At 42.1% G+C, this 481138-nt stretch overlaps 1 protein-coding gene and 1 pseudogene across 9 annotated transcripts; both read left to right on the plus strand.

The window, feature by feature from the left end:
- Nucleotides 1-18887: 18887 nt before the first annotated feature.
- CELF2 (CUGBP Elav-like family member 2) lies at nucleotides 18888-410024 on the plus strand. Of its 9 annotated transcripts, none has more exons than XM_045857938.1 (13): nucleotides 18888-18905; nucleotides 252895-253091; nucleotides 300572-300654; nucleotides 331604-331652; nucleotides 340041-340175; nucleotides 348399-348478; nucleotides 352578-352736; nucleotides 356319-356382; nucleotides 363900-364034; nucleotides 389416-389535; nucleotides 396452-396649; nucleotides 401217-401360; nucleotides 404511-410024. In XM_045857938.1, exons 2-13 carry the CDS (start codon nucleotides 252914-252916, stop codon nucleotides 404636-404638), a joined length of 1473 nt encoding a protein of 490 aa, XP_045713894.1. In that variant the 5' UTR covers nucleotides 18888-18905; nucleotides 252895-252913; the 3' UTR covers nucleotides 404639-410024. The 9 variants fall into 9 exon arrangements, with proteins under 9 accessions (XP_045713894.1, XP_045713893.1, XP_045713890.1 ...); XM_045857937.1 differs by lacking the exon at nucleotides 18888-18905 and adding an exon at nucleotides 101469-101585; XM_045857934.1 differs by lacking the exon at nucleotides 18888-18905 and adding an exon at nucleotides 113637-113814.
- Nucleotides 410025-452728: 42704 nt separating this feature from the next.
- On the plus strand, nucleotides 452729-454153 carry LOC123831129 (annotated as a pseudogene).
- Nucleotides 454154-481138: the final 26985 nt, after the last annotated feature.

Consider the following 481138-nt stretch of genomic DNA (forward strand, 5'->3'; position numbering starts at 1 on the left):
CTCCTAAACTGTTATGCATCTAATAGAGATTCAAAGTGCATGAAGTAAAAACTGATAGGGAAAATAGATCCACACAATTCAGAAATTTCAACAGTCCTCTCTCAAAATTGGTAGAACAAATGAACAGGAAATCAGTGAGAAGAGATGTGAACAACACTTGAACCAACTTGACCTAATTGACATTTATAGAACATTGCACCAAACAATAGAATTTATATTCCTTTCGAGTGCATTTGGAACATTTAACAAAACAGACCATTCTCTGGGCCATAAAAGAACTTTAATTGATTTTAAAAGTATTCAAGTGATACAAAGTACACAATTTAACAAAACAGAATTGAATTAGAAATAATAACAGAAAATCTCCAAATATTTGAAACTAAAATATACTTCTAAATAATCCATGTGTCAAATAAATCAAATGGAAAATTAGAAAGTATTTTAAACTTAATAAAAATAGAAACACAGCATATCAAAATTTGTGGGATGCCACTAAAACAGTATCATGGGGGGCTTTTAAGCACCAAACCCCGATATTAGAAACAAAGAAGAGTCTTCAATCAATGGCTACAATTTTCACATTTAGAAACTACAAAAAGAAGAGCTAATGAGCCACAAAATAAAGAAAAGAAAGGAAACAATAAAGATGAGAGTGGACTAGAGAACAGAAAGATAACAGAGAAAATCACTGAGACCAAATACTGCTTTGCTGAGATCAATAAAATTGCTAAACCTCTAGCTAGACCAATTCAGGGGGAAAATTTAATAATAATAAATGTGAAATATGTTACATCATTAGAGTTTCTACAGATATATAAAGGGATGTGAGGAGATACCATTAACAACTTTAGGCCAATATATTTGACTACGTAGATTGGGGGTAACCAATGTTTACTGTAAAAGAACAATAGTCAAAATTTTAGTCTTTGAGGGCCGCATACAATATATGTCAGACTATTTTTCAATCTTTAAAAATGTAAAAAATACCACATTTTAGCTTTAAGGCTGTAGGTGAACTGCTGACTTAGATGAAATAGACAAATTTCTTGAAGGAAATTACTCAAGCTCAGTCAAGTAGAAATAAATAACCCGAATAGCCTTGTATCTAATAAAAATTGAATTTGTAGTTAAAAACTCTTACAAAGAAAACTCCAGACCCAAAAGTCTTTACAGGTAAATTCTACCAGATATTTAAGGAAAAAGTAATACAATTGTGAACAAATCCTTCCAGAAAACTGAAAAGGAGGGAATACTTTCCAATTTATTCTATGAGACCAGCATCACCATAGTACCAAAACCAGACAAAGACATTATAAGAAAATTATAGATCACTATCCATGTGAACATAGATGCAAAACTTCTAAACAAAATTTAGCATATTAAATCCAATGATATAATATGCAATACAATATAATATAATATAAAGAGGAAACTTCTTATAAAGATACAATATAAAGAGCAAACTTCTTATATTGATCCAACATTATATACAAGGGAAAACTCATGATGACCGTGTGGATTTTATGCCAGGCTTGCAAACTTGAAAATCATTTAATGTAATTCACCATATTAACAAACTAGAAGAGAAAACTTATGTGATCATATGATAGGCACAGAAAAGGATTTGCCAAAATTCAACATTCATTCCTGAAAGAAAGAACGAACAAAAGAACAAAAGAAAGAAAACCTCTCAGCAAACTAAAAATGAGAAGGAATTTCCTCAATCTCATATGAAAAATTCACCACTATTATCATACTTAATAGTGAAAGACTGAATGATTTTCATCTAAGATCAGGATCAAGACAATGATGCCTACCCCTCCACTTCATTTTCACATTGTACTGGAGACTGTAGCCAGGGCAATCAGGAAGACTGTGCTGTGAAAAGGCAGTATAAAGGACATCTGCATGGAAAAGAAGTGGAACTGTCTTTTCAAAAGCAACTTATTGTCTAGTATAGAAAATTCTATGGAATCTACAAAGAAGCTACTAAAACTAATAAAAAGTTAGCAGTTTGGTAAGATGTAGGATCTACATGTGAAACTAAATCGTATGTCTATGAACTACACCATTTATGATACCACCAAAAAATGTATATGCTTAGGAATAAATAACGAGACGTGAAAATTTACACACTGAAAACCACAAATATTGTGGAGAGAAATTAGAGAGGGCCTAAGTAAATGGAGAGAACATCAATTCATGGGTCAGAAGACTCAATATTGTTCTGGTGCCAATTTTCCCTGAATGGATCTATAGAGTTAATGCAAAATCAATCAAAATCCCAGAAGCCCTTGTTGGAAGAAATTGGCTGAAATTCATGTGGAATTGCAAAGGACCTAAAATAAAATAACTTTGAAAAAGAAGAACAAACTTAAAAAGCTAACATTACATGATTTCAGGGCTTACTATGAAGCTACAGTAATCAAAACAGTATGATAATGACACAAAGATTGACAAACATATAAGGGAAACAGGAAAGAGCGCCCAGAAAGAGACCTATATAGAGATACTGACAGCTGACTTTCAACAAAGGTACGAAGGCACCTCGGTGGAAAAATGATAGGGTTTTCAACACATGGTGCTGGACCAATTAGACATCCATATGCAAAAAGGAATTAAACTTGATCCTTATACCACGTAAAATAATTAATGTAAAATTATCACAAGACTAAATATAAAACTTAAAACCATAGTACTTTTAAAAGAAAATATTGGAGAAAATCTTTGTGACTTGGGGTAGGAGAAGATTTCTTAGATACAATCCCAAAAAGAATGACCCAAAAGCTGGTAAATTGGACTTCATAAAAAAAAAATCTTCTCTTTGAGAGAAATCATTAAGAAAATGAAAAGACAAGTCACAGACTAGGAGAAAACCTTTGAGATTATAATTTGAGAAAGAACCCTTAAAACTCAACAGTAAGAAAACTCAAAATTTTTAAAGTGGGGCAAAAGATTTGAGCAAGTAACTTTTCCAAAGAATTTATACAGGTGCCAAATAGGCACATAAGATTTTCAACATTATTAGTTAATTAGGGACATCCAGATTAATCTAAAATGAGCTACCACTATAACCTGTTAGAATGGCTAACATTTAAAGGACTGATTATACCAAATTATGGTGAGAGGGGAAGCCCCAGAACTGTTAGTAATACATTCTCACATACTGAGGGCAGAATGCAAAATGTTACGGTCACTGAAAAACAGTTTGGCAGTTTCTTAACAAGTTAAATATACACCTACCACATGATGCATCCATTCAACTCCTAGATATTTACCCAAGAGAAAGAAAATCATATAATATCCATATACAGATGTGTACATGAATGTTCATAGCAGCTCTATTTAAAATAGTTAAAAGATGGAAACACCCCAGATGTCCATCAAGAAGAGAATGGCTAAACAGTGGCATATTCATACAGCAAAATGCTACCCAGCAGTGAAACAAAATTCACTATTATTGATATAGGCTACAACATGTGTGAATCTTAAAATGATTATGCCAAGTAAAAGAAGCCAGACCAAGAAAATTAATAATGCATGATTCTATTTATATCAAATTCTAGGAAATGCAAACTAGTGCAGAGTGACAGGAAGCAGGCCAGTGGTTACTTGGGGAGGAGGTAGGCTAATGGGAGAGATCACCGCTGGGCAGAAAGGAACTTTGGGGGTTGATGGGTACACTCATTTCCTTGACTGTGGCAATAGTTTCACAGGTGTATATATATATGTTGAATCTAACCAAATTCTACACTTTAAGTATATGCAGCTTATTGTATATATCAATTGTATCTTTAAAAGGCAGAGAGGAGCTCTTCCTGAAGGAAGAAAAAGGGAAGGGGCAGGGTGAGAAGGAGAGAAAAAAGGAGGGATACAAGTTTCAGATATCACAGAAGCAGTCTGGGAGATTAGATTAGTAAAAGGAAAGTGAGAATTTCCTTGAAGCTCCCCACTATCTTTTCCTAATCGGAGTGAGACTGGTCCTGACTGTATATAAGCCAAGTGACATGTTCCACTGGAATGTCTGCTCAGATGGTTCCATTTGCCTTTACTTTTTACAACTTTTCTGAGATATGTGTGGATCATCAAGGTTCTACCAGTGAATGACTACATCTGGAACCCAGGCGACAGTTGTAACCCAGGATTTATTATTTTATTAGTAGAAATATGGCCTTGCTTTCTACATAACCCTTACTGCAGATAATTTCCAATAAGTAAAACTGATTTATGAACATACAGACTTATAAACAAGTGAGACATCGATAACATTCCTTACCAAAACAGTGTCCAAAGGGCCCCTTTAAATAAGAAAGCTTCTTCGGGGCACCTAAAATTGATTCAATGCATTAAAAAACTGGCTTTACACACATTTTAGGAAACTATCTGCATCTTTTATGGGGGGGTGTAGGGGTGTTCTTTTTATTACCAAGTGATGTCCACACAGTTGTAGGGAGTTAAAATAAAAATCTGAAAGTGCACTTTATAAAACAAAAGATCATATCACAAGCAGAAATGATATACCACAGATGAGAATAATGCTGGCTGTATCTTCAAATTTATAGATTATAAACACTATCTGCATACTGTTAAACCAGCCTTATCAGGTGAAATGAATTTTTGAATAAGCTGTATTTTCTTTGAATGAGCCTTTCTATTCGCTCTCCACCCTATATTCCCCAAACTTCCCCTGGCAGTCCCTGGGCTAGGTAGACTTGGAAATAGAGCTGTACCCGGCGTGCTGCTGAGTAGCCTGCAGAGGGGCTTTCGGGAGTGTCCATAGCGCCCCAAGCGGACAGGAGGCCTGCTCCACTGTGTAGCTGTTAGGAGACGACTGGAGCTCACTGTGGCCTTGCCAGGGGTGTCGATTCCTAGGCCTCTGCACGCCCCGAAACAATGAGTGACCCGCTTGATTTGTGGCTGGACCTGGCCCGGCTGCGGGTGCGGTAAGTGCTCCTTCGGCAGCCCCACAGGCGAGGGTCGCAAGGGGGAGTTAGGGTGCACGTAGAGCGCTGTGCTGCCCCCTGTGCCATCTTGGATCGGAGCCTGCAGACCTCCCCACCCCCTAAGCTCTCAGGGAACCATACAGAGAGGGTCGGTCCTACTGCCCTTCAGGACATGCCGCAATCAGCTGGCACTTCTGTCCCTGGAGAGCTGGACACTCTGCTGCTGCCCTGGAAGTGACACCCCGCCCTCTGGGCCCTCAGGTTGGCTGGGTGGCCCTTTAAAAACAATTTTTACATGTAAGACTGAAATTTTTCTATACCCACCACCCGCCTTTCCCGGGAGGCACCACTTACCCATCTGCTGAGTTTCCTTCCAAGCCTGTTTCTATACATTTACCCAGATGTACCCATGGTACACTTTGTTCTATGTTTGTTTTAAACATCACCTGTGTAAAACCTAAGGTGCTATTCTGAAACTTACTCTTTTTATAATTCAACATGCCTTGGAATTTTGTCCATTTTAGAACATAGACGACCACCTCATTCTTCCTAACCAACCACCCCCCCACCCCACCCCCACCCCTACCCCCACCCCCACCCCCACCCCCGCATACATATTCCACCATGGATACAGCCGTTTATTTAGCCATTAACTTATTTGGGGGCATTTAGATTTTTCGGTTATACACAGTGCTGTGATGAATGGCCGCGTCATTACTTCTTGTGCATTTGGGCGAGGGTAGATACCAGAAGTAGTTTAAAATAACACTTAACCCTAAACCTGAGTCTGAAAACTACCATCTGACCCCTGTATCTGCTCTCAATATCTCCAGTACCTACAGACCTTTTCCATAGAAAGCATCTATGTCTGAGAACCAGTAAGAGAATAGCTTACATATCTACAGGTAAAGTTGGGTAGTGAACTTTCTTTTCTTCTATCCTTGTTTCTCTCATTTTGGCTATTAAATTGCTATGGAGGTCCAGGCAGATTATCATCCTGTTTCTGGTTTCTCTTGACCATGATTTAGCCACATGTTGTTTTGTTTTCTTGGTTTAGAGTTTTAAACTGCTTGTCTTATAAGGACAATTTTAGAGTTGGACAAGCCTGGGTTCAAATTCATGTGACGTCTCTAAGCCTTAATTTCCTTATCTTAAAAATGGGCATTACAATAACTACCTAACAATTGCAGAAAATAAAAGAAAAATTATGTAGAGTGTTAAACAAAGCAATTAATAGATAGAAAGTAGATAGTGATTGATGGGTGTTATGGGATAAATGATAAAGTTTTACAATATAAATCACATCCAAGCCAATTTCAGTACTCTGAATACTGAGAGGCTTTTTTAACAAAGCAACTTTTTCGTGTCTTAGCATCTGTGATACTAATGAGTGGGACTGCTTTTATCTACACCCCTACACACTCACACAACCATACGTGTCTTTTTAGGCTTATGCTTATTTCCTTTAAGATTTGGTCTAGGTTTTTTAAGCTATTGGATAATCTCAAGGTTATAAAAGGCCTTAAAAGACGATCTGTTCCAACCCCTGACCCCATTCCCAGGTATACACAGCCTTTGTCTGATGGTTTATTTCCCCGGACAGCTAATTCAACCAGATAAGTGGGGAAAATATCCTTCATTTCCAGAGTTGTATTACCTAATTTTCTTCTATCTTCAAAGTCATCCAGGTGATTAATTTTCAATTATGCCCAACATAAATGGGAAAGACCTGGGAAAAAAACCCTCTTCCTTGATTCAACATATTCAATTTACTGAGAACTTTACGGCAGCCACTCCCAGTTCTGGGTGCTAGTGATAGAGGGGGATGAGAGACCACCCCTGCCTGCATGGACTTTACAGTCTAGCTGGAGAGACAGTGATAAAGTGGCATTGAGTTAGTGTCTAGATTTATGAGGTAGTAGCATTTTGCTGATCCTAATTAGACACCGACCCCATAAAGCTGATATTGACTGTGTACTCTACTAAATGAGAGGCAGATTTGTAACAATGCAGGGACTTCTTTGTTTTGGTACTACATAGTTTGGGCCCTGCATAAATATGCAGTAAGTAAACAAAGAGATAGTGTTCTATAATATAGAACTAGAGAACGTACCCTTATAAAACAAGCAGTTTTTTCCCCAAAAAATCTTGAACAAGAAAACATACCCTATAAATATAGCATTTCTGTTTTTAAAATTATTATTAATCCTCCCCTGAGGACATTTTTTCACTGCTTTTTAGAAAGAGAGGAAAGGAGGAGAGAGAGAGAGAGACATCAATATGAGAGAGGAACATTGATTGGTTGCCTTCTTGTATGCACCCTGGCTGGGAATCAAACCCTCACACTTTCGGTCTACAAAACAATGCTCCAACCAACTGAGACACACCAGCTGTGGCTAGCATTTCTTTTTTATTAAAAGACACTACACACACATACATACACGTATACATGTACACATACACCTACACAACTAAAAGGAGAAATTTTTTTATAGCTTGCAGCAGGCCTAGAGATTTAAATACTGAAACCTTCAATTTGTACCGATAATTCATATACAGCAATATGGGGTGAAAAAGGTTAATGATGGAATTTTTTTAAGTATGTTCCATTGACTATAAATGGCAGATCTGACAGTTAAAATGAAAATTGTTCCTGAAGAAACTTTAGTCAAACTAATTATTGGAGACGTTATAAGGATATATAATTATATTCTTCACCTTTAAAAAAAGTTTTATTACAAATGTGCTTTTAAAGAACAAGTAGAGAAATAAAAGCTGTAATTGTTCTTAATTATAGCTAACTATAATTGCAGTGAATTGCAATATGCTGAATATCACCAATGGCTAAAGAAACCCTGGCATATAGACAGTGCACCCACTTTCGTGAGATGAGGTATAGTTTTATGGATATTCTGTTATCTATAATTTAGCTCTTTTACTGTTGATTCTATTTCTGTTGGTTTTATTTGATTTTTTTAAAGTTATTATAGATACATAATTGTCATCTGTGAATGTGCAGCAGGTTGGAGATTTCATCTGGGGTTAGTTCAGAATTCCCATTGATACAAAAATGACATATTGACGATTGTTAAATGAGCAGAGTGGACGTGACCCACCATGGCTGAACACACAGGTTTGAGTTACCGGAGGTAGTGATAAAGACCACATTTAATTTACTCAGCAGGGTCCAAGAAGTGACCTGGAAAATACCAAGGATCTACCGTAGCACTAACGACTCCTCCACAGATACCACCCAGAGTCACGTTATTTCAAATGGGTAAATTTAAGTAGGGCGATCAGGTCCTGTGAGTGGGAGTTTTCATCTGGCTCCTTCTTTGTGCTCTGAACTGAAATTGAGTTGTGTCTCTGCCCAGGTGTCTGGCGTTCCTGCCTGCCTTTATGGTGAGAAAGGCTGAGCCTGAGTCCTGAGCCGATGTTTTAGCAAAAACTCTTGAACCTCATGGCACCCCACTTTACTCTTCTGTGAAATGAGGTGATAGCACCATCCTGCTCTTCACTGAAGACTGTATAAGGCTAGATTTTTAAATGAATATACTATTGGAGACAAGAAGTAGTTTCTTCAACTTCAGGAGAAAGGAGCATTTTGCTACGTTTTTATAGCTACTGTTCTGAAAAGTAAAAATTAATAAACAAAGCCAAGATTCCCCCAAATCACATCAGAACAAACCTTATAACTTTTCAATTTCCATGAATGGCTGCTATGAGCTTTCAACCCCATAAGCAGTCAGCCTTGACATAATTTCTGGTGCATTTTTTAATTTGAAAAAGATGGGGGGCGGCTCTCAGTGCCTTGGCTAACCCCCATTCCTGACTGCAGGTGAGAGGTTGGGACCAGGTAGACTGAAGCCCTCTGAGGGGATGTGCTTTGGGCAGAGGTCACAGCTACACCACTCCCCAAATAGATGCATGTGTGTCCCTTACTTTGGGGATCAGATGGAAACAAACAAGAGCTGGAAGTTCCAGTTTGTGTTCCTCAAAGCCCTACAGCACCCAGTGCCTGCAGGACCTGCAGGTCGATTCTATGAAGGGGCAGGGGAGGAAGTAACGGACCCGTGGCCACTCTCAAACAGACCAGTAGTCCAGGAGCTGGTGTAACCCGTCTTCCATTTTTTTCATTCACGCTTCATCCCACCTGGAGTTTGACTGTGGCTGTCCGAAGCCACCTTCTTCTCAGTCTTCCACGTGTCCCAGGGCCCACTGCTGCCCTCCCCCAGGCCACACCCTGACCTGGAAAAGTGCATAAAGCCCTGGGAGTTCTCACATCTACTTCCGAATGGACCACAGTTTTTGTATTTTACATTCTTAAGGACAGATCTATAAGGAAAAATATGCTTTCTCTTGCTAAAATCTGCTTTCTCAGTCACGACTTTGGCATTATTGTATGAATGAACTCTCTGGATTTGTTTTACCAAAAACCTCTCCAACAGGGAATCAACCCTGGTGTAGGACTGATACAGTCTCGTCCTACACAACTGGACATCCGCTTGGGCGGGCCTTTGTTCTGATGGCTTCCCCACTAGATGGCTGACCTCCTGAGGGAGGGGTCCCTGTTTCTTCACTCCCTGCTCAATCCCAACATGTGGAAACTGGCACATAGTAGGAGCTATAGAAATATTCGTTTTGCAAGTTAAAAAATAAATGCTAATAAATATGCTAATGGATTCAATAACCAATACTTTCAGCTGATGGATTAGGCTATTAGTCAAACATAACATTACAGGCTGGTATTTGCAAATCCCTCTTTGATCCAGAAATTCTCAGGAATGGGGATGATTTTCTCTCATTAAAAGAATTTATGGGTAATCCTATGTCTCTGGGAGCTAATAGAGAAAAATTGGTCTTTATAGTAAAATGGACCTCTTTTCAAACTGATGTATCCAAGAAAAAAAATTATTTGGATTAATAATTTTTTGTTATATTTTTACTTATAAAGCCCATTTATGAACTGCAGGGCAGCTGTGAGCACCATCATGAAGCCATATTAAATGCAGAGTCATTCAGGGACCTGGTTACCCCCTTCCCCTTGCAGAAACATAGTATTTGAAAAAAAAAACCTGTTTTTATTTTTTGGAGAGGTATTAACAAAGCTTTGAACAATCACACACACACACACACACTGCCTGTAGTATACATTGTCTGTGTTTTGGTTGTTTTTGCCTTTGCTTTTCTGTCTCTGAGAGCACAAGTTGTTAAATAAAATGAAATGTGCCACTTCTAGGGTGTGTGACTGTCCCTCAGGTCTGGGTACATTTACCATTGCTAATGTCTAAATAAGGGAGGTCTAATGAGCAGGAATTGCTCCTACTGGCTGAACTCAGGTCCTTCCTCGATCATATCCTTTAACCGTGGTAGGTTCACAACATTTAACCCTGGGAAACTCCAGTGTGCACGGAGGCCCACTCTTCTCTTCCTAACGCCACCAGCAGTGTCTCTACTTCAGGTGCATTTCTACGCTAAGTGCCAAAAAGACATTTTTGAAAGAAAACAAAAGCCCTTACCACCACCTGGAAATGATGGGACAGCAGTGCTATTTAAACTGTGCCTCCTGCCCCCCCACCCCCCAAATGACAGTCAGCCAGATGGGATGGTTTGAAGAGCTGGTTAACAGAAACCTTGAGCAATTTTATTGTCAAGGCAGTTGAGCACAGAAACACAAAGGCACACAATAGTGGCTGTTTTTACAGGGAACACTAAAATACTCTAAAGGCTGGATATGTCAGTTTTCTGGTTAAATTAATTTTAGTGCTGCAAGTTTCTGACACCCCAGATCACAGGCAGGCCTGCGGCCTCATGTAGGTCACTAGTTCTAAACCAGGGGTCCCCAACCTCAGGACTGCAGACCAGTACCAGTCAGGGCCTGTCAGGAACTGGGCCGCCCAGCAGGAGCAAGCTCGAATGCAATGCACTTGAATCATCCTGAAACCAGCCCCCCACCTCCCACCCCCGCTCCGGGGTCTGTGGAAAAATTGTCTTCCACAAAACCGCTCCCCAGTGCCAAAATGGTTGGGGGACTGCTTTTCGGAACAACCGCCCCTCCACCCCCAGTACACCCCAGTTTCCTGAGGGACTTGGTGGATAAGAAGTCCCATCTCTTCCCAAGTGGCAACTCTCAGCCTGAGCTAAATACCAAAAGTGCTTTAAAGAGAAACTCCACCTTGTAGACAGTTTTTGAATGGAGTGGTGTGGAAAGGTTAATCCCTGTGAGTGTAGGCTGTTCAAAAGGAACCTGAAGGCATTTCTCTTGCAAGGCTGGTCTGCAGGCAAGACCATGTCTGTGAATGTCAGCTGGCTGGTAGGTAGTTCATTCACTTCCACACAGGAGTGGATTTGAGAGGCTGGCCAGCCTCTGCAGTGTTATGAAGTATCTCTTGTCAGAACCTACAGTTTTCTAAGAGACTGGGTGAGTTTATCTGAGAGTCTTGTTTCCCCTTTTAGTTTGTCAGCATTTTGAATGTACAGATTCAGACCTATTATTTTTTTTTTTAAAGCACAGAAACACCTAGTACTGTCCGCTTCATGCAGTAGGTACCTGAGGAATACTCACTGAGGAGAAGGGTGGAATACAGTTGTGCAAAGGAAAGAACCAGGCATGAGGAATTCAGGTGGGGAGAAGTGGCTGTGTTTCATGCAGTCCCATATTCACTCAGTCTCCTGATCAGAGAGCTCTTTCTGGACACGCTATAGAAAATACCCCCATACAACCCTCACTGTTCCATTCTAGCCCCTGCCTTGCCTATTCTTCTACCTAATGCACACTATGGCAAGTAGTGATAAACATCTATTTGCTTGTATGTTTGTGTCTATCTCCCCCTTCTAGATTGTAAAGTTCCTATTAGCAGGACCATGGTTTTTTTGTTGTGGTGGTCACTGCTCTAGCACAGAACCTAGACAAATGAATGAATATGCAACACATTAATTATATCTGTAGCTTCTATATCCTCAGTAGCTGTGTAGAATAGTGATCAAAAGCAAGGCTCTGGGCCCTGGCTGTCATAGCTCAGTGGATTGAGCTCGGGCTGTGAACCAAAGCATCGCAGGTTCGATTCCCAGTCAGGGCACCTGACTTTGCAGGTCACGGCCCTCAGCAACTACACATTGATATTTCTCTCTCTCTCTTTCTCCCTCCCTTCCCCCTCTAAAAATAAATAAATAAAATATTAAAAAAAATTTTTAAAAAGCAAGGCTCTGGGACCTAAATGCTTGGGTTCAAACCCTGGCTATATCTGTCACTAGCTATATGACCTTGGGAAGCAATTCAACGTTTTTGTGTCTTGTTTTCCTCATCTCCATTGGGTTTTAATCATAGTGATGACTCCATGAGGCTTTTGTAAGAATTAAGTGACTAAACCTATGTAAATGCCCAGAATAGTAGCTGCTATTAAATAAGCACCCAGTAAGGGTGTATGCGTGTAAGTGTAGATTTCACCGTGTGGGAGTGACTGCTTGTGTCTATGCACAGACATATGCACACACATACACATGCACACACACTAATGTTTTAATCGTGTGAGTGAAAACTGAGGAGGGATGAAAGTGGGAGAGAAGAAATAGAGAACAGCCCAAACAAAGAGAGCATGAGGACAGACAGATGAATGGTCGGAGAGGAAGTGGGAGCAAGAGGAGGGTGCAGGGTCCCGGGAATTTCTTTGTCAGAGAAGAAACCTCCATCTCTGAGGTGTCATGGTTCACCATATGAGAAGAAGTTAATTGTCTTAAATTAATATATGGATTTGTAATGATGCCTTTAAGCCGATCTTCTTGTCTATGTATCATTTGGAAATAGATCCAATTTCTCTTTAAGATTTTATTTATTAAGAGAGAGGGGAGGGAGGGAGAAAGAGAGAGAGAAACATCTACCTCTCACACGCCCCCAACCAGGGGCCTGGCCCGCAGTCCAGGCACGTGCTCTCACCTGGAATTGAACCAGCGACCTTGTGACCTTTTGGTTCGCAGCAGGTGTGCAGTCCACTGAGCCGCACCAGCCAGGGCTAGATCCAACTTTAAAGACCCACAATTTGCCCCAAGTGTGGTGATTGAAAGAAAAAGAAAAAGAGGAAAGAAAACATGTGCTTGATTGTAATATTTTTACCCTTAATTAAGATAAAGAAAATCTCAGTCCTTCTGCAACCAGAACGTTAAATCATTTGCAGGAGAGGCAATTTAAAAAAGGTATCTTAACATATCTGAAAAGTCTTTGTACTTTTGGAAGACTCAAAGGTACCATTGGAGAGAAACATTCCAGGTCTTAAAAATATTTATCAGGCTGACATGCAATTAGCATGGGGGCTGATGTCCTCTGCTTTCCTGTTGTCAGCTAATTTTGGAAGCTGGCATGCTGCACAGGAATAGACGGCGTGCCCTTGCCTCAATGCGTCCTGAAGAAGAACTGTGTGACTAGTGCAGGGGTGGGAGGCAGAGGAGCAGCGCAGGAGGAAGACCTGTATTTCAGATGGCTGAGCAAAACTGGCATCACTCTGCACCAGCGAGTGGTCCACACATTTAAAATTAAAGTCAGAAGCTCACACCCTCCATCATTCTGGTCTGCCTCTTACCCCTGGGACAACTCTGTTTCTCAGAGCAAATAATTTTGCTTTGTCATTTTTTCATCATTGTTTTCATTCAATTTTTAGCATTCTGCTCTCCTCTTGAAGGCAGATTATCTTGGCAGTGATAACTAAGAAAAGGAAATTAGTACAATTAAACTCTGAATATGGCTCTAACTCTGGCAGGCATTTTTTTAAGTGAATTTAAGAGATTGGAATTACCTTCAGGTAGAAAATGTTTCATAGTCTCATCGCACTCATATTTATTGAGAGCCTGGTTTGTGCCACACACTGAGTATTTAAACATTTGAATAAGACATGGTCTTTGGCTTAGGGGAGCTTTCAGCTGTGGGAAAATAAAAGGTGTTCGCTCCTTCATACCTTATGTAACATCCTTTACTGGAATGTAAACACTTGGAAAGAAGGGTCAGGAACTGATTCATCCTGGTGCATTTTGAAGCACCAAGCGTGGTTTGTGCTGAACATATTCTGAAGGCTCAGTGAATATGTTGAATGAGTAAGTATTAGTGCTAAAGACCACTTATACTTAGAAAGCAATATTAATAATGGACATTTTGACCTATAAAAATTCATTGAAAAAAGCATGGTCTTTATGGTACTTTCATTTTTATAGACTTTAATTTTTAGAGCAGTTTTGGCTTCACAGCAAAATTGCAGGGAAGGTAGAGACATTTCCTACATACCCCTCATCCTCACACATGCACAGCCCCCCTTCCCCTCTGTCGACATCCTCCCTCAGAGTTGAACCTTCATTAGAATTGATGAACCTCCACAGACACAACATTTTCACCCAAGGTCCATGGTTGACATTCGGGCTCACTCTTAGTGTTGTGCGGCCTGTGTGTTGGGCAAATATATAATGTCGTGTGTCCCCCATTACATCATCCTACAGACCAGCCTCACCGCCCTCAACAGTTTCCATATGGCACCTTCTGTAAGCTCTCTCAGTTGGGTTGTAAAGGAGTGTTGTCTCTGTGAACCATAGCATATTCTGCTAAATTTATTTTCCTCGAGGGTTTTTTATAAAAGGTATAAATTTATGAAAAGATGAATAATTCAGATTATTTGTCAACAATAGTAAACAGGTAAAAATGAATAATTTATCATTTTAAAAGCTCTAATGTTTTGTTGATCTGAAAAGTACCTGTTGGTTGGTGAGTCCTGGCTGCACTGGAGCAGTCAGATATAGTTGTGCTTTCTTTGTACTTTTTAAAAAATCATGGGGCTACACACTCCAGTGGAATCATCAGGTTTTTAGGTGGCATCACTTAACCTGTGTTCACCCATTCATTTATGTTTACCAATACTTACTTTTCCTATGAAGTAATGTCTACAACTTTAATGTTACTTTTTGAGTACATGGTTGTATAAAACATAATTTCCTCCTGCTAGTACTCACTGTGTGAAGAACATAACTTTTCCCCCAATATTTTTGCCTTTTGCTGTAAAGGTCAGGCCAGCATCTTTCTGTTGCACATGTGGATCTACTGAGTGGGCTTAGGCATTGTCTTTCGTGCAAAATCATGCCCATATGTCACTATTTTGGAATTTCTGGCTTATTTGTTAAGAGGAGTAAAAAACAAAAAAACACACCATGTAAACCTTGTCTTTCGCCCCCCAGTATTTATAACTGTCTCGCCTCCAGGTCTAATTCAACATGTTTTCTTAAATGGCTTGTTATTTTTAATCTTCCCTAGGAATCTGACTTTGTTTTCAAAGAAACAAAAAGTTTTTCATACTCATAGTTCAATGATTTTGTATCATGTTTAATCAGATTTAAAAATTAAAATAAGTACCACTGTGGGGGGGGCTTCACCCATAGCCCCCCCTACCCTGCCCTCCCCCCAGCTGCCATGGATGAGAATAAGTCTACCAAGACTTGATCTGCTTGGGGAGGAAAGGTGGCTAATCTCTCAAAGGAGAAGGGCCAAGAGCCTTTTCCTCAATGGCCTTTTATTGGGTTCATTTACACAGGAATTCAGGTAAAGCTCATTAATCATTAACAGGAAGTAAGGATCAAACAATAGATAACAAAGAACTCTGAGGGCCTATTTTGAGTCAGGGTCAGATAGCTAGAGAGCTATAAAACTTTGAGGAACAAACTTACATCTTGTTTGGACCCTTATCATTTAATTGAGAGCATTCTAAACAAAGCAGGTTTCACAGGATTTTACATATTCTTTCTTAGGCCTGATCACTGGGGGAACCTGCCCTTTCCAGCACAGGGCTGCACCACCCTCTGTCATTGTTTCAGGCTTAGGTGGAGCAAGGGAAGTAAGGCAACCAAGAGATTAGGAGATTTCTCGCAGGCAATGAGGACTCAGGTTTTGTCAAAGCTGAGAGGCAAGGGTCCATCATTTTCTTTTGCTGTAGCCCCCAAAGTCTTTCCTTGGGGGCCTCCCACATGATTGTGCCTATCTTAGGTCATTCCCCCCTTGGGGAATCTTACCCATCATTGGCTAATCGACCAAGCATTGGGGGCCAGCTATGGATGAAGTAAAAGGAACAGAAGTGATGCTCCTTCCAGGGAGATAAGCTTTTGTCTCCTTGGTGGCTGACGGTCCAAGGTCACTCCCTCAGCCTTAGCTTTGGCAGGGTTACAACTTCTGAAACCAAGCAGGGCGGTTCCCAACATACCACTAACCTTCTAAGTGGATCAGGGGAGAAATACAACATACTCTTTCCTGGTAAGCACGCAGACTGAGGGATCAGGAGCCAAAGTGAGACAGGCATCCATGAGAGGGCTGTCGTCACTATATTTTTTTCCATGGGGATGGAGAACATTGGTTAATCCAGTAAGGCTTTGAAACAGAAGTCAGTTATCGACCCTAAGTTTTATTGCTGTATTACCGTGGTTCTCCAGCGAGGGCAGTTTTGCCCCTTGGGGATATTTGGGAATGTGGAGAGACATTTTGATTGTGAGAACTGGGCATTGTGGGGAGTGGATACCTTTAGCATCTAGTGGGTAGAGCCCAAGAATGCTGCTAAACACCCTACAATGCACAGAATAGCTCCTCAGGACAAAGGAAGATGTCAGTGTAATGTGAGGTTGAGAAATGATTAAGTGGACTTATTATAACATATGCCCTAAGTAGTTTAAAAAGATATTAGGGGGGCTCATACTATTAAAATATGAATAATAATCTGGAAAGCAAAAATAGTTAAAAGATTAGAAAGGAGGACAGGTAATTGTACCTCAACCCTAGGTTGCTGCTGTTACTATGATCAAGTTCTAAACTCACAGGCAGCAGAAGTTCAGAAAAGTTCATTAATTCATTTCTTACAAATTGAACAAAGATTTATTGAGTATTCACATATGTTGGTGACAAAATGAAAAGTAATAAAATTTAAAAGATATTTCTGTTGTGATAAATGTCATAAGGGGAAATGAAAGGGATGGGTACTTCTCAGCTGGGGTGTCCACAATTCCAGGTTCCGTTTGGAAAGAGAAATTTCTTATGCAGGAGCTGAATTCTTAGAAGAGATGAATAGATGTGAAGCATTCGTCTGTGTAGTGGGCAAAGCTTTCAACTGTGGTTTTTGCTGAAGGAATGAAAACTTCCTCTCAAAAGCCAGTTTCTCTACCATTGAAAGCTGAAGGTTTAATATTGTATGGTTGTTTAGGAAAGAACATCTCTATAGTAGATGAATTTAGAATCACTCATTTATTTAAGGCAGGACAGCTCTAAGGGAACCAGCACATTCCTATTACAGACAATAGGTAGGAGAAAGTTCTCGAGGCCAGGAGGGCCCCAGGCACTTCATGGAGGAGGAAGTCCTTTATTTGAATTGACAAGATGAGTAAAGACAGTGTGAGTTTAAAGCCGAGGTTTCTAAATCAGGGCTGACATACTTGCTTTAGGAGGTCCACAGACCATCTACATTTGCACATCACATTTTGTATGTATATGTATGGGTTTATCGTTATATTTTTGTAGGTAAGGTGTTTATATTTTTAAAGTGATGAGATGACCCAAAGAAGTGGCTGCACTAGTGTTCCTAAGAATTACACTGTTTTTTTTTTTAATATAGCTATCAAATAGTTTTTTACAATATTCTACTTACTATAAGTAGAATCATACTTATTGTAAAATAAGTTTGATTCTACTTATGACTAGAGGCCTCTTGGTGAAGGGCATGCCTTAATCATACTCACACATGCCCCCAAAAGCAGTAATTCACTGTCTTTCACTGTGTCACCGTGACTCACACCGGATCACTAGTTTATTAGGAAGGATAGAACTCAGGAATAGCCAATCAGAAGGAATGCCGAGAGGCATGGTGTATGAGGCTCCCTGCTCTCTTCAGGCATGCCAACCTCCCATTTCAACCAGGAAGCCCACCTCCACTTTTAAATTATCTCAACATCAATCTTCATTCTCCTCCTCCTCACTTCTCATTATTTTCAAGAGCCCATCTCTGGTGGAAGGACAAGATACTGCAATTAGGAAAAATTTAGTTTTTAAATTTGTGTCTGGTCACTCAACTAGTGACCTGTCTTTTGTGCCATTTGACTTAAATCATAGCATCTCCTTCAATAATGGCAGCTGGTAGGACATTGTAACAAAGAAGTGAAACACAGTAATTTGCTACTAAAAGAATTAGATTTTGTGCTATACGTATTCTTTCATAAACCTCAGGTGACAGAGCGCATCAACATGAAGACACATTCTCAACAGAATTTATTCCTAAATGATTCTTGGGAAGAGAAGACAGATGTTTTATTTAAGTGGAAAATATCTAAAATATTTTAGATATTTTGATATTTTAGATATTTTGGTGGTTTAAGATTTTTTTCTTCCTATTTCCTTCTGTATGTTGTACATTTTTAAATTTTAATGTTTTAAACTTAGTTAAATCTTACCACCAGGAAGCAAAGGCGGGTATTTCACATGTGTAGAAAGTTTCCTTTGAAAATAGCCATTGAGCCCTGGCTGGCATAGCTCAGTGGATTGAGCGTGGGCTGGGAACCAAAGTGTCCCAGGTTCCATTCCCAGCCAGGAATCATGCCTGGGTTGCAGGCCATAACCCCCAGCAACCACACATCGATGTTTCTCTCTCTCTCTCTTTCTCTATCTCTCTATCTCTATCTCCCTCCCTTCCCTCTCTAAAAATAAATAAATAAAATCTTAAAAAAAAAAAGAAAATAGCCATTGAAATGTTTATGGGAATTAATCAAAAATGTTATTAGACAATGTTAAATCAACAGCTGCATACACAGTATCTTTTGCAAATATATGATACCATTATTCCTTGGTGTATTATATTATGGTTTTATTAAACACATTTTTAGAACTTAACAAAATAAGCTTATCATACTTATCTTCTTTTTCCCCTCCAGAGAGACAACCACAGAGTTAGCGGGAAGTCTACCAAGGTGAGCAGACAAGCTTTGCTTATTCTGTGCATGATTTCTGATGTACCCAGAAAAAAGTGCTGTAAGCTTTCAGAAAGGACTTCATTTTCTCTTTTTCACATCAGATTTTAAGATCCCATATTTCACTATGTAAAAGGCAAAAACTGTGTAGAAGTCACATAGAAGTGATCTAAACAAGAAGTGATGAGGATGATGCCCACGTGTGGCTTAGAGAAATTCTTATTCATTTTTGAAGTTCTGTCCTTTATCTTGGGATGTATGGATGAGCTATATTCTTCACAGACATCATCAACATGCTGTTTCTTTTATTATATTCATGGGATTGGCAATCTAAAGATGCATGGAATTGATTTTCTTTTTCTTCAGTATATCTGTTATTGTCACTGTGTTCAAAGATTTATAGATTTATGAAGGAATCCTGACATTCCCCTAAAGAACTTACAGTTTTGATGGTGACATATATATTGTACTTGTTATCATCATGGAAATAAATAATTAGTAATATTATCTTATCAGCAAAAATAAATCAATATATAAATTAATATATTTTATATATTTTTGATATTTAGTGACTTTACGAAGTAAGATATGATTAAGAGAATGCAAATTATAGAGAACTAGCCATCAAAAATGATTACCACCATTTATTAGAAGAAAAAAAGAAAGGGAGTGGCAATTCTTTGCTGGGCATCACGTACAGCACCTAGCATTGTGCCTTAGTCTTTGAAAGTGCCCAATAACCATTTGTGAATGAAGGAATAGGGTATAGAGTATTGGGAAATGGAAATCAAGGGAACCTTAATAACAAGAAAAAGAAGTGCAAACAGACTATGATAATGAACAGCACTAGGGAATAAGAACAGTACATATCGTCACCATCTGTTATAGGAGATAAGCACATTTGGTTGCTTTTTTATGTAAAGAAAATCTTTGCTTATAGGATCATGATTAATATTGCCAAAAAACTGTTTACTGTGATCCAAATATTTAAATTGCTCCGTGTCTTAATTCTTTGGATAATATCCCAAAGAAACATTTCAGCTGTGTGCCGGTTTGCAGGGTTAAAGCAGATGAGAGTTCTGGTGTATGTATCCCCTCTACTTGTTCGTGCTTGTGCCTTCACTCTGGACAGGGTCCACCCTGAAGGCTTAGGCATCCCATCATTTTCAGGGAGAAAGAGAGTTGTGTATCTGCCCATGATTGTGGTGAAGAAGTTAATCCCCAGATAGTGAAATCAAGAATGACTTTCAGACGTTTCTAAAATGGCTAAGGAGTGGACCACCCTCAGATGAGGCCCACAGGGAGCTGTATCATGCAGATAAAAATTACTCAGCTATCTGAAAAATCTGGTGTGCACCCTGAATTCCGTTAAGCAGCAGTGTTTATTATAGTGAATACCAAGTGGCATTTCCTGTATTCACTGCAAGTGGTCCTCTGTTGTAGCTGGTTTATTACTCAGGGAGGGTTCTCTCTCTTCTTGAGTTTGGTGGGAGATATTTTAGTAATGAGCCTACTTATTTTTTTTTCATGAGTTTTTGTTACTCCAATGTGGTATCATGTAACAAATAAACATGACAGTAATCTCATTCAAACTGCGATTCTCAGTCGTCCTAAAGGCATGGCAACCAGGGTGTGAGAAATGGCAGTTACTTCTCAATTAGCCTCGAATGGAGCCTCAGGTATTCTTCCTGACTTTCTGCACAGTCAGTGTAGGGCATGTCCACAGACCATTGTAACCTTCCCTCCCATTAACATGAAATCATATAGTATGTTGCTGACAACTACTTCTCTTGGCATTCAGAATTCAGAATATTTCTTTTGCTAGCATTTGTTTGCTTGTACACTCTTGTAGAATTCAGTTTTTCAGCTTTCAGCCTTTTTTTCCCCCAAATTTCTTCAGTCTGTCACTGGGAAAGTGCAAGTGAGCCCTGGAAAACCTTGGTGCCACTCAACACAAGGCACTTGGTGTTCTGTTTGTTTGTCGCCTAATGGTTAGTGGAATGTGACTTAAGGGTTTTTATACTTTTAGCCATAACAGCATGCTTCTGATGTGACATCCAGGAAAAACGAAAAATTGTGATTCAGGCAACTGCTAAGTAGTGGGTGATACAAGTGGCTGGATATAAGACAGTGGCGTCTTATAGCGGTTTGGTTTTCATTGGCTTTGCCTGTCTTGAAATTTTTGTGAAAAGCCATTTACAAATGTTGCACAGGGGTGGAGTTATTTCAACTTTAATTGCCTTACGTGGCATTAATTTAAAGTAGCTGGCCACTGGTTGATAATAGTCTGTGAAACTGTCTAAATCATGGAGCAATGGATGGTGTCCCGCTAGTTAAACATGCTTTGAAGCTGAAATGAGCTATGTGCACAAGGTGCTTGAACAGGCATCAGATTTGTTCTTCATTACTAATGATAACCTGAAGTGTTTCTGAGTTATTGCTATTGCTGAAATTAAAGCCTAGTAATAATGTGTCACCAGGAAAAATTAGATTATATGAGCAACATGCACTAAGTATTGTAATTATATTATAAATATTCAAATCGATGATCTTGTTGGGATTAAAACATATTTAAACTGGCTTCAGGTACTACTCATGCTATCCTCTTTATCTGGAAGCTCTGTGGAAATGGGATGGATGGCTCCATTTCTTGAAATGGGAAAGTGTTCATTTTTAATTTTACATGTAACTCCTTACTTCTGTTTTGCTGTAGCAAAGAACCCTTTAGCAATCTGAACAATTTGGGTTTTTTCCCCCATTACAAGCATGTCTTTCAAGAAGTTCTTTAATGGTGAGGAGTGTTTAGTTTATATAGGTATGTTTTAATTAAATAATGGTAAAATCCCAATTGTTCTAATGGGATACAGGCACTAAATTAGTTATTATAAGCTGGGTTTTTAATGCAAATGATGCCTATACAAAGACACATCTTTATTTTGGATAGCAGAGTAAAGGTATAAACAAGGTTAACAGAGATTTTAATGTAATCATGCAATATTAGTGGCTGTTTTTAAAAAAGAGAGAACATTTTAATCCGTGTTAATGTAGTCTGCTGTTTCTCAATGTAAACTGAACAGTATGGAAAATAAAGTGGCTTAATACACTTTACTGGAAGTAGCTTAAGTGTTACAACAGAGATTCACAGTCTGGTTCTTAATGCACAACACCGAGAAGTCAGGATAATCTTTGAGGAACATGAAGTATTGGTAAATGAAGCTTAAAATAATTAGGTATATAAATTAGATGTCATCTTTTACTATATTTTAGCATAAAACAGAGGAGGCAGGAGACAAAGATTAAAGTAAAGTTATGAAGGAAAAACTTAGACATTTTTTCTTGTATTTTAATCTAGTCACTTGATCTCTTTTCTATGCCTTTTTTGAGGGGGTTAAGGAACATAAGTACTCAGTATAAGAAATGAAACCCCCCAATTCCTAGCATATCACTACTCACCATAGGATAACTGTTTCAGACCCTCTACCAAAAATATAGGAACTGCTTGCTTTGTGTGACTATCAGAACTGAAAGCCATTAATTAAATTGCAACTTAACATATGCAATTTTTGTCTTAAACTGTTGAACTTTGTTCTCCAAAATTTGATCTGAACAGATTCTATGTAGCAGAAGGGCAAGAGTATACTTCCTGATTGACCATATTTCTCAGTCATGGGTGTGACTGGTCAGGTAGCAGCAAAAGGAAAAGGTGGAAGCAAAGAGAATCAAAATAAGCTCTGCCAGCTCAACTCACCCCATGTGGCTCTAGAGGGGTTTAAGTCAGATGTTCAGTCTCCTGTGGTGGGCTTTAGTAGCTAACATAATCTCATATTTCTCATTGTCTCCAATATGAAATTCTGACCTCTGAAAGACCTTTGAGAAATTAAAAGATAAAAGTATTGGTAACCAAAGGCAACAAAAGCAAAAGTGGACAAGTGGGACTACATCAAGCTAAAAAGCTTTTACACAGAAAAAAAAAATCAACAAAATTAAAAGGGAACCTAATGGATGAGAAAGATATTTGCAAATCATATATCTCATAAAGGATTAATATCCAAAATATACAGAGAATTCACACAACTTGATAGCAAAACAAAGCAAACCATCTGATTAAAAAGTGGACAGAAAACCTGAAGAGGTATTTTTCTAAAGAAGACATGCAGATGGCCAACGGGTACATGAAAAGGTACTCAGCATCACAAATCATCAGGGAAATGCAAGTCAAAATCACAATGAGATACGACCTCACACCTGTTAAAGTGGCTATCATCAAAAAGACAAGAGATAACAAATGTTGGCAAGGATGTGGAAAAAATGGAACCCTTGTGCTCTGTTGGCAGAATGTGAATTGGTGCAGCCACTGTGGAAAACAGTATGGAGGTTCCTCAAAAAATTAAAAATAGAACTACTATAGGATTTAGCATTACCACTTCTTGGTATTCACCCAAAGAAAATGAAAACAGGACATGGAAGAGATACCTGTACTCCCATGATAATGGCAGCGTTATTCACAAATGCTATGGAGATATGGAAACAGCCTGCCTGTCAGCAGACGACTGCATAAAGAAGATGTGGCATATGTGTATGATGGAGGAGTATTCAGCCATGAGAAAGAAGGAATTCTGCCATTGTGATAGCATGGATGGACCTTGAGGACATCATGCTAAGTGAAATAAGTCAGACAGAGAAAGACAAATACTGTGTGGCTGCATGGTATCACTTATATTTAGAATCTAAAAAATAAGTCAAACTCATAGAAACAGAGAGTAGGAAAGTGGTTGCCAAGACCTTGAGGTGGAGGAAATAAGGAAAAAAACAAAAACAGACAAACAAATAAAAATAATGTTGGTAGTTCCAGGCCAACCTCTTGCTAAGTAATCTAGAATTTATGAACATTTCCTCTCTTTTTTATAATCCCAAGAAAGAACAATTCCCTTAACTTTCATGGGACCCAAGTCTGGTTCAATATTTACAAAATTTATCATTTATTTATTAATTCAACTAAGGTGCATTGAGCACCAGCTATATGCCAAGGGCCCTGTGTTTGCAGGCTCTGTGATAGAAAACAAACAGAACATCATCTGTTCCCCTAAGTAGTTTGGTCTAGTGTGGCAGATACAGACAATCATAGTGCTGGGTGGAAAGTGCTTAATGCCATTAGAAAGGTAGAAAGACATGTAATCAAACTAAAGGCACCAAGGAATTTCAGCAACTAGATGGGCCACTTCTGTTTGGAGGAAGCAAGGACAGCGTCGTGAATCAACTTTCAGAGCAGATGGATCAGGTTTAAGCCTGTGGCAGTGGAGGGGGCTGTGCACTCCCCACAGAGGGAATGTCATCATTGATGCCTAGGGGAGATGTGCAACAAATATGTGTAAAAAACAAAAAAATGGTACCATCTTGTTGGTTAGAGTGCAGGGGCAGGAAGAGGAGCTTGGGGGATGATTGGTTGATGTGAAGGGAATGCTCCAAGCTATCCCTTAAGAAGGATAATCTGGAAAAATCAATAGAATGGATTTGGGGAAAGCAAAAAAGACTTGAACTTCTTTGTATAGAACCTCATGGTACCCCCAGACTTCACAATCCTCAGAGCCCCTCTCTTGTATATTTACTACTTAGTTAACACACAAAAATAAACCCTCTGGCCTAAGAGATTGGTTTCCAAACCTTACACTACCCAATTTTCTGCTTCCAGCACCCAAACATCATATTGCATACTGACTGTGAGGTCACAGTCACAGTTAGTATTCTCTCTTCCACCCTGCCTAAACCCCCACATCCTAAACTTATACAATGCATCTTCCACTCCTGGGCAGTGACTAAATTCTCTTTTGCATGAACCTTGCTCTAAATATATTTTTTAAATTATTTTTCTTAGGTTGACTCCATCTAAAAGGTACTGTAGCTATGTCAGGCCAGAAAAATGTAAATTGAGTTTGTAGCTATAGTTCAAAAGGTTGGAGAAGACCTAGCGTTGACCCAGTACCTGGTACATTCCTTTTTCTCCCCTGCCATTCTTGGCATGTTGGGTATGGTGTGCATCCTGTTCACAATCTGGTTGCAGCAGCTCCAGCCATCACATGGAGACCTGACCACATTTAGAGAAGAGCATTTCTTCTTATCTATCTTTATTTTAGGAAGAATTTGTTGCCCATGTCTAAGCTCTTAGAGAGGAAACTGGGCTTCTGGTGTGTTTCTAGACTTTATAATGAGAGAGATATTCTGCCATCAAGGAGGAAGGTATGCGTCAGGGTAGGGGGAAAATGGCTTGTACATACTTGAGGAATGATATCTGCCACAGGACTCTTCTGCTTCTTCTTTTTTTTTTTTCCTCCTCAACCTATACCAGCCAGGCTTTTGACCCTTTGGTTCTACTATACAGGGCTGGTCAAGGTCAACAGCAGCCTCCATCTAGCTAAAATCAGAGGCCATTTATCTGTTTTCTTATTTGGCTTCCACTCAAGATAAGGACTTCTTCCTTCTCCATGAAATGCCTCCTTAGGGTCTGAGACACCAAACTCTCCCCATTCTCCTCCTCTCTCACTGGCCATCCTTTCTCAACCTTTGTGACTATTCTTCCTCTTTTATTTGACTCTACATGCTGAGATGCCAAGGTTCCTCTTGCTCATTTCTCTCTTCACTTGTAGAGAGGATGTGGAGAGAGATTTCATCTAGTTCGATGGTTTTAAATATCATCTTCATATGGTTCATTCCTATTTTTATATCTCCAGCCCCAACTTCTTTGAGCTTCAAATCTGAATACCCAGGTGTCAATTTAACATCAATACTTAGATATAAAATCAAACACTTGATGTGACCAAAAAGAACTTCTGAACCCTACCCATACCCACTTTACCACCATGCACTCAATTGCTGAAACAAGAAACCTAGAGTTATTTATATTGCCTTTTCCTCACACTTAGCAGACTATACATCAGCAAAGCCTACAAAATTTATTTCTAATTTGTTTTCCCCATCTCTCTCTAAGCCATCGTAAAGTCCCACCTGCACTATTAAAATGGCCTGCCAACTAGTTTCTCATTTCCTCTGTTGCAATGCAATTTCCACATAGCAGCCCAAGTGATCTTTGAAAAGTTATCAAACTCTCTCTTCCTTCTTTCAACAGCTCTAATCTTATCATGAGAACCCCCCAACCCCCACATGACCTCATCTAAACCTGATCATCTCAAAGGCTCCATCTCCAGTTTCTATTACATTAGGGGTTAGGGCTTTAGCATATGCATTTAGGGGGATGCACACAAACATTCAATGATAACAGGAAAGGAGGGAGAGACCTTTAAAGAAACCTTGTCCCAAAGAACCAGTGGTCGATGAGATATAGTATCTGTGCCCTCTGTCACCCTTCTCCCTCTGCTCACTGCTTTATATTCTTGGCACCCAGAAAAAAAATCATCTTACTGGCTGAAATGTATTAACCTGAATTTGTTAACAGGCTGTTTGGAGCCGTTGTTGTTGAGTGCATATTAGCATAGAGGTTAAGACATTGGACTTTTGGTTCAGACACTTGAATCTTGTATTGGCCATTTCTTAGTCGTGTGACCTTGAGCCATTTAGTTAATATCTCAGTTTCCATGTTTCATTTGTAAATTTGGAAAAATTGTGATATCCATCTTATAGTGTCACAATGAGAAGATAATCCTTGTAAAATATTTAGCTCAGAGCCTGGCAAACAATAAGCAAACTAATACATGGTAGCTATTATAGTGATTCATTCAAAGACAGCTTCATGCTAATTATTTTTTATCAACACTTGGATAGTGTCCATATCCAAGACAAGGCGCCTTATTGCATTAGAAGAAACAGGCTAGTGAAGTGGTTTAGCACATGTGCCCTGGACCTGAATCCGGTGTGTGTTCATATCCCAGTTTGGTCACTTACTTGTTCTGTGACCTTAGTAAGTTTCTTAGTTACTCTGTGTCCCGTTTGCTTCATCTGTGAGATGGGGGGTGAGACAGGACCAATAATTCTGAGAATGAAATGAAGTGATACATGAAAGTGCTCAAAACAGTGCTTACTTTGTTGTTGTTTTTTTTTTTTTATTATGGGAAATTCAGGTTGTATACCGGTTGAAATTTGAGGTGGGGGATGAAAGGGTGTCAAACTATAGGCTATATAACCCTCTAATTCAGATATTAATTATTCAGTGGCCAGATTTTTGCTTTGCTATGAATGATTATTGATTAAAAACAAAATACCCAAGCAATGAATATAAACTTCCCTTGACCCTGCTATAGTACAAGAAAATAACAATTACCCGAAGAAAGTATGTATGCAAATACTCCCCATCTATCATAGCCAGCTATATCAGGAACACGGTTTTTATTAACTCTCCAAATTATCTAAATCAAAACATTTAATTCTTTATAGATGCATTTAAGAGCCCATAGTGGCTGAATTAAATTACACTTGTTTTGTAATATAGTGTCCTGATGTGTAACAGACTATCAAAGGAACCATCTTTACAAGGAAAACTTTAGAATATTGCTAACTTACTCACTGCATGACCTATTTAAACTGCTCAGATTCTTCTTGTTGTAGGCTACATAATTAGATTTTAAATGGAACATGATAAAGAAATTATACTGGTGCTCTCCAGAGATTTTGATACCCTGTTTGGCCCTTTGTAAGAATATAGCAAAGGCATACTTTAAAATTTAATAAAGGCCTGGCCTAATTTTTTTCTTTTTAGATTTTCCTTTATCTGCTCAGTAATCCAGAGCTATGCTATATTATCCACAAGTGTTACCTGAAATAAATGATCAAAATAAAGATTCCTAAAAGCACATTTATCCTAATTTGAGAATTTTATTATTTGCACTTGAAAGCTTTTGTGTAGCAGTTGAACTCCTTTAAGATAAAATGTGCCATTTCCTGAATACGTCACTGTAGAGAACTGGAGCTTGATTCACTCTGCTTGTGGGAGCATTCATAGCTTCAGAGCTTCTGGAGCAAGGGGGTTGGAGACGGTTTCAGCGGAAGATGAACTTTTACAAGTAGAATTCCTTATTTGCTGTGTAAAAGTCGCACCTCTCGAGAGGAATAAAGGGAACGCATGTGCGTGCACACACACGTGTGCACACACGAGTGCGCGCACACACCCAGCCTGCAGAAAGCAGAGCCAATGGCAGAAGGAAGGAGAGTTCCTGGCTTGAGTGTCCTAAGAGCCATCACATCCTCTTGGGTAAATGATTTTGTGTCATAACTTCCAGTCATTCATCTTTTGTATTTAAAGGAACACTGCCAAGATAAAATGGTATGTTGCATACAGCTATTTTTTATTTACGTAATACCACTTTGCTGAATAAAAGCTTCTCTGGCCCCTCTGAAGGGTTTCCAATTTTGTTGTCCACTGAGCTTTGACAGAACACCAGGTGGGAGAGTTCTGCTGTTCAGGGTGGTTTGGTTGTCTTCAACATTTGCCTCCATTGATGTTTGCAATTATCAAGCTGCCGAGAGTGTATAAATTAATAAAATTCATTCTCATTTATACATACTTAATTTTAAACCTTGTAAACTTTTCTTTTCAAATTAGGTTTTGTAAATGTTTCTATTATGCATTTCCCTTTTCCCTCTTTCTGGCAAATATATAGTTTTCCTTTTGGGCTCAAACCACTCAAGCATCCTGTGTTGTTTTCATTTTTCAAATAAGCAACATTAAACTCACATAGCAGTGGATAAAACCAAACATGAGGCCATGACACAAGCCAACAGAGAAAATAAATTCACCATTTAGCTTGACTATTCATCCTTAACCCTCTGCTTGTATAGGTTCATCCTTATTCATTCCTAACCTACCACTGGGTGTAACTTGAAGGAATAAAGCTGAGTTACATATAGGATTATAAAGAGAAATCCAGATTGGGAGTATGGTTATCCAGTGAATAAGTGGAAATTCTGTTTACCACCACAGGGCAGCACGGCAGCCCCTCCCTCAGCAGATTCAGATCTGTGGATCTCAGGCTGGTATCTATAAGCGTGTCATCTGGTGTCCCACAACTCATTACAGAGCGTGTTGTTCTTCTTCCAAAGTAAAGGAAATCATTCCCAAATTATATTTTACTGAAATAGGCTTATGTGACTAGCTCACAACTTATGTAAATATTTAATGAATAATGAAGAGGCTTATGGACATAATAGATGATGAAACTTTAAAATGAATCTGTGGATATTAAGAACATCCTTATTACTAGTTGCATCTTTGAGAACCTGGAAGATAAAAGATACAGCGATCCCTGTGTTTAAGAACCAAAAAATTCTAAAAGTGGAACTCTGATTTATAGTTAGAAAAACTATGTTCTTCCTTGGATCCCAGTGCAAGCACAGGGTCTGTCACATGACACGGTGAAAACATTTTTATTGAGTACATTAAGTACCATATAAATTGACTAAATATTTGAGTTCACAGGAGAGAGAACATTTTTTGTATGGCAATTAGAAAAATATCACAATGGACGATATAGATCTTCTGGGAAAGGAAAGAGCAGTAACAAAGCAAAGAGCAAGGAATGTGGAGTGCCCTGAAATGGAAATTCAGCCAGCTGGTTTCAACCAGATGGTTTGTTAAGAGGATAATGAAATATGGGATTAGAGAAGTTGGTAGAAGCCAGCGTGCAGCTTTAATGATATACTAGTTTTGCTTTTGGTTTGCTTTGTTTTCTTTCCAGGAGGCCATTGGAGGCATTGGAGCAGGATGCATGTATGATTCAAAGAGTGTGTTGGCAAGGTTAATCAGATGGTGTCCTGCAGAATGTATTTCAATGGGAAGAGAAGAGCTCACCAGCCCAGAAACTTCCTGAGGACTAGGGCCAAGTCCATTTTGCTCACTTTTTTATCCTCAACACCTAGCACAGTGCCTGCAGCATAGAATAGGTGCTCAAATATATGACAAATCAATGAATAACTGAGGGATAAGGATTTTTCTAAATAGTGTAAATGAGGAAAATGAATACTTGAAGTAGCCTGGTCATTGTAGGAGGAAAAAGGCACTGGCTGATTAGAGAAAGTAGTGGGAAAAACAAATCAATAAAACTTAGGTAATGAAGGAAAAAGCAGTCCAAATGATCATCAAGTTTCCAGTTTGGGAATGTTGCAATAACACCACCACCAATCAGGGCAGTCTGGAGGAAGAGCTTGCTGGGAAATGTGGCTAGAAAAATGGTTGTTTCATATTGAGTTGGAGATAAAGGCCAGCTATTAAAATGAATGTTTCTGGTGGGAGTGAGGGACGCTTGTGGACATGGAACCGAAGGTTTGACTGTCTGGGAATAAAGTGTTTGGGAAGTCTGCATGGAGGTTTTGTTGAAGACCTTTTGTCCACACAAACAGGTCTTGCAGTTGTGTTTCATGGTAGCATCCTTTGCCAAATTAGTCTGGATGCAAATTTGGAAGGGAGTCCTTGAGGACAAATAATGTTGAAGCAGAAATAAATGCAATAGACCAATGGCTTCTAGTTCATTCTGGCAATCTCTCAGGAGAATAATGAAGGAGTTCTCTGGGGTGACTTACATCCCTTTTAAACGCCCACTTCAATTGCCATCTTGTTCCTGACTTTCACTATGAAAATTTGGTGCACGACACCATTAGCAGAGTTCCGCTGGCAGCAGAATTGTGTTTGCTGCCTGCTCTCATTTGGCCTTTCTCATCTTGGCCTAGTGCTTCTTGGCTAATTCCATCATGTCAGAAGTTTCGTGTCTTTTGGGTTCTTGCCTGAAGCTCTGGCAGCTGACAGTGTTCAGTTGAGAAAGACCTATCCAAGTTCAACTTCCATGATGCAAGAGTCTCTCTTTAATACTGGGGTAAATTGAAACCCAAGTTGAATGCAGTATTGTAGCTCTTCATTTTGTAAGCTAGTTCCTGTATTGCTTGAATACTATACATTAAAATTTTCTATAAAAGAGCACAGATTATTTTGGGGATGCTTTGAAACAACTTTACATGTAATAGTTAAGGGAAAATAGATCATAAAACAGCACCTGGTAGCTTATATAATATATTAGCATAGGGGTTGTTGGGCCACGTAGATTTTAAATTTTGTTAATGTGCAGGGACACTCAGACAACCATACAGAGATGCTTGTGAGGGTGAAAATGTTATAGTCCTATTTCTAGCCAGAGTAAAGGACAGTAGTACTTAGCAGTTGGAAAGTGAGAGCCTGTGAAAGCAACTCAGGACCAAAGGACAAGGTAAAGTCAGAGTAGTTGTCTTGACTTCTCACAATCAGCGTCTCTGCAAAGATTTTCCAGATGCTTCACTTGTCTCTTCCCCTTCCACTCTCTCTGGAGTCTCTCCCTCCTCTGAAAAGTATGTGCCTTGTGGCTGATGTTGGTAAAGTAGAAAGAAGCAAAAAGACCTTTAGAAGGAACAAAGGTAAAGAAATGGTTACACTCACTCAATACAAAATAAATTAATATAATATTTAAATAAATACATGCTTTTCATAAAAAAATAAATGGGTGCTGTCAGTGGAGTAATAATTACATTTAACATTAAAGTTGTCAAAGAACACAATGTAATCTGCATGAGAATTGTACAACTATTCTTATGTGAGTATTCTCCTGCCAAACCAGCCCCTGGATTGTTTTTTTGTTTGTTTGTTTTATGTCGATTCTTAGTACTTTAGAGCTAGATGGAATTTATTTTGTATCATCTTGTTTTATATATAAACAGGCTGTGCATTAGAGAGTCAAAAGCAAGTCCTCATAACCCCACGATCTTCTTTTGCTGGACAAGCTGATATTCACGTGGTGTCAGTGGAGTTCAGTCATTATTTCAGGGCCTGTTTTGGAGCCATAGAACCAGAATCCCCTTGAACTCCTTTTGGCATCTGAACTTTCCCCCCTTCTTTGGTAACCTCTGTATTTCCACCATAGCCTTATTCTGCTAAATGAAAGCAAAGTGCTGAAACTAGTGTTGGTTGTTACTTATATCCTGGTGTACAATAGTGCTCCTCAAATCTTAATGTGCATGTAAGTTGCCAGGGGATTTTATTGAAATGCAAGTTCTGATTCAATTGGTCTGGGATGCAACCCAAAATTCTCTCTTTTTTTTTCTTTTTATTGAATTTGTTGAAGTGACACTGGTTAACAAAATTATGCAGGTCTCAGGTACACAATTCCACAGCATATCATCTGTACACTGTATACAGTGTGTTCACCACCCCAGGTCAAGTCTCTGTCCATTACCATTTATCCCACCTACACCCTCCTTCATCTCCCCCAACCCCTCTCCCCCAACAATCACCACACTGTTGTCTGTGTCCATGAGTCCTTTCTCTTTATTCTCTTTTTTGCTCAATCTATCCACCCCCTAACCCCCAATCCTCCCCTACTCTGACAGCTGCCGGCCTGCTCTCTATCTGTGAGTCTGTGTCTGTTTTGCTTGCTAGTTCCATTTGTTCATTAAATTCCATATATGAGTGAAATCACATGGTACTCGCCTTTCTCTGACTGGCTTATTTTACTTAGCATAATGCTCTCCAGGTCCATCCATGCTTTCACAAAGGGTAATATTTCCTTCTTTTATACAGCTGAGTAGTATTCCGTTGTGTAAATGTACCACAGCTTTTTTATCCACTCATGTACTAATGGACAGACTGCTTCTAAATCTTGCCTATTGTAAGTAACACTACAGTGAACACAGTGGTACACATATTCTTTGGAATCAGTGTTTTGGGGTTTTTGGATAAATTCCCAGAACTGGAATTGTTGGATCATAAGGTAGTTCCATTTTAATTTTTTGAGCTATCGCCATACTGCTTTCCACAGTGGCTGCACCAGTCTGCATTCCCATCAGCAGTGCGCAAAGGTTCCCTTTTGTTCACATCCTCACCAGCTCTTCTTATTTGTTGATTTATTGATGATGCCATTCAGACAGGTATGAAGTGATATTTTATTGTGGTTTTAATTTGCATTTCTCTGGTGATTAGTGACTTTGAGCATCTTTTCATGTTTATTGGCCATCTGTCTGTCCTCTTTGGAGAAGTGTCTATTCAGGTCCTTTGCCCATTTTTAATTGGATTGTTTGGGATTTTTTTGTGTGTTTTCTTTTATATATTATATGTAAAATTTGGATATTAACCCCTCATCAAATGTATCATTGGTGAATATGTTTTCCTATTTAGTGGGTTGTTTTTTCATTTTGTTGATGATTTCCTTTGCTATGCAAAACTTTTTAGTTTGATGTAGTCCCATGTGGTCATTTTTTCTTTTGCTTCCCCTGTCCAAGGAGTTAGGTCAGAAAAGATATTGCTGTAAGAAATGTCTGTGATTTTACTGCCTCTGTTTTATTAAAGGATTTTCATGGTTTTTAGTCTCATTTAAGTCTTTAATCCATTTTGAGTTTATTCTTGTGTATGGTATAAGAAGGTGATCTGGTTTCATTTTTTTGTATGTAGCTCTTGAATTTACCCAACATCATTTATTGAATGGACTGCCTTTACCCCATTATATATATGGTTTTGCCTCCTTTGTCAAATATTCATTGACTATAAAGGTGTGGGTTTATTTCTGGGCTCTTTATTCTGTTCCATTGATCTATATATCTGTTTTTATGCCAGTGTCATGATGTTTTGATTACTGTGGCTTGTAGTATAGTTTGATATCATGTAGTGTGATTCCTCCAACTTTATTATTCTTTTGCAAGATTGCTACAGCTATTCAGGGTCTTTTGTGGTGACATATAAATTTTTTGAAATATTTGTTCTATTAAATACGCCATTGGTATCTTGAATCTATAGATTGCTTAGGGTAGTATGGACATTTTAATGATGTTAATTCTTCCTATCCATGAACACGGTATGTAATTTCAGTTATTTATATCTTCTTCAATTTCTTTCTTCAGGGCTGAAAGTCTCCATTTCTAACAGCTCCCCTAGGAGTTCTGAGAATTCTGGTCTTTGGGCCACCCTGTGCACAAGAAAGGAAGTGTGGAACCACCAGTCACATTTCATTTGAGAGACATGACAGTTGCTTTCCACATTCTACATCCATATCTTTAGAAATATGATGCTTTTATTTATATTATTTTACCTTACATCTCTGGTTGGCTTGATACTATTTACTTTTTGAGAAGATGCTACAAAGCATTTTGGATACTGCTGCTGCAGGAGTAATTTCTTTTCAAACTCTGAGTTATTATAAATCTGTTCAAGAAGTCCATGGATTTAGAAGATTTAGAAGAATTGTATAAAGGCAATATTATGTTTTTGAGTTCATATGAGTTTAGAATACAATATCAATCAAGATTTGACTTTCAATTCTGAGTTTATAGTGAGTAGTTATCATTAAAGCAGAGTTTGGCTATTAGAAAGTTTTATTTTACATCTATGAAGTCTTGTTGATGTCAAGTAATTGAGCTCCCAGGTGTTCTCATTCTGTACCTGTGACTGTAGACAGGCAGTATATGTCTAGGTGGTCTGACCATGTGAATATATGTGTATATTCATATTCAGGAATCAGCTTCAGAACTGTAGTCAATTCACAGGCTATAAGCTGATTCATGGAAACTGACATTTATGGACTGCATGGATGTTAAAATTATCTTTTCTTCATTCTGTATGAAGCTGAAAAGTGTTTTTGAAGCAAAAATACTTCTCTCCTTTCACCTCTATTCCCATTTATCTCCTCCTCTCCCCTCTACTAAAGTAAACTGGGGTGTCTTGGATATCGCAATCTAATTTGGAATGATTCAAGAGAAATGGAGAGACAGGTAACATTGAATATGCAGAATTCAGTAATGAAAAATAGTCACTTCAGTGAAAAGCCAGCTGTTCTTTGTTTTCTAATAGGCTTGTGGTGTTGATGAAAAATAGCATTCAAGTAAACTTTACCAAGTAAAATTCGTGTGATTTAGGGTATTATATTGTTTTGCAGAATAGGAAATGTTATTTAGATTGTAAAAAAAAAAAAAAAAAAGCTGAACAGTACAGTCAGTTCAAAGACCCAAATACCAAAGCATTATCTTTAAATTTAGAGAATGAAAAATGCTAGTGCATCATATTTAAGGCATGGTGTGATAATTCTTTCAGAGAAAATTCCTGTGTTTTCTGCATTTTTCAAATTTCATTTGAATGAATGCTTTATGGATTTTTATGACTCTTAGGAATGTGTTAAAATGCCACTGCACACATGCCAGGCAACTTAGATTTAAGGATTCTCGACTTGAATTATCACATTCTGCTATTTTCTTACTTGGAAAAAAATAAGAGTTTTGTCATAATTCTGAGTTACTTTTCTGTATCTCCCCAGTGAGTTTGTAAGTCCGGTGAGTTTCCCCCAGAGCAGACCCTGAGACAAGGATCAGAGTGCAAGGATGTGAGGGAAGTGAGGCAGGGAGGAGGGACAGCCAGGAAACACATGTTCCTGAGTAGGCTACTGCCTGGGCAGCAGGGACTGAAGCTCCCTGGGACCCTGTTCCACTGAGGGGTAAGCAAGCTGGAATAACTGTGATAATGTCTTACCCTTCAGTGGTTGACATTGCTCCAGGCCCCTTTTGTTCTGAAGCTCTCAGTGTTCCCTGTGTTCAGGCCAGTCACTCTAAGGACTAGAGGAAGCCCTCTCTGAAAGGCTGAAAAAGGCAGGAATCCATAGACATCTAGGGAAGGAGCTGCAGGTGACCTTCAGGACAAACTCAGGGCATAAAAGCAAGGCATTGACAGTACCTATCTCATCAGTGTGATCACACTGCATTCCCAGTGCCTGTTGTAGTCCTGGTACCTAGCAGATGCTTAGTAAGTATTTATTCAGTGTATGAAGGAAAGAAGGGAAGGAGAGAAAAGGGGTGGGCGGGGAATGCATGATTCAAATAGAATTGGGAAAGCCAGCATTGGTGTCTGGTCAGCCAACAATGGTGTTAACTTCGTAACCACCATCAGGTTGGTCTTGTATCCCCTTTTCTGGGGCCTGAGTGACGTTCTGGAGAAATCACACAAGAGGAGCGCCTGAGAAGACAGCTTCAAGCTTGCAAAGTTTGACAGTATCAGCAAAGGGTTAATAAGTTAGAAATAGGTATTCCTTGCCAGAAACATGAGCAGAAAGTGTTTGGCAATGGTTACTTTCTTTTTTCCTGGAGGAGTGAAGACATGTGCTGCAGGGCCAGCATGGAGCCGGGAGCCCAATGCTGTTTCTCTCCTGGGCCTGCCATGGCTCTGGCACTTGCTGCGCGGCAGGCCAGTCACAGAGTGACGTGAGGATGTATCCATAAACACGTGCTTTCTTTAGCAGGACTTGTAGCTCCTCCTGACAATTTCCTCATACTGATTTATTGATTTAATTTTTCGTTGGCCATAGTGGTAGTTATAAAGTAAATTTACCCCAGGAAAAAAAATATATTTGGGGAATTCATTAAGGCCAGCATTGCACTTGGATGCTGGACTCCCTTTCTGTCTGCCCAGAACAGCTGCATAAAAGAAGCAAGTGACACCACGCAAGCGACAACTGACTGTCTTTTCCATTTATCCTGTTGGGATGGTGGGAATTGAAGAATATGAGTGTTGTTTTTCTCGTAATAGTTAATCTTGGAAATCAAAAGTCAAATGACCCTCACAAACACCGCATTTGTCCTCCTGTTTGAATTTCAGCTGTGTATTTCTCTTTTTCCATTTTGATTTAAGGCTCAGAAATAAAAATTGTCTTGAATATGTTTTTTCCTACTTTTGACCCTGTTTTTGTGTGACAGTACCCCAAAATTTAGCAGCTTAAAGCAACAAACCTATATTATCTCAATATCTCTGGTTCAGGAATCTGGGTATGGCTTTGCTGAAGCCTAGTTCTCCCAGGCTTCTCACAAAGCTGCAATCAAGCTTTAGGCTGCAGTCTCATATGAAATCTCAACTGAGGAAGGATCTGCTCTCAGGTGCCTAAACATGGGTTTTGGAAGGATTCCATTCCCACAGACTGCTGGACCGAGCGCTTCGGTTCCTGGTTTTCTGTGGGCTGGGGCCTCCCCTGCTTCCTTGCTATGTGGGCCTCTCCACAGGGAAATTGGCATCCATTGTAGCAATCAAGAGTAAGAATAAGACAGGGCCAGCAAGATGGCAGTCACAGTCTCTTTTTAATCTAATGCCATAGTGACATCCTGTCACTATTACTGTGTTCTCTTTGTCATAAATGAGTCATGAGGTTGAGCCCATACTCAGAGGAAGGATAATACAAGCACATGAGTAGGAGATATATGAGGACCATTGGGGGCCATAGTAGAGGCTGCTTATATAGATACGATTCCAAATTACAATCTGATGGAAAGTTATTTTTGCTGCAACTAAATGCTGTATTCTAAGACAAACTCTCAGTTATTTGTTATGATGTGGATTAATACCTTGAGGGTGAAGAAGAAAGAAATCATAGGGCCAAGTAATTGAAACTTTTCCTACCATGGCTAAGAAGGAACCAGAGTTCAAGCCCAGGGAAGGCTCAGGGAAGGCCCTGTGTGTCTGCTTTTGTGGGTGAAGAAACAGGTACTACTATCCGATGAGTACCTATGAGGGCTGAACTTCTACCTGGGGCTGAAGGAAGAGTTGGTTAAGTTTTGAAAGGAGAATGACGTGTGGTCTGGGACCTAGATAAGATGGTAGAGCAGACACTGAAGTGTGCACTTCTTAGCCTTGGGTAAACTGAGAGCCATGTGGGCTGGACACAGCCGGGCTCGCTAGAACAGTTTCAACAGTGGTGGCATCTGTGCCTAGCAGACGCAAGGGTATCGGTATGCCTGGGAATGTCTCTCAGGCTAACTGGAGGTGGTGAGATCTCTGGGAACCTCTGTGTATATCTGAGTGGCCAGTGGTGGTTATGGCAGTCACTGGCATTAAACCGCATGGAGCTGTGGATGCTTCATACCTAATGTCCAGGAGTTGGTGACAGCAAGGGACTGTCAGCAGCATCAGCAGCTATTCCAGGATAGAAGCCCAGGAAAGTGGTAGTTAACTATGTTGACAAATTTCTGATGGGGCTATTACAGTATGTCAATGTGCACTCTCAAACAATATGTTTCCATCTTCCCACCTTTCCCCTGCTGGTTTGATTGAGAAAACCATAGCGACCGAAAGTGCAAGATTTATACAGACAGCATAGCAGGGGATTGGGTTGTGAGCAGGGGGCCCCTTTGGGAGGAATTTACCTTTTAAAACGAGAGGGGGAACAGGTGCTCTGGAAATGGCTTGTAGCTGCACAAGGGTGGGGGTGGCATTCCTGGAGGGAAAGGTTACTTAGATTAACAACACTCTGCTGAAAATGATGCCATCCTGGCTCTGTCATTAAAACAGGTGGCTGTCATTATGGCCGCTCGCTCATAATGGGAAGATAATACAGGCAGAGAGAGATTTATATAGGCCCCAGAAAGATGAAATTGCACATGAAGGGGGAAACAAGGCATAAAGAGGGCCAACTGGGGGGTTCTCTCCCCACAGGACTGCACGTGATGCCCATTAATGGCGTAGCATTTGTGTGTCTCTATCCGGAGGCTTCTTTTCCTACAGAGCTTTCATTTATTCAGGCTTATTCAAGTATCATTCAGGAAAGATTCTTTTTTCCCCTCTTTGGATGTTTTTCTTCCATTTAAGAGAGTAGTAAGTATAAAAGTATACTGTGTGCAACAAAAGTCACCCCTCTTCTTTTCTGGCAGTTCATCTTGGCTGCTTAGGAGATGGTTGGGAATTTGGAGTTGGCTCCTGATAAAGAGGTCATAAAGGTTCCCATACTGGGTGAGGTTGGTGACGGGCCTATATGCCCTGTTTTTCTTTTCTTAAAAAGATGAAGTCTAAAAAATTATTTTTTTATTTTAATACACACTTATATGGTGCTAATTATTGCCAGGAACTGTTCTAACCGTTTTGTAAGTGGTAACTCAGTTAACACTCACAATAACACTTTTGAAATAAATGCTGTCATGATCTCCATTTACAGTGACTTGTCCAAGTTCACACAGCCAGCAAGTTGTGGAGTTGGGTCCCAGCCCAGGCAGACTTGCTTCCGAGGCCACGCTCCTGACCACTGCAACACATTGGCTACACAACACACATTTCATTCATTTTCAGTTTTAGGGGTCATTTAAACTATTCATCTGTCCTCTCTTTGAGTCTCTCTTCTGGCAAGAACCCATTTTAAAATGGTAGCTTGTTGGACGTGGTTGCATTAAAGGTCGGTAAGCTATCAGAATTGCACTTAAGCCTGAGCAGACTGCGGTGTTTTCCATTTCACTGGGTGTCTTTAAAATGTGCAGCACGTGTCACAGTCAGACCTTCCGAGCCCTGCTCTGCCTGCTGTGTGTACACTTAGCGGAGGTGCAGTAACCTTTTAAATCCATTAGAAGTGCGCACACACTCTCTCAAACATAAAAGATCAACCCAAAGTTTCAGATATGCTTACACACTTACTGCAGCCACTCCTTCCCTGCCTTTACATGTACAGTTGGGAGGATTTCTCTTTGGCCATCCTGAGTACATTTTTTCCTGGAGATTTAGAGCTGAGTGGGCACAGATGGAGGCAGGGTAATTTACCCTTTTCCTCCCCCTCCCTGTTCACCATTTGACAGAAGACATGAACAGCTCTTTCGCCTTACAGGGCCTAGCCAGACTGCCAAGTAATTACCTTGATTTATGAGGGCGGGAGTAGAAGGCAGCGCAAAACATAATTGTTAACTGAGATGGTTGGATTATCGCTCCTGTAATTTGTACATCATTTCATGTTGTGTTGGATACCTAACAAGCATATTGCATGGGTAACGGTATCTTATTACCTTTGTGGCCTCAGTGCCTAGGACAATGTCTGACTTTCAGTATTTGTGGAATAAAGAAATGAATGAATAAATGAGTACCCAGCCTCTAGTGTCCAGCACCTGGAATATTCCCTTGTAGAAGAGATTTAAGGATGCCTTCAACTTCCTGCCTTCAGGGTTACAGCAGTGTAAGAGGACAACACTGTATCACAACTGTATAACAGAAATGTAGCATTTTAGAAGAGAGAGGAAATGCTTTCAGTTTGGAGGACTAAGAAAGCTTTCTTAAAAAGGGTATTGGAGAGAGCTGGGAGAGGACAGGGGGACTCCAAGAGCATGAGATAGGAATGGACAGGACGTGGTAGGAAGTTTGCTAGTCATCTGTTGGAGGTTAGCTATGTGCAGGTTTTACAAGGGAGTAATGAAGCTGGGGCTAGGTTTTGACACATTGTAGGACATGGTGACTACCAAACAGAGGCACTTGTGTCTGGTACACCAGGCAACAAGGAACAATTGAAGATTTCAAAGCCAAGGTCACAGCTTGCTTTGGCAAGGCAGAGCTCACAGGAATCTGAAGTGGGAGGCAAATCTGGAAGCAGAGTGACCATTTAAATGCTGTTGGAGTCGTCTTGAGGAAGAGAAACTGGAAAAAAGGTGGCAGCTGTGAGAATGGGGGAAAAAAGATATCTCAAAGGCATAATTTATAGGAATTAAAATTATTGGGTAGGAAGCAAAAAACAAAGAAGGATTGAGTTGTACCTAAAAGTCTGAACCAGGGAAACCAGTGGTTAAGAAATAGGGTGGCCAAGAAAGGAAGAGAAACTGTGGAGCTGAGTTTGGTGGATGGGAAATAGGAAATCGTAAATTGCACTCTTGCAAGTTGGAGGGGTACGGGTCTGAGTTATGGAGCTCAAAGTCATCTTCGTGGATGTAACAGTTGAAGAGAGAATGAGTCACAACCCTAGGGGAAAATAGGTGAGATGAGGTATGTGAGAATGGCTTGTACAAGTAAACAGGAATAGCAGTCATTAATATTTCATGAGCACAGGGCAGCCAAGAACAGAAACTCATATTCCTCAATGGTGACCAGAATCTACCACCATCCTCCACAGACGATGTGTGCATAGAGAAGGCCACTGGACCTGCTCAGCCTAGGAAACACATTCACACTGACTCAGAATGACTGTTGGTGGGAGGTCAGGCCTGCCGATCCCCACTACCTAGTAACCAAAGTGGCAGTTATTGGGTTGTTGGTTGCTGGAATTTGACAATCCTCCAACTGGTTTCCCTGCTTTTCCCTTCAACTCCTTGGTCTCATCCCAACACAGAAACAAGAATATGAATATAAAATTCAGACCAAGGCGCTCCTCCCCGTTAGTCTGTTAATTCAGACTAACAGCCACAGAACTTCTAAGCATTTCGGAGCCCTCTGCAGTCTGTCCAGGAAGCTTTGCCTCATCACCTGCTGGTCTCCCCTTGGCCACCCTGCTTCAGCTTGACCAGGCCCCCTGTTCTCCTTTCTTCTACCTCCTGCCTTGGGACTATTACAGTTGAATAATCTTTGCTCAGATAGACTCCTGTGTCCCACCCTCACCTCTTTCCAGGGTTTTTCTTAGGTGCCTTCTTAGGGAGGCTTTCCATGAGGTCCCTTTTCAAAAATCACTCTTCCACCCTGACATGACTGAGCAAATATTTTCCCCCTCATCTCCACCCTTCCTCTTGCAATACAGTGATGGTTGAGAGCATGGACTCTGGCCGTACAGCCAAGGAGGGGATCTTGGCTCTTCTGTTTCCCAGACTCATGACCTTAGGTTGGAGACATCAACCTCCTATGAAACCTCAGTATTCTCATCTATAAAATGGAGTATAATAATAATAAAGTTGTAGTGAGAACAGAATAGGTTCACATGTATAAAGTGCTGAGAATACCACCTGATGTGCAGAAGTTTTCTACAAGAGGTAGCAATTATTATTCCATAGCATTTACCACCATTGAGCACACTAAATATTTACTAGTTGATTTTTGTTCATTGGTCTGTCTCTTTCCACTAGAATGTTAGCTCCACTAAGGAGGAAATTTTTTTTCTCTTTTTCACTACCATGTGCTCAAGGCCTAGAATGGGGCCTGGCATATAGGAATTGCTCAATACATATTTATCTAAATAATGATAAACATCATTATTATTTTCTTGTTTTTGTGTCTGGCTTGCTTGACCTTGGTATTAGGAAGCATAGAATTCATACATTGACAAAATCAGTTGGTTCTGTGTCAGGATTTTGGTATTAGATTCTAACTAGCCTTTGTAATGCAGTGCCTTTTCTGAGGGTCCTTCGGAACACTGAACTGCCTCCCACTTCTCAAAACCTGTGTCTATGTGTAATACAAAAGACCCTTGGTTTAAGTCCATCTGGTACTTTAATTACTGGATCCACTAACTTCCCAAATGCCATGTCTCAGTTCTCAGTGCTCCCCAGTGGTTCTGGGAAGCAGTGAACCTTCTCATTCATGTGACCTTTTGTAGGCCTGCCTCAGGCCGTAGGTGCAGTCACTGCGCTGGGTAGCCATCATCCCTGACAATACCCTCTGAAGCCCTCAGACAGCCAATAGTTTCCCATGGTTGGTGGGATGGGCCTGAGTACAGGGCAGAGGTGGATCTGGATCTGTGATTGCCTTTGTTAGTATGTACTGTGTCCTCCATCATTCACTGAAGTGCCACAAAATCAACACATATCTGAAGGTAGTTTTAAACATCCCCTGTGGGACAGTCCAGTACCTGATTAAGGCACTGTTACTCATGTTCCCTGAAAGCCCTTCTAAATGTAATATTTTGTCAGAGAACATAGGCACCTCCCCATAGTTCGTTTTCCCAACTACCTTCTCCGTGAGAGGCTGAAAGGTGGCATGGGCCATGGGATCCATCAAGGCATCCAATCAAACTGTAAAAATGTCATGTGCAGAGAGGGGGTCTCTTCTCCTTATTCCTCTCTGCCCACCCCTCAAAAGATCCCGGACTAAGGGGTCTAAACCTATAACGTAGTCTGACTGCCACTGCTCTAGGCCTCACCAGCAGGAGCAAGCTAGAGGAAAATTCTCTTTGGCCTCAGCCTCCATCTGGCTATAGGTGAAGGCACACGGGATATGCAGGGGAAATTGGCCAGATGACTTAATGGTGCTCATGCTAGGATAACAGCGGGACTGGACTTAGTATGGATCCAACATCCTGGTCCACTACCATTATGGTGCCCAGTCCTCTCAGTTCCAACTGGGGGTGAGCCTGTGCATGTTACCAGAAACACAAGAAAGTGGGCAAGTTAACACATATGGGAGGACTTATTAGAACCACTTGCAGAACACAGTCTGGCTGTACCTTCTTTGCCTGTGGTCCTACCACTCTGTTCTTGGACAGGCATGTCCCTTGCTCCCCAGCAGAGCTCACCTGCTGTCAGTTTCTCTACTTCCAGGAAATGACTGAGTTTATATCTTGCCATGAAATGTCTTTCTTTTCTGAAGTAGAAGCAGGAAACGGAATAGCTTCAGAAGGATGCTCTGTATTTTAGGTCTAGAGCTCTGTGGCCTTGAAGGAAACATTTGGGCAGCCCCTAAACTTTGGGGCTACTTCCAGAACTTCACAGTAGTTTCTGATGTCACCTTCTGTCTTGGCCATAAAACTTGATATACTGCTGGGTTTTGGGGGGTTTTTTTTCATACTTTTTATATCTTCATGGGCTTCAGCCTTTTCTCCCTTTGACTCAATTAGCTGTTTTTAGAACATTTCAGAGAGTCCTAAGGATGTTCAGAGGCCAAGGCTAAGTCTGATCATCATCCTTCAGTTGGGGATGAGGGGCTCATTCTCTGCAGCAGGCTCCATAACATACTTTGTGCCCAAGGGTCTGAACCTCTGAGCATTTCCCCTTCACTCTCTACTCACCCGTGTCCTTCTCTAAGACAAGCAAACTACCTTTCACAAGGATGGCACATTTTACCTTCTACATTGTGGGTCCTTTGCAAACTCTCCATTGTCCTTCCTCATGTGATCAAACCTCTATTGGAACTTTTTCTGTCCCAAGCATTGCAGGCTCTGGCTTCCTGAAAGTGTCTTCAGTTGCTTCTATACTTATCTAAAAGAGGAGGTACCCAAAGAGGGAACGACTCTTTTATGTATTCTAAATACTGCTTTGACCTCAGTTCCCCCCAAATGAACATGTATACAGTAGGGAAAACAAGTATTTATTCCAAGAGAATCAGAGGAGGAGGGACAATCTTCAAAGGGAGGAAAAGTTTGGGGTGAAAAATATTTGGCATGTGCTATGGCCTGAATTTTTGGTTACCTCCCAAAATTTGTATGTTGTAATCCTAACCCCCAAAGATGATGGTACTAGTGGCTGGGGCCTTTGGAAGGTAATTAAGTCATGAGGGTGGAGCCCTCATGAATGGGATTAGTGCCCTTATTCAAGAGGCTCCAGAGAGACCCCTCACCTCTTTCATAATGTGGGGACACAGTGCAAAGGTGCCACCTATGAATCATGAAGAGGGACTTTAAGAGAACCATGACCATGCTGGCACCTCGAACTTGGACTTCCCAGCCTCCAGAACTGTGAGGAATAAATTCCTGTTGTTTATAAACCACCCAACAAATACCTGTAGTATTTTGTTACAACAGCCCAAACAGACTAAGACAGCATGGTAAGGCTTTCCTCCCAGAACTTGAGGGTGCCCATATAGATGTTCCCTCCTTCTCTAAACCTGTCTTCTCCAGCCTTCTTCAAATTCATCTCCTTCCCACATTCTTTCTCTCTTTAATCTCTGTCCCACTCCCAAAGCCCCTGCATTTTCTGGAACCACCTATCAGTTCTGAATGGGCTGTGACTCTAAGAGGTCTCTCCCAAACCTTGCTTCATCACTGTGGACAAGAGAGAGAGGATGCTGAATGTAAAGTGGAGGACAGGATGGCAGGACAGGGGATGGCAAGAGGAATCTCACTCAGGAGTACAGCCCATTGTTGTTGTTGTGTGTTTGTTTTTTTTTTTAAATCCCACCTATAAATTCACTGTGCTCACAGCACAAGGACCAGCTTCTGGCCAAAAATACTTACCTTTCCTACATAAGAGACTCACAATCTTCAGGTTGACAAAACTTTGACTTTTTTATGCTAAAAGAGCATTTCTCCTTTTTCTGACCCTGGGTTGCTTGAGGGGCCTTTTTGATGACCTTGACAATGCAGGTAGCCTGCCTCATCATTCCTGAGTTTATCCCCATCTACAGGATGGGGCTGGGGGAGGGTTGGGGGTGGGCTGGCAGACATACTTGACCATCCTTATTGTTTCTAGGCTCCATAGGAAACATTTTGTGTTCTTGAACCCAGTGGGAGCTTGAGCCGGGGAAGAACCAAGTGTGTTCTATATCTTTGAATTGATAGAGCCCCAAAGAACATGACTGAGGGAACACAAAGGGAAGATATTGCAGGTGACAACATGGTGACTTGCAGCTCTTTAGGATCATCTGTTTCTGTCCACAGTATCAGCAAACATTGGATCAGAGTTGCTGGGGCAAGGCACTGTTGAGATTTTAGATGGGAGCCTGGACAAAGAGCAGAGGAACTGTGATATTCTGGTAAATGGTAGCAACCTCAGGGGGAGATGCATGTGGTTTGTAACAGTTTGTTCTGTTTGTTTGCGGGTAGGGAGCATGTTTGATTTCTTTAATACTAACAGGCTACCAGGGACTACCCTTTTTAGGGAAGTATGGAAGAATCATAGCATCTCGTAAGGGAGATATAAAGAGTGACTGATGCCACCTATTTTGGAAATAGGATGCCAATTGCTTATTTATCATTTTTGCATATAAAATTGCAACTCATGTAATTAAATTGCCTCAGGGCAGAAGTACAAAACATGAAAGTTTAGTTCAAGTATATAAGACAGAACAGCAGGAGCTATCAGCTCATATTAAAATACCTACTGTAAAAAATGCCTGTAATGAAGGTAGCTCACCCATGGCATCCTACCTTCTAGTCTTGTGCCAAACAAAAGTAGAATTTCTGTGAACAACTCCTTGTAAGTCAAGTTTGAGAACAGTCAGATTTTAGCTTTGTGTTACAGTATATAGCAGCAGTTATTCTCTCACAGTGGTATTATGGTAACTCATGAAAATAGCTCATGTCCTTTCTGTATTTAATGATATGCTATTTAGCTAGACCCTTGGTGCCTCCAAAAGCCAGTTACCAAAACTGTCAGAAGAAATTCTTCAAGCCTACTGGGAGCTCACCTTCAGTGCCATCATCCTTTTTTATAGTTCCAAATATTTAAGCCCTAATTTTAATGAGGTTCCGTTTAGTGAACAACCACCAGCTAAGGAGGAGGGTGACCAGGTGGGTGAGCACAGCTTCATGCTGTTGTGCTCCTCCCAGGACATGAGTTGCAAAGGCTGAAAACTGTAACCCCCCACCACCACCCCGCCTGATTCCATGCCTCCTGTTCAGTCTTTCCAGCTGAGTGGGTATCTGCCCATTAAAGCCCACCCTCTTCCCATGGGGCAAACGGGAAGAAAGGAGGCTTGTGCTTTTCCACTAAAATCACACTCTAGGGGCCTAGAGAGAGAAGAGAAAAAATAAAGAGATTATCTTCTGTTCTATCCCTCCCAACCAGGCATCTGCCCCCTGTGGCCCGGCAGCCCAGCTGTACGAAAGCCATGGCTAAGCATACGGACTAGCACTGGAGAGGAAAAGCAACTCTGCGTGAAGAAATGTCTAGAGCCAGTCTCCAAAATGCCAGATTCCTCCTTTGTCCTCTGCACTTTGAGTTTTGGGGGTCGTCCCCCCATCCAGGGCTCCTCCTGCATGGAGAGGAAGGAGAGTGAATGGCAAATAAAGTCAGAACCAAGCCAGAGCAGTTTTCTGGGTCATGTTGGCTGTGTAGCTGCCCTTGGGCATGGGAGTGAAGGCCCCAGAGCTGTTCTGCAGGTGTCCAAGGAGAATATCTGTGGACATTTTCACACATCAGGAAATAACAGGAAATTACTGTGCCCAAATTACTGTTTGGTTGTGCGTTCTCGGGAAAGAGCCATGTCATAACAAACTCTTAATTCTTACCCATCAGTTTTGCACCTGTTATACACTTTTCTCATCACAGCTGTACAATCTAGACCAACTTGGAAAAGAGCCAAACTCTCATGCGTTTGAAAAATGGGGTATCGGTCCATCCCCCAAAGAAAAGACCTACAGTTGTATGTAGCTTTGAATTTGGAGCCTCTTGAAGTGAGAAGGCAAATGTTAGAGAAGGAAGACAGAAGGAAGAAGAAAGACAGGAACTGGAGAGGTGGCAGAGTATAACCCCCTGGGAAGTGACCTTTACTGGGAAGTCCCAGAGTCTATGTTTATTGTCTCTATCTCTACATAAATATTTTAACATTTATCTCTGTCTAGCTACCTCTACTTATGAATAAAAAATTACTGAATATGAGATGGTCCAGAAAAAAAGGATTATAGTTATTTAAGTGGCTACTTTAAAGTTATTTTTAATCAGACATTTGTTAAATGTAATTATGGCTTCATGGGAGAAAAGCATGATTCTAAAAATTAAGCACAGATAGAATGGAGAAGTGATGCCCCAACTGTGTTCACCATTCACTCCATGTGTAATTAACTTTCCTCATTCTTCTGATAGCCAGGCATCCAGAGTAATCTCTGCATTTTGCAAGAGCCCAGGTTTGATGGTAGTAAAAGATGTTGCAAGAGAAAAACAGATTGGTGAGTTGTTTCAGATGTCTACATAATAGAAAAACAGTAATAAAAATGCCATCATCTACATATTGTAGGAAGATAGAATGCACTGCTCATCATGGATGAATGGTTAGTCTCATTTTGTCCTCGAGCCATAATCAATTGTACATCATTAACAAGACAGAAAATCTTTACTAATTAGCTTTTATGATTATATTGTTATTGCATGGAGGCATTTAAAGCATTGAAGATAAAGGAGATAAGATGCCCACAAAAAAAGGAATTCTTTGAAAAAGGGGGAAATAATGCCCCACCCCCATATCATCTTCAGAAATGTTCACTATTACCATATGTAATTTTTAATTCAATTCACAGTGAAAATTAATATTTTTAGTAAATGAGTGACAACTGTTGAAAAGAGGGAGAAGGATATTGAGTGTGCTTTCATACCAGGAAAATGGAAAGAAATTCAGCTGCTGAAGTTATCTAAGAAGAATAATTATTCATTTTCTCTTTGCTAGAAATCTTCAAGGCTATCTTTTTCCTATTCTACATATAACTTCTTATAAATTGTTCTTCTCTGAATATATGAAATAAAATTTAGCCAATTGAAAGAGTTACATCCATACCTTCTACCAGATTCCATTTCCAATGGCTCAAAGATTTAAATGCAAAATGTAAAACAAACTTATCAGAAGAAGACAGGGAAGAATTCTGGGGGTAACATCAGAGTGAGAAAGTCTTTTTAAAACCATGATACAGAACCCAGAGCCATAAAGGAAATATGAGAAATATTCAACTCCAAAAAGGAAGTTCTGCATGGCAAACTAACAAATTCTACACAAAACAGCAATAAGCAAAGTCAAAAATAAATGACAAGCTAGAAAAAAAATTTGCAGTTTATATTTCAGACTAAGGCCTGCTATCTCAAATATATAAAGAGCTACTATAAATCAAAATGACAAAGACCCCAAAACCAATAGAGAAATAGGAAGCAAAGGATATGAATAATCATTTCCCAGGAAAGGATAGTCAGATTGTTCCAAAACATGAGAATACGCACAATTGTTTGCATAATAAGATGAATACAAATTAAACTACATGGAGATACCACTTTTGATTGTCAGTTTGGCAAAGATCAGAAAGTTTGACAAGATCATGTTAATGGGGGCATGAGAAACTGGCTCTCTTCATTGCTGATCAGAATATAAATTGGTACAAAATCTGTGGAGAGAGATTTGGCAATTTCTGACAAAATAACAAATGTGTAAACCCTCTGATCCAGCAACTTCACTTCGAGGAATTTATCCCACAGATACAGTTGCGTGAAAAGATTTATTTAAAAGTTATCAATTTCTGCATTGTCTGTAACAGAAAATGCTAGGGAACAACCTAATGCCCCTCAATGGAGGACTAGTTAAATCATAAGCCATCAATCAGTGCAAGGGTATGTTTCTGTAGAATAAAAATGAGGATGTTTTTTATGTATGGATTTGTAAAAAAAATCCCCAAGATGTATTGTTAAGAAAAAAAAGCAACATGTAGCAAAGAGTACATAAATTAAACATGTTTTCAAAAGCAGAAAAATACAATACAGATGTATTTGTTGTTTAAAAAGATAAATACTAATTCATAGTTCTTAAAAGATGAACTCCCTGCCCTAAAGGCTCCAAATAGCCGGCACTTCTCTCATGTCTATTATCTTTCCTCCTGGTGTGAGCAGTCTATATAAGGATAGGCGTAGATTTTTTAAAATTAATTAATTAATTTACTTATTTAGAAATTAAAACATGGACTTTATTTGAGCATATGGAAAAAAGAAAAGAAGCAAAAGAGAAAAGATTAAATCTAATATGATGTAGATTATTTTCATATCGATAAGACATTCATTGGATAGAAAGAAAATTTTCTGCACTTATTCTTCTTTAATTCCTAAAGGTAAAACTAGATCAAAGAAAAATTCTTATCACTAATAAGCTGATGGCCAAACATGCTACTTCTACTTATTAAGTAGTAAATGTCCTAAAGGCATGGATATTTTATTTATTTATTTATTTATTTATTTGCACTTTTTAAAAAGATTTTATTTATTTATTTTTAGAGAGGGAAGGGAGGAGAAAGAGAGAGAGAGAGAGAGAGAAACATCAATGTGCAGTTGCTGGTGCCTGTGGCCTGCAACCCAGGCATGTGCCCTGACTGGGAATTGAACCTGCGACACTTTGGTTTGCAGCCCACGCTCAATCCACTGAGTTACGCCAGCCAGGGTATTTTTTTTCACTCTTTAAAAATTTTTTCCCGTTACCATTTATCATTTATCACCCTTGTACCCCTTTCCCCTGCAATCACCACACTGTCGTCCATGTTCACGAGTCCTTTCTCCTTTTTGATTGATCCATCCATCCCCTAATCCCCCTCCCCCACCCAAGAGCTGTCAACCTGCTCTCCATCTGAGTCTGTCTCTGCTTTGCTTGTTAGTTCAGTTTGTTCATTAGATTCCATATATAAGTGAAATCATATGGTATTTGTCTTTCTCTGACTGGCTTAATTCACTTATCATTGTTGATGGCCTTTTAGAGCTTTCATAGGTCTGTCTTTACAGACAAGAAAACTGAGACTCAGAGAAGGTAAGTAACTTGCTCAAGGCCATGTGGCTAAGAAATTGCAAAGATGGTGTCTGAACCCAAGTCTGTCTGGGTCTAAAACGTGTGTGCCTCTCACTCAACCATACTGACCGGGTTACACTTTGCCTGCCTCTAGGGACCCATGGGAACTGAGGAAATGGAGTTTTTACCTCTGGCTGGTGGACTTTGCAGCTTCCTAGGCCCTGCCCCAAATGTATTGATCCGACCCTTCAGAATAGATAGAGTCTTTATGTGCGGGCTTTCAAAGTTCCTTGGATGAGACTGAGACAGGGAGGTTCAGAACTACTGTCACTCAGGAATAGTAATAAAAGCACATTCTCACATTCAGTCATGTAATCAACAGACAACCATGTGAAGTAGCTACTGTCTCAGAGGCGGTACCTCACCCTTAGAGACTCGGAGAGAATAATTAGCCCAGGTCACAGAGCTAATAATGGAGTGGGGGCTGAGATGTAAGGCCCAGTAATCTGGCTCCCAGGCTGTTACCCATTATGCTGTATTCTTGGCCACATACTGTGCTCCTGTACAGTAATTCCATAAGCCAAGACTTTGGGATATTGCTGTAGGGACATGCTGGTGTTCACATAAACTGAGGTAAAAGGGACCACAGGGGTTTCTTCCTATTCCTCATAAGGAAACCAGGTTCAAAGAGGCAAAGAGTGACAGTAGTTTAAACGTTTAACACAACTCCCTGCTTCCTTCCAGGTCCATCACTGCAAATCAAGTCATCACCTGGAATTGTTCAGGCCTAAGTTAGGAAAGATTACGCTTGTTAGAAAAAAATGGGAAAGAAAGGGCAACTGAGAATCTATTTGCCCTGGCGTTTAAAGTTGTCTTCTGTGGATGGATCAGTTTACAGACATTTTTATAGCAACATCCTTCTTCCTTTTTCTCCCCCCTGTATTTGATGGGGAGCTTACCGAACGTTGATACTGAGTTATTTTACTTTATGGCTGCCACAAAACGGCTCTTAATAAGAAGTGAAAAAAGACGAGTGAAAGCTTATGGCCTCTTCACTCTATTTCTTCAAAGGAGGACTGTACTCAGAGTTTTCAGGTTTTAAGATTCTTCTTAGAGAAAATGCTTTGCTGTCACAAGCAAACAATGTTCCAGGTGCCATATTTACTTACATATTTCTCTTTGTAGCTGTAATTTCCCCCTGGGTGGTGGCTGTTAAATGAGCTAATCTTGGGAATAGCCCACACTTGGATCAAATCCTATTTTTCCTCTAATAAGCAGTGTAACCTGAAGCATGTGTCTTAACTTCTCCGAACCCTGGTTGTTAAACTTATCTGCCATGGTGTTAAATAGTATCTACTGGGCAGGATTGTGAGGCAGGCAGTTCAATGAACTGCCATTTGTCAAGCATCCACCACAGTGGTTTGTGCGTGGTAGATCCTCCTTAAATCTTAGATGTTCTTCTTATGAGACACACTCAGTGACTGGGCCCAGCTCTATTCTCTGAGCACCCAGGACCAAATCTAGAATCTTCTGCAGGGCAGCTTCCCAAGTATTTAAAAGTAGCCATCTTCTCCTTCAAATGCCCTCTTTGCTCAGCACTCTGGAGTTCTGGACTTTTCCACATATGGTAATTCTTGGTCTCTTTATTATTTAACCAGTTTTCCCACTAATTCACACAAACTGGTTTATGTATTTAGCTACAACCTAAGGTACTGGTTAATTTATTGAAAGAAGTATATTACTAGTAATGGTACATTAGAACTGTGATAGAATTAGGGTTCTCCTTGTGTGCATGTGTCCTTGGGGAGCTATTCACTCTCTGAAAGGATGATCCCAGAATGCCTTTTGTTTGAATGTTAAAGGATGAATTGATTCACCTGTAAAGCAATTGTAGGCTAAGGCAGTAAGAAACCCATTGGGATTAAACAGGTTGTGCTTTAAGCAACCAATAAGTTTGAGTGAATTATTGAACAGTGCCTTTCCTATCTCTCTCTCTCTCTCCCCCACCTTCTTTCTTCCTTCCCCTCCACCTTCTCCTCCCTTCCCCGTCTCTCTCTTCCTCTCTCCCTAGAAAGGAACAAGTCATGCATAGGTCAAGATCAGTGAGTGAGCTCTGTGAGGGAGGAAAACTAATTTTCCTTCTGCCCTTCTGAGTTCTTCTGGCTAGTCTAATAGTCAAGTTGACATGAGACATACTAACAGAAGAAAATAACCAAATTTATTGCATGTGTAATTATACATGCACATAAATTGGTCAGTCGAAGCTTAGGTGCCATCTTGAGCTAAAAAGAAAGAGGGATGGTGGTTAGGACTTCAAAGAGACAGTAGGCACTTCACAGGCAAATAAGAAGGAGCAAACATTTGGTAAACAAATTTTTTTTTACCTGGTCCTCAGAGGGAACTCTAATAAACAGATTTTGCTAGGTTCTTCTTATCCGCCACACTTAGTTTATCTTATGCTAAGGTGATAGCTCCCCTCCTTTAAGCAGGCTTTCCTATCTAAATTTCTTTAGACAAATAAGGGGGAGGGTCTTTTTGAGTCTTGTTTTTTAAACAACAACAACAGCAACTTAAAATCATCAAAAAGACATACCATATTCCAAAAAGACATACAAACTCTATTCCCCCTTACCTCTTACCTGCAGAATACTTTAAATGACAACTTGTACTATCCCCTCTCATAGTAAAATGATTCATAATTGACCAAGTTGTCCAGCTTGTATCTGCACTCAATTCAACTCTTCAAGAACTTGTAGCTGGAGGACAGAAACTGGTTAGGAGGTCAGAACAGACATAAACCTTTTCCTTACAAAGTTTTCCTCAACTTCCTCATCAGAAGATCATACTGGGATCACATTCTCTACTGAATTAACTTTGCACATGCTGTAGTGATACCATGAGATTAAACACTACAATCACTTCAGATGGTTCAAAAGAAAGCCATTTTCTGAAGTACGAGTAGTGTTAGTTTCTGTTCTCATTATCTCTTTTAGAGGAGTGTTGGGACATCAGAAATGTTTATGAAATATTCAGTAGGCTGGGATTAAGTGGACAGATTAAATGTGAATGATTCCTTAGAAGTAAGTCGTTGAGGGCAGTTGAAAGCTGTACTTCATCAAGGAAATGTTTAGACCAAAATAAGCATGTGTCTGTCTCTTTGTCCATCTGTCTAGAGAGTAGGGTGAATGTGGGGAATTGAACAACTTTCAACAAGAAAGAGAAACTTGTTCAAGCATGAGGAAGGCATTTCACTGAAATCTGTGCTTGGCTTCTTCCCGGTTAGTGCTTCTCCCGAGCTTTGCAGCTGAATTCTCAGGGATCTCTCCTCAGAAGTACTGTGTGTACCAATTCATAGAATGAACAGTGGAGCCAGGGAGATGGAAGTGAGAAACCCAGCCATCTGCCCAAGATATTTTGCTCCCTAGCCTGAGGTTCTCCAGAGCAAGCATGTGGACCATGAGGAGCTCTAGCAAAATTGTGACACAGGGCCTCTGATGACAAACTGCCCTGCTCTCCACTTTGAAATGTCACCTCATTGCTCTGCCTTCCACATATGTTAGAAAACAAAAGAAGAATAGGGCTACAATATCACTACAATGTATGAATGTGCTATGTTGCTTGGCATGTCAAAAACTGAGCCAGTACATCTTTCTAGTCCCAAGAAGTCCCAGATCCAGGTTAATATGCTATGGACTAAATGTTTGCATCTGCACAAAATTTGTGAGTTGAAACCCCGATCCCCAGTGTGGTGGTATTTGGGAGTGAGGTCTTTGGGGAGGTGATTAGGTCATGAGGGTAGAGCCTTCCTGAGTAGGATTAGTGTCTGTGAAGGGACAAGAGAAGATGATCTCTCCCAGCCATGTGAGGACACAGTTCAAAGACAGCCATCTACAAACCAGGGAGAAGGCCCTCACTAAGAGCCCGGCCCTGCTGGCAGCCTGATCTCAGACTTCCAGCCTCCAGAACTTCCAGCCTCCAGACTTCCAGCTTCCAGCCTCCAGAACTCCAAAAAGGTGCTGTTTAAAGTACCTTATCTGTGCCCTCCAGCTGCTGTGGCTCAGTTGGTTGTGTGTTGTTTCACAAAAGGTCACCCATTCAATCCTCGGTCAGTGCACGTGCCTGGGTTGGAGGTTCAGTCCCAGGCTAGGGTGTGTACGGAAGGCAGCCAATCGATGTTTCTGTCACATCAATGTTTCTCTCACTCTCTTTCTCTCTCCCTTCCCCTTTCTCTAAAATCAAAAATGAAAAATGAAAAAAACTTAAGTACCCTATATGTGGTATTTTTGTTTTAGAAGTCCAAAGGGGGCAAGACAAATACCTTTTGTAGCACTTCACAACTACTGCCTTCTGTGTATGAGTGAACAAGGTCATCCATTTTATTATGGCCCACTAGTTTCTATATGGCATTTTCCTTTCAACAGGAGACTGCGATCATCTTTCATAAATATTTACTGAACATTTAAAATTCTTTGAGTTCTGCTCAGAAGAAAACAATTAAAAAAAAGTTACATGCATTTCACAAGGCAGACTGATTAGACTCCAACTGGGTGATTTGTCCAACATGGAGAAGCAAGCTGGGATTCCAGGAATGTTCTTAAATTTCCAGCCAGTGCTATTCAGTGCAGTTCTACTGTCTTCCTAAAATTACATTACATCTTTCCTCCTTGGATATTTCTGGTCCATCTGCAGAAGGTACTGTCATCACATAGTTATTGTCTGGCCTTTGCAGAGAGAATGACCCCATACCCCAGAGGGAGTTACCTTGGATTATTTTCCTTTGTAGAAAAAAAAAATGGTTTTCAGTCTCCTGGATGAAAAAAGCATGAGGTAGGTGCAAATTGTTACAGCATTGAATTATCATTTTCCTCTTCAATTAGCACCAGTAGCTGTCACCTTGTGTGACCCAAACTGAAAAAGGATTATCATCAACATGCTTTTATTCCGACACAGTGGTTACCTACATACACATGAAGCTGTCAGGATTCCTGCTACCAGCTTCAAAGCTCTTTAACCACTTGAGATGGGCTTAAATTGCATTTTGGATTTTGTAGCCAGATAGTAAACTTCTTAGCCAGCCTTTCAGCCCATGGCATATTCCTTCTGGAGCATACTGGGGCTCTAGAAGCAGAAGGTGTTTACAACTGCAAAGCGTTCTGTTAACTGTGTTGCAGGAACAGTGGTGGAAGAATTCAAAGCAACTCTATTTCTCTCTGCATTCCTACCCATCTTTAGAGTCTTTTCTCCCTAAGCCTTTACATCACTCAAACCACATGAAGCTGGTACTATTTGAGGCACTGAACCAATGTGCTGCAAAAAAAAAAAAAAAAAAAAGCAAAGTAAAAAATATGCAAAACAGAAAACCCAACTAATTGGTTTTCCTGTTTCGTCAAGTATCCACACAGTAGAAACAATGTACTGTTAAAGTGAGTTGTTCGAACATTCTGTTAACTAGAAACCTCTATTAATTAATATAACCATAACTCACTGGACATAGTGAAAACTGAAGATCATAATGGTGACCTAGAGGCAAGGAAATATTCAAAAATGTCTTGATTCATCAAGGAATGATTAAAATATGTTTAGCATTGTCTCAGTCTTGAGTGTTTTATTGTATTCCATGTCTTGCAAATTGGAAACACATACCTGGTATTTTTGATAATACCCTATTAAACAGATATTTGATTTGATACAACATCCCATTTAACAGAGCAGGGTAGCAGAGGCCTTTTGTTATATCCAGCTGGTTGTACTGCTTAAGGCAAAGTTTGGTCATTCTTATTTTTTATAGGGAACGTAATAGGTAGGAGTTAGAATCTGACTTTTTTTCTTTTAAATTGTGGATTAGCTTTATAGATTTAAATAGACCAGGCTTATTTTAGAGGGAGGTATTATAACTAGTTGTGCCCTCAGCCAGAGGACTCCCTGCTCCTAAATTTCTCAAAGGACAGCATTCTCTTTGGCTAATGGGATTAAAGAGAATGTAGCAAGGATGGGAATCTCTTTCACTGCTCTATCTCTGCCCATTTCTTTATCACAGCCCCCAGCTGCTCAATGGACTTTGAATTCCAATATGATCCTCTTACAAGTACTTTTTTTAGGCCTGAGGAAGGCCAAAGAGTTAATTTGGAATTGAGAGGCTTCTGTTCTCTTCCCTAAAAAAGAGAAGTTCATTAAGTAGGTGAGGGGATTTGAAGTAGGGAGATAATGATCTCAAGTTTTAAGGGAGACACAAAGGAAAGCTGACCTCATTTTATTGACAGAAGATTACACTGTGTATTTATAGTTTGTGGTATTGACTTCTTGAAGAGAAAAAACAAAAAATACCTTGTGAAATGATACTGTATTAAAGAAGGAGTCGCTGACATTCCCATCCAGGTAATTTTTTTCATTTGACTAATTAAATAGGGGTTCCTGTATCACTGAAGATTTAGTTTCGTTTTCTTTTTTATAGATATTTGAAAATTTTTCTACATTATTTAATTTGGGCTTTTTAAGTTCATCTGTCATTGTCTTCCTGGACACACTTTTCGTACTTTTTCCTCACTTTTCTCTCTCAGATCTTTTTTCCAATTCAAGTATGAATAAAACACAAAATCTAATAAAAAAAATAGATAAGGCTCTTTCTTCTCTCCCATTTTTAACCCGTAAGCCTTATGGTACTACGTGTTGGAGATTTCAGAAGAAACAAAATGGGGTGTTGGGTACCAGGCCCATTGCCCTGCTCTGCAGATCCCATGGGCCCTGCTGGTTATGGGGTAGCACCATCATTCTGCCATAAGAGGCTTTTTGCTCAAAGTAACAGAGACAATATATTATACTGTGATAAGGAATTTCTTTGTCAACAACTAGGGTGAGACAATAGAGGGAAGAGGGGAAATGACAGGGAAAAAGTGAGAGACAAAATTTGATATTTCTTCCGAATTCTTCAGAAGTCAACCAAACCATTGGCTGATGCTGGAGTAAGGTTGGCTCTGTTCCCTGGTTGTCTGACCCTGTGATTTCCTGTGGCATGTCTTCATCAGATGGGAAATGCCCTCTTGGTAAATCAAATGGATTAACCTTTTCTATAAGCGAATTCTGTTTTCTTGTTAGTCCACACTTAAGGTTGTCATCCTTAACCTTTTTTGCTTAATGGTGTCTTTAATACTTCTCACCATTGAGGGTTAGAACTTTTCTTTGAAATTTGTCAGAAGTATACATACAATCAATCCTCGAGCCCGAAAGAAACTTACGTGAAGAATTAGAGGGGAGTGCACACTGGCTAGCTTTTGCCTGGCAGTGTGAAATCTTTACATAGTGTGGGTCTGTGTAGGTCCTTGTATCAAATAGATAAATGATAGATAGATAGGTAGATAGATATATAGATAGATAGGTAGATAGATCATTACTCTTGGGAAAGCTTTTAATCACTGGTTTATTGGAAAAGTGTAAGGTAGCTTGTGAACTTGGATTTAATGTATGAATTTTGGGTAAGAGTGCCAAATTGAAGTCATAGTAAATGTCACATTAATAGGTAAAGGTGCCCGTTGAAGGGGAAGAAAGGGATTTCGCCTCCTGAAGCTGTCACCCTGATGCTGTTGATCCCAGTTTAAAGCAGCAATGACTTTTGAATTTTTCCTATTCTAGTATACTCACCTACCCCCTAGAGACCCCTCATGAGCAGGTTATTGAGTTCTCACCATATTCACAGTTGTCTATAAAAACTCAGAAAGATTCTCTCCTACACTGAAATCTAAATTCTAATACAAACCAAAATCTAAAGTCTAATACCATATGCCCCCACTCAGTCTGAAAGCATAAGTTAGAATCAAGGAGATATTGGACTAGATGTCTTCATTAGCATCATAAAGCATGGCTAATAGAGAAGAAATAGCTGTCTTTGGATAATATTATTTGCTATTATTGGACAAATTTATAATTAAAATCTCCTTTGGAAGCCATGGTATATCTTCAGCTTACTAGGGAAATTCTAAAATCTCTTCAGGTACCTATCCTAAATACAGTGTTAAGAGTGAATTTGATAATGTCTATAAAAGTGCTTTATGTTTATCAGAATCTAGTGCTAAAGAAATTGAATCTATTTGGATTGATATTATCAGTGATTAGGGGGTAAAATGACCACTTTTTAAAAATGATTTAACACTTTCAAAGCTTTGAGATGCCATTGAGTGCCTTGGAAAAGGTAAGTAACTTAAAAGAATTGATGACCACCAAAAGTGAGCAAGTTATTCTGTTTTTTCTTTTAGGATAAAGCCTATAGAATTATATGTGAAGTCATCACTTTCAAAAGGGTTTGATTTTATGTCATTTCAGCAACTTAAAAAAGTATCTTGAGAGCAAAAGAAAGCCTGGGGTTTTTTATTTGTTTGTTGTACATTTTCAGACACATCTATAGAAGGAATAAGAAAATAGATTTTTAAAATTTTAACCTGAATGTGAACCCTCCTTTCTTCTATTGTCTTTTTAGAATCAACAAAATCATTAAGCCTCTCATGCAGAAAAAATGCAACTTTTAGACCAAACAATAATAATAACAATAATAGCAGATATCTAATTTTGTTTCATATAGTGTTTTAAACCTTACAAAATGCTTTCATATTCCACTACCTCACAGTGTCACTTATAAATTAGCTATGAAGAACTTTTTTTTTCTTTCTGGTCAATAGGAACAAATTTCAGCTAGGCATGAAAAAAACTCTTAGCTCACAATAGTTTAATACTGGCTTGGTTTCCTGAGAAAGGCTGTAGAACTGTTTTTCTTTGATGATAAAAACAAACCACATTTAGAAACACGATTAAATTTACCCCAGCCCAATTCTTGGAGCCTGGGAAAAATGGCTTTAGCCTCTTGTTTATCATTTACTCAAAGAACATCTTACCTTCCCATCAACATTAAGTATATATTTGTAAGGCAAACATTGAATCATACCTAAAGAGATATAATCCAATGAGTATGGTCCTCTCTCTTGAATGTCCTATAGTACTGTTTGATTTGCATAAATTTAACTATTTATTATCTATCAGGGTTTTTGTTAATTTCATGTGTGAGTTTTCCCAACTTGATGGAAAACTGTTAAAAGACAAGACTCATTCTTGGAACTATTTTTGTCCTCTCCACAGGGCTTTTGACAAATAGGACAGCTTTCATTGACCCGTGGTTGGTACAACTTCCGGCCTAAAGATAATAGACACATGAGATCAGTTGTTCTCAAACGGGAGCACGGATCAGAGAGAGGGCTTGTTAAAACACAATTCAGGGCCCCACCCTTAAAGATTCTGATTTAGGAAGTATGGAGTGGGGCTGGTGTTTTGCATTTTGAATGGTTCCCAGGTGAGGCTGATGCTGCTGGTCCTGAGACCACAATTTGAGGATCATTGCATTAGATTCATGTTAAATTCTCCTTCCAATTTTATTTGGTGATACTTAAGATCTGTACTAGTTTTTAATTGGGATCCAAGAGCACACAGCAACATTATTCATAGAGACAAATGCAGTTAAACCCACAAGTTAAAATTTAGGAACTTATTGCTAAATCCATGAGTTAAAAGACCTAAAAGGAATTAAGCTGAGCTTCATATATATCAGGCTATGAATGAACAACTCTAACTGATTAATGATAATTCTCTAAATGAGGATGTATCCCACATCATTAGCACAGCTATTACCCAACTTATGAATGGATCAGACTCCGCAGTTTATTTGGGGTCTGGTGTTTGGAACTCAAAATGTGTTTTACCATAGAAGAATTTTGATAAACAATTGTAGCAAATGTCTATCTGGCTCATAATTTACCCAAAGATAATAGTACCATGGGTCCTGATCCTGGATTTCTAAGGAGAAAGCTTTAGGATTTACAGGTTTGTATTACCACCAACTAAATAGGGTACCTGGATAGAAGGCCAGGGAGGAAGGAGATGGGAGTTTCATTTTGGACATACTAAGTCTGAGTTTTCTTTGGCACATGCAGGTGATGTCCAATATGCAGTATTATGGAGATATCCCCACCTCACTGCAGCAGACTCACAGTATCCATTTGTCCTACTCTTTTTGTCGCCCAGGCAGTGATGGGGAGACTGATTGTGCTTTCTTTCATGGCTGGATCAGTGAGCGCAGCCCAGAGGGGCTGAAGAGTTCAGGGGGAGCTGTGCATCATATGGCAGGTGTAAAACACTGCAGATACTTCCGGTCTTCTTTTTCATAATACCTGTCTAAAGGTCCAGTAATGGACAGGCCTACTTAGATATTTCAACACCAACAACTGTAGTTTTGCTTACTCTCTTCCCTTCTCTCATGGGCTTTCTACAAGACCCTCAATACTTCCCTTTTCTTTTTCTTATTCAGATTTACAAAGGACTTAGAGCAAATAAAGGTGTTTTGGGGATAACCATTCACCTGCATTACAGAGGAAAAACCCAGATCTCCTGGACCTGAGCAGGTGTTCTACATTGAGAAGAAGCAGAATGTCTGGGATTAGGGAATTGAGGAAATGTGACAAGACCAGGCAGCCAGAGAGGGCCTAGGAGAGCTGAGGTGCGAGGTCCTACAGCCCCATTTCACTGCATGAGCCGCCTCAGAACTCAAACTGGATCACAGGTATCAGCCTGTTCTCTATCATTTTAGGGTAAGAGAAAGGAGTGGAAGAAAGGAATCACTGTTGTCAAATCATAAAGAAAAAGTAATTCCTCTAGCCACCTTGTATTATTTAGGGTGAATCTAAATCGCTATTCCAATAGCATTGTGAACCAGGAAATTCCTGAGTAATCTCTCTCTCACCCTCTCCATAAAATGCCCAAATCAGTTTCATAGTTACTGATTCATACTTTCCTACACATTATTTCACATGGAATTATAGACTGTATGAATCTGGGTGCTTTTGGAAGTAGGCACCAAGAGAGAAATAAACATGCAAGGATTTTATTAGGGGAAATACCAGTGAGAGGAGAGGGGGGAGAAGCCCGAAAATACTGAGAAAATGGCCAGACTGCAGTGACAGACCCTGCGGGAAGGGAAGGTTGGATGGAAGCATCCCAAACTGAAGTGCTATCTCAGGAAGATTCCTCAAGTCCTTGAGCAAACAGGACCACCAGAGCCACCGTGTATCCCCCAGGGATGGGGCTGCCTTCCTATCCCTCCTGTGCTCATTTATGGCTGGACAGCTAGTGGGACACGTGACTGGGAGCAAAAGTGCTGATGGATTTCAGAGCACAGCAGCCAGGCACCTTGATATTTCGCCTCCTCCAGTTGGAGTTCTGTGATGTGTGTGTCCTCACCTCACCTCACCTCACCTCATCTCACCTCACCTCATCTCACCTCACCTCACCTCACCTCACCAACAGGCCAATAGCCAAAGTGCCTTGGGTAAATGTAAAAGTTGTGCTTTGCATTGTGAATGGCATGATATCAGTTATGAAAGAAAAACAAAGAAAAGAAGCAGTGCTTCATTATCTTTAGTACTTAGAAAGTAGAGAGGGTAGATCATTAAAATCTGCCATGATCTGAAAATTTTACTTCCAGCCTGCAGCTTTTGGCCTGTCTGTCCTCCAGACTGGTATTAAGAGCTGGTGAGAAGAGCAAGATGAACTGCCTTGGCATCGCTTCTCTCTCAGTGCTTAATGAAAGGGCAACAAAATGCTATAGAGTTGGAAGCAAGAGGGAGGAGTTCAGCATGGGGGGCATGGGTTGGGAGGGCTGCAGAAAGCACCAACTTAATAACTGCTGCTTGATGATTAAGAATTGGCAGTAGATCCTTTTTTTTTTTTTGGATTGCTAAAATTTTCACTCTTTTGACCCAGAAAAAAATCTTGGCCTTTAAATGCGGAACACCTAATTTTTTATTTTATAAATAATCTGTGTACCATTCCACTGTGTGGAATGCATAATGATGTTTAGAATACCAGCTGTCACCTAGAGATGTTCCCAAAGTGAAATATACATATTTCCTGCTGGATTTTAAATTATGTAAATAATTTGCTTTCTGTCTCTTCTGATGTTGAAATGGAGAAATGAGGAGTTATGATTTCCAAAACCCAACGGATATTGTATATTTTATGCTGTTCGTAAGAGGTGGGGATGCCTGGGGAGTAGAATTTCTTTGAGATAATTTTTGAAAAGCTTAACTAGTAAGACAGTTCCCGTGATGGTGCATGTGCATTGTATTCTAATTGTATCACACACACTTCACTCTGTGTTCTTTTAGGCTTAAAATAATGTGGAACACAAATGACAACATATCAATGAATTTTGCTGAAAAAGGGATAGAAGACATTCAGCCATCAGAGTGGGACAGTTGCCTAATGTTTAGTATTACTTTTTTTGGTAAAGAATACATACACTTTGAAGGACTGGAGTTAAAATTAATAAGATAATGACTCTAAGAAAAAGACCTTTTTTTTCTTGTTCAGAATGAAAATACATTAGCCAGCTCTACTAATGCACAAATGAGATTAACAAAGGCCTTGGTTTTTCTGAGATGGAGAACAGCTAAGATGATGATGATGATGATGGTGATGATGAAAGTATCAGGCAACAGTTTCAAAATGTGGGACTCAGGCAAACTCCAGAAGGCCTGGACTGAGTTCCAGGTTAACCTGAGGTCTCAGGTTACAGGTGTGCAGAAGCAGTGAGGTGTCTCTAAGAACCGTGAGTAGGAGGGGCTTCCAGTATTTCAAGAGGTTTATTTTCTTAATGAAATGAAGATTTAGCCATTAAGTAGAGCATTTAGTTGACTGTGGATCAACCAGGCCGTCCACTTAGTTTACATAACAGTGAACAAACTACTTGTTGCACACACAACATTGCATGTTTTCTATGTCTCTGTCCCTTTCTCACATGCGTGTGCACACACTCTCCCTCGTAGACACACTCACTCATTCAAACACCCACTCTATAAAAAGGGAGGAATGGTCTCTATACCTTTTTGCCTCAGCATGCATGTGAAATACAGTTAGACCTCTGAAATAATGTGTAATTACTTGACATCTGTAAGTTTCTATAAACTTATATAGGCTTTAGCACATAAAAGATGCTTATCCTTAGATAAGCTGAATTGTCTTTGGCAATTAAATAAATGTGCATTTAACGCTCTTGTTTTCAGTAGGATGCTGGCTGATGCTGGGTATAGGTTACAAATTTGCCACCTAACAATTGTGGTTTAAATACTTGTTTGGGATGGAGACCAACTTTCCTCAGCTGCTAATCTGGCTAACGAGGTGTCATCAAGCTGCTGAGTGGGTTAGCTTTCCGATTAAACCTAATTAAAACTATATCTTTAGAATGGAATAATTTCCATTTCTGTTAACATTTTTAATATGACTTTAGCAAAAGAATTGAATGTAACATTATAGAGGAAAACATCTGAGAAGCTTCTGTTTGTGCAGTTCACTTAGAACAAAATGTTTTGCAGAAATGTCTTTTAAATATGTCCAAACCCCAGAATTCACATTTTCCCCAAAAACAGGAGGTAGCTTGTGGATTCTTGCTTTGAATTGCACAGACAAGAAAGCCTCTTGAAATAATTGTTTTTAAAATGATTACCAAAAATACTGATCATTTTATACCTGTAAGTGGTACACAGTGATAACCAAGAACAACTCCCATTTTCTTGTGTAGAAAAAGGTGTGATTCCAACAATGTGGAAAATACCATCTTGTTCACATCTATTCCACACTTCTCATTCAAAATTCTGGTCTTGTGTAAGTTGCTTGACTCAACTCTTAGTTCAAGATTAGCAAAATGAACAACATGTAATTTCTTTACTCATAAGATTTTGGTTTATTTTGGCTTGAACTTCAACTCACCAAAATTTGGGGGTTGTGTAACTTTAGATATTGGGAATTAAATAATAAGACAGAGCCCCAAATTATAAATGAACTGATAGATGAGGCGTGTCAATGTTGAGGATCCTGTAGTCAAGACACCCTGTTCCGTGGACCCAATGATGTGTAATGACAAGAGAACTGGCTAGAACTGAAAAGTGCTCAGACCCCAATTCCACGTTCTTCCTTGGACACTCTCTGTCCTTGAGTGTCTCCATACCTTTCCTTCTGGCTCCTGTCCCTTTTCAGTGGCTTTTATTTCCTGCTTGCCTTTCTTCTGTTTCCTATTCCTTGCTCCTTCCAGGCCCAAGTCAAAGGCTACCTCTCATAAGGAGCCTTACCTAGTCCCCCCAACCAGTACTGAGTTCCTCCTCCTCTGGATTCTCATAGATGGGTACTTTATTTTTATATGAGCACTCCTCACATTCCATCTTGTGTCTGGTTCCTTTCCGTGTCTTCAGTACCTTGCTCCAGCATTTATCTCTTCTACCCTCCTCTCTTACTCCACATGTTTTTGGCTTTTCTCTCTCTCTCTCTCTGTTTTTTTGTCCTTTCAGCCTATAAATTTGCATAAAGCCCTTTCATCCTGAAATGTCCTACTATTGCTACATCCTCTCTAGTTCAAATCCTGTATGTCAGTTGTCCTCAACCTTTTTAGAACAAGGGACTGGTTTCATGGAAAGACAATTTTTCCATGGATGGACAGTAGGGTTGGTTTCAGACGGATGGGGAGGGATGGTTTCAGGATAGTTCAAGTGCATTGCATTCAAGCGTTAACCTCCTGTTGTGAGGCCCAGTTCCTAATAGGCACAGGCTGGTACCAGTCCATAGGTCCGTGGCCCCTGGGTGGGGGACCCCTGCAGTACGTGTCTTTCCAACCTGTCTTTTGAAAGAGTAATCAGCATCCTCACTTCTTATTATTAGTCAGTCCTTTGCCACTTTGCTTCCACCCTTATTGCTCCACTAAAACTGCTCTGATAGAGGTAATCAGACCTTTGACTTGCTAGTTGTCAAAATGCAGCCCTTAATGTGTCCTCATACATAGGATCTCTCTCTGAAACCAATATTGCAGACAATTTCTTGTTTAGGGACACTCATACTAGGTTTTCCCAAAGTGTGCTACAATGAACATCAGTTTTGAGGGATAGGAATAGGTTTTATGTAAAATGAAGAGTTTGGTAGTCAAATAATTTTAGGAAGCTCTACACGCTATAATCCCCTTTAAAGATTTGCAATACAAATTAGCAAGACAGTTTCACTTTAATCTGTAACACTCATTATAAACTAAGAATATTCTTTTGGGAAGTGCTACTCTTCAAACTTGATACCTTCATTTCTGTTCTCTCTGGGTTTTCTAGTTTCTCTGCCTATCCTCTTAATTCTTCCCTTTTTATTGTTACTTCCTAGCTCCCTACTTTGACCTACTACTCTTCCTTCTACATAGTTTCTAATGGGTGAGCTCACTCATTCTCTCTGTGGTTTTAATTATCTCCTAAATATTGATGATTCCCAAACTAGGTCTTTGGTTTCTGAATCTCCCATGTACTTCAGACCCAAATATCTAATTTTCTAACCATATATCTCCCCTTGGATGCTCTGAGATGCTTTCTTTTACCTGGATGCTCCTCGGAAAATTGAAACTCAACATGTCCCAGATTGATATGATTATTTTCATTCCCACCCCTCATTTTTGTACCTGTTGCTGTTCCTGATATATGGTATCAGTTACAGGCACCCACAGAGTCACCCTCATCGGAAAACGAAGGGGAACAGTTAATTTCGGCTGTGGCTTCATTCCCAATTCAGTCAGTGCTGCAAGACTGTCACTAAAGGATGATGATGTGATCAGTGGAAAGCTGGGAACAGGGAATCGGGAGTTTCTTTAATGGCAAAGGATACCGAAACCTAGGGAGATAATTAGACAATGCAGAAGACAACAGAACACACTCCCCAATGGGATGACTTCAGGGGCCCCGGTTCACCATGACACGCCATCTCGGCACAGTGCACATTCCACTGAGTGTAAGAATTTTGCCTGTGACATTTTTAAAGGGTATTATAGCCTGACACCCACCCACTCCTGGCTTTTCTGGACACCATGCCTGTAAGCCTGCCCACTCACCATGTGGATGAAGCACAGTGGGAGTGGGATGATCAGCCACCAGCTCTTTCAAGACAGGCTTGGTATACAGTTTTGACAGTTTGACCCAAGCCTTCTCCTTCAGTCCCTGCATCCCACTGCCTTCCTGATTTGGGCTTTCATTTTACAACTCCATTTCTGGTGCCTTCCCCACACTTCATTTTTATTTTCTCATTAGGCACACAGTGATTGTAGGGCTTTGTAGGCAAATGGAACCTCAAAGACTTGAATTCAGACACACTGGTGTTTAAATCCCCACCCTCCCACTTCAGCTCATGGGACCTTGGACAGGACATTTAGAGTTCTCTGTAAACTGGGGAGCTATGAGGATCGAATGAGATAACCCACATTAAGTGCCCAGCACTTTGTGGTCATTCAGCACTCGGTGGCTACTATCACTTATTATGTCAGACTTGCTTCCTGGTCTGGGTCTCTTCAATACCTCTCCTTCATCGTTGCTGGCAAATCACACATATAAGTAATACAGCTCGTGATTCCACCAAAATATTCTCACATTGTTTAAGAATTTTCACAAAATTTCCTCTCTAAGTGCTGGGAAGGTGTTAGAGGTATTAAGCCTGAAATTCAATACTTACATAAAGAAAACGAACAAGGTATTTAGAGTCTCCATAAGGAAAACTGGATTTGGGTTATAAAGCCTTATTTGAGTCTCACACAAAATAAAAATCTATGAAATGTAATTGATCAAACTCAAGGAAGTGAAGAGTCATACACAATCTGAAGGGATTTGAACTTGAGGTTTTAAACAGCCCAGGGATAGCAAACCTGAAGCTTAGTGCACAAAGCCTTGCCCTCTGGCTATGTGATTATATACAGCATTTACTGTCCAGGAAAGAAGAAGGCTTGCATAGTACTGGTTTCCCCTAATCCCACCTCTCCACTATGGTAGCTATGGAAAATACCACCTTAAAGACACATTGAATCCTGCCTAGTCAAATTCTCATGAACCAAGACTGAAGTTTATTTCCAGTTTACAATGTAGAGTCAAATGTCTATTTTTACCATAAAGGCAAGACATATAGTGATTTTAAAGTGTTCTGACTCAAAAATTTATCTGCCTCTATTAATAGAACACTAGATATTTATTTAAAAGTATATAAGAATTACTTGTTGTAATTAAAAATAGATTGAGGGTGAAGAAGAAAGTCAGCAACTTTTAGTTTTCACTGAGGGTAAAATGTGTAGACAGTGCTGTCTCTCACCTCCTTTCTAGCTGTGTGACTTTGGAGACATTGTGTAAATGATTTATTTTCCCCAATCAAAAGATTCAGGGATCAGAAGTTCAAAGACCTAATTTCTAATGTCAAGTCTGTAAACTGATCACTCAGTTTTAGTTTGCCTCCCTTGTAGAATTGGAACATCTAACTTCATGGAGATCTTAGATTTGAAAAATATGTATAGATGATTGATTAAGAGGAATCTGATTATCATTTTAAGTTAATATTTGTCCATGCCTCCTAAGTGCCAAATAGTACCATATACATTGGCAAATACAGAAGAAAGCAGATCTCATTACTTCTGTTTTGCAGATAAAGACACATGGACTTGAGTATGGCAAGTGATTTGGCCAAGTTACACAGTTGGTCACTTCCTGAGGCATGTCTACAATGTGGGTCTTCTGACTGCAATCTAATGCTTCTTCCAAGCATTACAAGACTATGCTGCAGAGAGAGTTTGTCTGCATTTATCTCCATGAAATGAATATGTTTTATCTCATGTCAGGCATGGTGTTTCTTTTTATGTTAAGCTATATTGCCCTTCCCCTTTTCCATGCTTTTAGTTTCAGGGAGGGGAACTTGAAATCACCTTTAATTTTGTTCCCCTTTTCTTCTGTTCCCTTTGCTGGGTTTAATTGCTGGTTCCACTTTCCAGTCTGATGTTCTTAATTAGTCCAGTGACACAGTGCAGCTAATGAGGCTCTGGACATTGCAGAGTGTTTGTAGGCATAAGGTATTGATCATCAGCATCATGGCTAACACCATAATTATCGAATGTTATTTTCTTTCACCTTTAACAATCTGGCTTCTAGAGATTTCCTTCTCTTCCCTTAAGGGAACTCAAAATGTTGCTCATTTGTAACCCTGGTTCTCTCTCTGGGGCCCCGTGGTGTATGTGTCAGTTCTCATCATTTACTGTGCATTTTCCGGGTAACTGTTCTTCCTGCACTGCTCAACCATAATCTTTTCTACTGTCCCCATCACTGAGTTATTTTTGAGTGCAGATTCCACCTACAGATCTGTGTCCTGGAAAGACACGAACAAGTTCCTGCCGATTAACTTCCTTCTGTCAAGAGCATTGCCCTGATTTGGACCAACTCTTGACAGCTTCCTGTGGGCAAACATCCGCAGAAGCCTGCCGGTAGCCACGAGTGGATTCAGGATCTGCACAAGGTCTAGTGCTCCTTTTGGAAGTTTAAGTGACAGAGAAAACTCATCCCTTCTTCTGCAACTGTTGTGGAAAAGTGAGGGGAACTTCAGCTCTCCACAGGTCATTTTGTTATTTGAAGGGAACAGCAACAAGAGCCCAGAACATCTGTTGTTTGAGACACATTTACGCAGACACTTAGTGATGCAGCAGACCCAATGGTGTTTGCATGGTATTTCCAAAGACTGTATCAGGAAGGAGTATTTTTAGTCTTTGGTGAATATTGTACATCATAGACTCATCGTTGACATCTGCCTGGTTCAGAAGCAACCACAGAGATCTTTCAAAACAAAACTGTTGCAAAGGATATTTAAACCCGTAATGTCACTTGGGAATAAAATGTTCCCTTCTCTGACTGTCTTTCCTGGTGTGAAATGTACAAATTTTAAAGATTAGGAGTGAGTCAATTTAGATATTCTGAAGCACAGAAATGGAAAGGAAGCATTTTTTTCTGAATGTTATCCCTTCTGAAAGTATAGGGGAAAACTTTGTAATTTTCTTGAAGGAAAAGGGAAGGATTTTATACATTGTCTTCCCTGGATTCATGCAGGTACATCGTTGTGTACTTGGCAGTTCCATGTCATATGCCCTGGCATTGGATTAGACTCATATTCTGCCTCCATTGCTTCATAGGTGTATGGCCTTGGACCAACATCTAAATCCTCAGGGCTCAGGTTCTTCCTCTGTAAAATGGGGATGTCAACAGACCCCACCCCCTAGGATTGCTGTGAGGAATAAATGTCTCACCTACAAGCAGTGAAAATCAGCGCCTGGTGCAAAAAAAAAAAAATGCTCAATAAATGTTAGCCGATCTTTTGCTCTTACATGGAAGTGAATATGCTAAAGAAGATAGAAGTGGTGTGTTTTGTTTTTCTATTTCAGAGAAAGGTGCTTAACTTTAGATGATTTTTTTGAAGCTCATAATAGATTCATATAAATGTTTCTATGAAAACACCATATACTTGACTCTTGAAATTAGGATTCAAAAATCAAAACAGAACACTCACTGCTCTCAAAATATTTACAGACTTCTCAAGACATCAGTTTTACACCATCGTTCAGTTATTCAGAAAACAAATGTCCAGTTTTAGCCTAATGCTTAGCAAAATCCATGTCAGAGTTTCACCATTTACCTACTTGTAGCTTGATAATATAAGTCTTGGGGGAAAGCTATCAAATGTTAATGAGGCATGATTTCCTTCCTTTTAAAAGCCTGTGTTAAAAAGCAGCCTGGCTCAAGATTTTTTTTGTTTGTATTTATGTTTTTTATTGATGACATCGATTGGTGGCCAATTAAGGAAGCAAGAACTGAAACATTCTCTATAGCCCTTAGGTCTCTGAGGTACTTTGTGTATTTTCAAGACACAAAGGTAATAGGAGATTGGCAACCACAAGTGAATCAGTGTTCAGAATAATTGACTGAGTTAGAACTCAGAAGTTGTACCACACATGCCAACAATGCAATAAAAACAATTTCAGTATTGTAGTAGCTTGTGAATGGAATACTAGAGCCATTTCTAGCAGTTGCCTAGGAAGAGTGGGACAGGAAAAACTGGCAAGACTCAATAGCTCTCAATTATGTTGGAGGCTATTACCCTATGCCTGGAAACTGAATATGAAGAGAGGAGGAAAAAAGCTATAAAAATTGAAAAAGACAAAAGCTGCCATCCAGTAATATCAGTATTACTGATGCATAAGAGGAAAATTAACAAAAATATTCATGAGCAAGGAGAGCCTTATGACAGTTTGACTTGTTGGCTGGCCTCAGTTCATGATTTCCTTGTGGCCCATTTCCAGGATTCCAGCCTTCTTATTTCCAAATACCTTTAAACTATACTCCAGCTTTCAAGTTGCACCACTTTTCTGCCCTTGAAGTTCTTCTGTTTTCTCTCTGGCCCCAGGTTTGGTCACCATTTTCCAGGAGAAAGTGACAGCAGCTGAGAGGAAGGAGAGCGAGAGATGAAGTGTATTTGAGGTCCCTCCTGCACACCCACATTTCTGTTCTCTTGGCTCCAGGCATGTGCCTTCCAACCATCCAGATGAGATCAGGCCCAGAGGGTCACCGATCAGCACACTTCAGCTCTCAGGTCCAGGAAGCTATGATAGAAAAGAGCCATGGGAATTACTTAAATAATCATTAATGATAATAATAATTATAATAAAAATCACATTGGATTATAACTTTACAATTTGCAAAGTACTTCAACAAATAAGCAAACCAAACTTTAGGATGCCTGTAAGAGCAGAACATCAGAACATCTTCACTGAAACTTCTGAAATGGGGGAAAATGGAATATTGGTAAGGAACCAAAACAGGAAAACTCTGTAAATTGCAAAGATGTTAGTAACTATGTCTCTGGTTTCTTTTTGATAAAAAGAAATTATTTTTTGTTAGCATGGTTGTTTTAAGAAAATCAAAGGGCTTTGTTTTCAGACAGAACTTTCACAGCATTTGCAGAGGCAAAGCAGAGGCGACAAACGAGTCAGTGTTAAGTAAGCACTCAGCAAACTGGGATGTTAGGCCCCATATATCAACTAAAAGACATCTGACTGTTTTCCTAATATGTTGCTAAAACCAGAGGGAAGAGAGAAGAATACAAGGAAAGAGAAAGAAAAATTGCAATAGCTTTCAAAGTCAAAGAGCAGTAACAGCAGAGGAGAAATTGTTAACTTAACAGATTCTGAAGTGTAAATAGAGTACTGTTAACTGTTAAGTGTAGATACAATGTTGTATAGCAGATCTCTAGAACAGATTCATCTTGCCTGACTGAAACTTTACACACATGGATTAGCAATTCACCGTTTCCTCCTCCCCCCAGTCCCTGGCAACCACATATCACTCTCTCCTACGATTTGGTTATTTTAGATACTTTACATAAGTAGAATCATGCAGGATTTGTCTTTCTGTGACTGGCTTTTTTCACTTAACACAATGTCCTCAAAGTTGATTCATGTCACTTATTGCAGGATTCTTTTATAAGGCTGAATAATATTCCATTGTGTGTGTGTACATGCACATTTTTTTATCCATTCATCTAGCAATGGACATTTAAGTTGTTTTCATATCTTGGCTATTGTGAATAATGCTGCAGTGAACATGGGAATGCTAATATCTCTTTGATATCCTGATTTCAATTTCTTTGGATATACACCCAGAAGTGGGATTGCTGGATCATATGATAATACTATTAATATTTTTAGGATCCTCCATACTGTTTTGCATAGCAGCTGTACTTTTGGCATTCCCACCAATAGTGAACAAGAATTATAGTTCCTCCACATTCTTCCTATTGCTTGTAGTTTCTCTCTCTCTCTCTATACACACACACACACACACATATATGATATATACGATACACACACACACACCATCCTAAAAAGGAGTATAGTGATATCTCATTGTGGTTTTGATTTGCATTTCCCTGGTGATTAGTGATGCCGACCATCTTTTCATGAACCTGTTAGCCATCAGGATGTCTTCTTTGAAGAAATGACTATACAAGTCTTTAGGCCATTTTTTAACCCAGCCATTGTTTGTCTGTTTTTGCTCTTGAGCTATAGAAATTCTTTCTATGTTTTGGAAATTAACTCCTTACCAGGTACACGGTTTGAAAATATTTTTTCCCATTCCATAGGTTGCTTTTTAACTCTGTTGGTTGTTTCCTTTGCTGTTCAGAAGTTTTTGTGTTTATCTTACAGCACACACAAAAGCCAAGTCAAATGGATTAAAGAGTTAGACATAGGACCTGAAGTGGTAAAAGTCCTGGAAGAAAGTACAAGGGAAAAGCTTCATGACATTGGTCTTGGCACTGAATTCATGGGATGGCACCAGAAGCACAGGCAGCAAAAGCAAAACCAGGCATGGGGGACTATACCAAGGCTTCATTGAACTTCATCTTCTACCTTTTCCAGTGTCTTCACTGATGCTCTATTTCATTGCACGTTAGTTTCTCTTCGCAAATTATACAGTTTCATCTTTACAGATGTCATTGTTTATTTAAAAGAAGCTGTTTTTTTTCTTTTCCCTCCCAAGGTGAGATATATCTTTTTCACAAAGAATATTATCTTTAAAGGCCTCCTTGGATCTTAGACTCTGGTATATCCCTATTTAAGTCGTGTCCTACAAAGTCTACACTCTCTGTGGCCTAGTTCTCTTAGTTCCCACACTCTACCTGCCTGCCTCGGCTCCCCTGTGCTGGCCATCTTGCTGGTTCTCAAAGACCACCAACTTCATCCTGCCTCAGGAGTCTGCACTTGCTCTTCCCAACCGGAATGCTTTTTCCATGTCTCCTGTGTTCTTCCTTACTCCTCCTCACCCCACACCTCTTAGTCAAGTATCTACTGTAATGTCACTCCTTCAGAAAGGCCTTCCATTATTAGCATATATAAAATGTCCCTTAATCTACGCCCACTTCCACTCATCATTCGTTCTCCTTTTCTCTCTCTATTTTAATTCCACTACTCATTTACTACCTGTCGTGAGATCACATATTAATTTGTGTGTGTTTACACATAGGTTTTTACAACAAATTTTGTCACAGAATCCTTATCTACTAGCTCCTGGGGGCTCTGGGTTAGTGGTACATCAGGGCCTTCATGACCTTGTGACATACCAGCTGAAGTCCCACGGTTGGTATACATTAGACATCCAATAAATATTGTTTAATGAATGTTTCCCACTTCATTCTCTTCTTTCACTTGATTATATGGACTTCTATAAAATACTGTAATCAAAGGTCTTTTTTCTTCAGGCAGTATGGATGTTAGAACAGTATGACTTGAGCAGCTGAGTGGAGAATGAGCTCACTAGACTGTACCAACCTGTCAAAACATTCATTGGATTTTACCACATGCTTAGCAACACCCTACTGAAATTGCATTTTGAGAACACTAAAGAGTAATAACTGGAAGAAGTAGGATGCATTTAGTCTAATACATTCAAGGTTGGAGAACCTGCATCTACAGTTATTTAATGCACATGTTAATAAGTACTTCACAGGTTGGCATCTATATTTTTAAAATACTAAGCTTCTAATAAATAATAATACATACATAGTGGTCTATTGTTCATGCATGCATTATTTTCACTGAGATGCTTACAAAAGTAGGTATTCTGAATAGTATGGCCATAGCTACTCCCCTTTCTAGGATTTTGCTCATTTTATTACATTTTACACTAACCCTTTCCCACTGATATGTTATAAAAATAATAAGGATAGTTAACATTTTGTGTGCCAGGCATTGTCCAAGTTCTTTTTATGCCTTTCCTCATTTAATCCTCTCTACTCTGTTAGGCAGGTAAAAATAACACTATTCTCATCTTAGAAATGAGAAAATTAAGACTTAGAGAGGCCCCACAGTTACTCAGGATTTAAACCTTGGTCTGTCACATTTCTAAGCCTCTGTTCCCAACTGCTTTGCAGACCACCTCCTCTACTTTCTGGCACCCTGGCGATCAAAATTCTTTGGCATGTGGACTCACACAGAAGTCACGGATAGAGATGTAGAAGGTCTTATAATGACCCAGAAACCCTCAGATGCATGCCCCTCATGTTGTCTTTCTAAACTGACAAAAGAAAGGCAGCTTCAACCTAACATGGGAAATGAATCATTAAATGCTACAGAAATTTCTGAACCTGGCTATCTTGGGGGCTCGGCTGAGGTTAATCAAGCAACTCTTGGTCCCTTGGAGAAGAGAGGGAAGAACGGAACCCAACCCTGCCAGGCTAGAGGCCCAAAAGGAAAGAGGTGTGGCCAGAGCAAGTGGGAATGAGGTCCAGGAAGGAGCTCTTCATCAGATCAGAGGAGGATTAGAAAGAATATATAGCACCTTATTATTTTGTACTTTCACTTTGATCTGAGGGAAGAAGTTGGTTCTGTCTCCAGAACTAGATTCATTTTTTGACCTGAAGCATATTCATGCAGGCAACTTGAGTGTTCATTTTCCCACAGCAATTTTAAAGCTAATTAATTTATCAAGTACTTGCCAGTTGTTCCATTCTAGCTCATAACTACCTCAAGTCTTCAATTTCTAAAATGATTTTGGTTTTGAAGTTACTTTTATTTCTTATGGTCTGGTAGAGCTTTCCTTATTTTTTTTTTCCCATGTCTGAAATTTTATGGGAATACTGCACTTCTAAATGTATTCATTTAAGTTTTTAAAAAGTATGTTGTCAAGATTACATGCTGAAGAAGTCCTTTGCCCCAGCAGCTGGCTGTATTAATAGGGTTGTTAAACCGTCACTGGCTTTAAGGCCTCCTCTTAATTCAGCAGGTTAGCTGATGAACTAATTTTGTAAGTGATTTAAACCCTTTTGAAGATTATTTTTCCAAGTTTCTTGGAAGGTACATTCAGACACATGGGCTTGTACAAGATGAAACTGTTAAGTAAAATTAGTGATGCATTTAAAAAATGTATCATAAACACTTTTACTTAAACACCATGCGTAAACACCATGTGTTCCCACGTGCAGCATATACACACATCATAGTTCAATAAATTAAGGGTTTTTGGGGGATGCTATTGAGTAAGTGATCTGTGCCTAAGTTGATACATCCTCCTTAACTTAATGTTTACTTGGTTGACTTGAGTGAGGACTCTTAAAAAATGAAATTAGCCATAAGAACCAAAGGGTAAATGCATACATAGTATGGCTCTTGTACTGGACCCAGCAATTCAATCTGCAATTTTTAATGAGTGTCTATAAAGGCCTTGTGTTGTGGTAGGGACTATGTAGATGCATATTTTTTAATGTAGATTTTTATTCTTGCCCTCAAAGATTAAGACCAGCATTTCAATTTGCATGTATCTCTGATTTCAATGACTGAACTATTAAGTTAAGAATGGAAAACTTATCTATATAAGTTTTTCTAAGGCCTCAGGGCTGGAGAGATCATGAAAAGGAGCAATATCACTTACGAAATATCTACTATGTGACAGATCCTTGACATGTCTTCCATTATTTTATCTTTGCAATGTTTATATAAAGAATGCATTATCCACACCTTACAGATAAAGAGATAGGTACAGACAAGAAACTTTCTCAAGGAAATTCAGAGGGTCATTGTGTCAGAATTTGACTTCAAGCTCAAACTTATTCTAAAACCCTCTTCTTTCCAGTACATTTCACATTCGATCATAAAATATAAAATTAAATAAAGTTTTGATAGCTGTTTAAAAAATCAGTGCAGGTGGCCGAATAGAATAATTAAGAATTTAAAATAGCGATTTTGCTTTGACTACTTGGCTTATTTAACTGTCTACAGCTACAAGTTAAACAGATAATTGTAAAGTGTCTAAATTGCTTTAGGTTCTGTGGATATGAGCCTGATGTGGTTTCACTCTGACTCTAATTACATTTAATTTCAGATTTATAATAGCTCCTTGTCTAGTTGGTGTCCTAGAGAGGATGCTTTCAGTTGTGTGCGTTCAGTGGTCCTCGGAGCCGGACAGCTGTGCTCCCCTTTAAAGGAGCTCCATTCAGGAAAGTCAGGCTCGCAGACACACATGAGGAAATGATGATTTGCTGACAGAACCACTCTTCTTTCTTGAAGGTATTTACTATAAATTTCATTTAATTAGTAAGACCCTCTAGCATATTTAAAATACTACTTTAATATATGAATGTGAATTATACTTCTTTTTGAAAATTTATCTGTTACTTCAAATCTTTCAAAACTTTGGGAGGAAATGTAATAACACATTGCGCATACTTCTTTTCCAACTTCTGAAAAAGCATTTTGACTGGTAATTAGATAACATTTATTTTATATATATTGTACATGAAGAAGTTTAAACTGTGATTGTGTGCAATTTGGAGGGAATGTTCCTAAAGATTGACCTACTCAGGAACACTAAAATGTACAAGGGTTCACACTCTTATAATTTATCATTTTGAAAACTTATTCTTAATAGACCCCTGCATTACTTTTCAATAGAGTGGTTTCATTTTCTTTAACACCCATTAATAGCTATTAGTGGTAAAAAAAAATACGGCTTTATATAGATCATTAAAGTACATTTAAGTAATTTAAAATTGACAATTAAATCAGCATGGCAACGCATTATCATAAGTTTGATAGGTCTGCCTTTTTAAAAAGTACTGAGAAGAAAGGACCCCTTTGTAAGGCACTCCACTACAGACTAGTCGTGCATTTTAATTGATCACAAAGAGCACATTGTCTCCATATATGTGCTTGGTAATCATCTTGTACAAGTTTCCTTTTGTCAGGGTTTTGAAGCTGTGTGTGGGAGTTGGGTTCATGCTAGAAAGACTGTCCTTGGTGAGAATTGGAATGACCAGCGGCTGCCTTTAAACTTTTCTCTTTGCCAGTGTCATAATATATATAAAATATTAATCATCAAAGTGGCCCACTTCAAAAGCCTAGATTCCTCATTTTCGCTTTCCTTCATCTCTCTAAAGATGGATGAATGTGGACTAAGAAGGCCACATCTCAATGTTACCATGACGATGGCCAAACTGATAGGGGGATGGTCTATTCCTGTCAAATGGTATTGCCCTTATCTGCTCAGACCACAAAGGAAGTGTGTAGATTGTGTTTGTCAAATTGGGACTCTTTTTCTCTGTCCTAGGAAATTTGTGGGCTTAGCATGTAGAAATTATTGTTGAGATCAAAATACAGAAACATAATGCCATTTGATAGGGAATTCTAATCATTCATAAACTTTTCTTCCTCAGGTGATATTTCAAAAACTTTATAGATAATTGATTAACTCCCATTTCCCTGTATTTTCTCATGCCAGACAATAACAATGTAACTATCCACTTAGCATAAACCTTAAAAAAACAGTATATTCTCTGCATATTTCAAAATATAAAATAAAAAAAAGAATAATTTCCATGTAATTTGCTATACTCTAAGATAGGTCAAAGTAACAATAGACCTTTTCCCATCTAATATCTAAAAAAGATATTTTATAATATGGACATAGGCAAGTTTTATGCGAGATTGATTACTTTTATACAGATTTATCTGCTATAAAGATCTTCTTGCTATTGTTTAATTTATAGATTTTATGGGTTTTCATGTGAGATAAATGCCTTACATAAAGGTGGAAGGGATGATGGGTGATTTTTAAGTACCAGAGGTTTTAAAATATTGAAATCAGTTAGATACTGATACCCAATTAGTAGAAATTAAAATTTTGATTTAGCTACGAAGGGGAAAGGAGTCTCAAACTGAGTATTTTATATTGTAGAATATTTCCATACATACAATAGCTACTCAGTGATTTCTTAAAAATTAAATTGAATTAATTAATTCAAGAGGTTCAAACCACACTTAAAGTGTAATGGGTAATTCAACAGACCTCCCCATGTCTACCTGACTGCCCTGAGGCCAGACTCACTGGCAGGAATGTGTGAAATACATGTAGTAGTCAGGACCACATGTCATGTATTCCCACTGCCATATATAATGGGTAATATGAATATATAAAAGGGTGGGACTCAGAGGAGGCCCTGAGGACTTCCAGCTGTAGTAGGAAGGCACAGATCCAAGGGGTAACTGATGAAAACATTAAGAGAATGCTGTAGAAGTATATAAATTGTTTATTTTATGGAAAGAAGCCAAAGTCAGAGATTTTCTGAAGGTTGGCCATGGACAAATTTCTTGGCACAGGTGATCTTTAATTTTCAAATCCCACCATCTCAATTTGATTCTATTTGAAACATGATTGAAGGTATTAATGAAAGAAATCAAGATCAGCAATGCTGTAGAGACTCTGGAGTGCAAAAATCAGGCAGCAAAATGGCTAATAACTTTAAAGTATCTGGTAAGTCAATAGAGAAAACATAAGTGATGTTCAAAGATTCCCACCCACCCACCTCCACCAATCTCTGGTAGAGCACTAAAGCCTCTCTAATTCAAAGTAGTCTTTCCTAAAATTGGAGAATTTTCCAAATGTAAACTAATTGTTATAAATATTATAATGAACTAAGACAAATATGTACTACTTAGTTGAATGAAGTGTGTTAAGTGAAAACATGTCAGAACAAGGCTATGTTAACTGTGCTTCCTAAACTTTAAAATATCAAGTTACATCATTTACTTTTAACATTTTACTCAAAGATAATACAAGTTCTCTGGGATTTCTAGTTAATATGGTGTTTTAACTGTGGCCCTTGACATCATTCAAAGATAGAGTACATGAAAAGAATCATTCTCTACAACCACTTACAACTTATATCAAGAATAAAAAGATACTTTTGTTTTGGAAAACATGTTCATATAATGCCCCACCTCAGGAGGTCAATAAGAAAAAAATGATCTCAAAAGATACTCAATAAAATTCAAGCCTAATTCCTATCGTGGGGGCGGGGAACTCTTTAAAAACCAGGAATACAAAGGAACTTTCAACACATGATAAAAGATAGCTATCTTAAACCAACTGTTGGCTGAGTGATGAGCAAGGGTACAAATATTCATTAAATTATGCCTGGAAGCTCTGATTGTAACAATAAGATACAGAACTGAAATAACAAATATATTCATCAGAAACAAAGATAAAAAAATTGATCATTGCACATGATATGATATAAACCATGAAAAAACATAATCAACTAAAAACCTCTATTTAAGGAGTGTGTAATAAAAATATTTTAGATCAATAACTTTCCTTCAAATCAGTAGTAACAGAAGTGGTAACTATTTGAAGAAAGCGTTAAGTCCTTCAATAGAGAGAAAGAAATTAAGATTTTAGTGAATTTAAGCCATGTTGCCAAGTAGAAAAAGCAACTACTAGAAATATTACATTTTCCCAGATAAACCCAAGGGTTGAATTCAAGAACCAGGTACAATCTTAGTAGAATTTTTTTTGAATGCACAAGGTTATTCTAAACTTCAACTTGCATTTTCTTTTGCAAGGAGAGAGTAATACTTAGGGTAACTTGCTGTTCTGGATGTTATAAAATGCAGCCACCAAGTTTTCCTACTTAAAACAATGAGGTACCAACATAACAAGTGACAGAGAGATTCAGCAGCACTAAGTTTACTACATGAACATGCACATCATACTCCCCAAACCACAGGAAAAGAGTAGATCACATAATAAATGGTATTGCCTATTTGTGAAAGAGGGAAATTGCAGGCTGGAGCTTCCTCTCCAAAATAATCCTAGATGAATCAAATATGAAAGTAAAAACCAACAAAATATAAAGGAAAACATTAATCTAGTTTCAGGATGAGCAAGACCTACTTTCATGTAAAAAATAAAATTATAAGAGAAATTATTAAACTATTTATATAAAAATTTTGAAACAGTACTAATTTTTTTAATGAAAAGTAAATGATCTAGAAAAAATGTATAAATTTATAAATCCTTTTTTAAGAATTAAAATAAGAAATATATAGAATGACAACTTCTGGCAAGGATGGACATGTAGATAGATACACTTTGCCTCTTCACACAACCAAAAGAGAAACAACAAATTTAAAAACAAAAAATAACCAGAATTCCCAGAAGGTTGAACTGTATGGAAGTCTGACAACCAAGGAGTTAGAGAAGAAACATTCATTCAAACTTGTAGGAGAGGCAGAGTTGGGCAGCTGAGGTGGAGAGAATGTGTGGTAAGGTGGCGGCTGGAGAACCGAGCAGACCAGGTAGTGGCTCTTAGATCGGGTGGTCCCACATTTCTGTGTGGGTAAACCAGCAGGAACAACTAGGGACTGAGAGAAATCAGACAGCCCAGGATTTCAGTGTGGGAAAAGAAAGTCTCAAACATTTGGCTATAAAAATCTGTGGGGATTGCAGTGGTGGGAGAAACTCCTAGCCTCACAGGATAGTTTGCTGTAGAGACCCACAGGGCCCTAGAATGTACACAAACCGACCCAGAAATTAGCATCAGAAGGGCCCAGTTTGCTTGTGGGTAGTGGGGGAAGTGACTGAAAGCTGGTTGAGAGCTGAGCAAGTGGCATTGTTCCTTCTCAGACCCCTTCCCCACATACAGTACCACATTACAGCAACATGGGTTGCCCTGCCCTGGCAAATATCAAAGCCTCCAACCCTTACAATGTTATAGGAGCATGAAGACAAAGAAATATGGCCCAAATGAAAGAACAGATCAAAACCCCAAAAACAGAACTAAGCAATGAAGAGGTAGCCAACCTATTGGATGCAGAGTTCAAAACACTGATAATTAGGAGGCTCACAGAAATGATTGAGTATGGTCACAAAATAGAGGAAAAAGTGAAGGCTATGCATAGTGAAATAAGGAAAAATGTGCAAGGTATCAACAGTGAAGGGAGGGAAACTGGGACTCATCAACAATTTGGAGCAGAAGGAAGAAAGAAATGTTCAACCAGAACAGAATGAAGAAACAAGAACTCAAAAAAATGAGAGGCTTAGGAACCTCCACGACAACTTTAAACATTCCAACATCCGAATCATAGGGGTGCTGGAAGAAGAAGAGGAAGAGCAAGACATTGAAAACTTATTTGAAAAAATAATGAAGGAGAACTTCCTCAATCTGGCAAAGGAAATAGACTTTCAGGAAGTCCAGGAAGCTCAGAGAGTCCCAAAGAAGTTGAACCCAAGGAAGCATACACCAGGATACATCATAATTACATTACCTAAGATTAAAGATAAGGAGAGAATCTTAAAAGCAGGAAGAGAAAAGGAGACAGTTACCTACAAAGGAGTTCCCCTCAGACTGTCAGCTATTTTCTCAAAAGAAACCTTGCAGGGAAGAAGGGGCTGGAAAGAAGTATTCGAAGTCATGAAAGATAAGGACCTACATGCAAGATTACTCTGTCCAACAAAGCCATCATTTAGAATGGAAGGGCAGATAAAGTGCTTCCCAGATAAGGTCAAGTTAAAGGAGTTCATCATCACCAAACCCTTATTATATGAAATGTTAAAAGGGCATATCTAAGAAAAAAGAAGATAAAAAAATATACACAGTAAAATGACAACAAACTCACAGTTATTAACAATCAAACCTGAAAAAACAAATACTAAGGAAACAACTAGAACAGTGATAGAATCACAGAAATGGAAGTCACATGGAGAGTTAGTGGCGTGGTAAGGGGAGGACAGGGAGAGAAGGGGAAAAGTTACAGAGAATAAGTAGCATAAATGGTAGGTAGAAAATAGACAGGAGGAAGTTAAGAATAGTATGGGAAATGTAGAAGCCAAAGAACTTATATGTATAACCCATGGACTTGAACTAAAGGGAAGGAATGTGGGGGTGGGGGCAGTATGCAGGGTGGAGGGAAATAAAGTGAGGAAAATGGGACAATTGTAATAGCATAACCAATAAAATACATTAAAAAAAGACAAATGACAGTAAATATTGGGGAAAATATTTATCTTTGTTAGAAAGAGATGGAAATAAAACAGTGAGGTAACAGGTTTCATTCTTTACATTTGCAAATTTAAAATTAAGTAAATGTCAGTGTGTTTGAGAGCATAGCAAGTCACACATTCTTGTCACGTGGAGGGGTGTCAATCAATGGCTGCAGGTCTTCCCCACAGCAGGTTAGTCACATATGCTAAGACTTACTATTGTTCTCTTCTCTCAGAAGAAAATGTAAGAAATGAAACTTGTTACCTCACTATTTTATTTGCCTTTCTTCCTAAAGAAGGTAAATATTTTCCCTAATGTTTATGTCACTTGTCTTCTTTTTTTGAATGGTCAGCTTATGTACACTATGCTGTACACCTGAAACTAAACAAAGTAACATTGAATGTAAACTATGATTGAAAAAAATTAAAAAATAAAAATAAATAAAGAATTTTCATCTCAATGTTACATATAAAAGTAAAAATTTAGAAGCACTGCTAATATCTAATGTTAGGGAAGTAGTTAAACAAATGATGGAACATCAGTAAAATGAAATAACATATAATCCTTGGAAAACGTTTTTTAAATAATTATTTGTGGGATAAAATAGCTCCTATTGTTTTAAAAAAGGCACTAAAAACTATATGATTAATACAACCTAATTTTATAGTAAAAAGATGGATGCATTGAAAATGACCAAAAGGAAATATACTAATTAAACAATTATTTTTCTAGTCAGAAATAGGTGATGATAATTTTTCTTCATACTTATCTATATTTCCCAACAAAATTGTGAATATGAATTGCTTTATAATTATTAAAAAATACATGTCATTTTTAAAGGATTACAATAATTGTGTAATCCTTTAAATTATTATGTCCAAATTACAATAATTATGTAACCCTTTAAATTATTATGTCCAAATAATCACTAAATCTGATATACGGCATCCAAATTAGGACCATTTTAACAGTAAAGTTTTAGTAATACAATATCATATTCAGTGGGAATTCAGTATAGTATTATATTGATAAGTTTTGTTGTAGTAAGATGTTTAATATAGGCTAAAAACAAAGGAATTATTTCCCAAAATTATTTAGAAAAACAACTTATAAAACAAGTTTTGTTTCAGTCTGAAACAGCCCAGAAGTGGATTTAGTAAATTGCTCGCAAACACCCCAAATGGCACACTTTTCTACATATGTCAACATGGTTTGGTATCTTTTGGGGTGTTTTATGTTCCCATCTGGGCTCCCAGAAGGTCTAGGTGTTTGGCCATCGAGCCATCACATAGATTCCTAGGAAATGCTTCTCTCTCTCTCTCCTTTCATATTTATTTATTTATTTATTTATTTATTTATATTGGTTTTTTTCCATTACCATTTAACCCCCCATTTTTATTTAATCTTATTGTATTTTTTTCCAGTACCATTTAGTTCTCTTATACTTCCCTCTCCCCAGCAATCACGACACTGTTGTCCATGTCCATCAGTCCTTTCTCCTTTTTGCTCAATCCCTCCACCCTCTAATCTCCACCCCCACAGCTATCATCCTGCTCTCCATTTATGAGTTTTCCTTATTAGTTCAGTTTGTTCATTGGATTCCACATATGAGTGAAATCATAGAGTATTTGTCTTTCTCTGACTGGCTTATTTCACTTATCATAATGTCTTCTAGGTCCATCCATACTTTCCCAAAGGGCAAGATTTCCTCCTTTTTTATGGCCAACTAGTATTCTGTTGTAAATGTTCCATAGTTGTTTTATCTGCTCATCTACTGGTGGATACTTGGGCTACTTCCATATTTTGATGATTGTAAATAATGCTGCAATGAACATAGGGGTGCTTATGTTCTTTCAAATTAGTGTTTTGGGTTCCTAAGGATATATTCCCATAAATGGGATTGCTGGGTCAAAAGGCAGATCCATTTCTAATTTTTTTGAGGTATATCCATACTGCTTTCCACAGCAGCTACACCAGTCTGCATTCCCAACAACAGTGCAGAAGTGTTCCCCTTTCTCCATATCCTGGCCAGCACTTGTTATTTGTTGATTTATTGATGATAGCCACTCTGACAGGTGTGAGTTGGTATCTCATGTGGTTTTAATTTGCATTTTTCTGATAATTAAGTGATGTTGAGCATTTTTCATATGTCTATTGGCCATTTGTATGTCCTCTTTAGAGAAGTGTCTATTCAGGTCATTTGCCCAATTTTTAATTACGTTGTTTACTTTTTTGGTGTTGAGTTTTGTATGTTCTTTATAAATTTTGGATATTAACCCCTTATCAGATGTATCAATGAGTATGTTCTCCCATTCTGTAGATTGTCTTTTTATTTTGTTGATGATTTTCTTTGTTGGGCAAAAAACGTTTTAGTTTGATGTATTCTCATTTATTTATTTTTTCTTTTGTTTCCCTTGCTTGGGGATTTATATCCAATAAAATATTGCTACAAGCAGTGTCTGATGTTTTGCTGCCTATATTTTCTTCTATGAATTTTTCGTGTTTTGGATCTAACATTAAAGTCATTGATCTATTTTAAATTTGTTCTTGTATGTGGTATAAAAAGGTGGTCTAGTTTCATTTTTCTGCACATCTTCCCAACACCATTTATTGAATAAACTATCTGTAGCCCATTGTATGTGCTTGCTTCCTCTGTTGAATATTAATTGACTGTAAAAGTATGGATTCTTTTCTGGGCTCTCTATTCTGTTCCATTGATCTATGTGTCTGTTTTTATGTCAGTACCATGCTGTTTTGATTACTATGGTCATATAGCATAGTTTAATATTAGGTAGCATGATTCCTCCAACTTCGTTCTTTCTCAGGATCACTGTTGCTATGTGGGGCTTTTGTGGTTCCATATAAATTTTAAATATATTTGTTGTAGAAATATATCATTAGAATCTTGGTAGAAATTGCATTGAATCTATAGATTGCTTAGGGTAGTATGGACATTTTCATGATATTAAATGTCCATACTATTCCATGCTATGTCCATACAGAGATCCCTCTATCTCTACATTGCTGAGAGTTTTTATCATAAGTGGGTGCTGCATCTATTGATATGATCATGTGGTTTTTAACCTTCATTTTGTTTATGTGGTGATTATTTATTGATTTGCAAATGTACCAACTTTGCATTCCTAAAATGAATCCTACTTGATTATGGTGTATGATCTTTTTGATGCATTGCTATATTCAGTTTGCTAATATTTTGTTGAGGCTTTTAGCCTCTATGTTCATTGGAGACATTGGCCTATAATTTTCTCTTTTTGTAGTGTCTTTATCTGGTTTTGGAATTTGGATAATGCTGGCCTCATAAAGTGAATTTAGGAGCCTTCCCTCATCTTGAATTTTATGAAATAGTTTGAGAATGACAGTTGTTAGTTCTTCTTGAAATGTTTGGTAAAATTCATGTATTTCATGTATGAAGCCATTCTATCCAGGGGTTTTGCTTTTTGGGGAGTTTTTTGATCACCGCTTCAATTCCACTAGGTACAATCTGTCTTTCATTTTCTGATTCTTCCTGATTTAGTTTTGAAAATTGTATGTTTCTAGGAATTTATCAATTTCGTCCAGTTTGTCCAGTTTGTTGGCATGTTGTTTTTCATAATATTTTCTTACAGTCTGTATTTCTTTGGTGTCAGTTTTATTTCTCCTCTTTTATCTCTGATTTTATTTATTTTGGGGTCCTTTCTCTTTTTTTCTTGATGAGTCTGGTTAAGGGTTTATCAATCTTGTTTATCCTTTCAAAGAACCAGCTTTTGGATTCCTTGATCTTTTGCATCATTTTTTAAGACTCTATTTCATTTATTTCTGTTCTAATCTTTATTATTTTCCTTCTGCTCACTTTGTGCTTTGTTTTTTTCTTTTTCAAGTTCCTTTGAGTGTAAAGTTAGATTGTTTATTTGAGCTTTTTCTTGTTCTTTGACATAGGCCTGTAGTGCTATGAATTTCCCTCCCAGGATTGCTTTTCCAGTGTTCCACAGATTTTGGATTGTTGTGTTCCCATTCTCATTTGTTTCAAAGTGTCTTTAGATTTGTTCCTTAATCTCATTGTTGGCCCATTCATTGTTTAATAACATGCTATTTAGCTTCCATATCTTTGTGTGTTTTTCAGTGTTCTTGTGATTGATTTCTAGTTTCATAGCATTGTGGTGAGAGAAGATGCTTGATATGATTTCAGTCTTCCTAATTTTAGTGAGACTTATTTTGTGGTCTATCCTAGAAAACATTCCATGTGCACTTGAAAAGTATGTATATTCTGCTGCTTTGGGGTGAAATGCTCTAAAGATATCAGTGACATCCATTTGATGTAGTGTGTTGTTTAGAGCCACTGTCTCCTTGTTGATTTTCTGTCTGGAAGATCTATCCACTAAAGTCAGTGGTGTGTTAAAATCTCCTACTATAAGTGTATTTCCATCAATCTCTCCCTTTATGTCCTTTAAGATTTGCTTTACATATTTAGGTGTTCCTCTGTTTGGTGCATAAATATTTACTAGGGTTATGTCCTCTTGCTGGATTGTTCTCTTTATCATTATGCAGTTGCCTACTTTTTGTCTCTTACTATAGCCTTGGTTTTAAAGTCTATTTTGTCAGATGTAAGTACGGCTACCCCAGCTTTTTTTCCTTTCCATTTGCGTGAAATACCTTTTTCCAGCATTTCTTTTAGTCTGTGTGTATCTTTCTATCAGAGGTGGGTTTCTTGGAGACAGCATATGTATGCGTCTTGTTTTCTTATCTATTCAGCCACCCTATGTCTTTTGGTTGGATCATTTAAGCCATTTACATTTAAGTGATTATTGACAGATACATATGTATTGCTATTTTTAAACATTCTCCTTGTTTTTTCCCTTTTTCTTCTTCTTAAAGCAAGCCCTCTATTATTTGTTGTACTAGTTTGGAATGAACAAATCCCTTAGCTGTTTCTTGTCTGGGAAACTCTTTATTTCTTTCCATTTTAAATGATAGCCTTGCTGTGTAAAATAAGATTGTAGGTCCTTGCCGTTCATCACCTTAAATATTTCATGCCACTCCCTTCTGGCTTGAAATATTTCTGTTGAGAAATCAGGTAGCAAACTAATTGGAGCTCCTTTGTAGTTAATTACTTGCTTTTCTCTTGTGAATTTTGGGATTCTATCCTTGTCTTTAAGCTTTGCCATTTTAATTATGATATGTCTTGGTGTAGGCCTCTTTGGGTTTATATTTCTTTGGGACTCTCTGAACTTTTTCGATTTTTGTGTCTTTTTCTTTCACCAGACTAGAGAAGTTTTCAGTCATTATCACTTCAAATAGGCTCTCAATTCCCTGCTCACTCTCTTCGCCTTCTGGTATTCCCATGATGCAGATGTGGTTACGCTTCATGTTGTCCTGAAGTTTCTTACGCTCTCCTCATTCCTTTTCATTCTTTTTTCTTTTTGCTGCTCTGCTTGGGTTTCTTTTTCCTACCTTGGCTTCCAAATTGCTGGTTCAGTTCTCTGCTTCCTCTAACATACTGTTTATTCCTTCCAGTGTATTATTTACTTCAGATATTGCATTCTTTATTTCTGACTGGTCCCTTTTTATTATTTCTGTGTTCTTTTTCATGCTTTTAAGTATCCTTATAATCATTACTCTAAACTCTATATCTGATAAATTGCTTGCCTCCCTCTCATGTAGTTCTTCGTCTGGAGGATTCTCTTGTCCTTTCATTTGGGGTCTGTTTCCTTGTCTTTCTACTTTTGCTGCCTCTTTGTGTTTGCCCCTATGTATTATGTAGACCTGCAAAGACTCCAGTGCAGACCTATGTCAGATACTGCCTGTGACTGGCCCTGAGCAACCTGTTTGGAACTATCAAAAATCCACAGCGTTTGGCTCCCTCTGCTTGGCCTGGGTTTGTGCTTGGTACACACAGGGTGTGTACCAAGGTCAGCTTTTACCGGGACTGGGCCCAGGAGAGGGTCAGCTAAAGTCTCAGAACTCCCAGAGATCTGCCTTAGTTGTTAAACTCAATCACTGAGAAAACCTCCAGCTGTGTTCCTCAGCAACCAGCTTAAGCTCCACAGGATAGGGCAGAGTAATTCCTGTGAGCGAGGCTATTGCTTCTTCTCGGGCCACAGCCAGTTGGTGGGGAGTGCTCTGCCTGAGAAAGCTGGCTCCTGCCGTGTAGGGGATGACTTGGTACATGGATTGTGGCAGCTGTTCCTTCAGTTTTCTCCCCAAAACCACCAGCCCCAGAGTCTCTTTATGTGTCTCTAATGCACTCTGCCCCACTTCTGGTAAACCCCAAGGTAAGTGGCTGCAATTGGAATTTTGTGTTTTGTCCTTTTACGAGGCTCTCTCCATCTCCAGCCTTTGCTCCCTGGTGGACAGGCTTTTCACAGATGGATGTTGTCTGGTTTTCTTTGTATCTGGGCATCTCTGGTGCTATAGGCTGAGGAGCCCATCTTTGTTTTAGAGCCCACACTACTCAGAGGGATCCCTGGCCACTGAAATATCCCTTCTCCAGGACTTCAGCTGCCACCCATGGGAGCCCAGCTAGCCCTCTCACACCTCTTCCACACTCCCTATCAGTCTCATTGTGGTGAACTGGTTTCTTCTGTCTGTCCTGGGTTATAGAGCCTCTCTCCAGCTAGTGTTTAGTTGGATATTCAGAATAATGTCTATACAATTTAGCTGTAATTCCAGTTTGGTCCAGAGAGGAGGTTTGAGCAGCTTCCACTTACTCCTCTACAATCTCAGATCCCCCGGAAATGTTTTTCTCATTTATAGAAATGGAAATGAACACATGATTATGGCAGGTTTTTGAGGTGTGGTGTGTGTTGAGGGGGGTTGTTCTTATGAAATATTCCTTTTGAAATTCAGAGCTTAGAGAAAGCATGACTTTGGTGAGTATAACTTTCAAATGCATAAAACAGCAGCTTTAATCTCATTTTATGATTGGCACCAAGCAATAAGCAAACTATCTTTTTATTCTTCAAAACACAATATAGGCCTGGCTGGTATGGATTGAGTACCGGCCTGAGAACCAAAAAGTCACCAGTTTGATTCCCCATCAAGGCACATGCCTGGGTTGTAGGCCAGGTCCCCGGGTGGGGGTGTGTGAGAGGCAACCGACAGATGTATCTCTCACACATTAATGTTCCTCTCTCTCTCTCTTTTTTCCCTCCCTTCCCCTCTTCTCTAAAAAGTAATAAATAAGATATTTAAAATAAGAGCACAGTAGAATGTGTGTGCATATCTGTGGTGTTGGACATTCATGTGTACATGTGTATGTGTGTGTTGTTCAATGTAAGGCAAAGGTTTGAAAAGTTCAACTGCAAACACTAATGAATTTGGCATCCTTCAAGCTCTGTCTCGTAAGGAGCAATTCTAATGACAGGACCGTGACACATGCTCTAAGGGAATGTGGCAACGGTCTCAGCTGGGAGGACTTCTTCTGTGGAGACCTGCTTTCATCTCCCATGTGTTTGCCCAGGCTACATAGACCTTTGGTGACCAGGCTGGGAGCTTTGGATACACCCCAGCCTTTCAACAACAACCAAAGAGATCAGTGGGTCAAGAGGGCCATAAACTCACCACAACAGATTAGATGGTTACAGAGACAAGGTCACCTGAAGGGACAATAGGAAAGTTTTACTTCCTGATAATTTTATTTTCTTCATTTTTTTTTCTGAAGGAGGTTCAGGAGGTTCAGGCTTTTCAACTTTTGTTAATTTTTCTAACATTATAGTGACTCTAGACAGGCACTGCTGCTTTTCATGCCAGCTGCCCCCCAAAAGACTCATGCAAGTTCACAGTAGGAAAAAAAATGCTCTTCAAAGATTACTGGAGTCATATGGAACATCTGTGGCCTTTTGAACATTTGATCATCAGAAAATAAAGGGCAGGTAACATTCTCTTGCATGACTTTGCACAGACCACATTCTACTAATGCTTGCTCCTAGACTCACTTTCCTCATTTCCATCCTATGTGCCTCTGTTAATTTATTTTTTCTAACACCCCCTTCATGTCTTCCTCCATGTGGTTCTTTGATCATCTGGTCATTTGTTGATTTATTCTAGTATGTAACAAACATTTATTGAACATCTACTATGTATCAGTCATTTTAGTAGGCATTGGAGAAATAGAAATTGTCACTGTGGTCTCTGGTCTCAAGGAGCCAACAATCAAATTGGGGTACAGAAAAGAAAAGTAATTTACTAGACAGTTGCTGCAATGAGGCTGTACAATAATGATTCCACAATACGGCTTGCAACATTATACACTTACTCTTACACTGTGAGTCTGCGGGTAAATTGTGGTTTGGCAGATTGGGTTAGGCAGCTCTCTTTCAGGCTGTAAGTCTGCTGTGCTTGGCTCCAGTCTGTGAGTTGGGCTGAGATCTTTTCTATGTGTGTTTGTTCTGAGGCCCTGGTGGAAGGGGCATGCTTTTCTCATGGCAGGTCACAGAACGTAAAAACCCAAACTAAACCACACAAGCACATTTAATATAATGCCTGCTGACTTTTTAACAGCTGAAACAAGTCACATTGTCAAGCCCAATGCCACTGGAGTAGGGAAATATATTCCACCTACTCCCAGTACACTATAGGTTAGATGATAGAGACAGGGCATGAAGAATTGGCAAGATAATCTAATCCACCACACAAATAATGACAGTAAAGTATGACAAATGGTACTAGTGAAGTATATTTAAGGGTTGGATAAAGTACGGAGACTTATCTCAGAGGAGGGGTGTGGCAGTCAGGGTCAACCAGAGAAGCAGGGGCAGTAGGATAGATAGATGGATGATAGATAGATGGATAGACAGTTAGTACAGGGATTTGACTTCACACAGTTCTGGCAGTAGGTTAGGAAGTCTCTGTAAAGGTTTTTCCTCCGCATCTGATGCTAAAGTTGATGTCCACAGGCCAAACAGTCAAGAAAAGAAGGCGGTGGTAAAGTGGGGGTGGGAGAGGTCAAGGGCAGGCTAGAACCCAGAAACCCGAGCTGGAAGCGCTCAAGGATGGACTGAAACACATGTCAGTTCTTGTTGCCTCTGCCTTGGTGACCTTGAAGGTAGAGGTAAACACGTAGCCCTGGGCCAGAAGTGACAGACACTCAGGGAGGATTGTGGGAGGGTAGAGCAGTTACAGGCCCAGCCCACCAGCGACAGTGGCAGTTGCTTTCCCTCAGTTCTTCACCTCTCCTGAGAATCTTCCTGTGGCGTACCCTCCCCAGACACATTAAAAATAATTATAAAGTCAAGTCTGGGAAATGTAGTTCAGCCAAGGCTGGTTGACAAATTACAGAGCCATGACAAGGGAAATGTAATTCCAGTAGGAGAAAGAGTAGATCAGGAAGTGCTTGAAGGGAAGGTGATATTTGAACTGAGTCTCGAAGGATGAGCAGCACGTAACCAGGAAGGAGGAATGGCAGTTCAGGCAGGCACAAGGCATGGGAAAGGTAAGGTTCAGGAATGTGGAAGATCCTTGTGTGGAAGCCCAAAAGCCAAAGTCCCCAGGATCACACTCCGAGTCAAAGTCAGGTATAACTTGCTGTAGCAAAGGAGCATGCTCACCAATGTATGATGGGGCACCTGAGAAAAAGGAGTTAGGAAGGGACTTAGTACGGACATAGGGCTTGTGCACGTACTAGAAAGTTTTAAGGAAGCAGACAGTTCTTGATTGGGTGTTTTTAGGAAGTATTGGGTATTGTTATTGACTGAATTGTGTCTCTACCCTGCCACAAATTCATGTAATGAAATCCTAACCCCTAGTATCTCACAATGTGTCTGTATTTGAAGCTAGGGCCTTTAAGGAGGTAACTAAGGTTAATGAGGTCATAAGGGTAATAGAACTGGGTCCTTATAAGAAGAGGAAGACACAACAGGGATGTATGTGTGCAGAGGAAAACCTGTGTGGAGACACAGAGAGAGGGTGGCTGTATGCAAGTCGAGGAGAGAGCCCTCAGGAGAAACCAGCTCTTCTGATATCTTGATCTTGGACTTCCAGCCTCCAGAATTGTGAGAAATAGATTTCTGTTGATTAAGCCACCCAGTTCACAGTAATTTTTTATAGCAGCCCCAGCTGACTAATCCAGGGATCTTGGTAGTTTTATCTAAAGATTAGGAAGATTAAAGCAGAGCCAGACATCACTGGGAAATAAGCAGTTGGAAGAAGGGGATATTTCATTATTGTAGCTGCAATGTCTTTGTCTTTCTCTTCTTCTACAAGAGTCTCAAAGTCTGATTATTTCTGTGTTCTGTAAGAGTTGTTTATAAGTTGGAAACATCATGGCCTACCAGCTGCCAGAGCTGTTTCTAACTTTCTCATTGGCATATTTGGAGAGGATTCTCATTTACTGATCCAGAAATTACACTGAATCCCCATTGCTTATTATGTTGAATCCAGATTCCTTTGCTCAGTTAATAAGATTCACAGTCTGGCCTCACTCTTCCTAGTTTCTTTAATTTCCCTACATTTGTCAATACTTGTGGTATTTTATTCGGAATTTCTTTTCACTGTCTCCCACATAAACTGTCTTCAGTCTGGTCTCCACTTTGTGGCCTCCCCATGTGTAATCATACTTTTTAAGATTGCCTCAAATCTTATTCCTCCATGAAAGACTCTCAGATTACTCCAGCCAACTCCCACCTTTCCTTCCTTGGAGCTCTCATGGCTCATAAACTACTACAGCAATAGACAATCAATTATCCTTGTTTTGTATGGGTAAGTTCTGTCTTTCTAACATGATCATATATTCTGTGATGCCCTCTGAGGGCAGAGGCCATGACTAGTAGCTCCTTTGAATTCAACTTTAGAAAACTAACATTGTAGTCCCGCAAAAAGAAAAAAGTGTGGTTGATTGGTTTCATCATATTTTTTTTTAACTGGGACTATATTCTGACATCTTTGTATTTCCTTTGCTACTGAGGCAATATCCTCTACTTATTTATGTATTCAGCCAGCCAGCAAGTATTTTTGAGCACATATTTTTGTGCTCAGCACTTGACATTTAAGCTCAATAAATAAAGCAGAAATAAATCTGGTGGGAGTTGGAGATCACCAGGAGAGTTTTGCATGAGTAGGAAACAGCATGAACAACAGCACAGAGGCAACAATAATCAGGTATTTGAGGACTCAAAAGAAGTCGGTGGAGAAAGAGCACAGTGTGCTAGGTGAGAAAACACATGAGATAGGGTTGGCGATGTGGGTAGGCCTCATGACCCAGTTATGCAGCTTGGACTTCATCTTTAGGGCAGGGGGAAAGTTCTAATGGGTTCCAAGCATGAAGCACATATGTCCATAATTTGATATTAGAGACATAGCCGTGTGGAATAGGTAGAATGGATCAGCACTGGTGAGACTGGCAAGAGAGGGTCTCCTTGGAAACCCTGAGAGCCTGAATCAGGGTCATGTAGGTGGTGAAAAGTCAGTGGGTTCCAGAAAAGGTATGGTTCTGCTGACTCTCACTGCCTCACAGGCAATTTTTACTCACAAGCATTCTAGTTCCTATATATTTATAGTCATCAAGTCATGCTTTGGTTATGGGATTGAAAACAGACCCAAGGTTTTGTTCATTTGGGTGAGGTTCCCTCTGTAATATACTCATGGGTGCTTTTCTCTAAGTATATGTCACTTCACTAAAAAGTTTAAAATAGTTGACCCAGGAAATGTTCTCCAAGTCTATAGTTTATAGTTCCTGATAACTTTCAGAATCCTTATCTGGCAACATTCACAGACACCTTCAAAAACGACTTTTGCTGTTGCTTTTCTGTTCTGTAAACTGGGTTCGGAGATGCAGATGTGAAAGTAGCTCGATTCCCTTTCAAACTAGGCTGTCTTCTATAGTTACCGCCCCAGTTCCCAACGGATTCCTGAAACTTTCAGAACCTTCTTGCCTCCTATTTGTACTACCCTGCTTTTTCATTTAGCATCCAAACAAATAATTCATTGGGATCAGATACAGCAAAGTAGCTCAACGCTTGACGTGCGTATGTTTTCTCTCCCCAGCTAAGTTTAAAACTCTTCAGTAATATGTTCAAACCTCCCTTTCACTGAAGCATCCTTCTTTGCCTCCTCCTCAATTTTTGATTTGCCCTGGGGTTCTGGTCTTGGTTTATTTTGTTGCCCTCGCTACTCCTCCTGGCTGCTCTCATCACACATGCAGGAGGTCTATGCGTCCTCTACTCGGAAGGCCTGCCTGCAGGCATCGCAAGCTCAGTTTATCCACAGTGGAATCATTTATCTTTCCCATCTACTCTCTTTTACCTTTTTCTGTTGTTTTTTCCACCATAGCAGTGTCATCATTTGCCAAATTGTCCATGTTAGAAGCATCAGGATTATCTTCCACTCTTCTGTATTCATCCCACCTCTTCGGTTGTCCATATAACGATCCTGCCACTAAAAGATCTTTTACCACCTTATCTCTGAGGCACAGCTGAATACAGCTAAGCCTGACTACCATCTCCAGCACTTACTGCCAATCAACTTGGGCCTTTCTTCAACTCCCAGGCCCCCAATGTCCTTACTTGTGTAATGTGGACAGTAATACTGATTTACTGGATTGCTCTGATAATGGAGTCACTCCGTCTTACATGGAGCATCTCAGATGATGGCAGTGAGTGGTCCACGAGTAGGAGAACCAGCCTCACAGTCCACGTTACCTCTTCCTTGTTTGCTGGCTTACCCACTGCCTCCATGACTCCGGGCCTCTCTCTGTTCTCAGTTCATGCTTAATGCTGAAACCAGAGTTAACTTTCTAGAGCTGCTCGAAAACCTTTCATGGCTTCTGTCGCCAGTGCTTGGTGTGGATTGCTGTGTCCTTTCCGCCTAATCTCCATCACCCCTTTGGCCTCAAGCACCTTTCCTTTGAAGATTGTGACTTAGTCATATACTTAAAACATTATATATATATATATAAACACACACACACACACACAAATTATATATGACAGGAATAGAGAAGTCACAGTAATGTTTAATATCTAGCCCTGTAGGGTGAAACAAAATAAAATTAATACACTTTTAAAAGTGAGGATCCATCTCATTAGGAACTGACTTAAAGAAATGAATGTGGCATTTAATAGTGTTTACTGTCTTGTTTTGTTTTGAATGGCAGGCAGAAGATGGACCTAATAAGAAGATAACTTGCTGCAGGTCCCTGGGGACCCAGTGAGATAAGAGGGGAGTAAGCAGACCTTCCTTGGGAGAAGGAGATCAACTCACTAACTTTTCAAATTATGGCACAGTTAGCTAAAGAGTTAAACACACGGAGTAGATCTACTCCTGCAAATGAATGAAGCAAAAATTAGACTGACTTCTGATTCTTGTTCCTGGCCTATAAGGACACTGGCTTTTTCCAAGACATCATAAAACATATCCTCCAACTTCACTCCCATTGCCCTTAATTCTGAAAGTTTATCTACTCATCTCCTCGTCAGTGCCCTGTCCTACCTGCCTGTAGTTCATCAGTTCCCAAATGTCAGCATTATGGCAAGTAATAAGGGAAATATATTCATTGATTACTTCATTCTCTGTGTACCCATACAAATGGTGAGTTAAAGTTCCAAAAAAAAGTGAAGCAACGAGCTTTATCATTGCATGTCAATGAGTGTATCAAGTCCTTAAAGTCAGGAATAGGACCTCCTGATCTTTCTGTCCCTCGGAACTTCTAGCCTACTGACTGTTCATAGTTGAGCATGGTGAGTTTTTCACCAATTGTGTTATATAGCTGTAAGCCACTGAGATTAGGTCACTTAACAAAAAGAATGCTTCACAGAGAAATCCAGCCATTGAACAAATGTTTATTAAGTGTCTACCATATGCCACATATTATTCTAAAGTGGTGATAAAACGAAGTTCCTGTTTTTATGCAACTTAGGTGCAGGTGAGGGAAGAGATAATAAACAAGTATATAAGTAGATAATATAATTTCAGAGAGCAACACATTCAGAAATATAACATTTAAAGCACCTGCACATTCTGTAAGAGCTGTATTATGGTTGTTTGGAAAGCATCTTTCCCAGGCCATCTGTGCTTCTCTTTCATTTCTATCATAAAACCACATGAATTCCCATCTTGGTCTCACCTTCTTGCATGGCAGACTTGTCTACTCCAATGATGGCCTTCATTACACTTGTGCTTTTAACTTCTTTGGATTCCCTAAGATCAAAACCACTAAGAAAGAGGGATCCTCAAGTGCACCAAACTCTCCATGTCCATTACAGAAATCTCTCTGACATGGCAGTTTGAGCAGGCAGAATGGTGGCTGTGTGTGCATGTGTCTGCCTTAAAAATAGCAGTAATAAGCTTGGCCCATCTCCTGTGCAAATGTTAATGCCTAACTTATGTATAGTCACCTCTGGCTTTCTTAAGATTTCCCATCTGCCCAAGGGCAGCCGTTGGCAAAATATTAGGCCAAAAATAATCACTCAATTGTGAACATGTTATTTGCTAAGTTATAAGGGTTCACAGACCAAAATTAGTTATTTTATCAATGAGGCTATTTATGATGTTCTTTTTGTGGGAAATCCTTTACTTTCTTCTTTCTGTCTTCAATGAACCTTTCCCTATCTGCACAGAAAGAGTTCTGTAAATCTGCTTCATGGTGTCTGTTTTTAGAACTCTTTTCCTTCATGGCAAGCAGTCATGACTATTACTATTACTCTTTATAATAATAGCTCTTAAATTGATCTAGTGTCTATTTTCAAGTAGCTTCTTGGAGCTCTGAGTACTTTATGGCTTATTATTTATACCTACTTATTGATAAAGATGATACTTTCTAATTTTAAGGGGCTTTACAATTATTCTTGCTAATTACTCACCTCCATAGCCCTCTCATCCTAGAAAACATTTTGAAGGTGACTAAGTAGTCCCTTGGCTTAGGAAGGAAAGTCAGTTTGGCACTCAGGGCCCATGGATTTGTTACTGAGATAGTGGCCCCCTGCTTCTGAAATGTGACTTGGAGGTAGTTTTTGGAGTGCTCAAGTGCAAGGAACTCACGGTACATGGATCCTCAGATTGCCATCAAACCCTTTCTTTAAGGTTTTACTTCAGGCCAACTGTCAGTTTTACGTTTCAGGTTGTGACTTGTGATACCTGTGTCCCTTTGGCTTTGGAGGGTTTTCCCCTCAAGGCAAAGGGGTCACTGGCATCTGGAAGAACAGGACTGTTCCATATTCCATTCATTCCAGCTCCCGCTGAGTGCTGCTCTGGGCTGGTCCCTGTGCAGACTCTACTGCCTTGCCCCTCTTTGCCCTTGGAGACCCTTCCTCTGAGGTTCACAAAGACAATCAGAGGAACTTTGTGTCTTCTGCTCCATACCATGTCTAGGTGGAAACACATCCACTAACACACAGATTTAACAACTTTACTCAGCACCTACTGTGTGTCTGTCATGCACCGAGTATGTTGGAAATCTATTTCTTGTAGACCTTGGTCACTGCTCAGTATTTACAAATTCTCTGTTGTTGTTTCATCTTTTATAACAATATGGTATGTTTCTTAATTAAACCTGGCAATTTGTGGTATCTGCTATGTCCCCCCGCAAATTCATACGTTGACATCCTAATGCCTTATGCAATGGTATTAGGAGGTGGGACCTTTGGCAGGTGATCATGAGGCAGAGCTCTTGTGTTTGGGATCACTGCTGTTAATAAAAGAGACCCCACAGGGTTCCCTAGCCCCGTCTGTCACAGGAAGACATAGCAAGAAGGAGCCAGCTGGCACCTTGATCTTGGACTTCTCACCTTCAGAACTGTTGTGGTTGTTTACAAGCCAGCTAGTCTGTGGTATTTCCTTATAGCAGCCTGAATAAACTAACTCTCTGAAACTAGCAACTAAATAGATTTTATGTCCTCCATACCTCTGCATTCCAAGAGTGTTCTTTTAGGACAGGAACCTGAGAAACATGCTAGATTTCTGTCCCACCCTTCATCAGAGGACTGATCTGTGTTCCCTGACCCTATGTCTCCAGCACACCTCATGTCATACACTCCCATCGAAATGGTACTTCCCATTACCCTGGCAACGCAAACACTCAAATGCAAAGACAAGACAGGCATACAAGGCAGAAAAAAGTTGGTGTCGTTAATGTTGCATTTAGAAAGTTAGCTTTTTATTGTAGAAATTACCTATAATTTATGACTGCACATATAATAAACCTTTAAAGGGCTGATTCTCAGCTCACCCCTGGAGTCCCACATTGCAGTGCTTTTCCAGTTTTTTCCTCACCAAGTTCGCATTACTAGCTAAACATTTCATTTATAAAGTTAAAAACATCTTTTGGGATATAGAGAACTTTGCAATAAGCTAAGTTTTTGTTTTGCTAATTATCTCTGTTAGTCCTTTTGAAAAAATTTCCCTACAAAGTTAATAATCAGGATTGTTAAATTAACTGCCATTGCAGATAACCCCCCAAATAATAATTTGTCCCCTAAAGTGCTTAGTCTGCCTAGTTTTAATTCAACCTTCAGTTGAAATAACTCTTTGAAAGGAATTGATAAATACTAGTAGTCAAAAATATAACCTTTTAATCAATTTTGCATTAATCTACTACCTAACCTCTAAGGTTATCACACTGGAACAGGGTGCAGTTTGTTACACTGAACACTTATAAGCCCTGCCTTGCTGGGTGTGTGCCTGAGCCGGTTGCTCGCAGGTGGCCGCACTGTGGCGCTATGGCAGGAGCGCAGGCCCGGGAGGCTGTGGGCTGAGTCCTCATGCTCCGTCATTACTGCACCTTCTGTGGGCAAGTCGTTCCATCTTCTTCCACTTGAACTTACTTTCTCAGCTGAGATGTAAGAGTATCAGCCCTGCCTGCCTACAGTGTTGTTATGGGGACTAAATTAGCTAATAAATGTGAAAGGGGTGTGAAATTTAAAACATAATCACATGTAAGGAATTCTCAGTGTTGTCTGCTGTGCCAACTAAATGACTGAATTAAAATAAAAAGTGTGGTTTTTTTCCCTGCATATTTGTTGAGGAAACTACATAAAAAGAATTTTGAAAATAAAATACAGTTGACTTTTGAACAATGTGGTGGTTAGGGACACAGTTAAAAATCCATGTATAACTTTTGACTCCCCCAAAACTTAATTAGTAATAGCTTACTGTTGACCAGAACCCTTACCAACAACATAAACAGTCAATTGACATATATTTTGTATGTTATATGTATTATGTACTGTATTCTTACAATAAAGTAAGCTAGAGAAAAGAAACTGTCATTAAGAAAATCATAAAGAAGAGAAATGCATTTACATTACTGTATTTATTGGGAAAAGTCTACATATAAATGGACCTATGGAGTTCAAACCTTGAATATGCACAGGCCAATTGTAGTCTTCTCTCCAAAGTTCCAAGAGTTAAGAATAAATTCATCTCTTTATTTAGCTAATATTTATTAAGTACCAGCTAAGGGAAAGTTATTTGATTTAGTGGATTAAGAAGTACAAAGATTAATCAAGTGTGGATTCGGAATCAAAGATGTACAATACAATATGCAAATGTAAAGATAGCATACCTTTTTTTCTATTCATTCAGCTTTACAACTACAATTTCAGCACATACAACTGGTGGATATAAGACTTTCAATCTGTCAGTAATGGAGTTTGGACAAGTCCAACACTCTTACCTCTGTAGTTGTCTCATTATTTAGGTACCTAGACTGAAAAGAAAGTGGAGAGAAAATTAAATGTTTAATGGTTTGATTCAATCCCAGTCCTTATTATTATGGGCCCATAATTCATTTCATTATAGGAATAGCAGCATGTACCAAAGCACTGGCTTCTGATGCTAAGGATCTATTTGTGGATAAGCAAAAGCATTATCATTATATGTTAGGACTTGCTTCATCGTTCAGGCCACACTAGAAATTGGATGAAAGTGTTAAAAAAAGGGATTTCTGTCTGAGCAGCATATTCTTACCTGTCTCTAACAGACAAAACTGTGGTCTATGGCAGTTCACTCATTCTCCTTTTTATTAATATTGGCAGTGGCAGAACACACCCAGTTTCATTACTGCCTGGCTCTTCAGGTGCTTTCAAACACATTCACTTTAGTCACCCCCACTTAGCTGCTGGGGCAAAGAGAGCTGCAGAGAGGTGAAGCGATTGTTGCCTCAGCACCCACCAGTGGTTCCCCAAGGCACGGCTCAGACCCTTTATCTCCAAGGCCTCTGGGTCTAAGCTCATTTACATGATGTTTATCTGGCTCCCAAAGAACATCTTAGATTTTTTATACTGTCTTTCCCTGGCAAGGTCATTCACTTTCATATATTCACACTATAACTTTCATAGGCTACAACGAAGGATGGAAATGTAAACATATGGTGGTTCTAGGGCCAAGGCTCTCATTTCATTATTTGACCTTTGTCAGGTTATTTATCCTGTTAGCTGACTGCCTTCCAGAAATAGCGATGGTGACTGCTGTCACCTTGGCTTATTGTCTTCAGGCCAGTTGACACTCTAAGCGAGATTACTGTGCAGTGGAGAGTAAAGAACCTTCATCACCCTCCAGAAGGTCTCCATTTCCCTAGCTATGGGTCAAGGCTAAGTTCAGAGGTCAGAAATCTATGAAGATATTGAGGTGTATTTCAGGTCTTCAAATAGGAAGGAAACTGGAGCTCATTGTTCTTTTCTCCACCCCTCGTTTATTTCCATAAAAGCTTGAACTCCAGGCTGTTACTGAGGAGCATGGTTGTGTTGACAGGAGACAGGTGAGGAGGTACTTGGAGCCTGGAAGTGAGAAAACTAGCATCCAGTGATCCAGATCTGTTTCGGGCTGTGTTCTGTGTTGTTCCATCCAGGATGAGAGCATTTTTGGTTTCCCATCAGCACACACCTTCCGGAGCGGTGCCTTCATTTGTACTTTTGGACAACTGCCTATTCTGTCTGTAGCATCTCGTCTTTTCTGTGTGTGTTTAACTTGCTGTTTTCCTTGGCTAATCTGCACAGGATTCTTTTAATTCCAATAGACACAAGTGCAATGTGTATTTTCCCTGGCTAACTGTATGCTAAGCTCAGTGAGTATAATAAAGTAGGGAAGCAGGTTTTTCTTATTTTGGAAAAGAGCACCCAATTGGCCTTTCGAGGAAGATGCTCCAGTGTCAGTTAGGACTTCAGTGTGACAATCTTTGCATTGCCTGCCTCCCTTAGATGCCCCACTTCAGGTTGATTATGGCTCTGATCTGCAGGAACTCTGTTAAGTATATCCAAGTTCCCTAATTTCTGTCCTCCACATCCTTGACCCAGGGTGGGACTAAGGGTCTTGACCTTGTCACTGTTCCTGAGGACAAGACTAGAGGAATTGATGAATTCAACTGTGAATTGAGTGTCCCAGAAAAGAGAAGCAAAAATCCTTTCCAGCACACCAATCTATCCAAATCTTCTCTTGTTGTCTGTGATGCCTGCTGATAGTTGATAACAAAAAGAAAACGTGAAATTGGCTCTGCTATTAAATGTATAAGAGAAAGGTAAACGAGTCCCTTATTTTTCTTTCCAATTTTTTAAGACGGTAATTAGGAGAACCAACACCAGCCAGGCTTGAGTGAATGCACACAAGACCCCTATAGGCAGCACAGTGTACTAATGTGAAAATATGCCTAGACAACATAACTTGTCAGAGAGGATTATTTCTATTTAGTGAGTCTGCAGGAGCCCCTTTGCTCCACCATTCAGAATTTGACTAGACAAGAGAGTGGGGCAAGAGAGAGAGAGGGAGAGACAGAGAGAGAGAGAGAGAGAGAGAGAGAGAGAGAGAGAGAGAGAGAGAGAGAAAGGGAGGGAGAGAGGGAGAGAGGGAGAGAGGGAGAGGGAGAGCGCGCGCATTAGTGAACAGCTACTGTGGCATTGATGTTTGAGCGCACTTCTGAACTGGCTTTGTTGAGACTATCAGTGTCTCAGTGCAGAAAGCATGCGCTGTCCCAAATCCGCTGTTACTATGAGAAATGAGGAGCTGCTTTTAAGGTATGTTGTGGTGGCCTTTGTTTTAATGTATGTTTTTCTTGTTTCCAGAACTGGCTGAAACAATAATCATGCTCTGAAGCAAGTAGCTTCCTTATCTTAGAAGAGAAAAAAATGATCTGGAGAGGAAGAGAGAAAGAGGGAAACAAAATCGAGACCAAGAGATTGGGAGAAAGAGAGCAAGCGAGAGAAAGGAAAGGGACTGCTGTGTGCGAGTTCTATTTGCACGAGTTGCCTTTTGAAAGCTTAGCATGTTTTTGCTCGCTGCGATTTGTGAGTGGCCAGTGGCTCATTTTAAAGGCTCTGAATCTAGCTCTTGGTTTGTCTTTTCCTTTGCAATGTCTAAGCCTCTTTCATTATTATGCACTCTGCATGGAATAATCACTGAAAAAGGAGCTAAGGAGACCCCATATTAGACTTGCGTTCCAAATACTGTTCTAATCTGGACTTAGCCTACCTAGATAGCCCTTCTGTGTTACCAGGTTTGGGTCACTTTATCCTGTTTGCCAAAATGTGTACCTGTTTAAATACCTCTGTTCATGCACGGCATTCTGGGTCCCATGTATTGAAAACAAATATTTGTTTCCTCCATCTATGTCAGGGTTCTTTCGCATACTGAGAACGAGCCACCACTGACCTTTTGGAAGCAGAGAAAGAATTATGAGAGAATTGGCATCCTGCTTTGAAAAATGTAGTCTTTTGTTTATTTGCTAGCAGACATTGTAGCACTGAATACATCTTTGGGTCTGACAATGGGACCGGTTGAACAATGGAGCTGTCAAACTAGCTTAATGCATGTCTGGGCCTTTTTTTTTTTCTTTCTAAACACCCTTTTTATCTGCTATAATCTTGTTTGTATAGACTATACAGAATGAAAGCTTTTAGCACTACTTGTTTGTGGGTTTTGTGCTTTTAAAAAATTTAATATCTGCCGTTCATAGAGCTTTTTGCATTTTGCAGCTATGTCGGTTGGATTAAGTTAGAGATTTATTGCTTACCTCTCTGTTAACTACAGAAAGAAATGTATTGATTGAGACTGCTTGTAATACCATTATCATTCCGGCAAATACCTTCTTATCAGACATACCCCTACAGTATATATACTTGGGGATTTAAAATTTGCCAATTTGGTGAACTTATGGAAGGTAGCAAGAGAGAGAGAAGTTAAGAGGGATATTTCTATGTTTAAGTAAATTATAATCTTTAGCCTGTGTCTTCTCTCTTGACATCCAGATAGACAAACAGTTTAGAAATTCAGGGGCAAGTGAGAACTTTTGCCCTTATAATTTTGGTCACAAACCATTATTATAAAACCTTTTAAGTTGGTAAGTTACAGGTCTCTATGGAACATACTGATTTCTGAAATACGGTTATGTGCTCATAAGACGCATTTCCATGCAGGGCAAACATTTCTCACGGCTTCAAAAATCTTTCTTTTATAACATAAGCACTGGTTTCTAAGGTGAATACAGCGAGACTTCAAAAAGAGAAAATGGAAAAATCTGGTTTGAATTTCTCATAATATTGAAATGATTTTTCTTCTCATACTAGATATAAAAGAACAGACCCTATAATATTAAATGGTAATTGATTTCCATGAAAATCATCTCACTGCAATTGGTTTTCATAAAGAATAATTTTTACCTAACATTTTAGTGTTTTGCTTTAATTAGCTGCTTGTGCCAGAGCAATATTTTGAAAAATATTAGTAAATTTATGGAGAGAGATTAAGAACCTAATTTTTAAAAACAGAAGGGGAATCATTTGAAGGGGCAAAACTTTTAAATATTTAGTGATAAATATTTCCTCTTTGATTAATTGTGGTTTAAATTAGTGATATTACTGGTAAATAAGGAACAAGATGCATTTCTTATGAAAACACAATTATGAAATATTAACTGTTTTTTAGAGTTTGGACATATATTTCAATTTTTTTAACTTCAGTTGAAATGTTATGAAATACTTAATTCAGAATCATTCAAATTAATGTTACAGGCTAAGTAAATTGCCTTCTCAAATATAGATTTTTTTTTATGAACAATATATTTGGAGCCTGGGTGGACCCAAAAGGTATCTGCAGCATAATGATATTTTAAAAGTTACCCATTGTGAATAGAGTGGATTTTGAATGCGTGCTTATTATGTTCTCCTACTTCCAATGGGACCTGAACTGCTCACTCCATCGGGTATGCCAATAATTGCTTTTAGGATGAGCTCATAAAAGATAATTGGTGAAGCTTTATAACTGAAGCTAGCCCACAGTTGCCAGCACACCTAGATTCTGCTTTCCTGAGAAGTTTTTATTCCAAAACAAAGGTTGCAAAGCAATTTTTTGTGGTTTGGAAGGAAAGTAGTCTCTTGTGCTTCCTAGCTCACTGTCAGTAGGATACTGAAAAAAAAAAAAAAAAGATATAACTTCAGAACCTCCATTTTGAATTTTTGACTAAATTATAATTACTTACCTGAGATCTATTCACTTGGACTTCTTTCTGCTCTCAGGTCCAAAAAGGAGGGAAACCCCTTCTCATGGTTTGATCCATTACAAGCCAGAATTCAGAGACCCCATTTCCAGCATTCCACATACATACTATCTTTTCCTTTAGCCTGATGGGAAGGCGTGAGATTGTCTGAAGTTGGCAAACTTGTCTACACCTATTTTCACAACAGTATCAAGATATGTAATCTGTATTCTGCCATCAGCCTCTATGTGTGATGATCCCCCTCGATAGTGACCTAAACAAACACCAAAGTAAATTTTAATTCAAAGCCCAGACTTGCAGAAAAGGAACAGCAAAAGATTCAAACTGGGACAATGGCTTCTTTCAATAGAGTAACGATTGTATCCTGAGCCCGGTCACACACAAGCCTCGGAAATACCCATTAGATGTGTTCTGTCTGAGATCTGTACCCTCAATGTATTAATTAGTATTCCTTTATTTGTTAAAATAAAACCTCACCATTTTTCTTTTTCTTTTCTTTTCTTTTTTTTTTTTTAATATGAGTATATACAATTGCAAAATATCCTTCTGGGGCTGAAAAACAAAGAAGAGTATTTGATTAATATTCATATCTGGAACTTTACAGCAAGTACAGATTGTGCTTGAATACATAGGAAGTCATTCCAAGAGTGAATCAATACTAATTATTGTAATCAGGGGGGTTAATTAGGTGAAAATGTGGCTGATGGAAAGTTCATTGCTCATGACCCTGGAACACCAAGGATGATGAAAAGAAAGGTAAAATGCAGAAGGAAGAGTGCAGTGTGGGAATGATTGCTCCCATTCAAGGGGTCAGGCTTTGTAGATGAGAAACACACCTTGATTTGGTGTAATCGCAGTAGTGAGGAAATTAGAAACCTCCGAGTGAGGTTCCTGGATAGAGATTTCTGTAAAAGTCACTAAGACTGCAGTTTCTTTAGTGGTGTCTCATTCAGCTCCAGAGCATCTTTCTGTACCTCTTCAAGCAGTAACAAGTAGTCTGTTCAGTTGCAATAACACTTTCAATTGTCCTTATTAGCCTTTTCTACATTTTGCTAATTCCTGGGGGATTTCCCCTTTCATAAAACTATTGATTGCTTCTCTAATGTTTATTGGCTTTGGGAGTTTTTCTAAACTCACAGTGACTTTTATTCTGCAGGAAAAACAAGGCAGCAGTGGTTTAGAGAGGATTAAAATCCATGGCATTTTCCTGAACTGACATTGGGAAGAGGGTGTCAGAGGAAGGAAAGCATATGTGAGGTTTTAAGGTTGTAGCCCATTAAGACTCCAAATGAAGTGTCCTAGAGCTATAGCATCTTTCCGATCACGTGGCACCAATCTACAAAGATCAGACTGAGGTGGAAGCCAGGCGTACATGCAAGAGAGAGAGAGAGAGAGAGAGAGAGAGAGAGAGAGAGAGAGAGAGAGAGAGAGAGAGAGAGAGAGTTTGAACCTCCGCTCAATTCAGAATTGTGCTAGTTAACCCTAATTTGGGATGAGGTACAGTTTGTTCCCAAATGTGATCTTCTGCTTTACTTGATTTTAAGAATTATCATGCACAGGTATGCTTCTCTTCTCCATAGCGTTCTTCTCACTGTGACTGATCCCAAGCACATTCTTTTGTATGTCAGGACTATCAGAGTTAACAGGAAATAATAGCATCTGTGGGGAGAGGACGACACTGGCCCAGAATGCCATGTATTACCAGGACAGCTCCGGCTGCCGCCTCCGCCCATTCCAAGTTGACCCGCCCATGGTTGGCTGTTTAGGATTGTGATGAATCACTAGAGTTTATGAAGCAGGACTTGCCAGCATGCCCTCAGAGAAAAAGAAACACTAGAATTTCCCTATAAAATCATTCAGTTCAACCAGTTTTGTTGTCTTGGTCAAGCAGAGCTTGAGGTTTGAAGTTTTAAGGCTGATAGAGCTACAGTAACTGGGGCTGTTTAAATGCCTGTCTTGAGAAAGGCAGCAGCTGCAGTCAGTAAAACCTCCACTGAAACCCATGGATGGCACTGCTGGTTCTAGATGGCGTGTGAACCAACTAGAATGGACACAGTCGTGCCTGATGCAGACGTGCTTCAGATGCTTCTCACCCCTCCCATGATGCTGTCCACCTCAGGCCCACTGTGGGCCCTGCAATGCAGTAGTCTTTGTCACATTTTGCTTTTTTAATATCTTGGTCTGAGACCCTAGCTCCCTTGTGAGTTCTGTGAGGTGGCTGACTGGTCATTCAGAGGGGATTTAAGGAGCACCTCTGTAGGTGAAAGTGTACTGAGTTGGAGGTGGGTGGCATGAGTTCCTGGTGGCAGCAGTTAGGATTGATTTTGACCTTCTCTCTGGAACCTGAGTTGATAAAAAGGGATGAGATCTCATTCCAAGCCCCTGGATGTACAGCGCCTGCTCTCCACAAACCACAGCCTTCCTCTTCTCTCTGGCTTTGGCTGCTGGCCTTACATGTGGAAGTGTCAGTGGAAACTAATACAATAGAATAAGATTAAGACTGGATTTTTTTCCCTTCCCACCAGCCAGTTCTAGGTTTAAACAAAGATTTGTGGGCGGGGGGGAGTGTTATGATTGAGGTAAGGAATAACATCAAAATTTATTAATAATCAACTCTATGCCTGGCACTACACTAGATGGTTCTTTTATCTAATTTAATTCTCACAGATATCCAAGAGTTAGTGATAGTGCTGTTATTCACATTTTACAGATTAAAAAACTGAGAGAGGTAAAGCAACAGGCCTAGAAGACACCCAGCTCATGGAGGAAGGGATTGTAACTCAGAAGTCAACAAAGTCCTTCCCTGGCCCACAACTTGAAAGTATAACAATTGGATATTTGATACTTTCAAGTCAGATCTTCCTCTGCGGCTGTATTTCCATCTTGGATTTGATTTGTACACATCTCCTAATGTTGCCACTGTCTAAGCTATGCAATAAGAAAGGGAAAAGAAAGCAAAAAAAAAAAAATCAGCAGTTTTTTTGCTTCTGAGTTCTAGTCCCAACTCCTTTCTTTGTCACTACATGTTCATGAGGTCTTTGAATTAAAGTATCCCAAACCTCACTTTTCTCAGGCTTTAGTCTATATAAATGGGAACAGATGTTAAAAGGAATAATGGAGTATTTTAAAGCTTAATAAATTGAAATGTGATTTTTTATCTGTATAAGGGGCCAAAACAAGTCATACTGTAATCATAACCAATCTAGCAACAAAGATATATCGCCCTCGATACAGGACGGAGTCTGAGCCGTCCAGAAGCTCACAACGGCCAGGAACCAGGAAGAACAGTGGGTAAGAAGGTACTGAGTGCTGTAGCGCAGAGGAGGGGGTGCTGAACTGGGCCCTGAAGGATGGATGAGTGAGGAGGAGAGGGGAGTTCTTAGGAAAAAACCCTGGCCTTGTCCTTTTTTTTTTTTAAACAAAACAAATCCTGAGCCTCATCACCTTTCTTTTTCAGATCCTCAAGGTCATTCCTATCTCTCTTTTCTAACCTTGCCATATTCCTGTGAAATAGGGCAAATGTAGCTATTAGCCTCCAAAGAGCATGGGGAGATGAAGCAATTGGGTCACGGAAAGGTTTACATCCAACGGTAGATAGAGATAAGACAAGAAAGAACACATTCCACTTAACTCAGGTAGATAGTTACATTAATTTGCCATGAAGATTTTGGGTAGCTTTCTTAAGAAAAAGGGAAAATAAGCCTTTTTTCCTCCCTTAATGGACTTCGTGTGAATTAGCATCAAAAGCAAATTTAAATAAAAAGTCATTTGGGATTTTTAAAAAACTCTATCATGAGTTAAAAATGGCTAGAGAGTTGAACCATATTACAGGGAAAAAATAAATTTCCTGTGCTCAAAACCTTAATGTATTTCAATCTCCACGTCACTTTAATAACTTGGTTACATAATTGCTGTAGGGAAAATTAGGCTAACACATTGTCATCTGAGGAGCGTGGTAGGTTTTGATTTTTCAGCCATTCATCCCCACAAGGAAATGATGGCCAGCTATATGACAAAAGTCTAGTGACAAATTGGAAAATTAAATGACATGTTCCCAGTGTCCATCAACTCTGTGGCAGAATCAAAAGCAGAGTCCAACAGGTGTGGTTCTTAAATCTTATAATCTTTTTCACCGAGTTTGAAAATAGCATTTGCCTTAAAGAGTCTGGTCTGCACACACTGTATCAGATGACTTCTAATCCTTGTAACCAAAAGCTCTCTGATGGGCCTCTGTCATCATTGTGGGTAAAGTAGATTCCTGTATTTTGTTTTACAGAACCCCAGGTTTTTGCTCTCTTAATCCCTACTTTAATTCATTTGTTCAGGGAAAGGAGTGATATTCCAGCAAATGGGGCTGTCAAACCTGCAGAAATTTCCTCTCAAGTTGAGATTTTGATTCTTGCCAAGGTCTGTCTCTGGCAACCTCACCCTCGGGCTAAAACTTCCATGTCTTTTGCTTTTACCCCCACCTGTTGCTGCTTTCTCTCTGGACCCAGGGTTAGCCCTGCTACTGTATCCACCCAGCTGTTGCCACTCAGCTGTCGTCAGTCCTCAAGCAGTCAACACGTGACAGTAAGATGAGCACCTTGGGCCAATTGGGAGAAAGATTTTGTGGGGGTGGGAGTGTTGAAGGGTAGATTGCCAAGAACTAAAAACCTCATTCTGATAAGTATAAATTTTGTTCCTGCCGGCAGGCTGGCACCAGATAAGGGTACCTGGTATACTCTGACAAATCTCGGCATCTTCAAGAGGCCACTGAAACATTCCTTCAGAGGCTATTTTCTTGAGTGCCTTTGTGTACAAATCACCATGCTGGACAGACAGGCCTTTTTCATCTCCCCATCTTTTCTCCATTCTTCTCCTTCCCAATTTTTTCACATCCAATTCACTCACTTCATGGGACACACACAGTCTTACATCCTCCCCCTGCTCCCCCTGGTAATAGCTGGAAGGCAGCCCGACTCCAGAGACAGCTGCTCCTAGGTCAGAAAGCAGCCTTGGTCAAAGCAAAGGCAAACTTTATTTCTCTGACAGATAAGCAACCAACAAGTCACTTCACTTTTGTAGTCACCTGCCTCTTCAGACAAGCAGCTGTAGAGGGAAGCTTCTGGCATTTTCTGGCTTTTCTTTGAGAGAGAGAAAAGAGGGAAGAGGAGAAAGAAAGAGAAAGCTGAGGGTGGGGGAAACAAAGAAGTCAGCAGCAGTGTAATGGAGAAAGAAGGAAAAAGGAAAGGCAAATTGGAAGGGGAAGTGATGAGCTGGTTGGGCTCTGGCTCTGACAGACCCATAACGTTAACCTTTCATCCCCTTGGAATGGAAGCTTCTGGAAACTCTAGAGGGGCACTTCATTTCCAAGCTCGAAGGTATGTACGCAGAGAACAATCTTCAGTTTGAGGGCCTCTTCAGAAGGGAGATAAATTCACCATTATGTATTTTTGCTCTATTAAAAACAGATTCAGAAAAATACAAGATTGCAAAAAGCCAGTAGCAGCTGTTCTCAAGGGAAAGTGACTACTTAAAATTCCCATAAAGTGTAAAATATGAGTTTAATAATGATTTCATCTTTATTGGCATTTAATTTCACTTAAGTCGTTTTAAGACTGTGATAAAAATCTCCATTCCAGAAGCTTTCAAAGTGGGTGGGGGAATAATAAGGTGATCATTTTAAACTTATGATTGGTGATTTAAGCACTTATATTTTTTAGGCGATATTTTATGGAGCTAAGAAGATATATATTTGCAATGTATCACTTAAAGGTCTGGCTTTTTGCTGTTGTTGTTTTGTTTTTTTGCAAGTTGCTAATGAAACTGGGTAAGCCAAGAACAAACACATGGCCACAAAGTCAGATACTCTCTTAGGTACTTAAAATTCATGTGGATTTCAAATTTATTGGCTGGAAATGATGGGAAATCCCCTTATAGGGCCTGCAGTTCTTGCTGCAAATGGCACTGAGCACAGTGGGCTTGAAAACAAAAAACAAACATCTATGTTAATAAAATTTGATGTGAAAATGTGATAGGGGAAAGATGTTTTGGATTCTACTTTGTAAAGATGTGCCAGAAGTGAGGGGGGAAACCCCTTTGTGAAGGTGGCTTTTTGACTTGACAGAGCAGTGCTACTTCATGTATAGTTGCATAGCGGATGGTCTGCTTTTAAAGAGATTGTGATACATAAGGTTATGTGAGGGAACACTTTTTTAAAAATGGAGATTTGTCATAAAATATACAAGGCTGCCTGGAGGAGAAGAAAAGCGTTTGGTTACAAACATCAATTGTTATCTACCAGGCACCAGTCTCTAAGTTATAGAAGACACTGTGCAAAGGTGCAGGTAGGGCCGTGGTTGAGGGACTGCGTTCCGGTTCATGGATTGAGCAGGGTGACAGAAATAGGATTGTTTGATTTCAAGCAGTGTGTACTCTATGTACAAATGCATTTATTAGCACTCTGTTTCCACTGAGGTTTTTTTCTTTTTCTTTTTTTAAATGCCAGTGATAATTCAGAGCTCAAACAATCACCATTGGTCAAAACTCCATTAGAGATGAGGAATGAGAGGAAAAGGGGTTTGCTGAAACAGCACAATGCACCCGATTGCCTTGGAAGGCCTTGTATAAAAATGAGGTCATTCAGAAACTTTCCCTTGAAGTGCTTCCAATTCTTGAATTGCCTTTTGTTTGGGAAATGAATAGCAAGTTGATTAAAAAAAAAAGGAGACAATTAGTGAAGGTAGGGGGATGGGTTGAGGGATGAGCTTGAGGTTTTTCTACAGTGAAGCTAAAACTATGAGGAAGCCTGGTCCTACATGGTGTCATCAACCAGGTTGTGTCCGCAAGAGGAGCCTGCTGATGGCCCCATCCTCTTTCACTGCTGGTGATAAGATCCTTGGCTATAAAATAGCTTCATTGAACCCAAGTGCTCAACAGTGGCCCAGTGGAGCTGTCTGCCAAATAACTCAAACTGCCAAAACATGATACCTGATGGTTCATTACTACATGAACATTTTAAAAAGGGATCCCACTGAGTTGCTTTCAGATTTTTACTTATTTATTTTTTTTTGCATTCTGTCAAAGCAGTTAAATGGGAAATTTAAGCTTTTCATCAGGTGTTTTTGGTTGGGTGTTTTTGTTTTCATTTTTAGCTCAAGAGCTTTTGAAATTTGTATTTTTGAAAATGGCTAATGTACATGTGCTTACATCATGGAAACAAAACCCTTGGGGGTGTGTATTTGTTTCTCTCTGGTACCTACATCAAGTGCTTATGCGGCTACTACATAGTTTGGCTGCCAAACTATTTAAACTCAACCATACCTCATAAGCTTTCCTTGGTGCATGTCGTCACTGTATCCCACTTAAGAGTGATCTTTTATATTTGACACTAGTCTTGCTTCTAACTTTAAATGGTGAAGCAAATGTGCTTTGAAAACTCTGGTACACTCTAGTTGTTAAATAAGGCAATAACCTATGCACTTGTAATTCTTTCTCTATGACCTACTTACACACTACTTCACCCTCCTTATAGTATGATTAAAAGCTGCTTTGAATCCACGATGGCCTCCAGGGATTGGTGGCGAGAATTTAACAAACTGCTGAGAAGGCTTAAGTCAGTAAGAGGGCTTCCCTACAGCTTCGCCTAACTAATTCACATGCAATTAAAGGGAGAATAAAAATTTCAGAAGTGTACATGTTAATGAAGCCTTTTCTATCTCATAGAATGTTGATATAGATGGCGCTTTATTCCATAGCTGATTTAAAAACATTTTTTCCTTTTGATGAATGCAGTTATGCTCTGCCTCTGTTGTGGGCACTGGTTCTGTTCGTTCGTTTAAAAATAAATTTCTTATATAGTCAGCTCGTTATATACATTTGGGATTTATGTAAATAATGTGTGGAAAACCAAAAACTGTCAAGGTTTGTCTCATTTATCCAGCCAATTATTAAAATTATTGAAAGACCAACAAAATTTTTACAATTTCAAACGTAGCTTGTAGTAGCTGGGGTAGGGAATAAATGTAACCCAGTATTAGGGAAAGCTTGGGCATTTTGGATACAAGAATTCATTTATTGCATGCTTTTCAATTCCTTATGAACCTAGACCTGGTTTTTCAAATGAAGTTTAGGCCTAGTCCTACATTAACTGTCTTGGAATTAGAATTATCCTGGTCAAAAGCCAGATATATTGTTCAGCCAGAGAAGGAAATCAAGTGAATTATGTATGTTTGGCCTTAATTGAATACTCCAGGCCTGTTAACTCCATATCGCTCAATGCATCAAGCCTGGATTTAAAATTGGTATGTGAATTTAAAATTGGTATATAAATATTTTCCTTCAGAACCTTTAAAGCTGGTCAGTTCTCATCACACAAGAATTGGTGAGATTTTTTTCCCCTCCATATTGTGGTGTTTGGTACATCTAACACAGGTGATACATTTAACTACACGTGACTGAGTTGTTTAACCCCCTGGCTACTGTGATTACCAAGAGCCAAACTATTAATATTAATGTCTGCTCTGCAATTTATGATGTTTAGAATGGGAAATAGGCCATGAAGTAGTCTTACATACATGTGACATTGTGAAAAGTTTGGTTTCATCCAAATAACCAAATAAAACAATAAGGAGAATGCTAAATTAGTATGCCACCATATAAATTACTTATCTTTTAAGAATTTGAGCAAATCACCTGGGAAAATCCAACTCATTTTGTATTTTTTGTAAGCATTCTGTCATTCACAATCCCTATCAGGAAATCAGTCACAAATCTTAAGTGGTAATTTAAGCTTCATGGTCATTATAGGCTTAACACTCTTTAATGAAGTCACTATTGATTTTTAATCATTGTATTACATACTTGGAAATGACAAATTTGTGATTTATCTTTTTAAAAGAAAATGATTTATTACTGTTTCTTATTTTCAGTCCCTTATACTTAGTGTTTTCAAGATGATACAAAAATAAACATATAACTGTGCAGAGATTGATTCATCTTTCCCCTTAAAGCTCTGAGATAAGTCCCTAAATTTCACTTGGGCCATTTTTTTGATATGTTTACTTTGGCTAAACCACGAATCCTATTTCAGTTATTATGATTAGTTCGTACACTAGCAAACATGTAACACTGAGAGCATTTAAACAAACAATTGAGATGATTCCACTCTGGTGTCTTTGGGAGCTTGGCTTTGACTAATAGGTGAACTAGGCTTTGGCCACACACTGGCACGAAACCTAGCAGCGGCTCTCCTCGTGCCAGGCGCGGTGGAAATGGGGAATTGGGAGGAACAGTGCAGACTCAGTGCGGTGAGCGTTTCTAGACGCTCTGGACCCTGGGAAAAGTCGGGCTAATTTTAAATCCAGTGAGCAAGGCAGCCCCAGCCGCTGCCTCGGGCATGTCCCTCCCCCGGGCGAGCCAGCAGGGGTTAAACTGCGGCGCGCGGGCGCGCAGCTCCGCCTCCGCTCGCCGCACCTGGCGCTCCGCAGATCTTGGCCTCGGCGCTAGATTACGGACGGTATTGGCGGAGTGAGGGAGGGGGAGAGAATGTGACAAGTGCCGGCTCCGGCGGCCGCCCCGGGGAGGCCGCGCGCACCTGTCCCTGCCCGTCTCGCCGCCCGCGGCCGCTCGGACGCGCGCACCGCCCCCCGCCCCCCCAACACCGCCCGCCCTCCGAGCGCCGCGTGCGCTGCGAACATGACTTCTGCCTTCAAGCTGGATTTCCTCCCGGACATGATGGTCGAGGGCCGCCTGCTAGTTCCCGACCGAATGTGAGTGGGGCCCTGGGGGCACGTGTAGCCGAGTGGGCGCTCTACTTGCGGCCCCCGGCCGGACAGCCTCTGCCAAATCGCTTTCCTGGATCCCCGAGGAGGGCGAGGCAAGCTCGGCGGCTCCACCGCCCCGGGAACGCGGGTGGCGGCTCCGAACCAGCCGCCTCCCCAGGGCTTTCGAGCTCGCGCTGGGCGTGGGGAGGAGGGAGAGTGTCTTGACCTGCCGAGCGGCGCCGGGACCGGAGGACGGAGCGCGGGGACTGGGGTCCGGAATCGGGTAGGGGACCGGCGAGCCAGGCCTGCGGACGTGAGCCGGGACCGAGTGAGGACCGGTCAGCGGGGCGCGGCGTCCCGGGGTGGAGTACGCGCGTGCACGCTCATGTCATTGGAAATGTGGGGCTGTTGGAGCTTTGTTGGGTCATTTAAAGATCCCTTCTTACCAAATTATCCGCTCATCCGACTTTGCATTTGCGAAGATTCCTTTTCTGTAGTGTGAGAGTGGAAGGAGAGAAGAGGAAAGAAAGAAAAAGGGGTAGTGGTGGCAGAGCATAATTATAAAGCATTACAATAGCCAGGTGTGCTCTGTGGCAGAAATTAGTGGTAATTTTTACGTAATCATGGTGGTTTTGTCTGATATACAGCCTATAATTTAATAATTAATGTGCTTCTGATAGTTTTACATGTTGTAAAACTAGGGTAGAGTTTATTGGGAGAAGTAGAGAGCTGGGGTTCCTGAAGAAAGTATGTCTTCTTTTTATCTGGCTGGTTCGTTTTGGTAGTGCCTGAACTGGCAAAAGAAACTTTGTCATCTCAGTGGGATCTATCTGTATGTCAGCGTGTTGTGAAAAGAAAACCTGAAGAGAGAGGAAAGGGATTGCCAGAAGTGGGTGTGAAAGGTCTGTGTCCATTTTAGACTTGGAATATGTGAAATTGTCAATTATCAGGCAAGAATGTTTATAGTGAATCTAGGCTACGATTAATCTAGGGGAAAAAGGACTGCTATCCTTGGTAAGAGTCCACCTAAAATGTTTCCTATTCTGCACACTGTAAGACTTAACATCCATATTCTTTCTGTCACGTTACTGTACTCTTAGAAATTTTCATGCCATTCTGAGCTTTATGATCCATTTCCCTGGCAACTAACTTCCCCCAAGGTGTTAGACTGTTTTTCTTGTATGTTAAATGTTATGAGTCGAGAGATTCTTGAGAAACTCCACAGTGGGCAATTATTTGAGCCCCTAGGAATTTTTTTTTTAATGGAAGAGAAAGACGATAGAATTAAATGGGAATTGTCCTTTCAGTGGATATTAACTCACAATCAGGTTCGTTATCTCAACTCAGATAATCAGATAACATGAATTAAAATATTGAATTTGCTTTTGCCACTTTTCTCGGAGAAATTAATCTTGGTTAGTAACAGTTCCATGATACTGGTTTTAAAATGTTCCTATCTTCTCCCCCTTAAATATATATGTATAGATATATAATACATGTTTTCACATTAGCTATTGAAAATTTTGTGTGTTTTCTCCTCTCCAGAGGAATGTTGGGGCTGAAATGAAGAATTGGCTTGGCCATGATTTGAATTTATGGTCACCTGCTATGTAAGTGACCATGATATATCTAGCTAATGAATGTTCTCTGGATTTAAAGTGTTACTGGCCTCCGAAAAGGTGCTGTCTTTTGCCAGTTAAATTATGAATGTTTAATTTGTTCTTTTCATTAGGTGGATGTAGGTGGCTTATTCAAACTGTTTCCTCTGAATAGAGCCTGTGTATTTTAGATCCGGAATATCCATACGAACCCAAATGTCACTTCTACCCCACTTATCTTCCAGATGTTAGTTATTCCCAGATGATGTCCTTTGGAATCAAACTTAAATTGTTTTCAGTGTTTGCCAGTTATTGTTTAATTGACCTTTTTAAAAAAGAGGAAAACTAGAGGATTCGTAAATGATAATCTTATTATTTGTCTTCTTATCCCTGAGAATATGGTAGTATGAGTTCCAAAAAAAAAGTTTACAATTAACCAACATCAGAGACTAAGTGGGGAATAGAGAGGTGTGTGGGAGGGCATACGACCAACTGAAAATACCTGAAACCCACACGGCAGTGTATTTTATCACCATGTTTAAACCATTGGAAAGATAGCTGTGTGGATTCAATGTTTTCCAAACTGGTTGTCAACGAACAGTATGATGCCCTTTGCATTAAATTTCCGTGGGCTAGATATTGGCCTGTTCCTGAAAGGAACTTAAATAAAGCATAGGGGCTTTTCTGGTGCTGATTTTTTTTAAAGCAGTAGGATGTATTTTCAATGTCATTTTCCCAGGAGAATATATTGGATAAATTTGTAAGATATAATATGATTGAGTCCTCAAGGCAGATGCACAAATAGCTTTGCAGATGAATTATTATGCTTCACAGCCCCACCAGCCATCCAGTGTTTAAAAAGCCCAGCTCACTGAACGCTCTATAGTGTGAATAGAATTATTAGGACATGGGCTTCTAAGTCTTGGGGTTTTAAATATTCATTAATAAAACTGCAAGTGGAAATGGACCTTTTAAATCATCTTAACTATTAATGTTTTGTTATCTTTGTGTCACTATAGAATATCATTTACAACAAAGTATGGTGAAACAAAGTAGGAACTGATGATTTTAAGAAATCTGTTTTAAAGTGGGGGGTAGCTGGTTTTGGATTGGTGTTGGGGGGATGTTTCCTCCTTTGTCTCATCTTTTTAATGATCAGATATGCACTTAGGGTTTTTACGTGTTTTTTTTAATTTTTAAACAAAAAATATAAGAAATAACTTGGAAATGAGAAATTACAAGTGGAAAAATCTATAAATAACAATTGTAAAAGTATTAGCTCACATTGGTGATGTTAAAATAAGACAATGAGAAGAAGCTACCAAGAAATTAAAATGAAATGTCTTTTTTTTTTTTACCCACAGTTGGTAAGTAACCTTATTGAAATGAGAAAAGTTATTTTGAGTGTAAATTCATCAATGTGGTGAATTTCCCTTCTGTTTATTAAGTCCTCCCAAGTTAGGATGACTGGAAATACCTATCAGTGTCTAATTGAGCTGAAAGTTGGTTCTAGGGATATCATTGTTAAAGTTGAAAGGGGTGTTGGAGAGCATCTCATCAGACCTAGTTTTATAGATTAAGAAATTATCAGAGGGGCCATGTGACCAGTCTAAGAAGGCAGCATAATTATTGCCTTCCTTCTTCCTCCCCTAATTTGACAAAACCATGAGTCATTGATTGAATGCCTACTGTGTCTCAAGACACTATAGTCTCTAACCTTCACAGTAGATCTGCAGGGTGGTTATTATACCCATTTTACAGGTGATCCTTAAATCGGTTACATGCTGGCCTGTGCCACAGAGGCGGGAAACAAGAAAGCGGTGATTGGCTTGTGTATGAGTGTGTTATATAAACGTATGTTCACATGTTAATGGGAAAGAAGAGAGATCTCTGAACTAAATATGACTTAGATTTTTTTTGGTCAGAAAAGCAAAATGGTGCCACATGGGAACGATTGAGCTTTATAGGAAATACATACCACCTTTTCAGACTTAACTCTCTAATTTGGTTCAAATTGAGTCTGTTACTCTGTAATTTGATTCAAATTTACACTATTTCATATTTCAGTTAATTAAGGAGAATATATTTTAATTAAAAATATTTTTGGTTTACAAAGGACCAGCAAAATGAAAGTCAAAAGCATTGGGTCCTTTTTTTTTTTAAAGGTGGTATTTAAAATGTTCTTGGAAAATTCCATTACAAATAATAAAGAACAGAGATAACAGATTTACCACCTGATTCTGTGATGGTCATAAGAAATGATTCAAATGAGGAGACTTTAAGAGAAAGGGCTATATACATATGTTTCTTTAAGGATATTTTAAAGATGTATTTTCAGGTGGGATTTCTCAGTTAGTACTGAATATTTTAGTATTAGCTGCTTCCTAAGACCCAAAACTCATCCTACATTGGCATTTAGAACACTGAAGTTATCTGTGATCTGGATTAGAGGTATTTATTGTTAAGTCTTGCTATATAATTGTAATTTGCTGGATTGAGATTACTTTGGCGTCTGTTGAGGAGAGGCAGTGAACTGGGGTGAGGGAGCAAGAACCTAGCAAAACAAGATAAAAAAGAGAGGATGTTCAGATGTGAACCTAGTAATTAAGATTTCATGTGATCATTTAGAAGGCTTTTCTCGTCGGTATTCCCCACCCAGCGGCAGTAATGAATGACATTGCATTTGGCTTCTGATAAAAGACCGCAGTCTTCCCCTCCTGCCCCGTCGGGGTTTTTTTGTTGTTGTTTTTTAACACAAATCTCCAAACTTTCCTTTCACTTCACCCCTTAACTCGTGTTTTTTTTTTTTTCTGACAAGTTAACACTCATTCACTTCTTATAAAAACACAGATAATGTTTTGGCATACGAAATAATCCGATAAACTTTCAGACAACCGGCACACACATGATCTAGGTCTTGTGTCAAAATCTGGGTGGAGTTTTTTGTAGAGGCTTAAATGTAGACTTGGGAGACCAAATATCAGCGGGGGTCTGATGTCATGGTAGTGAATTAAAAACAAACCTCACAACTGCCAAACAACACTATAAACATCCTTTACCATACTTGCATGTCAGTGAAAACTTTCGTATTTTCAGCGTGTTGCAATCAGCTGAATTAATGTCATTCATGTGTGGCACTTCTGGTGCCGAACTTGACCCAAAATTAATCTGTACTTCCTACACACAGTGTTAATACCAGAGGGTTGTTTTTTTCAGGGGAAGGTCCTGTTTTGCGTTTTGTTTGTGCATTAGGACAATGGAGTCAGCTATTTCTCGGTGTAATATTTGTTCTAGGAAAGTGCAGAAGGGAGTGTTGGGAAGGTCCTAATGATTTCCAGTCCATCGGCACCTGCGCGTGCCATGCCCTCTTGTCTGTGCCCACTGTGAGGGAGGGGCCGCAATCTAGCGAAGCCAGCAGCAGCCGTGTGCTACTTGTGTAGCAGTGCAGAAAATGTATTTTTATTTTTCCTTAAGAAAAAGCTCTCGCTCAATCTAAGAGAAATGGAGCTGTGCACTCCTGGAAAGACCTTTGAGGGAAACAAAAACCAATTAGCGCAGTAAATGTGATACTCTCAGGTAATTGTCAAATAATTATTCCCCTTCAGCGTCATCACTGTTTAATTGTGCCATCCAATATTCTCCTGCTCTGAATGTGGATGTGAAGGCACGGCAACTTTGCTCCCCTCCTGGGATTTCCTTTTTCATTTACCGAGAGCCTTATATTCCTTCTAAAGGACTTTTAAAAGAAAGGGGGAAACACTGAGAGAGATTTTGAGCCACTTCCCATTTGTCCTAAATCACAACAGAAAGTGATTACTCCAACTAGCTTTATCGAAATGCAATTCCGGTTATGCGGTTGAAGTGCCGGTGAGCATGTTTGGGATTTACACTGTCTCTGCGACACCGCTCTGTGCACAGTCTGTTTTATGGAGTGCATGCTGTACGTTATGTTCTGATAATGAGACCGATGCTTTCAAATCAGCTGATAATTTAAAGTGGAGTGCTAATAAACATGTAATCATATGGCTTTTAGAATGACAAATGGGTATAAATTCCATTTTTGGCTAAATTTTAATTACTCCTTGAAATGAATGTCAGAGCTAACTTGCCAGCAAATTATTAGAAGCATTTTCCCCCCTCCCAAAAATGTATATAAGTTAAGTTTAGGCTGCGTTTAGACCAAAACAGCATTTCAATTTATTCTTTTGGATTTTTCTAACAGACTAACATGGCCTCTTCCGTATAGTCAGCTTTTAAATAATCTGAAGAGATCTCAGTTTAAATGCACGGTGAGTCATACAGACAGATGGACCAGTACGTAGGATTCCTGTGATGGTAACAGTGCTTTAAAAATGAGGTTCATGGAAGGTTTTGATTTTAAGCCTTAACAATGAAAGAAGTCAAGGAGGTTTTTCTTTTCAATGAAACTGTTTGTGGCTCTCTCTGTCATAACCACAGAAATAAATTCTCACAACGCGCCAGCTAGCTGCTTTGTCCAACATTTATAGGCTCAAACAGGACTGAAGGTTTCCTGCTCTCCCAAATGATGGTGTTGATTCACTCCTTAGAGAGAATGCAATTAATTTTAGCTTATTTGATTAACATTTTGACATAACTGTTGCACAACTTAGAATGTTTTTAAAGTACCATAAGAATGAATAGTTCTTTGACTTCCACAGCAGGATCCAAAATTCTGTGATCTTATATTGAAAGGCTTACTTTCCATGCTTTTTCTAAAGAAAGTTCATAGCTTGACTTAGGGTCATTAAATTTTTTTTTAGGGGAGTTTTTTTTTTTAAGATTTTATTTATTTATTTTTAGAGAGGGAAGGGAGGGAGAAAGAGAGAGAGAGAGAAACATCAATGTGTGGTTGCTGGGGGCCGTGGCCTGCAACCCAGGCATGTGCCCTGACTGGGAATCGAACCTGTGACACTTTGGTTCACAGCCCGCGCTCAATCCACTGAGTTACGCCAGCCAGGGCCCAAGGCTCATTAAATTTTAAGGTAGTATTTTAATCCTTTTCCATAAATCATGTCTTCATTTCTTAGTCTCCCCCTGTAGCAGTAGAGTTGTACCACATTTATCTGACACAAAATCATTTGGTCCTGTAGCCTAGAAAAGAAGAATGTTTTGTTACTCATCTGGCTGTGGTCAATAGGCATAAATATGTGTGTGCATGTTTCTGTACACACACACATGAATACATATGTGTATTTGGGAAAACATTGGGCATAATTCTTTACCTTCTTGAAATATTTTACATTTAATGGTCTTTGGCTATAAAAGTTACAAAATTCTTGCACAATGTAACAGGTGTTTACAGATTTTGTTACCTTTGTAATTGAAAAGTTAAAGATTCAGAAAAGTTTTAACAACTTGACCAAAGATGTACTTCAAATTAGTGATATAGCAGAAATCAGACTAGGACTATTTTTTTTTTTATTTTATTTACTGATTTAGGGGAGGGGGGAAGAGAAAGAGGAGAAACACTGATTTGTTGTTCCACTTATTTATGTCTTCATTTGTTGCTTTTTGTATGTGCCCTGACGGGACATTGAACCCGCATCCTTGGCCTATCAGGACAGTGCTCTAACCGACCGAGCTACCTGGCCAGGGCTTTAGGACTATGTTTTGATTCTTTGGTCCAGAACCTCAGAGTAGCTTCTGTTGAAAGTGTGAAAAGAAGTTTACTCTGATGATCCTGTCAAACCTGATTGGGTGACAAGCTGAGGCCTGCACCTGGGGGCCCTTCTGTGTCTCACTTGCAGCTGAGATGATGCTACTGGCCCGATCTTTTAGGTTTAGCGTAAGAACAAAGAAAGACTCTTCACAGGAAAATTTGGACAGTAGACCTTAAATTGATATTTTCTTGGGTAGACACAGCTGGTCCTAGCCAGACCAAATTCCTGGCTGCCGGCACATTTTATGGGATCCATATATATTATCCCATCGCTTCCTGTCGCTGTTGAAGGGAGTCCTTGAATCTGTGATTGTGCCAAATGGGCATCCAGTGCATAGATGGAACCTCTTAAAAAGGCTGAAGTTGCAGGAGGTTGGTGGGACTGTAAGGGGGTAGATGGGTGTAAACCACTTTAAACATGTGCACTCACTCTCACACCCAGTTGTTTCTTTCTCTTTGCATCTCCAGAGGGAGACATTGGGGGTCATACGAGAGAACACATACAGGTTGAAATTTGACCTATCATTTTTTCCTTGAAAGCTCTTAGAGGAATAATAAAAGGGGAAAATGCTATGAAAAAGCTTAAGGAAGGACAGCTTTTGGCATAGAGGATGCATGTCTGTGTTGTCACGCTGCTGCTGCTGCTGCTGCTGCTCCCCTGCTGGTTCTTTGTGCCCTAACCTGGATTCCTTTAGGTCACGAACAGCATAGCTGGTTTTGAAGTTGTCTTTCTGTCTTTTTTATATTTTCCTGATTTGTATCTTTTCTGTCTTCTTAATCTCTAAGATTAAGTGGGTTTCTCTAGGCCCATTTTATTATCCGTTCCTGAGCAGTTTTCTAAATTTCAAGAGAAGAGGCCACATCTGTCCACAACACAGTTCTGAGAACTGGAGCCTCGAGAGGAGAGGAGGGCGGTATCAGAACAGCTCGGTCATCACTGGTAGTAAATTCCACTGGCACAGCTGTGTGTTTCTGTGCATAAAACTGTATTTGACTTCTTCCTACATTATGGAAGGGGTGTTGCATTTTCTGGGTGAATGTAAGTGTAGCGTATTTCGGAATGATTAACTTTATGGATGTCATTGTTGTGGCCAGCTATATTTGGCTCTGCTGCAGCTGTGTTTGCATTCTCAAAATTGTCACCAGAAGGCCTCCAACTGCAATTATTCCCTTCAGTGCATGCTGGTAGCATCTTTCCCCGTGACTCCCATTGTCCACCCAGCCATCTTTCCCGGCGTCAGGATCTAAAGGCAGCACACAAATCCTTTGAGAAGCCCGAATGCTGGCCAACACTATGGCAGCTCTCTCTCAAAGGGATTTCTTAATATGAAGTCATTTTTATTTTACATCGTAATGTTCCTTGTCAGGATTATTCTCTCTTTTCACAAAGAACCCGTATTTCCCTGACTCTTTTTTTCCCCCCTCCTTTTCTCTTACTCTTAGATGTCAAAAAATCACTTGAAACATCTACTGATGGGCGGTACTTCTTCGTTTTCTGTATGGCTAGGGCACTCAGCACATGTTTTTACTTCTGATTCTTAGAAGTGCCTTACAAAACCTCATGTGGATACGAGGTTGAGGCAAAGCTTTGCTGCTGAGCACCTGCCACAGAACTTACTTCTCAGGTAGAATTTAGGAAACGTTTTATTTCCTTCATTCAGAAATCATTTTAAGTCAGTGGGCTTTAAGTTGGGTGGGTTGTCATTCTTAGTTAGAAATCACTTCCTCTTGGGCTGTTTCTGCGTGCCAAGGACATTCGCCCTGCCTCGGGGTCTGCTCGTGTGCCCCAGAACAGAGTCACTAGGAACATCGCTCTGGCTGGGGTGTCCAACCTTTTGGCATCTCTGGGCCACACTGGAAGAAGAACAGTTGTCTGGGCCACACATTAAATACATTGCAACACGTAATCACAAAAAGTCCTCAAAATGTTTTAAATTAATATATAATTTTGTGTTGGGCCACGTTCACAACCATCCTGGGCTGCATGCAGCCTTCGGGCCACCGGTTGGATGCCCCTGCATCTAGGGTCTTTCCAGCAAAGGGCTGGAAGCTAGTTCTTCGAGTCTGAGCGTCTTTGCTAAGCAGCAGCCTCATGTATTCTCCTGGCTTGTCTTCTGATTTGTTCCATGTCCCCTTCAGGTCTCAAGTGACTTGTCAAGATTCCCCATCTAGAAAATAAGGATAATAGGATACGCTTCTTACCTGTCCCACAGTGCAGTTGTAAAGCTAATACTGGGAAAGGAATGACAACCTAAATATTTTATAGCTTCACGGTACTTAAAACTGACCACAGGTTCATCTTCATTGCCTGGGAGAATCAAATGCAGTGGAACTTCATTACAGCTGGCCAGCTAATGTTTCCTCCCCCAGAACATTCATGCTTTATAGTCTCAGCCGAAGACCCATAAAGCCGTATTGCCCCATATAAAGTTTCAGAAAATGCTTCCTACCCAGGACAACATTAAGAAGATGGATTTTCTTTTTCTCTCCTCTTTCTGCATGATGATTGAGAAATAAAATGCAGTTCTTGGGCCAGCAACTGTGAACTTGTAGTCAGACCTTCCCTTCTGGAATGGGGTGAAGCAAAAAGCAGTACCTGCCTCCAATATCCCCATATGCGTGTTCTGAAAAAGCCCATCTCTAACCTGCTGAAATAGATGAGAATTAGCCACATGATATGAAGTCTGGTTCTCACATAAAGGGACTCCTAACCCTGCAGAAACTCGTCCTTTAAGAAAACAAAATAATTTTGATGGTATGAATATGGAGGGGATAATATTGTAGATCCTGCCACCTCAAGGCCTCACTGGGTGCTCAGGTCACAAAATGCCTGGAGAAAAGAGGAGGAGAGTCTCTGAAGGAGCAAACTGTTAGGAGAAAGAATCATTGACTTTTGTCTTAAGAGGTGGCACAGTGAATACAGGGTGTATATCCAGGTGGTGCCCAGCTGCAGGATACATCAGAGTTATTCTGTTCTTGCACTTTAATAAGCAGACACTATTTCTGCTGACATGGCTGATAAGGTCCTTGAAATGTAAGAGACCAGAGCCACTATAGCTAGTGTGAAGATTTGCTTCTCATGTTACAAGTTGCTTGGTTTATTAAGATCAGACATTGATGAGGTTCAGTTGGGAAGCCTGATCTGAGCCCGTTGGTTAAGGGACTTCCTCTGCAACGGGCCAGGGGAACACTCAGCATGGGCTCTGTCCAAGAGAGGGATGACGACACTGAGACACTCTCCAGGCTGTGACTGTGACCTCCGAAGTTGAGGATCCCTGCCTCACGCAACAGACCGCTTTGCATGGGGGGAACTGAGGCCATCCCTGAAGGCAGTGGGGACTTAAGCGGAGTCAGAGGTGATGGCTGTGTCCAAGATCACTGGGAAAGGAAACCCGGTGAAATCTGGCAAAGTCGGCCACATCTTTGGTCTGCCACACAGATATTACAGGTGTTTCTGTACAAGTTAATTGGCATTTCATGATCATATTTTGTCTTCTCAGTGTCAAAGAAGACTAACTTTACAGGCGGCCTAGCAGTTGGGCCCGGACTCTGTGTCAGCTGTTAGCAGAAATGACTGAGATGGGACTCAGCAGCCGCAGAGGACGTGCGGAGGCCTTTATCTTGCCTCTAACTATGTCTTGTTTTCAGGTCTATTCAGAACGTGAGACTTTTGATCTAAATTGATTTCTAGATGTCTGTTCAATAAAATGATGTATACCCAGAAGCTAAAAAAGGTTTTCTGGCATCAGCAAAGCTATAATTCGTTGACAGCTGAATATTTTGGGTGTGTGTTTCTCCTAATTCTGATTACTAACCCTTCAAAGGATGCTGCCTTCCTATGGGTACATTTTCTGGAATACTTTATAATGTTACTTGTTCATACCATGAACATACCGTGGACAGCCACTGGGCTAAAGGATTTATATAAGTGATGGATGATTTTCAGGAACACTTTGCAGGGCAAGTATTGTGTCATTCCTGTTTCGCAGGTGGGGAGTCTGAGTTCTAGAAGGTGCCGGTACTGAAAGTTCGAGCCTGTGCCTGTCTCTCTCTCTGTCAGTTTGTAAAGCCCAAGGTTGCGGTTTGGCCCAGGAGTCGCTTATAAGTCTTGGGAGGGGTTTTCAGATCATTTTATGACCACAAACAGGTTGAATTTGTAGATATGTTGGCGCATTGGCAGTTGAATATGTGGATTTGAGTGTGAAATACAGTTTCTTAGCTCTGCCCTAATAACCTGCTTTTTCTGTGCTCTTTCACATAAATTACTTGTTCTTGATTTTAGTTCATAGCCAGACCAATTGCTGAGTCTAGAAGGCAAGAGTGTTGTAAGAGATGTCAATAGAATGGGGCACCGCAGCAATGTGATGTCAGGATCTCCTAACTGCCTGAGGCAGATTCTCACTGAAGAGATAAGGAAGCAATTAACATCAAATGTTAAGGTGAATCCCAGTTCTTCATTTAAGATAACTATGTGTTTCAAGAAGGGGTTTCTTTTGAGGATTTTGTGAGAAACCTGACATTTCTTCCCATTTACTGCCCACGACCTAATGTTCACACCTGATTTAGGTGAACACTTGGCCTTTCTCAGGGGCCCTCTCTGTAGCCCATAGCCTTCTTGTGAACTAGAAAAGGGCTGGCTTTCCGGTGGCGTTCATTCCCCACTGTTCCCCTCGATTGGTGACTTGATGCAGTATCCTTTTTGGAGTTACATGCACTTCTGCCTCTTTCTTCATAAGAGGGCCAGATAAGTAGGCAGTAGAACAAGTGACTCTCAGCAAGGTGACAAATGGGCTCTAGATGATCATCAGTGGTGACCAGCCCAGTTATAGTACCTGGTCCATTTAGAGTGTCAGTACACGTTCAGCCTCTCCATAGCTGTTTGCTTAAGTGCTTAAACATTTTATAGGATTCTGGGTATTCAGCAAATCATAGGTATTTGTTTCATGTGTAGACACCCAATGTAAAGAAAGAGATGCTAGAAAAGTTAGAGTAGAATATACTCATGGGCTGGCCTCACTCGCAAACCATTCTGCACCCCATATGAGCTTGCCAAAATGCCTTTAGTTTTGTCAGGAGACAAACATCATAACTTAAGAGAATGTGATTTGAGTGGAGTTTTCATGCCCTATGTGCTTATTGTATTCTTGCTACTAATGCTGACATTATCTATAATACATCTTCAAGTGACTGAAAATTGCAGGTTTTGTTGAACAAAAATACAGCCAAGGAATGTATATCCACTCCACCCTCACTATAAGGTTTCCAGAAATCATACTATAAGACCCAATACCACGTCTCTCACCTGTGTGATACAAACTCCATTCTCCGATGTTTGAACTCTTTGCTCAAGGCCTGGTTTCTCGGTGAGTATAGAATTGGAGAAAGATGCTATTCCTCTTCGTCTGCTCCATCGTCAAGTCGGTCACAGTGGTAACTCCTCTCACAAACCCTCTGTTTTCCGGATGTAAACCAGGAAACCACAGATTGATTTAGATCTGAGCATGATGGGCCAAGTTGAGAGAGCTGGTTGTGATCCAGACACAGTTGCTGTCCTGGGGCAGGTACTCTTGTGCCCCTGTGATGTCATACTGCCTTTACGATCCCTTGCCTCCCACCTAGGGTGGAATTTAAAAAAAAAAAAAAAAAAAGATTGATCCTGTGGGAACTACTGTGAGATGGACTCTTCCCTTGGTCTTAAGTTCTGGCTGAGGGACAAGAAAACTATCCTGGCCAATTTTGCTCTTCCAGACACAAGATAAGATTCTGTTTCTAATTTCAGTGAGAGCTTAAACCACTTGGAATTTAAAAAAAAAATAAAGAGAAAGAACCTGACATTACACCTTAATGTTTTGCTCATCATTTAAAGTCCTGGGAGCCCATGCAATAGAAGATGCGCCTTGGCTTTGGATGGAAAGTGAGTCGGGGAAGAAGTGGTGATGACATTGTCACTGTTGTTCTGTTTCTGAGGTGTTAAATTTGTCATACGTGAAGGTTCACATTGTTACAACTCACTCTTCTGGACCTAGTACAGTTCAACTCTCTGAAAAACTAAGGAAATATCATTGGGAAGGTTTAAGTTAAAATAGAAGCAGAACCTTGCTTGACTGAGGTTGCTCAGAAGACCCACAAAACATCTTGGATTCTACGGAGTCCGGCACTGACAAGTAGGACAAACACATTAGCAAACAAAAAAATGTGGACCATAATATAATTGTGAACTGGTGAAACTGATTTAGGTGTATACCTAATTATTTTTTAGTTTTTCTAACATAAATGTAGTTGGGTTTTTGACAGACCGCTTTGTACTGAACTATGAAATTTACCAACTATATTCAGTATTTGTAGCATTCATAGACAACTAGATAACTTTAGGGGTCTGTGTGATACAGCCTAGCAACAAAGGTTGTTTGGGGTCTCTTTCCATTTTTTAAAATGTAGATGGATTGTTGGCGCTTTTGAAACAAGGCCTCTGCAGTGAAAATTCTGAGACATAGCCAGTCTCCATAACAGAATTGCCCAGTGGTGAGATAGAAATAAATGAGGGCAATTCAATTTGTGTGTTTCATGTGTTCCCTCTGAATCGCCATTACCAATACTCTCTCTCATGTTCAGGGCATTTTTTTTTTGACAGGTTATGTGTTTATGTTTCTAAATGCCTGGTATTTGATGGCTTGGATTCTTAACCAATCAGCAACTCACTTTAAGAAATGTAATTAGCCAAGAAGCAAAGTAAATTAATGTTTGAGGTTATCTAATTCTTGGGTTTCTTGTTTGCCTCTTCAATAGCAAATTGATTCCGCCTTGGTGTAATAAATACAGCTCAAGTTTGAGGCACATGGCAGTTGTACAGTTTGAAACACAGATTCAATAGTTAGAATTAAGTTGGACAGTTGAGGAGTTTAGGATTTATGAGTCACAACTGACCTGTTATTTGGCTGCATTGATTCATTGTTCTGTCGTCATGTGGAAACCACCTAAATGTTTTCTGCACTGAAATCCATGGTCCTTTTTTCCACTCTTATGTGCCTGCCGGTGACCAAGAGTTACACTTGCATTAAGTGTTATTCTCAACGTAAACATTTAAAGTGTCATGATGTACAGGTTGCTGCCTGTGCTGGGTCCTACAAAATTTTATCAAGTGTTAACAAAATAGTTCTTACTTTCACTTAAACATTTGTTACTCTGAACTTTAGTCCATCACTGTTGACTATTTTTTCTTTGAGGAAACAGGTTTAAAGTGAAGGATCTGCCTGTTGTGTTGTTTTGGGCTATGTAGGATTAATAAAGTGTTTTCTTGTTCTTGGAACAAAAATGTAATTGTCCATCTCTCTGAAGACCTTCATTCCTCATCCCATACATTTGATGAAGAGAATATTTATTACAGTATGGCCTCATACATTTTTTTGACATATCTAGATCCTTCCTACATTCCTTAAAATAACATTTCATGTGTTCTTCTTTACTGAGAACACAGTGGAGGAAGCATAGTCTCTTGGTGGACATGTGTGTAGACATTAACACTTTGACAGTCTCAACCATTCAGACTGTAAAATCCAGGGAGCTTGAGCGAGGAGAAAAATCAACATTAATCAAAATCGGTAATATTATAGTTCTTTCACATCTAAAAAGCTACAAGAGAAACAGTGCCCTAATCCAGTGGGTCAGATTGGACCTGGTGTGATCCACAGACTTAATTGTGCAAGCAAAGAAATCTATTGGGTTGTCCAAAACGTCTGTTTAGTTTTTCTGTAAAATAAAAGACACATTTTTCATTTTCACCAATAACTTTGTTGATTTGGACATTTTGAATATGTCCGCTATCTCCTGCTATTGGCTTCTAGTGAGTAGAGGCCAAGGGTGCTGCTAAACATCTTCCAATGCATAAGACAGCTCCACAGCAAAACATTATTTGGCCAAAATGTCAGTGGTAGTAAGAAACTTCACAAACCACTTTTGACATGTTCCATCAGTCACAGCACCTTGTCCAGATACTGCACAAATTTTTTTTTTTGCATTTTGGTTGTGTTTTTACCTTTCTTGAAATAATAAAGCATAATATGCTAAAAAATGTTACATATCTTCTTTCATCTTCAATATTAAAATGGCTGCACAAAAATTCACCACTTTTGACAAGTATTTTAAAATGCACACTGATATGACAGCTGTCACAATACAATCTAACAAAATTGTTTTGAATGAAGTTAAAGACAGCTAAGCACTACTGGAGCCATCGTATGGAAAAAACTAAATGAACTTTTGGACCAACCCAATAGAGTTTATCTTGTCTACCCTTTTGGTCCCTAGCTTTCTTTTAAATGAGTTCTCTAATTTATACTAGATCTAGAATCTTGAAAACAAGTAGGTACAGAGGGTGAAAATAGGTGGATGGGTAGCAGCCACTTGATTGGCATTGCAGATGTGACCTCAAGCTCTTTTTCATCCTCTTGGGACTCAAGATACAGTGAGTGTGTGACCTGGTTTGCTGGAATAATAATACTTCCAAATGCCTGTCCCAGCACCATCAGTGTTGTCCCGTTGACTCTGAAACGTGAACTGTCAGTGATGTGTCTCATGTCTCATCCTGTATCGCTGTTTTTCTTAAATACAGGGTGGGGCAACAGTAGATTTACAGTTGTTTGAATGGAAAATAATGTAATTAATAAGTGATAATACAAGAATAAACTCTGTTTACCAGCTTTTAAAAGACTATACATAAGACCAAACGAAGCCTTTCCACACACAAAAAAAGGTTATCCACGCTTTTAAGCTTTCAGGAAAAGCAGTATCTAGCTTCTCTTTCTCTGACCCATTCCCTTACCTACATTCTTGTAAATAGAAAAGTTACTCAAAATTTAACAGGAATTTATTTGGGGTTTCTAATGTGTTGGCATTCCTGCTGAGCACCTTGGGATGTGCTGTCTAATTAAGTTTTCCTCTGACCCGAATCCCTTGTGCTGGAAATTCCTGCCTGCAGCTTTGTCTGAACACTGTTCCCCAGCACTTGGGTTCGGTGCTAGAGGACCTTGAGATGAGCCTTTCTGGTCAGCCTTTCCATTCAGTTCCGCTACATGCAGGAAATAACTTGACTCCATTCCGGAAAGCTCATATAGGAAGCTCCGTTACTTCTTTTAACTTTCAACTGCAGGGTGACCAGAGCCAGAAAATGACCCGATGATTCAGCCTTTGTTTGCTTTCACACTGCCCTTGGTGGAAACGAAGAGCCCAGCCGAGGTGTTTGGACATCAGGGGGCCCAGATAGATTTTTGGGTTTTAATCTCTGGCTACTTTTACAATCTTCAGTGCTCATTACTCTTTCTCACCCAGTGCTGGAATTTCAGAGGATTGGTGAAATAGGTGTGTCTAAAATCGATTCCCTGATGTTTACATTTATACCCAGCCGTTTGTTATTCAGTGCAGCCATCAGCATCCGAGTCTCAGCGGACCATGTAATGTGTGGCTGTAGCCAGATGTAATGCTTCTGCTTCCTAAATGTTTCCGTTAGAAGCTCAGAGAGGCAGGCTAGAGACTGCTGATAACTGTGTTGCCTGCATTTATTTACCCTCTGGAGCCACACAGATTCTGCTTGGCAATTGTATTTCATGACCAACAAGCAGAGCAGTGTTTGCCGTCTTTCCCTGGTAGTGATGTTGACGTTGTGTAGATCAGGTATATCTGCACTGTTATGAAAGGTGCTTGTGCAGCCAGTTCAAACCACAGGGAGCTGTCTGATCTGCATGCGTACAGCAAGCTTGTACTCAAGAAACATCAGCCAGGATTCATGTCAGACCTTGGCTTAGATTAAAATAGGTTCATAAACTAGTCTCTTGAACAGAACATTTCTAAGGGAAAATAACTTTAGGATCATTTCTCTTCAGTCTGTAGTCAAACCGTGTTTCTAATTTGCATTTATTATTCAAATCTGTGTTTCCTTTTGTATTGGTGTGATGTATCTTTGTTTAGAGGCTACAGCTTCTACTAAATTTAATTACTTCCCTTCGAGGCTTTAAATTGAGGGCAGTGTCTATTAATTGCTAATTACTTTCCCCTGCCATTTATGCGGCAAAGGTACAGTTACTAATTGAGGGTCTCTTCTGTACTATGACATGAGATTTCTTCAGTCTCAATATTTACCTTTCTTTGGGGACCAATTTTTATTTCTCTAATCTTATCTTTTATTAAACATAAAAGTTGACATTCCAGTGATATATTGGCCATTCCTGTGATCCGAGTTGTTGGAGATCCTAGAGAAATAAATGGGAGTCATATTTGGCTCTGTATCGCCACCTGGTGGTGTCTTGATCTCTTTTAGCCTCAGACCAATTTCTAGTGGGAAGATGGTACCCATGGGCCTTTTGCTAGTTTTACCGCACAGCCTCTCTGGGGATTTCATATTAGCCTCATGCTCTATTGGTGGCTGAGGGAAGCATCAGTATGGTCCAGTGTTTTTTATGTTATTAAGTATCCATTGCATGTCTGCTAGATGTTTGGCAATTTTGACTGTCTCCTTAAAATTCCTCATTTGGCCTCTGTGTGTGATTCTTTTTCCTTTTGTGATTCTTCTTATCTCTCAGCTGCTCGTCTCTCCACCCCTAATTCTTCCTGTCTCTTGACTATGGGCACCTTGCATTACTCACTTTTTGGCTCTCAGCTTGTCCTTGGCAACCTTCTCTTTCTAGAAAGCCTGTATCTTCAACTCTATCCAGGCAGTGGGGGCAGGGGGAAGCCATGTCTCAGCGTTTGAATGCTGTTTGTGTCTGGATGTATTTCTGCCCCAGTAGACGGGGCTCAGAGTACGTCCTGGAGGCCGTGGGTGGAGTCTCTCCACTCAGTGAGGGCTGCTTCCTGAGTGCTCTTGGGTTGGCCACTGTCCCATTTCAGCAATTGATTAAGAGTGTTCTGAATCCCACGAAAGGTTCTGTAATTTACAGAAAGAACGGTAAGGGTTGTTTCTCCACTTATTTATTAGACTGAGTATTTCACAAGATGAAGTTGCTTCCCAGCTCAGCTTGGGCTATTTAATTTCTTCCTGACATTTTAATCTTTGCTTTGAAATGTATTTGCTGATACTTGGCTTTTGTGTTGTGATGTACTCCTGCTCCATAGTGCTGAAACTTATAACTTAATTTAAAAAATCATAAAGGTATAAAGAGCAAGAAGTGGGATATAGATTGAATTAATGAATAGTGGCACAGTGAAAAGCTTTAGGTCCCTTGTTACTGGGCAATTTAGGTTTAAAGCAAAATCAAAGTGATTTGAGTTTGTGGTTTTCACTGGGTTTAGTAAAAATGCTCTACAGTGCCTAGAATGTCAGGCAGGTAGCCATGTTAAATTATAAATCTACCAGCCCTAGTAGTAACCTCGGGCAGAGGAGCCAGTTCCTGCGTGGCCAATGCTGCGTGTCCCTCTGGCCCCAGGAGTGGTTGTCTCTGAGAGGACCAACCCACCCTAGCAAGGATGAGTACAGGCCACAGTTCCCAGAAGGGCATTTCAGCCTCATGTGAGAAATGACTTCCCTCTTCCCCGCCTGTGTCAGGCTCATATTGGTGGTCCCCTTGCATATTCTGTGGTCTATCTCCTTAAGAGAAAAATGCTTCTCTTCTAGAAAGAACCTATCTAAGGTGGTGGGCAGCTCATTGCATATCACTAGGTTGTGCTGGTGGAGGTACTTGGTGTGTGAAATTAAGTGGTCTTTCAAACTGTAGTGCTTAGTAAGTTATTGATGGATGGTTGTCAGCTTGGGCAAGGTGGGAAGATAATCGTATTAGAAAGTGATTACTGTTCTACCAAAATGCATGCAAAGAGTAGCAGTTATGGTGCCGGGATAGTAGAATCCTGGCAAGATTTCTGTCATGAACAAATATTATGCAGGACACAGCCATAAAAATGAATTCTGGAGTGAAAATATAGAACATGCATCGAAGCACAATTTCATACATATTACACATTTAAATTTACATATCACACATAAATTACAAATGAAGGTGGGACAAGACACTCACTCTTTCTCAGGGATTATGGTTTTAAAATGTGCTATTACCTTTGTAAATATAAATATCCCACATACAACTATTTTAATATTTGGAACCCCACATATGGGCTTGAAATCATAATTATTTTGAATTGGAGGTTGAGTTCATTTTTATTAAAACATATCTGGCAGCAATGAAGCTCCCTTACTAAACATGATTTTGGAATTAAAAATGGAAAGCTTTTCAAATTCTTTAAAATGGAGGCAGGTGGGACCTTCTGTAGGAAGCCACCTGCCTTGTCTTCTCTTTCCATGTCCCCACCCACCCTCAGCCAAGTGCCCTGTCCCACGGCGTCCTGTACACGCTGGAGCACCAGTGGTGGAGCGCCACCACTCATGCTGGCGTTTCCCAGGTGATGGCACATCCTGAGTTCTGTTCAGGCTCTCCGGTCAGACAGTAGGACCCTGGGAGCAGAAACGGAGGTCCAGTGAGCCTCACCACCGCAGCACCCAGCACTGCATGTGGCCCAGAGTAGGTGCAGGCCCTTTCAATTAAGTGAAAGAGGAGGAAAAGTTGAGAACCAACATGGCTGATATGGAAACAAACCAAGCAAGTTCTGGCAGAGCACCTACCCTATGCGAGGATGTAGGACCTAAAGACAAAAAGGGTTTCATTGAAGCTGACCTCAGTATGAACTGAAATCCTCGAAATTACACTGAGGGCAGGGCGCTCTATGTCTAGTCTGGGTGGACTGCTGGGGCCCAGCCCTAGACTTTGTGCTTAAGCTATGGCCTTAATTATTTCCCTTAAGAGACACTACTTTGCTTGTTGCATATTTGTTCACATACACAGTTTATTCCTCATGTAGGCTTTGTAAGATTCTAAATGCACATCATTGAAGAACAAATTTTGTCACAAGCTTATTTTTTGAAGCTGTATTAAAGCCACTCAACAGAAAACAAATGTTAACAGTGCTTTGTCACGTTGGTCCTTGAAGTAGGAACTTATAAATCAGTTTTTATTAGCTAGTTTTATAACAAAATAAGGAATAATTATACATTGATTACATTTTACACTTTTATGCTTGTGCTTCTGGAGGAGACCCAGGGCTCAAGCTATTCAAATATATGCAGCAAGTTATATTTTTTAATTCCAAATGACTTTGGACTGTGGTGTATGTTGGGGGCTGGGGTGGGGAGGACAGTTGACTCTGTCATGCTGTCATCAAGATACTATTATGATGTCACCTCTACAGGTAGGATTTCAGAAGTATCCCAGGGATTGAGAAGAACAAAATTTGTTGATAGTCTATATTCGGACTATTACAGACTGATTTTTAATTGAAGACTTCTCATTTCCTGGCAGTTCAGTGTCTTGTTTTTGTGTCATTGACTATGGGACCAGGTGATCCTGAAGGAAACTGGGACAGGAGGAAGTGAAAGAATTTCCATGTCAGTGCAGGACAGAAGGAAGGGGCGGCATTTACGTACCTGACGTGTCTCCGCGATGTTCTCCATGCGGTCGCCTCCAACGGTATGGAGATGATTCAAAGCAGGCATTGACAGGACTCAGACACAGGGTGTTGGAGGAGAAATAAAACAGGTTCTCGGCTATATAAACGCACTGACTTACATGTTTAGTTATTGATAAGATCTTAATTTTCTATAACAACATTTTTACATCTGTCATTTCCATTGTATAATAAAAGAAATACTAGTTTATGGAAACTTTAAAGATATAATTTTTACGGAATTTTAATTATGGAGCGGCAGAACTCTGAGCCATCAGGAAAAATCTATTTTGTGCTGTATTTCCTATGTAGTAACTTACTTTGTTGTAGTTATTTATTGTTATGGTCTCATTGGTCTTGTCCTTTTCCAAGTATAACAATTTTAGTTGTTATTTCCTGGTTCAGCAAGTACTTATAAAATGCCAGCCTGTGTGCCAGTCACTACACTTGTTGCTGGGAAGACCCTGCATCTTCAAAGTTGAACCCCCCTTTATAGAAAGGTAAATTTGCATTTCCCTCCTGTTCGTGTGTGCACCTCTTCTTCAAAACATTTCACCCTGTGCCTCCTGTTATGGAACAAACATTTATTTCGCTTAGTTCTGGAGGCTGGAAAGTTCAAGATCAAGGTGCCTGCAGATTTGGTACTTGATAGGGGCTCACTTCCTGGCTTGCACACAGATGCCTTTTTGTCTGTCCTTTCAGAGAGAAGACACTCTGGTCTCTCTTCCTCTGAGAAGGGCCCTGCCCCATCCTGGGAGCCCCACCCTCATGACCTCTCAACCATAATTACTTGCCTAAGGCTCTGCCTCTAGAAGCATCACATTGAGGTTAGGGCTTCAACATATGAACTTCAGGGGACTGCAGGCATTCTATCCATTTTGAATAATGGATGATACTGCCAAGACACAAACCAGACCCCAGGATGGGTGGAGGAACCTCAGTCAACGCTCCTTAAGTGGACGCAGGTAGAGCAGGGAGGTGCAACATCAGGACCCGCTGGCTGTGAGGGGTGGTTCATTGTGGACACACATTTCTCGGGCTTTCCCTTTCACACCTAGAGCAGGAGAACTCAAGAGCCACGCTAGAGAAAATCCCCACACTCTTTCATTTAATGGGGCTGATAAAATAACTGACAGTACAGATAGAGATGGTAACATCATTGTAAGACTTTGTATTAAAAATAAGATTTGTATTTCTTAGTTCTCTCAACACTTTAATTTCTGTTCACGTCCCACAGACGTTTTTAATTTGGTTTTTAATATCATTTCCTCGAGAAAAGTGCCTTCTGTAAAGAGATTTCTGTGGTCTCTCCCCACGATGTTTACCCAGCAGGGGCCCTGCAACCCTTTCATCCGGACAGACAGCCATCCCTTTGGGATGGAGCGCACCCTGGGAGTTTGCACTGGGTCAGCTGATCTGTACGCACGCTCACGGTCCTGCTACTGTGTGCATGACACACTTCCGTCCTGATTGTTTGGGTTTTCCCATACTTCATATGGACCTAGCTCTGGCTTTCTGTGATTAGTCCCATTGTTCTGTGTGTAGAGTTTACTAAAATTAATTATATTTATGATCAACTCATTGAGGACACAGTTATTGGTACATGGTTAGTGGTGGGTAGAGTCAGGATAAACTAGAATGTTTGTGACAAACGTATGGCATCATCAGAATTCCATTAACAAAATTAAGTGAAAAGGAAAGCTGAGGGCTTAGCACTGTTTTTCTTTTAATTTAAATTTTATTTCTCAATTACAGTGTATATTCAGTATGATTTGGCTTAGCATGATGTTGATCCATCAGGAAATTACCAAAAGACTGGTTTTCTGTTGAAAACAAAAGGAAATTTATATTTATAGGCTTTCATTTCATATTTCTGTTTTTATTGCACAGTGTACACTGTATTCGGAGCTTTTTAAAGTCTGGAACCTTTGCTTTAGGTTGAATGACTTCAAACTGGGCACTCGAAGGTTCGAGTTCCCTGGAAGCAAGGGTCACAGTCAAGGTGGAATGAGAGCACGACTGGCAGGCGCCGTGGCCATCCCGGCATACAAATGACTTTACAGTCCCTCTTGCCTTGGGAGAGTCACATTGCTGTTTCTCTGAACAACAGACTCCAACCTGGCTTTCTTTTCTTTTTATTTGAACAGCTGTGACTGGCTGTGCTTTCCCCCGCCAGTATCATTCTTGTCTGTTTGGTTGTTTGTTTGTTTTTTAATTTTACAAAGACATAATTTACATGCCATCGTAGTACCCTCCTAAAATGTACAATTCATTGGTTCTTAGCACATTCACAGAGTGCAACAGTCATCACCGTTGTCGGTGCACACCCCTGCCTGGCCGCCGCCCCCCAGGGCCCACTCCCATCACACCAGCCCTACACAGCAGCTCATCTGTCTCTTGTTTGTGGGTTTGCCTGTTCTGCTCATTTCACACAAATGCGGTCAAACAGCACGTGGGCCTGAGAGCTTGGCTTCTGTCACTTAGCGTGACTTCAAGGTTCACCATGAGTCAGCACATACCAGTTCTTCATTCCTTACGTGGCTGCACATCATTAAGTTGTGTGTGTATGCCACAGTTTGTTTCTCCTTCATAAGTTGATGGGCATTTAGGTTGTTGTGGCTGTTACGAATAATGCTGCTATGAACATTGATGAACAAGTGTTTGTGTGAACAATATATTTTTAGTTTCGGGTATATGCTTAGGAGTGGACTTGCTGGGTTACATATGGTAATTCTCTGTTTAACTTGTTGAGGAATCGCCAAACCTTTTTCCAAAGTGAGCCCACCACTTTCCCTTGCACGGTGCGGTTGAGGCTCTGATTTCTCTACAGCTCTGACGACACACGTGCTTGTCTGTTGCAGGGTCATTCTCAGTTGCATTTGTTCTGTGGATGAGAGGGCTGGGGTCGAGAGGGCACCCCCAGAGTGTCACAGGCAGGGCCAGGGACAGCATTCCGTGTCTCCCGCTCATACTCGCCATTCCTTCTGCCACATTGTTTCAGGAAAACTGAATGAGAAAATAATTTTAAAAATTTTTCTAGAATTACCTATTTTTATTTCCCCATCATAAGAATTGAGCCAGTGGTGTGTCTCCAACCTCAGGCTTTTCTCGACACCAGCCACTTTCTCCTGTCTCCACTTGGATGTGTGTGAGGCATCTCGACTTGACTTGTCCCAAACCAAACTCCAGACCTCTTCCTGTCTCCTCTCACTAAACAGCACTGACTGCTCCGGGCAAGAACTTATACTGACTTTTAATTTATCTTTCCCTCGTTCTCCATGTGCCGCCCATCAGCAAGTCCAGTTGGTTTCATGCTCCTCCCACAGGCACGCCTGCGCGGGCCGTTTCTTTCCCTGGGGCTCACAGCCACAGTCATCTCTCCTGGACTTCAGATCGTGCTGGTCCCCTGCTCAAACCCTAGTCCCCAGGGGCTTCCTTTCAAACCTAGAACAATCAGTGTCTGCTGTCCTTGCACTGCCCTAAGCCTTTGACTGCCCCGCTGTTCTCAGTTTCTGCCATTTTCTGCTTGCTTCACTCTCGCCGCTGTGGCTTCTTTGCTCTCCGAAGGCACGAGCACGTTTTCCTGTCACACACTTTGCACCTGCTCTCCTCTCTGTGCTGACCCCTTGTCCCCGAGATGTTCTACACTGGCTTGCACCCTCACGTCCTGTAAGCGTCTGTCTGAAATGTCACCTCATCAGAAGATTGCCCCTGGCCTCCACTATAAAAATAGCAGCCCCATCGTTTCTAGCTTCTCACTCACCCTCCATGACATTCCTCACTATTTGATAACATAAGCAATACGTTTATTTGCTAGTTTATTTTCTGTCTCATCTACTGGGAAGTAAGCTGTGAGATGACAGAGCCTCTGTACGTTGGGTTTATGGCACATCCTCGTGCCATAAGGTACCAGCCTGGAATGGTACTTACTCAGCACATGCTGGGCACTCAGTAAGTCACTGTCCAGTGAGCATCTTAGCGTATTCTTCTCTCTGGTATCGTCCAGAACCTTTTTGCTGTCAACTATGTTGGGTAACCTTTTAATCTTTCCTACATTTTGCCAAAAACTTCCATATATTTATGTATTAATTTGTGTAAATCTTTTTTTCTATATCAGTTTCTTCATATGTAAATGTGCAGTAATGCTAGGCAGGTGCTTTGAGGCCTCATCTGAAAAATGTTTTCCCCCAAGTACCAAAGATTATGATTATATGATTGTCATTTTTATTACTCAATCTGGGCTTAATACATTACAACAGTTTGGACCCTATTAGCCAAGTACGTGATAATAGCCTTATATTATAATACCCTAGGATATAATATTGTAATGTAATAATGTCTCATTACTGTGGTTCTACTAATAAGAATCTCATTTAATATACACATAGAGCTCTGGTAGTTTCATAATAAATATCCAGGGGTAAGACTCTAATGTGAAGACTCTTACACATAAAACGACACAAGAGATATCTATAAAATATGTCCATATATTTAAGTTGTAAATTCATAGTTTTATTCTTTCTTCTGGCTATATTGCACATTGTTACATAAAATTCTAGATGGTTCAAGTGCCTTCTAGCCTTCCTATTGTCTGTTTATTCCATTTCATGCAATTGTCAAAAATAAGTGAGGCTGATACTAACTTTGGTGAAGGTAATGTTCTCGTGCCTCTCAATACACTGACTCATTCAGGAGACTGTGATACAGTGGCTGGGTCCTTGCTCCCTACGGTCGGGCTCCCCTAAGCTTGACTGTCAACTCAAGTGAGCACTGTGTGTCAGTGAGGCACACTCCGAGTGTTTTATCTTCAATTTTCTCACCTGTGAAATGGGAAGAATAACAGTAGCTACCTCATAAGGCTGCATGAGAATGAAATGATTTATATCAAGTACCTAGCACTTAATAAAGTGTTCAATCAATATGAACTGCAATTATTATTACTATTAGTGTCTTAAAACATTCATACACTATGTGTAAAGAAATATTCTTTAGCAAAGTGATGCTAGACTGACTCTCAGCTAAAGAGTAGTAAAAGGGCTTTAAATAGGGCAATAAAATGTAAATGTATTCCCATTGCTTTTTCTCCCCAGAACTGAATCTCATTCCGCTGGTGGAAATAACAAATATAACACAGATAGAGACCCCCATAAGGTGCCCTATGTTTATAGCCTTTTTAAAGAACAAAAATGGATCTTTCTGTAGCACTGAATCTCAGCTGAGACACTCAGAATACTCATTAGCTTCTGCTGGTTTAGTTGTTACAATGGAAATTCAACTTCTTTCCTCTTGTTTGGTATCCTCTGGGGGCGGAGGTGAGAGAAACAAAATAGAATTTAAAATGCCTTGGGTTTGTTTTGAAAGGCAACCACTGATCAGAACGATTTTGCATGTCTCTCAAGTTTCTGGCCCTGTTTTGCTGTCCGCTGCTGTTTGATGATTTCATGCCTTCTCGACTAGACTGGATGCCAGTGGTTCCCAAACACAACCGTGCCCTAGAATCACTGCAGGGCGTGCCGTAAACCCTGAATGCAGGTCCATCTCCAGATGTGCTAACGTCCTTGGTCTAAGGCGGGGCTGAGAATTGGTACCAGGAGCAAGTTCCCAGGTGGTTCTGTTGCTGCTGCTGGTCAGGAAACCAGACATTGCAAACTGCACTGCTTGCAACTTGAAATCTCCCTAGAGCGCTGGGTCGGGAGCTGGGCACAGAGTATGCACTCAGTAAATACTTGTTGGTTCGCTGCGTCTAATGACACCGAAATGAAATATAAAGGGAGGGTAAAGTATATTAAGGTTCTCATTAGGCGCACTGCCTGATACTCATTAAGACTGTCCTGATTTCTTTTATGTCCTGGGCATGTGGGCTCAGTGCTAATTTCCATGGCTTCTGTGTCCCTGATGCACTGTCATTTCCATCTCCTCCATGTCTCTCCTCATTGACCCTTTCCTTTCTTGACTCATTTTAGACCGAACAGAACCCTCAGGACTAACACGTGAGTGAGAATCCTTTTACCTCCCATAGAGTTTGCAGAAGTCCCTCATCTTTAATCTCATTTTGCTCTTTCTCCTCACCTTGTTAACATAGAGCTGAAACTCTGAGCTTGTTGCTTCATTTCTAAAATTTTAAATGTGATTGCAATTCCCTTCACTAAGCTAACATTTGATTGAGTCACTGGGGAGAAGAGGAAAATGTATAGGGAAGTGACAAAACAAATTGGGCTTGTAGAGGAAGGGTGGTTTTGAATTACAATATTGCCAAATTCATCGTTTATTTTACTCACATTTTCCTAAGTGTGTGCACTTGGATATTTGTTCACTAGAAAAGAATTTGGTAGGGGAGGGGTTGTTTTGCACATGCTTTATGTGCTTCCTGTTTGAGCATCATCAAGTTTTAGAAGAAAATGTTTTCCTTTATTAATATAGGAAAAGATAGTCTAAGTTTGTTTTTACTGACCCATCGTTACTTACAATGGAGCCTTTTTATGCAACAATATTACAGATCTTTAAATGTCCTTTCCACTAAGTTTGAGTATAATTTTCACTTTTTGCACTCGGTTTTTAGGTTAGTGTTTTTCAGAGAAGGTTCATGGAAAACAAGGAAGGTGTTCCAAATGGATAAAAACATCCTGTGGCAAAAATGAAGAAAGCTTATGAGCACGGGTTGAGACAAAGTTAAACAGGTGTCTTTAATTCTATAATCTGGATGTCAGAATCTTTAATGTGACTTTCAGGCATGGTGGCTGTGGAAGAGAGGGCCGTTTCCAAACTCTGTGGCCTGGGAGCTTCTGCAGAGCCTCTCGCTGTATCTGTGCAGGCAGACTGTGGGACGTACTGGTGTGAAAATCGTGTGATGATAACCTAGTGTCATCATGTTTGATTCTTCAAGAAGCCTCTGAGCAAAAGAAAGCTTCTCTATGCTGTGCAACCAGATACGATGGGCATTGTTTTGGTTTCTTTTTGAAGCAGAAAATTTTTTTTTAGAAAATTGAAAGTACTAAAGAGACTTCGTTTGTCAGTAATTTTTGTCACTCATTATTAAGACCTCCATCCTCTACAGAATGCTGATTTCAGGTTAAATTTTCCTGGAAGATAGACATTTACATCTTATATTTTTATATTGAGACAAAATTTCACTGCCCAGTTCACCCAGCAGTCTATTGCCAAACGTATTTTGAGAGTAAAGTGCTGCAGAAAGGTTGTGGGTTCACTTTGTTTGTTTTTTTCTCCCAGGTGTCAGCTTTCAAAAATATGAAAAATCAACTTAATGGTAATTTGAAACTCAGTCCTTGATAATTTAAACAAGCCCATGAAGCCATGTATCTGAATGTAGGAATTGCTGCTTTCGTGTTTGTACTGTTTCAGTTTAATTTTTTCCCTGTTTTCTCCATACCCCTCCCCTGAAAGCCCTCCAGGGCTGTATTCCAGTTAGCAGTGCTCTTGAGTGTTGCCTTGCTCTTCTCAGGCACTGGAAAATGCCAGGGAAGTGCAGTGTGAGTGGGGGAGGCCATCCATCTCCAGACGCCATCAGAGGGAGGAGTGGGGTTGTATCGCTGTCAGTTATTAACACTTATGAGAACAGAAAAAGTCTACTTGGTTTTTTTCCCCTTTACATTTCTGCTGCTTTTTTTTTTTTTAATTGGCAACGAACAGAATATGCATTTGTAGCTGTTTCAATAGTGCACATAGAGATGGTGAGAAATGGAGCCAAACCTGCACTTTATAAAGAGATTTTTGCCTTTCTGAACATAGAGCATTCTCAGTTACCTTGTGCAATCTCACTTTTCATTTCAGGGTGGTTATTTGTGACAGTGAGTGTTTCAGCACCGCCAACCCTTGTTTTCTGTGTTATCCCACCTCCACCCCCCATGAAAGGAATATTGGCATCTGGAAAGAGTTAGATCACCCCCATTTGACAGCAATATTATGCTTGTTAAGGTCCACTGAACTGTGAAAACACATCCATAAAACATCGAAGGTAGAACTTAAGAACACAGTCTCCTTCCTCTCTCTTCTCGAGGGGCAATCAAAACTTTTTTTATAACGTGATGTATTACAGAGCACTGTCATTTTCCATTTCAGCCAATCTGGTTCTTATTCACTGACTGTAATTACATGTGTAGGTATATGAATTATTTGCTTAAAAACCACAAAATGCACGCAGACATAAATGTGTTGCATGGGAATGTTCTGAGTACAGAATGCCTAATTTAAATGAGTGACAGGGAGCACAACATCATTGAAATTGTCAGGAAAATAGAAATTAGGTGTTTCACAGCCTTTCTTTGTCTCTGTGTGCTGTTTTCATGTATTAGAAGCTGGAGGAGCTGCAAAATATGTACAGAATTGAGTGAGCTCTTGGGCGTAACCTATTACCCTGCAAAATTGGCAAGAAGGAAATCACTTCTTGTTTTCTGTGCATTATGTAACTGTGAACAAGCTATTCTGTTAAAAAGTCTTTACTTTTTTCTTGCTGGAAAAAATATTAAACTTCAGTATTTGTGATAACTGCACTGGTTGGTGTGCCTTTTTCATTTTTTTTAACGGCATCCCTCCACATGCTTTCTCCCCAACAACTTCCCAAGTGTTGGATTACGAGTGTGGGCCTGGATTGAGAGTCACAGAAACTTGACCTTCAACAGCATGCTAATTGTGTGAAAGATTGCAGCAAGTTCAGATGTGCCGGACTCCATCATTGCTTCACTACTGCATTCTCATGGCAACAGGGTTGTGTGGTCCAGACGTCCTGCTTGTATCCATTCATTTTATGGCAAAAACAAATGGGGAGAGGCTGAGGACATGGTCTGTGAAAAGATAGAGATCCTGGACCTCAATCTTCCTGAGCCTGAACCACTCAATAAACTGCCTTTATTAAGTGTTGCTTTTTGTTCACTTTTCTTTTTTTCTTCCAAGCGAACATTTTTTGGTCTTTCCTCTTGTTTGCTTTAGTTCTGATCTCTTCTTTTTCCACCAAAATGATAAAACTTCCTTTGTCATTTTGTGTCTGCATCTCTCCTTTTCTACACCGTCCATGCCTCCAATACGTACTTAGACTGCAAGAACTAAGACTAGAAAGGTCCATGGAGACACTGTTCAATGTGATGTCTTGCCTGCCTCCTTCTGGTGGGTTTTGTTGTCTGTCTGTCTGTCTGTCTGTCTGTTCATTTGAATAGGTTGTGTAGGAACTTAAGGAATTAAGGGGAGAAAAATGCTAAAAATGACAACCTTCACAGGATATCTCTGCACAGTTGACAGGCGAGTGGAATACCATAAAGGGAACTTCGAGAGAACGTGACCCGTCTGGTGGACTGGTGATGTCTGGTGGTGTCCTTGTGGATCTGTGTGCTTGTGGGTTCCCCCTGAAGTGTGAGAAACAGTTGCTGGTCCTTCCCATGAGCCACCTGTGGGTTGGGAGCTGGGATGGCCCACAGAGCAGGCAGCACTTGGTTGGCTGCACTCAGCTGGCTGCCACAGCTCTCTGTCCCTCCCTCGGGGTTTCCTGACACACTGGCCCCCTGCTAGGGGCGGGGGACTGCATGGCAAGGGGAGGAGTTAATGAGCCACAGAAGATGTGGCTGAGAACAGAACGTTGTCTGTGTCTCAGACTTTTCGTCCTTGTCTTTTGCAGAGAGAAATCCAGTGTAACGAACTTAAACCATCCTGCTTGTGTTGATGTTCTCTCGAACGGTGAAAGAAAACACCACATTTAAAAACCATTATAGCACGTTGTGTACACATTTTGTAGGTCTTCGGTTTCAGATACTTCTGGGTCATGCGTGAGATGCTGCACACTACAAAGAGACAGAAACGGGTGTGCAGTAGATGCTTGTATTATAAGGACTTGGCCTTGCTTGAGCCTGGGTGTTAGGTCAAATTTGGTTCTTCCAGACTGGGTCAGCCCCTGTGCGACCAGTTCTCCCTGACTCGCAGCTGTGTACGGACAGGTGTTTACATTCTTATTCCAGCCTTTGTCTTGTCTTTAGTGTTGGGTTGAGCACTTTGTTCCGTAGACTCATCTCTCGTCATTCCTCACCTCCCTGGTGCAACGTCACCACTCTGTCCCCTGGACTGTTGTGCCCATCTCCAGCCCCTTCCACGCGGCGGGACCAGGTCTCTCATCGTAAGGCCATCTGTTGGGGTCATGCCTCTTCTCAGAACACGAGTGGTTGCCCTGACCTTGGGCACTCAGAGCTCTGTAAACTATGTCTGTCTTGTCTGTCACCTCTTTACCCACTAACCCAGTGAACACTGCCTCCCGGTCCTGATGCCTTCTGGGTAAAGCTCCAACCTGCGAGGGAAGGCTGGTTGAACAAAACCTCACGCTGTGGTTGAACCTCACCTGTTTCCCATGGCTGTGTCCCCTTTCAGCATCCAGATCTTGACTTTGGAAAGCTGAATGAGGACACTGATGGGCTGGTGTTGTCTTCTGTAAAGCACAGGACAGTCTTAAGTGCAGGAGGTGAGGGGTCTGGGAGAGGTAAGGATTCCGAGCTAAATCCCTGTTGTCTTTGGTTTCTAGTTTTTCTTCAAAAGATGGCTGTTCTTAAAAAGGTCAGCCTCTTAGGCCCTTTGTAAAAGGGGACTTGTTTCGGCTGGAATAGGGGCTGTGCAAAGACGTGGGTGCTCTGCAGAAAACACCCTCTCTACTACGTTTCACGTGAAATGCTTGCTTACTGTACATTTTGAATATTGAAAACAACTGACACACACACAGTTTTCTTTCAAATATCCATTTACTTAATGAAAATGTTTAAATCCAGCAGGGTCCTAGCCTTTAATACTCTTTTGCATTTGCCTCTGCAACTCAACTGGCTTCAATGAAACATTGTAACAACTAAGCGCTGCACATTTATGACACTCAGCCTGCGGTCTCCCCAGTTAGATATTGCATTTCATTTTTGCTTTCAGTGAACACCGGACACCTCCTCAGTGATGGCGCCACCTGTGTGTTAGGGTTTCAGAACAGATACGGGGACTGCTTTTGTGGAGTGTACACTTGAGAGGAAGCCCAGTACTAAAGAATCACACAAATCAATGATCACAAACTAGCTGAAGATGTACACACAAGGGATTTGATTTCATTGGGGGTGGGGCTGGTTAAGGGGATGAAATGTTTAAAGTTAATGTGAAAGAGCTACGTGTTGCTTACGATATAGGATGGCCATACAACCTAATGGCCCTCACTGATTTTTAGACTCGGGCGGGGGGGGTGGGGGGTGGGGGCGGGGTGTTTGTTGTTGATACTTCCTGCTTTGCGTAATTGGGCATGTAGAACATTTGGTGGAAGGCTGATAAGATGTAACCAGTAGAGACCATTACATGTTTTCAGAGACATTGCAAAATTTAGTTCAGATAACCTGGTTTTTATTTTTATTTTTATTATACTATAGTTGTCCCAGTTTTTCCCTCTTTCTCCTGCTCTGCCCAGCCCATCCCTGCTCCCACAGTCCCCACACCGTTGCCCAAGTCCATGGGTCATTCGTACACGTTCTCTGACTAGTCCCTTCCCCTTCTGTCCACCATTATCTCCCTCCCCGAGCCCCTCTCACAGCTGTCAGTCTGTTCCATGTTTCCATGCCTCTGGTTCTATTTTGCTTGTTAGTTTCCTTTGTTTATTAAATTCCTCTTACACAGATCACCTAGTATTTAGTTACTATGATCTGTCCTTGCTTTATCTAATCACCTAAGAAAGATCTTTTTTATACTCTGAATAAAATCTAGGTTATATTTTGGTCCCAGGAACTAGCAGACTGGAAAGTGCTCTGCACGTCCGTGTTTTTGGTGGAGGTGGTTGGTGACCGTTGCAAGAGCCTTGGGCGCTGCTGCCCTGCGAGTTTAACCAGCGAGGCCTTTGCCTTGTTCAGACCAAGCAGTGCCATCTTTAAAAATGAGAAACTAACTGCAGATATGTAGAATACAGTTCATTTTAATGTTTTGGTCTTGTTTTGGGCACTTCTCTGGATCCTTATGTTTCTCTGGCAATTTTAGGGTAGGACGTTATCCTTCACAAAGAAAGCTCTTTCACAACCTGGGTTTTGTTTGATCCAAGTAACCACTCTGGGAATTAGCCAGTCCTATTATTACAGTGGGATTTACAGGATGAAAATAGAGCCCAGGGAGATCGAGTGAGTGGATTTAGGGACAACAGCTAGTAAGTCCGTCCCCGTGGCAGAGGTCTTCTCATTTCAGAGTCGGTGTTCGTCTCACGGCGTCACCCAGCTGCTCTGCCTAACTCTTCAGAGCTTGTTACTGTCCTCGGAGTGAAGTGTCCTGTTACCTTATTTAACTTCTCTCCTGATGGGAGCCTGAGTTACTGTTTTTTAAAATGTTGTCTTCTTCATTATAATCTTGTGGAATTGGGTTCATTGTTTCAGAGATTTTTCTGTAATGGAAAACCAAGGCCACAATAGAGTCGGTTGTGTTCTCACAGGTTGGAACAGTCCTTTAAAAGGATCTGATTCATCTGTGCCTTCAAATTATCAGCCATAAACACTGTAATTATGTGACACATTCTCTGGACATTAAGTATTATTGTTATTATTACAGTCACTTTCCCAACAAAATGTCACACAAGACCATTCTTTTGTTCCTTGGATCAAATGTTAATTAGATTTTCTTCAATAGACCATCTCTTCAGTTAAGAAGATGGATGGCCTGGCCTTGTTTAGGATTTTCTAGGTCCCGGATCCTTTCCTAAAATCACGGTTGGTCTCCTCCCCCCACCCCCCCCCCCCCCGCCCCGCCTGTGAGACATCTAAGGAAATACAACGTATTCGAACACATTCAAAATTAATTTCAACTATGTCTTGTGGCTGGGTTAGGAGGAAATATCTCATGTTGTTATCTTTTTCTTTTTTCTTTCCCATTTGTCAGCTAAAAGAAATTTTCTTTTACATCAACAAGTATTGTCATTTTTGTTCTAAGAAATGTGTTTTTAAAAGACTGAACCCATTTATTTGAGCATTCATGGCTGTGCTCTGATTTCTGTGTACATCAGCTCATCTTGAATATACTTCCACAGTTTTGTTTATAGTTGCTAATGATATTATTATAAATAATGAAACTACATTTGAGTCATTTGAAAACAAAGAAAAATAAATGTTCCATTTTGATACTGCTCAGACATAGTCATAATCTTGCCCTGGTTGGTGTGGCTCTGTTGGTTGGGTGTCGTCCTGCAAACCAAAAGGTTGCAGGTTTGATTCCCAGTCATGGCACGTGCCTGGGTTGTGGGTTTGGGTGCCAGTTGGGGCATGCAAGAGGCAACTGATGGATGTTTCTGTGCCTCTCTTTCTCCTTCCCTTAAAAGAAAAAAAATTTTCAGATTTTATTTATTTATACAAAAGGGGGAAAGGGAGGGAGAAAGACAGGGAGAGAAACATCAATGTCCAAGAGAAACATCAGTTGGTTGTCTATCTCATGCCACCACCTGGGGACCTGGCCCACAATCCAGGCTTGTGTCCTGACTGGGAATCAAACAGTGACCTTTGGGTTCACAAGCCGGCAATCAATCAACTGAACCACATGGCCAGGGTGAAAAAAAATTCCTTTAAAAAACACCCCAAAACCCATAGTCACAATCTTAATTGTTTTACCTAATGGCTAATGTCTTCAGAGAGCAACCAGTTCTTTCAGTCAGCTCCTCCAGTGGTGAGAATCAGTGAGGTAATGGGCACAAAGCAGTGTCTGCAGACTGTGGCACGTGGGAAGCAGGCGCCCAACGCTGCCTCTGATGGTCGCTACAGAGCTGGTGCGCATTTGTATGGTGGTGGAATGCCTTTCTTTCCATTCTGTCTTCCCTTCACCAGTGCTCTCATCGTTCATCTTCCCTTGTCTTGTTTTCCCTCCCCATCCAGTTCCTGTGGTGTCATTAGCAAGAGGCAGTTGATAGTTAGGGCAAAGGTTCTGAAACTGGGAAGGACATGCATAGGTGCAAGATTATATTTTGATGAGAAAGGACAGTTTGGAAAAACCCGTCATCAGCTTTCATTGTAACTACTAAGAGGAGACAGTCTCAATGTGTATTAGTACAACTGTCTTTTAACTTAAATAATTTGAATTTTCAAAAAGGCTTTTGCATTATCCTTACTGATCTCATTTCACAATGCACTGAGGAAACTGGGTTGGCACTGCATAGGTGAACTGTGACAATTAAATGAAGGCAAGACGAGAGTTAAGACGCTGTTAAGGAAAGACTCTCAACTCTCTTTTCTGTGACTTTCTTCATAGATTTATTCTGTGAGAGATAAACCCATGAGATATAGTAGATGGTGAAACCAGTTGAACTGTGGATATCACTGTAACAGTTGTAACTTTTATTTCACCTGTTTGTATGCCACTTATGCAAATTGCCAGTTGCCCAAAATAACAAAAAAAGAGAAGTTAGTAGGAAAGGAGTTAACTCATATTCCAAGTGTCCTTTGACCCTGTGTACTTCATTAATTCAGAGCGAATACAGATAAAGACAGATATACACACATTCACACAAAACAAATAGGTAGACTCAACATTGGTAAAGTGCCTTAAAAGGCCAAGTTTATATTCATTCCTATTCTGCTAGAGTCAGTGGTGCACTGTAATCAGAGCACTTTACAAATAGGATGCATTCCTGTTTCTACTGAGTTTCTAAATTGGAATAACTGGAAGAAAGAATAATAAAAGGAATTATTTATCGGACAAAATATAATTTTATATGGACTAGTTTTTGCAGAGGTACAGATGATGCATGCTCACACAAGTGCATTTTCTCCATCATCCACGTGCCCTCATTTTTCATGCAGTCTGGAAAGTGGATGAGTGGGATAGACGTGCGGGTCTCACATGGTTTTTAAGATCTGTTCTAAGCTGATGTTTTGTGGAATGAGTTCTGAAGAGAAAAAAAAATATATATATATATATATTCGTTTTTTGCTAAATGTGACCTTGTTTTGATCCTAATTGCTCACTCAAAGTGGATGGCATTTAGAAAGCGTGGCCCATTCGTAATCCCAGCCCCCATCTTGAAAGCTTTTGCTTCCTTTCCTCTCTCCCATCTGGAGTATCCCCTATCTAGCCATTTCTAAAGGTTCCTTTTCAGTCCCAACTGCCGCATTATTTAAATCCCATCTTCAGCACTCACTACAAGCAATGCTCAAATCTGCTTTTGTGCTTGAAGACAAAGCTTTAAAAGTAGCTAGGGGAGTCAACACAGAAAAGTAGTGGTTTTGTGACAGTGGCCTAAATCCAGAAAATGCATTTAGAAAACGTTTTTGTTTGTTTTAAACAATTTGTTTCAGCATGTTTGTCCATTGACAATGAAGAATACTGAGCTCCTGTAGAGATTTTTAAAAACTAGAGATTTTTGCTATAGATAGAAATACATGTGCACGAGGGTACCTTATGTCCCACAATCATATACATCTATTCAAATGCATTTTATAATCATTAAAGTAATTCATTTTTGCATATAACATATGCACTTCCAACTCTATGTTATTTGGGGGGGTCACTGTACAGATTGGGCTCTGTTGTTCCTATAGGACATGAATAGTTAGATCTGCCTTTTCTAAAATGCATGGCTATGAATAGGTGGCTAATAGCATGCTCTGTAGTTTGTAATCAATCAGGTAATAATTGTTTATTACACTTGTACAAGTTTCTCAATACTGTGATAGTCTCTCTACAAGAGAAAAAGAAGTATAAGATGCTATTATCAGCATAAATTCCATAAAATGCACTCATGATGCAAATTGAGAGAGAGGGAGAGGAAGAGGGAGGAGGAGGGAGGGAGAGAGATGGAGACAGAGACACACAGACAAAGGGAGAGAGGGCGCAGCTGGGTGTCTGGGTAACTCTTGTGCAAGGAGGGGAGTATTTAAATTGTACAGGAAGGGTTGAGTCGGGGTTATACAGTTCATGAGTAAGAATGAAATGTTTACCAAGAGTGCTGATGTTATTTCTCGATAGAAGCATCACAGAACATCAAAGAGGACTCAGAAGAGGATACTAAGACCCAGTGCCAGAGTGAATCATTTTGATCCATCAGGACATTTCCATGAAAGAAAAGAATCAGAAGTCAGAAAAGGCACAGACATTAGAAATGACTCTCTAATTTAGAGTAAAAAACTCAGAACTCATAGGACTGGGGGAATTTTTTGTACAGTGAAATGTGAGGCCTGGAGGACAGTCAGGTCCCGAGTCCAGGCTCTGACCACACACTATGGTGGGAGCCTCCCTTTGGGAGGAGAATAGGGTTTTGAACTGGCTGAGGGAGGTGTTCAGTCACCTGTTCTGAACTGAATCCTGAAGGGTGGGCCCAGGGGAGGCTGCGTCAGGAAGATTAACAAGCAGCCCTGCCAGTAGGCTCTGGAACCAGCAGTCTGGCCTGATGAAAAGTCCATCTCCAGAGGCGGCAGATCCAGCCCTGAGAGAACACGACGTCCCCGACCTGTCTTGGGGTGAGATGCAGCTGGAGGTAGTGGTCCCCAGACAGGGGAGTGCCTGGGCCCTGAGAGGGTGCAAGGCGCCCCACCCCACCCCCAGGGAGGGAGCTGGGAGCACTGCCCTAATTCTCATGCTCTGTGAGGGGAATCCCTTGCTGGAGGAAACAGTCATTTTTATGAATGCCTTGAAATACAGCCAGGTAATTATCTGGAGGAAATTTTTGTTTTGCTAAATGTTAATCTGTAGAGAGAACAAGAGGAAAAGGAAAAACAAGTTAATGGCATGATAAACAGCTACTCACCATGGAACTCCTACAGAGAAGCCCCAGACAGAGCCTTAAGGGGAGGCGTTCACTTGGATAAGTGTTAATCCAAGAATGCTTGGCCTTTATGGATACACTCATGGATTCTGTGCTCAGAGCATTGAAATAGTATTCCTTTTTTTTTTTCCGGCAAAGTGTTCAGAGCTGGTTTTTAAGTACCTAACTGGGGATGCTGAGTGTCAAGGTATCTACCATATGGGGAGTAAGCCTGACACCCCACACCCCAGCACCATCCGTCCACCCCACGTCATCAAAAAGACGCATTTGTTGATAATGCATCCTGCAAGTTCATGGCACATTTTTTTTTGTGGTCTTCTGCAAAGAACAGTTGTGTTTAGCAAAACCAATTCTGCTTTTTACTGTTAGTAAGACATACGTTAAATGGAATTGTTTTTTTCTGGTCTAGATCTTAGATTACCTGGAAATAAAAAGGAGCTACACAAAATAAAAATGCTTTATTCCCAATCAAATGGGGGTATATTATCTGATGGGAAAAATTAAAATATAGTGTTAAAAATCCCTTCTCAGAACCCCAGAGAATTCACATGCCTGGGCTAGGCTTTAGTGTTTAAATACGATGCAGAAGAGGATAAATAAAACTGAGACCAGGTTAGCCTGAGCTCAGCCAGGCTGTCTGCAGACTGTCCTGTAGGCAGAATGTTTTCAGCTGCAACAACCCTCCTGTATGTTTCTTTACAGGAATTTGAGGAGGTTTGAGCCATTCATTTAAGTGGAAAGCAAATTAGTGAGAGCTCGTACTAAATAAGCTCTCAGGACAGTGGGCACCTTCCCCACAACCGGGGAGAACAAGTGCTTTTGCTTGCAAAGCGAGTCCTCCTGAAGGCTGAGTCTTTGTGAAGAACTCAGGTGAAATGGTGAAAACACATCCCACGTGACGGCCTTCATTCCTCTTGCATTGAGGATTTAAATCTTGAAAGGAAGGCTTGGAGTCCAAATAGTCATGCAACTACAGTAAGCAGGAAACCACACTCTCCAAGTTAACAGCTGTCAGGACAGAGGAGGGAGGAGGCAGGAATTCTCTCAGGTAGGAGCAGCCTGGCCTCAGGCACAGTAGGAGTATCACAGTGGGATTTTCACTTCAGGAAACTTAACTCTTTAGGCCTCCCAAGCCCATTTTGTTGAATATGTGAAGTTTCTCAAATGTATGTTTCCATCTTCTAACAGTGTGCCTAAATGAGGCCAAAAGACCTGGGCTTTGAAATTATTTGAGTTTATCTGATAAGTACGAGTTTTAGCCTTCAAATGCTGGAGGTTGGCACAGAGCAAGATACTCAGGAACAATTGACTTTTGGCCATAAGGTTTTTTTTTTTTTGGTTTTTTTTTTGATGCTTTTCTTGTGAAAGCTTTTCTGAAAAGCACATCTTTGCAATTAGGCTTATGCTCAGAATGGAAGAGGAAAGAGAGGTCTAGTCAAGATCAGGTATGAGGTCTCTTGGCTGCCTGTGAACTAGAAGAACACAGTATTTGAAGACTCAAATTCCACTTAGTCTAAGTTTCTGCACAGCCCTGTGGTCTCAGAGGTTTAACTTTCTTCTAATACCTATGATAGCACAGAGTAACCTCGTAATTGAATTCTGCCTGTAGGTACTAAGTGAACCTCTCTCAGCTCCTCCAGTACTGGGAAGCCCAGGAATCCCCTTTCCCGCCACCAAGGCAGTATGCACCTGCTGAGGAGAGAGCTACCCCTATACCACATGCAGTCATTATAATCAAATAATTGTAGGAAAAGCATACTTTAGAAGTGTTTTATATGGTGGAGTTTCTTAATGTTACAATGTTCTCTGCATTTCACAGCCTCAAATCTGCTTCCTTTACCTTTCTCCTTTGCTACTCTGAGACTTTGAGTGCCATCCTTCTTTGATGTACTGTAATAGAATATTTAGAACATGCTGCATGTGAAAGGGAGCTGCCTTTTACATGTTTGCATCCTCGTTAATATCCATGAAGTGATTTGAAATCATTAAATGAGAAATTCTGATTTGAGATGGTCAGGTGACTACTGTTATACAACACTCGTGATTTATCTATAAAATCTAGGCAGAAACCTGTAAACTGGAAGGTTTTATTTATCAATTTTTACGTGAAGGCACCATTGTATGACAGGCACTGTGCACAGCGTTTCTAATTCAGAGTAATTTGGGATCACGTTTTCAGTTAAAGCGTCATGGATGTACGATTTATTTCTTGACTTAATATGGAAAAAAACGTCCTTAGAACATTTATAATTGCTCCTGAAGAAAAGTGTTTGTCCAGTGGCATTATGTTCACTCAGTTCTTTATTCAAGAATCTGTTCAACAAATATGTGAAGGGTCAGTTGTGTATCAGACACTCTTCAGCACCTGCTGGGAAGGACTTTATCCTCTTCTGCTGGAGTTTATACTTTTTGGTTTTGGCAGAAGATTATTGTTTCCTCGAAGTCTGATTGTACCACTAATGGGATCATCTTGTTCCATTGATAGATTTGACCTTGTTCACGAGTCTGGGCCGGGCTGTCAGAATCACTTCAGAGTGCTTGACCCTTCTGCCTTCGGGTTTTGTTTCTTCTCAGCCACATTCAGTATTTGGGTGAATCCACTGTTTCCAGCAAGTCATTCTGTGCTCTGCGCCCCTCACAACGTTCTGTGGTCCTTTAAACAAGGAATCAGGTTTGTTTGCCTGTTTATGAAGAAACAAATAGTCCATTGCTCTCATTTTTCTAGAAACCTAAGCTTTAAAGTTAAAATCAAACAGCACTTCCTGGCTTTACAGCAAAGGTTTAACACTACAGAAAGAATCGTAGATAAGCCAAGTAATATCAAGTAAATGATAGTGATTCAGTGAATAAGTAAACCCATCATTTGAGAATGAGAGACTTTATGTTATTCCGTTATTTTGCATTGTTTTGCTTCAAGCCAAGTATAATTGCTGCAGTTCCTTCTGCCTCCTGATACCAATATTTTCTCTCCTCCCTTCCCTCCCAATAACTATCTAAAATCTTGATATGTAGAGCATGAACACTGGAGATAAAATGCACATTCAATTAGGCAGAGACACTTAGCTGACCTAAATAGCAGTTCATTCATGAGATAATGTGACCTGCAGTCAGAGAGATGAAAATCTGTTGCTTGAGCTGGGTAAACCTGGCATAGAGCAGACTCTCCAGTGCTCAGAGAACTCTCTAAAATTAGACCAGGCAGGAAAATACTGCAAAAGCTTTGTGGGCCTGGTCTCAATTCCAGGAATATTGCCTTCCCAAGATGGTATATAATTTGGCACCTGGACTATCCCTGGTAATCCTTTAAACTTACCCTCATTATTATGAAGTACCTTGGTGTCAAAGGAATTGAGCAATTAAGCAATTTATATATTTTAACAGTCTTCTGTTTATAACTTGGGTCTCGAACCTTTGGTTAAAGAGGGTTTCCTCTTTGGAGATGGTTGGTGTGTGTTGGGAATTTTGGGTGGGCACAAGTTCCACAGTCCTTGCAATTACCACAGTGTCTCTACCTCTCCTAGAAACCATTACTCTGTATTGTGTGTGCAAGTGTATCTTTCTTAACCATGATGATTCCTTTTGCAAAAATGTGAAATTATCTCTTTTGTTCCTGCAGGTATCTTCCAGTATATTTCTGAAGGGAAATTCCTTACCACTGAAACTATCTCAGATTTTTTCCCCCAAAAGATATGGGTAGAAATAAATACACAAGCTACTTTACTACCTGGTAGACAAGTAACACGATGGATAGAGGATGACCGGATCATTTAAATCATAAGGGACTGGGGTAGTTGTTTTGGAGTATCCACGTCAAAATGGGAAAAGGGTGGGAATGAAGTTTTGTTCTTTGACGGGTATGGAAAAACTTAAAGGAAATCTAAAACATTAAGCTCAGGCTTTATTTGTTGAACAAATATTTATGGAGGATTAGTGAACAAGACAGACAAATCCCCCTGCCCTTTTGGAGCATGCAGTCCAGTGGGAGAAACAGAAACTAGACACTAAATAAAATGACTCATATTAGAAGGCAATCCGTTTTATGGGGAGTTGGGAGTAATAACAGAGAAGGGGAATTGAGAGTGCCCGATTTGTGGGGGAAGGGTTTCAATTTTAAGTAAGATGTTAGAATGGGTTTCATCAAGGAGGAGATAGTGGGACAAAAACAAGTAGGAGAGGAGGGATTTGGCCATGTGGTTGTAGGGGATAAACAGTCCGGGCAGTGGTACAGCCCATGGAAGGCCCAGCATGTGTGTGGCAGTTTGGGAGAAGAGCCAGGGGCGAGAGTGGCTGGAGCTAGAGATCAGGTCACAGAGGTGAAAGGCGGCCAGACCACTGGGGCCTGGTGGGCCTTGTTAAAGAGACTGGCTTTACTCCAAGTGATGTGGAAAATGGAAAAGCCTTTGGAAGTGTTTGAGCAGAGGAATTCCTGTGTCTTAGCGCCTGTCAGATGTTTGGTCATTACTTTTTATTGATAAGTTTCATATCATTTTGGAACCACATGCTTCTCCCTTAATTTTTTTCTGTCTAAAAGTTATGACAATAGCTAACATTTGCTGTGTTGGGCAAGCTGCCAGTCACTCTATGTAGATTGTATCCCTGTGACCCTTACAACAAGTTTAAGCAGCAAACATTATTATCATCTCCATTTTATAAGTAAGGAAACTGAGACTCAGCATAACTGACTAAGCCAGGGGACCTTGGGCCACATGAGTGTCAGAGTCAATATTCAAGCCCAGGAAGTTTTCTCCAAAATGCTGGTGCATAAGCACAGTGGTGAAACACTCATGCCCTCCCTGCCCTAAGTCAGCACCAGGCCTCCTGCCGAGCAGTTCACGGAGTCTCCAGCCTCGGGCTCCCTGGCCCTTCCAATCCGCAGACCAGGGTGGCTGAGGACTATCTGAGGCCAACCTGGGGGTTCACATGGGCTGTATGGTATGGATGGCTGTGTGTCTGCCAGGGGGTCAGGAGAGGGTGCTGTTGCTGCTTGTGTCAGTCATCTGTGGGGTTTTATCAAGTTATAATCTAATACTAACTTTCTTATGGGCCAGAAAGTGGCGAGCGGAGGACAAGGAGGTCCATGCATGTGTAGTGAACGAAGAAGCCCGGTGATGCCAGCTTCCTCTCCTTTGAGACCACTGGTGTAGATGTTGCTGGGTTGTAAACGGAGCGCCTGGGGTGACACCCCTGTGTGGTCTGCAGGAACTGTCATGTGGCATGGCAGATACTCTTGCCTACAGGTAAAATTATGAGGGAGTTGAATTTGCAATGTTCACTTCACTCTCAATTGCCTCCTACATCCAGTTGTCAGTCATGTCATGTCACCCAAACCCTTTTACGGCTGTTAATGATGCTGTCTCCTGAGTTTGCTTTTGCATTTTGAAAGTAAGAACCTAAGCATCTAATAGAAATGTATGAGGTGAAATGAGTTCTAAGGAGGGAGCCATTATAACCTCTTGCAAGAGAACATAAATATGTACTTTTTTTTGACAGATTTAAAGACACTGGGCTTACTTTACATCGTCATATTTTATGGAAGCAAGCATTATGGTAACCAGTGGAAATATATTTTTGAGGTGCTGGTAAAAGGCAAATCCCTCATTGGGGAACTTTCTTTCTGAATTCGCTAAGGAAAACTTCCTCACAGCTGTATGGCATCTATAGCACCGATATATCGGATCAGACTTCCTGTTTTCCAAGGACAATGGAAATACTGGTTAGGGCCCATGTGGTGTGTATTCCACTTTTTGATAAGATTCTGCACACAAGTCAGGAAGAGCACAAGCTTTGCAGAAACATTAAAAACAAAACCCCACACACATATATTAAATCTAAAGGTTGATTCCAGTTGAATCATAGCTCTTTAGACAACACCACATAGTACCTATTGTTTCCCGAGCAGGGAGGTCCGTGCTCTGGATGGTGTGAAAGGAGGAGGGCTGTGTCCCTGGTGTGTGTGTGAGTGGATGGAATGGAGAGAACGCAGGTTAAAGTCAGATCAGGCGTGGGCTTGATCTCGCATGTGTCAGTGCTTCGACCTTGTGGGTGTTATTCAGCTTTCTAAATCCCAGTTTCTCATCTGTGAAATAAAAATAATAATATTCACTATTGAGAATTTAAAAACACAACAATACCATACATGTAAATCACCTGATCCCAGTAAGTACTTAGTAGATATTTCCTTCACTATTGTCCAGTTTCATGTAGTTGGTGAGTTGCAGGGAAAGGGAGAATGAAAGTATATAGTAATCTGGAAGGGAAAAATTATGAAACATAATGGACAATTATAGGTACTTCCCATAGTGTGGAGAACAACATAGAGCTTAGTTTGGATCCATTTCCCTGAGATCCCTATGGAAAACCTCCAGTGTGTCATGCTGGATTCTAGGCACTGAGAATACAGTGGAGATCGAAATCATAACTGCTCTCTGCCCTCATGACCTGCACCGTTCTGTGAGCGAGCAGACATTGATACATACTCATACTAATGAGACCAATAAATGTCAAATCGTAACTGTGCTTATTAGCATGATGAAAGAGGAAAATGATGCTATAAAAATGAGTAAGGACATTTGGCATAATTGGGGGAGATCCAGAAACCCATCCCTGAAAAAAAAAAAAGCAGCAGTGCTGATAATTTAAATGTGAGCAGGTTCATTTAACCCTATCAGGGTTCATTGGACTCCATTTTGGTTATGGAATTTCTTGTTTGAACAGTATTAACTATTTTTACAGATTGCTATTTCACAAGTTTTACCTTTTTTAGAGGTCTTCCAAGGCACACAGAAAATCTTATTTCTTTTAAAGTAGAGTACAACTCAATCTACTAGACCATTATGCATGGTTCCACTGGACTCTTGGAAATCTAAGATATGTGGTGGGATCACAGTGAAGAGTCTTTCCTATATTTTAACATTTTGCCATTTCATCATCTGTGAATTAGTTCAACCTTACTCATTGGTATTGTCAACCATGCTAAAAAAATAAAATAAAAAGATTAAAACAGCAAAAATAGTAAGAAAATAAAGAATGATGGAATCATCTATGGGATGTATTAGTGAAATAAATGTTCACTCTTACATTATCCTTGAGTTTTCTTACTTCGCTATTCTGTTTTGCATCATCTTTCAAGAAGATATAAAAGAGGTGTAGAGGCTTTGTACTTTTTAAAATCTTTAATTGAATGCAGTTGAGCATTTAGGATTTTACTTCTATGACAACAAAAAGTAGAAAGTTGACAGGAAGACATCTCACAAGTATTACATATTACAAAAATAAATGCAAAAAGACATACAGAAGCACATCTAATAATGATGGTGAAATTGATTGTATGATGGTGAAATTGATTGTATGAGTGACCTCTCAGGCTGATTCTTCATATAAAGATATCCTAGATGAATTTTCCCCAACTCAGGAATCAGTGAGTCAGCAGTACATTTCAAAGGTCAAAAAAGAAATATGGTACTCCAGTTGACTGAGGAAGTTCAATAGGAAGTACTTCATCATACATCGTGCACCAAACACCTGGATCATCATCTTTTTCGGAAAGCACATGACAGTCTTCTTTCAGCTTTTAAGATGTTTATGCACCAAAAATTTACTTCATGTGGTTCATAAATGAACAAATATAGATGTGTATACAAAGGTGGTTGAAAGAAACAGATGACATAGAAATGAAAAAAAAATCATTGAATTGACTTCTCATTGGTGTTAGAAAATCAAATGATGGTGTTCTGCAATTACTAAGTCAACTATGCGACTGCCCTCTTGTCAGCAAGGTGATGCTCCTATCAAAATGATAAGGATATTATGTCTTGACGATGTAACTTCAACAAGAAGAACCAGAAATAATGACAAGCTAGGACTTATTAGAGATGTATTGGAAATCAGGAATGTGCATTTGCAAGACAGGTATGTGTCAGGTTCATTCAAGACATTTGATGAGCCCTGGCTTGTGTGGCTCAGTGGATTGAGTGCTGGCTTGCAAACTGAAAGGTCACAGGTTCAATTCCCTGTCAGGGAACATGCCTGGGTTGTGGGCCAGGTCCCTAGTTGGGGGTGTGTGAGAGCCAACCCATTGATGTTTCTCTCCCTCCCATTCTCCCTCCCTTACACTCTCTAAAAATAAATAAAATCTTTAAAAAGAAAGACATCTGATGAGCAGTCTGTTGCATTGTGTACCTTCAAAGCCAGGAAAAAAGTATGGAATACAAATTTAGATTTACTGTTTAAGTTCTTACTGACATTTTTAATAAAATTGTTTTTATGTTGCCTTCACTTTTCTATAAAGTATTCATTAAATTCATTCAAAAAATGTTTAAAAATTTTAAAGGGCCCATTGAACAGAGATGGTAAATGGTAGTGATTATTTTTCTGGGAATATAGAGGGTTCAGCAAGCAAAAATGAATGAATGAATGAATGAATGAATGAATGAATGAAGTGAGGGAACAGCACCTGTCAAAGCTCTGAGGTATGAGAGTGAACTATATCAAGAATTAAATGAAAGCTCTCGTGGCTGGAATGCAAGGAAGGCAGGAGAGTGAGATGAAGCAGGAGAGTGAGATGAAGCAGGGGATGAGGGCTTATGATGCCTGTTGAGGAATTTTTTTCTTGATCCTAAGAGCAAAGGAGCCAACAAAGGGTTTTAAGCAGAGGATTGGCCTTATCACTCTTACATTTCAATAAATGAAAGTGCATTTGAGGTGATTTTTGAAGTATCCAAGATGAGATATCAAGACAGCTATCTACACAGCACAGTCAAGAAGACGGTGCCTCATAGGAGATTTCTGGGCTGGATATTTTAAGGTGTGATTCATCTACAGTTAGTTCAGTTGAAAATTATCAGGCACTAAACTCTTGACAAGTGTGAAATCAGCCAGGGAAGAGAATGGAGAGAGAGAAGATCCAGGGCCCAGTCTCTGGGTAGCCAATTATTTTTCGCCCTGAAGAAAAGATGAGCTTGTAGAGGAGATGGGAAGGAGGACCAGTGACCTGAAAGAAAACCTGGGGAGTGTGGTGTGAAGGAAGGTGGAGGAGGGGAATGTGCCGTGAGCGAGGGGTCTGTAGCACTGATGGCTGTGAGGGGCAGCGAGGGGCATCAAATGAGAGTGAACTTTAAAAAAAAGTGTGTGTGTGTTTATTTTTTATTTACTAATGCAGAGATTTTGGGTAACCTTAGTGAGAGATACTTCAGAAAAGCAAACAGGCCAGACGGAATGAGCAATGGAAAAGGAAGTGAGGAAGTCGAGGCTGCATAGATAACTGATTTCAGAAATTTGGCTGTGTGAAGGGAGTAGAGACAAAGTAATATCAAATGGCCAGATAATAAAAATGACCGTGAACTTAACTCATTCCAATTTTGTTCACGTCTTTATTTATCAAGCCTAATTTTGTTTTAATGTTAATCCAAGTGCACTGAAGTAGAAATGTTGCCTTTATGAAGGCAGCCATGGGCTGAGAGATGGCCTTGCTTGTTACGTTGCGCTTTCACAGTAGGGCCAAGCTGACCAAGCGTAGCTGGATGGCACATTTCCAGGTAACACAGAAGAAAGAGTTGGCAGAGGTGAGGTAGAATCATACTGTCATTTTGTTCTGTCCCAGGTATTTCTTTAGGATGGAAGTCCCTGTTTAATACCCATTTTCAGCCTATAGAAGGTGCTATTTTGAAAGAATTGGGCCTTTTTCTTTCCTCGAGTTTTGTTCCCTCTCTGCATCTCTCTAAAGATAACTCAGAGACCCTCGTTTAATTGCATTGACAAGGTGTTTCTTTGCCTTGAGGGGGAGATTTTGGTGTCATGGTAAATGGTGTTAGGACTTAGGCGGTTGTTTTCTGCATGTTGCCCACCACAAATACAGCGCAGACCTCAAATGTCTGCATCTCTCTGTGAGACTGGACTGTGACCACAGGCCTCTGCAGGGCCACAGCAGCCACACCCTCTGTTCTTTGTGAGTCTCACATCTGAGTCCTCAGGTCTGAGCACCAGCCACCCCCATCCTGGTGGTATTTCACACTGGGGTCTGTTGATGTTATAACCTGAGTGCAACCATTCTTCTGTCCGAATTTTAAAACCAAGATTTGTAATGAGGCAGCCCCTGCCATAGATACACAAGAGTCCAGTAGCCCCCTTATCCATGGGGATATGTTCCAAGACCCCCCTGTGAATGCCTGAAACCTCGGGTAGCACTGAACTCTCTTATACACTGTGTTTTTTATATGTACTTATGATAAAGTTTCATTTATAAATTAAGCACAGCAAGAGATTAATAACAATAACTGAAATAAAGTTATAACAATGTACAGTAATGAAAGTTATATGAATGCGGTCTCTCACAATATCATGTTGTGGTGCACTCACGGTTCTCCCTGTGATGAGTGAGATGCCACAGTGCCTAGGTGCCGAGACAATGAGGCGGGCGGTGAACACATTGTGATGTAGTGCTGGGCTGCAGTTCACCTGCTGCAGTGCGTACATCACGAGCTCTTGCACGCTTCTCTTTGGCATATCTGAATTAGGCTTTCGGTCCATTACCAAGTAAAATAAGGGTGACTTGAAAGTAAGTACTGGGCAGTCGATCCAAAAACTGAGGTGCCTACTTGGAGACTAAGGGAGGTGGGGAGTGTCTGCAGTGCGGGACTGCTGACAGGGTGATGATGCATGTCCCAGGCGGGACGGGGCAGGACTCGAGGCTGCACAGAACAGCGGGCAGTTTAAAACTTGTGAATTGTTCCAGTTAATGTTTTCTGGAATTTTCCATTTAACATCTTCCAACTGTGGTTGACCATGAGCAACTGAAGTGGAGGAAAGTAACACCAGGGAATAAGGAGGACGTACAGGGATAAGGAGGACGTACAGTAATGTCCTGCCCCCACGGCGTTCACAGATGGTGACTGTTAGGTTTTAAGGATACCTTACTCTAGTTAGTATGTATCTTGAGACTGGATATCCATCTGGGTGATATCCTTCTAGGTGAATTCATTTTCCCATTATAAGTCAGAGGTACAGTCAGTCACTGGGGATAGAAGCAAATGTCCCTGAAATACATAAAATTCATTTTAAAACAGAAAAAATTTAAAATAACTATATTAAAATACTTTAAATGAATATATTACCTATTGTACAAACTATGTTTATATAAATTATAATACCCTTATATGTATTAAACAGAATATATAAAAATTATAAATTATGTATTATAAATTATAATTATACATTCTATAATAAATATGATTTATTAATATAATCACTCTAAAATAATAATATGAAAGTTATAACCATGACATTTATAAAACTTTTACGTGGTGTAATGCTCACCAGCAGTGTGATCTCCGTAGGCACACAAATTGCTTTCTCTGTGGACAGAGCTGTTCCTTAAACTGGGACCATTTGGTCTCAGTTACTGTGGCATTTTCCTCCAGGAAGGCTCTTTTTGGGGGGAGGGAGAGTGGGTCTTCTCCTCTCTGGATTATGATTTTGTTTTTTCACGTAACTTCCACTAGGAATTATGATACATGTACTTAAAGTGGAGGGATGAAAGTAGCAGCAGGGAGTGAACTGTTCCAGTGAACTTTTAGGAATCTCTGCAACCTCTATCAGTACAGAAGTTTTTCTAGCATTTAGTATGTATTGCTAAACAAAACTTGACTGAGTAAACTTGAAAGATCTTGGCTTTGCCGATTCCGACAGCATTCAGTCTAGCGGAGAGAAAGGGGCTCCGAGAAGCTCACCAAATAGACTTTTATAGGCAGAGGCAGCAGGAGCAAGGAAGCCACACAGGTGAACAAGCGGCTTGGTCCCTCCAGAGTCACTCTCCTCCAGGGTTGGCAGGGGCCTGTCAGGCAGGTCGCCACACTGGGGCTGACCAGGCGACTCCCGGTTGAGAGGTCTCAGGTGCCTTTTCTGGGAGAGCCCAGATGGTAGTTCAGCTCAGTCTCCATTTGGTGATAAGCAGTTCCAGCTGGGCCTGTTGTCTCGTTTTGGACAATATCCAAGTTTCACGAGTTACTTCCCTGAGATGGTTATAAGTTTAGCCACGTTTGCTTCCTCCTCTAAATGGGGCACTGTGCCTGCACACTTTATATGCAGACTGCTTGGTTTCAAGTGGGAAGACTTTTATATCTGACTCTGCCTTAGTTTTCTGGTTAGAGATTATCATGGCATTAAAATGCAAAATGGCCTTGGGCTTCTCAGCCTGCTGATGGTAATAACATCCACCTTGCTGAAGAAGCAGGCTGTCCCCTGGGTACAGGTAAGAGAAAGTGTCAGTGATTAGTGACATGGAAACCCAAAAGTGTACTGTGTGTTATACCTAGTCTTGTGAAGCAAAGTTATGATCTAATTTAGAATTTCTTAGTAATCATTATTTTGGCAATTAAATTTAAAATCAAGAAAACATTTTCAAAACTTAACCAAATATAAAATAAGTAGGAGAAATTAATTTTCATAAATGTCATAGACTTGGGAGCTTGGGATTTGAAAGACTTATTTTAGAGAAATTATTTCCAGCCTCTGAGCCCAAAGCCCCGGAGGGGTCTGCAAAGTTATTACCAGAAGTTCTAAAATCCTTGAACACTTAAAGCACTTTCTATAGATGGAAGTATATGTAAGTATATGTTGTAACATTTTTCCAATCTATTGCTATTTTGATTGATAAAATAAAATAATTAGTAAAATAAAAATAATTTTGAAGCACAATACTAAATTCAAAGTAGCTTTATACCCTTTTATATTTCCTCAGTCATATCCTACTAAAACTTCAACTTTTACCACATAAGGAGATAAAAATTTTAAAAAATATATATATTCAAAAAGGGTGGGGATTACTATTCAAGAGATTTTTAAAACATAGCCAAAGATTGGAAAGTACTTAGTGATTTTTGGCTTCTAACTTGGTCCTCCATTCTTAGAAAGTATACCAGCTTTTTCTAAGTAGAATTTCATCATTGAAATGAACACCTCTGTTCTCAAAATATCTTAGCAGTGCCTTACAAGCAACTTGGAATTAAAGGGGAAGATTTCCAACCAATGTCTGGTTGCCGTTCTTTGGTTCCCCTAATTAATATTAAGTGTGAAGTAAATTACCTGCCAGTCTTTGAAGCATGCTGCAGGAGCCCTGTTCCCCCAGCCACTCTGAACCGATGCTGGCAGCGCTGTGCTCACAGCCACAAAGCACGCGACACACAACTGCACCAAAAGCAGTGGCGGCGCTGAACGCCACAGGAGGCGTAAATCATGCATGACAAATCTGGATGATCAAATGGGCATGGCCGTCTTTGGACCTCTGCCTAGGAAAATGTTCATTTTTTCAGTAGAGGCTCACTGGTGGCCTTGCCCAGCCATGAGAATGATGGGCTGTTCTGTGGCCAGATATCCAAAACAAAACAATTTGGTCTCTAAGTGGCAAATCAGTCAAAAGTTCAAGTCACATACTTGAATTTTGGAACTTATTTTCTCAGAGAAATGCTTCGCATGCAGGTTCCCAGTTGGACTAATAAAAAACCTCTCTGACTTAGAAGGGAATGGAGAGAGGTGTTTGATAACATTCTGGTTTGTTTCTGTTACTAAGGGAAGATGTTCCTCTGTTCTAATACCTTGGCCCTGAAAGCGAACAACCTTTTTTTCCCCATGCCAAGCAAACAGGGCATGACCTGTTGCCTTCCTTTGTCACTACTTCTGAGTGGCAAGAGGCCTGGAGGATCCGCTACTGTGTGGCTTTCCATTTGTAAGTGGTGTTCATAAGTCATCTGGAGACATGTTTGTATTTCTTTTACAAAATAGTTGAAGTATAGTATACCCACTCTACCTGGAGTTTTCAGTATTCCCTTAGTTCACACCTCTCTCTCTCTCTCTCTCTCTCTCTCTCTCTCTTACACACACACACACACACACACACACACACACACACACTTTTTAAATAGAAAAATAAATGAAGGTTAATGTGAGAATTGTCCAATAAAAAGATCATATTCTACCCTATTAACCAATTTATTAAGGATTAAACATACAGTAAGAGTGTGGAGTCCCAGTGTATAGATACATGAAAGATGGGATTAAGAAAGTGTGTAAGAGGTGGTAATTTGACCCTCAAAACGATCTATAGCAAGAGTGTCAAACCCATTTTCACAGGGGGCCAATCAGCCTCCAGGTTGCCTTCAAAGGGCCGAATGTAATTTTAGGACTGTGTAAATGTAACTACTCCTTAACTAGAGGCAAGGAGGTCAGCACTGCTGCTGGGCAGAAACAAGGTGTTGGGCAGGATAAAATGGGGGGGGGGCCTGGATTTGGCCCTCGGGCCTTGGGTTTGGCTGTGCTCTGTAAGCGGTGTTTTTGCTTATCTACAAGAAGCTCCAGAAAAAGCTGATGTGTAAATAAAGTGGATTAAAATTCTGCAGACATTAGTATTGATTGATTCCAATGTCCAGGGATCCAGGAAATAAATATACATTCTCTCTCCTTTGTGTCCACTCGGGGTAGCGTTTACTGGAGACATTTCTTGCAGACGATAAAACCTTTGCGGCAAAGCAGGTGGCAACCATGGTCAAGGGTGAAATGGTACGTGAGCAGCTATGAGAGTCCTCAGGACTGAAGAGCGACTAACCATCCTAAAGGATCCAGGTGAAGATCTAAACAGATGCTGCAGAGTTACAGTTGGAAACTTTCTAAGCAAGAAAACTTAACTAGTATTAGAGCAAAATCTAAATTAGCTGAGGTCTTTAACTTACTGATCCCATCAATATCTCAGAATGAGCAAAACAAAAAAGATTTTCATCCTGTTTTTGTTAAAAATGATGCAGTAGCACACTGTTAATGTGAGAAAACACTCATACTTTAGAATGTTAGATTATTTAAAAGAAAAACTCTGAATTATTTAGAAAGAAAAGCCATGGTTCATTATTTTAAAAAATCCAGTTAGATCGCCAGTAGACTTAAAAGAGCAGAGGTTTTTTATTTTATGTCTATGGACTATTTATCAGCATAGATGGAGGGTGCTGGCCTGATGGACAGATGCCACGCCTAACTGAAGCCAGCCGACCCCCTGGCTGAGGAAGAATGTTGAGGATAAAGAGAATGCTCTATGGGGCCTTACTCTCACAACGCTAAGTGATAGAGCCTAGATTAGCAAGGAGTAAAAGGGGACAGATTGTTTCCTTTGGACATGAAAAGAAAAGGCAGATGCTGTGAGGGTTCATTTGCATTGCAAGGAGGCAGTAGGCTTGCTTTATTATTCAGCAAGAAGTGGATAAATATGGCCTGAGGGCTTTAAATGTGCACCGCCTGCTTTAATATCTGTGAATAGATCTAGATCCAGAGCTACTTTTCAGTGCTTGACTGTTTTCTTAGGTGAACCTTATGAGAATGTTTTACAACCCAGAATTAAATTAAGCAGTGACTGATAACAGGAAACGTTTGAGTTAGCAGTGTAACACCAGCACCTAGGATTCGATTTTAAAGGGACACAGGCTCTAGATGAGATGGTATGTTGAGCCTGCCTTTTGGTGTGCACAAAAAAAAGTGGATCATTCAGTAAAAGTTTATGGGACAAGAAACATTGCTTAGATGGTGGGCATTTTCTGTTTTCAACTTCCTAAACCTGAGGGAACTTCAGATTAACTGGTTTGAGTCCCGAAAATCAAGGCATTGATAGTAAGTGGCAGAATTTCAGGCTTAAAGAAGATCGACAGGAGGACAACTTCCTTGGAAGTCTGGCTGGCTTATTGATAGCATGTGGTTTTACAGGCGGAAAAAAAAAAAAAGGTTATAGTAATGAGAGGCTATGAAACAAGTATTGAACTTACCAATACAACGTGGCTTTGAAATCTCACTCTGCCCTTTAACTATGCTCAGTAACCTTAAGCAAGTCAATTTATTTTTCTGAGCCTCAGTTTATTCACCTATAAAATGGTGATTTCCCAAGTCCTTTACAGTTTAAAAATCATTAACTCTGAGATGAGGTAATGCCTCTCTTGGTGATTGCAGTTCATGGAAGCCTAGGATTATCATTATAAACATCAGAATTTCAGTGTACAGGGTGGGAGTAGGAACAATGTGTGGAAAGCCGGGAGGAGCACGTGCCAACCACAGGACACACCACAGCAAGAGGCTTCTCTTTCATTGGTTTTGTTTGATTAAAGGTTCTGTTATGACTGATGGCTAATATTTTCTCCTTTCTTTTTAAAGCTAAGTGCAGAAGAAGTAAGGAAGTACTATATTACTTAAAAAAAATCCTGAATAATCCCAAGTGAGTCATTTCTGATCAGTCCAGTTTTTAAAATGTTCTGATAAGGTTTTCATAACTAGACTTGACACCTAACTATGAGCAAAACACCACAAGTAATTAGGTCAGCTGGTCAGCATTAGAAACTTCTGTCTTCCCAGTACAGAGTTGTCGATATGTATTTTTCTGCCTCCTGGAAAATAATGCAAGTCCTCTGAACCATAAAAAAGAAATGTGTATTACTGGTTCTATTAGTAAAATTGAAGTTGAACCCAGAAAGTCATTAGTTTCAAAGTTATTTATTGCTGAGTGTGTTAAACAGTCTTGTGTCCTCTGAGATATATTGAAATACAGGGTAAGCCTCTTGACAGATGAATTATGAACAGTTCATGTGTAATCTTAACCATACATGGACACATAAACATAAAGTTAATTTCAGTTTTATGGAATTCAGCCCCATAGCTCTAGAAATCGTTGTTGTGAGTAGAAGAAAAACAGAGGAGTCTGATTTTCAAACTGTTACATCAGGATTTAGACATAAATAATACTTATGAAAGCATATTAGGAGTTTTGCAATTAAAGCCCCAAATAATCTTCGAGCAAAGCATACCAAAGGGAATGGAAAATACAAATTAGTAGTTGGGAAGTAACCTGCTTAGGTAGACTAGAGCAGACCATTTTCTGCTAGTTCAAGGTCACTCCCTCTTACAGTACTTTATGTTTCGTGCATTTAAGTTTTGAATGCATTCCCTTGGAGGGCAATTTCACAGTCTAATAGATAGAGGTATTTGGAAGTTTCTTTAAGACATTCAGCCTAAATTTTCTTTTAATTTCCTCTTCCACTTTCTACATAATTGCTCTTCCTTGTATTATCCTGAAAGGATTTTGTGGGGAATGTATGCAATGGGAAACAGAGTTCAACAGAATTTCTCTCTTGGGTACTACAAATTTCACCTTTCATAAACGTATGCTTTGCTCAGAGAAAATGACTACAACGGGAATGAATTCACTGCTTTTCTGGAGTTGAACAAGACACAATGGGAAGAGAGAAATTCCCTCAATGTATTTTTTGCTGGCCTCACTTTAGTGCTTGACCCATTTCCTAGTCACATTTTACTTATCGTGAATCTTCTTCCTCTCCGAATCCTCTACCTTCCAAAATCTACCCATACTCACTACAAAGTTACTACTCAGAGATGTGACACTACAGTGTTCCATACCCACTAAAAGTTTGTCAGATGAATGATTCTGTTGGTTCTGTCTCTGCACTGCCCACAGAAAATAGAAGAATAATCCAAGGCAGCAATTCTATATTCACTGCCCTCTTATGTGTGGGACCAAGGCAGAGAAGACTGAACCTTTGGATGCTCAGTTGATAAGATCTGAGAGTGAGGGTGCTCTTAGGCGTGTCCATTTCTTTTAGAGAATGTTACTACTCCCACCTGCAGTGCAAATGTGATATGATTAAAGAATTAAGTAAGCAAACACTTTGGACCGAGAGAGATTTATTTTACAATTGATTAATTCCCTTGAACAGATCGCCTTGTCCTTTCGACTGCTCCTGTACTCTGAGAGCACAGTGAGGTGTGATAGTGCTGTGTGTCCTTCCTGTGCAGAACGTATAAAACCACCTTTCCGCCTCTGTTTTACCCCCCTGCCCTCCCTGTGGCTTTAAGGATACTGTTTGCATCTATTGGCCTGGAAGTAAAAATTAAAATGTTCTTAAACCTGTTAGGAGGGATGGAGAGGGGAAGGACATCCGAAAAATATGTAAAGTTCACAAATTTTTAGGATCAACTTGAAATAAAGCCCTATCACCTAAGTGATCTCTTGTTCCATAATTTCTTTATATTCCATCTGCTGACCTTGGCTTTAGCATGCACCCGGTTTTATGGGCTGATGTACAGCTGTTGCCTCAACAAAAATATGGGGGAAATGCGGATTAATGGAATTTAGCTATTCAAAGTAGAGAGAGAAGTTTCCTAGCCCTCTTTCTTAGGTCAGGTTTTTGCTATCACCTGGCTGTATCGCTGCGTGTGATCAGAATTACCACAATACAGTGCAAAGGGCAATAGCATTTAGTAATAAAAAAAACAGATTACTTTGAGATCTATTAGTTGCTAACTGTTTATACCACTGCTAACATTAAGAAAAAAGTGAATCTGGCTGAATAATCAAGACTATAAGCCACTATCAATTGCTTCCTGGTTTGTGAATGTTTTAGCACATGTTATGAGAGCTAAGGTAGAATGGAAAGAGTTTTGCTTTTGGCAGACAATAGTTCAAATGTTGGCTTTGCTACTAAATGTAACCTTAAACAAATCATTTAACCTTTCTCAGCCTTAAACTCATCTAAAAAATGAAGGTAACATAGGCTTATTATGAGAATTAAGTGGGATACTATATAAAAGGTCCAAGTAGTGACCTCATTAATGTTCTCTTTGTTTCTTTATGTCTTTGTTTAGTAAATCTGTGTATTTACAAATCTTGCCATCATTAATGGATTATTCCTTAGCAAGTGCCTAGATTCTAGTCCATTTTGATTTCTCAGTAAATGTTCATGGATTGAGTGAGTGGATGATCACATGTATTTAGTGGGATGTGGCTCTTATTTATTCTGTTAAACAAGGACCACAGAGTTTGTAGTTTACCTGAGATTACCCAGAAAATGGATTTACTGCCTTATATGGGCATCTAGAGATATATAAACTTGTTCAATTTCAAGCAAAATCAGTATTAGACTCGAAAGTTTCCATGTTTATAACCGTAAACTTCCTGTCAACACTCGTTTCGTGAGAAAATGCGTGCATGGCACTGAGTCAGATAAGGAAGATCCCATTCATTGTGTGTTAGAGACGGTCATCCATGTGCTTAACTTAATAATTAGGTAGTAATTTGGAGGTACTGATCTGGGGTGGAGGAGCATGGTGGATGGCCTTTGCTGGAGCAGTGTTTAATTGGAATCAAAGTCTTAATATTCACTTAATGAAAAGGAAATCATATGAACTGTGATTTGATCCATGTCTGTTGTCGTTAGAATTAAGTCTAGCTGCTGCCAGGTCCTGGAGGTGGGCGGGCTGCAGCTGTCTGTTTTGGTGTCTTCGATACTAGTTTCAAAGTTAGCTTTGTTAGATTAGTTACTTTAGTATTTATTTGAAAAAAAAATAGGTGTGTGTTGAATTTCTAAAATGTGTGAGCAGCCATTTCGTAGGAGCTAAACTTTCAAAAAATAAAATTATTCTTTAAATTAAAAGGTGCTTATTTTGGAGGAGGGGCAACCTCAACCTTTCAATTAATTCTTTAGTAAAGAGAAGAATTACTAACTTACTTTTTTTTTAACATGTAAGATTTTTCATATAGCAGGGCATGGTCTCATGTTAAGAATATCAGCTGGAAAGTAAGATGCTTTGAAGAAGCCACCTTTTACTGAGTGATTTCCTGTTAACTAGTTTGGCAAAAAGACCAACAGAAGGAAAGGAAGAAGTAGTCTAGGGGGCAGGTGTCTCCCTGTCAGGATCACAATTGAAAGAGTACCTCTTGACAATTCAAGTTCAACTAGCATTCAAGTTCTCTTCTTTACATTCCATATCAGTCTAAGTCGGACCTGGGACAATTCAAGTTTTGAACACTGGCTAAAGTATGTTAGGGCAAGAACATTTACAGTCCTGGTAGAATTTGTTGCCAGGAAAAATGGAAACTCTACTTGAGAACCCTACTTTACTATTTTGGCACTATGGGTTTAAATACCAGCCAGAACCTGGGAGGGTTGAGATAGAAAAAAAGAAAATTCATTAAACTGAGCATTGGAACCTGTAAAAGGTTCTAATGGAAGATTCATTTAGACACAGATGAAAATTTGGACAAAGGCATTTGGGTTGGTTGGTTTTATTTTTCTCCAAAGTACTGACAGTTCTCTTGCCCGGTCTGGTAAATAAGTACTGCTGAAGGGTTTCCAGTGTGTATCATCTGGGCACTCTTGTTATTCTTTTTCTTAGGAAAGAAAGGCTTTCAGGGCACATTGGGCATTTACTGATGCATTTCCTTAGATTCTAATTTCCCTTTATCCTGGTGCTTTCTTTCATACATTTTTAACTCACTGAGAAGAAAAACAGAACAAGCTTTATTCTGGGGCCAGTAGTACACCACTTTGACCTACTTTGCTATCCCCAGAGGGACTTTCAAAATTCCATGTGATTTTAGTCAGTTTATCACAGAATGGTCAATATTCTGTTGGAGTGGGAGCTTGGGCTCTGGACGGACGCCTTGTTTTTGGTCATAACCAGGGTTCTGTGGAGGTGAGGAGGAAAGAGAGGAGCACAATTTTGGACATTGGTCTTATCTACCGTCTTATCCTCCCCACCCCTCTTAACCCTCATGTGCTCTCAGAGTTCAAAACCAATTGCTCCCCAGCGAGCACACTCCAAAAACAATATCCACCCTTTACCTCCTTCCAACAGAGAACAGTACAGAAAATCTGCCCAGTTGCAGGCAATAGGTGAGCTCCTATCTTTTGCTGAAATAATGGGAGAGATGAGTCTGTCCCATCACCTGGCCCAGGTCTCTCTCTCTAAACTCTGTTCCCTCCATATTTCCCAGATTTGCTGATCACTCAGCTGTTCATTCAACAACAGAGTATGGGTGGCTGATGTGGTCAAGGCAGTGTGCTAGGTTTCTCTGCAGACGGCAGCCTAGGAGACAGAACACTTGGATTCTAGATTCCACTTTGCTGGGAGTAGCTGAGGAACAGTGTGTAAGTCACTTCTGCCTGGTTCTCTATCTTATCTGCAAAGGGAAAGGATTACTCCCTTGAGCTCCGAAATCCCTTCCAATTTTAAAAGGGCTGAGATTTTCTGATTACCAGTCTCTAGACCCAGTATTTTATATTTCCAAATTAAAACTGAAAACAAAATTATTTTCATTCCTGACCAGAAGCACAAGGCAGACCATGAAGAGTCTCATGGTGGGCGATGTTCACTGTAGATGGCAGAGGAAGTCCGACCTCCAAGCAAATGCATTGAAGTTTTGCTGTCCTTCCGATAGTATGTGTTGGACAGCCCCATTGCATCAAATAACTGCTTTTATGAAATCGAGCTTATCTGTATATTACTTAGAACAGGATTTCATTGTACACTGATGCCCCCAAATAGATGCCAGATAAGGAATGCCATTTACATAGGAAAAAATGTTTGTTCTCCCTCACAAAAGAGTCACCTATGAGGATGGATCCCAACACCAGGTCCCATCCTAATATGCGTTATTCCCTTTGGCTGTGTTTTTTGTTCTGTCCTGACTGGCAGTGAGGTCAGAGGTCCCCATGACCCTTCTGTTCATACCATGAATCTGTAGACAACTGACACCTTTGTTGGGAAAATAAAAACTAGCTGGTGAAAGGACTTTTGTCATTTTGACAGCTACCCATTATTGGGGGCTGTGCCAACTGGTACAGTCCTAATAAGAAGAAACAAATGTGTATTTCAGCCTCTTACTCAATTTCATGAATGGCTTATAGGAACCGGTGAACTTAAATGTAATTGAATTTAAATAACAGAGAGGTGGAAAGGCCAAGGGAGGCTGGTGCTAAGAGTAGTTTGATGACTGTCATATATATTTCTTTCTGTCGTCAGCATGAGTGAGAAAGTGCCAAATAACCACCTGTGAATGATGGAAAATAACTCGAGTTTCACATGAGAGCTTTTACTGAGGTGCTGTAGTGTGCCCTCTCTCAGCCTTCTGCATTTCCTCCCTTCTTTCCATGCCTGATCTGCCCTTTCCTGCAGTGGGTGAGAAATGCATTTGTCACCTGACCCCTCCAGCTAAGATTAGTGGTTAAGAGCAAGGACTCTGAGATCAGACAGCTTGAATGGACTCTTGGTTGCCTCAGTTAACTGGGCAAGGCACTTAACTGCTCTGTACCTCAGTCTCTCCATCTTTAAGAGGGGAGTGGATAATGCTTTTCTCATTGAGTGATGGGGGGATTAAATCAGAATGGATGGAGAGGGCTTTGAAACAGAGCCATCGTGTAGTAACCACAACTTCACTCCATGCCTCGAATTGCTCATCTCAACAACCACTGCACGGCCTGTGAGAGGCTTGGTTTACTGTTCTTTCCAGCAGTCGGCTGAACCCTGTGATCAGGGGTTCAGAGCGGTTCCTGGCCCACTGTGAAGATCCAGTCCGTGCTGGTCGTCAGTGGTGTGAACAAATAATTTGGGGACAAAGAAAAGAAACTGTCACTTGGATCACTCATTTCCCTCCAGAAGAGTGAAGAACCCATTTTCTTATTCTCTAGTTGGATGAAACTCTTCAGGAAAGAAATCATTAAATCTATAACATCTATTGAGCAGCAGCTTTGTGGAAGGATGGTACACGCCAGGAACTGTGGGGGAAACACTAATTAAGACACAGTCCTTGTCTTTTTAATCTTGTTGGACAAACAGAGGAATACACAGGCACACGATTGACTATATCTTTGAGTAAATATGGATTAAAGATGCTCTCTGTGCTCAGGGTCTTAGTGGACTGAGTAGAGGAGTGCACCAGCACACAGCTGAGTGTGAGGTGCAGGCTGCGCCGTCAGAAGTGCGGAAGGCGTCCGGGCACCAAGAAGGGGAAAATGGACATGCTTTGGAAAGGTTTAAGATGACAACTTGGAATTTGACTTGGGCCTAAAAACGATGGGTAGTATATTATTGGGCAGAGTTGAAAGTAGTGTTGGGAGAGAGAAATGAAGAAATTATACTTTTGAATTCACAAGTGATATAATTCACAAGCAGTAATTTTGTAATTTCTGCTTCTAAATGGAAAATAAATATATTGCTGAAAATCTAGCCAGTTTGTTCTTGGTGCCCTACATGATAATTAATTAGCAAGTCTCTGGGAAAAGAATAAAAGGAAAAAAAAATAACTAAGTTCTGCCAAGAGAATTTGGAAGTTATGGTCGACAGCACATAAACCCTTTCACCAAAAAGTTCATTGTGGTCTAACTGCTAAGGTCATCGGTATTTATTCTTCTAAATAAACCCAACAATTCTTTTAATATCATTAGGGACATACAGGCTCCAGCACATGAAAATTATCCTATTGGAATGCTCTGCCATTCCTGTAGTTTGCAAAGTATGTTTTTAGAGGTGTTGACTTTTTATATTTCTATAAGTACATACCCCATGTCTTTGTTAGTTGATAATGCTGTTATCTTCCAGATACTCAGATGTTCCTTTGTAGGATTTTCTTTCATTTGTATAAAATTTGAGGTATATTGCATTAATTTTATAATCACCCCCAAATTAACAGAAAGACAAATATAACTGCTTATATAATACCATCTTTGAGGGTATCAAGTTCGTTTTCCAATTCTGTATTTTGTGGATAGGAAAACTAGACCCAAAAATAGAAAGTTCCCTGACCAACATCGTACCTTGTGGGTTAGTGACTGATCTGGGTCTAGAAGCCAGACCTTGTAACTTGGGGTTCATCCATTACACTGTCCTCATTCTGTCTACTGCCAAAACTGGCAATTTACAGATTGGAACCAGTATATCAGCACACCACAGATTAAGAGTCCAGATTTCAAGTACATTTCTGCTGACACGTGGTCATTTAAAAATAATAACAGTAAGCTAACATTTAGGAAGTTTACCTAAGCACTTGTACATGTTTTCATTTGTTTGATCCATCACAACAGCCTTGTGACACTGGTACTGCTACTTTCCGAAGCTTACAGGTGGGCCATTGAGGCGCAAAGGGTTTCCATGGGAGGAGGTGGGGGTGGTTTGCACGGCTGGGATGCAGGTGTGCGGGCTCAGGGTCCTTGCCCGTCCCCAGCACCTTGTTCTGCTTCCCCCAAATTAGGCCTGGTCACTGGGAGCTTTTTGTTCCTACTGCCCACCGGCCTTGTGTCAGAAGCTAGCTTTGTAATTTCATATTAACTACATAGGTGGTCCAGTACAGTGGCAGCACTACTCCAGGTCATTTGCATCCTGGATCTCCGTTCCATTTCCAGAGATGCACAGGGTACCAAACTGCCCTGAAAGTATCCGGACCTTCAGAACAAAGGTAGGCGGCATGGTGGCAATAGTTTTGTCATGGGCAATATCCCCTGTAGCTGCAGGGAGGGGAAAGCAGCACCTGCCCAGCTGAGCAGGTGATTGAAACTCCCTTGGCATTTGCAGCAGTAGCAGCCATGTTTTACTGTCCATCTAGACTAACTCTTGACTTTGGGAGAGGTTTCTTAAATAGACAGTGTTATTTGTTTCCGTTCCCTGGGCCCCGGAGGGTGTAAGCTAAACCCTCCCTAACTGGGTCTACAGCGGGGAAAGGAACTAGACTCCCCATGGGTATGTGGAATAAAATAGTATAATTGAGAGAGGGTGGGGCTAAGCAATCCAAAATATCTGATAACATTGAAAAGAGCTTTTTCCTCTTCCACAGTTAATCCATGTCTCCATTTGCATGTGTTAAAAAAAAAAAAAACCCTGACAGCACCAACAACACAACAAGAGAAATGCACAGCCTGAGCAATAAATCTCCCAAGGCATTCAGCGAGTGCCACAGGGCTCATTAATCTTGGTTATTTCCGTAATAGATAACTTCACAAATCAGCTATTACTCCTAATCACACACATAAAGATAGGGACAGATAATAGCTTCCTGCATGGCGAGCCCCAAATAAAATTTCAGTTAAAAATATATTTCTGAAAATTCCAGGGAAAGATGTTTTCTGCCTTCTTAAAGGGGTGGGAGGAGATGGAGGAGCAACCACCAAAAGAGAAATTGATTTTTGGGGATTGGGTTTTTAAAAAGAATTAGATGTGCTGTATTTTCTCAGGAGCGCCGGCAGGCCTGTGTATCACCGTGTCAGCGTGAGGTGGGTTGGAGAGACTTCGGGTGACAGGAGACAAGAGAATTGTGCAGTTCCAGTCTCCAGATGGAGTTTAAGAGGAATTCCTGAGAACAAATAGTAAATACAAGGATGTCGGGGCCGTCTTGTGTCAGTAAAGTTGGCTATGAATTGCACAAGTTTGGCTGAGTTTGGGAATTCATTTATCTTCACAGGGTAGGCAGATTACCATGCCCAGGGCACAGAACTGTCCTGGATCCATCCAGACCTCCTTCAGATTCCAGGCACCAAACAGAATGAGCAGCCTTGAAAGGGTTTATAAGAGATAAGAGAGGTGTTTGCAGCATGTTTGGATAGTGTATGGATTTTTTTTAACAGGTGAGACTAGATTATCTTAAACCTAAACACTCCCAGCTCTGTGGCAAGCATCGAAAACGTGTATCGCATTAAGTGCTGGGAAGAGCACTAACTAAAGTTGCCAAGGTGAGGAAAATGAGCTACGAGCTTCCCGTCCTGAGCAATGGCTTTCTGAAGGCATCACAACTCTCCAGGGGAAGGCTTTGTTATTATGCAACAATAAGCCACCCCTGACAATCACTTTATGAACAAGTGCCAGCGAATTGCACCAGGGCCTGGAATGAGATGCACTGTGTTTATGATGTATTTGACTCCGTAGTATTTAGTCAGCAGGAATAATTGACCTATAAGGACAACAAGTACTGACAGAAACAGGGTCTGGTAATGCACGTCTTTTAAACCCGACTACCTTACCAGACAGCACTAGCAAACACCCGTTCTTCCACAGGCCTCTTCTCCAGGCGCCTGCAGTTAAAATTTGACTCTGAACTTCTCTTTTTACCTAAAATGAAGTAGTTCTTCTTTCTCAGATCTTCCGAAGGAGGAAGTGGTGGTGGTCATGCCCATGGCATACTTTTTTTGCATGCGCAGTGTTAAATGTTAAGGCTGAAGAATTTCCAGACCAGATGATTAATTGTTTTTCCTGCTAATGAAGTTGGTGTTCCTGGTTATGTTCTCAGCAATGACAGAAAAACTGGATGTGTTGCATGGGCACAACCGTGGATTGGGCACTGGGGTAGACAGGTGTCCGAGACACGATCTGTGCCCTTAATGAATGCGGTGGTCCAGTAGTAGAAGTGATGTAAAAACAAGTATCTGTACAAGAGGAAAGAGGGCAGTGCCAGAGTAAAGGTAAGTACGTGCTGAGGACATCCCGGCGAGGCAGATCTGTGCGCTGAAGGAGATAAGTGCACACCTTGGCTATGAACAGAAAAGACAGTTGAGGCAGAGGGAACGGTATGAGCAAGGCAAAGCCATGGCAACATTTGGGACGTCTCTGGAGAAGAGTGACTAGTCCAGCTGGGTTGGAGTGAGCAGCGAAAATGGGAGATAAGGGAGAGAATGTAAATTTAGGCTGAATTATAGAGGATTTGCTGCATAGACATTGAGCTCTATTAAAGGGTTTGTGGTAGGGAGTGACATGGTTAGAACTGTGGTTTAAAAAGATTGATTCAGCAATGCACAGAATGAATCAGAGGAGGGAGAGCACAGCAGCAGAGCCAGTGTGTGTGTTGGTGTGCACCTAAACTCATGAAACGATGACCTGCTTCAGCGCAGCTGGGTAAATGGATGGAAAACAAACCCTTGGATGGCAGGGGACGTCCAGAGTCAGTGGTTTTGTTGGGTGAAGGGGTTACCTATTGCTCTGTAAGAAGTCATCTCACAGTTCGTGGCAGGAGGCAGCTACATTGCGGTGGAATCTGAGGGTCAGGAATTTGGACAGGGCACGGCTACCAGGCCCGATCTCTGCCCCGTGAGGTCTGGGACCTGTCCTGGGAAGATTCAAATGACTGATGGCAACTCGAGGCTGAGGACTGGAATCATCTGGAGCCTTCTTCAAATTCACATGTCTCTGTCAAAGATAAATAATGCTGGTTAAATAGGTCAGGACAGGTTTTAATCGATAATATACTATTGCAGTAGGGAGAGAGTCCACTGTGAACTGAACTCAACTTCATTTTGTACAGAGGTGACTGGGCATTTTAAAGGGAGGATAAGGGAACTGGAAGGGGGTTGAGTGGCAGCTCATAGTGTCAGGGAAGTTGAAAATTAAAAAAGCAGGAAGGAGGGTTTTGTCCACATGAAGCCCATCTGAGTTTGTTAACTGGCTCTTTTGAAAGTTAGATCCCCCTGCCCTGACCCTCCCATGGAGGCTGGGAGATCCTATCTTCAGGTGTTACCTGGAACAAAAAGAAAATTCTTGACATCCTTGAGCTTTCCCAGGCAGATATTTTAAGGGGAGTGGGCAGGGCGATCCTAGGGATGGAGTTGTGAGAAACTATATTAGTGTTTGTTGAAGTCTTTACAAGCCAAGATAAGGCCTAGTGGAGAAAGGGCTAAGAGAAGTCTGGTTGGAGTTTACTCATGGAGAGAATCTGGCATCTGACACTTGGGATGAGATTACTGAAAAGCCAGGCTCACCTGGCCCTGGTGACCTAAGCACACACGTGGCCTCTTGATGCAGCGTGCCTCCTGGGTTGAGAGAGAGAGAGAGAACGCTTCTGCGGAGAGAGCCTTCCAATAGAGCCAGCCGGGCAAGAGCTGCAGTCTTCTGTAACCCAGCCTCCTGAGTCACACAGTGCCCCTTCTGCCACATTCCGCCAGTTACAAGAGAGTCATTAAAGCCAGCCCAGATTCAGGGGAGAGATCAGGCTCCCACTCTCATAGGGGTGGCAGCAAGGTCACATTTCAGAGGAGCCTGTGGGACAGGGGTGATTATTGCAGCCACCTTTGGAAAACAGTCTGTCACAGCGGAGGTTGGCAGTTGACAGCAGCAAAGATGACTAATGCAGCTTCTGCACCGGCTGAGTTGGAGGAACCCACAGGACTTTGGAGGTGAAAAGGGCACTGTAACCAAAAATGGAGGGTATGGCCGAGGAGGTGGCAAAGACAAACATGCCTCCTTCAGGCCCGTACACTGAGAGGGCAAGATGGGAGCCCAGGAAGGGACAGTGGTCCCAGGGGAATGTGGTCCCGAACGCGGAAGGGAGGAAGAGTTGTAAAAAGGAATAGTTTCAGTGGCAGGTGGAGGCAGAAGCCAGAGGGCCAAAACAGTAAGGAGATAGTGAAAGGTAGAAGCAGGTAGAAGTAGCCTGTGGAGCATTCCAACTCTGATGAAGAGACTTAGCAGCTTAAAGAGAATATTTTTTATAGGTGTAATATTTAAAAGCATAAGTAGCCTTTCTGTTTTTCCAGATTTAGAGAATTATTCTTCATGGTGTTTGGAGAAGACAGAGTAACATCCTGTCCCTTACTGGATATTCATTTTTTAATTAAATTTCTCTTCCCCTTCCCCATTATAAAATGAAGTTCTGTTTCTTCTGGTATTTAATAGCTTATGAAGACATGTCTTACAGGCTACAGTATTCAGACATTTTAACAGAGTCACCTGAGGACATCAGAAGATCAATTTATAGTTTAGAAATGTAGATAACTGACTCTAGGACAGTCTCCCACTCCACCTCACCACCCCCCTTCAGGTTTCACCATTTTAACAAGCTGCTGCTGAGTCAGTGGGCTTGAGGGCCTGCAGTGAAATCCTTGTCTCTGGGGGGTGGCGGGTGGGGCGGCTGGCCCTGGGGATCTCCAGCAGAGGAATGAAGACTTGTGAGAAACACGGCCTCTTTTATGGAAGTGAGTCAACCTTTTTGGGCCTTGAGAGAACCTGACCCACATGCCCTGGGCCACAGACACTGAGACAGCTCCTCAGAGAAAGTGAATGCTCTCTGCCTTTCCTTCTAATGCCTTTCTTTCTAATGCCTTTCTTAGCTTTCTTAAAGGAGCTAAACTACCCTTGTGAGGAAATACTAAAATGCAGAATGCTGCAGTCACTGAGCATATCGTCTGCTGATTAAGAAGCAGTAGGAGAAAAGGTAAATCAAAGTTGGAGGAACACCCCAAAATAGAATTTTTTTTGCACCACCCTACAAGTTTCTGACCTCATTTTGTAAAATTTAACCTGTAGAAATATTTTACCCATAGCGAAATAGGTAAAAGAAAGCAATATTCTGGATAGCTAAAAGTGAGCTTGCCACTGTCAAAACTCTCAAAGTTAAAAATGTAACTCTCAATCAAATATATAAGACGCACGTGCCAAAGATTTATGAAACTCATCAGTGAGGAAACCTTGTAAAATGGTAATTCAGGTTTAAAGAGCATTTGAGGACCTGAACAGAGGCATTTAGAAATGAATATCAGAATAAAATTTCTTGGTTATATATAAAACTGATGAATGTCTTACAGAGTAATACAACCATAACCTTTGGGGGTACTCTTTCTAACCGGGCATAAATCTGTAAGCTAGTCCATAACTTCTAGTCAAATACTAAATAGCAAACTCGGATACAGGTACGTTGTAGACTCCCAGGGCTGTCCAACCTTCAGTCCGCATGGGGCCCAGGATGGCTATGAATGCAGCCCAACACAAAACTGTAAATTTACTTAAAACCTTTTTTTTTGCTCCTCAGTTTTCATTAGTGTTTGTGTATTTAATGTGTGGACCAAGGCAACTCTTCTTCTTCCAATGTGGCCCAGAGATGCTAGAAGGTTGGACACCCCTGTGAGAATTAAATAACCCTTGGATGGGCCTGTCAAACAGTGCCCCACTATGATAACATAAGAACCTGAAAGTTTTCGGTCATTTTTCTTACCACCACACAATTTTTCAACCTTTTTTCCTCAGTTTTTCAAAAGTTTTAAGAAATGTAATACAACTGGCATTTTCTTCATTACATAGAAAGGCAACAGTAACCATAACAAAGCCAGGCTCTTGCAAGAGGGTCTTGTACACACCTCATTATCCTTTTGCACTCTAATTTCAAGCTGAGGCATCTTGGAGTGATAAGTGAATACTCAGTCTCGCAGCTGAGTGAATATCCATTGCCATGTGGAACCCAAATATCTTATTTTGTAGCACCTCTGAATTTGCAACTTCATTTTCCTTTGCACTTCTCAGTTAAAGAGCAGCTGCAAGGCATTTCGATGTTGCCCAGTGCAGCCCTTCCCTTCCGGTGCGTGTGACAGGAGGCTATGCTTTGTGAGTGGCGTCAGTTAATTTCCTATTGTACAGAGTTAGCATGGCAGTAGATGCAGAATGGTGCAGTCACCTGTCATCGTCTCCTCTAGCTTTTTTAGTTTGTTTCCATCGGTCTGTTGACTTTCTTGACAGAAGGAGTTAAAGCTGCCATCAGTTATCCTGTGGGACACTGAGCCAGTTCCCTCTTCAGAAGGTACTTGTCACACGGGAACAGTTCGGTGTTTGGGAGTTAGTTCATGTGCAGATTACAACTGACCGTGCCTGGGAATGGAACTTAGTCCTGGAAGTTCAGACAGGCAGCGCTGTGTTCACCTCCAGGTATCTCTGGCCTCACAAAGGGTACTGGGAGGTTCAAACCATAATCTATTTGAACTTAAACAAACTTCAAAGAGGGGCAGGGACAGGTAGAAGAGGAGGAAGAAAAGTATGAGAGTTGTTATAAAATCAGACCAACAGCCATAATACATATCCCAACTTCATAATTTTAGGAAACTTCTACCTTAATGTCATCAACTTGGCCATCACTGTGGAACTGTTCCAAATGTCAAGCAAACTTTTAAACATGGTACTAGTAATAATGTACGTATATAAAATATTGAAAGATTTTGTATGTAACAGGGAACAGCAACTTTTTTTACATGCGTATCCAGACCCTTCCCTCCAGCCAGATGAGCCAGTCTGTCCCGTTAATGAGGCCCAGACTATCAGCGTGATCACTCACTTCTTGATCTCTGTTTCTCAGCTGGAACCCCAGGATGGTTAATTAATAAGGTCAACCTACGATATGATGATGATAGCCTCAGACAGTATCGCTGCCGCTTGGACTGAACTAGCTCTTCTAAGGTTGATTCAGTATTTTCCGTCATTGTCATGGGCAATTAGCAGCCATTTACAATTGGTCACAGTTCATTTCTGCTAATGGCATTAGGATGAGATCCTATCGACCACATGACAGTCCACGTGAGTTCTCAGAGACTGGACCTCCACATGGTAGATTGGAAGCCATTCCATTTTTTCAGGCCAGTTTGGAACACTGCAGTCTCGTGGATTCCAGTGCTTTATTTGCATTCATGTTTATGAAAATGTATCTTTATGGCACATTAACTTGCCAGGACCTAACTGCATGACTGAACTGAATTCGGAGCAGTAACTTTACACTAAGTACACAACACAACAATGACAAGGATGGTATGTTATTTTAGAAATCTGAGCATCCGAGTTATTTTTCTAAAACGCCATCATTTTGTAAGAGTAGCTTTGGAAGAAAAGTGTGTGAGAATCGGCTGTCTTTTATCCTGATTCTAGTTACTGAGCTGTGCAGTCCATTTATGGGCAAAGAGCTGCTTTGTTGGTTTTTTTTTTGTTGTTTTTTTTTTTTTTGAAATCACCTTGTCTTCTCTTCTCTTCCTCATTTTTATTATAATGAACTTGGGAATGTTTAGTGGATCAGGTGACTTGAAGTGGTTGAATGTTTTCCAACCTTCTAATACTGAAGTGGTTGACAGTAAAGCTTCCATAGCAACCAGTCTTTTCCTGAAAACATTTTCTCTGGAAAGGGAAACAAGCAAAAGGAAAGCAAGAGCCACATCTTTATGTTAAATGCGTTTGTTGATTTATTCTTAAAGGTAAAAAAGGCAGCTTTTCAAGCACTGTGGGAAAAGACTGCCTACAGTGTGTTCCTGCCAGAATGTCTGTCATTTGGTTTCTGAATCTTCTCAGTAAAGAATATGTGTCTCTGGCAGATAAACCTTGGGCATCAGATAAACATATGTGAGATTTTTTGGTATAAACTCCTAAAGTAGTGGACGTTGGCAAGAACACTAGTGCAAAACCTTGAAGGATACACAACACTTACTTTAATTGAATATTATTTTGTACATTAATTAATGTGTCTGTTCTAATTTCCCAAAATGGCAAATAATGATGTGTGAAAACAGTATAATTACATTTCAGTACTTTTGGTGAAATAATAACTGGCTTCGATGTGCTTTTGATCTGGAATGGTATTTATTATTCTTATCAATCATTCATCCTTTTTAATTGTATTTGTGTTCATTTGCTATTTTTCTTTTTAATTCTGAACCCAGGTCAACACCAGCCCAGTGGACCTGTGTGGGGGATTGACCCAATGGAGATTCTTCCTGGGTTTGTTAGCAAAACACTACTGTACATGCACACAGATACGCTCACACATTCAGGCTTATTAAGCAGAGCTTGTGACTTAATGAAAACGAGAATCCTTGGTTTTGTGTGGAAGTAGCCAGCTGTCTGGTTGTCTGCTGCTTAATTCCAGACTCTGTCATTTGGACTGAAATCTCTGACTGCTGTCGTGGGGTTGCCTGCGTTTCCGCTCTCTGTGTTCAGTTTATTCTTTCCTTTCTCTAGGGATGGTTTTTACCTGTAACCAAGCTGCAGCCCAGGGACATTTTAATCTGTGACCCGAAGAAGGTAGGGGCAGCTTAGGTTTACCAGAAGCATGTAAACCTCTCTGCCTTCTGTTCACATTTTAACAGTGACAGGGAGTTGTCACTTGGAAACAGCCTCTCAGCTTGGGAAAAGGCCCTCTTGCTTTTCAACTTGAAAGAGGAGGTGGTGGAATTTTTGTTTGGAGACCAGAGAAGGAGAGTGGCAGAAGCAGAAACGCAACAGTCTTCAATCCTTCAGTCGGAGAAGTCCTGCTTCAGCATTTATCATAGTGACAGGAGACACTTTGAAATGAAATTTGTACAAAATAGGAGACCAGTACTTAGAATCAGGAAGCAAGTGATGAAACCACTCGTGAAAGTCCCCAGTGAGAAAGGATGCATTTATTTTAGCTGATTTGTTTAGTAAAACTATTTCTAAATTAAAAAAAACAACAACAGTCACTTCCTTGGTATCCACAATTTGAACATTTTGTCATGTACATTCTATATTATCATGGAAGTACGTTTGCACATCACTTTCTTAGATATTAATAGCTCCTTATAGGTCACTGGCCTTTGTACTGATAATCAGATTTCATTTTGCCTCATATTGACCTGCATTTGTTTGAAAGGCTTTATGCACCAAATGCAGAGGAGATGCATTTGCTTCTACCTCTAAACAACTAAGGCTTAAGTAATGCATTTCTGTTAGTAATCTATTAGAACAGCACTCTTGAGAAGTGTTGTGTATGAATGGATTCTGCATTCAGAATATGCATTTGCTGCCTCTCTCCCACTAATTACTTCTTTCTTTGTCTTACCTCTAATTTGCATTGCTTAAGCAGAAGAGGGGATCTTAGCTGGCTTTTTCTCTTCCACAAATCCTTATACTTAGTCGCTGCAACTGTAATGTAGACTTCAGCTCATTTCTGTTAAAGGAAAACTGCACTGCCAAGGAAAAGATGCGCACTAATCGCTACATCTAATTACCAAGAAGAGTAAATCACTAAAAACAAATTAAGTATCTTAAATAAAATGGAAAATAAAAGCAATTAACAATCAAAGAGGCGAAGTGTTAACATCTTTCAAGTCTGTTTCATGTGCTAATTGAAGGCAGTGTGAGTTTGAATGGCTGGCCAAACCGGGGGTTAGCAAAGCTTTTTCCCCATGGAACCATTTTTTGAAGATTTAATCCGCAATGATGAAAAACAAATCATAATAAAAACACCGTCTATTCTAACAATTATAAATATCTTTTGAAAATTAGAAAACCTCAGGTACCCTTTCTGTTGGGCTCTGTGGACCTACTCACACATTCTTTTCCTTCTTAGCCCAGGATGATGGAGATGATTTTCAAATCACTGTTGCCCTAATTTAAATAAACCGGAAGCCAATGAAAATTAATACTTGACCTTAATCTGAAGAGGTCTGAAATAAGATTATTACTATCCAAATCCTCTCCTCCTTTTCTTTGTACTGTCTTCTGTGTTTTCAAATGCATGCTAGTCTTCTGATGTTAAAGCCAGCAGTGAAGTGAGGTTTTTAATCACTGGTTCAAAAAAAATGTGGTCAGAGGAATATTGTTGTTCCTCACAAACTTCTGATCATGTTTTCACCTGGTACTTTTCTTATTTTTCTGTTTAGTGCCATTGAGTGATTTATAATACTTCCCATACGTACCCCATCCAAAGCTGCGGTGTGCCTGCAGGTATTGCGGTAGAATTGAGAGCACAGAGGGGGTCCTTTCATTGAATGTTGATATAGAAAACTTGCCTTTAATAATGTTTATATCTTTTCTCTTGTGCTACGGAGTTCCATTTGCTCTTCAAGTGCATTGTCTATTCTTGATATATATGAAAAAAATTCAGAAGGTTTTAAAGTTAATTTCTAAGGCGGAGGGTACAGGAGAAGAGAGAGAGATGGGAGATGGAAATTTGGTCTGGGAAAATTTAAATACCGAATAAACTTACACGCTTAGTTCCATTCATTTACCTAGAATCACTTGATACCCGTGCCCCCCTCCCCCACTGTTAGGTGGTTCCACTGCACCCTAAACTCTAGGACCAGGAAGTGTGAAGGAGTCCAGTATTCTGATTCAGTAGCTAGGTCTCCTGTTACCTTTACTGCCTCAACTCAGAAATCCGAGTCTTTGCTTGTTTGCTCATTTGCTTGTTTGTGCCAGGTGCCCACATGTTCTATGTAGCATAGCCCATTCTTCCATTTCTACTTTTAGGATCCTGCTGGTTACCTGAAATCCTATGGGATTTTCTAATACTATGCTCAGCCCACTAGAGACTCCCCCAAATGGCAGGTCTCTCTTTCTCATCACCTGATAATCCCTGCCACCGTGATCGCTCTCATCGGGGCCTTCCTGGGTTGCTGTACGTTGGTCTGTGCTCCAGGCTGTGGCCTGCTGGGGTGTAAGCCAGCCTGCCACCACCCCCATGAAAGTCTAGCACAGTGAGCCACTGGCCAGGAGTTGCACTTCAGTCTTTAAAGTTCGACAAGCAGTGAGTACTTGCCGGAGGACATAAGAACTTGTCAGTGGATTGAATGCATCCCCAAGTAGTAGCCAGGAAAGCAAATTCAGGATAATTATTGTAAGAAATTCAGAGTTAGTGAAGGTTTTGAGTTTTGCCTTTTTGAAGAGTGACAGGTATTCTGTGCACCTGTATTTTGGGTTGAATGGACCATACAGGACTGGGGGGGGAAAGAAGCTGGTTAGTAGAATGTCCTTTTCTGTGGACAGAAGACAGGTCCTCAAGAGCCATCACCTTTTCTTTGTATGAAGGGTCAGCACCCAGCATGCTCTTGGCTCTGCTTCAACCAGGAGCCGTGGACTGGGCTCTACAAGCCTTCACAAGAAGAGGGCTATGCCCAGTTGTGCCATCTTCTCTGCCCCACTGTCCCGGATCAGCAGGAGCAGACGTTAGCTACACCCAAGGTACTGGGGAGGAATGAAGATGCCAGCCTTGGAGGAGGACTTAGAGAGGAAGGAGGACGTAAGGGAGAAGAAAGAAGATGGATGAGGAAGAGGATAAAAGGAGAGATAATTAACACTGAAGTCATGTCTATCTCTTTAGAAAGAAGACTATTATTTATAATGAGCTCTCATTATTTTTCTATTTAAGACAAATAATCTATGCTATACCTATATGTGTAAGAGCTATATTGTTTTCTCTGTGAAAAACAATAAAAGCCCCACTTAAAATAAGTTTATCTCAGTGATTTTCAACGTTTGTCATCTCATGGTACACATAAACTAATTATTAAAATCCTGTGGCACACCAAAAATACAGTTTTTGCCGATCTTAACAAAAAAATGGGCATAATTTCAATTGATCTATAAAAAGTAATAATAGTAATTACCTACCCTTTTTGCTCCAAAGTGACTTTTTAAAAATTCAGGTGCCTCTACTTGTATATAAAGATATCTGGTACCAGAAATTAACCAATCAGGTGCAGCCTTATTATGTGACATGCCCAGTAAGATGCAGCTCTCTATTACATGACCTATGTATTTATGGTTCAAGACCAGACATTCACAGCAGACAGGTCTTATTGTGTTGACTTTTGTCATATTTTTTATTTGATAATCTAAAGGAAAAGAGGTCAGTACCCCCAACTAAATAGTCACTTGGCAGGCCGGTTGAAAATCACCGGTCTGATCTCTCTGTAGATCAGGCCTTCCTCTACTTTATCAGTGTGGTTAATTTCTTTGAACCAGTGTCAACCAATTTTGCTGAGGCTACACTATACCTGGGATGATAATGTTACCTGGGCACTTGCCCAGGGGTGAGAGCAGACAAGTTCTCTATACCTCTCCCATCCCTTCAATTTGAGTACAGTCCAGGAGCAGAATATGCAAAACTGTGTCTAGTTGAAAACATAGATAATGGACAGAAATGCAAACAGGGTCGTAATATATGAAATACAGAAATGAAAGTTTGGAGACAGCCTTGGGAATGTCCTGGGGCAGTGTGACAGCCCTCTATTATAAGCCAGCCCATCTTTCAAGACCTGCAAAATAAGCTGTTCATTTGGAAGGAACTGTATGAAAAACCAAGGGGTATGGCATTGTGCCTTTATGAGGAAATGAATGTACTCTTAAGAATACCCTCACCTTTTTTAATAGTGTATATTGCATGGGCTGTTCTGTTCTTCAGGAAAGATGATTAACAGCCCCCATCCATCACACTGTGCAGTTTTGAACATCCAAGTAGCAGAGAGCTTATAAAATATACTTGGCAATAAGTCACAAAAACATTCGTATTTTTAATAACATTTTTGAAGGAGAAAAATCTGTTTTTCAATAAATTCTGGCATGGCTTCCCTCTAGATTTTATTTCTCATTTAAAATTATCTTGGGGTCGATTTTTTTTCTGTTCATTGGCTTTTTACTGGTTTATGCCAAATATATTTCAGAGCCAATTGAAAAGAGGACTAGGGTATGAGCAGAGAATTCCAGGTTTCCTTCTATTTCTGCTTTTGGTTGTGATGGAATTAACATCAATGTAGTCAGTTAAATTTCACTGAAATTTTAAAGTCACTGTTACTCATGATCAGGTAAAATTACTTCTCAGCTCAACACCTTCCTATGTTACTGCCCTATATATTTGGTTTTTCTTTAGGAAATATTTCTATTTACTGCTGTGTAAGTTGTAGTCTTTTTATAAAATAATAGGTTGCTACCATTTTTAATGGTAGGATACTAAATTCATTATATTTATATAGTCACACCTGTTATTGGAAACTCCCTGTCCCTGCTTTTTTAAAAACAAAATTTATAATTACAGTAAATAATTGCTCAGAGCCAACAAGTGGGTGCTGTATGATATCCGCTAAGGGTGGTGCTCATTGTAGAAAATCTCTCCCTGCTCCATTCCGAAGAGGTTGACACATTATTCCTAAGTGCCAGGGCCTTCTTTGTTCAGGGCCAGATTCAAGTTCCTAATAAATATAAGTGGATTATGCTATCTAGGAAGTGAAAAAGGAACTTTTAGAAGTCTTTGAAATTCATTCTTATATCTGAAAGAAGAGATGAACTTAAACCCCATCTTTTATTCTTCACACCCCCGCCACCAGTTAACATTATACTAAGTCTATGAATATAATAACATACATGTTCCTGCCCAGAAAGAGGTCCTACAGGATTTTATAATGAGATATTTATTTTTATTTTTTTATTTTAATCATTGTTCAAATACAGTTTTCTCCTTTTTATTCCCAATCCAGTCCCCCCTCACCCTCCCCACTTCCCTCCCATTACCACCCTCCCCTTAGTTTATGACCGTGTGTCCTTTAAGTTTGTTCCTGTGAACCCTTCCCACTGTCCCCTTAAATTCCCTCTTCTCTCCCCTCTGGTCACCGTCAGCCTGTCCTCTATTTCAGTGTCTTTGGTTATATTTTGCTTGTTTCTTTGTTTTGTTATTTAGGTTCCTGTTAAAGGTGAGATCATATGGTATTTGTCTTTCACTGCCTGGCTTGTTTCACTAAGCATAATGTTTTCCAGCTCCATCCACGCTGTTGCAAAGGGTAGGAGCTCCTTCTTTCTGCTGCATAGAATTCCATTGTAAATGGAATTTTGTATGGTAAATGTACCATAGTTTTTTGATCCATTCATTTACTGATGGGCATCTTGGTTGCTTCCAGCATCTAGCTATTGTAAATTGTGCTGCTATGAACATTGGGATGCATAGGTTCTTTTGAATTGGTGTTTTAGTATTCTTAGGATAGAGTCCCAGCAATGGAATCGCAGGGTCAAAAGGCAGATCCATTTTTAGTTTTCTGAGGAAGTTCCATACTGTTTTCCATAGTGGTTGTACCAGTCTGCAGTCCCACCAACAGTGCACTAGGGTCCCCTTTTCTCCACAACCTCTCCAACACTTGTTGTTTGTTGCTTTGTTTATGATGGCCATTCTGTCTGGTGTGAAGTGGTATCTCATTGTGGTTTTAATTTGCATCTCTCTGATAGCTAGCGATATTGAACATCGTTTCATGTGTCTTTGGATTTTCTGTATGTCCTCCTTGGAGAAGTGTCTGTTCAAGTCCTTTGCCCACTTTTTAATTGGATTCCTTGTCTTTTTATAGTGCAGTCTTGTAAGTTCTTTATATATTTTGGAGATTAAACCCTATAATGAGATATTTTTAAAGCAAGGAAAAAGTTACTAGACACACAAACCTTCAAAGCCAGTGAACGGGTACCCTGGTGGGAGGCAGGTAAAGCTAACTTTCTTTTGTTTATTGTAATGGGAGGTGTCATGTACCAGCTGTTGGGTTTTCTTCTCTTCTAGCAAATAGAACTTTCATTCAATTAAACAAAATCCATGTTAAAATGTGGATGGCAGAATAGTGGAAAAGCCAGGCAAAGAGAAAGAAGGCCCTTAATCCACTAAATAAATACCTTTGGTGCTATTTAGTTAGATTTTGAGACTTCATGATTGTTTCTAAAATACTTTGTTGCTGAATCCTACATTTCTTTTAATTGGACATTTGAGAGATATTTTGAAGGAAAAATCAATAGGACTTTGCAATGGGTTGCATACAGAGGGTGAGAGCAGGAGGCATAAATGATGGCTGCGTAAATGAGGGTTTCTTGCATCCTTGAATGAATGATAGCGGTAGTCAAGTAGCAGGCTACTCTAACAATGGGAGGGGACCGGGTTTGGAGGAATATGATCCCGATGTTAGCTTTCAGGTATGGGGGGTGACTTGCAGTACCTGGAGACATCTCTCTCAATAGAGATATCACATGGGGAATTAGGTGTACAGACCAGGTGTACAGGTCTGGACTACATGGGAAGGGCCTGAGTAAAGATATAAACTGTGACTGTGCGGATATAGGAGTAATTTCAGTCATGAGTGTGAATGAGATTATTAAATGACTCATCAGCTGGTAAGAAGATGAGCCTGTGCAGAAGGTAGAGGAATAGCCCAGGAAGTGGGGGCAGGGGTGTCATGGCACCCAATGCAGGAGAGCATTCAAGACCAGAGGAATTCACAACCCAGCCAATGAAACGTGTGTCTTTCTGCATTAATTCACACACAGATATTGGCAACATCAGAATCTAAACTTTGTAGAAAATCAGCTGTGCTTTCAAAGGGAAGGATGTGTCCTGGCCAACTGGTGAATGTTTACCACCAGGACACAGCAGAGGCACTGCCGGCCTCTCCTTTCCATGAATCCTTTCTCCCTCACCCAGAATAATTTTGCTTTAACATCACCAGGTGGGACATGTATCTAGTTCATTGTGCCATTCTTTCTATCTTGTCTGGGATCATAATGATCTTCCCCTTTGTTGACAGTTTCAGTAATGACAGGAAAACACTATTTTTGCTGAGATATCCTGGTTTCCTGCAGTTTCCTGAGAGAAAGCATTAAATTCCCACAGTAAAAAGTTACAGTCCAAATTTAATAAATGTATTTTTAAGAGATTGGGGTGTTTTTTTTTTCTTTCATGAAGAAGAAGTGGGGCCTTTATTGAACTAATTCTAATGGTAGAACTCTTGATAGAGCTATGGTGGTTGAGTAGAATGAACATCCTTACCTCATGGAAGGTGCAGAGTGTGACACAATTAGTCAGACTGTAATCCTGAAAATCCACCACATAAGCACAAATAAATTCATAATAGTAGCAATTGCTGTTTACTGAAGCTCTTCAGTCCATGGCAAAAATAGACATTCAATAGATTGCAAGGTATTTTCCTCAATATGCCAGTTTTGAAATTGATTGAAAGTAAAAGACACTTACTGGTTATTTGGGAGGAGGGGTATGAGGTCAGAAAAAAATGTGAATATCTAAATAATTCCCAGTTCATTAAGTAAATTTACTTTCCCCATGTATCAGTAATTTCTACCACTGAAGATAGGACAGGTGCATATGCTCTGGATTCTGTTGGCAAGTTAAACTGTCTTACTCCCTGAGTCTTGCTTATGGTATAGGTATTCAGATTTTTAAACAATACGGACTTCTCTTCTGGCCTCAGAGCAGATGGCTGCCTGGAACTTGTGTGGCGATGTGTGCTGTTTGTACCTGAGGCTCTGGGCCCAGTTATCTCCCCTGCCCCAAGTTCAGCTACCCTTGTGGTTTTAGACATCACTGACTTCCAAATCTTTATCTCCAGCCCCTCTTTTTGCTTCAATTTTAGTAATTTTCTACTGGACACCTCTTCCTATATGTCCTACAGGCAGCCAAATTTCATGTGAAATGGAACTTGTAACTCCCTCCCTCTCTTAATTTGTTTCTCTCTAGTAGTCTTACAAAATCACCCAAGCAATGCATAAGAGTCCTTTCTCTCCCTCAGTACCCACAGCACATGAGACCCTTGGTCCCATACGTATTTCTTCCTGAATACTGATTATAAAAAAATCAGTCCCCTTCTCTTAACTGTGCATGGACAGACCATCTCTCTCTGGCACATTTGCAGTAGTCTCTTCAACTACTTTCCCTGCCTCCACACTGAAGTCACTGATTTTTCTAACACGTGGGTCCCATCATGGCACTTCCTATTTGAAATTCTCCAGAACCTCCCCTTTGCCTACTGAAGTTTCATGTCCTAGAAGCGGGCCTCCTACTGCTTAGTTAGCAAATTGTGTACACTCTACCCCCAGGTACACAAAACCATGTATCAGTATTTGAGGAAGTCCGTGCCTCGGCTCCACCACCCACAGCCATCCACATCCGTGCTTTCATCTTGGAGCTTCTGCCCCTCACTCAGGGTCCACCGCAGATGTAATGTTGCCCCGATAGCTTCCTATGAGTTCAGGGCTAAACTTTTTCCTTTGTCTTTTTCCATGATATTGTATATGCACATAGTGAATACATTTTTAATACATTTAATTAACATTTTAACGTTTAAGAGGCAGTATAGCCTGGTGCTTGCTTTTTTTTAAAGCAGAAGAGTTTTTATCTGTTTGAAACCTGATTTCACCATGAGCTGTGAAACTGGAGTTCTTTGACCTCTCTGAACCTCATTTACTCATCTGTAAAATGACACTCTAGTAGTGCCTACCTCAAAGGGTTGTCATAATTATCTGAGATAACCTAAGTAAAGCACTTGGAACATTAAATGCAACACTGTGCCTGGTACACATTTATATTTGTAGTGGTGGTGATATTTCTCTTTCCTTTGAGATTGTCAGTTCTAATAACTCGTCCTTAGTAGAAGCTCAGTTAATATTCAAAGAGTAGATAATAAGTGTGTGAATTTACACACTAGTTTAATCTTTGGGCCCAAAGATTAAAATAAAATGTATTCTAAGACATGATATTATTGCAATCAGAGGGATAAAATGATGGGGTGGGTATCTTAAAATTTGGATGAGCAAAATGTAATAACTCCTAAACTTATCCTCCTGAAATGTGAGAAATTCGGGTTATGATTTTTATGGTCAGTCACTCTGTTTTCATTCAGTAAAGCCTGGGAAATATTTCAACAAAGAAACATGGATTGGCCTCACCCTTTGGCTCTGAGCGTTTGGTCTCCACCTTTAATCTGACCATCACTGCCATTGGCTGGTGTTTCCATCAGACCCTGTTTAATGTGCCATAAATTATATTAGGTTACACAATTTTGTACATTTAGAGGAAAGTAATTTTGAAAGAGTTTAATTCTTCTGGTATTTCTAACTGATTTGCTTGCCTTTTGCCATGCCCTATAAACTAATATAATCCCCTGTCAGATGCTCAAACTCTGTGATCCTCAGATTTAAAAATAAAAAGCTGGTTTTTATTTTCCAGGAAAAAAAAACATACAAAATATTCTGGTGAAGCTTACCTCATGAACTTAACATATTTACCAGGAATAGTGAAACTTAAGAAATAACCTTGAACTAAAAAAAAGTCCACTAAGTATACTAAGAAAAAAGATCATTAAAAGTAGTAAGTGACAGTTCATTTTCTAATAATGCTGTTGGAGTTGATAAGCAGAAGAGTCTTCTGAGGAAATAATGGAACGTCCTGAGCCTTAGCATCAGTGTGTAATCTGTGGTGCAGACGCTTCCACAGCGTGGGGCAGGCACAGGTGACATGGTGAGAAGTACGACACAGGAGACACTGGGGCCCACGGCCAGTTCACCTTCTCTGAAGATTCACGTTCACGGAATGAAAACCCTGGTTCAGCTGAGATGGAGTGCAGCCAAGCGTCTCCTTTCTAACACCGCGATTCCATGATTAGCCAGCCGGAAGCAGTACTCTAAATACCTATCCAGTTGGGCTAATGGGGACTGAACCTTTAAGTCTAGAGCAATCAAGACATCTCGAGATTTCCACTGGGTGAAACGTGAGAGTCAACCTTTTTTGCCATCTACAGTAGTGATTAGAGCACAGATTCCGGAGCCAGACTGTCTGGGTTGTCTGAGGTCTTGCGGCTTCCTGGTTGTGACTTTGACTTAGTCCATTTCTTTAGGGCTCAGGTTCCTCATCAATAAACTGGAATCAGTAATTACCTTTCTCAATGAGGTGGGGTAGAAATTAAGTGAGATCATGTGCTTGTAAAACTGTTCAATATTTTCTGCAGAGTCAGAAGTGTAAGCTGACGTTTCTGTTGCCTTTCAGGATGAGTCAGCCATGACTTGATCTCCAAACCTTCAGTGACCCCGAGTACCTCCTCATTCCCAGCCCTTTTTCACGTCAGTTGTGTTTACCAACTACCCACTGAAGGTCAACACTTGGTTTTCTTTTAGGCTCTGCATACCTTTACCTAACTTGTTTTCTCTTTCCTTTGGTCCACTCTAAATGTTCTTTTTCCAGTGTTTCTTTAGTCAGTTCAGTCATTCTCCAGCTCTTGCTGCATCAGCACTCTGGGCTTCCTGTGGTTCTTGAAACCCAAAAGCCCATCTCTGCCCCAGGGCCTTTGCATGTGCCCTTCCCTGGGCCACAGTGCTCTTCCCCAGATAACACTTAACTCGGAAGCCTCCTCACCTAGTTTGTATTGCTGTCTCAACGTTAGGTCTTTCTTAACCGCTCTCTGCAATGTTACATCCCAGTCACACTCTTCTTCCACCTTCTCATGGATTTCCTCATAGCCTCTATTTATTACCTGACTATAGTATGCTGTTCATGCACAAATTTTTTTTAATGAAAAAAACCTCAAAACAAAGCATATATAAACAGGGCCTTACCTGTTTTGATAGAAAATTATTACTGGGTTATCCGGGCTTTATATTTCAAAGAATTGACATAAGGTCCTTGTCAGTCCTGTGTATGTACCTTATCAGATATGCCCTGATCATTTTAACAAGGTCCTAGCTGTTTTAAGGACAAACTAAAGTGAAAAAGGACATTTAAACTCAGAACTTAGTCATCTTGGAATTTTTTAAAATCCTCACCTGAGGCTCTGTTTATTGACTGTAGGGAGAGAGGAAAGGGGAGAGAGAGAAAGAGAAACATCTGTATGAGAGAGAAACATCAACTGGTTGCCTCCCATATGTGCCTTGACCTGGGCTCAAACCCACAACCTAGGTATGTGCCCAGATCAGGGATCCAACCTGCAAACTTTTGGTGTACGGGATGATGCTCCAAGCAACTGAACCACCCAGCCAGAGCCATCTTGGCACTTTTAATACTAATTTTAGAACATAAGCAATACCTGTTTTGCACAGAACTGTGGAATGGGGACAAGGGTAAGCATCCTCAGAGTATTTGAAGTAGATGTTTTAAGCCAGGGAATGGAAGTTCATAGAAATTAAACAGTGAATACCATACAGAGCAGATAATCATTGCTTGTGTTTTTGACATCTTGATAGGGAATCAGGGTTAGAGCCACAGGTTTATTTCCTTTGAAGGGAGTACTGGCCCTCAGGACCATGGCTGCCCAAGGTGCAGGTGTCTTCCTGCTTCAAACATACTCTGAACCTCCCTTCAGAAAAGTCGTGTCCTCCTTGCTCGAGTATCTTCTTCACACAGGTGAACCCATGACTCTCCTTTCCCTGCTGCGTTTCCTCGGCCAGTTCTGCTGCAGAGGGAGCAGAGCCCTTCCAGAAGTCCCTCTTGAATTGGGCTCATGCTTATTTTAAGCTAAGACTTAGGTTGTTTTCATTAGTGGCCTGCTCTGCACAGTGACCAGTTTCCTTTGTGGCTCAGGCAGCCTAGCACACTGTCCTGCCTGGCAGTGAGTGACTGGCTACAGTAGCCGTGTTGCCAGCTTGCCATCCAGGATGGCCTGGCAGGCAGCCCTAGCAGGGAGGCAGGCTGGGTGGGACCTGCGCAGACCCGAAGGCACACCTGATGTAGGAAAGTAGACCCAGAGGGTCCAGGCAGACCTGACAGGTGGGCTGTTGCCCCAGATACTCCCAGTTTGCCACAAGAACCAGGAATCTAGACTTAAGGTGAAACCTAAGTATTTGCAGCTAATTCAAGAACATGGTTTAAGCTGGTTGAGATGCATGGGCCACCAGCTTGTGGCCTTGGTTCTTGAAAACAGATTTTATCCTTATTCCAGAGCTCACTGTAACAGAAAGTATTCCAGATCATCATGCTACTTCTAGGACAAGGACAGCGGATTTGGGCTAAGCAAGTGTGTGTGTTTGCACACGTGCCTGTGTATGTGTTTATAAGTGTAAGTGTAAGCACACACACTTCTGATCTTCTAGTAATCTTCCACCCACCAATAGCCACCTTTTCTTTTCCGAATATCCCATGGATTTGGGAGCTGAGACCACAAGCCTATCAGAGACTTAGAGACTGCAGGAAACACGACATAGCCATAGTAGGGCTGGTTTTCGTTCAAATGTACACCTACAGCAATCTCAAGTGTCTGGTAAATACTTACTGATCGAATGCCATTCTGTGTTTTAACCAAGCGTGTATATGGAAGGTAAGACTTCTCACCTCTCACATATCCTCTTACAGTTTTGTAGTCTAGTGCTTTGGCCTTTTAGACCTTAATCCTGTCCTCATTGCAACCTCCAAAGCAGCAAGCCACACCACTGACCCCCGGTTTTCCCCTCTCCCTGTGCTCCCTGGCTCCTCTCCCACCCCGTTCAGGTGGGTCGTACAGCCATTCTTCTCCACGTGGCACATCCCCATGATCAGACTATGCAAGGACACTCTGCTTTCATTTTGCTTTCCCTCTCAGCCCCTGTCCCTGTTCCCACTCTCTTCAGGGGTCACCACTGTAATGCATCGAATGCCACCTCAGATATGTGTGTGTGTGTGCTTGAAAAACACAAATTTGCATGAATGAATTTTATAATACAAACGGCATTATGGAGTCCGGTTCTTCTCTTTCCCCACACCTCTAGCAGTCAGTGCTGATCTTAGAGCTACTTACTTTGCTGAACGTGAGTCTTATTTCTTCTTTCTGGCTGCCACATGGCACACTATCATATAAATGTAACACAGTTGATTCATCCCCGTAGTAATGATCACCCTCAGTTGCCTCCAGTTTCTAGATGTCCCAAATAGCGCTCTGATCCATGTCCTCCTTTGGCCTTGTGGGTGTGTTTGTGGGTTCCAGTCTCAGGGCTGTGGGGCGTGAGCACGCTTAGCTCCACCTGGTAGAGAAGGTTGCTCTCCAGGATGAGGGGACCAATGCATCCTCCCAGCAGCTGGGACTGAACCTTGCTGTGTCCCCACATCTCCAAGTGGCACTGTTTGACCTTCCAGCTCTAATCGGATAGCTGTGTCATTGTCATTCTAATTTGCATTTCTCTGATTACTAGTGAGATTGAACTTCTTATATATTGGGTTGGCCACAAAGTCCTTTTAGTTTTTTCCATAAAATAAAAGACACTTTTCATGTTCACCAATAACTATTGATTTGGATATTTTGATTATGTTGGGTATCTCCTGCATGGAATAATGTTGATTGTTCTCAGTTAATGTCTCAACGTGATTGCTATCAACTTCAATTGGTCTACTTGACCATGGAGCATTGTCCAGTGAGAAATCTCCAGCATGAAATTTCTCAAACCACTTTTGACATTCAGTCAGTCACAGCACCTTCTCCGTACACTACACAAATCTTTTTTGCATTTCAGTTTCATTTTTACCTTTCTTGAAATAATAAAGGATAATACGCAAAAAATTTCATATTCTATCTTCAATATTAAAATACCCACATAAAAATTCACCAATTTTGGTAAGTTTTTTTTAATGCATGCTGATATGGCAGCTGTCACAATGCCATCTAAAAATATTGTTTTGGATAAAGTTGAAGACAAGTAAGTACTGCTAGAGCCATCTTATGGAAAAAAGATGAACTTTTTGGCCAATCCAGTGTTTCTCAGCCATTAGAATTTGCCCTTCTTTGAATTGCCTGTACATATTTTAAGCACATTTTTCTATTGGGTTTCTTACCTTTTTTCTTGCTGATCTTTTGTATAGTCTGGATATGACTCCTTTGTTCATTTTTAGAGATGACAAATATCTTCTGTCCATTTCATCTGTGGTGTTTTTGTTGTAAGCCAGTCCATCTGTGTGTTTTTTATGACTTAAAAAAACCATGTTAGAAGAACCTTTCCTTATCCCAAGCTATCACAAATATTTTCCAGTAGCTGTTTCTGTTAGCTTCACGGTTGTATTTCACATCTAGACCTTTACAGCATTTGAAGGGGAGGTTTTGGGGGATTCATTTTGTTTTTACAGTGGTGAGGGACTAGTCCAACACTTCCTCTCTGCAGTAATCTAGCTTTTACAATAGTATCCCCTAAATAATCCATCTGTTTCCCTTCCACTGGTATTGCTACCTCTCTCATTTAACAAGTTGCCACATACACATGGACCCATTTGAGGACCCTGATTCTGTTTCTAGAGCAGCATCCAGACTTGGGCCTCCTTAGGCACTAGAACCCCTAGAATATCAGGCACCTGGGGGATGGACTCAAGGAGTTTTCCATGTTGAACTTTAAAGCCAAAAGACCTTTAAATCTGATCTACCTCATGCTCTCGTTTTTACGTGGAGTCAAATTTAGATCACTCAAGGCTGTGACTGGGTCTACTCCCACGCAGCCCAGTGCCTTCCGAGTGACCCCAGGCCGCGTCCCTGCTCCCAGGACAAAGCAGGCTGTTTCTAGCTTCACTTTCTACCCCTGCATGTCACAGCTTTGTGACTTTGTTGAGTGACCTTGTTTAGTGACCAACTTTTTTGCTATTTAGGCTGATGGTTCCTCTTAACTACAGGATGCAGATGCTTTGTGTTTTTCCTCCTTCCCTCCCTCCCTCCCTCCCTCCCTTCTTTTGTAGCAAAAGAGAATTTATTGGCACCAGTCTAGGAAGCAAGTGGGAATCAAGGCAGACTGGAGAGCAAAGATGACAGGAATGGTCTGTCAATGCTTTGTATTTTAGTATATGCCTCAAAAAAATAATCTCAGTTACTCCTTCCTAAATGCACTGTATTTAGATGCATTATAAGGATATGCTTCTCTGTGTGAAAATCCTTCTTTCTCCCTTCCGCTCAAGTGGAACAGAATAAAAAATTGTTCTGGAACAAAAAGAATTTGAAGAAGCCACTCAACTCCTTGCTCTTTCCCCATCCTCTGCCTAAAACAAACTCTGCCTAGGCACCTGCATTATTTCTTTCCTTAAACACATTATGAATGTGTTAATTCATGTAATAGAAACAGAGGAACTCTAATCAGGGGTAACAAACAAAGGCAGAGAAATCAGACGTGAAGGGAAGGGGGGGGGGCGGGCGCGGGGCGGGGGGGGGGCCTTGGTGACTGCTGCTCACCAGGCGGTGACCAGTGAGGAATGAGGACAGGGAGGCAGCCGGAGCGATCTTGCCCGTGTTCTCCGAGGTCACTGCATTCTCAGCGGTGCCCCAACAAAGGACCGCTTCTTCTAGAACACTAGATTAAACGTGCCAAAGGGAGAGTCATCTAGTTCTGTTTCTACTCATGTCTCAGATCTGCAAGCTTGGCCTTCGCTGCCTCCTCGTGTACCGCCTTGACCTCCACAGTGAGGCCTCAGCCCTTGAGAATGCAGCAGGCACACACGCTGAACTGTGCCCTGTTTTCAGAACGGCATAACTACAGGGATGCATAGCGAGACCTGTTGGGAGTGGGGCTGGGGGGGTCGGAAAAGGACCAGCTCTGCCTGTCCCCAGCCTGGGGACGTTTGGTTAGGATGTGCGTTTCTGTTCTGTTGTCTGCCTCTGACCCAGGAGCTGTCTATTTGGGAGTAAACTGAAATCCTTTGATGAAATAATATATAGCACTTATGAATGGAATAATTTTTTTCACTCAAGGGCTCAAAAACCTTGTAGGCCTCCTAATATTAATCTTCATCTTTCTGCTGGGTGCTTTTTAAATTCTTTTAAATTTCCTTGTTATAAATGGGCAAAATGACCAAACAAAACCATTGAATACCTGACCCCTTGAACTCCTGACCCCCTCCGCTAGGTAGGTCATCTAGTGATACCTGAAAAGAAAGTAGCCACAGACAGTAGATGCCACATTTTGAGGCTTTTGTTCATGGTGAATGTTTGTCAGTCTTATTAAGACTGATTCATAAGAAGAACCAGCTTAGGTTTTCTTTGATCCACCTTCAGTGAAATCTGCCTCATAAACTCGGAAATGTTTTTCTTCCCAGCAATGTTTAACAGAGCTGTAGAGGAAAGCTCTTTTCAATTATAAAGAGGATTTATTTTTCTCTTTCTTTAAATGGGAAACTGTCCCTGGTATATGGGTGGAAAGAAGATTCCAAATGTTTGTCTGATGTGAAAGCATTCTCCCTTTTACTAAGCAACTTGCCCTTATGCCATAGAAGTTACGGATGAAAAATGATTGAAATCGCATGAATGGAACTTCCCATGCTGTGTCTGTGCTGCAGGCAGATGCCCTGAGTTGGTGGTGGGCATGTGGAAACTCAGAGCATTTCCACAAGCAATTTGAGAACAAGCCAGTACTTCAGACAGTCAGTAATGTATTTTAGAAAGAGACTTCTCATGTAAAGCAGTGGAAGTTGCAATGTATGTAGTCAGTTGATTGTAATATTCAGATACTTTGGGTAGCAGAGGCCTATTCTGTAACAAGAAGTCAACCTGTATGACAGGCCAGGTTTTTGTAAAGCAAACATACTAAGTATTTTGGGGATACCTCAGAGTAACTTTTTTTTTTTAAAGACTTTATTTATTTATTTTAGAGACGGGGAGGGAGGGAGGAAGGGAGGGGAGGGAGGGAGAAAGAGAGGGAAAGAAACATCAATGTGCAGTTGCTTCTCATGTGCCCCTTGTTGGGGACCTGGCCTGCAACCCAGGCATGTGCCCTGACTAGGAATTGAACTGGTGACCCTTTGGTTCGCAGGCTTGTGCTTAATCCACTGAGCCACAGCAGCCAGGGCCAGAGTAACTTTTTTAAAGCCTGCTCACCTGTTTGTTTCTCATATCTATTTTTGGCTTTTGAGGGGACCCCTTCCATATTTGCATGTTTAAATAGACATGAATTTTTGAAGAGCTCTGTCTCAGTGCAATTTCTGAGCTCACACTTTTTGACATATGGTTTTTGTATTGGATGTTAATGTCTTTTCAAGAAAATTTTGCTGTGTGGGCTCTTTCATATCATTCTTCATTCAGCCATGGAGACACAGTATGCTTTTTAGTTTCTTCAGGTTGTATCACAAGACATGGAAGAGGTCATTAGCTGGGGCTGCATACAGAATTTGAGATATGGGTTATTCAATATGGAAAAGTGAATCTGAAACTCCTACAGGAGTTGCAGATGAGGCCAGGCTGACTCCTACTGAAGTGTACATATACACACATACATACATGCACGTGTGTGCCCTGACCATAATTTCTCACACATACACATGTGCACACATTTAAATTAGAGAGACTGTAGTTATTGGTTGAGCTAGTACTGACTCATGGAAAGGAAGGATTAAAAATGGGCCGTGTTTATGGTTTTTTTGTTTATATATTTTGTAATAGAAGTACAATACATGTGGTGGGTTTCCAGAGAGATGTCTTTACGTTTATTTAAGGAAAAGTTCAAGTGGCAGTAAACTATGGACAACAACATTTATTTGGGGGAAAGCAATAGTAATGATGCATTTTAATCTAGGCATCTGAGGCAAGAGAAGTTTAGGCAACAAAAATGATTTACAGACAAAGATGGGGCAGTGTAAATGAAATTATAATGGAAGATAGTTTTGAAACTGAGTCATGATAAGTAAAAGCCTTGCTTTTCCATATCTGAAGCCTGTGTCCCAACCTAAAAACCACTTTATCACCTTGCTATCAGTATTTGGAAAAGCCAGTGAACAAGGAAATGCAGTGTTTAATTATTCAGTAAATTAGTATCTTTTTAGTTGAAAACATGATGGTTTTAACCTGCTCTCTAACCCAGAGGCCATGGTGATTCTCATCCAGGTAATATAAGTACTTTGTGTTTCTTGGAAAATGTTTCCAAAAGGAAAATCAAGGCTCTGTTCCATTCACTGTTAAAATGGCCTTTTTAGGTTTTTTAAATTCATTGAGATTCCCATCATCAGCATCATCATTACTGATAATATAATTATCATCACCGCTAGATGGTGTGTGGGGAATTGGGGGCACCGAATATTATAGGAGTCATTCTCCTGGATGCTATGCTATCACTAATTGGCTGTTCAGGGAATATAGAGATGTATCAGAGGGTGAAGGAAACGGGTGGTAACATTCGGTGGCCTTGTCTCAGTAATTAAAATTATGCCGCGGATAGTGGTAGAGATGGGCACGACGGGAGAGACAGCCCAGTCTCCCATGTTTGTACCTGTAAATACACGTGCAGTTCTGAGGCAGGTAAACGGTGTCTACATAGCACAGTTGTCCTGTATTGGAAGCAAGTATTCCTGAACTCAGAGTTGGAGAGGGTCTCTGCTTTTCTGGTAGAGCTGGGGTCTGGAGACTCCCTTACTCAATCAACACCACAGTTTGTCTTGACCCAGGCCCCCCCAGCAAGCCCCCATCCCTTTAACTGCGTCGGGGTCCTGGCTTGTTCTCTCTGTGCAGCTGGCCCAGGAACGCCAGCGATTGCAGTCAAAGTTCTGGCTTTGACAGGTGCCGTTTTCTGGGACCATCACTTCCTGTTTTCTTCCTCTAATGATTTTGGTAGACTTTAGGGAGTCTCTGCTGTCAGAAAGCATACTAGCTCCTGGCTTCATGTATAACCTCTTGTGTCTGGCTTCCTCTGGACGAAAAATATAAGAGGAAAGAATTATGGATGGTTCAATTAAAGTAGTAATTGGGCAAAAACAGCTCCTAACAAATTCAATTCTGGCAAATGCTTCTATGCTTTGATTATTATGTTGCTCGCATTTCTCCTGCTTAATTTTTTAAAATATGATATAATAGCTCAATTACAGGTTTCCCATTTCTCATTTGTCTTTCTAGCTGTAGTGCCTAGCACAGGGCCTGCTTACAGAACACAGTGGAAGTGAAAACAACAGATGAGAATGAATAACGATCAAAAAGACATTTAAAAGTGTTTTGAATATGAAATGATTCCTTTCTATACAGAAGCATAATAAGCCAATAGTGTTTAGGTAAAATGCAGGGGAAAACACAGATGTGAAGGGGCATTCATGAGGAGTACTGATGGTATCAGTAAACAGCACGTTGAAGCAAATTTGACAGTTTTAGATGTTGTATCAAAGCTTTTGATTACACCAAATGTGGGTAGGTCACAAGTCACTTCGGCTATTTAAAACTAGCTGACACTCCCCCTTAGCTATGCTCTCAGAGTCATCAATCAAAACGGGACTTTTGAAGATGTGTGGATGGAATTTCAGCACAGCTGGACACTGCTCGTGGTGTGAGGTTGAGTCAGTGGATGGTGGTGGTGGGTTTTGAAAAAACAAGGTTTTTATTAAGTGATTGTATCAATGTAATGGGTTGACAAAAGCCCTTTAATTCTTTAGACCTGAGAAATTTTAAATGTACCTTAAAGTCTTAGACCTCACAAAGGTGTTTGTACTCTAGAAGGACTGTTACCTGGTCTAAACACCCACAGTAGAACATGCAGTAGTCTTAGTATAAAGCATATATTTTTAAGCTTTGATTAGCTAAAATATACAACCAATACGTCAAATTTTTGTTCAAGTTATCAGTGCGGTGGGTAACTAACTTGATGTATTTCTGTCCACTTTGTATCACCACTGGGTTCCTCCCAACAGGTAGCATGCAGCTTCTGGTGCACAATAAGGGCTACATAAACATTTTTGTGTGGATGAATCCAAACTACACACGCAGCAAATACAGTTTCCCCTACATAAACGTGTGAAGGTGAATTCATTGCAAATTGTTCAATATGCAGATTAACCACATGGGTCTCTGGAGGTCAGGAAGCTAGAGCAGCGTGATGTATATCACACACAGATTATATTTTTTTCCAGCTTCATTTTGATTGGTAGCATCAAATCAGATACTAATGGACTTTGAATGGGTGAAGAGGATGTGTGTGTTATGCAACTTTTCATGTCCAGCCCAGCAGCTGCTGAGAGCTTGATGCTACAGGCGGTTAACACATTTTTGTTGGGCGGTTGAAAAGGGGAGGGGAGGAATGCACTGGGCCATTAAGAATCCTTGCCCTTTCTGGTATCAAAAAGAAAAGCCTTGCTTGTAGTAGGAGGGAGTTGAATTTGTGAGTCAGAGGGATCCATTATCCGTATCTGCTGAAGGGCTGTCAGATATGAAGTAAATTTAGAGACCTACTCGTCCCTTTAGCTATTCATCACTGGGGATTGGCTCTGGTGGCAGGCAGCCGTATTTTTAGAGAAGCGAATGATATGGAGTTTCTTCATGTACAGAACATTAGCTGATCCCATTACTCAAAGCTCCTCAAAAAGTCATAGCTGACACTTGACTAAGCTGCGGAGGAACAATAGACCTAAGGAACAAAATACTAAAACGCGTGATGAAAACATAGGTAGATTCAAGTTCCTGATCACCACAGTTAATCCAGTTTGTTGGTGCTCCTCGTTGTCAGTGGTATTAAGAACCTAATTTTCATAGGAGTTGATCTTATGTGTGCCTCTTCACCCTATCATAGAGTGAAAAATAGGTTGATTTTCATATTTTACACCACCCTCCTTTGAAATACATCTGACATTTATGCTGTAATGATTGGTGTGTGAAGACAAAGCACGAAGGACCTTTTTCCCTTTAGCAGTCAGTGTGGTGCTAGTATATTCTGGTTTCTGAAAGGCGAGTGCAGGAAAATAGTAAGTAATTTTTTAAAAGGCCATCATCCTGTGGGATGGTATTAGTAATTTTGAAGATAAAATCCTTTTAATTAATGTATTTGAATCGCTTCTCTGCAAGAACTCTAGACCACAGAAATTTACAGATCGCGCTTTCAGAAGAGCAAAAGACCAAGCCGTGTGCAATTTTAACTGACAGTAAATGGCCAGATCTTATCCAAAGTAGGTCTTTTCCACGTACATACTGAAGCTATGAGGTCATGGAAGCTGGGAGGACAACCAAAACCTGATGGTCAGGGCTGCAGGTCTCAAGCTGCATTGCACTGGTGGGGGCGGCAGTGACCACTTTGGCGGAAAGAGTTTCTTCCTTTGATCAACCCACGTAATTATTTGGTGAAATCAGTCAGCAGTTTTCCAAGCCTCAGAGAGAGGAGAGACCCTAGGAGTCTGGGAAACAGGTTGGATGTCCAGTAGTGGTTGCTTTGCTTTTTAAAATCAGTGAGGAAAGAGGCCTGTATATCTGTTGGTCATATGGCAAGGAAAAGTATCAGGATTAGTTAAAAGGAACTTTTAATAAGATATCAGTGAGGTGATGTCTATTACAACTTCATCAGTAAGTTGTTTATGTCAACTGGAGAAGAACACTCCACCTCACGGTAGAATAACATATTCGTTCACTTGCCCAATGCTTACACAGCAGCTATCGTACAGCAGATATCATTCTAAATGCTTTACAAATGTTAACCCATTTAATTCACATGATAGTCACATGAGGTAGGTTGTTATTGCCCTCATTTTAAAGATAAGAAAACTTTGGCACAGAGACGTGAGAAACTTGTCCTGGATCACACAGCTAGTGATGGCAAAACTTGGATTTGAAGCTGAATGGTCTGGCTCAAGCCCATGACTATCCTGTTTCCTTCAAGTCCTACCAGCCCTGGCTTGTAAACCACACAATGACCGGTGATAGAGTTCCTCCCATTCCTTTGTATCACATCTCTTCCTTCACCTTTCTTCAAGGCCACTAAGAGATTCTATTGAATGTCAAATGGGCTGATTTAGAAGACCAGTCTGAGTTCTGACATTTAGTAGCTGTGTGACTTTGGAAGAGTCCCCTCTCTCAGTCACTTTTATTGACAAATGGGTAGAATGATGTAAATCTTATTGATGTCACAAAAGTCAAAATGTTCTGTAAGATGTAAAACACTGTAGAAACAGGTTAGGCATCATGCAGAAAGACCCCTGGTTCTCTGGCGATGGCATCGTCCAAAGGGGCCTTGCTGTCTTCCTGCAGTTCCAGGTTTGCTGTTATTCCCTGCAGGTGCCCAGATGATCTCCTCCAGACCTGGGACTAATGTGAGGACATGCTGGACACTCATGATAAAAAACAAAGACCACAGAGGTGACAGTGTCATGAAATAAATGTGATCACTGCTCACATTAAAATGGAGAACGGAGTCTTCATTCTAGGTGATAAATAACACATTTGCTCAAATATTTTTAAAATGCATGACTCTCCAGACAGGATACCTTTGAGTGGCTCTTTCAGCTGACCCTGAGCGATGTGATACTGAACTTCCAGCGCATCAGGCTTAGGTTGAATGGTATTCATCTTAGCTCCTCGTTCTGATCTTGTAAGAACTAACTCATGCATGCACAACATGATAGGCCATGTCACGCCTCACAGCCTTTTTCTGTGCTATCCTTTTATACATTTTTTATAAGGCACAATGTATTCAAAGCATTCTGCCTTGGAAGGCATTTTGCTCTAATGGTTGTGTAGAAGTGTTTACTCTCTGTTTCTATGTTTTTAAAAAACAAAAGGGTAATCAGAAGCATTTAATTGTCTTAGATGCTCTACAAATAGTAATTAAAAGCTTTCAGTTTTGCAGAAGTATAAGCATGTCTGTGAATTAAGTAAGGCCCTATGTCAAGCCTGATGTGAACAGCAGAGGTGATACAGTGTGGTAGTTAGTGCTGGACTGAGGGCTCCATGCCCCGCTGCATGATGAGTAAGCCCTATTTTAAATCACTGTTGGTTCTTCAGCACTGTCCTCAGTGGTCCTGTTCCAAGGTGCAGTGTGCTGTTCTCAGGATGTCACCAGCTCTTGACATCCTGAGATCTTGAGCTGACATCTTGACAGCTCTTGATTCTTGTTTTCATGGTAAGAGGCATGCTCAAAAAACCATGTCCATATCTTCCATTCCCAAAGTTTTAAGTGTCAATACCCAAGGATACGTTACTTCTGTTGAAAGATTAACATATTCAATACATAGTCCATAATGTCCCCATTTCATAGAGAGCAAAACTGAGACACAGCAGCCTTCAATTTTTACATGAGGTTATAGGTAGCCACTGGAAAAGTGGAAGTTACTAACTTTTGGGTTCTTGGCCTTCAATTTTCCCCACCAATTCAATAGCCTCTCATTTGGGTGCCCAGGGAGATGTTAAACCACATAGATGTGTTAGCTCATCCTATTCAAGGATGAGAAGATCAAAAGGCTGTCCTGTTATTTTACAGCTCAGGAGTCACTTCTCTTGTCCTTGATTCGTCTGAGCAGGAGACAAGGAGGTCAGCAAACCCCGATTCTATTTTGGTCCTGACCAATGGCTGGTTGTTTGACCTTTCACAAGCCACTTAACTTCTCTGTCACTCTCTGTGAAATGAGGATGGAGGAGCCCTGGTGTCCTGCCTGTCGCAGAGGGTGACTTCATAAAGAGAGGAGAGTGGAGGTGCTCAGACAATGGGCTGCTGGAGGCATTCCTGCGCCCCCATCCGGTTGACCAGATACACAGGCAAGGCTGAAACTACATGGGAACTAACAATTTCAGTAAGAAGATATGTCAGAAAGGCAGTGTCATGTAACCTTGTCACCTGTCTCTTTGTATGAATGAAGGTATAATGGTCTGGAAGCTATGTCCCCCCCGCCCCAACTTTACATATCTTAAGTAAACTTGAACAAATTTGGTAGAGTTTGATAAAATAGAGCAATAGGTTCAGTTGGTGAAATTCAGGAGACATGCTTCCTAAAAGTCAGATTTTACTTGACTTCCTAAAAGTCAGTTTTTACTTTACAGACTACCATCTGTCTTCCTTAGGGAACAGTGGACGTCAGCCACCCACCTCCCCGCAAGCTAGGCTATTTCCTGTGATTCAGGTCAACCGACATAATCTCTTGCGAAAGCATGTGACAAGCACTCTCTTCATGGGCTTTTTCATAGTGTCTTGAAATTTTTAAAAAATTGTTATGATACAACCAATCAAATTTATGGTTTCCCCTAACAGAGTCTAAACATTAATAACTTAGTCTGTCAGTATCAGGAGAAATGTCTTGTTCAGAAATGTCATGTTTGTACTATAAATCTTTAGGTCTCTTTATTGACCAAGTTCATGTATTTTAATATTTAAAACCTTTTACAAATTATATTTTAGAATTCAAAACCCCATAAAGAAATGGATAAGTGATACAAATAGGTTTTTCATAGAAAAAAACATAAAAATTTATAATATACACATGGGAATACCTCCAGCCTCATTCAGTAATGATCATATATCTGCGTCCCTGTGGTGACCCACGCTATTTACTTGGCCATTGGATTTTTCTCTCCCTTTTTTGGGGGGGGTTAAGGTATTATTTATACAAAGTAGAATTCACCATTTTATGTGTGCAGTTTGATGCATTTTGCTCATCGTATATAATCTTGTAACACCATCACAGTCCATTTCATTCTTTTTTATGCTTCAGTTTCCCTGCCAGTTAATTTTCCTGACAGTGCAGAACTGAGCTGGATGCGGGCACAGTGCTAATTCCACAGGTGAATGGAGAGGCTCATTCAAGCCAGCAAATGTCCTCTGAGCACCTGTTGTCTGTCAGACACCTTTTCCAGGTGCAGGGGTTACTGTCTTCAAGGAGTTTCTGTACAAGAAAGTATAGATACTTGCAGTTGGAAAGTATGCATATTTCGTTGTTAATGTATACATCGATGTAGAAACAGGTAACTGCTTATTAATGCCAGGAAGCACATATTCCCCAAATAGTCTGTTTGTCAGGTGGCTAGACTGCCCACTTGCCTGTACTCCCTGTTCAAGAGGAAGGAAAACTTTGCTGGATTTTGCTCTAGGTACTTCACATTCTAACATGACTTCATTTCTTATATTTCTATCACTGTTGGATAAGAGGGCATTTACCCAGAGAAAGTTAAACTTCAAGCTTATTTTATATTACTTAAACACACGTTAATCCCTACCACTTTAGAAATAAAAATTTACCTTTGAAGTTGAAATATTCAAGTACCTCCAAAGACCCACCTCCAAGTACCAGCCTCCACTCCAGGAGCTTCCTCACTCTTCGAAAGTCTGAAGGAAAATGGGAGAGCTCCACAGCCCTGAGACCTTACGGAGCCCGTGCCTTTACCCTTCCTGCATCTGGGCCCTGATTCTTCCTCCTGCCCACCTCCCTTCCCCAGCCCTCCCAGCCCCTGCAGCTAGTCTGGTGCTGTGGGCCCTTGATTTCCTAGATTACTGTAAGAGGGCCATCGCAGGCCCTGCAGCACCACTAGAGATAGCACTGAGCCTCTTACCAGTACTTCACTGATGCTCCTCTTTGAGGCCTGCAGTCCTTCAAGTGCAAAATTACTGCAGGTGCAGTTCAAACAGTGTGCGGATTGGCCAACCAGTGCCTCTCAAATCAACAGCTTTAACACGTGACCATTGGCAGATGTGCTGAGTGCTTGCAGGTAGCTGTGCAGCCTGTGAATGAGCCCAGAGCCAACAGTGTCCATGACCTAGACCCCAAGATGTGTTTCTGTCAGGTGCAGAAGTCACCCACATAGACCCCAATCTGGCCTCAGAAGTTGATAAGTCTGCACAGTTGGACTTTCAACTAAATGCTATTTTGAAAATTCAGAAATAATAAAATCTCCCCCCCCCCCCCATTTCTAGGCATAGAAAACCAATTTCTCCCTTGATGGGTCCAATTACATGGTTGGTATAAAATTTTAAAGACCTGTCTCAGTGTTTTCTAAGGGTAGTCACTCTCTGTGAATATATAGTTCATGTTAGATGTCTGAGTATTTTTAGGTTGGCACTATTTGCATGAAAGAAATTAGGCAAAAAAAAATTAGGCAAACTCTTCTAATGCCAACCGTTAAGCAGCATTTTCTCTTTTGCAACGAGCATCCTTATTTCCTTCCTCTCTGCTGTCCCTCTCTCCTTCTCTTTCTTCTTCCTTCCTTCCTCAGCAGATATGTAAGGCCTTACGAGTGTCAGGCTCTATGTTATGATGGACATACAACAATCAACAAGAACGAAGCTGGTTCATGTTCAAAGCAGCTTATGGTCACATAGAGGAGGCAGATACTGGACAGATCATTATGAAAATAAGTACAAGTTCCCAAATCCGGAGAGTGCAGTGAAGAACACTTGCCAGTGCTGACAGGCTAGTGTGTGTCCTTGGTGCCTTTGACTCGGGGGGAAAGTGATTTTGCCATGTGCTTGTGTCTGAATGAAGGGTGCCCTGTGGGGCTTTTTGCAGGCGCTGTTTTTTGGGAGGTCTTATTCTGAGTACATAGTGCCCAATAAGCTAAGAGAAATAAACACTGTGATGACAGGAGAGAAAAGATTTTTATGACTTTCATGGAAATTTCATGAAATGATTGTATCTTGGACACAATCATTTCATGGAAATTATTATGCTTTTTATTGAGGAAGTTGACTCCACAAGGAAGGGCTCATGCAGACTGAGGGTGGGGGATGGATAATTCATTCACATTTGCCAGATAACAGAATAGCCTGGAATGATGGCAGAGCATAAGGTCATTTTAAAGGCTTAGTGCACTTCAGATCCAGGTCGAGATACTCCAGGCAGTTCAGGCATTTCTGGAAACTGACTTTGGTTTCTGTCCTGCCTTCCCTCCTATTTTTCAAGAAGCCAATGAATGGAACATTCAGTTTTGAAACGCATAGCACTGTTGAGACCTGAAGCAGTGTTTTTTGAGAATGGATCTTTGCAGTAAGCCCAAGGCTGGATATGTGGGTCCTTTCTGAATGTGACATCCCGTTGTCCCCAGTACTGAGGAAGAGAAGTGTTGCTTTGCAGCCTTACTCAACTATTTTCTTTTTTGCAATAACAATGGCAACCATTAGAGTAATATAAACCACTTACTAATCAGTTTAGTAACCAAGGACATCTGCCTTACACAATATGGAGCCAAATTAAGAGGGCTTTTTGATGTTCAGAAATTGCCTGTAAGACAAAGTCAAAAAAACGAATGGTAAAATCAGTTGACTCTTTGTGCCAGTTTCTAACTAGCTGTACCCAGCTGTACCCTCCAAACACTGACTGCAGTAAGCTGCTGATTTGCTGCCATTCAGGTATCTTTAGAAAGTAGTCCCTTCAAAATACCATATGATCTCACCTTTAACTGGAACATAATCAACAAAAGAAAAAAGCAAACAAGATATAACCAGAGACATTGAAATTAAGAACAATCTAACAATAATGAGGGGGGAGGGGACAGTGGGGGGAAGGGTCTTCAGAAACAATTATAAAGGACACATGGGCAAAAAAACAAGGGGGAGGGTGGAAGCAAGGGAGGGAGATGGGTTTGCCTGGGGTGGTGGGGAGTGGTGGGGAGAAAATGCAGGCAACTGTAATTGAACAACAATAAAGTAATTTTAAAAAGAAAGAGAGGGGAGAGAGAGAGAGAGAGAGAGAGAGAGAGAGAAGTCCTTTCAGAGGTGGTATTCCAGAATCTTCCTAACTCCATAACCTGTAGGAGAGAGTGGGCCCCCCACTTCTCCCCTCTTCTTGGACTTGCTCCTTTGAAACCAGGGTGAATGGGGCCTCTCAGAAACAAGCGGTGGGACAAAAGCTCTCTCATGCACATTGGTTACAGTTTGAGTTGTGCACATCAAGTACTGATGAAGGCCAAGCCCGGTGGCTTACAAAATGTAATTTTTGTCTTCGGGAAACTTACTATCTTGGACACAAATACAGAAAGTTGTTTTCGAGTCTGAAATTGCTGGCAAAAAGTAAATAACTGATCTGTGGAACCGGGGGGCAGGGCCACTGACCTGTGTAGGGTAGGCCCTGGAGGGGCAAGGACAGCAGCTGTCCCAAGACCTGGCAGTGCCGTCCCCGTATCTGGGGCCAGAATTTACAACCCTGAAATTGAATCTCCCTGAAGTGGCCAAAAAAAGAAGAAAAACAAGCATAGATAAATGTGACCTCTGGCATTTCTCCTTTTTTTCCGCCAGACCCTCAGTCCCCAAGTACAGATCCATGGGGTGAAAGTCATAGATGTGAAAGGAGGAGGCACCTTCTTCAACCAGGAAAGGTCATGACCTCTGAAGTATCCTCTATAAGGACATTCTGTTAGGCCACCTTCAGGTACATGAAATGGGCAGTTTCTGAGGCCACATGCCATTGCTCAAGTTGCTAGGGCACATGTTTTTATTAGCCCTTTATGGTTCTTGTTCTGACCCTATTCCTGTTCCTCTTATTATCCACCATAAAATCTATCCTACATCAGAAGCGAAAAAGGGGTTAAGAGCTATGGGCCTGAGAAAACTCAGCCATGGCTCTAAAAACATGCCCAGTAGGTGTAGAGAGCCCAGTTCACAGGCAGGGTTTTGATAGGTGGCCAAGGATAAGAGGTTTAGGGTGATACTCTGTGCTGTTGGTAAGGTCTCTGGTGCTGAAAACCATATTGGGCCAATTTCTTAGTAGTGTGGGAGATCTACTCCTCATGGAAAGGAATCGGCTACTCCTGCCGGGAAGACAGTGGCCAGCCCCCTTCAACAAGGAGGACACGGACAGATCACAGTCTGGAAGTGCTTCGCTTCTGACAATGCCGAGAGACATGGAAGCAATTATAGAGCTAATACATACAGAAACATGAAAACATGTGTCTTCTCTTTCCACCCCCTCTCTCCCTTTTCTCTCCCCTGCCCCCCCCCTTGGCTCTCAGAATGATGAAAGGCTCGACATTTGTGCGTCTACACCTACACACACTCGGTGCGGCCGTGCCTGTCATTCTTGATGACTTGCCTGTGCAACGAGATTGGTTCCAACTGTTTCTGTGTCCATTTGAGGAAAGAATCATATCACTTAGCTTTTTTTATTCCTGATACAGAGGGAAATGGGTTGGGATTAAGGTTGCTCAGTTGAAAATAAATTGTAATACTAATATGCATGTAATTCAACTCTGTTTCTCATATCTAAAACAAACTGATTCAGCATTTTAAATTGTAATGTTAAATGACAGTGTTTAACATTCTCCAGCATTTAGTGATTATTTATGTCAGACAAATAAGAAATCGCATTATCGCTTATTTATTCATTCACTTACTCAACATGTATTTGTTGATGCCTACTATATTTCAGGCACTATTATTAGTCCTGGGTCTAATCCTGTGGGATTTCTTGGTCCCTCCTCTCATGGAGCTTACAGTCTGTCATCACATATGAAATTTCAACAGGAAGGTCACTAATCGGCATAAGGCAGAATTTTCCCATGTAATGTGTGACATTGTTTTACAAGTTACTTCAATCTAAATGACTTCCTTCCTAATGGGAACCATTAGCTGGACCATTAAGGATGATGGTTTCAGGTTCAACAGGTTCTGCCTTGAAATTGACCTGATCAGTGGTGGAAATGGCCAAGAACTTACACAAATGGAGTGTGAGGACCTCTGGGCCCCAGTCAAGTGCAGATCATTAAACAGCAGGTGCCGTGCAAACCAAGCCCCTGCGCTACCATTCACTTGGGCTCGGTGTGGGAGAGAATCGACATTTCTCTTTTGACTGTAAAATTAACTTGCTTGGATATAAATCTAAACATTTGTGAACCAGGATTTGGAATTATTCAAAGGGCTTTGCTTATTTGTAGTGTTGCCTTTGGTGAAATCGCCCCTGAGTATGATACACAGATAAAGAGGGGCAGGTTTAAAACAGGTAATTTGGTAAAAGATGAGAATTTCACGCAACCGAATGGCTCAGAAAGGAGAGCTCAACCTTCACAACTCAATTTTGAAAATACCCCTCCTGTGAAGGATTGAGTTCCTTCATTCACTCTCCTTTGTAATAAACTGATGATCTGTTATCTAATAATGTACCTTCTTCATTTTAAGTTACTCAAAAATGGCACAGTGGTCCAGAGTTGATGCTATTAAAATAGTGATGGTAACATTTTGTCACACTGCCTGTCACCTCTCAGTTTCACTGTCCTACCTTTTTACTTTGTCACTATAGCCTTAAATCCCTACTGTCCCCATTGAAGTGTCTACTTGTCTCCTAAAACTCATTTATACTGTTTGTTTTGATGTCCTCCTTGGCAACGTAACTTACACGACTGTGATTTTTCAGAGTAATATTCTGCGCTTACTCTAATTTCCTGTTTTTAAAATTGAAGCCTTTGGGTTTGTGTGGCTTCTAGCAATGTAAACCGTTCATCTCATTTCTCTGTCAGCATCACTTATAATTTACAGTATATGTCTTCAGATTTCCTTGCCATTGCCCAGAGTAAGACCCTTCTGTCCATTTGACAGAAAGTGTTCAGTCCTGGCACTCCAGTGGCTCGGACCGCTTCTCCCCTCCAGTGAGTAATCCTAAAGTGCTGCCGAGAAAACAGTAACCGACCGTGTGAGGGCAGCTCACCGATAATGACCAGTGTCTGAGAGGAGGGTAATGCCTGTGCTAGGTTTCCAATTCTCCATTCTATGTTTAGTTCTATTACCTTTCATAGATTTTTCTATAACAACCATGGAATCTTGAATCACTTCAGAACTGCATGTCAACCCTGCGTTTGTTCAGCACTTGCTTTTTCTCTCACACATGCCCGCTCTCACGTTCCCAGACGTCAGCAGTGGGCCAGCACCCTTGCAGGAACACCAGTGCAGCCCTGGCGGAGTGTGAGAGAGGAGTTTGACATACCCCCAGAATTGCCAGATAGCCTCACACATACAAGTATATACACATACATGTGTGTATGTGTAGCTGTATCAGAATACAGTGATCTTTCCAACTATTTTCTGAATAAATCATTGAAATATTGGCGATGTGTGTAAAAAATTGGGTTTCCCTGGATTAACTTTGGTTGCAGGTAATTAATATTATACACAGAGCTAAGGCAATGATTTTGAGATACAAAAGGTAACATATTAGTAAGAAGATAGAAGAAAACAGTCGTATCTGTGGATGCAGAGTCTTTGAGGTTTGGCAGATTTCGTGATATACATGTTATTAGTGGTTGGCATTATTTGCTGCGGCCTTGTAATAATCTGAGTGTTTGCCTGCACAGTTTATTACGTACCCCAGGGAACATTCTCGCTCTTTACTCATCCGTTCTCCTCCATGCTTTCAACCATGCATTCAACAAACACCTCACGCCAGCATTGTCACAGTTCAGATTTTCCTAATATTCAACCCTTGGGGAACAAAATTGTCCTAGCGGCAGGAGCCACAGCCATCACGTCTGCCAGGTGTCCAGGGCTGCTCTGCTCTCTCTCCACTGGCTGCCACGCAGTTTTTTCTTACTCTGATGCCCCTAAGCCCTTTATTCTTCTATGGCATTTATCACTCTCTATTATTGTAAAAGTGCTGAAATTGGAAGTGTATACATATGTATTTACATGTATATATATTTGCTTGTAATATGTATTTGTATTAATGGCCCTGAGTCCCGAAGTGTAGATGTTTTTTATATTTCTAATCAGATTACATATTTTTAAGAGTTTTAAAACTCTTGATTTATATTTATTCCCCACATCACTACTAGTACAGTCCTTTCCATGCCTATATGTATATTTATATATACCTATGCACTTGTATATGTATATTTATAAATGCTAATAAATAATTGTACTTGAAACCTCATCTGTTATTAGTTCACTGTCACTTTTTCTTTTTACTTTTTCACTACTAATTTATACACTCGATGGTGAAACTTGGGAAAAGGCGATGCATTTATTGTTAGAAATATGTGAAACTCCTAAAACTGTATTTTAGTGAATTAACTTATTAACAGACATTCATTGACCATTCAGAATGAACTCAGCCTTTGTTACATAGTAGTTGTAGTTTCTTAAACAAAAAAATAACAAAAATAGATTGAAATGCATCACATTGCAGTTCCACTGAAAAGACTTCACAATAAAACAGCTTGAAAAGTTGAATATTTTTGACTGCTTCGGAAACTTGGCAGGACAGTAATTGAGTTCTGGATAACGCTGACATGATGCCTCGGGAGCCAGTCGACAAGAAGACAGTTTCAGAGATGATAGTGCCCTTTAAGGAAGTCGTAAAGGAAGCAGCTCTCGTGTGTGTTTGGTTTCATGAAGGATGTGCTGTACCAGGAAGCGTGAGGCCCCCGGGGGCTCATTACGTACACTGGTCACGAAAGAAGTGCCGTGGCATTTTTATAGGACTTCTCTGCCCGGTTGTAAGCTCTGAGATCCATCATCCCTGCTGAGAAAAGGTTTCGGTTAGCGGTCCAGGTTACCCTGCACTTAATACGCATCTGCTGTTGTAAAAGCTGACTCGGACCCCAGTCTTCATAAGTTCTCTGTTAAGTCCAGATAGATCAAATAACCACCACAAGTTTTGTGGGTGAAGAGTTTTTTATTAAATTTATCGGGATGACATTGGTTAATAAGATTATATAGGTTTTAAGCATGCATTTCTGTGATCTGTGATCTGTATGTCACATTTTGTGTCCACCACCAAGGTCAAACCATCTGTCACCATATATTTGACCCCTGTTACCCTGTATTGCCCCCCACTCCTCTTCCTTCTGGTAACCTCCCAACTGTTGTCTGGGTCTGTGAGTTTTTGTTTGTTTTTCATGTTTTTTCATTTGCTGCTTTCAGTTTTATATCCCACATGAGTGAAATCATGTGTTTCTTAACTTTTCCGGACGTATTTCACTTAGCACAATGTTCTCACGGTCCATCCATGTTGTCGCAAATAGAATTTCATCTTCTTTATGCCTGAGGCATATTCCACCCTATATACGTGCCACACCGTTATCCAGTCATCTACCAAAGCACACTGCAATTGTTTCCATGTCTCGGTCACCATCATAATGCTGCAATGAACACAGGGGTGCGCATATCTATGAAAATAAATGTTTTCAAAGTTTGGGGGCAGATACCCAGGGGAGGGATTACTTGGTTGTACAGTAACTGTATCATTTGTGTTTTGAGAAACTGCCATACCATTTTTTTATAGTGGCTATACTAGTTTATATTCCCGCCAGCACTGAATAGGGTTCCTTTTTCTCCACAGCCTCTCCAACACTTGTTATTACTTGTCTTGTTGATAACAGTCATTCTAATTGGTGTGAGGTGGAACCTCGTTGTAGTTTTGAACCACATTTCCCTGATAGCTATGGAAGTTGAACATCTTTTCATATATCTGTTGGCCATTGTATGTCTTCTTGGTAGAATGTCTGTTCAGGTCCTCTGCCCATTTTTTAGTTGAATTATTTGTTTGGTGTTGAGTTGTATGAGTTCTTTATGTATTTTGGGTATTAACCCCTTGTCAGAGCTGTTGTTTGCAAATATGTTCTCCCATTCGGTTGGTTGCCTTTTTGTTTCGTTGGCAGTTTCTTTTGCTGGGCAGAAGCTTTTTAGTTTGATACAGTCCCATTCATTTATTTTTGCCTTTACTTCCCTTGTCTCTGGGTCTCGAGTCATAAAGTCTTCTCTAAGAACAAAGTCTGTAAGTTTAGTACCTGTGTGTTCTTCTGTGTTACTTATTGTTTCAGGTCTTTGAACCATTTTGAATTAATTTTTGTATATGGGGACAAACAGCAGTCTAGTTTCATTCTTCTGCGTGTGGCTTTCCAATTTTCCCAGCACTGTTTATTCAAGAGGCTTTCTTTTCTCCAGTGTATGTTTTTGGCTGCTTGGACAGAGAATTTCCCCCCAACCCCTAGCCTCTTCCCCAGCATCATCTGTGTCCTGCACTGATGGGGATCCTTGACGCAGGATGATGTGTTCTCAACTACGTCATGGTGGCAGTCGGAGGCTGCAGTCGGAATGTCATACACAGGCTACACTTTGCAGCTAGTTGCAGCTCAGTAGTAAGTTGACCTAGGTAATTTCTTCAGGGAAAGAGGGGAATTCATGATGAAAGAGAGGTCATTTAAACGGTGTTCCCAGGGATCTAGTTTTGCAGCTGGCTAAAGCCAGCAGTCCTAAATTATCAAGTATAATAAAGTAATTGGTTTTCTGCTAATTTATAGATACAATTCATAGCAGATTTTGCATAATATTTTGGGTAGATGTTGAATTTTAAGTCTTGCATTAATGAATTAAACTCTAAAAGAGTGGAAGATTAGTGATTAAACTTTTTTTATAGAAGGTACAGTTTATATCTGTATGCAAATGTGTGTCCAAGTTAGTGATCCTCAGGTTATCCTCTTCTTTTATTCATGTCTCTCACTGTCCCCCTCTTGCTTTGTTTTTAAGAAATCCGCTGCAGCCCTGGCTGATAGCTCAGTTGGTTAGAGCATCATCTCGATAAGCCAAGGCTGCAGATTCCATCCCTGGTCAGGGCACACACCAGAATCAACCAATGAATGCACAGATAAGTGGAACAACAAATTGGTCTGTCTGACTGTCCGTCTGTCTGTCTCTCCCTCTCCCTTCCCACCTGCCCTCCTCTCCTACACCCCTTTCTCTGTAAAAATCAAGAAATAATTTTTTTAAAAAAAAGAACTTTGCTGCCAGTTAAACGTGTCCACCATTGTGGAGCCAAGGAAGCAAAAGGAAAGAGCATCCATGTTACTTCTTGTAAAAAAATTACTTCTTGCAAAAAATCTAATATTTAAAATAAGCTTTTGGGCAAATTTTAAATATCATTATCCTATTTCTTCATTTGTACCAGCTCTTACAAACAAGATTTGCTTTCAGGAGGGCAGAAGTCTGGTGTCTAAGAGGGTAGAATATCCAGGGAAGGAACTGTGGATGTACTTTGGTCACTGAAGCAGAATCAGCTCCAGAGCACAGTAAAGGAATGAACCACCTTCTTCACTCCGCACATGTGGGCAGTGGAGGCAGCACCTTAGAAACCCACGTGATCCTGCGTAGTCAGGGACTGTGTATTAAACAGTGACAGGGCCCAATGAAATTGTCTTTGTGTTATAAATTTTCAATTGCAAAAAGTTACAGCTCATTCAAGATCTAATATCCATAATGCAGTCTGACAGCAGCAAAATCACTCCACCAGCAAAAGACTTAAATGAAAAGCAATGCTAACTGCCTGCCTAGGAGGAAAAGTGGCACAGTGTTATCTAATCACATGTCCAAAGGGTATCATAGAACACAGAAGAACAGGGCCACCAAGGGGACCCTTAGGACACTGTTAATCAAGCATCCCAAATATTGGTCATTTGTGCAATGAAACTTGCTCTGTTCAGGCACCAGTAGAGTTGCCAGCCTCACAGCAGAACAGATAAGAACTCTGAATAATCTCGGAGGTGGTACTGATGGTTGTGTCCCAGCTACAGTGTTATGAGAGGGACGGTAGAACCGTTGGGCCAAATCTGAGTGACAAAAATGCCATTAATTAAAGAGTGCAAGTGTAAAGCTATGTAAGTAGGTCAAAGAAGACAGTGGGGCTACCTGTGTGCACTACTCTGACAGTCCAGCAAGCTTTCTATCATTGAGTAGCAAGGTAGGAAACACAAAAGTTCAGGGAAAAAGGCAAGCGCCCCTGATCTTTCCTAAGGAGATCCCTGAGTGGACCATGAACCATAAGGTAGAGAGGGGCCAGGGTAAGCAGCAGGTTTGGATCCGTGAGTGGACAGATATAAAAAAACCTCGACTTCTTGCCTTAGGTCAGAATTCTCTAAATAGTTGGAATGTAGAAAAATAGAGCCAGTAAGTGCCCCTCATCCAAGTATTGATCCCCCATCTAAATGTCCCCTCTGTCCATTGAAATACTGATTCTTTGACCCAACAGCTTCTGCTTTGGGACCAAGAACAACAACAAAAATACAAGTTTATGTTTCGTAATTGAGAGACGGGTGTAGTGATACTTTATTAATTGTGACAACAATGATAATTGTGAAAGGGAAGTCTTACAGACTGTGTTGTTACCGTGTAAAACAAAAGTGCAACATCATATTCCTTCAATACAAAAGGGAACCGTGCACTAGGCTCTCTCAAGCATATTTATATTACTTTATTTAATCTTTGCTACAATCTGTGAGGATCATTAACCCTCTTTATGCAGGAAGCCTCAGTCTCAAAAGGGCTAGGTAACTTCTGTGCGCAGACCATTCCCCGCCCTGCTGCACGCATCACGCCTGTTACTTTGGCCTGGTTTGCTGGTCCGTCTTCATCCAGTCTGTCCCCTGTGGAGGTCCTGTGAAACACACAGCCTTCTCAAGGAAGAGGACTGATTCCTTAAGACTGAACCTGCAAAGACTTTGAAATGGTTAAAGAATGCCCCCACCCCAAATGAGCAAGTATTACCCAGAGACTGAAAAACTCAGTACTTGTGCAACACATTTTTTTGTAGTTTCACAGCTGCCTTTTCTCTGCACAAGTAAGTTCTCTGTATATTTTTGGTTAGAATTGTGTGTTATCAGATATTTTCTACTGGGTGTGGAACCACTCGCACAGTGACACTTGCGTGTATTGAACCAGGGACGACAGTATTGTAAAGGGAAATGGACACTGCTGTCTCCCCTCACCCCAGCCCGAATGAAGGACACATTGTGGTCAAGTCCAACACTCACACCTGGTGAAAAGATGTTCCACTCAAGGAGAACTTTCCTCTCCCATTTTCCTGGGAGGCTAAGGTTACTGCTCGCAGGGCTGGGTTGGATCCCACGGTTCTACGGTTCTTTGTGGTGAAAGGGTGTGGTGGGCTGCTGTTGGGTGCTCTGAAAGCTCTGGTGATGACAGAGCAGATAGTCCAATGTGACCTCGGAAGTACAGCCCCTTGGGTATTTGACATGCGCACAGGCTAGTTTTTCCCTGACAAACGCCCTGGGGCGTGGCTTGAAATGGCTTGGGCATCACTGTTAGGCTCCCGAGGCGTCAAGTGGGTTTCCTTTCAGCACTCCCCTTTCTTGTAACTACCCCGGGTGTGCCAGTCTCCGTGCTAGGGGTATTCGTGAAGGCAGGCAGGAACCAAGAGCCTCTAGTTCACCATCACCCTGGTACCTTGAAAAGTATGCCTGCTATGTCACAGACCTTTAGTAAACACCTGCTCAGTGACTGAATGAATGAGTGCTTGTTTCCTAAGTTTTAGTTCTTCTACTGGCCATGGGCTCTGAAAAGGAGGGCAAGAGGAGAGAAGAGGAGAGAATGGGGATAGCTGGGTAACTTGCTTTCCTCCTGGCCTCCGCCCGAGCAGACAGGGCCCTCCTGGTTGGAGGAGGTAGGGTGACCTGGAAACCTACAAAGTGTGTGTGTGTGTTTGTAATTTCAGTTGAAACACTTTTCTTTCAAATAGTTGAAATATCTCTGGCCAGTGGCTTCAGAGGGTATCATCAAATCACGGGCCTCACATAATGCTGCCAGAAATCTTAGGTTCTCAACCGGATCCTCAACTGCCTGTTGCTGCAGCCGCACAGAATTCCTCAAGGTTCAGCATTTGTGTTCACTGGTACTTTGGGAGCAGGGCAGCGCCGAGGGGGAGACTGGGATCTCTGGTACTGACTCCCATGCACTTTTCCTCCCAAGAAGTCAACTGCACCGACCGGTTCTGGTATCATGTGCTCTGACATTGTTTGGTGCTCTCTCTTAGCTGAGAATACTTTTCCCTCCCACAGTGGCATTGATGTTTCACTTTTTGTTTTAAGATAATTGACATATAGTTACTGTTAAGCTTGTAGATCTCTTTTTATCAACTTGTCCCATCCCAGGGATGTGTTGTTTTGTTTTGTTTTGGGTTGTTTTTGTTTTCGTTGTTACTGTTTTCGTGCCTGACATAAAACAGTGGTGGTCAGGAGAGCTGTGACCAAAGGCATGACTTGTACATCATGTTTCTTTTGCCTGCTGAAAAAAAATCGAACTCTCATTTATTAAATATGCATTGCTCCAACTTGTCTCTACTGTAGAGTTCATTTCATGACTTAGCAAGCAGATTTTCACAAAATAAAAATAACCTTATCAATACCCATGAAATATACTGTAAGAAAGACCCTTGCCTGAGGAATACCATAAATACCCACAATCATGTTTTCCTCCTTCTCAAGAGATCATAAAACTTGAGGTCACAGGACAAGCAGCAGTGTTCTCAGCTGCTTTATAAAGTTCATTGTTACTGTTCCTCTGCATTTTGGTCAAATAGCTTAGGCAACTCTGACCAGAGACCTTCCCCAGTACTATCCTAGCGGCAGAAGGGCAAGGCTGATGCTCATCAAAGTGCGGCCTGGGGTCTAAGCGCCAGCGTCACCTGGCACAGCAGCGCACACTCCAGAATGTCTCTCTAGACCTACAGAATCAAACTCTGGGAGTGGATCCTGAGATTTTGCACTTCCACCGATCTCCCAGGAGATTCTTGGCCCTTTGAGAATGGTTACAACCACGCGACAAATGTTTATTATGGTCTGTGACATAGCAGGTACTTTGGTAGATGCTGGGAATAGACAGATGCTCAAAAGGAGACATGGAGCCTGAATGTACTGCTTTACACTTGTTTAGAAATGTGTCTCGGCCGTAGATGGAAAGGTTCAGAGGTGCCTGAAAGCCTGGAGCCATTGCGTTCAGTCACTCAGCCAATTAACAAATATTCAGTTCCTAGGAGAAAAGCATTCCGCTGAGCACTTGATATAGTAGAGACTATATCATGGCTCCTGGGCTCTGAGGATCTTATAGTCTGATTGGGAAACCGGGAAATGAAAAGTTAAATTATAGTAGAGAAGTCAATTAATACAGTAGGACAGCACAAAGAAACCACAGTCGAATGTGTGATTGATTGCTGAGTGGTACTAAAGAGAACAGTGTCTTGGATGTTACCCTTTCCTGTACCCCACTAGAATGTTCCCCACATTGAGTCCATCCTCCTCCTAGTATGTTTAAAAAATTTAATATACAGTATTAATATCACTCTTAAAAATACTCCCTACTGTACCAGAGAATATTTGGAATTTTTGAAACAAGAGGTCACTTCTGCTCCGTATCATTCTACTGACTTAATGTTATCCAAATATAAAGTAAAAGTTAGCTATCTAATTACACAATGGTATATTTAGGTAAAAGAGGAATTTTTTCTCATATTGCTATCTAGTTTGAATGTGTGTACACATATACATACACACAGTATATATGTATAAGTGTGTATGTATATACCTACATACATAACAAATATATATATATACATATATATATATAATAAACACATGTTATATATACACACCAAAAAAAAATCCAAGGAGAAAGAAGGCCCACTTGGAAAACATGTGGTTCCACAATACATCAACTCACCTAAAGGCATGGTCCACAAAGTTTCTTCATTATTTGAGATATGAGATTGCTGTAGGTTGGCTTTGCAGAGGAAACTGGAGTAACCTCCCTTGGAAATTTTAAAGAGGTCAGTAGACTATAGTGAGTTAGGAATGGTCTACATCATACTCTCCAGTAACTCTGCTGGGGTTGCCCCTCTGGGGTCTCAGTGTTGGAACTGAAGTGTGTTCTCTAAGTTGGATGCTGTGAGTCACAGGGCTGAGGCCACATCAGCGCAGTGGCATCGGGACTTTGGGTCCAGAGGCAGGTGGCCGCTGTTCCTGGCAGCCTCTCCCTGTGCAACCATGGGGCTTAGTTCTTACACTCGGTTCTCCCGCCTGTCAAGCGGCCGGAATCATAGTCCTTCTGTGATGGAGATATAGAAGAGAGTAAATAAGTTAACAGATATTAAGCACTTACCCAAAGGCCTGGCACAAATTCAGCTCTCAGTAAATGTGAGTTCTGATTATTACCATCATTATTTATTATTTTCGAGAAGAGCCCACAGTGTCTTTATGTGCCTTTGCCTTAAAAGTAAGTCAGATTAGGTTCTACAGAATAACTGATTGGTCTTTCTCAACAACTGATTCTAGACATATTTTAACAAATAGATAATTTTTACAATAATAATAACTTTATTGTTCAGTTACAGTTGTCCCCATTTTTTAAAAGTAGAATTATCCATATTCTTTCAATTATCCAAAATCTTGTAATTAAGGAGACAAACTTCAAATGTGTGTTTCTATAATCTGTACCCAAAGGAGAGTATGAAGTTACAAATGTGTAATTTAGTAACTACAGTGTGCATGCCGACCAGCACACGCTCAGTCGAGGATGGTGAAAATCACTGGGACAGACTTAGCACGGTGTGAAACGGCGCTGAGGCAGAATGGGACCGGCCTGGAAATGTTGACAGTAATGATGAAGGAATTTTCACTTCCCACCAGCTGTGGTTTCTTGGAGCCGGTTACATGTTAAATACTAGAACATTTCTAAAATGTAAACTGAGACACCAAATCGAATGACCTTTGTCCTGAGGCAAAAAAGTATATGGCCTTGACAGTACCTGGCCGTGCTGGGTGGTGATGTTGCCTGGGTGTTCCACCCACGGCTCAACCATCCAGGCCCAGCTTCCCGCTGATGCATGGGGAGCTTCTGAGCCTCCAGTGCTGTCGAAGCCATGCAGCTCTTAACACACTTGTCCTGTGCCTCTATTGAGCCTGCGGACACACACCTGCAAGCAGAGAATGTGCCAGGCCATGCTCCGTGCCATGAGGTTAGCATAAAGAGCCTCACCTTCAAAGACTTTGTAGTTTAACAAGAGAGATTTGCCTGAATACACGCTTCCAAAATTTCTATTGTAGAAAGACTTGGGCGGGTGTCGTGAACTGCCTTTGTTCAAATGTATATCAAACCTTGTTTTCTTTTAGGAAGCTTGGATACTAAAGTGAATGGCGTGTGTTCAGTAGGAGACCATCTCTTGAGTGTGTGAAATAAAGCCATGTTCTGCCTCCTAAATAATTTATAGTGGTTTAAGATGGAACCTTGGGTGCTGTGATTGAGAACCGCAATAAATTATCACGTCTAGGAGAGAAAGTTAATGCTTTCCATTTAACTTGATCCTGGAGCGTATTGAAGACATTAAGTGCAATGGTATGTGACTGAGCTGATGGGAGTTAATATGTAATTGCTGTTTTTTACAGTATGTTAATAGTGATTATATTCTATTTATTCTATTTTCCTTTGGAAATACAGTGTAATGTAATTATAATTAATAACTCTAAAGATAGGCTCAATTACTTAAGTCATGAAAATGAATTGCTATCATTACACTGAGAATTGTTTAACCACCCTGTATGGGAGCACCTATGGAAATGCCAGTGCTTCTCAGAGTGTTACTTGTAAAGAAACCAAAGTGAATAAATGCTGTGTTTATGCTGAAATCTGTACTGTTTTTTTAACTGGCAGAATTTTATAGCTTGCTGCGATCCTTTTACATATTTTATGAAACTTCATGCTTTAGTTATAACTTTAAATTTTTTCAATTTTAAGAATTATATTTTAAGAAACCTTATCTTTGCAAAATATACTTTAAAATAGCTTTTAAAAGAGTGAGAAAAGAAACCCTGTCCAAATTTAGGAATATTTCTGAATCATTGATCTTCATGAGGAATATTTTCATTTTTTATTTTTTCAGTCAGTAGGATTTACTGGATTCTTTTTGGTACCAGGGCCTGTGCTTGACCACAGGTTACAAGATGAAGACAGTCCCAGCCCTCCGATGGAACAGATAACTTGATAGTAGAGAGTCTTTTCTTCTCTTCCTCTTTCCTTTTCTGTTCATCATCATCATCATTTTTAAATGACTAAAAAAACCCTTGTATTAATGGCATTATATGTTAAAAGGGGCCATATTAATGTTTCCTAGTAAGTATTTCAGTTACCTTTTGGTGTGAAATTTTTATGCAGATTATGTGATTTTTATGTAAAAGTGAAACCTTCCGGGAAGAAGTTACCGCCCAAGTTTGTGAATGATTTCAGGGTGACTGACACACATGCTCCCGCTGTTGTTCTGGGTGCTCCTTACAGCACTGTGCCTCCTCTGTCGCAGTGCTGAGGGTCTTCTAGGTTATGAGAACCTGCAAAACCTTTTTCCCTTTCTCTGTCCCCTTTGCCCCACATTTGGTTACTTGCCTTATCCTATAAATTTGAGTTCTACAAATACTGTACTTCTTTATTCTCTATTCCATTCCTAGCATCTATCTTAGGCCTCATCATTCATTTGTTCTATTCAACAATCCCCCTCAAGTCATACATACCAGTCACTCAATAAATAGTAACCTACCTCTAATTAGTTCACTTTTCTTCATGGACATTGTTATCACTCTAGACTAAGCCACCTTTAATTTCTCATCCGCTGTGGTGGCACTCTGCCTGCAGAGTCCCCCCCACCCCATCCACCATGAGAATAGGTCTACCAAGACATGATCTGCTTGGGGAGGAAAGGTGGCCAATCTCTCAAAGGAGAAGGGCCTTGAACCTATTCCTCAGTGGGCTTTTATTGGGTTTCATTTGCATAGGAATACAGGATGTATACATAAAGCTTATCGATCATTGTCAAGCAGTAATTATCAAATAATAGATAATATACAAAGAACTAAGGGCTTACTCCGAGTCAGGGTCATACAGCCAAAGGGCCATAAAAGTTTGGGGAAACAAACTCATTTCATACTTGGATCCTTATCATTTAAATTGAGGGTATTAGCAAGGCAGCTTTGACAGGATTTTATGCATTCTTTCTTAGGCCTGATCACCCAGGGGAACCCTTCCTCTCCAGCACAGGGCGGTACCCACCTCTGGCATTGTTTCAGCCTTAAGTCATGCAGGGAAGTAAAGCAGCCAAGAGATTAGGAGATTTCTTACAGACAGAATGAGGACTCAGGCTATGTCCAAGCCGAGTGGTGGGGTCCATCACCCCCTTTTTCTATAGTTCCCCAAGTCCTTCCCTGATGACCCCATCGTGACCATGCCTGTCTTAGGTTGTCCTTCCCTTGAGGAATCTTACCCATCATTGGCTAACTAGTCATCCACCTGGGACCAAGCAGGGTGAAGTAAAGGGGGCAGAGGCTGTGCCCCTGTTGAGAGGATAAGCTTTGTCTCCTTAGTGGCTTATGGTCCCAAGGTCTTTTACTCAGCCTTAGCCATGGGGGGTGTCACAGCTTCTAACACCAGCAATCTGCATTCTTTTCTAAGAGGTTAAAGGTGGAGACAGTTTCTTGGGATTTCATTTAATGTAAAATTAAAAATGTGCATTTTCTATTCTTATGGGATGGTGAGCCCAACATATTTTGGAAAATAGTCTCACTGCTTAATCAGTTCATGCAAAATACTGAACAGGAACTGAATTTGCCTTAACAGAAACCTAGCTGATAGGTTTTGACCCTTCTCTCCCACTGTCAGGTACCCGACAGGGCAGGAATTACATTTTAGACTTCATCTTTTGATGAGGGGCCCATTTTAGCGATCTGGTGGGCTTCTCTGGGAAATGCTGGGAACCTGGAATGGGCTTCCATTCTGCCCCTGTCTGCCTTTTAGCCTCAGGCCCCTCTCCTTTTCCGTAGTTTTATTCACTTTGACTGGACTCATTTCATTTGACAAGAACATGCTTCTAATCATGAAAAAAATTTTGAAATGTTGGAAAAGTATATGAAATACTGATCTCTTTTTGTCTTGTCACATGCATTTCATTGTTTGACATTTAATGTCTTTGCATTTGTTAAATCATAATGACTTTCTGAGATAGTCCCCATCACTTAATTTGCAATAAAAATGGAGCTTGCTACCATTGTTTATTTAATTCACTCATAGAGTATTTCATTGATTACAAAATTTTAAACACTCATCATGTGCCAGGCGCTGTGCTAAGCTCTGGGAATGGAAATCTAAAGGCGTGGACCTTTCGTTAGGAAAGTTCCCACAAAAGTCGTGCACGTGTTGCGGTGGCACTTAGCACAGTGCCTCCTAACCAGCTCTAGACTCAGGGGCTAGGGTCGGGGAGAAGAGTTCCCTGAGGGGTGTTTCAGAGTCAGACAGCATTTGGCCAAGTGAATGGAACTGAGAGGCAGCCCCACACTGAGCGACAGTGGTGGAAGATCGTGTCACTTCTGTTCTGGGACCAGCAAAAGCGGGGACTTTGAGGGGAAGGGTAGTAAAAGCAAGGGCATGGAAATAGCCACAGGCTAGTTCCTAAAAAGCCTGGATCATTCAGAAGAGCTTGCAGATTATTTAAAGGAGCTTTAAAAGATTTTAAAGAGCTGGAATAACACAGGCAGATTTATATTCTTGAAAGATTTCTTGGGAGCCAAGTGGAAAATGAATTAGTGTAATCTAGACTAGACAGCCCTGGAGTGCAGGGGAATACAAAGCAATAGGCCCTGGCTCCTCAGGCCCTTTGCTGCTGACTTTGAAGTGCCAAATACTGAATCATTGCATATTCACTTAGTTCCTGATGCATTTATTTAGATCCTGATGCTGCCTTGACAGATGAAGTTGGACCTAGTTCTTGCCCTCAGGATACTCAGAGTCTAGCTGGGAAGAAAAATAAAATCATCATGTATAGTATATAATGTTTTAATAGTTTGCAGAGTAATTCACATGCAATATCTCTTGATTTTTAAAATAACAGTGATACAAAGGTCTGTCTGGAAAAAGTTCCAGCCATTGTTAATATAACGAGAACACTTTGTGTGGCATCAATGTAATCTGGCGGCCAAGGAGAGGATTGGAATACATATGTGTGAACAATGATGACTTCACTGTACTAGTCAGTTGGGGCGATAGATGCCGTTGAGTGAGCATGTGTACTGTGTGGTTGTTACATTCAAAACTACTGAGTGAGTTGAGCAACAAGTCTGCATCAAATTTAGCATTAAGCTTGAACATTTCTCCATGAAAACTATTAGGATGAATCAGAAGGCCACAGCTATGGGCATCTGGTGACTGACAGCTTCATCACAGCAACATGCTCACTCATACATCATGTCTCATGCAGAGTTTTTTGGCAAAATATCAAATCACCCCAGTGACTCAGCCCCCATGGAGTGCAGATTTGGTGTCATGCAAATTCTGGCCTTTCCCCAAACTAAAATCACCTTTGAAAGGGAAGAGATTTTAAATGGCCATCGATGAGATTCAGGAAAATAGGACGGGACAGCTGATGATGACTGGGAGAACTGTGTGAGGTCCTTAGGTGCCTACTTTGAAGGGGACTGAAGCGTCATTGTCCTGTGTACAACATTTCTTATATTTGGCAGGGTTTTTGTTTTACATGAACTCCTGGGAATTAGTAAATGTCTTTTTTTTTTCTTTTTTTTAAATTTTCCACATTTTTTGTTGTTCAAATACAGTTGTCTCCATTTTCTCCCTACCACTCCCCCCATCTCAGCCTTCCCCACTTCCCACCCTTGATCCTACCCACCTTTGTTTTTTTCCATGTGTCCTTTATAGTTGTTTCTGAAAACCCTTCCCCTTATATTTTGGAATGTTTTGATAGTTTGCAGAGTAGTTCACATACAGTATCTCTTGATTTTTTAAACAACAGTGATACAAAGGTCTGTCTGGAAAAATCCTTGTATTTTGTATCTTCTTCAATAAATGACTCTTTTTCATAGTCCATGGCTGGATACTTTCTGGACAGACTGTATATGTCATGGTTATCGCAGCTGACATTTTATTCATGGAAGATTATAGCCCATGTTCTGTGGCCCATTTTGTAAGTAATGGAGCTGCAACTCCAACCATGGTCTTTGGACTCAGGCAGAAGACCTTACAGTGAGCCACACTGTCCCACTTGTTAAATAATGTAAGGAGATAGTTACACAGAATATGAAATTGTATAAAATATGACTACTTCTGAGATGGCTTATATAGACAAGAAATGTGTGGTAAGTTTGGAGAAGAATTGATCACTCTCTGGGTCTTGAATTAGTGCAGCAGGAAGCTAATTCTAGGGTTCAGAAGTGAAGGAAGAAATCGGCAGGGCAGATGGCAGGTTATGAACTCCTGTGCCCAAAGGTTCTTGTGGGGGAAATCGAAAAGGAACTGGAGTGGCCATCTGGATCCAGTGGTGAAGAACTTGAATGTCAAAATTAACAGTGTGCAGGCAGTCCTGAAGAAATTGTAGGTAGACCATAGGGGACTTAGAGCATGCCATTGGAAAAAAGGAGTCAGCAGTGGTGTGTGGAACGAGTGGGCAGGTGAGCCGTGAGGTCAGGTCAGTTGGGAGGAGATCGCCACAAAGCCAAGGTGTGTTCTCCCTCCATCCTGCATCTTCAGTCCCTCCTCGTCTCCTTTGCACCCCTCTGTCACTCTTCCATTCCACGCCCCTTCAGGTTCTGGGATGGTAAACCCCTCAACCCACCAATCCCGAAGGGTCTTCTTTCTCTCACTTTTTCATGGTTCTGATATCCAGCTCAGTTGGATGTTTTGCTAATTTTTAGTAATTGTGGTTCCAGTACATTAAAAATCTCCAGGCCCTTGAAATGCTAGAGACTTGCAAAAGGACACCTTTGCTCCTCCCAAGGTCCTGGGGGCTCTGCTGCTGCAGTTTAAGATTCAGAGCTTGCTCTTCCTTTCCTGTCACACCAGAGCGGGTGCTGGCCTACTTTCCTCCGTGCTGGACGTTTCTTGCCAGTACTGTCTTCATAACGTCATCAGCACTGAGGATGTCTGTGTTTTGAAAGATTTTCGCCCCAGATGGATTAGTTGGTGTGTCCTAATGCACATGTCATTTTTTTCTCTCCCCTTATTTCTAACCTCTTGCATGCCTCACACATTGGTGCTTCACTCTGACATACAGTTTAGCACACCATGTGGTGTTTTGTTCCTGATTTCAGAATTCCTACATGAGGCACCAACTCAGCCTAGGCTTCGCATTAACCTTTAATGTCCTACCAAACATCTCCTTACATTCGGAAAGAGATGTAGTGTCATTTTTATTTCATTTTTTATTATTCATTCATGTGTTTCACTCTTTATTGAGCACCTGTTATGTATCAGACATATATAGGAGCTGAGAAAATACCAAGTTAACAAAAAATACTCACATTCATATTTTCTCAGAGCACATACCTTTGTGACTACAGATAACCACTAAACAAATAAGTAAGAAAATGATTGTTTCCCTGGCTGGTGCAGCTCAGTTGGTTAGAGCATCGTTTCATAACCAAAGGGTTGAAGGTTTGATTCCCAGTCAGGGCACACACCTAGATTGTGTGTTCCAGACCCTGGTCTGGGTGCGTGCGGAAGGTAGCCGATCAATGCCCCCCGCCCCCTCCTCAAAGAAGTGAAGCAAATTGTCTTCAGGTGAGGATTTAAAAAATTTATTGTCATCTTTATTAAAATATATTTCTCTTCAAAAGGCTATACCCAACATTTTAAAAAAAAATTTTCAGAGTGGTAATACGTCTTTACCTTATTCCTGAAAAAAGGGGAAAACTATTGAATAAAATGCACAGACCTGCAGGCAACAGCTCTTTAAATAATATAATATATTCACAGTGCTGCCATATATCAATGGCATCACTATATGGACTGAGAGCTCCATGCAGCATTTCCACAGTTAATGTGCAGCTGCATGTTACATTTTCTTTTCATTCTAAGGTTCGCTCTGAGGCCTCTGGGTGGTGTGTTTAATATGGACATTATCTAGTGAAAATGCCACATTTCATAATGTTGGAACAAAGTTTCACCGTAATTGCCTCTGAAAGACATTTGCGGCTCTAGATTTACAACTCAGTGTCTCGCTAATTTATGGCAAGGTCAGAAAAGCAGCAGGCTTACAAGTAGGAGAAAAAAAAATCTTCCCGTCATGCTTGTAATGATTCGTGCAGTTGGGCAATTAGGCAAAATATACAAATTGTAGTTTGATGTTGCATTAACAGACTTAGCCGTGGGATATAAAGTCATAAGGAATGCCATCATTTCAGGACAATACACAGTGCCACATGCAAAATTGTGAATATTTGGCTGTGTACCCTGAGCAGTATGGACTTCCCAGCAGAATTATAGTGTTCATTGTACTGTGTTCTCCTGGCTCCTTCGTTGGCTGGATGTTGAGAAAGCAGATTTCAAAATGTTGAAAGAAGGAAAGAAACTTCAGGAGCAAACTCACAGAAATACTGATGGTATTCGGTTGCTGTTGTTGCTGTTGTTTTGAAGGCCTTCTCTGCCCTCCCTCACAGGTTGTGCTGCCTGGGGGCCAGGTGGTTGAAAATACACTGCACACCAAGCCTCTCTTGTTTATTTGTGTGTGGAAGGCCAGGCAGCTTAATAGAATCTGAATATGACTAAATCCAGCCACTTAGCGTAACTGTCGGTATCCCTATAATGCAATAGCCAAAGGTAATCTGCTTGTTAGGCACTTTCCTTTATGATCTCAGCGAGTCCCACGTTCTGGAAGCAAATGTTGTATTTACCATAATCCACGAGAGGAAAAAGCCAGGGCTAAAAATACAAAACAGAACAAATGTAAAACATTGCTGCCACTCCAGTCCTGTAATTGGTCTATAAATGAGTCTCAGGCATCTGTGTGGCAGAGATACTTTTATGTATCTTTGAAAGAGCTGGCTGCACTTCAGATAGGTTTTCAGGGGCATCGGAATTCATAAGCGGCCCTGAAATGCGTTTTGTGCTGACCAGGCAAATCCTAGCAGGTTGTATGTAAGACTCCCACGTTTGCAAACACATTGCCCGGTGAGTGATTACATTTAATATGAGAATCAGGTAAAATTGTTTGCATAGAACCAATTGGTGGGGTGGAGATATTAAAGAGTAGAATTGCTCTGGGAAATCTATATTCTCCAATCAGCTACTGAAGAAGGGTGGGCTGCTGAGGCAGGAAGGAGAAAGAGGAAGTGAGCAGTGGCTAGATGCATGGTGGCTACAGGGAGGGAATTGTAAACGGGGAACTCCCTTCAACCACCGATAAACTAAGTCTGGTTTAGAAAATTTAGGCAGGCCTCTCCAGTGTAGAAGCTGCTTAATTTATTTTCCTTCCTTTAGCATCATGATCAGTATTAGTTAAGCTTTATTTAGCATTCTGGGTGCTTGGGCTTATATTGGGCCATGTGGCTTCCATTCGAAATGGGGCTGATATATCCAGCTGCTTACCTTGTTGAGAAACAACTATATTACTCCTTTATGTATTTTTTTTTTTATTTTTCAGTACTTAAAATCAAGAGAACACTGTGAGAACAACTATACTCTTTGCAAGTGTTGTTAGACATTTAAAATATCTTACTTAATCCTCACAACAGCACAGAGGTAGGCCTCATTGTATTCATTCTGTTTCTGAAGGATTTACCCAGGATTACATAGCAAGAAAGCTGAAAAGCTGGGGTTTGAACTTGAGTCTGGCTGGCATCAAACCTTCCCTCTTTTCTACTCATTACACTTCCTTGAAATATATTTTGCAATATTTTATAGACATCCAGTAAATATTGAAAGAATGAATGATTTGGATAATAGTACTTTACTGGTAGTATTTTAAACGCATTCATATGAAGTTTTCCAAAAAGACTCAACATGCAATTGATCAAGCTTCTTACCAAGGTATTTTTGTAATCTCAGGAATATGTCTGTCTCTCTACACATATTGGTAAAGAAAAGTAATAATGATTTAACTATGTTTCAGGTCTGAACAATCAGACTTTTTATTTTAAATTTTTTCAACATTATTGACATAACATTGTGTAAATTTAAGGCGAACACTGTGATGATTTGAACAAACTTTCATAATAAAAAAGGGAAGAAACATTTTTGTTACAATCTAAACAAGAAGCGTTGTTTTGCCCTTTGCACTTTATTATCCCTTGAGTGGCCTGTGTACCCACCATTCATCATTAGCTGGGAGAAGGAAGTCACACATAAAGTGGACTGGGAACAATGTCTTTGGATCTCGGAACCACATCCCATCATCCCCTGATGGCCGCGTGCTCTTGTGTTCTGTGAGTTGATGCTATTCACATTCCTTAATAATGGAGTTTTTCGTATACTCAGGATTCTTTCCTTCTGAAGCCAGAGCAACCTTGATCTCCATGTCATTAGGTAGTTCATCTTTCATTTACAGCTCCCAACTGCATCTCTAAGTGTGTTTATCCATATAGCCTTGTCTTTGTCTGGTCCCCTGATGACATCTCTTGGGTGAGAAAGTAAGGCAGTCTAGCAGGCAGCCCAAGGCCGTGGCACATGAAAACAGAACTAGATCAGGATGGATGGGTTCATTTAAAAGTAAAGGAGGAAGCCAAAATGGTAAATGTGGTTTTCCAAATTGGTACTCAGCTTGAATGGTACCTTAATAAAAGTGATTAGAATTTTAGATGAGTACCTGAATTAAGATAGATTACCATGTCCTATGTCTTATGTATGTATGTATGTATGTATGTATGTATCTGATCTATCCATGCCAGCAATAGTGGCACTGACAGATAACTGGTCAAAAAGTCACATTTTAGTTGGTGTCTGAATATTTAAAGAATTCTTTGTGTTAAGATTGTTAGCTTTAGAGGTAGAAGTAATTAAAAACCAATTCTACTTCCCTTTTTTGTTCTTTTAATATGATGAGCCCCAAGAGCTTCTGTAGTCATTAAAAAATAAAATGCTTGTGCAAAGCTTGTCCCCATAAGCCTTTCTGAGCGTGGCCCCCATGCATACAAACCAGGATGTCTTTGTTAAGTAGGGTAAGCCTGTTAAAACGATTGAGCCCAGTGTTTCATAATCACCTGGCAGTAGCTGAGAGGCAAGTGGATTTCTTTTGCACAGAGTGTAGACTCTAAGTTACAGAAACATACATAATTACTGTTTGCTAATTTTATTAGGAGGAAATTGCTCTGATTATCATGATCTCCATGGCGTAGCGTGGAGATTTCAAGTTACTGTGTCACTTGAAAATTCATTTTTATGAACGCTTGACCGTGGTGGGTACAACTGCCAAGCAGAGCTGTGCCCAGTCCTCCCACGTGGTGAGATTTCCTTCCTCCCAGCAGGGCGGTGGGCACCTCGGCAGCAAAGAGGATTCACGCTCCCGGGGAGAGCCACACACCAGAATGATGATTGGCCTGCAGTGTCAGAAATGATATTCATATGTCAGGTTACAGTACATTTTACATTGAAGGGAGGCTACAGCTTAGCACCACTGGAGCTGCCAAAAAAATGTTCTTAACATGTTCTTGTTTATTTGAGCAACTTAAGCAGCAGTGAAAGTGGAAATTGTACGGCAAGGATTTGGTTGAATCAGGAAGGGGCTCCTAAGCTTTTCTTAACTGCATCCATTAAGATCCTTGTATTAGAACTTAATAATGTAAACAGTATTGCAACCATACTCAAATCAGCGTTTTTAGCAACAAAGAGACTCCCACACTGTGACGCATTGTGTACCCGTCAGATGTCACCAAAGGTGGTCCTTGGCTCATTTACGTGATACAGAACGAATGCAGCTGCTTTTGCTGACGGGTTAGAACAGGCAGAGTGCACATATTAGACAGGAATTTTGCCCAATGTGCTTCTTTCTCCTGTCTTTAACCAGCAGAAATATATGACTGTAAATAATTGAAGCTGAGACTCAGCCAGCAGTAGAGACATATATAAATGCTAATAAAACTCAAGGACAGTTGATACTTTGGCTGGCTGGCAAAGTGACACACTTTATGTCCTGGGTCAAAATAGCGTGGTGTCCTAATTCTTGAGATGCTTGGTTTCCTAAAATGACCATCTTTATTTAGTGTAAGGACCTATTTAGAGTAGTTTTAATAATGTATGGTTTCATACATAAGTGGTTCCATAATTTATTTCACCATTACTCTCTGACAGGGTTTTGAATGTTATTGTTAATTAAGGAGGAAAGAGAGAGAGAGAGAGAGAGAGAGAGAGAGAGAGAGAGAGAGAGAGTCCCTCCAGCCAGTCAAGCTGTTTGCCCTTGTTTTTATCGATTGTTGTCTTAAAAACCAACCCAAAAATTGCCCTAGTAGCCTGTCAATAATGTCCAGTTAGTGAATTAAAAATTGCCTCAGTAAATCTCATCATTTCAGGTTCACAGGTGAACTGCCTCCGAGCTGGAACCCATTTATCACCAGTAGCCCATTTGCCAGAGGAAGTTTCTACTGATTTACTCCCCACCCCTCCCACCCACACCTAAATTATTAACATGAATATTAAGGAGATCCCCTGCCTTCATCCACTGATGTAATTTGATTTTCCCACACTGCTGAAACCACAGACCTGTAGGGCTTCTGTCATCTAAGTGAAAATTCTAGAACAAATTCTTTCTGTAAATATAGTACATGTGCACATAAGCCCCATGGCCAAAGGAGGTAGGATTTCCAGGAGCAATGTCTGAAACACACACTGAGGTATTATACTGAGTGTGGCTTCAGGACACATCTGGCATTCCTCTTATTTCTAGATCTTTCTGTGCTGTACAGAGGTGGACCATTGCCAAGCTGTCTGTAGAGACCAGGATGCTTTGGGTTGCTAATAAAGGCTCTGTGTGGAAGCTTCAAAAACAAGCTGATCTCAAAGAATGTGGCAGTTGTAGGTCCGTAGTTAGGAAGGTACCTCATCATCTTGGATTCTCCCTGATTCGAATGTACTCTGTGCTAAGGTGTTCATTCACTCAGGTGTACTCTCCAGCCAGCTGATCCCCATAAAATCCAAATGCTTTTTTGCTGTTAAATAAATTCATAATTCTTTGGACACAGAAAACCTCCCACAGTTATATTTCCCATGGGAAACGTGGTTTCCAGAATTGATACCATATGACCCTGGGTGGGAGATTCAGAATCATTTTCATATTTGAGCTGTTGTCTTTAGTATTTCTGTATCTTTCTGTCCTCGATGAGTTTTTTGGTTTCAGTATCAGCCGTTTCATTGTTGTTTTTGGTGATACAAGACATAATCCGAGTCATTTTGCTTTCCCTCAGTCAGCCTTATGCAAAACAAACAAACAAGCACCATGATTTTTCAAAGTAGACGTGGAGCTGAAGGCAGGAGCACTGGTATCACTTTTTGTGGTTTATAATCTTTGTATTGGCATAGTTACTAAACTAGCTGTGTGGCACTATTTCCAGTATAGTATGTATGTTTTTACATAAACATGAGCCCTGTCAGCCCAAATTTTAGAGCAATATACTATCTACATTATTTTGGAAAGCCTTCTTTCGTATTAGTATTTTAATGACTTCATTGCTTGAGAATTCCTCTTCAATGTATTTGATTTGACTGCCCTTGTAACATTGTCTGTAAAAACAAATATACAAACCTAAAATCTAAAAGATACTTGTAGCACCTTTCAAAGAGGGATAAGTTGTGGCAAGCACCTATTCCTTGGTCCCCCCTCTGCCAGAGCTGAGCTGCCTGCGTGCAGCTAGACCTCTCAGCATTAAGCAAGAGGGAAACGGAAAAACCTAGGCGGCGATTTGTTTTCGGGTTTCACTTTTGAACTCGCTGCTGAAGCTGTGCCACACTTAAATTATCATCTCCTAGTTATTTCCCATGTGTATAACCTCCTTCCCTTCAAGGAGTCTATTTAGCAAATATTGTCAATTCCGGAAAATTATGATTGTAATTTTGGTTGCCCCAGTTTGGAGCTGTCATTTTAAAATTGAAGAACTGTCGTAATATGCTTCGTGTTATTGTTATTAAGGATAACAGTAATTATTTCAATAATTTAAAAATACCAACAATAATAATTGCAGGTGGTTTTTTCAGTTTCTATATTTGACTCCCCATCACCTTTCAAGAGAGATCTGAAATCATGAAAAGTTTTAAGAGGAACAGAAGTGAGGAGTACTAATCAAAAGAAAGTTTCTAAAAGATGAGGGTATTTCACTGATGAGACAAAGGCATACTGTTTCCAATCTCTTCGTTTCCATGACCACAAATGTTTACTCACCAGTGTTTAGTAACATAGCGTTCGGCTTTGATTTACAACTGAAAAGTTTTCAACCTTGGGTCTGGTAGTCCAAGTTGGGTTATTAAATTTAAACCTCATGACTTGTATATTCCCTGGATCCATATGACCATGCAGGTCCTATTAAAGAAGCATATTGCTGATGCCTTGAGTTTTGTGTGCTTTTGAATTGTTCTTCCTTTCGTATCTTTTCCATGGGTGGAATAACAAGAATTGATACCTGGAGCATGAGCATCTGTGAGGATATCGTAGGTTGTTGCTGTTGTTGATAGTCTTTGATTTGTGTAGTGTTGTTTTATTTTGCCCAGAGGTAAGGATATATTAATTCCTTGTATTTTAATCAGCTGAATAGGATTTTGAACTGTGGAGTTTTCGATAGTTTTCACATTCCTGCAGATGTACCGTAATGTATGCACGGGGCCACTGTGTACGGCCACCAGCCATGGTGTGGAACCCCTGCCAGAGCGGAACCAAAAGTCCTTTGTGCCTGCGAGCTGAGCCTGAAACTGAAAGGAGGCCTGGGGCTGTTTTTTCTAGCCAAACCCTAACTCAGATCCTTGGGTCTGCACATCTTCATGGTGAATTCAGCCTGGAAGGAAAGAATGTAGGGAAGGCCTCTTAGGGAAAGCAGTATAGCCTTTCTCCTCCAGAGCAGAGCATCTGGCTGAAGCCGTTTGTTTTTCCCCAAGTCCCTCCTGGACCTCACCCTGCCATGTTCCACGTGCAAGGGTGGGCGAGGCCCCTGCCCCTCGGAGGGGGAGGCAGCACTCCTACTTTGCACACTAGCCATTCCGAGTTATGAGGAAGCATTCCAAAGAGAAAAAGAACCACTTAGGGGTAAATAAGAACTTGTGTTAGTGAACTTCTTCAAAGCAGCACCGGAAATTCCTACCCTAGCACCATGGCCTAGTTATATCCCAGACGTGGGGTTGGACCCCATTAATTTCCCTCCTGAAGAGTGGAATGAGGGGGAAAGGGGCCACGAGTGGTAACAGGTGTGCTATGATAGACTGAATCTTCATGCCCCCCCACAATTCGTGTTGAAACCTAACACCTGAGGTATTACTATTTGGGAGGTGATCAGGTCCCAGACTGGAGCTCTCATAATGGGATCAGTGCCCTTCATAGAGGAGGCCGGGAGGGTTCCCTCCCCGCCCCCACGTTGTGAGCACTGGGGGAGGAGATGGCTGTTTATAAACCAGGAAACAGGCTCTCACCAGACACTAGTTTGCTGGTGCCTTGATCTTGGACTTCCTGCTTCTAGAACGGTGAGAAGCAAATTTTTGCTGTTTGTAAGCCACCCAGCCTGTGGCGGTTTTGTTACAGCAATTGAAAAACAAGGTAGGTGGAGGAGGATTTGAGCAGCCAGCTGTTCCCAATGCAGAGCTGTTGCAAAAGGAGTTGTCTGACCCCTAGTCGTGTAGTCACTTCAACATGTACCAGACTTTGGACTGAAAATAAAATAATAACAACATAATGATGCCTTGTTCGAGACCTTGGCTCTCTGGTTGGACAAGCTACTAAACAGTGAGAGGTATCAGGGCAGTGACAACGTTCTACTTGCACTCGATAAACAGCTTTTTAAGAAATGAAGGAAAAATATGTGACGAATGAAATAACAGTGGGCACCATGGCCAGGTAAGAGCGTTTACCGTGAAGGACAAGTACATATGCACAGGCCTTCCTTGTGTGTTTCCAGAGAGACTTTGACTTGTAGAATTATCACTTTTTTCATTGCTCAGGGTCCTGAAGGATGTTCTTGAAGAAAACATAAACTCTACATAAAATCTTTTTTTCTCTTTCTAAGGCATCTTTTCCAAATAAAACTTATTTTTTCTTCACTTTCTTTTGTAGGATCTTACCTTGAACTATATTTGTAGTTCACATTTCCAGTCTCAATCTGTATATTCAAAATGCATGAAACTTACATAAAGTTGCCCTTGTTGGTTGTTTTTTTTTCCACCTGAAAGTATTAGTAAAACTTCAGTGGCACATACTTAGCTGTAGACTAGTCAAGAGTGGCTCTGGATTCTGGATTCTAGCAACCAAATTAGAGTTAGCCAGCGTCACAGAGAGGGGCGGAGGCGGTGGTGCACATCAGTCCAGGCATCATGAGGGTGGCTGTAGCATTTATTTGTCTGAAGCTCAGACATAATGAGTTGAGCTCTTAGCTTCCAGAAACAAAAGAGATTACCTTAACCACAAAATGAGAAAAAGTTCTTTCAATTACCGGGTAAAGTAAGGCACGTCTGGATGTCGACTGAAGCATTGTTGAGAGCCATGACTGGTGCCTACTTTTCCCAAGAAATCAGTGATTTTTTTTTTTCTTGTTCAGGTTGACCCACCAAATTTAAGCCACTCTAGAGGGGTCTCTTCCCTCTCTTAAATATAAATAGAAAGGTATTTAATTGTTAATATTCTCTTCCAGGTTTTTCTGACAGGTTATACATATGCTAATAGAAATAAGCTCATTATTTGAAGCACAGGGCTGCTTGTCACTGAAGCTTCATTAACACCGTTATCACTGGCTGACATTTATCTTATAATTTTCTAGAGCTGACTGTTGTGTCTCCATGGAAACCCAAATTGCAATTGAAACAAGTATGATAATAAAGGCATCCACTGAGATTGACAGCATGCAAAGCCTGATTACATTTGTTTATAGTTTCTTCAGTAGCTACAGCCAGAGATGGAGAATATGCACTTTGGGTGCTTAGAATTAACTTGCGCGTCACGTGTGGTACCTGACTGTGTATATGGCAAGTTTACCATAACATCCTTGGTTCTGATGTTAGTAATTAGGTGGATCATTTCTATTGGAATCATCTCAAGGCTTTATGAATATTGGATGTAAAATTAACTGATTCTGTTTGGATCCCAAATGAAATTCCTCCTGGATGATTTTGACACTGTGAAATGTTGATCAGACCTTAAACTGGTGGTTGGTGTTGCCTGGTGCATTTCTCTCTGGGCCGGTAGAGCACCCACACACTTGTACCCTCCCCCCGCCCCGTGACGTGGAGGAACCTGTGCTCTTCTAAGTTCATGACTTCACATCAGTTTGGTTGGTGCCTCAAAGTGAAGAGTCATGAAACTGGAGTGGGTCCAGAGTGAATTAATCTGAAATTAATTTGATTTTGAAAGACTCCATCTGGCTATGTTTGGGAAAGGCAGTTAGACAGATATATAAACAAATCTGTATTCATTGTGCCAGATGTAGTGTCAAAAAATGAAGAAATGGCTTTTAAAAAAGTCAGCTATGGGGAATTTTGATATAATGATATTCAGCGTCTTAGAATAACAGCCATTATAATTTAGTGCATAATCCTATTTTTATTCTTATTTGTTTAGGGGGTTAGATCTGATGGGGTATTTTGTAAGAAATAAGCAAATTATATGTCAAAGCCTATTTTAATTGGTGATTTAAGATGCTAAACGAAATTTACAGCATTCTGAGAGAGGGAGAGGAGAAAGAGGAGAGAGAGAGAGTCTGTAGAATTTTAAATCAAAATGTGGTGTTTGGTATGGATTTCATCTTAAGATATGCTTTAGAGAATTAAAAACCAGCAGAGTAGAATGTCACTTGGACTTTGCCTTTCAGTACATAGTTTTGTAGCATGACAAACATATGTTTGTGTCATAGGAGACCAAACACAATGAGCTGACATGTGTAGAATCCTGGAAGTCTTCTTGAAATAAGTCTACCAACTTGGCAGTTTTTCCTTTTCATTCTTTTGCAAATTTCTTTAAGTAGGCTATAAACTTGGCAGTTTTCCCTTTTCATTCTTTTGCAAATTTCTTTAAGCAGGCTATCAGAGAGGCAAATGTTTTAGATTGCTATCTAGGAATTTAGTGCAATCATAGTAGAGCATCTCATTGTCATAGTAGAACATCTCATTGCCTTTTTATGTCAGAACAGAAAGATTGTAGAAAATTCACGATTAGTTATCTATTTCATTTTCAATTTTTAAATCTCAAATTTATCTTTTTATTTATTTATTTTTAGACAGAGGGGAGGGGAAGGAGAAAGAGAGGAAGAGAAACATCAGTGTGTGGTTGCCTCTCACACACCCCTTACTGGGGACCTGGCCCACAACCCAGGCATGTGCCCTGACTGGAAACTGAACCTTGGTTCTCAGGCCAATCCCCTGAGCCACACCAGCCAGTGCCTCAAGTCTTATCTTTTGTAATGTCTTAAAAAGAAAGAATTAAAATTTACTTCTTGATCAGTGAACAAGCATAATTTACTTGAAAAAAACAAGCTCCTTCAAGGCAACCTTTCTGCCCAGGTCCCCACCCACCTCCCTCACTTCTGCTAGCCAATCAACAGCAAGAACAGTTATAACAGGAGGTAAAAATGAAGCAGGATACTTAGATAGCAAAAATTAACTCCCAAAGAGCTAAAGAGTCTTGGCAAAATCAGTTGCTGCATTTAATGACAACAAGTTAGATGCTACACAAATCTTGACTTGTGATACTCACTGGAGCATTGCAATGAACGAGAAAGTAAAATATGAGACACCTGGAGCCCTGGGGGAATGAGACAGGCTTATTAGCTAAGTTTGCAGTAGAGATGAAAGCTCGTCCTTTAAGGCAGGGGTCCCCAACCCCCAGGCTGCGGACTGGCACCAGTCCATGGCCTGTTAGCATCAGGAACAGGTCTACACAGCAGGAGGTCAGCGGAGAAGCTTGGCTCCCATTCCTGCCTGCCCTCCACCTCCTGACCCCCCACCACCCCACCCTGGTCCCTGGTGCCAAAGTGGTTGGGGACCACTGCTTTAAGGCACCAGCTCTCTTTATTGTTTAATTTTAAAGGAATTCTTCTTAATAAGTTATATACTTCCCTGCCTCCTTAAACAGATTGTATTAAGCACAATGTGACCCATTAAACGAGCTAAGATGGTTGTCGTGCATATTAATTTTTCTGCTGTGCTGCTGTCGATGGGAGGTTCTGGAGAACATAAGTTGGCCCAGCTCTGAGTGGGCTTGCACTGCTGGGCCCATTCTGATGCTCATGTACGTCGGCCATCACTCCGTGGGCCACCTGCTGCAAGCCGTCCCGTGTGCTGCTTCTGATCTCCTGTGCCTATGAAATGCAGATAATGAAGACTCAGACACCAACATAAAATGAAAAATCTTTGCGGAAGGGATCGAGAAGCTCCCCAAAGGGTTTAAAGGGCATAACATGAGAGCAGGAACTTTCTGTCACACATTTTGACTGTTCTGGAAGGCTGTATTTCCTAACTTTGTTGTGGTGGCATTTCACAAACACATGAACTTGGAGACATTATCAGGAAAAAAATAAAACATCTGAACTAATAAATAGGTTAGTCTACAGTATCACGTATCTCTTCACAAATGGATTCTGTTTTATGACCTAAACTACGGTCATTAATATAAAGTAATTAGTTCCTATTTACTGTCAACTTTTGATTTTCCAGATCATTGGAAGAAGCAGTGACATTACTAATGTCCTACACATTTGTATCAAATCTTTTACTACTGGCTGCATTCCTTTGGCCAGCATTCAATTTAAGTTGTATTCCTTGATTACACATCATTTATGACAGAGGAAGCCTGGCCAAAAGAAGGGTGAAGAGAGACCAGCCTGAGATTAAATTCTGCCATTGATAAATGATGAAATGAATAATGAATGGACAGATAATCAATATTTAACGGAAGAGTAGATAGAGTTCTGAATGCCACGCAAGCACAAAGGTCAGTGAAGTCTTTGTCTTTTAGTTCAAAGTAGGAGAAAGAGCTCACTGAATAGTTCCATGATGGTTTATCATCAAGATAGCTAAAATTAAGACAGTGGCCGGGCCTGAAAAAGGGGACCCAGAGGGCACTGGAGACAAACAGGCATGTAACTCATTGGCAATAGGTGTATTGACCTCAAATTCAATGGAACAGCACTAGATGGAATAACATGGTTCTTTATAATAATGGTGACGAATTGTATAGTGTGTGATTTAATTTTTACAAATGGCAAGATTTCTTGCTGTATTAAATCTGTTCATTCAGAAAATGTGTTGAAGACACAATGAGACTTAGTAAAAGATCAGATTGGAGGGTTATATGGACATGACTGGGGGAGTGATTTTCACACGAGTGGTAGCAAGTGAATGGCACACTGGGGAAACAAAGAGGGTGGGGCTTTAAGGGTGGCAGTGGGTTCCCAGTTCATGGCACTGCCAGCAAGTGAGGCGGGGCTGGGCTGTGTCCCCCAGCGTGAGGGCCAGCAGTATGTGTGAAAGTCGACCAGCCATGGGTCTGTGTAGGTGCGCTCTGCGGTGGTGCTCAGGTCTCCATCTCAGTGCTTGCTCGTGGCAGAGGGACGGAGGCACCTGCTTTCTCTCAACTCTGTGCGCCCTTGTCACAGCCTATTTTTTAACTCAGTTTTCTTTCCATGTCCTTGCCAACTCTGTGAAACAGTACAGCTTATCATCCTTGCCTTTGATTTTTTTCAGATTCCATTTAAAAATTGACCACAGGGATGAAGTGTGGTTTACAATGCTGAATGCCAGTCCCTGCAGCCAAATTAGTCACTTGTTGTTGGCTTACTGCAGGCCCTGTATCTATTGCTTTGTTCTGGGCCATATCACTTTGTGTTTAGGTTTTATGTTATGCATATGTTTGTCTCTTCTCATTGGCTGACTGGCTTAAGGGCATAAATTAGGTATTTTTCAACTCTCTCCTTCAAACCTAGCACCATACCTGGCATAAAGCAGGTCTTCAGTAACTGTAATCTGAATTCAAGAAAATGACTGTGCAAGAATAAACCTTAGATGGGTCTGAAATCCACTTTTACCACCTATATTTCTTCAGTGAGTGGAGAGTGTTGTGAATCCTCTCCAGTTGCTTTCTGTTGCATAAGTAAGTCCTGTTTTATTTTAGACAAAGTTGAAAGTGGGAGCTGTTTGCTTTGAAAGGAAAGAGATGCTGAAACCCAGATACCTGGTACCAAGCACCGTGCCGTGTTGTTTGTGACCAAAAGTATCCATCTCTCCTTGTCATCATTTGCTGCTAGAACAGATATATGGGAGACAGTTTCGGTAAAAATCAATGTTCAGTTGGGAAGTTCAGACCAGTATTGCGTTTCCTCCCACATTTGTCTATATTTCATGACTCACATTTCAGTTAACTGTCTGAAGGAAGGGGGCAAACTAGTGTCTTCTCTATTATCCAGAGGGCCGTTTACAAGTACTTGCCCAAGCAAACAGGTGACTTTGGCGGCTTTTAGCTACACCTGGAGGGGGTGTCCACCCAGAGCCACGTGTCTCCCTCTCTCCCCTCCTTTCGCCATAGGTAAAGTGGGGGCAGTAATCCTGACCTCAGCAGCGGGGAGAGGATTCATTAATGTGAGCTCCTGGAGCACTTGCAGAGTGTGAAACCTGATATAAATCTTCTGTGTGATTATTATTTCCCTGTTGCCATTTCTAAAAGTTCATCTAAGAAACCTGTCCCTGTGCAAATGCCTTCTGCTCTGCTCTGAAGTCCACTGAACTATTTCTGATAAATCACCCAAGGCAATGAGTTCCCTGGACAGCACCTGTCCAGGGCCAATCCCTCACTGCCTTCACTGCCTTCACAGCGAGGGTTATTGAGGGTTCAGACTTTAAGTTTCCCCTGGATGCCTCCAAATTTACTTCTTTTGTGGGGGGTTCCAGTTTTCTGCCTTTTACTAGCAGTCAAGTAGAGGTAAGGTAATAAGGTTTTCTTTTTGCTTGGTGATCCCAAAGCGCTGTGTTTTGCAGCCTTTTCTGCAGGAATAGCATTGCATTTTACCCTCATAAACAATTGTACAGATGCCCCTGACTCATGATAGTTTGACTTCAGATCTTCTGACTTTATGGTGGTGTGAAAGCAATATGCATAGTAAATTACTTGAGATATTCAACATGTTCTATACGTTCTTAATAAAATTTTATTCAAATTTTGGCAAAGCAGCCCTGCTGAATGTGGCTAAGTGGGTTGAGCACCAGCCTGCAAACCAAGAGGTCTTTGGTTCAATTCCTGGTTAGGGCCCAAGCCTGGGTTGTGGGCTGGGTCCCCTGTTGGGGGTGTGCAAGAGGCAACTGATCAGTGTTTCTCTTGCATTTCAATGTTTTTCTCCCTGTCTTTCTCCCTCCCTTCCCCTCTCACTAAAAGAAAGAAAATCTTTTTTTTAAAAATTTGGCAAAGCATAGGGATGAACATATTGCATGTAAGTGAACTTACAGGAAACTTGAACCTTTTCTTCAGAGGAACACAAACTAATTTATTTACAATTTGAGCATTTGGAGAAAGACTTTGCTTCCTGCAGATAGATAGGGCAGTGATTTTCAACCTGTGTGCCACAAGAATTTTTAAAACATGCAGTACCTGACTATGTAGTCAGGGGTACAGACCTCTTTTCCCTGAGATTGTCAAATAAAAAGGTGACAACAGCCAACACAGCAATAGCTGCCCATTGTGAATGAATCAAAATTATATCTATTTTTTGGTATGTGAGATGGACAAAAAGTCTGTTTTTTCATGTGCCACAGAATTTTAGCAGTTAGTTTATTTGTGCCACAAGTTGAGAAAGGTTGACCGCTGACTTAGGGCAGCATTTGATCCAGTGAATTATCGGTGAATTCAGCAGATCCACAGATGTCCCACCTCAGAGGTCTGGGGCCCCGTTCTGCATGGGCGTGGCACGGACTGACAGTGCCTTGGCAGCACTGGGTAAATGGGAACAATATCTTCCACCTAAATACAGGAATGGCATTGGTTTGTTCATCTTATTGGGAAAAAAACATATCCAGAGAGTTTTGATGAGTTTACCAGAATCCCTCAGCAACCCAGGATCCCACCACAGCTGGCGTGCAGCTGCGCCAGTCGGAGACAAAAGTGCTCCACTGAACAGCATCACAGAAGACGGAGGTGTCCTTCGTGGTGACACTGCAGTGGTGCGTTCTCAAAGGGAGACTCGATTCCCAGAGCATGAGTTTGGATGTCGGCTGATTCCTTTTCCTAAGTGAGAGTCTGTGGTGAGTTTAGAGCAGAGGGTGGAGGCTCCAGATCAGGGCCTTGTCCAGGTCTCTGTGTGTTCTCGGAGGCGTGGGGAAGAGCTGACACTGTGCCCAGGTGCCACACCCTCAGTCCCTCTGTCAGTCAGTTGAGGAGAGAATTCTGTTCTTAAATAACAGCAACAGCATGGACAACATACGAGATGGTTCATAGTGCTGGATTTCCTGCCCATTCTGTTGTCCGCCAGAAGGCGCCAGGCCCGTCACCACGTTCTTTCTGCTTTTCCCTCGTTCAGGTCAGTCTTAGACATTTTCCTCTGAACAGCAAACAAAGCCTGTTTCTTCGTGTGCTATTATTTAAGTACAAGTGATGTTAAAAAACAGTTCCTGGGCCCTTTGAAAGAGTGGCCTGTCAGCTGACTGAGATGGTGGGACTGCAGTTGGGATATTAGGAAGAATTAGCACAAATTGAGAGAAATGATGCTCTGGCAGCAACCCCAGGCCACCAGCCTCTCAGCGGCTGTCTCAGCCTGCAGGCTGCTCTCACAGCGTAGGTGACACCTCGTCAGCTCGTTGGCCTATGCCGTACTCACTTGTGAGGCCTGCGGACTAAATTGGACACAGACAGGGAATTGCCCCAAGGTTGCAGGCAGCTGGTCATGTTATATAAATTATCTTTTCTATATATCATTATCTGAGTCCACACCATAACTGTAGAATTACAGAATTTAAGAGCTACATGGAAACTATTTTGCTCTTTGTTTTACAAGCGAGGAAACTGAGGTACAGGATGGTTACACGATTTGCCGGGGATCCCACAGTTAATTCAGTGCGGAGCCACAACTGGAACCCAGGCCCACCAGCCCGCCAGCCTGCCAGCCCAGCACCCCACTGGCGTGCTGTGGTGCGCCTGCAGCCTCCATGCCGTTCTCCTGGCTCCTTAGTCCTGTTTTCCAGAAAGAACCTCCTGATGGAATAATGGTTTAGTGAATCCCAACCCTAATCAGTTTCTTTCTAAAGGTAGATTTGCATTTAGAGCTATTTAAATTTAAAGTGAAATAAAATGAAACATTCAGTTTCCCAGTTGGACCAGCACCTTTCAAGTCTTTAGGAGCCGCATGTTAACGAGCAGCCACCATACTGGATTGTACAGATCATGTGGTATTTCCATCGTGGTTCAGTTGGGCAGGACTACTGCAGGATATTCCACAGAACAAAAGGAAAAAACGATAAAATGTATGGGGATAATAAGATTATTAAGTACCAGGGAGATTAGCTATCTTTATACAGAATTTTTCCAGGACAAGGCATCTTTTTGTGTTGGATTTGGGTTTGTATATCTTCTGAAGGTAGCATTTTACATCTTTCTCTCAGCATTAATATAATTATTTACAGTCACTTGGCATTTCTCATACCCCTTTTGTAAGTTTGTTGTTTCTCCTTTTATGTAAACAAAGGAGATAAAATGCAGAAGGTTGCTGTCTAAGGAACAAAGGAAAGAAGAAAAATATCAATTCCTTTGTTTCCATTCTCCGAAAGAAACCTTGCAATTCTCTGGGCCTTATAAAAGCTTGTTGTCCTGGAATTAATAATGGTAATAATAATGACGATCATGCACTTCAATCAATTATTATAATTTTAGTATTTTACTGTGTAGAGGAACCTCCGAGGATTTTGCATATCTTCTGCTGACCTGCTTCCTCTCACTCCAAAGTGGAGTAGGGAACTAGGTCAGCGCCTGCGCTGAAAGCAAATGTCAGCACTCTCATTTTTTCCCCAAACGCCATTGTATTTCCCTCTTGGCTCTGAGACTGATACCACCAGTGCCCGCCGGTCTGCTTCCATATGGCATCTGTCCGGGAGGAGCCTTAGAGTTGGCTCTTCACCAAGAGCAAAAGCAGAATTGGCACTCGGGATCTTGTAGTTTGTTGGATTGGTGCCAGCAGAGATATGCTTGTGTCCAGGACCTGCAACTGGCCACTGAGTCCACAGGAAACATCACCCTAGAGGAGCCCTCAGACTATTAAGCAGTGAGAGTTGGCCTTTATATCTTACTGTGCCCAGGTTCTGCAGGCACTTCTTCTTAAGGGTGTGACACAGGAAAAGTCACTTTACCTTCTTCACTCTCCATTACTTTATTTCCAAAATGGGGGTAATGATTTCAGCTTTCTGGAGTTATCATGATACTGGATATCAAACACCTGGCAAAGGTTTTTAGAAAAGAGTAGGCCCTCAATAAACAGTGTTTGAATGTGAATTCCTGCACTGCAGTGGGTGCTTAGGACATCTGGGAAGTGCAGAGAAGCAAGCTAGTCTAATTTTCTAAGCCCGATACCAGATTCTAGTAACTAGATCTTACTGAGAGTCTTACTCAAATTTAGGGCATCTGTTCCCATAATTACTCTGAAGAGCACATTGGCTCTCCATGGCCTCTGGCAAGTACCCCCAAAGGTTTATAACTGTTGGACACACAATGTCTGGTTTATTTGGAAGTGTCAGTGCTGACATCCCCATGAGGACAAAAGTCAGTAAGTCTCTGCAAGAAATGACCCTCCACCCAGCAGAAGGTTGCGAGTCCAAAGCAGAAGAAGCTTGTGTGTATTAGAATAGAGTTAACCAGGCAGTTGCATATCGTTGGGACCAGGGACTCAGCAACCTGTGGGTCATGGGTGCAGTGGAACCACTTGCCCAGCACAGAAGCTTTCCTTGCCCAAGATGTGCTGCTCCTGATGTTGATTTGTATAACCACTACAAGTCCTTGGATTTACTTAAGGAAGGGATTGTTAGGCAAATGTGATGTAAATCTTTGGGATGGTTGTTTGCAAAATGCAAGTAGTTAGAAAGGGATGTGGGTGAAAGGCACTCATTTAAGTGACTCTATGGAAATGGAAAGGAAGGGAATCTGTGGAGACGGAGACACTTCTTTAATTATTGAGAAAATGTGGAGTGAACGGACTCTTTTAAGTTCACTTCCCACAGATAGAAGGAGGACATGTGTGTGTATTTCTTGCATTGGTACCTTTATTTGCCACTGGGATTCCAGGGACCCAGTAGGTCTTGCTCTTGGCCTTGTCTTCTCATAGATTTGCCATGAGCTTTACACTCTCAGTCCAAGGCAGACTGATGCAGTATTTGGCCACGTGTTGGATTAGAAATATTTTGTGCTTTGGAGCCTATTGGACCTAGGTTTGAATTCTACTTCTATAATTTATAAGCTGGTAATTTTAGGAAAGGAACTTATTTCTCACATGTTTGCATCCGGAAAATAATACTTTTTCTAGGATTATTATAAGGACTAGAAATAATTAATGTAAAGTGCCTAGCACAATATTTGGCTTATAAATGCTCATTAAAAGATACATATTATTATTAGTTAGGATTTGAGTTGTGTTTGCGTCTATACTATGAGAAGAGTGGGATTGAAAAGTACATGTGTGATGGCCACTCATTTCAAGTGCATCACAACTGCAAAGAGATAAAAAAAAATAGCTAACACTTACTAGACATTTATTCTGGGCCATGTCCTGTGCTAAAGCACATGACTATAGGAGATGGAGCCTCTATTCCCATTTGACAGATGGAGTCTGAGGCCTAAGTGTCACAATTCAGTGGGGTGCCAGGACTCAGAGCCCATGCCTTGAGCTCCCACACTCCACTGCCTCAGGATGGTAAGAGGTCTCCAGCTGTTTCTGAAGTGTGGCTGATGGGAAAGGGATTATAAATATGGGTTCACGGACATATAAAAACCAAAGGTGTAAGGGATGTCTTCTCAGCTTCCCCTCCTTTATGCACCCCAGTGAGTGCATTTTTTGAGCAAGTAAAAATGGCCCCTCATTTGAAGAGACATTAAGGAACACTCGCTCTAGAATTCTGGCTATAGAGGTTAGTACTGTATACTCTCATCTAGCTCCTCCACTGTACTAACTGCTCTGTACAAACAAGATGGAACAGCCCCAATTTCTGCACTTCCGTTCTCTGTTAGCTGAGACGAGTGGCAGTGCCTTCCTCTTTTCATTCTAGCTGATTGTCAACAGCACTAACCGCAAGTCCTTCCTGTCCCAGAAAGAAGTCTTGCCCCACTCTAAGCTCTCAACGAGCTGTGAACACTACATTCTGCTCCCTGTAGGGCTCTGTCACCTCCACCTCACCAAAGTTAGCTCCATGGGGTTAAAGTGTTTATTGAATTCTCAAAGGGCAATTTGAAAAGAAGTAAAGATGCACAATAACCATTGATCTCTAATATAAACAAGCATTACATTACACCCAAATTGTTGCAAGAAGATGTTGTGCTCAATATTTTATTTAGCAGTACATTTTATGTAACAATAAGGTTGATTAGAGAAAGCTCTGAAAGTACTTCAAGTTAGACAGTTTGTTTATCTCAAGGATAGAAAAAAATAAAACGGTAAAGTGGGTAGATCAAAAGTAAAAAATAAAGCCAGCTCCTAGTGAAGAGTATTTGCCATCATTTTGAATACCTTCTTATTACTACCCAAGACTAGAATGAAATGACACCTGCCACTTGCAGTAAAGTTTTAGTTTTAGTGTATGTGGGGCCCTTTTTGACTTCTCTCACTCTCGGGCTGGGGGCTGGAGGCTGATAATGGACATGGCTCTGTAGATATTTTGTCTGCCAGGGTTGCACTTGTTTAAGTGCATTTTATTTTCACAGACTGAGAAGCTAAACCAAGAGCACAGTACTGCAAATGAATGCTGCTCAGGACATTGAGCCCTATCACTTGGCAGAGTAGGTGGGTTTAGGGGGCATTCAGAGGGTGGAAGACAAAGAAGGCATGTGGTTTTGCTGTATTATTTACCTGAAGGTCAAAGGGGGGTGGAATCCAAGTAAAAAAAATGAACACCATCATCATCATATTTCATGATGATGACTAGAATTGCAGGCTCTAAACAAGCCTTCTCTCTTCCAAATGGGGGCTTTGGAAAGCTTAAGGAAGATTGATATGTCAAGGATTATGTTCATGTTCTTTGTATCATCCCCAAATATTTACTGAAGCTAGGAGAAGAAAAGGCAGACTTTCCTCTTTTCTCTTCCAAACGTGTGATTGTTTAGAACTCAAGTGCAACATCTGGAAGTCAGACATACAGAGAGCTTTATGGAGTGTGAAAGATTTGAAATATTCAGTGTCCTTTAGCGGGAACTCAACTTTCTGGGGTTGCATTTTTTTTTTTTCAGCACAAAGCAGGCAATTCTGAGATCGCCTTTGCCTCTCTGAATTAAACCCTTTGTGCATGGGTCCCATAAACAATGTGCTTTTTAAACGGGAGCCCCCTCCCCGCCCTGGCCCTTTTCTCCAGCGTAGGCAGCCAATCGGCTGCACCCAGCCGCATTGCTGGAGCACTTTCCATTCTGAGCAGCAACAACGTACTAATTTGATGCACACATGGACGCCTCGCGCACTCTGCAAATTCATCATCAGCATCTTGCATTAGTCATCTGACGGACTGCCAAGTGTTTCATTTTCTTTTCATGTGACTTTATCATTATCACCTCTCTTCTCCTCCCAAAAACCTCCAAAAAGGGGAGGAGAAGGGGGAAAATCCAGCAGAAATCCAGCCCTGCCTTTCTTTCCACACGAGAGCCAGTGTGAGGCTGATAAGGCTGTGTATGCATTGATGGCAGCCTTGCAGAAGGAGACCTGCACTTAACTTGCAGCTGCCTCCCGAGCAGGGTTTCAAGATGTCCACGCCCCGGGTGACAGCCGGCAGGGCGCTGCCCGGGGCTCAGGCGAGGTGCTGAACGGCAGCAGCTTGCAGTGAGAGCCCGCTGCCGCTGCCACCGAGGAGCAACCTAATGGTGCCTGTGCTTTGTTTTAGTTCATCAAATTTCTACGACTCATTAGGCACTTTGCCCGGAGCTCCTCTTCTTCCTCCTTCCGCCTCAGCCTGCCCCCACCCCCCTATTTTTTTCTTCCTGTCCCTGACCGTGCAGCCCTAACTCTGGCTCCCGGTTCCCTTTTTGACAGTAACGGCACAGCCAACAAGATGAACGGCGCTTTGGATCACTCAGACCAACCAGACCCAGATGCCATTAAGATGTTTGTCGGGCAGATCCCCCGGTCTTGGTCGGAAAAGGAGCTGAAAGAACTTTTTGAGCCTTACGGAGCCGTCTACCAGATCAACGTCCTCCGGGACCGGAGTCAGAACCCTCCCCAGAGTAAAGGTACGGTCAGCGGGGTGTGCGCGGTTGGGGGGGTGGGGCTGGGGGTTGTGGGCCTCCCTGGGCGTCCTGGGTATTGCGGGAGGGAGAACTACGAGTGGGAGCCGCCTGCTGCCCCTGTGCCCCGTGGCCAGCCCGGCTCCTCCCTGCGCCCCCGCCCCCCTCCCGCCTCCCGGGCAGGTGGATCCAGCTGGCCTGGGATGCAGGAAAGGAGGAGCGGAGGGAGGGGGCGCGGCCGGCCTCTGTCCAGGCGCGTGATTGCTCTCGGAGGTCACTTTCTAGGCAGCGCAGGCTCCTCTTCTGCCTTGGAGTGACTGCCTCTCAAAGGAATAGTGTTTCTCAGCCTTGCATTTCAGGAGTAACTCTCTCTACCCCTACCTCCCCATTATTGCTCATGTGATTATAATTGCATTTCACTTTTCCATAGCCTGTGGGGATCCTGAAATGCCTTATAAACAGTTACTGTGTTACCACTGGTCTGAGGAATAAAGGGTACACTTTTAGGAGGAACATCAATTCTTGGGATCCAGATGGGCATCCTTAGATGCGTGTGGCGGCAGAAAGTAACACCCTAGTGGCCTGAAATAGTTAGCACACCTTCAAAATGCTTGTGGTTTACGCCCTAACCAGTGGTAAGATTCACGTGTACCAATCTGGTGGTTTTTAACTGCCTCCATTTTAAGATGAGGGTGATGTTGCAGGGTGGGGGTACAGTTATTAAAATAGAGGTAAGTCAGAAACCTCTATACCACACTGAAGTTTCTTTGTATTGGAGTCATCCTTTGCAAGCTCTGTGCAGACTGAATTTAAAATATTTCCTCTGCTGCCACTTGGTTGGTCTCTGTTGATATTTTAACCTTGCTTTAGTAATTTTGTTCTTCCTCCGTTCTTGGTCTCTTGGTCTTTCTGTGAGTCCACACTTCCTTTTTCTCTGTATCTTCATATATCTCTTTGGCCTGTTATTTTATTTCTGTGCAGCCTCTCATAAGAGCTCCTGCGAGCTCATTATTGAGCACATGAACGTCGGCACACACTTTTCTCTGAGCCTCTTACTGTCAAGGTGAAGGGATAGGACTCAGTAATCGTTAAGACACTGGTGTTCTGTGACTTTGAGAAATGGGCCATCCCTTGTTCCCTATACTAGTTGCAGGGATCTGATAGGACTTTTTAGAACCTTTAAAGAAATTTAAAAACCTAATACTTATTTTATAAAGGTAAACAGACACACCACCTTCAGGTTATGTTCATAAGGCTCTCATTTTCTGTCTCAGAACATAATCATATAACACCAAGAGTGTTTTCAAAAGGACATCTATAAAATTTTGTCACCACAAACTTAGATGTCCCTAACTTGAAGAAAAGGAAATTAGATAGCTAAAATGGAAAGATCAAAAATTAGGGAAATGTAAAAAGAACCTTTGTGAGTTGTATTCCTACCCTGTTTTCCTACATGTTTCCCGAACGGAGAGATGACTAGAATTTGTTTTTTAATACTGGACTTCTCCAGTATCCTACTGAGGGAAGACGGCCTGGGACTGAACTTGGCAAGTGAGGGCCCTCCCGCCACGTAGACTGAAACCCACAGGACGCTGGGCCAGACGCAGTGAACTGGCGCTCCAGAGCAGCCGCCACAGTTCATTCTGGACCAGGAGAGTGCGCCTCCAACTTTCAGTTTACTCGGCACTTTTCCAAATGGCCTCTGATATAATGGTCAAAGCTCATTTATTGTTACGATGCCTGATTACTTGCATTCTATCTCTGGATCCCACGTGTCTGTCTTTAGCAAAAAAGACCTTCTTCTCCATCAACTGAATACTTGCGCACGGCCTAGTTCTTCTGCCATTTTCTCTCCTTTTTTTTTTTTCTGGTATTCCTCTGAGCAATCTCTTCACCAGAGTATATCAGAGGTGACACATTTTGTTAACCTTGCTGGGTTTTATAACTAACTTCATCTAAATAGTTTGCATAAACCCATGGTCTTGGAGGGAAAGGGGAGCCTGATGCGGGCTTTTTGAGCCCATGCTCCGTACCAAGTCCTGTGTTAGGAGTTTTACATATGCTATCTTGTTTAGTTCTTACTGGAATCCTGACAGTAGGTGGTATTAGTCACCTTTTGCAGATGAGGCTCAGAACATGTTAAAAAATGTAGAAATGTAGCTGGGTAAGCTAGGAAGAGTCAGAGTAGAAAAGAAATTTGAGCACAGTCCATCTGTCTTCCTGTGCTACACCATCTTTCCTCTCCATGAGATGAGGCCACAAACCAGCTTTCTCCTTTATCTAAGTGTTCCCCAAATGAAAAGAAGGAATTTTGCCCTTTTAGAAGAGCAGGGTTGATTTGTTTCTAACTTTATGTTTAGTTTTTATACTCATGGGTTTAGACTGTACATCACTCCAACTCACGGCATCATGGGATAGAAGTTACAGATGAAATCATTCAAATCTCACCTTTGGAAATATAGGTCAGTTCCCATTACTGTGCACTCCAGGTCTCATATCAAATACTGCTTGAAGTACATGGGCTGTCAGCCAAAGCTTGCAAGGTTTTTTGTCATATAGACTTCTCTGTTGTAACGGTATTTGTTGTGATGGGATTTGAGCTGTATAATGACATTCCTCTCCAAGGATTAGATCCCTTAGCTGCTTATATTCAGAGAGCAACAGCCACTGTTCTTCTTTACACCGATACCTATGTGTGTCCTGTGTCATTTGCCTGTTCACGTGTAATGTAGGACCCCACATTTGCGTTGGTGCTGACTCTACCAGCAGACTACAATCACCATGTTTTCCCACTGCTGATGCCAGAACCTCAGAAATTAGAATTGTGAAGACGCTCTCTAAGTGTGGTGTAAATGATGTAAGTAAGGCTTTTGGAGTGGCCTTGATTCGTTGCCTTGCTGACGTCAATGATTCCAGGGACAGAGACCAGATCAAGGTGCTACCAAATCCAGGCAGTCAGATTTTTCTCTCACTTTGCACCCTGATGATCTGTTTAGTCTTGAGGCGTAAAAACTTTGTTCCATTTTTTAAATCATCCTTTAAGAGTTAGAGCCTAAATAATCTGTTTCTTCTCCCTGTAAAAGTATGTGTTAACCATGCAGGCTCAGCAAGTCTGGGGAACCTGGCTAAGTCAACTACTAGAACTTATGGAGAGGATGTTTTATTCCATGATCAGTTGAGTATATGGATGATGAGAAATACCACACAGTAGTTAAGAGCATGGCTTTTGAAGTCAGACAAGCCTCCTTCATTTTCCGGCCCTACTGCTCCTGGGTGAGGTCCTCGGGCACAGTATTTAATCACATCCGAAAGTGGAGAGAGTCCTCGTAGGGTTGCTGAAATGGAGCAGTCTGCTTTCACAGAGCTGTAATATGGTAGGAGCTCGTGGTAGTGGTGGTTATTGTTACAGTTATTATCATCGCCACTGTTCTCAAGAACTTGAAGTCTAGCAGGGACAATGAGACCAGTACACAGGTAACTATAATCTAAAAGAAGATGAAATAAGAGGAGGAAAGAGATGACCATACATGAACTGTGGAAGTTCAGGGGAGAAATGAATAACTTATAGCTAGCAAGATAGGAAAAGATGGCATCTCTACCAAGTCTTTAAAAAAAATAAGATTTCAATAAGTAAAAAACCAGTGTTAAACATTACAAGTGGATGGACTGGCCTGACTGACACATGGAGGTGAGAAAGTCCAGGCGACTTCTGGGAGCAATAAATGCTTCCAGAGTTCAGAGGTGTAATGTGAAGAATGTCAGATGAAATGGAAGATGGGAAGGTCACGATGTCTGGAAAGATAGGCTCACTCCAGTTCTTAGAGGGCCTTAATTCTCAGGCTACAATATTTGAATTTTATTTGCTAGATGAGTAAGGGTCTGCAAAGTGGGGAGGCGGCTGGCAGGCTGGTGCAGTGTGCTGTCTGAAGTACCCAGAGTTACACAGGGACGCGGTCTGTCACGGCAGCGGAGAGGGAGGAACTGAGTGATAGAGACGTGACCCCAGTGGAAGGAAGGAGACTTGATAGCTAAATTAAGGCAGTGATGACCAAGAGGTTTTGGCTTAACTGCGGAAAATAGGAAAGCAGTCAGTGATGGTGGGAATGGGGAAGGACAAATATGCAGTTCAGTTTTATTTTTCTCTTGTTCAGTTTTGATTGTGTTGAGTCTCAGTGCCACAGGAGAGCCAAGAAGAACACAGGCTAAGAAGAGCCATTGGACTTGGTATTTGGGAGGGTGTGAGAGTGTTTCAGAACAGTGGAGGTCAGGGTTGGGAGAGGATTGCTAGGTTTAAACACAGGCCTGTGGGTGGAGGGCACTCTTTCTAGTGGTCTGATCATGAACGAAAGAGAGCTTAGGTATAGCTTGTTTCTTACACAAAATCTAAGAAGGTAGAGTTAAAGGCAATAATGAAAGTGGAAGGATGACAGGAATCAGGGTCCTTAAAGAGATGCAGGGGCAGAGGGGGGTGGCTGAAGAGCACACATGAAAGGGCGGAAAGATCCTCCATTTGAGACAGCATTGCAGTTAGGGGAAGTGACACAGAGCGTTTCAATCTAATGGGGGGAAATAGACACTCAGTAAAGATGCCTTCAGTCTTCTCAGTAGATAGTACATTTCTGAGAAGGTCAGGTGGCATTGAAGAGTTCAGAAGAATGGAAAAAGTTTAAAACAACAGCTTTGGAAAATCCGATAGGGGAAAGAATTGTAAGATTATTGAAGAGCAGATGGGCCCACTTATACTTGGGTTGTGTTGATGCAGAGTAAGCCCCAGTAGTTGTGGCTCTGTGATTGTCTGTCAGTGGGCAAGCAGAGAAACAGACATCAGGAGCCTGCGTAGGAGACAAAAATACAGATGTGGCAGAAGGTCAGGAAGGGTATCGAGTGCATTAGAATGCTCCCTGAGGTCTACAGTAGGGAAGCTGGTGAAGACAGAAGGTAGCTAATGCTCTGGAGAAGAAAGAAGGGTTGAGGAGTTGGAGATCGTGCATGAGGGATGGTGGAAAAGGTAGCAGGTCTAGGTGGTGTTCAGTGAGACCAAGCTTGGAACTTCCAAATGGTAGGGAAATTCTGTGGTTTGGATCATCACTCTTTTGATATTTTAGTTTTAATCAAGTTATAACCCAGGATCATAGCACCCTGAAAAAGCTTATCCTAATGAATGCTAGTTACCTTTGTCTAAGCTCAGCCGGTAAGGCATTGCTCACCTGGTTTTACAGAAAGGAACACTGAGGACTCTTCTAGGTGATCAGAATAAAATCGTTTGGCATTTGAGATTGGACATGAAATGGACCCTCCATCCTAATCTGTTGCCTCATTGATCCCGTTTTACCCTCTTTGGCGCCTCCTCAGCCAGAGGAGAACTAGAAGTGGGAAGTGGCTTGTGTGGACTCTCACTATGTGCCCCAGGCTTGAAAAACAGAACTTCCTTTTTTCTTGAATGGTGCTCAGAGGTCACGGTGCTTCACACCCAGAGCTTTCTGGGTGGAGCAAAGATTAAATTCATGGCTCCTCTGGGAAGATTATTAACTTTAAATTTCAAAAAGGCAGCTTTTGTGGTGGTTCTGATGCTGTTACCATTTCGTGTTCTTGTTGGCTGGTTAGGGCAACAGTTAGGGGGATGCGGGGAACCGGCCTGGACGGAGGCATGCCCTCCATAACCCGACCCTCCTCTCCACCTCCCAGGGCTCAGCCTGTGGCAGAACGTGAGTTGCATCTTTCCGTCTTTACGTCAGTCTTCAACAATCCATTAAACACATCTAAGTTTGTTATAACCTCTTCCCATTTCTATACTATGGAAAAGTTTTTGGAGAATGAGATGAGGTGGCCAGGAATCAACAAGGAGAGGCGAAGAAGAGAAGGCACCAAAGCCCAATTTTACTCATCTCAGAATTTGGCAGGAGGACAGCCCAGGGTCCAGAAGATTCTCCTGTGCTTTGGTAGAATGAGAGCAGGCCCTGGAGAGTCAGGAGACTTACAAATTTATTATCACACGCTAGCTTAGAGAATGTGCCTCAATATTTTTATCCTTATAATAGCAATAATACCTACCTCAGAGTTGTTTGACATATTCAGTGAGAAAACAGTGTGAATGCTGCTAGTCTAAAGGGAGTTGATAATCTTGTAAACTTTATTCTTCTTTAAAATGTGAAAGTTTTGTAAAGAACCCTTTCATCCTTTTCATTAACAGAACTGCACTGGGAGGAGGGCAGTGGGAGTGGAGAGGTTCGTTTTCATGTTGTATGCCTTGCCTTTCTTTCTTTAAAAAAATCTGTCAGAAACTTTCCTTAAGTAATAGAAATGGACTTGGAACCAGTTTTTTTTTTTTAAGTCATCTTGAAATCAGTAATTGAGGAAGAATTCACAATGTAGGAAGATGAGCCAATTTTACATTTTAATGCACACTAGCAGAGGATAGAATTTCTGCCCTGAATTTCTTGAAAACTAGAGTTGCTGCCCTAGATTTTCTGGGACAGTCCCAGTTTTGATAGTGCTGCCTCACTGGCCTGCCGGGAGGATGCTTTCATCCAGAATTAATTTTATGCTAACAGAAATCACTGTGTAACTTATTGGGACACCCTTTTTTTGTTGGCTGACCACGGTCAGTCCTACTGGATACACATAAAATGAGCTTAACATTTCTGTATTTGTGCAGGCAGGAATCCTTATCATATCCTTGGGAAAGATGGAGTCACTCGTTATATAGTTATATTTCAAAAATTTAACAATTCCTTTTATTTTTCAAAAGAGAGGTTTTAATTATTTTGACTTACACAGACCGCACCCATATAACTGATTGAGATAAATGGGAGAAATGTTTAATAAGTCTCTTTTAAGTCAGAGTGAGAAAGAATCTCTTTACGTACTCCGCACCCTGGCACGGAGAGGCTGCACAGTGTGTGTCTAGCACAGAACTGAACTTCTGTGGCTTATATCAAAGACGGCTTCTACCCTGGCAAATAATACCTCTCCTGGGCACATTTTGATTCCTACATATTTAGAGAGCAAAAGAGGAAGAAAGGAAAAGGGGGAGATATAGAGGACACACCAACAGAGCCAAAATCAAAGACAATAAGAAATTACTTAAGGCTCCTTCTAACCATTTTGCTTCCTTCTGTCTCAGGAGCATCAGCTGGTCCCCAGTACATTTGCATTTCTGGAATTAAGTAGCAAAAGAATACAGAGCATAGACTCTGGACAAAATTTCTTGCTAGAAGTTTAACATGAAAAAGAAACCCAGGGCTTCATGGCTTATGTCTGTTGGAATTCCTCCAACGCATATTACAGGTTGACTGCAAGAGTCAGGTTCTAGGGGATCTCACAATGTGCATTTCCCACTGGGGCATTTATAGCTTGCCTGCTTGGAAGTCTCAGTCTCCTTTTTATTTGTACCCAACGAGATCGCTCCACGTTACACAATGGTACCACTCTGAGTTGCCATTCTGAGGGTCATTATGAAAGCAGCCTTTGGAATGAGAAGTCCAGTTCCTACCCGGTGACTCTGTTAGTCACTCTGAGACACATATGCTTCACCTGGGAATTGGCTTAGCACGACCTGCTCTCCCTTCCTCACTTCTGCTCCAGAGGCCCCAGATAATCAGGCCATGGGTTGCAAGGTTTACTTTCTTCCAGCTTTGCTTCTAATTAAAATTTGAAATGAACCATAGCTAAGGTATATTTTAGAAGTGTTCAGAATGTTAGCATTAAAAATATAAATAAAATTATCACATACCTTTTGAAGAAGTTTATCTGTTAGAATTCCAACCATAATAAAATACACAGTGCTGTTAGAACCATTTTTCTTATCATGTGTTCATAGATTCTTAATGAATTTTGATCCTTGGACACCTGGCCCCAGATGCTAACAAGATTTAGCCTTGAAGTCTCAGGTTCTTTGTTTCCTGTCCAAATTTCTCTGGTCCTCAGACTGCCCATTCGCATGCTGTGTGTGCTAACATTGGCTAACCCCGACCTCTTACTAGAACACCTCTCCCTGCAGGTGGACATACGTGTGTTCAGATGGACCTTCATGAATAAATGCAGAGCAGTCATTATGATCTTCAAAACCACTGGAAGCAAAAAAGGGATGAAAAGAGAATTAGCCTAATGGGATAAAAGTAGAAACTAAATAACGTGATTTAGCCACAGATTGGTATAGGTTTATACACTCTAGTAACAGAAATGGTGGATGATAGTATGTTGGCTTTCAAGACAGTTGGTCAGGAGAAATTGAAAGTGTTCTGACCCACACTGGGAAATTCAGACATTAGGTATCTCTGTGATGCTGTGGGTATCACACTAGAGAAATTTTCAGTGAACTAATTAAATGTATTAAAGAATCCAGTTTTTCAAATATCTAAGAATATTTTCAAATCCACTTTGGTGAGCATATATGATGGAGAAAGGATCACAGGAAAAAAGGCCCATGTGGAATGATGGATTATGATGTTCTTGGATTTTACCAGGCCTCTTTTCTGCTGAGTCACATAGACACCTAGGTAGCAAGCAAGCAAAAATATAAATAAATAAAACAAAAGCAGGTTTTGCTATAAATGGAAAAGGGAGCTAGTTAGCTGAATGGGCAGGTTATAATGGTAAAAACTAATGGGTCCTGGAGAATGGGGATGGCAATTGAAACATCCCAGGAATTGGTATTAAAATCAATATTTTTTCACTTTCTATGTAAATGACTGAGAAAGATGTCCCTAATCCAGTATCCACATTCTGGCATTAATTCAAACTGGAGAGACCAAATTGGAGACATATATTCTGGACAGTAATCAGTTTGGAGAATAAAGAAATGTAATTTCGCTGCTTCTATTAGAGGATCATAAATTAGAATTCAAGAAATGAATTAAAAGATTGCACTCTTTAAATGATCCAGGATCTGGTCACTTGAAAACACCGTTGGGTATGTTAGACCTGCACGGGACAAGTTCACAGGCGAACCTGCGTGGGGACCAAGGGCTCTTCATAGTCATCTTTAGGGTTGTCTGTGGTGTCTGTAGTTCTTGCCAGCTAAGTCCACGGAATGCTGTTCTTTCGTTGCCTTCTTTTTATTTAAGGTAAAAAAAAAAATAAAATGCTTCCCAAAGTCTTCTAGTTTACTGGAAACAGCATCTTGGACATAGAGAGAGACACAATAGGGAGGGGTGAGGGGCATTAGAAACAAGGCCTCTGACAAGTTAGTGGTCAAACGTCACCCCCCCCCCCCCATGCTAAGTATTACAAATGAAGACACCAGACACCGAGTGTTAAGGAGCAGGTAATTCACCACTTTTTGTCACAAAATGCTTTTCACTCCTATGTAGGCCACCGTGCTCAATATTAGGACATGTTATTGAAAATGTATCAAGGAGATGGAGGAGTTCTAAGGGAGAGCAGCATGAATCTTTAAGGTCCGGGAAGGTGAGCCCAGATGGAAAGGTCTAGGAGGTTAACTTAAAAGGCCTGAGAGCATTGAGTCACAAGAATGAAAGGGGGGAAAGGCTGCAGCAAAACATAAAAAGAGGGATTGTGCTCTCAAAAAGAAAAGTTAGAAGAGAATATGATAGAAGTTTTGAAGATGCTAAAATACAGCATGAGGCTATTTATAGGTAAACTCTTTCAATCAATGCTAAACCCTAGGATTCTGCTGCTTATACTTAAAATGCTGGAACAGCAGGCAAGGGGAAGAGTTTGAGCCAAACTTTTACACAGAAGAGGTGGTGAACTTAGAGAACATGATGAAAGTTAGGGAGGCCGAGGGGGCAGCTGACTTTCAGTTCCCCAGGAGTGGGCCTCTGGCCAGCGCTTTCCTGAGGCTTAATGCCTAGCTCTTTCATAAGGGAGATTTATTTGAAGCTTAGGGTAGCCTTGAAAGCTCTGTTCCCATTTAATATCAAATTTAATGTAGAATAGAAAAAAAGGAAAGATGTGACCCAGAAAGTTAACAGTGTTTACCAAAGTACCAGTCATGTGGCAAAAAATATTTACTGGCGCCCGCTGTGGATAAGGCATTGTACTCGGTACTGAGACTGTGAGGATGAACAGGGTATGTTCTTTGCCCCAAAAGGAGAGAAAGAGTTGAGTGCTATGAAAGATGGGACTGCCATAAGTTCTTTTGAAACAGAGCCAGCTTTGGGTTAGCAGTGCCCGTTTTGTCTGTGTGAGTGTGTGTGTTTTCTCTCGTGGAAAGTGTTCTCAAGAGGCTTCATGAGCAGAGAATCCAGTGCTGTTCATATAAGAAAGGTAAAATGAGAGTCTTAAGGGAACCCAAGGCCATGTAATATATGGGGCATGTTCCCTTTCAGCAACATGCCCCACGTATCCTCTTCCACCTTTGTCTTCAGTTTTTACTTTTTCTTGTTCTTTCTCCTCCCTTTAGGGAGTATAGGACAAGAAGAGGCTAAAATTTCACCAAATGAACCTTTTCAAGGGTTCTCCTTTACACATAAGGATATGCAGTTTGCAGCGCTCCAGTTGGCATCACTAAGACGTCTAGCACGTTGGCTGACCCTCGCTACCCTCCTCATGTGTAACAGTGCTCGGTGGGGGGCCCTGGGGAAGGTCAGCCCCCACCTGCTGGAGCTACAGCCAACTGACGCTGAAGAGTGACTCATAGCCTTAGCCCTCACGGGAGTGTTTGTGTACATGTGTACAGCACACACACACATGTATTTCACACTTTATGGTAACCCAGAACATTATTTCTTTGAACACCATTTCTTCAGATGGATGTATCTATCTACATGGCGGACTTCTGAGGGACAAATTGTTTACAGAATATTGAATGTAAATTGCCTCGTGCAGTGCCTGGGGGATGGCGGGAACTGAATAAAGGATAGTAAGTGACCCTCCTGTTTGGTAGATGCAGAAGAGGAACACAAAGGTGAAAAATTAGCCACAGCAGTAACAGTATCTTCATTTTGTGAAGTGTTTAATAAGGAGAGTTATTTTTTCATTTGTGTGCATGGAAACCTTCTAATGCTTCCTTCTCAAATAGTTTGCTAGAAAATGTCACACGCAGTTTAAAACAGCATTCTGCAGGGGAAGAAGACATTAGAATAGACATTAGGTAGAATAAGGCAGGGGAATGGGCAGCCAATAAAAACAGTGATCTCTGGGGAAAGAGTGTCATAGATGGCAAAACCAAGATTCAGAGACCGAGAGATTCCAAACCTCAGTCCTTATTCAGAATTCTTGATCCTATTATCCCTGGTCCTGAGGACAGTGGGCTCTCTCAGAATAGTTACCTGTATGATTATCTTGCTTTGGCCCAAGCTTCCGTGGACATTCGATAACAGGTGCAGGCCTCATGCCCTATTGCTCAGCACATTGGACTGTGTTAGCACTGTACTAGACTTTCTGTCTGGGGCTTTCAGGCGTGGCTTGCTCTTGTCTTCAGCACACAGACCTCTCTGTATGATTTTTTCAAAGTTGACTTTGTTGACAAGTTGACTGAACTACCATTAATGAGATGTTCCTTTTGAGTTATTTTTGAAAGTTTATTGCAGTTTTTTTTCAATGTCTTTTCCGTGGCCTCTCTCACTACCAGCTGCACTCAGTTTTGAAGATGGCTGATTGGCATTAGAGCAGCACTCTCTGACCACAGGGGGAGTGACGTGTACTCACTTTTATGGTAGGAATCTCTCAGCCTTCTGAACTCGAACCATCCTCACGAAGACCATTTCCACACAGAGGCTAGTTCTTAACCCACCCTTACACCCTACTCAGAATCCCCACTGGTTTCAGAAGCCTATGCAGGGCCGCTCATTCTGGACAGAGTCTTGTTAAGATCATTATTTAAAAAGTCACAAGTGTGAGGAGGAAATGGGCTCATTAACATCAGCTTTTGTACACATGAACATCCCTCTCTCAAAAAAAAAAAAACAAATTATATTACAAAGGTATCCCTTATGTGGGACTTAATTCTGTTTAGTAAAGAAATACTGTAATTGATACCAACTCTGAGTAGGTTTTTTTAACATCTTAATTGTTAATGAAACCTAATAATGCAGTAGAGTTTTTAACTTGTCACTTTTTATATTGCTTCTTAAAGATTCTCCAAGGCAGGTTATTTGGAGTTTGTGTATGAATTTTATAAAAAGAATATTAGATTATTAAAAAGAGGACATGAATCAAAATGTGTGCATGAGTTCAGAAAACAAAAAAACGTCACTGAGTTTGTACACACGACTGCTGTGGAGGAGACACCCTCTCTTTGCACTTCAGTTAGAAAGGGAGGAAACAGACCCACTTAGTTTCCCTGCCTAGCTTGGGTCTAATACCTCAGTGGTAAACACAGAAAATAGTGCTTTCATTGTTTCAGTTCTCCGTAGGATGTTTATGAGGTGTCCAAGTAGATAAGGCATTTTGCATCCTTCTTGTCCCTTCTCTTTAGAGTCCAACAAGAACGTGCTCGTTTGGGGTAAGAGTGCTCACTAGCCCAAGAAAGGTTAAAGGGGACCGTTCCTGGCCTCCTCCACCCCAAGTGTTCTGCCCAGGACTGTAATGGAAGCTGATGAGAGAGTGGGGGGAGGGGGCCCTTGCAATTACTGTCAGTCCCCAAGTGAAGTCAGTGTAGCCTTAGTGTAGTCTTAGAAGACAATCACTGTGTGGTTCAATGAGCCAAAACCTAATTTGGAAAAACATGGCTTCACAGTAGGATGAATGAGACAGTATCTGAGAAGCCCTTTGAGGTGTTTTGTAAGGGGTTAGATGGATCAATAAACAGAGTTCTCCTCCGAGAGCTGCTGACATACTACCTGCCATAATCCCTCAGGCCGGCCTCAGCCTGACTGAATAAGCAACCTGGGTGGGCAGAACAAGGCATTGCGGTCTCCATGCCCAGTCCTGTCTCCTCTTTGCCAAGTAGGCTGCTGAGTGTGATGCTCTCTTTGTAAAGTGGACATCTGTTTAATGGGAACTGGATTGTGACCACCAGTTCATTTTATACAGGCCACCATACAGCTGCCAGATGGTGACGGGTCCTAGCTACTTTGCAAGTCCAATATGGCTGTGTTCCACCCTAGAGGTAGAGAAACGATGGTCCCTCCACCAAGCCCACATCCCTGCAAAGGCAGTGCTGCCAAGAGCCAAGGCTTTGCTCTAATCTTTTTGAAGGAAGAAAAAAACTTAAGGTCATGAATAAATTAAAGACAGGTTGTTGTTGTTTTTAAATCAGGTCTTTTGGGTTTTCCTTTCTATCTAATTGTTCTCTAATCTGTACTTGGGAGCACAGTTTTTAAGTGGGACATGTCAAGTTTTTACTCCACAGATTAAATTCCAAGGCAAATGACATCATGACAGTTCTAAGAGGCAAAAGGAAGAGCCTGCGTCTAGTGGCAGAGTTTGTTGAACGTGGACTAATCAGTAGTTAGAGGGCCTGCCTCAGGCCTTCAGGACGCCAGCCGAGAGTGCTCAGAAGATAAGAAGAGAGGCCCACCTCTCTGTGGCTTTCTCTTTCCCTGCATTAGCAGAATTGCTGCGTGAGGGTTTATAGAACTGTTGGTCAGATTGCCCTAGCAACACAAAAGGCTGTGTTGACACATATTCCATCACATGTTCGCAGTGAAAACGCCATATTTTTAGAGCACTTCAAAGTGAGGAAACCGTTAAGCCATATCACATCCTCCCTTGCCTCTGGCCACTTCCCCCATCCCTCAAAAAGTCACCCCCATTTTATTGAAGGGAAACCTAAGACAAAGATTAAGTGATATTTTGAGCAAGGCTGAGAATGCCAGGGAAGGTTGCTGATCTGTTCTTAAAATCTAATTTTTATAATGCTTCCACTTCTTTTACCTACACCACGTGAGTTCCATATGACCTTGACTCCAAGCCTTAATATTGAATATGGAATTCAGAAGGCAACTGAGTCTCTCCTTGACTCTCCTGGCATTTATTCATATAAAAAGAAAGGCACAAAAATACTGTACTGTAAAAATCAAAGCTCCAGGCACACATTGAAAATCTTAAGAATTTATAACACTTATTTTCATAGGTATCTTTTATGTGAGTAGCTTAAATCACTTGTTAGAGACTTTGTCTTTTGTATCTCTGAAATTCCAGTGCCTAACTCAGTGCCTGGCATAGAACAGGCATTAAAAATTCACTGCAGATTGAATGAAGTAACTACTGCTTACCCATTTCTACAGAGTTATTGCTGAGAAGCAAAAAGACTTCCATTCATTCCTAGGATATGTTTTGAGGGTCCTACCTGCTGGGCAGTGTGCAGTGTACCAGGAATACAAAGACAGAAGGTGTGGCCCATGTCCACAGGGCATCTGGAATCTATTGGCTGTGGGGTGCACCAGGGTTGTGTGGGCATGGTTGGGAGTGCTTGGGGAAGGAGTCTATAATGTTCTTCCTCCCCCCGCAAAAAAAGCTCTCTGAGCCAGTAGAGGTTAAGAACAACAGTGATGTATATGTAGGGGAAGGAACATCTGAGTTAACTTGTATAGCATTCTGCTAGGTATGTCAGTCATCGATAATACGTTCTGCCACTGTAAGCAAAGCAGTATATAACAAAACCAATTTTCTCACAGGCTAATTGATTTATAAACAAGAGTTAAGTTCCTAGGGCATCTCATCAGCTTTATAAAGAAATGATATTGAATGAAATGACATTATTTGAGGCCCCACTGTACATGCTGCAAATCAAGCCTTCAACTAGTAGGGAAGCTTATTAGATACGGGAAAGGCTGGACCCGCCCTTAGCCCTCGGCACTGTTTCCAAACAAGAAGGTTTCCCTCCATCCCCGCAGTCGTTCCTGTCAGCACCCCTAAATACCCAGGGCTGCGGTGTTTCTTATGTGAGGCTGTGTCTATTAGCCTGTTTACGAGCCTCAGTAATTTGGGGCCAGAAAGGGGAAAAAGTGGATCAAATAAGTGAAAGCATTTTATAAAGTGTAAAACTCCATACAAATGTGAGGTATGATATTTTTTTTTTTTTTTTTTTTGGTGTGTGCTTTTCCTGGTTTAGGTTAATCTTCATGCCACATTGAGCCTCTCTTGACCCTTCACCTACCGGGTAGGCCAGCTTCCAATGAAACATTACATGTTCTAAAGCAGACCTTGGAGATGAAGTGCCTAGTTCCAGGCCTGACTCTCCCACCTACTTTCTTTGTGTCACCTGACACCTCTGTGCCTCAGTTTCCTCACCTACACAATGAAGAGTGTGGTTGTGCAGATCGAATGAGATCATTCATACAGAGCACTCAGGAAAGTGTCTGGCATGTAGTAGGCTGTGGTTTTGCCCAGTTTACTCTGGATGAGAAATCTGAAGGACGGGAGGTTGGGGGAACCGTTGCAGTCTCCCACAGACTCCCAGCGGCAGCTCTGCATGCAGCCCCCGTTCCTGGCAAACTGGCCTTTCCACAGAAGCGGCATCAGTTCTCAGAAGTATCAGAAATACTAAGAACAGCTAATATGTATGTGGGGTACTTGCTGCGTGCCAGGTCTTAATGCTAAGAATTTAATATATAATATCTTGTTATAACACATCCTCACAACAATCCTATGAGGCAAATACTATTACTACACCCATTTTATAGCCAAAAAATATCACCTGAAACTTAGATAACAAATATACCTAAATGGGTGGCAGACATGGAATTCGAACCTAGTTTGCCTTTAGAGCCTGTGCTCCTAACCATTACACTCTCCTGCCTCTGGGGTTCCTATAGCATTCTGGACACGTCTCTATTCTTGATGTCTGTGATTATTACACTGAAATGACCTGTTTCACTTTAAAACCTATACTCCTCTGGGGTACGAGCTGTCTGTCACATCTCTGTACATCTCCCACTTAGCACAGTGTATGGTAACCAGCAGGTGCTTAGTAACGTTCGTTGAATAATATTGAATTAGTCCTGCACACTCCTTGGATTTTGGCCCCCATGCCTTGAGTCTTCCCCGTTTCTTCTACCTAGAGGTATTATTTCTCCTTCTCAGTGCTGATTGTTTATGTCCTGGCCTTTCATGGTCCAGTGCAAATGTCATTTCATTCATAAAAACCCCTTCTGGGACACTCCATTAAAGAGTAACATCCACTCCACTGAAGTTCCCATGGCATCATGCCCCCCTTTCACCCTGCAAGTACTTCCTATGTCATACTGAAGTTGTGTCTGTGCTAGTTTTCTTGAACTTGATGCTTCTTGCAATCAGGGGGCTATTTTAGTCAATTGGTGTACTTTAGAACCTTATAGAACTTCATGCAGTGCCTTAAAACTGTAATGAACATTGGTTGGGTAACTGAATACAGAACATTCAAGAGAAAGGGATTTTTTTCCCTGCCAGCTTATTCTACCTTATTTTTTCTTATTTTTGTTTTCATGGCACGTTGAAAGAGAGGGCCCTATTGCACTTCTGGTTTTGAATCAGCTGCTGGGCACTCTATGGAGCATGAAAAAATATTGTCTCAACTGAAGCAACAGAAGTAAGAGAATCATTTTAAGGTGTCACTGTAGTGTGAAAAGTTTGACATTTAAAATAAAATAAGGAAGGAGAAAAACAGTTCCCTCTGTAGTTGGAGCCCTCTCAGCAGCACGCTCAACCTGAAACCCCGCCAGACACACAGATGTTTCCTTTGGCTCTGGGGTGAGGAAGCACGCTGCCGTTCTCGGGAGCCATTCCGTTCTGGCAGGACTGATGCAGCAAGGAGTGTGGCAGCAAACAGAGAAATGACTTCATAGGTGTTACCACTTCCAGCTTCCTAGGGCCTGTGGTGCACCTTGCCTTTTCCCTTCCAGTTTTCATACATCACTTTATTCACTCCGAGCCAACTCACACAACCTTTTTTATGAGGCTACAAAAGCTCCACTTAGTTGAGTCCATTGTTTTGAAACTCTGCAAGGTGAGGACCTGATGGACTTTAGCTCTCGTTGTGATCCTAGAAATTTCCTCAAGGTCACATGTAGGTGAATGGAACCCTTCCAGACGTGGGCTCTCTGCCTTCAGGGACTCAGATTATAACACGGAAGAAAAGGAATCCACGCAAGGGCAGTGAGGGAGGAATGTGGAGTTGAAAGTGTGGAATTCCAACACTCTCCGAGTGTGCATCTTGCTGTCACTGCTAGTCCCATGTTCTCCTCTGCCCCCTTGGAATGAGATGTCCTGGCAGCATCCAGAGTGTCCATAACTTGAACTTGCCTACAACTTTTCCTTTGGTAGTTCCCATTGTTCGTAAGGGTGCCGTTGCCTTCCTGTCAACCCACCTCCAAATTTTGGTTGCACCTGACCTGCGCCTTTCCCTGCTCTCACATCCAGGTCTTGTGAATTTGAGTCCTTTGTGTTCTTACAGCCGTGTTTTTCCATTCCTTCTGCCAGCACCATTTGTGTTCCTTTTCTAGGGTATCACAAGTAGCCTTTCGAATGGCTGTTTCAATAACAGCTTTATTGAACCATAATTAATACACAGTAAGATTCACATGCCAAAAGTGTAAAATTTGGTGTTAACGTATGTCTACACCTCCGAAACCATCACCACAATCAAAATGACAAGCACATCTATCACCCCTAGAAACTCTCTGTTTCCTTTGAAATCCCGTACCCAATGTTCTCCCCCTCCCAACCTGCTCTCTGTCACTATAAGCTTCCATTTTCTAGAACTGTATATAATTATAGTCATACAGCCTTTTGAGGGGGCAGAGTCTCAGTTCTTTTACTTGGCACAATCATTTAAGATTCAGTATCAACAGTTCATTTATATCAGTAGTTCATTCTTTTTCATCGCCGGGTAGCAGTCCTTTGAGTGGCTGTACTGCCGTTTACCTGGTCTCCTGTTCATAAGCATTTGGGTGGTTTCCAGTTTCTGACTATTCACAAAGCTGCTATGAACATCCATGTACAAGTATTACTAGCTTTTGTTTCTCTTGGCTAAACATTTAGGGGTGGAATGGCTGAATCATATGGTAAATGTTTACATATTTAACTTTTTAAGAAACTGGCAAACTGTTTGCTAAGGTGATTTTCTGCGTGTTGGAGTGTAGGAGTTTCAGTTCCTCCACATCCTCACAAACACTTGGTATAATGAGTATTTCTAATTTTGGCCATTCTAATAGGTGCGTAGTGATGGATGTCACCATGGTTTAATTTTCATATGACTAAAAACACTCATCACTTTTTCATGTTCTTATTTGACACTCATATATCTTCTTTGACAAAGTGTTCAAATCTTTTGCCAGTTTTTTCTTATTGTTGAGTTTTGAGAATTCTCAGTATATTCTATATTCAAGTCCTTTATAGGATACATGTTGGCCAACATTACTGCCAATCAGTTCTTGTCTTTTCATTATCTTAACAATGTCTTTAAAAAGCAGAAGTTTTTAATTTTAAGTCTTTGGTTTTGTGTCAAAGAAACACCTAACATAGTCACACACACAAGACACAGGTTTGCTTCCTTTTTAGTATAGGCACCTTTTTTTCCTTGTCTGATTGCAGTGGCTGAAACCTTCAGGACAGAGTTGAATAGAAGTGGGGAGGGTGAACATCATGATCCTGCTCAAAATCTTAGAAGAAAATTACTCTGTTTTTTGCCATCAAGTATGATGTAATCTGTGGGTTTTTCATGAATGCCCTTCATCAAGTTGAGGACCTTTCCTTCTGTTGCTACTTTGCTGAGAATTATTATCAGGAATGGGTGTTGGGTTTTGTCAAATGCTTTTTCTACATCGATTAAGGTGATCATATGGTTTTCTTTTTTAGTTCATAAGTTTGGTGACACACTGATGGATTTTCTGATATAGCAGCCTTGCATTGCTGGGAGATAAACCCCACTTCATCATGATGTCCAACTCTTATGTTATTGGATTCTATCTGATTAAATTTTATGCAGAATTTTGGCATCTATGTTCAGGAAGACTATTGCTGTGTTGTTTTCTTCTAATTTCTTTGGATGGTTTTGGTTGAATGTAATCCTCGCCTCGTGAGTGATTTATGAAGTATTCCCTCCTCTTCAATGTCCTGGGAAAGTTTATGTTAAGTTGTACTATTACTTCCTTAAATCTTAGCTGGAGTTTATCACGTAAGTCATCTGGGAACCAGATTTCTTTGTGAGGTTAAGCACAGATTTAATGTTTTTAGTACATTAATATACATGCATGTACTAAATGTATGTCCATACATATACCTATAGACCTATTCATATTATAAACTTTTTCTTGAGTTTCTCCCTCTACAGAATGTGTCTGTTGCATCTAATCTGTCAAATTTATTGGCATGAAACTGTATATAATATGCCTTTTATCCCTTTAATGTCTGTAGAATCTATAGTGATGTCATCTCTCTCATTCTATGTGTTGATAATTTGTGCTTTATTTATTTCCTTCATTTGGCTAAAAGTGTCTCAATTTTATTTGTTTGTTCAAAGAATTCACCTTTGGTTTTATTTATTTTCTTCATTGCTTTTGTTTTCTCTGTTGATTTCTACTTTGATTTTTATTACTTTTGCTTACTTTGGGTTTAATTTGCTCTCATTTTTATAGAATTTAAGATGGAAGCTGAAGCCATTGGCTTGAAATCTTTCTGCTTTTCTAACTAAGTAGGGAGTATACTTCCCCCTAACTACTGCTCTACCGACATCCCACAAATTTCGATATGTTAGAGTTTCATTTTTATTTAGTTCAAAATACTTTCTTAATTTCTTTTGGTTTCTTCTTTAACCCATGGTTGTTCAAACTATGCCATTTAGTTTCTAAATATTTGAGGATTATTCAGAGATTGTTCTGTTATTGATTTCTAATTTAACTTTATTGTGGCCAGGGAATATAATACAACTTGAATGGCTTTAGACTTTTGAATTTACTGATAATTGTTTGATGTCCTATAATTTGACCTGTCATGGTAAATGTTCTGTGTACACTTGAAAAGTCTATCTATCCTGCTGTTCTTGGACTGAGTGTTGGGCAAATGGTTGATAGTTTTGTGCAAACCCTCTGTATCATTACCGATGTTTTATATACTCATTCTGTCAATTATTGAAAAAAGCCATTGACATCTCCAAATATTACTGTGGATTTTTCTGTTTATCTTGTAGTTCTTTTGGTTTGTCCTTTATGTATTTTGAAGTTCTATTATTTGGTATATAGATGTTTAGAACCTTTATGTCCTATTGATATATTGATTCCTTTATTACTTTGAAATAATCTTCTTTATTTCTGCTATTATCCATTGCTTTGAAATCTGCTTTGGCTAATAACATAGCCAATCAGAGGTTGTTGTTTTTTTTAACTAGTGTTACAATGGCATATCTTTTTCCCTTTTTTTCACTTTTAACCTTTTTGCATCTTTGTATTTTAAGTGAATTTTCTGTAGATAGCCAACAGTTGGGTCATACTTCTGTTTAAATCACTGTAACAAGTTCCACCTTTTAATTGCAGTATTTACGTAATTAATTTTAAATGTGATTATTGACAAAGTTGGGTGTAGGTCTATAATTTCACTGTTTGCCTTTTACTTCTCTCATATGTTCTTTATTTTCTGCTTCTTCTTAAGATTTTTTTTTTCTATTTAATCTCCATTCTTGGCTTATTAGTGATAAAACTCTGTTTTATTTATTTTATTTTATTTTAAGGGCTGCCTTGGGATTTAGAGTATTTATCTTTACTTTATTGATAGTTTTCCTTCAAATGATTATACACAACTTTGCATATAGTTTGAGAATCTCACAGTCGTCAAGTTTCCTTTTCCCCCTCCAGACTTCATGCCTTTATTATCATACATTTTACTTTTACGTATGCTAGAAACCCTTTAACACATAGTTACAATTTTTGTTTTGGTAGTTAAGTTTATTTTAAAGAGATCTGAATGCGGAGAAAAATATCGTACATACCATGTAGTTACTATTTCTGGTATTCTCCATTCTTTTGTAGAGACCTCTATTTCCTCTTGGTGTCACTTTCTGATGAAGGACTTTTATTAACATTGTTTATACAATAGGTCATCTTTTGGTAAATTCTTTTACCTTTTGCATGTCTAAAAACATTTATCTCGCCTTTGTTTTTGAAATATATTTTCACTGAATATAGAATACTAGGTCGATAGGTTTTTTTCTGTATTATGTATTTTTTCTAGTTCTGTCAAGGTTTAGTTGGCATGTGACACTGTATTAGTTCTGTGTGTGCAGCCTGATTAGATATTATGTATATTGTGAAATGATCCCCACAAATTTTATGTCCATCAGCTTGCATAGTTACATATTTTTTCTTGTGATAAGAACTTTTAAGATTTATTTTCTTAGCAACTTTTACATATACAGTATACTATTGTTAACTTAGATTACCGTACTATACATCACATCCCCAGAACTTACTTATCTTAGAACTGATGGCTTGTACCTGTGACCACCTTCACCCATTTCTCCCAGCCCCTGCCTTTGGCAGCCACCAGCCTGTTCTCTGTATCTTACAATATTTTAACTCTCCGTCATCTTCTCACTATTATTGTGCCCGCTACGAAATTTGAAGTCATCCTTATCTTTGTTTCACCATTTATGAGTCTTTTTGTCCTCAGTCTGATTTTAAGATTTCTCTCTTTATTACTGGGCTTGAGCAATTTGATTATAAAGTATCCTAATTTATTAAAGTGTCTGAACAAAGCTCTTACTTACTTCAGATATTTTTTTCTGTCCCTTCTCTCCTTCAGGGACTCTTCAGGGCAGTCAGCTGTTTTCAGACTGGAAGGTTATCAGTCTAGACTGGAAGCAGAAGTCTGCTTTTCTGGACGATATTTTTATCCCTGATTCTTTCTGTCACAGTAACTTCCTGTTTATCCAGGAGAATCACTGTACTGATTATGGTACATGAACATTTAGTGGCACCATATTGCTTAGTAAATAAAGCCCAGATTATGTGGCCATGTTTTCCAGATCTTCCATAAACCTTTCTTTTTTTTTTTATAATTCCCTTCATAATCTCCAGTCCTACGGATGTATTTTTTATAAGCTGGAATTCCTGTACTCCATCTCTTTCTCTCAACAGCCTACCTTTCTTCAGGACTTACCATTTCCCACAAAGTTGTATCAGATCTCCAGGTTAAAAATAATCTCATCTTTCTCCAAACTCCTGTAAAGACTTATATATGACTCTTTTATTCAACCTGTCTGTCACCTTCTATCACGTGCTAACTTATTTATTCACATGTCTTAGCTCCTCTATCAATAACTCCCTTGAGGACAAAATCTGTGTCTCATTCAGATGTTTTTTTTTTTTAAGATTTTATTTTTTTTATTTATTTTTAGAGAGGGAAGGGAGGGAGAAAGAGAGAAACACCAATGTGCGGTTGCTGGGGGTCATGGCCTGCAACCCAGGCATGTACCCTGACTGGGAATCGAACCTGCGATACTTTGGTTCGCAGCCCGCACTCAATCCACTGAGCTACACCAGCCAGGGCTCATTCAGATGTTTTTAGAAACATACAGTGGGTACATATTAAAGCAACCCATGGCCCTGGCCATCTAGCTCAGTTGATTAGAGCATCGCCCTGATACGCCAAGGTTGCTGTTTCAATCCCCAGTCAGGGTACATACAAGAATCAACCAATGAATAAACAAATGCATAAATAAGTGGGACAACAAATCAATCTCTCTCTCTCTCTTTCAAATCATAAATAAAAATTAAAAGGAATCCATACATGTTCATTCAAAATATAGTTATTGGGAATCAACAATAACTATGTATTAATGAAATTCTAGCCCAATGATAAAGAATATACTAGGCTAAAGTAAGTGGAGAGATTCAGTTTCCTACAGGATGTTTCAATCCTACTGTCAATTTAGCTGATACATTTCTTCTATCTCAGTTTGCAAATGAGAATTGCCATTGTCCCTTTGAAAGAATGACTGTAAAGGCAGAGGTTTTATATGGGTATCTCTGTATTCCCACAACCTAATACTGTACCTGGTTCAAGATATAGCTCTTTAATCACAGCAGTAAACCCCAGTGGGAGATCTTCTCAAAAGAATTATTCTTTAAAATAAAAAAAAAAAGAAACTCACAAAGTAGCCCAGACCATGGATGTGGTATGGAGAGATTTTATCTTCCAAAACCTGCCTGAAATACTGAAAGCATTCAAAGAAAGAGAAAGCGCAGAATTACACTATGACTCCCTGGGTTTTCTCTCTTTAAAAGTCCATTGAAATGAATTCACTTATATGAGGTGCCTGATGTAGTCAGATTGTGAGAGACCGAAAGTAGAATGGTGGCTTTCAGGTCCTGGGAGAAGGATGGAAAGGGGACTTGTTGTTTTGTGAGGGCTGCTCCCTTTATTCTAGTACATTTCAGTTGGTGGTTGATGAAAAGCTTCTGGAGATGATGGAGGTGGTATTTGCACAACAACATGAAGGTACTTACTGCCACTAAACCAAACGCTTACAAACGGTTAAGTTACATATATTTTACCACCATAAAAAAAAAAAGAAATAATTGAAGTCCTGGTCACATTTAGGGAAAGGTTATAGATAAATCGGGGTTTAAATTCTGGTTCCCAACACTTCTTAGCTAGCGGTGTGAAGTCGGGTGAGCTGCTCATCCCCTCTGAAGCTGTTGCCTCACTTATAAGTGGGGCCCACGATCCTTAGACGTTTTGGACCTGACACCTGTAACACAGTGGGCACTCACAACTGGGTACCTCGTTCTGACCTTGGCAGCTTTATAGTGGCTGTCTTCTTACTTGGAAAATCCTGCCCAGGTACAGGCTTGGAGAGTCAAGGGGGCAAGATTGGTAACTTGGGAAAGAGCGGTATTTAGTTTAGCTCGACCTGGCTTCATGTTTTTAAGAGGCTGAAGCACGCCACAAGGACCCTGAGACTGTAGTCTGAGGAGGTATCAGGGACTCCGAATGTATGCCAGCTCCTGGTGTCGCTGTGGGGGAGAGGCCTCTGGACCAGGACTCACTGTGGAACCAGCTGCCAACCTGGCGGCCTCAGAGCAGTGACCCATTAGGTTGCAAAAACGGGGACATGCCTTGAATTCACTCAGTGCAGGAAATTCGGGCTCAGGGTAACATTCTGCCTGTTCTTGCCTTTCATTTCAATGCACACCCCCACCCCCAAGGATACATGCCCTCAAGTGTCCTCATTTTGAAAGCTTAGATCTTTTCCAAATCATCAGACTTGACTTCTTTTATAAATAAAAACAAATAGTTATTGTTTGTTTCATTGGTGTTGAGATTTCTGAGCAAGGTGATTACCTGAAGTCTGAATGTAGAGGAGTAAGTGTCAAATAAAAAGGGAGGGAGGAGAGTGTGTTTGTGTGCGTGCACGTGCGCGCAAATTCCATTTTTCTGGTTCATACTGCACTTCCTCCCTCTCCTCACAGGTTCCCAGTGTCTGTGTCACTTTGGCTTCTTAGAACCTGACAACAGGGAATTTTCCTGGGGAGGTGTGGAGTCAGCGTCATTTAATGGGTTCCTGCTGTTTGCCCAGATGAGCCAGTTAGTAGTGAGGGATTGTCATCTGCACACGTCTGGCCTCACGTGCCTTCGTGTAAGCATGTCCATCAGTGTTAAAGAGCCATCTGTCCCTCTCATACAGATGTGCGGGCCCTCGGGCTGGGATCCTGTCAAAGGCACATGCACTAAGCAGAGTACTGGAGTCTCGTCATCGTGGTTATATGGCACTCTTCTGACACAATCCCAAAATTCTCAGCTGTCGGCACCAAGGAAGCATCACCCCTAAATTAGGCCCCCCTCTGTCCCAGCAAGGCTGCAGGTGAGAGGAAACAATGCATTTAGTCAGGAGTGCCAACCATTGCTGCTTCCTTTATTCTAGTACATCACAGGGCACCAGCTGGCTTTGATTCCCAGCAAGCCCTCTCTCACATGCTGAGTAGCCTTGAGGCAGAATGTGCTGCCACAGCCCTGCCTGGCCCTGCCACTGTGCCACTGACCATTGGAAGGGAGACTGTCAGCCACCGATAGCAACAGACTGCATTTCAGGAGAGCCAGGATTCCATGGAAGTCAGCCACCCCGCTCTTTCTCCCTCCCTCCCTCCCTCCCTCCCTCCCTCCCTCCCTCTCTCTCTCTCTCTCTCTCCCTCTCTCTCTCTCTCTCTCACACACACACACACACACACACACACACACACACCACAACTGCCCCGTGACAGCCTGTTACACCAGAGCCATGTTGTTCCGGAAAGGCTTTGACTTCAGATGCAGACTTGAATTAATTTCCTCTGTGACCTGGAGTAAGTTTCCCACCCTTTCCGAGCCCTTTTCACAAAGCTGATATGAGATGCAAATGAGATGCAGTGGTTTGCAGCCCTGGCTGTCAGCACCACCTGGAGGAGTTGAAGAAACAAAAATATCGGTGCCTGGCCTCCGCCTTCAGGAGCCCTGAACTCCCCTGGGAAGGGCCCAACCAGCGTCTCATGGTGTTCTGGTGATTTGAAGGTACAGCAAGAATTTGGAAGGCTCAAGGCTGATGAGGCGAGAATGCGTGAGGAAAGTGTTGGCATGCACCACTACATAAGTGTAGTTTGCTGTCACTGCCTTTATACTTTCCATTCTTTGGGTGATGTCTAACAATTTTAACCCTATTAATTAATGTAAAGATACTGTAATCATTCATGGCCTGGTCTTGTTTTCTTGTTTTCCTTTGTCTTTTAACATCGCTTCCAGTGCCCACCCAGGCCATTTTTAGTGAGTGGTAGACACCGTCGTGCACCTCCCTGAACACAGACACCCCCAAATCTGCACCCTCTCACTGGGCGTGCAGCAGCTTCTCCACGGACTTTCATGTAGCTCTCCCCCAGGGGAACCTGGTTTTCCTGTGGACTGTGAGAATCAGGCTGACCTCTCACACGACAATAATTGCTTTCTGGTTGGAAACCCCTCAGCTCCTTCAGCACTAGACATGTACCAAATGTAAGGGTAGGGCAAAGGATGGTTTTGATGGGTAAGATAGATTTCCATCTTACAACTAAGGGTCGGCAGGAAATCACAGGTTTATGTGAATGTGAAGAGAACAATGTGAAAGTTTCACAGTGACAGGATAAGTGTAGTAATTATATTTAAATGAGTACAAAAAAAAATTTCACCGCAGCCTGAACTTGCCTTAACTAAAGGAGGTTTTCTGCGGTAGGATGCAATTGAATTAATGTTAATTTAAGATCTATCTGTGTTTCAGCTAATGCCCTGCAGGTCCTGTCTCAGCAAAGCACTCCGGGTCCGTGCAGGACTGGGCCCGAGTATGGACCAGCCCTGCCTAACAGTGGGCTCTTATCAGAAGGGAGAATACGTTCTGTGGATCCAGTATAGTTTTTGATGCAAGAAAAAAAAATAATGCAGGTTTAGTGGAAAGCATGTGATTGTTTATGGCACTGTTAGATTCTGTGCATGTTTGTGTTACTTTGTGAGTGGAATAGCCTTTCCAAGAAATGCTGAAACACACGTGGTTATATGGTGCTCGACACTGAAAGATTTATCAGGTACTACTCAGTATCATCCTGGGAAGGAGGCTGAGGAGTCATCCTCAATTTGTGGGTGGGAAAACTGGGATTTACACTTTAAATAATGGTCACCTCACTAGGAATTCGACTGTTTGGAGAGGACTCAAGATCTTAAGACTCTCATTTTAGAGCTTTTTCTGTTTTATCATTTTTTTACTTTTTTTTTACTTTGAGCATTAAAAAGGAAAGATTTTAAAATAGTTTTATTTTGAATTAAAAACATGAAAATTTTAAAATAAGAAAATTGGCTTTCCCCCAGAAACCCAGATATGTATGTCTTCATCTTTGCATTGCTCTAGCCCTTTAGAATCATGAAGCCCTTTCTCTGCAAAGGGCGCCCTGAAACATGGCAGGTCCAAATGTCCATCATGGACGAGTAGGAGAAAAAGTGCGGTAGACTGCCTGGACCCTTGAAATAAACATTTCCTAACCTCACCCCACCTTGCTATTATTAGCAAAGATCAATGACACGTTAGCATGTTATGCTGCTCTACTGGGACTGTGATGTTAAATTAATAGATACACAGTCAGACAGCATTTTCTGTCGCTGGAAGAAAGAGACATCAGATGTAAACACCCATAGGTATTACTTTTCATGGAGAAGTTCAGTTTTTATTTGCTGTCTATTTCATAGAAAACAAGAAACCATATTTTATAGTGCCATGTCGGTTACAAAAATGGCTCTTTGCTAGACAAACCATAATGTCAGGGAAGAACAGAGATGAGCTTTGATCTCGGTGGCCTATGCTCTGGATTATCATTTTCAGCGGGCCACTTTTAGGCATCCCATGGCATGGGTCCCATCTCAGGACAATGGGAACAGTAATGCCTTTCCCTTGCCTAGTTCAAAAGGAGCTTTGAAAGTGCCCTTTTGGAAGCTGTATAAATCTGTGATGTTTATTGTCTGTTCCACCATGAACTTAAAATCACCTCTTATCACACCTCTAGGTGTGATAATATTTCTCATTCTGTTACAATAGAGTAATGTCACACTTGGCACTTGTAACTGTCCTTTTCCTAGAATATCCCCAAAGTGCTTTCTGAGAGTGTTAACCGCTATTTGGCTCATTTTTCTGCACCAGAGAGAACAGAAACGCACCAAACACTAAGAAGAGATTTAGTGTGCAGTAAGTAGGTGGTTCCAAACAGCAGTGAGTACAATTTGGCCTTCCCTGACCCCTGCTCTTGTGGTTTTTCGGCACTGGGTAACCAGGTCCTGATAGCAGTGCTTAGCTATCATTTCTTTGTATGCCTTACTCTTCCCTGATCATCAGACTTGGTTCTATACCTGCCACGTCCATCCAGGCCAGTAGCCATGCATGTGTAAAGCAGTGTCACCTAGGGAAAGAGGATTGGAAGCAAATCATGTTTAAAGTTTTGGCTGGCATCTGTCTAGAGTGAAGGCAAAAATTAATTTATCATTACTTGGGTCCTTCTTCGGCAGGCCTGGGTGCCACAGCTCTGTTTGCTGGGAAAGAAGGTGAAGCAGGACTCTCAGGCTCTAAAACAGTCATCAGCCATTTCCATGCCAGTGATATTCTATATGAACTGGCTCTGGGATGCTCTGTGTCATTCGTCTTCTGACTCCTTGATCCACAGTGCCTCCCACTTGAGGCCAAGAACATTATAGCTGTGCCAAAGAGTGGGTGGAAAAATAGCCTTATTATTAACCTACATTGAAGATATAATGGTTTATTTGAATGTCTTCATTTACAGATGCAGTCTCACAAGATACTAACACTCTTTCTTAAACATAACAGAACAGAGTCTTCATTTAAACCTCCTCTGTCCACCTCGTGGGAAAAAATTAGCCCCTTGAAAATGACTTTGTCCTTTATGTTTTCTGAGTAGTTTGAATTCATCATTGGGCTGTTTTTATTGGTTGGCAGCTCTATTATCATATAAACTGTGAATATGTAATTTAGAGTCATTTAGATCAATCATCCCACAGTAACCCTGGGAAACACGTGAGTGCAGTTAGCCTCTTTGTGAAGGAGGAGAAGACATGGAGAGTAATTTGCCAAAAGCTGCTCAGCTTCTGCTCCAGCCGATCCAGGTTTATAAACTAGAGAGTTTTGATACCCTATTTGGTAATAACTTCCATCTGTATAGACTCCATCTGTTTATGGAGCATTTTCTCATCATCCTCTCATTTATTCCCCATGATGGCCCTGGGAGTAGGCAGGGCTGGCTGGGCATCTTGGTTTTACACTGGAATCTGTGGAAGATGGTCAGTGACTTGCCCCAGCTGGGAGGCTTGGGACTAACGCCACCCTCTCAGACGCAGGCCAGTGCTCATCGTTACGCCAGGCAGACTGCTGAATGCAGGGTCCTTCTGTTGGACTCCACACACCTCTTCCCCTCTCCATTCACATATGTAAAAAGGCTTTGTGGGTTCTATAGGGCCCATTTTCATCTCAAGTTTCAGTTCTCATAAAATAACAGATACAAGGGTCTCAGAGGGTCTCTATCAAATGTCACAGGGGAAAAAGAAAACCAAAATCATGTTCTGTACTTTGCAGAATCCAGTTTAGCATCCAGGTTGCCTGATACCTCCAAGGAAAGCAGTGGCAGTGTTTATTGGCCGCCTCTCAATGGACCACTTTTCTGTTAGACAATGCACAGTGGAAGTGACACAGACTGGCCTTGGGCTGCCCTGCTTGGGACACTGAATAGACACTCACTTCTCTTTGAGTTGCATGGTTGATGGCCGGGGGTGGGGAAAGCAGCTCTTAAATCTTTATTCCCAGATGGATATCTGAGAGTAAGGTGCTTGTAGACGAACTGTCCAATTCCTGCGTGCTTGGTTTATTGGTGTATATTTACTGCTGATTTTAATTCATGTCTTAATGAGGAATCTTCTGTATTTTTGTTGACGCTGACAGTTTTATTAAGGCTATTTCTTTATGTTTTGGTGTTATTACTCTTTTAAAAATACATCGTTGTGGCAGCTTCAAGGCAGTAGCAAAATACTTTTTTTTTAATACAGACGTTGGATTAAAACGTACAGTAACTGTCACCTGGTAACTAGACCCCATATAACTATGTCAGCATTCACCAGTGATTTATTGCTTTAAATTGGAATCAGCTGATACTTGGTTTCACAGTTTTTAACCCTGCGGGGTTAATCTGGAACCTACTGGTACACATAAAATAGTTGTTTTATCTGCTGCTCTAAGACTGATGAAATGTTTAAAACATGGCTGTGTAATCAGTCAGTTATCTCTTAGTGTTACAGCTTATTCTGTACAGCAGTGTACAATCTCAAAAATAATTATTCTGCTGCAGTTAAGACATGGGAGCAGAATGCAGTAACTGATAAAGCCTGCAGTCAGCCGGTCCTTTCCTAAATTGGATAGTTCTACAGTATTTTGTTATCTTCTTAGAGGAAAAACATGGGTTGTGATGGTCAGACTTCCTCAGAGCCTGAAAATATAGAGCAAGGCCTAGGAGAGAGGACACTTCATCTACTGTCAGTGTCTTTTTCTACCTGCGATCTTTTGTTTTTAGATCAACTTGATTAGACTAGAGTTTCACTCATGTGGCCATGGGTAGGCCCCTTGGAAATAAGGATGCTGGTGTTTAAAGAGTTTTCTTTTGTTCTGAAAGCAGCCCAAACTATCTAAGGTTATATGAATTTTTTTAAAAAAAATTCTCGACCAGAACCCGCTTTTTAACATTCTTCTTCCAGAGCCAGCTATGGAAGAAGACCTGAAAGGGAGGGGTCGTTGGGTCTGCCCCAGACCTTGTCTTTTCTGCAAAGCTCATCTGAAGGAAAGCATCATAGGCTTTTTTCATAAATTCTGTCATCTCAGGAGACAGTTATTCTAGTTTACAAAGATGTTAGCAGCAACTGTAGACAACTTATTGATGTTTCAAGAAAGACCCAAGACTCAAAATAAAATCTTGTATATAAAGGTCTTCTGAGTAATTACACAGCCTGTCTTTGAACTCAAAGTGGAGCCTGGGTTTTTCAGTTCATAGAGCAAAAACTATAGTGAGTTGTATTATGAGGCTCTCCTCATCTTGTGGACCAAGAGCAGTTTACCTGTCAGGTAACCAAGGATTCCAGGGATTTGGAAAGCTAGGGGTAGTTGGGGGTACACTTGTATGATTATTTTTACAGTTGACAGGTTATCGGGGGCAAAATTATAGTTTTAGTAGAACCCAAGAATATTATCTCTGTCACCAGCATTTACATTGGAGACTAGTAAGAAGCCATTCAGTTAAGAAAACAGTAAAAGGTGCTTTTTCTTTGTTTCTGTGATGCTTTACTGGTCAAAGAGTTGGCCCTTCTTCTTTCTGTCTTGAATATATAGCAGTTTGCTTCCAAGCAGACTTATATCCCTACAGCCGAATGCTTTCTCTTTCGTTCCACGGGCCTGCTCACTCTAGCTACCCGACCAGAGGTGTCAGAAGCAGGTGTCAAACTTGCCAGCAGACCCATCCATTTCTGCACAGTCTGCAGTCTGGATTAGACAGATGGGGCCTAGAAAGGGGATTGATGGATGTTGCCCCCACATTTTCTGGGTGTACCTTCTCTTGAAAAATATGTTTAGTGACATGGAGTCCGTGTCTAGTCACAGTTAAGAGCAAGCCCTCTGGACGCTACTCAGTGTGTCTGTTATGAGGAAAAAGCCATCAGTATTTTAAAAGCTGATGAGAGGCAAGAAGATAGCCTTGATGCTAGAAATTTAGAATTTTTTTAGCTCTCTATAAAATATATTCATTGTTTCTCTAAAGCAGCACTGAGAGAAGGCTTAATGTAGAACAAGGGATGTGGTGAAGAGTGATGAGATAAAACCAGAGTCTTCAGGATTCAGGTAACCTAGATGTGTCCTGATTGTATGGCCTGAATTTCTCACCTGGGAGCCTCTGCAGCAGCCAGCACCCAGCGGTGCCCTAACGTCAGTGTCACAAAACTGGGTCATGGGAGGTGTGCCCCAGAGAATGTGTCTGAGGGCAGATCTTCCCGGGATGGACCTCGTGGTTGAACAGAATAAATGATGTTCAGATTCACCTAAACTTTCCAGATACCACCATAATGTTCTCATGAGGGATTTGGATGACTATACTAACTCTTTAGGGCTACTAGAGAAGTTTTACATGTAGTTTGCAAAGACCAGTTTACATGTAGTTTTACATGTTAGTCTGTATGATTTCCATTCTGCCTTTGAATCGTTCAGGGGTCACGTTTATACATAGGTCTCCCTCATATGCAGCCACACCCTTACCTCCATTCCAAAAATTAATTTTTCTCTGTTCCTGCATCACAGTGTTAAAAGACTGAAAGCATCTCCTTAAAGCAAAGGTACTTAGTGTTTTGTATACTTGTTTAGATCCACATGAAATCCCAACAAAAGGGGATTTAAGAAAACAGGTGAGTTTATTAGATTTTTACAATACCTGTTCCCTGTGTTTTCGTAACATATACCTTGACCTCTCGCATACTCTTTTGTATTCGTGTATACGCTTATTTTCATGAGTTCTTTGATGGGATTGAAAACAATTGCAAGGCTACTTAGGTACCAAAATGACTTGAAGACACTAGGTTCTAGCTCCTAGCTTACCCTAGGGAAATGGTACAGCACGCACTGCCTCTCTGCTGTGCCAAGGTGTCCAGACCCCTTGAGATCTCTCTGGGTGAGACTTCTGTTCACACTTCTGTCCACACCTGCACAGCAGCCCCTGCCAGGGCCCAGACTCACTTGAGAATGCTCACTAGTAAGAGAAGTAAGAGAGGAAGGGAGTGGGGGCTGAGTCTGAACTGCTAGACCCACACTTTGAAAAGTGCTAACAAAAAGAAGGGAGAAAAGATTGAAAGAGAAGACAAAAAATAACTTTTATGTTTATTTGTGAACTAAATCTCACCATTCAAGCACATGAAATTAGGGATTATTTGCCAGTGTGTACTGAAATGTTAGGCCTATCAAGAATTGTATCATCCTCCCAATCTGGTCAGTTTTACCAAGTAGTTTGTTGAAAAAAGGGACATGCTTACCAAGAAACCGTTAAATACGGGTTTAAATGCATCATTCACTTTATCTACCTGATTTCTCTATAGCCATACATCAACTTCTAATTGTTCTGAAACCGTATTCTAAAACACATTCATTTTGAGCCTTCTGGAGGGTTTCACTGCAGCCACTTTGGGAAGTACCCAGAAACTGCTGACGGTGAGAGGCAGAGAGAGACGATGCACTGAAATGTGCTGAAGGTGTGAGGTGGGGCACTGACATGCTCGGACCTGTCACTGTTTCAGTCCTTACAGTTCTTCACCACGTGGCGTTGCGGTAATGAGGATAGGTTAAACTGCTGTAACAGATAGACCCAAAAGTGTATTTAGACTTATCTTTTGTGTTCATGTCAGCAGTCCTTTCTGGGTGTCCTGGTAGGTGGGCGGCTCTCCTCCACAGGGTATTCCAGGGATCCAGCCTTCTTCTCATCTTGTGACTCTACCTCCTCCTGGTATTTTTGTTTGTTTCTTTGCTCTTTGCCATCTGCGTCCATCCAAAATAAAAGGAAGGGGAATCTGAAAGTAAATATGAAAATATCTGCTTTATTAAAAGCCCTGACCCTGAAGCAGCAAAGATTACTTCCACGCACATTTCTTTAGACTGTGCCCGGCCACACGGCAGGAAGCCAGCAAATGTGGTTTCGCCACGCGCTGTGCTCCAGCCTGGCACTGTGAGGGGGAGTGGGTAGGGGAGGACAGTTGGTGGTCTCTGCCTCTGATGTCTTGTATTGTTTCCCAGACTCCCTTGAGGATGAGACTCACTGGGGACACTGATATACAGATTCCCAGGCCTTGCCCCCCTGAAAATCCTGAACCAGTCTGCCTGGGTTGGTTCTGAGAACCTGTGTGTTTACAAACACTCCAGATGATTGTCTTCAGGGAAAGCTGAGAAACACTGTAAGATGAAATTAGATTTTGGGAAGGTATTGTACATTTATTGTGGCCTTCTGTTGAGAATCCTGGGGTATAAGGAATGAAGGCAGACTAGAGGGGCAAAACCTAATTCCTGGCACCCATTAGCCATCTCTGGTCTTAGAATTGAGTCAGAGTTACACTATGACTCTACCATGTAACACTAATAGTCTGCTCAAACCTGAATTTTTCTTTGAGTTAGCTCATTGCTTCATTCAGTTCACCAAGCTTAACAGTCGTTTTGACATGCGGTTGTTTTCCAGATTATATCAAGTACTTGGACTGTATCACCTCATGACAGCTCTTTAACACGTAGGTCAGTGTATGAGATTGACTGTAATGAAATCTTGGAAGTTTTCCCTTGCTGTCATAATGTTGAGTCCGTCGTGGAAATTAAAAGCATAACTATACTAGATGAGTAGTGGTTGAATTATTTATCACTGACCCCTGTCCAAAACTGAAAAATGGAAAGCTGCTCCACCCAGCCGTGTGAACACTCCAGAAGGACGACACAAAATGTGTGTGATTTCTGTGTGGTACACTCACCACGGCACATTCGAGTCCTAGACTCTTTCTCCTTGCCACCCAACAGTCGTGCGGACCACGTCCCTTTGGACAAGTTAGGATGTGCTCGGGGAGGTGAAACCGACTTCGATGTTAGCCTAAGACAATTTGCACGTTCAGGAGGATAACTCTTCCTCTCACTGACAGAAAATGTATTCCAGGGCATACGGAAAAAATATTTGGAATATCTACTGTTTTGGATTGCCTGAGCATTGATCTTCTTGTGATAGAATAAAATGTAGAACAAGGGGTCCTTTAGTGGCGGGAGAACCTCTTTTTTGACTACAAGAAGGCATTATCGTTTGTTACCTGCACAATTAGGAAGAAATAGAGTGCAGCAGAGGCTTTGCCATGTGAATAATCTTCGTTGCCTCGAGCCTCTTAGCTCATTGCTGAGTGCTTTAACAATAGCCTTTTTTCCCCACCCCATCTTAATAATTATGGGTTTGCTTGAAATCCATGCAAGCCCTAGCTCTTAAGTCCGAAAGGGCTAAAGACAGAGAAATCCATCTTCATCCAGTCATCTTGAGGATGGAGAGGGAGCCCGCAGGATATCTGTTTTCTCTCTTTTTTAAAGGTTTAACCAAAGAATGAGGGTGTTGACAATGATTAAGAAAAATGAAAGTTTTTAGATCAAATACTGCTTCGGCGTGTGTGCAGCGTGGGGAAGGCTGATAGATGGCGTCTTCTCTCCAGAGTGAAACCAAGTAGCTGCTAATCAGTGTGTGGCATGTAGAGTTTTCCATAATCTTGAAATCAAGGAAATATTTCACTTTCCCTCTGAGGTCTTCTAGGGAGAGATTCTGTGGCAAAGCAGATGAATCCTCTCTCTACCTGCCACAGAGTGGGCAGTTCACTCTGCAGCCAAATTTTAAGCACATCAAGTGCAAGGACCATGTCTTATATTTTTCTTGGGACCGTAATCAAGTGTATCTATTTAATTTCCTGAAAAATTAAAAGCTGTGCTCAACGTATACCGGGGTTGAGATTCAGAACAATGGAGCAGCATGGCAGGGCTTGGCAAGCGCAACCCCCCCGAGTTGGGTTGGGGCCCAGGCGTGGTCAGTAACCGGAGAGTTGACTCTCTGTCCAGATACCATCTCTCTGGGTCTCAGTCTCTTTCCCCGAAATCAGGGACTAAAGTTAGATGGTTGCTAAGTTCCCTTCACTCTCTTCACTCCCTTTGGAGTTGATCACAGTCAAATCAAGACCAGCCCTTGTGAAAGTTATGACATGTGTGAAGTTTCTTCCCTGCGGCCACCCCCAGATTTTGTCGTCTTTCCCTCTTTCTTGCCACCACCTCATCGTGTCTCAGCACCCATGCCGTCACCGCTTAAACTCGTGTCACAGCCTGCCATCAGAGATTTATTTATGCTTCAGTGTATATCACTGGAAAAATAGATCATAGTGTTGTTTTTTGAGTGTGTATTTTAATAAAAATTGAAGCTTCCAACTCAAAGGAGAAGAGGAAGGACTGAAAGAGAGAACGATGGGGGCTATGCCTGTGGTGGCCCTCGGTTTGTCCCAGAATAACCGTTGTTTTCCCCTTCTGCTTTCCACAGTGTGCCCACTTGGATGTGATTTATTCAGTCACCCTAGATATAAAGGAATCCTGCATGGATTCCTAAAATTATAAGTTGAAGGAAAAGAAGAAGCCAACCTTTACTTAGTATTTTCTGAATGCTTGAGTCTGAGGTTGGTGCTGTGTATACATTATTACTAAGTGGATTGAACAAAATCTATCTCACCTAGCCATCAAACTACACATCTTAGGCTTGAAATTGGTCAAACCATACCAGGGTTACTTCTCAGCAAGTGGACTAAAGAGTGTCAAATGGGCTGGTTTAACTACAAATAGCCTATGTCAGAAGGGCTGATGGAACATGAAGTCTTTAAAAAAAAAAAAGTTGTTCTGAGCTGAGCAGATGGGGAAACGCCCTGAGGACAGTCAATCAGAATAAAAGGCACCTCGAAGCCGGGCACCGTGCCATGCCTTGTTAAGGGGACCAGGGATCCTTTCAGTGTGGCCTCTGCTGTCAGAGAGCTTCAGTGGTCCTAGGTAGCATGACAACAGAACAATGAGAGAACTATGATTACAGACAGCAGTTTCTCAGGTGGTCAGCGATTTTTCCTGTGTGTTACCTATCATTGAGCAATAGTAACTCTCAGAATGAAATCCAGCCGCGGAAGCCCCATCTTCAGTGGCGCCCAAGTACACCTTGGGGACAGGCACCCCACCCTCCTCCCTTTTCTCCCCTGATCCTAGACATTGAGAGTGCTGCCTCTTCATGCAAAGCCCAGTGATTCAGCTCTTTTTACTCCTTTGTGCCGAAATGAAGGAAGTGACATAGTTGTGGCTAAGTTCCTTTCATTATAACGAAACCTGGGTGTGCTCATTAGATAGCAACAGGTTTTATTTCAAATAAGAAGCTATTTTAGGGAATTTTTGGCTCTTTGGGGAGTACCATCAAGTGTACAGTCGGGGAAAATTTTGTCGTACCTTGAACAGGAAAGTCATCCCAAGGACAGCATTAAAGTTGATTGACTGTTTTGCGGTCATGTAAATAGATGTACAAAGTACTCAAAGGCTGTGCAAATGAGCGAGCTTGGCTAGTCCTGAGTAATTACTGCAGAAAACAAGACAGCAAAATCAATTCCAAACCCTATTAAAGGGTGTGTGGTCATTGTTTACAAGAGGCTTGATTGTCTCCTGTCCACCCAGAGGCCAGCGAGAAGCAGCATGAGATCATGGTGGACAGGTCGGCGCTGCCTCTCGGTGCCTCGGTTTCTTCTGTGATAACATTGGGGTCACACTCATTGCCTGCCCCTGCCCCTCACCTGCCTCGTAGTGCGGGAACCTGCATGGGTCCCGCCCCGTGTGGGGCTTTATGGAGTGACATAAATTTAAGGGGGACAATAATATCTAACATTTATTAACCATTTTAATGTGTCAGGAGCTGTGTCAAACATTTTCACAAATTAGTTTAATATGACAATCCTATGATATGGCCGTTATTACTAACCCAATTTTATAAATAAGGAAACAGACTTTAGAAAGTAAAGAAATGTGTCTAACCCCCAGTTGAATCTGTAATTCTAATATGGAGGAGTGAGTACTTTAGTCACTTCGAAGTCTTATGAATGAAGCAGGAAATACCCGGTGTGACTTTGAAAACGGTCATAGTCTCTGCCAAGAGAACTCTGGGACCTCTTATCCCTGGAGCACCAACTTAGGCGTATTGGCTTCATAAGTGCATTTCTTACACGAGTGCTGCTGTTCCAGGAAATCTGTACAGATCTGTCCCTCCCTGATCTACACGCACATGAAAAATGACATCATCATCATGGGAGTGGGTGAGGCTGTCGTCGTGGCCATAATGGCAACTCCCTGGAGTCACACAGCATGGGAAATAGTCTAAAATCAGTGCAGATCTTTAGCCAGTACAGTTTCTGTAGCCAAAGGGTTGGCCTCTGCACTTCACTTTGGCTGTCAAGACTCGAGTCAGGAAGCATAGATACAATTCCTCACTCCAGTTCCAGAATTAAAATACTTTGTTTCTACTCTGGATTGAAATGCTTCTTGAGAGTTCAGCCCCACCTACATCAGGTCCATAAAATGTTAGAATACCTGGTAGAACCCACTGAAGGACAGAGCTGAGCTGTATTTTACGCAAGCTAACAATAAGGGGTCTATATTCCTAGTTTCCAGGAGTGCAAATTGCCACACCCTCGAAGCAGGACAGTGAGGTTGAGACTTAACAGACTGGTCTGGCGGGGAAGCATCTAAAAGCCCAGTGTGCTGAACTGAGAATCATAGAAAAATAGATAGGATTTTAACCTACTCTCCTTGCCGCCAAACTCCTAATTAAAATGCCATCCTATCCTCAAGTGAATCCATACTATGAAATAACCTTATATTAAAAACTTCCTTTTAATGAGTTCCCTCAGTACTTTAGAAACTAAATCCTTTTTAATTGGATTCAAGACAGAGCTACCTTCTACCACAGCTAACCCTGGGCCGCCTGCCTGCATCGGCGTGGAGGTATCTTGATTAAGTCGGCCTGCAGGCCTGCTCCAGCCCTGGGCCCTTGGAGAAGGAGCCACGGCTGCCACCCCCACTGGCACCGCCTCTGCCTTACCTCCAAGACTCCGGGGAGAGCCACCGGTCCAGGGAGCCAGTCCGGTCACACCAAGTTTAGGGACATTGCCCACTACAGCCCTATGCAGTGTAACAGTTGGCTTGTCAAGGTCAGCCTTAATTTTTTTCCCTTTAGAGGAAAAATATGGTCCTTCTTCCAGCTCTAGAATTAATATTTAAAGATAAAAATGTAAGTCCACAGTTTGCTTACTACCTTGTATTCCAAAGGTCAGGTGACCTTTTCTGTAACAAGACACTGCTTGCTGCTTTCATCCTTGACATGCACGCACGTGACCCACAAACTCCCCTTCGCGTACTTAGGGCAGAGTGGGAGATTTCAGGAAACAGCTAAATGCAGGGATTGTCATGTCAAGGGAAAGGGGTGCCGTTCAAGTTCTTCAGATACTTTACAGGTGTTGGGCATTTGAAATGGCTTAATATAAGTGGCTTACTTCAGAGGCCCAGGGAAAGGGGACAAAGCAGATGCCAGCAGTTTTGCCCTGGATACCTTTTCTGTGTCCTGCTGTCCTTGGCGTTTATGTAATAATGGGTGGGGAAGGGTTGTAGCACACGCACAGCTATGCACATCCCTCCTCAGTTGTTCCAAAGGGCTTGAAAATACAGTGGATTTAATCTAGGTTGAAAAAAAGAAGAAGAAAGAAAGAAAGAAACTCAATTTTCCTGGCAGAAGATGCAGGCCCATGTCTTCACAGGGCCATGGGAGCCAGGAGGTGGTTTCTCTGAGAGAAGTCCCCAGGGCAGCAGGAGGCCGGCAGTAGCCTAGGGCTTGTGGCCACTTAACAGAACGTGGTCAGGGCACATCAGGTGCAGAGTCTGAGGAGAGGGTGCAGGATGGCAGGGAGCCGGTGAGATCAGTGTTCTCTCCCTGGTTGAAAGGTCGGCTCAGATTTGCTGTATACGGGTAGTCCTGTTGGGGACGTTGAGCCAGAGTTCTGGGAGGAACAGAGGACCCCTGCCCAGGCAGCCAGAAGTAAGAAGTACAACTCCTGCTTTAGCACTGGAATTCCCAAGGGATTCCCTTGGGTTTGCGCTTGGTAATCCAAATGGTGACAGTCACATAATTCAAGAGCTGAAAACAGAATGGCAGCATTGTTTCTCTGCTTCCTCGGTAGTGGCCAGATGGTAATACTTTTTACATCAGGGTGCCAATTATATCAAACTCTATAAAGCCAAGCTAATTGGATACGGTTTCATTAAAAGTTGATTTCTACAGGATGTGGCATTTGTATTGGGTAGCTGTTATGCTAGTGATGGAAGACCCACTTTTAGATAGGGGGAAAGCTTTGTCCTGGGAGACCGTTAGAAGTTTCAAATGAGAGAGATTTAGGTTACGAAAGTCTTTTCATACATGAAAGTAGGTTGAAAGAGTTCTAGGCAGAAAGTCTTGCGTGGGGGTGGGTGTCCGTGGCACAGCCTCCTGTGATAGGCATTGACTTTGAAGGGTGCTGTCAACCAATTACTGCTGGGATGTTTTTGTCTTTTCTGTTAGCTTCTTGTTAGGTTAGTTGAGTTAACAAATTGTAAAACTCAGTGATGAAAGGGGCACAGAAGCCAAGAGAAAACAATGCCACGTTAACTTCCTCCAATTTTCTTATTATTCATTTTGAGTTTAAAGCAAAAAATGGGGAGAAAGGCTTAGAAAACAAAACTCTCATCTTCTTGCAGGTTCTTCACAGAGCTAGCTTTTTGCCTTGAATGCTGCTTTTTTCATTCCTTCCCCTTGTACCTCAGCGTTGGCCATTGCAGCCATCTGGGTGCAGCGTTGGGAGGAGCCCCACTGAGGCCCGGGAAGCCGGAGCACAGAACAGTGCCCTGCTGAACCGGAAGGGAACTCGTGCAGCCCCACCTCGTGCCCCGCTAAGGCAAGCCACAGTTTGAGGCCTGAGTAAAAGGAATACACACCCGAGACGACAGAGGCCACCAGTTAATAACAGTGCATTTGACGTGGTTTTTAAATTGCAGCACCAGTTCTTCTTGGTGGGTGGACTTTGGGCCAAGGACAGGGACACATGTGGGCCTCTGCAGGCACCAGCACACTTCTTGAAACATCTGTGTATTTTCAAAGAATGGCATTTTGTCATTGTCTTTTTCATCAAGGTGCTGAGGGTCACCTTCCAGACCACTGGTAAACTACTCCTTTTTTTAAGGTCATTGCTAAGTTTTCTTGAAAAAATATAATTCAGGGGATTTTTGATGGGGTATTTGAACCTTTAACTGCTTTGTGGAAACTGAAAGTTTAGGGTCTCGGCAGGGGTGAGGCCAATGATTAATGGTCGAAACCTTGGTGTGTGTGAGTGTCACTTGAGCACAAAAATGCACCACTTAGATGAACAACCTTTGGACTCTGGAGAAAGTGTTACATTCTCTATATAGTGGCAAAGATTGAGGGGAAAAAATAGACTACAAGGGGAATCAAGGATGAGCAGAGTGTCCTCTTTTGACTCCAGCTGGCCTGTGTGCTACTGACTCGATGAGAAGCCGAGATCCCAATTGCGATGCAACTTGTGTGACCCAGACACCTGCCTTGCTTGCAAATGTGCACAGAAGAGAGCTTCATTCACAGAAACAGAAAGACCAGAGCAGGCTCACTCATTTAGCCTTCCAGAGCCTTAGTCCCTTGATCTGTCAGCCCCTTGGCAATCAAAGACAGCTGTTAAAGGAATTTTCAGTTCACAACATGGGGACTCTCTGTTGATGCCCTGAATTCAACTATATCTTGAATTTGTCTGCCAGAACCATTACTTTGTTTTTAAAAGAAAGAAATACGAGTGTAAATGCAGGGTTCAACTATCAGGTGATTATTTTGTGGCTATTTTTAAGTGATTGTTTGCTTAGACTTAAAAGATACATTTCTTATGTGTAAGACACCACATGGCCCTGAACCCATCCTCTGCGCATCCATTGGGCAGAGCCCTCTGAGGAGACAGGCAAGCAGGTGCACAGCTCTGTTTTATTTCAGCAGCTTAGCCACAGGGTTGTGGGAAATCATTTTTCTCACCTTCTTTTCTCCATCCTCAAGTTGTGGAGTTATTTGACTTCTTTGGAAAATGTTCCACAATTCTCCACATGAGGGTATTGCTGGAGAGTGGCACCAGAGAAAGAACTAGCAGTTAGAACCAGAGCATTCTAATGAGGCCCTCTCTCCCCTTCACGAGAGCCCCTCTCACAGGAGGGCTTATGCTTAGCCCAGGCTGGTGGCTCCAGGAGAGCCCTGAGGAGCGTGTCAATAGACCAGCCCCACACAGGACTGGCTCCCTTGTGCCCTTGAGCAGACAGAAATTGTTGGCCTGTGAGCTGAAGTGTCCATAGTACAGCTGATGGGTGACTATTTCAATAATTGAAAACCATTCAAGGCACTGACCTCCTGTCTCTATGCCCAGATTCTATAAAACAAACACACACTGCCTTGTCTATGTTTTAGAGTCTGCGGCTTAAAGAAAATGCCCTTAAAAATGGTGTCTCTGGAGCTTCAAACCTCAGTTCTCCTTCTCCCCAGTTTGGTAAAGTTGGGAAACCTGGGAGGAAATCCCTTTAACAAGTAAGTAGGGCATCCGTTTTCTTTGGGATGAAGTTCATTTTAAAATTGGATCTCTGGTATTGTTCTCCAGAGCCGTGTCTACGCTGTTCTCCACCCTCAACACTGAACGATGTGAGCAGATTGCTCTTTGACTTGTGGCAAGACATAATGCGAACTGGCTGCCTCTACACACGCACGGGGGTTTTTGTTTTATTTTTTTAAATTCTGTGAGTATTATTACCAAGAGTTTCCAAGCAAAGATTTTCGAGAGAAACAGCTGCAGTTTGAAAAGATATGTGATCATCCAGATGGTTTCTTTGAGGATAAATCTACTTGATCATTTAAAATGAAAGTCTTTCAGTAAAGTTGAGTGTCGTCTTTATGATTTTCAACACACTGCCGTTGTGTGTGTGTGTGTGTGTGTGCACGCGCGCGCGCGCACGCACGCCATTGCCTTGTCTTGTTTGGAGCTAAATCTTTGGAAACAGCTACAGCCTCATAACTCTGTCTCAAATTATTCAGCAATTAAGCCAGCAAAATACCTGAGGGAACCCTTCGTGACAGCACCAACTCTTTGTGAGGAGAGAGAGTCAGACGCCAACTGCCCTATCTGGACTGTGTAGTGCTTAGCCCCTCTGGGAATTGCCACTCTCAATTTCTGATACAAGATGGTCTGGTTTTATTGCACAATTATGCTACTGATTACACTTCACTTTGCAAGCTGAACATATGCAGCTAGATTGCTAAACTTGCCCGCTTTTGGGAACCCGGGTGGTAAACGGCTCCCGGTCCTCCTGACGGGGCTCTGTGGAGGCAGGCAGAGGGGTGGCAGACAGGGGACACTGGAACTGGCTGACTTTTTCTGCACCTCTTTCCTGCGCTTGGTGCCCAGCGTCCACTTGCTTGCTGACCACTCTGAGGTGCTCACTTGAGGCTTTGCACCACCAGCCTTCACAGGCAGCACTCTGCACTCCGGGATCTTTGTCTTCCACACCCTTCCACCCTCAGACTTGGGTTATCCTACATTGTCTTCCTGGGGGCTTTGCTGGATGTTCAAAGTCAAGTAGCAAAATGAATTCACAAGGAGACGTTCATGGCAGCGTGCTTTACTGTTACCCCGGACCTTTCATACAGACTCACCTGCATCCCCTGAGGATCAGCAGAGGGGTCCTCAGGAGTGGGTATGTGAGGCTCTGTGTGTGGTTCTGGAATCACCTCTCAAGTTTTGCCTCTGAACCTGTTTCGCCTGTGAGTGTGAAAAGCCCTTCTGAGGAACAGTGGGATAGGATCGACAAATAGACATGTGAACGGTGGACATATATTTTTTGCTCCAAAATCCAGAGCTCTTACTGATACAATTCATTGTATCAATGAAACTGTAGAAAACTGGGTTGCCACGGAGTAGGCTGGTGTGGAACATCATGTTCATCTTTTGTAAGGTGGCTGCTGCCACTGACAGAAACTCCTGAATAAGTGGATAAAGGTGACAAGAATTGTGAAGTACAAGTGCTTATTAGTGTCAAATGAGCAAAGCAGAAAAATGTGAAGCAGCAAAAATTAGCAGCATTAAGCAGAAAAAGGAGGTTTGAGTCTTGCTGAAGCACCTGACTCATCAAACTGCGTTAGCCTCTGCTAATTCCCCAGAGTCCCCCGATGGGTCACTGCCATGTTCAACATGGAGAACTTCATGGGTGGCAGGGAAAGGTGGGTTCCAGGAAGGATACTGGAATCCCCAAAGCTGGAGGGTTAGTCCCCTCCAGTGCACGTTGCGGCCACTGACCACCAAAGAGCACCTGTGGATAATGTAGATGTTTAACCACCCACCTTACGATGCTGTCTGTGGGAAACAGAACTGCTGAAGGAGGGAGGTCTGTCCCCAGAATCAGATTGCCGAGCCATCTGGTGTTGCAGCTGACCTGAAAATGCATCCAGTACATTTCAGACCTGCATTACAGCTGGCGTGGGGAAATCACAGAGACAGGTGGTTCCCTGAACAGCTGTACATCCAGTTAGGGTAGGCAAGAAAAAAATTCCATCCTTGTTCAACCTTCATGGGTCTTCTGGGATCTGTAGTAGCTCCCTGACCTTTTTCCATGATAATTACCATATCAAGGCAAATAATGACGTTTCTCCCTTCCTTTGTTGAAATAATCTCCGTGGGTCAATGAATCTAAAATTTTAAGTGAGCATATCAAGTGATAGATGGATAAAAAAAGTATGGCTTTTAAAGAGTACTCACAGAAATAAAGAGTCTTTAACACATTCTTATTCTGGAAGTGTACAGACAAGTCCCATTGAGGGAAAAAATACAGATTGCTGTGCTTAAGGTGACTATTGAAGTTTGTAATTCTCTATTTATCCTGCAAATTTTAAGATAACTTAATCAAACACTGTTTTTATTAAGTGGATTAGTATGCATGCTGAATGAAGTATAAGACATTTTAAGCCCAAGAAAAGTAAAGAATAATTTTTACTTTTGACTTTAAAAATTTGTTCCTAATGTAATACTTGGCTATATGTCCATATAGTTTACAGGAGGGTTTAGGTAGATCTGGTTTTTATTCTCTAATTTAGAAGTGATGAAACTAAGTTACAGAGGAAGTTAGATATTTTTCAAATGTTTGAACCCAGAGGAAAGAGTCTTGGGTGATATTCCAAATCATACTGTCTTCCCTAGAACCCCCACATTTCTGCAGGTTGCTTATGGCAGGAGGGTACCCAGCTGAGGCTACAAGTGAGGGCAGAAGTGCAGCCTGGGCTCTGCTCTCCATGTCATGGGCTATCGAGAGGAGCTCTGCTCGCCTGGAAATGGGACACCTTTTTCAAAGGTGCCAGATGTGTTTTCCAGAATGGCACCCACGGAGCTGAGCTGTAGGAATTGGGGTTCAATGAGCAGTGAGAAGAGCATGTCACTAATGTTATTCTGTATAGTCTGTGTATTACAACCAGAACTCGAGCTGATCTTGGCATCATCTTAATTAAAAACAAAACAAAACAAAACACAAAAAGACCTTTGTTTAAATGTACATAAAGAAAGAGTTAAGAGCTGTGCATAGTTTGGAGATGATCAGTAATAAAAAAATGCCAGTTTCAACTTACCAGTTATACAGGCAGAGGGGACCCCAGATGAAATTGGGAAGAGATTGACATTTGGGGTATCTTCTTATTTCCCCTTCTATACATTAGACTCCCCTCTCCATCCCCACCCATCCCACACTGCTCAGACATCAGGTTCAAACTTGCCTTTTCTCAAACACAAAACCCCCATGAAAACCACCTTCCATTCACTAAGAACCTTGTTCAAAAGGAAAGCACATTAGCCACATTTATACTAAGATGTAAATAGCTAGGAAGAGTTAAATGTTGCCATCCCTATGGGCACCAGGTTAAATAGGAAGTGAACTGTACCTTCCCAGTGGATTCCAGGCAGGGGGAAGGGTAGGCATTTTGTTTGGGCAGTTAAGGCAGGAGAACTTGCTTTATTCCTGAGACCGCTGTGTGTTGGTCAGAGCTCTTCCGGTCGGCCATACATGCAGGCTTCCCTCAGCTGGTGTCATCTTTGTTCCTTGCTGCTTTTATCTTAGCATGGTTTGTCCTCTATTTCCAGTTTCCCTGTCATTTCACTGTTCTTTCACACCCATCTGAACGCTTCATTCTTAGCCCTGAGCATGGCCAGACTGGCATTTGTTTTCCATCTTCCTTAACTGCCATCGTCCCAGGCAAGCAAACTATTGTATAACTTCTATTCCACCCCTAACTCTCTCTTTAACCATCACACCTCCCAAATCCACGTGCTTGAAAGTATCAGATTGTGCCTCTTTTTTGAAGCTCTGATTATTGAGGTTGAAGTTCAGAGCCTTCCCCATTGCTTTCTTATCTCAAATCTATCCCCATAAGCCCAGGAGTAGGAAAGGAGAACTTACTGAGAGTCTGGTTGTTAGAAGCTTTCAGAAGGCAATCGATGTTCCTTTTTCTGCATTTCTTTCTATACCAAGCCTAACAAAGTATACTTGGTATTTTTTCTTCCTAGAGCTATTACAGTGAATACTGGAAGCTGGGACTTTACATTGCTGTTTTTAAATTATTCCTTGATCTAAAGCAATTCCTATAGCTTTTCTTAGGCTTATGTTATGCCAGTGAAGCTAAAACCACTCATTAATTTGCTTAGTTCAGTAAAAAAAATTACCATCAGGCAGCATGGCTGCATGAACTCTGGTCAAAGAAGTCCAAATAGCTAGAATGAAAAGCTCATATAAAAATGGTCAGTCTGCCCATCTGTGATTCTTTAAAGAAATTTCATAATTTTCAATTTCTTCTGTCATGCCAGTGATTTATGTTAGGGGTTTCCTATCCTTGGATGCATGGATTTTTTTAAATGCCGAGGAGCTATGGTCATACTCTACTTTGTCCAAAAGGTAAAGGTTTTGCATATTTGACTTCAACAAATCATATATATTTGATTCATTGAAATCAAATATATGGCAAGTTTTTAAATTTCTTTCCAAATGAGGAGGAGTCATTTTTGATGCATTTAGGAGTGCTATACAAATAGTATTGCACTTTATTTTCCCCTACTCCTTTGAATGAGTTTTTGTTTTGAAAAAAGAATGCCAATTAAAGCTGGCTAGTGGTGCCAACTCACCACTCTCCAAGTGTGTCATTTTTTTTTTTTGCCCTTGGTCTTCTTTGCATCATTCCCCCAAATAAAACCAGTGCTAATACCTGAGTGCTGTGTGTCTCTCTCCTGCTGCTTGCTGTCGTTGGCATAGGAGTGCCTCTCAGAGCTGTACCTGTCTCTGGCTCTGTGCCTTAGGATCCTTTAGTAAAGTGGGGTAAAATATGCACAGTCTTGGTGAGTGCATCTCTCCCCTCTTTTCCTAGCCCAGCTTACCAAAAACAGCCCTGATCAGAGATGGCATCTTTTCTCTTTAAATTTTTAGTTTTGTCCATACCTTTTTTTTAAGCCTGGTCATGCTAAGACACTGCATGCTATTTAACAGATTGTTAACTGATATCTTTATTTGGTTTAACCAGATATGTTAACCAATATCTTTAGTTAGCTACAAGTTTAGGAAGGGGTCAGCCACCCTTCAGAACACAGGAGGAATGGTCTATGATTTGACACCGTTTTCTTTGGTGGAAGGAGCTGGATAGGAATAGGGTGTATGCCAGCCTCTCCTGGAGGGGCCTTCAGCTGGACACCCATCAGCTCTTGGAAATACAGAACCAAGAGATTACCAGTCAATGTGCCACAGCCGTATTAAATATGTGGGACAGAGCATGCAAATATCTGTTTGGGCATGTGTCCACCTGTATTGTAACTTAATTGCTAGCTAGTTAAAATAGAATAATCTTTCATTCTGGCAAACAAATATTGAGTATCTCTTGTATGGGAATTCACATTATGTACCATGGTGGAGATAAAAAATAATGGAGCATTATGCCAGTTTTGAAGAAGCTTACAATCTAGTTGTCTAAACCAGTGAGTTTAGAAAGTGTTTTAAAAGTGTGATGTTCTAGAGATACCCTTTAAGGAAATTATAGTTAATGTGAGTTTCTGCTATTGTTGCTGTGATTAAACACTTCTCTTTGTGAGGCTGTGCACCACAAGTCCCATTAACAACTCACCCACCACCTCCCATCGTTTCTGAAGAGCTGTGTTCCAGGGAGCTGGCGCACAGATCACTCTGCCACGGGTACAGCTAATAAATATGACTTAGGATGAAAGGCACGATGTAAATGCTTGAGATGTTGTTTATTACTGTTCTCATGTACTTTATTATTTTTAAATTGTGCATCCTTTGAAGTAGATTATTTGTTCGCCACAGTCTCCATTATATCTAAGCAAAGCATTCACAGAAATTTCTAAAACCTTTTCATTTCTCTCTGTAGGTTGTTGTTTCGTAACATTTTATACAAGAAAAGCTGCACTTGAGGCCCAGAATGCACTGCACAATATTAAAACTTTACCTGGGGTGAGTCGGTTTACTTTTGTACCAAAATCACTTTATTGCTTGAAAATGGTCCTTTCAACTGAAGGCGCTAGTTATGGGCTCTTAGTGCCAAAAATGACTTTGGTCTTTTGAGGAGTGTGTGCTGACCCCTCCGTTCCTCTGCAGCAGCCAAACCAGCCGGCCGGCCCCGTAAAGAAGCACTGGCATTAATGCTGACAGAAAGAGCTCTCAAATAGTGTGTCCCCTGGTTAGAAAATCAGAGTGACCCCACTGGGTCACAGCGGCTGCCAAAGAGTATTGGGTGGGCTAAGATTTTAAAAAGGGGGGGAAAAAAACTCAACACACACAAGAGAAGCAAATGGAAAAGGAAAAGCTTTTACTCACCAGGGCCCCTTTTCAAATTTTGTCTTTAGATTTTTCTTTTGAAAGGACAAAATGTACTCTGTACAGCCATAATATTAAACCTCCTAATGGCTTCTAAACAGTCCTTGGTGGTTAACAAAGTCAGTGTTTTAATGCCCAATTTGTGGCTGCATGTTGATAGAGAACAGAAAATACAAAGCTTACCCCTTTTTTCCATTTCCTTCCCAGTAATATTCGATGATGAGTACAGTTCACTAGAAATGAACTGATTTATATAGCTACTTCATCAGAATACATGATTTCTGGAGTTTTGTGTCAATTTTATATAATGCATGCTAGTATAAATTTCCCTGTGCTGTTTGGATATTTTCCCCATTGACATGGAAATCAGTGACAAGTTGATGTCAGAATGATGGGCGTCGGTTGTATGAGGAACCTGTGGTAAGCAGTGCAGTGGTGCCGATTTATTGAAGCCTGGTTCGGTGATAACAGAAGAAAGATCACATAATGTCCCTTATGTTCTCAGCATATAATACTAACTTTGTGTCATTTAGCCACCTCTGTAGGTGTGCACACACATGGGCATTTTACCTCCCATTACCCCCAGAAAAGAAAGCATTTGTTTAATTCCCCTTAGATCCACTGAAAATTTCATGATATTTGTGATGACAAGCTATTCAACAAAAGGTTATCAATATATTAGCTGCTTAGTAACCCAAAAGCAATAAATTGTGAGCCTTGGTCTTGAACCACACCACATTGGTTTTCCCCTTTTCATGTGAGCACATCAGAGAGAGGCTCAGCAAAGCAAGTGCGTGGTAGGAGAATCCTCCCTCCCAGTTTAATTTAACTACTTCTCCCTGAAACTTATGAGGGGGGGGGGGTTAGTAAGGCAGCTTTTAGTAGGTCTAAGTGACTTTTTAAACCAAAAGTAGTACCTCAGTTTCATTTTCTATATAAATGGGATTATTCCAAAGTAAATTCTGGGAGGTTGCAGCATTTAGATCATATTATCGAGTGACACAACCAAATCCCTTCCATGTGTATTTTTAAAAAATACTTGAAATGATGAATGCTCATTTAGCATTTAGGGTATATTGATGCCAGATCACATCCTGTTTAAAACTAATGCAAAGCTTGGTTACTTTTAATTTGTCCTGAAAAAAAGCATAGTTCCCCACATGCCATCTTCATATGTGAAGATGCCCTCAAGAAACCCAGAGTTAACATGACAACTGAGCCATGTTGAAAACCGTGCAAGTGACCCATGACTATGCTCCTGTTTGGGGCATCTTACTCGGACCCTTTTCTTAGCAAATAAATAGCATCTTAATTTATTTTTTAAAAATCACATATGTCTCTCTCTTCTCCCTAAAAACTCTGCATCCAGAAGTCAGGGATGGTAAATTTGGAGACCCCTTATTAAGGACAGTGATTTGGGGGTTAGAAAAGATGGTTTGTGGATTGTTTGGGTTTTCTTTTTATCCAGTTCAATTTCATATGCCCAATTACTTGAGGCGGGTTAAATGAAAGTTTGGAGATGTCGGGTCTGATTTGCAGGCTCAGAGCCTCCACGGCGCGCGCACTGCGGCTGCACTTGCCATTTCCAATTAGGTAAATAGGAACCAAGGTCTACGTCTTAAATTCATGTGTAGCTTTATCTGATAAATATCACCCTTAACAGCTACAGGAAAATCATGAAAGTGGTTTCCTTTCATCTGTGAGCTTTTGGTGGACAAGAAGAAATGGGACCAGACATAAAAGATTAATGCATATTCTTGGAGAAAAAATATTATAGGATGCCTTGCTGTTTGATTGCAATCCTTGGAATTAGTCAACATTTCCATAATTCTAAACCAATATACACCTGTTTCCCCACTGTGATGCAAGGCACAACTTAATTTAACAGAAGCCCTGCTGTGCTCGGCCTCTCATTAAATACCAAGTGAGTTCAGTAATTTAAAGTCGTACCACTACTATTTTTACTGGTTGCCTTCATGTTATGAAATTAATAAGAAATTAATGATGCACTTTGCCATATGCCTTTAATATCTCTCTGAATAAAAATAAAAGGGATAAAGAAAAAATGCATCACCAGCTGACACTTTAAAGCTTTCCTGCTTATAATCATTTTCCTACGGATAAAATCCATTAAAAAGGCACTTGCTGCCTTTTCTTCTAAAGTGTCCAAAACATTCAATTTAAAACAAGATCAAAGAGTGCTGGGTGTTCAGGGTTCTTGTTTCGTTTTGTTTTGTTTTCTATTTTCTTTTGCTGTTGGTATTTTGTATCATACAGCACTTTTATCATGCAACCAAAATTAGGTTTAGAAACCATCTCTCCTTCTTGAGAGAAACAAAGAACTTGGTTAGGATGTGAGAGGAAAAAAGCCAGCGGGACTATGTGTAATGCAGTTGACTGTGTCTGCTCTCAGATTTCTCTATAAAGACACCTTTCCTCATGTGCCCCGTATGGGTTATAGAGTCCCTTTACCTGGAAGGTGCAGGGCATGGGGTCAAGGATCAGGGCCAGACTCATCAGTGCGAGGTCACTGAGGAACCATTTCTCAAGCCTGTCTCTTACCTCATGATTGAGAAAGATACTGGGTCATAACATCTTCTGAGATGTTCACTGTGAACCCTAGAAATAGAATATTAAAAATAAAGGGAGCTAAATTGGACAGCTCAACCCAAAGAGCAAAGGATGGGAGTCCCGTGTTCATTTCCCTGGTTTGATCATGTTCTCTTTTAGAAATGGCAGCTTGAAGCATAAGCAACTGATCAAATTCTAAGTGCAGTACCTTATTTATGACTGGCATTTTATTAGATTAATAAATCACTAATGGTTACTGGATGCCTACTGGGTACTAAGGGGTCTAAGCTATTCTGATCACACTCACACACACACACACACACACACACTCTCACTCTCTCTCTCTCTCTCTCTCTCTCTCTCTCTCTCTCTCTCTCTCTCTCCCCCCCCTTGGAATTCCCTAGTGAGTCACACTCTTACAGCCTGAAGAGCCTACTGTGACTGTGCCTGCACAGGCAGGGCTACTTGATGAGCTATTGAGTTTGGTGCAAAATTGGGAGACTGACTCTTTCCACAGTTCGTGTTCTTGGACAGATTTTCATTGCCTCTGCTCTAACAGTACAGCATTTGGCTTACGGATAGCTTCCTTTGTGTAGGGTTTCCGGTAGGCACAACCTAACTGATCGATTCATTCAATAGAAGCGTCATCATTTGCCATTGTATTTCCCAGAGAGAAATCTTTGGAAAGGCAACTTGGAAGATTCATTTTGTTTTCACTGACCTAATTTAGCTTACTTAAAAAAATAAAGTGAAGACCTTAATTGAGGCACAGACCAACCACCACAAGCTTTCAGCCATCAGATGTGAAGACCAAATACCCCTGTGGCAGTGACGGCACTGTGGCTTATGTCATTCTTTCTTCAAGGTCTTAGCACATACTGTCTCTAGCTATAAGGCGTTTTGATTGAAAATCTGCAGCAGTATCATTAGGGCATTCACTGTATAAATTAATTTAATTAAGGGTGTAATAACAGAGGAATATGGTTTTGAAAAAGCTCTTAAATTTTAACAGCAAGAAGGAATCAGTGGAATCTAAATGTCCTGTAAAATATTAATTGCAAATTTCTTCCAGACATTTTCTCTGAATATGCCTTATTCCGTTCCTTTTTAGAATCACTACCAGTTTTATTAAATGCAGTTTATATTAAGGAGTTACTGCCCTGAGAGAACATTTGTTTGCAGCACCCCATTTTGGCGGCGGCATGCTGAAAGGTGTTTTATAATAACGCAGGCAGTGTGAGCACGCACTGCACGTAGATTCGAGATATAAAAACAAATGAGCCTGATCCAGTGGGAAGAAGCTGTAAATAAAACGGCCTCTTGGGACAAGTGTGTTCACCCACACAAAGTGAATGAACCCCTTCCTGGCTTGCCCTGGAAGAGATAATTTACCTATGTGGGTAGGCGCTTTCCTCCCAGGCAGATTGTAACGCAACTCTCCATAGAATTGTCCCCCTGTGTCCTTTAATAGTGGAATGCCAGGATTTAATATCCTTTCAGTAGGACAGCTTGGCTCTCACTGGGACCAAATTCAATTTGTCCATTGTAATGCATTTTAAGGTGGTCATTTTCCTTGAACCACCTCTGCTAACTATTAATACGTGTTTAATGCCTTTGTTCTCCGAGTCATGATGGTTATTATTTTATCATTATCATTATTTCTGTCATAAAATCTCTCAAACCTCATGTCATCATTATGATGGAAATTTCCCCCAAAGCATCCCATTTGATTCAAAGCCAAACTAAGTCAAACTAGAAAAAAATGGGTTTTTTACATGTGTTTTATTTGAAACTGTTATGAAAAACAGCCAAAATACCTTTCTCTACAAACGGGTTTCAGTCCTCAAAATCATGGGCCGTGGGGAACATTCCTGTACTCATACAGCCCATGTTCACTAAACTGTGACCGTTTGCTGGGCACTGTTCTAGGTACTGGGGGTGCGATAGCAGTTGTGCTGTTTGGAGCTGAGTCACTGACAGATAGAGTCCGCCACCGTGCCTCTGCGCAGTTAACGTTTAACAAATAGCTCTGGGGTAGTGGAGGCCAGAAAGGGTTAGTTTTATAAAATATTTCCAAAGGAGCCAAGTTTTATTTCAAAAATGATCATTCTGCCCCCAAGTATTCCAAATGCTCTAAAATATAAGATGAATATGGATTTGTTATTACCTGTGTGTATAACGATACAATTTATTTCATATACACATATCTATACATATTTATATAGAGCTCCAAACACCTACAGATAAATTGACATTCACACATCTACACGTGGATATCAGTTGAGCCATATAAATACAGGAAGATTTAGCTTAAACATCGCGTTTTCTGTTGGGTCTGCGAGCATCCTCCAGTCACTGTGCCACCATCTCTGTTGCCGATGCCAGACTCCATGAAGCGCCTCGGTCCCTCCGCACACCTCTTACCAGTTTGTTTCTGCTTTGAATCAGAGTCATGGCTAGTTGTAGTGCGTGTGCAAGGTTCTTGAGAACTACCATTTTCATGATGATAATCCTGTCTTCCACCTACTTAACAGAAGAATGAGATAAGGTATGTAAAGCTTCCTAAGGCCCTGAGGAGAAGTGCTTATAAAACATTGTTTCTACGTGGTAGTTTCTGTGGGCGTGAACTCTCCTGCTGGGACAGTCCACCATACAAAGTGCATTTGCTGTGGGATGTACCACTCAGGACATCCATTTGGTGTACATTCTTCAGATTTACATCTGCAGAATTTGGTCTGGGCCGAAATATCTGGCCTCATAGGCCTAACCCAAACCAGCTAATTCCCTGCTGCCTGGGCTGTTGTAATAGAATACTTAAGTCCCAGAGAAATACAGGCTACACAGAAAATAAGGCCTTTCTTTGGGCTGACTTCTGAAAGGACTAAGACGGGCCATGGTGTGGCTATAGAGGAGCTTCTCTGTGGGGTGCAGAAGCCCCTGCCCACCCTGGGAGCCAAGCCGTGTGAAGGAGAAGGGCTCCAGGTGGAGAAGCAGCTGCCAGTGGGACTCAGCCAGATGGCAGGATTGCCACCAGGAGAGACCCTGGAGAGAAAGTTGGAGGATAGAGGAAACCCTTGGCCTAGTGATTTCCAGTCCGCAGGTCCCAGCCCCAGAGGTCTGGGAAAGTATATTTTAATACTTTATAAAAGGACATTAGGAATTCACTGTTTCAGCCATGATAAAGGTGCATGCATGTGCCACTCAAATAGAGGATGCTTTTGCTTTGCTAATTCAATAACTGTGAATGGTGATTATTTACACGTGTCTCCAGTTAACTAATTAAAATCTAGTTACTTTTAAAATATGGACTACTGAAAGCAAGAATGTCTGTAGGAGAAAATTAATGGGGATGGGGAGGGTCCTTGGTGAAAAGTTGGAAATGACTGAGCCAAACAGCCCAGCCAGCATGGGGTAAACAAGGAGTCGCCACACCACTTGTCGGAAACAGAACTCAGTGTTTTATTTTACAGACATCACAGTCTCAACTATATACCTAATGCATAGGAGTATTCTGAGGGTTTATGAGCTGCAAATGGCCTGGCACAGGTGCCTGGCTGGATGTGCAAAATTGTCGAGTCGTCGTTTGAGGAATCCTGGTGTCTAATTGTTATGTGAGGACATGGTGTGGTGGCACAGGGCAGAATGAAGCAGTAGTTGATTTCGAGACAGTCATTTCTTCATGACACCTCAAGTTTAAATTGGGAATACTAAGTTCACTTATATTGACCTCAGTTCCCAAGAGGTTGGTAAGATTTCAAAAGAAGATGGTGGAAAGAAAAAAAATTTCATGAATATGATAAAAGTCTGTGGAATTGCAGAGGGGCAAGTCGTGAGAGTCATATGAAAGGGGGAAGGGTTTGAAATCAAGCTGGAAAATCATCCCCATTCTGTCTCTAGAGTATGAGGCCTCCATGAGAATTCATCACCCCAATATATGACCGTTGTCCTGGAAGGAACTGGAACCTTTCACATGTGGGCTGGGCACAGCTCGACAGACTGTCCAGGTGAAGGGGGCGGGTCAGTACAGCAGGTCCTCAAATGACATCATTTCATTGTAACGTTAATGAGATGTTGTAGGACTTTAACTTTTATTTATATTAATTAGCTTATGGCAAAATTGGTTTCGTTATATGTTGTTTCACTTAAAGTCACAGAGCTTGTTGATGACATGAAGTGCAGGCGTACTATATATGACATGAGCCGCAGGGTTCTTCCCCACCCCTGGAGAAATAGAGAGCTGGGGGGAGGGGACCATGATCAGGGGGAGCCTGGGCCCCACCCCTGGGCCAGATCTGGTTAAGCACAAGGGAAGCACACTGGCCCCTGGGAAGGAGAGAGGCAGGGGAAGAGCATTATATGTCCTTTGCTTGTTTTAGCAATAGACTGTCATTGCACACAGGTGCTCAGGAAGTCCCATTAGTATTGACATAAGCTATTAACTTTGTTTTGATAATAAAGCCATATTTGAGGACCATATCATTACTGCTGTTACTACAAGTCACAAGATGAAAGGATAAACAATAAACAGTACCTGAGGGAGAGTGCAGAAAGGGACATGGTGACAAATGTTCTCTCCTACTCTCTTGTTCCTGACTGACATTACTTCCCACTGGTACTCAAAACACATACTATGCTGTCATCTCCTCCTCCATCAGTACTTAGAAATGCTTCAAAGCCCATCCCTTCTTCATCTGCAAAACAGAGTGGTTGGATGAAGTGATTCTAAGAGTCCTTTGCAGTGAACTGTCCTTCACATTCCACACGCTGCCTACAGGAATGTCCCATTGGAGTTTGAAGAAATCTAGACAGATAGATTGAGGCAGAGAAAACAGCTAATAGATAGGCAGGAAGACAGATAGGTGGACACATAGGTATATAGGTAATAAGATAGATAGATAGATAGATAGATAGAGATTTACATAACTTGTTTTAAGGATTAGTCATTTCAGAGTCCTTTGTATAGACAAAGCTAAACCATTACAGGTTTAGCTATCCTCTTTTTTTAAGAATCTCCTGGCATATGCTTCCCTCTTACCTCTAGTTGGGAACCAACAGGGAGCTTAGCACTCACCATTTTTCCAGTAGGACACAGAGGAAAGGGAAGGCAGTGAACTCTAACAAGTCAGTCTAATTCCTTGCTTACAGCCTTGGTTTGACAAGTAAGGGTGTTTAACCTAATGAGGTTTAAGGATTATTGATGGCTTTCTTTTATTTGTTTGATTCCTGTCCCCGGTTCCCATTGTTAAGTGAGTTGCCTGTGTTTGTAGATGGCTTTATGGTGCTGTTTGTCACCCCTTCTAAAAATATTTCAGGTGATGTATTGATAGCGTTCACCTTGTTATACTGAGGACACTGAGATGCCAGCAGATTAAATTAACTTCTCTGCCCTCCCCTGGCAAAGAAGTGACAGAACTAGAATTAGAAGTCACAGCTGCTAACACTTTCCATAGCTTGGCCTCCTGACGGCGGATTTTGGCAAGGCACTCACCACATCTTAGGGAGTGGGGAGCATGACTCAGGAGGTCAACACAGCACAATAAAAATGGCTACAAAGCGACTGTTGATTGCCCGCTTATTAGGCACCATATGCAAGCCCTAGGATGATATTGGGGTCGTCACAACTCCACAGGCATGTGTCGTGAAGCCCCCTTTACTGATAAGAAAGTGGAAACTCAAAACGAGCGACTTGTCCAGGGTTACACAGCTGGTAACTGAGTTGCTAGACAGTCAGGATTAAACCACCGTCTCTGGCCTCTGATGTGTAGGTCCCATCCACTCGATGTTCACGAGGTAGAGGCTTGCAGGTGCTGGATCTTGCCTGCCCACTGTTTCAGCAGGAAGTGTGCCCCTCAGTACTTCCAATGCTTCCCTGATAAGATCAGAATGACCATGTTTACTTCCTTTGGAGCGGTCCTAAAACAATCCAAATCCTCAGCTACCACTCATAGTGTCACCACTACAACTAATGATGTCCCATGGTGAGCTCACCAAGTGGCAGAGCCTCTGGCTCCAGTGCTTTGCTAAGTATACCTTCCTAGAAGTCAGCTGGGGCCTTCCTGGAGAGCCTACCTGCCACCATGTGAGCACGGGCACCGTGGCGTGCACTCTACCCGAGATGAGAAGCCATGTTCTCTTGCACAAGCAGAGGTCACTGAAAATGCTGGGCCGGTGCGGCGTTGCAGACAAGGTGACCAACAGCACGATCTCTAAGAGGGAGCTTCAAAGCCAAGGCTGTCCATACTGTAAGAGGGCCTGCTTTGCAAAAATGATTATAAATGCAGCACCTTTCTTCAGAGGAGTGTAGCTTTTCCAATATCATCTCATTAACATTCATGTTATTAGGGTGCTTTTCTTTATCTGCATCCACAGGCTTTTGGTCCCAATCCACAACCTGCATCCTAATGTCCTGGCTCTATCCCGCTGGCCTCCACTCCCAACTCAGCTCTTGTCCATAGGGCAAGGGCAGATGGGGGCTGGGCTCACGAATCCTATTACTTGCCACCTGGAGCATGAACTAGCAGGACCACAAGCTGTGGGTGTGGACTATGAGAGCGAAGTCCGTGTGACCATCAAAATGTCTGAATCCTCTGTTTCTAAAGATGGGACCAAACTCACCACCACAAACATGGGCACTAAGAAATTTGCTGTAACCACACAAGATTGTGCACAATCCCCTCAGCAGCCCCACTGAGCAGCAACGTCGAACACAAGGAGACTGGGTCTGTGTGGTCCAGGCAGCTCAGGTGTCCCTTCTCTCTGTCCCCATCCAGCCATCTGCTCTGCTCTCCCTTTTTGTCCAGAAGCAAGTTAGGATCAAAGGCTGAGGTATTGACTGAGATATTAGGGCGAGTGACATGGTTAATTCTGTCTAGTCATCACGTTGTGATTTCTGTGTTGATGTGAATGTAGATAAGTGGATGTACTGTGGAGGCTTAGACCAAGGTCATGGCTGCCGCTGTCTTGGTTTTGGGAGCAGGAGCTAGGATGCTGTGTCACCATTAGTTAACATGTGGGGTCAGACCAGGTCGGTGTCTTCCCCAGGCCTCTGCTTCCTGCATTATTGTTCTCTATCAGGGCGGGAAGGACCAAGTGTGCGAGTGACTAGGTTCCCTTGAAACTCACCTTCACCCCAGAAGAGTAAACTAAGTGACTGTGGGTCAACAGAATATATTTGAGTGATAAAATCCAGTGTTTTATTGTACTGGCTAACATATATACTGCGTTTCTTCAGAAGAACGTATATTTAAATACAGACCAGAAAACTGTGCCAGGTGTTTTGTATTAAATGGTACATGGTGGCCAGTACAGTATAGATCAGGGCTGTCAAACTCATTTTCACCAGGGACCACATTCAACCTCGCAGTTGCCTTCAAAGGGCCGAATGTAGTTTTAGGACTGGATAAGTGTAACTACTCCTTAACCAGTAAGCGAGATCTCAGCACTACCACCAGGTAGAAACAAGGTGCTGGGCCAGATAAAACAAGGTAGAGGGCCGGATGTGTTTGCCGCCTGTGCAGTAGATGAATTGTTGACAAGCCATAGGAATTAGGATTTAGAGAATTAATTGCTGTCGCTGCATGTTAAATTCTGGGTATAAAGTAGTTATGAAACTCCAGAAGAAGTATGTTTCTAGCACGCTTTGGTTTTATAAATGTTTTATCTACATGACTGATATTTCTCAATGGCTTTCAGAATTAAGACAATTTTAACCAATAACAATAAATGTTCAATTAAAAAATAATAGTAATAGTTAACATTTATTGAATCCTTACTACTATGTCTTGAGCACAGTGCTGAGAGCTTTATATGCCTCTGACGTCATATACTAAGAAAATAACAACAAAGCTGTAAGTAATATTTTTCCCCCCTCTAGTTGCCTTTTCAACTAGAATTCTGTCATTCTAAACCCAGGAGTTAAAGTTTCTTTGACTGTTAGAGAAAGTTTTCTGACAAATCAATGACTATCTCTTTTGGCTGGTAACTGCCCTTCTTCAACTAGATACAAGTATTGTATAAGAGACAGCTGTCAGCTAGTTCAGGCTAACCTCACCCTCTCATCCTAGTTCATGGTTAATTCATTTATGACTTACTAATATTTGTAAACTGTCATTTAAATGGGAAGAGGAGCTTTAGCAGAGACTTTGATGAGTTCTCCCTTACATTTCTTCTACAGCCTTTAGAGGCCTTTACTATTATCACAACCCCTAAAAAAATAAATCTCACAAGCACCACTGAGTCATTTATTAGAGAATCTCAACCACTAGGTCACCTAAATCACTTTTCAGTCCAGGTTGTCCAGATAGAAAACCTCTAGAGGTCATTAACACAAATTAATGTCATCGGTAAGGAAAATAAAAGTTAAGAGTCACAAGCCTGTGCAATCCTGTGGCTAATTTCAGTGGGTCTCTATTTATTTAAATGTTTTTTCTCTGGGTCATTGGAGAAAGAGAGGGCATGCAAAGGAGAACAGACCAGATCTCATTATAGATCATGAGCTATAGAAGCTAAAAGTGTTTTTAGAAATGGTCTGTCACCCTGGCTGGTGTGGCTCAGTGGACCGAGTGCTGGCCGGCAAACCAAAGGGTGGCTGGTTCAACTCCCAGTCAGGGCATGTGCCTGGGTTGTGGGCCAGGCCCCCAGTAGGGGGCGTGCAAAAGATAGCTACATGTTGATGTTTCTTTCCCTCTCTCCCTCCCTCCCTCCCCCTCTCTAAAAAATAAATAGATATTTTTAAAAGGTTAGTTATATAAAAAAAGATGATACTGTCCAATCCCCTCACTTAATAGGTGAAGAAACTGACACCCAGAAAGGTTAGGTGACAGGCTGCAAGTCACACAGCCACTTCATGGTGGAGGTGGAACAGAAACGTATGTCTCCTCACTCTGAGCCTGTTGCTCTTTTCTAGAAATCATGTCCCTACAATTTTTCTACAAGATTATGCCAGACACACTGTTTTAAAGAATCAGAGATTCACAGTGCAAATGCCAGTCTGTCCATGGCATTACACTCACTGACAAGAAGGAAGTTGAACAAGATGATTTCTTTCTCATTTCCATTCTCTGAGGAAGATCCAGAGAGACAATACTAATATTTATGTGGCCATTTACCTAAAATGATACATGAACTAGATGAATTTGTAAAGAAATAGATGAAGAAAAGGGAAGTGGTCTTCAGGTTTAATCAAACCCATTTGCATCAACAGCTGGGGCAGTGATTCTCACTTCTACACTGTGGACTTGCTGGGGAGCTCCTGACACTGCCTCTGCCCACACCACACCTCAGGCAAATGAAATTAGATTCTCTCGAGGTGGAAACCTGACATCAATATTTTTTAAAGTTCCCCCAAGTGATTGCAGTGGTCAGGCAACTTTGAGAACCACTGCTAGAAGAATGAATCTTCATCAACCCCAAGGTTTAAGAGGTGGTGATTGCCTTGCATCCTTCTCCACTCTTTATTTGGATATATGCTGATTACCTGCCCAAAAGCACAGCGTAGTCTTGCTACTCAAAGTGTGGTTCTTGGACCAGTAGTGTTGAATCATCTGGGAATGTGTTACAAATGCTGAGTCTCCGGCCCGACTCAGACCTGCACTGGCACCAGATCCCTGGGAGGTGCGTGTGCACAGTGAAGTTTGAGAAGCACTGTTCCATAGAAACAGACCTCAGCCATGCTTCTTTCTGAGGAATCGATCACAGTTCACTTTAAGACGCTACTGAATACATGTGCACACACACCTGTGGCAACCATCAGAGTGATATGCAGTCTCATCTGAGTGCTGAAGAGGGCAGAGCTCCACCTTCCCTGAAGGTGCACTGGGATGACTTGACTATCTGGGATAGGCAAAGAGGTGAAGGGACAGCTGAGGAAGTCTTTTGTTCACCTGCATTTTAGTAGAAGCAGCTGTATTTTTCCATCCCATCAGCACTCTAAGACCAGACAAAAAATCTCACATGAGTGAGACATATAGAATTAATATGTCCTGGTCTGTAAGAGGATGAGGAGTTGGTGCTTTTTTAAGCACCGTTTTTCTGGCCAAAATAAGTTCATTGTAAAGCAAGAGGAGCAATTTTCTGTCACAAAAAGTTAATCTGTAATACTTGGCTGCCTGGTCCCACCTTTCGGAAACAATAGACATGTGGAGTCCCTGCTGCTTCATCATTCCTGGGCTGGAAATTCCTTACCTGGAAAGCAAAACCCTTATCCCATTTCTCTTGATATCCACAACTTGAGAGACTTTCATTGACAAAAAAAAACTGTAACTACCACATGAATGCTATAAGGGGTGCTTTATGCATGTTTGTTTTTGCAGTTTGGGGAGCTTAGAAGGAATGTCATCTACCCCAAATAGTTGTAAGATATCCCCCTGAGTGCTTCATGTTTTTCATCCTTCTCAAGGAAACAGACCTTACCAGTGCTGTTTCCTCAAGAAACAATTTTTCACATTTTCGGGTTATTCCTAATCACCTGAAGTACAACAGACATCCTCATTAGCAGTCTGGAAGCACAGTCATTTGTTGCCACATAAAACTAAAATTTGCCATCGCCAGCATTTGTCTAAGTCCCAGCTAAGTCCCAAATTTGTCAGACCAGCATCAAAGCACCAAGTGCAGCTTGTTGGCCGCATGAGAAGCAGAAGGTGAACAGAGCTGCTGGATGGGACAGGGAGGGAAACAGGGCAGGACAAGAGATAATCGATAGCCAAAGAGGGAATAACTTCCATGTGACACCTGTTGGTGGTGTGTTAGACCTGAACAGAAAAGGGGATCCAGCAGGAGTCCATCAAAAGGAAGAGGAGAACTAGCAGGGCCAACACCCACGAACACACACACACACACCCTGTGTTTATTTCACTTATCACCATCAAATGACTGTCTTGAAAATCCTATCGGCTGAGTTTGTATACAGTTGACACCTTTCATGCTCACATTCCTCTACCCATTATACTTCAGTTTCTAATTAGAGCTGAATTAATAGGACTGGGGTTAAAAAGTAGCTTCTGCCTCTTAACTATGCATTTTTGGAGACTGATATATATATATATATTTTTTTAATTTTACCCCCATCCCAGCCCACCACCCCCTTGTTTTTGTCCATGTGTCCTTTATACTTGTCCTTTATACTTGTAAACCCTTCCCCTCTTCCCCTGAAATTCCCTCCCCTCTCCCCTCTGGTCACTGCTAGCCTGTTCTCAATTTCAGTGTCTTTGGTTCTGTTTTACTTATTTGTTTGTTTTGTTGATTAGGTTCCTGTTAAAGGTGAGATCATATGGTATTTAATCTTTTACCACCTGGCTTATTTCGCGTAGCATAATGCTTTCCAGTTCCATCCATGCTGTTGCAAAGGGTAGGAGCTCCTTCTTTCTTTTTGCTGCATAGAATTCCATTGTGTAAATGCACTACAGTTTTTTGACCCATTCATTTACTGATGGGCACCTAGGTTGCTTCCAGCACTTGGCTCAATATATTCTTTTTTCTCATATGTTCTCACTGTGCCTCTGAGTCATATGGGTTCAGTCCCCTCACCTTTGGTCTTGGAAAGAATTAGAAGACTGTAACTCACAGGGTGACAGGATCTAGTAGTTAATCGACATATCAGCTCGTTAGTGAAAATGAGCTCCAGACTCTCAAACCTGGTGACTAAGTATAAAGTCTCCTTGTCACTAGGAAAGGAGGGAAAAAGCCAGGATAAGGGTGTTTCTGTCCCTGTGGCACTCTTTGGTCACACCTCCTGAGAGGTGCTTTGATGACATTGGCTCAGTAGCTGTATGCCACACTGAGGGCACACCCTTGTTGTATTTCTGTGTAACTTGCCTCAGAGTCATTCATGGATGGGAAAAGGAGAACGCAAGAACACTTTGCCTACAAGTCAGTGATCTCATGGGCGGCAGTCTCTCAAAGGCAATTGTGCCAGGTGCCTAGTTTCCAAAATCACATCCCAGAGTCTCAAAGGAACCCTTGACCTTCAGTTTCTGACTGTACTTGGTGGGATAGCTGTTATAGTTGGGATTCTTTGGGTGTGTTCACGGGCATTTTATCTTGAGTTCCTTCTCTAAACATGATATGCTCTTCAAGTTCATAGTAATACAGACATTAAATATTTCCAGTGATAACTGGGAAAAGCTTTACTGGGAAAGGAAAAATTTAGCTTAGACTTTAACAAAATTCTTAATAATAAAAGTGAATACTCCAGCTGGCTAGGCCCAATATTGATTTATGACAGGGAAGGCTGGACCTGACCTAAAACTTGGAACATTGAAAAACTGGATCCGAGCAGAGCTGAGTATAAAAGAAAATATGTATAAAATATCTCACACTATGGGCCTTCCCAGTGCCTTCATTACAACAATGAAGAGAAATTATTAACAACATGCCTTCTCTGAATAGGAAGGAATTTGATGTTTTCCATAAGGGTGGCAAACAAAGAACTGTGCCTTACCGGGGGTGCCCTACATTTTGACATCCCTGGACCACCCTAGAAGAAGAGTTGTCTTGGCCCACACATTAAATACATTGCGACATATAATCACAGAATCTCATAATGTTTTCAGTCAATTTATGATTTGATATTGGGCCGCATTCACAGGCATCCTGGACTGGCCCACAGGTTGGACACTCCTGCCTGTGCCCCAGGGTTTGTTTTTTTTTTCACCCCTTTCTTCCCAGGCTGCGTGATTTCCTCAGGTCTCCATTGTTCGTTCTCGTGGTCTCCAGTAGGCTGCTGACCCCGAAGTCTTGATTTTGAAATCAGACTTCCTGCTAAACCCCATACCTAGGTGTCTAGTATCTGGTATTGGAAGTTTCATCCAAATGGTCCATAGGAAATTCCAATATGTAAATCCTCCTCCCACCGCACACAGGCCCTCTGCAAGTATTCCCTGTCTGAGTGGATGGTTGGTCCCACCGAGACAAAAAGCCAAAATCATCCTTGACTCCTCTTCCTTTTCCTCCCTTTCCATAGCCTCTTGCTAATCCGTGAGGAAATCCTGTGTTCTACCGTAGTAGTATCTCTAGAATTCTACCCTCTGTACAATTTGGGACTTATCAGTTGTCATGAGAGCTAATAAAAGCACAGAAGGGACTAGGGGGCTTTTGAAGTTATCCATCCCTATAGTAACTCATTAGTCCTACAGATGCTTTCTTAAGTGGAAGAGGATGTCACCATCGGGACACTGGAAGCTACCTGTTACCCTCAGCACAGATGAGCACGGGTGAACATTGTTGTGTCTTAGGGCAGAAGAAAATGGATGCAACTGCTGAGTCGTAAGAATGAGATCTGAACTCCATGCGGTGCCCCTTCCTTTTTCTCCAACTTCTGTGACACTCTTGCCAACTGCACTCTTGCCAATGGCTGTGTCCCAGCCATGGGACATCATGCAAGTGCCGTCTCACCCGTCCTGGCAGGTAGAACTGAATATGCTTTCACCATGATCCACTGCAGCACGTCCTGAAACTCATCCTGCCACCTGCTCCATTCTGTTCCCCCTGACCGTTTATATCTCAGCCTTTTCCATGCGAATCTCCAAATTCCTTCAGGAGAGGGAACATTCTGAGAGGCAGCATAGTCATTCCACAGGCGCTACTCAACAAATGTCAGTTGAATAAATGAACTCCCAAGTGTAGCTTTGACTCATACACAGTCTCTCAATATAAAAAAAATCTCAAGGGTTCTTCAGAAACTGGTGGAGCAGAAGTGGGGGTTGGGAGGGTGGTCTCAACATTTTCATTGCATCAAAATCCTTCTGGTCGGGTAGACAGACCCCTACTCGACAAAGTAGAAGCACAAGGTGGAACATGAGCATGTGTAGCCACAAGGCATTTTTTTCCTCTAATTGTTATCCTTAAGTGAATTAAAATAAGTTTATCATCATATATTACTTTACAGTTCACTGTGTACTTTCACATGTTATCTGATTCCAGCCAAACAACCCTGAAAAGGATCATTTTCTGATATGATCCTTGCTGTCAGAAATGGTATGAGTTCATGATTCTTCAGGAAGTCAGGTTGCTTGACTATAGGTATTTGCAGTTGACAAAGTCAGGATTCTAACCCAGACCTTGTGGTTCCAGCTGTGTGTTCTTTCCATTGCTAAACAAATGCAAAACAGCTTCCATTTGCTAAGACCTCATTCAGCACTTCACACCCAGAGATGGGAGAGAGGATCAGTAACAGTAGGTTTGCCATTGCAAGTCAGGCGGTGTCAATGGAGGGTACTGACTATTTTCTTAATGTGAAATTTCTTCCATCTTCTTGTCCCATGGATCCCCTTTCCAAGTTTATCTTTGCCATGTATTTGAGGTCCCAGGCCTTGAATTTGATATTCAGAGGACTCAGCTTCGGAATAAGGGTTTTTATAGAACAATTGAACCATCATAATTTCCCTAAGCTGTACTAGCAATAATTTCCAAAGTTGGTAAGTGATCTCTTATGTTAAAGTAAAAGGTGGAAATCAAAATGAGACAGTAAAATTAAAATCAAGCTCATAAAGAATTTGCAGCACTGGAAGAGATCTTCATTTGGCAAAATATCAACCAAAGTCTAGTACTACTGTGGAAGATGAGATGAATAAATATAGCTGCTAAAGACAATATCAGATGTCTTGCTCAGATGTTTAATGGATTTTCATTTTAAACATGGGTAATATGAAATAGCCCTTAAGGCATTTTTCCAAACTTGCCATCTTTTTTTAGTAGGAATTTTTTTTAAGCCAGACTCATTTGTTTTTAAAAAGAGAGAGTGATATTTAATCATTTTTACTTAAACATGATAAAGAAAGGAATATTGTACTAGTTATCTACTTTCATTCACTTAGTACAAATCCCAAAGGCTATGGGGGTAGTTAAATAAATGGGAAAAGACTGCTGAGTGAGGTATGGCATTTATTTGTCTGTTGTAAATGAAGTTGTCATTCCTAAGCCAATCAAATCATGCATTTTTTATGAGAGGTTGCAACTTGCAGAGAGATGGAAATGTTAGACACTAATTAATAAACGTGGCTGGCAAAGCAACTCGGCTCAGGACTCAGATGCCAAGCTATGGAAGGATCATTAGAATATGAAATTCACTGGGGCTTTTCTGTTGATTTGATGAAATGCCTTACATCCTGTCAGAAGGTTCAAGATAAAATAAAATTGGCTTAAGATGTCCGGGTTAGTTTTGAACCAGCGATTTGAATGATTTGCTTGTCAGAGGGGTGTTCTTGTGGTGGCTTTAGTTTGCCTTAAACTTGAAAGGAAACTAGAGATTACTGGATGGAGCATCACTAATTTGTGCAGAGCATTGAAGCTGCTAAGGTGGATGGAGGGTGCCTTGTGTTGCACTCGAAATAGCCATCAGTCGGTTTAGAGGGTAGCATTGTTTTATTGTCAAGTTAATGTTTAAATTGTACAACTTGTGAAGAGTGCAGATGAGTTACTGAAAATCTTTCCAGACCTCACAAAGGAGATAGCCTGCATGAATTGAGTCTTGGGGGCTTTTTATGAGTCGTGGAGAGAAGATAGTGCATTTGCATTGCTGTGCGAGATACGAGGTTGCACCATATGAAATTGTCACTATTCAACCACTTTTAATCTATAAATGTGGCACTTTTACATGATTCAACCTAATAACTTGACATATAGGTATTTCCATATAACAACATGCAGCAGTTATATATTGGCAAAGGAAATGTTGTGTTTATATGCATGAGAGGGGTTATTATGTGTTTCTTTGGATGAGCAGATGGCAGAAGTTCCAGTAATAGGAAGTTGTCCAATTTGACTAGAAGGGAAATGTAGAGCCTGAAAAGGTTATTTGGGGTCAAAGCACGGAGTTCCTTGAAAGACAGGCCAAGGAGCTAGAATTTAATTTGGCAGATAATTGCAAGTTTTTGAGCAGGGGAGAGAAATGATTAGACCTGAGTCTTAGATTAAAAAGGCAGGTATAAGATGGTTTGGGGAGGGGTGGGTGGGGACCGGACTGGTGAGGAGGCCATTGCAGGAATCTGAGCAGTAATGAAGAGCTAAGGAGGAATAGAAAGAAATATAGAAGAAAAAGAAATTTAACTGAGATGGCTCTAAACTGAAAATTCTAAGAGGAAGAAAAGGAAGTCAATTTAGCGCCAAACCTGACTGTTAATGGGAGGGGTCTGGGAATGCAGGCCCAGCAACTGCTCCCTCGCACAGCACATTTCCAGGGAGTAACTGAAATGCAAGTGCAACCTGGGCATGTTTCACTGTCCAAGGATATTTCCGGGGTTGGGGGGGGGGGGGGCGTGAAGCAGGGGTGTAGCTGAAGAAGCCTAAGGAAAGAAAATTCTGGAAAGCCATACCAGGGATTGTCAGTAACTGAGTCAACCCCTGGGAAGAAGGCAGAGAGACCCGATTTGGCTAAGAGCCCAACAGCAGAACCAGTTGAACAAAACGGTCATTGCCATACAGTGAAGGTTAACGAGAGAGGCACAGTGCCATACACTCACCAGCATGCAGGGCATAAGGCTCGGTTCATCCCAGTTCCCTAGGCACTGAGAACTGGGTAACAGTGAATGACCCGAGAGCAGCTGGTGTTGGGGGAAGGAGCCACCAGGACCCTGGCAGGCTGGGTGGTCATTTATTCTAAGGCCGCATGAGAACTGAGCCCAGTGATGGTCATTATGGGAAGAGATCAATGTCAAGAGGACCATTTATTTTTAAACCAGACTCATTTGTCTTAAAATATGAGATTATACTGAGTTTGTGGCCTGTAGGATCATAGTACTGGAAATGTAAATGAACTACCAGGTCCTTAAACCACTCCTTAATGGCCAGGCCAGACACTATTATGTCAGTGTGATTTTTGCATGGCTCAGTGAGGCAGCATGTCTAATTTAGCATCTGGGTAACATCTGGAAGAATAACTCTTGGAGCATCCATCATTGATTTGGGGAGACAGTTCCACAATCAAAAAGAAATCATGGTTCTATGAGGATATCTGTCTATATCCCACTTAGTGAAAAGGGCAGCATTATTGCCTTCCTCTTAATTTTGGCTCATTAATTAGAAGTGATCGCGATCATCCAACTGTCACACAATATCGTCATATGGTCCTCTGCTGTACTGGTATTGCCACAGCAGCACGATGCTCTGCACACCTTATTATGAGTCTTTCTATTGATCTCCATTTCCAAAATTGTCTTGTACACTCTAGTTTTTTTTTTTTTTGTCATTAAAATCTATAGCTCTAAATAGAGAATTTTAGACAAACTTAAATACAATCTTTTAGTTTTAACTATTTTTTTGGATTTATTTGGGAGCTCAACTGACAGGATGAATTATTTATTATATCCCAAAGATGCCTGACAGAGAGGAATAACTGCAGTGTTATCAATGAACCACTTTCTGCTCACAATAACATCGCTCATCACAGTAACAATACCATCTCCTGAAACAACAGCCAGCTAGGAGCACAGTCTGACTAGAGGGTTACAGAGTGGCATAGAGTTACCTCTCTTAAGTAATACACTGTAACAGTCCCAAGAAAAATTAAAGTAAGAGAGGATTAGCATTCTTCTTGAACAGCAATGCTTCTAAAAGCATATGTTCACACTTAGTTATAACAGTTATTTCTCATTCACATTCCATGCCTCCTAGTTTGAGCTTTTTCATTTTTCTTCTCATTTTAAAAATAAATAAAGCAAAATGAAAGCCTGTGTTATTATTTAGTATGAAAACAAAGAACCTAATCACAGCTAATGAGCATAATAAATGCTGGGCTGTACCTACCCGCTCTGGTCTGTGTGTGTTTTGTATACAGAAGGTAACATGGGCTGGGTAGCTAGGACGCCAAGTTACAGATGGAGTTGTGGAATGTTCTCTGACAGCTGATTAGAGTAATCTGTCAGAAATGATGACTTAATCACCATAACAGACTCCAAATTCCCTCATAGAATTCCACCCAGAGTAATCTAATTTTCCTGTAATATTGTTTTTATTTTATTCTTTGCCAGGACTGAATGGGTTCACTGCTTGTGTCTCCCCCTCTGCTCTGCCCCATGATTGTTACAGAAATGTGAACAGGTAGAGTAATTCCAGCAAAAAAAAAAAAAAAAAAAAGCTTTCTTTGGAGTGTGATAAGCCGAAAGCAGATACACAGTTGGGGTTCTATAGGGTTTTCCTCCTCACTGGATTATTAGCATTTATGAAGAAAGCTGGGAGTTGACCAATATTAGCTGTTTACTTCTCAGATGACCAAGAAAAGCCATTCCTTCCAGTATATTCTCTTAGCTTTCAAATGGCACCCTTCCCTTATTTCCTCCAGAAAACTTTACACAAAGTAAAATAATAATGATAATGATAACTTCATTGAACACTTAATTACACCAGCTATGCTTTAATGCATAGCTCAGCTGCATTATCTTCTATGCTCTGCACTATGCTCACCTGCATCAATGTCTATGGAGAAGAAATAGTCATTTATTTTCACTACAGTTTTTCCCCCTCCTTGTGATTTGCTGCAGAAAGAGAAAGTACAACAATATTTCTTTGTTGTCACACCCAAATACCCCTTTGTTCCTTGCTTAGTTCACTTGCCTAAAGCTACACGTGAGCAGATACTGGTTGAGAGTGCCCTGTGCACCCCCCACGTCAGCACCATTGGTGGTGGCGCACAGAAGAGCACTCTGCAGCAGCTCTGCGGCCCAGAGCGTAACCGCGTCCTACACACTCACCTTCCAACAAGGAATGTGCATCTTCAGAGGACAGCTAGGCACTCAGCTATCTCCAGAAGTTCCACAGCAGTATTTGAATAAATTGGCATTATATAATCTAGTTGTCAACATAAAAGTGAGTACCAGGGCCGCCTTGTGTAAATGCTGGCTTAGCCAACAAAGAGCGGACCATTCTGAAGACTTCAGTGTACTTTTTACACTATCGTTTTCTGAAGAAACTGCAAAATGCAGGCTCTATTAATGTCAGCTATTATTTTTTCTCTCACATAATAACTGATATCTACTCTTGCTTGTCATCAATTTTCTTCTCAGCAGTGCAGGTATAAGATGTTTTAGAGAGCCTGGCCTCCCCTCCCTCTTCCTTGGCTCCTCATGAGTATCCCTGTCTCAGGATGTTGTGAGAATTAACTTAGTTGACATACCTAAGGATCCTGCAGCAGTGCTTCGCACAGCAGCATTGGGAGTGAAGGGAAGATGGACCTAGGTTTTCACCAAAAGTGCCTAAACTCTACAGTGAACAGGTATAGCTGTGAGCTCAAAATCTGACTTTGTTCCAATGACAAAAGTTTCTTTCGACTGATCAAAGACATTATTTCTGTCCTCTGTATTCTTGCAGAGGTATCATTCTATTCCAGATATCTTAGCAAGTTTACCACCGTATTACCATTCAAACAAATCAGAAAAATTCAGAAGTTCTTATTTAATACTTGTAAGTCAACATTCCTAAAGCTGCTTTTGTTTCATCCCACTCTTTCTCAGGGAGAGCATAACAGAACAGTGGCTGAAACAGCAACATTCCCTTCCTGGAGGGTTAGGGAAGCCACACAGCTTTGGGGGCGCCTTCCCATGACAGCAGACCCCATGACAGCACACGTGGTCATTTGGGGAGTGGCATGTCTCCAGTTGGTGGCAGTTCTTTTGAAACTTACCACCTTTGCCATTTATAACTGTTGCGCGTGGGTCACCGGCCAGCAGTGACCACGGAACGCTGTGGATGGCTCGACGATAAACACGCGAGAAAAAACAACACATGCACAGAGACAGACTAGTTTCTGTGGGGAAGTAGGGACGAAATGGCCACCCCCCCAGTGGGGAGCGCGCTGATTTACCGTCCATACCTGCTTTTATTAGGCTCATTTTGCATAATAATTAGGTAAAGTACAGTACTCATTAGGGGGAAGTAAGGAACCATAGAAAACAAAGAACTCTGCCGGTCTATTGAGTTGGGGGTCAAAGAGCTGTAAGACTGAGGAACAAACTAACTTCCTCCTAAGACCCTTCTCATTCAACTGAGAGCATTCTAAACAAAGGAGGTTTCACAGTAATTTACATGTTCTTTCTTAGGCCTGATCACCCCGGGAAATCCGCACTTCTCAGTACCAAGCTGTACCACCCTGTCATTGTTTCAGGCTTAGGTGGAGCAAGGGAACTAAGGCAACCGAGAGATAAGGAGATTTTCTTCCAGACGCTGAGAACTCAGACTTTGTCAAAGCCGAGGAGCGAGGGTCCATCACCCCCTTTTGCTGCAGCCCCCCAAGTCCTTCTTTTAGGGGGGCCTCCCAAAGTGATCGTGCCTGGCTTAGGTCGTTCCCCCCGTGGGGAATCTTACCCGTCTTTGGCTAACCGACCAAGCTTTTTGGGGGTTCAGTCATGAATAAAGCAGCAGAAGCAGCATTCCTGCCAGGGAGATAAGCTTTTGTCTCCTTGCTGGCTTAAGGTTCCAAGGGCGTTCCCTTAGCCTTAGCTTAGGCGGGGGTTTCAGCCTCTGATACCAGTCAGGGCGGTTCCCAACATATAACCCTTTCTAAAGAAAAGTTCTGCCCTGGCTGGTGTAGCTCAGTGGATTGAGCGCAGGCTGCAAACCAAAATGTCACAGGTTCGATTCCCAGCCAGGGTACATGCCTGGGTTGCAGTCCACGGCCCCCAGCAATTGCACATTGATGTTTATCTCTCTCTCTCTACCTCCCTCCCTTCCCTCTCTAAAAATAAATAAAATTTTAAAAAATCTAATAGCTCTTTTGAATTGTTAAAAAAAAAGTAAAGTTCTTAAAGCACAGGTGCTTTTGGTATTCCCTGGTCTGCTGTACAACAAGATACGAAGTATTCTGCATGAGTCATACGCGTGTTGTCTTGAGCGAAAGAAAAATTCCAGTTTGTCTTCACGGCTAGGGTCTTTTCATTTTCTCGGATAGTGCATAGCTCTTCTGTGAATTCACCTCTTTCCCTCCTCTCTTTGTCTCCCTTTAAATATTTTATGGGCAGTAAGCTTATAATATGTACCATCACGGCTACTCTCTCCAGAGGTCAGGATAGGTTTAACAATGAGATGCGTAACAGTGACTCTGTAAAACCCATTTCAGGTTAAAAATGGCATGTTTTATTGAATCTCGTGTTAAAGGCGGTTCACTCGTCAATTGGTGACGGCCGGGTTAAACAAGTTCTAGCACGAGCTCTCCTCCATGTGAGGAATCGGCCCTGTCACCTCCCCTCAGCCCGTTTCCTGCCCCCAGGTCCTCCATCTCCCACACCTGGCCTGTGTTAACATGGGCTGTTGCAGCTCCTGCTCTCCCCCTCATTCATCACAGAACCAAGACAGAGAGGTTTTGCGCAGTCACGCCGGACTTTGTGTGTAATGGGAACTCCAGAGAGTATGAATGCTGGTGCCCTGTGGCCCAGCCTCATCTCTGCCCCTGTGACATGATAGGACTCATAATGTAGGCAGTGACAGCTGCTGCCAGGGTTATGTACAGCTCCCTGCACGTGACGCTACCCCCACAGACTTTGGGTAATGGCTCTGCTGCGCAGATGTATCCTCATTTTCATTTTCATGAGCTGCAGCTGGGCTCTTGGCTTCGACTCGAAGGTCAGTGCGTTCAGGAGTGAGGAGCGTCGGGTCCTATCAGCAATCTGCCTTGCTGAAGACCAGGCCAGATCTGGGGCCCTCTGGGCATGTGCGGGGAGCAGAGGAGGGAGGGTTAAGTGCCACTCACTCGTTAGGAGGCAGGAGAAAGGGTGAGGCTTTGCACTGGAAGGCTGGCGTGCTCCAGCACTCACAGACAGCTTCCCACCGGAGTGGAGGCCTGGGATGGCAACTGGGCCTGTGTCAGACAGGAGCAGGCTGCATCTTGTCATTGATGTCGTGCTTGGCTTTGGCATAGAGGGGACAGTGGGATATGGTCTTTCTCTTTAGGAATCTCTAGCTCACTGAAAGCCTAATCAAAGCCCGAAGCAACAGCCCCTCCGTGAGCTGCAGCAGCAGAACTCTTCTCCAGAGGCTCCACCTCACTGTACATGTTACTACACAAATGTAACAGAAATTGACTGATTTCTAAGAAACACAGTTGGCTCTTCCTCTGCCCGCTGGGAACCGAGGAGGGAGCTCTCAAAATTTCCCCTCTTATTAAACTTCATTGGTTCTTAAACAAACAGGGTTAAATATGGACCAAGATATTATCCAGTACTGTAATGTGTAACTTGAGGCAAAATGTTCTACAATAAAATGAAAAGGAAATTCATATGCAGTCAAAGAAATATTCAAGGGAATGGATTTCAAAGACTTTCTTCATAGAAATGTAAACTTGATGAAATATGTTAAGTCAGACTCACTGCCATGAATCAGGACCTGTTTCCAAAACAATTGATCTTGGCATCTCCCTGGGACAAGCGCTCCACCAACAGGGAGCCTGGGTGACAACACCCAGAGCCCTCCTGCGTCTCAGTGTGCTCCAAGGATGCAGGTTTTTTCAGACACAGCCAGCCCTGTATGGCTATGGAGACACAGTCTCAATTTAATTGACGCGTGTGTCTTAGGAGACTCTGCAAAAATTCACGAAGATAGTGTGTTCACTTGCTGTAGACAGAAGGAGAAGAGTACCCCCGCCCCAGGGAACTAGCCTCCACTCTGACTCTGAGATTTCCTTACAACTGGTGAGATATGAGGAGGTTGGAAGGGTGACTGCCAAATTCTCTGGCCCTTCCTCTGGTCTGTTGATGTCAACTGGGACCTCCAAGCGCAGAGCACAGACTGGAGCGCCAGCCTCCGGCTCCACCGTCCAGCTCTGGCAGCAGATAAGACCAGTGTCCCTGGTTGCTACAGCAGCCACATTGAGAATCAGCAGTTCTGACCCCAAGGGTTTTGTCTTCCACTGTTGAGGAATGCAGTGATGTTGTGGCTACTGGCTGTCAGTCAGGGTTCCCACAGCAGTTTTAATTCAGGGGTGAGCAGACTTGTGTTTTGTCTTTATACTTGAAATATTGCCATTCATGAATATATCCCTCACTTAGTCTTATGCTTTGTAATTGGTGGATGATCTTTAGTGGCCTTATTGTTTCCTCTGTTGGTCAGGATGTCCTATCATCGTTCTTTAGTAACAATATGACCTATTTCTCTTACTCTGCACCTTCAAGTATGTTGTTTCTTCCCTCAAATGTCCTTCACTTGTATATTGATTAACATTAGCATTCCTTCAAGGTTAAACTCAATCACTGCTTCCACTGAGACACCTTCTCCAGCTTGCCCTTTCTCCTTCTGTGTTGGGCGTCTCTCCACCAGGTTCTCACACTGTAGGTCTTAGCACAGCACACGTCCCCTGGGTGGGGGGAGCGTCTGACGGAGCTCTCTCTCCCACTGTGTAACAGGCTCAAGCCATCGGGATGAGAACACTTTTCCGCTGTATTCCCAGCAGCTAACAGAGTGTCTGGTAGAAGCAGAAGTAAGGGAATGAAAAAGTAGTCCTGGAGTCACACCGGATCAGATCTTTGAAACCATTTCCTGTTTAGGGAAAGAACCCCTTAGTTATGACTGGAAATTTGAAACTAGAGTGCCTTTTCCTTGACAGTAATTTCTCTACTCCATTCAACAAACCTCCCAACGGTCTTTGGAGTCATGAGATTTCAAGGAAGTAAAACATGAGAAGGACACCTCTAAACCATTTTTTGTCTTCCTTGACATTTACATCCTGTATCTGATCGGAAATTTGTAACTCACATGAACTGTTCATGATAATGAGCCATTCTTAATACAGTACTGATGGAACACCTCTCCCCAAGAAGGTCACAGTGCTTTACATACATTATCTAAATTGTCTTCAGAACATACCTGAAGTAGGGGTGACCACCCGTTCAGAATTCACCAGGGCCTGACAGTTGTGATCTCTGTGAAGGTGACTTTCACCCCCCACCCTTGGCCTAGGAAAGAGCAAAACAAAGGTCGAGTCTTCAGTGGCAATAGCTGCTTTATCATAGTCATGAGTCTCTTAACGACGCCATATGTTTTGAGACACGCGTTGTTAGGCAGTTTTGTGTTTGTGTGAACATCATAGACAAACCTGGATGATATGGCCTCCCACATGCCCAGGCTGTGAGGTAAGCCTGTTGCTCCTAGGCTACAAGCCTGTACAACATGTTACTATGCAAAATGACATGAGATTAAGTCAAGCACAAGAGAAAATGATGCACATAATCATATGTGCTGTACCTTCATCCAACTGGCAGCACAGTAGATTTGCTTACCTCAGCATCACCATAGACATGTAAGGATTGCAAAGATCGCAAAGATGGTACTATGGCTGTGAGGTCACTAGGCAATAAGAATTATTCAACTCCTTTATAATCTTAGGGGACCACCCTGTACATGTGGTTCGTTGACCAGAACATAGTGTGCGCACATGACTGTACCACCACTTTAGCATTCCTGAGCCTCTGGGTAGTCTCGGGTCAGAAACTGAGCTAATTCTCTCAGAAGCTACAATAAAACCAAGAGTCGAGTCTCAGTATAATGCCGGTCATAAAGCTGCATAGATAAAGTGTTTGGGGAGTTTAGTAAGGGGATATTGCAGGCGACTTCTAATGCGTGCCTGGTGCTTTCAGCGAGTGAAGCCTGCAGTTTTCATTGCGGGCTCATGTGTCCAAATCCCATGTGGGGTGTTTTGTGGAGAAGCAATGTGATAGGGGGAATCGGCACTGGGTGAGAGCAGGAAGCTTAGATTTCTGATCCCGTCTCAGCCGTTAACCAGCTGTGTGTCCTTAGTGAAGTCTCTCAGTCCCTGCAGACCAATAAATTGAGAGCATTGGACTAAATGATTGCCAGGCCCTTCACAGCTTGCGAGTACAATGATTCTGTCCTTACAGAATTACAGCTCCCACGTTTCCTGCTCTAGACTTCCATGCACTTCGCAGATTGATCCAAATGTCTGAGGTTGGTCACCATTCTTCTGTATGTTTGTGCATATCAGCTTCTAGGATGGACCGTCAGCTCCCTGAGGGCAGGATTCCCATTCACTTCATTTTGTGTCCCATATGTAACATAGATATACTTATCTCCTCTTTTCCTCTCTTTAGCTTGTAAATCACATCTGCATCTTTTCTAAACATTCTCCTGTACAAGTCTTTGCCACCTGGAAAGGAAAGACTCCACCCCATCCTCCATCAGGCTTCCTGTATCTCCCCCTCCAACCCTCGCTTTGTAGAGACTTTTCTTGAAATAGTCATCTACATTTATCATTTCCACTATTATCTTCCCTGTTACTCCCCAACCCTTTGCAAGCTCACATTCTGCCCTCCCGCACACCTACAGAAAAGTCTTTTGATTAATTCCCTAAAGAATTTTTTATTGCCAAATCCAAAAGAACGCTTGGGCATTTTCATTGTAGCGTCTAGCAGCACCACCTTTTTTGTAAACCTCTCCCCATGTGGCTCATGTGGGACCACTTGTTCCTGCTCCTGCTTCTCTGGCTGCCCTTCGTCTGTCCCTCTCAGACCAGTGTTCTGTCCCAGGCTCTGAACTCTCTTCACTTCGCATTCCCTCTGTGGACAGCTCCACCCATGCCTGCGGGCTCTGCTGCCACCTCTCAGGGCCCTTGCTACATCTCGGACCGCCCTTTCCCAACTTCTCTCTAATCCCAGTCACATCAAATGGGTCATGTGCAGACCTGTGCTCAGCAGTCCCCTCCAAAATGGCGCTCTTGTTTTCTTTATTTGGGTGATAAGCCAAAAGTATATCTAGTTGTCCAGGCCTGGGGTTCTCTCTTTCCCTTTTCCCCACAATCTGCCAGTTGCCTCTGAAGTTGACATCTTCATCAGTTTCACTGGATGGTTGCAGTGGCGCCTCTGCTGTTCTCCCTGCTCCTTTGTTGCTCCTTTATAATCCGTCCTCCACTGTAGCCAAAAGGGACTTTCCTAGAATTCAAATTTCAGCTTGTTGCCTTGGCTACTTAAATTTTCTGTGCTTGACCATTCACATTTAGTTAGACAAAATTTCAGTTTTGTAGTGCACAAGATCCTTTGAGAACTGGATGCTCACGCCCTTTGCAGCCGCTCCTGTGCCCTTCCCCTCTCATTTCGGATGACTCGCCGCAAGACCCTGTTCTCTTTCTCACCCCGTGTGTCTTTACGTGGGATATTCCATTTCCCCTTCCTCTGCTGGCAAGTCCAACTTGGCCTTTAGGATACTAATCGGATGCCGCCTTTGCTGAGAAGCCTTCTCTTCCCTTGCCAGGCAGAAAGGAGTGCCTGCTTCTTTGGGCTCTCACAGTCTCTCGTTCCTGTGTCTGCCACAGTGCTCACCCGTGTTGCATGGGAGGCTGTTTACAGGCAGCCTCCTCCACCACACAGTGAGCTCCCAAAGGGTCTGGACTTCTCCCCTTGGCCTTCCTTCCTCACTTCTTAGGCTATAACCAGGGACACAGTGGGTACCTCAGAGATTTTTGCTGAATGAGTGGATGAGGTGTGAGGAAAGAACAGCTTTCTCAAAGACTCAGTCCGTCTCCCCCCAACATTTTTTGGGGGATCATTCTTTCTGTTACACATAGGATGGAGGCCATATTCCTTAGCCCAAATCAGGTGTTTCCCACAGTTTACTTTTGACTTCTTTTTAGGTGTATATTCCAGTCTTTTTGGAAAAGTCTGATCTACTTACTGATCCCTTTATCGGTCATTAAACATTTCATTCTCATTCTAGGCTCTTCTATAAATTGAACAGATTAATGAATGGAGTGGGAATATGAGTAGATATCACATCTCAAGGCCTATGTTCTATGCATAAGAGCATCTTGCCTTGCAGAATAAACAAAGCAGCTCTGCATGGCTTGTCTCTCCCCCACTCATAGTATTCCCTCTTCCTCTTCCTCGTGTGTTTTGGAGACCCTGGCAGGCACTAGCTGCACATGATCCTGACTGCCTGATGATAATTTCCCATCATTTAAGTGCTACAGCCAAGTGCCATTGCCCTTTCATGTAAATTAGATAAAACCCAGAGCTGTGGCTTGCAAGTGGTGGAAGTCCACTGGGGAAATTAAAGGTTCAGGGAGAATGGGACCCATTATAATAAAAGCATTTGCACAGCCAGTGATTCCATCTACCCTGTGGCTCCAGTGTTCCTTGGGGTAGGATGAAATATGAAGCAAGAGGACCTTTGAAAGTAGTTTGAGGAATTTATTTTAATTGGAAATAGCGGCAGCATTCTGCAGTTGGAGTCAGCTCTGCAGGTCCTGCATGGTGGTGTGATGGGTGTTGCGGAAAGTGCTGGCGGGCACCCAGTTCTGCCCTGATTCCAGATCTGGGCACCACATCACCTCAGGCTCTTTCTGCTCCTCCCTGTGTACTGAACAGACATGGTCCTAAGGTCTGTGCCTCCCTCTCCCCTCACTCCACCCCTTTCCTCCCTCCCTCCATTCTGTCCCATACTCTGTGTTTAATAAAAATTACACCTTGGCACCTGAGTCAGTCAACTGGTAGACCTTCAGATTCTCGTAACACTGAGACCTAAGAAGATCTATGCAGCAGACAGAATGGCCAGAAGGAGCACACAGATAATTTGCATTCAAATTTGTAATAACAAAATAACAATAGCTCTTTTTTCAGCACATCCTGTGCCCTGTTAATTAAGCACTTTACATGCATTCTCTCACTTAATTCCCACAGCCCTACTGTGCAGGTGTTCTCTTCATGTCGCAGATGAGGAAACTGAAGCTCAGAGAAGTTAAGACACTTGCCCAAGATCACGTAGCTAGCATACATGATGGGACCAGAATCACCTCTGAGATACAGGCAGAAACCATACTGAGTGGCAGAACCAGGTTTCGAACTCAAGCCTGACTGCAGAGCCCAAGCTGCTAACTACTGTGTCCCTGTGCCCTGTGAGTCAAAAGGGCTGTATTCCTGAACACAAAACACAGGCTTGCATGTACATTTGGTTGCATTTTACCTGGGAGAGGTCTTGTTCTTTAACTGTGGGTCCTTACAGCAATATCAGTGTTCAAGTTTAAAAGGATGGAATTTCTGAGACTGTTCATGCAGTTGTTCAATCTGCCTTTACTTTCTCACTTTTGTGTTTTTAGATGCATCATCCCATTCAGATGAAGCCTGCAGATAGTGAAAAGTCAAACGGTAGGTGGTGACTGACTGTCCCCTGTAATGTCTGTGTCCGTGAGTTAAGAAGTCAGTGCGGGGGAGGGCGATGGTGGCTCCAGTAGCTTTTCTCTCTGAGAGGCCGTGAGGACTGCTCTGGGAAACTTCCGCTCTAGTTGGCATGTCCAGAGAACCTGAGCCTCGCTCTCCTGCCTCACTTATCTCTGGTATAAAGGTCTGTGAAGATGTTACCAGATATGGTTTTTCGTGTCCCTCTGTTGTGGGCTTGCTCTGTGTGGTGACCCTGTGGCCTTTGGCTCCTGTTTATCTGCTCCACAGAGCAACACGGGACACCTGATGGGGAGGAGTGACCTTACACTGTGCAGGGACGACGGGGCGGGAAAGGGTCATCCTCTAAGAACCAGGCTCTCTTTTTTCTCCTTTCTGTTTGTTCATTTTTTGGCTTGGAGGCTGTCTTACGGCTCTCTTCTCTAACTTGTACCAATGCGTTTGCATCTGCATTCATTCAGAATTCAGCCTGCTGATTAAGTAAACATACACTCAGTGCAAAATACGCATTTGGTAGGGCCCGTGGAATAATTGAGATTTGACTGTCCGAGATGCAACGGGGTTGATAGCCACATTTCTCTCTCAGGTTTTTGCTTCCACTTATGCCAGCCTTCTGTCCCTGTTTTATATTTTGAATTTACTGAAATGTATGTTAAAGGACTCTTCTACCTTCTCAGACCTCAGAGCTTCCCTGTCCCACCAGACTGACATAATCAGCTCGGCTTCCTTCCACAGGCGGTTTGCACCTCATTAATTAGTAATCAGGGCAGAAGCCATGCACTCAGAGATCTGCATATCTGCAAATGTAAATTATGATTGGGCTCTAAATCTCTCCACAAGGTATTTTTTGCTAATTGTAGTGCATCCCATTTTCTGGCTTCTTCACAGACTAGAAAGTTTTGAAGAGAGTCCCACGTTACACCGTGGGCTGCAAGCCCCTGACGTGCGTGTCAGGAAGGAGACTTCAGTGCTTTGCCCGCCGCCTCTCCTCGGCTGTGCTCTTCCCTCAGCGTTAATTCCCTGCATCCTCTGCTGCTTGATCGCAGACACACACTCAATGTCAGGGGCCTCCAATTGCCACTGCTCTGTTGCAGGACCTCCATCGAGACACTTCGTTCCTTTATTAGACAATGCACATTGATTACTCACTGTGTGCCAGGCCAGGTGCTAGTGGAGGCTGCAGGAATGAATTTTAAAAAGAAGAACAGGCTACAAAAAGACTGCCCTGACCCTCACAAAACTTACACTCAGTCTGCTGATCTCCACTAATCCGTCACTCAGACACTGAACTTGAATGTCCTCACTTATAAAGTGAGAGTAATAGTGACTGTCTCACATAGCTTGCCTTTTTTTAAGATTTGTACAAGATGTCTGCCACAGTGCTTTGCATGTGGCAGAGCACCTCGAATACCGTATTGGCTAAGGCTACCCAGATTTTTCCCTGGCCACACAGAGTTCTGCACCGTGCGTGTGCACCCCTGCTGAAGGCCACATGCCCAGGACAGGTCCTAGAGCCCCTTTGCTCCAGAAGTGCACATAAATAGTCTGTTCTCTTCCCCACAAGTGAGGGGGATCATGTATTCATGGGATAAATTCTGTCAGTGAAGGTCACCTTGGAACTTCTGGGTAAGAAGAGGTGCTCCCCATCTTTTGGCCCCACCATTCTCTGAACTGTCAGGCAGGGGCCGCAAAATGAAAGTTCATGGAAAAGGCTGTCTTCTTTCTAAACCTTAGGTCATAATTGTAAAGGTGTGATGGATTAGAGAACTGAGCTGGAAATATTTAACCTGAAATACCCAAATCATTGAACCATGAAAAAATTTCTTCTTTTGCATTTCCTGTTATTCAGACGGGAAGCCTGCCTTAGAGAGTCCTTTCCCTAGAGTGGCTGTGTGTGTGTGTGGGGGGGGGTGGTCTCGGGATGGTCCTTGCCCCTGCTGCTCAGTGTCTGCTCGGCAACAGAATAAAGCTGCCGAGAGCACGCCCAGTTTCGCACGATCTCAAAAGCCTAGTGGGACTGGGCACCGTTTTTACTAAGATGAGAGAATACCTAAAAATGCCATTTTTCAGGGAGCAACCTGGAGCAGTAGTTAAGAACTATTTTGAGGAGCCTGGACTTTACCCCTTGACCCTGCACTTGTTAGCTGTGTCCGTGGTCACCTTCTGCTATAGTGGTCTGAGGGTGGAATTCTTGTAACACCTGCCTCACAAGGGTGTTTGAGGAGTACATAAGTCACCATCTGCAAAGAGCTGAGCATAATACCTGACTCATAGTGAGTATTTGCCGTGCTAAGTTATCGACGTAACTCTGGCTCACTGAGGCTGACACTTAGGCTATTCATGTTACAGCATAGATCTGCACGTACAAAGGACCCCCCCCCCCAAAAAAAAACTTTCTTGTTGGGACAGTTCTCCCTTTGCTTTGTAGATAGAACTTCATTTTCTGAACTTCCAGTAGAAAAAAAAAGTAAAAAAATATAAATGGACTGAAATCTGCTTTTAAAGTGCTCTTCCTTATGGAGGCTCCTGTGGGACCTCACCTTGCATAGACATGAGCAAGGTGCAAGGTCCTCCTTGGACCTGATGGAGGAATCCAGAGAAATGTATAATTTTCTAAAGCAAGTGATAAATGCTGCAAGCCTTTTCTGATTTCACATGCAGCTTTGACAGGTAAGCATAGTTTCCAAAGCTCAAAGAGCACAAAGATTTCTTTGGCTCAGATGCTCAAAATAGCTCCTGTAGTTGCAGAAGAGGTATCACGAGCTCTAATTGCACTTTTATTGAGTTTGCTGACATTTATGGATAGCACAAAGGGCTCATCACAGTTAGACAGTTACTGCCTTCATTATCAGTATGTTCAGATTTCTACAACTTTGTATTTGCCGAGCAAGACAGGACTTCTCATCACAGATTAATTAGTGATGGGCAAATGAATTCCAGAAAAGCAATTACTCTTTTCAGCCTTTGTGTGTCCAGAGACTCTGACACAGGGAACCTCTGTGGTGAGCTCAGAAATGTTGGACTGCTCTTCGATCTGCCCTGCACATCAGTATTTTACTGGCCAGGCTTCCAAAACCTCCCTGACTTTGTACAGTCTGCCCCCCTTTTCTTTGGCTCTGATTTAAGCTGCAGCCTCAAGCACATTTATGCCAACTCATTCATGCTTCTGCCATGCCTGGTGTCCCCCTCAAAAAAGCCCACTGCATTAGCAATAAAATGCTGGGGCCTTTAAGAATAACACACTAAATCAATGCCCAAATTTCAATAGACTCCAACTTTTTTGGTTATTTTTCCCATTGTGGATAGTCGAGTGATGGTGCAGGAAGGGCACTGAAGGAGGGGTGGTTTCAGGGACCAGCATATGCTAGCATAAACTTAGTTATTCTCTTTAATTCTATGTGTCACCCAGAGCCTGTTTTCCAGCTTTTAATCCCTTATCACTATACAGGAAAAGGTACCAGCAGTGCAAGGTTGAAAATTAAATGCAGTTGTGCCATGACCATTGTGGCTCAGTTGGTTGGGCATCATACTGCAAACTGAAAGATCTCCAGTTCGATTCCCACTCAGGGCACATACCTGGGGTACAGGTTTGGTCCCTGGTTGGGGCGTGTGGAAGAGGCAACAGATCAGTATTTTCCTCACACATCGATGTTTCTCACCCTTTTTCCCTCCCTGCCCCTCTCTCTAAAAATAAATAAAATCTTTTTTTAACAAAAGAAAGAAAGTTAAATGCAGTTGCTAGATCTGAATTTTGTCTAGCAGTGAGCAATAAGAAAAGCATAGAGGTTGCCTCTGGTGACGTGCTTGGGGTCTTGATGGCGGCAGCCAGTACTCACACTTAGGCTGTGCTCCTGGCTGAGAGGGTTGTCCTCAACTCTGCAGACACCACATAAACCCGGCCTGCTTTCACCCTCCAACGTCACATTTTGTCAGGGGTCCTTAAAGCCTCAAATCCAGAAATGCCATTCAAGACCCCTGTCTCTTAGCTTAAGGCCTCTGAAATTCCCAGGGCCCAGGTGTCAACTTCAGAGCTCACAGGAGTGAAGATACAACTAAAGATTGTCAGGGAAGATGTGCAGGAGTAGCAGAGTATTCCCATCCAGCCCCTTCCTGGTTTACTAGAAGATGAAGAAATAATTTTGAGATTCAAAGTGGAGAGACTCATGGATTTGAAGGCAGCAATTAAATGCCATATGTTAGTACTAACACACTGGAAAGTTGTTAATTAATTCAGGCCACCCAGATCCAGGTGTGACTTTGACAGGCTGTGTACCAGGGTGTGAGCACAGGCTTACAGTTAGAGATGTTTTTAAAATTTAGTTTCTATTCCCCCAACTTCAAAAAGTTCCCACTTACCATATTAACCCCTTCTTATTTAAACCATGGAAGGAGAACTTGAAATGGTCCCTGGCCCTGGAGAACCTTCCAGTTTTGCTGTGGCTGGTACTGGTGGTGGTGACCCGTCTGCGCAGCACTCTGCACATCACAGTGTTCCCCTCACTCCTTCCTGGCTTATCCTGAAGGAGACTCGACTTTTTCCTAAGAGGACATACACCTTATGTTTTTTGGTGTTTTGGTGTTTTGTTGTTTTTTTTTTTTTATTTCTCTAAAGCACTTAGCAGAGTACTGTGAACATGGTGGGTTTATTTAAGCAATCAGCATTCCTGTGGATTGAAAAACTGAGTGAGTTACTCACTGCCTGTGAATACTAGGGAAAACCCCACCAAGAAATTCATCAAACATTGATGAAAAGGTTAAGTAAATGGAAGAAAATTATATTTATTTAAAATGTTGACAAGACTGTTTAGAGGGACCCTCAGCCTGGGAATCCCAGGGAGGATTGGTATGAATAAAACTCCCCCTGGAAACTCAGGAGAAACCCGCGGGAGGGCGGAGCTGGAGTGTGCTGCTCACCCCGCTGTGCCTCGAGAGCAAACGTGGCCCAGCTGGTAAAACCACAGAGCAGCCCTGACTAGCAGGAGCTTGCAGACACCCAGCTCCCTTTCAGCACACATGCACACACGTGAAAAACATGAACACATTGACTAGCGCATGGTGGTGTAGGTTTTAAGGTTTTTTATTTTTAACTGATAGTTGTTACTGAAAAAAGGGAGAGTCATCAGTCTCCCTGCCTGTCTGAGTTTCCCCTTTATGGTGATTAGGATTCAGAATTTCCTCAGTGGTTTCCATTTTTGTAATATCCATCTTAGTTTAAAACATCATTTACTAGCTTACTGAGGAGTTGCATGTTTTGTTTAGTATCCTATCCCTCTAAAGTTCAAAATCTACCAGTTGTTTTAGCTAAATACCATAATCAATAGGTTTACCTCTGAAACCAAAAACTGACTGAGAATGTATTACTTGCCTTTGTCTAAAAGCCCTCAAATCAGATTCTTTAGGATCAGAAGAAAATGAATAGGATTCTCGTCGAGACAGTAGCCATGGCTCCCTCGGGATGCGAGCCCCAGAGATGGGAGAGGGGGAATAAGAAGTGCAGCTAGAAGTTGTTCAGGTCCTGCTGCCCGTGTCAGTCAGCTCCCGCCCTCTCCCCGCCACCGGTTCTAAACCCTGCCACGTCCTCTCCCGTGTAAAGAGTCTGGTGTCCCCGTGGTCGTCCTGGTGTCGGAGAGCACAGACACCATCGGAAGGGACGCTGTCTTTCTGGGGCATCTCATGTTTCTAGCACTTAGGTCATCATTGTGCCAATGCTGCCCTTGACTTCTGTACTTTTACTAGTTCCCAGGAGACCTTTGGTAGTTCACTGACTCTTCAGGGAGGAAAAAGATCTTAAATTTAAAAATTTTTATCGATATATAGGGAGCCAGGTCCTCAGTGGCCTCCCCTCTAGGAATAATCCCATGGCCCCGTTGCCCATGCTTCCTTACTGCCTCTCAACACAGACCCTCAGTCTTGGACCACCTGTCACCTTCCTGACACATCAAGCCCCTCTCTATAGGTGAAGCAAGTAATCGTGCTGGTTGTGCTCAAGCCAGGCTGCTTCCCTGCATCTGCCACAGAGACAGTCCTTATGTATTCCTGATTCCGGACCTGCCCCGTTAGGACATTGTTCCCTCGTCCCACTGCCAGTCTGTCTAGTCCCTGCCCACGCTTCTTTAAGGCCAGCTTAACTCCCACATCTTCCATCAAGCCTTTCCCAAAAGCTGTGGGACACATTCATAGTTGGCAAGTACTGTGGAATCATGGTTGGGACCCATGTTCCTTGGAGCCCTGAAGTTTCTCAGCATCGTCTCAGCAGCAGCCCTCGTGTGGAGAGAGGCTGAGTGGAAGGATTCTGGGCTCTGGCATGCCCCGCCCCCACACACTTCAGTCAACCAAAGCATGTGGCTGGGCCATCTCTCTACAGTATTTAAGAAGGAGAGAAAGGAAATGAGAAAAAAGAATAAGAGTTTAAACCTTCATTTTATAGATGACAAGACAGGGCCACAGAGGTCAGGTCATACTCTAAGGTCACACGTCAGCTGGATGGCTGTGCGGAAACTAGGGCCTGAGTTTCCTAATCCCCACTTTGCCCCCTCCTGGAAGCCTCGTCTGCGCCCCCTGGGCTTTCAGGAAACGCAGTAGAGTGAAAAGAAGCCCAGACGGCAGTATGGCCCAGGTTTGGGCACCTCCTTGCTGAATGACCCTGGGCGCTTGACCCTTCTCTCTGCTAGGCCTCAGGATCTCTTTTAGAGGTGGACAAAACATCTCTCAATCTCTTACTTCTGGTCTGGGGTTCCGTGACAGGAGCATTTAGCTATCTCACTAAGGCCCCTCAGAACTGTGCTGTCCAGTATAGTAGCCACATGTGGCTATTAGAATTTAAATTAGTCGACATTAAATTGCATTAAAATCTGGTGCCTCAGTCACAGTAGCTATTTTTTAAGTGCTCGGTAGCCACACATGGCTTCAGCTGCTGCATGGACAACAGTGGAACTTCCCCATCCTGCCAAGCTGTTGGAAAAGCACCTCATTGGAGCAAACGCCTGTGCTGCCTCACTGCTTCATAAGTAGATCTTCTGCCCCGCCTCCTAGAGGGCAGAGAACGCATGGTGTGACATAGGTACCAAAAGCAACTGGGCCTAGAAAGTCTAGAATGCAGTCTTGTGGGTTAAAGGAAAAGGAGACACTTTCTAGCAAAAGAATGAGAGAAATAAATAAAAGCAATTAAATAGTAATGACAAGATGATAAAGCGTAAATAGAAAGAGGTTTCTACAGGGGTGCATGGCAGAACCTTTCGCTAAGCCAGGATGATCTAAGGTGCTGCTGTAGCCAGCTGTCCTCTTTAATTCTAATAATGGATTGAATGGAACATGGGGAATAAGCAAGACTTCTCCCTGAGGGTTTCTATGTCAGTCTCTTGCTCTCTCCTTTAAAAAAAAAGACTCCCAACACTGTCCTGAACTCTGCTGTAATGGTGCCTTCCAAGCTAAATGTAGGCCAGTGCCCCTGAGCACAAGCATGTAGATTTTGAGGAAAGTCTCCCTGGTCATCTGAGGTAAACTTTCCCTTATCTTTATCCCCAGCAGTTTCCAAGGTTAGAATTTGCACATTGCTGTCTTGACATCCAAAGTGAATTTCTGTTCAAGAGTCCTGCATTCAAGTGGGAAGAATAGTATTGTTCCCTTCTTGTTCTTTCCTTGGTATGGGGCTATCCTGATGTAATTCTCAAGTAGCTACAGCCCCATTCTCTTCATGAGGATCGCCCTCCTCTTTCACTGTAACATATAGACCACATGTGCCATCCTGGTCAGGGCTGCAGAGCCCATGCTGAAGACAGGTCGTTTACTTGGTTTCTAGAGAAATGGGCATCTCTCATCTCCTCCTCCCTGGATCTGTGGGGAGATGCTATGTGAAATCTGAGAAGGCTGCTTCCATCCCTTAAATGCTTTGTGGAAAGTTTTGTTTACTGTTCCATTATATCTGCTCCTTTTGTTTTTCTTCTCCTGACCTTTTTCTTCCCCTGTCACTGAAGTTAACATCTACACACAGACACACACACACACACACAAAATCTGTCTCCAGAAATATCTCTGTGAAATGGCAGTGTTTAGCGACTACATGGAACTTGAACATTTTAGTAAACACATTACCCATTAGTTTCCAAATGGGAGGAAAGAATTTCTTGGTGTTCTGTGTCCTATGAAGCTATTTTATTAGTAAGAACCAGCTCACAGAGAGTGCAGTGTTCAGGAAGGGCAAGGTGGGAGCGAGTGGAGGCACCTGGAGGTCTAGGGTCAGCCTTGGGGCCGCCCTCGGTGTCACGTGATGGGCACCTGGTTTGATGTGGTCACGAAGCATTGACTACCGGGAAAAAGATGGACAGTGACCTTTGCTCATGCATTATTTTTATCTCCTAGCTGTGGAAGACAGAAAATTGTTCATAGGAATGGTTTCGAAGAAATGTAACGAAAATGATATCAGGGTGATGTTTTCTCCATTTGGCCAGATAGAAGAGTGCCGGATCCTCCGGGGACCCGACGGGCTGAGTCGAGGTGAGTGCGCTGTCACTAAAGTCTCTTTCCCGAAGTGCTAATTGGAGCTCTGTGTCATAGTCAAGGTAGATGTAGCCACCACACACAGCTAGGGGTGACCCTGTGATACATTCCATGTGATAAAGTTATCCAAGCTGAACTTTCCACCATAGCTGAAATGATCTCCTTTTATTTGTCAAGTGGGGAAGGGCTTCATGCCAGCATACCAGCCCAGGTTATCACTGTTAGATGGGAAGCCAGCGGGCTGCCCTGTTGTTCCACATCCCTTTGCAATCTCAAATCAAAGTAGATACTGGAGAGTGAAGGGAAGATGTGGGAGAGGAGCAGAATACTTGTTTTCATCTTAGTTGCTGGCTTTCTGGCTGTGCCTGAAAGAAATACGAAGGGCGTGGGCCTCTTGACAATGCTGTAAACCAAGGAAAAACACCCGTGTTTCCACGTAGGGCAGAGCAGACATGGACTCGGAATAACTGGGCCATTCTTGGGGCATCCGGGTCTTATTTTCAGACCTCCTGGGGTCTTGAACACAGGGAGTTCGTTTAGTGACAGAGAAATGATCTCATCCAGAAGAAGATTGCAGGCTCCTCTTTGCCACCGTGGTAGAAGCAAAGGCTGGGCTCCAAGCACTGATGAAAGCCAGTTTTCGCCAGCAGTTCTACAAAGTAGCTGTTCTGTTTCCCTGTTTGCCATCCCCTGTGACAATGCCACACCCCCCTTCTTTAAACCACTCGTGAGGGCTGCCATCTGACTGCGGATTCCTGCCCAGCCCAGGGAGGCCCAACTGAAAGCAAGTGTGTAGAATGTAGTTTTCAGTTTCTTCTGAGAAATCTGTGTTCTTGCAACATGAAAAGGATTTTATCCCATTAATGTAGTTATCAGCGCAAGTTCCGTGGGGTTAATTAGAAACGTCTCCTCATTCCCAGTCTCCGGTTCTGGGACAGCCCTTCCGCCCCAAACCACACGTGGAAAGAAGTTGGGCATTAAGTACAAAGTACTAATTTTCACCTGTCTCCCTAATTTCACTTAAAGTCAGCACTATGTGCGGAAGAACATTTGTTCTTTTGACTTTTAGACATAAGCTTCGTGATGTCAGCTGCCAGGGTTGCAAGCACAGAGAACAAAAGTGTTCCGCCCACATCCACCTCCAGTTGCCCAAATGGAGGGAGTCTAGAGGAGAACTGGAAGGAGGTGGATCAGCTTTGAGTGCACCATCCCTATATTTTCTTCTGCAGGTGGTTCAAAAAAAAAAAGAAGAAAAGAGCGGAGGAGGCACGGAGCTCACAGTTTGTGCATTCTCTAACAGTTCTGAACCCTTGTTACATAACCCTCACTGAAGAGATGGGGTTCTCCAAAAACTGAGCAAGATACCATGTTGAGGGAGATCCCTAAACAGCAGACCCCATTGCCTCCACCTACCCTGTAGCTTGCCACTTGTGCTGTTACCAGTGTCACCCAACATAGCGCATCATGCTAGTGACCCTCACAACCTCTGGCTCCTGTGCAGCCTCCCAGCAGGAAGACACTGGATTTCCATCCTAGTCCCTCTGTTCCATCCTAGCAAATTCACACCATGAGAGCTCTAGTCATATTGGATCATATGGTTCTTCTGCAGCTATGACAGACATGTGCCCACTTAGGCAGACAGACCAGGACAGAGAATACCAAGGGAAAAGTCGGGATGGCTGAACAAAGGATAAAATATGTAGGAAACACACAATAATATTTTTCCAAAGCCTTCCTGCTGCCAATTCCGTAATTAGAGCCACCATTCTTTCCTGTTACTGTTCTCAGTCACTCTTCTGTGTTTTCATTGTATTTTTTCATGTGCCAAGGCTCATGGCACTCAGAACAGAAAGGCAGGCCCTAAATTTACTCCTAGTGAAATTTATAGTGGTTTGGGGGTCGATGACCCCCATGTCCCATCCCAGAACTTTTCCTGACATGAATGTTACTGTAGTCATTTCATCTTCTTATGTCTGTCCCTCAGTTTCCCCATTCGTAAATGGCAGTAGCCAAAACATCTGTCCTGCGTACCTCAATGCATCATTGGTTAGCAATGTGGGAGACTTGTACAAGCATACCATCCATGTGGTGTACTGAAGGCCTTGACCGTGGGTTAGGAAGGCATGAATTCTGTTGTCCCTTTGCCAGGCTGGGTCTGTTTATGCAGCGACCCTCCCTGTCACATCTGTCCAGTGGGGACAGTAATGCATGGCATTGGTGCCTGCAGTGTCTCAAACTCCTTGAGCAGATGTGAGTTATTTCTGCAGATGAGATTTTAAAGCAACCCCAACTTTCATAGAAAAGAGCAGGATACAAGACTTGACGAGAGAATTTGGCCAGTGTGATCAGCTATTTGGTCCATGAATTAACTGGCCCTAGACAGAAGCAGCTGGTTTCTGAAACAAGTTAGGGAAGACCCTCATCAATATTTTATGCAAATGCTGGCTCAATGTAGAGAGCAGAAGCTTCCTCCCTACCCTCTTTTTTTTTTTTTTTTTTTTGAACAGAAAAGTAATTTCTGGTGAACTGATGAGATTCCCCATGGCAAAAAAGAAAATACTCATTTATAACCATTTGTTCTGAAATACAAAGACAGACAGTGGTGGGTTTTTCAATGAGCAGAACCCAGGGACTCCTGGGTACAGGGTACTGCTCCTGGATCACTGTATTCGTTAAAGGAAAAATTCTCTTTTATGCTACTATTTTGCTTCCATTAAAGAATTGTGCTCTTCAATAAAATATTAATAAGTGTCTCCCATTAGTGGCACCACAGATAAAGGGCACTCAGCACTTCTGGTCTCAGTGCCTGTTGCTGGCTCAGCTGTTTCAAAAATAAATAAAAATTAAGTGAAATGAAAGCCTGGCTGCTCTGAAAATTACTGCCTAATAACTAAGCCATGGTATAAACTAGTCAATAACAAAGTTTTTATTGGGTGGTTCACTTTTCTTTTTTTGCTTTTCAGCTACACGCATGCTGCTGCTCTCTCACAGGTGTCTAATGTCGTTTCTTCTCTGTCACATCAGTGGTTTCAGTTACTCCCTGGGAGGTATTGAGCTGATGCTTCTCCAGGCTTGTTGACTCAGTGCCCCTCACTGAGGCAGACTAGTGGGCTTCCAGGACCCACACCTTGGTACCTATCAAGCCGTACTATACTTTCTGTGAGAATCACTGTCTGTAAAAAAGGCATGACCTACCTGTTGGCAAGAAAGATTATTTTAAGAGTCCCATCATTACTCACCCACACCCAGATCTGTGTCATGTTCCAGGATGGGCTCCTCACCCCCACACTCAGGAAACTGTCACGGCTGCACACACACAGCACCTAGCACCTGCCAAGCACATTGCAGCCACTCAGCAAGTAGCAGGACTCTGCCTCACGTCACGCCATATGCCCACTATCTAAACATGCATTTCCCCTTTGGGGGCAGTAACCTGTTCTGCCATCTTTTCTAATTTGAAAGATTTGGTTTGAGATGCTTTCAAGCACAGTCGTAATACTCAGCTCCTCCTGCAATGGCAGATCGACCTCGCAGGCCTGCTGCATGAGCCTTCACCGAGAAAGCAAGCAGCGTGTTGGGAGCCCGCACATGGCGAGTCAAAGGAGATGTAGGCTCTCGGAATCAAAGCTTGAGGCTCTGAGGCAGTGCATTTATGTGACAGTGTTACCTTAGCATGCTGATTTCCTAAAATACACCTTTGTTCTCACCCATAACCCCTCAGTCAGAAGGGACTATTTGGGCACAGTTTACAAGGTTTTCCGTACCATGGCAACTGAATATTTGTAACTCAAAGACAATGATGGAATTTATTTCATGTTTCTTTCACAAAAACTGTAGTCAAATCTCCACTACCATTTAAGGTAACTTTCTCTTGTTTAAGAATATTCCAGCTGTGTTTATGGTATTCCAGCATTCTCCTGCCAAAACCCTTGACAAATGAATTGGCAATATTTTCAAGGATGTTGGCGAGCACAGACTGGATTCAGCCATCATATCCTCATTTGTTTTTGTTATATCTGATCAGGATGTTAGGATAGGGGTTTGGACTCATGAAACATGTATACAGTGAAGGACTCAGTTTTGGTCACAACATTTTAGTCTTGCCTGCATAATACCTTAACATTCAAAAACATAGGAACTCTAATCAGATGCCCCCTGGATTGTTAACTATACCTTGTCATCTTGCTCTGGCCACAATCTTCCATTCTCATCTCAGGGATGAGATTGTGCCAACTATTAAGTCCTAATCTGCCCTCAACTTTGGGTGCCGTAAGTGAATGATCTCTCCGTACCAATTTAAAATAAATGGACCAACATTAGGAATGGTTGATCAGAGTATTAATTGTGGTGCTCCATTATCACTATGCTGATAACATGTGTTTAATAACCCCTGCCACTGCTCAGAAAGATGCAGTGAGGAAAATTGGCTGCATTATGATCTTTCCTTGGCAGAATGAGAATTTATAAACAAGTTCTGCATAGGTTGAAATCTCCTTCATGCTACACACGTTATTTTAAATTACACTTTTTTCAGTTGAAATACAGCAGGCGGCTGTGCCTTTTTCAGAGAAGTAGCACAAAAGAGGCCCGGGCATTGTACGTGCTTTCTGGAGTGCCTGTATTTTTTTGTGTGCACAGAGCAAGAATTCATCTAGTTCTCTAAAAATCCTCTTGCAGCCCAGAGAAAAGGTAGAACACCTGAGTTAAGCTATCCTTTCAATTGCGATGACAAGTGTAATAGATGTGTTCCAAAATCTTCTCTGTGACAGGGCCCCGTGCTTTCCCTAGATCCTGTCTGTAGGAGGAAATTACTTTGAGAAACCTTTCCCCAGTCAATCATTTATCTGTTTTAGCAGCAAGAAGGCAACCTCGCCGAAATAAAAGGAATTAAACTCCTTTCATTTCTACTAGCAATCTCTCACTTTCTGAAAATGGAGACAATAAATAATTGCAAGGTTGTCCACATTTACAGATGAAAATTTTTCTTCTTTTTTTTTTTTCTATTATGTTTTTGGAGGCCTTAAGATGGTAACATATAGACTATCTTATCGAACCCATCTGCCCCCTGCAAAAATGTAGCTTCATTGTTGGGGTACATGTATCTTTTCTCCCAAATCTACTTTCTCTTGTGTTTTGGTCAGTAGCCTGAGAATTGGCTGCTGAGACAGCACACATAACAGGCTAGAAAAGTTAAGGAGAAGACCCTTCAGGATCGGGGTGGTTGTCCTGTCAAGACCCTGTGACCCCCACTGCACCCAGAAGCTCGTTTTTAGTAGAAAAGGGGATAATTATGACCTAAGTTATTTCTGTCCACAGACAGGCATCTGGTCAGCTTGCAGAAGGAGCCAGCAGCCAATCTTGGTGGCAGGAGCTCATGTGGATGAAAAGCCACACTTTTGAGGTCTAACCCCAAAATAGCCACTACAGCGTTTTCAGCGATGTTGAAAGAAAATTGAAATCCAACCATAGCACTACCATGACCTGTTGTTTTAGAGAAATTACACAAGTTAAAAAGCCACCAATCCATGAAACATTCGGTTCTGAAGTTGCTTAACTTCATCCAGAGAAGCAGAGAGAGCGAAGGTTTTCAACATGCACTCTCACTTCACAAATGACACAGTAATTTTCTCTCCTGAGTAACCGAGCACAGCGCACAGTACAGAACTTGACAGAGCCACGAAGGAGACGACTTCTCCCTTACTGTACTACTGCCAGTAGGATAAAAAGGTTAGAGAAGTCATGAGGTCTGGAAGATCATTTATTTTTGGCTGGGATGAGGATCATATAATTAGAAGTGTCAGTGGATTTTAATTGCAGGTTTCATACCCAAAAGGGCAATGGGTTGAGTTTATAGAGGTATAATTTCATTGTTTTATTGCTAATACTCTTCTTTTTAGACCTGTTAATTACTATATACCTCTCTCTAAGTCATTTACAAAAGTCCCGCTTGTTCTGCAATTGTGGTTAAATGCGTAAACTGTGCCTTATTGATTGTTGTTGACATTTTGTTTTTTAATGCCTTCCGAACCTCCATTTGGAAGCTGTCAGTTTGGCACATGGTCCTGGATAATAAGAGCAAATGAAGTGAATGAAACAGTTCTTTTGACTATGAAAAGCAGTCAGTCCTGGCTTCATGTGGTTTCAAATATATCTCCATTAGATCATTTGCTTTTGCTGCCATTGTGCTCTCAAGATAAGAAATGGGACAAGAAAAATCTCTTGGTGTTATTTCCTCTTTCAGTAACATCTGTGTTGATGACAATGTTTTCAAAGAGATATTCCTTTGAAATGGATGGTAAATCTGAGACACCGTCATTTCACCATAGAGCTGAGTATGGAAGCCGGTAGAGGTCCTGTCACCTGTTTCACTCTCTCTTACACACGTCATCTAGGTGCCTTAGTGTGGGTCACCAGATTGCTTTTATTGATGCAAAACCTGCAGCCAGTGTCTTTAAGTAAAAGCTTCACCAGCTGCTCTGACATCAGAGAACTCTGCCCAGCTAAGCATTCCTGGTGAGCTGTACTTCAGGCCTCAGAAGGCTAGCTTTACTGGGAGGTAAACACAAAATCAATCACCCATGCACTGAGAGTTCTATGTGTTAAAAATTGCAGCATAATGCAAAAAAATGCATTGACTTATTTTATGACTGGATGTTGTTGTGCTTTTGGGTTAATGGGCAGGCATTGTTGTTTGGTTAAAAGGTGCTAGTACAGTATTGACTTGATAATCTCACCAGGTACACATGTAGAGCAAAAGAAGAAAATAGGGTTTAGGGCTCACAAATGGATTTATGCAAACCAGACCATCCACTGGTTGTTTAGACGGGAAACATTCTGTCAGGTGTCCTGGCAACAAAGGCAACCATCTCGCCGTGTCGATGCCAGAACCCCACTCTCTTGCCTTCACTCTGAGATGACAACAGGCTTTTCAGCCTCTGTGTTTAGATCTGCTTCATTTGGAAATCTTTTAAGTAGTAATAATAATAATGTTTTGAGTAAATTGAGTGGAACACTAAATTATTCTCTGATACCTAAGTTCAAACTGTGCAAGGCTAAACAAGCTGAAAATCAATGCACTTTTAAAGTCATTAGAGATCCTAAGTGAAATAAGCCTGCGTTACTTCAGTTCAGCTTTTAGTGTGCTATGGTTTTATTATAAAAATCAGCCTGAATCTGCATTAATTTCACAGTCTTTTTCTCTAAGAAGCTCAAGGGTGCATGATGAATAAAATGTGAATTTCAAAAGGCGGTGTTTTTATTAGTGAAAAGGGCAGTGAGCTGTGTAGCTGCAGCAGTGACCTGCACGGTGCCCAGTGTGGCTACGAGGTTCAGGGACAGGCACTGGAGAGTCTAGTTATTTTTCAGGAAAAGAAAAACATAGCCATGGACTGTGCCATGAGTCTCACAGGAGACATTCGGAGAAGTAATGTACATTGTCTTGTGAATGTTAGATCTTAGGTCAAATTGCTGGTATGTATCAGAAACTCAGAACTTCCAAAGTCACAAAGATTCTACACAAAGGAAAAAAAAATCCGTTGCAAATTTAAAATTTTTGCTTTATGTGCAGTGTTGAGTCTTCTCAGAATAATATAGCATTTGCTTTTGTCCATAATTAGTAAGTACTGGTTTGTGCAGGATTTGGTTTATTGGTTTACATTTGAATGTCATCAATGTATATTTATAGACATATACTTTTTTAACTACCCAGAAGAGATTAGATATATTTATTTGCTGACATTTTGAGCTCTTGGAATTTTATGCTCATTTGCCCTTGGAGGATTTTATTATTTGCTGCTTAAAAATCAACGCTAAAATTTGAAATCCAGAGCCCTAATATGTTTATGCCCTAAGTAGAGATAATCAGCCTGGCAGAAAATGTAAAATAACAATTTTTTATTCTAGAAAATGTAAACTAGATCTTGCTAATTTCAAACCCATGGCTAGAAAGAGTACCCAACTTCCTTCTCCTCGTCTCCATTTAAAAAAATAAACTAATCAATCAGCAGATCTTTCTACTTTGGTCAGATTAGCAAGTCAGCACTGTGAGTAAAAAGCAAAATACTATACAACCAAAGGGAGAAGTTGTTTATTTTTATGTACTACTGAGAACAGTGTCGTCCTGTGGCAGTTCTCGTAGACCGTGTTGGTTTAACAAGCGTCCAACCCTTTTGTCTTGTTGTTTTTTGTCTTTCCTGCTCCCTGTCCCCTTGTTTCCCACAGGCTGTGCGTTTGTCACATTTTCTACAAGGGCAATGGCACAGAATGCAATCAAAGCCATGCACCAGTCTCAGACCATGGAGGTACTGTATCATCTGCCCTTTCTTTGTTTTCTTTGTGCAAATGATGGGGATGGTAACGCAGTTCTCTCCTGTGTGCATCGTTCACATGACAATCACAGATTTAAACTCACCATCTTCCTCCATTCATTCATACTCATTCTCTCTCCTCCCTTCCTCCCTCCCTCCCTCTCTCTCTCTCCCCTTCTCTCTCCCTCCCTCTCCCTCCCTCCCTCCTCTCTCTCAATCTTTCTCCTAATGACTTGAAATGGATTTAGGAAAGTCTTCCACCTGCTCTCTATTATTTCTTGAGCCTTTTATTACGGTGGCCAAGGGTCTGCCATGTAAGGTCATGATGCAGTTCAAGCCAAGTAATATTTTGTACCTAAAGGGTCACATCCACTCCTCAGCCCAGGATTAGTATGGATTAAATATGGGCAATCCCCACTCCAAATTGCAATTTGCCCTGTGCTCACGGGGTTCTTTTTGCTTTTTAATGTGGGATCAAGTTTTCTTTAGTCAAACAGAATTGTGTTTTTGCGTTAAGAATGTTGGAGAAATTAACTATTTCTCCCACTTCGTTTAAACAGTGACAATACTCTTGGATGAGAATGCCTTGAAAAATTAGATTTGTCTCCTTACTAAAAAAATGAACAATAACCCAGAAACATAAAGGCTCAAATTTGGTCTCCTAATGAGACATAGCGGATTTAAGGGAAGATAAATACGTTGGCATGGGTGTTCACCCACCAATGCAAGATAGATGGCTCTATACTTTTAGTCTGTGATTTGGGTCATGGCCTTTCAGAATTTTGCACAAAAGCATTCCAAGAGTGATATGCTGTTACTTATTCTGTACTGTCTGATAGAATCATTTGGGAGTGCATGTGCTGCTGTATTATGTACACTGTATCTTTGTGTATGGGTGATCTTTTCCACAGGTGGCCTTGTGGCTTTATCTGACGTTATATTTTTCATCTTTGGGGAAAAAATATTTTCAATTTTATTTAATCTGCAAAAATTTCTTTATTGACTGAGCTTCTTTTTTGGCCTCCATTTTTTGGGGGGTTATTTTTTATTTGTTTGTTTTGTTTGTTTTTTGCAATGCTGCATCTCCCAAAGCATGCTGGGAGCTAAGTGCTCATTATGCGTCATGTTTTGTGGGCACCTTTTTTATGGTGAGCCAAAAGGTGGGTGGGAAGGGGGGAATGAGTGTGCATGGCCTTGTCACTAAGTGTTTATTGTACTTTTCTGAGTTTTGATATCAGCATTGCAAAGCCTATTGTCTTTTTCAAACTTCATTTTGACTTTGATATTCCTAACATATCTTATATAATTGCTGTGTTTTCCTTTCAGTGCAATGCATTTTTAAGATACTCCCACCCCCCTACCTGAAGGCAAGCTCAGGTGAAAATACGGCCATAATAGGAGATAATTAGCAGGATCTGCAATACCTAGGAAGCCAGTCTTGTACAACATGCAGTCACTTGTGTGACAGTTTTTGCTCCCCCTTTCTCTTAACTTGGGCTGTTCCGTTACTGTGGATCAGTCTGATTTCCAGCTCCATTTCAGTTTGGAGATTAAAACAGAGGTGCTGTTAGGAAAAAGAAAGTCTTTACCTGTATTTATTATCTTCCATGTATGTGTTTCATCCTCAATTATTTTTACTTTCCATAATTGAGTGATTTGTATCTGAATTGGTATCATCTTAGATAATTTTTTTAGTCTAAATTCTTTCAGCTCTGTTAGAGACATTGCCACTCCAGCCTCTGTGCTCAGTGTCCCCTCTCCGCCAGCCCATCCTCAGAATGCTAGTGCAGGGCTGGGTTCCCCTGTTAGCACAGAGGGGGAGCTGGAGGACAGAAAGCAGACGGGGTGTGAACCCGACCCTAGGAATGGTAGGCTCTCAAGAGTGGAAAGGTTCTGCTGTACAGAATGGGGTGTACTGATTCTTAAGTCCTTGATCCTTTGTTATCAATACTTACTATAAAAAATCAAATTTGGTGCACATGTTTGAAATCTGGACATCCATGCTTAAAGAATGGGGCCCTCAGACACTTAAATGTCTTGTTTAATTCAAAAATATTGACATTCGAATGGAAAATGATACATTATGCAGTTGCATTATGGCGGTACAACTGAAGTATGTTTTGTTTTTTTAATGAATTACATTGTTTTCAGGACTCTGGCTCACATCTTTAATCAAGATGTATTATCTAAGAGATTTGAATTGAAAATGATGTAAATGTCAAAGTTTAAAAAACATGTTTTCTAAAATAATTAATTTATAATATTGTACCTTTTATTTTTCTACTTTCCTCCAATCTATTCTTATCCCATTTTTCCGTTTCATGGTTTAAACAAGTACTATTTGAGCTATAATATTGGCCTGATTTTCTGCTTTTATATCATCTTTTCATATTTAAGGAAGAAGAAAAACAACAGTAAATGTACTGTTAGGAGGAGATGCTATCATTTGTTATGGAACAGTTTGGTACAGCCATAATAACCCTTTTCCATGCAACACCCTTTCTCTGTATAATTTTCCTCTTCAGAGTATTTTGCCCTCTTTAAGGAATGAAGTGCTGAAATATGGAGCAGATGAAGAAAAATGAAGCATAGCTTTTTAAAAAAATGGTGGAAATACCACTTTTGTGCAATTTTCTGACATTTAACATTCTGCACTGTGACTCTGGCTACCAGAGCTGAAGACCAACACGCTGGGAATTCAACAAAGTCACCTCATTCTTTCACATATTTTGGTAACAACAGACATGATAGCCTCACATCTTCATAGCTGCCTCCCCAGTAACTACCCAAGGTGATAAAGAAATGCAAGTTTGTTTTCTAGGAGAAAGAAACGTGACCCAAAGGGAAGAGAATGGAAAAGCTCATTTAAATAGGAATATAAAATTTCTGAGAGGAGTGAAAGAGGTCTATTATCATGCTGAGTTTCAATAAAAATTTTTTTAAATCACTTGGGTAGAATTACCTCTTTTTACCTCAGCAAAATTTTAACAGCTTTAATTGTGATGAAAAGTGAAGGCAAGCTACACTGAAGAAAGAGAAGAGATGGGGAGGGAGGAAGAACTGTTTCTGCAGAGCGTTTACCCAGTGCCGCAGTCTGAAAGGTGCTTCCACAAGGAGGCCTCTCCAGGCCTTGAGGAGTTGGGCCCTTCTTTTCCCTAATGATTTCATGTGTCAAACATGAGTTCGCCCTATTATATAACCCTTGGCCATTCCTCACTGCCCCTACTCCTTTCCTTTTGAAGGAAATGAAACCTGGAAGAAGCACCTAGAAGGCTGAGATTTGTTAGAAAAAGAAGTCAAGTAGACTCCTCCCTCTACCATTAATGCTATATCTCCTTTGACTAAACTATGCATTTCTTTTTGTTTGGCGGGTTGTTGTTGTTTTTTTGGTTCATAGTAGTTCTGGGACTGTGGATAATGTAGTTATGATATGGAAGGAAGAGATCTTTCTGAAAACATGGGAACAATTACATTGGTCATTGCCTATGTTCTGTGAATATCTCCTTCATTCATCTGTGTTTCTAAAAACAAATCCACTTCTCCTGATTATGTTGCTGGATCAATATGATCCCCACAGTTCCAATTTAAAAATACGTAACTGAAAATTGGAGAGAGTGAAAAAACAAATGAATGAGAGATGTTTTTATTCCCGTCACAACTCCCGCCCTCAAGCTTGTCCCCTGTTCACATGTGGAAGGAGGCAGACACACAAAACAGGCCTATCATACGGGTAAACTGTGAAGCTTAGTTAAAGAACACTGATGAGGTCTCTTGTCTCTGAGGAGGTCCTCGGAAGGTTGAAGGAAGAAACATGAAGAAGGAAGGAAGGAGAGGCAGTTTAATAAAGAGAACAAGAAAACAAATGGCTCCACCGACCACCAGATCCCCAAAGAAACCAATGACAGTATCTGGAAATTTCTGTTGATGGTACAATTCAGAGAAGAAGAAGGAATATCAAACCATTTTAAAACCATTCCCAACCCTTCCGTGTTGCTCCAAGATAGTTCAGAAAGCTAGATCCAGTGCTGAGTTTCATGAGCGGATTCGACCAGGCTGTAACTCCCTCTTCACTTTCCGCTGTGTCTGACCACAGGGCTGCTCTTCACCTATCGTGGTGAAGTTCGCTGACACTCAGAAGGACAAAGAGCAAAGACGCCTCCAACAGCAGCTCGCACAGCAGATGCAACAGCTCAACACTGCCACCTGGGGGAACCTGACAGGTCTGGGCGGACTCACCCCGCAGTACCTGGCGGTAAGTGCTGCAGGCTGGTCAGTGCATAGTCCCCAGGAGACAGGGGAGCATACCCACTGCAACTCTTACAACCTACTTGTCCCCCAAGTATGCCAAAGAATTCATTTAGGGGGCACTTTGAGTCTCAGGAAATTACTGAAATCAGCACTGATGCACAGTGTTTTTTCAAGCTAAGTGGTTTAGCATAGCACATGACTAATTTAATTCCTGCCTGATACAGGCTGAGCAGAGTCCCACAAGGCTAAATTTCTCAACAGGTGGTTATTTAAGGATGCTGAGGCAGTGTGGTCGGAGGGCTCACTGCCTCGGAGGTCAGTCCGTTCCACGTCAGGACCTGAGATGAAATCCGCGTGGAACTCGCCTTCAGTGATCCCGGATCTTCCCGTGAAACTGTCGACTAGATGAAATATTTCTTACTTTATCTATTTGATACCAAAAATTTAGATCTGATTTCAGGCCAGATAGACCCAGTTCTTTCCGTCATCCCTCACATTTCATTGTCTCTAAACTTTTTGGTTTCTTGATTTTTTCCTGGAGCCACCTATTATATTTCACTCTGTCACTGTCTTTATTAACATACAGTCGCCTGAATTTAAAACAATTCCCCCTTGTAAGACCTCGGCAGCACTGAGCAGTGGCCCTAGCGCAGACTCAAAAATCTCTCAGTGTAGCTTGAGAGTGGCATTTGCAGTAACCGTGTCACGTGCTACACTGAAGGCAGCCGGTACGCCTCCAAGTTTTTATTTATCTTTCCTTGCACTCCTGCCAAACCGTGCTACTGTACCCTGTTTCCTATTTGAAACCTAAATGCTGGACTCCACGTTTGTCAGTATAATTTCATGTGATGCAATGGGGTCCTCTTCCCAGCCTCTGCCGGAGCATGTGTGTGCGTGTTTGTGTGTCTGTGTCCCAACGCTGTCTCTCCCGGGACTGTATTATCTACTAGACTTATTTTGTCACAGAACCTGTCCTGTTCTGCGAAGTAGTCCTCCCCGTGGTTTTGAGAAGTTGGCCCGCTCACCTGTACCAGTGAGAAAAGGGAGACCCAGAAAGGTTCCCTCACTGGGCCTGAAGTCACGCGGCGGGCGGCCCAGCGGGACGCAGCCCTCTGTGCGTCTTCTCCGTGTGGCCAGGCTGCCTCTCGGAGAACAGACATGTCTCCTGTTCCTTCTTTGCCTCCTGGGGTCTGGCATGTAATAGCTACTCGACACACACTTGACTACTAATAAATGAGGAGTGTGCTGCTCCTGTCTTCATCTGAGCCCTTACTAAAACCATTGACTGCAGTGCCGTCACTTTCACGCCCTTTCTCCATCTGACCCACAAAGACACCGGGGGAGGTTTTGCCAGTGTCTTGCTAAAAGTCTGTGTATGCGCTGCCACGTCTTTTTTTTGGTCTATCAGTCTAGAAATTATGTGGGAAAAAATGAGTGTAACTTAATTTATTTTTCACAAACTGGTGCTTTTTAGATGTTCACAGACCATGTTTAATCGTGTATATAAGAATTTTTATCAGAGATTGAAGTCAAGCTCACCTTTCCTGTTCATGGCTTCTGAGAATCCTGCTTCCCACTCCCCCCGTTTCCCAGAGCCGAGACGCACGAGCCTGGCCCTGGTCCATGACACGTACCCCATGCCCCACAGCGTACCGGAATCTCTGGCCATGTTTCTGTGGTCGCCAGTGCAAAAGATTTCTGTATCCTGAAAGAAAATTAGTCTCATCCTCTCTCACAAAACACATTTCTATACGCGCTTTACTGTGTTTTCTCCTACTTTGAATTGAAGGTCCATTTCTGTGGGGGCCCCGGGCCTTTCAGGCGCCCCCTGCCTGTGTGCAGGGCGGGTCCTGACTCTGGCTCACCAGAGAGCGGAGTGCGGTGCAAAGAACCCTCAGTGATGGTTTAATGACACTCCGGTCTGCTTACCTCAGCAAGTTTTAATTCCTCAAAATATCTTCAAAGCTTATTTACTGTTACTTTAATTTTAAAAAATATCTAATAGGAGGAGGGAATAAGGGGTCACAATCACAAAAGAATGGGAAACCCAAGTAATCAAATCAAAATAAGGGATTTTTCATCAGAATGGGTAATCTCTGGCTCCTCCCTCTTCCTCCCTCTTCCCCTGTGTGTATGCGTGTGTGTCTTTTTCTTTCTCTCTGTGACGTCTAGGTAATATACAGGTGTGGGCAAAAGTACATTAAATTACCAACCATCGTTGCCTAAAAGATAAATCATAAGTAAGGACACCAAAATAAAAAAAATAACACGAATAAATACAATAATTAAATAATGGTACAAGAATAAACTCTGTTTCGTGTACTGTAAGCCAACTTTTGCCCACCCCTGTATTCCAGCATTTTGGGGGGAGGATGAACATCAGTGACGTTTCTCTGTGACTGTTTGTGTTAATCCCGTAACATCACTGTCACCAAGCCTTTGGTGTAATTAGCCACTGACACTCCACTCTGCTTGGCACCTTCAAGCCAATTGACACATCCCTGTTTTTGAGTCATGTTTATCATGGAGAATTTTTTCTTAGTAAACTGAAGAGCCCTTCACTAGCCCAGAGGAGTGGTGGTCCTCTACATTGTGTTTTGCAGAGCTCCACATAAATTCTGAAAGCTCTTTTCAAAATAATGAATTCGTCTTTGCCTCCGAAGCACATAGCTGTTTTCGGTAATAAATTTGGAGTGAATCTATGCTTGTTGGTGTTTATGTACATTTGAGTGGAGGAGGTAACTATATGCTTGTTTCTGTGTACAAATTCTGTATTGATCAACCTTGATAGAAAGAAGATAATCAATAAATCAAGTCAAACACTTACCTGAATGTTAACCTATAATTCAAGCCAATGGGGCAAATATAGGAGCATTTTAGGGCAGTAACCACCTGCCTTTACCGTGCGGCAGCCACTGTGGTTCTATGTGGAGGAAAATGTGTTTTTGAAATCTCTAGGGAGAAATGCAGACACCTTTTCACAGATATGTTAATTTTAAAAAAGATGCTGACATATTTATAATGCATAGTACAGCATCACACCACGTACTTCTAAGTTTTGACAAAGAGTATGTTTCCCTCTGCCAGTGAAGACCATCTTAAAATGGGTGAGCACCGTCTCGGTCATGTAGTCATGGCTGCGAATAGATATACTGATATCCATATTTATCCTGGTTTCTCTGTTGGCCCCTCTAATCCAGGATGAAGGAAACAGCTACGAAAGGAAGTAGAAGAGACGGACCTCAACTGACAGAGATGAGTTACAGTAACTACCAGATGGCAGGGAGATAGCATTAGTCATGCCATGTTGGCTTCAATAGACGTAACACCTGGTTGTTAAAAAGAGTGAATTGATTAAATGTTTTAAGGCAGCAGTGTTATTGAGTTTCTGCGATGTCTGTGTTCCATAATAGAGATTAGACATTACTGTGGATTTACAGCCCCAATTCTGGGAACCTTCAGTCCATTAAGAGACAGCAGCAGCCAGCTCTACAAATGTAAAGGAAACAAGACGTGTCCCCAGTTTAATTTGGAGGTTACTTTGCCCCCCTCTCCACTGACAGCACACTTTTCCCTTCCTTTGCAGCTTCTGCAGCAGGCCACCTCCTCCAGCAACCTGGGTGCATTCAGTGGCATTCAGCAAATGGCTGGTAAGTCACAAGCCTTGCCTTTCCTTTTGACAGGTGCTGTTGTCTGAATTTGAGGGGGTTCAGAGGGCAAAGAAAAGCAGCAGGAGAAAAAGGGGAACAAAGAGCAATTACTACCACTCTTCCCTTTCTGGTTCAGATGTTAAAATTAGAATAGCTGTTGGGAAGTTGCTCTCCTACCTCTGGCATTACCAACACTTACAACATGGAGGGATGGAGAATTCCTGCATAGTAAACTCGTTTTCTTATTTTTAAAAATGGGATTGTCTACTGGGGAATTTCGAGCAAGATTCTTATATCCAAGGCAGCCAAAATGATTAACATCCTTCTAAAATTTTAATAACAGGCAGTCAGTAAAAATGATCTGACCTCCATAATGAAAGCCAAGATTGCAGGCCTATCTGTGCTACATTCGCAGTCCCCTGATATCCACAGACAATTATCAGGGCGCCTTTTTCACTTTCGTACCCCATTTGACAGAATTGGGCATCAGATGCTTTTATGCAAAAGTATAATCTTTGTTCTTGAGAAAATCAAAGTGTGGCTGGATTGAAAGCCGGCTCATGAAGGATTTCTGTTTCTAATGAGCTGTGTCGGTAGTAACTGAGGTGCAGTGATTAGTGAAAGGTCACTCCTGCTGTGTCACCTTCCAGGCTGATATCCTAACTTACCATGAGGCCAGGGACGGCAGCTTGTGCAATAAATCAGAACACAGGTGCCATTAACCTGCCGCGAGGAGCAGTGAGAAAGCTTTTCCTTGTTTCTTTCCAGAGAGGTGGGGAGTGAGGGCAAGGAGAAGAACAGATTTTTGGCACATTAAAATAAGGCAGTTTGTTTTAATCAAGGACACCCTGAGTCAATATGCAGAATAAAAGCCAGATTTCTTTATCTGTCACTATGAAAACTTCTTTTTTCCTCTCTCTTTTTTTTCCCAAATACACATCCTTGGTTTTTTTCCTGGTTCACTTTGAATGGATTTGGAAAGACTTCCGATGAGTGTATGTAGGCTTCTCCTTGTTTGCGTGTTGTGATCATCAGCCCAGCCTTTTATTGTGGCCTCGCAGGCTAATGGTGACCTGTCATCTGGTGGGACGTATTGGCCTACCATGAAAATACTGTGGGATTATTCTCTGGGCTTTCAGTTCATCGGCACTGCCAGCTTGTTCTGCTGTAAGCACAGCTTTTGGATTATTGGAAAAAATATATATGTGTTCATATGATAAGTAATTAACTCACTCATCAGTATGTTTGTGGACACAGTTTAGGAAGCTAGCCTTGGAGCTAAGACTCATATTTAATGGTTAATGTATTCTTAGTTCTGTGAAGACATGAGTAAAATATTCAGGAAGTTTTCTGTGTTTTAAAAGGAGAAAACCTCCAGATTGTAAGCTCTAAAATAAATGATAAGATTTGTCACATTTTCAGCCAATGCAAGATTTGTTTCTCCTCTAATAGTATGGACCCACCCAGATCCAAAATTAGGGTCTTTGCCTCGAGGAAGCCTCAGGCTCCCCAATTCCCACAGCTGAATTATGCAGAGAAGGTCACCGGGTCCTCAGGCTACTGCCAAACGCATCTTCTTGGGCGGACGGTGCACCCTGTCACTTTTCATTAGACTCTGCATTCACCTCACCAGCCACCAGTCGGGATGTCGGCACTCACATGCCTTATGAGCTCACTGAAAGACTGAGGGCATCTGGGAATCACCTTAGAAGGTGTGTGGAGCAGGTGGCTGATTTAAGGCACTCTCTGAGTGTGCTGGGCTTTCCAAAATACCCCTTTCTTGAATCTTCATTGTGTTAAATCCAGCGCCCTGCACCTGCACAAACTGGGAAAGCAAGTGCTGAGCGGTCCATATGGGCCATGGCCTTGAACGTAAGAGTATTAAGGATGTAGATGTCAAGGCTTTGTCTGCTGGGTGATTTTTCTATAAAGCATGCCCTTCATTCAGAAACATAATCAAATCTCACCTTCCCAAGTGTTTGAAGGATCATGGTTTGGGATTTCTTTTTGGTTTTTTATTTTTGTTTTTGTTTTTTCAATAAGGTGAAGTTAAATGACATCCTGCTCTTTGGTCATCTCCCAAAAGGCTTATTAACTTTTGTCTTTGCCAGTCATTACAAAGTGAACTGGTAACAGAGGCCACTTTCTGGAGGCAGTACCCCCAACTCCCCAGTTGTGGGAGGGGTGCCCCAGAGCCCTCACCTCCTCCCCTTCCCTCCTCCCCTCTGACACTCCTGAGTCGTCAGAGCCTGAGCCCGGGGAGCTGGCCCAGGCTGACTCCTGGGCCAGCCCTCACTCCTGTAAGAGGGGTTCATGCCTATTTTTGAGTAAATGAGGAAACATATATATAAAATGACATACTCAAATTTATGTTTTGGGTATGTTCCCAATGGCACTTAAGCTAAATGCCTGGTTTCTTAATTAAGAAATTTGGCATTAGCCTTATACATCTAAGCCAAAAAAAAAAAAAAACGCCCAAAACCAAAAAACATTATATAAGCTAAGGACAGTATGTTCATGGGTAAGTTACTGAGGATTTGAAATTAGAGGGTTTGTCCATCACGCATGTCATGGCACACATGGTCCATAGCACATACGTGGGAGGGGCATGAAAGAGCCCAGAGGTCACGGATCCCAAGCCCCCCACCTGAGTTTGGTAAAATGCTCATCAAGTGGTTGAGATTGTGGTGCTGTGCGAGTGGGCACCTACACAATTCAGACTCTGGTTTTGTGTCTACGGCACCATATGATAAACTCACATATAAAATTCAAGTACTCCAGTGTGGAACACTCACCAAAGCAAGTGAAATACCATCTCGGAAACTAATAATATTTTGTTGTGAACAGCTCTTGAAACATAATGGTCTATCCTTCAGGAGATTCAGGTTTATCACCAGAGTCTGAAATGTGTCATTCAAATGAGTAAAACACTTGCTGTTAGAAGAGAAAATAAAATAAATTTTAAAAAAAAAGCAGAAAAAGAAATTTTAGATGACAAGGTACTAAGCAGTTTCATTAATAAAATTGAATGACATATGAACTATACTTTTCTGTCAAACTAAAAGTAACTCGAAATGTGTTCCATGGTTTTATAAAAGGACGCCTTTATTAAATATGGACTTTAAAAGCAGAAAATAGATTGGGATCAAATCTTAATTGTCTAAATACTTTTATGTGGACCTTTTTTGCATCTTTGAAATTGACTTTTCCCTCTTAAAACCTATAGTAAAAACTTGTCCATTTTTTCACTCAGCAGTTGTATTTGTTACCTGAATTTCTCAAATCTCAGAAACTTGGGCCTGAGTTTGGGCTCAGAGTATGGATTTTCCCTAAAGGAGGAGGAATGGGGGACAATTGGCTTTTTGGTCATTAATTTCTTTGTAACAACTGTCATGTCAAAAGAGGATCATTTTAGAAAAACAAGGGTGCTATGTTACGGTTTTGTGTATAACAGAGTTCCTTGAAATAGCCTTGCCATTTACCTTCATAGAATGCCCAAAACAAAGGCACCCCTTCGTCACTACATTACAATTGGAAAAACTGAAGTATGAAAGTGAAATAAGTAGCATGCGACCACAGCACCAGCTAGGGGCATAATATGGACTAGGATACAGAATTCCCAAATATCAAACAACCTTATGAGGTAGGGACCGTTAGTATCCCATTTTACAGGTGGGACAACTGAGGCTTATGACCCGGGCAAGCAGCTGACCCCAATTTGACATCCACTCAGCCTGACCCTGAAACCTGAGCTCTCTTGCCCCCAGGCCTGTGCTGCAAGGCTCAGTGTCTCAGCGGATTCAGGCGTGTGTGCCCGTGTGCAGCTGCAGTGGCTCACCTGCGCAGAGGGTTTGCCAGGCCAAACAACAGGTCAAGTCCAAGCTGTACATAAAAAAATGCATGGAGAGCCCCAAATTTGCTCAGAAAGAAGCAATTCAGAGACAGTGCCTCCCTTCATTTTGAACATTTGAAGTATGTTAAGAGTGGTTTGCTTTCTGTTAGGGGAATTTTTTTCTAGGGCAAGGGGCTATTGTTAGGAAATGACAGATTATGAAGCAATGGCCAAAGAAGAGTATCTTTTGCTAAACAAGAGAAAGCGTTCACGTTACTTCTCATATTCAGTACAGCTGCTGGTAATTCCCTTTCAGAATATCTAGTCCACATTTTAAAAGTAGCAGTAAAATTATAGAGTGTGAATATTTGCTTCCAATAACAACATGGCGATGCTTTTGTCAGTTCGAGACCCATTCCTACAGAAGACTGTCTTAGAATATCTGTGATACGTGGCGAGAGGAAAGGCATTTTAAAAACTGCATTGGAGGCTGAGAAGCCGTCATGGGAGACCCTCCCGAGGTGTGAGGTGTGTGTGCATCCTGGACCCTCAAGGATTCCTGTGCTTCCCAAGGACTGGCTCCCACCCTGCACCACAGACACTTCCTGCGAATGTGCTAATGGGCCCGTTTTATAACCACCCATCTGTCACTTTCTAACAGACCTGATTGGCAAGCACTTGTAACAACTGACATCTGTTCTCACTTATTGATATGCAGATTTATGGTAATTGCTATGAACAATAAGACACAAAATTACCTAGGGTGAACATTAAATTAAATTTTCATGCCCTTCTCCTTATAAATAATTTTTTTTAAATCTTAAGTTTCAAGTAGGCATATTGCACATCTGTTTTCCGCATCATTTCTTCATTTTGATAAGGACCTTCTTTTCCAAAATAACGAATGAAAAATGTGGAATCCCTGTATTCCCAACTTTTCCGTTTTTTCCCCTGCCATCTTGCTCTTGGCACACTATTGGATTTCATAAAACTTATTTAAATGTTTTGTATTTCTAGTCACCCAGATTATCACCCCTTGTTTTGAGGGATGCCCATCTGAGCAGAGTTCTTCATGAGGTTCCAAGTGGTGGTTTTCCTTCTTAGCAAAGAGCTGTGTGCCACACCAGACCCAGTGTTCCCTGGGAGGCTGCCCACTGTCCGTCTGGTGCCCTTTCTGGATCATTCTGTGGGAGCAGCTGAGAAAGGGGAAGGGGGCCTGAGCAGGCGAGGAACTCAGAGGGGCCTGTAAAAGGAGCTGAGACAGAGGACAGGACAGGATGCACTCAGACACCCCAAAAGAAAAAAAGAACCAGAAATGTGAATTCAAAGTGCACAGAAGCAGAAACCCCTGTTTAATCCATGGACAGTACTCTTTAGAGAAATTCATGAAAATTCCATGCTATCTGTTCTCTCCATTCATCCTTCCTGCATTCACCCATCACCCCCCTACGTAGGCAGCAGCGTGTGTGTGTGTGTGTGTGTGTGTGTGTGTGTGTGTTCAGGTAGATTTGATAATAAGACAACATCTTTGTCCTCAAGAAACTGAGTATCTAGTTATAAAGTTAAGGAATACACAAAAAAAGTTTCAAAGGGGGATATGATTAATGAATGACCTCAGAGTCAGAAACAAGGAGATAAGGGAGCTTGCAGGTGACACCCAGAAAGTGCATGTGTTAAATGCAAATGCAGACTCCCAGCCTTCACTGGAGGGTGGTGTGAGCTATGGCTAGCTCACTGCCCTGACCAGGAGGTTCTGTCACCACAGGCTCTGTGGTCTCTAACCCGAGCCTCTGACCCAACTGAGGGGACCAGGCTCCCCCCAGCTCTGCTATCTGAGCACTGTGGCTCTCTCCTGGGCAAGCTCAGAGGAGACACCCCTGGTGAGGACCCCATGGCCTGGGCCTGGGAGAGTGGCTCTCCGTGCCATTGATCAGTGCCAGATGTGCATTGTGGGTTTCACTTTCAGTGCCAATCCCTGCACTTGTCTGTGCAGCCAGCTGTGGGTCATGCAGTCCAGTCATCAGGTTTGCATCATTGAAACACTGGAGGGAACATTTGTCACTGGAGGACCAAGAGGGAGCAGATGGGTCACGTACACGTTCCTTGCTCCAGGCAACGTGACTGGAGCCTGCACTCACATCACACTCAGGTGTGAAGTGCATTCAAGCAGCTTTCAGGAGTGGGTCCTCAGGTCCAGGTGGGTCTGCACTGAAGCCAGGCAGCTCCTATATTTCCCCCAGGTCGGTTTCCCTCAAGTAAGCCTGAACAGTGAGAGCAGCGCTTTCTTTACTCTCACATTCTCAACAGTACGACCCTGAAGAGCTTTGCTCCCACTTGCCTGGGTTTGAGAAAGTAGGGTTAGACTCACAGAATTCCACTGATGCTGCTGTCCCGCTTCTGGGAAGCCCCAGGAACTAAGTGGGTTTGGGAAAACAGGTGTTTGGCTTTCACCCTAAGCCAAGAGAGCTGGACGTCTCCTAGAAGACAGGGTATCATTTTGAGGAAAATGAGAACCCATTTTGCAGCAAAGACATCAAGAACTGAGTAGAAATAAACCCTGGTAGAGGGGGTCAGGCTGGAGGAGCAAAGTCAGTGAGGCCTGCAGCCGCGCTGAGCTGAGGGCTCCACATCTGTGATGCAGGGCCTTCACAGGTGCGTTGCTAGAACATTCTCTCGCCCCTCGATCCACACCCCTTCCCCAACACATATGGAAGCTATCATTAGGCACTCTCTCCACAGCAGACTAAATTTGCTCAGTAGACCTTTATTAAGTATCTATATTTGAGACATGAAGAAAAGGCAAAATTAAGCTAATTACTTAACTCCAATATCTTTCCATAGAAAATTCCCCTGTTTGAGGAGAGAGCCATTGCTCTGTGCTTCTCAAATGTGCGTTGGTGTGAAGTGCGTCATGGAGAAAGACTTTGAATGTTCAGAGGAGCTTTGAATTGAGTAGTAGAAGTAAAGAGGAGAGAAGGCACCAAAAGTGCTTTTGACAAAGACTCTAGACCCCAAGCCAGCATGGCCACATGTAAGATACGTCTAAAGAGTGGAGTTCAGTGACGATAACAATGGTCCCTGACATTAGGAGCTTACATTGCACCAGTCACTGTGCTAAGTAATTGGCATTCATCTATTTAATCTGCACAACAACCCTTTTAATTTAAGATGCAATTACTATTACCACTCACTAAACAGGAAACCAGAGAAGTTAAGTAATTTGCCCAGAGTCACACAGCAGTTAAAGTAGCTGAGCCCAAAGCCCCAAAAGTTCAAAGCAAGAACTTTTCACCAATAAACTGTCTCTCTCTCAGATACCTTCCACATGCAGCTATCAAGCTTAGAGACTGATAGTTTACCCCTAAACTCATCTTCCCCCGGCCCAAGCCCAGACCTTACTGTTTCCTAAAAGCCTCATGGTGGAAGGCCCTGCTGGGGCCAGTCCCCACACAGCAATCTCGACTTGTCTTTTCCAGTGATCTCTCCAGCCCTGAGCTGATGCAGCTGGGAAGGGTGTCCTGGGTTAGGACAGGCAGCACCACAGGGAGGTGACTGCTGAGAAGTTAGGTGACACGAGTCGCCAAGGCACACGTCAAAGTGCTTACTGCCCAGGGCCTCTGCTGTGATCATCTGCCTGGTAAAGTGGGCCTGTTGCTAAAGCCGCCCCTTTCTCTTCGTTCCGCAGGCATGAATGCTTTACAGTTACAGAACCTGGCTACGCTGGCAGCAGCCGCAGCCGCGGCGCAGACCTCAGCCACCACCACCAATGCAAACCCTCTGTCCACCACGAGCAGCGCCCTGGGAGCCCTCACCAGCCCTGGTAAGAGGACACAGCGAAGAGGACACCCAGGTCTGCACGCACCTGGGTACCGGGTGCAGGGTACATGTGTCCAGACAGCCAGGGAACTTGACTGGGCATCAGGGCTAGCTCCTTTCACTAATTATTTTTAAAGAACCAAACTTTCAAACTGGATGCGGTTTATTTCCCAATGAAAATAATATTTTCACTGGGAGAATCCACCACGCTGGCGATTCTCACACATTTATGTTGCTTCAAAAATATGTTGTCCATTCAGTCCTCATTAAGTCTTCACCATCATGAAGACCCTCAGTCCCATAGTCATGCTTTTAATCCTTTTTCTTTTTGTAGCAATTTAAGAATTTTGTGTTAAAGCTCAAAATCTCTAATCATTCCAGTGTGATTTGACACCCTCACCATTCTTCACATTTGATTCTAAAATCCACAGTCCAGAGGAACCGTCTTGGTCGTTTGGTTATGGCCGTGTTCTGGACTCCATCATTGGACGTCTTTTTCCTCACAAATTTTGTTGCCTTATTCAAAAGCAGATGCCATTTTTCTTTCATACAAGCCTGACATAATGCGGTTGCTTGGATACCATGATTTGTTTGTTAAGAAATGTTTCCCTGGCTTCTCTTTCTCCCTGAATTTCCTAGACCTTGATAAATGATCTCGCCGCCTCCTCTGGGGTGTGGAGGAGCTGGCCTGGACAGTCTCCAAGCTTTCTCCAACTTCGAAACCTCGTGACCCTCTATCAGTTCTGCCAAAAAGATTAGCTAAGTGTTGAAAAGGATTTTTATGTAATAGTTCAAGGTTTTCTTTCAGAAAAATAGAAAATGAAAGCTGCAGCACACTGTGGACCAGCTTTTGTACAGCTTTTGACATTAGGGAGCGATGAGGCCCTCTGGCAGGTTCAAAGGCAAGGGCCCTTGGTCCTTTTATAAATCGTTGTGGATCTGAGATGTGCATTTCCCTGTGCGTGCAGTTCGGAGGGAGAAATCCAGGAGACTTCTAGGCAAAGCGGGGGTTTGTCCTTAACGTACTGTAATCTCATAGCAGAGCCCATGGGGGCGTTGACTTCATTCTCTCCAATGCCTTCAGAGATGCACCGTGGCAGCAAACGGTCTTCCTAAAAACAACTCCGTGGTTTCAGCAAGTTACAGTGCTAACACAGTATGTGATGCCTTTGTTATTTAAACAAGGCCTGTAGTGGCCTTTGCAAGAAATGAACATCTTCAGAAAATAAATCCCTCCTTATAAAAATAATAGTGATTTATCTTAAAAACAAATTTAAAAAAAAGAAAACCTCTGTGATGTATCTTTTTATAAATTGGGTTTAAAAGTATTTTCTCAAATAAGAATTTTTACCTCCCCATGAAGACCATGATATGATTCCATTAAAACACCACACATTTTATTATGTCTTTAGTCAGAGGCTAATATTTTTAACTATATTTTATTTGGAGAAAAAGAACTAAAAGTGACTCAAAACCTGAACACTTTTTTGTTCTATAAAAAGGAAAAGGATTTGCTCTCTTTTTTTTAAGAGAAAGCAATATCAACTTTTTTGTCTAAAGTAAATTTTTCTGATTTTTCCAACCCTGGCCTTTACCTTCCCTCCCTGCTGTTGAAAATAGCCAGCAGAAACTGATCAAGTCCTTGTTAAGAGGTAGAAAAAAGGAAACCTTTTTTATTATGAAAACTTCCTTCTATGGCAAAGACCCATATAGCCCACAGTTTGGACCATACGTCTTTAACTCTAACTTTCACGTATTTAATACTGTAGTTACATTAAAATTATCCCGCTGTTCTGACAGTTGTGTTAAGGGTATGTGGCCTTTTGTTTGCTTGTGAGAGTTCCTTTGACTTGATTAAAACACATCCCACTGTAGTGACATTTGTGCTGGAATGTGCCGTGGTTCCAGGGAATCAAAATTAATATTGGAACATTTCATTCTTCTTTAAAAGAGGACTTGTCAGTTTAAGAAGCCAAGTGCAAAAGTGGATGTGAGCTGAGCACTGTGATGATGTGATTGATAGACAGTGCTTCTTAAATGCTGGTACAGTGGTAGGCACTGCCCTGGGAGTGGGGGCACAGCAGTGAACAGAAGGGATGGGACAGTCCCTTCTGCCTGACAGCCTTCCGGTCTGTCAGGGTAACTTGGACAAGAAGCAAATGAGGTCCCCTGGACGTGATGGATAAGCGCCATGAAGAGACACCGGGCAGGAAGGTGGAGAGAGTAAAGAGGGAGGAAGGAGGCTTTCTCTCTCCGAAAAGGTGACATTGGAGCAGAAACCTGAACCAAGGGGAGGAAGCCATGTTGATATCTACGGAAAGGGCCACTCAGGCAGAGGACAGAGCAAGTGCAAAGGCTGTGAGGCAGGAGGAAGCTTGGTGTGGTCCTGAACTAGCAAGGAAGCCGTCCCTGGTGCTGAGAGGATGAGAGGCGAGGGGTGAGAGGTGAGGTGGGGTTCACATTGTGGATCCACGTCCATTCCCTCCAGTGTGGTCAGGAGCACAGATATGTCATAGCCTTCTTAACATACAGTACTTAGCCCAGGAAGGTGGCTGAAGTGTTTAGGGAACTTCAGACATATTTGACCATTTTCAGTTTTTTCCTGGGGCCTTAATGAAAGGGACAGTGTGTCCTGAGATTATCCCCTTCCTTCCTGCTCTCAGTACAACCCACCCCTGGCAAGGTGTCCTTCCCTCCGCTGCATCTGCTCCTCTGTAGATTCTGCTCAGTGAGGCACCGTTGAGAGTGGTTTTTCTCTTCTCTATTGAGGAATGCTTTGCATAATAGCTGAAAGTATTTCATTAGAATCCTGAAGTGTAGCAGCAGAAACGATTTAAATCTACATTTCAGTTATATTTCTTAAGTATAACTAAAAAATCTGGCATTTAAGTGAAAGTAAATTATTTGTCTAATTTCCATCAGGGACTCTTTCAAAGTCACAGAAAATGTGGTTAGTAGAATTCATGACTCTCCACTTCATCAGAGCAATTTCCTGGTGGGGGTGGGGAGCAGTTCCCAAGGCCAGTGCCTTTGCTTATTATTTTTAAATAACAAAAAGTTGGGCTTATTATTGTTCCATTAACAACCCAGTCAAACTGTGAAATGCATCACTCTTGCAAAAGCTTGGTTTTACCCTGTTTTTAAAGCTGCCTCTTAACGCTTCAGACAAATCTATCCAGAAAGGAAAGGGACAATTCAATCCCCTAAACTATTAATTCTTTTAATAATCGTAAATTTATCATTTCAATTTTGCATGCCCAGGAACAGCCTTCCTACAGCATTATTATAAATGATTTTAAACCATCTATGCTTTAAAACATGAAAGATTAAGCTTTAATTTTTATTTTTTAAAAAATCCCCTTAGGCAATAAATAGGTTCCTTTGTCTCATGGCCTTGAAATAAAATTAAAATGGTCTAAATTGCCCATGGTTAGAATAAGTGTTTCATGCAATTATCAGATGGTAGTGAATAAAATTAGAAATTAAATCATGAAAGAATAAAAACCAGGTAAATGCATATATGCCTTTTATAAGTTTCTCCCGGGTCTTTTGAATCCTAATTCAATCATGCTTCTTGTCTTTTATTTTGATATGATAATTTTTCCTTTGTTTACTTCAGTCTCCTATTTAGTTAATTAATTCTTGGGTCATTTCTTCTTACCCAGTTTTGAACCTGTTTTTGTTACAGAACAAACAAGGGGGGGCCTGGGACGATATACTATTATTTTAAAAAAAGCCCCCAGGTCCGTCATGTCTGGCGCCGGAGGAAAGACATCTCTCAATGCCAGAGATTCGTGAAAAGGAAAGGAAATGTTTATTTAATGCTATACAAACTTAAAGTAGTGACCTAATGTCTTTATCAAAAATCCTAAAGTCCCTTAAAAACACCCACAAACAGACACAGTCCTTCCTTCCTTCCCCCCTTTGCCCAGTCCAGAGTACCGTATCTCAGGAAAGGAAATAGAAGTCCATGGCTCAGGCAGTCCTCTGGTTATTCCCAGTTAGTACTCCATCTCGACTGGGAGACCTCCCTGGGTTCCTGGCACCCTCAGTTGTGTCGCCGGGATTTCTGCTAAAACCAGGCGGTGGTTCCCCCTTCTAAAGCTACGGGGGTCCCCACTCTGGCAAAGGTACGTGGTCCTCTCTCGCAGGGCTACGGGAGTCTCCACTCTGTCAAGACCGCGTGGTTCTCTCTTAATGGCTGCCGTGTCTGGGTTTAAATCCCCACACCAATCTTCCTCTGCAGCCCCATTTCTGACTCCTCCTACACTTGGGCACACTTGCCCTCAATCTACTGTCTTCTCCAGCTTTTCTGGTCGCCATCATGGGTCTGGGCAGGTGTGACCCCATGTCATGGAGCCAATCTTCTCCAAGCTCCCACGCAGGTGCTGTAACTCGGGGGACCTGCCCCCCAGAGTCACATCTTGGGCGGGGAGGTCCCTTTCCATCCCCCAGGCTCAGAGCATGGCCACAGCTATTTAGCATATCTAAGTGACCAGCCAAAGGCTATAGGTATGTTAAATGACCATGCCATGCATTAGCTGCAAAGCTGCCCTGCATGTTCTTGCTCTGTGTGCCCCTTCCCCCAACTCACACCTGTGGGGGAAGGGGTGGAGACATCTTAAAATCTCCTGGACACCTTGAGTTCTGGACCCCATTTCAAATGCCTATTTGGGGTCCGCCCTCTAGACTGCACCCTGTAACATTTTGAGGAATTATCTCTTTTGATACAAAGAGGCAAATTGTCTCTAAGGTGTGCTGCTAGGTCTCCTGCCCAGCTTGTATATGTGTTGCTTTCGCTTGGTAATTCCAAGAACTTAGCATCGTTATTGCCACATAGGAACATGTCTTTGGCATTTTCTGTGTAAAATACAATATTGCGTTCCTGTACCACATTATTCCACTGACCTTCTATTTCCTTTCTTTAAAAAACAAAAAGATGTTTTAAAATTCTCCAAATGCCTCTGTAAATGCACTCAATCAAGTGCACATTTCAGGATAATAGATAATTTCTTTTGATAGTGTAAAGCATTTTAAAATGCTAAGAAAGCATTTTTCCATTCTCACCATTGACTTTTCAAATAGTTTTCACTTGAAATTCTAGGCAATATTTTCCCCCATCTTCCAGATGTTTCCTGACCTGCCGCCCACACCCCCCCACCCCCCGCCAAGGCTGTGACAAACACCGCACAGCCCCAGGGAAACGGTGTGATTGCCCTGTGGGCTGTTTGAGGTTGACGGAGACCTACTTGTCTTCACGGAATTCAGGCCCCTCCTGCACTACTCACGTAAGAAGGGCCAGGGCGTGGCCACCTTTGGTGTCACACCCCCCTGTCACCAGGGCATTACTAAGAAAAGCAGCTGGCTGGATGGTCAGATGGGCGGTGGGACACAAGGAGTCATCCCCAAACCTTCCAGGGTTACCGAGGCTTCCATCCCCCCTACCTGTACCTAGAAGTGCATCATCCAGGGCTCACGTCACGTTACCCAGCGGGGTTGATAGGCCCTGTTTTCAGGCCTTCTGTTTCTGTGCAGAGCAAGTACTTCATAATATACGAGTACTTCTAACAAACAACTAATTCTAAGCCTGAGTCAAATGCAGACCCCTTCATACGCAGCTGTGTTAGAAGCTCCTTGAGGGCAGAGACGGAGGGAAGGCGTTCTGCCCTCCCTGTTGCGGAAGTGCGTTCACCGCACTGCGACTCGTGGACTCCTGCACTTCAGTTGTTTCCATCACAGGGTGGTGGTTTGAGCACACAACTGTCTCTCACCATCTACACAGTAAGTTCTTTCAAAGCAGGAACAGTTTGTTTACTGGTGATCCCTTTACATGTGGAACACTGCTTCACCCCTAGGCACTCAAATATTTAATTCCGTTAACAACAGTAGCACAGTGAAGATGTTCTAAGGTAAATGTTTAAAAACACTTTATTCATTCTAGTCCAGGCTGCATCTCTGAGAAGGAACCCTAGTCTGTCACGGTGACCTTTGACAGGGTCAGTGACCCACATGACAACCCCTGACTTGGTTCTGGAGTAATTTAAAAATAGCAACACTTCACAGGGTAAGATTTAGGTCTGATTGGTTTCTGGAGATGAATCAGTACTAATTGACATTATAACAAAGTCATATAGAGCAGTTTTTTTATTCCAATAATTTTATGAAGATTGGCTTTTAAAATGTCCTGATGTCACGATACGGAATAGAGAAGAGTCCCATATCAAATAAAGGCATTTTTTTTTTCAAAAGAATCATCTACTCATGTGTGGCCTTTTGCAAACTCATCCCCCCAGAGCACTCCTTACTTGCATGAGCTTCACTGACTCCCCGTGGTCCGCAGCGCACCTGCCCTGTGAGGGAAAGCAATGCCTCATCTAATTCTTCAGGGATATTTGTTACTTACACTATACTTCAGCATTTTATTAATTCAGAGACCAGTTATTCTTGACCTCCCCTTTTTCTCCTTAGGCCCCTCTTGTTTCATTGCTGATCATCAAGGAAAAGAACTCAATCTCAAAGCAGTCCACCTTCCCTTTCACTAGCAGGTGGTTAAGTGTCTCAGGCAGGCCGAGTCAAGTCCATTGTTAAAGTCAGCGATTTATTTGTGGGGTCGAATCAGTTAAACAGCTTTACACCCTTACTGCTGCTGACAGAGAACTGACAGCTGTTCTTTTGTTCATTTCCTGAAAGTTCCAACATTCTGTGCTTCGCTTCTTTTTTTTTTTTTTTTGAAGTTTTCCACATGTTACAATAACTCGTTCTTGTTCTTGACATTATGGGACTCACTTTATTTTCCTCAGTGTTAATGGAGGTTTGACATTATACAAAATGTTCCATAAATAAAATGTCACTATAGTGATTTTAATTTTCTAACGTATTTTTTCATTCATTCAACAATATTTGTTGAGCATCTACTGTGTACCTGGGGCTATTCTAAGACACTCAAAACATATCAGTGAACAAAGCTGACAAAAATCCCTATCTTTGTATAGATTATATTCTAGCATCAGCTTTCTAAAAACCATTATTTCACTAAATTCCCACCATAGTAAATGATTTGGTTAGCCTTTAAGCATAAACTATAACTTCTTTACCCTTTGAAAAATCTTCATAACCAATATTTTTGTGTACTTTATGTTAAAATGCTGCAAATTAGACCACATTGGGGAGAGGAGGGAACCTTCCTTCTCTATGTTCTTCCTCCTCTGTACGCTGTACCATTTTTCTGTACGTTTTATGCAGCAAGGAGCTCTGAGAGTTAGTATGAGTCACTAGGGTGGACCTGGTAAGTCAGAGAACCAGGGAAAGGTGAGCAGTGTACTTGCACTCTGCTCTGTAGCTCCGCAAGAGAAGCATTTTGTGAAAATCAAATATTTCAAAAGTTGTTATACATTTAAAACATATTTAAAAAATAGTTGTCAGTGGTCTGCCTTTCTAGTAAATGGTTCTTTATTTGATATTGGTCATCATGCTTCAGGTTTAAAAAAAATGCAAATATCTCCCAACCAGAGGAGTTTTGATGGCCCCTTCTTGGGCTGGGCATTTTGGTGTGGAATACCTTTAAATTTCCCTTGTTACCAAGAAAATGAGATGTCTCTTGGTGCAAATGGAAAAGCAGCTGATTCTCAGGTTCATTCTGGTGTCCTGATCTGCCACAGGGTCCCCCAGCCTCCTCCATCAGAACAGCTTTGCCCAGCGGCTGGGCCGCCCGCAGTTGCCGAGATGCCCCTGACCAAGAGTCTCTTAATAGTCCTGAACTAATTGAAAGCTAAATAAAGCTGCCCCACCAAGGAGGGCAGATATTTATGGTTTGTCACTTCACTGCAGAGCCCACATTCAGATTTCTGCGAGCGGATTCCACCTGTGCCTGAGCTCCGCTTGGTGTTCCAGGCCTAGTAGGCAGACAGGTCCCTGTCACTCGCTCCTCTGTTCCTGCTTTGTTTTGGGTGTGCTTCTTAGTATTTTTAGATATGGGCTTCGATTCTTTGTGCGTGTGCACTTGGCGGCTGTGGAGGCTGTGCTGTGCACGTGGGTGTGGCTCCCTGGGGGCAGAGCCAGGCCACGGGTCCTGCGCTGGGTGCGAGGGCTCGGACGTTTATCTTCTGTCCACCACCGCCACCCAGCGTTTTCTCCCACCGAGCATCTGTGGAGCTGCCTGATGAACAGCTGGTTACTGCTCACACTGACACAAAGCACATATCTGTTGCTTAAGTACATTTTAGATGAGAAAAGTGCATTTTAGATGAGAAAAGCAACAAAACTTTATTCTAGTCACAACTCCCTGAAGGTACATGATCCCAGGTCTACGTGTGAAGACTCGAAAGCAACCAAACAGAAGTGTTTCATTTAGATGTAGTTCAATCCCATGAATTCCTGTAAACATGATGCAGTGGCCAGGTACAAAAAATAAGCAAATGACACAATCCTGGACAGTCCAGTTGGAGAGTGGAGAGGCAGATAAGGTGCCAGGTATCAGTGACAGGAGAGAGTCTGTCTTCAGGAAATGGGGGACATTTTTAATAGAAAGGCTGACATTGAAGCCAAAATTTTAGGATGAGGTGGCTCTTGAAAGATAGAAATGGAATGGAAGATACAGCAAATGTGTGGAAGATAAAAAAAGGCAGACCAAGAATTTAGTTGGCAAATGGAAATCTAGCTCATTTTTCACAAGGGTGAGCTTTATGGAAAACACCCACCATGGAAGACTCTGAAAGCCTACAGGACGCACTCTCATAGGCAGCCAAGAGCTGTTTCAGGACTTGAAGCATAAGAATGTCAGTGATGGGACTTTGGTACCAAATGGAGATGGGGAGAACAAGAGAAAGGAGGAGTTGAAGAAGACAGGGCGTCTGTAGTTCCAGGGACCAGCGGCCCAGTGTTTCCATTAGTAGAACAGAGTGCGAAGAAAAGGTTTGTAGTAGAAGCTGATTTGATTTTCCACATGTTCGGCTGAGGCACACGTGAGCAGGCCTGTCATTTAAACACATGCAGCAAGCAGCTGGATATCTGACCCTTGAGTTTATCGCAGAGGTCAGAGCCATTTAATAAAATAGTGCCTTGAGAATGAACTGCAGAGGTGAAGCAGGCTCAGCTGCTTTGCAGAGAAGAGGACTGAGTGTGCGTTCTGGCTGGGCACAGTTGGTGGAGGGAGCTGCTGAGGAAGTGGCGTGGGTGAAACTTCGAGCAGCAATGTGAGAAGGTGAGAACAGAGAAGAGATTCAGTAGTCCCCCCTCATTTTGCAGGTTCACTTTCCATAGTTTCAGTTACCCGCAGTCTCAACCTCGGTCTAAAAATATTAAATGAAAAATTCTAGAAACAATTTATAAGTTTAAATTACACACCATTCTGAGTAGTGAGATGAAATTTCTCACTGTCCCACTCCATCCTGCCTGGGACCTGACTGGTCCCTTTGCCTGGCGTCTATACATCACAGACACTACCCTCCCTTTAGTCACTGAGGAGCCATCGTGGTTATAAGATCAACTAGCCTGGGGTCCCAGTGCTTGTATTCCAGTCACCCTTATTTTACTTAACAATGGTCTTGATGCACAATAGTAGTGGCAGTTTAGACATGCCAGAGACAAGGTGTAAAGTGTGCATATATATGTAGGAAAAAACATCGAATATATAGGGTTCATCAGACATCCACAGGGGGTCTTGAAAAGTACCCCCTGGAGACAAGGGGGATGACTGTTTGAACTGAACTCTCAGGTCATCAGTTCACCCCTACAAGGGGCCAGTTCGCCCCAGTGGTGGGCGAGATGTCAGTCCTGTAGGCAGTGAGACGAGAGGCAAGAATCACATATTTATAGATGGCATTTTCATGAGATTTGGTGATTTTTTTTTAAGTCTATAAAAGTAGCAGGGTCAGTAAGAGGAGAAAGTTTAAGATGGAGAAAATGGCCCTGGTGTGGCTCAGCGGCTTGAATGCCAGCCTGAGAACCAAAGGGTCACCGGTTCGATTCCTAGTCAGGGCACATGCTTGGGTTATGGGCCAGGTCCCCAGTAGGGGACATGCAAGAGACAACCACACATTGATATTTCTCTCCATCTCGTTCTTTCCTTCCCCTCTCTCTAAAACTAAATAAAATCTTTTTTAAAAAAGATGGAGAAAGCATAAATATATTTCTAAGGTACAGAGAAGCCAGAACAAAGAAAAGGAAGAGGCCAACAAGAGGCAAAAATTGATGGACTAAAGTCAGAAGGAGCTCGAAGGGATGGGATCAGACTCTGCCGTAGAGCAGGGCCTTGTCAGGCTCTGCCACCAAGCTCCTGGCCAGCGGCCCCTTGCCGTGCCTTCCCAGCACTCCCCACCAACGTGCGCGCATGTTAACATATGTGACACATCATAAACCCTTCATAAGTGCTGTGCTTCATAAGCGCTTCATGGCGTGGACTTAGAAGAGGGAATGAATACCTTTGCCTCTGAGGCATGAGCAGAAAGAGGTCAGGAATGATGAGATGTAAAGAATGTAAGATAGAAAGGTATTTACGTCATATATAGGTCATGAATTTAAATATCTACAAACAACCAAAAAATGTTCATGCCCCAGGCAGAGGTTTAAAAAATAGTTAACCTACAGAATATAATAGAGGAATTTCAATTTTATTTTCTTGCTAGAGGATATGAGCATCATGACCAAGATCTGAAAGATGGCAATTTAGAGCAAATTATTTCATCTTTATCTCATTTTCTCAGTTGTGAAATGAAATTGTTTGCTTTTATTTTTCTTAGTGAAATATTAAGGTTAAGTGTATGTAATGCACACTATTGGGGTTTTTTAATGACAATGTTAACTATAATAGGGAAAAGATGTCATTATTTGGGGGTCATATAAAATTTTCCTCTGGACCTCAGGAAAGTGCATTAAAAAGTGGAATAAGAGCCAGTGATATCTTTCTCTGAATTTCTTACCAAATATCTCCCCACCCTTCCTAAAAATATGAGAATATAAATGCAGATTGCTTTTCATCTTTTGGCTAAGATCAAGTGTAGAATATAAACGTAGAGAGTAGACCATTCCCTTCTTTTGGACTTAGCTAAATGAGTTGGCTGTGAACTTCCCACAATAGTGGGAAATTTGGCCTGAGGTTACAGAACCAACACACCCTACTTACTAAAGACAGAATGGCACTTTTAAGTTAAATAGAATGAGATACCATGTCCAGGCAGGGCTCCTTGTAGCTGTCACCACTGAGAGTCAGGCCCAGAGGCCCGTGGAGAGGTGTTCAGTTCTACTTCAGCCGACTGGATTTACGCTCTGCAGTGGGCCAGTAGCAGAGGCAGCTGCCCTGCTGAGGCACAGGCTTACTTAGCCTGTGCCTACAGATCACAGCTTTTCAAACCTAGAACTTTGCGGGACAGTCTCTTGACCCTTTGCCAGCCTGAGTATCATATTATCCAAAGGAAGATCTGTCTCCCAGAAAGGAGTCTGTTACCCCTCTGGGCAAACTGCCCTCTTTCCAGGACATCTGAAGACCAGGATTCACACAGGTTTTCAGTGACTCCCACAGACACACACTTGCTTTCCACAGAAGTTTGTTCTCCTCACTCTCTCTCCAGAGTCCAGAGCCTGGTCAAACCATCAAATCTTACAGTAGTAGGGAATCCTCAAATAATCCATCCAGGTGCCTCGTTCAGGACCCAGATGAAATACCGAGCGGTTCCACTACCCCATGAAAGACTCAAAAGCAGGGACTCCTGGGGAACCGCAGTTGTATTTCTGGACCTTTCAGCTTACATGTTCTCTCCCTCATGAAGAAATCACTAACATGTTTTTCAATCTGAGTCCATGACCATCTGTAAAAACAGACATCTGAGGTCAGCTAAGGGAAGGTTTGTACTCTCATTTATTTTGGTAAATTATACTCAAAATACCATTGAAACAGAAAATAGGTTTGATTTGCTCTTCCATTCCTGTTAGATCTATATATACTGAATTTATATAAGCTGACTTTTTGAAATTTATGAGCCAAATTATATCTTAATTCTTTAAGTGTCTGCCTTTTATGGGACTGGGGAGAGGGGAGCAGGAAATACTAAAAATAAGGTATATTAAGGAGGTACCCAGGTCTAGTAACAATTATAATAAATTAGATTTCTGTCTTAGAAAAATAATGAGTGAAAGCTCCAAAAAGCACATGGAAATGAAAATTAAACTGAAGAAAACGGTGGGACTGCTTTGGACACTAAAAGTATAATACTGTCCACAACCATTTTTGTAGCACTTTCTCGCCTTCCGAAATGGTATCATCATAGAGTAATGCCTTAAAAGTAATTCAGAGTCCAAACCAGGAATTGTCTTCATCTGACCTTCACACTCTGAGTTTCCCCCTTACCTGTCTTCTAGAGGACCAGTAATGGCCTGTCCGGCCCTGTGCTACCTCTGCTTACCAGTCTCCCCGTGGGTTGGAAGTGGTGTAATAATGCACGAAGGTGCTAGTTGTTCGTGGCGTAGAAAACAGGCCTGTTACAGAGACTCCAGTAGTGAGATGAGAACACCTCAGAACCTATCAACACCATTCTCAAATACAAACAGCCTCCCTTTCCATCCACCACCCCCTCAAAAAAGCCTTTTAGGGAATAAATTGAGGTGTAGTTATTGTACAATAACTAGACCCCAGGGGAGAATGGACCCTCTGTGTTTTGTTAATACCCTATGGTTGATTAGCTAATAATCACAGGTTGTGCCTGTGTCACTGCTTCATTATTCGACATCCTCACTTCACTGCGGTGAAGTCTTCACTGCACCGTCGGATGCCAGCACCCAAACTTGTTTGAGGCCGAACACAACCGCAGGCTCTGGTGCCCTGAATTTTCTGTTTATAACTATTCTGTTTCCTAAACCGCAAAGCCACCATGCTTTCACCATGTAATTGTTCCATGGAAAGTGTTTAGTGAATGCCCTGAAGGCAGATTCTTGCTGTCTCCTTAATGCTGTTTCATTGTTGCTTTAAAAAAAAAAAATCTCTTGCTGTCCAGGAAAAGTGGGAAGGGGTTAATGTGAGAAAATTAATGCACTTAATTCCTAGAAAGTAGTCATTTCTGGACTGGACTTAATGCTAGACATGACCTGCAATAAAAGACAAGGAGGGAAGGGCAACATTCATGTAGGAAAAAAGATTTATGTGGAGAAGTGGTAAATGTGAAAGGCTGACCAGCCCCAAATAGCCATTTTTCTGTTCTTCTTTGTGGATCTGGAATCTGTGAGAGGACGGAGGAGTAGGTGAGTTCCCCACAGTCAGCAGCAGTCAACCTTGCCCCAAAGTGGGGATCTTGTTCATCACCCCACCTTCCACAAAGAATGAGAAAGCACCTGGTGTTTATGTTGTATGTCTCTGATTCCAGTTAAAGTGAAAGGGAGGATAGGTTATCAGGCTGGTCTTTGAACTTGGCCCTGTGCGTGCTCCTGGTTCCTCTTGCATGAGTTATGTCAATGGAATAAAGGGTGTCTCTGCTCCCGTCCTAGTAACAAGGCAGCTACGGGCTTCACTGATTCTATTTTTAAGTATCCACACTCTGTCTGGCATATCAGCACAAGGGGATGGTTTGATGAGTCTTACACTCTGCCCCTCAGGCTGAGTTGTGTCATTAGGAGCCCTCTGTGAGGCCATGAGGTGGGAGGGGATCCTCTTCTTCCAGCTCATTCAAGCCCACAGATTGGCCTTGTCCTAAGAGAAACGGGATGTGGAGTCTGCAGTAGAAGTTTAAACATTCCATCCAGCAGGTATTTATTTAGTGCCTATGATGTGTCAGTTGTTCTTGTAGGTTATGGAAAATAAGACAGGGAGAACTCCTGCTCTTTAAAAAGCTGATGCAGTTTTCTTATATAGAAAATAGAATCACAACTTTCTAACTTTATGTAGTATTTTACTCTTGGTTTCCTACTTTCCAGCATCTGTTTCCCTTTTTTATCACAAACCAAACCTCCCCCCCTCACAACCTTTCATCTTCTCATGCTGCAAACTAAATTTCATACCCAGCCCTGATGGAATTTGATGGTGTTGCGCTCAAACAGCCCTAAAACCAATGGTTCTCAAGCTTTGTTGAGCGAGATGCACTAAGAGGGCTTGTTGAAATCGGATTCCTGGGTCCCACCATCAGAGATTTTGGTTCAGTGGATCTGACATTACCTCCAGGTGATTCTGCTGCCAACAAGTCCTAGACTATTAACTTTTAAAATGTGACCTTTCTCCATTAAAAGTATGTGTGGTTACTGTGCCCCCAGTGTGTTTACTGCCTCCAGCAGACAGAATGATTCTGACCGAGTAGCTGTCAGAGCATCTCAGCCGCCATGGGTCAGAGGGGTTCACCCACAGAAGTCTGGCCTTTCTCTCGGTGATCATTTTCTCCGTGATTCGGTTGTTCAGGATTTGCATTGGGTGTGCTCAGTGTGGCAGCTGCCATATGTGTAAAAAAGGAGAAAGGTAGAAACTACCTACCATATGTATTGAGCTTCATTGAACTTATTTTTATGCAGATCCCTTTGTTCTGCAGTCTCTAAATAGGCCTGCAGTTTCCCATTGTTTAAGTGGGTGCGGGCAGTGGAAATTGGGACCTCCACCAAAGTTCAGCCTTGAACCAGTAGAATTGTGCTGTCTTGCAGTCCTTGTTTCCCTGCCAGGAGATACAGCCAGCGTGTGTTTGGCACTGGCAGAAACAATAAGCTTTTCAAAAGTGAGTTTATTGGATCTTCGAGAGGTTATCAAGCATAGCCTCAGGGCCTTCAGAAACCCCCTGATATATGACCATCTGAGGCCTCAGCTTTCGTATTTCTCAAACTGGGAGGAGGTGCATCTTAGGCAGCAGGGCTCACTTTGGAAGAATTCAGATTCATTGGCACTTCCTTTGTACTGAATCTGCCTCCTTCTGGCTATCACCCCGTGATCCTCATTTTGGTCTCTTGAGCTACAAAGAGTATCTTTTTTTTTTAAGATTTTTTAAAAGATTTTATTTATTTTTTAGAGAGGGAAGGGAGGGGGGAGAGAGAGAGAGAGAGAGAGAGAGAGAGAGAGAGAGAGAGAGAGAGAGAGAGAGAGAGAAACATCACTGTGTGGTTCCTGGGGGTCGTGGCCTGCAATCCAGGCATATGGCCTGACTAGGAATCGAACCTGCAATACTTTGGTTCACAGCCCGTGCTCAATCCACTGAGCTACGCCAGCCAGGGCTCAAAAGAATATCTTCTTGATGTCAAGACTGAAGACTGTCTCTTCCCTGAGTCATCATCTCTCTAGGCTAAATTGCACCTTTTTATGACCATTTCTCTCTTATTCTCAACTTGACTTTCAGGTCTGGTCACTGTCTTCTGGACTTTCTCAAGTCCACACACACAGACTGAGCTTGCTGGTGCTCAGACTAATGATAAAGGCTGCAAGGTACACCATCACCCATGCAGTCACCTCGCTAACGGGGAAATGTTGAATCTTCAAGTGTTGTAAAATGATGTGAAAAGAATGTAGTTCCTCCTTTTGAGGACAGAATAACCAGATTCTCACCCTTTAGATATAGACTCAACATTTATTGATCATCTACTAGATATCAGACATTAATGCCACTTCATTTGATTATTTGATTATCATGTCACTTCTCAGAGCTGAGTCACATTATTCCAGTTTGGCAGATAAATCCTAACCTCAGCTAAGTAGAGCCCGAGGTTTTACAGATGAAGGGGACAGAGCCAGAAGATTAAGGGTGAATCTGAATGACTCCAAATTGTTTCTGTCAGTAAATCTCCACAATAACCACAAGATAAGTGCAAGATGCAAAATAGGAATTGAAGTTCAATATCAGCACCATATTGACTCTTTGGAGTCGGACAGCTGGGTAAGATCCTGGCTGTACCACTTACAGCTGTGTGATTTCCCACCTCATAGGATAATTATAAATGATTAAATGAGCTGATATTTATAGTCTGTAAGACAATGACTAGCACATGGTAAGCACTCAATAAATACAAGCTATTGTCATTATTAGCTTTATTCCTGGCACAGATTAATTGAAGAATATATTAGTTTTCTATTACTGGTGTGAAATATTACCACAAATTTATTGGCTTGAAACAACACAAATTTATTTTATTTTTATCCTCATCCAAGGATATTGTTTCATTGTAGAGAGAGAGGGAGGGAGAAACATCAATGTGAGAAACATTGATTTGGTTGCCTTGTCATACACACCCCGACCAGGAATTGAACCTGAAACCTGGGTATGTGCCCTGACCGGGAATTGAACCCACAACCCTTTGGTCTAGGGGATGATGCTCCAACCAACTGAGTCACCCTGGCCAAGGTCACAAATTTACTTTATTACAGTTCTCTAGGTCAGAAGCCCAGCATACTCACTGGGCCAAAACCAAGGTATCAGCATGGTACACTCCTTCCTGGAAGCTCTGGGGAGAATCCATTTCCTTGCTTTTTCAGCTTCTAGAGGCCACTGACTTTCCTCGACTTGAGGCCCGTTTTCCATCTTCATAATCAAGATTGTCTGGTCAACACATCTCACGGGGTCATATCTCTGGTTCTCTTTCCGTTCCCTCTTCCACCAACAAGGACCCTCGTGATGACATGGGGCCCTCCCAGATAATCCGGGATAATCTCCCCACCTCTCTCAGTCAGCTGAACAGCAACTCTGAATCCCCCTTGGTCACAGTAACCTAACGTAAGGTCTCAGGAATTATGACATGGACATCTTTCAGGAAAGGAACCGTTATTCTGCCTACCACAGAGAACACAGTAGTAATATTCCTACCTCCCTCTCCAAGTATGGCCCTGGGGACCCACATGAACTTAATCTGCTTACCCAGCAATGCAGAGGTCGGGACAGAAAAGGAACAGAGAACAGGAGGGCCTTTGTGTGTGTTGTGTTTCAGTTCAGTGGCCCGTTCCCCGGCCACTGCATGTCAGGCCCTTCCGGGTCTCTCCAGTCAGACCAGTTCCTCTTCCTCCTGCAAGGGAAATCAAGGCTGAAGCAGGCTGAGAGGGTGGGTGGTCCAGTTCATCCCTACGGCAGACATAGGAGCTTTTACCTGAGAAATGGAGCTGATGTCCTTTTCTTAGGGAAGCTGAGGAAAAACGAGTAAGCATTTATCTCTGGCATGAATAAAACTAAAAGTAAAAGAAGTAGTTTTTACATTTCAGTAAGATCAGGCTTGCTTGTTATTTGGGGTGGTTTAAGAAAGTTTTCTTAATTGCCCTGTTCCCACAACCATTATACGTCTCAGTGGCTGACACAGTATGGCCACCTCGTCACGGACTCACCCACGCAGCTCGGGTGCTGTGCCCACTCACTGTGTGCACTGGGCAAGTCCTCGGCGTCCTTGTCTGCAAAGTGGAGACAACTCCATATCTGGATCACAGGTTGCCTGGGAGGAACCAACCTAAAATGAATACACATAAAAGACTTACCATCGATTTGCTGGAAATGAAGGAAGAGAAACAAATATTTCTGTTTTTCTGAGTGAGCAAGTCCAAATCTCAGCTCTGTTCTGTCAGACAATTATTCCAAGGGCCCTAGTAGCACTATTTTTTTCCTCTTTGCTTTACTTGCCTTTTCCTTCCTTTCCTTTCTTTTCTTTCCCTCCCTCCCTCCCTTTTTAAAAGGATTTTATTTATTTATTTTTGGAGAGAAGGGAAGGGAAGGAGACAGAGAGAGAGAAACATCAATGTGTGGTTGCCTCTTACATGCTCCCCACTGGGGACCTGGCCCACAACTCAGGCATGTGCCCTGACTGGGAATCAAACCAACAACCCTTCAGATCACAGGCCGGCACTCAGTCCACTGAGCCACACCAGCCAGGGCCCTACTTTCTTTCTTCCCACCTTTTATAACAAGAAATCTAGTGACCTAGGCACATCTGTGACCTACAGATTTTACCTTGGCCAAGAAACTCTTCCAGATATATTGTCCATCCAAGACACAGCATAGCCCTGAAGAGAAAGAACTTGTCCCCTAGACTGAGATAGGTGTTTGCAGACTACTCAGCTTGCAGTCTTTCCTACAATAAGAATAAGCTACCTGGTCAAAGCAGCAAAGAAATTCTATAACCAGGACAGTTGACACATCCTCACCAGCAGGGTCCCTTTTTTACCTGCCAACTCCCCTCACTAATACCCCACTGTCCCCACATACTTTTTTTTCCATAAAAAGACACAGAACTGTGTTACCATGTGAGGTCATAAAAACATGGCTTTTGGCCATCACAAGACATTTTATTTCCTAGTTAGCCAGCTGGTCATAACACTTTGGGCTGGTTAGGGATTTTTAAACAGTGGTGAAAGAGGCACAAAATGGGACATGTGACAAGTTGTGCCTGCCGCTAGGTGAGCAGGGCAAGGCAGGCGGAGCTGTCCTGCTGGCATTCCTCTTGGCTGTGTTGCGTAACCTTCTCCTTGCAAGGAGCGGCATTGCACAGAAAGAGGTGCTGTGGGCAATTATGACCCGACATTTATTTACCTCCCTTCTCCCAAAGTGTTCCTTTGGTGTTCTGTAAACAATTTAATTGAGAAAGCAAAGGATATGGTTCTCAGTGGAGACTGAGGGGAATTTTAGGTGGGCAGAATGCAATTACCCAAGGCAGCATCTTGAAGTCTGCCAACACAGAAATAGGAAAGTGTGTGTTGGTGGCATTTAATTTGTCTCTGTCTATTGTGTCTAGGGTCTCTTTCTCTATTATGCATGTGTTGAATATTTAGTTTTGAAGCATCTGATTGAGGTTGGCTGTGTGACAAATACGAGTTTTTCCTTTGCTTTAAGTAGACTATTTACTAGAATTCTTAAAGGCAACTGGATATGCAGTCAAGATGTCTTTTCCATCTTAGACCCAATTGGGGCAAATGTTCAGAATATTGTCCAAAGATAGGGGGCACATAGCATCTTCTCAATTTTGAAAAAATTTTCTTTTATTCTAGACAGAGGGGATGGGAGGGAGAAAGACAGGGAGAGAAACATCAGTGTGTGGTTGCCTCTTGCATACCCCCCACCAGGGACCTGGCCACAACCCTGGCATGTGCCCCAGACAGGAAATCAAACCAGTGACCATTTGATTCGCAGTCTGGCACTTAATCCACTGAGCCATGTCAGCCACGGATGCATGTTCACACTGTAAGGCAAGTTATTTAGTTAATTTTTCTTTGTCTCCTGCTTGATTCCTCTCCTTCCTTTTCTTCACCCTGACCGCATCTGTCTGCTGGGACTACCCAAGAACAGCGTCATAAGACATCAGGAAACTGTTCAGTCTAGTTCACTGCAGCAGATCTCCCAGGGTTTTTTAATAAATAAGAAAACAAGATGTAAAGAGACTTCTAATCTGCATATTTTATCTTTATTGTCAGTCACAAAATGGGCCCAGTATGTTGTTACCCAACCTCCCTACCTTTCCTATAGCCTCCAAGCCCAGGCTTCCTCTGTTATGTGTGTCTGTTACGAGTTACCTCTCCAGCTCACTGTTCACCATCAAAATTGTGAATTACCCACACAAGCAGAGTGTGACTTTAACCCACCTCTTCCTCAGACCATCTGAGACTTGAAGGATGTGAGAAATCACCCATGAAGCATGAGATCAGGCAGTTCTAATGTCATCCAGCTCCTTTTCCCTCTCAACCCTGAGTGAAGCTCTGGCTAGAAGGAGGTGCTTCCTGCTGCTTTGATTTCTCTGCGTGAGAACGCCAGCGGTGCCCACCATGGCCTTTGTCGAAGGGGCCTCTCAGGCTGGCACGTGGGATCCCCTCTAGAATTTCATGTGAGGCAAAGGCGGCCATCCAACAGAAACACCACCAGTGGTTGTGTAGTTGTCAAGAATTGAAGGTGTTTAGACCGAAAGTGGAGAAAATCATGTGTAATTTTTGTTCTTTTATGAAATACATTCTGTATAGGCTTGTCCCCTCAGTTCAATCTGTACCCAATAACTGATGATCTAAAAATCCCCAACTGATGCCAGACACTGTGCTGAGGTCATGACACAGCTCACCTCACTGAGTCCTCACAGCTGTTTTAAATTGGGTATTTTTTTCTCCATTTAAAAATGATGGAACTGAAGCCTACGGAGAAAAGCAAACAGTGTGAGTCCAATGCACTCAGTTTTAACTACAGTCCCATTTTGCCTCCAGTTTGTTTTTAGAAGAGGGTGGTGAAGTTGTAATGATGTGTCATTTATTTAGAGGCAAAGCTTCATTTTTCAGTACCTCTGTAGCCAACCTCGGACATGTTACCCTGTCCTCCCCAGGGATGCCCATGCTCACCAACCTTTGTGGTCCTTCTCCTGCCACCAGAGGTCAGAGCGAGGGTGACCCCTGGAGGACTAGAGACTAGTGAGGCCTGTGCTGTGAATGAGGTGTGGACATTTTAAGCTGCAGACACTAAGGAAACAAGACCCTGTCACGTGTTTTGTGTCTCTAGCAGTCACACTGAATACTCGGCAACATCATCATAACGACAGGTCCATCATGAAACTTCCTAGGAATGCGAGATGTTCCTTCTGATGAGCATCTTTCTCCACGTTGCTGCTTTTAGTGCTCTGGCGCCTGTACTTCTCCATCACCAGCGTGAATGGCAGCGAGTCTTGGGGCCTTTCTGGTAATAACAGTAGGTTATTGGACGAGTGCCAGAATTTCCCGGTCCGCTTACCCAGCTGACCCCCTCCACACCCCATCCCAGTTTGCTTCATATTCATTTCCTGTGCTGTGAGGGATTATCTTATCTTCTCACCCTGTTCCTTTCCATTCCTTTCCCTTCTCTTGGATCTGAATGAAGAGTCTGAGAGATGTAAAGAATAGAGCCCTGAATCAAACAAGAGTTTTCTGACAGTCATTGTATATTGGCACTGGAGTCCTTTTATTAGCTACATTTCATTGGACAAAGACACAGATTTTCATGAGAAGCATCTTAAGGTCCTTTGCAATGCAAGCAGTTGACCCAATCTTCCTTCTCTCTCAAATTGCTAGAAAGTCTATATTGTTTCCTATTACTATACCCAATCCAGCTTACATGGTAGCTGTTGCATGGTATATATTTTTCCATCCTTTTACCTTCAACCTGTCCGTGTCTTTGAATCTGAAGTGTGTCTCCTTGAGACAGCATAGACTGATCTGGTTTTTGGTTTTTTTTAACCCAGTCTAACAATCCCTGCCTTCTAATCGGATCATTTAATTCATTCACAGTTCACGTTCTTATTGATATGGTTACATTTACATGTGCCTTTGGACTTTTTGTTTTCTGTGTGTCACATAGCTTTTTGTTTCTTGGTCCTTATGGCTTTATTTTGCATGAAGTAAATATTTTCTAGTACAACATTTTAGTTCCTTTCATGATATTTTCAAATTTTACTTTCTTAGTGGTTTCCCTAGGACTTACAATAGACACTTTAACTTACCAGCATCTATTTCAGATTATACTCACTCAAAGGTGGTGAGGCACAGAAATCTCCTGCAGAACCCTCCCCTCTTCCCCTTGTTACACTATTATTTGTACACATATTACATCTACATACATATTCCAAACCCAACAATGTATTATTGTAATTATTATGTTATACAACCTAATGTCTTTTAAAGAATGTGAAAGGAGGAGAGCAGATACATATTATTTTTCTGCTCTTTTCTCTACTTGTGGTACTCCTACTACACATATGTTCATGTGCTTAACGGTGTGCCGCATTTCTGTGAGGCTCTGTCTTCTGCCTACTCAAATCAACTACTGATCCCTGCGGTGAATTCTTTATTTCTGTAATTTACTTTTCAATTCCAGAATTTCCATTTTGGTCATTTTTGTAGTTTCCCTCTCTATCATTTAATGAAACATTGTCATTATACATTTCTTTCCTTCAGCATGGTTTCCTTTAGTTCTTTGAACATATTTATAATAGCTGCTTTAATGTCTTTGTCTGCTAAGTATAATATCTGAGCCCTCTCAAATACAGTCTCTGTCACCTGCTTTTTTCCTGAATCACACTTTCTTTGCAAATCTCGTAATTGTTTACAACTGGACATGTTAGGTAATAATATATCATAGCAGTTCTGGACACTGATCCTCCTCACTCTATTTCCCCTCCATCTGAAGCCAACTTCTTGTTTGCTTCTTTGCTTAGTGACTTAGCTAGACTAGTTCAGCAAAACCAACTCCGCTTCACTGTGCTTCTGATGTCACTCCTTAGAGGACACAGCCTTGGGCTGTGACATTCTTGTATTTTCTTTTTTAAATGGCATAACTCTTTCGAGTGGCTCTCTGACTACCTCTCTGCCTGATCTCCTTGTTAAATTTCTGGTGGGTCTTTTTCTATTATTATTACATCTAGCTGTTAGTCTCCACTAATTTCTACTTGTACAATCTATTGTTTTTGGCCCTGGGGCATAAAATGCCCCTACAGCCTGGTTCAGTTCACGTCAGGCACCTTCACAGGGAAATTCTTCAAGGCCATTTGGTGGTACTTGCTCTGACCCTAGGAGGGCTCTTCTTAGCTTTCTCTTTCTCTGGTTCTCTCTGTTAAACTCCTAGCTTGCCTATCATTTTCCTATTACGGAGCTACGGGGCTCCTCCTAATTGTCCACCACCAAAATTTCTACTGTTTCCAATAGCACATTAGGTTTTAATACCAATGTAAATTTTGAATCTTGAAATACACAAATTCCCAAAAGCTATAACTTAATAAAACTGATTCAAGAGGAAAAACAGAAGTTGCATAATTCTCTTTATTACAGAAATGTAATCAATATTTTAAAAGTATCCCATGTCAAGTCCAGGTCATTTTTACTGGCAAGTTCTACCAAACATTTAACTTACATTTAAGGTAAGTATTCAGTCTTATACTATCTATTCCAGAGAATGTAAAAGTATGGCATTCTCTCAGACATTTTATGAGGTCTGCAAAAGCTTGATAGCAAAACTAAGGACAGTATAAGAAGGAAAAATAAATACCTGTCTTACTCATATACATAGGTGAAAAAATCCTAAACAAGATAGTATCACATAATGAAGCCAAGAAATTATTTTATTAGGTTTAATAATGGTAGGGGCATTTTTAAAATTGTTGTTCTACTATGGTTGTCCCAATTCCCTCCCCCCTTGCTCTCCCTTGCTCCCTCTCCCACTCCCACAGTCAATCCCTATCCTCTATGGGGTGTTTTTTTTAAAAAGCCCCAATTTTAAGAGTTGCATACGGAAGTATGTGAAAGTGAAATGCATAAGGTCTGAAACTTGCTTTAAAATACATTTAGACCCCAGCTGGCATGGTGAAGCTGGATGGGGTGTCATCCTGTAACTGGTCAGGGCACATGCCTGGGTTGTGGGCTTGGTCCCATAGAGAAACAACCAATGGATGTTTCTCACATCAAAGTTTCTCTTCCTTTCTCTCTCCCTCCCTTTCCTTCTCTCTAAAAATCAATAAGCATGTCCTCAGGTGATGGTAAAAAAATAAAATAAAGTTAAAAAATACACTTAGGTTTTGGGAATGGGTTGTTTTTCAAATATTCTGGAATCTGGATATGAGTTTATGGGAGTTTGTTGTTACTGTCTCTGCTTTCGTCGGTATTAGAAAAGTTTTATAATACAGAGGGACTAGAAACTTTGGCTTGAGTATATGTAATTATTTTTTTAAAAGAGAAAGAAAATAGATACACATTATGAAGTGTCAGAAGCCAATGTCATACATGGACAGGACTGTGACAGGGTGGGGAATTCAGTGTTTCAACATGTGATCTGGCTACATCCAAAGGAATCCCAAGCGAGGTGCATTGCATACACTGCTCTGTGTCTCTCGTGGCAGAGGGGGTGCACACCCTCCTGCTGGGCAGGGGCATTCCGGGAGGATGGGTGACGGTCCTGCCCGTGCTGGATGGAAAGGAAGTTTCACACTCTCAGTGATTTCGCAGCTAGAAATGGACCGAGGGCTGCTTTGAACCACAGTCCGAGTTGGGTGTAGCCTTTCCCTCCATCACCAGAATAAAGATGACGTGTGTGGAAAAAGTCAGCAGATTGTGAAGCTCTATAAATGTAAGATAGTTGAAATGTAAGATAGCTTCTGTTATTTACAGAAGCATATATCAATTCAAGAATTTCCACTTTGTTCATTTTTGTAATTTCTGTCTCTTTTATTTGATAAAACATTGTCATCGTACCTCTCTTTAATCCTTTAAGCATGGTTTCCTTTAGTTTTTTAATGTATGGATAATAGCTGTGAAAAGGACGGGGAGTACGACGATTTTGGAGAACAGTTTGGCATTTCTTCACAATGTTGAATAGATTTAGCGTGTGACCCAGCAGTCGTGGCCCTGCGTGTGTACTACATGTATACTCCAGAGAACTGAAAACATGTCTACACAGAAACTTCTACACAGTGCTCACAGCAGCATTATTCATAGTAGCTTAAAAATGGAAACCACCAAAATGTCCATGGCTGGGGAATCGATCGACGAAATGTAGTGTTTCCATACAGTGGAATATTACTTAGCAATAAAAAAGGGAGAAAGCATTGACACAGGCTATGGCATGGATGAACCTTGAAAATGTTTTGCTAGGTGAAAGAAGGCAGTCAAAAAAGATCATGTGTTTTAAGATTCCATTTAAGTGAAATGTCCAGACTAGGCAAGTCCAGAGAGAAAGTACATAGATCAGTGGGTGCCAGTGTCAGAAGGGTATGGGTTTCTTTCGAGAGTAGTAAAAATGTTCTAGTGTTAGATGGTGGTGCTGGTAGTGCAACTTCATACATATACTAAAAACCACTGAACTGTGTACACTGCAGGGGGGAGTTTTATGGTGTGGGAATCGTATCCCAGTGAAACTGTCATTTGACAAGAGGTGGTGGAAAGAACAGGGGAAGGAGAGTTTGGACCAAAGTGACTTTTTCTCCTATATTCCACCCCATCTATTACCACAGCTCCCAGGATCTTGGAGGCTTCTGTCAAACTCAGGAAGATGTATGATTTTTTTTTTAAACTTCATTGAGAAAATGATGGCATTGAAGCAGAAACAATAAGAAAGCCAAACAGTGTGTTTTACTCCCCCACTCCTTAATTTGTTAACCCGGATGAGAAGGAGGCTTAGAGCACTGAGGCCTCCAAAAATCAGTGGGCTGGACACCAGGACACATGGGGCTGAAGTGGGGCTAACGAGAGGCGAGCCTACCCAAGACAGGTCTCCTCCAATTTTCCACTCCCAACCGGCAGTGGGGACAGTCACTGCACTGGCAAACAGAGCTACAATCATTCTTATTAATCAGCAAACCTAATGGTCAGAAGTGCCACAAGTGCCACCCCATATGTTTTTCTTACCCACTACATAAGCGCAACCCCCTGGCTCCATCTGCTGTGGTGAGGACGGATTACTTGCTGGGCCAGTCTGCTTTCCTTCATTTTGTGCTTTCTCTCCCCGTCTTCCCACCCTCTTTTTGTATTTTAGTGGCTGCTTCGACCCCCAACTCCACTGCTGGTGCGGCCATGAACTCTTTGACCTCTCTTGGGACTCTGCAAGGACTGGCGGGAGCCACTGTGGGACTGAACAATATTAATGCACTTGCAGGTACCATAAACAGTGAGTATTTGCTGCTCTGGTGGACAGCCTTCCCCCAAATTCTCCACAGAAAAATGGTTGGCCAGAAATGACCTAAAACAGGATACAGAACAGGGAGAACTAATACTTGGGGTGGAGGAGCACATGCTTTGATAGGCAGACACTGTCTAGGTTCCTCTTGCCTCAAAATCACCCAACCACTCTCCACCTGTCTTTTTCTAATACGCAGCGTGTGCATACTCACCCACACATTTCTGTGACTGGCAGGTATTTGCAGGTTTTGAGAGGTTTGGCTGGGTTTTGGATTTGTTCTGTTCTTCTAAGAGGCAGTGTGCTAATAATAGGAAAATTGATGGACCAGAAATCAGGACACATGGATCCAGCCCCCAATCTGCGAGCAATTACTTGCAGGATCTTAGGCAATTCACTGCACCGCTCTGAGCTTCATTTTCCCATTTGGAAATTGAAAGTTCTGGATCAGATGATCTTAAAGGTGCCCTCCAGCTCTAAAAACCCAAAGATTCATGACAGTTTTATTGGGGGGGGGGGCACAAATGAGGCCTTGAAAAGAAGGAAATCCAGCTGAGCAGATGGAGCCACTGCTGAAGGGAACACGGTCGGGCATCTTTATGAAGCACCGCAGGTGTGGGTCACTCACTAATCAGTGCAGCTCCAAAGGGACGCAGTTCCACCACCACAGGGTGGGGCAGGCTGCTTACCGAGTCACCTGGGGACTTGCTGAAGAACTCTAGGTTCTGCCCTACCTAGCATACCCACATCTGGCACTTTAGATCTGTGGAGGGGACAGTACCCAGCCAGCAGATAAGTGTATTGGAGACTCATGCTTGGCATTGGCTCCTGTGCTGGGGGAGGGTCTCAGCCCACAGGCGGGCACCTCATCTGTCTTTCCCTCAGCTTGGTCCCCCGGAGGCCTGAGAGCGGCTAAGCCCATCAGGTCCGTGATAGCCCAAAGAAATTCCGATTTGAGGGTCCAGTTCCTACCATGCAGCCCAAGCAACCCAACACCACCCATTTTAAGCACTAAGAAAGGGGTTCTTGGTGAGTTGCCCTGTTTTAAGCCATGATTCAATAAGTGGACTTACTGATCAGACAGTACAATTTTCTTAAAAAGGCAAAAATAAAAATTCCCAGTAATTCTATAAAAGCTCAAAAATAATACCTTGCAATGTATTTGGTAAAAAAAAAAAAAAAAAAGAACCTAGAACTCATCCAAATGAAAGCTAACACTTACAATCCTGATAAGGAAATAAGTCATATATTTAGAGGTAGGAAATATTCAGGTTTTATTAAATCCTTTCATTCAGATGCTCTAGAAAAAACAAAAACTTGAACTGACTTTTATCTGACCATGAACCAAAAAGAAGAAAATAAAAACATTTTTCCTTCCATGTATGGCGGCTCTTCATTAGCAAACAGCGTATGAAGTGGTAATCATGCCACAGCAAGATATTTTATCCAGTAAAACCGCCTCCAGCCCCTGCCTTGCCAAGAGCCCTCAGTGCCTTGACTCCTGTTTCTGACCTTGTTCTGCAGACGCTCCAGCCCACTTGTCCTTGCCCTCGGTTGCAGGTGTGTGTGTTTGCACACAACCCTTCATGCTGCTTCTCTTGCCCCAGGACCTAGTTCCCCTAAAACAAGGACTTTGATTTGATCGCCTGCCTGTCCTTGGTCTGCAAAGTAACAGGCCAGTGGGAGTGGCTGTCCTCCTCAGCATGTGCTCATGACTGTTGCGTGTCGTCCTCTTGTTTGTGTGTCTGCCTGTCTCCATCCTGTTGTGTGTTGTACTTTGCTGGCATCGTCCATCGTTGTGAGGGGCTAGAGAGGGGCCACTTGTTGAATGGCAGAGACACCGTGACTATGTCTTGTGTGAGATCCGTGTTACACAAATTTTGCTTCTGGCAAGGACAACAGGCTTAAATTATTTTGTTTTTTTAGAATTCTTTGCCATTGGATTAATATAAGTTTGTATAGTTTGTGGGAAATTAAGAATGTTTCTAGTTTCAAATTACTACTACCAGAGACTATCAACCAGCAAAATGTTTAATTAAGTCAAAAATCATGCTAAAACAATATATTCTTTCTGATTTGGTGAATGTTTCTAGTTCAGGGCTATTTAACAATGCCAGCAATGGCTAGCAGCTAATATTTACTTCTGTCTCAAGGAGACAGACACAAGGAGAAAACCTAACACAGGGTGGCCTCTTTCAGACCATCCTCCCTCAACATACATGGTGATGCTACCCGTCCTACCGAATAATTCTCAAAACAGGTCATCAAGAAAGTTACCTGGACAGAGGCAGCTCCTAAAGTAGTTGACTCAGCTTCCATATCATTGATGTTTCCTGCCCCTCCCTCCCAGGAAGCACTGCTTGCTGCCAGGACAGTTTTCTCTTTTACTGAAAGAACCAACTCCTTTCCATGGAAAAAGGGGCCAAGAAGAAAGTAGGTGAATGGAATCCACAGTTAATTCTCAACTCATGTTAGTGTTAAGTTTACCCTCCTGCTACCCTAAAGTTTTGGTTAGTAGACAATTGGCTAAATTTAACTGAATCTGATCTCCTTTTCCTTCCTTCATACATTCATGAATGGAGGGGCTAAAAAAAAAATAGCACAGCACACTAAAGCTAAAAGTGGAAATTGTCCAGATCGGAAGGAATGTGGGTGAATCACTAACAGGGCTTTCGCTTACAGATCATTGAATGGTTCTTCAGGCATGTTTTTTATATTTGTATCTGAGCTAAAGTGAAAATATTTTTTGTAGATGTGTCCACCCAAGAGTGTAAATCTGATTTTGTGTGTTTAAGTATATTTTTCCTTGTTTAAGTGGCTTACCCGTATAGTGCTTAAAATTGTGGTGATCTGGATATAACCAGCCACAAATGCCTGGTGAATAAAAATATCTTTTGTAAAGGAGGAAAAAGAAAAAATGCTTTGGGCATATTGTGGCTTGTTGGTCTATTTACAGTGTGAAGTGACTTTTAATCTGTACCATTGGAATATACAAAGATATATGTAGTTAGATGTATACATAAGCACAGACAACCTCACACACACCTGTGACCATATTAACACCAGCATACATATGAATGTCCTATATGTACTATTCTAACTCACCTACCCTGGTTCTAGACATTTTGTATGTAAGTTCTCATTGTCAGCTTGCAGCTTAGAAGGATATGCTTCACCTACACCGGGGACACTTAGTAAACAGATTTCAAATCTGTGCCAATACATGAACACATTCTTCACTTTTACTCTTTTTATTTGGTAGACAACTTAGCAGAGTGGCTTGAAAGCAACTGTAGTTTGCTTGTGGTGCTTGGCCTCTGCTTCTCCAGTTCAGTACCACCTTCATAGCAGCTGGAAAAAACTGTCAAGCTCATGTTTATGGGGGGTCCTTCTGTGTCATTTTCACAGAGCTAGTCAGTAATCACACAGTTCCTCAGGTCTCCATCAGATGAGAACTTCTGGAGAGCAATGAAGTTTAAAGTGCTTAGCAGTCGAGATACACACTAACTTTACTGACAGGCCATTTGCAAGGACCTTACCTTGTGGAGGTTTGAAACACCTGACACTTTGTCCCAGCCTTCCGCATCCAGGTGGCTTTCATGGGAACCTGAATTAAATGGGGTGAAATGACTAAATCCATTTGGTCTTTTCAAAGCAAAGCCCTATTTGTTTAAGGGGTAAAGCATTTTACTCAACCTTCTTCAAGCCTGTTTCTTTTGTGTCAGGTTTTCAGATGTAATGACATACCAGCAGCAGAATTCACATGTTGTCTTTGATATGATTATTTAATACAGAATAACATTAGTTAATCCACAGGAATAACTCTCACAGGTTGAAATCTTCCTTTGAAGCTCCTTCAAATTCTACCAGGCAATCAGTTACCTATTCTGCCTTGGTTTTTGGCAAATACACCAGAATTTTCAGGATAGGTTTGGTTTTAAATATTCGCAACACACTTGTACTTGTTAGAATTTTTATCCTTATTTTTTGTCAAAAGGATGGTTATACCATGGAGGAAAGCAAGGGCTGGAGAGGCCTGAGTAGTACACCTCTTTTACTTGGTGCCTCGTCTGCCTTCTCCCTGCCCGCCCCAGGCAGGTAAGGCCAGCCTGACTACCTCTCACACACATGGAACCAGCTGAAGCAAGCAGGACCCTTCAGAGTGCAGCTTTGCCCTGAGAGAGAGTCCAAAATCACAGCCAACCACTATAAAGTGTAAGCAGGACAAGTGTGAGGTGGTGGCTGAAACGTCACTGGCTGGAGCTGCAAGCCACACAGGACCCCACTCCTGGAACATCTATCCAGTGTCTCAGGAGCATGAAGTTCATTCTGCTTCTGTTTCAAAAGGGAAAAAAATGACAAAAAAGGGAGAAAGAGAAGATCGTTCACCTATCCTGGACAGTAAAAAGGGCCTGTCCCAGAGGGGAAGGGAGTCAGGGCCACCAGCAGCTGTGGCAGTTAGATACCACCTGTGTGTGAGCCCTCCTCTGGAGAAGCCAGGTAGCAGAGGCTGCAAATCACAGAACAGCTCTCCTTCACGGTTCTTACCCGGGAGGGCCTGAGAGCTCTGAGACCCTTAGCAGATATGGCATCAAGGAGATGTAGTGCTTCCAACCATCCCATTGCTGTCCGGGGGATTCGGAGACATTCTTTGTGAGTGGAGCTCCTGGCTTCAGCCCCTGCTTGTCAGGCCGCTGTGTTCCCCGTGGCTCTGTAGGCCGAGGAGCACACCTGGAACCATACGCTGCATGTGAGTGGAGTGGCAAGTCACTGCTCACTTCCCTCCTAGGATTTCTTCCCACACAGAAACCTCACTTTCCAGAGGGGAGCCCGTGGCATGACCATCTGTATCCCTAGCACCTATTAATGGCCTGACGAAAATGAAAGCAGCAGCACTTAGCAACTGTGTTCTGCTCTTCCCCAGCTATTTTACAACCTCCTCTCACCTCTCTGAGAAAAGAAACACTGGTGTTTCTTTGCACTCACACAAATATTGGGAGGTGAGGATGAAATAAGATGATGAAACAAGGAAAAGAGAAGTTACTCCCCACCCCTTCAGCGGCTGTGTAGAATAATGGGGATGAGTAGAAAAGAGGCAGTGGGTTAATATGGTTGGTCGTCTGAGGGATTGTTTAATTAGGAGGACAAACTATGTCCAAGCTCTTTAACAGCACTTATTTGCCTGACCAAAAAAATTTAAGAGACTAGCCTCCTTCATAAGAAGAAACTTAAAGCAGAGTCAGCAGGACTTCTGCTGGCTAACCCCTTTTTAACTGTATTTCCAGGTGAGCCTGATTTCCTTTTTCAGTAGGCCTGTTCCTTTCTGGCCTTCAGGCTCTCCTTGCACTCACTCCGCCCACTGCAGGCCTCTGTCATAACATCACCCAGAGCCCAGTTCCGTCTCCTCAAGCCCCCAGGAACAGTACCAGACCTAAGACACTATGAGAGTCCTCTATTGTAAAGCAATAGTCTGATTCATATTTTGTATGTAGTTTTTCTTTTAAATCAAAGAGATGAAGTTGTCAAAATAACAAGCACTATGGAGAAAGCAGAACATTCTCCACCTCTGCTTCCCGAGGATGGCAAGGAGCAAAGCATTGACAGGAGTGTTAAGGTGGCATAACTCTTAAGCATCCTTATCTCAGTTCTCTGTTCCCTGCAGACTTCATATCAACTTTTTTCAGTTAGTCATCTTTGCTATTTAATAGCCCTGATCAATAGCCCAAGCCCCTTCAGGACTTTCACTAATGTTTTCAGTAAGTTCTCCCAGAAACAGAGCTTTAAAAAAAAAGTTTAATCATAAAAGGAACAATCATGATGTCACCTCTTCCATTTCCTGAGCTCATATGAAAGTTAACACTTTATAAAGTCTTGCTTGTTTTGACTTAGTATTCAGGGAAAATATGACACAATCAACAACCGTAATAGAGCAGAAGAGCAGCCAGGATACAAGCAGAAAAAATGAAAAAAGTATGCTGGCGAACATCCAGTTCACATCAGCGAAGAGCCGAGACCCAGCTCACCAAAACGGGTGTCAGCTTCAGTTAACTGGAAAACACGACACAGAGCTCGTCCATTGGCAAAAATCCCAGTTACACGGGCACTGATTAATATTCGTGTGTGTGTCTGCCTGTCTGTCTAAGCATCTAACTATTTGCTGCTGAAAACAAATGGCCCCATTCCATGTGAAGCCTTTCATAGTGAATAAGCAACTTCAGTCTCTGCAGTTAGGGGAAGGGTCCACATTTTTTTCTTGTGCCTTAACTCTTCATTAGCTAAAGGCTATTCCTAAGCTCCTAGTCCTGGCAACTTTCTTCTGTTTAGCAGAGCCAGTTAGTGGGACTGCCGATTCACTGGGCTATTGAGTGTAGAGCATGGCGTCTCTGCCATTTCCTCATCAGACAGCTTACAGGAGAGAAGTTTTGTTTTCCTTTCCACCTCAACTGCTCAGATCCCCCAAGAACCCAGTAAATGGATTTAAGTGTACAGATGGTACAGGGCTCTCCCAGTGATGTTTTTTACCCGCTTCTAAGCTCTAAGAAGCAATAGAAGGTTTTTATTTCAAAAGACTAACCCCAGTACTTGCCAGTAGCACGCTGCATGGAATGAAGACGTACTGTCTAACTGTAGCACCTCAGTGAGTGTTGGTCGCTGGCCTAGGAAGTGAGGGTTCTCATCGCTCAAGGGGTTCTTCGGTTTGCTGCTGTCTGTATTTTTATCATGATTGTCAGTATGACTTCATAGTTTCATTCTAAGTTCGTGTTGCTTTCATCGGTACGCTAGCTGCATGCACTTGCTATCTGTTGTACTTGTGTCAAATGATTCTCTAACTTCCTTTGGAAAGCACTAATGAAAAGTGCTGTTTCTCTTCTCTATTGTTGGGTTTTTTGTAAAGTTGCTCAAATGCTCTCAGGTATGGCGGCTCTGAATGGAGGACTTGGCGCCACGGGCTTGACGAATGGCACAGCGGGCACCATGGACGCCCTCACCCAGGCCTACTCAGGGATTCAGCAGTACGCAGCAGCGGCACTGCCCACTCTGTACAGCCAGAGCTTGCTGCAGCAGCAGAGCGCGGCGGGCAGCCAGAAGGAAGGTATGTGCCGCCCTCGGCCCAGCGCTCCTGGTGTGGCCAGCCTGACGGGCACCTTTCACCTTCGGAGCTACTTTTCATAACACCCAGACTGAGCTAGAAAGCAATCGTTTTATTTCTAGTATTCGTGATTTTTCACTGAGAAACCCAATAATCTTAAACCATTTGATTCAATCTTTCCTGTTCAGATTTATATTTCTTTTATCTTTTGATTTAACTTTTCAGCTACCTCTTAAGATGGATTTCTTACCCACTATGTGTTTATACACAATCGCTTAGTAATTGCTGCCATCAAAACATTTCTAGGGCCCTGGCTGGCGTAGCTCAGTGGATTGAGTGCAGACTGTGAACCAAAGTGTCACTAGTTCGATTCCCAGTCAGGGCACATGCCTGGGTTGCAGACCAGGTCCCCAGTGGGGACCACGTGAGAGGCAACCACACACTGATACTTCTCTCCCTCTTTTTCTCCCTGCCTTCCCCTCTCTAAAAATAATAAGTAAGTAAATAAATAAATAAATAAATAAATAAATAAATAAATTTTTAAAGAATTTCTAGGAACCCCCCTCTTTCTCCCAAATCAGCATTATTTCTCTCCTCACACTGCAGCTCCTCCTCAGTTGGAGGGATGAAGTGTCCTGTCCCTGTGGGTGAAGCACTCTGTCCAGCCAGTCCCAGGCTGCATAGAGCCCATGCCGCGCTGTGACAGTGGCCTGCCTCTTAGCAGGTGCTGGTTTCCAGGTTCATAATAAATCTACCCTTAGGATCGACTCTGTCTTTAACTGGGGGTTCTGGGGAGCAGCAAATAAGTGATTGATTGCACTGCTGCTCTGCCGGTAAAGCAAAATGAATGTCAGGAAGTTAAAGTTCAGAATAAATTAAAGCTAATTATAAAATAGTTAATGAACTAGTCAAAATAGGAAGAGTTGTCTCTTTTTCTCTCTTCCTTTGGCTTCTTCTTCCTTAATTGAAGTTGCTTTAAAAGCAGAATCTTCAACATGGTTTTGATTCCCTTTCTGGCTCGTTAAGAATATGGGATAAGAAGCCAGAACGGGGATGTGCTGTTGAAGAGTTTTGCTTGATTTCTTTCCCTTCTCTTTTACCCTCACCCTGTAATTCCAAACTGTTTTTGTCTAAATACTTTGACTTTAAATGTATTCTATATAGAAATAGAACAGTTTTACTTTACAAAGTTGTGAATTTTAAAGGGGACACAGCTTTAAAGATACTCATGTTAAAAAAAGGCTATTTTCTGTTTGTAAAAATCAGAGACTGTTTAAAATAGAAGCTATATGAAAATCTATTCATTATTTCAGCTTTCTCTTCACTCTCGGTTGTGACACTCTACATGTTTTAAACACACACAACGGTTCAGACGACAGTTCCCCCAAGCGTGTGGAGATGCAGTGTCATAAATACACAACTCCACAAAAGCCTGCTTTGAGGTCCCTTTGTCTGGAGTCTGACTACAGTTAGGTGACAAATGAGAGCAGCAGGAGGGTCCTGTAAGGTAATGACTTCCTCAGAAGGGACCATACAACCAGTTCCCCCACTTGCGTTTTACCGCCCTCTCCATTATCTAGCAGCATCCCACAGCAAGCTGTGTTGCTGGGAAAATGTCCTCAGAAGACTCAAAATTTAGTGCTTTACACAGAGGCTGGGCCTGGAAACACCATTTTCTTGAGCTGCTTTACTCCAGCCCACAGCCCTAAACTTAGTCCCTGCCTTGGGTTTTCGGGATTGCTTGTGCAGTAACTAGCCTTCTGGGATTAGTTAGTATAAAACAGTTTGAAATGACAGTCACCAACTCCAGATTATGTGTATTTAGGTATGCAGGCTACCAGTAGCTTGGTGTGGGGTTTCTTTGTTGTTTTTAATCACATCTCACTTTCTCATACCCCCTTCTCATCCAGTTAACATGAGTTCAAGAAATCTAAACCATCTTACTATTAGTTGAACTAAAATAATGTAAAAGGCAAGTTATACTGGGAAAGAAAAAAATCTCAAAATCTCATAATGAATTGTATCAAATAGGGTTTTAGATTTGCCGCTTCATAGTTCCATCCTTCAGTCGAAAGAGGTGAAATTCAGCGTGACACATTTAGTCACGTGCCCTGGGTGTATTACCCCACAGGAACATGAGCCGGTCTGGCTTTGTAAAGCATATGGTTTCAAATCTTCGGAAGGGTTATGGCATCCGGACTGATCCAAATCCAGAAAAGTCGACCACCTTGCCTGCCTACGTTCTCTCTGGCCCCTTCCACACCTCCCCTCGTCCCATGTTTGCAGGAGGCAGGTCACACACACACAAGCAGGAAGAGCCTCTGACACCCAACAGGAAGCCGGCAGTCTGATGCAGACACCCCCAGTGCCCTGTTAGAAATACAAAATATGAATGCCAACCAGCTGAGACCAACAATACAACAGACTTCTAACAACTTAAAATAACGTGTACTGGGAGAAATCTGAGGAATGTGTGATCTGTCAGCCAGCTTTTAAAGGGAAAGGTGAGACAGATAGGTGGAACTCTCAAAACAATTTTTACTTTTTACTGTTGGCATCTATGGCAGTAGCCACCTGCCTTCACACAAGGGAGGTTTTCCATGTTGAGTCAACTTTTTTCATTTGGGTGTTAACAGTGTTGGTGGTTTGCAAAATCAAACAAAGTATTTGATGGAGATGGAAAAATGGGTCTATAGTAGGAGATGGTGGCATTTTTCCTGGAAAAATGATGACTAAGAGCACAAAGCCGCCTTGGGTTTTCCCATCTTCATATTTTCTCGGTCCCCATCTGGCAGGGATATAGTCCAAATGTAGAGCAGTCGGGAATGCCAGGATTACCCAGGCACAGGCAGTAAATTTGCATTTCTCCCCACCTCCCCTCCCAGTTTCAGGAGCTAAGACGACTTCATGGTTCAGATTGGGTGCCATCCGTTCTCATCTGTAAGTTCGGATCTTTTATCTGAAAAGAGTGTTGAATCTGGACAGTGCTGGGCATGCCCAGGGTACAGGCTGCAGGGGAGGGCACAGCACAGCACACTGAGAACACCCATTTCCAGCGTTTGGGGTTTATATCTACTCATAGTTTGCACTTCTAAGAATTTTTTTAAGCCAGGAACTATTTTGGGGATCAAAGCCTGCAGCTGTGTCCCTTCAAACACAGACTGCCTCTGCGTCGGACGTGGCATGTCCATGGAAACTGAGCGATCTGGAAAGGTCACGTGGTCGCGTTGACACTTAAGGAAGAAATGCTTTGTCTCTGGCTTCAGAAATTTGCCTCAAGAAGTTTTCCTTGTAAAAAGCCCCATTCGTTAGAACATTTCTTTTATGATTTTTTTTTGTAGAAAGTAACTGGTTTAACTTTTCTTTGCAAAGATATTCATCGCTTTTATTTGTATAAAGCTCTTTGTACCCCATTTATATTTTTCTTTGACCCACTCCCATGGACTCCCACCCTCTGCAGCTTATCCTCAGGGGCTTCCAGTCCTGGTTCCTCCTGTGAGTGCCAGTTAAGGTTCCACGTACCAGCTGCAGAGGTTACTTCGCCAATTTTATCTCCCTTCCCTCCCAGATACCATGCCCAGAACACAGGATGTCCTAGAGGCATCCCACCCTCGGGCCTCTCCAGAACCACCTGGGAAAGATTGTGCAACTAGTCCTAGCACCCTTTGACCTGGAAAGCATCCTTGCCTGCTACGTATTAGAAGATGATTACCTTCCATCAGGTCATTTGGATTCCCACCTTTCTCTATTTTTTGCTTCCTTCAGATAGTTCTTGTGCAGGTGGCTAGAGAGGAGGGAGAATGAAATGGAAAGGAACTTAGGAGAACTTACCTCTCTGACCAGTGTAGCTCAGATCTTCCTCACTCCATCCGTGTTTGTTGTATTCCTAGAAAGTGATGGGTAAGAGTAAAGAGCCTGAGTCTCTGATCAGCCACTGCATCGCATGTCTTCGTTTCCAAGGCCAATTCCCGGTGGTATAATTCCTGTTACAGTTGTAAAACTCTACCTACCTAGTTTTTCCTGTCTTGACTCATTTCCAGTCATTTCTAATAAAGATGATTATTAGACTGTGTGTTAAGAGATTTGGCAAATCAAAACTGGATGGATAATTAGGTAAATGATTAAGAAACCCAAGCAGCATTACTGTTACATCCATTACTCTCAATTGCTGCAATTTGCTTAGAATGCACAGGACACACTCTCCTCTGAGACACACTATATACGTACCGCAAAACACGGCCACCCAGGCAAACCTGTGCCTGCATTGTCCTCCCTTCTCTGTCCTGTGACCGCCACCCATGAAGAGATTGAAATATTGCTCCTGTGCAGAGAGCAGATGTGGCCCACAGAAAACTATCAGTGAAAAGGAAGCCATTCTTAACCAGTGTTTCCAAGGAAATGATGAAAGCCTCAAGCATGTTTGCTTTCCTGAAAGACAAATTGGCACATGGCATTTTATCCTTCTGTTTTCTCCTCTTTCGGCGTGAGGGAAAGCCAAATGCTTAGCCTGTTGTTAAAGCATTCCTAAGAAGTGAAGAATACCTTACTGTGGTTTTTGTTTCCTCTTTAGGTCCAGAGGGTGCAAACCTCTTTATTTACCACCTTCCACAGGAGTTTGGAGACCAGGACATTCTACAGATGTTCATGCCTTTTGGAAATGTTATCTCTGCTAAAGTCTTCATTGACAAACAGACCAATCTGAGCAAGTGTTTTGGTATGCAACAGAAACCAAGCTAGAATGTTACAGCACATCCCCCACTGAGGAGCCATGGGGAGGAAGATGTAAATGGCAAACACTTTAGAAGTCAGGACAGGGCCGTCCCTGTGTGGTGGTGTTTCCTGGTTCTCTGGATCCATAGGAGCAGACTGGGCAACGTTGTTTAATAAAAAAAAAATAAGGAAAGGGGAAGGGGCTGCAGAAAAAGGAAGGATCTGGGAAATAAAACCAGTTGCCCATACATTAGGTAATGCTGTATGCTGTACAGTGGACACTTATTGCTACATATGTCTGCCACTTGGTCATTGTAGAGCAACAGTAGTTCCTTTAAATCTCATAGACTGGACCACAAACTCTACCAGATGGGAATGCAGTTAATGAACTGTAGCATAGGCTGTCCTGATACAGAGTGGCACTGCCACCCCTTTACCACTAATTCCTCACCTTGCCAGGTTCAGTGTGACTGAGCCACTGTGGATGCGGGTGACACACTGGACTGGGGCCCACTGCTCAGCATCTCCATACACTGCACTCGAGTGCGCACATCTTCCCAGTAGAGGGGAGGTCGGACCACCCACCACATTGCAGCTCCAGGAGGACAGGGATGGCTGGTTAACATCTCATAGTCACACAAAGCACCACACTATGCTGGGAGCCAGAAGTTGGGTGGACAGGACCTGCAAAGACCGCCTGAGTGGCTGTACAGCACAGAGGGGCAGGTCTTCTGAGAACATGGGACACTCGGCTGCTCAGCGGCCCGAGCTGTCATGCCCTCCTTCCTGAAGCAGCCCAGACTTTGCCTCCCTAGGCCTTTCTCTGCTCCGAGAGAATAAGACAAGCTCATGGCACGCACTAATGTTTTACACCAAGGGGAGAGCATTCATTATTGCTTGTTTTATTTTTTTCAAACCCTTCTGGTCCCCAGAGTAGTTTAGAGGCAGAATGTTCAGAGGATATATTACTCACTTGACAAGTTCTGGCCCAGTTTGAGAAAGGACATTTGCTTGAGTCACCCCTCCAATTTACTAATGCATGTTGGAAATGCAGGTCCAGAGGAAATACAAATAAAACTGTACAGTGTAAAGTAAAACATCAAAGGTAGGGTGATTCTCAGCCAAAAATTCAAACTTAGTATCTGGCTGACTGTTAATGGGCAACCAGGGTGTTTTGGCTTCTGAAGCTTCATTATCATAACGTCCAACTTCTGTGCTACTGCCCAGGAAGGTCTGAAGGTTCTGCTCTTAGGGGAATTAGTACATCAACCATTTAAGTCACTGTTTTTACCCAGTGGGAAGGCTGTCGGCCTGAACCCATTACACTATAGCTGCCGCGGCAGCAAGTCCATCAAGCCCCGTGTAATGGTTCAGAAGAGAGAGAAGTGGAGTTGGTTGTTATATAAGGTGTGTGTGTTTCAGTATGAGCCTACCTTTGGGAGCTTCCCTGAACAGGTTTTGAGCCAGACTTTTATATTGCTCATTGCCAAACAATGTCCTGGGCTGATCTGGAGATTGGAAAAGGATTGAGCTTCATGGTTGGATTTTCAGAAAGTATTGCTTTTAAAAGAGTACATATCAGCCCACAGGCTACTTAACCAATGTGTTCATAATAACTCAAGTTACAGCTATGAGTATCAGCACACAATTTAGTTTAGTGGACAGTGTTTTCGATTTTTATAAAAGCCATAGCCTCCCATACCAAGGTTTCTCAATGAGCAAGTTTAACTCCTTGGGGGCCCAGGTTCTCAGTCATAGGGTAATGACCCCATTCTTTTGTTCTAGCCTCTTGGCCAGGTTTTGTAATCCATTGCACTCTTGACCCATTTCCACTCTTTAATCGCCTTGCTACTTCTGGATGAAAACCCACAGGGAAAGGATAAAGTCTGAGCAAATATCTTAGCTTCAAGATCACATTTATTCACAATTAGATTTCAAAAAACGTAAACCACTGTTTTGCAATACAGCCTGCCTATGAGAAACCTTCTACTGTATACTCATGTTTATCAGCTGAGAACTCTGCTAAAGGTATATTCATGTCCTTTTCTTCCTCCTCTAGTTTATAAAGGAATTTTCTCTTTAACTTTAAACTTTAATAGTAGATATATGGAGAAGCTTAATATAGAACCTTCTAAACAGCTGATGTTCAGAACTGAAAGGCAACTAGTATAATAGCTTCCTTTCACTACCAAAAGTAAGTAGGGACTGTACAAGCTCAGCACTTTTGCATTGACATTGCAGCACCACCACCCCCTTCCTGTCTCACCCTCTGGTGAGAACAAATACATGATCAGAATTCTGTTTCTTGGTCTTTGCAGAGCATTATCAGTTCTTTTTCAAAAGCATGCCCTCCCTATCTTTTTTAGTGGTGAGTATTGGAATAGAGAAGGACACTGGGAACTCTGTTAGGACCGTTAAGCCCTGAGCTGTTTAGACTGTATATTCCCCAAGAATATACATTTCCATTCTGTTGCATTCAGTGGAGCTTTGAAAATGGAAGTTCAGGTAAGGAAAAAGGCCCAACATTTCCCCTGCATCCCTAGATGCCTCTCAATAATAACTCTAAAGTGTTAAAAATCAAGTGTAAATTATTCTAGAGTTAATTCACTGACCCCATCCTAGAGCGTGGGCTCTGTGAGATAGAGAATGAAAGGTGGGGGAGTCTTGGGCAGCACACCCAGTTAGCCCGTCCTGTCCTTAGCTATCTTGCCCCTTCAGTTCAACCTACTTGGGATACATGAGCCTCTGAGGGCCCTTTCAGCCCTGCATATTTATCTACCACTTATCTGAGCAGCATTTACCACGTATCTGGGGTTCCTGCAGAAACATTCTAAGGGACTTGAAACACAAGTGGATTTTGACTGACATCAATAAGCAAAGAGACAGCATTTACTCAAACAACTGAGTTGGAGATTTTAGCTTTCTGCAAAGGGGTTTTCTTGTCAAACCCAATTACCTGTCCGGCTAGCCTTTTCACTGCTTCTCAGCGGACATTCCCACTGTGGCCCCTAAAGTGTGCCCTATTTGCCCATGGCATCAGCACATGTACTCACCATTTGCAGTTACACTGTCCGGGGCCAGGGGACCCGGCCCCCTTCTCTCTCCACTGCTTCTCCATCTTGATTCCTGCCTTCCTTCCCTTTCTGTTTTCCAGGTTTTGTTAGCTATGACAATCCAGTGTCTGCACAAGCTGCTATCCAGGCTATGAACGGCTTTCAGATTGGCATGAAACGCTTGAAGGTCCAGCTGAAGCGCTCCAAAAACGACAGCAAACCTTACTGATCCTAACCCCAGAGGCTCCCTGCTTTGTTTTAGCTTTCTTAGGGTAAGTCCCACGAGCCAGCCTGTTCTCAACAGGAAAGGCAGAGGAGGACCACATTGCCAACTTTTACCAAGAGAGACGGTTATTTTTACAATAAGGCCTCCATTTCCCCCTCCCACCCTTCACCTAGTTCGCCATATTTAAAACTTGGGCTACCTTGTTTCTATCGAGTAAACTCCTCCAGTTGTGCCACTGTATTCTTTGTTTTGCGATTTGAATCTCCTTTTACCTTTTCTGTTTTTTTGTTTGTTTTTTTTTGCTTTTTTAAAGGAAAACATACACAAATAAATGACATCTTGACAATTTAAAAGGCAAACAAAGGCTAATGTGCAATTCTAACTCAGAGACCCCCCTGGTGCCCTGAGAGCACTGCCTGGAGAACTCACCCCTCCTGTCCTGTTCACCCCTAGGAGGGCGCCAGCTGTTTAGAGGTCAAGGTGGTGGCCTAGAGCAAGAGAAAAGCCAGGAGAAGCACTTAAAACAATACAAACGTCTTTCCACTACATTTGGTTTGTTTTAATAAGTAGGATTTTATTTTAGGGTTCAAAGCAACATGACATTTATTACTGGTTGTCTATTTTGTTACTGTTTTATTTTAGTTCTTAGAAAGGATTAATGTAAAAAAAGATTTAGAGATCTGTTTCTTAAAGCTACAGGGTTTAAAAATAAAATAAAAATGAATGAAAATACTTGATGTTTCTTGAAAGATAAATTTAATAATAAATAATACATAAATAATACATAAATAAAAAAGAAAGCCACAGGCCTGTAAATTTTATTTGTAAAAAAAGCATTTCTATTTTTGTACAAAATTTTTACTGCCTCAGAAATAATGGAAGTTATTTATTGCCTATTGTTAACTTATTGGGTACCTAAAGAGCAGCTCTCTGTGCTAGCTAGATCCTTCTGAAGTAGTCTCTACAGGAATCGTTCTAGGGATGGGCTTTTTTTCACTGTTGGACCCTAGGCCTAAATTTCATGCTTTATCCTCTCGTTGTTTGTATCTGTCTGATTATTTTGTTCGTAACTTCCATTATCTAGTTTACAGTTCAGTTGTCTGACTTTCCCCTTGTCACATTCGTTGAAAACTGGATCCTCCCCTGTCCCTTGCCAGCCCCTCACCCCAAAACACCAGGAATCCATCCCCTCTCCCTCTCCGGATGGATTCTCTTGGGGTTCCATTGTGCTGTGGATAAAGGTTGTAAGAAATGCAAATTATGTGGATGGCTCGTAGACTCCCCAGTGACCTAAGATTTGCATTAGTTTTTCTCCCGCACCCTTAAGAGTGATTTTGTTGCTGCTGCGTAGATTCTGTGTAACTTTTTACTCTCCCTTGTTTTCTCCCTAGACATCTTCATGCCCGTTAGTTCACCGTTTGCCTAGCATGTCCCTGTGGCGTCTCAAAAAAAGTTTCATCGTCCCGTCATTGTTTCTGATGTCTTTCTGACCTCACATCATATTTGGTTCTCCTACTGACCTTTGATCTAGTTTGACCTTTGAAATTTGCATGTGACCTCATCTAGCTATGAATTCTGGGAAGTCAATGTGAAAAACATTGCTGCATTCATGCAAGACTGAAATTTATTATTAGAAAAATTAATTATAGTAAAAAAACCTGTGGCAAAATGTTTCTTTCTTATTTTTTTTCTTTTCATAAAACAGACTTGAAAGTATTATACAGGGATTGGCATTCTTCCCGGTCACTGGTAACAATAGCAATATGTGTCCAGGGACACAGAATGTTGGTTTCTAACAGACTACTTCCAAAAACAGTTTGAGAAAAAAACTGTCTGATTTTAAGTCTCTAGAGGTCTGTAATAGTTTTTACATTTTTCAGGCAGTGTAAAGTTTTTTGATAAGGCCATTTTAGGTGGCTCACTTTCTCATTAAGATATATATATAGAACCACTTTTTGTAGATTAGTATAAGAAAAATATTTACCCTGTTTTGGGGCAAATGCTACCTATTTGTGTCACCTTTTGCTGAACTGACTCACAGTTAGACAATCCATGGTTTAATGCACATGAAATTACCTATATTTTATACTGTTTCAATGTACAGGAGAAAGGTTACTGTAAACTGTGTTGCGTTGGTGCTTCTGTGAATTAAGTTGTGGTTTCATCATGAGTCTTATGGTCTTAATGTTCTTTGTTGATAAGACAAGTTTAGAATTGGTTTACTTAAAAAAGAATTTCAAAAAAGTTGTTTGCTTAAAAAATATTTCATGTGAGGGGGAAAAAAAATCTATTCCAGAATAAGTTTTGTGTTGGCTTGTAAAGCATTGATGTCATTTTTTTTTATTGTGGACTATTTAGATGTGTTTGTGTTCAGCAAAATGTGATTTTTTTTTCTTATAAAGAAAAAAGTGAAAATATATAGTGCCAAATTCCAAAGGTACTTCCTTCCTAGAGCTTCAGTGTGTTTCTTGTGAGAAGTAATTTGATAACATGGGTATTTTATTATGTGTTTTGTATAAATCCCTGATATTTAAAAAACAAAAAACAAAAAAAGAGGTTAAAAAGTTTGTTAACTTGCTATCCTGTGGTCTTGTTGCCTGAAATTGTTATCGTTTGTTATTTCTCTATGATGTTTTTTGTAAGACATTGTACAAGTGCCCATGTCTCACTTTTTTAATCGCTCTGCACATCCGTGCTGTGATGGCAGCCTCACCGTGTATTTTCTTCATAATATATGGAAACCTCTAAGGTGAGAAAGTTTTGAACTTTTAACCCTTTCTACCCAGAGCTATCTGGAATGTTGATAACTTTTATACTGTCATCATTTTGCTTTGTTTTGGGTGTTCTGATTTGGATTTTTTCCCCTGCATATATCTTCTCTAAGTTGTTTTTTGTCTTTACTACTTTTTTATCCTTTGGTTGAGATCCAAAAGAAAAAAATCCGTAAGGCAAATCTGAAGGAAAAATATATATGTCTTTTAACCCTTTCTGTTTTTTCCCCTACATTTTAACATTTGATTATTTCTGTTCATTTTTGGAAAAGATTCTTAATGTGCTGCTGGGATTCCTTCTGTTTAAAAACAGTTTATTAAATAAACCTTCTGAGAGGGATGGTAGATAGATTCAGCACCTAAATAAATCTTAGATTCTGTATGCTTTTGAGATCAGATGTAGTAGTATGTTCCAGTTTAGAATATTTCCATATAACTTCCTGTTAAGTGACATGGTAATGGGTAGTCTTTTGAGGCATTTTTGCTTTTGTATTTTAAATACTCCTAATTAATATTTCTAATCAGCCATTGTGCTGGGGATCTCTGTGACCCCGTGGATACCTCTGAATACCAAGGTGTCTGGTGGTAGCTGATAGTCTTTTCCCTAGCTTTTTTTTAATTCAATGCATGTACTGACCATAGAAGGAAAACTCAGTTCTTTATCGAAGTCTCTGACCAAATAATTAGCACCAGTTCCTGCTGCCACTTTTTAAAGTGCCATATTACTTTGACTTTGACTTCATGTGAACAGATCTCTTGCTGTCCTGACAAGTCCCCACGTCGTCATTGCAGCCCCAACAAAAACTCCTGCCTTCCAGAAAGCAGACCCCGGAAGCTTCTCTGTCTCGAACGGAGTTCAGAAACTACTGGCTCCCTTTCCTTCCTCCTTGTCCCACTTACCAGCCCACTTGGTTTAATGTGTGTGTGGATGTGATAGCCCTGGGATGGAAAGGACTAGCCTCTAATAATGCAAAAAAAAAAAAAAAAAAGTTCCCTTCTTATGGCACATGCACTTATAATGAAATGATTTGTATTATCCTCACATGTGTTTACTACTGCTGGGGCCTTCCTTCATCCTTTGAGGGCTATTTTGTACTTCCTGCAGCAATCTGCTGAAACAAAAGTTACCACACATGTCTCTCTCATATGTAGTATGTGGTGGTGTGTAGATACATACATAGGAACACGAGAGAACACCATTTGAGTTATTTAGACTGTTTCATTCTGAATCTCTTCATTTACCTATCTCTACACAGATCTCAAAAAACAATGTTTTCTGATTTCTTCACTGAAGCAAGCTGCCCTCCTCCTGCCCTCTTTTCCTTTCACCCACTGCATCTCCCCCAGAGGGACTGAGTGCAGTTGACAGGGGGCTCAGGGTGGACACTTTAATTTGAGTGTTTCTTATTTTGCAGGCAACCAAGACACATTTAGGGGGAAAGTCCATTCTTGCTGGGGTTGGCTTGTTTGGGGTTTTTTGGGCATGTTTCATTGTTAAGAAGATAACCCTCCTCAGAGACAATTTGTCCTTTTAGTCACTTTATCTTTTAATATCAAAAGGAAAAAGCTGCAAGGGTGTGAGGGCCTGTGCTGGAAGAGAAAACACAGGGAAACTGCTTTTTTTAAATCAAGTGTAGAGAACAGTCATTTTTAAACTAAATTAGAGAATTGTGATAAAATGACAGTCCTCAAGGCGAAACAAGTTCATCTTTCTTTCACCATAGGGGTTCTAGTTCTTTGGCTTGTGCTACTCTGGACTCATTTTACTGTTTGTTTTTATTATTATCTTAAGTGCTAATTAACACGAAGAAATAAAATTTTAAAAAAAAACCTGTAGTTTCATTACCTTTTTGAATAATGTCATACAAAAAATGTATTTGTGTTTTTCTGTGCTGTGAGAATTGTTGTAGATTAATAATATCATTTTGTTTAGAATTATAAAATAGTTTTTAAATATTGTCTGAGAAAAGCCAAAGTTCCTGCAACCTAGTGGAAACTGTAAGACCACTGAGTATTGTTTGTGTTATTGATGCATTTGGATTTTGTTGTTTGATGGAATTTGAGCCAAAAAATAATAATAATAATAATGCAGGCTTTCCTATTTCTACAACTGATTGTACTTATTATGCATTTTGTACCAGTGGAACTTTTTATACTGGAGATTAAAAAAAAATGGAAATTTTTGTGGCTTACTCTAGTGGGCCCCCTGACAATGACTGATTTCAAGTTTGATTTCTGGTTGATAGAAAGAAAGTTGCTTTTCTTTTGAGAATTAAAAACTTTGGCTTGATTTCTTTTTTTCCCTTTGCTTATATCTAGCATTAGAATTTTGTCTTAAAATACAGCGGTAAGTTTCACTTTTTATTCTGTATTGTGCAGTTACACAATAAGGTAATTAGATTTAGAAGTACTCAAGTCACTTTAAGTGGATAAATGTATTAGTTAAAACTTTAGGGGTTTGCTTTTTTGCTGTTTAGATCAAAGTTTTTTCTGATTCTTCCGTCCTCATTGTGAACATAATTGTGTAGTTGAAACAGTCAAACTTATTTTTGTAACGTATGTTATTGTGTGATGCAGTTTTTTGCTTCTGTCTCCAATATTAAACCATTTTCCTAATACTTGTTTCTCTCTCTGCGTGTTGTATTGTTGGTAGTCATTATGTGTTGGTGATACATCTACACACCTCACTGTTTCACGTATCTGTTTTTTTCTATATGTCGTGTAAAAAGATACAGTCGATTCCACCTAAGTGAATATCTGATTTGGAGGAAGGGGAAACTGCACACCAGCCACCTCTGATTTATGTACAACAGCCCATTTTAACCACTGCTTCCATTTTCGTGATTCACCTAAATAACTGCAGACAGAGCTGGGTTTGCCAAGACCTTTTATGGTCTTTGGGCCAAACTGGGAAACTTCGCCTTCTCTTCTATCCTCTTCTGATCTCTCTCCACTCTCCTCTGTCATGGGTGTATGTATGCAGTTCTTAACATTCATTTAAAACTGCTGCTGCTGCTTTGCTGAATAACCTTAAGAAACTTAAGAGGAGAAGCAGCAGAACTTCTGTGTACACCCACAAGTCCAAAGGCATAACACTACAGTCATACTCTTCTTAGAAACTAATCATCATCACATATTAAAAAGGTGAATTCTCGAGGGCAGAAGAAATAAACTTACCTGGTGAATAGAAGATGTGAAAAAGGTTAAGTCTATGTGTTCCCATCAACCAAGAGAGAAACATAGAAAAGTCATTTAAATTTTATGTACTTTAAGAGCCAAATGAATCTAGGAGCAACTTTAATTATTAAAAATAATGAAAGAGAAAAGAAATATATCCAAGTGTTCAAATGGAAGCTCAACTCAGTCAGGTGGGGTCGAAAGGGGAGGAGGTCAAGTTTCTCATGCTTAGTCTTCATCATCTATGCTCCATTTCCAAATGAAAGCCAAGGTTGCCCTATGGAATCCATACACTCCCTCCTGAATGAATGCATATTTTTAAAAAAGCTTTGACCCCCCCACTACCACCCCACAACCCCAGTTATCAAAAAGAACTAAAGAAAAAAACTTCCTTATATGCCCTCTAAAACGGAAGCCACAGGCCCTCCTCCACAAGCATCTCTTGTGCTCAGGAATCTGACTGCTCTCCAAGTGCTCTTAAAGGATTCATCTGATGTTTGCTCCCCATGTCTTAGCTCTCCTTCCAACTTTTCAGACGCACAATCTCTGACTCAGGTCACCCAGCACCGGGCAGCCTTCCCCTGGCTGCCAATAAGATTTTCCCAGCAGGTGCTCAGGCCCTTCACCTCTGGTTTCAGCAGCCCCTCTGACCCCTAGATTGTCTTGTCTAGTGGGCTCAGCAACCGAGGGGCCTGGTGAGGTGGAAGAAAGGAGGCTCGCTCCTCCATAGGCCAAACACCTCAGCGAAGTACTTACAGCAGCTCCATCCTGCACAGCTGGGAGCTGACTTGCTGCCACTACTTCTATTGTCAATCTCGTAGCCTTCATCAGTTTGCCTCTGAAAACCCACAGCTTACACTAGTGGGAAAAAATGGCTGAGAGTGTGATTTTTCCTTTTTTTTTTTTTTTTGGTGGGGGATGTGAGGGAGGGGAAGAAGGCAGTAGGTAAAGAGGGGTGAGCAAGTGTTCATTTTAAAAATATGTAAGATATAGGTATCTCCACCATTTGGCACAAGGCAAAATGCTCATGCTAAGTAAAAGAAGGGAAAGACAAAGCCAGTTTTGTTGTTGTTCTGGAAAAACAACAAAAACAATGATTCTCCAAAGAAGGGGACAGAAATGCCAGTTACCTGATGCACTCATGAGTGTACAACTGATCCCTGCTTTCATGCACATGTACCATTGTGATTCTGTAAAACCGCTGCAGTGTCAGCGAGGCGCACTTGTTTACCGTGCTCGGACCGCCCTGGAAAGTTTCGGGAACTGCCCATTTGTCTTGTTGGTGGAAGCCGCATGTCCACCCCGCCCACAGCAGTCCTGAGCGACTGTGGTCCGGGGCTCTTAGCTGGCAGGCTAGGACTCACAGTGAACACAAACGTACTGTGAATCATTCCTGATAAGTGAATAAAACATTGTGACCAAACAATCAGCTTATTCACTTATCAGGAATCGACTGTTCTGCTAATTCGCTGTTTTTGTTTTTCATCTCTGTTGTAGTTCACTATTTTTGCCGTGTTCTGTTTTCTCCTCTCATGCTTGGACAAACTCACTGGGAATATTATCTTCATGTGACCATGAAACGTTTATATCGAGTGAAAATGATATCTTAACAAAATCTATGCACTTGCTATCAGGAACACAATACTGGATGTGTCTTATATATATTGAACTATATAGTACTCGATTTCTTAAATAAAGCTTAAGAAAGGATTCTGTTGTGTGTAATGTTAGTGTGATTATTTTTCAAAGCAGTGTTTCTAAGGGGTATTACTGTTCTTTTAAGTCTTGAGTGATGCAGGATATTTTTCATTGAAATTATATCACTGGCTTCATGACTTAATATTCAATAAATTGACTTTGGAAACAATATGGAATGGGGGGAAGTTCTTCTGAGTGCATTTTAGCATAAGGCATCTGGAAAACCATCCACTTACCAGTGTCCATAGAAAATCTCTACCCAGGTGCTGGGGGTAACAGAACAGAGCAATCACTTCACTGCCAAAGGACCCCTGGAAAGCGTCCACAATCTGTCCTAACCTAGAAGACCCAACTGCCTTCCTGAATATTATCTCTTTAGGCCCAGCAAAAAAGAAAAAGAAAGGGATATCCAAGAATAATGCTGGTTTGCATTGATGTTCTTCCAAAATGATGCGGCACTAAAACTACACCCTACTGGAGAGCAGTGGCGGTTCTATTCAGGAACTGCAGGCTGAAAAAAAGCAGGAGAAGACATTTGATCATTCAGGATGAGAAGGGCAAAATTTCAAAGCAGTATGTGAGAGGACATCCTATAACAGTTGCATAGCTTAAAGGGGAAGCCTGCTGCTTGGCCCTTTGAAGGAATATTTTTGAAATGTTTCTTACAGGCCATAGTTGGAACAGAAAGACATTTTCTATTGGATTTTTTTTTCCAGCTTTGGCATTTTATGTTAGATTTGTATTTCTTGCTTAATGTTTGATTCTAAGAAAAACTCCTAAACTTCTACTTGCAAATGGCACCAGTACCCTATTCCTTTATAAAACAAATCTTTGTTATTCCTGGTAATGAGGGACACAGAGAGTATGGTTAATGAAAATCACAGAAAATCTCCAGTGTCTGCCTCTTCCCACCCGAAACTTTCTGCTTATAAATTTGTCAACAAAAACAAAAACTAGTGGAAGAGCCAAGGATAGCAGAATCAAAAGGTCTAAATGGACTGCATTGCTGGCACCATACAGTTTGGGACTGGGGGAAGAGGTTTGTTTTTTCTTTTTTAATGGTTAACATTCTGAAAACCACTGGTCTCTGGATGCACATGGGGTACCCTAGAAAGTATTCCTTTCAAAACCTTGCCTTGACCATTACACAGCTAGAAAGCATCCTCTTTTTTAAATAGAACACATCCAAGACAATTAATGGGTAGGAGAACATTGAGCCTCAGTCAGAGAAGAAGGAATGAAAACCAACATATTCCCCTCAGTCTGCAGTCCCGATTCAGTGGTTCCCCACTGCTGATGTCACCAGTCGGGGCTGCATAGTGGGAGACACAGCTCTGAGGGACAGCTTCAGGGCCTACCAGGTGGGAGCTGCTTTAGGGGAAATGTTACATTTCTTTTAACTTTTTTCTACTGGGCAGCAAGGCAGCCTAGTACCTTCTACCTGCCTGCATCCAAAGAGCTTTTTAAAATAAAAAGTAAATACATAAATATACATTCCATATATATTACATGTTAAATATATAAATACATTGTGTTTCATAACTGGTCAATTACAGTTAAAGTCCCATGTAAGACCCTCCAATTTTGAGACACTGGATGATGCTTCTGTCACAGAGTTGGAGTTACAGATATGGAAGGTACTCAGGAGCATCCTCCAATGAGTCACACTGCCTCATTTTGCATACCAGCACTGCACTAATTACCCTTGTAACCTCTCTGTGCCTTTATTTCCTCACTGGCAAAGTGAGGATTAAAAATAATATGTAATACCTAATGTCTGAGGTTGCTAAGAGGATTACCTAAACCAAATATACACAATACACTTAGATCAGGGACATCACATTGTAAGTGCTCAGTACGTTCAACCGACTGGAGCAGCAGTAGTATCTGCCAACATGGTCCATTAAGCCCTCTCTGCTGGCCTGGTCTATTCCTGTCTCCTTCCAGCTGTCCTCTCAGCCATCCCCAGAGAACCCCACGGCTCTTCCTCACTTCCTTGGACAACTACAGACAAGGTCCAACAAAAAAACCACCCCCCTCTAGCAGAGATCTCTGCACTAAAAAGTTCCAGGACAGGCTTTCCCGTCGTGAGAAATCGTACACTGGAGGCATGCCCACCTCAGAGGCTAGCACAGCCACACAGTCCTGCCCTAAGCGTGAGGCTCAACAACAAACTCCATTCTCAGAAAGGGAACCAAATCACCCACTGTAATCCACCCCTGCTTTCTACATCTAAGTTTTACACTTGGATATCTCTTCCCAAAAGAAAAGCGTAGCTGTCCATTTGGGTCCTAGATGAGAGCAACAAAGTCACCTGGAAAGTTGCCTGTAACAAGCCTGTAGGTTCTATGCCTTCCCAAGGCAAAGCTGCATCCTTGGCAGCAATGAGAGTTGAGACATCTTCGATCACTTTGGGAAGAGCAGTGGTCAGGGCTCAAAAGCCTATAGCTGCAGCCAAGCAGCAGGCTCTCTAATCCCCCACCCCGTCTTTGCCCACCTGGGCCAATCTAACCAAGGGTACTCTTCTTGTTTTATTTATTGTGGTCTATGTAGAATTTTGAAAAACAATTTTGCTACTAAAAGCACAAAGATGAAAAACCACTGCTTTAGAAGAGGGTCTCGAAGAAGTTCACCATTACCTAAGCTTTGTGATAAATATTTATTGTCTTTGGGGTCATTCTCTCCTTCCCTTATCTCTCTTCTCTTTCTATATTCCCATAGTTCTTTGTCTGAAATGCATGTAACATTCACTCTATTGTGCTCTGTTTACATGTTGCTTATGTCTGTCTCCCAAGCCAGATTGTGAGCTCTTTGAAGGAAGTGGCTGTGTCTCATTCATCACTGTATCACCAGTGTCACACAGTGGCTGTCATATAGTCAGTGTTCAAAAATGTTGGATGGATGCATGGATGGATGGATGGATGGATGGATGGATATAGCAGGTCATCTTGCAGGGGCTCAAGAAAAACATGCCTCATTAAATGGACAACTCAAGAAATATCTGCGGAGAGGGATCTGATTGTGGGATGGGATGAAGTTGGTGGAAATAGGAGGCAAAAGTCAGGAGCCATAGTGGGAGGCCTGGAACACTGACAGGGATGAGGAAGAACACTGTTCTGCCTGTGAATCCCCAGAATTCAGGTTCTGTCTTGTTGCCACAGAGCTAACCACCTACTGTGCCCTGTATGGAAAAACATCCCTGCAATTAAGTCAAGCTACTTTGGGTGTATTTTCATCAATTTTAAGCTACATTTTTTTTTACCTTCTCAGCAACATTTTATACCTAGGAAATGTCCCTAGATAGACTTTGAACATCTGAGAGACCAAAAAAGCCACAGAACTGTGTACAAACCAATAGAAAACTGTGAATAAAGGTGCCTGATTCTAAGGCATTCCTGAGAGGCAGGCAACTCCTTTTCGCCTTCTCTCCCAGCTGCAGCTACTGTTTGTCCTGCCAACTTACCACCTGGAGTGGGATGGGGCCCAGGCCAGCCCTCAAGCAGGAAAGTACAACTAAGTCATTAGAACAGCCTTGCAAAGGCAAAAAGTCCAAGCTGCTGCTGGGATGCCATTTAGCTCCAGACATCCAGGAAATGTGTGTGAATCCAAGTAATCTGTCCCAATTTGTCAATAGCTACTATAGGGACAATGCATAATCCACTCATCCATCATTCATTTGTTCAAAAGACAGATACTAAGCAGTGACCCCATGCAAAGTACTCTGTAGGAGCTGGGAGTGCAAAGAGAAGTAAACATGACCCTGCCTTCAGGAGCTTGCCTGGATTAGCATGTATCTGCCAGGTAAGAAGAAACCCTTCATAGCACTAAGAGTGGATGGTCCAGACAAACTCCACTCTCCCCAAAACGAACACTATGTCACCATGATGCCCACACAGGATTATATACTTAAGATTTACAAAGTGACAGCAACTCTTTCAGACTTTTTTGGCCTTAGCTAAGCTCAGTGCTGCTCAGACAGCGTCTTCCTACCTAGAGGTTAAAGGTCTTTCCTGGGGGAGAATGAAATATAATGAGTGATGGGGCAGGGGAGCTGGTCCTGACACTTCTCCCCATCAATGTCTCTACCGAGGGCAGAGCTGAGCAAAATGGCCCTCCATACTCAAGAGTCGTTCTCCTAACTAGCTAACTATATGACACATTCTTACTAGTCTACCAAATATGTTCCATCTAATAACTTTGCTTCTTTAAAAACTATAACCTGAACAAATGGAAGCCTTCTCCTCAAGAGTACAATAAGGTTGAGAGGAGATTGGAAAAAAGAGATCCTCAGTGGGAATAAGAGAGGGGGGTTATGACATGAGAAGTCCTCGAAAGCTGGGGGTATAATCACTATCCACCTGTAGCTCCAAGGTCCCAAGCTCACAAGCTTGCTCTCCATTCAGTTCACACTCTACCCACCTTCTCATCCCACTGTGAGTGTGTCTTCTGCCATCTAGGTGCCTTATTCAGGTTCTCCTACAGGACTAGGCACACCCTAGTCCTAGTACCAATTTCAGCCCAGTCACGGTAAAATGCTGGCGACAACTACCACCTGGTATCCCAAGCTTCAGAGAATGAGAGATTCCTAATTGAATTTCCCTGTCCCCATGATGAAAAGGTGAGAAAGGCAGCCCTCACAATGGCTGGAACAAATGAAAAAAAGAAATACTGGTGACTCCATCATTAAATAATATGATAAAAGTAGCATCACCAAGATGGTGACAAAGATCATTCTTGACTTTGCCTCTCCTCTCAGGAAGAACAATTAACAACTATTCATGAACAAGACACCACTGAGAGAATCTTAGAACACAGGGGTGAGGCTGGAGCACCCTCTGTACCACAAAGACCAAGAGACTACATTAGAAGGGTAAAAGGAGCAGCTATACACTGACCACACTGCTCCTCCCCCAGGCCTGCACAGCACCACACCAGGAGGTCTCCCAAACCTATAGTTGCTGCAGTGAGAAAAGAGCCCAGGGATGACATCTGCCCCTCCCCCACCCCAGCACTGTAGGTCACTTTGTGGGAGCCCCTGTTCTGTTTCTGCCTCCTGGGGATTGCAGGGGAATCTATGGGGCTCAACTACTGGGAATTTGACTGGGACAGAGAAGGGGAAAGGGGCTTCCAATGCTTGCATCTTGGCTGACCAAGTTCCTACCTGCAGAGCCCAAGTAGCTTTGCTCCATCTGCAGAATCAAGTTGGTGGCACATTCGGACATTAGGAACTCAGCGTGGCCCTGATTCAAGTCCTCAAATGAGGAATTTTGCTACCCCTGGAACCTGGTCTTCCCATACCCAGACAAAAGAGCTGAATCAGCCTCAACCACTGCAAAGTACAGTTACTGGGCCCTCTAGATCATAAAGCCTTTGGGGGAAAACTTGGAAGTTGCCTCAGATGGGCCCTCCCAGACCCACCCAGGCCAGAGAACTAAGTCCATAGCTCCACCTGCCATGGCCCACAGCCCAGGCACCATCTGACAGGAAGAACTGGCAAGAACACCTGGAAGCTGCTGTGTTACATAACAATGCTTGAGCCAAGGCAGGTGCACCCAGAATAAAGCCTATGACTGTGTTCAGCCAGGAAACCTGATGCGTGGGTCAGCTTGAGTCAAGACCAAAACACAGAGCCTAGTGGTCTTAGAGTTGCTTCTTCTGAGACAGAGAAAATAATCAGTAGCCTCACTTATTGCTCAATACAACCTTCAGCCTTCCTACGAAGGTACCTTATCAGAAGACACAGGAAGCTGCATAGCCCATCCCAGAACCCTGCTTTGGCACAGCCAATGGATTTCCTTGTCTGAAGAGTGAAACCAATACCCTCACCTGACCAGGATATTCAGTGCACACTCTTTTTTTTTTTTTAGATGTTCTTTATTTTCAGGGAGAGGGGAAGGGAGGGAGGAAGAGAGGGAGAGAAACATCAATATGTGGTTCCCACTCGTGCACCTTCCACTGGGGACCTGGCCTGCAACCCAGGCATGTGCCCTGACTGGGAATCGAACCAGCGACCCTTTGGTTCACAGGCTGCTGCTCAATCCACTGAACCACACCAGCCAGGGCTCAGTGCACACTCTTATCTGACTTGAGTCCACAAATAGTAGTGAAGTAAATTCATAGCCCCACCTACTGCTAAGCATACTAGCCAGTCCTGACTGTCTAGTAAGCCTGACCAAAAAAAAAATCCAGACAACCACAGAACCCTTCTTACAGCCTCACTTGAAGAGAGAACCAAGTCAGCAGTCCTACCCAGCTGTCATCAGCCAGTGGCACAGCATCACACTCACCCCCCACTGCCAACCTCAGAGTTCAAATAATTGCCTGGCCCCAAAAGAGACCCCAACAGCAGGCCCCATATGCCCAAGAACAATACCAGCAGGCCCACACAGAAACCAAAAAGGAGCTGGATAGTGAAAAACTATCTCCCCCCAAAATATAACCCTGCAAAATCTGAAAAAGGATACCGTATATTCAAATGTGCACATACCAATGTAAAGAATCAAGAATCACACCAAAAAATGCCCCGAAATTAATAGAGGTCTACAAACTGTCAAAGAATTGAGAATAATCCTCTTAAATAAGTTTAATAAACTACAAGGAAACGGACACAATTAAATGAAGTCAGGAAAACAATATATGAACAAAATGCAAAGTTAACAAAGAAATAGAAACTATAAAAAAAAAAAAACCTCCTAGAGCTGAAAAATACAATAATTGAACTGAAGAATTCAATGTAGAGCTTTAATAGCAGACTTGACCATGAAGAAGAAAGAATCAGCTACCTGGAAGATAGGATATTTAAAATTATCCAGAGAAGAAAAAAATGAATAAAAAAGAGTGAAGAAAGCCTATGGCACATATGAGACACAATTAAAAGAAACAATGTTCACCTTATGGAAATTTAAGGGAAGAGAAAGAGAAAAGGGACAGAAATAATATTTAAAGCAATAATGGCTAAAAACTTCCCAAATCTAGGGACAAAAATAGACATCCAGATCCAAGAGGCCCAAAGAACCTTAAATATGGTGAACCTGAATAGGATTACAAGTTGATACATTATGAGTAGTTTGTTGAAAGTCAAAGACAAAGAATTTTTAAAGCAGCAAGAGAAAAAAAGAGAAGTTACATGCAAGGGAATCCATTAGACTATCAGTGAATTTCTCAGCAGAAATTTTTTCAAGCCAGAAAAGGATGGGATAACATATTCAAAATAATGAAAGAAAAAACTGTCAACTGGTTTTAGAGATGGCTGTGGAGTAGATGGATCTTGAACGTGCCTCCTCCCAGAACCATACTGGAAACACACCAAAACTGGGAGACATCCTGAAAAGCCAACTAGAGACTAGCAGAAGAGGAGTCATAACCAATGATTTGCCGAAGCCACATAAGGACTGGTAGGAGGGGCAGAGACATGAAAGAGGCTGCCCCTCCCCCACTTCCATAGGCTATCACTGAGGTGCCAGAGTGATATCTCAGCTGTGGGAGCCCCCCTGGAGAGACATGGGGTCAGGAAGAGGCATGAACCTAGCATCTGGCTGTGAAAAGAGGCAGGGTTTCTGTCCACCAAGAAGAGACAGAATCCACTGGAGACATAGGCACCCTGTTAAAGAGCTAACATAGAAAATTTTGTTCACAGCCAGTTACCTTGGGCTCCAGTGGAGGGAAGGCAGTGCAGACTGGAGTCACCTGAGGAGAGTCTGGGGTTTTCAGATCCAGGAAGAGACAAAGGGGGACAGCCTATAAGAGAGCTCCCTTAAGATTGTCAGCTGATCTCACAACAAAAACATTTCAAACTAGAAGGAATGAAATATTCAAAATGATTAAAAGTAGGGACCTATGACCAAGACTACTTTACCCAGCAAGGCTACCAATTAAAATTGAAGGAGAAATAAAGAGCTTCCCAGACAAGGAAAAGCTAAAGAAGTTTGTTACCACCAAACTGTATTACAACAAATATAAAGGCTGTACTTTAAGTAGAAAAACAAGACAAAAAAGGAACAGAGTTTAAAGAATAAAATGGCAATAGATACTTACTAATACTCACTTTAAAATTAATGGCTTAAAGGCTCCAGTCAAAAGACAGAGGGTAACTGAATGGATAAGATCCAATACCCTTATATGTGCTGTCTACAAGAGACCCACCTCAGAATGATACACACAGACTAAAAGTAAAGGGATGGAAAATGATATTTCATGAAAATGGAAAGAAAAAAAAAACTAGGGAAACAATATGTATAGCTGACAAAACAGATTTTAAAACAATGGCTACATCAAGAGACAAAGAAAGACACTACATAATAATAAAAGGAGCAATCCAACAAGAGGATATAATTCTGGTAAACATTTATGCACCCAACACAGGAGTACCGAAATATGTAAAGGAAATCTTGATGAACATAAAAGGAGAGTTTGACAGTACTACAATCATAGTTGGGGATTTTAACACCCCATTGACTTCATTGGATAGATCTTTCAGACAGAAAATCAGCAAGGAAACAGTAGCCTTAAGTGACACATGAAATCAGATGAGTTTAATTGATATCCTCAGAGCATTTCACCTCAAAGCAGCAGAATATATATTCTTTTCAGGTGCACATGGAACATTTTCTAGGGTCGACCATATGTAAGGACACCAAACAATTTAAGAATATTGAAATCATTATCAAGCATCTTCTCTGACCATAATGGTATAAAGCTACAATCAATCACAGGAGAAAAAAACAGAAAAACACACACAGTCATGGAGGCTTGATTTTAGTGTCAATAACTTGTTACTAAACAATGATTGTGTTAACAATGGGATCAAGGAAGAAATCAAAAGTTACCCTGAAACGAATGAAAATGAGAACACAACAATCTAAAATCTGTGGCACACAGTGAAAGTTGTCCTAAGACAGAAATTCATATCATTACAGGCCTAGCTCAGGAAACAAGAAAAAACTCAAACAGTCTAACTTTACACTTAAAGGAACTGGATAAAATCAACAAAGCCCAAAGTGAATAAAAGGAAGGAAGTAATAAAGATCAGAAACTAATGAAATAGAGTCTAAAAAAATAATACAAAAGATCAAGGAAGCCAAGAACTAGATGGTCCTTTGGAAACATCAACAAGACTGAGAAACCTTTAAATAGACTCATCAAGAAAAAAAGAGAGAAGACCCAAATAAATAAAATCAGAAATGAAAAAGGAAAAATAACAACTGACACCAAACAAATACAAAGGGTTATAAGAAAATATTATGAACAATAAATATGCCAACTAATTGGATAATCTGAAAAAAATGGATGAATTCCTAGAAGCATAAAATCTTCCAAAAATCAACTGAGAAGAGTCAGAGAATCTGAATAGAAAGACTACAACTAGAGAAATTAAAGCATTAATCAAAAAAACTCCCAAGAAACAGAGGCCTGGGATTGAATGGCATTGCAGGTGAGTTTTACCAAACATTCAAAGAAGAACTAACACCTTTCCCTCTTAAACTATTCCAAAACATTCAAGTGCCGGGAAAACTCCCAAGTTCATTTTGCGACGCCAGTATTATCCTAATTCAAAAGTCAGATAAAGACACTACACAGAAAGAAAATTATACAGCAATATCCCTGATGAACATAGATGCTAAAATCCTCAACAACACATTAGCAAACCTGATATAGCAATACATTAAAAAAATCACATACCCTGATCAGGAGATTTATCCCAGGGATGCAAGCATCGTAAATGTATGCATATCAATAAACTTGATATACCACATAAACAAGGTAAATGACAGAAACCACATGATCAGTATCAATAGATGCAGGAAAAGCATTTGACAAAATCCAGCACCCATTTATGATAAACAAAATCTCTCAGCAAAGTGGGAATAAAGGGAACATATTTCAATGTAATAATGGCCATATATGACAAACCCACAGCTAACATCATACTCAATAAAGCATTTGCCTTAAGATCAGGAACAAGACAGGAATGTCCATTTTCACCACTCTTACTCAACATAGTACTGGTAGTCCTAGCCACAGTGATCAGACAAGAAAAGAAATAAAAGGGATCCAAATTGGAAAGAAGGAAGTATTGGGTTGGCCAAAAAGTTCATTTAGTATTTTACATAAAATAAAAAGTATATTGTTCCTGGCTGGTGTGGCTCAGTGGATTGAGTACCAACCAGACTGTGAACCAAAGGGTTGCAGGTTCGATTCCCAGTCAGGGCACATGCCTGGGTTGCGGGCCAGGTCCCCAGTGGAGGGTTCATGAGAGACAACCACACATTGATGTTTCTCTCCCTTTCTCCCTCCCTTCCCCTCACTCTAAAAATAAATAAATAAAATCTTTAAAAAACATATTTTTCCTTTTCACCAATAACTTTATTGATTTGGATATTTTTAGTATGTCAGCTATCTCCCACTATTGGCTTCTAGTGGACAGAGGCCAGGGCTGCTGCTCAACATTTTCCAATGCATAAGACAGCCACACAGCAAAGAATTATTTGGCCAAAATTTCAATAGTACCAAGAAACTTCACAAACCACTTTTTTTGACACATTTGATCAGTTACAGCACCTTCTCCATACACTGCATACATCTTTTTTTATGTTTCAGTTGTGTCTTTACCTTTCTTGAAACAATAAAACATAGTATGACATAAATGTCACAAATTTTCTTCCATCTTCAATATTAAAAGAGCTGCACAAAAATTCACCAATTTTGATAAGTGTTTTTTAAAAGCACACTGAAATGACAGCTGTCACAATATAATCTAACAAGAATGTTTCAAATAAAATTAAAGACAACTAAGCACTACGAAAGCCATCATATGGAAAAAACTAAGCAAACCTTTTGGCCAATCCAATAAAACTGTCATTATTCACAGATGTCAAGATATTGTACATAGAAAACCCTAAAGACTCCACCAAAAAACTGCTGGAGAAAATAAGTGAATTCAGCAAAGTAGCAGGATAAAAACTTAACATTCAGAAATTGGTGGCATTTCTATACACTAGTAATGAATTATCAGAAAGAGAAATTAAGAAAATAATCCCATTTACTATTGCAACAAAAAAATAATAAATTACCTAGTAATAAATTTAACCAAAGAGGTAAAAGACCTGTACTTGGAAAAACACAGGACAGTGAAGAATGAAATTGAGGAAGAGACAAATAAGTGGAAGCATGTACTGTGTACATGATAAGAAAATTAACATCATTCAAATGTCCATACTGCCCAAAGCATTCTATATATTCAACACAATTTCTAATATCAATGGTATATTCTACAGATCTAGAACAATTATTCCAAAAATTTATATGGAACCAGAAAAGACCCTGAATTGCCTCAGAAATCTTGAGAAAAAAAAACAATGTTGGAGGGATCACAATACCTGATATCTCTATACTATAAGGCCATTGTAATCAAAAGAGCCTGGTACTGGCACAAGAACATGTATATGGATCAGTGGAACAGAAGAGAGAGCCCAGAAATCAATCCATACCTTTATGGTCAATTAATGTTTGACAAAGGAGGCAAGAGCATACAATGGATAAAGACAGTCTCTTCAAAAAAATGATGTTGGGAAAATTGGACAGGCACATGTAAAAAAATAAAAATAGACCACCAACTTACACCATACTCAAGAATAAACTCAAAATGTATAAAAGACTTAAACATAAGTCACAAAACCATAAAAACCCTAGAAGCAAACATAGCCAGCAAAATTTCAATTAGCTCTTGTGGCAGTATTTTGGCTGCTATGTCTCCCAGCACAAGGGAAATAAAAGGAAAAATAAACCAACAGGACTACATCAAACTAAAAAGCTTCTTCACAGCAAAAGAAACCATTAACAAAATGAAAAGGGATTCACCAATGATACATCTGATGATGAGTGAATTTCATAAGAACTTATGCAACTCAATACCAGGAAAACAATCCAATTAATAAACAGGCAAAGGACCTGACGAGACACTTCTCCAAGGAGGACATACGGATGGACAACAGATGAAAAAACGCTCAACATCACTAACCATCAGAGAGATGCAAATTAAAACTACAATGTGATATCACCTCACACCTGCCAGAATGCCTACCATCAATAAATCAACGAACAACAAGTGCTGGCAAGGATGTAGAGAAAAAGGAACTCTAGTGCACCATTGGTGGGAACACAGACTAGTGCAGCTACTGTGGGAAACAGTATGGAGTTCTTCAAAAAGTTAAAAATGGAACTGCCTTTTGACCCAGTGATTTACCTTCTGAGAACATATCCTAAGACTCCCACAACACCAGTTTAAAAGAATGCATGCACCCCTATGTTCACAGCAGTGTTATTTACAATAGCCAAGATCTAGAAACAGAACATGTGCCCATCAGTAGATTAGTGAATAAAATAGTTTGGGTACATTTACACAGTGGAACACTACAGCCATAAAAAGAAGGAAATCTTACCTTTTGTGACAGAAAAAGGCAAATACCATATGCTCTCAAAATGTGGAATCTAATGAACAAAATAAACTGACAGACAAAATAGAGAGGCACAGACATGTGGAACAGACTTACAACTGTCAGAGGGGAGGGGAGAGGGAGGGACTGGATGAAAGATGAAGGGATTAGCCAAAGAACACATATGTATAATGTATAGACACAGACAACAGCGTGGTGACAGCCAGAGGGAAGGAGGCACAAGGAATGAATGGGGGCAGGCAAGGTGGGTGAAATGGGACATCTGTAACAGTCAACAATAAAAATTTTAAAAATAAAAAACTTATACTTGAGGGGAAGAAATAAAACACTGTGTACACACAAAGATAACCCAGAATTCAGGACAGTAAATACTAGCTGCCAAATCAGTGATAGGAAAAGTGAATGCTTTTGATAATTCAAAGAAAAGAGAATTTACTTAGACCAGGAGTGGTTACATAAGGGTTTTATGAAAGAGGGGGGATTAAACAAAGCTAAATATAAAATTAATAATGATAACAACAATGACAACAGTGATAGGTTATTGATTCTACTATACCAGGTACAGCACTACACATTTAATGTGCATCATATCTGAATTATATGTCCTCTGTGGTAGGTAAGTGTTGTTATGACCCTTACTGTCCATTTGAGATTCCGAGAGGTGGAGGAGGGCTTTGTCCAAAGTTGCCCAGTGCGTGAGCAGAGGAGCTGGGATCTGCCCTTGAAGTCAGACTCCAGAACTCTACTCCATATCATTAAGCTACATTGGCAGATAGAGAAGATGGAAGAAGTTCGGACCAGATGAAGCCCAGGGGTGGAAGTCATGTTGTCTAGTCCTTGACAACCATGTCCTGCCAGACAGAGTTGGGCTATTATTACAAGCCTAGAGAGTTAGCGTGCCCCTGCTGACACCAGATAGACCTTGAGGAAAAGGAGGATCTTTGCATTTTCCTAGATTGCACTGCTACCAGCCAAAAATGAGTCCCTTTAGTTTCACATCTCAGCAGATTGGTTTTGTCAGTGTCCTGGATTTTGGTCACTCTAGTGGATGAGTAACAACATCTCATTGTTTTGGCTTGCATTTCCTTGATGACATATGTGGAGCATCTTTTCATGTGCTTGTTTGCCATTTATATATCTTCTTTGGTGAGATCTACTAAAGTCTTTGCCCAGTTTTTTTTTGGGGGGGGGGAACAAAACAAGAATACTATATCTGGCAAAGCTGTCCTTCAGAAATGAGGGAGGGATAATGACTTTTGCAAACAAACAAAAGCTGAGGGAATTCATTACCACTAGAGCTGCCTTACAAGAAATCTAAGAGGATTTTTTCAGTGAAAATAGGTGGATTCTAGTTAACATCATAGAAACATAAAATATAGTGTAAAACTCACTGTAATGGTAAATTCATAGACAAAGTGATATTCTATAATATGGTCATTGCATGGCATAATTTACTTAAAACATTAGTTTAAAAGATTAAAAATAAATGTAAGTAAAATAACTATTGTGACAATAATCTGTTATTAATTATACAATATTAAAAATATATAAATTGTAGCTCAGTAAATCAAAACGTGAGGGGGAGTAGAAGTAAAGGTATAAAAATGTAGGCATTCTATTGAAGCTAGGTATTATTAGTTTAAAATATGGTATTATAATTTTAAGATACTTGATGTAATCCCTATGGTCAGAAGAGGAAAACCTATAGAAATTACACAAAAGAACATAAGTCAAACCACACTGGCATCACAAGATATCAAAACACAAAAAAGATAGCAGAATATGAAACAAGGAACAATGGATCTGCAAAAAAACCAGAAAGGAATTTATAAAGTAAGTACATACTTAAATAAACCAATTAAATTCTCCACTCAAAAGACACAGAATGGCTGAATGCATTTTAAAGGACAAAAAAAAATCTGACTATAAGGTACAAGAGACTCACTTCAGCCTTAATGACAAACATGGACTGATACTGAAGGGAAAGAAAAAGATATTTGAAGAAAATGGTAACCAAAAAAAGCAGGGAACATACACTTGTATCAGAGAAAGTAAAATTTAAACTAAAAATGGTTAAAAACAAGAGACAAAGATAATTATATAATGATAAAGAGGTCACTACATCAAGAAAATATAACAGCTGTAAATATGTATGCCCACAACAGCAGAGCACCTAAATACATAAAGCAAAAACTAACAGAGCTAAAAAGAGAGAAAGAGAAGGAGAGAGAGAGAGAGAGAGAGAGAGAGAGAGAGAGAGAGAGAGAGAGAGAGAGGAGTAAATGAAAATACAATTATAGTTGGGAACATTAATACCAACTCTCAGCAATGGACAGATCATTCAGACAGAGAATCAATAAGAAAACAGCATATTTGAACAACACTATAGACTAAATAGAGCTCACAGACACATACAGGACATTCTATTCAACAACAGCACAATACACATTCTTCTCAAATGCACATTAAACATTTTCTAGGACAGACCATCTGTTAGACCACAAAACAAGTCTCAGCAAATTCAAGAAGACAGAAATCATACCAAGTATCTTCTCTGACCACAATGCTATGAAATCAGAAATCAATAGCAAGAGGAAAACTAGAAAATTCCTGAATATATGAAAATTAAGCAACACCCTCCTGAAAAACCAATGGATCAAAGAATAAATTAAAGAGGCAATAACAAAATATGTTGAGACAAATGAAAATGGAAAAGCAACATAACATAACTATGGGGTGGGTGCAGAAAACACAGTGCTAATAGGAAAATTCATGTCATTAAACAGCTACATTAAGAAGCAAGAGAAATGCCAAATAAACAATTTAACTATATGCCTTAAGAACTAGAAAAAGAACAAACTGAATCCAAAGTTAGCAGAAGGAAGGATATAAAAAAGATTAGAATAGAAATATGAAATAGAGAACAGGAAAACAACAGAAAAGTTTAACCAAACTAAGAATTGGTTCTTGGAAAAGATAAACAAAATTGACAAACATTTAGCTAGACTAATGATGAAAAGAGAGGACCCAAATCAAAATTATAAATAAAAAAGGAGACATTATGACTGACACTACAGAAACAACTATATACCAATGAACTGTACAACCTAGAAGAAATGGAAAAATTTTTAGAAACACACAAACTACTAAGAGTGAATCAGGAAGAAATAAAAAGCCTGAATAGACCAATTGCTAGTAAGGAGATTGAATCAGTAATCAAAAATCTCTCGCAACAAGGAAAAGCCCAGGACTAAATGGCTTCACAGATAAATTTTACCAAACATTTAAAGAAGAATTAACACCAACATTTCTTAAAGTCTTCCCAAAAAACCAAAAGGGAGGGAACATTTCCAAACTCACTTTATAAGGGTAGCATTACCCTGTTACCAAAACCATAAAAGGACTTCACCAGAAAAGAAAACTACACCAATATCCCTTATAAGTATAGCTGTAAATATTTTCAATAAAATAGTAGCAAACCAAATTCAGCAGGACACTTAAAAGAACACTCATCATGGTCAAATGGGATTTACATCTGAGGTGCACAGATGGCTCAGCATACGCAGGTCCATCAATGTGATACATCACATTTTTAGAATGAAGGAAAAAATCATATGATTATCTCAACAGATGCAGAAAAAGCATTTTAAAAATTCAACATCAGTTCATAGTAAGAACGCTTAACAAATTAGGCATAGAAGTGACATATGTCAACATAATAAAGGCCATATATGATAAGCCCACAGTTAACATTATATTATACTCAATGGTGAAAGGCTGAAAGCTTTTCCTCTAATCAGTAACCAGACAAGGATGTCATCTCTCACCACTTTCATTCCACATAGTACTAGAAGTCCTTGCCAAAGCAGTGAAAACCATTAAAACACAAGGTATCAGAATTGGAAAGTAAGAAGTACAGGTGACCCTTAAACAAGATGGATTTTAACAGTGTGGGTCAACATACATGAATTTTTTTTCATCTTGTAAACAGAGGATGTAAATTTACACTATCGATAAGCACAATACTGTAAATGTATTTTCTCTTTTTTTATGATTTTCTTGATTAACATTTTCTATTCCCTAGCTTATTTTACTCCAAGAATACAGTATATAATACACATACAAAATATTTGTTTCAAGGACACTGTATATAATGCACATATAAAATATTTGTTAAGTGACTGTTCATATTATTGGTAAGCTTCCAGTCTGCAGTAAGCTACTAGTAGATAAGTTTGGGGGAGTCAAAAGTTATGTGTGGATTCTGCACTACATAGGAAGTCAGCACCCCTAACCCCTGAATTGTTCAAGGGACAACTGTATAATTGTCTCTTTTTGCAGATGACATAATTTTACATGTAGACAACCCTAAAGATTCCACAAAAAATCTGTTATATGTAATCAACAAATTCAGTACATTTGAAGCATACAAAATTAACATGCAAAAATCAGTCACTTTTCTATACACTAACAACAAATTAGCTGAAAAAAAGAAAAAAATCACATTTACATACTAAAAAACAAACAATCCAACTTGAAAAAATGGGCAGAGGACATGTGAATAGACATTTCTCCAATGCAAATATATACAGATGGCCAACAGACATATAAAAAGATGCTCAACATCACTAGTAATAAAAATGCAAATTAAAACTACAATAAGCTATTGTACCTGTCAATATGGCTATCATCAATAAATCACAAATAGTGAAACTGCCTGCACTGCTGGTGGGATTTATACTGGTGCAGCCACTACAAAAACAGTGTAGAGGTTTCTCAAAAAATTAAAAAGAGAACTCCCATGACCCAGCAATTCTACTTCTGGGTATTTATTTATCCAAGGAAGTTTTTAAAAAAAAAACACACATGTGCACCACTATGTTCATTGTTGCATTATTTACATTAGCTAAGATATGGAAGCAACATAAGTTTTCATCAATAGAAGAATGAATAAAGAACCTGTGGTACATGTAGACAACAGAATATTATTTAGCCAAAAAAAAGAATGAAGTCATGTCATCTCTGACAACATGGACAGATTTAGAGGGGATCATGCTAAATGAAGTCAATCAGACACAAAAAGATAAATACCATGTGATTTCCATTCACATGTGGAATCTAAAAAAATAAACAGATGGGAGTGGTGCTGGGGGGAATGGGTGAAAAAGGGAAAGGGATTAAGATGAACAAATTGCCAGTTATAAAAACAGTCATGGAGATATAAAGTGGAGCACAGAGAATACGGTCAATAATGCTGTAGTAACTATGTATGGTGTCAGATGGGTAGCAGACTTGTTGGGTGATAACTTCATCAGTTACATAAATGTCTAATCACTATACTGTATGCCTGAAACTAATATAATAGTGTAGGTCAACTGTAATTGAAAACAAATTTTAAATAAATAAATAAATGGTGTTGTGTGAACTGGACTGATACATGCTGGAAAAAACATTAAACCAGAATAACTCCTTATATCATATACAAAAATGAACTCAAAATGGATTAAAGACTTATGTGTAAGACCTGAAACCATAGAACTCCTAGAAGAAAACATAGGCAATAAACTCTTTGACATTGCTCTTAGCAATTACTATTTTTTAAAAAATATGTCTCCTCAGGCAAGGGAAAAAAGAAAAAATAAACAAATGGAATTACAACAAACTATTAATAAAAAGGTTTTTCACTATAAAGGAAACTATCAACAAAACAAAAAGATAACCTACTGTATGAGAGAATATATTTGGCAATAGTACATCTAATAAGGAATTAATATGCAATATGTATAAGGAACTCATATAACTTAGAAACAAAAAGTCCAGTTAAAAAATAGGCAGAGGACCTCAATAAACATGTCTCCAAAGAGGATGTACAGATGGCCAACATCAATAATCAATCACTAGAGATGTGCAAATTAAATCACAATGAGCTATCACCTCACCACTATTAGCATGGCTATCAGAATGGAGAAAAGGGAATGCTTGTGCACTATTGGTGGGATCATAAATTGGTGCAGCCACTGCGGGAAATAGTACAGAGGGTCCTCAAAAATTAAAACTGAAACTGCCATATGATCCAGCCATTCCACTTCTAGTAATACAACCAAAGGAAACAAAAACACTAACTCAAAGATACCTGCACCCCCATGTTCACTGCGGCATTATTTACAACAGCAGAGACATGGAAACAACCGAGGTGTCCATGGACAGGTGACTGGATAAAGAAGTTGTAGTGTACATGTCTAATGAAATACTACTTAACCACAAAAAGTGAGGAAATCCTGTCATTTGTGGCAACACAGATGTACCCTGAAGTCATTATTCTAAGTGAAATAAATTAGACAGAGAAACACAAATTCTGTATAATCTCACTTATATGTGGAATTTCCTCCCCACCACACACAAAAAAAGCCAAACAAACAACAAACTCCAAGAAAAAGATGAAATGTGTGGTGACCAGAGGCAGAGATAGGAGACATTGGAGGAAGGTGGTCAAAACCTACAAACTTCGAGAGGTAAGTTATTTGGATGTACAATAAGTCCTCATTTAACGTCAATAGGTTCTGCAACTTTAAGTGAAATGACCCATAACAAAACCAGTTTTACCATAGACTAATTAATATAAACAAGAGTTAAGTTCTTAGGGCATCTCATCAACATTGTAATGAAATGACATTGAACAAAATATGCTATTCAAGGACCTGCTATAATGTACAACATGATGACTATAGTTAACACTGCTGTATAACATACATGAAAATTATTGAGAGTAAATCCTTAGAGTTCTCATCCAAAAAATGTTTTTTCTTTTCCTTTTTCTTGTATCTATATGAGAGGATGGACGCTAACCAAACTTACTTTGGTAATCATTTCACAATATGTATAAGCCAAACTGTCTAGTGCATGCCACCTTACACTTACCAGTGACGTAGGTCAATGGTATCTCAATAAAATGGGGCAGGGGTATGTGATAAACATATCATCCACACATATATAATTACAACTGTCCCATTTAACATCTGTGTAATCTATTTACTAATAGTATTGGATGAATTTGGAAACATGGATGCAAAGCAATGTTTTCTGAATTGTATTTCACAGACATTAACCTGCAAGATAACCTATGAGAAAAAATAGGGTTCAGTAGCCAAGAAGTTATGGGAAAATGCTGTTAAGTATATTTAACTATATCCTCCTTTTGGAAATTCACAATGTGCATTAACATATAAAAAGTCCTGAGAAGTCTCTCCACCCCCTGCAGCAAAGATTTGATTTTGTTTAACCTGGTTAAGTAGGGCATTTGTTCTTGAAACTTTATATAGCACCTATTAACCTGGGGGACAACAGAGTGTGGTGGCTAAAAGAATAGCCTTTGGAACAACCACTTAGTAGCTATTAGTTTCATCTACAAAATAGATAATAGCACTACCTGCCTACATGCAAAATATTTACAACAGTATAAGCAATGAGTGTTGATTAACATCCAGCAGAACCAGTGTTCTAAGGCACACTTTGGGAAACACTGGTAGAGAATCCAGCCCATTTTCATGGGTCTCCTGTCTTTCTCCAGGAGAAGCTTATAGATTAGTTGGAGAGAGGGGTATATAATTATCACACAATATGTTAAGTCCTGAACAAGGGCCAAGTAAGGACTTTGGAGCCCAAAGAAGGAGTAATATTTCTAATGGTAAGGGAGGTTTCGGGAAAGAATCCATAGCCAATCTGACAGAAATCCTAAAATGCAGGTAGAACATCACCATGCAGAGAGTAGAGAGTGATGTCAGCAGAGACTGGCCTGGGTGGGAAACGGTGAGCGGCCAGTTTTGACTCGAGTGTAGGGAGTGCAGTGTCAAGTGGGAAGACGGGGAGTGCGCTGGAAATGCGGTTGACGGCAGATTGTTAAGGATCCTGTATTCCAAACTAAGGATCTTGGGATGCCTATTAAGTAGCACCAACATTAAAAACAGCCTATCGACTAGAGAAGGCCCGGAGGGTCCATGTGGGAAGTGCGTAGAAAAGAGGAAAAGATTAGTCTTAAGGATACTGCAATAGTTCAGGTAAGCAGAGAAGAAACGAGTAGTCAGATTAAAGAAGAGAAAAGGATTTAAAGAAGAGAAGGGTTTAAAGGGTTTAAAGAAGAGAAATGGGTTTAAAGGTTTTTTCAAACATAGAAAAATATCGGGTGTGACATTTAGAAAAATTTTAGACGTGGAAAAAAAACCCCCAATAATCATGTGTGGAGGGGGTGTGGGGGTGAGAAGGCCAAAGGTGGTAGCAAATAGCCATGAGATGGATACCAGTAGTGTAGAAAGAAGCACATCCTGGGGCGGGAGTGGGGGAATTTTGGGGGGTGGCGGGGTAGGGAGGGTTGTGGATAACTAAACAGGTGTGTGTCTGGTTCAAATCTCTCCTGGTCTTGACCTCAGGAGGTGGGGGCCAGAAACAGATATGGTCACTAGTCAACGGAAGGATCAGGCTCACCCTACAAGAGTGTCAACGGGAAGGAAACAGGAAGGGCCTGTACTGAATACAATGCAGGGTGGATTTCCCCCCTCCCCCAAAGATCCGCGTGAGTACTTTGGGAAAGCTGGGAGGTTAACATCTGAAGGCTATATTCCACTCAAGAGCCCGTTTTGTCCCTAGAGGCCTTCCTCCTCTCCTCACTTGTTGACAGAAGCCTGGAATTTCTATCAGGTGAAGATCCTTTTAGTCCCTTCTCCATCTTCCATTCTGGCCAGGAGATTGCCAAGTTCCACACTCATCCATGAAACTCTATGTTTGAAATGACTACTTGACACAGGAACACACTGACATAGCTAAATTTCTATGCCTATACATTTTCAACATTTATTTTATTGCCACCTATTATGCTAAAAAAAAAAACCTCATTCCCTGCCACCCTTCACACTTTTATCCTATCCTTGGCTTAACTCACCCCTGAGCTTCATTCAGGGGTAAGGATAAAGTTCAGGGTGAGTTAAGGGTCAGTAATGTCTGATATACACATCTTTTTTTTTCTTTTTTGCCACACCAATGTCCAAATGGCTGCCTCAAAACCACCAAAATAAAATTTCCTACCTTGCACTATGATTCTTTCTATCCCCACCTGGATCAGCTAAAATCTCCAGATAGTATTAGCTCATCTAATTAGCTGCCTTCCCTCTCCTGCAGCTGAAAACTGTGCCAAATGCACATCAGTCGCATCCCTCCCTGAGTGAGAGCCCTTTTCTCTTCCTGCTGACTTTCCTCTTTGAGGCTAATTGCCCTAGCCAAGAATAGACATCTGCGGCAGTGTGTCCCTGAAAGTCCCCAGGGTCACAGTTTGGAGCTTTCCCTGCCAGCTCCCAGCACCTAGGCATCTTCCGGCTAACTGCTGGAGATGCTGAAGCATTGCCCTGTGACAGGAGCAAGGCCCAGGCCAGTGCCGAGCACTGTGCCCCTCTCTTCCCTCCGCTGTACCTGCCACCTGCTGTGATTCCCCATGGTGGAGAAAGGTGCCTGGCTCCAAACAATTCCTTCCTAACAAGCTCCACTTAGAAACTGAAGCCCAGCGTTCAACAATTAGATAAAAGGCAAAAGGCAATGATCCTGAGAGAATTTAAACAACAAAGGTTCTGGAAGTCTGAATTGCCTTGTGAGATTGTTTTAATCTAATAAAATAAATGGCACAAAGAGCCTTCTTAACTGAGGAGAGAGGATGCAGTCTGGGTGCTGCCCAAAGACAAATTGCTTCTGCCCAGTAAAGCTGACCTGTGGCATCTTTGCTATGTGCCAGGCATTGCACTGTATTGGCTTATATACATTATCTCATTTAATCCTCAGTGACCTGATGACGGGGGGGCCGGGGAGGGGGCACTGTTTCCATTTCGTAGGTAAGCATACTGAGGTTCAGATGTTGTTTGTCAACCACCAGACAGCCAGTATGCAGCGCAATAGTTATGTTCCATGGTTTCCATGACAACCACCAAGGCGCACAGGTGTTAAAAACCCAGACCAGGAGGACAGGTGTGGTTCATTCCCACTGCCCACAGGATGAGCCCTGGTGACCACAAATGCAACGGGAAGAGTGCTCTGATATATTTAGGGGGTGGAAGGACACTCTCCTGCATGGGCGCAGAGGTCAGGGCGCTGGCCACAGCCGTGTACCCGCTAACCCTGGCCTACGAGTCACTAGACCCCACCCTCCCACGCAACAGGCGGCACCCCTGATGGTGTGCGGGAGCACACTCCCCACGCTCGCCTGGTCTCCACGGCTACCTCAGGAAGGCAGGGAACAAAAGTCTCCGACCACGAGTTCAGGTGCGGGAGAACCGTAACTGTGTGTCCACCCTTAATCTCTCATTTGGCCTCTCGCTTTCACCTTCAATCTAGTCAGTTTCTGGTTTTCCGGGTAAAAGAGTTCACTGTGTTTGCCCCGTTCAGGCTCAACAGGCCATGGTCGCCTTACCCGGAGTGAAGCTCCACGCCGTGCACCCTCTTTTCCCGTGGCCCGTAGTGTCCTGGTGCTGCATCTCCGCAGTCGCCCGGGACCTCGCCTTTGACCCTTGACCCCAGCCAAGGCCAAGTGAGTCCCTTGGACATCTCACACACTTCTGGCCTGACTGGTCTGTGGCTCCGCAAGAAACCCTGGGACTTTTGGTTTCTCTGCGCAGCACTCTGGGAAGGGGGGTGGGGGAGGGGGGCGGGGATGGGGGGCCCCCCAGGAGGGGGGATGGGGGGGCCAAGGTGGGGGGAAAGGGAGGGCGAGGGGGAACGGGGCGGTGGGTGAGGTGGGGGGGACAAGTTACTCCTCATGCCAGGGTTATTTTTCTTCTCGTGCTGAAAAGTAAAACCGACCCATCAGTAGTCTTACTAGAATTACTATTTTACACTACACCACGGTTTTTAAACTTGAAAAAAAAAAAGCCAAGCATGTGTTACTTCAGTTCCTTGATTTCACTCCCCTCTAGGGTAGGTGGGGTTGCCAGAGAAAATTAAAAGACACCCAGTTACATCTGAATTTCTGGTAAGTAACAAATAATTTTTTAGTATAAGCAGAAGCATGTCCTAAATATTGCATAGGATACACTTATACTACAAATTGTTTGTTGTTTATCCGATTTAAATTGAACTGGCATCCTGTATATTTGTTCACTAAGCCCAGCACCCCTCCTTGGGGAAGGGGGGGGCCTGATTTCTGGCGCTCTCAGTCAGCCCCGGACACAGGTGTCTGTGAGTCCTTGTGAGGTGGGAGATTGTGTTGCTCGTTCACAGTATCATCTTCCCACACAAATAAAAATGCACACATTTTCTGAAAGGAAGCCTAATAGGGGCATTTTATCTGCAGGATCCATAGAGTTGGATACTGCCAGGAATTTATTTGGAACAAATAAAACAATCACATATGATATAAAGTAGGAAGCACATGTTTCTGCAAGTATAGTTATTGCAAGCTGCTCTCTTGTAACTGTGTTTCGGTCTCTGACATTGAAACCACGTGGACACCGGGGAATCCAAACAAAATTCAGGGAAGTTCTGTTGGCTCCCTGTCACATACCTCGTACTGATGCTTGGTTAAGCAAGCAGAATTGCAAAGTGCTCCTTGCGTGAGCATGGATGCGTCACTTCACATCTCTACCCCTCAGGAAAGGGCCCGGCACAAAAGTAAACACACTGTACTGTGAACCCTTCTAGTCAGAACTGGTGACTGAACAGAAGTAGTGGGTGTGGCACTTTATTAGCAATTTAGATCCACGGAGGCAAAGGAATTAACTGTGTTACTCACCCTTCTCAAAAAATGCCTGAGAGAATGTGGCTAAATTGGAACATTTCAAGCAGGTTATTCATAAAAGCAAAAAGTCAGTCTTTGGGGAGGGCTGCACCACCTTGGGTAAGGTTGATCTTTTGCCCACCACCTCCCTGGGTCTAGAGGGGCCTCTGCCCTAAGACTTGGGGTGGCCATCTGGGCAGAAAAGAGGGGCTCTGCAGAAAGATAAAGGAGACCAAAAAGATATGATGTGCCTTTCCCAAAGACACACCCAGAGCCAACCTTATCCAACTGTCTTAGACCCTCCTGCCACTCCCATCCTCCCACTAGCCTCTGCCCTCCACCAACCAGACTAATAGTCCTGCCATTTCACGCTTCACCCTGGGGTCAAAATTGCCGTGGTCTTAAGCAGCTGCCTCTTGTGTGATAATGTTGTGACCACTCATGCACTAATCTGGATCTCCAAACTAATTTTTGTGCACTTTAGTCTTTCTGTTTAAGTTTGTGTGCCCATATGCAAGAATTTGAGAAGGAAAATAACTTTGGCCTTGAGAGAAAGGTTGATTTTTCTTAGTGTGTATATATATATATATATATAATTTTTTTGCTTTTATTACTGACGTAATCAGGGACCATCCTTGGTTTGAGTCTGCCATACTCAAAAAGAGACTTGAACAAGAAAAGGCCTTCATCCTGCCCTGGGCTTTAGACCTGACTGAAGGTCCCCTGGGGACTGGAGGACAACAGCAGGACATTTTTAAAATCTGTTGTCACCTAGGGCCCCTGTGGCTCTGATCTTTTTGCAGTCACTCAGTGAAGTTTCCCCTTGTATCCTCTTTTGCCCATGTTCTTCCCTAATGAAGAAGAAAATAAAGACAGACCACCTTCTAAGAAGGGTCAGAAATATTCCTTTTTATTCTATTGTCTCTGGAGCCATAGACATTTCTCACATGGGCATAACTTACTGAGAACTGTCCATTTTTAAACACATCTTCTTTCAACATCAGGAAGGAAACTATCTTTAGCCCTGTCTCTAGAATGACCATGATAATCAGTGAACAAAGTTCTTGAGTTCCTTGTGCGTGCCCAGCATTATTCTAGGAATTATAGGCTGGTAAACAGAGCAGGAATCACATCTACCTTAAAAGAGCTTACAACTCCGTACAGTCCCAAGCGGACATCCACATGGGTAAATTTACCTGGTTAGTTGGGGGGCCTCTACCACCCCAGTTCCACCTTTCAGCCTCCTTGAGGCCCATCAGGGTGTGCACTGGGGCAGTAAGGACCTCAGTCAAACAGGGTGACCTCAGCTCCAAAAAGGTGAGTACTTGACCTTGGGAACAGAGTAGAGCGAAGGTAGATCTTGTGGGACCAGCATCCTAATGATCCATTTGTCATACTGATCTCCACTCCTCTAAGATGTAAATCCCTTTGATTTTCCTTTCTTCGACCCCTCTACTTCTCTTCATCTCTCCCAGAGAATGCTGGGCCTCCTATTCAGGTTTGGCGGGGGGCAGAAATGGAGCAAAGAAATGAGGAAAACTTTTTCCAGTTTCTGCTTTCTTTCTTGACTTTAAAGAACTCCAAGGGTTGAGGCATGATGGGAAGGGATAAACATAAGGAGTCAAGAGATTGAAAAGCATCTGACCAAACCTCCCTCTTCCTTCCTGCTCAGAAGTGTAGGAAAAGTCAAGGTCAAAAGCAAAACCTGATTGGAATGATGAGCAGAAAAATCACAAGGCAAAAAGCAGTAGCAGTGAACTCTCCGTAAGCAAATGTTAAATACACTTAGTATAGCAATAAATAATAATGCAGGATGGAGTGTACATGGGTGTAAACACCTTTAATACAATTCTAATTTTCTCTTTGCTTCAAGAGCCACAGATTGTTATGGCAACAAAACAGAAAACAGATCACAGTATTAATTTGATATCTCGGCTTCATTTGTTCCACATTTGCAATACAACACATGCATAATAAACAACCCAGGCTGAGCCAAAGCCGAGAAAAATACTAAAACCGCAGAAGGGCACAATGGAGCACCCTCTCAGCCTTGAGTTTTGCTAAATAAAAAATAAATAATAATTTTCTACAAAGAAGAGCAGTTTGCTTGTCCATACAATTTGCTATGTGATTGATAACACGTGAGAAGCAGATAATTCTGTTTCTGCCAGCTCGACACCACAAGGGAGAATGTGAAGAGGCAGCACGGCATGTACAGCGAGTTCTCCACCGGAACTTCTGAGCCCAGGAAACATGCCTCTCTGGTTCTCAGCTCTCCCGGGCCGGGGCCCTCTTTGCACCACTTCCACCCGCACACAACTACCTTTTCATTTTGCTACCAGGGCGATATTTTCAAAACGAAAATATGATTCTTTTATGTGGAGAAAAAGGAACTCTCATAAACTACTAGTGGGAGAATAAACAGATAGAAACTTCCTTGGATAGAAACTTGGCAATTTCTAGTAAAGTTGAATATTCTTATAACCTATGGTCCAGTAGTGATTCCCTTCTTGAGTAAAGAACTTTTGAATATAAATACTTCTGCCCATGTATCTGAGGGTACCTGGCAAGGCAATTCATTCCAGTATTGTTTGTGGCAGAAAAAATTAGGGACAACCCAAATGTTCATCAAAAAAACTGGATGAATTATAGATATATAGTCATAAAATGGGCTACTCTCCAGTTTTTTGTAATACTCCTTATTTTATTGATTTCACTAAGTATCTACTTATCATATCTGATTTTACCTGTAATATGATTCTTAGATATGGTATTTCATTTTAATCCTACATAATGTTTTTCTTTCTTATAAAGTTTATTGGAATGGCACTGGTTAACAAAATTATACAGGTTTCAGGTGCACAATTCTATAACACGTCACCTGTACACTGTGTTGTGTGCTCACCATCCCAAGTCAAGTCTCCTTCTGTCACCATGTGTCCCCACTGTACACTCCTCCACCACCCCCACCCCTCCCCACAGCAATCATCACTGCTGTTTGTGTCCATGAGTTTTTTTCTTTTTTTCCCTTCTTTGCTCAGTCCCTCCACCTGCTACCTAGCCCCCCAACCCTCTGACAGCTGTTGGCCTGCTCTTCAGTTATTTAAAATAAATGAACTGGAACCACATCTTCAACATATACAAATTTCAAAAACCATTGTTGAGCTAAAAACCAAGCTGAGAATGATAGCTATGGTATGATACCATTTGTATAAAATTTAAAAACTTGAAAAACAACAATATTACATTATGTATTGGATTGGCCAAAAAGTCCTTTTAGTTTCTTCCATGAAATAAAAGACTCATTTTCACCAATAACTTAATTGATGTAGATATTTTGAGTATGTTGGCTGTCTCTCGCAATTGGCTTCTAGTGAGTAGAGGCCAGGGATGCTGCTAAATATCTTCCAATTCATAAGACAGCCTCACAGCAAAGAATTATTTGGTTAAAATGTCAATAGTACCAAGAAACTTCGCAAACCACTTTTGACACATTCTATCAGTATACAATGCACAAATCTTTTTTTTTTTTTGAGTTTCAGTTGTGTTTTTATACCTTTCTTGAAATAATAATCCATAATACAAGGTTTGTCTGGAAAGTATCCAGCCACACACTATGTCGAATAGAGACATTTACTGAAGAAGATACAAGATATAAGAAACATTGTACATAGGACAACGAGGCCCCAGTCCCCTTAAAAGTAGGCACCTGGAACTTCACAGAGTTCTCCCAATCACCATCACCTATCCCATTGTATTTTCTTGAATCTCATTGATGGTCTGAAATCTCTTCCCTTTCAAAGGTGATTTTAGTTTTGGGAAAAGCCTGAAGTCTCAGGGCACCAAATCTAGGCTGTAGGAAGGCTGAGTCACCTGGGTGATTTGATGTTTCACCAAAAACTCTGAATAAGACATGATGCATGAGTGGGCATGTTGTCATGATGAAGCTACCAATAGCTGCAGCCTTCTGAACCTTCCAAATAGTTTCCACAGAGGAATGTTCAAGCTTAACAGAAAATTTGATACATGTTTGTTGCTCTACTCAGTCATTTTGAATGGGACAGCCACATGGTACACATGCTCACTCAATGGTGTCTACTGCCTTGACTGACTAATACAGTGAAGTCATCGTAGTTCATACATGTGCATTCCAGTCCGTTCTCCTTGGCTACCAGGTTACACTGATGTTACACAAACTGTTCTCATTATATTAACAATGGCTAGACTTTTTCTGGACAGACCTCATACATCAGAAATGTTGCGTATTTTCTTTCATCTTTGATATTAAAATGGCTACACAAAAATTCACCAATTTTGATAAGTTTTTTAAAACACACTGATATGAGAGCTGTCACAATACAATCTAACAGAATGGTTTTAAGTGTAATTAAAGAACAACTATGTGCTACTAGAGCCATTGTACAGAAAAAACCTAATGGACTTTTTGGCCGACCCAATATATGAATCCACAAATGTGTAGTGATGTATAAAAACCCATAGGGGGAAAAATATGGCAACAATGGAGATCATGCTGGATTAGAGATGACAAAGAAGACTTTCTGAGGAAATGATGCTTGAGTGACAGGAAAGGGCTGGGTGCTGAATGCGGCCAGGAGCAGAGGGCTCTGCGCAGCCTGGAATCAAATCCTGCTCTGTCTGCCATTCAGTCCCTGTGTGAACCTGGGCAAGGCAGGCAATATCTCTGGGCCTCAGTTTCCTTGTATATTAAATAGCACGATAATAGTATTTGCCTCATAGGGTTGTGGTAAGAAGTATGCTGACATGTTTTTAAAAATTAGAAGACTGCCAGATACATGGTAGTGGCTATAAATGTTCACTATTATTTACACACATTCCAGGTGGAGGAAACAATAAATTCAAAGGCAGAATAAGGAGGAGAAAGGACAAGCAGAAAAGATTTGAGTATTTTTACACTATCAAGAAACCAATATAAATAAAGCAAAGTAAGTGAGGCAAGGTGGAGGGTAGATGACATTGAGGTTGGAGAGTGAGGCAGGGGTCAACTCCCAACAGGTCTTAGAGGTCGTGGCAGGGAGTGTGGATACTGTTCCACATACTACCAGAGAGATGTAAGCCATTGAATGATGTGATTCAAAATGTATACTTGAAAAAGATGACTTACTTAGCAATTTTTTAAAATAGCAAACTATTAACATAATCATTGAATGAAACTCCAGGAAATTATGCCAAATTTTTAAAAAAGGCCAATCCCCAAAAGCTACATACTGTATGATTGCATTTATACAACATTGTTGAAATGGCGTTGTAGGGATGAAAAGCAGATGAGTGGTTGCCAGTCATTAGGAAGGGGTGGGGAAGAGAAGCAGGTGGGTGTGGCTCTAAGAGGACAACACAGGAAGAGATACCTGTGCACCTGTCTTCACAGCAGCATCACTCACAGTAGTCAAAAGATGGAAGCCACCCAGGAGTCCTCTGACAGATAAATCAATAAAAAAAATGTGCTCTATGCACACAACAGAATACTACTTGACCTCGACACAGAAGGAAATTATGACACATGCTAGAACATGAATACACCTTGAGGACATTACGCCCTGTGAAATAAGCAGTCACAAAAGGACAAACACTATGTGACTCCACTTACATGAGAAACCTAAAGGTCTCATTCATGGACACAGAAAATGGAATGGTAGTTACCACGGCAGTCGGGGAGGGGAGCTAGTGTTTAATGAGTGCAGAGTTTTACTCCTGGGTCCTGAAAAGAATTCTGTGGATGAACAGTGGTGGTGGTGGTAGCACAGCAACACGAAGCAACGAAACGTCACTGAACTGCACACTGAAAAATGCTTGAGATGGCAGATTACAGTTTGTGTATTTTACTACAATTTGTAAAACAAACAAATAAATAAAGTAAAATGAGGGTCCTTGAGGTGCTAGAGCTGTTCTATATCTTGACTTTACCAATGTCAATATTCTGGGTGTGACCTTGTACTATTGTTTTGTAAGATGTCACCATTGGGGAAACTGGGTAAAGGGTATATGGGTCTCTCTATTATCTCTTACATCTGCATGTGAATCTAGAATTACCTCAAAACAAAAAGTGTCACTTTAAAAAAATCACTGTGGTGGCATGCAGATTGGAAGACACAATGTGGGCAGAAGGAAGCTGCTGTAGTCATCCAGCTGAGTGAGCTGAGCCTGAACCACCACAGGGTGGGGCAGAGAGGCATGTGGATGTGCAACACACTTCAGGAAAGCAGGCAGATAGAGCTGGAGGTAGTGGGGTGATGAGGGGAAGAGAAAGGAGGTGAGAATGATGCCAGATTTTTTACTAGGATGACAGGTTATCCGGGTCAGCTCAATACAGTCGCAAGGGTCTGTAAGTGTGGAAGAGGCAGAAAAGTCAGGTGTCAGAGTGGTGCCAGGTAGGAAAGACTAAAGTGGCCACAGCTGGCTCTGAAGATGTAAGGAGACCATAAGCCAAGGACTGCAGGCAGCCTCTCGAGGCTGGTAAAGGCGAGAAGACAGATTCTCCCCAGAGCATCCACAAAGGAATGCAAAGCCAACATTCTGGTGTTAGTCCAATAAGCCCTAGTTTGGCCTTTCGACCTTCAAAATGGAATGATAATAACTTTATGTTGTTTAAACCACTAAGTTTATAGCAATAGGAAACTGATGTAATTCTTAACAGTAATAAAAATGACCTGGCTTGGGAAGGACCTGGAAAGGGCCCTGTCACGTGCCAAATCCCTCAGTGAGGAAGGGGAGACCAGATGGATGAGAAGGGAATTCAAGATAACTCAAAAGTGTAATTAATAACAAATCTGAGGTTCACACCACCCACCCCCACCCTGGCCCCTGCCTGCACTCCAAACACTATTCACATCAGACAACAGGAAAACAGTAGAAATATCCCTCAATGAAAAAAAAACAGCAACTGAACCACCAGGAACACTGGGCAAACTGCTACTTTCACTGGCCTCACAGAACTAATTGCTCCACCCGCGGCCCATGATACAGTGGCCTCGGGCCCTTTCTGTTCCTGGGCTGCCTGAGAAGAGCCTCACTTTATTTGGAAAAAGCAATCTGACGGCCCCAGGAGTTCTCTGAAAATGGAGTTTCAAGCTATTTTTTCATAACAAAAGTACCATTTTGTATTGCTGTGTACTTTATTTTAAAAATATTTTATTTATTCATGTTTAGAGAAAGGGGAAAGGAAGGAGAAAGAAAGAGAGAGAAACATTAATGTGTGGTTGCCTCTCTCATGCCCCCCACTGGGGACCTGGCCTGCAGCCCAGGCATGTGCCCTGACTGGGAATCAAACCAGGGACCCTTTGGTTCTCAGGCTGGCACTCAATTCACTGAGTCACATCAGCCAGGACTGTATTGCCATGTATTTTAGTGTTGTGAACACTGATAGGAGTCAGTGAGTGCCCACTGGTTGGATGAATCTGAGTGTGCTTGTCTTCCTGTCTCTCCATTGTTTTCTAATTGAGGAATAATTGACCTACATCTCTGTACAAGTTTAAGGTGATATATATATTGCAATGATTACAAAAATAGGTTTAGTTAACATCCATCACCTCAGATAAATACTATAAAAAGAAAAAGAAAAAAATCCTTGTGATGAGAACACTTAGGATCTACCCTCTTAACAACTTTCCTATATATCATCCAGCAGCGTTAGCCAGAGTCCTTATGTTGTACATTACATCCCTAGTACCTATTGCTCTTATAACTAGAAGATCATACCTTCTGACCACTTGCCTCCGCTTTTCTGCAGAACCCACCATGGTGCTTATTCCATCTACATGCCTAGACTGGATCTATAGGGAAGGGAAACAGAAGTGGGAAACCAATGCTTAAAATATGGTAAAATCCATAGACAACAAAACTTTGAAAATTCTGGGCTCTCTAACTCAAAGTGGGTGGCCTCCAAAACTGGGAGGTCTGTGACCAGAGTTCTGGGTTTTGGTCAAAGAAGCTGGGTGACCTTTTATTCCTTGAAATCTCTTAGGAAGTGACAAAGTCAAGTCATGGAAGGGGCCCTAGATACATGACTTTGCTCTACCATTAATTTTCTGAGAGATATTGAATAAATCACTTAATTTATCTGTACCTCACTTCCTCATTTTAGTGAGAAGTGATCAAAGCAAGAGAAAACATTTAGTATAACTAAAGAGAGCATTCACCAAACAATACAAAGTTCAGACATCTATGCATTCACTAATTCCATCTGTCAACATTCTACTTGTTTACTTCAATTACTCTTTCACACAGAAGAAGAGTTAAAGCTATCGACATAAAATTGAGCAATATAGTAAGAGTTAGGAGTGGTGAGAAGGAAGAACCAAAGGCACAGGCAAACAAAAGTGGAAATACAATGGCAACAAAAATGACCCTGGAACACAAAATTAAGTTCTATGTGCTGGCTGAAAGTAAGCCTAAGATTGTGTTCTGAGCTCTCCAGAAGCCAACAGGAAAAGGGAAACTAGACCAAAAAATAAAGACAAACCAACTGCTCAGTAGAAAACAATGAGACATGATACAAAAATAAGACAAAGAAACTCCCCTGAGGATTGTTGCAAGAGAAGAATGTTTGAGGTGATGTTCAGTGTCCTCGGAAGCTGCCTTGCAGGACACCCGACCTGGGGTTCCCTGGGACGCGCTCAGGCTGGCGGCATCACTGCATGGAACTCCGCAACTCAGAACTCCCGTGCAACAGGCTTAGGGTGTGCAGCTTTCTAGGGCTCTGGCTAAATTCAAAGAATTATTTTAAATTTTTTAATACTCATCTGAGAATATTTTTTATTATTGATTTTAGAGAGAGAAGAAGGGAGAAAGAGAAACACCAATGTAAGAAACATTGATTGGCTGCCTCCTGTACTTGCTCCAACCAGAGACTGAACCAGAAACCTAGGGATTTGCCCTGACTGAGGATGGAACCCACAAACTTTTGGTATATGGGATGATGCTCCCACCAACTGAGCAACCTGGCCAGGGCAAAAGAATTATTGCAGATCAACTAGATGTCTGAAGGATGACATACATTCCAACAATCTTCACTTAATAGTGTTTCCAACAAGTTTCAAGATATCAGATACAGACATTTCTGTCAACATTTCTTTTTAAATTCACTCCAAATAGTAAAGGGGAAAAAAAGCAGAAATATGAACTTCATCTTCAGTGAAACTAAAGAACAGAACAAGACAAAGGCAATCAGGAAGGTCATACCTAGGATCCAGCAGTGGGGTGGAGAAGAAAGTACATTTATAGTAAAACCCAGTCAGCCTCTGGCACTGAAGGCCTGGTACAGCAGAAGGCAGACAAAGGGAAGACGTGAAAGCAGGAAGACTGTTTGAAAGTATGTAGGAGGCGAATTTAGACTCCCAGGCCCTAACCCCACCCCGTCAGACAACCCACCTCCAACCCCCAGGAACGCTAAGACCTTGAACCAACTCACAGTCGCCAGGTGACTGAGGAGGGTGACAGTGGGAAGGCTCGGGCCGGACACGGGAACTCAACAAAGGCACAGGAGACAAGTAGCCCTCTGCTCCCACTCAGCTCCAAACCCTCAGCAAACACGGTTACATTCCCAGGCCAGGGAACGGGAAGATCCTCCTCCATGAAAAGAGAAACCCACAGACACTGACACATGGGTGTCTACCAGGAAAAAGCCTGCTGACCACCCATCGCTCCTCCAGCGCAGCTCCCAAGACAATAAGCCCTGCTCGGACAAGTGGGGCTCCAATCAACTTCTTATATACATCGCTCTGAAAATGAATGAACTGTGAGGGATTGGCAGGCAATGGAGGAATGTCTTCAATGTGAGAGAGAGATACCGAAACAAACAGAAAAATCAGAGTCAGGCAAATAGAAATTTTAAGGAATAAAATAAAATTTAGGTGGAAAAAGTACCTATAAATAATATCCTCAGCTAAATAAGGAAAAATCTAAAGAAATGACAGAATAATGCAGTTATTAACTTCAAAAACATAGAAGTTGAACAAGAAATAAAGTATTGTCATGGTGCATCACTCAACTCCATGAACAGTACTCACAGGTGCACAGTAGCAAATGTGGAGTACGAACTGAATAGAAATTAGACTTGACCGCAGTGGGAGGGCAGGGAAGGAGAAGAGAGATAAAGAAAGTAAAACTCATCTTTCACAAAACAGATGAATCATGGTACAGAACACACTATTTAGGAATGTGGCCTTAAAGACTAGAAGAAACTATAAAGAAAATAAGATGCATTCTTTAAGGAGGAGGATAGGGAAGAAATAGGAAGTCTTTTTTCCAACTTAACTTTTAGCATCATTTAATTTGTTTGACTATGTGTGTGCTTTACTCAGATAAAATAAAAGTTGTCTCAGCCACATGTGAAATGTATCAGATGAAGGTGCATCACAGTCCCATCTCCTAGGCCTCACCATTTGATGTACCCAGTGAGGCAGAACCTTGTGTCATCACAGTCAGCGGCGATGGGAAACTGCAAACACGCTGTGCAGCCCGAGACCCTAAGAGTCAAGAAGGCAGGGACCACACTTAGTGTGTCCACTTAGCACTGACCACCATAGTTGCTACACTAAATAATAACAGCTAATGTTGTTGTTACCTACCTCTTACTATGTGCCGACTGCCAATAGCATTCTGTGTGCAGTAAAGCATTTAATCCTGCCAACATCCCACAAAATACATATCACTGTTATTCCTCACTTAATAGATGAGACCACCGAGGGAAAGAGAAGGCAAGTAATTCATCCAACATTGTCACCTAGCAAATGGGGAAGCCAGGATTGGAGTCTAGTCTGACTCCTCCCCTATCAGTGGCCCTGTGCTCCATCATGTCTGTAGAGAGAAGACAGCAAGGTGGAAGGCAGGAGGGAAGAATAATTAGCAGGAAGAGAAAAAAGGAAAGAAAAGCCAATTCTCCTTAGGAATAATCCGAAATCTGATATCACACAGAAACTCCAAAATTCTACTCCTGAGACCAAGAATACAGTAGTTTTTGCCTAGAAAAATGTGCGAGCACATCTACTCAAAAGATGCTTCCGGGCTATCAAAACCAAGCACCCATAGGCTGGCCAGCTTTGGGCAGCACCGCTTCCTGGCGTCTTCTCCCACATCACCTCACTGCAAAATGGAGCTGCAGCAGTGAGAGCAGCCCACTCCACGGGGATGAGACTAGTAAGACAGTGAAAGCCTGACCTCATGGGGAGGCCCTAGCAGACCTCCCATAAGGTCAGGCATCTGCATATGTAACCTGAGTCTTCCAGTTAACTAAACAAATCAACACAGCAGTTATAACACAGGATCTCTCTGGCTCCACCCCACCTGCATCCCAGTGCCTTAGCCACCCCAGCACCCTACCCCACCTCACCCCACCCCACCACTCTCACATGTGCTCACAGTGCCATCCTCCAGCCACCCCCAGACTGGCCATTTTCCACCTCTCCTGCTCCAGCTGCCACCACCAGCTTGGATGTTTATGCCAAGGTCACTGGAGCTCACAAACTTCCCCGTGTCATCCCATGTGTGCTGGGAACTGCGGGTCTCTCACAGGCAATGCCCTTTCCTATCTCACTCCACTTGTAGCTCCCAGGCCTCCAGCAGTGAATCCACAGGGAGCAGGTCCCCCACCAGCCCCAGGGCAACCTTGCCTCCCAGCACCCCTCAGAGACTCTGAGAAATTGCTTCCCCACTTTCTACTTGCAGCCACCATTCTCCAGAATTTGGGCTCAAATTCCTGAGATATTAATTGAAAATAGATTCCACCTGTCTCCAGGCGGCCCAGTTTGTCCAGCCTGGGACCATGTCCCTCTCTTCTATGTGTATTTTCTCCCCGTAGCTCCTTGACCAAACAACCCCTGAGAACAATTCTCAGGAAAGATGGAGAGGGGAGGAGAACAAAGAACAACATCATACAGACTCTCCATTTGGGAAAAAGAAAACTGCCCAGCTGAGTTGGCCAGGGGATGCTGCCAGGAAGATGTAAGACAGAACTGAACCTCAGAGCAGGATGGGACCCAGGAGAGTGGGGTCCAAGTCAGGGGTGCGACAGACCATGTGAGTGCCCAGTGTTCAGAGGTTGGAAACTGGGTGTGCTGAGCCAGAGACGTGTGTAGGACAGCATGAGACAGGCCTCCAGATTTTAGACCTTGAATACCAACTCAAACAGATTGAAGTTTAAAAAAATCCAATCCTGGGACTCTCGCCTACAGCTCTATTCACATTTGTGCTATGGTGGATGAGCTCTGAGGAAGGCCCACACACCATTCCAGCCACCTTCTTCTTAGCGCCTTCCTCTACAACTGAGCCTATAAAGTAAATTCATTTCTAGCCTCCCTTAGGCCAGGGTTCATTGGCCATGTGACACAGTCTGGCCATACACATGGAGGTATGTTCTTGCAGAGAGTTTCCTTTTCATTATCCCCACCCCTCACTCTGTACACAAAAGCAAATTCTGAAAGGCAAAATGCCCTTGACTTTTGCCCTTTACCTTCATTCTTCTTTCATCCTAACTGAAAGGTAGCAGCAGACCCTGGAGCTTCAGTAGCCATTTTTTTCACTAGGAGGACCAAAGCCATAAACTAGGGTAACAAAACAGGAGGACAGAAGAACATCTTTGAACATTCCTGCTGGTGCCAGCAGACTTCACATGACATTTAAGGAAAGGAAGGAAGGAGAGTGGAAAGAAACAGAGAAGGAGGGGAGAATCTTGGTTGAGCCATTAGAATCATGTTTATATGTATTTATGGCTATGATATCACTTGCAGGAAAATGCATTCCCAGACACTGGAGGATCACCTGTAACATTGTAAAATGGGAACAATTAAAATGGAAGTGGTGACACAAATTAGGAGCCACCCACACCATGGAATACTGTCTAGTGGTTAACAAGGATGACATCAGCACTCACACACACACACACACACACACACACACACACACACACACACACGGACATGGAAAGATCTCTACAATATATTGCCAAGTAAAATAAACAAGTCAACAGAACAATATGCAGCACTGATCCCTTTACGGGATTTTTAGAAGTATATGTGTGCATGTATCCACCTAGCTATCTCTCTACCTACCCGTCTGTGAATGCACAGATGAAAGAAGTACAGGCACCAACTGTCAACAGTGCTCATTCCTGGGGTTGTGGGAGAGGAGTGTCGGGACTAGAATGGAAAGGGCCTCATGTTCTTCACTTTATGCTTCTTGGTGGGGAATAGTTAAAAAGTAAAGTTTCAGTTTGCTTCCTTCCATTTGGGTAACTAAGTTCTAGACTAAGTCTGAACAGATGAGTAAAATGGCTCAGGAGACCATGTCCTAAACGTGTTTGGCCCTCTGGTTCCAAACACCTGGCACAACTGCCCATCACAGAGACAGACAGATGGCTGCCTGGGTGGGGCACCTGCTGGAAGCTCCACGGGGACGGCATTACTGCTGGCCTTCTGCCCCTGGAGACCTGAGAGTGGAACTCTTGCACCCCATGCAATACAGCAACTGGGCACTTCAAAGAGCTAGTTGTATGGCATCCAAAATTCAGCCGGCATGCCCTTGCCCACTTCAGCTAGGGGAGTGTTCACAACCTGAGCACAGTCTGCTGCCCCTGAGGTCAGGGGTGGGGGGAAATTTCCTTGGATCCCCAGTGCCACCTCCCCTCCACAGACCTGGTAGTTGGAATCAGGAGCTTCCCCATCACTTCACAGCACCAAGAAGGGGCCCAGTGCTGGGGCCTTGGCCTGTTTCTGGCTTTCTGGTCTCTGGCAGGTGTGGGTCTGCCGAGTGCCATTAGCAGGGTGAATGGATGTGACCTGTGAATTACACAGCTGCTCGGAGGGATAATTGCTCTGTAATCTAAACCATAATGGGAGTGAGGGAGAGACTTTTCAACAGTGGCCGCACCGTGTGTCTGAGGATGTTCCCAGTTGTGGCTCCCGGTGAACAGAGCTCTGGCTGGGCATGTGGGAGCCCTCGGCAGGGAGCGTACTAAAAGGTCCCGTCAAGGGGAACGATCTATGTGAACACTTGTGCAGGGAGCTGACCAAACCCTTCAGGGGCATTCCACCTAGTGAGTGCCAATCAGTAACAGCACACTTATGAGGAAGCAGACAATTTTACTTCAAAGATGGTCCCAGGGCTTATAGGAGAAGTCCAGGACTCACACACATTGGTCCCTGCATGGCATCCCAGTGTAGCGGCCAGCCTCCTGTTAACTTCTCACAGCCTGGTACCCCTTGGAAATGAGGAGGATCCCACAGTCCTGTGCCACTGGGTTTCCTGCCTCTCAGAGCCAAGCCCCTCTTCTATCCAAAATCCCCGCTGATCCAGCCTTACTGGCCATCTACTTCATGCATAACCCCAAGCTGGGCAGGTGCAAGCTTCGTGCCTGTGCACTTGCAGGCAGGGGGCCACGGTGGGGCTGTCACTGGCAGGGCAGCTGCGAATCTGGAGGTCATGGGAGGGACGATAACAGCACATACAGCAGCCGAGCACCGGTGGGTAGGGAGAGCTGGCTCAGGAAGGCTGTTTGGAAGGCTGCACACAGAAGCATCCCTCACCACCTTCAGGTCACTGGGGGTGGTGGGGTGGTCACAGCTACCACTGAGTTTCCTCCCCCCTGTTGCTGAGAATGGGTGACAAGACCAATACCCCCTTCTCATGTCAGCTTTGAGGCTATAGCTGAGACTGAGGGGTCTATGGGAAGTGTGTGAGGAGGGTACAGAGGGGTTAGGGTACTTGTTCAGACATGGTATGGGCACCGTCGCACTGCACCACTTCATCGTGGTCCCAGAGCGCCCCAGGAAAACCACCCTCACCTCCTGCTCCTCCCTGACTCCTACCCCATCTCCCTGACCCTCCTCACCTGGGCTTCACCAGCCCCGCTGAGCCCTCCTCCTCTTCTTCTCCAGGAAGGTGGAGTGATACCATTTGCTAAGGGGGCTTTAAGGAGGCAGCTGACAGAAGTTGGGGGTTGGGGAGAGATGCTCACATCTCCCTCATCTCAACCCAGGCCACTTCCCCCAACATGCAACCCTGACATTGCTGAACTCCCTCACACTTTCTTCTCCTCTGGCGCATCTGCCACCTGCCTTCCCCACCCACCCACCAAACTGGTGCTTTTCAAGGGGGAGAGAACCCAAAACCCCTCCAAGTAACAAAGAATCATATAATTACTTTGCAGCTACTTGTCCTTGGTAATTTGATGCTTGTGTTGCTATAATTACACATTATGTGGAGTTAGAGAGTCACAGCGGTTGTGTGGCCAGCCAGAGACATCTGCAGTACGTGTTCGCAAACAGAGAAAACGGTCCTTGAGGGAGCCTGGCTGATGGATTCTGCAGGCCCCAGGCTTGGAAGGGCAGGTTGGGGCAGGAAGGAGGGGACAGGAGCACAGATGAGGCCTGGGTCAGTGGGGGAGGGGGTGCCCACCGAGTGCAGGGCAGGGGGCCCCATTTGTCTAGGAGCGCACAGCGTCTGCGTGTGAAACCTTGCCCGCCCCACCACGCAGCACTTTGCACCCACACGGACCCCTGTCCGAGGCCCCCCCTGAAAGTCTCTCACCTGGCTCCTGCCTCCCTTCCTCTCCATCGAGGCTGCTCTCTGCTCAGTCCTCACCTGCATCCCTGCCTCAACCTCTGCTGCCGTGTCCGTCTATTCTCCACACACCGCTCAGATGGTCTTCTTTTTAAAAAAGCAAATCAAATACTATGACTTCTTGACCAGCATTCACTGGCTTACCACTGCCTTCAAGAGACGACACCAAGCCCTGGCATGGACCCCCGGGGGGTCTGGCGGCCCCAGGGCTGCACCTGGTCTCTCTCACTCTCCTGCTGACCTGGCTTTACTGGGAACGAGAAGCCAGGCCCAGCTGGGGCCAAGGCCAGCCTCATTACATGGTCACCCTACGCCCATTCTCCGCCCTGTTAGCTTCTGTTCAATTCAAGGGTAGATCATAAATCAAACTAATTTGACTTCAGAATGATAATAGATACTCAATAAACTATAAAAACATAGAAATTTGGAGGAGAATAGGACCCCAGGGGCTATGGGGCCGGCAGTTCCCAGCTGCTGTGCACATTAGACTTGCCCCTGGGGTTGTGAAAAGGGAAGCGGGCCCCCCGGACTGAGAGGATTGGGCTGGGGCAGTGAGCCTGAGCTTCGACAGAGTCTAAAATCTCCTGATGTTGCTAATGAGGAATCCAACACTGGAGATCCTGAGCAATTTGTCTCCGTCAGCACAGGCTGTGCAGGGATGACGCGGGGACCCAGGCAGGCCATTGACCTTCGCCTCTGGCCTGCTCCATCCCAGCCAGGCAACCAGGGCTAGAGAAATACCAGCACAGGGGCTGGTGGAACTAAGGATATTTGGAATTTCCCTCCAAAGAGCCTTAAAGTCCCACTGGACTCAGACCACCCGTGTGAGGGAGGAGAGAGCCTGACGTCACTGCCCATGGTACTGATCTGGAAAACCGCAGAGCTGACAGCTTAAGTCCCAGGAGGAAACAGAGTCCAGTGGCTAAGATCGCTGGCCGTGGACTCAGACCTGGTTTTAGTGCTGGCTCTGCACTCACCAGCTGTGTGACCTTGGGCAGATCACTGACCCTCTTGAAGCTTTAGGGTTCCTCACATGCTAGCTGGGGAAGTGCAAGAGTACTGTGAACATGAAAAAGACTGGCCCATTGTGAGTGCCCAATAAATAAGATCCGTGATGACAAAGTGGTCCCCAGGCTCCTGGCAGCCCCTGAGCAGGCAGCGGTGGTTTCACAGATGACACACATACATACGAGACAAGGCCTAGCTCCCATCGCTGGGTGGCAGCAAGCACGGGTCTAGCAGCACGCGGCAGCCAGAGGCGACCTGGGGCGTCTGGGCTCCTGGTCTGGGGGGTGCAGTCTCCCTCCCTCTCACCAATCATCTGTCAGGGTGCAGCCAGCAGGGGCTCCAGAAAGAATAAAGTGCGGCCTTGCTTGGCCCAGAGGAAGAGGTGGCCAAAAGCAAAGAGGCAGCCCACAGTGAGGAACCCACAGCAGCTGGGCTCAGTGTGACTGTCACCCACAGTAATGAGAAGCACGACCTTCGTGTTACCCTGCAACAGGGCTGCAGTGAACCAACTGTCGAGGACATGGCCCAGGTTGTTGAAGAGGACCCACAGGGGTCCTGCTACCTTTTCAGAAACTCACATTTAAGGGAAAATCTCCGTAGGAAATGGAGAAGCCATTGTCTGCACTTGGAATACAGAACGGTTGTGGGCCCGTGGTAACTGGGAAAACGAATAGTCCAGTGGAAGAAGTTGAACTAAAGAAGTGGAAAGATTTGGAATAAGTCTGTGGACAAGATAGCTGACCAACTGGAAGAGCTGAATAAAGAGCTTACCTGAATCCCGCAGGGTTTTCTGGCTGAGGATCTGTAAGCTGAAGCTCTCTGCAAACTTGATAGGAGAGTAACAGCCACAATCCAGCAGTTTATGAAGATCTTGGAGGAGACTGACATACTCACTCTGCCAGGACATTTCAAAGACGGCAGACTGAAAAGGAAGGGTTTGGTGCAAAGGGCTCAGCGTTCCCAGCTGAATACAACATTGGTGGAGCAGAAGGAATGCCAGGAGACGGAGTGGCTACCGTCCACACACTTGGCCCTGGCCGACCGAGGGGAGGTGACAGAGGCTGTGCTGCCCTGAAGGACAGGGCCGGCAGCTCTGCCCTCCCTGGAACGGATGCTACCTGATTTCTCCAGGGGTGCTGGGGACAGCTGGCCCGCTGTCAGTGGCCAGCTTTCCCTCTACTACACCTGTTCTCAATGAACAAATATTGTCTTTATAAAATCTTCTTTTAAAGATTATAAAATCTTTAAAAAAAAAAAGAGAAAGCTGAGACTCAGAGAAGTCAGAAGACTGGCCCTAGATCACACAGCAAGCCAGATACAGGTCTGGGACTAGAACACAGACCCAGAGCCTCCCTCGTAGCCCTTGGGCTTTCCGCAGATGCTCCAGGAACCCAGGTGTGTGGACCCTCCCGCAGGCCCTGCTCACTCTAATGTGCTGCTTATAATGCGATTGGAAAGCCAGCTCCTTGTTAGAACTCCTGTGGGGTGAGCACATGAAAGGGAAGAAGGAACCCACTGGCCCTCCAGCCTCCACAATACACTCAGCCCTGGGAAGAAAAGTAATTAAAGTCATGAATCCTGGGAACAGTGGCTGCATCACTATTCACATTAGCTCGGCCCCCACTCGATCTCTCCACGGGGCCACCTGACAAGGAAGAGCTGATTTGCAAACAAACACAAACTGCTTAGCTTTGGATTTACAGTTTGATAAGGGACCATCCGTCACATTTACGGGGAGATAATCTCCTACAAGCACAGGAGCAGCAGTCCGAGCCACGGCTGGAGGCCAGCCCAGCCGGGCCTTGGGACAGGTCGTGATGGGACCGTCTCTGGAATCAGAGAGAACGTGAGTGGGGCAAAGACCACCTGGGGAAATGGAGAATAAAAACTTCTCTCCCTTTCCCCATCGGTTTCTCTTCAGCATGAGAACAAAGTAGGATTTGTTCATGTGGGGTTCATTTCCCCTTACCAGAGAGAGCACAAAGTAGTCCATGGGAACTAATCAAGCCAGCGACTCTCAGGAGAGTGCCGCTGTGCTACCAGCATGCACAGGAGAGAATTCGTGAATCAATAGCGGGGCGTGGCCCCTACTCCCTCACGTGTGAAGTTCTTGTTTGGCCAGTAACTCACCTTTGGTCCCTTGCCCTCCCTGGTCCTCTCATTTATAAAGTGACCAGATTAGACCAGGCTCTGCACTCTGTAACTCTGAGGCCCATTGCAGGACGGCCAGGTGTGCCAGGTGCGCCCCATTGAGCAAGGCCCCCGCTGACCAGGTTAGGCCCGGGGCTCCGGTGCAAGGACAGACCTGGCCCCAGGGGCCACACCCAGCCTCCAAGGGTTTGAGGGCAAGAAAATCATGTCCACTTGGGAAATGTCCCTTTAGAAACTAGGATTATTTGGGGCTAGAACAACGGGAACCGCAGAGGACTCCAGGTGCCAGTGTGGGGCATTAAGACTCTACTCTATGGGAAACAGGGGGCACTGGATTTCTGAGAGCAGTGACACCACCCCACCCCTGTTTTGGGATGACTGCAGCAGGAAACCTGGGGGGTGGGAGGGAGTCTGGGCTCAGCCCTTTCCAACGGCAAGGGGTGGGGGCTAGAGGCCTCTTGGGGCCCCTCCAGCCAGCCCCATGAGTTCCCATTCATTAGAAAATCTGAAACTAAGGTTTATGATTCATCTTATTAATTTTTAGTCTTTCTGAAAGACCTAAAGGCTTGGAAAACAAGGGAGCAAGAGAGTGCACAAACGTGCATCTGGCAGTGGGGAGCTCGGTCTGTCAGGCCAGGTAATGCAAAGTCAGGAGGGGCAGGGACGCCTTATGGAGAATGTTTTGTAGCATAAGGTCAATGTTATGCTAGCAGAGAGGCTCTGAGTCTCAAACATGAAACCGATGAGGGCTCGTGGCAGAAATCAGCCCTTGCAGTTTGAGATCTATCTGATGGGTTTCAGGAACTTGATGCAAATATAAGGAAAAGATGGCAGCAACGGAGAGCAGAAAGTCACCATTGCCACCCCTTTTATCCCACCAGGCACAAAATGGATGGTGTGATGGGCTCGCACTGGGCCCAGAGGCAGTAAATGCTCACAAGACAGTGGGAGGAACTCGAAACTTCGCAAATTCTGGTGGAGGCTGGGGGTGGGGCATGGAGAAGGAGGGGAAGGGGACTTGAGGAAAGAGAAAGGAGTTAGAAAGGCAGAAAACATGTGTGGGAAGAAAAGAGGTAGCTAGTAAAACAGAGAGGGTACCACATGCTGACCAAGGGGGACACCCATGGGGTCATCCCAGAGGCCTGAGCCAAGGTGACGCACTCTTGGATGACACAAAGGTGCAAGGTTGCTACGCCATGATAGGGGTTGTGTAGCAGCGCTCCCCCACATGGCCTCTGTTCCATTCTTTCTTCACACCCCAAATTCCTGCCCCAGCTGGCTTTCTAGTCTCACGCTTGGCCTAGCCAGGGCAGTAAAAAGAACCCCCTGAACACACGGTGTTAGCACAGTGTGGTGTTCATGGAAACCCAGAGAGAGGGAGTCTAATGAGTGTTAAACATCACACAACATTTATAGCCACCAACTAAAAATTCAATAACAAAAAGGAACTTTTTATTTGGTTATCTCTCAGAAGCAGACAAATCACTTTGAAATAAATATTTTGATAAGTCACTGAACAGTAAGTGATGTAATTATCAGAGACGATGCTGTCTTTTATAGAAAGTGGGCCTGGTTAACCCCATGGCTCTTCATTTCACCGTGGTCTGTGTGCAGTGTTGGTGCCAGTTTCGGAACAGAAGCTGGGCAAGGCTGTTCTGCTGTGCGTGAAAGAGGAGAGGGCCCAGGTCAGGCACTGCCTGGGGACCGGGAGCTAGAAAAACCCTCAGAGGACAGACTCTAGAGAAGCAGAACATGTAAAATGGATCCTTAAGTATTTAGCTGTGATGTAAATCCCTGGATCTGCCTCCCCAGTGAGAGCTTCTGTAAGTCCCACTCAGGACTGCAGTGCTGTGCAGGAATCTTTTCATTCCACTCCCAAGTCATATTGGGGTAGAAATTCAGGCCATTGCCACAAACGCCAGGGCCAGGGGACGAGCAGCAGCTGACACTCGCGGAGGGACCATGGAGTCGTCCCTGCTGGGTGTGACCTGGAAACGTCCTCAGGAGGAGACAGGGCTGCAGAGGGGCAGGGTGGTAGACGTGCAGACAACGGTGGATGTGGCGGGGTGGACCTGGGGGACAGCTGGTAGGATCCAAAGGCGTGTTGACCTGTCAACTACCGATGACACAGCTGCCCGTGTCCCTGTTTTCTCCATGTCAGCCATAATCTTTGAGTCTCACAAGTCAACAGGCCAGCCAGGGATGGGGAAGGCAGGAAACCACCACCACAAAGACTCAAAGGAAGTTTCATAGCAGGAAAAAAAATAAATAATGATAGGCTTTTACACCAAGCACTGCTCGGGGAATCCAGCTGTTCCTGCTGTATTTTAAGTGTACAGTTACTAAAAAAGAAAAAATAAACCAGATTAAAGCAATTGAAATCCTCCCCGAAAGAAGGACGGCCCTGCTTGGACCCAGCCATCACTTCAACTATGGCTCTCTCGAGCGCGGTGCAGCTAGCCACGGAAACGGAAGATTCTAATTAAAATGAGGCTGGCTGGTGCTGCTGCTCAAATTAAATTCCTTTAAAAAAAGAAGAAGAAGAAAACATTTTCAATAAAGAGAGGCTAAACTCAGCATGCTTTAGTCATTATTACAGTACTTTTTTTTTCCAGGAGGATTAGCAAATCTAAAGTATAGAGTCTAGAAATTTTGATCAAGCAAAGTGTTTTTAAAGGGTTTTATTTTCTTCCTCTTTCATTAAAATTGCACTGCTGTGATTCTATTCATATATAATACCGATATACACAAGCACACTGTGTCTCTTCTGTATTGTGAGGACAATAGGACCCTCCATAGGAACCAATGTCTCTTTTAGGACCTGTTGGGCAAAAGCCTTATATATAAAAATGGAAATGAAAAGTACATTTATTTTGCTTGAAGAGGCAGGTCTGGATGTGGGAATGTGACTCCAGGGAGGCCAGACAGTGGAGCTTGGAGACCCCTCTCCAAACAGCTGGGCCTGAGAGGAACTGAACCTGGGAGAAGACAGCTGGTTGCTGCAGCCGGGAGCCTTCTGCTCCCAACATTTCCCCTCCCTTTAGGCTCAGTGACTAAAAGGAAGGCAGGGGAAAAGAAAGGGAAGAGGAGAAGAAAAGAAAGAAGAGGATGAGGAGAGGAAGAGAGAGGGAGGCACAGGGAGAGAGAAAGAAGGGAAAGGTTGAAGGCACCTTTGGCCCCAAGTTAGAGTTACCAAGTCAAACCAGCTTAAGAGAAAAGGGATGGATGGATGAGAAAGAGAGAGGGGGTGAGTCATGGACACCCACCCACAGACGGAACTCAGGCAAGTTCTGGAACAAGGACCTACAAAACCTTTTGGGTGAGACAATGAAATAAGGACAGATGGAGAATGGCCGTTGGGTTTATCTACCTGGAGGTCATGGAGCAGCTCCAGGGCAGTGGAGGGCTGCTGGCTGGGCTGCTGCAGGAAGACGAGGTGGCGAACAGCCCTGGCACCAGGGGCTGGGAGTGGGAGCAGAGGGGAGGGGGCCCAACTGGGGAGGTTAGGGATCCCAAAGGAACGTCTTAAGAGGAAAAGGGTTTGAATGATATGGGGAAAGAGTCAGCAGGGAAAGAACGTGGGATCCAGAGGAGGCAAGAGGGAACCTTAGCTTTGGGAGAGAGAAGGGGACAATTCTTCCATTTCAACACCAGTGAAGCAGGAAAAGAGGAGCAATCGGAGCCCATAACCAAGGCGATGGAACCCCAGCAGAGCGGGGTGTGCAGGGAGTGCTTGCAGCAGAGGGAGACTTTCAGTAGATTGTGAATGTAGGTTGAGTGGAGCAATTGGTGAAAAAATGAACTGATAAGTGAATATCCAACATGTTTGGTAACAGACGTGCAGATCAGGCCTGCTATTTTTGTTCAGGATGTGTCCTCAGATTGCTACCTCTGCCCCTGGAGACTTGGTATGTAGACTAGCAGACAGCAGCTCTCCCATCACCGACTGGAAGTAGGCCATCGAGCTGCCCACACGCAAGCCAATTTTTTTCTCCAGTACATACTGCATTAACTATAAAAGCTAGAGGCATATGATTTAAACCCCTAAAGCTGCAGACCAACAGAGCAGGCAAGAACTATGCCTTGGCCCCGGATTATTTCAAGGGCCATTGTTATAAGCAAAAACAATAGGCAGGACTTCCTCTGAGCTGGGTCTCTCTTCACTCCCTCCTCAACACCACCGCAGGCACTGACTGCAACAGGACGCCCCCACTCTGTGGGCCCTCAGGTCCTGCATAAAGCCCACTAGTATAACTGGGCCATTGAATTTCAAATTAAATCGCCCCCACAGGCCCAACTTCTCCTGTTACTGGGCTCATTAGAGCTCAGATAATGGAACATCTCCTCCTGCTAATGGCCCATGAGCAAGTAAAGGAGAGAAACCAGCCCCTGTACTACTTCGCTAAAGAGAAAAGGGGAGGTAAAGGTCACTGACTACAGCCCCAAAGTTTTTAGTGCTTTGGAAGAACTTTCTCCTGACCAGGAGAGATCTGGAGCATGAACACAGAATTTACTGAGATGTGCTGGTTATAAACAGAACAGACATCCTTCACGCACCCTAGTGACCCAAGTCCACAGTTATGGAATCTATCATTCGAGAAGGTTGTGTGGCTCAGCTCACTGGTAGAAAGGGGGCTTGTGAGATCCCTGGGGCCAGAAGAGGCTTTCAGAAGCTGTGCGGGTGGCATGCCAAGAAAAGTAAAGTCTGCTAGGAGCTGCCTGGTTTATGTTGACTTCTTCTGCATGAACCACGGGGCCTGAACAAGGCTGCCTTCTCTGGGGGCAGTAAAGAATGTGACAGTGACTGGACAGCTGGAACACAGAAGCCTACGAAGATGCTCCTTGCATCCAGGCATATGTGCAGGGCTAGCCCCCACATGTGTGCAGCTGCTGGGAAACAGGAAACATTCTGGTCTAGGAGTGTGTCCTGGCCCAGCACTGCATTGGTGCCTCCACCAGGGACCACACCAGGGGCCACGAGAAAAGTCAGTGCTCCTATTGCCCACCTGCCTGACCCTGAGCCCTAGCCTGCCTCCAGCCACGTTCACCTCCTTAGAAATCAGCTACCTTAAGAAAGTGACAGCTAATAAAGCAAAGGAATTGTGTGTGTGTGGGGGGGGGGGGGTGGTAGGAGGCATTCCAGGCACAAGAAAGCTAACAGCAGCCTCTAACTGCATGTGACCCAGACAAACTTTCCTTAAAGGACAAGAGCAGAATGGTCATTAGTGCCTTGTGAACTGTTCCTAATTGGCCCGTTAAAACCACTCACTAAAATGAATGGAAACAAAGAGATTCATAGCTCTGGGGCCTTCCTAACCCACTGGTGTAGGGATCGGTTCCCGACGGCGAGTGACGTCAGGACAAGAGAACCGGCACTCTACAACCAAACTCCACTCCGGTCTCTGATCAGGGCTCTCACTGTCATTCTGAGGTGGAGGCACCTCTTTGGAGCCAGCTGAGGACATCAAGAGGTCATTACCTGCCTGGTCCTTCTCTCCCAGCTTCCCATCCATCACAGAACCTGCAAAGGGATTGCCAAGAATCCCCAAAGCCTGCCATTGGAGGAAAGGAGGTTTGTAGGGTGCGGGGTCACAAGTGGGACATGTGAGTTTCACAGTTATGACCTTGGTGAGCTCAGTTACCTCACAAAATGTGGGACCAGGAGAGAACCATCACCAGGGCAACCAGAGAGAACACACTGTGGTCCAGGAGGGCCCTGTGACACAGAGATCTACTGTGCTGTTCCTGCAGACCCTCTGACAGCCGCCAGGAAGGGGAAGGTGGGGGTGGGTAGGTCCAGAGCACAAGCTCAGCAAAGACCTTCCTCCTCCTATTCCCTGGCCCACCACCCACTCTCACCCATCTGCCCTACCCCCCCCCACCCTCACCTCTCCAAAGTCTTCTGGAGGCCCCATCACTCATCTTAAGGACAGTTAGTGGTTAATAAGTTACATTTAAGACAATATGAGAAAGCTAGCATTTGTTGAGCACCATCTTTGTACCAGCACTGTTACCCTACAGAGATTATTTCCCGCTCAAGAAAAACCCAGTGATTTAGGCTCTGTGCTTATTCCTATTCCATAGATGAGGATACTAAGGTTCAGAGCAATGAAGGAGCCTGTTGGGATGTTAAGCACATGCCTTCTGGCCTCTGAGCTTTCATTATTACCCCTTTTCTTCAATTCCCAGGAGCACTTGAGAGCTAAATTTAGTCACTTGGAAAGAAACCAATGCTTAACGCTAAGCTGTAGTCACTCATGATGATTTTGCACAGGACACCTACATGGAGACATGTCTTGAGAGAGAACCATTCTGGGGTCAGTCCCTAGGTGATCGCCTGTTTCCTCCATTGCTCATGTGGAGGGATGGAGGAGGATTCCTCTAACCTCTTCATTCTTTAATTTTTTGCCTGTTCCTTTTCCAGCATCCCTGCCCAAAGTCACGCATGTGTCTGTCACTCAGAACCACAGTTCCACTTGCTCTGACCTCCCTGAGCCACTCTGCCCTGAGCAGAGCAGCGCAAGCAGACAGGGAGGCCCCCAGCACCTCCTCACCCCACCCTGTCCCCCAACACCTGTCCCCAAGGAGTCCGGGCCCCTAGCAGTAGAAACAGGGTCATGGGCTCCTAAAGTTCTGCTCTCTCTCCACCTGATGGACAGCTTTGAGGAGCATGCGGTCTGCAGATTTCCCTCTGAAATCTGATTCAAAAAAGCAAATCTGATGACAACAGTACCCTCTGAGGCTGCAGAGGGAGTTTAACTGGGAAAATGAAATTGCACAGCTTGGACTGAGTCTAAGATGTCAGCCCTGGGGAGGCCCCAAGGTCTCAGAAGCAGCACAGGGCAGCCCCACCAGTGGCCCAGCTCCCCAAAACCAGAGCAGAGAAGGAAGCAGGAGACAGCCCCCAGGAGCCACCCATCATGGAGGCATCTGAACCCCTAGGGCAGAGTTAGGGTCCATGGGGTACCTAGAGCCGGAGCATGACCTGGCGGGAAGAACCTCTGGGAGCATTTTGATTCTAGGGCCTCAATGCACTTGACTTTGAAAAGGGGAGTGGCAGCTCATGGCCTTGGAGACAGTGGAGGGTCTAGAGGTCTAGATTCTGGCTGAGTCTCTCTTGGCTGTGTTGAAAAGGCAGTGTTCGACCGCAAGAAGGACAAGGCGGTCCCCTCTTGTCCAGCCCTCTGCCCTCAGCTTATGGTCAGTGCCTGACCTTCCTTGCCTGCTCAGGGGACCAGGTGGGGCAGTCTGTTTCGTAGCCAGTAGGCAAGTGTGAACGCCTCCCACGTGGAGAGCTCTGGATTCCCATGTGGACCCTGCCCCAGGGTGACCCTGGGCAGTGGGGACAATGGACTGAACACCAACTACTGAAATGCAGGTCAGACTGCGATCCAGGCAGGATACCTGATTGAGGAGCCTGGGAGCCCAGAGCAGAGCATGACTGCTTTGCCCAGGGGGATCCAGGAGACTTCACGGAGGTGACCTTGGAGCTGGGAATATCGAACAGATCATTAAGAAATGGCAAACAGTTCTCCCAAGTGTGCTGGGAAGAGTTCTCAGCTCCCACAAGGCAGAGCAGCTTTCAGCAGTCAGGACCTGGCTCCCTGGAGCCAGGTCACACCAGGCCACCTTCCTGGCAGTATGCCAATGGGGCGGGTGCAGTTCAGGGGCTTGCACTCTCTCCATGCCCCACCCTCTCCATCCTTCCCTCCTAAAAATGCCTCCTTCAGGCCTGGCCAGGTGGCTCAGGTGCTGGCATGTCGTCCTATATGCTAAAATGTTGTGCATTCAATTCCTGGTCAGGGCACATATTCAGGTTGCAGGTTCAATCCCCAGTTGGCAGGGTGCTTATGGGAGGCAACCGATCCGTGTTTTTCTCTCTCATAAATGCTTTTTTTTAAAAGATTTTATTTATTAGCCCTGGCTGGTGTAGCTCAGTGGATTGAGCGTGGGCTGCGAACCAAAGTGTTGCAGGTTCAATTCCCAGCCAGGATACATGCCTGGGATGCAGGCCATAATCCCCAGCAACCGCACATTGATGTTTCTCTCTCTCTATTTCCCTCCCTTCCCTCTCTAAAAATAAAAATAAATGAAATCTTAAAAAAATTTTATTTATTTACTTTTAGTAAGATGGGAAGGGGGGAGAAAGAGAGAGAGAGAGAAACATTGATGTGTCACTCGGTTGCCTCTTGCAGGCCCTTAGCTGTGGACCTGGCCCGCAACCCAGGCATGCACCCTGACTGGGAATGGAACTGGTACCTTTGGGTTTGTAATATGATGCCCAGTCCACCACTGAGCCACACCAGTCAGGGCTCTCTCACATTGGTGTTTTTCTCTCTCACTCTCTTTCCCTTTCTCTCTCTCTCTCTCTCTTTCTCCTTCTTTGCCCTCTCCTGTCTGTCTTCCCCCCACTCTAAAATCAATAAAAAAAAAGAGTTGTAAAAATGCCTTGTCCCTACAGCAACACTATCATCACACTTGAAGCACATTTTTAAAACAAATACAAAAGCAGAGGAGATAATGTAATGCATCCCTATCACCTAAATTCCATTTTTTCAAGTCAGTCTTATTTCATCCATACCCCCTCCCACTTCCCCCACCCGACCCCAGACAGCGTTCAGTTCATCCATAAGTATTTCAGATGGCATCGCAAACAGATCCGAGTTGTCCTCACACACAGCCACAATATCATTGTCAATCCTTTGAAAATGTTATCAGTTTCTGAATATTATCAGATATATCAAGTCAGTGATCCTGCAGTCCGGATGCTACCGAAAGCACCTTGGAGATCACACTGAATACGTTCCCTTGTCCTTTGAATTTCCTGTAAATTGATGTTTAGATTGAAAAGCTTAATCCGAGTCAGTATGATTACTTTTGACAAGAAGCATCAAAGGTGGCAGATTTCATCCACCGAGGTACAGTGCCTGCTGAGCTCTTTCTGTGGCATTCAGAGGCCCCAATGACCCTCGCCGGTTCCGGTCCCCCTTTAGAGGTGGTCACTTGGAGGCGTCCTCTTTCTAGAGTGCCTTCATTTATTAGCTAGAATGCTTCTAGAAAAGAGCAGCTTAGGGGAGAGGAATAGATGCTTGATTCTCTCCCTTCTGATAACAGTTTCCCAAAGAATGAATTACTTACCTAACACTCTCCAAAAGTGATCAATGAGCATTTTATTTTTTGCATCTTTAGAAAGGCCTGGATTTCAACATATCTGATGTGTTTTCATCCATTGCTGTCAATCCCTTGCAGTTGTTGTCCTAACTGGCATTTGAACTTCCTCGGCCTTGGCTACCCACAACCGCTTAGGCCCTTGTGCCTGCTCAATAGTTTCCTCGCTTTCCAGTAGGACTGCACGTCCCAGGCTCGTCTTGTACGTTCATCTTACTCTCGTCTATTTCAATAGCAAGTCCCCCGACCCCACCTCCAATCTGTCTGTGTCTTCACTGCAGCTACATTGATCTAGCTTTAAAGTACATTTACCTCTGTTTCCCTTCCTGGGAGGCAGGGTGATGCAGGGAACAAACATGAGCTTTAGAACTTGGGAGCACTGAGTCTGAAAACTGGCGGTACGTGACCAGCTGAGCTGCGCAGCCCTTCATCTCTCCGGGCCTTCACTGTCTCCTTCGTAACAACACCTCGTGAGGTCGTGGTGAAGACTAAACGTAAAGTGCTGAGCTTAGAATCCGGTGAAAATACGTGCATGTCAATATCCATTTCTTTTCTTCTTATTCTTTTCTGGAAACACCCTAGGGCCCCTCCCACTGTCGAAATTTTCAAGCCCCCTTTAGTCTGACTCGTATTACCCGCTTGTATCTATGACTGTTCTCACCACCCACCTGCCCTCTAGTCCCATCCTCCTGCTCTCCTCAGAGCTACCAACTCCCTCACCAGCCTTTACTCACACCAGCCCTCTACCTTACACGCCCCACACCCTTCCGTTTGTTCACACCCTCCCTGTGTTGGAGACCCAGCTTGGCTCCTTCTGCTTCCCCCCACTTCTACAGCCCTCGGTTTCTGTGAAAGCCTGATGGGGGCTTCCTGTCCCTTCCAGCTTGAAATCACAGAGTTCTGGTGGTTCTGTCCCCCCAACGAGACTTCAGCCAGGATGTGAGAGGACCCCGGAACCTGATCTTTACAGAGACCCAGGGATGGTCTCTCAGGGGTGGGGGTCTCATGTTTCTAACTGGATGTGACCCCATCTGGAACAAGGAAAAGAGCCCTGAATGACTAGAGAAAACTTCCCTGTCCAGATTTGGCAGCTGGACCCAAAACTAAAGATGAACTCGGCACAGAACCTTCCCGTGGAAGAACTGTCCCATGCAGCACCGACGAATAAGGACACTCGCAGGATGGTCTCTGCTCCCAAGACAGGCCACCCCTCCCAGGACTGGACAAACTGCCCCAGGCACCACAGAATCCAGCGAGGCAACTATGGCCACGTGATGTCCACCCCTGGCCTGTCCCGGAGCCGGCTCCGGCTCAGGATGGAGCCCGCCCGGGGGACCTCAGCCGCAGCTGCGAGGAGGAAGGAAGACATGCTGCTCCAGGTGGGACACCAAGGCAGCTCCCAGGCAGGTGGTCTTGAGTTTCCAAAATTTACCCCAGGTGGGCTTTCTTGGGTCTTTGGGGTTTAAACGAAGCGCCTGCTTCTTTCCTCAAAAGGTGCCACCCAGATAAAAAGGCTTTGGTCAAGCTGGGCTCAAAACTCAGCATAAAACAGCAACTGTGATTCAAGTGATAAAACTGGAATGTCCCTGGAGGGCTGGGGCAGGGGGCGGGGCAAGAGCCCTGCAACAGAGACGGGGACTGGGCAGCGGCCCACAAGGAAATTCCTGGAAGAACTGGCAGGGGCCCATCAGGACAGGGATGGCAACATTTGATGTGGCCACTGAGTCCACCTCTGCTGTCCCAAAGCACCGAGAGGACACACACCCCAGGCCGGTGTGCACTAGGGACAAGGGAGGTGGGCAGAATCCCACCGGGTGGCCCTGTGTCCAGGAACATCGGAGAAGCGGGCAGGAAGGAGGGAGGCCATCGCTGGAGCAGAAGTCAGACAACCCCCATTATTGTGGAGCAAAAGCGGCTTCAGCACGAGTGGGGATGGGCTGTGCTCTTTCTAGGGAGGAGTGTAGGTGGGACCTCAGGTTGCTTTAGGGGACTTTAAAGGAATGGTGTCACTCTCCCCCCACATGGGTGCTGTGTGTGGGGACGGCATGGGTGGCCCTGCTCTGATCTTAACCCACTTTAGGGCTTTGTGGCATCTGAGAGGAGGAGGTTCCCAGGGAGGGACGAAGGTAATTCCCACTTGCCATCACAGAATAACATTTAATAGGAGCCCACCATGCCCCAGGTTACATTCCCACAGTGACTTGAAGACGCCAGCCTCCTTCCTTCATAGGCTTGTCACAGGCACAGCCTCTGGGAGTGTGGAAAGCACACCTGCCCCAGCCGCCAGCAGAGCTGGTAGAGGCCCGGCTCCTAGCCCTGTGGGCACAGGTACCAGGGAGGGTTGCCTCTGGGGGACAGCCTCATGGAGGCAGATGCTGGTGCACGTGCTTTTAAAAAGAACCCTGCAACCCTCTCTACTTCTGACCTATAAATAGAACATGCTTTTGTGCCTCTTTCTGGAGCAAGTCACATGTGCAGGCTCTTCTCCCACAGCTTCTTGCCCAGGCACCTGAGTCCCTTAAAGGGGCAGGGTGTCCCAGGGCCAGGCCTCCTGGAGGCTCTGACGCAGGAATTCTTAGAGCTCCTCTCCCTGCTTCCAGCCACAGAAATCAAAGCTTTGAATGGTCTGTTTAGGGCATCCTCGCTGGGGTTCCAGGAAACTCTTTATTGTTGGCTTGCTTTTGTATTTCAATCGTCTTTAAAGGACCCTGTCTGGCTCACTCGGGGGTGCTGCACTTGTCCACAGGAACGGCCTTATGAAGTTATCAGGCCATCTTCCCCCCTGGGGATGCTCAGAGAACTCCAGAAAGGGCCACCTGCCGTGTCCAGCATCCCCTGATCAGGACAGGCCACGCTGAGAAGCAGGACAGGGATGGGGGTGAGACAGGCATCCCAAACCTACTGGGCACAACCTCTCAGTGCCAACCTGGGTGAGCACCTCATCTGCCTCATGGAGACCAAGCCCTGCATGCAAATGATCCCATCTTGTGCTGTATAATCCATAGGTTCTGGGAGTTTTCCCAGACATCTACTTTAAACTCTTCTGCTTCAAATTGAATAAGACTCACAGCTCTTGTTGCAAAGGAGACAGAGACTCAGAGACAGAGAGAGACCTACAGAGACAGGGTGACAGACAGGCACTCCCAGTGCTGCCAGGAGCTTTCCGTGTGATCTGAGGCAGCCCTCTCCTCAACCTCACTTTCAGTCCTGACTTTTTCAGCTTGATCTTGCTACACCTTTCAAGCTCTGCTGGTAGATGAGCTCCATGGAACTTCCCATGAGCAGCCCCATCATCATGCATTTCATTTTCCGGATAGCTGTCTAATCCTTGAGCCCCTTCCTGCATTCATTCAGTGCCAGGCACTATGACATCAGTATAACCCTGAGGGCTCTGAAAATCAGCGAGCTCAAAAGGGACAGTTTGCTGGATCTGTCTACCACCAGGACTGACCTTCAGGACGATGAGTGGAGGAAATAGCACACTATGGAAAAATGCCCTGCACCCAGTAGTGTACGCACAGGAGATGGGAAGAATATACAATGTGCACTGGAGAGAAGGAAAGAGAGAGAGAGAGAAGACTCAGGAAAGAATGAGTGGCCGGAAGGGGGCCCTGGCATCCTGCCTGCGCTGCCCTGAATCCGGTGGGTTTGGGCTTTTGTGTGCATGAAGCCAAGCTGACTGACATGCTCCTCCCACTGGGCACCTCTGAAGCTCCAGGCTCTGGCTTCTTGAGGAGGGGATCACAGAGGAGAGGACGGGGGGTCTGACTCTGAAACCAAGGCTCTCAGAACAGGCCCAAGATGGGGAGACAGTCAACAGTAGAAGGGCACGAAGAGACAATTGAAGGCAAATGCCCCTCCAGCAATTCAAGAAAGCCCTTGGGAAGTCAGTGGACAGCTCAGTGGCACTGGGTATATTCACACTGTTGTGCAGCCGTCACCACCATCCCGCACAGAACTTTCTCATCTTCCCAACCTGAAACTCTGCACCCATTAAACACGGACTCCCGGCTACACCTCCCCCACCCGACACTCCCCATTCTGCTGTCTGTCTCCATGGATTTGAGTCTTCTAGGGCCCTCATATAAGTAGACTCATACAATATTTGTCTTTTTGTGATGGTTTATGTCATTCAACATAATGCCCTCAAGGTTTATCCACATTGTGGTATGAGTCAGAATTTCATTCATTTTCATCTGCTGCATACTATTCCATTTTGTGTATAGGCCACAGTTTGTTTCTTTATGGAACTTTGTCCCTTTTGTCCACTGCTGTGGAGCTACTTAAATGTGTGGTGAAAGAGTGATTTACATGAAATAATCCATTGAAAGCACTTCTTTCGGGCACATAGAGCTTTCTGCAAGTATTAGCTATCACTGTGATTCGTCATCTTCATCCTGAACTCATTTGTGTGAATACAACACACACAAAAGAGAGCCGGTCGTAGCACTGCTGCTATGTGCACACACAGAACGAGGCAGCAGAAGCCACAGGTTAGAGGGAAATGTTGTCAATACATCTGAACTTGGAAGTTACAGCTGGAAGTTCTACTAGCTTCTGCCTGAGGAGGCACTTCCTGCAGCCAGGCTCATCCCTGCCACCTTGGCGACATTTTTTGAGATACACACTGTAGTGGATCCCCTAAAAGAGTAGCTGCCCTCTGTCACCCCATCTTTCCCAGGGGCCTCTCTTTCCTCATAGATGAACCACCCCTTCCCAGAAGGCTCAGGGCCTCATGGAGCACACTGTCAGCACTTTTGAACAGCAGCCCTCCTTGCTCACTTCAGAAAACCTGGGAGGGGGGTTGTCTGATTGTTTGTTTTTCTAAGAGACAGGAAGAGGGAGAAAGGGGGAGGGAGGAGGGAGGGAGAGAGGGAGAGAGGGAGAGAGAGAGAAACATTGATGCAAGAGAGAACAGGTGCCCTGACTGGGAATTGAACCCACAATGCTTTGGTGTACAGGACAACACTTCAACAAAATGAACCCCCAGCCAGGGTGAAAACCTGGGGTTTGGGATTGGTCCTTTGTCATTACAGGGAGAGAGAAGCCCTCCCCACTTCCCCTTTGAATGAACTCCAGGAGGTCTGGATTATCTGTCCTGAAGAGGGTGAGCCAGCTGCCCAGGGCCATCTTTCTTGTCATGTTTTCAGGCCCCAAGATGGTGCCATCATGTGAAGACCTCGACCCCAACACAGGGAGAAGCCATGGGGGGGAGCCAGGAGGGAGCACGGGAAAGAGACTGTTACATCCCGACACAGAAAACTCCAGAACATTTAACTCTCCGCTGGAGCCTCATGGCCCAGAGTTTGATGGGGGCCCTCTGCCTTCTCCTGTCAGATTTGGACAGCTTAGCACGGCGGCCTTTTGACATGAAGTAATAATTGTCAGAGCGGGTCGGGGCTGCACCAGCTGAGAAAACGCCAGCGTGACCCTTGCGAGGAGAGTGGGCCCTGCCAAACCAAGACACAGCCCATTAGCAGGTCAGAGGACCCTCCCGCTGACAGGCGTGGCGGTGCTGCTGCATCGGGGAGTCTTCATCAGGAGACATCCTCTGCGCAGTCACCTCCATGGGGACTGCACCCGCCTCAGGGCAGCATTCGGCAGATGGCTTTAAATGCCACCATTAAAACACATTAGAAGGCATTTCATGGTCATTATTGCCTTAATACAAAAGGAATAAACAATCACAGAAATTTTGGAGATTACAGAAAAGCAGACAGATGGAATTAATTGTCTATAATTTTTTTCTCTACTCAGCAGAGCTATTGTTTGTTTTTTAAATATATTTTATTGATTATGCTATTACAGTTGCCCCATTTTCCTCCCTTCATTGCCCTCCGCCCTGCACACCCTCTCCCACCACATTCCCCCCTTTAGTTCATGTCCATGTGTCATACTTATAAGTTCTTTGGCTTCTACATTTCCCATACTATTCTTACCCTCCCCGTCTATTTTCAACCTACCATCTATGCTACTTATTCTCTGTACCTTTTCCAACCCTCCCCCTCCCACTCCCCTGTTGCTAACCCTCCATGTGATCTCCATTTCTGTGGTTCTGTTCCTGTTCTAGTTGTTTGCTTAGTTTGCTTTTCTTTTTGTTTTAGGCGTGATTGTTAATAATTATGAGTTTGCTGTCATTTTACTATACATGTTTTTTTATCTCCTTTTTCTTAGGTAAGTCCCTTTAACATTTCATATAATAAGGGCTTGGTGATGATGAACTCCTTAAACTTAACCTTATCTGTGAAGCACTTTATCTGCCCTTCCATTCAAAATGAAAGCTTTGCTGGATAGAGTAGTCTGGGATGTAGGTCCTTGCCTCTCATGACTTGGATTACTTCTTTCCAGCCCCATCTTGCCTGTGAGGTCTCTTTTGAGAAATCAGCTGACAGTCTGATGGGAACTCCTTTGTAGGTTACTGTCCCCTTATCTCTTGCTGCTTCTAGGATTCTCTCCTTCATTTTTACTTTGGCTAATATAATTATGATGTGCCTTGGTGTGTTCCTCCTTGGGTCCAACTTCTTTGGGACTCTCTGAGCTTCCTGGACTTCCTGGAAGTCTATGTCCTTTGCCAGAATGGGGAAGTTCTCCTTTATTATTCAAATAACTTTTCCACTTGTTGCTCTTCCTCTTCTGCTTCTGGTACCCCTATAATTCGGATATTGGGAAATCATTTAAAGATGTCCCAGAGGTTCCTAAGTGTCTCCTCATCTTTTTGAATTCTTATTTCTTCATTCTTTTCTGGTTGGATGTTTCTTCCTTCCTTCTGGTCCACACCATTGATTTGAGTCCCAGTTTCCTTCCCATCATTATTGGTTCCCTGTACATTTTCCTGTATTTCACCTAGCATAGCTTTTATTTTTTCATATAATTTGTGACCAAATTCAGCCAATCCTGTGAGCATCCTGATTACCAGTGTTTTGAACTGTGCATCTGATAGGTTGGCTATCTCTTCATCACTTAGTTGTATTTTTTCTGGAGCTTTTTTCTGTTCTTTTGTTTGGGCCTTTTTCTGGGGGGGGTCTTGAGGGAACAATGGTGCTTGCTCAACTCTCTGCCAGTTTTCAGTCACTTCCCCTGCTACCCACAAGCAAATGGGGCCCTTCTGGTGCTGATTCCCATGTGGGTGGGTTTGTGTACATTCTAGGACCCTGTGGGTCTCTCTAATGAACTCCCCTGTGAGGCTGGGAGTTTCTCCCACTGCCTCAACCCCCACAGGTGTCTTCAATCAGTGGTTTGAGGCCTTATTTCCCTGCACTGGGACCCTGGGTTGCACGGTCTATCTTGCTCCCTAATTGTTCCTCCTGGTTTATCTGTGCACAGATGTGGGACCGCTCAGTCCACAATCCGCCACCTTGCCAGTTCCACCGGCTGTTGCCTTGCCGGCCAGCTGCAGCCTTGCATGCCCTGCTCCACAATCTGCCACCTCACTGGGTCCTCCAGCTGCCGCCTTGCCATGAGTCCTCTCTGCCTGGCTGCCTGACTCCACCCCTCCTACCGGACTGGATGAATGTGTCTTCTTTAACTCCTTGGTTGTCAGACTTCCATACAGTTCAATTTTCTGTCAGTTCTGGTTGGGTTTTTTTTGTTTTTAAATTGTTGTTGTCCTTCTCTTGGTTGTGCAAGGAGGCACAGTGTGTCTACCTATGCCTCCATCTTGGCAGGAAGTCTTAATTGTCTATAATTTAACTCCTAAAAGATGACACGAGAGCTGCTGCCACTGTGGAGTAGAATCCTCCAGTCTTTGTCAATGTCTATGTGTGTGCATGTACGTGTATGTGCGTGCATGTGTATAAGCGTGGGTGTGCACACACATGTGTGCACGTGTGTGTACATATGTGTGGGTGTGTGCATGTGTGTGTTCACCCCCCCTTACATATAGGGAACATATTCCAAGACTTCCAATGGATGCCTGAAACCAAAGACAGTCCCAACCCTATGCTATGGTTTTTTTCTCTGCATGCATATCTATGCACACCTATGAGAAAGTTTAATTTATAAATTAGGCACATAAACAATGAATAACTCATAATAAACTAGAACAACTACAGCAATATACTGCAATGAAAGTTATGTGAATGTGATTTTTCCCTCTTTCTCTCTAATAATTTTTATATTTTTCAGTCCAAACCTATTCCTGAGTCTGTGTGACCTTCCCTTACTTGCAGTATATGGCTTGGTGTCACTTGTTTCAGGGGCCCCTTGGCTGAAGTCTTCATATAGGCTCAGTGCTTTCTGGTGCAACACAATGTTCTGGAAAAAATAATTCTAAAATGTTCACAATGCTGATGTGTTTGCCTATTCCTTGAGGCATGTAGCGAAGCAAGTTTGCAAACAGAGATAGAGGGACACGGTTCTGCTCGCAGAAGGCCACTCTGCCTGGGGCCGGCCATCAGAGTTGAGTAAGTCACTGGAAAAGCCAGCTTCCTCAGGACGCCAGCAGCGGGCGGTCACTGCAAGATCAGGGCCTTCTCAAGGCCACCAGAATGGCAGCAGCCAGCTGGGCAGCTGGATTGGAGGTGTTGGTCCCACTCCAACTTAACACTGCAGGTGCATCAAGAAAAGCCACTGTTAAAAAGAGGAAGAGGGCGTGGCAATGTAAGCCGTTACATAAAAGAAGACCTAGGGGCAGGCTGAAGGACTGCATCGAGGAGAGATTTTTGAGTAGACTTTTGCCCATGGAATGAACCAGAAACAAATAGACTGAAAGTTTGGGGGGTAAACTCACTCTGACAGAGGGCCCACACCTTGTCCCATTTATGGATGTTGGTAGTACATGCCCAAAAACCGAAGCTTTGTTTTATTTTATCTTTCAAGTCAAGCTCTTTAAATCAAATAGGTAGGAAGGAAATGTCTACGCACACGTCCGGAGGAAGCATTTTGGGTCTTAAGGACAAATGCAATCGAGGGTGGCTGAGCCCAAGGGCGGGGTGTGTAACTCCCTTGTTCTCACAGTCCCGTGAGGTGCTGCTGTCAGCACCCCTTTTATAGAGAAGAAACTGAGGTTCAGGGAGGTAAATAAATCTTCTATCATTTGTTCCCTAGAATGGGCCTCAGACCCCCACCTGCCCCGGCAGTGGAAGTTCTGCTGTGGCCCAGAGTCCCTTCGGCATGACCGGGGCATCTTATGTAACGCCCCTGCTCTGCGGTGTAAGGCAGTCTGAGCTCATCGCGGCCACAGCCCCTCCCAACTCAGAAGAGCTGCCGTTCCTTCAGTGGGAAAGGGTTTCAGACAGATACTCTGATTGGGGTTTTGGGGGTGTTCACTGTCTCTAAGCCTCTTAGTTGGACAAAACCCTAAAATACTTTTCTCTTTAAAGATAAAAATACATGAGTGCCTACTAAAACTTGCAATTCAAATTCAGAGCTGTAAGTTTTTTATTTAACTCATTAGTCACACATCTGTACTCTCTCCTTCTGTGCCCAGAATTCCAGGCCTCGGTGACTCCACAGAAAGGACTCATTGGCTCCGTTCCACAAGGTACATACAGTAGCTTTAGAATAAAAGTGCCCGACACCACCCCAGACAATAGGACTAGTGACTACAGTCTCACACAATGTGTTACAGTTCTTTTTGTTCGCAGAATACAGCCTAAGTCAGGATGCTGAGTTAAATTACTGCATGTTATAGTCACTTGAAATAGTTCTTCTCTGAGAAGTTATGCTACTGTTTCAATACCCAGTTCAGTTCACCCATTCCACCTTGCTTTCCACAGTTAGGGACCATTTCTTAACATTTATTTCACAGTTATGTAAAATATTTATAGGATTCTAAAGTCAAGCATACAAAACAAGGTGAATTTAGGGGACAGTCCTTATCAGCTGTGAGTCCTGAGGCAGAGCCCACACCTCACATATACGGCGTTTTAGATTTATGAACAGAGCCAACAAACTCTTAAACAGCACCCAGTCCTGCTCATAGACCAGCACTTAGACTTCTGCAGGTGGACATGGAGGTGAAATTTCAACTTCGAATTCTTGGCTCCTTTGAGCTCTGCGCTGGAACTCAATGGCATGGAGTGAGCCTGGCCCTTCCAACGACTCCTCACCAGACAGGCAAGGCTGCTGGAAGCAGGCCAGGCAGCCGGGACAGAGAAACCCAGCTTCTCTTTGTCCCCTGGGTCTTTGCCGTTTTCGGTTAATCATTTCTTTTTATACATATAAGCGAACTTTATAGATAAGGATACATATTTACACACACACATTTACATGCAGACTTTCTACTCTGTGGTGGGGACAGAGGGCACAGGAGGGAACAGGAGACGCTTTGTCACATAACTGGTCTCCTAACAGCTGATAAGGGGTCCCGTTGAGCCAGCAGCAACGAGGAACCCAACCAGCTGACAGTGAATACAGGGAAACTGCTTCCTGTCATTTTGAGGCAATTCTGTCAGAGGAAGCAAATACAACCTAATTCGCATTAACCAGTAGGAAAATCAGACAAACTGGATGTAAGAGAAACAGATTCAGTTCAGGCTCCTGAAACAACAGCACCACCACCTTGAACTGAAGTGCTGGAGGGGCCTTCTCTTTGCTTACAAACTCCGGAAGGGGATTGTGCCTCAGGCCCTTCCAGGGAGAAAGGAAGGAAGCTTCTCCCCATCTCACACACACGCTGCACCAGCGGAAACCTGATTTGTGCACCCCACAGCCACTTCACAAACTGCCATCTGGAGGAACTGCCAGCTCCTCCATTCCTCATGTTGATCAGTCCCATATGCCCCACTTTTGGAATTCCCTTTATCTTCTTCAGCTCCCTTTACCACCTGCTCTTATCTGAGGTAAGAGCTGTGCTTCAGGGCCCTGCAAATTGCCGGCTCTCCACTGAAGCACCATTCCCTCAGCTGTCAGGCGGGGAGCCTTAAACTCTTCCTGCTGAATGATTAGGAGGTCGCACATCACAGTCGAGTCGAGTTAGGAGGATGAAATCAGAAAAACAAAAATCAGAATCCCTGGCATGAATCAGCTTCTGTGTCTTTCTGTTACCAAAAAAATGCTGGACCATCAGACACACCCTGGGGGGTACACACTAGTTCCCTCCGGACACTGTGATTCATGAGTTGGCCACTAGATGGCCTGAGGGATCTGAGGGAAAGCACTTCACCCCCGGAAAAGCTGATAGGATGGAAAACCTGTGAACCGGAGAAGAGTTCTTTTTTCCAATATAAATAAACATAAATATCATTTAAAACTTACCATAGGTTATATTTATAAGAACAATGTGGTGTCCACTCACTTAAAACTCTACTTATAAACCACCACCTAACTTTACCTTGGGTTGAAAATCTTTTCAATTTCTTTTAGAGTTAGAAATATCAGAAGCAATGTTCACTCCATGTAAGTCTTATAGGAAAGAAGCCTCCCTCTGCCTCTGTAAATAACAATCAGCAGAGTTTTGCTGGAAGCTCTCAAAGTCTCTTTCCCAAGAGAAAACCAGCAGCCCCTCTGCAATGGGCTCTTATCCCCTACTCTTTGTTTGCTCTGCATCTGTGTAATTAAAAAAAAGAAAGTCTACGTGGAAGCATGGCAGCCAGGCCGCCATCCTCGTCAGACCAGCCACCCAATCAGGAATAAGGTTCACCTTGGTTACCATGGGCAACCACTGCTTGTCCCTGCTCTCTCAGGCCTTGTCACAAACACTTCACTGAGATTGACAAAGATTTCCTTTGTTAAAGAAGGACTTCCTGCCTTCATACTTTCAACTTCATCATGACACCTCCAACCAATCTGCTTTATCTCCCTTCCAAATACTCAAACATTTTATACAGACCAGCTGGTAAATATAAATGATTCCACAAGTGAAGGTCAAACCGCAGGGCTACTCAGCCGGGATGTTAATATTACCACTTGTAGAAACAACTTTATCTACATAAGACAGCTGGTGGAAAGACCCTGTTTGCTCTAAAGATGGTATCATAAACTAATCTTAGTCTAAAATAGTCTGGAAGGAAGGAAGGGAGGAAGGAAGGGAGGGAAGGAGGGAGGGAGGGAAGAGAAGAAGGAATTTATTGGCTCATGTCACTGCAAAGTTGAAGAAGAGCGCCGAGCTGAATGATGGGCTGAAATGGGACCATGAGGCTTTCCACCCTCGCACCGCCTGTCTCTGATGGCACCATTTTGCCTCGGTCTCCACTGTGCAGACGGGGTGACCAGCCTGCAGCCCAGTCCCAGCCCCCAGCTTGGAAGCCCGGCAGAAAGACGAGATCCAGTGCTGTTTCCACACACCCCTGCCGTGGTCTAAACCAGCAGCTTACCCCAAACATCCCAATGTGCATTAAGGCACAGGTTTGGGGACTGTAATTTCCTTGAGGGTTTAATTTCTTTAAAGAAGAGGAATTAATTTTAGACTTTCCTTTCTCTTCAATAAAGGGAGGAGTAAGTATCAGGCAAGGTCCAGTCAAAAGAAGATGACTGCCACGGTTATTTAAATTGGGGAATTTTAGCCCTGGCTGGTGTAGCTCAGTGGATTGAGCACTGGCCTGCGAACCAAAGGATCCCTAGTTCAATTCCCAGTCAGGGCACATGACCAGGTTGTGGGCCAGCTCCCCAGTAGAGGGTGTGTGAGAGACAACCATACATTGATGTTTCTCTTCCTCTCTTTCTCCTTCCCTTTCCCTCTCTCTAAATAAAATATTTTTTAAAAAATGGAGAATTTTAATGTGAATAACTGTTAAATAAAATTATTACAGGGGGTGAAAGAGGACCAGCAGGTGTCCAGACGTGGCAAGTGCAAAGGGGCATGACTAGTTCTTGGCTGAGGAAGAATGTGTGTAAGACTTGGGGAGGGGACCCCCCCATCCTAGGCTGCAGTTCTGACCTCTTCTGTGACGGATACCGGCCAGCAGTATCCATCGCTGCAGATGCTCGTCGAAACATGAGAAAAACATACACACAGACAACCGAGTCCTGTGGAGAAATAGGTACAAAATAGCCACTCCCTGTAGTGGAGAGCACCCCGTTCTCCTGCCTGAGCAGGCTTTTATTAAGAATACCGATACAGTTTGTGAGTTACAGTCTGACAGGGAAGGTAAAGCAAGTAGTTAGCTTTGAAAGGGGCTGGCAGATCTCCCGCTGGGATTCTGGGCTGAGATTTTGGGGTTTTATCATTTAAAGACTACAGGACTTAAAAACTTAGTTTCATTCCCTGCCTGTGCCTTCATATTCTAATTCAAGAGCATCCTCCAGCAAGCAGATCTCACAGGATCTTGTATATTCTATGTCCCAGGCCTGATTACCCCGGGGGTCCTCAGACTCTGGTCTGGACTGCACCGCCCCTGTTATTTCCGCAGGCCTGAGTCGGGCAGAGGAGACAAAGGCAGCCGGGAGACTTGGATTTCTCAAAGCTAGAGCAAGGACTCAGGCTTTGTCAAAGCTGAGGGTGCAGGGGTCGATGCCGATCACCCCTTCATTTCCACAGCCCCCCAAGTCCTTCCCTGAGGCCTCCACGTGATCATGCCTGTCTTAGGCGATTCCCCCCATGGGAAATCTTACCCATCATTGGCTAACTGATCAAGCACTGGGGGCCGGCACAGAACAGGCAGCGTTCATGCCAGGGAAATGTTTTGTCTCCTTAGTGTCTCCTGATGCAGAGGTCTCTGACTCAGCCTTAGCCACAGGTGGTTACAGCTTCCTAAGACCAGGCAGCTCAGACCTCAATACCCTGCAGAGGCAACAAGGCTTCCAGGGAACACGCTGCTACAGAGAAGCCTGCTGGAGGGGCAGTGGGCCTAGGCTCCGTTGCTGAAGGCTAACAGTAACGGAGGCATGACCTGGAAGGGAAGGGTCATCCTGCTGCTCTGGCCTGGTGTGGACCCTTTGCTGCCCTCTGTTGAGGAAGCCTAACCTTCCTCCACCCAGCAAGGAAGAAACGTTCGCTCCAGTGTCCCAGGCAGAGCAAAGAAGGACAAGCGATGACCAATCAATAACTGACACCGGTGACTGATTTGTCTGGCCTTTCCTCTCTCTGGTGAAACAACAACGGGAGTGTTACAGAACAGACTGGGGGTGGGGGGTGTACTATTACCGAAAGGACCCCCCCCGCTTTTTGCTCTGGGGGTCCTCCCGCACCTACTAGGTTCACTATGCCCACCACCAGAGAAAAGATGTCTCTCAATGCCAGAGATTTGTGAAAAGGAAAGGAATTACTTATTTAAAAAGTTATACAAACTTAGAGTAGTGACTTAATATCTTCATTAAAATACTAACGTCCTTTAAAATACCCACGGATGCACACAGTCCTTCCTTCTCCCTCTGCCCAGTCTGGGGCACCGTATCTCAGGAAAAGAAGTAGAAGTCCATGATTCAGGCTCCTGGAACCATCAGCTGTGTCACTGCCACGATCTCCGGTTAATCCAAAGCCATGTGACCCTTTCTCATGGCCCACCAGCAAGAGTCCTTTTACCCCTTTTCTTCCAGGCAAAGTTTCCCCTGCTTCCTAAGCCACATGGCAAAAGGGAGCCCCCAACCCCATGCAGTCCAGACTCCGCCAAAGCTGTGCGGTTCTCTCTGGCATGGCTGCCATGCCTGGGTTTTAAATCCCTGAGCCAATCTTCCTCCGCACCCCCATTTCCCACTCCTCCTACAATCAGTTACACCAGCCAGCATTCCCCTATTCTTTCAGCTTTACTGGGCTGCCATCGTAAGTCTGGGCAGATGTGGCCCCATGGCATGGAGCCAGTGTTCTCCAAGCTCTCACACAGGTGCTGTAACCAGGAGGAGCTGCCCTCCACCCCATTACATCTTGTGTGGAAGTCACTTCCATCCCCCTGGCTTAATGCATGGCCACAGTTATTTAACATATCCATGAAACAAGTTAAAGGTTATAGATATGTTAAATGACCATACTAGAGTTTAGCTGCAAAGCTGTTGCTGTACAACACAGCTCCCAATGGCCCTGCTCCATGTGTCCCATCCCGCAGCTCAGCCTTGTGGGTGGGTGGGGGGCGTGAGGACATCCTATATATCTTTCTAATATTTCCTGGATACCTTGAGTTCTGGACCCCTTTACAAATCCCTATTTGGGACCCCTCTTGCTGCCAATCCCTCTTGGCTGCACCCTGTTACAGGAGGGGTTGCTATTATTTGGGGCATTTTGGGGGACATTGTATCTGGGTGACACTGCCAATCAGTCACAATGTCTCTTTCTGGGAAGGCAGGTCGGGCAGGGAGCTGGACATGAAGTTGGGGGCCATATGTAACATGTGTGCTTGGCTTTCATTTACATACCTTTCTGACCTACTTGGGGGCAACAAGAGCTGAACTTCCCACTTCACCACCCCTGCTAGGGGATAAGGGATTGGCAGAGCAGCAAGGAGGGGGCAGCATCGCCACTCCGCACCTGCCTTCTGGGAAGAAGGAAGCCAAGGAATTCCCATGTGGCTTCGTGCACCATCAGACTGAGCTGCATTTGCTGTGGGTTGGGCCGCTGTTCATGTGGATGCCCAGGTGCACTGCTTTTCTGTCTCCTGTGGGACATGGCCGATAGCCGAGTCCTGCCCTCTGCTCTTTTCTCCCCCTCATCAAGGTATCCAGGTGTGCTTTGCTTTGGTCTCTTGGATGAGGCACCTGGGTAAAAGGTGATCAAATCCTCAGTTTTCAGATTGCAGCTACAGGAGAGATAAAGCCTCCTGCAGAATCCAACCCAGCTTTGCCCAACTTCTGTTAAAGTGGTATCTGCCTCCCCTTTCACTGCTGCTCCTTGTCACCATGGATCCCTTGAAACTCGGCAACCGGGACTGAGTGTTCCTGAGCTCCCTTCACCTAATGATGCTAACATGGTTCACAGGACAGTTATACCTGGTTCTTCATTGCAGTTGTTCAGGAGACCTCCCGTCAACAGACCAGTCCTCTGAGAGGCCAGGCCCTGGAGTGCTTGCACTGTGCTCAGAGGATGCATGCATTTGCCATGCAGATGCACCACTGCCGTGGTGATTCTCAGGGAAACCTCCAAGCCACGGGATTCAGCATGATAAACCACTCAAATTTAGTGTGCATCTAGCCCTGGATTTGCATGGAGGAGATCCTGGGGAAAGCAAGCGTGAACGCATACAAGAACGAGCATTCGGAGAGCTGGTGGCACTGGCCAGCAGGTGCCTGGGTTGTTAGAGCTCTGAATAAAAAAGGAAACACTAAGCCTCCATCCATCATCCAGGCAGAAGGCAAACTGATCATTTCCCCAAACAGCACTTCTCTTCAACAAACAGTGGCCATAAAAGCAGAGGCTTTGAAACTTTAAAAGGCCATAAACCCTTTGGCAATGGCACAGGCTCTGAGAACACACACATGAATAAATAAAAACCCAAAGCTGCCATGAGACATAGCCATGTCCGGAAGGATACAGATCAACAGACTCTTAGAGGAAAGAAACACAGGCCACTGTGCTTTCACTGTGCTTCACTTTCCTCACATGACAGCATCTCACGTGAGCCCGGGGCAGCTAGCTGCCCACCCGGCACCCAGGGTCCCCCTAGCCCTGAGCCAAGTTGGCAGCTTCTGTCAGCTGAACAGGGAGGGCACGCTGAACCACAAAGTCGATGGCTTTTTTGGTCAACCAAATAGGGACCTCACTGGATGACTCTAGGCCTGCAGGCACTCTGCTCTGAGTAGGGAGAGAACAGTCCTCTGTTTCTGGGGGTGCAGACGCATTGCACCTTGTGTTACCAAGTTCATGTTCAACTTCCCAACCAAGTGCTTCAGGGCCAAGAGACCCACTTGTCAGGCCCCACATTCAGTGATGTACGTG

This window comes from Phyllostomus hastatus, unplaced genomic scaffold (genome assembly GCF_019186645.2).
Source record: "Phyllostomus hastatus isolate PE091 unplaced genomic scaffold, TTU_PhHast_1.1 phas_scaffold_1674, whole genome shotgun sequence".
NCBI classification, from domain to species: domain Eukaryota; kingdom Metazoa; phylum Chordata; class Mammalia; order Chiroptera; family Phyllostomidae; genus Phyllostomus; species Phyllostomus hastatus.

Bases quoted from the DNA above. Each gene is read 5' to 3' on its own strand.
- CELF2 (XM_045857934.1), top strand. From the start codon at position 113,741: ATGACTTCTGCCTTCAAGCTGGATTTCCTCCCGGACATGATGGTCGAG. The intron at 340,176-348,398 runs GTGAGTGCGCTG...TGTTTCCCACAG, and splicing joins ACCCGACGGGCTGAGTCGAG to GCTGTGCGTTTGTCACATTT. The intron at 364,035-389,415 runs GTAAGAGGACAC...TTTGTATTTTAG, and splicing joins GGGAGCCCTCACCAGCCCTG to TGGCTGCTTCGACCCCCAAC.